The sequence below is a fragment of the Molothrus aeneus genome, chromosome 12 (genome assembly GCF_037042795.1).
Source record: "Molothrus aeneus isolate 106 chromosome 12, BPBGC_Maene_1.0, whole genome shotgun sequence".
NCBI classification, from domain to species: domain Eukaryota; kingdom Metazoa; phylum Chordata; class Aves; order Passeriformes; family Icteridae; genus Molothrus; species Molothrus aeneus.
In genome coordinates, this window is record NC_089657.1 from 12,720,971 (window position 1) to 13,297,686 (window position 576,716).

General features: G+C 38.2%; 2 protein-coding genes across 6 annotated transcripts; both read left to right on the plus strand.

Annotated features, from left to right (window-relative positions):
* Positions 1 to 20,381: 20,381 nt before the first annotated feature.
* Positions 20,382 to 427,175, plus strand: ERC2 (ELKS/RAB6-interacting/CAST family member 2). 4 transcript variants are annotated; one of them, XR_010784376.1, is made up of 20 exons: positions 20,382 to 20,560; positions 32,999 to 33,798; positions 72,426 to 72,842; positions 103,118 to 103,192; positions 109,835 to 109,990; positions 114,844 to 115,011; positions 141,241 to 141,408; positions 161,926 to 162,063; positions 166,703 to 166,843; positions 167,372 to 167,512; positions 170,931 to 170,966; positions 175,976 to 176,005; positions 176,847 to 177,040; positions 192,601 to 192,736; positions 229,614 to 229,774; positions 291,773 to 291,920; positions 305,146 to 305,277; positions 319,342 to 319,407; positions 369,156 to 369,346; positions 424,176 to 427,175. XR_010784376.1 is itself a non-coding variant. In XM_066558029.1 (20 exons), the coding sequence occupies exons 2-19, from the start codon at positions 33,142 to 33,144 to the stop codon at positions 319,366 to 319,368; spliced, it is 2,949 nt and encodes a 982-aa protein (XP_066414126.1). In that variant the 5' UTR covers positions 20,382 to 20,560; positions 32,999 to 33,141; the 3' UTR covers positions 319,369 to 319,407; positions 424,176 to 427,175. The 4 variants fall into 4 exon arrangements, 1 of the variants encoding a protein (XP_066414126.1); XM_066558029.1 differs by lacking the exon at positions 369,156 to 369,346 and adding an exon at positions 71,791 to 71,814; XR_010784377.1 differs by lacking the exon at positions 175,976 to 176,005.
* Positions 427,176 to 441,746: 14,571 nt separating this feature from the next.
* On the plus strand, positions 441,747 to 456,187 carry WNT5A (Wnt family member 5A). Of its 2 annotated transcripts, none has more exons than XM_066558250.1 (5): positions 441,747 to 442,023; positions 445,217 to 445,350; positions 446,491 to 446,756; positions 451,486 to 451,778; positions 453,341 to 456,187. In XM_066558250.1, the coding sequence occupies exons 1-5, from the start codon at positions 442,018 to 442,020 to the stop codon at positions 453,797 to 453,799; spliced, it is 1,158 nt and encodes a 385-aa protein (XP_066414347.1). In that variant the 5' UTR covers positions 441,747 to 442,017; the 3' UTR covers positions 453,800 to 456,187. The 2 variants fall into 2 exon arrangements, with proteins under 2 accessions (XP_066414347.1, XP_066414348.1); XM_066558251.1 differs by lacking the exon at positions 441,747 to 442,023 and adding an exon at positions 444,469 to 444,844.
* The last annotated feature ends 120,529 nt before the right edge of the window (positions 456,188 to 576,716 follow it).

Sequence of the window (576,716 nt, forward strand, 5' to 3'; positions counted from 1 at the left end):
GAGTCCCACACACCCCCAGGGAGCGCCGGGGACGGGTCCGATGGAGTCCCACACACCCCCAGGGAGCGCCGGGGACGGGTCCGATGGAGTCCCGCACAGCCCCGGGGAGCGCCGGGGATGAGTCCTGCACCTGCCCCATCTCGGGGGATGGGGTCTCGCAGCCCGGCCGAGGGTGCGAAGCAATTGCCGGGCGATTATCCCCGGCCTCGAGCAGCTGCGGAGGACGGAGGGAAAGCAGGGGAACGAGGGGCGGGCGGGGGGAGACAGGAGATCGGTGTGGGGAGAGTCCGAGCCGGCCGCTGCCTCCGGAACGGCCGCGCTGCGCGGGAGGGCGGCGGCTGCTCGCTCGCATTTTCTTTTCATTTCATTTCATTTCATTTCATTTCATTTCATTTCATTTCATTTCAATTATTTTCTTTATTGATTTATTTTCTGGAATGGTTTGGGCAAAGCGGACAAGGTAGGAGAGGGGCGAGAGGGTGAAGGTGGAGGCTGAGGGCGGCACGGCGCTCTCGGGTGTCCCGGCACTGCGGGGGGAGCGGCGGCTGCACGGTCCCGTCCGGAGAGGAGAGAGCGGCAGGGAAGGGAGAGCCGGGACAGTGCCCGGGGGACACTGCCATGGGGACACTGCCCGGGGGGACACTGCCCGGGGCCGGAGCGGAGGCCAGGGAGCTCCCAGCGGAGCCGTGTCCCGGTAGGAGCCCTCCCGTCCCGTCGCTGCCGTGTCCCGGGGCGGTTTCTGCGTCCCGCTGCTGCCGAGCCGTAGATTGAGCACTGCCGTTGTGTGGGTACACCTTCTGGAATAATGGGACCCGTCAATCTGCAAATTAAGTGAATCTGCGTTTTGCAAAGGAGGATTTGGTTGTGTTAAAGAATATAGTCAGATTCAATAAAATGCTTCGGAGCCCGTTGAGTTATTTTACTATTCAAGATGGCATTTAGGCTTATGCTTAAGGCCAAATGCTTACTGAATTCTGTTATTTCAAAGGAGGTTAAGACCTCAAGATCTGTCTGGAATAGTGTTGCTTCTGAAAATCTAAATGTGGTTGGCAAGACCTTTGTCTTGCCAAAGGTACCAGAGATAAAGAGAGACATCCTCTGGTGCGTTCTCCAGCTGATGTAAAAGAAGTGCTGCCCTTGTGAGGTTGCAGAGGAAACTAAGCAATAATAGAGAAATAGACAGTTGAGGTGGAGTTTATTGTGTGCACAAAATCTCTGAACTGCTTTGCTTGTATTTCTGTAAAATTATAATTTATCAGACAAAATTACTACATTTTTTTCCCCTCCAAATATTGCTTTGCAGCTTATTGTTTGGTACTTTCTATACATCAGCTAAGAAATCTTTGAAACTTTCATTTAGGGACTAGGATAAGGGAAGGAAAGAAAAGAAAGCCTGGAGTTTTTCATAATAGTGCACTGCTTATGAAGTCCTGTGAAGCACAGAATATACAAGATGGGTGATAAAAGCAGTAAGATTTCATCCCCTGCTCCACAATAGATTCCCTAAATTAATAGATTTCCATTATACTTGCAGAATTTTAAATAATATAGCCAACCAGACCTGGCTCCTGCTTTTTGTCAGAAACAGCAGGTGGCAATGTAATTTCAAGCATCTTTTCAAAACTTTCTCATAGAGAAAATCATTCTCTAAGGACTTTAAAACAAGTTTCACAGTCCATTTATATTTCTTTTTATTTTAATATTTTGTTAATTATTAGTTTTGCTAGGCAAGTGATATGTTCTTTCAAAAAACTAATAGTAGTTGACTGGTGGTTTCAGAACTTGGGTAAAAAACAGTTGTGTTCTTTGTAGACAAATCAAGACTATCTACAACACTTGTCCTGCATATATAGGACTGGAGCTTTCAAAACTGACAAGTCTTTCAGGTATTTGATAAAATACTATGCAAAATAAAATTATTTAGGCAAATAAGCAGATTGTAAATTGTGTAAAAGAACTTCCTACACGGTAAAAAAAATTATTGATTCCATACTGCACACTTGGCTTTATGTATGAGGGCCAGATAACTTTTTTGCTTTCAGACTGCCTCGGGAATGTCCTGTGTTATTCCCACATTAAGAGGCCAAAGTCTAAAAATATCCAAAGTCCCTTAACAGAGCTGCAGTTTCACAACCAGCATTCCTAAGTCTTTGATTTATCTTTCCAGAAGACTGAGTAAAAATACTTTCAGGCTACATGCATCTCTCTAAGGCTCATGAAACACTATACAAGCACTTCAATCACTCATTAATTAAACTTTTGAATAGCTCACGTAAGCCAGGTAAGAGGATGAGATTTCAGTGGGAGGTAGGTGTTATGAAAGCCCCATCAGGTGTCTGTCTTGATCTCCAGACACATAAATACCATTAATATCTGGTTGTAATTGACTTAAGAGAACAAGTCACATTGATTTTTCAATCACTTCTTCATGAGAATCCCACTCAGAATGGTTGTATCTCTTTTCTAGGTGGATAAATGGATTGGCACAATGATTAAATTCAGCACAGTCAGTGATGCCTTGTGGAAGCTGGAACAATGGGACTTTGGCTTGGAATTCAGTTTGCAAGTGTATTTGCAATGCAAATACAGCTGAGAGGGTCCCCCAAGAATACATTTCTTTGGGGCTTGCATATGGAATGTAGCCAGATTTGTATTTGGCATTGTTGCTGCATGAGCAAGTGTTTTTTAAATAGTTGAATATTGCTAGTGTGGTTCGAGTCCATTAATTTCTGGTTTTTAACTTACTTTTGGAGGAAGTGATACCCAAACCTTATCAGAATAATATAAGTTTCATAGAAAGTGTATCCTTATACCCTACAATATCAGAAATCAGATTTCAGGGCAGAAATCATTATCCTTCCTCTTAATACTTGTATGTAGTTTCTGTACCCAGCCATTGCAGCAAAGGAAATCAGGAGTGTCCTCAAAGTTTCAAATTCATATGTAGCTTTCAGGGCTTCTGGAGTTAAATGGGAAACCTAAACAGTTTCGGCCTTGCTTCCAATACATTTTAGATAATGCAAATGGAAGTTTTTAGACTTGTTTCCTTGATTGCTTCCTGCAAAAGCAACACGATGAAGAGTAACTATCAACTGAATGCAATCAAATGCTAGCATGAGATGGTGTTAATCTTTAGCCAGCAGGCACTTGATGATTAATGGAATGAACGTGTGATCTGTGTGCCAAATAAACTGAGTGTTGAAATTTAAAAAAAAAAAAATCTTTCTTTAAAGAAAATAATTTGCTTTTTGATACTGCAGTTGATACAGGACTGCGTGTTCTGATTCTAAACTATAATTCCAAACAGGGGCTTATGTGATGTCCATAAATTAGTCTTTATATCTGATATCATTACTACATACTGAGAAGTTTATGAACACTAGAATATTTCTAAAATATATTTCTCTGTAGCAGAGGAATTCAGTTTCTGAAACCTGCCTTTGTAGCCAAGAAATGTGCCGGCCATCCATACCATACTTGTGTTCTCAGTGTGGGGTTTTGCATATTTCCTTCCTTCATACAGATGGACTTAAATGATAACTGTGCTTGAGATTGTGTACATGGGCATTGTGTTTGCATAACTTGGTCTGTGGAGTATTAATACTTTTATATTCTCAAATATGCACAGTTTAGATCACCAGGAAACACATAAGGAATATAAAGAAAGTATGTTCTAGCTGCATCATTAAACTGGGAGGAGAGACTTGGGAGTAAACAACCCAAATTTATGTAAATTGAAACCTGCAGCAATCTTTTCCTTCCATAATATGGAAACCATGGGTTTGATTGGGCTTCAGTCAGATGGATGGATGGTAAAAATGGCTGTTGTTCCAATAGAGTTGTACCATATCAGAACAAGAAATCTTAATTTCCACTTGAGATAAAACCTTCAATTGGCTGCTTGGGCTCTATAGCATTTGCCATAAGTATTTGTGAAGTATTTTGTGTATTTGGATATCTCATGCACACCTAAGAATGGTAACCTTTGCACTCACATTTGTAGGAATTATTCAGAGATGACATAAACTGGATCTTTCCCAAAAAGGTTACTCACTTTTTAAAGCAAGCCTGCTTCAAAAGGACAGGTGTGGTGGCTGCAGATCTGTTTGTGCACAGTGCTTTCAAATTGCACATAGCCATAGTTCTCCTCGCAGCCAGTTCCTGTACTGTTTCTTCACATGGAAATTTTAACTGAAAAAAAAATCTGAAATCCACCACAAAAATTCTTTCAACGTTTTTGTGACTAAAAAGGATTTCTATGTAGAGTTATGATAGAAGTTGTATCAAGTGTAGAAGCAGAACTTATGGTAAGGCAAAAGGCTATCAAGGAAAGAATGTATTGCAGTCTGAGTTAAGAACCTGAGGGGCTGCAGATTTTTACCACGTTTTCTTTCTGCATTCTTACTAGCAAAGAAACAAAACCTCATGGTCCTTTACTGTAATACAGAGTGACTCTCAAAACATGAAGTTGTCATGTTCCTTACACATATATTTCTCAACAGGTGTTGGGAAAGAATAAATTTTGCACCAAAATAGCAGTATTTTTGGGTAATGAGAGATTAGAGTGCTATTTATATAGTGCTAATATGTAGTGTCAACTTTGGATTTTTAAAAAAATTAAATTACGAATTATCAGTTTATTAAGTGGGGATGGACAAGTGTTCCTTTGGAACAATGTATCATTTTTTTCTACCCCTAAAAACATATTTTGATGTAGTTTATAATTAAACACTATAAAAGCAAGGATTACCACTTAACATTTCATTTTTGTCAGGAAAGCATCTCCTGCAAAATACTTACAAATTAGTCTCTTCTGCAGTCTTGACTGAAATGCATTATGCAGAAATCTGACAACTGCTCAGTACAATTTGCAAGCTGCAGAGAATTCAAAATAGTCTTTGATGTCTAGGCAGAAATTCATTGTACAGCAGGGAGTTTAGGTTGGTTCTCTGCATTTTATCAGCCCATGTTGTGTTTAATTAAGACATGGCAAGCGTCTCAGGATTAGCCTTTGACAGCTCAGAGTTTTTGCTCCAGGTCACTAAGCCTGTTTTATTTTTTCCCTCTCCCATTTTCCACCTTCATAAAATTCCAACAGGCTGTCAAATCTTCTACTACTTTTCCTGAAGGAGCCTTATTTTGGATAGAGACATCAAATTGGCCCTGGTGAGTTCTTCAGCTTCATGCATAGTAACTGGCCCATGTGAGCTGATGGGATTTTATTTCATAAAAGCATTTAATGTTATAAAATTAATATCTCACAGCAGGTATAAAATAAATGTCCAATATGAGGACTAAAGAAACTGTCCTCACAAGAAATCAGTCAGTATGGATTGGAACATACACCAATGAAAGCTAAGTGAGAAACAAGAACCTTAGCAAGAACAGCAGAAAATAACCAAATAATTGAACTAGTAATGATGTTTGTTTTTGTTATCAAATATTAATGGTTTTCATGAAACCAGGAAAAACTGGTAGTAAATCAAATACTAATAAAGTAAAACTGTTTTATAGTTTAAAAATTAAGAATATTGTCTTAAAGAGACCAGAGGAGAAAAGAGGGAAAAACTTAAGTCCTCTACATATAAAAAATGGGTCAAGCCACTGAATTTTTCTGAGCAAGCACTTGATCAAATCTTATACCTTCCCTCTCCTTTATTCTGCTTTTGTATACATACACTTTTAAAGTGCAACTTACCTTAAAATGTCCATAAATTAAAAACTCCCAAGATATAAACAACTATATCCATTCAATAGGAAATGTTCATCAGAGCTTGGACAAATCATTATGCAGAGGATATTCTAGGAGAAAGCACTGAAGCAATCAAACTTGAACCAGCTGCAGAAATAAAAAAGAAAATTATAGCTTTGGCAAATGAATGCTAGTAATTATATTTCCATCACTTCGTATTATATTGTTTGTCTTCTTGGGATAAGATTGAACTTATTCAGTCTGAACCATTCTGATTGTTAGAACTTGGGCAAAGGGACTGTTCAAAAGAAGCCCTGAGGGAAAGTAAAACCATGTGTTCACACTGTAATGGATCATATCTGAAAAGTGAAAGGTGTGTTCTGAGCTCCTGGGGCTTCTTCTGTTCCATTTCTAAAGCCAGATTTTCCGGGGATTTTAGGGTGGACTCAGCACTGAGTTGCAGAGCTCCCTCTACTTGGGAAGTGAGGGTGGGTATAAAGGGGCTTATTTTTGTGCAGGAAATAAATGGAGCCCTGACAGTATGTAAAACAAATATTTTTTCTTCAAAAATGGACGTTTACATGCTGATTGGGGGGTAACTACAGAAATGCTGTGCATGTTAAAGTGGGTCAGTGAAGATGTAGTAAGTACAAATATTATGCTTTATTGTAACATGACTTAGGAAAATAATTAATGTACCCTTGTGATGTTTAGGGAATATGGGACTATTTTGTGTACTTAAAAGTTTTGTTGAGATCATCAATCTAGATTAAAGTTTATTTGTCTGATAAAGGTAGGGAAACACATCCATGGGCCACAGGCAAAAATGAGCCTGTGGAGATCTTTGACTGCCTAAATCATGCATGTAAAAGATAACAGTAATTGCAGATTCAGCTCTGAGTAGAAGAAATAATTGCAGAAATTGATTTGTTTAAAAACCATCAACTACACTGAATCCTCCTGCCTGTTAAATTTAACAATAGAAAACAGCTTTTAGAATTGGAAATATTTTGCTTTTATGCTTATGCCTTGTTTTTAACCTGTCCAAACCTTAGGTATAGCTGAAACAGAAAATGCAGCATAATAGAGATTTAACAAAAAACGAAAGAATGACCTATGCTAATGTAATGCTTTCTGTCATCTTTTGTATGAGTGTCCCATTTTGTCAAGTTTTCTAAGCAAAGCTCTTTAACTGTAACTTGCTTCTTAAACCAAGTTAGGCTTGATCTTGGATATATTTCAAAATAATTTAAATAAATCTCAACAAATGCTACTTGCTGAGTATTATAATTTTCATTAGTGCTTTAGAATTTCTGAGCATGTAAATTAATTTAGTTGTAGTCCTTATCAGTCTTTGAAGAGAATGTTAATTATATCTGGCAATAATTGTTTTGCAGAAAATTGGGAAATCAGCCTGGATCTCTTTGACAGTTTGTGATTCAATCCCACTTCATGAGTAAGCTCTGCCAACTGTTTTGTTTTTACAATGAAAGCTTTATATATGTGGGGGCGTGTATACACATGCATACATATATTAAATATATATAAATATATGGAGTTCTTATAAGCATACTTACCCAAAAATGTAAGTATTTACTGTATTTCTTTTCTGCTCATTCTGAAAGCTTCACACTGTTGAATTAGATAAGCTTGAATAGAAAGAGATTGGGACACCAGTAATTCAGGATATTCTTTTTGAATAGGCAAAGGAGCTTTATTAAGAAAAGGAGATAAAACTGTTGTGCCATGGCTTTCAAAAATGTTCTGTGCTTTTGCAAAACAATTATTTCCAGATATAACTGACATTCTCTTCAAAGAAAAAACACTTATCTGGCTACTACAGGACGAGCCTGAATGTGGTGATGACAAGTGTGACATGGAACCATCGTGTTCTTGCTGCAGCTCAGGTCAGGCTGGAGTTCCTTCTGCAGGGAGTTCCTTTTCTGTCCTGCTGTAAGCAAGTGCACATCTGATAGTGCTGCTGTATTATATTCTGGAACAAATGAAATCTGCCAGCCATTATTCCAGTATATACAAGAAATTGCTTCATACTTGGACAAATCTTTATGGGTTATTAAAAAGTTACCAGTTTCTAAAAGGTAGTTCTGTAGTGCTGTGTCATTTCTGGGTTTTTAACTGAGTATGCTTTCATAACATGGGTAATTCAGAAGTGTACATTATTGGATCATAATCATAAGAATGACCTGAATTCTGTCTCTTTCATGTACACCAAGTTGAAAATAACTGGGGTCTAAAAGGATTATTGCCAGACCAATGAATGTTTCAGAAAAGGAATCTGTATCTGGAAAGGTGCACGTGTAGAGGCTGCACACTGACACAGTAATGACCATTTATGTTTCTAACAGTCATTACAAATATTTTCCCTGGGATTTTGGATGATTATTCTTAGCCAATTGTATGTCTGTGAGTGCTTTTTGACTTATATTTTGGGAGTTAAATTACAGAGCTAGATATACTGTGTGCTGCTGCTATCCTGTCAGAAGTGCCCAAATGGAATTTCCAAAGATAGCCCTGAAACTGCCCTATGGCCAGGAGCTCAAACACTCTGCTTGCTCTTCCTGGATAATTGGGGTGTAACCTCTTCCCTCCCTACTTCACTTTTCCTTTTGCAAAAGAGACCAGCATTAATAAAGAATTTGATAAGGTTTTTCTTCAAATATGTTGGATTGTACTCTAAATGGCATCTCCCTTTCATAGCATGTACACTGCTCTTGTTTCCAGTAACACAGAAAAATGCAGTTTCATCTCATCTCTATGGCTACGTGGCATTATGCAATGTGACTTTTGAAAAATTGTAATTTAATTTTTTTCCAGGTAAATGAATTCTTTTGTTCAGTCTCAGGGAGAAGTAAAATACTGAAAATAATAGTATGAGAAAGGCTACATGGCTCTTCATGTGTATGATGTATAATATTTCATAAATGATTTAAATAATTGGCAGGAGTGAAGCTTTGCATAAAAGCTCCTCTGGAAGGGATTCCTTATACAGAACTTGCTGTATACATATCACATATCATATACATATACATACCATATGTATACATATACATATCATATACATAGCTGCAGTATAGGAGGGGTGATTGAATGATCTCTCCCTTTCTCTGTGTGTGTATATATTTATATATACACAGAGAGAGAGAGGGACCTGTTAGATAGAAGGGACCTGTTGCCTGTGTGTTTTTCACTTCCATCTCTTTCCTTAAAAAAAGGAGTTACTGTGTTTTCTCATGCTAAGGAAATCAACAACATAGAACACTTGAGATCTTTCTGAATGACCTTTCTATACCTGTGAAGTTTGAATAAGCCAAATAACACCACCATGGGATTAAACTAAATTTTAAGGCCACTTGGGAGATCATAAAATGCTTACACATTTAACTCTTGGTTTGGTGAATAAAAAGATGATGTCTGTGACAACTAGAAATTTATGTCATGCAAAATTTTAAAAAAGGGAGAAAAATAGGGGCAGTGGGACTGTTGAGTGCCTAAAGAGCTGAAGCTGCTGAGCAGTTTGTGAGAACTGATTTATGAGAGTTCCAAGCTCAAAATGCAGGTGCTTCAGAAACAGCTATTTCTGTCTTCCTAATAAGTATGATACAGCAATGAAGACTCTCTCTTCCCTCCTTCCATCTGTGTTCTACAGCCATCTGTCATACCTTATCCCTGTTTAGATTGAAAGTGTTCCTGATTTATGCTGTGTTTGTATTTACAAACTAAACAACCAACAGGCTGCATGTGACAGAAGCTGTGGGACCCATGGATTTCACTTGGCAGGAATGCCCCTGTTACAAGAGGCCATTTTTGTTCTTGGAGTTGTTAAATTCTGGTCTCTAATGCTTGTCACAAAATAACTAAGAAAAAGCACAGTTGCACTCTACTGTCCTTAGGACACACCACCTCTGAATAATAACATATTGTCCAAAGGATGTCTGGAAACAACTGAGTGACCAGAATGGTAACACTTCCTAAAATATAACTCAGGCTTATCAATAAATAGATATTTTTTTCCTCTGATGACAAAGCCAAATGTCTGTTATTGTATATAACATATAGATGCTCTGTAGCCTTTGATGAATCTTTAATTTGACACAAATGGAATTTTTAACTAAAATTACACAAGCATTTATTTTAGATTTAAAAATGCTATTTGATCTACTATAAATTTATCCAGTCAAGTGTGTGTCAGCACTTTAAAGATAATAATGTTCCTTTTTCCTAGAGAGATATGTATTTAATATAAACAATAATTTAGATATATGCTTACTCAAATTATGACCAACAAACAAGTTGAAACTGCAAATGAATAACTTGGTTAAGATAAAAGTAGCTCAGAAGTATTCTTACTGTGTTCCTATGAAATATGATTGCATCAGGAGAGCAGCAGAGGGAACAGCATATAAAAATGAAAATAATGTTTCAACAATTTATGGGGTTTTTGATAGCTTTCCTTCAAAATCAGACCATGAAAAGACCATGTCTGCTGAAAAGGGGGCATATAATGTTGAGAGATTGAGTAAAACAAATGAATCTTTAGTTTATGTTTTTGCAATAAAAAATAGCACTGATAGTGCTAGAATAGTGCTAGGAAACAATCTGGATTTTGAGTATAAGAACTGTGCAAACTCAGGGATACTGGTCCACCTTGGGTTCTACAGTAAGAAGAAAATTTTAGTCTCAGGGATAACACTGTATCCTAAATTCCATCAAAACCTCATTTCCAGAGGTCATTGCTGTAGGCAGGCATCATCATCCCTGTACTGGAGGTGCCGACCATTGCTGCACCTGTGCTAATAAAAAGTACTTCATCAGTAACTCAGTAACTTCCACTAATTCTTCTGGTATCTAGTCCATAATCACAGCCATAATTCCATTGCAACGTGGAGTTTTTTTCTTCTACAAATAAAAATTCTAATGATTGCAGTACTTTATTCTGATCTTTCCCCCACCTCTCTTATTCATATCTTCCTTAGGCTTTTTTGCTCTACTTATGTCTTAGTCATTTCTACACCTCTGAAAGCGTTCTACACTCCCAGCTGCTCTGGCAAAGCATCTCTAAGATCCACGCTAATTACATGGGTGGGTTTGGTGACCACAGCTTAAATTTCAAATGGCAATATGCAGATCTTGAATATTTTCTGTTCTATATCAGAACTGCATGATTTTGGAACACCTCAGTTTGAGCTTCAGCAGCGTACAGGATTTGTCTTTTAATAACTCAGTGTAGGAGAACTGCAGTACCCCAACCGTCTGCTTTTTGCTGAACTCTCTGAAGCAGCCAGTTTTGTCTTGCAGACGTGGCTGCTGCACATGCTGAGTGCTGATTGCAAGTATTATCTTAAGAGAATCACTTCTCAGTATTTAGGAACATGACTCTTCTTTCAAAGGCATGCTTTTGGGCTTTTATACCCCTGCTGGCTTCGTCTCACCAGGAGCTACCTGTCAGACACCATCCTTTAGTTCCACAGCTGCCTTTGCTGCTGGGTTGTGTTTATCAAAAAAAAACGAGGAGGAAGAAGAGGACTGTAAAAAAACCAACAATCTGCAGCTTCTTAAGAAGCAAAGAAAGTAACCTGGCAAGAAAAAGAAAACCTGTGCTATAGTGCAAGCAGGGTCTGAGAAGGGCCTGAAACCAAGACTCAGAGCCTTTGGGCAGCCTAATCTGCTTTACAGAGAGCTCGTGAAAATTGAATGCAGGTAGGAGCCCTGCACGAAAAAGTGTAATCAGAATATTTCTGCCAGGTATTTTTCCTTGCCTACCAACCTTCTGTGTTAGCAGGTATGACAGGAAAGTTCAGTAATGGGTGTGCTGGGCAGGAACTGTGCAAGGTCTTGGAGATCTGGGGGGTTTATGTGCTCACAACCTGAACTCACCTTACACTCCTGAGTACCTGCTGCTGTACCAAACTAAATCCTTCATAAGCCTGATCTTCTTTCTTCACTTGTGTTCCTTATAATACATTGTGAATCACCATAATCTCTGCTCTGTAATGATACCACAGAAGTGCTATTTCACTCAATTAATATAACTGTAAACTATTATAAATTAAATAACTGTTAACGTACAAAATATGTAGTTTTCTCTAGTTATGCTCCCATGTTCCCAACTTTTCTTCTCATTAAAAAACACAAACTACTTTACATTACCTTTTATTTCTAAATTAACCCTTCTGTCTGTCAAGCACAGGCCATGGAAATGTTTAGGATCCTAAAATTGCAGCTGAACCTTAACACCAAAACCATGAATCCAATTAACTGCATAAAAGAAGCAGAACAAAATATTTCCAGTGAGATAAGGTTTGTGCAGAGAGGCAATATGTTTTCTTAGACCAATTGCTGTAGCTGCAAAATATTTCTACTAATTTTCAAATGTAGTCCTCTTCATGGCTGCATGGTCAAGGTATTAAAAGAGATTTAATGCAGGAAATAAAAATATATATTTGAAAATTGAAAATACATTTAAATAAGGAGTAGAGCAATTTAAGTAAGTGTAAATAAGATGCAGAGAAATGTTATTTAAAATACTGTTGCTGTTACTTCTGCCTCCTGTTTTATCCCAAGGTCTCTTAGGTTCCTAATTCATGTTAAAGATGGTCATATACAGCTCTCCCACAGCAGTAGCATCACAGTCTGCTCAGGGATCAAGAAATCATGCTCTGTATTGTAGTCTGATCTTTCATGGTTTATAAAAATCTTTTTAACTGAGCTATACTCAAGTGATTAATGCATTTATCCTTCCCTTCACAGGCTGCTGCTGTAAAACATGGTTTGCCTGTCTCTCTTTGCTACACATATTTGCTTTCCGATTGCCCTGAAGATTTCAGAATAAATTCAGTACTGCATGGCAAAATACTGCTTTCCCCAACATGAAAATCTTTTTGTTTATGGTCAATAGTTCACTTGTATATAGGTGTCTGACATCCTGAAGGAGCAAAAAATGGAAATAAGCTGTATTTGTGAGGTTTTCCATTGCTTTTCTCTTACCTTCTCTGTGGCTGATAAATGTAGTGAAATTTTGCATTGCATTGCTTCCTCTAGCTTGTAATTTAACAAAAAGTTTTACCAATACTTCTATTTGGTTCTATTGCCTGGCTTTTTCTGGGAGTTCTAAATCTGCTTCTCATCATTTCTCTATTGCTTCAGCATAGATTATGGTTTTCTTCTGTTTTTTTTCACATCTGTCAAAAGAATCCTCAATACCAATGCATTGACAGGAGCATCTATATTTCTTCGCCCTTACAGGTGAGTGAAGGATAGAGTAACAATTGTTTATAGGCTTCATTTTTCTTCCTGTGATTTCAGAGTGTATAATTTTTCAGCTGATTCAAGTAAGTTTTCTTCCCAAGATTATGTCTAAATGGACAGAAAAATTATGGGGAGATGAAAGTTGCTATGGTATATTTAATCCATATCCAGAACTGGTTGGAAACAACCCCCCCAGATTATTATTTATTTCTATCAAGCTAAAAGTTTGACACTTTCCTGTGGTGTTTTTGTTTGTTTGTCATTTTTCAATTGGACTCTCCCAATAAAGTCAACTAAACAGTGAGAAAGTTCACAAAAATGGACAAACCAAATTAGTAATAATCATACATGGATTTTTTTTTCTTCTCTAAGCACTACTTGATAAAGTGGTAACAAAAAAAGAAATCCTTGAATTTGCAAGAATTTTATTATGAGAGCCACCTTCTCCCCCATGGCACAGTTACACCTCAGGCACAGTCATGCTCACGATCTGCACACCCTGAGTCTTGCAGCCCACAAGAAATAGAAGTGCCAGACTGGCAGGGAGGAATTCCTGTACTTTAGCAGCCATTTCATACTCAGTTGTAGGGAAATGTTATATAATTTCAAGCTGACAATTAAAAGTGTTTCTCTCTTTTTATTTTAACTTGTGAGTCTTCTCATTTCTTTTCTATATAGCTTAATAAAGAAATAAAAAGTATTCAGTTTACTTAATGTCAACCTCATTATTGGTATGCACGTAAATTCTTCTGTTAAAATATGTGATTGTGTTTCTATCACTGAAGTCACCGATTGCTCTTACTTAGAAAAATAATCAGCAAACTTTATGAGTGGAATAGGATGTAAAAGTGGGATTGGAGCAATGAAGAAAGCAGAAACTCTCAGGGGAGGAATGCAAAAAAGGCGCTGCCAAGTTGAATCCTGGATCTAAAGCCTCCCCTAAGGAAAGTGCTTCATCTGCAATCATCAGTACTGAATAGGCTTTCTTTAAAGGCACATTGCATGTTCTGAGGGGAACTTATTCATTAAATGCTTTTGTAGTCAGACAATCATCCAGAGAGAAGGAACTTCACCTACAGTTACATCTCTGCTAGTAAATTAAACAGGTTCAGGAAACACTTCTTGGCACAGAAACTGAACTCTTGAATTGTTAGAAAAAACATGTTTTGGACTGGACAAACTCCCTCCAGCCCAGTTCTCAGGCATGTTTTGGAAACTGGGATAAGTTTGTGCGTATCCTCAACTGGAATTCTTCATGGGAATATGCTATTTTGGGAGTTGAGAGAGTCCAGAGGCACAAGTCAAGATAATGCTAAGCCATTTCTTCTTTATACTAGGGAGTTGTTCTACAAAGATTTAATGACATGTGCTTGCATCCATATGGTTTACAGGGCTGGTTATAAGTGATAAAATAAATGAGAAAAAGACCATCATCTATTTTAGTTCTAGAATTGGTACAATAGGGGGACATAACCTCTTGAAGTCAGATCCTCAAGTAGTGGGCAAGTTTTGCTCAAATGTGGGAGAAGTCCTGATATTTCACAAAGTCAGGCTAGTAGATGATTGACATAGAAATACTGATTAAAGGATGTTTTAAAGCCTTTATTTTAAAGTCTATATTTAATCTTTCTTCCATTTTAAAGTTTATATTTTCTATTATTTCTTCAATTTTAAAGACCAGAACTTAAATGAAGTAGTCAGAATTGTTTGTGCTATTTCTTATTCTGCGTCACAGCACTGACAATCTCAATGACAAAATGGATATCCAATGATTATGAGATCCTGTTGTGAGTAAAATGGGACAACAAAGTTAAAGTAACTTCAGTGAAGATAATGGAGTATGTGACAACTGTCTGGTTACTGAAATGTCTAGCCTTGTCTAAGCTTAGGTTGTACATGAAACAAAAACTACATTAGTAAAGGTAGAAATCTAATATTCTTGTGTTCTCTAGATTGGTTTTTTTTTTTTGCATAGTACCACAAAAGTTTGGGATGAGCCACAGAAGGGGGAAAAGTGCTTTCTTCTTAAAGGCTCTGTGACTTTGTAGTGAAGAAGATTTCAAGATTGAGACAACCTGAACCTTTGTATCACAGATTTTTTTTTTTTACTGTGGAATTTGTGGAGGTTTTTTCATGTTTGCATGCAGAGTATTAATGTATGTGTAAAAACACCTATAAAACCATGTTGTAAATTGTTTAAGTTAATATATAAAATAAATCCAACTTAATTCCCCATAAATGTACTTTGTGTAATCCTATGAAGTATTATAAAGTGGATATAATGTGTTACCCTCTCAAAAGTCTAGAAATTGTCTCGGTGTGTCTATATAGAGTAACAGATGGAACACTATCAAGTCACCTTATTATAAATGTAACAGTAGTGTGAAGCTCACACCTGCTATGTAATGTCAGTTATTAGCTAATAATGAACCTTTGTGGGAGCTGGAGTAGCCATCCATGGTCAGGTGTTTTGTATTTCTGATTATTCAGTTGGATACTCAACAGAATCCACAAGGAGCACAAAAGAGGGAAGCAGCTGTAGACTCAGTGTCACTCTCAAAGCAGCCATACAGGGCTACTGGTTTTATTATTTTCACATTATTCCTGAATTTGGTTATTTAATAGGGCCAAGCTCACTGTAGAAATTTCCTTCCATTGGGGACTGCTGTGGTGGACAGAATTTAGCTCCCCCTGCTCAGGTAGTTTTGTTCTGCCCTCCCACCATGTGCATGTGATTAAGGCAGTGCCTCAGGCTTCAGTACTCAGCTGTTTAAAATTGGAGGAGATTGTGCTGCCAATAAAAGGTTCCCTCACTGACTAACTGCCCTGTAGTTCTGCTGGGAAAACGTGATGGGCAGGGGTGAATTGTCCTCCAATCCCAGTGTTTGTACGTGCCAGGTTTGCTGTAGAGGTTGAGATCACAAGTAGGGAAGGAGATGTGTTTTCTACAGCTTGAGAACTGAGAGGAGAGCCTCAGCTGCCTTCAGATGAAGTGCCTCATGCTGACATTTGTAAGTAAAGTTTTGGTATCTAGATTTACTTTTCAGGAGTGAGGTTGGCATTTGAAAGCTTAATTCTTACTGAAGACTTAGTTGGATATTAGCTCTGAAATGATTTAAAAACCCAAACCAGCACCTGAGAGTTTGCTAGTCAGTGCTCATTTAGCAGCTGTTCTTTGTAACAGACACTGTGCATTCATGTGTACAATGGTGGGAGCAGTAATACTGGGTTTCCAACCAGGGAAATAAAGGACCATTGATGAAATTTAAAATGTTAAACCTAATTCAAGATGTTTAAGCTGTCTTTGCTACATACTGTTAGAAATTCCTGGAGTTTGAGTTTTCCTAAGAATTATTTTTAACTCTCTGAAATATTTTGTAGAGTTAGTGCAAAAGCCTATTAATAGCCCTGTTTTGAGATGTGGAAGCTGGAGATCTTCTGTGGATGGGTATTTTTACTATTAAATTATTTTTATATTTTTGTTCTGTTTCTAGCTATGATGTTAATAGTATCTGCCAGAGTAGCTCTATTTCTATCCTGAATAAATATAGGCTGTGTAGTACACAATAAACTGCTAACTTATGTAGTTACAAATGAGTATATTTTCCTTGTTTGTTTTTGCATTATAATACATTATAATGAATTCCTCAATGGCCTCTTGTGTGTTCAGGTATATTCAAGTAACACTTTTTTATCCTTTGGAAAACACGTGAGCATGTCAATAATAAATAAATTATACTGATAATCTTTAAAACCACAATAGCAGTCTTCGGTGGTATGTCATGAGGAAAGCAAAACAGAAGCTTAACACGTAGTGGAAGCTATTGTAGTTTGGTTTGACAGGTATCTGTAGGTGAGTATAGAAACTGATAAAGAGGAAAGAACAGTTTATGAACTGTTAATGACTGATGAATGCACCATCTCTGTGGACCTGACTAATAGGGCCTCCTTCTGAAATCAACAGGAAATTGAATTTTATTTCAATTACTTTGTTTGTTTGGAGCTTTTTGTTTCTTTCGGGTCAAGTGCTTACTTGAAATCTGATCACCACATCATGGTAAAGGCAATTTTTTTTTGTTTTTTTAGTTCTGTAAATTTCAGTGTAAATCAAGTTAGGGAAGCACAGAGGAATTGGGTGGGGCCAGGTTCAATGACTAAAGCTGAAATACATTTTCCTGAGTTTTTAAAGCACACACCTGGGGTTGCTTGCTAGGAATTATGCAGCAGGGACCAAGCTTCTATTTGTATTTCTGTTTTTAAAGAAATTAAGCACTAAATAACACCCATCTTCACCAAAACATGAATGGGAGCTAGCTGCTGCTAAAGTCTTAGTACCACAGGTGAGGAGAAAGAATTGGGAAGGATGAAGGGATGCACAGGAATTGAAGAGAGTAACTAGCATTACATTATATGTTGTGTGTATATATAATAACATTTTATATTATATACATTATGTATTATATATATGTTGTGTATATATATAATAATGTCTACATTATATGCTATTTTGAGTTATTTATACTTTGAATAAGTAAACAGAATAGTTGTAATGTTTTATACTCTTCTGCTTCCAAAATCAGTATAGCATAGATGAAGGAAAATAAGAGATTTGAAAAATCTGTATTTCATATTTACTTTACTCAGTTAGGGCCTTAATGTGGGCTAATTGAAATTAAAAAAAACCAAAATAACAAACCACTATTAATTTCCGTGGGGTTTCCATAGCTCCTGATATGAAAGCAGAAAGAACTGCGAATATACTGCATTTTTAAGGTAGAAAACAAATAAACTGAAGTCTGCTAGCCAAAAATCTATTTGAAGATGGAAACTGTTGACAAGTGCAAACATTAGACACTGCATCACATGGCACCTTATAATATAAATAGTGGTTTAAGTTTTACAACAGACTGCTTTCCTCTAACAGTTGGTTGAAAGATATTTCTAGTAGTTAATGGGAACCTCTTACAATAAAAAAAAGAAAAAAATGTGGTAGCTTACTTATATGATCTGGCTTTTTTTGTGCTTAATGGCACCCACCTGCATCATGGCACTGAGGGCAACACAGATGGTCCTGTGATTAGACTGAAATGAGAACTTTCATCAGCTGCAAAGAATTCAGCCTTAAGGACACAATTGTTATTATCCTACCCTTTGGATTTGGACTCTAGCATGGTCTTGAACATAAGGAATGAATATTATTGAAGGGTTTGGATTATGTGACCCTGAGGTTCTTTGCATGGATGTTGTTTCTACTAATACAATAAGTAGATTAGCTGTAAAATTCTGATTACTTTTCCCCTCCTTCTCTTGAACTGCACATTTTTCTAACAAGTCTTTTTGAGTACAATTTGGCAAAATATTTTTTTCACACAAAGTTCTCCAATGGTCTTATCCATGGTGGGTATGTTCTGTTCTTTGGCACTGGCACCCTCCTGCAGAGGGTCTGCAGCTCTGGGATGGGCTGTGATGAACTCTGCAATAAAGTTTATTCAGTGACAGCAAGCTTGATTCATTGCAGTGTTGTTGCAGCCTTATGGCAGCTCTGTCTTCCCACAGTGATTATTCCTTGGAAAGAAGATTCTTAGGCTACTGGTCCCCTGTCAGGACACTACTGGCTTTTGCTGGCAATCACAAGGCCCTCAGTCTTTGCCAGTGAATGAGTCACAAAAAAGATAAGGCAGGACCTGATGTTCCTTGTCTTTTCATATAGACAGGAATGGTGTGACATGTTGTTTAAAAAACTGTCAGCAGCTGACACCTCTTAGAACAAAAGTCCTGTCCTCATTAACAATACTGAGACAGAATTGGATTTAGCGATATTGAGACAGGTCTAGAAGAGGTTCTTATTTCACACTGAATCCAAATTAAGGGCTAAGTTAAAAATGGGCACTTCTTGTGCTCTGAAGCATTCAGTGTAGTGACCCACATTTTGTAGTGCTTGTCTGTTTTCCTACAGATAGTCTTGCTAACTCTTGAGGAATACTTTGCTTTTCAGATCAAGTGAAATTATTTGTATACAAAATCATGTCCCTTCTTGTCAATTTCTTCAGGAACAGATTTTCTCTGTCCATATTTTTCATGGTTTTGAAACTACTTGAACAGAAATATCTTCAAATAAGTATGCAGGTTTAAAAGCAATTGAAGTCAGCATTTTAATCATGGTTATTCCATTACTTTGAACTCAGAAAAAGTATTTGCCCTCTATTGCAATTATAGCTAAAATAGGTGGGTACTGTAAGATTGTCTCCCTTTCTTAGGGAAATAGAAACCTGCTATGCTCCTGCTGGGAATGACATTCTAGCATCTCCAAATAAATACCTATGACAGCCAATTATTTCAGCTGGCTTTGGATAATTCAGATACTGCAATAAAGTGTTACACTAATTTTAAATACAATTGGTTGAAATCAATTTGATTTGACATAGTTTTAAACAGTAATTCCAAAAAAGTTGTTGTTCTCAATGCTGTTTAATAGTGGTATTTATAGATGCCTATGTGGGCAAGAGAGAAATAAAATAGAGATTATATTAAAACAACTACAAATCTGAAATTGTTCTTAAAAATCATTGTTATGGCAATGAGATCAGGAGGAGACTGATAAAATGTGTTTGTGAAATTTTGTGTAGGGTAAGGTATGAAGGTGCATTGATGCTGAAGACCAAAGGTGATCACTTATAATTGTATGCAAATCGATTAAACTAACAAGAATTGAGAAGAGGGAAGAATAGAAAAGGAACAAACCCTCTGTTCTTAGGATGCCAGTGATGTTTAGAGAAGTTTCTTTCACTCCTGTTAATAAAAAGCAATAAAATTTCAGGAATAATTTGTAATGCAGTTTGCAGTTTTCTTATGGAAAAGGCTTTCAGGCTTTGTGTAGCAGCTAATCCTGTGGTTTTTCCCCCCCTGCATACTGTTTTTCGAAAAAAACTCACAAATAAATAGAGATGTCGTCTTAATTTCTTTGACACTTAAGCCCAAACACAGATTGAGATTTCTGTGTTTGTTCTGTTTCTGTAAATACACGCATATAGCAATGGCTTTTTAGACATCATGCTCTGAAGCACCTGCCTTTGAACATTTCTGGCCTTCAGTGAACAGGGGCGAGAAAGCAATCTATCCTCTGCAGTTTTACGCAGACCTAGGTGTATTTTTAGGCTGTTTCCCAATGAGTAAGGCGCTCGCAGCCGATGGCTGGGTGGGGACTGGAACCCGCGGGCTGCCGGTGAATGGCCAGAGCCAGATGCTCGCAGGCATCACGGGCTGCGGTGCGTGTGCTGCTGCTGCTGCCCCCGGCGGCTCCGCGCCGCGCCGCTGGAGCCCCGGCTCCTCGGGAATGCTGGGAATGTTGAGTCAGGGACTGGCAACCCAGACAGCCGGGCTCGCAGCTGACTGAGGGAGACTCGCTGAGGGACGGAAAGACGAGGGACAGGGGCACACGAGCCTCCCCCGACCGCAGCAGGTTCCTTCTCGGCAGCCCCTCGCAGGTATTCCGCGGCTCCGGCTCGCCGTGCTGCCTCCCTCCTCCGCGCAAATGGGATGCCAGCTAAACGTGATGTTGTAAAATCCATGTGAGGACGAAAGGCAGATGCAATGATTTGAAAGGTGAGAAGCTTGAACAAGAATATGGCTGGGATGCATGACTGTAAATTTTCTGTGATTGAGGAAATGCTGGATATTGCTTTTCACAACTGTCTGGTAGCTGAATCTGGAGATGAATTTGCAGAATAGGCTTTTTATATTGCTTTGGAAATACATCGTAATAAATGGGACCAAGTGCACATCTTATTCTGGTAACAGAGTGCCTCTCCCTACAGAATCGTCAACCAGAAGCCTCTCTTGCAATTTCTATTAAAAGCAGCCATAGGACTCTATTTTGTAATATGTTTTTTAAATTTTTTTTTGTGCCTAGTGTTTAAAAATATTATTCTTTTTGTTAAAGTTTTCTAGAACAGAATTGATGGGTGTTTGAAATTCCTAGCTTTATACCTAAATAATGGATAATGTTTGGTGTTTTAAAAACCGTGTCAGGAAAAAAGGTGGGAGATTTCTGTTCCTTTCTAGTGGCTGGCAAATGGAAACAGATGCTAACAGGGTATTATTTTTCAGTTATATAATTAATGAATACTTACAGGGGTCCCTCATTTATGATGCTGGGGTTTATTTTTTTTTTTTAAGAAAAGCTCATTTTAGGCTGGACAAGTGATGAATGCGATGATGTCCACGCCTATGTTCACCAAAGATACATAGATATTTTCCTGGGAGCACTACGGTAGTAATTTGATGAAGAAGGATTTTTTTTTTTTATTAGTGTGTGATTGATTTCTAGGCGGCTACCTGCTAAGCCTTGTGATGGATGGATGGATGGGAATCTATTCCCTTAGCGGCGAATTGCTCTTCCCGTGGTGATGGACACGCGGGCCGACCACTGGCATTGGCAGACACGAGCTCGTTGCACACGAGCGCGGCCAATAAGTGCAGCCAAGGGGGTGGGCAAATCCTACTTGCCAGGGTTAGTTTTCTGGTCGGCTTTCTAAATCAGTGGTTTCACTTGGCTGTTGTCGTTCGGGATTTGTTTTTATTCCCATCCCTGGCCCTCCAGCCCCACGTGCGTGTCCAGGGCGGCCGCCTCGAACGCGGCCCCTTCCCGGCAGCCGCCCGGGCGCAGGCCCCGCTCCGCTCCCCCTCCTCGGAGGGCGGGGAAGGGAGGGAGGTTCCTCTCCATCAAGTCGCTTCGGCCCTGGCATTTGGTTTTCCCCGTCGCCAAGCCGAGGACGGAGCGGATTCCCCGTGTCAGCCCCGCCGCCCTGCCCTGAGGGGAGATGCTGGGGATGCGCTGCCGCCCTCCTCCCTTCCTCCGTTCCTCCCTCCCCCGGGAATCGCAGAGCTCCACAGCCTGGATGGGGGCGCAGAGCCCTCCTGCGGCTCTTCCCCAGCTCAGGGCGGGAGAACATCGGGCACTGCCCGGCCAGCCTCCTGCTCGGCAGCGGGGCTGAGGGAGCCCGGCCGCCTGCCCGGCCCGGCTCCGCGCAGCGGCCGTGTCAGAGCTGCCCGTCCCCACCGGGACCCCAAACCAATCCCTCTGCCGGGGGGATTTCCTCGGACTGTCCCCCTGGAAGGGCGGGGGATGGCGAACGCTCCCACAGCTCAGGTGAAGCAAACACCAGCCATAAAACCCCTCAGCCGCAGTCCCCTCACGGTCCCTGTGCTGGAGCAGTGCATTTCCCCTTAGTTCCTTTCCCCTAGCAGAAGGAGGAAAAGGGTCCTTTTTTTTTTTTTTTTTTAAGGGTCTGTTCCTGCACACAGAGTGTATAATGGTATATCCAGGTCCCTTAAGAAATATGTTTCTGTGGGAAAAGATTTCTTAGTTTCTTGATGGAAGAAACTTGCAGTCCAAGCCTTGGCTTCGTGGGTGACTGTGTTAAGGGCTGGGTGTGAAAGTGCCTCCACATCTCCTCAGTGCCTTAAAAGAAGCATTTTTACTGGTGTTATTTTTGTTTTAAAGCTCTGTGTAAAATGGTTTTCAAAGGCATCAATGTGAGTTAGCATTTTCACTTTTCTTAGAGGAATGTGGGAGGAAGGAGAGACTTTCTGTCCAGCGAGTGAGGGGAACGTAATTTCTTCTGTAGGCTCATTGAGATAAGGGCAGTCCAGCTCAGGTTGGAACTACACCTCTGAACTATGGAGAAAAACCCCATGCTGTGTTTATGAGCATGCCCAGGGTGGGGTAGATCTTAAAATTAAAAATTGAGAAATTTCTTGGTTAATGTGTGGGTGCCTTATTATACTCAGTATCCTTGCTCTTGTGGTTTGCCAGCATTTGGACAAGACCCATCTCGTGACCTCTTATCCTGTGGATGCTTCTTCAACTCCTCCTAATCTACTGCTAGTCAAATTCTGGTGGATGGTGGTGTGAGATCCAGCATCCATGCCAGTCCCTCCTGCTGTTCCTTGCCTGCTCTGAAGGCTGTAGAAAGGTGTGGGCCTTATCCTTAGCAGCCAAATACCAAAAGAACACATGCAACCATTTTAGAATGTCAAATATATGTGATACTTAGAGAGTTATTTATTCAGCATGTGTTTTTGTGTAAGCATGCTCAAGGTGATATTTTTCCTTTTGCTTTAGAAAGATGATTGTTACTGACCTTTGAAGGATGACTAAGAAAAAAGAGTGGGTTGTTCACCCCTCAAAGAGAGTGAGGCCACCAGCCTGTGTATTGCTTCCAAAGACCACATATGTTCCCCCACCTGTATCTCTTAGGGTGTTTATTATATTTTTATCCACTATGATGCATTTGTTATCATCGGTTTAATTTAGTTTTTAATGCCTGGGAGATATATATATGTGTAGAGGATCTTAGATCCACCTAGGACATATTACTCTGATACTGATTTTTTTTTTTTATTATTATGTGACCTTTCTTATCTGTGATATTTTATTTGTTTGGTTTAGGATTGTGTTAAAATTTTTTTGTGATTTAAGTCTTAGTTTTTGAATGATCTCATATGTATTTAGGAATTATGAGCTTGCCTCAATTTACTTATATTTTGCAGCGCTAACACTGGCTTTTATTTTCTGTTAAGTGCTGGCAAAAGGGTAGGAGCTATTTGAAAGTAAAATGACTTTGTAATTTCTTTTTCAGGGTCATAGTTAAAACTAAATTCTGAAAATGAACTCTGTAGTGCTGCTTCTTCTAAGTGATACTTTGACACTAAGAAAATACAAAGGCATATCAGCAAACATCATTTAAATGTTGTTCTGGAGTATTTTGGTTTTATTCCATTTTTAAAGATGTAAAGTAGTTTATAGAAAGAAGCCATCTCTTCCAGTCTTTCTGAAATCAAGTGAAATTGACTTCTGTTGGTTTGTTACTGCTTGTATGCAAGATGGACACAAACCCCCAACCTGTTTCCTTGGCAAGCAGCAGTTGACTGCTTGTAGAGGTCCAAGGACTTTTCTAAGCATGGATATCTGATGTTTGTATGTCAAAATGTGGGTGTCTGATGAATTAGCATTGTGGAATTTAAATTTTGTTGTTGCTTTCTTGGCAGTTGATTTTAGGGATTTTTATGATTAATTTAGTGATGGTGGCTTTTAGATTCCCAGCTTTGAAATATCTTAAGTAGCCAGGATTTGTTTTGGAGTAATGGCAACTACTAGGAACCACATCTCCTTTCAGGGACAGTCTGTCAGGTGCTGAGCTCTGCCAAAGAGAGAGGAGGAGCAAAGATGTTTCAGCACTTCTCTGGATAAGGTTCCATTACTGCTGCAGCATTTCTATTTACAGAAACTTGGAATTCTTTCGTGATATTAGAAATTTAGACTTTGCAATAGGCAAGTGATGTGCCGTTCCTTTACTTGAAAATGAGAATAATGAGGGAGATGTGTAGAGTTGGAATTTCTGTGCTTTCAGGAAAGCAGACAAATGTGTCTAAGAGTTTGAGGTGTATGTCAGTTGGAAGTTGTGATTGGATGTGTGGGAGTCTTTAACATTTTGGATGTTTAGCAAAGCCAGAGCATTTCTGTGAATTTTAAGATTAGGTTTTTGAAAGGTGATATTTGCTTTCTGACTATCTTAAAAACTCATTCTAGGACAATCTTGCAGACTGGCATTCGCTGGAAATGTTTCAGGCTAGTTACCACGTGACTAATGATCAATGTACTTACTTGGTTAGAATATCCCACTTGCAGCAAATACTGTTTGTGGTTTTTTTTTTTAAATACTTCCCCCTGTTTGTCCTGCTCATTATCCTATTCCTCTAACTGAATTCACAGTGCAGATGTAGAATCTAGCAGCTAAATTCTACAAAAATTGAAAATTGGGAGATTTTCAAAGTGATTTAACACTAAACTCTCATTGTGTGAGAAATTACATGGGACATTGAAGTAAAAGGATTGGAAATGGTGTGTGTATATATAAATATATAGGTATATGTGGGAATGATGTGCTGTAGTTTCAGGAAGTACTGTGGAGCTGGGGTGGAAGGCACTGGAGAAAGCCTTGTCTATAGTGATGGCTTAGTTGGATATAATGTGCAATTTATTTTGAAGAAAGTGAAAGAAATGTAACAAATCTCTGCCATTTCTGCATTTTGCACAGAGCATTGGTAACGTGTGGGGCAGTTTCCCTCCAAGTGAACAAATCAGATCACTTGGGATGCTGACTAATGGGCCATAACCTTCTCCATACATTGAGAGGTTTACAGAGCACATCTTGGTCCCTTCATTCCAATGCCTCACGGATGTTTAGTGTGTCTGTGCATGTGGTTACACTGTTTGGGATGTTTGGATTGTTTCATTGCAGGACTTGGAGGCCATAGTAATGGAATTCTCAGGAAATGATTTTTCTTTGTCAAATATGAGTTGAGTCCTGTTAGAAATTTTGCTGCTGCCTCTTCAGTTTTCAGTGTTGTCATCTAAACACTTTTCATGGTTGGTAAAATTAATTTACTGGTAATCTGCTCAGATATATATTTCATTATCTCTTGGCACATGCAGTGTCTGAATTATTTAATTAATTTATAAAACAGCACAGGTCTGTGTTCTTTCTGTGATGGTGAGGTTTTTGACTTAAACAGCTTTCTGCAGTGCATTCTTTTCCTCAAAATATATTGCTGAAATGCAGTTCTTACCACTTATGTTCTTTGAACAATTCAGATTAGTGGACAAATATGACCTAGTAAATAAAGCAGAGTTCCTTTTGTTTACCTATGTCCAATAATAGTGGAAGAAATGGGTACTCTCAGGGGCTTCTCTGGAAGACAGTTTGCTGTGTACAGCAAGTTTATTTTTGATGGCTGAGTCTTGGCAGTCATGATGTACCTCAGCTTTCATTTATAGACCTCATTTGAAATCTGCTCAAGCCATTTGTTTTTCCTTAAGGTAACAGTTACAATAACGTCTGTCATCAACTTCAAATGTTAAGGCAGATGCCTGTGAGGACGTAAAAATTGCACTTTTGAACTGGTGTGGTTGTGCTTAGCTGAGTGTGAGCCCAAAGTGGGCAGATTGGGCTGTGCTGTGAAATTATGAGCCAGCCACCAAGTGCTTGGGGAACTCTTCCACTCTTTTGGCAAATAAATAAATAAAAAGGCAATTCCTGAAGTGCAAGGTCTTCTAATGGTTCCATGATGCTGATTCTATGATGAATTGGAAGCTAATCTGCTAAATCACTTGCATTGCTTACAGAGCCTGTAAGTTCCTTGGACAGCTTTGATCTGATGTGGCTGAAGCCCAGCCAGTTTTTCTTTGGCACGGTCCTGAAACGTGCATGCTCTTGTGTCTGGGCAAAGACAACAGAGGAGCAATGTTCTACAGGTTTTTACATTGTGATGGTTTCAAAGCAAGCTGAATGCACCAATATGCTTCTTGTTTTGCAGTTTGAGTAGGCATCTTGCTATTCTAGAATCAAATAAATGTCAACTGCAGAATGGGTATTTAGGCTTGCTAAATATCCCAGTATTTAAGTATTCTAAGAAACTGCTGGAGGCTGCATAGGTAGTCTTAATTGCTGATCCTGTGACTATTTTGTTGCCTTTTTACAGAGAATGGAAGCTTTGTAGCAAAAAAGGAAAAATATAGCTTTATCTTGCAGATGTGTAAGCGTGTGTTTAGTAACATGCATGGGAGTAGCCATATTGAATTAAATTGAAAGTGCTCCATTGTGTGGGAGTATCTCTGTTGGTTTCTAAACCATTAGGAATTATGTCATACTTTTAAGATGCATTTATAATTGTAAATGACAGACTATTGTAAAGCATACTTAATTTGGAAATAGACAAATTTATAGGTCAAACTATAAACTCGGTCAGTTTCCTTTTTACACTATTTTCACTTAAGTTATTTTCTAAAAGGAATGTAGTCTTCAATATGCATTTAATATATATATTACCAGCAGAAGAGCCTTTTGTTTCAGAATTCGTGTAAATGCTGACAGTATAGCAATGACAGAACAAGTCTGGTCTTTCAGACTTTTCCTGGAAAACTTTTAGGTTTTCTTAAATCATGCTTATTTTTAAGCTCTACCTTCTCAAAGGATAATTCAGTCTATAACTGTGTTTCTGTAGATTATTTATCATTCAAGTTAGGTGAATGCTGGCAAAAGCAAAGCATAACTGTGCTAATAATTAGGCATAACTTTCAGGTAATCCTGAAGAATGTTGTGTACTTCTACATTCTATTATTTTTTTCCCCAAAGGAGACTATTTTAGTAAAAACTCAAAACGCATGATTGTTGTTGTTGTTTTTCTTTAATAGTTATTAAATGAAACGTACTGTTTGCCTGATTTACCAAGTGCCTTAGAATAATCCTCCACAAAATACTGGAGCTTATAAATGCAGGCTTGCATTGATAAATGAGAATTCTTATTGAGAAGGGAATAAAAGGCAAGTGAATAACAATTGCAGGATGGAAGGCATGATGAATACAGACTAGGGTGCAGAATTTAGCATACAAGACACCTGCATACCTGCAAGGATTGAAATGTTAGGAAATATTTATCTGGAAAACCAAAAGCTTGCCAGGTCTTCAGGAATATCTGTGTGTCCTGGGAAGGTCATTATGGTGCAGGGAAGCTGAGAACCAAAAAACTGAGCAGGGACAAGCAGTGTTTTGGAATTTGGGTTTCTGTCCCTTTTTGCTTGTGATTCACACCACCCACCCTCCCACCCGTCAATAAAAAAATAGAATCCCCATGTTCAGAGCTGCAGAGAGCAGATGGGCAGCAAAACAATGACATAGTGAGTGTGGGACTGGGAGCTGCAGTCAGTTACAGCTGAGGTGCTTTACCCTGCACCTCTGGAACTCTTCACACCCCTCTCGGTGCTTTGTAGTGTAAACCAAGGGTAACCCTAAATATCCCTGCACCTGGGGAGTGGCTGTTGAGTCAGAAGGGACTGGAGAGTGAGAAAGGCTCAGCACTGGCAGGTAACTTTTACAGACTGTACGTGGTTGTGTTTGCCCAGACTTGGCAGATTGGCTGCCCTATAGCTTTTTATAAAGATACAGGGTGTTCTCTGGCATAACAATTAAAATTAGATGTAATGGTTCTGCCTCTGCTTGGCTGTAGGAGCCCTTTTTTTAAAGTTCCATTTTGAGGTCTTTTATATTTTACACGACATCAGAAAAATAAAATGAAACAAATTTCAAATTTCTCACCTTCCTTAGGTGTCTTAGAAACCCCAGGATACTTGTCACATGCAAGACAGTAGGAAATAATTGTTTTAATGGAAGTGTTAGAGGTAAAACATTAAGAATGGGAGTTTGAGCAACAGAGACCTGACTTAAAAGTTATAAAATAATGGAGGTGTCAACTGGTGGAGTTTAAATATTATTTATATTATTTAAAGCCTACTTCTAACTATTACAATGTTTTATAACAATTATGTCTCAAACATTGTAATAGAGTAAATAGAGTAAAATTCTTTGAAAGAAATAATCTTTCTTGAACACTGGGCTTGTTTTAAACCCATGAAACTTGTATAAAAGAGTTAAAAATTAATTGTTGACCCTTCACTTAAGTATATTTGAGAGTAATATAATTGACAATCCTGATAATGGTGTCAGAATTCCTTGCTTTTCAAGATCTTTAATATGGCATTTTGAGCAAATATTTCAATTGGTGGAGTTTTGTGATTGCATGACAAGTATTCATTGCTGTCACTGCACCTGATGGCTTTAGAATGCCTGACAACTTTATTTTCCATATATGTCATTAGGTGCATATTAAGCAGCCCCTCCTACCTTTGCCTTCATATTTTCCTCTGTGGGAAAGGGAGAGGAAAGGCAGGCAGACCTGATGGGACCTGCTCCCATGAGGTGGCACATGCCAGTTTATCCATGTAGCTCTGATGGGAGCTCAGGGGCATGAGCAGCTCACAAGATTAAAACAGGCTTTGGAACCAACTTTATTTACAACTACATATGTGTAATTTTTACAGCAAGCTACTAGAGAGGGGATAAATTAATGTCTGTTAACAAGTAAAAAGAAATGTAGTGTGCAGACTGGAGTAAAACTTAAATTTACATAAGAAATGCAGATTCAGGAACCTAAATGAAAATGTTGCTTTTGAAGTTGTCATATATGCTTTGTTTTTCAAACTTGTAAGGAATAGTAGAGTAGCAGAAAGAAATGGATTATTTTCTTTTTGGATTAAAAAAAGGTGAGGGAGAAGAAGTTATTTGGTCAGCCTGGTAAGTAGGAAAAGAAAGTACTTTTCCTTTTAATAGAAACAATGCTGGTCTTGTAATAACACCATATAAAGAGCACTGTATTATCTTTTTTTCCTTTATTTTATTAAAAGAAGGCATGCCAGGCTGCCCGCTCAGATTAATGAAGCAAGGCAGGTTCCTCTACAACAGATTTGGGTTCTCTGTATCTAGTTTATATCAGCTTGCTGCATTTTTTTTCTTTCACATCAGCTGTGATAGTAAAAACACCTGAAGAAAAGAATATTCTCTGCTGTGAGAATGTATTGTGCCACTATGAAAGCAGTAGAAAACATATGTAAGCCAAAAGAAAGTTCTGGAAATATTTCTGACTCTTAGTCACTACTTTTAATACACATGTGCTCCTGGTCTTCTGTGTATGGAGAGGCTGTGTTTTAAATGAGAGTATTTAAAAGATGTTATCAAAATAAATCATTGTTTGCTAGGACATGTTTTTATGGAACAGACTTTTTTCTGTCAATCTCCTTCTGTTTGTGGTGCCTCAAAGTGCAGTCCTGGCAGAGAAAATACAAGCATTGTGTTCTACATCACCTCTTTTTTTTTTTTTTCTTTCCTATTTTGCTTCTTTTGGTTTATATGTGGGGAATTGTATAGTACTAAACAGTTTTAGACAGTGTGGAATCAGATTGATAATTTCTGCACTTAACTGTCACCATGTATTGTTTGGGGAGGTAAACTCTACAGAAGAGGTTTCCTTGAAGCTTTTGGTATTTTAGAAATGTTTGAGCTCTTGGCTCAACGTTAATATTGGCAAGTAGTTGTGCAAAGCTATTAAGTATTTGGCTGATACCCAAACTTCCTGCTGACTAGGTGATTCAGGCCACAGGAGGGGACACTAAAAGCCTAAATCATCCCTCAGCATGTAAGTGTGTAACCAATGAAAATCAGAGCTTATGGAGTACTGTGTATACAGTATTGCAAGCAAACTCTGTAATTATGTTAAATGCAGAAGGAAGGATTTGGAAACTAAATTGAGTGAGATCTTCTAGTAGCATCCATATCAGAATCCTGTGCTCCAGGTTTCTCAAAAAATAGAAAGCTTTAAGACAAATCAAGTGAGTTGTCAGACTTGTGCCATGTGGGAAACAGGAGCCTGTGATGTTGCTGTGTGCAGAGTGCAGGAGATCAGGTGGGGCGGGAATGTGGAGAAGGAGGCAAGCTGCAGCTGAAACAGGTGTTGGGGGCACTTAGGCATGAATGGTATCAGGTCCGCTGAGGTTTTCAAGGATGATGAGAGCATGGGGCAAAGTGGCTAGTGCCTGCCTTCCTGCCCCCAGCTGAGAATGCATGCTTAATTTTCTGTATCCTAAAAGGATCCACATAAAATATAGTTTTGTTTGCAATGCAGAACAATAAACTCATTATAATGGTTAATTTTACATGATGTACATTAAAGGCATTTCTGTAAACTAAGAAAATACTGAGCCAAGCAGGTGAGCATCTGGGTTTTTGTCTAGTAGTAAGCTAATTTGGATTTTAAAACTCAACTCTTATAGGGAAATGTGTGTAGTGGGTCTGCAGTCTGTCCCTACCAGACTGGATGGAGCTGGGTGACTTTTTTTTCTCAGAGAAGGTTTTAGGGGGATATGACCTTTGTGACTCCTTTGTCCTGGCTACTGCAACACCTACAGCTTTAGTAAAGAATTATTACTTGAGAGTATTAGTATTCCTTCCTCCCTGTCCAATTAAAATAGTAATATAAAATAAAATTGCCTTTCAAAATAGAACTGTCTATATCTCACCTGTCCACTCTAAGTTCAACTGGGATGGCTCTGTCAGCTGGTTCTGTGGGAAGATGGGATCTCTCCTCTCTCTTTTTCTCCAGGCAGTAGAGGGTGATCTGTGTGGCAATTGTTGAGGCTGGTATTGCTTCTTCATGTCTCCAATTCCTGATGTGTTGAGACACACAGTAAATCTTCCTGAAGCTAGGAAGGCTCCATGTAGAAACAGTAAAGAGCAGAAAATGATGTAGGTGCTTTTTCTTTCCTCTTTCATAAAGCAATGGTGTCTGGCTTCTACTGTGTCTGAGTATCACAGTGATAAAGGAAGGCTCCAATTTTATCCTTAAGAAGTACACATGTTGAAAAAAGCATTTTTGTGTGCTTGCCTTTTTCTGAGGTGTTTGCAGGAAGCCAGTCTGTATAATTCAGGTTGTAGAAGGTAACAAACTAAAAATGTTCTTAGGGTTTCTCCATTTTTATTTGCAAAGTCAGGGTTTTCAGCTTTTGGTCTGTGAGCTGTCCTTAATAGCCTGTTAAAGTAAGAAAATCAAGCATATCATCAGTGTGTTTGTGTTCACAACACAGAGGTCTCTGTTTTGATTAGAATACTTCTAGGGAAAAAAAAAAAGAAATTGAAAATGCTGTGGAGGGAATAACAGTGGTTGGTGGTGTTTTGCTTCTCTTTTCCTGTTGCTTTCAGGATTTTCCCAAGCTTATGGAAGTTACAATGTTCAGTTAGCATTGGAACATTGTTGAAGAAGTTCAGTGAGAAGTTAGCCTCACTTTGGATAAGGAATGAGGATTCTTTTTTCAGTAGAGCTCACTGGTAAGCACTGGAGTGCTAAGCAAGATAAGTGTCCTGTGATATAAGAGCTTCCAAAAATTCACACAAGTTGAGAGAAGACCACAACTAATAAGCTCTAAAAGGCAAAACAAATACCTAAAAATACCTATCAGAGACATAAACAGAAGGCTAAGTAAGTTAAATGACTCTGAGCAAAAAATGTACTGATTTATCACACTGAAAAGGAAAAACAGTATGGACATGATAGAAGATAAAATATTCTGTACCTCTGCTTCTGAGGATGAACAAATTTATACCCAACCCCACCACCTGGCCATGTATCATATCTGCTGTATCTAAAAATATTTTATTGTGCGCAGTTTAAGTTGACACTGGCATTTCCTGCTAGCAGTGTTGTTTTTTCACCAGACTTGAATGTATTTTTTTTCTGGAGTGTTTGTTTTGTTTGTGTTTTTTTATTGAGTGAGCAAGAGGGTGGGGTCAATTCTGTCAATTCTGAAGATTTGTTGTTGCTTTTGCTCAGCATCTGCCAGGAGCAGTGGAAGGAAAGTGATCTTCAGTTCTGGTCTCATGGGAGATTTGTCTATGAAGGAGCTATGGAACTGTTTTAGGCAACTAGAAAGATACAGGGATGGATTTCTCAGAGGATTGATGAGTTACTTGGCCAGAGGATGACTGGCACTTGAGAATTAGAGGAAATTTTTTTTTTAATTGGTCAGTATTTTGAAGTTGAGACAGCAGAAAAGCTGCGCAGGTTCTTGTGGTGGAACAAGCTGTGGGTCATCTCTTGAATGCTGCATGACAGCTGAAAAGAGGGGCAGATTTGGACAGTGGTGTTAAAATGCTAAAAATTGAAAAAGTAAATCAAAAAGATTCCTTTATATCGGTGTGACTTGGGAATGAATTCTGGAGGCTTTAAGAGAGTAGTTCTTTATGCCAATAATCAATATTTTTCTTTAGATAAATTTCATATTGTCAGTCATTTAAGTGACAAGGAAAGGTATGGTATATTATTGGGCCCATGTTCTTCATTCCAGCTTAGTTTAGCAAGCTTTAACTCAGAGTTTTCTAGCAAGAAAGAAATGAGGATTTTTATTTTGATTGAAATTAGTTTGCAAATGCATTTTTAACTAATCATCCTAAATATAAAATGTATAGCAGATTTTTTTTGTAGTTATTACTCTGGGAAGTTGTTTTTTCTTATATATGGTGATTACTTTTAAGTTTATTTTCCAAAATGAAAATTTAATTTTAATATTAAAACTTAATTTGATAATTTCTTTTTCAGGTCTCTCTTGGGAGGAAAACCAGATTTTGCCTACTGGAAGAATGCGGTGAAACTGCCAGTATTTTTAGCCGGAATTCTTAATTTAACATTCAACTTCAGTGTTACTAGTTTCTTACTAAATAGTACCTCAAAGTAGAAGAAAAATGTATGGAAGCGCGAGAACAATCAGCAACTTGGAAGGAAGTCCCTCCCGGTCCCCCCGCCTGCCGAGGTCCCCCCGCCTGGGCCACAGGAGAACCAGCAGCGGGGGAGGCGGGGGGGCAGGGAAGACCTTGTCCATGGAGAACATCCAGTCCCTTAACGCAGCCTATGCAACATCCGGACCAATGTACCTGAGTGACCACGAGGGTGTAGCTTCCACTACTTTCCCAAAGGGCACCATGACTCTTGGAAGGGCTACAAATCGAGCTGTGTATGGTGGCCGAGTCACAGCCATGGGGAGCAGCCCCAATATCGCTTCTGCTGGACTCTCACACACAGATGTCCTTTCCTACGCCGACCAGCACGGAGGGCTGACCGCATCCTCACACCACCACCACCACCAGGTTCCTTCTATGCTGAGACAGGTTAGGGATAGCACCATGTTAGATCTGCAGGCTCAGCTTAAGGATCTACAGAGGGAGAATGACCTTCTCAGAAAAGAACTTGACATTAAGGACAGCAAGCTGGGGTCCTCTATGAACAGCATCAAAACTTTCTGGAGTCCTGAGCTAAAGAAAGAGAGAGTATTGAGGAAAGAAGAAGCAGCCAGAATGTCAGTTCTTAAAGAACAGATGAGAGTTTCCCATGAAGAAAATCAGGTAAGTAAAATTATGTAAGTTTCTTTGTGTTGATTTACAACCAAGCACTTGATGTTTTGCTGTTGGTACTGTATCCAGTGCTGGCACAAGTTTGATATTTTCCACAAGAATTTTATGCCTTGGTATATTTGCTTCTGACTGCTAAACTGCAGGGAAGAATAATAAGAATCCAAATGCAGATTATAATTTCCTTTGTGCAGCATCCCTTCACATTTTAGATGGATAAAATAATTGTTACCCTTTCTCTTATGTTTGAAACTCTCTCTAGGGTTTTTTTGCAACTGTCTAAATGTTGTCTTGGCAACATTTTCTGAAGAGGTAAATGAGCCCTTTTTGAAAAAGTGTAAATAAATATCCAGAGGCATATTTTGTTTAAGCTGTGCAGGGAGTTAACAGTTTTAAAGTTAAAAGAAGATAAATCCTCATATTCAGCTTTCTGTACTTCTGCATTACAGAATGAAGTGAAGTTTTCAGTAAAATTTCAGAGACCTGCATTGTAGTAAATGAGTATCTTGTAAATATGTATTTCAAATACTTCTATTTGCATTGTTACATTCTTTTCCTGAAGTTATAGAAAGATTCAAATATTTTAGTCTGGATAGATAAATCTGTGAAGTCAAAATTTGAGACTTTGCTGTATCAAATATACAGCTACATATACAAAGCTATACAAAACAGCAGCACAAAATAGATAAAAAAATTATCCTTCCTTTCTCCACACACTTTTTGGCTTCTGGTCTTATTTTAAAGCTGCTCCTTTTTAGACCATCTGTTAACTTTCTCCAGACAAAAACACAGTCCTGTGTTTCTCTCACTTCCAGATTCCAACTCTAAACTTCTATGCTGGCAGGCAGCAACAACTGAGATTTTTAATTTACTTCCAAGTTTGTGATGAATTAGAGCTTCTCAGCAAACTTTCCACCTTTAGGCGTGTCGTGAACCTAAATATCTACAGAGCTGGCAAGTCTGTTACCAGTTACTTCAGTGGGAAACTGGCTGAGTTGTCATCTGGAATTCAGTGCAATGAATTAATTTATTACTATCTTGTATAACTTTTGTATCCAGACTGATGATAGTAGTTGCTGATTATTTATTTATAGCAGATGCGCTAGGATGCTGCTAGAACCAATATTAACAAAAAAGATGCATGGTGGAGGTTCTGTTTCTCAAAAACTAGGTTGGTTAGATACTTTAATTGTGGTAGTTAGTGTCACCTTAAAGGGAGAATTATTCTAATAGACTCTGATTTGTTTCTTATGGAAATGTCACATTAATATCTTATACTGACTTCTGGAATTTGAATCTGGTGTTTGGAGACTTTGTCACATACCAATGACAATTCTGTTTTGGGTTTTCCCCCTGAAATCTAGTTTTGCTTATCTTGAGGGAAAGTAAACTAGTAACTCAGTTGTGAGTTCATTCATGTTGTATCTGACAAACTCTTATTTTCTTGTAACAGCAAGCCTGACAAAAGCCATGTATTTTGCTCTATGTGTACATTTAACATGAATCCTCCCTCTGTAATACACAGAGATTGGGTAGCTCTATTCCATTGCGGAGTGTCCAGACATTCACAGAAGAGGCCAGGTACACAGTGGTATCCCCAGCATGTGCTTCTTGTGATCCAGCTGCTGTTTCTTTGTGCTTAATAACTCTGTGGACTTTAAATTCAACCAGTTTCTTCTGGGCCTGTTGAAAATGCCAGTGTCCACAGGCTCTTACAGCCTAACATACCTGTGAGGAACCACTGGTTTCATTTGGTTTTTCACTAGACTTTGGCTGCTTTTGCAAGGATTTCCTGCTCCTTGTACTGAAAGATGCAATAAATAATTGATGTCTGGTGCCAGTCTCAGTGCCACTTAGGACTTTACAGTGCCATCCTCACATCCCTCCCTCAGCTCTTTTCCAGACAGCAGCATCTTACCATGTGTGATAATTCCTTGTGAAACTGTAACATGATGTTTTTCAGACCTGTTAAATATTTGGGATTTTTTTTTTGAGGCAAGGGAACCAAAACATCTTAAGTGTTTGATAAGGTGTAAAATGAGTGGTGTTGATGTTGTAGTGTTTGCCCTTTTATTCTGTATTTCTCTCACAGAAATTCCCAACAATTAGTTTGCTCTTTCCAGTTTTGGATCCCTTTATTTTTGCTGCTACTGAGTACTAAGCTAATATCTTAATGGAAATATTTATCATAGCTGAAAAAAGCCTCACCATTCATTCTAACCAGTTTAGATCCCAGCTTGTTATGCTTAAAGGTAGGATTATTTTCACTTGTGTGCCACTTTTATCTCCCTGAATTTCATCTGCCAGCCTCTGACTATTTGCTTAGTCTTATAAAATTCTTCTTTGCATTTGGCTTTTGTCTTTACTGCCCTGAATACCCAAACACCATGAGGGAAATTAGTCATCTTACTGATCACCCTGTTCTTTGGGCTGCTCAGGAAGTGTCAGTCAGCACAAAGCCCAGCCACAGGTTCCAGCAGAACTCCAGGGACCTTCTCTTGGTTTTAGGAGTCAACCATGTGTTTCTGCTATTTCCTCTCTTGCAATCAAATATTTGGGTATAAAAGTACCCATGCTCTTATGCTTACTTTTCTTGTAAGCATTTGGAGAGCAGCCTTTCTGAAGGAATGGCTTGGAAGCCCAAGCTGGCTGTGTCAGCTTGTTTGTCACTCTTATTCAGGAGGCTATTGATTCTTGCAAACAACTGATTTAAATCAGAATCATGAAAAAAGCTGTAGTTTTAAAGAACAAAAAAGGTGATGTGCTCTATCACATCTATCCTAGAAGTGATCAGTCTGTCCTTGTGTGTCTGAGGTTTCCTGGCTTATAAAACTTGCTTAAAAAAGAAGTTGTTTCACACTGAAACACTGCAAAGTGTTTTCACATTGGCTGTCCATGATGGAAGTGACCCTGCCTGGATTTCTGGGTCTCCTAACAAAGTTTGGGAGCTCCCAGGAGACTGGAGAAGGGCAAATCTGCCTGCCAAAAAAGAAGCGAAATGAGAAAATGAGTAAAATGTTTCATATTTTTATAGTGGTTTCTGAAAAAATATTGCAAAACTCAATTATTTCAAAGCTGTATTTTAAAAAATCATCAGCTATTTCTAAATATAGAGAGGGAAAATAAAAAAAAATACAGTAACACCCACAATGGATTTATCAAAAATTATGTCAAAGACATCTGATTTTTCTTGGATGACAGGAAAACACCCTTATTCATAATGGAAAAACAGTAGCAACATATTGATGTTAAGGAAACTTTGTCTCAAAAGCTTTCCCTTTAGTGAGTTGGTGGGAAGCACATGACAGGAAATTGCTGCTACATGGAGGAGTATTTGATTGGAAGCCTATGTCCAAGGGTAATTATCAGTGATTCATGGTGAAATTGGAAAGGTTTCCAGAAGGATCTGGTAGGGATCTGTCACGTGCTTGAGGCTTTCATCAGTGTCCTAAAGGATGGATGTGTTATGCATCCAAATAATGGCAAGATGGGGAAGGCTTAAAACCATCCTGGAAAGTAGAATTATAAATGAAAATAAATTTGCCAAATAAATGAATTAGTTTGAAATGGTAGGATCTGTTTCAACAGGAAAATTGCTAAAATTAAACTTTTGGAAGCAGAAGGGGATCCATGAGGAAGTTTATGGACAGTAACTTGGACATTGCTGTTTTTCTTTTGAAAATTGTTATATTTCTGAAAGTGTATGCTTTCAGCACCTGTATTTGATATCACAGCCCATATTTAGTTGGCTTTTGTTCTTCACGTTCTTTGTGATATTTTCTCACAGCATAACGAATTATTTTATATATGTGTATACATATTTTATACATAGGGGCAGGAAGTACTCTACATGTTTTTAACTATTTTAAGTAATTCTTCATCTTGGAGTCATCCATTTACAACGTCCCAAACAGAGATTTTGCCTTTTTCCCCTAGGTAGGTAGTTATTCTCTCTAATCTGGCTTGATGAGACACTTCTAATTGTGTGCAATGTACAGGAGAGTTAGTGTGGAAGGTTTCAGTGGACAACAGAAGGCCATGAGGTGGGAAGTGCTGGGAAGACACAAGACCTTATTCAGCAATATTAATTTCCAAGGTTGTTGCCTGCCAAGAGGGAAAACTAATTTATTGCTTTGGATTAGCTGCTTCTAATAAAATACATGAATGTTTATCAGTTTATATGCTGCTTTTATGGCATTGCAAAAACTGAATCAATGTGATTTTTTAAAATGCATATTAAGTCCTGTTGCACAAAATAAGCCACTTTTGCTTACTTAAAAATGTAATTATTTAATACGTAGTTAATACAAAATGGACACTGTGTGCCATGAACAGTGGCTCATTTACAGGCATGGCATGGTTGTATTGGAAATAAATGGGTGAGCGTGATCCTTTTTTCCCTTAAAAAAAACCAAACAGGTAATTTTAATTGACTTAATGTGTTCTTTGAGAACACATTACGGATTTTGATCTTTTGAAGTTTAGTTCCTATCCTGATACTGCAGGAATTTACTTGTGATTAATGAGATGGAGAGAAGATAAAAAGGATAGTGAGCAGTTCCTCTGAGGTTTATGGTTCTGAATAAAAAATTCTCTTGAAATAGTTTTTCCAAGTAACTTTTGTCCATCTGTAGCAATGTGAATAACTCAGATGCTGCAATTAGCAGAATAGAGATGATAAAATAATCAGTACAGAAGGGAATGTGTATTCATGAATTTACAACTGTGAGTTGCTACTCAATGTTATTTCACAACGTGCTCTTCATTTTCGCTTTGATTCATGACAAGAATCTAAAAAGAACAATAAAAGAAAATGCACTGACAAATATTCTGAAATGGCATTTCCCTTCTCTGTACTAATTGAAATTTGTTCCTAATAAAATACTGATTAGGCTAAGGTATACATTAAACATTTTTTTTTTAGATATTTTGTTTATACCCTTTGAAATTCTTGTAGGTTCACTGTAGTGGAATATGCAGGCACTTGCCAGCATTTGAGTATTTAGTGTGAGTTCATAGATGGGCATTGCCTTCCTTAATGGGTCCAAGTGTGCATTTGATTACTGGTTGGAAAGGACCTTTCATTGTTTGTTAATACCAGCTGTGGTCAGAGGAGGATTTTTTGGGTATAAATATTTTTCAGCCCATCTTATTCTGTAAATGTCTAAAACAGCAGGGATTTTGAAGCTTATTGTGAATATTAATGAAGTACATGGTTACACAACTGAAAGCTAGGAATCTGAGGAATGGAAATGTTGTGCTTACGGTTTACTGTACTACCTGAGGTATGTTTTCATATTAATAATCTTAAAAAGGAATTGGCTATATTTTTACTAAATGAGACTTTCAAGAAAACACTTCCAACATCGAATTTTAATATAGTATTTACAACCAGTGAAAGCTTCTTAAGGTGTTTTAGGGTAATTCTGTAAAGCTGGTAGGTTAATCACACCCATTCACCTTGTTTTCTGTTTTTCACTGTACTGTTGTATTCTGCTTTCTTCTGCTTTTTAAAAAATATTTGTCTTGAGCTGCATGCATACTTGTTGATTTTAACTTTATTTTGCATGTTTCCACTGTTTTCTTCATTTAAACTCATGTACATTGATGGCAATTTAGGTAAGTGCAAAATATTCTTCTTTACTTTGTTTATTAAATGCAGCAAAGTGCTTAAGCATTTAACCACATGGAATAGATCAAATGGTCATAATCTGAATAGCAAAGTAGAATGAAATCAGTGGATTTCATCTTATATTCAAAATAATCATGTCTGTGAAATGGGAGGAGGCTGAAGCAGCAGGAGTGTTCTGCTGAGGAGGGGTGGTGTGTAATGGATGAGGAACAGTGAATAAGCTGGGCCTCAAGGGTGTGTGTTGCCTTCTGTTGTTGTTACTGATGAGGAGCAAAGGCTCTTGGCTCTGGCGGGAGTAGAATTTCATAAGGAGGGGGCCATGATACTACAGATAACCAAGGAAATTTTGGTGGAGTAATAACCTGAAAGTGCTTGAGGGTGAATGAGGGAATTTAGTTAATTTTTAACCTTTTGAGACCCTCTGTCTCAAAAAGTTTGGTAAGTATTGAGCTAGAAAAATGAATGTGACTCTGTAACCTGAAGCTTTTTGGTGCTATTCTGGTTTAGATAGTAGTATTCATGTATTCATTAAAAAGTAGGAACTGATAGTTTAAGCTGTATGAAAACTGTATCACATGTTAGCGGTAAATTGGAAAGGATAGTAATAGTAAGTTACACCCTTTTGGGCATTTTTGAGGTATAAAGAGATCTGAGGAAAGTAGTTTTTGGTTTTGTTCTGTTGTCCCCAGTATTTCAAAAAAGATAAGGACCATGAATTGTAGTCTTTATGATGCACTCTGTGTAGCTGTCAACTGAAAGAGTACTGTTTTATTTAGAACAAAAGGGACTTTATTCATCATGTTGGAAACTAAAAGTTACTGAATATTGCAAAATACCTACTAAATTCAGGATATGGGTCATTCTCAGTTATCCAGTGTCAAAGTTCTAGCATGAAATTTCATTTGCATCTTGAAGTCTTAGAATGAGTGTCAAATAAGGCGTGTCACTGAGTGTTCTTCATAAAAAAGAATAGACAAGACCAGTAACATTCTGAGAAGATGGATTGACTCTATAGCAGACAGGTCTTTGAAATGAAAGGTGGTTGGAACTGTGTGGGGCTCTGGGACTTGAAACTGTGATCTCACCAGCTTTGAGCATGTCACTTCCTAAACTGGTATTTGATGGTTCACTCCAAAGCACTTCGGAACCTGCTACTGTTTGTTGTGGATTTTTTGTCCTGTCATGGTGGTGATCATCTTAAAACTAAAGTATCACATGAGGAGTTTTCTGAAAGGCTATAGGTTTATTATTTGTTGTTGAAGATGATATTTCAGCTGAATTTAGTAATTTCATCCCGTTAAAATTCCCTTGCAACATCAGATGGGTACTGCATTCTCTGTTCCCCAATCTGATGCACTTTGTTGTTGAGTGGTGATTGTTGGGTTGCTGTGTGGGTAAAACCCTGTAACAGAAGCCAGGATTATGACAGGGTCTCAGAAATGACCACTTCAGAAGAAGCATAGATTTTTCTAGTAGAATATTAGTTGGGATAAAACTACCTTAAAGTTACCCTTTAGGCTTGCAGCTCTGCTTGAAGGTGTTCCTTCAGCACCTACTGCTAAGCCACACCTGCTGGTTTTTGCCCCCTCCTGTCTTAAATTAGGCAAGTCCAGCTTCAATTCTATCCTGGTAGGTAATTTATGCTGTCAGAATGACTCAAGGAAGTTAGAAGAGAAGTAATTTTATATAAGCCATTTTGAATTTTGTTAGAATTGGGTGGTGTTGGATACATCACATTAACCATAAATGGGTTCATATTGCAAGAATTTGTTTGGAAAGCAAGTTTTACAAAACATAAATGAAGTCTCCTGGAGATGTTAATTAAACCTTTAATCTCATCAATTATACAGTTTCTCACAGGTATCATAGATAATACATCAAATGTTATCCTTGGTGAATTTCTTTTCCACTGATTGTGATGGAGCCAGTAGTTCATGGACTATTTTTAAAAAAACATATTTTTATTTCTCTGTTAGGTTCTCTAAAATGGCTTCCTTCCTTGAGGTCTTAGACTTAATCTGAAAAAAATGCTGGAAATATTTTTTCAGAATTTTTTCCATCATCTAAAGTGGAAGACAGAAAAGGAAAGAAGTACTGAAAAAAAGAGTAATTTCTTTCTCATTTTGCATTTTTAGTCTTTATTAGTAAAATTAGTCTTTATTAGTAAAATTTCAGATGTTTTCCTTTCTTTTGGTCCTTCATCTTGTATTTTTTGCCAGTTGTCCCCAAATCATCTAACAGGCAATTGATAATGCCACACTCAATTAGCCTGCAGTATGGAACTCTTCCTCAGGGCTGTTTCTGAGAAACACAACCCTTTTGGCTGTGCTGCAGTGTGTTATATTTATTTATTTTATATATGCATATAATTTAAAGATAAACTTGCTTGACACTTCCTAACCTTCCTCTTTTCTGTTATATTCCTGAATTCATAAGATGCATTTCAGATTGTTGTCAGGGTAAGGGCAATGTGTGAGGGTGCCTTAACCTGTTGGTCATTGATTCATTTTCTTCAGAGTTTTTGCATGTCTGGGAGTTCTGCTTGGTTAATGCCATGCAGGGTCAGATTTGGGCTGTTTGTCATTTCCTCTGTTGAAGGTGTCTGGCATTCCTGACTATGGAACTGTGTATTCCCTGGTGCTAGTGAGTCACTTGTTAAAGCTGTCAGCTGCAAGATAATATTTGTTACTTGAATTTATTGCTGCAGTATCTGTCAGCTGAGGTAGTAAAGAAACCAGGATTCAGGAACCCTTGGCATATTTTATAAAGGATAACTTCGGTTCAAGTTGGATTGCTCATGGCAGGAGCAAATAAATCTTTTGAATCTACTAATTTTAGAATATCCCCGTGGGATAGGGAAAATATTTACTTGCTGAATTTCCTTAAGCATCTGCCACAGGATAGTTGTTGCTATTACTCTTGGTGTTGGAAGATGACAAAAAAGCTAACAAAACACATGTTAAAACAAAGCAGTAGATTTTGTGTAAATACTCTTTGTGCCCCGAAGAAAAAGGAATAAATGATGGATTTGCCAAAAGGAAAATCCTGAGGCAAATCAATGTGAATATTTCAGTGATAGAGATGCAGAGAATGCTAAGGTCTTGTAAGGTCTGGATTCCATTCTCATCTATAATTGAATGAGAGGGTGGGGCCCCATCACAGACATTGCTGTGGAAGAAAAGCCAAGGTCAGTAGGAAAAGCATAACACACGTTGGGGTGTGGCTTCAGAGAAGCAGCAAACCCTAAAACAAGGCCTGCTTTTGGAACTCACTCAAGTTCCCATTTAATTGACTACAGCATTAATTGTGTATAGTCCAAGTCTCACTGCAAAAGCCTGCATTTAAATTGAGAGAATCACAGAAAGCGGCAGGGAGCTGTGCTTTGAACATTAGATCTTTTCTCTGTGTTTTGATTTAAACTGTGTAAATAGACGTAGCTTTTGCAATTTGTAGGTAGAAAGGCTGAAAGAATAGTCCTGTTAGTGTGAACTTTTTCTTGTGTGTGGCATGAACTTCCAGCTACCTGGTTACTGGTGAAGCATAATAATGGTCTTAACTAAATCAGTCAAGAAATGCAATCATATTTGGATACTCCGGAAGGTGGAGATGAACTAGTGGGTTATATTTAAATCCTGATAAACCAAAGCATAAATGTGTCAATCCAAACTTGAAGAATCACTGTTTGCAATCAACATATCTGTAATAAAAGCCTGCTGTTCTATTGATGTGTATATGTAATTATGCACGTGTGTAGATTAAGAAATTATAACTTGTGATAATCAGACTATTTTGCATTCAATGTCACTAAATTTCTTACCTGAGTGACAGAAACTAAACTGTACCTTGGGGGAAATAAAAATTGCCAATTACCCTTTATTTGGAAGCCAAAATTCTTTCCACATCATCCTGAAAATGTACCTTTTTGTCAGCACAGCTCTCTGGGCTATGGAGTATGTGCTACCTATTGAAAAATCACTGAGGTTTATAGTGAGTTTGATGTGAACATGAATACATTTAGGTATGGATTATATTGTTTTATCTGTTTTAATAGATATTGTGAAAATCCAAAATAAACCTTCAACCTTTAATATTTCTGATAATTAACACTGTAATGAAAATTACATTATACCACTGGAATGATAATACAATACTCTGGAAATCTGAAGTTCTTCCTAAAAATTTGTTTTCAGAAGAACAATGGGTTGGATGCTGGTGTAAGTTTTGCTAGCAAGAGTGATTTGGCATGTTTTTTCTTCACTGGTTAACAACCACTGCTTCCTGTGTCACCTTCTATAGATAAATATACTAAAATAACAATAATATAAAACTAAAATAGATTTTTAGTATATTTATTTTTCTGTTTATAACATAACTTGTACGTTCTTAGTTTGGTTGAAATAAGGGAATGAATGAGCTGCATAATTGTGTATGAATGCTCTGGTACTTTCCTTACACTTGAAAGATATTTTTGTCTTCAGATTCCCTGGTGCAGTAAAGGAAGGGAGGAGAGAGCTAAGGAGTAGAAAACACAGAATTTGCTGAAGAAGGCAAAACCAGGCATTCTTCATCCTGTTCAGGCAACTCATCCCCTGAAGAGGGAGAACTGTCAGGCTGAGAGTTTGAGCAATTAGATGAGGACACTGGTGATAGACTTTTCCACCTGAGTGCGCTGCGCTGTCCTGGCCGCAGGACTGCGGAATTAACAAGCAGCGCCATTCAGGTGAACTCCAAGGAAAAATATTTCTGTGTAACATTTTAGAGAAGAGATTTTTTTTTTCTTAAAGACATATATAGATGTAACAATAAAACATGAATTGAAGGCACCAGTGATCCTGTGTTAAATAGGGCAAGGCCATTATCCAGTTTAGGTCTTGTGTAAAGCATTGCCTCACTGTGCCTTGATGGCTAAACATAGAATCAAGTATTAGAGGAAAGGTTATGCAGATTTACAAAAAAATTATATTATCTTGAGGAATATATTTTTCCTAGTTGTTTCATCTAGAGGGTCTCCTGTTTTTGTGTCACAGTGGTCTCAGAAGAAAATGGTAACTTGATCCAGTTGGAAACTTTATTTGAAAACCCAATTTTGTTCCCAAGTTTTTCTAGGTGTTCATTTCCCACCTGTGTCCAGTTGATTAGTTACCAAATATGTGAGGTAGAATCTACTCTCTATTTAATAGTCCAAAAGCTTAGTTTGAGATAATTTGGAGATAAAATAGATGAAAAAATTAGTGCTATTAACTAATTGAAATATTAATGTAAATATTTTATGGCAAATTTTGTTACAGTGTTGCATTATTAATATTTGAGGTATTTTAACATATCTTAGTTAAAAGCCACTCGAAAAAGTAGAGTAGTTTGAGTATAGGAAGACACCTTTGCTTCTGACTGAATTGGTCCCAACTTCTACAATTATTTTTTGCAGGTGCCTTTCTTCCCTCTACTTCTCCCTCACTTTATTTCTGTGCCAACCAGCAATTGCTCATGTTCTTCTGCTGTTTTTCCTAAGTCAGTGTCACATTTGGGGTACTGCAGGTGTTTCACACTTGCATTGCTGCTTCATGACACTGTTGGACACTGCTGATATTGTGAGTGCAGTGACCAACACAATTTACCATTGAGTTACTCTCTCTTTGGCAGGTCAGTAGTGTGTTTTAGCTCTAATAGTGTGTTTGGTTTTTGCCCTGGACACTTTATTTTCAAATGTCCATAAATATATTTTTTTAAATTCTATCTTTATATGATCTGAAGGGTTGTGCTTTATTTTTTTTCAGTGTCTTAATTAAGATCAATCTTTTCCTACTACTGTGGAAATACGTTTTTTTTGTTTTTTTTCCTAATCCTGCCTTAATAGTGTCTGCAACAAACTTCACCCTTCAAGACCTACTTTCATCATACATTTTTTTTGTAGAATTAAGTAATCATCTGTTTTTAATAATAATCTTAACAGATAAGGAATTCTAAAATGTGCAGAAACAAACAGATTTTACTGCAAAAACTACAGTAAATCTATTTTGCTATGAATTTCCTTTCATTTTATTGATTACCTCATTTTTGCCAGATGGTAGAAAATTCAGGAAAACACATAATGAGCCTTGCTGCTGTTTTTGTTTTTAATTCAGCTGGCAAAAGGCTACCGGCAGGATTATGTGTGATTAAGAAGAGTGAGTCAATTTGTATAAACTCCTTATTTATACCATTTACACATCTTGCACGTTCAGTATTATCTCCCTCTCCTCTGTTGTGCTGTTCAGCTTTGGCTATGCATTTTCTTTGACTCCTAAAGTCTGCTGTCTTGAGGTAGTAATTCTCTAGGACAGTGTGGCTACTCACCTCCTTTTCCCAAACTCCAAAGTAACTCTTTCCTCTTCAGCAGTGCTTTGTGTTGTGTGATCATTAAAAGCAGGCATCACCCTGATGTAGCAGGCATCACCCACATGTGAGAGGATGAAAAGCTCCGATGTGAGGAGGCAGGAAGGAAGGCAATGTTCCTGTTGCCCAGGGTTTGTCCTTCCCTTTTCCCATGTTGCCTGCCCAGCAGTGAGGCCATGGAGGGAAGAGCTGTGCTGCAGGACCTGCACTTGAACCGAAACTCGCTGTCACTGGGGAGCATGCATGTGCACACAGGGGAAGAGTTTGTAGATATTGCTAAACCTTTATAATGACAACCATCAAATGGGTTCATCCTGCTCTCTTCACAGTTCAGGGAAGAGCAACATCCTTATAGTCTGCAACAAGTTCTTCTGAGTGAATTTACGTTCTCTAATAAATGAATATGGGAAAATAGATAATATCAGTTCAAGCTGTTGAACTTGCCACTTACAGTGTGAATTTACAGATGTATACAGATGATTCAAGTACTCAATCAAACATCAGGTTTTTGGATTAAAAAAACTTAAAATTTGCAGTTCTTAAGCTCTGGATGAAGGAAAAAAATTTGGTGCAAATTCTGGAAAGAATAGGCCACTCTTAAAACTGTTAAAAAAGCAAGACCCCACCAACAGTCCAAAAGAGAACTGTTACATAAAATAACCATGGCTCGAAATGTTCCTTTATTTAAAGCACTAAGAAGTGCAGTTGTGAAAAGACTCCAAGCAGAATGATCAGATGGACTTTGGTATTATAAAATTATTCTGGAACTGTGAAACCTAATGCTTTAGCTGTGAAGCAAGGAAGCCCAAACAGAACAGGTAAAGAAGTAGTTTCTTTTTCAGATTTAGAAGTGATTCTGTCTTTGGGGGTGAACTGCATTTCCTACAGCTCTTATAGGAGAATAGGGAAGGTGAATATTCTCATGTCACCTGCACAGGCAGGGAATGAACTTCAGATCAATACCTTTGCAGTTGTTGGATTCCTAAAACCAGTGCAGACCAATATAAAATTAAAGAGAACTTCATAGTTTAGGATGGTTAACTTAACTAATAGGTTGTTGTATAAAGTCACTTGCTTTTGCTTTCCTGTTAAATGTTAGAAGTTGATTGTTTTTGGGCCAGTATGAGTCACAATTCCTGCTACTCTGTAGTTAAAGCATGGGATAAATTACAAGTTCAGGTTGTTTCAGAGAGGAAATTTCCTGTAATATCAAGTATAGATGAAGCTTTATTTCAAATAAAATGTTACTATTTTTTGCATTTCAAGAAATTATGCTGAAATATTTACTTCTAGGAACACATGTAAAATAGCTGAAAGAAGAAAGGCAGGAGAACCCAGCAGTAGCTTTGACAATTTGCATTGTAATGCTCAACAAATGTAGTAACACTTTTCATAGCTTGCCAGGGTAGGGAACTGTACACACTTCTGCACTTGACAATTCCAGGCTGCCAGATAAGAATCTGAAGGAAAACAGAGCAAATTGTGATAAATGCTCGAAAGAATAAATATACATGTGCACATTTGCTGTACTGGTATTTTTAAATTCTGTCTGTGCATAAGCTACACTGTTGAACTTTACATTTTAAATTGATTATTCTTGAATATGAAGTAACTCTCCTGATATGTCTCTGTTGTTAAGATGTTACAGCTTTTTCTTTTAATGCCTTTCCATTTTCTGATGTTTATCTTTTCTTTTTTCTTGTGGATTCTTTTGCTTCAGCAGTTTACTCTTTTAATCTAACTGTCTAGTATCTAAGTAATGAGATAAGTGAATCTGAACACAGTCTCATGAATTTGGTAGAGCTATTCTATTTTGGTTTACAATATCCTTTAAGCTGGGCAAAACCTGAATGACACAGCAAACCAAGAGGCCTTAGCAACATTTCCTGTTGAAAGTGGAGTGTTCAATTCTTTGTACAGAATCTTTAAAACAATTCAGCTGTGCTGTACTGAGTATTTAAGGAACAAATGCTTTAGAAGTGTCTGTATTTGAGAAGTAAATTGTGGAGGTTTAATTTCAGAAACAAAAACCCCTGTACAGCAGCTGGAGGAGTTCATGCTCTGTCCTGTCTGTGCATCTGGGAATACTCACTGGATAAATATGTTCTTTTTTGGATTTAGCCTCTTGGATCTAGTCTAAAACTTGATGTTCAGAAACCCTATTGGCAAAGATTTCATAGCGTCCAAGCATGTGATTTTAATTCCTGCATTGCTTTTGAATATGGATCTCTGCCATCAAATAACTTAATTTGCCTTCGTCAATCACGAAAAAGTATTTTTATACTCCAGTGACTGAGGCTTTGATTTTTCTGGTGTGAAATATCACAGCAGCTTTCCATCAGCTCAGACTGGTTCTCACTATTTTACTTGCGTGGTCCCTTGCTGTGCTGTATGGGATTTCATGATTGAACCTTACCAAAACTGAACCCAAATCTGGCCTTTAAGACCACTGTAAGTTTTATGAAATAAATATTCTCATTAATCTTTTGCTAATATTATTCTATATTGAAATTTATCTCTTTATAGTAATTGATTACTAAAATATAAACTGGGAGGCTTCATATCAGTAGGACATCAGAACAGTGATTATGCCTAAAGGGATACAGGAAAGGTTTTCTTTTCGGTCTGTCAGATTCCTTACTGTGAATTTAATTTGCCTTTTTTTTTTCCACTTGTAATTGATGATCTGGAATCTGCAGAGTAATATTCTAAATGGAGACTATCTTTTCTATGCTCTTGGTATACCTTGACTAACTTTTCAGGTATTCCTGAGCATAAGTAGCTTTTCCTTTGATAATAGAATTATTGTGAACAAAAAAAATGCACAAATGTCTGGAATAGATGCTGGCACCTAGCACGTTGTGTGTCTAGCATATGGGATGCCTTTTCACTGCCCTTGCAGCATCTCTGTGACTTTTCATAGTGAGCCCCTGTTCTGTAAGCTGAACTATGAATATGTTTAAGACTGAGTGACGTTATTTGCAATGAAGTGGACCAATGTAATGAGATATTTCTTCTGACACTTCTCAGAGTACCATAGAAGTATGAAAGGACTTTACAGAAGTCCATTTATTGAAATCCAGTTTTACATTGACTCTTACATCTCTGTAGTGTTCTTTGCTTCCATTAGATGGTTGGCAGCCTTTGGCAATTCCAGCATCCTTCTTTGTGAGACTAAAAATATCTTGACACACAAAAGTCCTTTCAAGACTGACTGCCTTTCCTGTACTGGGAAACTAGCAGTCTCAGGGGCTTGGGTTTTTTTTTTTTTTTTTTTGATTCCCCCCGCCTTGTGTGGCATATCTCTTTTATTCCATAAACTGTTATGAGATGGAAGAACTTTTATTGAAACGTCCAAGATTTTCCAATTTTGTGCAAGAGTGCTTAGTAGTATTTTTTAAAAGTTGTGTATTTTTCCTGGTAACTTTGAATTAATGAACTAGAGCCAAATCTTAAGACTTAAAAATTAGGACAGTTAGTATTTTCTGGCTGTTAATATAACAGAGAAGGATTAGGAACTTTGTTAGTATACCTTCCTAACAGTGCACACAGGAATAGAGCTTTACACACAATAAGAATAAACTAACATAAAAAATATTAAACAACAGGAGAAACAGAAATTGTCTGTATTTACATACAGTACATCCATCAATAGCATAACTGGAAAACGTAGAACTCTTTTTGAAGCACAACCAAAATGTTTTTTACAAAAAACTCACCAACCACTTGTAGGGAGAACAGAAAAGAGGAATTTCTTGGCCTGCTTCATGGAAGAGGCTGAAATACTAAAGTATTCAAGCAAGTTTTTGAGGGTTTTTTGTGCTTGTTTTTTTTTTGATTTGTTTTCCTTTTTTTTTTTGTTTCTGTTTTGTCAGTGGAGCAATGGGATAATAAGGCATTAGAAGGGAGGAAAAATATAGCTGACATACAGAAACAGCCAGAACTGCACTTGTGGGGTTTGGTATGAACTCAGAAACATCTTCCTTATGTCTTAGGTGTTGCCTTTAGTGCCACATGTACAGGCTGTTTTTTTCCTGTGTTATCAGATTTTACCAAATCAGTAGTCAGCTGAAATTGCTAAAATCATGTTGTATGGATTCCTTAAGGTGGATTAGGTAGGAAGCACTGCAGCATGTGGGTGAAATCCTGGTTACAGGTGGGGGTAGCACCACATCTCAGGACTAGAGCAGGGAGAGCCTGTTGGGGAGGGGGGGAGGTTAAGGAAAGAAAGTTGATCCTAAATGCCCAGTTTGTTCCTTCAGAGGGATGCCAGGAAAGAATTGTTATCTTGATTAATGCCAACCTCAGGTGTACTGGAGATACAGGCAAGCTCTAGGCTCACCTCAGGGGAGTATTAATTAGCACCAGCACACCTACTGTTCTGTCTTGAGAACTTAATTGCTTTAGCCCAGATGAGAACAGTGATTCATAAAACAGAATTTAATGACTGTATTAGAAAAATGGTTGTGAATAAGAACATAAATTAATCCCTAGAGTAATTCCTTCTATAGCATGAAATAGGGAATGTTTCTGCAAATTTAGCTTTTATATCTTGCATACTAATCTTTCTTTTTACAAAGTATTAATTCTGTTTGATTTATTTTTTAACGTGTACAAAACTGACTTTTTCCAACATATTAGAGTAATGCTAGAACATTCATTTGAATGTTTCATTAGGTGGAGAAAGAAGTGTGTATTTGATGGGTCAAATCCCTTGGTCTGAACCATTTTTTCTTGGGTGAGGTCATGTCTACCACTAAGAAATTTTATCACCTGAACATTTGTCACCTCCCAGCTGCCAGCTCTGCTGCGCTGTGAGCACCTGGGTGCTTGGCTGGTGCCTCTGGTAGCTCAGACACTGTGGTGGCCAAGGCTGTGCTGGAGGGTGAGCAGCCCTGGAGCAGCAGCTGAGTGTCAGCTCAGGGCTTGTGTCATCTGTGGAGCTGGCTTCACTGGGAGGGCTGGATTTTGTCTGCTTCGTTTTGACATCCTCTGGGTATTGTGGAGCCATGGCAAAAAGAAGGCGGTAGCTTACCAAAAAAAATTGGCAGGATATGACCCATCTAAAATAAAAGTCTTTACTGATCATTTTAAGGTTGCCTTAATTTAAAAATGTTCATAACATGATTGCAGGGATGTTTAGTTTGAAAAATTTAAATGAGAAATGAAAGAGTTTCATTAGGTATGCTGTGTTATATTTTAGCTGCATGCCTATAATTGAATTTACTCTGCCCTGAGACTGTTTATATCCTCCTTACTGTGCACTGACGTTGGTGGCATAAATACATATATGGTTAAGGAATAACATGTCTGTCAGCACTGAATGAATATATGGTGAGAGATGAGGGCTATGGAATAAAAATATTGGTGGAACTATAAATACATGGTAATAAAAATGAGAGTGAATTGAAAAATTGTAAATGTGTTTTTTTGTAGTTTCTTTTTGGTAAATGCTGCTGCTTGTACTTTATTAAGGAAAAACCCCAAATCTAATAGCAGATAGGAGGGGAACTTCTGGGTACATCAGGAATGGGAACATAGTCTTGACACTTGAAGGAAACAGGTATGTACAAGGACCCTGTTCTTTCCTTCATTTTCCTTCCTTGAATTGGAGTGAATGTTACCCAAACAATGCCACTTTTGAGATAAGCAATGTATTTTCATCTATCTTCTCTTGAGATAGAGAAGAATGTTCTTTTTAAAGTTTGTGCAAGCCTGTACTTAATGCTTTGAAGGAAGGTTGTGAAAAATGCCTGGGGAAATTGGGAGCAGATCTCACTAAATTTAGCTATTGAATTCATGCTGTGAAATTCTTTTAAGGTCTTGCAAAATCCCATCCTAAAGTAAAACATAAGGTTTGAACAAGTGATGCAATACACACCCTATAGCCTTACACTGCTGTATCTCCAGGACTGCCAAGTAACCAGGATGAAGAAAGTTGGTAATTAATTGTATTTTGTACATTACTAATCCCCTGTTTACTTGCTATTAAAATACTGAGAAAGTATGACCTAGCTCTTTTTATGAGTGAAAAATAAAACTTTCTGAAGTACTCTCTGTAAAAATCCAGCTTTTTTTTTAGTTTTTCTTTCTACAGCTTTCTTTAAATATTCTACTGTACACTTTCTGCTGGAATCCTGAATCATCCTGTAGAAAAAAATCCACAGGACTTTGTATTTTCTGATTAGATATTTATAAACACATATCTTTATGCATAAAGGACTTTCCATACAGCTAGGAAGCATATTGATATTGTTATATTGGTGTGTGGGAATATAATAATATTTCAGTTTAGTGTAGTGCTAATGGCATATCTGGAAAGCTTTTTTTTGTCAACAGTCCAATTCATAAAAGAATCTACTGAAAGCCATATGTTCTTTTGAAATATGATAGATGATCTCATGTCAGCGTTATCAGTTGGATCAATGAATGTCTAAAAACCCTTTCCCTCCAGTAAATAATGCTGTATTTGCTCAACATGTGCCTGAAACACCTTTCTTGATGAGAATAATTTGCCTTTTTTTTAATATAGACATGTCAACTTTTTATTAAGGTGCAGTTATTTTGGTGGTTATGCGTAAAGAACAGGGAACAGCAAGAGGCCCTCAGGTTAGAGCTGGAATAATTTATTAATTTATGGTATTTACAGCATACTGTAAAGTGTGTAATAAGAGGAAACTATTCAGACTCTTTAATGGTGAAGCGGCTGGAGAGTTAAAAGCTCCTTTAGCTTCTACTTCACTGTTTATGACCTAATTCATAGATTCATCTTTCCCTGTGACAAAATTGAAATGGAACCTTTTCAAATTCTGGTGCCAATTTTCAATGTGCCAAATGCAACTACCTCCAGTCCTTTGCTTTCCAGCAAAATTACCATCTGCTTCCCAAAGAAATGGGGAGGCTTGAAGTCCTGCAATTGAAGTTGGCATTTCAGCAGCAGTGCTGTATTATTTTTATTGCATGTTTATTTGTTTAACAAAGTGGCATTCAGGTTTGCCAATCAGTGTCCCATTGTGAAGTGTGACTTCAAGCCCATAGGAATAGACAGATGCAAAGAAGTATTTAGATTTTCTTGGACAGACTGGAGGCAAATTTTTGACAAATTAAGGTTTTTTTTGGTTATATTTATTGCTGCATTTTTAATGCAATGCCAGCACCATCAACTTCCAATATTAGAAACACAAAAGATTGCTACTTTTACTTTCTCTCTATATTTTCCCCATATCTTCTCTTTTTTGAGACACAGGCTATTCAATATGTATGCATGTGTAAAAAATTCTCTCTGTGATGTTGTGCTCCAAGTTACCTTGACTATTTGCATCTCACCTTCCCTGCTGTGCTTTCATTGCCCCTTTCTGGGTCCAATTTTTCTACAGATTACACATTCTTTGCTGCCAGTTTTATTATTTCTCAGCTTCACTCTAACAGCTCACCCTATGGATAATATCTCTTTTCATCCTCTCTTTTCCCCCTTGTTCCTTTTGCTGGCTCATGCCATGTTCCAATGGTTTCAGTTCCTCACCATTCTTTTCTCAGTGCTCTCTCACAGCTCTTGTCCTGCTTTTTGCCTCACAGATGTTTCCACATGGCTGTTGTGCCTGAGGTTGCCTATTCACTTGGAGAATATGTCTTTGTACAGATTTGAGCAAGTATTAGGGTTTGCTTAAATGAGTTTTAACTATTATTTCTGCTGGTACCATCTCCTTTCCATTGCCACCACTTCATCTGTGAATTGCAGTGTAGGAGTGTTTGCAAAACCAAACTTATGGAAGTGAAGGAATGTAAAGTGTTTGATAATGACTCCTGGTTTCTCTTGTCTTAGTTTTGGTTCTGCTATCTTTATATTCCACTCTGCATTTGTAGGAGGAGGGGAGGAGGGAAGGAGGGAGGAATATCATGTCCCTGGAGTGACAGTAGAGGTGGGCTGTGTTTCATATGCAGCTTAAAAATAATTATTATGAGCCAACAGAAGCCTGTGTTACTGAATGTTGAGAGAAACAGCATGACAGCAGAAAGACAAAATATGAAACAGATGTACCATATGTTACTGTGCACTTGTTTTCTATAATAAAACCATGAGGCATGCAAGAATAAATGTATACTAAAAAAAAGTATATTTGATTTATTTTTTCAAGGGTTGGGGAAAGCCCCAAATTTATATTTGATTCATTCAGAAGAACTACCTTTAGCATAGTTTACTGTATTATAATCATTGACAGTGGGGTTTTTTTGCACTTTTTTCTGTGTGCTTTTTTGGCAATTGGGAAGACCTGAAATGGGCCTCAGATGCCCTCAAAAGCTGGTATAAATATTATTTTTGCAAGAGGGAGCAGACTTTTAGGTGAAGAATTTATCAAATGTACTGTATCCCACACTAATACCTTCCCTAGGTGTTCTTGGGGATATAATGGAGTTTAGAAGGTCTATATGGCTTTTATGTACTGGAAAGTGGACAGATGTGCTGAGATTTCCCTGCTGTTTCTGGCAGCCTCCAATTATTTTACCATAGCAAAGGGTAGAAAATGGATGTGTGTTACTTTTAAGGTTTACATGTAGGAATGACTTGAATTACAGTGTATATTTATTGGTATTTTGTCACCTCCTACCTGGAATTAAAAAAAAAAAAAGTGGTTTGGTAATTATTGCAAACTGATCCACTGGTGAGAAATGAAGGCACTGTGGATTTCTGTGGCAGTTTCTAAGGTGTCTGAGTTTGTCTGAAAATAAGAATCTTTTGTGAAGTCTTCAGGACATTTTCTACCTGTCCACAGCTTTCCCTCTACAGCCCCAAAGATCCTAGAAAGCTCCACAGAAAAGAGAATTGAGTTTTGAGTTATTCCATAGAGTTTAGCCCTCTGTGTATTAGAAATTGTAAATATATTAAATATATTAAATAGCAGATTAGAAACATGTTAAATAATGTCATCAGCATAATGATTTTTCTTGTTCTGTCTTAATTTTATGATCTGTGTCACAGTAATTTGTGAAGCACCCACATTATTTTTATGCATGAGTCAAATAACTTGTGCAATATGTGCCTTCCAGTTTCCTATATGCAAGACATTGCACTTCTGTAATTTTTACTGAAATAATATTGAAAGAGCTTCATTTACTGTTCATATTGTAGCTTCAGGTGAATATGCCAGTCTGCAGAGTGATCTTGAAGTTCCTTCAGTGTTTAACTTGATGAAGAGAACTTTGCTGTGAAATGATAAGAGAAATAATCTGAAACGTGTGCAAAGTACCTGTTAATAATTATACCACTATACCTCTAGGAATTTCTTGAATAACTAAGTTAAATTTTGTGAAATCTTGTGTTTTAATAAGGGCACAAAATCTTATTCACATGGGCAAAACTTGATACCCATCAATGATCTGTCTGTATTCTTTATGGTGTTTGCAATATAGTTTTTCTGTATAAGTTGGTTCTATGCTAAAAGCAACGATTCAACTTTAGATTTTTTGAACATATCAAGTTTGCATTATAATATTATTGTAGATGTTCTGTAGTACCTTTAGATCAGAGAGAATTTTATAGAAAGCAAGTAAAAGGGAGCTCATCTCTTTTGTTAAGAGCATTTACCAAAGAGTGGAGTTAAAGGCTCTGCATTGAATAGAGTAAAATGCTATTTTCTGATATGTATGTTTTAATGGGTAAAAATGAGGCCATTATAGAAAACCCCTTAGGAGCTATCCCCTTAGGAGTACCAAGAGGTCCTTAATTTGTTATCTGAAGTGGTCTGAATTTTGATGTGCTTAAAAGATTTCCATTATATGTGCTTTTTTATACATGCACACATTCCACGATGTAGCTGCTGTGCTGATTGACACAATAAAATAGAAAATACAAAACCTCGAGCTTTATAATAATGATTTAATTTCTTATATTGCATCTGGACCAGTTTTTGAGAACAGCTGAGACTTCTGCTTTGATCCTTGATTTATTTTTTGGGCTCTTGTGCTTTTTGATCTGTATTGGGAGAATAAATACTTTTATAGCCAGGGGTAAAACTTTGTGATGGCTTCTCTTGTGTGCTAGTTCCTATTATCACCTAAGAGTGAGTTGGGCCTATGCTTTCCCAGTTCATCTCAGGTTACTGATATTTCAGTTGTTCCAGTTATTTAAACTGTTAAATGCTAGGTTAGCAACTGAGACCCATTATCTAGGAAGGTTTTGGGGTTTTTTTCCCTTTTTCCTTTTTTTTTTTTTGATTTGTTAGACATTGATTAAATAATTCAATTACAATCTTTTCTGTAAAATACAGCACTCAGCTTGTGTTTGAACTGCATTCATACTCTACCTCTCCCTGGAAGTTTAAAAGATGAATTACCTATGTGGACCTTTGTATTCCAAACCCCTCCCTTAATAACAGCAGGGTGCTCACATCATAAATAATGACATCATCCAGGCAAATACATCAGTCTGTGTTCCAGACATTCTTTCATCCTGGTTCTCTCACCAAGGGAATCTGTCTCCAAATCAAGGGGAGAAGTGCCAGAAGGGCACCTCCATCTGGAGCCATGCCCACAGTGAACTTAAGTTAATTGCTGGCAAACCTAGAGCAAACACTCCTGTTCACAGGCAGGTTGTGGTAACTCACTTCACAAAAGCTGTTTAAACACTGTAGGATGTTGATCTCTCAACAGGATAGATCAAATTCTATGAAATACAGGCATAATATATAATCCACTTTAATTACAGGATATTTTAGGAGACAGTGCATTTGTGTTTAGTAAAGGCAGCATTTTATTAGGGATAACAGAAGTGTTGAGGTTTACCATCTGATCAGGACTAGTCTGACCTTTATAGACAAAGCTTCCTTTAAGTGGGTGCCATTAAGTTTGGAAAGCTTTCAAAATCCAAGGCACCAGATATAAAGCACTAGAAATGGTTCCATTTTACCATATAAATTTGAATTATGAAAATGTGAGTTCAGAGGGATGAAGACTATCAAAAAGGTTGTGAAGTTTAAAATCAAAATCTAAAAGTGCTTCCTTTTCCTGTAACTTATTTCGATGTTTCTTTTGTATGTCATGAAAATTTTGATTTTACTGCTTCTCAGAGTAAGAGCCAGGAAAACCATCAATATGCCAAGAAGTCATAATTAGCTGAAGCTATTGCAAATACTTCTGTTATTTTTGCTGAAATGAAATTTGAATTCTGGCTAGTGGAAGTATGCTACATTTGGGTATTATTTATAATTGTCTACAGTGCATAGATTTATTTATTGAATGGTTTTATCAGATGCTTGAATTGAATCAGGCTGCAGGACCAAAAAATGTATCTGTACATCAGTAATAACAGCCTGCTGGTATTTTGTCTCATACAATTGAATTTAATACAATAAAAACTATGAGCATACTTTCTTTTGTAGGTAGGCATGTAGTTATCAATCTTTTGTTGTTGGGTTAACTTCCAGCACAGTTTCATTTTGAAGAAACTTGGAAAAGGAGATTTAGTATAGAAGAGTATACAAATGAAGTTGCACAATAAGTCTGAGTAGAGGTGCTTGATTATTAGGATTTATTCTGAAATTCTTGGTTAGGCTTAGCACATTTAGCTAAAGAGAGGTGTTACACCAGGTCCTTGGGGTCTTGTCAGGTTACCCAAGGAAGAAATTACTGAACTCTTTGCTCTGAACTTACAAAGACTCTAGCATTTCCATTCTGGATATTATTAGGGAAAGAGGTGATAAAAGATTCTACAGAACAAAGTAATAATGTAAGTCTATTTCATTACAAGGGCAATTAAATGTTTAATTTCCTTTGTTTTCTGAAGTGCCTGGAGCCATTTTCCCTTCTATTTAGTGACAGTTAAAAATAAATGATCCAGCTGGCTGAAAGCTTTTCACTTGGCAGGTAAACAGTATTACTCTCCAAGGAGGTCAGGATATTTTGCATTTCATCATTCCTGGAATTTGTTTTTTATGGTCCAGCTTGATTAAGCCTCCTGTGGCACTGGAAGAAAAAGAGCACACCTCTTAAACCAAGAAAATTGCTACTGAGTAATTGAAGTTTAGGACAATACAAATTTAATTTATATTTGCTCCCTTTTTAATACTATTTTTTGCTAAACAAAATACAGAATCATCACAGAACAGTTACTTAGAAATATGCATTGATTATTTTATTATTTAATTGGCAGTTATCTGGCTTGTGGTTTAAGCCCAGCTGGCACCTGAGCCCCACACGCTCATTCCCCTGGGAGAGCATTGGAAGGGTGAAAGTGAGATACAAATAAAAAAGAAATAAAGAGGAGAAACACCTAAAGCAGTTTAAACTCATAGATAGCAAAGCATTGCAAGCTAGATAGGCCCCTCCAAGCACTTTGCCCTGAGGGTTATTTTCCTTTGAACTTGGAGAGAACCAGTAGAGCCCTACAGTGATTACAGCATGTCCTGTTATCCTTTCTGGGGGAATTTTTTGACCAGTGGATTATGTGGGTATCTCCCTCCATTTTTGTCTGAAAAGACCTGAGGAAGAACAGCAAGTTCTCCCCATGCAAGCACAAGGAATCAGCACAGATTACTCTGTAACATCTTGGCAGCTTCTGTGATCTGGTGAACTGCGAGATGAAAAGGAATAGGGCTAATCCCAATACATGTTTACATTTGACTGCAACTAAAAAGCTTTTTGTATATAAATGTGCATACAAGTAAAAAATGTGGGGTTTGGAATGGACAGTCTTTATCTTTTAAAGTAATCAATAATTAAAAAAAGTGCTTGAGATATTTTAGATTCTGGTTTGTCGATAAATATTTATGATGAAAGGAGGAAAATGGAATGGTTACTCAATTATCATATCCAGATACTTGATTCTTATTGAATATGGATAACACTCAGGATTTCTATAGCCTCTGTGCATCAAAGGAAAAAAAATCCTCTAATCCTCTCTAAAAAGTATAGTATGTTTTACTAAGGTTTTTGGCTGTAGAAATGGAAGTGTGCTATTTTAAGGTACACTCTCCTATAAAAGCTTTTGTGCTCCAAGTTTCAGAGTACAAGTGGCCTAGACTTCTTTCTCTTAATAGATAAAAGTCAATATCTGGGACTGAACTTGTGTTTCCAATACAACTGAGAATATGGAAGAGAGGGTCAAAGTAACAGATGAATCATGGAGCTGATCAGGGTTATTTCAGTAAAAGACAGCTGGGAGAGGTAAAAAAGCCCCCAGTGAGTACCTTTGACATGGCTCGAACAGACTGAATGTGCTGTGTTTTTTGTTAGAAGTGATAGCAAGTGGTTCATTATTCACCTGAATTTTGAATTAGGACTAAAGTTATATTAAATAAAAAGTATGAAATAGGCCTTTGAGCTAAGGCTGTCTGATTGACTCTTGCAAACATCAGTGAGATCAGTATGTCCTGTTTGTGAGCACAATTGCAGTTTTAATGCCGTAGGCTTTCTTTTCATCTTTGGGGTTTTTTTTAATAGAATAAGATAAGTGATAATATAGAGGAATTGAAGCAGGAAGAGAAGGAAAAAAGTTGTGGAATTCATATCCTGTGTTGTCTGAGATAATGGTTTGACTTGACAAAAGGTGAGTGTTCCATTGACCACCTGTTTGCTTCTCTCATCGTGTAACATCTTTGTATGAAATACAAAAAATGATCATAAGAAAAAAATAAAGCCTGTAATGCAGTTTTTACTGCCACCATTCTGGCAAGTGTTCTCGTTAGGGATAAAAGGTAGTGTAATTCCTTTGAAGTTCCATTTTATTCTCATTTCTAGGATTTCTAATCTCTTTCATGAACTCCACGATCACAGTTTTTGATGTCTAGTCCTCTTCTCCTCCGTGTCTTTGAACCCAGTCAGGCTGTTATGCTTTTTGTACCTCTGCCTCATTGGTGACAGTTCCACACCCCTGAGTGTGGCATCATTCCTTAGAGAAAAGGCTTTAATTATTTTTCTTCTTGTGTAGAAATAATTTTTAATAAATGCGCCTGGGGTAGCTTCCTGTTGTTGTTAGCAACTATATCTTCCCCCTGTAGAGTGAATTTGAAGTAAGTAAATTATCCTGTGATCATCAATCCACTTATTTCACCAGCAAATTGATCTACAGGCTGCAAGTAAGAATGTCTGCTCTGGAGCCCTGACGAGTGTTGTGTTTAATGCTAATTTCTCTGTGCATCTCTAATAAAATGTCTCTTGATTGGAGTGATGCTAATGTTTAATTAACAGACTCTTCTGTTTGACATATTTTGAATGTAGGGTTATACACAAGCTTGGCTTCTTGGGCTAATAGATTTGACTGTAGAGATGTTAGATAATACAGAATAAAATATGATTTCCCCCCCTTTTCAGTTGAAAAAATGAATGCAGTTTTCTTCATAAGTATAATTGCATTTAGTAGCTTAAGATGCAGGCTTCTAAATTAATTTATAATAACTGATATAAGTTCTCATTTCTGGTGGATTGTATCCTGTATAAGAACTTCCTTCGCACGGGGCTTTCTCATTTGCTGAGTAGCATACAGGTTTGATCTAGAGAATTCTGGGACAGATTTTACACCTGAAGGAGCATCTTGCAGTACTGTTTACTTCAGAGGTGTGATGTAAGTGCATTTGCTTCTTTATAGATTGAGTGAGAAGGCAAACTGGAAATTCTGGGAGCTGCAGCATGTAAAATAGTAGCGAGCAATTCCCCTGCAACTAATCCTTTGCTGCTACAAATGATCTCATCTGTACAGCATTAGATTATTTCAGATCAGGATCTCTTCCAATTCTTAGTGCTTAGATGGCCCTGAATTAGAGAACAATAATTCAATATTTTATTACCTCTGGAAGCAGTGCAGTTGTTTGAAATATCATCAATATTAATTTTTCTGTGCAATTAATGTGCATAAAACTGTTCAAAAAAGTGGAATATACTGTTTGTTACTAAGAATGTGGTGTGAAAATAACATTTTGTAGAGTGATGATTCTCTTGTTTGTTAGAGGAAGAATCTCAGGTGGAGGGGTTGGAATCAGCTCTTCTGGATTTGATGCAAGAATACTAAGGACTGGTGACAGTAATAGCTGGGCTGAGAGAAGGCATTATGAAGAGTAGTTTGAAATGTGGGAAAACCAAGTAACAATTGCAAAGATCATATTGCTTGTCACACTCATCCTTCAGTGGTAGTGCTCTCACTGCCATATAGGCTCTCAGGCTTGGAGGCAGAGCACTTGTATTTTCCAACACCTTTGCTCTTAAGGATCAACAAATAGTGACCAGAGCAGGAATGCAATGATGCTTTGTTTCCCTTAGTCCTTATATACAAATGCTTATCCATAACCTTTACATTGAAATTAATTTTCCTTTGATTATCTGACTTTTTAATATTGTTCTTCAGTTTACCAGATTATTATTTAAGTAACCTGTGCTGTAAGAAGTGTGATTTTTGCTAGAACTCTCCTAAAATTCTAGGATGGAATCTGAATGGTGTCCACCAGTGGAATTATTTACCTTACAATAACTAGGTGAGATAAGAACATGAATCAAGTGCAGCGTACTGACCCTAGGTAGTCTGCCTTCTGAGAGATTAAGTGCAGCAATGTGTGATTATGAGTTTGCTAGTTGATCTTAAGGCTTTCATGAAAGTCAGGATACAAATTCTAATCAATGTGGTGAAACAGAGCTGAGAAAATACTGAAATGCTTTCCTTGAGAATCCCCTCTAGGAACAGCTGTCTCACTAAATTATTGTCAGTGCAGTCTTTGGGCACCTGTACAGCAGAAACAGCAAAACTTGTACATCTTTGCAACAGCAGAAAGTAAGCATAATAAAGGATCATATACAAGTCAAATATAAGATGTGCCTGAGCATGAGTGGAAAAGTAGAAAGATATAACATGATCTAACTTTTTACAAAGAAAAGAGCCTACATGTTTTACTCAGTTATTGACAGAAACGGATATTAGCTGAGCAGGATGCATGGAGTGTTTGGATGACAAGAGGAGTATTGATTCTATACTCTCACTTCCTTTTATACAGAATAGAACAAATCCTCTCTGGTCATACAGTGCAAAAACTGGGGATTAAGGCAGGCTATGTTGAAGGGGATATTCATTCTGGTCACAAATCTGTACTTAAATTGCAATGAGTTTACATTATATAGCCAACAGATGTGTAAGCATGTGATGTGCAGAAAAAATGCCTGGCAGTTACAATTAAATAAACATTTTGTATTTCAAGGTGGCTCTAAAATCCCTTACCCACTCCTGGATCTTTTGGTGTCTTATCCCTAAGGTGGGTGGTGGAGAGAAAATCAATAGTAGTGGTGTGCTTGTGGAACTTAGCATGGTTTTTTGTGTGAATGTAGTGCTTGGAGCACAGAGCTGATCATCAAATTGCTTTATCTGTTGTTACCTTAAAAATTGTTTTCTTTTGCATTTGGTTGAAAAGTAGTTGCAGAGATTTAATAACACCTTTCTTTCTTTCTTAATACCTGTAAAATTGAATGTTCTTACAAGCATGCTTACTTAAAGCAGTGTGAAAAATGAGGACAAAACCAATAAACTATTGGAGGAAAAGTAGATAGTGCTAACAATTGAAAATTCATCACTATGGAATGCATTTGGCCTGAAATGACCCAGTACCTGTATATTTAATTGAAGTTGGCAACAAAGGGCCCCCTGAAGGCTTCTGGACACTTCAGGAATTTGAACACCACTAAAAATTAGCCCAGCATATGGGTACACTACTATTTCAGTAATTAAGGTTATGCAATGCACCTGGGGTGAAAAGGATGAGGGATAAAAAACAATCAAGTAGTTGAAAATGGAATATTGACTGCATGTGAGTACAAGGTTGTATCTGACTGTTGGTGCTTGCAGTGCCCAGAGAGCTGGGAGTCAGCACTGCCCAAGCTGTGGGGTGTCACCAGGGCAGGGAAATCAGAACTACATCAGAAATGTTGGTTCTGTATCAGAACTTGGAACAAAGAGCCAAGAGTTGAACAAGGAGTTCAGCTTGATTTCTTGATAAGTGCTGACTGTAAGTCAATGTATACACTGAATGTGTGTGTGTATATATATATTTATATATATGTGTATATATGTATTTATACATGCATGTGGTATGTGTCTGTGTGCCTCCCACTACAGCTATTGAATTATGAGGGGAAAATTACAATCTCTTCTAAAATATCTGATTTAGGCTGCTATTTTTTCCTATCCTGTAATTTCTAATCCTTAAATAGTCTTATTTATCCTATGAACGTGGCCGTATTCTATTTTTCTATGTTGTGTACATGGCCGTGGGTTTTTGCCCTTGCGTTTCGGCGCTCCGTCAGGATTTTCTGCGGCTGGGGATTTAGTGCCACCTTGTGGGAACACTCCGGAGCTGCAGATTTTTTATGGGCTTGTCCTGGATTCCTTTAGGCCATGAACAGACTCCTATGAAATGTGACAAGAATAAATCCAGATTTAACAAAGTTCACTGCAAAACCCAAGTTCTCCCAACTTGTGAAAGCGTATATTTGTTAGCTGCAGGTATCTTTTTGAGCCCTGATCATTTCTTTCCTGCATATCTGCATTTCTTTAGTAAACCAGGATGAAATGTCTTCCCAGATGGTCATCCCTGCTTTGTGATGCATCATTTGTCACTGTTGGATCTAACAACTGTTTTGAGTGGAGCCACTGAAATCCCTGTATCGATTTTTTTTTCATTTTTCTTTTGCTGTATCAGAACACATAGTTCTAAGGCTCCTTTTCAGATTGTTTCAATGGGAAATGATTATGTATTATGGTTAATCAACTCACAGTACTATTCCTAGTAGTGAAAAAGAATTGAAAGCTGAAGAGTGCTCTTTTATGTATTTTGCTGATTAAAATAGACCAGGGGGAGGTTGAAATTGGAACTTGTATTCCTGGCTTACTAAAAGCTGTGCTTGAAATTGTCATGTGAATAATTTGTATTCATATGATTTTTGTAGTGGCTGCATTTGAGAATATATAGTTAGAAAGTTCCAAAATGGAAAGGTGGCAAGGGTAGGGAGGTCAGCACAAATAATAAAATGTCCCATTCCCACAACTTTCAGTGTTGCTCTGCATTTGCCTCTTCTGTCAATGGAGACTTCCTGTATAGAAACTTCAAGCCCCCAGTTCACATGTGAATTAAACATCAAGGTTTGCAATACAGTGCTGAGGTTTTGTCTGCTCTTCTAACTTTCCTCTTCTGTGTCTTTCAAAATAGTGTAAAATAATCACCAAAATTACCACTGGACAGACTGGCAGGCTCTCAGTCTGTTGGAGTTCCCTGTATTGCTTCTTAGATATGATATATAGAATGTGAACTTTTACAGTGTGTCAGGTATTAAAGTCCTCTGAGAAACAAGCCCATACTGCGTATTATGTGAATACTTGTTTTCATTTTCTGACATGACTCAGTGTTTTGTGGCTTGCTGTTTACTGACTGTAGGAACCTTTTCTGTTCTGTAATGACTTTATAATTGGAAGCACTATTTGGACACCTCTTTAGTTTTCCTTTATCTGCATTTCTCTTTGGTAGCTTCAGCAGAACCTGCACTTTGTCCTCAAAAATCTCCTTCCTCAGATTTTATTTCTTTAATAAAAGGAGTGGGATGTTTCATTAGAGGCAGACTAAAAAATAGGAAAATAGAGCCCAGTTTGTTTTTTTTTTTTTAATCTGGGAAAAGGATTCATTTTATTCCTTTTTTTTCCAAGGTAATAGTGAGTTCTCTGCCAGAAGGAGAAACTCTGTAGCAAAAGTTTAAGCAGATAAAGGGAGGATCTGAAGATCAAATACCACAACTTTTTCAGTGTTTGAAATGTGACCTTGTTTGCTCTCAATGCTCTCCTTTTGTAAGCAATTTCTTGACTTGGTGCCTGAAAAAAATTCCTTTAATGTACGCCGACCACAGTTCTTGAGAAATAAGAAAGTAATAGGCCTGTTTAGCATCCAAGGTTTTTGCTATGCTATTATTTTGACTGAATCAGCAGGCTGCACAGTACATTCTACTGTCCAAAAATAAAGAAGAAAGTACTTGCCAAATATTTTTGTTGATTATCAGGGCTTTTTTTAAAGCTGGCAAGTAGTAACAACAAATTCTTAACTTTCTGTTCTTCATTAACTGCAATTTGCATGATGGTTCACACTTAACTGGTGTTAAAGAATATAATCCCATGGATATGAAAGTAAGAAGACAAATATTCCCAGGTTTTTGGGCAGGTGCATTTCAGTTGTACGTGACCATGGAAGTAGGAATAGAGCTCAGTTCCCTGTGACAAATGCAGATCTTAATTCACACACAATCCTGCCTCTAAATTAAATGTGTGCATTTGTTTTAATTTCTTGGCCCACTCTGATCATCACTAAGCCTAATTTCTCCCCAGGCCCCAAACCAGCAGTGAGGAATGCTGATCCTATGGCATTTTACTACTGTTTAAAAAAACTCCAAGTAATTATGTAGTCCCTGGAGTTTTCTGAGAGCAAAAATTGCTCTCCAAAAAATCAGTAATCTATTCTGGAATCTGACAGGGCAGTGCTCAGTCTGTTCCTGGTCCACTGGGGACATAGGTGATTTCACTTTCAGGGGAGCTCTGCATTTTTTTTTTCTTTAAAACCCTGATCATACCCCCAAAACAAAAACATGCTCTTAGCTTCTCCCAACATTTGATTAATCAGTTCCTGTGTTGATAACAAATATGTAACCAATTTTATGGAGTGAAAATGAACTAAAGAGCTATAGCTTGGTGAGGCTGAGACAAATAATATTTTACCAGTTTTTAGTTACCTGTTTGTGACTTGCTGACTTAATCTGGATATGGTCGTTTCTGTACTGGGCATTGAAAACATAATATCCCACTGATTATAATAAAAGAGTAATAGAATACTATTTGATAAAAAGCTTGACATTGAACATCTTTATGCTGGGAAAAAAAATCTGCTTTGTGTGTGGAGACTTGAACTTGGAGATCAGCGAGATTTTGTTTTTTATTTCCTCCAATTATTATTATTTTTTGAAGTAAAACAGAAACAAAATTTCACTGTATAATAAATACACAGTGCAATGTTTTGTTAGTGAACAGTACTTATTCAGTTATAAGAATTGTTTCCACAATGTTTTGAGAGCTTTGTGTATGTCGGCAAATATCTTGTCTAAATTGAACACATTGAAAACCCTTGATAATGTACTGTTTCCTTCTGAAAGCTTGTGATTATTACTTTAGGGGTATATTTATTGTGTTAAATCTTTCTTCACTGGAAAGCTTTAACAGCAGAGAAGGCCATCTCAAAAACAAAGGCTTCCAGAAGGTACCAGACAGTACATCAGCAGAATTGAAACCTTACTGTTCCTCTAGATAAAAGGCAGAGGAGATAACTGGAAGTCTATTTCGTGAGAAATAGAGAACTGGGAATGATATGCTCCTGTACTTTTTTTTTTCCCCTCTTGTATCTATTTGTTGTCAGTGGGGTTTGTGGGTGAGATCAATGGGGGAGTTGAATTTTCTTTTTTGTTTGGAGAAGGCCTTGAGTGTTTTCTCACTTTGCTAGACTTGAGCTCTGGTGATGGGAAACTCAGACCATGTTTCTGTTCAGTGATTGCAGTTACTCCTGGGATTAGCTGTAGGACAGGAATTCTGCTCATCTTCGGTAAACAATTGGCAGACAGAATACAAATCACAAGCATTGATTATGTAGAGCCAAGGCCATGAGGGACATTTTGTGTGGGGAGGGTAGAGGCTTATCATCCCAAATGGTTTAAAAGCTTCCTTGGGGAACCTTAAGTGCTTCAATCCTGAAAAAAGGAGAAACTTTTTATGCAGGCAATAAAAGAGTTTCAGAGGAACTGGAGGTGGTGAGGGGATGGAGGATTTCTCACAGTGCATAGTTACTTTATCTGTCGAGAATAATTTTAAAACATGAATGTCTAAGATTTATCTTTGAGTATGCAGGACTTCTAAATCCTGCATTGTTCTTAGCTGTGTAGTTAATGTTCAGACAGAACTACTGGGAAAAAAATAATAATCTGCTGTTCTTAAACTGACATCGATTTCCAGGCCTTGTTAAAAAGTATTTTATATTTTCCCCTGTAAATTGTAAATATACTATTTAATGACTCTGGCACTACTAACACTATTTCTTGAAAGGGAAGAGGTGAAAAAAAGGAGGTCAGTGTTGTCATAGCAGCATAATTGTACTACTTAAAAGTTGTCATGGTAAGGATCACCTAAATACAAACCCCTGCATTTTGCTATGATACTGATGACAAAGGTTTAATTAAACCTCTTTTCAATAACTAAAGAAATGGGTTCCCCCCCCCCAACATATATCTTTGCAGATTATTCCTCTCAAGTCTGTTTGACTTGTTACATTTCTAAAAGTCTCTTCCTCTTGACCTTCTGGTTCTTGTGATTACAGGCTACAAGATTTGGCACACCAACATCTGTCAGCCCACAGCAAAAAAGGGAATTAGGAAAGAAATTTACAGGTTGTTCCTTAAAAAATAGGTGCAAAGCTCCTCTGAATTTGCAGTACTAAAGCTTTTTAGCCTGTATGGGGATGCATTTTTGTTCAGTGACCTCAAGTCTTCAGGCAATACTTGTTTTTTTGCCAAAATACTTATGTGAGATGACCTGGAGAAGCTGACTGAATAGTAGTGAAGTCTGATACTTCAGATTAAATATGCCAGCACTGCCCTGTCAGATTCCAGAATAGATTACTGATCTATTGGAGGGCAGTTTTTGCTCTCAGAGAACTCTAGGGACTACATAATTTTTTGAAGGTGTTTTAAAACAGTAGTGGAAAGCCATAGGATCAGCATTCCTCACTGCTGGTTTGGGGCCTGAGGAGAAAATTACATTTAGTGATGATCAGAGTGGGCCAAGAAATTAAAACAAAATGTACTTAATGAGAGTATTTACTTTAGAGGCAGGATTGTGTGTGAATTAAGATCTGCATTTGTCACAGGGAACTGAGCTCTATTCCATGGAAAAAAAAAGATGTAAATGTATATGACCAGATTGCTTATTTAACTTGCAAAGCCCAGGATGAGGGGCAATCTTAAGGGAATGATAGAGCACCTTGTTGGGCCCTTGATTATTAATGGAGGAGGAAAAGGAGGAAAGGTTTGAACAAGAAGCTGATGGAGGGGGTGTTCTTTATTAGTGTTTGTTCTCTGGAGCAATTGTACTGAAACCCTACTGGCCAGGAAGTGCCTGGGTATGGGCTGCTCATGGAACATGGAGAGTGAATCTTGTGTTTTCTTTTGCTTCTGTGCATGGCCTTTGCTTTTGTTTTATTAAACTGCCTTTACCTTGACCCATGAGGTTATTTCATCTTCTTCCCCTCCTGCTCCCACTCCTGCTGAGGAGGGGAGTGATAGGGTGGCTTGATGGAGTCCTGGCCTCCTGCCAAGCTCAGCCCACCACATCTGTGTCAAGAAATGCAGATTTAAATGTATGTGACAAGATTGCTTACCAAACTTGCAAAGCACACTTGTAAGGGCAAGCTTTATAGAACTTGACAAGACACCAAATTTAAAGGCATAAAGAAAGAAAAAGTAAGGAAAGTCAGACAAGAATTCTCTCTTTTCAAATGTGTGGTTATATCAGCAAACAGTGTTATGCAAAAGCTCTCTCACATCTCACGCTCAGAAATTTTAATGCTGAAGATTCATCGTGTGTGGTCAGAATCTCTTGCTATTCCTCCCAAATTAGATTTGTCTTCTCCTTCCAACTCTTTCTGTCAGTCCTGTTTTACTCAGGCAAAATTCTAGTCAACGGATTTTCAGTGGGTTTTTTTGGAGACCAGATTTATGAATTGTAATAGGCAGATGAGGAAATGCATGAGAGAATTAATTTCTTAATTTATGGTAATGAAGCAAATGTCTCCAATTCCCCTTCTTTTTTTCTTTAAAGAAGAAAATTAGGATTTGCATGTTTTTCTTTAAAAATACTTAGTTACAAATATTTGCAAGTGTAATGCTTGTACTTATTTCAGTAGCACAAGTAAATTTAATGTACAAATTGATTTAGATGCAGTTCATAAGAAGGCTTTCAGTAGTCTGTTTCCTCTTAATGATAGAGCCTCATACTGTGGAGAAATAAAATAGAACAGTAATAGATTATGGAATTAATAAGGAAGCATGATTTTAGAGAATGAGAGTATGGCTGACAGGATAATTTGCTGTTATATTTGTTGAGGTCTATTCTTCAGGTATAGCTGTAGCTTTCTATAGCATACAATTACACAGGATGATTTTTTTGCAAAGTCTTCCGTATAATTTTATATTTGCCACTGCCAAGAGACCAGACTGTGTCAGCTGATTCAGCCCTGCCAGTTCTCTGTTAACTGGGGTGGGAAAGAAACAGGAGAATCAGGAGCTAAAATCCAGTGGACTGGGTTCTTGAACGTGTTCTTGGCTTTTGGTGGCCCTGTGATGGTGCAAAGCTTGAGAAGCTGTGTGCTTCTGTAGGTGGACCAGCAATGTGAAATCAGCAAGTCTCCTTGTGACTTCATTCCCCTCTGCTGTTCACCACATCTGTGGCTTTAGGATGCTCTGGAAGTGTTTATATGGCCCAGGTCACACTGAGGCAGGCGAGTTCTCAGCAGGCAATTCTTTTGGGTGTAGTTAGTTGGCATAGACTAGAGGATCTTCCTTGTGTAGAACATGAATTGAAGTCTGGGAAGAGCTGTTAGTTAATCTTCCTTTTATAGTTTTATTTCAGTTTATGGGGCAATTCACAGTTCTATGGATCGCTTCTTGGAGCTGGGCTGTAAAGAAGGATTGAAAAAGTTCTGAGACAACTATTTATATATTGTCAAGAAATTGGCATGGAAATATTTCTGGTCAACTGGTCCATTTTTAATAGAAATTATAAAAAATGCGATAGATTTTACATGTTTTTTAAAAAAAATCCTGTAAAGTTCTGTGTCTGTAATGACAACCATGTGACAGATATTCACAGCACTCCTACATTCCTTTCCCTGCAGCTAATTATACAATTTCTTTCCACCCTCACACCATTTGTTCTTTCCTTTCCTTAGCAAGCTGCAGATACAAAAATCTGTGCCAGCAGAAGTCTAAATCTGGTCCACCATGTTCTAAGTCTTGAAGGTGTACAAAAATGGATTCTTCTATGTCAAAGTAGCAGTAGTCTGCCACAGTTGAGGCTGTTAGTTTTAAGGTAATTACAGAGAAGCAGCCAGAACTACTGTCATGCTTAGTGATGAACGTGGGCCTGGGTGGAGCCTAAGGAGAGCATGCACAGGCTGCTGGGGGCAGAAAAGGATCTTTTCTCATTTATCTTAACCAGAATTGTTGCTTGAGTTCTGATTTCTAATTATTTTTGTGTCGATCCAACAATTTTTGGTATTTAGAGCTTACATTCAGAAGGTTTGTGTGTTATCAATGTCAAGTTTATTTTCATTTGTGGGTTAGAACATGGTATTTTAGAATGTTTTCTTTTGCTTAGCTAGATTTCTATAGACATATTAACATTTTATATATAGGAACTACTTGACTTTGGAAAAACATTCGTTTGTAAATAGGTTGTAGCATGAAGTAATAAATATTGTCTGATTTAACATTAGGTGGATGCATCTTAAATCATTATTCAGATCAGGGAAATAACTTTGACTATTTCTGGGGTGCTGGTAGTTACTGAATATTGCTGTTGCTTAGATGTAGCCTGGTAGTTCAGGGAAGGTTCTTGGTCAGGTGTGAGAAGTAGGACAGTGAAATAACTTTAGAAGCCAGAAGGTGTAGTCAGTCTTGGGGTCACAAACAGTTGGCACATTAGTAGATTCAAAGTGGGGAAGTTTTTACTTCTAAAGGATTTTAAAGTTTACTGGAGTTTTTAAGCTTATTATAGCTAGTTAAAAAGATGGTGAGATTAAGAAAAGATGAGTTGCCATTAAATAAAAGCAGGGCTGTAAATGAGTGGCTTACATGTGTATGTTCTCAACTGAGTGTGTGCCTAGTAAGATGCAGATACTAAGAGAATTAAGATCTGTACATAGATTAAAGTAGTGCTTATTTAATGATAGAAGAGATTCAAAGTGTCTTACTGAATTCTACCACTGGCAATACTTCTTTTCCATTTGAAATAACTGATAAAAGACATTATTTCAAAAGGTTGTTTTCTTAAGGTGATTTCAAAAGGTTGGTTTCTCAAGGTTTAGAATTTTTCATTTAGTTTAAATCATTGCTAAAACACGGCAGATTTACATGTACTTGTGTAAAACATGAAGGTAGTATCAAATGAAATGTTTTGTTGTTAGATTGGTGTCTGTGTTGTTGCTGTTTTGGTTTTTTTTTGGTGTGGTTTCTGTTGCTGTTCTGTTTTTTAGAATGTGGAGTTGCAGAACATCAATTAAACCTAAAAGATCTGATGACATGCATTTAAGTCCCCTAATTCCTTCAGTTAAATGTCTTTTAGTGCAGACTGTCAGCCTGTGCAGGATTTCATATTTCTAAAAGCTCAGTATGCTGTGTAAGCAATGAGTGGAGGGAAAAAATAAGAATAAAAACAAATTCAGATGAGGATATAATCTGAAATGAGCATCATAAGCCATAGCAATTTAGGCTAATTATCTGTACTCCAACCCTAACATGGGAAAAATCCATTTTGATTTTGATCTGCGTTGAGTAAGGGAGTGCAAGACGCACCTCTGGAACAGAGACAGATCCCTGTACTCAGATGTAATATAATATTTTAGGACAAGTTAGTGTTCTGAAAAACCTAAAAGTGTAAAAGAACAGCAATGTCCAATAGGAATGTTGTAATTTATCATGGGACTGATTATTTCAATTATGCTTTTCTTTGTCACCTCTATTGAATGAAGTCTGTCTATAAGTTTATATGTTTGAGTACTGTGAATTTGTTGTTGCCTTTCTGTATAACTCAATAAAATTATTTTTTTCTGTTGAAGATACTTTTTGTTGAATTCAGTTCTTTCTGTTGAAACTCCTTTGCTTGCATCTGACCTTTATTTATGTTGATTTTGCTTCATTTTTTTGTTTACCATGCTGTTCAGTTTTTGGATGCCAGAAGAACAAAGGTTTGTCCACTACTTGCAGTAAATTTATTTTTCAAAATTCAGTATCGCTTATTGTGGGTTTTTTTTGTTTGCTTTTTAGAGATACAGTAATCCTGTTTACTAAACTTTTCATAGCTTTAGCTTCCAAAATGAAAAAATGAAACTGACTGGCCCCAACTCAGCCCCTCCCCAAAGTCCCCTTTAATTGTAGTGAGGGCTTTGATTGACTTTATGAACAGCAGTACTGTTGAGCACCCTGAAGAGCAGATTTATCTTTAGTCTATGAGGTAATTTAGAAAACATGGAATACTGAGTCTTTGAGCTTTGTAGGTACATTGATTGTTCTAATGGATGTGTCACTGCCTAGTGTTTGCATTTGTTGCTATTAATTTTATCTGTAGCTGGCATTATTTTGTGTCTGTGTATGTTGTCTTCTCTTTTCTTTCTAGAAGCACTTGAAAGCTATCATTACAAATATTGTCACCTGCATTTGATATTATATAAGATCGTTTGGTATACTTTCATTACTAATTCTAATGACTTTTTGTAAAAGCATACAAGATAACTTGAATCAAATACTAATCCTACAATCAGATCCTAAGCTAATTTTTTCTCTTTTGTCTTTATTGCAGCATCTGCAAATGACAATCCAGGCACTTCAAGATGAGCTTAGAACCCAGAGAGACCTTAACCATCTTCTCCAGCAAGAAAGTGGGAACCGAGGGGCTGAGCATTTTACCATTGAGCTCACGGAGGAGAATTTTCGAAGACTTCAGGCAGAGCATGATAGACAAGCTAAAGAGCTCTTCCTGTTGAGAAAAACTCTAGAAGAAATGGAGCTTAGGATTGAAACACAAAAGCAAACACTAAATGCCAGAGATGAATCAATAAAAAAGCTTCTAGAGATGTTGCAAAGTAAAGGTTTGCCTTCTAAAGGAATGGAAGATGACAATGAGAGAACTCGAAGGATGGCAGAGGCTGAATCTCAGGTTAATCATTTAGAAGTGATTTTAGATCAAAAGGAGAAGGAAAACATGCATCTTAGAGAGGTAATTAAAAACTCATTTATTTATTCAAAGTACATATTTTTGTTAAAAATAGTCATGGAACTTGTTACAGTTTTAGAAATATAATTAGAATATTTAAGTGGTTTCTTTTTGTGCTCTAATTTTTGGATGAAAAGGATAGCATGCATTTGTTTTACATCTGTAATAAGTACTCAGTAGGACTGTATGATATTTGAAAGCAAGAATAAGAAAGTATGGAAGAGAAGTAGGTATATTTGGGCTTATTGTTTCTGAAATGTTGCTTTGCAAAGTTTCTTTATCCTTTCATTTTGATGAAGTGATATCTGGCAAGTGAAGACTAGACCTACTGAAGAGGGAAGTGACACCTGCTGCTGCTCTAACTAAGGAGTCATGAGTGCATGCTATCTTTGTCTTGGGTTTTTATGCCTCTAGTGTTTGAAAAGAGTGTTTTAAAATACTTTTCCTTCCATATAAGCAAAGGCTTCTGCCTATGTGTATTTCTACTGTATTTTCATGTGGGGGTACTCCAACTTTTTACATAAATATACTGTAATGTCACAAAAACACTGTGCTGCTGACTGTGCTCTACTTTGAGAAAACCTAAATTTGATCCCAAGCCCACCTGCACCAGCTGCCTACATCACTAAATGCATTTTTGGGGCTGGATTTGGGATGATTGGATTAGTACAATTGAAAGAAAATCTGGCCTGGTGTCAAGCCCATCTGCCCCTTTAGATTCCAGCAGTGTTCCCATGTGCCTCTGTCAGGCAAACAAGGCAGGCCCAGTCTTCCTCACCAAGACCCTGCTAAGGAGGGTGAAAATTTGCAGGGAGGTTGTGGACAACTACACACAGCAAGGGAAGTCAGGATAAACATTTCTGTTCACTGAGAAACTCAGCAGCAGTGTGGCCACTGACACCACCAGTTTGCCTGACGGCTCAAACACAAATGAAATTAGTGCAAGAGCTTAAGAATTAAGCTTGAGATTAAGAACAGCTATTTACATCTAGAGACTGTTGGCGCAAAATATTTTCTTTGCTGTGGACAAATTATTTTATGTTTAGCTGGTGTTCCTCTCTAACCTAGAATATGCATTGAGGACTCTAGTTTCTGCTGCCCATTTGAAGCTTAGAAAGTGGAAAATGTCATGATATCCTTCAGTAAAGTTTTCTTGTGGAGATGTGGATCCTGAATCTTTTCACAGGCAGAATTTTAATTAAAATGATGTAATGCATTAATGGATTCTGAAAGGAATTGCATAAGGAGCTAATGATACTGAATTTGTGATGAGGAAGGGTTGTGGAATAAGTTCTATAAACTAGCAGACAAGTTTCTGGATTTAGGTCTGCATACACTGTTTTCAAAGACAGGTGATTGTGTGATTTTATTTCATCTGTTGTATCAGTTCCAATTAAGTTTGTGAGCCCTAATTTGGCTATATATGGGACATGAGGAAATTTGAAGAATGTTTCTAATGAAAATGGTTATCAAGGACAGTGAGAAGTAGAACTAAATTGAGCTCAAAAAATAGATGAAATGTAAGCCTCCAAGTAAAGTCCAATTGGCATCCAGTTTACTGATTAGTCCAAGACATGCTGAGAGGAGATATTAGGGCTACCTATAGACTGTGCATGTTTCTCCTGTATTTATACTGAATTGATTTGATGTTCCCCGCAGTTGTTCTCAGGGGCAGGGAAAAGTGTTGTTTCTCCCTCAGTTTATATGAGATTATAGAGGTTGTCTTTTGTCTGGAGTGCTGCAAGTGTAAAATGGGATTTACTGCTCATGACATGCTGATATACCTTGGTAAGTGATCAAAGTTTAAAATTTTACTGCATTTGTTGCTTGGAATCTGTCCCAGCCAGATTGGCAGGAACTGTCTAATGTTTTGGACATTTTGGCTCACGATTTCATTGTTCTTATAAGAATTCAAGGCTTTGGGTGCAGTCTCTTTCTCTCCAGCTCTCTTTCTGTTGCACATAGTATTTATAGGTTTTATTTTTATTTATTTTTAAGTTTCTGCATATTTGAAGTTGTAGGGGGCTTGGAAGTATGATGTGCAGACTGTAGGAACTCTTTAGAAACAAAATGTTTTAGTAGGTGCCTGTTTGTTTATCCAGGACTCTGGATTTTATTGTTCTGCTTCTTGGAAAATGTACTGAGGTTCAAATTTTTTCTTTTGCTTTCTTGTTATGGAAAGTTGTCTGCATGCTTTGAAGTAACATCAGACATTATGTCTAGTTTAAAAGTATTACATATTTGTTAAAATTCCAAATAGATCAACCTTTGATCTTTATGTGTAACTTGGTAAATCCTTGTTCTGCAGTGCTCATTTGAATTTCTCTCTCTGCTTTTAGTCTTCACGCTGTACAATACAGGTTCTCAGTATGATAAAACAGAGGTTACTAGGTTGAATCTTCTGCAGCAGCCTCCCCAGTGGATTAATATTTTTTTTCCATAACTGGTGTTTGTAGTTTTTCATCCTGTGTAAATCACCTGGCAGTTATTGAACATTTGTTTTTCCTCCTGGAAATGCTTTAGAAATAAGCTAGAACTTACATACATTCTTAATGACTTTTGTTCATGAATTATTTAGAATTCGCTCAAATTGTGTTAATCTTTCTATACCCTTAACAAAATATCTGTCATTTTAGAACATATTCTAAAATATTCTGCTTTCTTTATTTTTACAGGTTGGAGTATAGCTCAAGTGTTGAGTGTATTTCTGAGCAACTAGTATTGGGCCAAATGTAATGTTCTGTTTGATGAAATCATGGATGGCTGTTTCTTCTTTTTGATTAGTTTTGCTCTTTTATTTCTGCTGCTGCACTTGAAATTGTCTGTGCCAGGGGAGATACAGGATACCCTTTCCCCTTCATGGAAAGGGTTGCTAAATGCTGGAATGGACAACCTGGGGAAGTGATGGGGTCACCATCCTGAAGGTATTCAAGAAATGACTGGGTTTGACACTCAGTGCCTTGGTCTGATTGACAAGGTGGAGTTTTTCCAGGAGTTTAGACTTGATGGTCTTGGATGTCTTTTCCAACCTTAATGACTTGGTGATTCTGTGAAACAAGGATGATAAAATTCTGTGTAGCATCACATGAAGTTATTCAACAAATAGGGTTTGTTTGTGTCAGTTTACCTTTACAATGATAGATTCTGCTGTAGTTTCCAGCAGAAAGAGTGCTGTCTGTGCAAAAAAGTTAACATGGTGCAAATGAAGTTGAATGTGGAAAAAATTAACTGAAGACAGCTGATTTTATACAGCCTCAACATTACATTGAAATGTAAATGTAGATATGGACTTCTCAGAAGCCCTTTGCTGCTGGTATTTAATTTAAAATTACTTTCGATCTGAATTTTTCAGTTCATGAAATCTAATTGTGTACCAACCTCGCTAGAAGAAGGTCAAGTCTTACATGTTGAGCTTTTGACTATGGTTTTCCCCTAATGCAACCATAATTTTCTCTCTTAGGCTGTTCATTTCTTAGTGCTTTAAAACAGTGCAAAGCTGGAATTTCTTCTTTTCATTAATTCTGTTCATCTTTTAGATGATTCAACATGCTGGTGTAGAAAGCTGTTAATAATCACTGGTGGATGATGTTTTGACTAAACCAGAGAATTAAACTATCATGTTGTGAGAGAAACTGAAGCAAGTGGTCTTGAAACATTGGGAATTAAGGACAGCCTCTTGAACACACCTGTATTTCAAATGAATGTCAGTTCTCTCTCCTTGACCTGCACCTCCTGAGCACTGATCCTACAAGGAATTGAATAGTAAGGGAGATGTTCTTTGTTACTCCACAGCTGATTTTGTCTAGCTGGTAACTTTTTCACTTAACTAGGTAGAGAGAAATAACTTCTTGTAATCTGTCAGACTCTACCACCTTGTCAATTATTAATTTTCTGGCAATTTCACACAAGAATGCACATTATCAGAAATAAATATCCTACTGTTCTGATTGGCTGGTTATCCAAGAATCGTGCAGAAATTTCTTGGTTTTAAGCCATTGATTTCTTCTTGCCCTTCCCCCACCCACCCTCCCGAGTAGCCTCAGCAGAATTTGATAATTATAGCTGCCTTCAAAGATCTGGAAGTTCTCCAGGCTTTAGATGGTATTTCTTAGAGAAAGTAGAGGCGAGAGTAATGGAATTGGCTGGTGTGCTAGAGGCGGAGAAATAACTCCAGAAAATAAAACAATTTTTTTTGCCCTCATTTGCTTTCATATTCTTTTAGGAGATGCAGGCTAACTGTGAGGTGTTGACTTGGTGGCCCTCAAAGATTGTACCTTTCTGCAGTGTGCAATCCATGCATTTTTAAACTTTGTTTCACAAAAGCAAACTTGTGATGACAGTTTCACTCAAGCTTTGTGTTTGAGGGCCTTAGCAGTGGCAAATGTGAGGTTCATTATAGAGCAGGAGAAGGAGAACAAAGCTGAAGTTGGAATCCTGCTCTTTTACAGGAATAGCAAAGAATGTCAATGTCGGCAAGGTTCACTAAAATTTTGGGAAATGAGCTGTGTAAAAAATAGGGTTAGATTTCTTTCCTCTATCAAAGAATTTAAAATCTAGGCAATAAGCTTTCACAGGGATAGCAGGATTCCCAGCTTGGAGAGAGTTATAGCAAAGGTTTCCTTAGGTCCTGATTCACAAAGCAAGAGAGAAGAAATGTAGCTCTGAGAAACAGTGTGAGCATGTGTTGCTGCTGCACTTTGGGAGATGGAGCCTCTTAAGAGAGTGTTGAGCTCCATTTCATGCTTTCTGAGGATTTCTGCCCAGATTGCACTTGGTTTTCCATCACTGTTAGACTGAATCCTATGCCTTTAACCAACTAAATTCACCCAAGTATTTTTGTTAGCGTTTTTCAAAGGTAGATGAACTTTATTCTTGTTTTCTGAAAAAAAAAAAATTGCTTTTGCTATGATAAGAAAATTAATGTATCCTGTGTGGAACATAGATCTACTTTGCAAGTAGATTTAAGGAAAAGGATGCTCTTGGTTTGTTAGTGATTGAAAACCTGTCTTGAAGCCATAACGTCATACTATGACTTTCTTCATGTTCAGAATGAAATATCATAAAGATCACTAAATATACATTCTTGTCAGAAAACACAAGATGCCTGCCTTAAAGTTCTTAAATTGGTTATCACATGTCTCTTCTAGAATTTTAAATAAACATTTATTTCTCTATAACTTTGGGAGAACTGTAGGTAATATGGGGATTTTATCATGTGGAAATCTAGCACAGATGTTTGGTATTACTTTTTTTTAAACATAGTGACCACACATTATTTACCCTAAGTACCATTAAGTATTTTTTTATTATTGCTATTAAAAACTTGCCTAAGGCAAAGTCCCACTAAGTCTCTAGTGAAGTCAAATGTTAAAATTCCAGCAAGTATTTTATTATATATACATACACGTATATTACACATGCCCTCTCTGTACAACATACAATTTCACTAAAACAAATTCTGAGATCATATAGGATTTTATATACACTTTTTAACTCTTATCTTGCATGTATTCTTAAAATAATGTTGTTGCTCATGGTTTAAAGTTACAGATTTTTTGTATTTAGTAGAAAAGAAGAACAACACATCTTTATAATAATTTAAAGTGTACTTCTAAACTTTCAAGGGGCTTTTTAAAACTTTGCTCTATCTTTGAACTCAGCTTGGTCAAATAATGAAGGCTGCTGATAGGATTTGAACTGCCATCATGAATTAGTTATTGCATGTTTTTAAAGTTATTAATGGAGCAAAGTTCCTTCTTCCACTGTGAATAGAACAGATGCCTTGCAGACTTTTGGTGTTTACTGTAAATGTCTTACACTGGAGCCAGTAGTAATTTACTAAGGAAATGCTTTATCGACACCAAACATTTCTTCCCTGAAGTTGGTTACACAGATTAACCACCATTCTAGACTGAGCTTTTTTATTAGGTTCATTAGTACCTCTTTCCTTTTATTTCTCCTGCCTCAACTCAAAATATTAATCTTATTTGCTCTAAAGACAATTGCTTTTTATCAAAATATCAATAGTAATGTGTGTTTTTAAGGTGACCCCTTAAATATACAGAAGGACTCTGCAGTGTTGGCAGTTGCTGGAGACATGAGAAAATAGACAGAACCTGATTATGCTCTAGAGAACAGTTGTTACTTCTAACATAGCCCATTCAGATTTTGCTATGCCCTGTGATATTCTTGCCAGGGTGCTTGGTTGCAATAGTTTTTATAAGTCCATGAAGGATTGGAAAGCTTTGTTAATTTAGAAATCACTTTCTTAAAAACAGGATTGACCTCCATGACACCATCACCAGTAGTTTGGAATCTCATATATGAGAAAGCTGTCAGTTTGCAACTCCATGTCTCATCCTAACAAGTAAAAAAAATATTTTTTGGAAGGGGGAAAAACCAGATTCATAACTAAGCTGGATTTCTGTGCCTTTCTATGTGTGGAGGTGATCAGTATTGATCCTGCTAGCATTCCTGGAAAGTGCATCCTTTAGAAGGCAATCTGGAGACTGGCTTAAATTGCTGTGATTCAAGTGTTGTCCCCAGACATAAAATACTGTCTTTGCAAGGCTCTTTGCACAGTTCACACATTTACTACTTCCTGGTTGCATGTTAAGCTTTTGGAGACAAGCCACAATGAAATAGAGAAAAATGATCAATTTTGGTTCCTTTCATACTCCCTGTTCTGTAAATGTACTGCTACTCATTTCTGTGCCAATAACTTCATTTTTCTAAAATGTAATTAACTTCCTCTAGCTCCATCTTCCTTTTTTGTATGAATGACTATAGCTCATGAAGGTGACTCAGCTCTGAGATGTTAATGTATTTTCTCAGAATCAGAACTGAATTTCCAGGGAAGGGGAGAGTTGGCCACCCTCAAATTCCAGTGTACACTTCTCTGATTTAGACCCTCTCTGTTAGCTGAGTTGAAATTCCTTTGTCTTAGGAAACACTCAGCCTTTTACCTGGACTGGAATTCCCTGTATTGTCACACAGCTGGAGTTGCAGAAAACTGCAACAGGCCAATCTCCTGCCAGAGTCTATTTCTGTATATATACATATATATGTATGAGCACATTTTTCTCTTGCAAGGATGCAAAGACTCAAAAGAAGAAAATGTTTTCTCATCTTTAAAAGCAACCTCCTCCCTCTTCTACCCCCTAGTCTGCTAAAAAATAAGTTTTTCATTTGCTAAATTTTTTCCTTGTACAAGTCTTAAACTCTGTGTAAGAAAATGAATTTTGCCTTGGTATGTGCTGGCTTATTTTAGTAATGGAAGTGGAAGTTTTATTGTAGGTAATAGAACACAGCTAATAATGTAAACCCTTTGTAAAGTTTCACCTAAAACTCCGCTTAATGAAGGAAAAGTATAATGTTAGATTAAACTGTTTAACAAAAGAATATTTCTGATTTAGTGAATAGATGATCATATCCTAATTTTATTGATGTAGTTATTGGCTTGTGAGGCAATCCTCATAATAGGAAAATTTTTTTGGTTGTTAACAGTTTGAGGCATTCCAACGTGATTATAATGCTCTCAATATATTTATGCACAAAATAAAATTTCATAATGGCTATTAATATATTTCCTCTCCCTATAAATATTTGGCTAAAATAATGCTCTGAAAGATATATCCACCAAAAATGTGGATATGTTTGAAAGCACTGAGGACAAAATTCTGTTTATTTATTTATTAATTTGGAGTCAGATGAGGTCAGTGGGATTGACTGATTTAAGGGGAATAGGATTAGATTTGAGAGAATAAATGAATCCAGACTTGGTTACTGGTAGGCTGCACTGTTGGAAGGGAATAGTTTGCTGTAGCTTGTCTGTAGGTGGAGTTAATGTCTTCACCTGCTTGGTTTATTTCCATATATCAGCACATTGTCTTCTCCCTGAAGCATAACCTTTTAAAAAACAAAACAACCCACATGTTTTAGAGCCATTTATGTCTAATGAGTGTATTTAGGTTAGTTACTGGCTCTGTATGTTCTTCATTGCCCTGCTTTTTATGGAATTCACTTGAATGTGTTCTTTCTAAATATACAATTTGTGTTCTTTCCTAGAGACCTGTGATAATGCAAGATTTTTTTATGTAGTCCAAGTTCCACTGATATTAATTAAAAAAAAAAGAAAAATAACATAATAATTGTTAGAGTGATGCTCAGTCAGCTGATGGCTGTACTTGGTAACTGCAAACAGGTTCTTAGTGGTGTTCCACTGGCTGCTGTGTGCTCCATTAACAAAGTTCTTATCCTGCCATTGCTCTGCAGTGTTGTCTTGTTCCTAATTGCATTCAGACCAGTACTTTTTGGGAAAAAATTCTAAATGGGGCTAATAAAGGGCCATTTATTAAAGGCAATGAGCTTCACACACCTTTCTCCTTTATGTATGCATGTGGAGAATGCTTTATTTTCATTTGCTAATAGATAATTAACATCTAGTTATCTATTTTTTATAGTCACACTGCTTTAATTGATTTTGACTCTTACACATTTAGTTCCCTGAATATTAATTTATTCATAAAAGTACATAGGCCTTAGATTTTAGATTTATAACAACGAATACATGCTAAAATATGTGGTTTTATTTTCTTTTGCTCATTGACTCAAAACTAAACATTGGAAAAATATTTCTCTAATGCATAATCTTTAGAAGAACTTTGGAAATTTCTCAGTTCATGAGATCCTTTCAGCAAGTTCCTGCAAATACTGACTTAATTAAATTTCTACTTTTTCATTATCTGCTGAATTTTTGCAAGCTTTATTAACTAGAGCAGTAGTCTTAAGATGCTGAGCAAGAAACAGTGCATTGGTTACTAGGTATTTGAAAGTATGGGGAAAAAATATGAGGCTCTAAATAATTCTTAAAAATCAAGCAGTAGCTAACTTGAAGATTTGCATCCTTCACATAGAGCATGAAGGCACTAGATGGCTCTCTTGAACGAGGTTTGTGTTTCAGCCTTGTTTTCACAGACAATCTCACCCTATTTGTTATTTTTCATTGCTCATTTTAGAGTGGGAGCCAATGCAAAGGCAATTCCACACAGATTTTACTTGAGTCTGTGATCTGAATGCAGTTTAAAAACAGCTAAGTCTGAGATCCAAAGCAAGGAGACAGAAAGCTGCACTATCCTTTTCAACAGAAAATCAGGAATGCAGTCTGAAGAGATTGGTGGAATTTGGTCCCACTGTGTTAGTCAAGGAATTTACGTTGATTTACAAAATTTAAAGAGCAAACTAAGGGGTCATTTTCCTCTTTGAATGGGTTGGAGTCTCACCACATCTGCTCTGATACTGCAACACATCTGAAAGCACATTGGGGAACCAGCAGGGCTCATTTCAGGTGCTAGCAAGTTTTGAGCAGTGCTGAATTAAACCACAGCCTCTCTCAGCTTGGGGCACCTGTGAGATGCTGGGCACTCCCATGGCTCCAGCATTCCTTGTTTCAATATCTGGAGGAAGAAGCTGCTATTCAAAAGAGCAGTGTTTTCATGGAGAAAGCACATTTCTCTGCCACATCTTAAGAATCATGGGCAATGTCATTGCTGAGGAAATTTTCTGTCCCCAGCTAAAACTAATTAAGTTTGCTGCTATTTGCTATTTCATAAGTGATTGTGCAGGTGCCAAATAGATGAGAACACCCAATATACTATCTGCTTAATTGTCTTTGCTGTCATCTATTAAAGATCTGTTTTGATGAAGAGTTAGAGTATTCTTGGGGAGTTACCATTCTGATAATTCCATAAGATGTAGCATTCATTCTCTCTCTCTGTTTAAAAAAATATTTAAAACTTTAAAAAAATTTTTTGTACCTCAAATGAAAGATGCTTGTGCAGGTTTTCATAGCTTGAGCTACATAATGATGAACAAATATGTGCTAGACAATTTTTCTGGTTTTGTAGTGCCTTTATACATACATGCCACAAATAATTTTTTTTCCTTGTAGAACTTTCTCACAAAGGAAGTAGAATCTAAATTCTGTTTAAAAATGTACCATTGTAGCACAGGAGGAACGATTTTTATTGCAGGTGGATTCTTATCCCAACAAAAATGTTGGTCTGTTTCAGAGCCTCAGTGGACTGAACACCTGCACGCTTCAGTCAGAGCAATCAGTTTGTTCTCACTTGTTCCTGATCTGCCTGGAGAGAGTAATTTTCACTCTCAACTTGCAGATGGCATATTTTCACATAGGAGGACATGTGGCAGAGAAAAGATTTTCTGCTGATAACAAGTTTCAGAAACCATTATCAAAATAATGTTACCTTTCAGCCTCTCAACAGTATTGTGAGTGTTTACAGAGGTCTTGGCAGTGCTTCCTCCCCATCTGCACCATTAAGGCACAGCATGATTGGCCAGAAAAAGGAATTCTTACCAAGAGATTGGGAACAGACAAGCATAGGCCCCAAGGAAAAAAAAAGTTCATTTTTAACACCAACTCAGATAATAGAATTTATCAAAACAATAGTGGGCTTCAGGATGGTAAGATGGAGCTTCTGGAAGGATTCCAAACTAGGGCTACTTTGATCATTTGTTTCTGCTGTGTCCTTCAGCAGGAGGGGTTTATTGCCTCTATCACATGTATCTGGAAGCCAGGTGCCACATCCAAAATTTTTATTTAATTTATTAACCATTTTTTCCTGAATGGCTTGCTTTCCAGCAGTGTAAAAAAATAATGGTTTAAACATCCAGAAAACCTGAGTGTTTTTTGTGTCTGATAGAAAAAATAGCATTAGAAATTTTCATAAAGGCTTCCCTTTTATTTCTTTGGAAATAAACAAATGATGAGTGCATTATTAGCAGGCTAAATGTTCCCAGTATATGAATTTATGGTTGTTGAACTTCATAAGCATCTTTTATTCAGTTTTGTGGGGCTTTAGGTCTAATGTCAAATGTGTTTGAATATTGCCTATGATCCTTTCCTTCTAGAATCATTGAGCAGAATGACAGAGATGAACTCCATAAGGGAGGCAAAGTGTAGGCTGTAAAATTACAAATGCTGCCGAGCAGGGTTTGGAACTGGTATGTGCGTTGTGATATTGTGATATTTGTGAAATGCTTACTAGTTATTTACAAAATGCTGACACTTTGAGCAGAAACTCTCCTGGGAAGAGGAGCAAAAGAGCTGGCTTAACATATTTAGCTTGCCAGCTGTAAGAGTTATGCACTTTTTTTGGATAGATACTTACTACAGGAAAGTAAAATTTAGGCAATTTCCAGCATGAATGAATTTATGAAGCAAGCTTGTTTTGTCGGATTGAAATAGGTTTTATACATGATTTGAACAATTGCATTTGCCATTATGACAGCTAAATTTATTTGACTGTGTTTTGCCCAGCTCACAATTATGTATTGCAGACTTGGCAGTCATTGGTGCTCCTGGTCTTTCCCTGGACTGCTGCAACTTGAGGTTGCAGCAACTCACAGCTTTATGAAAGAGCTGCAAGAATTCTCTTTCCATGAGAACGTCCTCCCCTTCTTTTTCAGAGCTGAGTTAAATATTCCAGATCTAATGTTTTAAGGTTTTGTCTACCATCCCTTTTCCATTTCACTTTGAAGGAGGAATTCAGTAATAACAGTATCAGCCAGTATCAGGCTGAAACAATTGAGCCTTTTCCGTGAAACTTTGGGCTTGCTTTGGTGTTTACTGTGTCTCATCATCGGGTGATTGTGATGAAGCCATACTCAGAATTTTTGCCCAAGGCAAGTTTCAGAATTAAACATTGAATCAGGTTACATGCTAACCGGTATTTCTTTTGAGGCGCATTGAAATAATGAGAAAACTACTTGGTACTCTAAGATATCAGAAAAGCATTTTTGTTTGAAGGTTTGGAGCCCTTCTTCCCTGAACTGTTAGTCCCAAGGACAGCTTAAAAATGTTACTGTCTCTGTGAATACCTTCTGAATTGCTGTTAACTGCCTGTCTCTGAATATATTCAGAAATTTTCTTTCCTGAAGTGTTACATAGTGCTTGGGGTTCACTGAGAGGGAAACACCAGGACAAGCAACTTGGTAGAAGTAAAGTTTACCAGTTTGTCTGTCCTCTGGATTTCTTTGGGATGTTTTGACCCTTTCTGTATTCAACTTCACACCCTCCTCCACTCTCATCTGTACCTGGGGCCCAAAGATCAGCAGCAGTCATGCCTTGTTCTTCCCTCTCTCATGCTGGGCGTGTAGCCCTGGTGCAGGTGCAGAGTAAGGTGCAGCTGTTTCCCAGCTCTGTTCCAGGTGTGTGCAGCACAGCAGTGACTTTGTGTGGCTGCCTGGCTCTCGCACCTGCCTGCTGCACAGCTTGGACTTCACTTATTTCCCAACCTCCTGCTAAAGCAATTGTTTGGGAATGGCAGCTGCATCTAGATAAATACAAACAGCATACACAAAATCCGTGTCAATGTACACACTCTGAATCTTGCTTTTCCGAGTGCATTTCCTGGCTGCAGGAATACAGTATTCCATGTAAGTAATATACCATATATAGCATCTTAGATCAAGGGATCTTTGTGGTATTAATGGATCTGTAGAAATGTTTTGGGGGATGATTTATATTAGTTCTCTTGCATGATATGAGAACTAGGTGAAATGTCTCATGAAAAAGATGGATTCTGAAGACAGACAAATGTTCTTTTAAAGATCTTTTGGACAAGTATTTTATTTTTTCTCCAGTGTAAATTCAACCTTGCTTACTGCATCCTTAAGTGTTCTAATAATTCTGAGATAGTGATAATACCAATGCTTCTGTCATGAACGTTTCCAAATGCAAAAGTAACTTTTTTTTAGTGTCACAATGAAGTTTATATAAATGTTGGAAAGAAGAAAATGGTGAGGTTTTGAGTGTAGGAATGTAATTCACTATAGAACACCTTTTTTGTTTTCAGAAATAAAATTGAACTGTCTATATTTTGCACTAATTCTGTCTTTTGCATGCCTTCAGAGCTCTGGTTGTCTAAATTGTACCTTCCAACATTAAAGATTTGAAGCACTATACATCATGCTTCTTGGTGTTAAAATAAATTTTAAAAAATGACACTTCCTGTGAAGGAGAGGCAGTGCATACAGTGAGCATGTTGTAACTGTGGAGTCTTACAGAATACCTGGCAATTATAGAGATGTACTTCAGAAAATAGTTTTTCCAATGCTTTCTTGAGTGAACAGCCTATCAAAAGCTTGCTAGGAAAAGGAAATATATTTAAAAGTACTCATTGTATTCTCAGCTGTGTTAAACCAGTATATTAAGAGTGGATTTATGCACTCTGGTACCTGAACAAAGTAATTTGTATTGGGATTGTTCAATGTGATGACAGAACTGGAAGTCATTATTACATTACACTTGTATTTCTTGTTGCTGGCAAGTTCCTGAAGGACATGAGGTTTTAGATGTTGTCACACTGAGACAGAGTCTCACCTAACCTGGAAACCAGCAAGATAAAAAAGCAGGAAATGACCTGTAAAGAACAAAGTTCTTTGGGATTTTTCAGGGACTGGTTGGGGATTTCTTGAAAAGGAACTGAGGTAATGATTGATCATGGAGGAAGGAGGGAAAATAATGAGGTGTTGTTAATTTTTCATAATTGTCAACACTACAGGTGATAACTGGAAGCAATATATTGCTTTGTCTTGAAAGCACATGTCAAAAGCTATTTTAGATGTCATTGTACCATAACAGCTGAGCCAAAATATAGTGTGCTTATATATGAATCTGTTAATCTTTCCTAATTTAATGCACTGAGAAATCAAATCTAACTTTTTTGTTTGTTTTCTCGGTTGGGGTTAAATGAGCAAGCAATTCTTTGACTTTTTAGTGAAAGCCTGTCATGCTTAAAGTGTTAAGATAAAATAGCACTGAATTAAAAGATGGTGTTAAACTAGTTTTTTTTAGTAGCTCATGGACTGTTACAGTATGGGCTGTGATTTATTTATTTATTTTTTAGTAGGCCGTCTGTTCATTGCTAAATAGCAAGAAAATAGGAAAGGCAAAAATATCAGAAAGTAACTGAGAAAAGTCTTATACTGCAGCTTGGTGGGTGGCATGTGAAAAATACAATTTCTTCGCTGACTTTTAGACTGTGTGTACATTATCATAGCAGCAGCAGAATAGTAGAATAGAATATTTTGGAGCTAAGGAATTTAGTACTAAGGATATTTTGGGGGATTTATATTAGGTGGGTTTTTTTAATCTCTGCCCTTTTTGATACAAAGATCAAAACTAAAAGTCTGTGATATGTTTAAGACATATTGTGTTAGAGATAATGATGATTTTACAGAACTGTTTCTACAGGCCATTAGGCTGTAGTGTTGCTCTTTGATAACTCCTATTACCACAATGCATTGTTTAGTTCATGCACACCATGTTTAGGCAATAAACAAAAATCCAGAGCATGTGGAAAGTTCATTTTCTAGAGGTTTTGGAAAAATCTAATTATATGAGATAATGTGTTATGGTGATGCAAAAACTTCAGTATAAAATACATTCACATGTAACCTGAGCAGTGCCCAGACTGCTTTCTGTTAAATGTTCTCTGTTGGAAATTACTGGCATTAAAATCTCAGCTTTTTTTTTTTTTTCTGATGAAGGCAAATCCTTTGAACAACTGTTTTTATGAATTTGCTTAAAGTCTTGACAAAATCTAATTTCATAACATAGAATATTTAAGATGTTTTGTTTTCATGTAATATCACCAGAGAAGTGGTCTGAGCAGTAGCAGTGAGATTTACCTGTTCCAGATTTTGCTTGGCTTCTTTGAATAGGTTCTGCTGGTATTTTAGGATACTTGGAACTTAATAGGATATGATCTTAATTTCTTTATGGCTGAAGGACACTGAGCAAAAATTGAGAAATAAATTTTAGAAAATAAAGACTGCTCAAGATCTTTTCAGGGCCTGGACCTTTGAAGCCCAGTGAGTTTTATATGTGTTCATGTGAAAATACAGAATTTGTGCTTAAAAGATGTGGAAACTCTTAAAATCTGCAAAAACAAAGGGGGGAGTTTTCTTTGTGATACTTTAATATACCGTGAAACTTCTAGTCCTCAAACTCTAATTAAATGGTAAATGCTTTTTCCATAGTACCTTGGGATTTTTCAGAATTACTGGAAAGAAGACTCAGTAGCTTTGCAGCAGTTTGACAGAAGCTCTGTATTCATGGCAATCTCGTGTTTCCCAGGTGGATATTTGAGGATGTCCAGCCCTGGTGAAGATAGTCAGTACAAGTGTACTGAGCTACTTGAGAATGGAAGGACAGAACACACTCTAAATGTCTTCATTAAACTGAGTCCCAAGAGAAAGACAAAGAATGTTCTGTAATTCAGATATATTTCAATTTTCAGCAATTTGTTTCTTAGTGCTGGCAGTATTAGAGACATTCTAAACACATGCAGAAAGGAAGTGATGGACGCCTGCAGTTCCTTCCACTGTTGCAAGGACGTTTTCATGTAAATATTTTCTTCTGAGTACCTATACCTAAAAATTACAATTAAATCTTTGAGCCTTACTTTTAAAATATCCCACCTTCCAGCCATGAGACTATTCAGACTGTTTGGTTTTGATTTGGGTATCTCAGATTCTGAAGTCACAGGTCTTTAAAGAGTAAGGGAAGTGCATGAGGTTCATTGCAGAAGTTGTGTTATCTAGAAAACAATTTACTCTCTCTCCAGCTATTGCTGCTGTGTCTCAGTAGTTCTTGCTGTGTTCTTTAGGCCTTACCCTGAGGCAAATTCTCTTCTCATTTAGGCTTGGAAGTTCTGGTCTACTGTCACCTCAAATTTAATGACCTTATAGAGATAATCTAATAATAGAAGTACAGAGTCCACTTTTTCTTACCTGGTATTTGCCAATAAAGTAAACTTTGACAATTCAGATGAGTATAGGTAAATAGTGACTAACAGCCAAATATGGATATAAACATCTGTATTTAGATGTTGGCAATTGAGCATGACCATGTTTAAACACTGTGACTAGAATATTTGGTTTGCAAGTATTGGAGACCCATATGACTATCAGGAAGTCATTACCTCATGAGTAAAGCTGTTGAGTGATCTAAGGTAAAAATAATTAATATGAGTCTTAATTATTGAAAAAAACCAATGCATCCCAAACCAATATAACAGTCAACCCTCTGAGAAATGCATAAGCAAAACATCCATGTGTGAAAAATTCTTTAATTTTAACCTCTGAAGTATTGTTTATTGTGAATAAACAGATTACTTGTTTACAACCCGTTAAGTTGTGATAATTGAGTTGAATTTTCAAGAACTGTTTTTAAAAGCTATTCTAACAGACATTTGGTAACATTAATATGCTCAAGAAAAGAGAGAAATATATTGAAATTTAGTTCCTCTTCCTATAGATAGGTAAGAGAACCCACAGGTGACATTTTGGACCATATTCAGGTCTGGTTCCTGAGCCAGAAAACGCTCGTTAACTTGACCATTTCTCATTTTGTGAACCAGTCATTGAGTAATTCAGAAGAACCCCATAAAATGGTACTTATCCTGTGTATGGGGATTGTCCTGTATGCATACATTTGCAGATGAGGAGAACATCAGGGTGTAGCAGAAGAACTAAAGGGGGGCCCTCAGAGTGGCCTATTCTTCCCGGTGAACCACAGAAGTCCTACCAGCCTTTCTGTGGTAAGTTTGCTCCAGTGAATGAATTATTGTCAGTCACACTCATATTTATGTTTGTGATCACACAAATAACAGTTTGTGCATGTATCTGGGAATATTTTTCTTTTCTAATATTTCAATTAAATTTGCTTTATCATTATATTTTATTTTCTCTGTTTACTTTTTTTGTTCTAAGGGGTTGGATAATGATAGGAGCTACAGATCAATTTAGGGTTCTTTTTCCCTTTTCTTGTCTTCCAGATTCTTAACATCTTGTAGGAAATGCATTGCATATGAGGAAGGTCAGAAAAAGGAATTGATGATCCCAACTTGAAAGACTAAATGGAGACAGGTAATGATGCAGTTCCTTGCCTTGTAATTCTGGCCATTTGAGATGAGGCCTATATAGTAGCTGCTTCTTAGCATGCTACATGATAGATATTAATGAAGTACAGAATCACAATCATTTTACCTAATTGCTCTGTAAAATAAAATAAATTCAACTATCACTGTACCATTCTTTCTCTTAGGTCACCCTGTGATGAGCTCGCCCTCACAGTGCCATCGTTTTCCTCAGAGAAAACATGAAAAATGAGAGGATTAGAAGAAGCCTGTGAAAAGAAGGATTAGATTGCACTCATTTTTTCTACAAAAATGTCCTTATGTTGTAAACTGTTCTAAAGAAAATGCTGTCATCCAAATGCAATAAGAAAACTTTCAATAAAAGTATATAAAACGTAGTTATTTTAAAGTATGTTTATTAAAATTGAAAAGAAACGTTGCTGTTAGGTTTTTCATAGAATAATACACTTCCAAAGCTGTGTTTACAGAGATAAGGAGTGTGGAGGACTTGAGCAGTGAAAGAGACAAGTGCAAGTAAGATCTAACGTAGAATGATGCTTTATTGTTGACATGTTTGCTGCTAAATGAAAATGCTACATCCATTTCATTTTTATTGCCTCTAAAATACAGTAAGATCCTCATATTCATGGTTATACTTAACAGATTTGCACATGATTTAGTCTGCCATGACTTTGCTGCAGTGATGTCACTGACTAGAATTACACTTGTGCTGATGTAAATAAGGCAAGAGTCAAACCATTGGTTCACAGAGACCTGCTGAGAGCCAGAGTTCAGCCCTGAAATTCAGCCTTCTGAAAAAAGGCACAGAGCAATATCCAGATAGAAAATGAATAATGCCTGTAAAGGGAGCCTTTGGCATGCTGAGGTACTGACTGTGGACCTGTTCCTGAAGATATTGCTGGTAGGTAGGAGTTGATGCCAAGAATTTTTGACATTTGTGGGATAGGTCCATCAATTGGCAGGATATGTGAAGAAGTGATTTTGAAAATGGAGGCTGTGTGGTAAGATATAGGGGCCTAAAAATCTGCCTGACTCTATTGTGAGAGTCCATAGAGAGCTGTAAATAACCAGATAGTATTTAACCAAGAAGTAATGCAGTAAGTAAACTATGGAATAAATTGTTTCTGTAATATGTCAACAGAGTTATGTAGTTGGCAATTTTCCACCAGCTAATTTTTTTCTCTACGTTTCTGTTCTTATTCTGCACAGTTTTTCTCTTCTTTTTACAGTTTAACCTGCCTCTTATAGTTTTTAACCCTTAAATTATCTGGAACTCTTTGTTTTGAATTATCTTGAGCCAAAATGTCTTTTTTATAAGCTTTTTTATCTGATGCCAGTAGAGCTTGGGTAATGGTTATTATCAGCTTACTGCTATATTTAAATTAAGGAAAATCTGCCAATTTATAGACTTACTGGGTAATTTAGCAGATTTTTTTGTCGTTTAGTGACAATTTGTTAGATTGGTACTTGTTGAGAACTTCTAAATGTAGCTTAAGCAGTGAATTGAGACTGTGGAATGTGTACGAATGGCATTTCTATCTAGACTGAAAATTTGGCATGTTCAGTGAGTCCTGTGTGCTTAAACCAGTGTCAGATTCAAACTCCCTAGTGATTTACAGAAGGCCTAGATCAAATTCCTCACAGGGATGTTTGGGAAGGCATAGAAAACAAACTGCCACATTTGAAAGAATTGTTAGGACTGACCTTGTCTAAGGCTATAAAAAATTTCAGAAAGAAATATGAAATAAATGTGAAATCAAACATTTCAGGTGTTACTGAGGTTAAGAGTTGTTGCTCTGTAGTGTGCAGGGTGAGTGGAAAGAAAAGAATAGTCAGTATGAGTTACAGAATCTCTAAAGAGAAGTGTCAGCATTTACAGATGCCTAACTCCTAACAGAAGTATCAGAAAAAAAGTGTAAAATTGATAGATGGGTGAACCATAAATATATTTAAGTGAGGGCTAATAGCTCATTGCAGCCTCAATGCACTGAAATTTTCTGTTAACTTGATAATCACCAAGTTAACAGCATTAACATTTATGTTCTAATAACTAGGTTTAAGACTAAATGATGAAAGAAAATTATTTCATCCCTAAAATATAGTAGTCTTTAAGGTGGAGACTTGGCAAGGAACTGTTGAATGAAATTTTGTACTTTTACTTATTTAGCATTTTTTGCTCAGCTATTTCAGAACTACATTATTAATATGTCTGTGAAGTGTTTTTTGAAATGTATGTAAAAGTCAGGAAAAGGTTGGTTCTCCTTTGTTATGCATATCACAATCCATGTGTCTGCACACAGACTAAATGAGTTTTAGGTCATAGAATATTCTGAAAAGAATTCATTTGGTATACACTTACCTGCAAGTTTTCATTATGCTAATTTTGTCAACAGTATATAGACTGTGAAGTCTTAGTGCATTTATTAAGTGCTAAATAGAGATCAAGATTTTTTTAGATTGGCTTTTCTCATTATGGCTAAGGATTCTTTAGCAACATTCTTTTCAAAGAGAACTGCTCTTTAGAAGTGAAACTCTACAAATCAAATCTCCATAGTAACACTAGATTCTTCTGCCAACCCGTGCTGTTGCAAATTTCCTTGTCAAACTAAAGATAGTTTTACAGTTGTACACAACCATTCTTTTTCATGTAGTTAGAATGGAGAAGTAAACCAACAGTTTTATTGGTCATTTTGCTTATATTATTGCATATCCGTTCTCATTTCTGTTGCTAGTATTTTATGTTTTTGTCATTTGTGGGGGGCAAAAAGTGTTCTGAAGTGTAATTTTAGCTTGTAGTTGTACTAGCGAACATCTTTAGTGTAAGAGAAACCTTGAAGAAATGGCTTATTGACTGCAATGACTTTAACAAGAGTCTTTTAGCATGTTGAGAATTCTGTTGCTATTCCACGTATCTCTGCTTACCAATGAGACTTTGGCCTGTTGTGGGGATCACAAGCTAATTGAATCAAAATGGAATCAAAATAATTTCTCTAGTTCAGAAGTATTTTCAAAAATAATGAGTTAGACTTGTTCATCCAGCTGGTATAAATAAAAGGAATCTATTGCCATAAGTACTCCCCTGAGAAGCAGTGCAGTGTATCCCTGTGCTGCTCAGAGCTGAAGGGGAGCCCTGTGTGTGCTTTCCTGATCCTGGAAGGAGGCACCACTGTGGATTCCTAAAACTGTGGATCCTGATTCCTTCTGGCACATAAGGTGTCCCATGAGTTGTCTTTCCCTGTCTTGATGAGGAAACAGTTCTTGAGTGGGACTGCTGGGGTTGTGCAATCGTCAGGCTGGGTGGATGGGGTAGCTCTGCATGAAACACTGAACATGTGTTCTGACCTTCCTTCCCACCTTAAAATGAGAAGTAGCTATAATGGATGATCAAAATGCTGTTGGAATAACTTGGTGACGGGATGTGTCTGCTTAAGGGTGGGAAATGTCTGTATTTTTACACATAAAATGAATGTGCTTTTGGTCTTTTGATTAGTGGTCAGTTGCAAGTTTTTAATGAAAATGGTAGAGGTGTTTAGCCTGGCATAACTCTTCAGTGAGCAGAAAGGAAGAGGCTGTGGGCTGACTTAATTATTCTGGTTTCCCACATGGTGTGGGAAGTTTGCTACTTTGAGGATTAAAAATGACCATTTTGTGAAATAGCAACTGATGCTGTGATATCTATACTTGACATTGTATGAAATGTATACAGGTATGTAAAGGTCTGTGTAGATGTCTATTTAATAATGCTGCTGATCAATATGTGCTAATCCTGCAAGGGAGGAGGAATTAATATATAGACTTTTTTATTCTAGAAGTTCAACACCACTTAAGTTGAAACTTTCGGCTGCTGTAACCCCTCTGCTTTTTATATATTCTTCAGTTTATGAACCAGAACTTGAAAGGGTTGATGGTGTCTTGTCTATGCATCCCATACTTGCTTTAGACTGAGTTAAATTAAGCTCTAATTTCAATGCACCAGGCAAAGAAGAACTAATAAAAAAGAGAAAGCTCCTTCTTGAGTATGAATTGAGGTCCCTGCAGTACCTCTGGGCTGGTCATGAGCATTACATTGTCCTATGCTCCACATAAAAGAGAGAATGTGTACTTCAGAAGGACAGTCTGGCTAAGAGAAGAAAACATTGAACCATCTTCTTTATAAAGTTATCCTGAAACAACGTATTACTCTGAAAAGCCTTGAGCTGACTCTGCCTCTGTTTTTAAACAAATATGACAAAAGATATTTATAATAGCAGTAATTCCACGTTTTTGAGTTAAAGAAGATCTAGAAATCAGATAATACATAGCATGTAATTTTTTTCTCTCAGTATATTAAGGCAGTTTTATTTGTACCTGCTGTATTCAGGCCTTCTGTAATAGTGACTTCAAAAGTTATCAAAACAAACCAAATGCCATACCTATACTGAGGTAAGTTTTGTGCCTAACAAAAGATGTAAAACATGGAAAGCATAGATAACAGTGGTTTGTTATTGCTGCCACTTCTGTTTGGAACATGGCGGATTTTTTTAAAAACATGTAATCATGCCTTCTGTATAGAATTTAGTATACTATGTCAACGTGCAGATTTTTTCTATTTGCCAGTTTTCCAGTCTTAACTATGCAAGCATCATTACATGGACTCACAAAGTTTTGAAAATTCTCCTTTAGGGTCTGTTTTTAATCACAACAAAATAGCAGTAATTTTGGTCAAGATTCTTTTCATTTACATCTCTGGAAAAAACTGAAACATTTGCATATATTTATAGTATCTCTGCATTCAGCATTTATTTTGAGTACTGATGCACAGGGAAGTAGTTTTTAAACTGTCCCTCAGCCCCTGGTCTATAGGTATTCATGGCAGCATATAGATACAGGAAAGGTCAAGTCTGAACTGTGTGAGGAAGTGGTGTCTTGCTCCTTGTGTTGCCCTGAGGTAAGGAAAAGGAATAAAATAAAGAATTTCTTTTCCCATTCTTAAAAGGTATCTGTGATATGAAGTGTTGTTGTTCCTAAGAGACAACAGCAGACACTTTTCACTTTGGCATAATTTAAAAACAGATAAGGAACTCTTGTATCTTTTATGCAGTGATAAAATAGTTTTTTTTTTCTGATCATATTTTCAGTTCATGTGTGGGTTTTTCTTTTTCTGTTCTGATAAAAATGGAAAAGGAAATTTGAACAGATGGATTTGAGTTACCAAGCAACACTTAGTTTCCCAGGCAATGGAAAAAGAGTCAGAGCAGGTGCTAAGTGGATTTTATTCATTTTTTTTTTAATTTATTATTGTGAGCTGATGTATGAGCTTCACTTTAAGAGATTCTTGAAAAACTTCATAGAATATAAATAAATATTCAGTAAACTCCTTGGGCAGGTTGTTTCCTATATGACTTGAACAGTTCTTTTCTGTAGAAAACAGTTCTTGTGGTAGAGCACAGTTTGTGCAGCAAGGCTGTTGTAGAGAACATTGGTGTTGTTTCCTTCACTCCAATATTCTCATATACAATTAACTCTATTTTTCTGATTTTAATGTGTTCCTGTAATTTCAGAGTGAAATAAGTGTTCTGCATTCTCAAATGTTTAGACATTACCCCCACTTCTTCCCTCTTGAGAAAGACTGACTTGGTTGGCAAATCTCAACTGATAGGCAGAGCTGTATTGAATTGGTGGGTGCCTTAAATTCAGTTTCTGGCAGATCCAAAAATAGGATTTTTTTAAAAAAAAGTCAATGCAAGCTAATTTCTTCCTTTCTTTTTTTAGTGAGATTGTAGTGTGGTGAGTTCTTTTGACAAGCATAACATTTTAGCTTTAGGTTAAAAAGCGTGCTATTTACAAGTTTTGGTTTTTTTTAAACCAAACCAAAATGCCCACCCACCAAAGCACTCAAATTGTGTGAAAAATTATCTGTGTCTTATTTCTTTAGGGTACTGCTCTCATGTCCTTCTCAGCTCTACATTTGCATAAACTAACAGCTGTGCAGAACACTTGGGAATATAAGGATGACATTTCCCTGAACATCTAGGGGAGATAATGTTGTTAACTGAGAGCTTTGACATTCTGTTACATGATGATATGATAACTGTAATCTTTGTTAGAAAATAATATCTTAAGTTTTCATCCACCGCTATCTCCACTTCTGTTCTGCAGCACTGCTCTCCATGCTCTCGCTCATCACCCAGCCTGTTCTGATACTGGCATTGCCCCCACCCAGGTGCAGGACCTGGCCCTTGAGGGTTCCCAGGAGCACATTCCTGCAGCCTGTCCTGCCCCTCTCACCCATCCCTTCCCAACCAACACTGCTCAGCTGGTGCCATCTGTGAGCTTGCTGAGGCTGTGCTCAATGCCATTGATCCAGGTATTGGATAGTATTTATCTCAATATGGGCCCTTGGATGCCACAAATATTGTCACAAAACTTAATTTGCATTTTTAAAAAACTTGATATACCACAGAGCCAATGAACTTACACATTTGAAGTCTTATTAACTCTGATGTTTGCTGGCTTTGCTGATTAAGTTTAAATACTAAATAGCCTAAGCCAGCAGTAATTTTAAATGCATGTAAGTAAAACCCACCCATATTTAGAAAAGCACTTCCTGGAGAATTAGCGAACTGAAAATCAAACCCATCAGTTATTTTAGCTAGTGATTTCACCAAGGCCACATGAAGGGCAAAGAGGCATGAATACATAGGCTAGAAAAGGTAATAATAAAAGAGTATATCCATTAATAAGTTTGGACATTAGTAGATAGAACTATGCTTTTCAAAATTAAAAAATCCCAGGCTAATAAATTTGAAGTATTAGTGCAACATGGGGGTGGGCCAGCACTCCCCTGGGTTGGCTCAGGCTGTTTACAGTGATTGATGTTTGCTCAATGTGAGGTTTATAAAAGGATTTCTACCAGAAAAGTGAACACATGTTTGAAGTTCTGTGCATACTAACACCAGCTAACACATTCTGCAGTAACCTTAAGAACTCTGTGCAGCAAGTGTGTGAAATATGTAGTATTTCTGGCTTTGAGTTGTTGAGTGTGAGCCTGGTTTTGGCAGGGCTATTTTGCTGCCATTTGAAAACTAAGTTCTTAATTTAATAATTTAAATTGGTTTTGCATCTGCAGTCAGGCTGAAGAGGAGCACTGGTGCAGAGCAGAAAATAAACAAGTTTTACTGGGTATGTGCATAGGTTGGAAGGTGGGGAAAGCACTTAACAGGATATCACCCTTTGTCTTTTTGTTTTTCTAGGACAGAACTCTTAGCTTTCAGCTTGTTTAAGGAAGCTATCAGGAGGTTAGCTGTGTGAGTATGGAAAGAACTGTTGGAAAACTGCTTTCCTCTATTTAGATGAAGTGGCTGTAGAAATACCACAAGCACTGTGTGTTGGCACTGCTGGTAACATCCTATCTCACAGTACTGTCCATGTTTAGATGGCTTTGGTTTTTTATTATTTATGAAGAGTGGAGCTGGCACACAGCAATGTCTCTGCTGTGTGTTCTGGATCTTGGGATTGTATTTAGTAATTTTGCTGTGACTTTACCCTTTGAAGCATTGCCTGTATGCTTTTGATGGCAGGAGCAAGGGAAGTCTATTCTTAGTTACACCCTAAGGTGGAATTCCATTATTACTCCATGGTTAGTGTTACACTTATTCTAAAACTGATGGGATATTGCTTTCTTTTTCAGCCTTATTAAAAAGTTCTTTGTGTGCTCAAGCTTCTAAATGGGAGGGAAGTACTGGAAATAAGTCTTTAAAATAATGGATTTGTTGGATAAGGATTTTTTAAACTCTATGGATTACACAAAGGATTTGTAACAAGGATTTTGCATTTTAAGAATTTGAAGATGTGATTTTAATACAAGATAGTATTCTAAAAAAAGATCCCCACACCCAAAACCAAATACCTAAAAATCCTGGTTTATAACTCCCAACAATGTTTCATTTATGTGTCTTACTGCAAATTAAGTGACTCTTTTTAGTGCACCTGAGTTACTAGTAAATGACTATTTAAACATCTAGCTTTTAAAGAAAAAGCATATTTTCCCATGCAGTTTAAAAGCTTCATATGCACTGAAAAGAGAAAAATTTTTAGCCAAGATGTTTCTAGAGTATATTTGCTTTGCAGAAGCATATGCAGCAGTTGGAATATCTGTTTACTGATTCTAATGGACTACACCTGAAAACAAATATATGGCCTTCCTTTACTGCAGACACTGAAGCATTTCGGTATGCATTCTTAAAGAAAATGGTGAAAAGGGAGAAAATTGTTTATTGTCAAAGTTTCTTTTTCTGAAAATATGTGTAAAGCAATAACTCTTCCCTTTTTCTAAAATTGGGGAAGTAATTTTGTTAAGAGGACAAGAGATTAATGATACTCTGCAAAACAGAAATGATCCCCTAGGAGTTTTATTCTTTCTACAATGAAAAGAAATAAATTTTCAAGAATTCTGGTAAAAGTGGGGTTTCAGTAGCTCCTTTCAGAAAACACTCTATGTGCTTTCAATTACAAACTAAATCATCCCACATGCATTTCAAGCTCCATATACAAACCTTGTTTTCACTTGCAACTTTTTGTATGTGGTCTCTTGCCAGAGGACAAACTTCCAGTATGACAATGCATGTGGTTGCTTAAGGTGTTTTTGACATACAGGTCAAAGAAAAGCTGAGTTTTTTAAATCTTGGATTATTTTTCCTCATAGTCTGTCCTTAGGTATGGTAGTAAAACTTCCTAAGCCCATCTTATATGCATGAGTTCAAGAATAAATGGAAGTCTGATCATTGCAAAGAAATACTTTGGCTCGTGATTCAATATGGTGGTTTTCAACTGGTCTAAAAACTCCTCCTTTCTCCCTCATACTCTTCTTTACATCTCCAATTTTTTAAATGTACGCCAGGTATTGTGCTAGACTCATTGTTCAAGAGTAGTACTGAGGCCACTGAGATTATTGCTGGATTTGTCTGTCATGATGTACTACTGACCTTTGTTTTATACTTTCGTGGTCGTCCCTGATTAATGCAATTTCTTTCATATTCATCAAAATTCATATCTGTTTATTTAAAAAGAAAAATGGAGAGAGAATTAGGCATGCATCTGAGTATTTTGCTTAACTCTGAGAACTTAACAAATTTTAATGCCCCTAATTTACAAAGAAAATCTCTGCAGAACTTTTGTAGCTATCAGCACTTCACATTTCCTCTAAATTTTCCTTTCATGTTCTTATATATATATTTTTCATTTATATATATATATATATATTTCATTTCTTCAAGCTTTGTTGGAATTTGAGAAAACTTCTTTAACAGGTTCTCCCAGAGTTCAAATACCTATAATGGTGAATTTTTAAAAGAGAATTAATGGTAACATGATTTTTAGAATACTTTCCAATAAAAGGGCTCCTTTTTCCTGCACACTGGAGACAGACATGGGAATTTTGTGTAGTCAGTTTATGGTTTCCAGAAAGACAAAGAGTTTGATCAGGATTTCTTAAATCTATTTTAATTTTAATTAGTGTGAGGCTGTTTTGGCTGGGGGTAGTTGTGCAGAGTTAGAAAACAGCAGAAAAATCTGTATGTTAAGAAGGAATCAATTTCTCTATGTTCCATTTTTCTAGTATTCTTGTTAAATTGAATTTGATCTGTGTTTCTAATGGTATTTTTGGCTAAAGAAACACGACTGTTTAGACACTTTTGGTAAGTGCTGTGCTTTTACCTAAATAATTGCTTGAAATATTGAAATACTGCTGATCTAAATTTTCAAGTTCAGACAAGCTGATTCTGGAGAAGAACTACCAAGGCTTTCTTTTCCAGAGGAATGGAACCAGTGTGCTTGGAGGTGTTTGAGAGAACTAGCAGCTCTTATGCCATTGTCTGCTGTGATTTGCAGATTTGTACATTTTGTCTGTGAAGGCAAAAAGCTGCATTTGCTGACGCGATGGTTGCTCATGCCAGTTTTTATACTGCCTTCTTTAATAATTTTTCTTTCTTCTTCTAATGCAGACACAGTTTCACACCATCTCTAAATTGCATATTTTTCTGGTTTTTAGATTTCTTTTCTAGCACTTTGTGTCATTTTTTAGGCAGTTTTGTATAAATAAATGTAGAACCTTGAGCTACATTGACAGTGTTGGTACCATTGAATGAGAACAACACAGTCAGTGATGTCTTGGGAACGTTAATAAAATACTTCAGAAACAGAGTAAAAAAAGATCAGTTTGCAGCACCTTGACTTTCCTGCAGCCAAGGGATGAAGTGTCTTTTAATATAAGTGGGATAAAACCACAGTTTTATTTGGGTAATTAGTATAAGGTTCAGATTATGCTAGGTAGTGGGGATTTTCAGCACCAGTGATTTATGACAAAATCTTGCAATATCTTCTTACCAAATTCTGTATAAAAGGGTAGAATTCATATTCCACCAGTATTTTAAGATTATAATCTTTCTCCCCTTTGGATTTTTTTTTTTTTGTGTGTTTAAGTTGGTGTTAAGATTGTGTGCTAAAGTTACTTCTGAGGCCTATACGAGATGCTAACCTAATATTGTGGAAGGAGAAAGCAATGACCAAGTTTGGATTGAAGCTCATTTTAGTTTAAAAGCAAAGACTATTAAAGCAAATTTAATGTGAAGGAGATCTGAGTACTTGCTAGTTTTGTGTGGGTGCATTAATCACCTTGACAACTAAGCATCATCAGGAAATACAAGGTGTGGGCATTTGGTAACGCATTAGTTATAATTAATTATAATTAATTTGCATGTGCAAAGTGGTTACTCAGAATCAGGTGTCATATAGAGGGGTATAAAGAAAATCTAGTTTTATAAATGATTGCATCTCTGAGCTATTTTTAGTATAGGCTTTGATTGTTGCAGAGATGATGACACAAGAATTTTTTCATGGATATAAGAATCAAGAGTTCCTGTCAATACAGTTTAGGTTAAAATAAACTATCCCTAGTAAGTTTTTGATTTTTTCCCCCCAAAATTTTCTTATTTGTCTCCCTGGGCTTTTTATTAAAAGAATTGAAAACAAGAAATGGACATCATTCCAGAAATGATGTAATGGATAAAAACCTGGCTTCCTTAGGCTATGAGGACTTTCTGAAATCTCTAGAATATCTCTTGCTTAGCTGTTCAGGCAAATTTGAAAGCCTCCAGATGACCTCAGACAGTAAAACAATCAGGGTAAGGTATCATGCACATAAAGTGTATCCTTAAATTAGTACCCAAAAGTATATCCCTGAATCAGGCACCCCAAATGAAAAAACACATACATAGAACAACGTAAATTCAAGAACTGAGCCTTGTGGGAGTCTCCAAACATTTGAATCTGATTGGAAGAAAACCCACACAAAAAAATAAAGTGGGAGTCATTTTCTGATCTTCTCCAGAATCCTAAAGTCTGCTTCATTTTACCATCAGGGATAGAGAAGAAAAGCTTTTAAGTCAGCCAGCATCAGATTGATTCATAAAGCAAACAGGAAAAGCATTATGAGGCAAGGCTTCATGCTATGATAGACATCTCGGAGTACGCATCTTTGGCAGTCTATACATCTCTGGCTAAGGGGGTGGAAACTCTGGTTTGTCTCCCTGGGCAATGTGTGGAATCCTGTTTATATTCCAGCTCAGTTTATATGGCCCTGGGGAGCAAAGTCTGGTCTTAGAATTAGCTGTAATTTTTGCTGATCTGATAGTGGTATGACTGGCCAACTATTCTTTTGTGTAACTGTATGACAAATTCATTACGTACTCTTATTTTTTAAAACATTTGTGCAGTGAAGGTACTTATTTTATCTAAGAAAAACAGCTGGTGGTGATTGAGTGATTCCTTGCATAGGTGATTTGCAAAGATTTCTTTCTTTTTATAATACGGAGAGTTGCATTTAAATTACAAAAACCACAAGGAAAAAGGTCCAATCAGATATACTATTTCATAAATGCAGAAAGAATTTCATTAATTCCAAAGCATTTGAAAAATGCATAGAATCAAAATTATAAGTTGACTGTTATCTGTTAAAGGTAGTTTAAATATATGTATATGTACCTGCAGTATATTTAATGTAATAAAAAACTGTTCAGACTTAGTGTTGAGTATACTAATATGTCTCTTGCAGTTATTTTACTACATTAAGCTGCACATTTTTAAATATATTTTATAAAGATGCTTATTAGCAGTAGACTTCAGTTTAATAACAGACAGTAATTAGTCTTTGAGAGCAGTTTCTCACAGTTACGGATAACCCATATGTTTGTTGCCACACAGAAGAAGAAACTGATTGATAGTTTGTGATACAAAAAATGACTTTTAAACTTGTGGGTTATAAGGGAGGCAAGACCTTGTCTCCTTGGCCTCAAGCATAAACATCTTTTTCATGGCTACAAGGTTAGTTCAGGAGTCTGTGAAGCACTGAAAGAGAAAGAACTAGGACATAAAGACATCATGGATGGCACTCTGTCCTTTAAAGCAGAAGGACTCCAAAGGAGCAGAAATGGGACAATATCTGTCCTGTTTCAGGTTTTTTTATTAATAAACTTCTCAGATAGTTTATGGGAAGGGAATAAGCATCACCAAATTCTCAAATGAAAGTGTTTTGTCACACCTTGACTACATTTTTTCCAGGTAGTTATGGGAGATTTTTATCAGGATATGTCATACCAAGATGCAACTCTGGTTTCATGAGACTGAGTGCTGCTGTCTTCATACTCTTGTGGGTTTTTGTTAAGTTATTGTTTTTATAAAGACCAGTATGGATTGGTACTGTTAACTTTGTCCTAACTAATGCAATCCATTTTTCTTTTGCTTGTGGATTAAGATGCATAAAAACGAGTATGAAAATGTGAAAACTGAAATGTTAATGCTATTGTAGCGTGTGCTGCGTCAGCCCACTACATAATTATTATCCTTAAAATGTCAAATTTGAATATAATGGGTTTAAATTGCTTATTTCAGACAATAGAGGAAAAATTAGGAAGAAACTGCAGTAAAAAAATTTAACACTTACCAGTGTTTGAAGTAGTAACAGAATTAAATAAAGTTTTGTTGTTTAAGCAGCAGCAGCATTGTATCTGGACTAAGAAATTCCTTGCTGGGTTGTCACGCCTGCCGTTAATTATTGATAAGGGGTTTCAGAAATAGCGCATGTGCTGTCAGAGTTGGCTGTAACACAAGACAGGGAGTGCAGTGGTGGCAGAGGGGATACAGCCAGGGCAGCACCTGTAGCACTTGGAGTTACCTGCTTCTTGCCATCAGGCTTTTATTTTGTTGCAATGAGTTCATGTGGGCGGTTAAAATAATGGAAAGATGAGTCGTCAAGCTTATTTCTATCGTGTCCCTCCACAGGAACTGCACAGAAGAACCCAACTTCAGCCTGAGCCAGCAAAGACGAAGGCTCTGCAAACAGTCATCGAGATGAAGGTATGGTCTTTGCATCTTTCCCTGTATGTAATTTCTGCAGCATGAACTCATGTACTGGGTATGGCTGGGATGGAGTTAATTTTCCCCATAGCAACCTGTCTGGTCCTGTGTTTTGAATTTCAGACTGAGAGCAGTGTTGATAGCATGGTGATGTTTTAGCTGTTGTCCAACAGGGCTTACACAAAGAGTCAAAGCTTTCCCAGTTTCTCACTCTGCTCTCACCCTGCAAGCAGGGAGAGGCTGGGAAGGGAGCACAGTGAGGACAGCTGACCCAAATTCACCACAGGGATAATCCATACTGTCATGTCATGCTCAGCCTCCACACACTGAAGGGAGGACCTTCAGAGTCAGGCATTTGTGTTCCCAAATAACTCCTGTGCCTGATGAGCTCTACTGAAAACAGTCAGGCATCTTCCTGCCCATAGGAAGCAGTGCATGAATTCCATGTGTTGCTTTGCTTGCATGCACGGCTTTGCCTTACATATTACACCAGCTTTATCTCAAACAATGAGTTTTCCCACTTCTGCTCTCTGGTTCTCTCACCCATCCCACTGAAGGGGAGTGAACAAGCAGCTGTAACAGCTGCCTAGCAAGTGTTGATTTATGACTTTTACTCGTTAGTTACTGAATGCTTTCTTTACCATGTCAATTAATTTTGTTATGTAGCTAGGAATAATTAGTACTTATTTCTCCTGGTCTGTTTTCTAAAAAAAAATTTAAAAACTCAAGTGTAGCACTGCTGAAAAATGAGAACAGAATATTGCTTTTTAAAAAGACTAGGGGGTGTGTGTAGGAAATCCAAAGTACATGGAATAAAATGGCTAATGTAAAATGTTTTCCTCCTCAAACCTTTAAACTAGTTCTTCTGTTGGTTGTTATTCGGCCATAATTTTCCTGCCAACCTAAGGGAAATATTAGTTGCATCAGCAGGTATGACAAAATTTGATGAAACAGCTCTCTTAGTCCTGGCTATAGTTTATTCTTTTTGTTACATAATATTACTAAAGTGTTGTGGGTTTCCCCTCCACAATAACAAGGAATAAAAATAGTAATTTAAAAAGTGAAAACTGATATTTTGGCATAATTCTGTGAGTCTGGTTTGTTCATCTTTAAGAGAAATACCATGAGACTTGAGATAATTTGTGAGCTGGCAATGCTGCCTGAAATTCATTAATGATGGTCTTTCATTTCATTCTTAAAAGGAAGTGCAAATTAAAGGCCTCATTTTACCAGTGACTTCTGTTGTGAGCAAATGAGTTCAGCATGTCTGAACATTGTGGTAAACACACAGTTAAAACAACAGCAGGACTTTATCAATACAGTATCTATCTTTCAATAGGTAATAATTAGTTTGGATTATATGGGTAACAAAGAAGATATATTGATTACAGAATTTGATTTTTGGATGTATATTTGCTTTGGACATTAGTTCAGAAGTCTTTGTATGAAATCTATGTTTTTGCAGTAACTCACTACCCTAAGTAAATGGGAAAGTAAGATACTGGCTGAGAAACTTGGTTTTACTATTAATATTCAGAATTATAAATTTAAAAGTTCTCGGATACAAAAGCAATGTGTTAGAATAATGTATAATCTTTCATGTGGGTTATATAACAATGTGAAGGACATGTTGAAGTTAATTTTCAGTTCCTCTTCCTGTACCAAAAGTGTGAAAAGATCAGGGATGGGGGGTACAGGACACATGTGATGGCTGTCGCTGCTCCTGACTGTGTCTGTCCCTGAGGACACTGAAGGGTTTTCTGTTTGACTCCCAGGAGAGGTGGGTGTGCTGCAATGTTCCACTTTTTAAAAATCAGATCTTAATAGGGAGAGCTTTCATTTATTGTGAGACTGCAATCCTGTTTCTGGAGTTCTGATGCAAAGCTGCTCTTTGCCTCTGAGGCACGCAGTTTTTTCTGTCCCTATGAATACATGCCCCTTTGGGGTTGCCTCTGTCTAAAATAGGCCTAATATTGAAAAGAAAAAGGGACAAATGTAAGATGTTGAAATCCACATGATTAAACAGCAGTTTTCATTACAAGTTCCAGATTTGGAATGTTTTCAAGTAAATTTAAATTGTCTTAATCCAGACAGCATTTGTTTTGAAAAAATGTGGAACATTTGTTTTGAATGATCAAGCGTTGAAGGAATTGTTTCCCTACAATGTTGAGGGTAGAAGGAGGGAGAGGATTAGCTGTAATGTGGCAGTCTCAGGCCATCCACTCCCCCATGCAGAGACTCCAAGCAGTTTATATTTCTCTTCACCACACCCAGCCCCTTCCAGCCCCTCACCACTTATTTGTCTGAGTGCCTTCCATGGCTCCCCCAGGCTCTGCCAGGTTACAACTGTCCCTCCTTCATAAATCCCTCTGTTCTCTCTGTGGTTTTCTTCTGTCCCTTGCCACTGCTGAATTCTTTCTGTCCCTTTTCTCAGTCTGTATTCCCTTTCATCCAATCAAGGATACCCATTTCTCCTACCTATCCTCTCTTGTGTTTATTTGACTCCAACATCTTCTGTCCTACGTGTCCTGTCCTGTCATCACCTTCATTTCTCTCTAAAGCTCTGCAAGTAGTTGCTTCTTCTTACAGCAATTGCATTTTCTGCATAACTGCTATCTTGTTCACCAGTGTTTATCTCCTATATATTCATGCAAAATAAAAAAAGGCAAACAAAAAAAAGATGGTAAATTCACATCCTATGCCCTGACCTTAAAAAAGGATAAATTTAGACTGGACATATGAAGAAACAGAATTTTATGATGTAGTGGGGCCCTGGCACAGGTTGCCCAGAGAAGCTGTGGATGTCCTTTCCCTGAAGGTGTTCCTGACCAGGCTGGATGGGGCTTGGAGCAGCTTGGGATCGTGGAAGGTGTCCTTGCCCATGGCAGGGGGTTGGATTAGATGACACCTTTAAATGCTGCTTCCAACCCAGCCATTTCGTGTTGCTAAGATCTAATTCTATCATCACTATCATCATGTGATAGTACTTGAGAGAGAAAATCAGAAATTGCCTACAAATATTGCCTAGAACTCACCTTAAGGATAGGATATTGAAAAATATGTGGAGTCTAGCAACTATAAAGTCTTTATAAATGTAATCTGTAAAGTAAATGAACGTATTTGTGGTGTACCTTACTTGCAGAAAGAGCCATCTTTATGTATTGATCCAGCTGTGATATTTCAGGTATGGGTTTGGTTCTAGAGAAGTGTGTGTGTGTGTTTGCAGTGCAACATACTCTATTGTTAAGATTGCATGAACTTTCACTTCCCTTATCTTCAAAGATAAACCTGAATATTCTCTGCATTAAATTTACAAGGTAGAAATTCATACAGTAAGGGTAATTGTGTATGGTCTGTTGGCAGTCCATGCACATAAGTGTGTTTAAATTCAAGCTTTATTAAACATGAAGTTTCAAATATTTCCTTCTGATTGCTTGTTGAATTCCCTACAAGCAAAATTTTGCAGACATAATTTACATTTATCAAGTATCTCAAATGATGAGCAGTAGCATTTCATTACTTTTCCTTTCAGAATAAGAGAACCTGGAATGCTGTATTATATAGTGTTGGACTTGATGATCTTTGTGGGTCCCTTCCAACTCAGAATATTCTGTGGTTCTGTGGTTATTTACAAATGTTTTCCCTTTTCCTGCCCCTCAGTTTTCAGGAAATGTTCTATAGGAGTCTTGTAAGCACTGATATCATTCTTGAAACAGCATTGTGGAAACTCACTTGTTAGACTTCTTCCATTGTGAAATACTGTTTTCTTCAGCATCAGGACACATACTAATTTTTTTCACATTCCAAAAGAGGTGGGCTTCTGCTAGGTCCAGCCAGCAGAAACCTGAATAGCCCTAACCTCTCACAGAATATCTGCAACACTATTCTAATACAGGAGATAAGGAAGAAGTATTGGTTACTGCTGGAAGGAGGGGATAGATCAGGGTGAGTGCCCTGATCTGTCACAAATCCTGCTACAGAATCTTATGTCTTTTAACAGATGTAGAGGGCCTGACTGAAAAAAATCAGAACAAATACTGTATTGTTTTAGAACTTAGATGATGTTATTAGTACCATTTAATACTAAGCTGCTTCCTTAATATTGCAAAGGAATCTTTGTTGTGATTCAGGACAGACCTATGAAGTTTTTTAGCATGTTGCTGGTGGGGATAAATCTTAGAGGTTGGAAGGAAATATTGCATCTGTTCCCATTTCAGTTCCTGAAAGCTCTGCCCAACAAGACTGATTGAAAGTTTTCCAGTTGAAATTTTCTGTGGGAAAATGCTGATTCAGCTGAATCAGGAGGTTTCATGGGAATGTGTCAGAACTTTTGACAAATGCAAAGCTCCCTAACTTTCTGTGCATGCTGTATGCCAGCCCAGCTCCCTTGTGGCAGTACCACTGGGGGTTCTGGGCTCTCTGTTTTATCTTTGACCTATGAGGTTTTTCACTTTCCAGCAGTTGTCCAACCTCTAAGGTTTCCTGGGCAAGCCAGCATGCAGTAGGGAACAGTACCTTTGAGTTTCACAAAACTTGTGAAATTTCTGGCTTCTGTTTCAATAAAAAGCTAATGTAGAATTTAGTGACAATTTTTCAAGACACAGGAAAATAGCTTTTGCACATTTCTAATCACAGCATGCAAAGATATATTAAAAATAAACTTTTCCTCAGTGATTTCAATTTTATGATGAAGCAGAAGTACAGAAAATGCTTCCAAAAGTTACTTTAGATATTTCTCATAAAGCTTAAATGTTATTCTGTGATGTATAAACCTTCTAAAGAGTGTAGTAGGCTGTGCTAAAATTGTTTCTGCCATATTATATTTGCAAACACTTAAAATACAAAGGCAGTACAAAAAAGCAGACTCTTATAAACTTAGCTGGGCAGATTTGATGAAGACTATTCCCAGATGTCATGTCACAGCAGGTCATGTAAGTATTAATATATTTCATTGCAAAATCATTTCAAAGTGTAGTGAAGCTTAGGTTTTGCTTTTATCTTCAAAAATAGGATGAAAATATTTCTGAAATGAAGTCTAATGGAGCAGGCTGAATTTGTTTATAGTATCTGTGTGATCTACAATTATTTTTGTGTTGTGTTTAAGTCTGGAGAGTTTTTAAAGAGTTCTGTATCTTTTCCTGCAGTATTTTTCTTTTTGTGCAACTTCTTTAAATGATAAGATTCAATGAGAATTCTTCCCTTTTTTCATTCTATATCTATACTTCCTGTTTTAGAATTGAAATTAATTTTAAAATTAATTTTTGTTGGAATAAGAAAATAATAATAAAAACTTCTCTCAGTTTGAGATTTATTGTTGACTATAAAGATAAAAGCAAAAATGCTAGAGGAATGACAGTGGGCTATCTAAATGACATTGCTTAGTCCTTAGCTATCATTCTATATGGATTTATAAGAGTGGTCTTCAAAAATAATCTGAGATTCTTTTTCACTTCAGTACCAAAAGTTCAGATGCTTTTTGGTACTTCATCCAGACTCCTCTGTATCTTAAAGGGCTATGTGTGCCTAGCTTTGGTAGGAAGGAAGTTATTGCCAGAGTTGGGGTTTTTGCTTGTTTTTAGGCAATCTAAAGAAAGCAACAGAAACAAAGCTGCAGTGATTTGAGCTTAGTTTGTCCCTGTTAAAGGGTCAATTCCATTTGTATTTTTTCCCAAATTAGCTTTCTTACTTAATAACCTGGTCTTAGTGAATCAAGTTGGTTTTAGTGTGAGTTTTTAAAAAAATTTAAATTTTAATTTAATTTCATTTTTTTATTTAATATTGATCTCAATGGTACAAGAACTTCATCCAATCTGTAATATTTTATGGGTGGTTGATCCTTTATGTTGTTGAACAGATTTCCTAACAAGTTAATTCTGCACTGTTCTTTCAAACAGAAATTTGTGAGAAGTTTGTGAATCACTTTTGTTCATCTTTCTAACTCTCACAAAAGGGACTTAGCCAATTCCCAAATGACTGGAAATAACAAAAAATTATCACTGTTTTCCAGCGTGCTGCTGGCACACATGGCAGCTGTTGGCTGAGATGTAGAAATTTTTCGTGGTTGTGGTTTTGTTTATCTTGGGGCTCACAATAAAAAGTGCTAAATCCCCTCTTAGTGGTGTGGCTGGATTAGTCAAGGAAAAATATCTGAGGACACAACCTTTTGAGAGCAGGCAGAGCTCCAGAGAGACAGAGACCCTGAGCCTCAGGCTGAGCCACACAATGGCTCTGCCTTTGTGAGACGTGGGCTGGGCTCTCCAGGCTCACCTTGGTGTTTGAGGGCTTGGAAGAGTCGCCAGGCCTAGGTGGTTACTAATGATAACAAGGTTTCTTATCATACATGTGCAGAAAAATAGGGCATCTGCCATTCTCCCTTCATCTCTGTGTAGGAATTAAATGGAATTTTCACCAGAATGTATTCTCTACAGCCTGTGCAACTATGGTGAAAGAGATCTGGTCTGAATTCTGCATTTCTTTAAGCTAAAACTGATAGAATTATTTCTGGTTTATGTGGATTCTCTATTTGTACCATCTATTTTTGCTGTCTCATTATTTGATACTCACTCAAGTACAGATATGCTTCTGTTACTCTTTAATATATGTCTCATATAATTTTCAATACTTTCTTTTTTTGTAACTTAGGATACAAAAATAGCTTCACTTGAGCGCAATATAAGAGATCTTGAAGATGAAATACAGATGTTAAAGACAAATGGAGTTCTGAATACAGAGGACAGAGAAGAAGAAATCAAACAAATAGAAGTTTACAAGAGTCACTCAAAGTTCATGAAAAATAAGGTAGGGTCTATTTATAAAAGACATTAAGACTGTTTAAATAATGGAAAGAAAAGTTTTAACGTGACCATTTCCAATGCAAGAAGCTGCATGTCTCCTTTTGGTAAATCTCCACTGTGTAATAATCAGTAGATGTGAAGGAGTGAAACATTTTGGATAAACGAAAATTATTTGTTTTTAGATTTTGATGTCATTTTGCAGTAAGGACTTCTGTTTCATAGGTGATAACAAATTGTACTCTGCTTATATTTTCAAGACTAGCAATTTAATGACTCCAAATTACTGCACATAGACTATTAGGAGCTGACCACAGGCAGGTAGTAAATATGAAGTGATGTGACACATTTCCTGGTTTCAAACTCACAAAATGTTATTGCTTGTTCATTGTTTGGGGGGTTTTGCTACAGAAGATATGAAAGTGTTAGTGCCCATGTGGAATTAATCCAGATTTATTAAGAAAAAATAATGATCAACATATCTATTCTGTTGGACAAAAGCAGCTCTTAAGCTATTGAAAAGTAACTAAAGTTCCTAAAGTAGCATTGTCATCAGGAAAATTATTTTGTTAACCTAAAGATCATTAATTTCAAAGCAATTCACTTTTAGTGACTTACAGCAAAACTCCCAATGCATGTCAGCAAACCTGTTGATATAAAAATAAGGTACAAAGCCTAGAACCTTAACACTCTCCTGATGTTTTTGTGAGGAAAAGCTTCAGTATACTTCTGTAGCACAGAAAGCAGATGAATGAGAAGAGTATTAAATATGCATTGTTTTGTCACAGCCTTCTGATCTTTGATAAATGCCACATTCTGATGAAACTTTGTCTGTTTTCTTTCACTAGTCTTTTTCTTCCACTTAAAATTAAGATTTACAGCAGATGATGTTATTTTTATCACTCATCTGAGAACATTTCAAGGTGGAAAAGTATTTGTGGAGCTGTCAGCAAACAGATCTTGCTGTACCTGATCTGTTGAACCTGAGATCCTTGATAAATTCTGATAAACAGGATTGATGGCAAAGAACAGTACAAAACTCTTCTGAGGGGCTTGAAGCTCTTAATCGTTTTAATTTATTCTCGAAGTATAACTTGAATCTGTTTTCAGTCTGTTATTGATTTAAATAAATGGGAAGGTGTTAGATGAAGGCAAATATTGAACATTTTTTTACATGAGTGGCAGAGAATGTTTGGAAGTGTTTCTTTTCTTAACTATTTTTAGTAATATTCACTCCTTCCAAATGTATAGGCTTTAATTGTGACTTGCAGTTAAATAAAAATTGTAAAAATGAGGAAGAAAACTTGCTCAGATTTCTTTTTCTTGCCTGCTTGATAAGGCCTCTCTCTCCTTGCTCAGTTTTTGAAGGGAGAAAACTTGTCATTACTCACATAATACAGAAGTTGTTAAAACGGGTCTTAAAGTTTATATGACCAAGAGAACTGCACCTTCAAATATCTTAATTGAGAATATAAATAAAACATATAGGATGATATGTACTTTTAATAATCTGCTCTGGAAGACCTTCTTCCCTTACTAGGGTTCATCCTTTGGCTGTCAGCTGCATATTTAAATGAACACAGATGCTTTTGTCTTTTTTTTTTTTTCAGGTGTGAGTTTGCACTTGGCATTTAAGTAGTCCTTTGAGTATTAGAACTCTTATGCTATCCATGGGTTATGAAAATCCAGTGGATTAGTGCAATTTCAGGAAATTACCAGTAAGAAGAGGTTTAAGTATTGACAAAGCAGTAATAAGGTGCTCTGTGATTCATGTCTGCATGTAAGAGCTTTCCATACTGGATGAAGGAAGCATGCAAGTTCTGGAGATCCTCGAGGAAAAAAACCAACAAAACAGGGAAAGAACCACAGAATTTTATTTTTGTGTGGGTAGGCCTGGAAATTTAACAACCAGTTTAAAACCAGACCTTTCTCATCATAACCTGTAGAATCTACTGATAGACTTTTAGGGTCTGCTGTATGCAGGCACATGATTTGCATTGCTACTCCTTTTCTTAAATCCTTCACTTCAAAAAGCAGTTGTCATTTGTTGCATCAGAACAAATCCTATGATGTGTTAATCAGCATAGTTTCATTTATGGAAGTATTTATTTAAATATTTAACCCATTGATTTTAATGTGGAAAAAATCCTAAGTAAAGCTTGGATTTTTTCCTCTTTGTTTTCTGGTTACTCTGCATAATGTCACATAAGAATTTGGTGTGAAAAAAATAACAGAAGAACACCCATAATGGTTTTCTGGAAATGGAAAATTAATGGGTTCTAAAGAACTGAAATTACAGGAGGTGACAGAATCGTAAATTGAGAAGGAAGAAAAAGGAATGAGGGTTTCAGGAAAGGAGGTGAAGCAAGATCATATTGGGCAATGTTGAAAAAGTGGTGACAGGCAAATTACACACATGAAATATGTGAGATAGTGGGAAGGTCAGGGTCAGAGGACAAACTTGGAGTTTTTTGGTGCTACAGCACTTACGTCCAGACTTGTAAGTTATCTTCTTTTTAGTCCTTATAAAGTATAAATATGTTTTGTTGTATTATATGAGATCATGAGGTTTCATTGAATCATGACAGTTGGTCTTCCACATCACTTCAGATACAGCAAAAATGTTGGTATATCTGCTGGAGGCAACAATCTATTTCATGTCCTGTTTAATTAGTTTTTTTTACACGCTGAGGTACTGCAGAACTTTAAAAAAGTGAATATACCCATGCCTAAAATTTCTTAATATAAGTTTTATAGGTTTTTATTATAACTCTTTATTTTTGTGGCAATTTTTAAAATGGAGATCTTAGTACATTTCCACCATGATAATTTATTTTTAAAAGACATCAGCATATTTATTCAAAATCTCTGTGCATTTGGTTTGTGTTTTAACTCTTAATATTTTTTTGAGAGCTGTAACACATTTTTAAACTCCTGACAATTTGTAGATCTTGTAGCCAGAACTTTACACTAAACAGATTCTGTTTCTAAAACACAAAGAACATACCTGCAATGAAAACAAAGCCTTTTAAATTTTTTTTTTATTATTTCTCAGGGTGTGGGTTGTGTCATGGAGAGAAGGGGAAGAGTTTCTAGAAGAGATTAAGCATCTGTGATGTTCACATGCATCTCATATAAAGCCTGTGATGTAATTCAGATTGGCTGCAGATCCATGCTTTGTATCTTGCAGACAGATTTTCCCATTGTTCATTTTCTATCCATTTGCTCTTGGTTGCCATACTTGCTTACATGCTCTGGCAAGGGATGGAGGAAGGTGGTTTGCTTTCCAGAGAAAGCTTTCTCTAGCAGCTTTTAATTGCATTCTTTTCTCATGTCTGGTTTTTGTATGCTTCTTTATTTTTATTTTGATATTTTCAGACTTTAAGGTGATATTTTTTTTTATTTTTAGTGCCAGGGTAGATTATTGATGCTATACAGTAGCTCATGGGTGACTATATGAACACCTTAGGCAATGATGCAAACATATTATAAAAAGATTCATAAAAAGAAATAAGGAATAAATATATTAAGACATGCATACGGACTGTAGTTGGAAGAATCACTGCTTTTGAATTTAATTTTTTAAATATGCACTTGCAATGTAAAACAAAATGGAAACATTTTGATCAGCAGTGGCTATTTCCAGTGCCATAGAATGCTGAATTTATGAAATGTTTTAGTATGTGGATCTTTGGAATGTGGTTGAGTAGGATCAACCTGTGTATCTGTGGATATTCTTTTTTTTTTTCCCTGGGGATTTTTGAATCATCTTCTATCTACCACTTCTAGATTTCTTGCATCCCAAGTGTCTGTTGGGACATGGAAAAGAGCTCTTCATATAAAGGAAGTGATTTCTCTGAGTTATGCAGATGCACTGAGGCATTTTATTTCAAATAATGCTCATGAGGTGATGCATCTGGATTCAGCTGGTGACCAGTGTTATACCACAGGAATTTAGGAGCAGTTATGTGCCACCTAATTCACCATCCTTTCATTCTGTATGTAGTCCAGTGCTTTGCTCTGATTCATATATTCTAAATCCACCACAATTTTGTGTTATTTGGCTATTCTTCCTATTTATCATTGTGGAAAGAGGAGAGTAATCATAATTCCATGACATTTACTGATGAACCTTAAATTCACTTAAATTCAGAAGCCCTGTCTTAGTATTGTGTTTCTGCTGTTTCCTCTGGGATAAGCTTTTATAATCTTGGAGCCCTTTCATTGTGTGGAATTTTGTATAATGTTTTCCCCAGACTTCTCTTAAGTTAGTCTTCTTGGCTTGGCTTTTCTACTACCTGAGAATTCCATGTGAACTGCCAGGGAGAAAAATAGGAGGTGGAGATGGTGGGCAGCAACAAATTTGCATGAAGAGGAGTAAGGTTAAAAGTCCACTTTTCTGTTTTCCTCTCCTAAGATGCTGGTTTTTCTTTATCAGACTCCTAAAAAATTCCTGATTCATTCTGGCCAATGATAAGTCAGGGGAATCATGCTGTTGGAAGACCTGAATTTATGCTTTTATGAACACTTTTTTTCCTGTGCATTTTTGCTGTCCTGCCAGACTTGCCTCACATGGGATAAATGCCTTTGAACTTAAGTGAGATCCGTGGTGAATTTATAGGCTAAATAATCTTTAAGATTTTCCTTTTAACTTCTGCAACAACAGTGCATTCATTCTTAGACAGAGTACGTTAAATTGCAAGAAACACAATTGAAGGTGTGAGTGTAAAAAGTCTGAACCTTAATTCTCTTCCAGGTGTCTGATTTGTCATATCATGGTCATTCACACCTTTCAGATTTCCAGTGCAGCTGTGAATTGGAGACAAAATTAATGACCCAATTCTTTTCCCCCCACTGCAGATTGATCAACTGAAACAAGAACTCTCAAAGAAAGAATCAGAACTTCTTGCCTTACAAACTAAGCTTGAAACCCTTAGCAATCAGAATTCAGATTGCAAGCAACACATTGAAGTGCTTAAAGAGTCCCTTACTGCCAAAGAACAGAGAGCTGCCATACTTCAGACAGAGGTATTGTATTTCCTAATCATGAAATGCAATAGATATAGTGAGTTCATGGCCAGTATCAAGGTTTTGATGTGTTTGATTCAAGTCTGTGTGGCAGGAAAGTTGTTAAAGAATAATGAATAATCTAAAACAATTTAAATGCCAATGTATTTGGTGTATATATAATTTTGGTAGTACACCAGCTCTCATTCTAGTACTTTTTAAAAGTGCTTATGATTGCCTTTTAAGAAAATGTTTGTGTCTAATTCTCATTGGCTTCAGTGGGAGGAGGTGGACCTTCATGACTTGATTGCTGTGATACGATGACCTGATTCCTCATCTGAGTTTCTCTTTTGGTTGCTCTGGTTGATGCTCCCTTACTTCTTTGTATTTCTGTTCTGAAGGATGAAGCCATTGAAGTATTTTTAAGGGATCTGTTGAAAGGTGCATATTATTAATCTCTGGTTATTTTTTTCAAGTGCAGTCAACATTTATTTTAAACTATGAGTAATTTAAAACAGACCAGCGTATTAATTATTTATATATCTACAAAATCAGAACATAAAAATATAGATAAAAAATGGAATACCCATTTGAGATGGTTGTCACATTTAAGGGAATATGTAAATCCAGTGTTTAATAAGTTCATTAACTGTTTTCCTGGTGTTTTAAAAAAACTTCATAGGCTTGGAGCACACAATACTGATTAGATTGATTGCTATTAAAACTTCATTATTTTGTGTTTGTTTTTTCAGGAAATAAATACCTGTTTGTTTAGTTGGAATTTAGTCATACAGAGCAAATAGTTTCTATTCAGAGAAGTATATTATTTAAGGTAGGATTTTATAGAATGTTTCAAGTGTCTTGGTAGCAAAACTCTAGGAAGAAAAATGGCTTAAACTCGTCCTTCTTGTGGAAACAGGAAGTAAATATTTCTAAGATTCTGAAATTTCTGATTATCCCTTTTTGAGGATGAAATTTGGCATTTCCAGCTTGTGTTTTATGGGCTATCATATGTGTATAATGCAAAGTAATCATAACAAAACAAGGATAAAGAAGCCAGCAATTTAGATGAGCCCAATCTAGCATTTGAGTAGCAAAAATTGAGTATTTTCAATCCTGGGCTGTGCAAATCTGTTTTGCAAGGCTTGTATGACCTGTCATACTGCTGAGGATGGTGATGAATTCCATTGGTTCTCCACTGATTGGAATTCCTAATCCCTTACCACACTGGTTTGCATTCAGTCTATTGCAATCTGGCTGGCTGATGGGCAGTGGTACAAAAATGAATTACAGTATTTTTGATGAGGGCTGCTGGGATTCTGCAATCCTGGTGGAGAAACAATTGGCTTCTGACAGGAATCTAATTCCTCTTCTCAGTTTCTGCACAAGGCTGATGAGCTTGAACCTTCTACATGATCAGGCCTAGACTGTGCTGTGGTAGCAATCCAACAGTGCTTCTAGACACAGCAGGTCTGGGTCTCTGGGTTTTGGTTGCTTAGAGCAACTGTATCATCCATCTTCAGGCCTTAGGTCTTATCCAAAGGGAGGGCAATTGCTTCCAGCAGCAGATGGGAAAGCAGCTGCAGGGAGATGCTGGGCAAATGGCAGCCCTCCAGCAGGTGGAAGTCATTAGGGAAGAAATTTTGTGTTGTACAAACTATTGTTGGTCCTTCCCAGATGAGGAAAGCTAATAACATTTTTGCCTGAATTAAGCCACACACCTTTATTTCTACGTGTCTACACTGTCTATTTGTAGAACAGTTTTTGTACAATCTTGTGTCCTTAAACATATTCATAACTTGCCTTGAAGTGCTTCTTTCTGGAGGTGAAAGTAACCACCAAAAGGCAGTTCTAATCCAGTGCTGAGTAAGGTGTTCAGAGTTGCAGTGTCAACTTCCTGCCTAAATAGGATTACTTCGTAATCACCTTGCTGTAATTAAATTAGCATAGTAAATCCTGTAATAAAAGAAACCCTCCACAGGCTCTCAGTTATTTCGTAAGAAGCCTTTTATTATTATTTAGCTTAATGGTAGTCTGCAGGTTATCTTAACGTTTTGCTGAAGCAGCTGTGTATGATGCAAGGGGATGTGATTCACAGAATCATGTCATAGTTGAAGGGAAGGGATCTCTGGAGCTCATCTGGTCCAACCCCCCTGCTTGAGCAGGGCCACCTAGAGCCAGCTGTCCAGGACCATATACAGATGTCTCTTGAATATCTCAAGGCATGAGACTCTACAACCTCTTTGGGCCACATGGGTCAGTGTGAATGTTTCCAATGTTCATAGGGAAACCCCTGGGTTTCAGCTTGTGCCCATTGCATCTTGTCCTCTCACTGGGCACCATTGAAGTCTGGCTCCATCTTTACAGCCTTCCTTCAGATATTTATACACCGTGATAAGATGCCCCATTCACTTTTCTAGGCTAAACAGCTCAGCTCTCTCAGGCTTTGTGATATGAGAGATACTCCAATGCTTTAGTAAAGCCCTTAATTAATCCTTTAGTTTCTTTATGGCCTTTCACTGGGCTGTCTTCAGTATGCCCAGAGCTGGACATGATATCTCAGGTGTGGCCTGAGACTCCTGACTGATAGAGGAGAAGGATCACCTCTATAAACCCCTAATGAGCCCAGGATGCTGTTAGTGTGTCCCTGCAGGGCCACATTGCTGGTGTTCACCATCGTGGCCATCAGGACCCCAAGGCCCTTTTCTGCAAAGCTGCTTTCCAGCTGAGTGGACTCCAGCACGTGCAGGTGCTTGGTGTTGTTTGTCTCCTGGTTCAGGACTTTACCTTTCCTTTCCCTGAACTCCATGAGGTTCATGTCAGCACATTTCTCCAGCTTGTCAAAATCCCTCTGAACTGCAGCATGACCCTTTGGTGTATCAGTTGCCCTTTCCACATTTTTTCCACCAGCACACTTGCTAAGGCTGCACCCTACCCCGTTGCCCAGCTCATGAATGAAGCCATGGAACAGGACTCGATGCAGTATTAACCCCTGGGATGCAGTGCTGGTTCTGCTGGAGTGTCCTGATTCCACTTGATATCCAGCCCTCCACCTACCCACATGGTTCTTACAAGCCAGGTGTGGTAGGACATGAAGCTTAGAAGTAACATGTTGTTGTAACAGTTTTTTTGTAGTTCATGTATCCCTGGAAGTTCATTGGTTTCACTCTATTTGTTGGCAAATTCTGCCAGTGTTTGTTAGTCAGTAGAATGGATTTTTTTTGGGGTATAATTTCATGTTTGGAATTTTAATGATATCTTAGCAAATTTAGTTCAGAAAAATTTTACTACTTTAAAGTGTAGTTTAAGTTTGAGCTCTAGCTTGTGCAGTTGGTTTCAACAGTAAGAAATGAAGTGTAAGCAGAGTTATGATGATCTTCATCCTGAAGAATACTGACTATTATTGAGGCATGACTAGCAGGTTTAGTTGGTTGACATGTGTTGTACCAGATCATCAGAAATGAGAGGACACTTGAATTTTTTTGATGAGTTTTTGATCAGGTTTCAGGTGCAATGGCACTTTGTGACATAATGTGGAAGAAGTTAAAACCATTGGTAAACAAGCCTAGAATCTAAACACAATGTTCTTTTTGAGCAGTGTTTCTGTTGTCCCAGTGATGTCAGTGTTTTGTTTTGATTTCAATATGTTTAGTTGACTTACAAAGCTATCACTTGAAGTTTTTTTTGACAGCTGAAACAAAAAGAAATAAACCCTGTACAGCAGTAACTATCACGGTGGCCAGAGTTGGGAGGTCTGAAAATGGTTTGCTGCCAGTAGGAAAAATGTTTGGAAGCAGTCCTTAGAAGGTTCACCACCTCTGCTATATGCATTTCATTTTGTTCCATTTTAAAGGTCATATATGATAATAGTGCCAAACTATGCAAAATTTTCCTACCCTAATGTATATACCCTTTGTTTTGATTATCTCTTTATTAATGATGTGAAAACCCTGAGGTCAGATGAAAATGAGCCAATGTAAGGCTAGTCCAGCCACAGAAAACTGAAAATGTCACTGTGCTCCACAGAGAACTGTGAAAGGGAAGAATACGACACTTGATGAGGTTTTTCCCTGCTGTGTGAAAAAGCTGTCAAACGATGTTAATTTTTAAATGAAGCCTTATAGTGTTACTGCAGAAGGAAAGAAGTTAAAGAGTGAATAATCCTTTTCAATTATTTAAAAAGATTAAACATGGCCATTTGTATACTTTAAGAAGTAGTAGACAGTACAGTTTGATTCTTTTTTGCAGTGACTGGTGCTTAACTACTACACTTACCATTAGGAAAAAAACTTATTGATGCAAATAAATTCAACTCAGCTGGGTAGCTCAGTGGAGAAAAACATTCATTTCATAAGCATTTCTGACACGAACATACTTTAGCACTTAGTGGATCATTGCTTTAGATAACACACCTGCAAACTGGCAGGTGTGCTGTTTGAAGGTTAATGAACTGTGAAATAAGTAAATGTCTACAAAGAAGTTTTGTGAATTGTAAGCATAGTCCTGTCAATGGAGGAAATGGATTAGAAAAATAGGTAAAGTCTGTACTGTAACTGAATAACTGATGTGTTCAGCATACATATATTAATATAGAAAGCCTAATAAAAATGAAGGGTGATTATAGTAGTTATTTATTGCAATCTGCTTTTTTTGTTTAAACAAATTTGTTCATAAAGAAGGGTTGTGAAATTATTGACTTCTTGGCAGTTCTTAGTTTGCATAAAGAGCAAATAAAAGCAGACAGCACAAAATACTTGGAACAAGACTAAAAAAGCTTTATTTTTCTTTCTATTACAATGTTGATATTTGATATTTCTTGAAATGTAAATCTGCTTTTAATTTTACAACAATAATGGTATAAGTACGGTTATTTCACTCTCACATTTTTGTTTTTCTCAGAGTTTTACTTTGAAATTGTGTTTTTCTATTGTTTTGTGATTTTTCTTGTTTCAAATCAGGCTGGGCCAGATCTTTCAGTGTGGTCTCTTTGCTGTGCTGCCAGGGCATTGTTCTGGTGGATGTGCTGTGCGTGCAAAGGGAGGGTCACCCGTGGCACGAAGCGCTGTTCTGGACACCAGGCTACCCTGTGCTCTCTGTCACTCTGCAGCTGTCCACTGCTCTCTTGACAAAGGGTTCCACATTTCAAGTGCAGCTTTGTCTCAGGTGGAATGTGCCAGACATTTCAGTTGCTGTGCTGCAGACACATTTTGTACGCCCTATGACTGTTCAGAGAGGAGTGTAGTGGCAGAGCAGTAAATTCAGAGTTAAGCTGAAAGAACACACAGGTTAGCAAAATGCTGTATCTAAACAGAAGTAAACTGTGAAGGAATATGGGAGGCTTTTCATTTTTGTTTTTTCCTTTGGTGTCAATCTGCTTATTGGATTCTGATTTCAAGACTGTTCAGAGGCACATCAAATGGCCTGGTCTGATTTCTAGATCCCTGTGCTTTGAGTTGGATGTTGCACTTGTGACCTCCTGAGACCCATTCCAGTGGCTTTATGGTTCACAAATTAAGCTCTCACAAATACCTGATACATCTTATACACACAACCCCATCCCCCTTGACTGAATCCATTCTTCATTATTGTTTTGAATATTCTTTCTTTGTTATGGGAACACCATTATTTTAATTTCAAAGAAATTGAAACAGAATTTTTGTTTCTGTTGTGTGAAGGTGGCTGAAAGAGTAGAGAGTTCCATTTGCAGGGCCTGTAGAAAGTAGTGCCCAGAGGCAGGAGAACAAAGTTAAAGAGAAAATGGGCAAGTAGAAAGAATGGACTGTGTATTTGGTGTGTAAAGAATTCATGCAACTCATTTGGCACAAATAGTTTGATGAATGTTAGATTTATCTTGGGGTCAAAAGACTTCTCATTTTCATCTATTTTATTGAATTAAAGAGAAAATTAAAGTGTAGTTCCCTCCTGCCCACACCCCAGTTCTTAGTTTTATAGTTTTATGTTTTTTTTCTTGTTGCCATTGAAAACAATATTCAGTTAGACGACTTTATGGGGCTTTTATAACTGAGCAAAATTTACTCTGATAAGATAAGTCACTAGTGGATGGAAATGATTAGAAAAATATTAGTACTCTTAGCTAGTAATCTAAATGCTTTGCTCTAACTGGAGATATTTGAAGAGGAACTTGGGTAGGATTGCTTCAAAAATGATTCTTTGCATAGCCTAACTATTGCTTCAGTTGTGATTGATCTAAAGGGGCCTAGTTATGATCCTGGTGTAGTGGCACCATATACAAGAAATGCAAAGAAAAATACACTTCAAAACAGCGTTGAAATTTCACCAGTGGATGCAGACCCAAGGGGAACACAGAAATGTTGTAATTAGCAGAATAACTGGTAGATATAACAGCAACCAGTCTGAAACAGTTAATGATTTGCACTTATTTCTGTAGTGATGAAGTGAATGGAGAAGTTATTGAAGTAATTTTGCATAATTTTTGAGTCTTCTGTCTAGGAGACGACTGGGGAGAAAAGGCTACAACCACTTACACTTCTTAAATTTGTGATTTCATTTTTCAGAATGTCCTCTTCCTAACACAGGTAACAGTCCTTAACTCACAATTGCTCTTAACCCAAACACTCAAAGTGTAGAAGGTGCAAAGATGGATTCTCAGCCTTCTTCTGTCTTTGCAGAGGAAAAAAAAATAAAACATGCTAAGAGCAGAAGTATAGTTTAAAATAGGAATATGGTCCATTTGGAATGAAAAAGCTTCTGCAGCTGTGGTCATCCAGAAATCTTTAGATATGCTTATACTGACAGTAGACCTCATATGGTTTTTTGATTATTTTCTTGGTAGGATTCTGAATAATATTTTCCTTTTTGGCTATGGGATGTGGGTTGTTTGTTTTCTTCCTTTTCCCCTTGTTTAACTTTTAAAAGGAAAGAATTTTCTAGTTCTTGGTATCACAGTGTACAATAAAAGTAAAAGGATCTGAGCTTCTGAAAGATTAGGGGTTTCAGAAGTAACCTGCTAATATTTAGAGAAGTGTTCATATAAGATCAGCTCAGACAAAGAGAACTTCTACACTTCATGTCCCAAGTGATAACATGATATAATTACATAATATTTTACATTTCTCCAGTACTTTCCGCACTTAAAATCAAGTAATGCAGTCTGTGAAAATTTTTGAAAGATTTGTCATTGTTGTATGTAAAAAGTATTTGCAAGGAAGCAAGAGGACATTTTTGTCAAGCATTAAGAATAAATCTAAAGAAGAAAAAGAGGCATTCTACTAAATCAGTAGGAAATAAGTGAAAAAAGAGCATGAAATTGTGGAGGGGGGGTTGTAGAAGATGCTGTTACGTAAGAGCACTGGACAGGAACATCTGTGCTCATGTACAGAGCTGCTTAAACATTGTCTGAATCAGTAGAGTTCTGCTAACACAATTTGTGTTAGAAATGTGTCTAAGTATTGTGAAACTAAGACCTAACAAGGTAAAATCTGGGGTTTACAGGTCAAGTATTTAGAGTTTTGAAAATGTTGGTACTTGCGTCAAGTTGGATTGAGAAGTAGATGGAGATCAGAAGATGGAATAAAATGGATAAGGATGCTTTGATTTGTGTTATTGTAGTGTTCATCTGGCTGCCTGCTTTAACATAAGAAGTCAGACTGTATTTGTAGAGGCAAATCTTAATTCTGACATTTTAAAATGTGTGGTGTTGGTCCCTCCTCCCCCCCAACTGAGTAACAACTTTCCTTTAAAAAATGTTGATTTTGTAGACATTCATAAAGGGCTTGTGAACCAGTATTTCCTTTGCTCAATCCCCTTTTTTCTGCCTTTCAGTGGAGGTAAGTTTGATACAAGCAAGGTGCACGTCAGATGCTGTTAGCAGGGCTGGCTGGAAATAGGCTGGAGCAATTCTGCAAGTATTGCTTTATGAGGACTCATTTCATTCTCGTGTCCTTTTACTTTTATTTTTCAAATTCTTCCTCAGGTCAAACAAGCATAACAGCTGTTTCTTATCTATAAAGACTGCTTTCTTCCAGCTGCCCTGTGCTGTGAGATCAGGCATAAGATCAGTACAGGATGGTAAAGACTGAGGAGTGTGTAAATAAAAACAGTTCAGGCTCACATTCACTGCATGCCTGTTTTCCCCTTTCAACCGTTCAAACTGTTGAAGTTCCAAGAAAATACTTAAAATACTTTCCATTAGTTAATTACTTTTATGCTGTATCACTTACTCATTATTCTGAACGTTGTTGGAACAACACTAGTTTGGATTCTGGAAAAGATTATAGAGAGAGAGATTATAAATAGAGAGTTTTTCTATAATTCCTAATTGAAATTAAAATCCCTATCTATTATATCTGCCTATTTCTATAGATTCCTCATCTTTTGCATAAATAATATTTTTCTGTTTTCAAAATATAGGTACTCTTTGTGGTTGAAATGAAAGCATTTTTGTAGCCAGGCCAGAGAAAATTACTTTCTATTCCAAAATATATAGTGTTTTTCAGTAGTAAATTTGGAGGAATGTTGTCATTGAAATACTCTGCATGGAGGACAAAAATTTTGCCTTAAAACTTAGGAGAAATAATAAAATAGGAAAATTGTCAGTAGCAATTACTACCAAGAGCAATAGGATTTGCTAAGATTCTTTTTTCTTTATTTTCTACGAGTGTTCATGATGCCTGTGTGCCATATCCAGTGTAACAGAAGTAATTCTTTGGTCAGGGGCTTGCATGGAAGATGGATTACTGCTGGAAAGATTCATACTGGAGGCTCATCTTTCACCTTTAAATTTAGATAAATAGCAAAATCATGTACAAATAAGCAGAGTCCTTACTGGGCAAGGTAGGAAACTGTAGAGAAAGATGTGCTCAGGTATATTTGAGCTCCAGAGTGCACTTCACTGATCTTTTACATCTTTTGGAACTCTAAAACATAACATAGTGCACAGTTAAAGGACTCCCTGTTACACTGAATTTCAAACAGAATATGTATTTTTGCGCCATGGTTCCACATTCTTTTCTGTCTTTGAATATCTATAGCTAAATTTCTCTGCATTATGTCAGGAGCAGTAAAGTTCCTGAGATGAGAATGTGTGGGAATAAAAGATGAAAATCTTAATTCTCCTCAATACCTAATCAGTTCCACATTATTTTAGTTACAATAAAATAATCTTTTCTTTTTCTATTGATTTAATTTTTTAGTCAAGTTTAAATTTTGTTTTACTCTTTCTGCCAAAAGAATTCCATTTTCTTGCTTAATAAGCACAGGTAATTACTAAGATACTGCATTTTGGAGCTGTTTAATCTTTCTCCATATGTGATATAAGAGAAAATTGGTTTCCACTTACTAAATAATATGTTTATTTTTGTTTTAGGCCAGTTTTATCTTCCCTTGACTCAGGTGCTGGTTGACCTTTCAATAGAAGCCTTGGTTTGGTTCCTTGTTAATTTTGAAATGTTGCCAGAATTTGGGGAGGAGGGGAAGACACATTCCCTTTATTTTATCCCATTTTAGCATTTTATGCATGATTTCATAACATTGTGGTAAATACAATAGTACATATTTAATACAGCTTGGAGGTTCACGTTTGCAACAGACTGGAAACAATTGACAGTACTTTTCTTAAGCATAACCAAAAACATAATGAAATTTATCCAGCCAAGTGTCAGGCCACAAATAAAGAGAGGCACATCTGTGGTCAACCTGCCCTCCATTCCCAGGAAAAGTGCCATTGGACCAAATAAACTCATTTTAAATCAGGCAGGAAATCTTTGCCAGACCTGACCTAGACCAGTGTGCATTGGTGGCTCATGGCTGTGCCCAGCCCTGCAGCTGAGTTGGCTTCTGAGCCAAACACGAGTCCAGGCCTCTCTGCACTGAGGTGCCAGTGGCCTCTGTTACCTTTTTCTCTTCCAGAGGGATTCTGTGTGCCAGCAGTCTGGCAGCAGGATCCATTCTACTTTGTGTCATCTTGTCATAAAGTTTGAAGTGTGCTGTCACATACCTAGTGAGAGGATAAGCTTAAATTATGTATGCTTTTCCTGGATAAAGAATGCTTTCAGGAATTGTTAAAAATAGAGGAGAATATTTTGTTACCATGCATTTTTATAAATGAACAGTTTTGTATAATCAAAATCAGCACTTGTACTTCTCTAATTATGCAGCTGAATGAAAATGAATGACACAGGGAGGTGGGAGCAGGCACAAATGTCTGGGAGGAGCAGGGAGACCCTCTCTGAGAATCAGGTTTAGGGTTTAGAAAGACAAAGCCCATCTGGACTTGAATGTAACAGGAGATAGAAAGGACAACAAAGGTTTCTACAGGCACAGCAATAGCAGAAGACTAAGGAAAATATGGGGTCACTCATAGGAGGACAGATCTGATCCTAAAGGAGATGGAGACAGTCCAGATACTGAGTGCTTTGTTCACCTTGATCACTACTGGAAAAACCAACCTTCAGCAACCCCAGGTCTCTGAAACCACTACAGAATTCCAGTGCCAGGTAAACTTATCCTTGATGAAGAGGATCAGCTCAGGGGATATTTAAAGAACCCAGACACACACAAGTCCCTTGGCCCTGCTGGAATGCACCTGCAAGGGCTGGTGGCATTGTGTCAGTTATCCTTGCAAAGTGGTGGGAACTGGGAGAGGTTTCTGAGAATTGGGAGAAAGCCAATGTCTTACAAAAGGCAAGAAGGAGGATGCAGGGAACTCCATTGATTATATTGATCCCTGGAAAGGTCATAATGAAGAAGGAATAATCCTGGAGGCCATTTCCAGATACATGACAGACAAGAAGGTGATTTGTAGTAACTGGTGTGGATTTATGAATTTCTGGTAATTTTTCCCTAAGAAAAGCTGTATTTTTGATGGGTTGCTGATAGTTTGATTTGAAATCTGTTTTCCTGCAAGTAGAAGCCTTGAGAGATCATCTTTGTTCAACTTCATTGTGTAAAGGATGCTAAAAGCTCAGATATGCAATAAATTCTCACCACTTACCTTATGAACAAAACTACAGGATAGCTGGAATTCTGGGACCTTCTAACTCTCTCTTCTGTGTGCATTTCATACTCAATCCACCCACTTGCTGTGTGCCCATGGGGGAATCCTCAGGGAGGACTGGGCTCTGGGTGCTTCACAGGGTGATGTCAGGCCTGCTTAGAGGTTGTCTAGCCCAAGCTTCTGATCTAAGTACGTTTTAGTTACTGCAGGTTTCTCAGGATGGCATCCAGCCAAGTTTTGGATACCTTAGGGATGGATTTTCCATAACCTATTTAGATATCTGCTTCAGTAGTTGAACCAAGCTTGTGGTAAAAAAAATAACAAAGACCAAACCAAAAATGTCAAGGTGGAATTTCCATGTTCCACTTGTCTCATCCCTGCCTAGTGCTCCCTTGAGAAGAGTCTGGCCCTGCCTTCTCGTGCCCTTCCACGAGTAAGAATTGAAGACAGCACTGAGATCTTGCTGTGGCTTTTTTGTCAGGGTGCACAGACTGGTGCTCAGCCTCTGCAGGTACATTCTGTGTGTCAGTTCCCAACCATCCAGGTGGGACCTTCAGCTGGAGATACACCAAGTCTAAGCTGGGCTCTGAGTGTGTTCCAGAGGCTGGCTCCACATCCCCAAGGCATGTGCTGCCTGTTCAGTTAGCTGGCTTTGTTTCCTAATGGCTTAGCTATTGTTGTGAAGCATTTTGTCTTCTGATGCATAACCAAAAGAAGCATTTCTAGAACATGTGTTTGGAGTGGCAGTGTGTTATTGATTTCAGTAGTTATTATTAGTCATACATAAGTCCAAAAACTATTATCCACTTTCTGTTCTAAGATAAACAGTTTGATGAAAAGCTTATCTTAGTATTTGACGTGGTATTTAACAGTTCAGTGTATTAAAAAACCCCCGACATAGTAGTCTGTCAATAAAAAAAGAACCTTTCCTAACCAACAAAAAACCTTTTCACAACTGTAGGACAAATATAATTGGGAAATTTTCTTTCTCCACAAAGATAGATGTAGTTTTATATGATTTGAAGATGAGGGTTTGTTTTTCAAGCCCTGTCTTGGTCAGTTGCAGGATTACTGGTAGATTAATTTTCTTGAGGTTGTTGTATTTTCCTTGTTTGCTTCTGTTGGAACAGTGAGCAAATGGTTTTTGTGAGCAGCTTCTCAAAAAGAACATGCAAAGAAGTTGTGGCAGCAGTTTATGTCAATCTGATAGCACCTGCTGTCACCTGGTTTCACCTCTTTGTGGAGGAGAAAGAGATCCCGGGCAAGCTGATGTGATTCTCTGCTTCCATCTCCAGATACTGCCAGAACCCCATAATCATCTCCAAGGGAACAGGAATAAGGACATGGCATACTCCTCTATTGCATTATTTTTGAGCTGGCTGAGAAGTGTCTGCAGTCACTTGCACATGGGGGTTGGCCAAATGGATAAGAATCAAACACAGATTTCAGATCTGTAATGTTGGATTTTGCCCATCTAGGAAAGAGTTCTTGCATGGTTGTTATAGTTTCATAGGTTTAAAATGTAGTGGCAATAGTGCAAAATTTAAAAATATAAACTATCATCATTTAAAATGTCAAATGCAGCAGCTGAGAGGGAACTCAGGATGGCAGCTGTGATGTGCCATATTGATAAATCAAAAACTAAATTCAAAACATATGATCTCAGTAATGTGATCCAGATTACGTATTAGAGGGTAACAGTTGTGCATTCTCAGTGGTAGAAGTTTACTTTGCCTTTGACCCAGTGCCTTGATGTGCACTAAAGGTACAGTGGTGCTGCAGTGGGATGGGTCATATTTGTGCTCAAGTGGTTCTAACAATCTAAGTTTATATTCAAATGAAACATAGATGTTTGATTTGTAGTGTAAAACTATAAATATGCTTATTCCATAAGAATTATATTTTCTTTTCTTTTTGCATAAGATGCAGAGGGGACTTTAAGGTATCAAAATTTGGGTGTGGGGGAGGTACTTGCTGTGGTAAAGTCTTTGAGTGAGTGTGAGAGCATTTTTACACAAGTGATGAGAACCTCCTGGACATGATTGACTTAAATTAGCTTGATTGGTTTTTATCAATTGCAGCTGCACTATTTAGCATAAAAATGCAAAACATCCAAAAATCATTTGCCTTGCAGTGTAGTAGAAAGATGGTTTTAGTTAGCCTTTAAGATGTCTCAAATGTTTATTCTACACAGATTCTCTGAGAATCCAGAATATATCCAGTTACAGAGAATTAGTAAAGATATTGTAAATGTTGAGAAAATTAATTAAGGAAAATATGCTGCTTTATGAATTGCATATTTAGGATTTTGTTTTTCTTTTCCTTTAACTGTGTTAGTAAGTTAAACACTTCAAAGTAAGTTAAACACTTCAAAGATATTTGTTGTAGTGTCATAATCAGGTACCTGCCATTAAAAGCTAAAAGAGAAAGACTGGAAATTTTTTGTGATGTACAATTTTCTGACTTGCTCTCTCAACCAGTGTCATGCTTGAGAGAAATCCTGAATTAATTTCTTTCTAAATAAGACAGTAAAGTTATAGGCCAGTGTTGAGGGTTGCCACCCAGTGTTGAAAACTTGACCAGGGCAAGGCTGCTGCTGTTATTTAAAGGCTGTATTCTGTACAGTGAAATTTGATGTATGAGGTACATTTTCCTTTTTCTAGAACTGTACCTGCAAACTCACGGTCCTGCCTTTGTTTCAAAATTTCCTCTTTTTCAGTGGCCTAATGATTTTTATAGCATGTGACCTCCAGGCTAATTAAGAGTATTTTTGTGTTCCTTTCATGCTTAATGTTGTTTAACTCACAGGAGAAATATGAATATAAAAACTAGCATAATTTACTATTATTAATTGTAACTAGCAGTTGTGCTGAAAAAGAAGCCTTATTCATATCTAAAATAGTAGATTATGTTAAAGAGTGGGATTACCTGAAGTCAATCTTTTGTACTCTTTTAAATGTTTTTGATACAGGAGGCCTGTTAAGGTCAAGGCATTTTATTATTCCTAGGTTCATTTAGTCTTACATGTTCCTAGGATAATGATGCCAATTTAGATCTTTAGACAGGTACTTGGAATTAAGATGTAGAAAATGGAAAACCATCCAGTTAAGAGCATACTTAATGGTATAATTTCAGTTGCTGAAGAAATTAAATATTTATACATATGTGTATATAAAATTTAAAAATTTGTATGTATATGTAAATAAATCACAAGAAAGTGTGGAGACTGCTTTATTTTATCCCTGTGCTATCAATTTCATACTTGGTTGACATACAAAATAACATCTATATATAATTCACTAAATAATTTTTTCAGTCCTCTGTTAGGTCTTGCAGACCAGTACAGAGATGAATGAGGGTAGAAGGTTGTGTTTCTTCTTGCATAAATAATACAAAGGTTTAGAAAGGTTCAGTTACAGAGGCACTTAATTGCATCTGCACAAGTTTACAGCCAGCCTGGTGAGGTATTACTGCGGGTATAACACATGCAGGAAGAACAAAGGCTGACTTTGCTGTCCTGAATTTAATTTTCAGGAATGATAGGCATAAACCCCCCTGTTTTTTATAGAAGTAGAAATCAAAGAGGCTAATACACCGATGTATTCAAAGATATGCTTTTGTAATGCAATGTTAAGTAGATGTAAATTTAATAAATTCATTAGATTTTACATAGTTGCTGTTATTTGCCAGCCAACTGCTCTTCACTTCTTAGAAAATATCCTTACTAAAGGGGTACTTGGACACTAAATTCTTGAAGACAATTTGGCAGCTGCAGAAAAAAGTATTAGGACTTCTTTCACATGTCTTTTATAACTTACTGGTTTGAAAGGTGAGGGTTTTCTGGGGGTTTGGTTTTGGTTTTGTTTTTTTGCTTTGTTTCCACTTGAGAGATGGTATCGTGATACTCTTATATGTTGATAAATACAATTAACTTTGCATAGTGCAGTGCAGGATCCAATGTAGTTAACATATGCTAAACTTTACATTAAGATTCCTTTTGTGTCCTGGCATTGTCTTGTTTCTTGAAATGTATCTTTGTTTTCTCAGTCTTTTGAGGAGATTGAAAAAAGGAGCAGAATTTCACCCATGTGCAGAATTATCCACGTCTGGGAAAAAGATTACTTTCAGAATGCTTTCCAGGAAAAGAAAAACAGATGAGGAATAGTACTTTATTTATTTATTTACTTTTAGAATTTTCTTAAAGGGCAGATTTATAAGGCTCCATGTTAATGTCAGCTGTCAGAGATTGGGGAATGAATTTTCATACTCAGGTTTCATTCCTGTGACTAGTAAATCTGATTTCATGTAGCCTCTCCTTCTGTGTTAAATTATTTATACCCTGATTTTTTTAGCAGTAAGATTTTTATACATGAATATGCATATACATGAATATATATGTGTTCACATATGTACTATTTATATATAGTCCATATTTATATATGGACTTCTTTTTAGTCCATATATAAATATGGACTAAAAAGAATAAACTTAAAATGTATCTACTATATACACAAAAAAGAATGTTAGGAATGATTAAAGAGTCTTTTTTAAATGAGTTTTTCTTCCATGTTTTCTGCAACACATTCGGAAAATAATTTCCACCATTGTTTGTGTCTTTATACTTAAGGATAACTTTTGTTGAAAGGGTTGAAATCCTAGAAGATTCAATCCTAGAAGTATTTCAAAGACACGCTTTCAAGTCCAGAAGCTTTCAACAGGAGTATTTTGAACATAATCAATTGAAAAAGCAGGAATTCTGGTGATATTTTTGGAACAAAATCCAAAGTTTGCAACTTCATTGTTAACATAGGATTTAGAACTGAATTTTACCACTCCCATTCCCAGACAGGATAGCAAGCTTGAACAAATTGTAAAAATCCATTTATGTCTAAAGCAAAACCATATTCTGATTATTCCCCTTTGGATTTGCTATAAAAGATTATTTCTCTGGTGTCAGAAAAAACCTTTTCAGTTTTAGAGAACCAATGTGCATCCATTTTGGTTATGAATTTAGCTAAATTAGGCTAAAGCAGTATCTTTTTTTGATAAGACTACTAACCTTTAAACAACAGATATACATAATGCCTAATTTAGCTGAATGTTAGGAGGGCTTTCCATGCTCTACCATGTTCAGGTGTTTAAAGTGGGACATGTTTCAGTCCAAGAGTGGTAGAAGTGGTGAAATATTGGCTAACAGAGGAGCAGTGGAGACAGCAGTGAGAGGGAAGACCAGGCTGGCAAAAATCTTGGTGAAACATCTCAAGATCTGATACTGCAGTGAGGCTTATTTCATATTGCCATTGCTCAGCTTGCCAGAATTTGGAGGCACACACCTGAGATTGGGGTCCCTGGTGATGATCCTGAGTTCTGAAGTGAGAAAAATGGATGAGCTAGGGTAGTACAAAATGCAGGATTATGCCCCTCTGGACAAAAAAACCCAGAACTTTTTAGTATAAAGGTTCAGGTAACGTAACAATAGTGTGTTAGAGGATTCTGTTAGTCACCAATAAAATGTGGCTGTAGAAAATCTGATACTAAAATATATCAGGAGAGAGATTTGTTACAGAAATTGGGGAATATTTTTATGTACTCTCTGATATCTCATCTGAAATGCAGTCATCCGGCTTCAAGAAAGATGAATTCCAGATAGCAGAGAGGAAGAGGAAGGTTAGGGGGATGATCAGGAAAATAAATAACCTTCTTATGATGCTAAAAAGGCTCGAATCTATAATTGCATTGTGGTTTCATTTGCAGGAATCATTGCAGCCAATTCATTTTGCTTATCACTGTTGTGAACTGGTGACATTCTTCTTTCTTTCAGCTATGATATATTGGCTAAGGAATAGTAATTTCCAGTTCAAGGATGAACAAGTTTTTAAACAACTTTGATTGTTTACATGAGGTAATCTGACTGGACTCTAAAACACTTTAAAAAAAATCTTATTTTTTACCAAGGTAGAATTGTCAGTTTATGCTCAGCATCTTGTAACTTAAATGTTATATGACAGTTTAGTGTTATTTAGATGTCATACTCTGGTATTTCAACAATTTGAGTTGGTTTTGTGCACAAAAATATGTAGAGGTTCCTTTCTCCTTTCCCCTTAAAAATGTAATCTGTTTATCTTTTTATTAGAGTTTTGTTCATGTTTTCCTCACATTTGCTTTTTTGAGGAAACGAAGTGAAGGAAATGTTTCATTCTGAAAGAAAATATTTGAAATGTCCATTTTTAATTTTTTTTTTTGCTCAGTTGAACTTTTGCTTTGAGCTTTTGAATATGGGAAACTTCACAGGCTACCTGAGTAGGAATACACTGCACTTTCTAGGGGCATTGATGAGATTTTTTGCATAATCTTTATAATAATACTAACAGAAGTTGGTCTGCTCTGTGTATGCTGCACATCATATTGCAGGTTCCCTTCCAACCTGCTATTATAAATTATAATAGCAGTTCTTTATTGTTTATCAGAAATCTTAAAAATACTTGACAAGTTTCTGTGGGACAATTGTCATTATAGGACTATGGGTGTTTCCTTGGGAATTTTTGGAAGAGATCTTGCTCCTAAAGGTTTTTCCAGAAATTGCTCAAGTTTCCTCTTGTCCTGGCTCTACACTCCATCAAACTATTTATTTTTTGTGCCTTTGTGGCATGGTGCTCCTCTGGCTTCTTGCATAAAAACACTTTTCAAATGTGTTAACAAAATGTTGTTTTCTTGCAGCTAAATAGTTCCCTCACTTCCCCACTGATTGTTTCTGTTTCCTCATTATGATATAAAATAATAGTTTTATTTCTTCAGCATATTCTTCCTTGAATCAAGTAGATAAAAAAAGCCTCTGCAGGACTTAGAGGGTCTTGGAAATTACTTGAGAGAGCTGTGGGTGGAAGATTTTGTTGTGAAGAGCCAGACTTGGCCTGTGTTCAGCTCAGTTGAGGACACTTTATTCATTTAGTCCCCATATCTTGGCTCTCACTCTTGGTTCTTGGAAGTTGCATGGCTCTTTCTCTGAAAGTGGTTTTTGGGAGTTATTTCACTGCTGATTCTTTTCCTGAAAGCATCCCTTACATATCTGACAGTGTAAGACCATTGCTGTGATAGGGATTGTTTTCATATCTGACTTCACATGGCTTGTTTAGTGTCAAGGCTGTGAGGAAAGCAGCACTTATCAGTTTTGCTTTATCTTGCTCATGCAGATGCTATTCTGTCCTGAGGAACTTAGTCCCAGATGGAATATAATTGTGGTAAACTAGTAAACCTATAGCTTCCAGATGAACAATAAATAAATGCAAGATCAGATCTTGTCATGTCTCTGACTTTCTGCTAGATGATCTGGCAGACTGGATTCAGTAAAAATATTTGGCAAGGTAATCTCTGTTAGAAAGTTAGGCAGCCTGCAACTGAAACTTGTCTGATTTAATTACTGCATATCTTTTTATTTTAATTTACCATTTAACCTCTATTGATATCACTGTATTTATGAAAAGACTGAAATTGTTATTTTTATTTCCCTAGTTCTAATCTCATGCACTGTTTTGCAGTATTGTTTGGGTCCTATTACTTGCCTTAAACTGTTCAAACATTTAAAATATGAGGTGAAGGTCTATATTTCCTGTGATTATTGAAGTTCTTTAGAGTAAAATGCCTTCTCCAGTTCTACCTAAAATACCTAAAAAATGTTACTGCAAAGGTGAGGTAAGTAAGGAGTTACTAGTTTGGAATCTCAAACAGTCCTTTCAGTCTTTTGACAGAAGCCTCTCATGATCTAAGTAGCCTTTCCTTGTCTGGAATTCTTATCACAAGCCAGCACAATCTCTGGAAACTAGTTTGGAATTCTGTTTTCAGCATAAAGAAGGAAATATTTTTGCAGTGTCTAGGATGGCCAGAACAGTTGCACTTTTGTTTTAGTAGGAGAACAGTCTCCTTTTTGGTTGAGGTGCTTCATATTAAAAAAATATCAAGCCTTGCCATTTTAATAAATAAATTAATAGATGTGATAGATTATTTCACAGAGCAATTACTTAAAGGGCTCAGAATATCCCTGAATTTCATCCTGCTCACATATGCAGGGGAAATAAGCAGGAGGGCTGCCTTGCTTTGCCTTGCATGGCTCAAAAGCCAGAGCCAGTGGGAAAGTTCTGAGTTCTAGAAGGGCCCAGAGGACTGAAGGTTTGGCTCATGTCCATGAGGATGTCTCATGGAAGGAAGCAGACCTGTAAATCTGCCTGGTACTCAAGGTCCTTATCAAACCAGCTGATGTTTCCTGCTGTCCAGGAGATTATGGAGCCTGGCCTCTTGAGAGAGAGAGAGAGGACTTCACTCTCAGCTGTTGTATTTGGGAACTTTTAGAAGTGAATTTTTAATTGGAGGGATTACAAGTATTTGAGTCTTATTCCCTCTTGTGAAAAATGCAGCAGTTTTCAAAGAAATGGCTGTAACCTGGTTTCTGGGAGAATGTGAGCAGGAGAGATACAAGAGTCAAAATGTCATATTTAATGGAGAAAATGCTGTGTTGTATTCAAAATAAGCAATATATGTTTAGTGTATTATTTTAGCCTTCCCTCTGTTTGCCATATTCTTATGAATAAATGAAAATAGTGCCCAAGTTGTTTTATGTCACTCTGTGAGCTGGCTGTAGATTCTGGAAGATAAGTCTGTAGTTGAGCTGATTCCAGCTGGACCTGCTGCTGTGGGAATGTCTGATATTCCAGTAGCTGACACAACCAGGTGCTCCAGTTTCAGAACAGGGTGCATCAGGAGATTCTCCTCTGTGAGATGTGTCACTCAAAAGATGTGAAATTGAGAGAGAGGTTGAGGACACATCCCTAGAAGCCACAGCACAGGCTCTGTAGATCAGCTGGAGAGAGGTTTTACCTACAGGCACCTCCTTTATTCTGAGTAGGTTACAAACATAAATGTACTTTTTGAAAATCACACATTCATTGCTGTGTCAACTATTTTTAATTACTGAATCCTAGGAAAAAAAGTTAAACAGAAAAGCGGTTCAACTAAAAACTCTATTTTTACCATATTTCCAATTAATGGATATTTACTGATGATTCTTTCATGGAATTCTACACTTTTTTTTTTTCAGGAAGCAGTTAAACACATTGGCTTGACTTTAAAAAAGAACACCATGGCTTTCTAATTAACTTCCTATTAACCTGTTACAGTACAATAAAATTTGAATGTTACTGAAGACAGAAATTTTGAAAGTTAAAAGCTTCCAAGATTGGTAGTTTTGTAAATTGATTTTAAGTATTTTGAATTTATAACTATCATTATGTTGCTGAATAACATTGAATCTGGAATGACTGACTTCCTTTTGCAGTAATTCAAAGGTATTATGATAGCTATAGTTTTATAGTGAGCATAAAAACCAGTGAGGTAAATTCAATGAGGTAAGGTTAGTACTGGAAGTTTTATTAACAAAAACTGTAAGTATTAGCACATGAGTTACAGTTCCCATGTGTTTTCCAAAATTTGCTGGAACTAAACTGAATACTAAATTCTGAACTTTGGACTTGTTGCTTTAAAGCACTTAATTTTAGTGGGAAGAATAAGCAAGATATAAATTAGAATAAACCAGCTGCTAGGCAGCTGGCTGCATTGATAAGGTGCGGGGGTCAGAATTCCTTGTGGCATATGATGCTCCACAAGGACAAGCTTCCTACTGCCTGAAGGAGCCATTAATATGTTGTTTACAGTCTCTGGTTCAGCTGAAACCTTTCCTGGTGTGGTCTGACCCATCAGTTTACCAATTTTCTCTTTTAAAGAGCAGCATAATCTGGACTGCTGGATAAGAAGAATGTAAGAAAAAATAAAGATTGATTAGTACAGCTGCCAAAACTGTTGAGGATGGAGGCTGGGAAGTTTATGAAAATTGTTGGTGTCATCTTCAAGGATTGAGTAAAGTGGTTTTGAGGTGTTCTCCTGCCCTTGTACTGAAGGAGCTTGTGACAGGGATTCTGTCAGGGAAATGGCAGGAGTTTGTTCTCCTGATGGGAGCAGCTAACCCTGGCCTGTGTTAGCAAAACATCTCTGTTGCTCACTGTTTCCCTGGACTACAAAATCCTCCCTTTGTGTCAGTTCTTAAATACTGAAGTTGTAGAAATAAAACAGTAAACTAGATTATGCTTTAAAGAACATAAAGCCTGTAAACTATCAGCTGAGTTAAAATGTGAACTAGAGCAACTTAGAGCAGTAGAGGGGTGAGAATGTTGTTTGAGATAATGCCTGAAAGTGGAATTTTCTTCTGTGAAGTGAAAAAGCTAGCAAGCCTACTAGAGTTTCAATTTGGAACAGAGTGTAAAGGATATTAACTGTACAAAATTCAGGTGTCTGCAGCTTCAAAATGTTCTGCCTTTTCTGACTTGAATTTTACATACATCAGATGTTTTTAATAGAAATGAATGTATGGCTTGCCAGGTACAGCTGTTGCTTTGAAAAAGATAATCTTTATCACATCAGACTAAGAAATGAGGGACAAATATGATGAAGAGGTAGTTTTCATTATGTTTTATTATTTCAGAATAGGGGTTTTTTTAATGGCTCTGGAGGGTACAATTGGGATACATGATATCCTTTCTATACTTGTAGTTCAGTTCTCATATTTGCAAAAGGACCCATGTGAGAGTGTGCTGTCTGTACTAATAATTCAGTAGATCTGTATGGAAAATCAGAGTGACAGCTCTTTTATTCTTGGTTTAAATTGGTTTTCATACTAACAGCTTAGAACTTCCCCAAGATATATGTGGGTGCATAAACACAGGCACTAAGATCTTTAATAGAAATTCAGGTTTTGTTATTAACTGAAGATTTCCTCAAAAGATGGCTGCATAATATACTAAAAGAGCAAATAATAGCCCAGAAAATGCCTATAGGGCTGTGGAGCCTTTAGTGATGATGAGGAAGGGGGAGAAGGATGGTGCAGAAGGGGAGGAGCAGGATTCTTGGGCACAGTGTTGAATATTGGCTGCAGTGTGTGCAGGAACAGGGCTGGCTCAGGAGGGGATTAACACTGGGTTGCAGTTTTTCTCATTACCCCTGCTGTGGTACTGCAGCACCCTTAGGACTTCAGCAGGACCTTCAGGTTTAGTTTAAAAAAATACAGGCAAACATTTGCTTTAAATGTATCTATTTAGGATGGCAAAGTAAATAATTCTTCACAGTGAAACACAGTAGTGCTGCTTCATGTTTTACTTCCTCATAGAGCTCCTTAGCACTAAACCACTTTAATAAATGATATATATAATATGGCATCTAAGTTAAACAGTTAACAGTAAGGAACTTCAAGGAATAGACATCACTGCTGAAGCTGGTCATGAGTGGCGGGTGATGACAGGAAGATTAATAAAGTTTGACTTTAAATTTGGCAATTTTTGCCACTTACATGAACTCTTTTTTTCCAAAAGTATAACCCAATTCTAAAGTTTTTACAGTGTGTTGTATATTTCCTGAGCAAGTGACAGAGTTTATTGTATTAAATAGTAGAAATAAGTAGCTGCTGAGGAAAAAGAAGCTAGACAAAATTAAAAAGTAGTTTACTTGGAGAGAGGTCTTTAAAATACTTAATGTGTTAGCTATCAGATCTGGTTTTGCTTTATTTTTCTTGAATGTTATGGTGTTTTTCAGACTGCCAAGTTTTACTAGTAAATATACTGCAAGAGCTTGGAAAAAATAAGTGAAGTACTCTTAAAATTAGATAGTGTTGAGTGAAAAGCCAAAGAGAGAGGTTTTGTGTACCAGAAATCCTTATCCTTTCAAATATATATATATATACATATATATATATATCTGTTGCTGTAAAATGACCCGAATTTAATTTCCTTTCAAATCATATTTTAGATGCTTTACCTGGAAAAGAGGCAGTAACAAAATGGCAGACATTCCTCATGGTGTGCTACATGCTCCATCTAGAGTACTTCATTGTTGTGTTATTTTTGGGAGATGTGATTTCACAGTACCATTTCAGGGAAGAGACAATTTCTTACATTGGCAAATTGACCCTGGCCAAAAATGAAGTAGTATATTTTGCTTCTGGTTGTCCACAAGATGAGGACCTGACTTAACAGCATTTTGATTTTCTGCCATCTGGAGGTTCTTATTTGACTTATGAGATGATGTCATACACGCTTCGTGCTGAACAGATAGGGAAAGGTCGCCTGCAGTTCAGGCTGAGGTAGTTTTGTTTCCTATTGGGAGAAATGTAAAAGTCTCGGTTTGTGGTTGCTAGAGGCAAAAAGACAATTTTAGGGAAGGAGAAAATGACTGGCATAACTGATGTTCTCCTAAACCTCCACATGGCACTCCTGTGAATAGAAAATCAATCTGCACACCCAAGACCACCCACAGTATGAGTTGTCTGTTCCCTCTCCCAGGCTGGCTCTGGTCAGGGTTCTGCCTCCACTTTCAGAATGGCTCCTTGCTGTGAATGTTAGTTTGGGGATGATAGACTTATTCCATCAAAATACTTCATTGTGCAGGTGGGTTTTTGAATTAAAGGGCTCTGCTGTATCAGTCTCAAGGTGAGGAGCTGTAAGAAACTACATATGTGTTTGACAGATTTTTTTCTGCCACCCCAGGCTGTGGTGGACATACTGTGCTCTTTCCTTCCCAACTCTTGCACTGTCCTTGTGTGAATTGGTGTTGAAAGGATTAAGACTCTTTGGCTGTTTCTCAGTGCAATTGAAGCTGCACATTGGTTATGCTTTAAAGACTTTATTTGAAGCTAAAGCAGGATTTGAGTCTGAGAAGCTGGAGTGGACAGGAACTCTGCTCCTGTTTCTCACACAGGTTGTCACTGGGCATTCAGAGCCATTTGCTCATCCTCTGCACCCTCCTTGTGTGATCCCAAGTTTTATTGCCTAAAATCCCCCCCATTCCTCAGTTGAATTTAGAGAGCCTTGCTCACATGGTATGTGGGAAGAAATTTGTGAAGAAGAGTGAGAACTGTCTCCTTGGCCCTTGGGGCTGGGTCTGGATGGGCAGAGCATAAAGGATTATTGACTGAGACACTGCTGGGTTCAGCCAAGCAGGACTAGCTGCAAGAGACCTGTGGAAGCTGCTGAGTTATCCCAGCCACGGGGGAATGGTGTCAGAGCTCTGTTTGTCTGGGGATCCAATCACCTCCAGCTCCCTTGACTTGAAGCTTTAGACTCCTGCCTGGTGGCAGCTGGGAAATGAGCCTGGCAGTGGCTGATGGGGAGAGCTGCTTTTGGAGAGCTGCTCCGAGGTCCTGACGAGCTCCTCAGATGCAGCTGGAAGGCCCAGCGAAGGTTTCTGTGATTTGACTTCAGGGATTGCTTTCAGCTGTGAAGCAAAGAAGTGATTAAGTATAAAGAAGATGTGGTAATGAGATTCAGATGAGGTCTTTTATGTTTATAGAAAGAGGTCTGAAAGCTTACTGCTACTATTATTTCTTGTTTTCTAATTGAAAAAGTCATCTTTGAATCCCTCACTGCATGCTGCTTACAAACTGAGAGATCCTGTTACTGTAATATTGTAAAAATGTCTTAAAAATAAAATAAATCTAGTGGAATATAAATCTTTTTTCCAGTGTATAGAAAGGCAATGAGCCATTTTAAAAGCAGGAAGAACATGCATTTTGAGATCCAATAGATCATCTAAATTGGTCCCAAACCAAGTTTTAAAGTGGCATTGAAAATACTTTTGCTTTGAATAAATTTAATGTTACAAAACTCAGAATATACATAAATATAGATTTGATGATTGTTTAGCACTTTGATAGTATTCTGATTAACTAGAGAACAAATTGCTTAATAGAGGAGACCCTTTCTGACTGTTCCATCTGCAGAACTAAAAATGCTAAGCTTTCATTTATGCCCTTTCAGTTTCTTCCATCTAGTTTTTTTATTATGAATTAACCTTATGCATTTCTAGGAAATACAACTTTAAACTCTTGTTCTTTATTTTCTAAAATTTGTATGTTTGAAATTTGGATTAGTGAATCAAATATTTCTCACTTGCCTGACTGCCTGCAGTTGTCTTGTAGATGGAGAATTATTTTAAATTGCCACATCATACATTTTCAATCCAAAGCTTGACTTCTCAGTGGTGAGTCTTGCAGCCAAAGAAAGCCTGTGAGTCCACTTAATGTGAACACCTCATGGTCCAGAGGTGCAGAAAAAGCCTCTGTTCAAGGAAACTCTGTAACAATAAATGACTGCACTCCCTTTATCTTAGTTCTCTACTTCCCATGATGTTTATTAGCACTGACTGAATTTCATGGATATGTGTTTTCTTGTATTATTTTATTTGCAAATCAGCTTTCAATAATATGAAACTCACAGTGAAACAAAAAGTCTTGGTTTTCATAAACTTCATATATGATGAAATCTGTTCTTTTCTCTCAAATATTCCCCACCCCCCAGTATTTTATGCTGAGAGCTGCTCAGCAATTCATTTGTAGCTGCTTTTCTGAACCAGAATATGTAAACAGTGGAAGTGTTCCTGAAGGCACCAATACATAGCCAGTGTGATTCTTGTAGTAATGATGGTTAAAGCCAAACATATTCTCTTTCTTTAATGAGTTGAGATCTCTGCTATTTTATTACTGTTTGAATTGCATTAAGAGAATAACAAATTTGCATCCTTGAATATTTGCACAGCAAGAAATGAGAAAATCAAGGTTTCTTACACATTCTGGGCTGTTGGAATTCCTTTGTGTCGTAGATGCATGGTTTGTGGTAATTGGGGTGGGGCTGTGGCTGAGCCTCATCATCCCCAATGGGCACAGCTGTGAGCAGCGGGTGAGCAGCACTGAAGCAATGAGCCATGGAGTGCCCAGGGGCACTGAGCAACCACCAAAGGGAGCAGGGGGCACACAGGTGCAGGGCATCAACAGGAGGGGATAAAAGGCTGGGCTGAAGATGCTTGAAGCTTTCTTTGGTGTTGGTTGTGCCTCCACCATCTTCCTGACAAGTCTGGGTTTTGGTTTTTCTTCTTTTTAGTATTTTAACAAAACCTCACCAGTGATCTATGCAGAGCATTTTGCTTAGGAAAATCCTTGAATATCCCTTATTTTGTTTGATGGGGATTTGTGATTACTGTAGAGAAGTAGTCAGACCTGTTTGGTAAGAGACTTTTGAAATAAACACTGGAGAAAAGTGTAACAAGTAAAACAATGTCTTAGAGTTCAGTTTGGAAAATTACATAGAAGAGAAATAAAACATTTCTTAAGTGTGAATAAAAGAGTATTAGAAAAAAATATGCTAATGATTTCTATTGAACCCTAAATATGTTTGATTTACTTACTGTAGGTTGATGCCTTGCGGTTACGGTTAGAAGAAAAAGAAACCTTTCTGAATAAAAAAACAAAACAACTTCAAGACCTCACAGAAGAGAAGGGAACCCTTGCTGGAGAAATTCGAGATATGAAAGACATGTTGGAAGTAAAAGAAAGAAAAATTAATGTCCTTCAGAAAAAGGTAAGATCACTGATGAAAGGATAAGTTGTACAACTTTTGAGGTACATTTAAAGGAAATACTCCAGTTTCTTAAAGTGTATTACTATTAATATATTAAAAAAGATGCAGAGAGTCTGTAATAGTAAAATTTTCTAATAGAAAATATCTTGCTTTTATCTGTGGGTATATTTTTAATAGTATTATATAATATATATTATATCAGAAAAATATTAGATGCTACAGTTGTCACAAAATTGTTGGCGTTAAAGAAAAGTACTAAAAATCCTGATAAAACTTCTTATCCCTCAACATAAGGGATTCCAGTATCCTTATGAACACTGATTACTTCTCTTTCCAAATAATCTAAATAAAATGTGTGGGCCTGCTAAAGGATCAGGATACTGTGTTTTTAGTCTGAAGGACTTTCTTTTCTGGGTGGAGAGGAAGAGAATGGAAAAGGAACCTAAATTAAGTCAGTTATCTGCTTTCCTAATGGACTAAAGACATTAAGAAAGGCGGCTCTTCCAAACAGCCAAATTATCTTAATTCTAATTTTCCACAAATTTAACTAACTGCATTTACTCTCTTTGGAAGTGGGATTCAATCCATTGTAGTTTTCACCTGGGGGAGTGGGGAGGGAATTTCCTGTAGAGGCAGCTCTACAAGGGTTCTGCAGACAGCAGTAGAGTGTTCATTTCCAGATCCTTTTTCTCACACTCACTAAAACATTTATGCTACCAGGTGTGTACTGTTTGTGTCCTGTGTGTCACTGTTTACCATCTAGAGATGCACTTGTGACCATACAGAGAAATGGAGAAAAAGTTTCTGGCATCATCTATATTTTACTCTTCTCCCCTCCTTTTACAGCCACTCAAAGAATGTCTACTCCTCCTTTCTCTATTATTATGTAGGTGGTTCATGTTACTGTGGTTTTCCTCCAGGATTCATACAGGTTCACATGGTCTAGTTGTGCTTCTGTCTGCAGTTGCTTAAGTACCAAATTTAAAAAGCCAGGTTCTTATTTTCCAGAAGCTGAGAGGGCTGCTCTTTTTTTTACTGGGAAGTAAGGCCTATCAAAGCTGGAATATAAGTATACTCATCCACTTTAATCCTATTTCTGAATATTTGCCTTGTTAGCAGTGCTGATCGTGTAAAAGAAAGCAAGCAAACTTCAGGGCTTTTATGCTGAATGCCAACTAGTTTTGGACATTTCTCGAGCATTCTGAAGAATGGAATGCATCTTTTCTTATTGTTTGCATTCTAAAAAAATCCCAAACCCCTGAACAAACCAACAATTTACAATTTCTCTTGTACTTACATCTTGAGGAAATGGTTCAGTAAGAGGAATGTGTATTCAGTGATGAAATTTTTGTGATGAGTAGCTGTCACAGAGCTATCAGCACTATCTGTCATGGCTTTGTCCTCAGAAATCTGCAGAAAAACACTTTTCCTGTTTTTAAGAAATCATGGCCATTTTATTAGGGTGTGCAGATGGTTTTGCCTCTTTTGCACTTGCTTCTTAATGGACATAATCATTCTCAAACTGCTCTCTCTCCCCTCACTAGATCATGGAATAAAATATGCCATGGCCTCATGAGCTTTATTATACAAAGAGATAAATCCTGCTAATGGCTGGGTGGAAAATTGGAGCTAGTACTGAACTGATCTTTTTAAAACTGGAAGTAGCACTTCCAGTAGGATTTTCTGTCTTGGAGGTTTTTATTTCCTTTCATTAGGGGACTTGTGAAGTTTAGTTTTTCTGCTGTAGGCTGAAAACTGGGTTCACTTAGAGAAGGATGAATCTTGACGATTATTTTTTAAAGAAGCAAAAAGTATTACGTTTATAGCACAAAAGTTATGTGTAGATTTGCTTCTCTGAAGCATTCTTTATAACCACATTCTTCTAATGTGTAGATGCTGAAAAATACTAATGCCAGATTTTCATAATACCATTATTTTATTTATAGGAGGAGTATGTTGTATTTGGAAAATACGTTTTTAAAATTACCCTTAGGTCACATTTTCAGCTTGTGTTTCTCTTCCAGTATTCACTCACAGATCATTTGACTAAAGAGAAATTTGATTGAAATATTGTCCTGCTCTGCTCACCCCTCATTTGAGTAAATCTAGAGCATGATGCTTTAAATGATGCTTTCAGAGTTTACTTTTCATGTGCCTGGTGTACAGTTCTGAAGTAGAAAATACTGTATGTCACCAATGCAAACTCAGGCTTTTACATTCACCTGGAAAAAAAAAAAAAAAAGAGGAAAACAATCTCCTTGTCTGGCTAAGCCAAGTGTTCAGCTTCATTTTGGCAGTGCTTGTTAGATCATGGCTTCTCTTGTTTAGGGTCCTTGTCCTTGGCAGCAGATGAAATCTCATCTCTGGCTCACAATACTTGTATGCAGAAGGGAAGGTGTTCTGGGTAATTTTTTTTTTTCAAGAAGGTTTCTGGGCACTGGTGCCTTTAAGTTGTAGATGACTTTACCCTCAGCAGATGAAGTTGTGTCCCAGGCATTCATACCTTGGACAGTCCACGTGTTCTGGCAAAGGGAGCACAGGCAGATGGGTCATGTGTTAGTTCAGAAGTATGTTGGACTGTGTATAGTACTAATTCCTAGTACTATAATATTTGTTATTGCCGTATTTTTGAACAGGCCCTTTTCAGGGGTTTTCAGAGAGTGTAGCAGTGGATGCTGTGCTTTAAGAAAAAGATTGTCCAAAATACCTGTTTTCTTTCCAGTTTTGACAATATGCCTTTCTAATTGCAAGCATAACTAAGATAGAAAATGATTTAATCTATCCTAATTATACTTATTTTATCCTTTATTTTAATCTAATGATAATTTTATCTTCTACTCCTTTCTGGATTGCACATGACTTTTGCTTTCCTCCAGTTTTTGCTCATTGTGTGAACTTTTGGTCCCATCTTGCAGTATTGATTTCACTTTGGGATGGCTGCCAGACATGTCTGTGTTGAGCATTTAGAAACTTGTTCTCATTGTGCACATACATGTGGAGAATTCGGGAAGTGGAAAGCAGGATGGGCCATTTCAGTGATGCTCAGGAGGTGGAACAATGACTGGGCCTCACAGTGGATTGCCCTATGTTTACATACCCTCCCTCATCCAGGACTGCTCTGGTTCTGCTCACTCTCCTGAAAGCCCCTCTGAAGATGAAGGAAGTGCTTCTAGTTCTTCTGTGGTTCTGTCTGGACATCAGATTCTGACTGTAATATTTTAATGCTTGCCTCCATTTTCTTCTTTCTACTCAGGACCAAATTTTATACCCTTGTATTTTTGTTTACTTTTGATATGAGACTTGTGAATAACCAGTTGTGTTCCTGCCTTCAGTCGTTGATGCAAGATAGATGGCTACATCTCTCTGCACTCAGCCTGAAGTACCTCACTCAGCCTAAAATAACATTTGTTTTAATGGTTGTATTCAAGTAACTGAAGAAGGAAGAATTTGTGTATAGTGCCTAAAAATAATTCTGTCAGTAATAACCTGTAAGTGAGTAGGAAGGAATATGTAACTTGGAAACATGCAATTTCTAATCTGTGTTCCTTCTCTTATATGAATTATCTGCTGGATGGAAAAAAAATTACAAAGGAGATAAAACCAAACACTGAAAAACTCGCTTTGGAAAGGGGAGCAGCTCCTTCTCTTTTCTGGATAGCTGTCACACTGGGAGGGAAGGACAGGTTCTGTTGAGTGCTCCCTACCAAAGGCAGGGAAGAATCAAACCCAAAACAGCTGTGGTGAGGCCCATGGGAAGCCACAGAAATGAACACAGGGTAACATGATGCAGAAAAATTGATGGGCTAGATAAGGATCTGATGGTCCATTGTCCTTCTGTGCAGAGATTTGGGTGTTATTTTTGACCAAATTGAAAAACTGCTGCACTATTCAGTATAATTTGCAGGCTTAAGGGAGGCCCAGTACTGGAGCAGCATGTGTTTAGAGGATTTGGATCAAGGTAGATTGGCATGGAGTAATAATAAACTTATGTCAATGTCAGAGGTGCAATATTACTTAATATTTCTTTCTTTTAGAACCTTTGGCACCACTGTTCCATTTTAGTGCCAGTAAAGTTGGGTATGCTGTTTTAATAGCCTTGTTTAACCTGGCAAAGCTAGTCTTACACCTCATATCTGTCAGTTTAGCATGCAGAGGGGCAGACCTCAGAAATCTTTATGTATTTCTTACCAGAACGTTCCAGTTCTATGAATGTGGCCGAGTTGTAGGCTGGAGGGCAAAAGTGCTGAGCTGGATGACGTCCCTCTGCTCCCAAATTTCACCTTTGGTACAGTAGGGAGAAGTGGAGTGTTTTGTCCTCTAGGAATCTACAGATTCTTGAAAAACTCCAGTTACATACTCTGAAGTAGGAGTCTCAGTGATGAAAACAGTAGCTGTTGAGACAACAGCAGTGTACAGGATGTAGACCTGGATCGTATTAGGACAACAGCTTGTGGAAATTCTTTTGTGAGGACTATCATAAAAGAACACCAGCTAAAGGGGGCTAATATAATACTCTGCCTTGACTTGCTACATAACTTTTCATGTAAAATGTTACAGTTTCCATCTTTAATAGTTTAATCTTTGTGATTGATGAAGTGCTACATGACTAAGGGCCTTAACCTACCAGCTAATTAGCACTTGTAGGAAATGTCATAAAGTCTTAGTTCTCATGTAATAATTGCAATCTGTACCTGGAGTGGCTGGACCATGCATTTGAGGTGATATTGTCCAGTTTGTGTTAAACTGTTTTGCACAATTAATTGGATGCATTGCTGTTGGCTGTCTTCTTAAAAAAAGGAAATGTACATGTGGTCAGGTTAGGAGTGATTAGTGTAAACAAAGGAGTCCTGCTCTTGGGCTGAGAAATTTGCACCAGTATTATTGCTTGATGCAGGCTACAAGTAGAATGAGCAAGCCAATAGAAGATGCCTTTGGAATTTTTTTTTTCACAGCTTAATCAGCTGGGAGCATGTTTGCATATTTCCAGGAAGGGGTCAGGGCATGACAAAGGACATTTTTAATTGGCTATGTCAAATTCTATCAAAACACTGTAAATAGGCTGTTATGTGAGCTGGCATTTTGCAATCACAGATCAGAGATCTATTGTAATTCTGGAGTCAGATGATAAATTCTGAATGAGTTGTTCTGCAAATTGGAGCAATATTCTGACATAGAATTAGGTGTTGGAAAAAATATAATTAGGAAGTCTTTCTGGTGTGGCATAAAAGTTTTGATGTTGCAAAACTGCTATGGTGAGTATTAACTTTGTAATATTTAAGAATTGAATCTTTAATAGTATATGTCCATTTTAAGAGTACAGTGTTTAGTGTACTGAGGATAAAAAAATCGTACTTTGCTGGCTGCTAAGGCTTGTAGTTTTGCCAAATCATGGTATGTTTTTCAGAACAGTCTGAAAGTGAAATTGAAATAAGTATAGTCAATTGTTCATCCAGGGTGGTGGTGTTACTGATCCAAATACATTATCAGAAAAATGTGTCCTCAAGGATTCTGCACAATCAAATGCAACTTTGGGCCTGTTGGGTAACCACAAATCCCCTTTAAGCCTAACCAGAGCAACTGTTGGGATGCTTTCAACGTGTGAACAGACACTGAGAACAATGTCATTAAGATCAGAAGCAGGGATCATTTTCATTTTTCTTTAGCTTAATTTTCCATTCTTTGTAACACATTATGGTACTAAATTTTTACAGTTTATAAAAGATCACTAGAAATATGTGACCCAATATACATTCACTTAGTGAAGCCAGCCTGAATTTTCATCCAGTCTAAAACCATAGTTATGAGTCTAGGTCCTTGAACATTGAAATTCAGGATCGTTATAAACTTTTCCAGCCTTTGCTTGAACGGATTGTCCTTTCCAATGAATTTGGGACCCACTGAGGTTAGAAGTCCAGAATTTTGTTGTCCTCCCCTTCTCTGTGCTCCATGACCTACTTGCTGCTGTTCTTTTTCAAGCCTACACTTTAAAAGGAGAAGAGATGCATTACACACTTCTGCTTACTGGCCTATTTGAAAATAAGCACTTACCTCTGTAGGAGAAAATCACAAATTGCTCAAACAGAGTTTCATGAGTTAGGAAATTTAAAAACTTTAATGTGATGCCAGTTCTGTAAGCAGGGCAATTTTTGAGTATCAGGTGTATTGTAAGTCTCAAGTAAGTCTCAAGACTCTCAAGTAAGAAGAAATACTGACTGCAATTGTCTACACTACAATAATAAGTTATTGTAGATCAAGTTATGCTATCTGGTTTGGAGAGGATTCCTCAGATGATGAAGAGAATGGGATTGTTGAACCCTCAGGTTGTTCATAGCAGACACAAGTGCTCCTACACACAGTGTGACATCTGCAAAGTGGGACTGAGCCTAATGAGACACTTACATAAGGGTTTCACACTGCTGGTGTGACACTAGTGCTGCTGGGAGGGAAGGAAGCTGCCCTTCAGCTCTTAAATGTCAATACTAATTAACAAAGTTATCTTTAAATATGATATTAAGTTTTATTCATGCTGAGAAAACAGCCAACTCACGTGCTGGGAATTTTAAGCTGTGTGAAGAGTAATATTTTCTATTTAATAGAGTTGGGGAAAATTTCTTTTGAAGTGTGAAAGAGCTCAATTATGTGTAGTGTGACTGGGCAAAAGGGAAGGGGAAGTTGTCATGTTTTGGAGGTTCAGTAGACCATAAAAGAATTATTTAGGGAAATTGATGGCTACCTATATATCTGAAAAAGAATCAGGGAGAATCAGAATTGGTTAGGAGAAAAATATTTTTCTTGGAAGAAATGAAATTTCTCTCCAAAAAAATGTAATAGAAGTATACTAATTTGAATTAAAAATTATAAGAGAAAGTTTTATAAGTGTAATAGAATAATTTTACATGGAGGTATCCTGCTGTCATGACTCACTTAGAAGTTTTAGCTGCTGACTGAGAGTGTATTCATGTAATTCCCTGCTCTTGGAACTGCATCTTTGAGTGGCAGCCTGGCTATTTCCCCACTGTCTCAACATGACAGACTCAGCTGGTTTTGTACCTGCCAGCAGTTTAGCACTGAATCTTTGACAACTCATTGAAATGACACAAAATCAGATCCCCCAAGAAGCAGTGAGTGGAACAAAGTATTGCACAAGCCCAAAAGGCTTGTATGTCTTATTACATGCTGATGTTTTTCTTGGAAGCTTTCAAGGTCCGTGCTCCAGGTGAGTGATTTATGGCAGGGAGGAAGGAGGTTGGGTGGCTTCTCACCTTCAGTGACTGACAGAGACATTGATGAGGGGGATTCACAGGGATAGGCAAATCTCAAATCATAATTTTATGAAATGTTCCTTAGGAAAATCAATGAATCAGCTTGTTAATTATATGCAGTATTATGAGAAGACAGTTTTAAATCTGAAGTGACTCAGAAATGATACATTTTATGTATGATTTCATCTGAGATTTATTTATAGTCTGATGTGTGAAATATTCAGCAATACAGTGACTGAATAACATTAATCAGGATAAACCATTCTTGCCTCATCCTGAAATAAATAGATCCCACTGCCCTTGTTCACCTACTTGCTGGGGTAGGCAGTTACACTTGATCTTATATCTGGGAGTGAAAAAGAAACATTTCCTACTAAACATAAAAAGCAGAGTTATGCATTAGCAGTTGGGTTTTAGCATTTTTGTAGTATATTAAAACTCTACTCTTCTGTTGGCATGGAATCAACCACCCTAATTTACACATTGCTAGAGCTCCTTGATGTTGGCAGTTGTGCTTTGCTGGTGGTATTCCATTGCTGTTCCCCTGACTGAGCACTCTGGGACTAGAGATACTAATATCTCAGTAAACTGGGTATTTAATCACGTTTGGAGAAGCATCACCCTTCACCTTTGAGTGGAGCTGTTACTGGCTTTATGAAATCATGAAGTTCAAAGACTCAGGAGTATGCATGCAGATAAGTTTAATGGTAACAATAAATGAGAATTGTTATCTTCATACTTCTCCCTTTATATTATTGTTACCAGATGTGGCTGGAGCTAGTGGTGCCAATTTGGTCAGATTGCTTTGATAATTTTCTTGTTGCCAAGCAGTATGTATTTCTTGGTGGGAGAATCTGCAGTGGTATGTTTGAATATGAGTAGAATAAGTCCAGCTTTAGAATGGAATCTGAATCTAATTCACTTCCTTCTAACACACTTGACCTTAATTTTTAACGCCCAGCCAGGCACAGTGCTGAGATCAAAGTGAAACAAAGAGGAGAGAGTAAAGCAATTCTTGGGAAGTAAAAAATAAAAATGGCATAACATTGGGTAATCTTTCATATATGACAGAAATATTTGCCTTATTTACCGTTCACTTAAGAATAAATCTGCAGTAAATTTGCTAAAGGTAATTATGCCAGAAACCCCCCTTCACAGGGAGAAAAATCAGGCCCACTACATTTATTGCCTAAGAGATACCTTAATTTGACAGCAGAAATCTGCATCAATGTCCCCAGAAAGGCACAGAGTCGTTTATTGCTCTGTGCTTGACCCCATGCCAAAGTGACTGTACACCATGGGAACCTCTGCATGCTCCTCTCTGTGGAGCCTTCTGCTGATCTTGAGGGGGAGAAGCTGCTAAAAGTCCACAGGAATCTGTCAAGTTTTCATCTTAAAGCTTGTTGACAGGATAAGGAGGGTGTTAAAGCATAATTTAAATTTGAGTGAAGTACCTGCTGTGTCCTATCCTGAATTCTTCATTCATGGTTAAGTCTGAATATTTTGTTGTGGCTGTCATGGGAACCATAAATAGTTGATTTCAATGTTTATTTAATATAAATCCATGACTTTTGAGATTCTTTGCATGTTGGGAGGATAGTAAACAGTTGATCAAATGCGAAGAACTTCAAAGTACAGAATTAGAATATAGTAATAGAAAACAGGAGTTTGTTAATTTAGTTGCAAAAGAGGTCACCCCTGTAAATGATCCTTGGGAGCTTGTCTTGTTGTGTTAGAATTACAATAATTAGATTTACAGTAATTTCTTCCATGACATTTTGTGTTCATCAGTTCTCATTGTTTGCTCACTTTAACTGTTACTGATTTCTATGCATGTCCATTTATGAAATGTAATATAATTCATCCTCTGTCTTGAAATTTTTGGGTTGCAACACTTTCCATGAATCCTTATAAATCCTCTCCTTGGGGGAGGGGGAAGAAGATACCTCCATGGACAGGGAGCACTTTGCTGTCTCTGTTCTCTAGCATTGAACTTGTAGCATCATTCAATCCAGACTGTCAGTGGTATCTGATATCTGAATGGGAGACACTGAAAATGGAGCTGCTATCAGACTATTGCAGCTTCCATGGTTTTTTTTTTTTCTTTGCTAAGTGATGCTCAAGTTTTTTGGAGAATTTTACAGTTAAAATTATGTGCACGTTCTTGAAGAGAAAGCCTGACAAAAATGGATTGGTAATAATTCTCTTGCTTGCAGAAGTAAAGAGATAGTCAATCTGTGTAATATATTGATACAGCCTGTAATACATTGATTTAGACATCATCTCTAAAGAACTTCGAAGTCCTTCTTCTCAACTTGAAGCTCCTCACTCGCCCCTCTTGTGAGGGTTTTATCCAGTGTCAAACCCCACCATGCAGAGGGGTACATGGCTCACAGAGTGAACATGAAGCTCCGTGGGAGAGAGCTGCATCTGACAGCTGCTGAAACTTCTCGTTGTCCAGCAAAGAAACATAAATCAGAGGAAAAATAAAAGACATATTTTGGTATAGGATGTCAGTGTCACTGACATTGCAGCAGCAGGTTACCTTCAAATGCATCTTCAGGATTTTCCTGTAGTTGCAAAAGGGACAGTGAGTGTTCATAGACCCTTTCATCAAAGCTTTTACAATAAATTAAAAAAAATGGGAGGAAGCAAAATGGATAAGGATGAATAAATTGATTTACAAATTGTAGGCATCAAAGTCCTAATGAAAACTGATTCAGAGAGAAAAGTATTTCTATCATAGGTTAAATTTATAAAAAGTTTCCTTTATTTTTGTGTAGTTGATGGTATTAGAGTGAGGCTAAGTTTCACATACCAACCTGCTGGTTTGAGGCAATACAAGATAAAGGAAATTCAATCATTTTACTTTTTAAAAGACATTTTTCATACCAAAAGCAAACTATCTTAAACACAAAACCATATCAGATTACAGATTACTTCCTATTCAGACATTTCCATAAAAGCATTGCTGTCTTACCTTTTCTGCTCTAGAGAAACTAAACTGTTCAGCAGATGTTGATTAAAGACATCCAAGTTGATGCGTTTAACATTTCAGTTTAAGTTTAGTGGTGCTTTGATAGTTTATATGTCTAAAGACTGTGCCTGGCCTGCAGTAACTAATGGTGAAACTCAATCTGTGCATTGTCTTTGGTGCAGCTATAGTGAGAATATTAAATTACATCTCATAGTAACAAGAATCTGAGTTCTCTGATGAACCTTTTGAACACTTCAACTCTTAATGGGTCTAAACCTATGTACATTGACCATATGTTAATTTAGAATGATTTAGAAAAGGCATCTCTAAATAAGGGGGCAGGGATCTGTTATCCTTCTGCAAAAGCTTTCCTTTCATGTAAATGTATTCCACCATCTCTTATATGTGAATATAGATGGTTTCTGTAACCAAGGAGCTAAAAGGAAACTTTCCAATTGGAAGAATATTATTATTTCTGATTAATTGCTGCCTAACCACTTCAGCTTTGCTGCTCTGGGGTTTTTTCCTACTTTTTACCACTGGTACTTCAGGAAACTCATATAAAATGATACCATGTGAAACTGGATTCTCCATTACAATGTTTTAAATGTGATTTTGAAGGCCAGGGTGTTCTTATAGTAGAAATAAACATAGCTGTATTAAATTCCTATATCCATTATTTATACTAGTGAGGGGACAGGGCTGTTATTTTTACTTTCAATGTAAATTTTTTTGCTATTACAAATTTAAAAAAAAATTGTTAATCTAAAATTAATTTCAATTTTTAGGGCATCCCTCCTCCCTTTTCAACCTTTCTGCCCCTTTATGTCTTAATTTGAGAATAAAGTAGTCTAAAGTTTAATACTTTTCGTCTGTTGATGATGTATTATATTATTAAGTCCAATATTTTATAAGAAAACTGGAAAATAGAGAATATGGGAAACCTCAAGAAAATTTGTAAGCGCGTGGAAAGAGATACGTAATTAAGGACTAAATAGGATTGAGCAGTTTTAAAGGACCATAATTGCAATGTTTTTCCCTTCAGGTGTAAAATATCTGTTATTTACAGATATAAGTTCTATGCAATTAATTTATTGTTTCAAATCAGGAGCAGTATGCATATCTGAAAGCTTCTCAATTAATGTAATATCCTGGGATTTCTCTGAAACAATCAAGTACAACTAACATGATCTGTTGAGTGAATTATCTGTCTGTACTTTTGAAGTCTTTGTACCAAATATGTTTAATATTGTCACATAGTTCTGTGTGAAAGGGATGTTGTAAGACTGTTCATATAAGGAGATGAAATTATGGTTATAATGTAATTAAAGGCCAGATCTTCTGACAGAATTAGTTGTAGCATGTTGGGATTAGGCATTTGCTATTTTTGGAATTGTGTGTGATTTGAGTTACACTGTCCTTTGCCTTTGGAACAGTGTGATGATGTTTGAATGTGCATTTATTTTGCTTTTGTCTAGACTCTTGTATCTTTTATAGCTTTGCATTGGAATCAAAACTACAGGAGTTGTTTAAATGGGAAATGTATTGAGTTTCAAATTCAAACCTTACAAAGCATGTTAAATATCTCTTTAAACTTTCCAGGAAAGGAAATAAAAGTATTCTTTTCTTTCACTCAGGCTGGTGATTTAAAGAGTAACCTTAAGCCATCAATAGAAATATACAGTGGTGTTAGTAAAAATAAAACAGATATTTTTAAAGTATTACAGTGCACATGTGCATAAACTGAAATATGAAAAATAGGCAAGAAAAACTGGGATACTGCAAATTATGATAGTTTAAATTTGGTGTCGATTCCTTAACTGGATTGCTAACATCAAGTATATGTATTTTAGTGGAGCAGTGACTTTCTAGATTTGAAATATTTTATTATAAATCATAATTCTGGATTGAATAGGAAAAAATAATATAAGAGAGGAAGAATACAAGTGAAAAAAATACTTAAGGTAATAAAAAAATTATTGGAGTTGATTGAAGAGTGATCAAAAAGAAGAAAAGCCACTGCAGTTGAGAGGGATTTATTTGGAGTGAGAATGACTTTTATCTCATATATAACTTTATTCAGCATTTTCATTTAGAAAATATTCTTCACTGTTTCAGTTAGGGGAGAAAAAAAAATCCCAAACATCTTTGAAAGCAGATGAAGAAAAGGAGATGATGACTAGCCAAAAAGAAATTGGAGTGTTAATGCCAAGAGGCTGAAAGCAATGATTAATACAGTTTTGAAAAGTATTTCAGATGGGATGTGGTAGTGAAAATTGCCAATATTCTGTCTGCAGAAATAATGGCTAGTGGAGCAAAAGATAACTGCTCTCTAAATGGCTTTTGTGTCATCCTACCTGAAAAACCATGTGTGATTTCAGACATCTTGTGGTCAAAAGAAGGATGGAAATATGGAAGTGTCAGACAAGAAGAATGGTCAAAACCTGTTGGGTTTGGGTATCTGTCTAAAGTCAGTAGAGCTTAGTTTTTTATTTCAACATTCTGAAGGTATAAATATCACAAATGAGGATAAATTATTTTGGACAGTGTAAATCTTAGAAAATGAGTAGCATGAAATCAGATTGACAAGGTCATCTATTAAGTGATTGGATAGCCTTCAAATGGGAAAGGAAATTCAATTATCATAGGTTTTTCATTGTGGGTAACATAGGCAGTCCTGGAAAGGATCTTAGGGTATTACAGTATGTTCCACTGCCCACAAGCAGGATTTGAAGGAGATTCTTATGGTGAATGAAAACAATTTTTTCTCTAGGGATTAAGTCAGACTTCGAGTCTTTCCACATCACAACCTGCTCAACCTTTTCACTTTGAAATGAAGCAGTTTGTAAGGTTTCTGCCTGTTATTCAGGACTCAAGGTTATGGCTCTTTTCTGTAATGGAAATCTTTTTTTCTGGATGTCTCTCTGTTTTCCTATCTTAATAATTTTCTTAAAGATGAAATGACTAAAGTCATTATAAAATGACTATATTGCTCTTTAATAACTGTATTTATTTTAATAACACGTTATAAGGTGAAATAATTTAAATTAAAAGAAAGGTAATATGCTTTTTAGTGTTTTCCTTGTAATACTTTGGATATCCAAAAGAAATCTGCTTTCAGAACAGACTGATCATCTATTTCCCAACTTATGTTCTTCCTTTTCTATTACATCTATTTCCCTTTATATATTTCTGTATTGTAAAGCACAGCACACACCACACACCTTTTGTTACTCCCTGTTCTTGTCCAGCCTTTTGATTTCTCTGTGTTCATTGCTCTGGAAAAGTTCCCAAGCTACTGTTGAACTGGCTTCTGCTCTCTTTCTGCAGCCTCTTGAGGTGCCTATTCTTACTCTATTTCTTTTGTAGCTTTCCTTTTCAGTGTTCCCTGTTGCCCAACACTTGTCTGTACAACTTGTCAGATGTCTCTGCCTTCTCACCATCTGTTAACTTTTATATGATATGTGCTGTAACTTTTCAATCTGGACAGAGGCCCCCGAGTCTTCCCAGTTGATACAGACATAGCAGGAATGACAAGATACACACTGAAAATCACATTCAACTTCAGTGATCTGTATTCAAAATACAAATAGTAGGAATGACAAGATACACCAGAAAATCACTTTCAACTTCAATGATCTGTACTAAAAGTATAGAATACCGAAGCAGCTTTCTGTTTTTCCTCCATGTGAATTTACATTACAGTCTATTAAGGTAGATGTACTTCTCTCACTGGCATATGACATAGTGTAATAGTTTTTCATACAAAATAGTCTTTAAAAATTTTGGTGTAAGCCAACGTAGCCTATTTTATAGGGATATACACCAAATAGTACAAAACTGGCCATGAGTAGAATATCACCAGATGTTTTCAAGCAGCAGGAGGGTAGTATTTTTCATGGTTAACTTTGACTAGTAGTCAGGTGCTCTCAGTGTGCAAATTGGGCTAGACTTCAAAAAATTTCAGTAATCAGCTTGTAACTCATAAAATACTGTGAGATGTAGGTACCCAACCATCCCAGCTTGAAAATCTGGCCCTCATATATGCAGACAGACTTTACAAGAAGCATTAGCTTAAGAATGAATGTCTGCATTCTCTTGTCATAAATGGAATTATGTGTTAGTTTATTTTGTATTTCTTTATATACTATCTGGAAAATACCTATTGCATTCTAAATTACATCACAGTAAATACATACAATGAGAGCAAAAGCTTTTCAATGGATGCCTCACAAGATTGTGAGTCCTGCTTAGAAGAGTCCAAGAGTCAAGCTGTTTTGTTCAGAGTATTTATTGGCCCCTGAGGAGAAGGAGACAGAGACTGAGTATTTCCAGATACACAAGTGGATATTATCAGCCCAGGCTTCTTTTGGCTAGCTTCCTGGGGAAGGTTAATTTTAGCGTTAAGTTCCAGCTCTTTCTCAGCTTGAGTCTGGCAACAGAAGCCAAGCTCTGAGTCCAGGAGCTCCTTTCTGTGTGACAGCCTTCTCCTCTCTTGGCTGGTTTGCCCACTGACCTGCTTTTATAGCCCTGTAAAAGTATCAGCTGACTTGAGGGCAGAGCTCTTCCCTAAGCAGCCCTGGGGGAGTTTTCTTCTGCTGTCTGTATGAAAATTCAGCACACACCTCTTTTTTCTTAATGCTTGTTGATTCCTCTGAATCCTTCCTGTACCTGTACTTTGAATCCTGTATTATGGAAGGATCTAGAGTCTTACAGTAAGTAAAAGTGGATAAATTATTTCCTTCAGTGACTACACAATAAAACAAACATACATGCTTGTTTTGGAAGAAGAATAGGAAAAGATAGGTACCACTTTTGATCTCCAATTTTAGTTGCATTTGCTTCTATTTATTGATGCAATAGGATGCTCTCAGTTTCCATGTGTACATGAGACAGTAGATTGATGTTTCCAATTATGAAATAAAGGCAAATTTTTAAAAGTCACACATAATAGGTACTGACCAAAGAATATTACTGCATATTCCAGTAAATGATATACATTTTTCCCTACTGATCCACAGGTCATAGATTCTTTTCCTTCTTTTCATATATTCTTTTTCCTCTCTCTGAAATTATTTGGTGTATGTATTTTCTATTTAGGTAAATAACACAAGAATATAAAGCTAAAAAGTATTATTGAACCATGATTACTGCTGTAATCTGGAGCAAGTAAAATGCTGCTGTATTACTTCAATTTGGAAAGTATAAATTTGCAAGGTAGTAATAGGAAGGCACTTTGGAAATATTTTAAATTGAGAACATATTACTAATAGGCAGCTATCAGGAAGAAATGTTATTCTTTTGAGACATAACCAAGCACTTTCGTGGATATTGGATCTGTTTGTGGAATCCAAGAGTATTTTATCATGTCATTATAAGATTAACAAGTTTTTTTCCAGTTACAGGCAAAAGATCAGTACAAATCTTACACTTTAATGAACATATTCAGCTGCGAGCAGCAACCGCCTATTTTATAATAGTTTAAGTAGTTTTGTATTATGGGACAATTTTTTAACATAAAATTTATTTCAATTTTTGGAATCTCAAAGTATCTGATACTTTGCTTTTGAAGGAATATTCCTAGTTAATGCTTGTCCATCTACTTAAAATGAAGAACAAGTGAAAGTTACTGGCACTGGTTGAGGAAGCACTTTTGGGGCAGTCTCTTTCAAGCCCAAAGGCATTCTGCAGTGTCAAACTGTTGAAGCAGAAATTCTCCTTCAGTGGGGCTCATTTTATTATTGGAAGTTCTACTTAAACAAAGAATTGCATTTAGGTAGTATCATGACTCTAAGGAAAATTTCCCCTCTCACTCCATAGGCTGAAACTCTAAATAGCAGCTGTAGAGCATGTTAATTTTCAAATATTGTGCCTGATATGATATTCAATAACTGTACCATTAATAACTTTTTACCATTTGGTAAAAAAATTTGCTAAAAATCAATCTCTATATTGTCTACTATTACTACTCAGACAGTAATATTCTTACAGTCATGGTAAAGTATTTTCATTTTTTTTTCGTTGTTTCATCACAAATTAATCATGAACGCATTCACAGACACCAGAAGGAGATGTTGGGATGTCTGTAGACATCTGTTTTGCTGAGTCATTACCAAAGTTGGTTTCATGTTCTGGGACATCCTGAGATGTTTCTGAAAAGGACCATATGAGCCAGAACATTTACCATGAGTCTTACTAATAAAAATAAATTATGTGTAAGTAGCCATTTAGTTTTATGTTTGAACTATGCCTGTTTTTTCTGTTTTGATTAATAGTTACATTACTTTTGTCTTTAGCTTCTGCCTTATAGACAGAGATAGCAAAAGTCTGAAAATGAATACTAAGTTTTAAAGTAGTCATAGATAGTGCTCATGTCAGATGAGTGCTGCTTATTAAATCCCTTTTTCTTGTTTAAAGTAGATTGTAACAGTACTTGGAAAATTGTTTAGTAGGATTTAATTTCCTAAAATACAAAGATTTTTTTGTAATTAATGGAAATGATACATACAAAAGTTCTGTCTTCTCTCCTAGGTTTCAATTTTAAATTTATATAAAACTAAACTTCTGTTATTGATTTACTTCACTGGAATTGACATAGTCTGTGCTTCAATATGAAACAAATCTTGAAGACTTCTGCCTATAGAAATTTAGAATAGAGCAAAATGAACTTTTGGAGTAAAAAACCCCATTGTTACAAAGTACTTGTTGTCTGAGATATTTAAACTCAAATAGAGAGAAGAGAGGGAAATACTTGCTGCTTTATGGTTTCATTAGCTGGGACCAAGAAGTCTTAGATAATGTCTCTCTTCCAGGTTCTTAAATTCTCTTATACTTTAATGATTATCTCTGAAGGCAAATTGTTACAGCATGGAACATTTTCTTTGATTGTATAATTTTCTTGCAAGTTCCATAGTGCAGAACCTTAGTTTTGACAATGAAAGGAGTTTTCTTTTGTGAACTTGGGTTACTGGAGACTTGTAAAGCCTGTCTGGGGGTGAGATTTAATTTAATCCCTTGAGTATTTAATAAGCATTCCTGAGACTGTCGCCAAAAGGTGACAAGATTAGCACTTGAGGTTTATTGACAGGATGCCTCATAGGAAAGACATTTATCTGTAAGGGTATTGTTTTAAAAGAAGGAATAAAGTCTGGGTTAAGCCCTGGGAATATACACACTTTCTGAAGTGCAGAAAGAATAGAGTACTTTCTTTTCATCCTGGCACAGGGAATAGCAGTTTACAGGGGTAAGAAATAGATGTTGACAAAACTTCACAGTAACTAGTTTCCTATGGGAAAAAATAAGAACTTGAGGATTAAGATGGTCTTGAAGACTTTGCCACAAACTGAATTCAGGCATGCTCAGAAGTCATTATTCAGTAATAGAATTGTATTCTTACATAAATGCTTGTACCCAAATAGATTCGTGTGTTGGAGAATGACATAGGTTACCAGAGGGTTTGTTGTTTCTGGATTTAAAAATCTCAGGAAAAACTAAATCATATCTTGTGCTCCAAGATTTTAGCATGTGAGACCTCTCAATCTGTTTGTCTCCTGTAATCTTGTTGAGAGAACTCTGTGATTAACTGGTCACAAAGTCTTGTCTGCATCAGTAGGTCTTGGCTAATCCTGTGCCCATCCCAAAGAACAAATACTCTGTGGTACTGATTCTGCTTTAGCATACCCCAGTGTGGTCCTGTTCCCATCAAAGTATTTCCTTCAGGTTTATATAGCACAAATAGAAGAATAATTAGATCCTTGCCTCTTATTTTATCTATGGAGTATGTATTGAGTGACTTATTTTAAAGCAGTTGTGATTCAATGGGGATGTTTTTAATTTGCTGCCTGTTCTCTTTTACCTCTGAGGAAAGAATTTTGTAAATACTGAATAATTTTAGAACATGTTTTCCTGGTTAAGGGTTGGCTCATATTTTCAATTAGTTTTAAGAGGAAGGAAATCGTGTAAATGCTGTGGAATTCAGATAAGCACTGTGCATAGGAAATAAGTACTTTAATTTAGGGTGCCTAGAATTGGTAGGTCAAGCTGATGATAGTAAAGGAGCAGATCTTAACTTTGTTTCAAAGACCATGTAATCAATATTCACTCTCCTGTTTTATTTCCCTTTTACTTGAGAATTTGTTTTGGTGAAGCTGAAATGTGCAATTGCTTAAGTATTCCACTGGGTGTCATGAGGCAGTTGTTGGAATCATTAATACTTGGATGAAGTAAAGAAAGAAACATAGTGTGCAGTCCTCTGAATGCCAGTTAATGTAATTTTAGATGTGACTAATACACATGCCATAAAATAAAAAGTTCTTAACTCATTAACACGTGTATCATGTTTCTGTATCTGTATAAAATATACACACGGAGAAAAATATTGCAAGAGGTCATTCACAAGAGTAAGCTATTCCATGTCAGGTCTTCCCAAAAAGACCTTTCTATATATTCCTTAGTATTTTATAGTTTACACAGCAAGTGGAATCTTTGGCTCATAGCAGTAATCTGATATACCAAGTGATGTATATATTAAAAAAAAAAGAAAAAGAAAAAAAGGTACAAGACTTGTATTTGACATACTATAAAGAATTTCTAATTGAATTGTGCTCCTTCAAATTTACTTTCAAATTTTGTTTTAATTTTTATTTAAATTCTTTTAAAATTTAATTTTTTGGAAACACACTTTATGCAGTGCACACAGCTGTACTGTGGATTTTATGACTTGTTAATTGTAGATATATATGATGTCAAAACTTCAGGATTTTTTCTCCCACACTTGTATAATGTATTAGGAGAATTTTTTTACCTAGGTGTGCCCCAAATTAAAGTGTATTTGATTATGGTGATATGTTCTTGCATATGGAGATCAAATTTTTATTGACGTAACTGTTGATTTCTGCAGAGCTGCACATGCATTGAATTCAACTTCAGGTTTGTAAAGAAATCTTTAAAGTAACTGTAAAAGCTTCTGCTTCTCTTAAAATCTGAGTTGCTTTAAAGGGAAAGATATTGGCTATGTGAAAAAAAAATCATTATAAAATGAACTGGAAAACTGAATTCGTTTCAGTAGCAAGAGAACGTGATCCAAACTGAAAAAATCACTGATGAAAGTAAGAGTTTAAATATCTGTTGACAGTAATAATTTGTCTTATGTTGACAATGTATTTAAAACCAGTTTTGAGCAAATGATACTTCATGGATTTTGTCATATTTTCTTATATTATCTCAAGTGGCATACTAAAATAACAGACCAGTTAATTTTCTTGTTACTATTTATTTGTATGAAGTCTTAAGTAACAAATCTTGGGTTTGTGCCAGTTGGTGCATAATAATGAGTGGCACTGAGGGTGCAGGATGGAGGGAGGGGAATTCTTCCAACAGACAATTAATGAAATTTTACACATCTGACACAACACACACCACACACACCCCCCTGCATTCTGCCCAGAGGACACAGTGCCTTACAGCCACAGAAGGGGATTGCCATCACAATAAGCAGCTGAGTGCTTTTATTCACATTTGCTTCCTAAGTCCACATTGCTTTGTGGACAACTTCTTGTGCAAAACCCTTGTGGTTTAACTCTTCCTGAATTAACCACTATAAATCATGACAGTGTGCTTGTAGGTACTTGAGCAATATGTTCAAATACTTTCTAGATGAGGAACCAGTTTTATTTAAAGAAATTAAATATCCAAAATAGAGTGACATACTTGAAATATTCATGGAGGTGAAGAAAGTGAATGGAAGTGGTGCCCCTTGAGATTTTTTTGTTTGGTTGTTTGTGGGTTTGGCCTTTTTAAAAATAAACATCCTCATGTCTGCCCAGCTTAGTTTTACTTACAGCAAGGCATCATGGAAGAAGAGATTTTTAGATAGGCAGGTTATAATCTTTCTTCCTCATTTTAAGGCTCACTCAAATTGGTTTGCCTCACCCTTTTTTTGTCCTTCTTATTGAACTAGAATAATCTAAAGGGGTAATTCCAGACATACTTTGAATTACTGAGATAATGCACTACCTTAGAGTGATTAATATCAGAAAATATTTAAATAATAAAATACCTGACTGCAGTGAGATTTTCCCTTTATTTTGTTTGAAAATTATACTGCTTCAGCAAAAGAAAACAAAATAGAGATGACTGAAGTTTAAAACTGTTGATGATATTAGCAGTTACACACCTGGCAGTATAATGGGGCATGTGTATCATATGTGTGATGTGTATGCACTCAGCATTGGAACATTATGACAAGGTCAATGATTAGTGTAATGTTTTTTTTTACAGATTGAAAATCTACAGGAGCAACTTAGGGACAAAGACAAACAACTAACTAATCTAAAAGACAGAGTGAAGTCGCTGCAGACGGATTCCAGTAATACAGACACAGCACTGGCAACCTTAGAGGAAGCCCTATCAGAAAAGGTAAAGTTTTCTCTTGAAAACCTTTGTGTGCTGTTCTTGTGGTGAAGTGTGTGCAGAAAATGTGCTTCTAAGTTGGCCTGACAGCTCTCCCAAAGGCTGGGGGCCTTGTCAGGGAAGCAGGTGGCCCTGTTGTGGTAGGATGAGCAGGAATGACTGTCAGGGGATGAACTGACACAGAACTTGGAGGGGAACTAGTGATGTCCTTTGAATGCTTATGGAGAAAATGGCCCAGGACATGGGAAGATTTTGCCTTTGTCGATGAGGTGAGTGGTTATTCCCTGAAAGAACTGAAAGGCACTGGACACCTGACTTTAAGAAGGTAGACTTTTAGGCATTTTTCTGTCTTTGTGATCTTGACTATCCTGTTATTTTTCCCATTAACAGTTGGCTGTACCAACTGTTACCTTGGCTTGCCCTGAGCACTATTGGCTTCCTACACTTCATTTTTAAGGGAAATTGCTTCATTAAAAAAAAATATTGAGCATTCCTTTTTTTTTTCTTTTACGAGCTCTATGCCTTTATTTTGAAAATACCTAGGAGAAGGGATAAATCTGGACTGTTTAAATGAGTGGCAACATTCCTACCAGTTTCAGTGAGGTCAAGTTTTTTCTTTCAGTTTACTTTGAATACGAGGTAATGCAAGTGAATTTATATGCCAAAAAATTAGTACAAATTCCCACATTTTTCTGCTCACAGATCTTAATATATACTAGTTAAATGTGAACAGTAAAGTAATATGTGCCATTCTGCAGTGTGTAATCCTATGAAGGTATTTATGACTGAATATGACTTGAAAATGCTGCAGTTGTGTTGGCACTGACACATACAATGTTAATGTCAGATTTTTTTTATTTCTTGTGTGTTTAATTGATTTTCTTGCATTTGCTTGGTCAACAACAGTGAAAAAAGTTCTTATTGGTATTGATTCATGTGGATAAGCATTTATTTATACAAAAAAATTATACATTTCTGTAACCTTTCACTGCTAATCTCAACACAGTGTTCACCAATTTCACAGCATGTTAATAAAAAGTGACAGAAAGTACTTTTTAATCTGTTTTCTCTCTTGTAAACTATATTTTCTGGATTATTCACTTTCCCAAAATGCCCATAGAGGCAGCTGAGGATTTTTTAAAACAGTCCTTTGGGAAGCAGAGTGACTTGCATAGAGTAGGAGACTTGCATAGGAGTAGGGGGCAAGCACCACTGCCGAGTTAGGATTCAGATTAGCTTTGAACCATGGGGTGCTTGGTCTGAGAGCATGAGCCACAATGAGGAGAAAGTTTCCAAGGTAAATGCATCTCTCTGTAGGATTTTGATTGCTGTATAGGGAAATCACCCTCAATTTCTTTTCCATTGAGAGTCCCTTGAAGGCCACACTTGGAAGGGCAGATTTTTAGAAGTCAAGGGTGATTTCTGGGATGAAGTTACACACTGAAAGAAGCCAGTTGCCATCCTCTAGAAATTCCAAATGGACAATTACACCTGGCTTTCTTCTGTCTTCTGGCAGCTAAATACTTTTACAGTGTCTGTTTACACATGTGCCTCATTCCTTTCTGTGTCCAGCTTCCCTATTCCTCCTGACTGCTCTCAGTAACTTTCTTATGCAGCAGCATTCTTCAGACCTACAGGCTTTATCAAGAGTTATTAAATATTTCCATTGGGAGTACTGGTAGAAATCTGGAATAGAGGTTTGTCCAAGTGGGACAAAACAGGAACCCTTAGTGAGTTGTTTATTAGCAACTGCATCAGTAGAAGTGCTTTTATTAATTCAGCATGTAATGCTGTCAAGAAAGGATGATGCTTTCATTTAAGAATACTTGGTTTGCATGCTTTTTCTTTCTAGAAATTGTATCAGACCTACTTTTCAACTATATAATTTTGTGTTTGTACTCTGAGATTAGGCTGGTTTTTTTGCATTAAATTAATTCTTTGTTCATTCAATAGTTTTTAGAATTTTAATTAAAAATAATGAATAAAATACTTCAGGACTGTCATGAGAAGATCTTTTGAAATAGAAATAAAATGTATTCATACAAGTTTAGCTAACCACAATTTACTGGAATCTGATTGAGTTGCTTTTCTTAGCATCTACAGGAAGAAAAAAATAAATTAAAACATGATCATATGATATTAATGAATTATAAAGCCATTTTTAAAGTCCAAAACCTCAAATGTTTTCCTGCAGTTTTCTTGAAAATACACAGATTAAGATTTTGGCTCTGAATTAGAAAGTGTGTCTCCTTATTCTTTATGGAAATAGATATTTCCAAGTATCTGTCTCTTGATTTTCTTTCGTATTTAGTGATTAGGTATCTTGTAACACTAAATGAGAAATTAATGTAGATATAATAAAACAATGTTAAGTTTTCTCTCTTTTAATCTTATAAATTTTCTGATGATATTGCTGGTGTGATTTTTCCTCTTGTTCTGAATCAGAAACAAATCAACTTCAGTTGCATTTGAGTTCATTTCGGAACTAAGCTGCAAAACATATTCATTCAAGTATTTATCCCTAATTTCAGAGCTTCTGAGCACTGAGAATTTGTAACAGCAATAATAAGGATTATATTGCAATTAAAAAAGAAAGGTTTGAAAATCAGACTCAAAAGTGCTATCAGCTGCCTTGATGTTATAACAAGAAACTTTTCAAAGAATATCTCAGCTCTTGGACTGGCCCAAAGCAGCTCAAGAGGTTGCTTTCATGAAGCTGATATTTATAAAGTTGGTCCTACTGTAGCAGCATACAGCAGATAAGCAATGGAGTATGTCTGATAATGGAGCTATATGCTGGGGCAATTCAGTTCCTGCTTCTGTGATAAAGTGCAAATAGATTAGACCTGTGAGGTCCCAGATTAGTGCATAAGGAAAGCTGCCCAATGCAAACAAGACTGAAACAAGAACACATTGTTGGGATTTCTGCAAGTTAGCTGTTAATCAAGCAAAACATGGTTTATTAGGGCCTTTTAACACATTTTTGACATTTGGCCTTATGCAGCTGACAGATAAATTAGTCTTCTTTTGTGATTGACTGAGAAAAAAATACACTGTTCATTAAAAAGATGAAATAGTGTTATGTTTAATTTCTTGTAGATGAAAAAATCATTTGGGTAAATAAATCTTCAAGAAGGAATTGGTAAAAAATCAATTCTGAATATAACCAGGTGGAATCTGAATGTTTATGATTATTAAATAATTCTAATTTATGGAGGTTGGCATCTTTAATATTAATATTCAAAATATTAAGAATTTACATTGTTATTTGGGATAAACCTGAAGTTATTTAGTGTCATAAGTTTAGATTGGAAAGATGTTAAAGATCATCACCTAGTTCCAACCCCCTTGCCGTGGGCAGGGACACCTTCCATTAAACCAGGTTGTTGCAGCCCTCAGATCTTCCTGGGCTCCTCAGGAGCCTCTCCAGCACGTCTGTGTCCTTGTGTGGGGGCCCCAGAGCTGGAGCAGTTCTCCCCCAGGTGGGTGTCAGCAGGGCAGGAGTGCAGAGTCACCTCCCCTGACCTGCTGGCCACGCTGCTTTGGATGCAGCCCAGGAATACAGGTGGTGCTCTGGGCTCTGAGTGCTCATGGCTGAGTCATGTTGAGTTTTCTGTCACTGTACACAGCCAAGTCCTCCTCTGGGCTGCTCTGTCTGTGATCTGCCCAGCCTGGGATTACCCTGAGCCAAGTGCAGGACCTAAATGATATGACTTCTATGCCCCCCGACTGCCACCACCCAATGATCCCAGTGGTTCTCCTGATACTCTGCTTAAGACCTGCTCCCAATTGGAATGCAGTGCTAGTGGTTGTTTCATTGTACCCTAAGTATTTTTCTCTGATTGGTACTTGCATCCTCCAAGTATTGATGAAATGTAATTTTCTAGAACATAATCAGAACTTAACGAAGCCATACGACTGTGTTTGCTTTTTCCATTTTGCCCTTTGAATTAATCACCCAATCAATGACTGGTGATTGTCAGCAAATCTTGAAATAGTTATTGGAGATCAGCAAAATATGCAGAAACATGGCTGAGTTTTAATGCCTGTAGGATTACTGTTAACTAGACAGAGGAAAATCTTCCTTTGCAGTTCTTAATTCGTATCAGGGTACTTTTTCTGTGTCTTGGACAACTGTTTTTTTGACATCTCAAAATATGATATGTGTAAACTGTAAGTTGCTGATAGCAAATGGCTGATTAGATCTGGAACTTTGACATCTTATTGCAAGCACTGTGGAGTAATAACAAAATTGAAATTGAGTAAACTGGTCATGGCCTCTGAGGAAACTATTCATGGCTTGTTTTAAACTTATTTTCAAGACTTCAATCAATTATGAATACAGCTAATGCATTATTGAAGTGAATATCTTTCCACCTCTATCACAAAACTAAACATACTTGTATCAGTATACCTCTTTAATGAAGTTCCTGTACTGTGTTACTCTTATCAAATATTTAAAAACTTGATCTTATGATTTTGAAATCTAGAGAAGTCTTGCATTGACTTTAATACCATTAACTCAATCATCCTCTGCTTCTGCAGTTTTTTTTTAAGAAGTGCTACATAATGCAAACAAACTTAATGCTGTGATTTATTAAAATTATTTCCAACTTTTCTGTTTTGCAATTCTTTCCCTTGTTAGGAAAGAATAATAGAGCGTCTGAAGGAGCAAAGGGATCGAGATGACAGAGAAAGACTTGAAGAAATTGAATCTTATAAAAAAGAAAACAAGGACCTGAAGGAGAAGGTTAATGCTTTACAAGCTGAACTGACAGAAAAAGAGGTCAGTCTTAAAAACTCTGCTCTTCTATCCATGTCATTATGATGAAAGAAAGTGCATAGGATTACTCTTGAGTCGTGTCAAGTACTGAAATTCTGCCACTTCAGTGTTCAGCTTCAGAATTGCTGTTTTCTTAAGCATTTTTCACAGTCCACATTTGTACATAAAATATTGCTTCAGTTTTTACATAGTTGTGCATTGTTATTGTCCTTTACCTAAGCTTCCACTAGGCTCAAATATTCAATTTCTGCTCCTGTTTTTGTTTGTCAGTTAGAGAAATAGTTTTCAGTGTGTTTGTACCTCCAGAATATGACATGAGCTCGTCTGTACTATGAATGTTTGTGTTTCACTGCATGCCAGCTCCTGTGGTTCCAGTTGTATGCACAAAATGGTGTCTTTTGCTATCAATGCTTATCTTTGAGTCAGTTCTTTTTGGGGGAGGGGGAACAGGATCCAAGTGATTGCTAAGTTGGCAATGAGTTAGTGTCCTGGTGACTAGGAATTAACTTTTTACTCTTGGTCGTTTTCCAGTCTAGTTTAATCGATCTCAAAGAACATGCATCTTCATTGGCATCAGCAGGGCTGAAAAGAGACTCCAAACTTAAGTCTTTAGAAATAGCCATAGAACAAAAGAAAGAAGAGTGTAGTAAGTTGGAAGCACAGTTGAAAAAGGTAAGTTCCGTCTTAAACAAACAATGAGCAAAACAAAAATCAGCATCCCATACCTTCATTTTGAAATGATGAGCTTATTTACTCTTCTGGAGTAAATCTAGAATCTACCCATCTTATGCTGTTTGCTGATGCTTGCATCAAGTACTGCTTTTTCTCAAGAGGTTTGTACCAAAGCCACTGGTTTGTACCAAAGCCACTCAGAAATTGTCCTCAGTAGCTCTGTGAGGGAATTCTGAGAAGCTGCAACAAAATAGATGAACTGAGAGCAGGGCATTGGAGGGAAAAGGGCAGAAAGGAATTATCAAACCAGGAATTTATGTGTGTGAATTAACACCACTTTTAGAAGTAAACTGAAATGTTTGCAGGGTGAGAAAAAAAATTAAAAGCTTGTCTAAGAAATGCTGGAATTCCTATTTAAAATTCAGCTAAAATCAGCTTCTAAAATGAAAACTCTAGCTAGGTTTTATTTTGATGTATTTTTGGCTTTGTTGGTGAACACATGTTTGTGATAATTAAGCAAAATATTCAAAAGTTTATATCAGCTGGCAATTCAGTATTTCTCTTCAGCAAGAAGTGAAAGCAAGCATTTAAAGGAAAATGTACAAACCCTGTATTTTATTACATGGTTTTACTTAAGTTGCTGCAATAAACTAGATTTTGCTTAAATGATTTGCAAGTGTTTTGATACCATTGTTTCTTTGGCCTTTCTCTGTGCTGTAGTAATGTCTGCTCTCATTGTTCTCATTACGTATTTGATGGGGTCAGGCATTACGTTTGCCTTCTGCAATTCATGACTAAGTGTACATCAAGTGTTGTTTTCCTTTTTTTTTTAATACTGATATAGTTTTTCATTTTCTGGTAATTAATATTTTTTCTGTGAATGTTATCACTGTTAGCATAATATTCTGACACTCTTTTTACCCAGGTTGAGTAGTATCCTGCTCAGATTAAGCATTGTTTCAATAGCCTGACCTGTGAAGAAGGTATTGCAAATTATTAAGGATACCAGTGTGTAAACCTTATACTTGTGTTCTGTCTTAATTCAGAATAAATATGTGCAATTAGGTGCCTGCATTAGATCTTTAGTTGAGAGGAAGGGAAGCTTTTTTCAATAAACATATGCAAATGGAAACACAAATAATTTAAATGTCTGATACCTTAAAAATGCTATTGATGGTAGAATTAAAATCTCCAAAAAAAGGTTTATCTGGGAAGTAATTTAGTTTGCTTTAGTTTGTTAGAAAAAATGTTTGTTTACTTTGCACTCCACTTCAACAGATACCTCATTACAATCTGAAATGTATTTTTTTCTTCATTTAAAAAATATAGTTAAAAGAGCCCTGGAAGCACAGATCACTTAACTAACCCTCATCAAAATCCTCTTGAAGGACTTGAAATCCTAAGTGAATTGTTTATGACTGCATATTTAAGCACATCATACAGTAATGGAAAAACAAGCACTTAGAAAAGTCAGAGAGTGTCTGGGGTGTCTTTTGTATAAAAAGGGAACATGTTTCCTAAATACAAACAATTATTGAATGAAAGTTGAAAACATAATAGTTTTATTATATCATAAATGTAGCATAAAGCCCCAATGGAAATTCACCCACCATTTGTAGGAGACCAGGTATTTCCACAATAAAATGCAGTTACAACCTTCTTTCTGGGCATGCTTAATTGAACAGAAACAGTGACTGTTAATGACAGTAGACTCCAAACAGTCATTTTCAATTCACATTTTCTTTAATGAAATACTTTATGTTCAAACCTGTAAATACTCTGCGTTAAAAGTAATTGGTCCCCAGAAAAATACCTGCACCGTGTTCTCACTCCTCAGGAAAGTGAGTGAAACAGAAACCTGGGTCACTCTTGCACATGTCTGGCTCAGAGGAGGAGGGGACAGCAGCAGGGTCATAAATGAGCCCACGTGTCCCATGAGTGTGCTCACGTGTGAGCATCAACCTCGGCAGGAGCAGAGGCATCTGGCACAGTTCGCTTCTCTCTTTCCAAACCCACTCCAAGCGGCTGTCTCCCTGAAAAAATTCCCTGTAGCTTACACAGTACTCCTCTCTAAAAATATCATGGAAGAGGTACTTTGTTATGCTGCTGTAAAATCATTATAGTTCAATGTTGATTTATAAGTTTTAACAAATTAAAGTAAGAAATATGAAGATAGTACCCTGTGCACGCTTGCTGGGAGTTAGTCTTGCATGAGCACTAATGGTGGTAAGTGCTATGTCTGAAGGAAAATGTGCACAAGGGGCAAGTCCAAACTAAAATTGTAAATAAAAAACACCAAAGCAAATTCTGGCGTTTCTCCTCCCCAGCTTTTTTTGCTTTCTGGGGTTTTTTTGGAGACAATAGGATTCATTTATTGATAATAAAGATGGATTTTATTGGATCTGATTAGATCCAAATATTTTTTAGTACTACATAACTGGATTTTTTACATTTCGGCAAGAAGAAATATGCTGATTCGAAACCCATGATTTCGCACAGTAGGCACATTTAAAAAATAATGAAGAGGATATTTGTACCAAGTAATTATTCATGTGACTGCTAGATTTGGGTTTTAAAATTAATGTTTTAAATTATAGACATGCTTATTGTACATTTTTTGATGAATATTATGGATTGAAATACATGAAAAATTTTAAAAGAAATAATTCTAAATACCAGAGAATGGTCAATGCGTTTTTCCCAAAATTCCGTAGATTTTTGTTGACTTAGTTTGTATTGCTACTTGTGAAAGAACAGCAGGAGAATTACCTAAGAGGTAGCAAAGTGTTTTATATATATGTATGTATATATAATCTTTATTATCCACTCCAGAATTTCCTCCTTTTGTTGTTTTTTATGATCCTAAATTTACTTGCTTACTGACATATTTGCAGTTGCTAAAGTACTATTTGCTAAGCTGTACTGTTTGGAAGTCATTCTGCATAGAAAATTCAGTATTGTATTAAACAAAAGGAAAGTAATAAATTTAATGATACTATTTAATTAATCTTTTATTATTACTGTCTTTGAAGCTTTGGTGATAAATTGCAGCCTCAGCCAAAAGCACTTCTCGTGATTCATTGCTTGAGACCAGCACTTAATGTATCATCAAAAGTGGACACCTCTCTTTATTTCATGGGTTATTTAACTTGAGAAAGGGAAAGTAACACAAACCTTAAGTTTCTTACTCCAGCTATTCTTTTTTAGGAGCCAAAGTCAACATTTATGTTTCCCCAGTGCCTCTCACTTTCACCAAGGAATGTTTAGAATCTTAAATTTCTACCTTTTTTTTTCTTTTTTTTTTTAATGACATGTTCTTCTGTGCAAATGCACTGGTTTTGTTGAGCTAATGCTGTTTTCCTGGATCTTTCCTTCTTTTCCTGTCTGTGCTTCACTCCCTACCAACTTTGCAATGTAGCAAGCTGAGCAGTTGTTCAATCAGATGTACAATCCAGTAAGTTCACGTTTAAAATGCCCGCTGTAACATATGGAAGCATGAGGATCCATTCCCTTACTGTGTTGTGCTCTTCCTCTGTGGAGCTTTGCAGAACACTCCTGGTGCTCACTCTGCTGTATCCATTATATCCAAAAAATGAACTTTGTGGACTTGAAGGCCTGTTTAAGAATCTGAAATGTATTAAATAGGTACATACTGTGTTTCTGAGAAAACAAACGTCCTTTAGGTCCTCAACTTCTCCATTAGAAAATGCATGCAGAAATTTTTTTCCTTTTGCTTTGCTTTTTAATTCCTCCTTGTACAGTACTTTATTTGATCCTTCAAACTTACATAACTCCTAATTTATTCAGTTTATCTTCAGTGACTGAGTTAATTAGATGAATAGTAATATCTAGGAAATGACTGGCAGTATTTTCAAAAGTCCATATGACTAAAATAGATGAGTTCTGCTCATGAAAGAGTGTATACATTTAGCATACACACATTAGGAACATGGAAACTTTGTATTTAAGTGAAGAAAATACTGAAATATAAAATGATAAATGCAAAAGGCAGTCTTTGGAAAAGCACAGCATTGCTTTGGCTTGTTTAGCATTAATATTCTCACAAATGCCTGCTTAATTGCACAATATCTCTTTTAACTTGACTCCTTCAATTTGAGGAAGAGCAGCAACAAACCTTTTCTCTAGAGAGAGGAGTTTCAATCTTTTTGGCTGAGATTGTTACATTTAATGTGCTGTGAGCATCACAGGACAGAAAAATGATGTAACTGTAAGAGCAATTTAAAAGCTATGGTTTACATAGTAATCCTAGTCAGAATTACTATGTAATTTGGATAGTGTATATATAGAAGAAGTGGGTTTGTAGCTGAAGTAATGTGATACTGCACATTAGAGGAGCTATTGCCATCACTGGAGTCAGGGGGAGCTTTGCCATGGGTGTCCATGGACCAGGATTCCAGCTTTGGAATCTATTATGGTTAGGTTTTGTAGCTCCAGCCATGTCACGCATATGTCATGACTTGTGTATGGGAAAAGAGATTCCCACAAAATCTGCTCTATTTACTTTTGAAGTTATTGGTTACCTTGTTAAGAATTTAGTCGTAAATTGTAGCACAGTAGCATAAAACCTGATATTATCACCTCTAACCTCCAGCACCGTGCTGGAGAAAGAGCTTGTCCCTTTCAATGATAAACCCCTTTTTTTCTGTATCATCTTGGGTCACTTTTGTGGTAGTTATGTTTCTATTCATGTCATTTGCACTGCTCCTGTGCTTGTCTTTTCAGACTGGAGTCTTTTTACTGTTGGTTTTTAGCTTGGTTTGCATAAATACTGGCCAGTCATTAGATCAATATTAGTGATTCTGCTGTATACAATTAATTTGTTACTTTCTAATCTGTTTGTGTGCAGTATTCCAAAGTCAGTCCTTAACTGTTTTTTCTGCCTTTATGTGGTTAATTTTCAAAAGGACAGCCTGTTGGAAGTTGCAAAGCAATGGATGCAAGATCCTTTTCCTTTGGCACCAGGCAGCAATCGTACTATACCCACAAGATGATTTTTTAAAAATAAACTTCGCTTGCTCACTTTCTTTCTTCTCCTCATATATGAGAATAAGTTGTAAATAGAATTGGACATACATTTCTTCATGCTTTAAAGGTGAACTTTTTGAAATACCCAATGAGATTTTGTGCAAAATTAATTATAAGAAATTACATTATTGCCTTTGTGCTGTCATTTAAATATCATGCTGTATTGAGTTTGGAGTTCAGGTGAACCTTTTTCTGAATATTAAAGACTACATTTTCCAAGATCTTCTATAAGAGAAATGTCAGATTAAAATTTAAACTATTTGCAGAATACACTATAAATTACTTAGAGCCGTCCCTAAAGTTAAATGAAAACCTCCTGAGTTTTAAGGAGACAAGAAAATTTGTGTGACAGCAATCTTTTTTCCCCCATCTTTTCTTGGAAGTAATAAAATTTGAAGGATCTTACAAAGTAATAAATATCTTGCATGTAAATTCTGCTGTTCCTTTTCTTTTTTTTTTTTGATTTTAAGTACCCACTTGATTTCTGTGTATGTTTGTGTCTGAAGCTTTAAAAATGAAATACTTATCTATCCCTCCATTTCTGTTATGCAGAATAATACATGCATGACTGTAGCATAAGACTCTAATAGCCTAAATAATTCATGTTGCATGTCTGTGCCACACTGTTATGATATTTCTGTAGGAAATTTGTGGTTTACATAAGGAAATGTTACTTTTCTTCTAAACCATTTACAGTGCTTATGAAGCAAAGATGAGAATGTAAAAATTTGTGACATTCTAATGGTCGAGTGATATGCTATTTTTACTCAGTTGTAAAAATAACATACAAAATCACAGTCATAATATTGGGAGAAAAAGCATCATAAAGTGAGCGGATTAGTTTGCAGTTAACCTAATCTGTACACAAAAGGGTTATAATTTGCAGATACAATTTAAGAAAGCTGAAAAATACACATGGACCAGTCCCTCCTACCATAAAAGCCCCATAGAAACAGAAAATGTGTTTTCCAAGGTAAGAGAGAGCTTAAGGAGTAAACAGGGGACAGAAATTCAGCAGAAAAAGGAGAGTACAGCAGAAATAGGCAGAGACTTTCTGATTCATGCAGCTTCTGTCTAGAACTAGATCCAACAGTGCAGTCTACAGCCTAAAAAAAGCCAAAGAAATCTGCCCTGTCCTGGCAGGAGCAGGCTCAATATCAACTGAGCTGCCTTTTAACTCCTTTGGGCCTACTGTTTGACCTCAAGAGTCAAGTTCCAGCTGTCAACAAATCACCCCTGATCTGTACACAACAAATTCGGAAAGGTGCTTAGTTCAGATCCAAACACATCTTTCAAAGCCGTAAAATAAAATGGGGCCTTATAAGTAATTCTGTGCCTTTGTCTTGGCCATGTCAGATGGATTGTGTTTTGCTCTTTTTTAGTATCAGCAGCTTTGTTTACAATGTGAAGAGTCCCTTAAAGGGAATTGCAGGTTAAAATACCACCTGCAGAGAGCCCTTTGTGAAAATTTGGTTTTTTGTTCTTGCTCTCCCTTTTTAACTGACTTTACTTCTTCATTTCGGCAATACCCTTGTAGAAATCTGGTTCCTGAAAATATTCCAAAAAAAATTCTCTAGGTGCTTTGAAAAGTAGAGGCAATTGGATCAGTTGGTGGTTTGCAATACCGGCTTTATTTTTTTTTAGATTATTTTTTAAGACCAACCTTGTAGTAACTTGATGCTTACATTGATTTATGTATGACATTGGTTGGATGCTTAATCACATTTAATCATATCTTCAGAGTTCCAGTTCATGTTGGGGAGATGCAGTGACCCAGTTTGTGCTGCAGAACTTTCCAAAAACAAATCCCACAAATATGGAATGGCATGAGTACCACAGAAAACAAGAACTGAAAATACTTTTTCACCTTAATGTTGATTTCCTTAGCATGCTGTTGAGCCAAGATTTAAAGGGCTAAACTGAGGAATATATTTATTATTTTATGTGGTGATTTGTTTATCATCTGTGCAGTTGGTAATTTTTTCAGAGCTGCTGTGTGTCAGGAATACCCATGGCAGTAGAACATTTGGCACCTCTGCGTTGGTGATGCTATTATGTTCTTGCCCAATTATGCATTTTCCTTGTAGAAAGTGCAGTGTGGCAATGAAACATAAAAAGGAGACAGGTTTCTCTCCCTCATCTGCATTGCTTCTTGCTCTGGGGTAAGCGAAGGGTAGAGGTACATGGGGAAAATGTTTGGGCTGAAGCTGAGACTTTATGCTAAAGTGAAGACTGGTTAGAGGAAGGAGGGTGGGTATTTCTCCTCTCTATGAAATGATGGAAGAAAGGTTGGTATATAATGAATTTTGTGCCAAACTAAAGGGAAAGGACAGAAAGGTGGCAGGGAGTTGCATGAAAGAGCAACAGCCTTTAGAGAGGAGCTGTGAAATTCTGGATTTACCCTTGGGAGAGGAGGAGAAATCTGAAGAATAGGGAACAATATGCCTTTTGCATATTTTTTAGTATCTTGAAGGCGGGAATTGCGTTATGTTTCTTTTTCTACAGTGAATTCACCTATGGAATTAAATTATTCCTTGCAAAATTACTGTATAATATTGTAATAGGGTTGATGGACGATCAGAGTGTTTTCTCTGATAATTGGTCTTGAGTCTGAGTATTACATTGACTTCAAAAATTACAAAGCTAGTTGAAAGTAAATATCTTGATACAATTAACATGTGGTATAAAAGAAATCCAAGTTTATTATTAAGGAAGATTATGAGCCTGAAAAGGAATCTGTTGCTGACATCTCACTCAAACGGTAAAATCAAGATACTCCTTGAATGTTACCTTGAAACAAGTTATGGGTTTTAAAAGTCCTATGGAATGGAATTCAGGACTGGAGCATGTACCAAAACAGAGATTTTGAAGAGCAAGGTCAGTAGGTTTATTAGGCTCCTCATGTCATTCCCTTGGCTTCTTTTGGTGATGAAATATTTCTTCTGAATAAAAAACCTCCAAATAGGATAAATAACACTTCAAATCTACTATCTTTTTCTTATTATCCTCATGCTTAAATGATATGTTACATGCAAACCTCCTAAGTTTTTTCCCTACTAATTTCAATTTTTTGTTATATTTATAGTAAACTCAGACTTGTTCTTTATTTATACAGAAAATTTTAACCATTGCAAAGAATATGGACCTTCTAGTATCTGTAGTTTATATTAGTTCTTTCCCAAACATGCATGCTTCATTTTGATCTGCATTTCTTTCATTGCTTGCTTGCATTGTCCATTCCCTGAAATTAAGAAGGATAAGTAAGTCCATGTCTTCTCTGCGTATTAAGATAGTTGGAGGACCTTCAGTTCTAAATACCACGAATTTCTGTAAAAAATCCTGTATGTTACCTGAATTTTCTATGTTTAATGTGCACTGCCTTAAACTACTTCTTTTTTCCTTGCCTGCTCTTTCAAGATGCCAATTAGGAATAATGGGAAGCAAGGGGTAGGCTAAGCATTGCAGTGCATCGTTGTTTCCATCTGTCTGTGATTATTGCAGCCAAGTTGAAAGCACTCGGTGCCAGGTCGTGCTCCCATTGACGTTAATTGGGTTTTTGCCATTAGGTTTGATGGGAGCTGGCCTGGGCTCTGCACTGTTGTTGTTTTCATTGCTCTCTCTTGTCTGTGGAACTCCCACCCATCCATGCATGTGTTTGCCAGGTTTGTGCTGTTTTCACCAATAGGCTTGTTCCTCTGATGTTTCAGGTTAAGTATTAATGGTAGGCTAAAAAGGATTATTGGGTAAGATGTCTGCTGAAATCAGCTTCTTTAGTTTATTGGTTTCTCTTTTAAAATCACCTCTGCATTAAAAACAATTTCTTTCCTTTAAATTCTTTGTGTCAAACTGCATTTGAGACATCTGGTGATACAGATATATACAATATGTATATATATGTATCTGTGTTTGTATACTGATACATGGACAAAGTGTGTGTGTTTCTGTATAGGGAAAGAGGACATGATTTTTTAAGAAATTGCCTATATATTCAAAACACACTGAACTTAATGTGAGTTTAATGAATCACAAGGTGAGTTTTTGTTAAATTTGGAAAAACACCTTTAAAGTGGGGTCACTTTAATATGTAAAAACCCCCTTAAATCCCCTCCTCTTTCAGGATGATAGAGTTTGACTATGTAGGTATTTTTATTTATTTTTATAATGCATCAGACAGGAATACCCATAATCCTTTTTAATGTAAACTTGAGTTCCGAGACTGAAGAAGTAAAGCTTTTAAAGCTATTTAAGTTATTGTCACCCTTATCTTTTTGAAATATTGATTCTGAAGGCTCATGAAGCTGAAGAGGAGGCACGGATGAATCCAGAATTTGCAGACAGAATGAAACAGCTTGACAAGGAGGCCTCGTACTATAGAGAAGAATGTGGCAAAGCTCAGGCTGAGGTTGACAGACTTCTAGAAATACTCAAGGAAGTAGAGAATGAGAAGAATGACAAAGATAAGAAAATTGCTGAGTTAGAAAGGTAATTTTTGTATTGTCTTACATTGAGTAGCATTTTTGCTTACTTGATCTTCATTTCAGAAGCAGAGGTTACAAGCGGAGTATGTTTTTTAAGTGTATATTGGTAATGCTTTATAAAAGAACAAAAAAGGGCTACTTAAGAACTGCATCTCCTGTTGGCTGACTTTGGAAAAATTTAAGGTTTCTGTTTTTTAATACTCTTCATAAAACAAGAGTATATAGGAAAGGTCACATGCAATTTACAGGCACAACAACCCCCCAGAAAAACGTATTGGGGAACAATCCTGTCTTTTTAGTAACTTGTGAATCAGACCTGCCCTCACATGTTTCTTCAAGTGTGAACATCATCAGTCATTCTCAGAGATCTGAAAAGTATTGGTAAGTATTTCTAAGCCATCTCATGAATATTTAATAATAGCTGTAACTGTTTCTTGGTGTTCCCATAGTCTTTGTTTGCTTCAAAAGAATATTTTCTGATCTTGACCAGATAGTGATTGTCTTGTGTCTGGAAAGGTTCTTGAGGCTTTCCATAATGGAGAGAGGAGGGTTTTGGGATTTGTCTTATAACCTTTGTAATTAAATAGATCTTGGAACCTTCTTACACAAGGAACTAAGGGGTCCAGAGATACTGGTACAGCGTTGTCAGCATACAATGTTCCTATTGTCTGAGAATCTGTAGTGGGTGAGAATTTTCTATTTTTGTATTCATTTCCTTTTCAAATTTATTATACTCTTAGCAGTGAAGTTTTGGAGCACTAATTTCTAGTCTGTTATTTCTGATGAGGATGTCAACCCTGAAATAACTTCTAAGAAAGTAATGGTGTGGTACTGCTGAGTGAACACAGACTTTTGAAGAGAACGTGCTGTACTTAGAATGTGATGGAGTGGTTAAACTTTGCTATGGACCTTTAGCATATATTTGACATTTCCTCAAACTTCAGATGCAAGGGCATCTCTGGGGTCCTGTAGGAAAATAAATGTGACATTAAAATGCATTTATTCATTCATAGCTTGCTGGGATCCACGTTCACTGCTATGCCAACATCTTTACACTGCAAGATAATTGCAACAAGATAAATTGTCAAAATATATCAACATAAATTTCTGAGGAAGTGATAATCTAGACTATTGCAAGCTGTGGTATCCTCACAATATTTGTTATATTCACACAGGAATTCTTCAACATAATGTGGTGTGCTTGTATAAATAAGCTTGAAAAGTAAAAATGCTTGTAATAAAGTTATCATTTAAAAATTCAAACAAAAATTGAAACAAGGAGATGAATATTAACGTTCTACTAGTCAGAAAGTATTGACACACGAAGTGTCAAATACTCAGGGGTAGAAATATCTGCTTTGAGATATGGGCAGTTAATTTTATAAGTGTGTGCTACTTGGCAGATGAACATTATTAATAATTATGAAGAAGTTTTCATGTGAATGGTAATTATTTTGGTTTTAATGTGATTTTCTTGGCTCAGAAACTATCACACTCCTGAGCGTCATCACTTCAGATTAATATTATTACTTATATGAAATCACGTTGGTCTGTTTCTTTAATTACTCTCCCTATATTAACTTTTTATTTTACAGTTTCTTATTACTACACAGGAGAAACTACACCTTCTATAGTTAAGCTATTTGAAAATTGTACTAAAAGTTATTACAATTTATCTGTTTATAGTTAAAAATGTTTAAAATCAAATGCAAGATATTACATTTAATGTATAATGTGCTTTTGTTAAATTTAACTTGCTGTTTTTCTTTGGTTTTCTTGATGAATGAAATGTGGTTCAGGCTTTTTTGGTTTTTATTTTTGTGAGTTTTTTTTTTAATTAATGTAAATGAAACTGGATAAGGTAGTGATCAGCTCAAGTTTTAATGCCAAGAGCCTCACCAAGGAGAGGGAGCTGCAGCTGAAACAGAACTGTCAGGATTGAAGGAGTGTATTGTTTAAAGCTTTTATTGATGGTGTTAGAATGAGAAGTATGTTTATGAAATGTGATAGACAGTTTGAATCACAAAATGAAGTGAAATACAGTGGCATAAAATGCATGTTTGTGAAGTCAGGACCAGTAAAGTTGCCTGATCTAAACTAAGGATAATCCTTGATACAGGAAAAGAAAGATTGAGTGAATTTTCTTATGGCTGTGTCATTATGAGCCAGCTAAATAATGAAGCAGAGATCTAAATAATGAGGAGTGAATCCTGATATGTCAGAATAAATATCTGCAGTAAGGATAGGAAGGTATTAATGTCACCAGGGGCTGGCAAGGCTCTGTGTGGAGCTCTGCTGTGTACTTCTCATCAGTCATACGCCTGGAAGTTGAGTTAAAACTGGCAGCAGGTGCAGAGAGGGCTGGTAAGAAGGAATGAAGTGCTCATGACACGGGAGGAGTCTAAGCAACAGTGGTTTGTTTCTCTGGCAAAACAGAGCTCTATAGGGATGCTTGTTCTGTGCAAATATGGGAAGGGGTGAGCACTGCGGGGAAAGCAGTGTGATTTCAGTAAAAGAGCATTGGCACATGATATGATATAAATTATCCATTGGTAAATTTAGACTGAAAAGAGAAAGTAAATGACGCCAACGTGGTGAAGATCGCAAAATCTTGGATCCATGATTCTCCAGTGGTATGAGAGATGCTTGGTCATTTGCTAGGCTAAGTGTAGCTTCTCAGCAAAGATTGCAACAATATAAAAGTCCATTTAAAAATATTATACTATGAGACAAACCTATTTGTTCTTAAACAAGAAGTTTTTTGTTTCTGTTGTCTACTTCTAATATGCAGTGGGTATATAGCACTATAGCTGTGTATTCAAGCTCTTGGGGTATTCAGACTAAAATTAATTAATTAATTCTGAATTAATTTCGATCTGAATTCTCATGAAGGTAAGTCTACACAGCAGTGACACATCATTGCACAAGAGACAAAACATCAGCATGTGGAATAATTGCATTTTTAAAAATCTACTTTTATGGCTGTTGAGTATGATCCTTTTCTTAAAATCACAAAATACTGTGTGTTGGGGACAGATTTAAGGATTAGTCTAGCTGTGTGGGGATTATTTTAGCCTTACTTTTTTGAAAAGGGTGTGTTAGGTATTTTTTAACAAATAAAGCAGTCAAAAATCAGAGTATTTTCAGTTCTGAAATATTAATTCTCTACTTCATACTGAATTAAAAATTTGCTGTCAGCATTGGAAGGGGATGCATTTCTGGGGTGGCTTGGGGTGTCAAATCTTCATCTTTGATTATTAGCTACAGTGCTTTGTGAACTTAATATCTTTGAACAAGTTGCCAAATGGTTTAGCTGCTTTGACTGCCATGGGAAGAGTTGATGAATGAGGGTCACCAGCCTATGACAGTTCACATGAAAGACTTTGTGGAATATGACAAGATGTTTGTGGGGCAGCAAGTGCTACCAATATTCATCCAATTTATTTGTTCTATTTGGTGTGTGTATGAATTTGGAATTTGGATTATTATAAATATGGATGTCTTTCTGCTGTCCACCAAGGGCAAGATACCCTTTTGATTTAAAATTTATTTTCTTCAGTGCACAGGAGGGATGTAGCTCTGCAGAAATTTCATTTTAGTTCCTGCTTTTCCTTCCCTTCCCTTTCCTTTTCTTTTTTTTTTTCTTTTTAATAATCTGCTAATATAACATCTGCTTGTTATATTTTTAAAGAACTAATGTGTTCCTCCCTTTATTCTCTTTTGCTGTCTTCCTCCCTATCTGTTTTTCTCCAAACTGCTGCTTTCATCCCTACTCCAACCAGCTTGACTTCCAGGTCAGTATTTTCTGCTCTCCTACTTAATGCTCCTTCCACAATGAAGGTTTTCATTGATGCTTCATTTATTTGGTTGTTTTGGTTCCACATTATTAACTTATGTTTGTATTTTGTTGTTTTTATTCTGCTCGTCCCTATTGTGAAGTTTTTGGTCGTTTCATTTGTAGACCAGAAACTTTCCCGTAAATGAATCTTTTTCTTGAATGCCTATAAGAAAAAATGGTTATTGACAACATATTCAATTCATATGTTGTTTTGTGTGAAGATTTTTCTTTTGGTTTTGCATATGTTATCTTTTTTTAGAGAGTTTAACACGGGGAATAATTTTTGGTAGACAGCCCAACCCAGCAGGTAATGAACAGTGACAATTGTATACAGAGAGGTTTATACCAAAGATCAGAGACTTATTCTTAATACTTTGTCATTGCCCCTTTTACTGCTCATGAACAGAATATGAGGAGTTGCAGTGGTTCAGGAACTTGAGCTGTTTTTGCTGGCCAGATTCAGGACCAGCACATAACTGTAAAGGAGTTGTCTGTATGTGTTTTTAGGCTGTGTTTGGATGTAACCTCATGTAGTTAGGTCTGTGTTTTGAATTCTTCCAGGTTGTAAATTAGTTTAGCTGGCATTTGTCTCTGCACACTGCTTCTGAGTAAACTTTTCAAGTATTCCATGCCTTGTGGTACTTGTTGGAAGCAAAAATGTATCTGTTAGGCATTTTTTTCTCTTAGTAGGCCTTGGTGTTAATTTTCTTTCTCATGTTTATGGGTGGTTGTAAATTGTAAGTTGGCCAAGTCTTAAAACATCTTTTTGATGTTTTCGCTTGGGATAGTCAAGACCAAGCACAATTCACAGTTCAGACATGTCAGAGAAGTCTCTGATAGGAATGTCTTCAAATTGCACAGCTAAAGATGGCTCATTGCAAAAAGATGACAAGACTTTTTTTCCCTCCTGATGTTCTTCAGTGCATGTCACAATCACAAGTTACTTTCCAGCTGAAAAGTTTTGTTTCTGAAATTTGGGGCTCATTGATTGCTGTAAAGAATTGGATGAATGCTCAATTTACTGTCTATCTACTTCAAGTATATTTTTATGTGCCTGAGGGGACAATTGTTACACCCAGATTGTGAAAATACTTCAACAATTAAGTTTCAGAACCTTTCTTTCTTCCAGAAGTTAAATAAATACATTTATTATGGAGTTGGCCATGATGAAATTATTGTCTGAATGTGACCACTTTGCATTTCTATCAGAGCATATTCAACATTGATTGAAAATCTCTTTAGCTTAAGAGAGCCTAAAGAAAGGTATTATGCTATGTGGTTGTCATTATGGTTGATTTCACTGGAATTCAATGATTGGTATGTGGAAACATTTGTTCAGCAGTTGGAGGTGCAATTTCTGTTATGTTTTATTGACCTAAAAAGCCAACTGACCTTGTTGAAGCAAACTGTCTGCATAACCCTGCCAGCTTCCATCCCTAGAGTCCCAGATAAGTTGTAGAGTATGATTAGAATTTATTGTGGGTATTCAGTGAAGTGTTAAGTTTTCTCAACTTGAATCTTCATTAAGGTCAAAACTTAATTTAAGAAACAGATCTATTAATTTCCATAATTTCTGCTGATCAGTATGTTCTTAGCTGTCATTTTAGTCATCCATACTCCTAGGAGGTTTTTATGGTTAGGAAAATGCTGCATTGGTTTTAAAATGTGGTAGGCTATTGATACTGATGAAAAACAAGAAAATCAAATATATTGGCATAATGCCCTCATGTGCACCTGCCTGTACAAGATAAAAATATTCTGAGTATAACCATCAGTACAGTGACATCCCCACACCTTTTGGTTACAACAGGTTATATACTCCCCAAACTTTCCTTCCTGCAGATAAGCAGGAGATGGATATTTTTTCCATGTGAATTGTACTGACCAGTGCTAGAAAGTTTCCCACCAGCTCTAATGTTGGACTTCCTAATTGTTTCCATGGGAGGCCAGAGCTCAGTGAGATGTGCAAGGGAAGGTTCAATGGAGTTTTAAATTTAACCTACAAGCCATCCACAGTTTTGTCAAATGTCAGTTTGATGGTTCCAAGGGCAGAGTGATATGTTGTTCAAAGATAATGTCCCCGGAGAAATGGAGATAGTGTACTACTGCAAACTGAGAGAATCTGTGATGTACATTACTCTTCTGAGAGACTGGTTATTCTGAGTGAGAAACACAGTTGTCATGTTGGATAACAGACAGATTGCTGACATGTCATTCTCTTTTAGGCTGTTTGCTACATATGCAGAACTAATGTTTTAGCTTTAGTTTAATGTTTTGAAAGGGATGACATTTTGAGATAAGACTATATAGATTTAGCTGATTTTATGTGTGGTTTTAAACTTCTGGAAATTTCATTTTTTAAGAAATAGTAAAATAGAAAGTTTATTTCTTTGGTATTTTAATTTAAGGGAAGAAAGGGAAATATTTTATTACAAAATTAGCTGAAATCATAAAGATGAACAGTAAAGATACAAACAATGCCCTGGGACAAGATGATGCACTGTTGTTCAATTTCATCCCACTCACTACTGAACTTGTTAGCCTTGTTCTGGACTTTTCCTTTCAGTTTGCTGAAAGCCATGAAAAGGTCAAATTAGAAAGGAATTATTTAAATAAGCAAGGATATTTTGTAATTTGATTTGCTTTTTTTGAGATTTGATTTGGAGGGTAAATACTCCATAAAGTAAATGGTTATGCAGAATGAAGTGGATATGAGGAGGAAAGAGCTCTACCTCACTGAAGGAAAAATACCAACTTTGGGTTTGGGTGCATGTGACATCACAACTCTATGCTGGGAAAGAGAGAACAGGAGGAGCTGTTACTCTTCCCTTGCATGATTACTGATTTAAGACATCAATATTTCCTATGCTTCTCCAGACCTGCTGCCTCTATTAGTTTTCCTCAGAGGCAAGATCCAGAGGGCAGATTTCTCTACCACTTTAACCTGTGCATGAAGTAGCCCCAGAGCACTCCCTGAGGGTATTGGTGACTGCTGGGCTCCATGCTGTCAGGATTCCCTGTGCACCGTGGAGGGTGTGTGGTGAAGCATCTTTGTGACATAGCACAGCTTGCCCTTAAAAAGCTGTTACTGAAAAGAGACAGGGGTACTAAATTTAGGAATTGGGCTGTTGGTGGAACCACTCCTTCCACTCATATTGTTTGCTTTCCCAGTGCAGGAGCAACATGCCTGGGCAGTGTGGTGGTGCTCTGATCTGAATTTATAATAAGGGGAAGTTTGTATGTCTAAACAAGACTCATACAAGGGGTACCTGATTTATTTGGAGGTCTGAAGAAGTTACTACAAAAGCATGGAAAGCTTGATTTATGCATTGGATGATAATGGCTGGATTGATCCTGAGAACTTCTAGGGTGAGCCAGGAGTTGCAGTCAAAAGATTTGATCCAGAAGGAAATTGCAGTGAAACGTGGAGTGCTGCAGAGGAGGTGTGATCCTGATGGCTGTCAGGCTGGGCTGGACATGCTGTGGAGCAGTTGGATGCAGAGAAAAACTGGAAAGAGTCAGGAACTGGGCTGGACATGCTGTGGAGCAGTTGGATGCAGAGAAAAACTGGAAAGAGTCAGGAACTGCTTTTTCGGGTTTTATTTGTTTGTTTGTGTGGAGATACTTTGTTAGTTTGGTAATTTGAAGAAAAAAGCTTTTCTGGACTACAGCTGGGAAAGACCTGATGGACCAGTAGCAGGGCTGCAACTTCTTGGTTGCAAATTTCAGGCAACAAATTATTTCCAGTAACTGGTTACAGTTATTGCTAATGGTCTCAATTAATAAAATAGCTGAGCAAGCAATTGCCATATTAAATCAGATCAAATATCCTTCTCATCTAGCGTGCTGTCATCAGCAGTGCTTTTTGGTTTTTTTTAAAGAAGAACATCAGAAGAAAATGCACGACAATCCTGGGTGTAGGAGAGAGATGTGTGACAGATGAGTCTTCTGGTACGAATTTCACACATGTTCATGTAAAGTGTCATCCAGCAGGAATGTGCTGAGGAAGACAGCAGTGCTGGGTCGGAGTTTCCGTGGTTGCAGTGCAGATCTGCCTTGAAACAGAGTGACATGAACCATAGTTTGGAACAGGGTTTTAGTGTGTCTCTTTCATTCATGCGTTATCCTCACGTGGATATTTCCAGCATCTCTCCAGGGCTTTGGAGGGAACTGTGTCAGACTAAACACTTCTTAAATAAAGATTTTGGAAAACTTCCCAGAGTGTGTGTTAGGTAGACCCTTCCTCCCACATTTTTGCCTGTGAGGTGAGAAATGTTTCAGTGACTTCTGTGATGCTTGCTTGATTTCTACCAGGCAGAGTTCTCGGTTGTCCCAGGACAATAATGGTTTGTGGTGCATTTGGGGGTAAAACAATTGTCTCACTGAAAAATTGTCATGATATGAGTAGTAAGAAACCTGAAGCCAGCCTTCAGGCAATTGAAATGATGAGATTTAAAAGTGGGGGGAGTGTAAGGGGATGGGAAGAAGGTTTTTTGGGTTTTTTTTGAGACCTACAGGTCTCTGCGGGCTACAAGCCTGCTCCTTTGGATGGAACTGAAATAGCTATGTAACCTGTCTGTAACAGGAGCTGGGAATGTAATGAACACATTGAATATACTAAAATTCACTTATCTTAGCTCCTAATTCTGGTCATGATGCATTCAACTGGAGAATTAGGGATAAAGGAATTAATTTTTTTTTGAGATATTTTTAAATTATTTTAATATTACTTGGTTTAGGTGATTTTTTTGTCCCATGTTTGTGTTGGTCATTTTGTTTCCAGTTCTTTCTATCAAAGAGTTGTAGGAGAACACAGAGGGGTACCTGCCAGTTCTGATGAGCAGACGAACTGTGATGTGGAGTTTGTCATTGTCCCAGCATCAGGTGAATGGCAGAAAGAAGAGCAAGCATCCTTCTGCAGTCAGAGATAATATTAATTTCTTGTGATAGTATTTTCTCAGGCATGTGGAAAATAGTGGCCTTTATTGCCTAAAGTCAGTTTGGCCAAGGTTAACCAGAGAGAATTACCTGCCTCCAAATTCTCATGTTCAAAAGGCACCAAAATTTTACTCAGTTTTCATAATCTTCTTTTCTATGGGAAAGTCTTAATGTCCAGTTAGCCTTCCTGGCAGCAGGGGAGATCCAGGCACAGGCTGATAACATTTTTCTGTCTCTCCAGGGGGCATCGACTTGAGCTTGCTTTCTCATCCCAAATGATAAAAGATCTGCTAAGGAAGCTGAGCTACTTCCCTTTATGTCACTGTAGAATAGATTTTTTTTAGTTGCAGGATCAAATAGCACAATTTTAAAAATGAAATTTTGTGGGGTTATAGATTATGTTGTCACACAGGTTAGGAGTTTAAGCAATTGTAAAGGGAGTTGAAGTCTTGCTCCTGCTCCTTTGCAGTGGGAAAGAGAGAGGGAGAGAGGGGAAGATGTAGTTCTTTTAAGGAGAAAAAGAAAAGAGAAGGGAATAAGGTCTGCTAGGTTTTTTGCTTTGGAGTTATGAGGGCAAGAAAGGCAATGCTGAGAGAGGATATACAGGATTTTTTTTATAGGATGGCAGTAGGTTAATCAGATATGCAAAGAAAGGAATTCCTTGAGATTTGGGATGAAGTATTCCTCCAAAGTGACAACAGACATGTAAAAAATTCTTAATTTTGCTTGTTTCCTTTTGAGTGTGTTTAACAAAACCAAGGAATACTTATTTATTTATTACTTCTCCCTTAAGAAGTTTCCATTCAAAACACTTTACTCCCCCGTGCCGATGTAGTGATCTGTATTAACCTTTCAGCTTTTTAAATGAGTATTTTAGGAGTATTTCTGATTTTAATGTTTAAATTTGATGGAGAAATTAATTTCTTAATGGTTGGGATAGTTGCTTTTGTTTATTCATTTAAGGTATTTAATTTGCTATCAGTGTGATAATTGTATTAGTTACCAAAAAAAACCTAAGATTTTAAAAGATGTCTTGGACACTAATAATTCTTTAGGTTATATGAGATTGATTAAAAAAAAAACATGAAAGTTTTAAATGCAAATGACAGCACAGAGTTAGTTTTAGAACTGCTTAGTTTTTTATTAGCATATTATAAAAATTACTTATTATGTCTAGCTTATAAACTCAATTCAGCAGTCAAGCATGAGGGCTTTCTTTTAGAAAGAATTGCTTTTGTTTGAGATTTGTTTTCTTTGTTATATCAAAAATTCACGCTGTCACAGGTAGAGATTTTCTTGTCCTGATAATATCTATTTTCTTCAGAAAAATCCATCTCTGGGCTGTAAGTGAATAAACAGTGTCCTTATTTGTGTCAGGAATGCATCTGCCAGTGCCCCTCTTAACACACCTCTTGTGGTGATTTTGGTCTCTCAAGTCCAACCCAGCTTTGTTTCTCAGGTTTAGAGATAGATAGTAGCAAATGCATTTGTATTCCATGGAAATGCTAGAAACAATACTAAAGTTGCTTATATCTTAATAAAATTCTAGCTTTTGGATTTCAGTGAAATTAGACCTGAATTTTGAAGCTTTACCCTTATGCTGGTTTAGTCATGACTCAGTGAAGCGCCTGCCTAGACTCATTCTTAAGACAGTGAGAACTGAACTGCCAGGAATATTTCTACTGAGTCTTACTGAAGTAATGTAATTTGGAATGGGCATTCACGTGGTTGGGATTTACAGGATCAGGTCTTCTGCATGACTAGCTGCTGAGACCCAGAGTGCCCAGTAACATGTTAAGATTTGTTTCATTGATCGCATTCATGATTCTTTGTAAAAGTGTGGACTATTTATAAAGGAGAAAGAGATAATTTCAGGTAATAATGATGGTAATATTCTACCCAGTGCCTGCTGAGCACATTGGGTGATGTTTGTTGAATTAAAATAAGTGTACTATATTGAATTTTAAAACACATTTTGGACAATTTCTTATTTTATATAGATTAATTGTTTTGACTAAATTGTATTTCATAAAATAGATCTGCTTGGTTTGGAGTTGATTTTTTTTTTGGATGTTTCCCTGAAAACATTCATTGCACTCTGATTTTTTAATCTTTTATTTGCTGAGGAGCACAGCTTCCTAACACACTGGAGAATATTTTGATTGACTTGCAGACAGCTGGTCCCATTGCAATGCTGTTTAAAGTGATTAAAATTATTGCAGAGACATATTCCTTTAGAAAATGTTACAGATTTTGCTCTTGGGAGTATTTTGCATGTCTGCATTTTTTGGATGCTTTGAAGGAAAAAAACCTTTATGAAATAGAGTAGAGGCTATACTAACATGTAACACTTATTTTTGGCTGACATTAGCAGCTTTGTGGCCAAGGTACCCAGGTGGCTAATTAAAGCAGGGAGTTTAATGAAATAGTGTGATTTTCTATAGCTATCAGAGATGAAAGCATTGGAGGTTAGACAACACACACTACTGTAAAATAAAATCTGAATGCTACTCACAAATATGCAGAAGCTTAGTGTTTAATATTTGTCTTAAAAAGTTGAATTGAAGGAATTAAATGTCCTGTAGTTAGACTGTGAGATCAATTTGTGTGCTACTCCAGAAGAAGAAAAAGCCCCAAGCATGGTTAAGTGTAGTCATTACAGTTCTATTCATACCAGCAGGAACTCAGTAGTGCTCCTGTTTTGCTGTTTAACTTCCTGCTGGCCCAGGGTCTGGGTCTCCATGGCACTGATGTCTGTTTGCTCCAGAGGCATTTCAGTTAAAAGATTAAAGAGAATGAAAAGTGCATTTGAGGTAAGGGCATCTTGCTGTTTGCTCAGGAAGATTGATGGGCTCTAAGTCCTTTGGATTGGATGTCATAAGAGATAAAGCTCAAGGGCTCTTTGAGGATGTTTTGTCTTCTCCTGTCGTGCTTGGATGTGTGATACACTGAGTGTATCTAAATATTTAACAGTCATAGAGGATGGTTCTTCAGCAGCAGAGAAGTCAGACCTGCTGCAGTCTGTTGACTCCAGCACTGCCATTCTGAGGCCACTTTGCTCAAAAAATTGTTGGATGCTAAGAAAAACAGAGATGTTGGCGTTGGTGTCATTTAGATACCTGATTTTAAATCTAGTGCCCAGTTGAAGTGAAAGTTGATTACTGTGGAGCATTCTGTGTATTAAAAAAGATTATAAAAATTATCCCAAGTCAGAAAGATTCAGGAAGAGGCTGATTTTTATGGGATCTCATATCTAAGGAGAATGAATATTCAGTTAAGAACAATGTTAATGTAGGTATTCTAGATTTGGAATGTTAATCAATGGCAATCTAGGTAATCTAATGTTAATCTAGGTAATCTAATTCAGTTAAACTAGGTATAACAAATTAATAAACTTAATGAGTAGTAAGGTCGCATCTAAAAGAGTTATATTACTTTATATTATATTTTTCTTTTCTTTAGGAGTGAGACAATGTCTAATGTACTAAAAAAATAAGATTTTTTTTAGAATTTTTTCTTTTTCCTGGTGTTCATCTCTTATTTATTAACTGCCAGTATTATGGGTATCTTTTATTTATATGGCATGGGGTGTTTGCTGGATACTGCATATCCTCATATCTCTGATGCTGAATTATCAAAAGAGTCAGGAGATGCCTAGAATATCATCCTTTGATTTATAATTCTGGAACAGAACAGAATTTCCTTTTTAAATTTTTTTTTCAAATTATTTTACACTATTCAAGGTATGTTTATATTCTAGCTCTGTTTTCAAGATAGTTTAGTTTCACTCTGAATTATTTTCTGTTCCTAAGCTGCTAGATATTCTATAACAGTTGCTGACTGGCTTTAAACATAGGAACACAAACAAATGTATATTTGTTATCTGAAAAACTGTCATCAGTCCTACTTTTTAATGTTTGGCCAAGATTAAGCATCTGTGCAGAGAGTTAGTCATCTCTGCTGCTTTTTAAGTCTGCTTTGTTTCTTAAATGTTTATGAGCTCAGAACATCATTTCTTTAAGCCAAGTGTAGTGTTGGCACTATTTCAGTGTGCTGTGGGCTTGAGTGCTTCAGAACTGGTTTGTAGCCTGGCTTTCCAGTTCTGTGAAGTTTGTAAAATCACAAATGCAGCAGAATGGTGGATTTTAACTAGCTTGGGATGACTAATGTCTGGCTCAGAGGTTAAAGAATTAAACTAAAAGAGAATAGATAAATAATAATAATAAAATTAACACTAAAAGAGAGTAGATGCCCAATCTCAAAATGAAGTATAACAATGTGGACAATGAGAGAGCTGTGCATTTCATCTTCCTGCACTGAGGCAATTACACTATCAGAAAATGCTCCATAAGCAGAAAATTATTAACTTGTGATGGTGGGAGGAATTCTACTGAGCAGACCCATGAAATGTACACTTCAGATTTATAAGACCTGTCTTTAGCAGTAGTCTTTATTTTATTTTGTCTAATGAATTTTGTGGTCTTAGAGCTTTAAATTCAAGCAGTGTAGCAGAACAAATGAAATGAATTCCATATGATAAAGAGTAATGTAGACATAACTGGGCATATCAGCATTGTTACTAGTAAGCTATGTGAATATTTTATCATATGTCCTCTATGGTCATGGCGTCTATTTTATGCTGATTGGGTACTGTTCCCAAATATTTTTCTATTTCTCATGCATACTTTTCACTTATCCAAATCTTCTACTTTATTCAAAAGCATTTTAGAAACAGTAGAGCCACATGGAAACATACCAGAGCAAGCAAGTCAAAAATTCTACTGAACCAATGATTGTATTTGATATTTGCTATAAAAGAACAACAAAAAAAAAAAAGCTGGTGGGAAATATGGTTTTGTACTTATTCTCTGCATTGAACTCCCCCAGTACTTTTAATGTAGGCCTGAAGAGAAATCCTCAGCTGGGCTTTTTAACAGTAGCATTTTCTGTTCATTTCCATAGGTATGTAGCCAGTTGTGGCATAAAGAGAGTCTACCACAGAGCTTTCTTTTATTTCCCTCTCTTCAAGATTTTGCCTATCACAGGCACCAGATGTTTTTCCTTTGCAGCTTTACCATGTTCTGCTTTTCAGTGTGGTATTAGAGAAGCTGAAATGGGAAGTTGTGTGAGGCATGGGTGATGAAAGAAACAGCTAGCCTTGGCATAAAATTGAACTGCTCATAGAGATTAAATGCAAATGAATTTATCATTTACTCAACATGATTGGAAACCAATTTATGTTTTAACAGCACAAAGCCATATTACACCACCAAAATTTCTGCCAAATGCATTTATAGATGAAGTTGTGGAAGTGGTTTTTTTTCCAATATTCATTTTGGTTTTATGCTGAGCAAGTCTGTGCTTAGAATTATGAGACAGAAGACTCATGGCAGGGAACTGATTTTCACTTGGAGCTGCAAGCAAATTACCTATATTTGAACTAGTTGTCCACAATTTTTTTTTCCTGGGAAAGTTTATGGTCCTTTTTTTTTAGTTATAATTGATTGATTTTCTCTAATGTGCTATACTTGAAACTTTTACATGCAGTGTCTTTTAAGAATTTTTAATACCATGACACGTTTATTGATTGCAAATTAATTGTTAATTTTTGATCATTAATAAATAGTGAAAAAACCACTGGTAGAACAAAGAAACCAGTGATAGAAGGAAATATTGAATGACCCAGTTTCTATAGCGTAATAAAATCCGTGCAAGAAATGTATTCTATAACTTTTTTCACTGCTTCTGATGTGGAGGCAAAGGAGGGATTTTCAGTGATCCTTTTGGGCATTGAATAATATTCTCTTCATTTGCCACAATAGGATTAGTGAGTAGATCTCATTAGGAATTTGCACGTGACTTTTATTTTTTATAGATAAAAGGGAGCAAATTCCTTCATGTTAAAGAAGGCCTGGAAAATAATATCTAGGAATTCAAGGAGGTAGGAAGTATTACTGCAAGGATATGTTTTCATTACCAATTACAAAATCAATTACAAAATTAGTTTGCCTTTCTTAAAAAAGTGTATGCTAAGTCTCAGAAATGCTTCTGGTAACTTAATGAATAAAATCTACAATAAAAGATAATTAAAATTGAAACAATTATTTTTTATTAATACAATCTTAACAAAAGAGAACATGTAAGGGTGGCAAAGATTGTTTAATTTCCTTAGGAATGACTCATAAATTGGTTTGTTGATTATCGTTTTTAAAAATAAGTCCCATTATAAAAATGATAGAAAGGTTTTTGTCATGTACAAAGCTATTTGTAAAGGCATCCTTTATTCTTCATGGCATATTTATGACCTGACCTACTCCATCACACTTTAATCCACCTAAACACTGTATTTGTAGTCCAAGTTTAAAAAAATATAATTTCACAACATACACTAGTCATCACCTTCACCTTCTGCTTCCTTTGAAATGAATACTTGAAGAACCTATTAAAATTGTTTCTGAATGCAGGGTGTGTAAGGACTGTTGGATAACCTCCCTCTTTCAACAATTTTTCTGCATAGAGCTCAGAACACCTATGTGTTTTTGCAAGGAAATTATAAAAAAGGGGAAATCTTGTCAGCCCAAATAATTGCTCTACCACTCTATAATTGAAAGCTGTTTTGATATGCCATCTTGAAAACAAGACGAAGTTTTATTGTTACAACTGATGCTTGGAAAACTTGTGTCTGTTGAAGAATTGATGTCCTGTGTTGTAGTCACAAAATGAATCTCTATTGCAAAAGAAGTGGTTGCAGTCATTAACACTAATGGGTGTGTGTGTGCAATTCTTAGACATATGAAGGACCAAAACAAGAAGGTTGCCAATCTGAAGCACAATCAGCAATTGGAGAAAAAGAAGAATGCACAGTTGTTGGAAGAAGTTCGTAGGCGAGAGGACAATATGACTGACAACTCTCAACATTTACAAGTGAGTTTATTGTTCAATTTTTTTTAAAGCTATCTAAGAAAATACGCTTCTGTTCCAGTGTGTGTGTTCCAGAGTGTGTAATGAATCTGTTCCCACAAAGAGCTGATGGTTCCTTCCTTCTCTACCAGAGGATGCACTGCTCACCTCAGTTGTATCCATGAAATATTTACTGTTTAGGGTAAGGAAAGAACCAATAGAATTTGAGGACCTCTGCACAGTTGCTACATCAGCAACTGTTCTTTCTTACAGTTAGAAAGAAAAGTTTCAAGTATATAGCTTCTATGTTTCAGATAGACTTTGAGCCTTATATCTGGAGAATTTCTACAGTTTGTAAGTTACTGAGTTTGGTGGTTGAGAAATAAATGTTCTTCAACTGATCTGTTTAAGTGATCCATTACATACCAGGGAACTTGTATTCAAGGCCACAAATTTGATGCTTGACTTAAGAAGTATTCTCTGAGATCTGAGTGTGAAAAACCACGAAGAGAAGTGCTGATTTCTGTTGACAACATCAATGTCTCCATGCCCAGTGTTTATAAGCAATTTACAGTGCAAAATATCAATTTTGCCTTGATCTGGTTAATATAATGTGTTTCTGGAAAATTTCCAGTGGATGGAATTTGACCCTCTCATGCTTCATATGGTTGTATTTCTCATGTGTTCCTATATGCAAAATGGAAAAATTAACACCACATCTCTCTTTAGGCTTGTGTTGGTGAAGCTTTATGTCAGAATCAAGTTCAGGAAATGATACATTATTTATGCATCTGTGCAGTGCTATGTTTACTTTACAGCCTTGGTCATTACATACTGATTGCATCACCATGCATTCCAGTGCACAGGATAGAGCAATAAAAGCTTGTGAAGGGTTGGGTCTGCCAATATGATATATCAAAATTAAATTTCAGTGTTGAGCAGCTACTTGTAATTATAGTGGTTCAGTAAAGAGAATAAATTAAGCTTATTTTTCAGTATTTTGGAAATCTATTTCAGTGGGGTGATGACTGGAGAATAGAAGCCATTCTCAGGATCCTTAATGCTATACTTGAAGGTTTCTACTCGTGAGATGAGATTGGGTCTAGCAAATGGAGGTGATGTGGCTGAATGGCTTGAATTTAGAAAGAAAATACCTGTTTGGAACAGTTCTTCTGTTCCATTCACTTCCTGTAAAGCATCTATACACTAGGAACAGCTTCTGAAAACCAGTTAACCAAGAAGATTTATTTCTGGTTGCTATGTCTTAAAATGTCAATATTTTAAAATTATGTCCTTCAGCATAATACTTTCAGTAATATATGTATTAGGTTATATATTACATTCTCTGTAGCTGCAAGAACAGCAGGAAAAAAGGAGCCTTGGTTGTCTGTGCTGCTGGATTTCTGGTAGGGATAATCCTGCCTTCTCTGCCATACAGGCCATCAGCTGCTGTTATCAGTTTGCTGCTACAAACAGTTGTATTTTCTCAAAGATTTCCAATTTCCTTGGCTTATTTCTTCTCAAGCATTTCTTTAACTGAAATGGTTAAGTGCTGAAGAGTGCATGGAAGCTTGAGTTTCCCTGGGATTGTAAGATTTTGCAAGGTTTTGCTGCTCTACAAAAAAAAATGTAGTGAGTCTTGCAAATAAAGTAAATGCTGTGACATTGAATAATCAAGTCACAGTGCAGGTGACATGACTTATGTACACTTATTCTGCTGATAGGAAAGTATTTTCACTGCTACAGTTTATTTGTTTTATATGTGTAAGGTAATTACAAATGCTAGGTGAGAGCATCAAGTCTTATATGAATCTGATAAGTAGGTGATTGGCTTGTTGAAAAGCCAAACAAATTCTTATGCTTCAACCACTTAGCCTTGGTATAGAAAGGAAATTTTTTTCATGATTTAAGAAAACCTTTCCTCCTTCATGGAGCTTGCTTGTGTAAAAAAGTAACAGCAGTGATCTAAGGATTTAAATGAGGCAGCATTTTTGGGGAGACAAATGCTGTGACATATACTTTGACAAAAAATTTTAGGAGTACTATGCATCTGCTAATTAAAAACAGTTTAATTAACATCTTAATAAACCATAGGGACCGGACCACCTTTTCTTACTGCTCTTAATAACTTCTGCTGCTTTAGTGGAAACACTCTGCATTTATATGCATTTATAACACAAAGTGCTTGTGTCTACAGTGTACTTGTTACATTTGTGAATGATGTATTGAGCTGTTAGGGGAAAAGTGTATCCTAAAATTCTCTGGCCTGATGTAATGACTGTATTTGTTGGCTAGCTGTGATAAGCTGGCTGTTGGCTGGCTGTGATAAGCTCAGCTGAGAATTGAAGAGCAGTCAGACTGGTCAAATTACATTTACTGCAGCCAAGTCTCAGTCCCTTTTGCAGAAGTAGTGGAAAAGATGAAATGAGAGGGTGAGCAGGGTTGTCCATGGACCATCCAGGGGCTGCCCAGGGCAAACTGAGGTGATCGCGTGTCCCCTTTCTGTGCAGCTCCCACAGGGGCTGGAGCTGTACCCATCCAGCTGTTTCTGATGGCTGTGCTGAGGTTCAGGAGGCTGGAGCTTCTTGGAAGCTTCAATGGTGTGTGCTCGTTCCCGAGGCTTGTAGCACCATGTGTAACCATTGGTGACACTGTCAGCAACCTTGTCAGGTAAAAGCCCCTCAGAGCTGGTTCATGTGCCAGTGTCAGTGCTTGCAGGGCAAGTTTGAGTCTCTGTGGCCCCATCTCACAGCACTCCACATCACTTGCTGTGATGGAGAGTGCTCTGGGATGCCTGGGGAGGGAATTCACTTTCGTCTGCCTCAGCTATCACCTGTAATTGTGAGTGATGCTTCAGGTGTGGTTTTGAGGGGCTCTTTGGATCACTGTAAAATTGGAAACATCAGGAGGCCAGATTAATTCTTGGGAATGAAGAATAGTTATGAGGTTTTCTGTTTTTTTCCTAACACAAATCAAGGGCAGACCTGTGCAAATCTTGCCAGACATGATGGTCATATATTACACAAAGCATCACAGCAGGAGAGCTAGACCTTGAACACTTTATCATGAATTTCTTTGAAAATGGTGTATCTAACATGCCTTAATTTTTCTCTCTTTTTTTGGTCTGTCTAAAAAATGATAAGCCTTTTTGAGAAACACTGAGCTAAGAAATATACAGATACCATGTTGTAGATTTGAGCATAATTCTTCAAGTCTCTACAGGATCTTGAAACCTTAGAGATGTGAGACTTGTTTATTCCCTGAGATTAATTTTTTCTTGATTCTTGTGTGGAACATGTTTCTTCCAGTAACACTGGTACCTCAGCAGGATTGGGAAAGGAAACATTTGCATAACATTGAGAACTTAAATGCATTTGGTTTTGATTCTGATTTTCAAATCTGCTGTAATAACAACAATAAAGTCTTGTTGTTTCTCTAGAGTAAGCAATAAGGGTGCAATAAGAATATTCCCATGTGTCTCATAGCCTCAAAGGGAATTGAATATACACTGTTGTCTAATTATGCTTTTCATATATGTAATATATCAATAAGTGATCTAAGTCTGGAAACACTTCTTTGTGGAAATTTTATGCAAACTTTCCAATACATATGTGTCACAAAAAAAGGTGCAGGGATGAACCTGAAAAGAAGTTTAATAATTTTAATACCCTATTCTGCCCTGATCTGCAGCTTCTGGGTGTTTCCCCCCTTTCTTCCAGTTCATCTGCTGGAAAAGTTCTTGCCTCTCCTTATGTTTTAAATGTTTGGCTAATTTGTCACAATTCTCTTTGAGGTAGCTTGGGTTTTTTTTTGGCTGGAAATCCGCATGGGGAAAAGAGATATTTCACTACCAGAATTGTTTTTGAGTGAGACAATGTGTAGTTCTCATTGATTTCAAATATCATATACAGGCAGCTTGATCAATGGTTTATGCCTGCAGTACTGTAGAACAGATTGTGTACACATGTACATTTTCCAGGTGTAAATACCTCACTTTTTAAGCAGAGTTCAGCTTGTCAGTCATGCTTTTTCATGGGATGTAGTGAGGCAAGGCAAGCATTCCAGTTTTCCAATAGCTCTGTACTGGCTGGAAATTTAGTCTTAGGTAATGAATAAAACATGATCAGGAGGAAGTCCTGTCAAAAGAGATAAAAAAACTGGCTAGTTAATATTACTGCTTTCTGATTCTTGCCATGTGAATATCTATGATGTCTAAATCACTGAAAATAGCTCCCAAGAGGTTTCACAGCTAGTCAGCATGAATCCTTAACCCTGGATTTGTTTCTTTATTTGTCACTGTGTGCTTTACCATATAATCCTCAGTTCCATAACAGCTATAAAAATACAAAATTTACCCAAGACATTGCACAATGCTGTATGTAATTTCTGTGTCATATAAAACAGCATGGCCTAAACAAGGGGTATATCTGACTTTACTATGAATTTGCTATGACTTCTCTTAATGCAGTGTATTTCCTACTGCATTGTCTCAAAAGCTTTGATACTGTAATATAAATAAAAAGAGGAAGCTAGGGAGTGAGATGAAGCCTTGCAAACAAAAATGAGCAGAGCAGTGTAATCAGTTCAGCGACGGAGGAAGCAGTCCTGACTGCTATGCAGACAGGCATTAGCGTATGGAGCTGACACAAGGCAGGAGAGAATTCATTGCATAAACACACAGCTTTGTATTACTACCACTGAAATTCATATGCAGTGACAAAACACAACCTTTTAAGAGGTTAAAATCACGAGCTATTGTATTAGAAGTAAATTCTAATTTAAGCATCTGTCTTAAGGTGGACCGATACCTTTCTGGACAGCTTTAATAATTCTCAGTGTTTCATAATTCTCAGGGTTCTGTATGTTTCTGTCTTTAAAAGGCTGGTAATTTTTGTGGGGGGCAGATGGAGATAAGATAGGGATTTTACCTGTTTACATCACTCCTGTGATTTCCATGATGTCCATGTGTGAATTGTAAGTTGTGGTCTAGCTCTGATGTGTAGAATTGCAGAATTGCTGGGTACCTCTCATTCTGTTGTGGGCAGAGGATGAGGGGAAGAAGGTGAGTCAGTATATTATGCCTGTTTTCTCTAACTTATCTACATATTTCTCTTCATTTTAAAGCCTTAAAACTAGCATGTAGTATTGTATGCTCTTATTGTATATATGTTTTCAACTACAGTTTCTTTGGGGACTGTAACATTTTGTATTTGAGTGGTTAAGCTGAAGTTTAGTCAATTCGTAGGAAAATTAGTGCTCATGTATGTATCAGCTTCACCCTTACAAAGGAAGAGTTTTGTACTAGAAAACAGGGAGAACTCAGCCAAGTGCACAATTGTGAGCAGTAGTGATGTGTTCATGGGTACTTCAGCATTCTCTGCCTCTTTAATTGTAGGTGGATTTTGCCAAGGTAGAGTGTAGTAGAAACTACAAGTTCAAAGATGTCAAGCCTTCAGCAAAATATATAGCATATTATGAACTTCACACAATTCAGGGAACCTTTTTTTTTTCCTAGTAAATATATAGGAAAAAGGCAGGAATTGCATTTTCTTGAAGTGGTTGTTTTCGTGGAGCTGAACATACGTATTTAATAGACATTTAACAAAAGTCTTTTCTGTACTCATTGATAATGAATCTATAAAAGCCCCACAAGTGTAGTAGTGGAGATAGGCAATAGGAAAAAAGTGAGTAAAGCTGTGATGCTGTAGTACAATGTATTAAAAAATTATTACCAGATTAGAAATGTATGCTTAGAAATCTCAGGATAATCCACTCAAACACATGTAAGACTATTGAAGACACAGCTAGCGTACTTATCTTTAGATTTCCAACATAATATAAATATAAATTCAGATTTGTAAACACGGATGGACATTTAGGAATTTTCCTTCCTTGGCCTGTGGAAGTTCCTTATGCTGTGGATAAATTCCATATGTGTTGCTGAAACGTGTGTTGAACTTCAGCCAGTAGTTTAAGATTATGTTGAAGAAAATATTTCTAAAAGGCTTCAGATGAAGAATGATACTTGAGAATGTACAGAGGGCAGGAAGGTTGATTGGTAGGTCTGAGGATCAATACCAGAAGTGGGTTTTTTGGGGGGATTTACTTTGACATTTGTGTTCATTGTGCAGTATAATCCTCAGAAGCCAAAACCACTCCTGTTATAAAATGTCCCTGTAGACAATAAGTGAAAATCTCACTTGCAGGCCAATTTCTACTAGAATCAGAGCCTCTTAACTTTTTTTTCCCTTTATCATAATTGGTGAGTTGTCAGAAGTGGTGGGTTGACAGAAATCCTGCAGTGTTCTGTACTGTGTTGATCTAACCACATATAATATGAAAAAAAATGTAGTGGGCAAAGCATTATCAGCAAAACTGTTCTATGCAGTTGTCATATCCTTTCTTTTGACAAGTGTATTCCATTATATGAGTAAGTATAAAAGAACATAATTTTTATTCTTAGAAATACCACAATCTATTAATTTTGGGGTTTTATGCAAGCACACAGTATAATAGAATATTATGTATATTTTTTAATACATTTTTTGCATTATTACAAAGACTTGTAATCTTTGTAAAAAGAGAGGGCATCTCATATCAGTCTGAATACTGACTTTTCATTTTTCTCAGTTTCTACAGTTAAGTCAGAAACTTAATGTTTTTCAGTATTGTCTATGTAATGTTAATTTCCTGGCTTTAGTTACCCAGGAATAAAACCTGGACTTCTTGATTTGCAGTTACTTAGAAACTTGCAACTATTGACAAGTACTTTATGTTTAAATTAAATCAGTTATTTCTACTATGTGCTTTAATATGTTTTGTTAGTTGAAAAGGGCATATATGGCAAGGCACTGGAAGGGAATGTTGTTGTTGGAAAAAACAAAACTGCAACAATAGGAAACAGAAAAAATTTAACGTGATACGACTTTCTTTTCTCCCTCTCAATTTGTAATAACTCACACATGCAGGACTCCTGTGGTCTCCAGGGGGCAATTGCATTCACATGCATCAAAAGAAATAGTTCAGTTAAACCAACTCTCCCTACCCAGCAATAATTACCACAGGTTTACACTGAGATATAGTTGCAAAAGGTTAGTCAGTAGGGCATCTGCAAATCAAGTTATATGTCAACTCTACATCAATAACCTCATTATATTAGATGTTAGTATTTCAGCACATGACTGTCCAATATAACATTCCACATATAGCTCATTTTTAGCTTTTACATTGAGTTACAGCTCATCTAATATGTTACTAAATTATGTATTTAAACACTCTATATGACATAAATTATAATCAATGACAAAAGCAATGATTTAGATTGAAATTCTACAAAGTGAAATTGCAATAAAATGTCTGACCCTATTTGTGTAGCTGCTTTCAATATAAGATGAATATAGGATGTTTAACCCTGTAATATAAGAGAAGTGTAATGGCAATTAGTATTAGCACAGATTTTCCAATTTAGGCATTGTTTAAAAATGCTACCTATGGATTTATAGAGAAAGCTGTTTTCCTGTATATAAAGAACCAAAAAAGGTAAATATGTTCTAAAAGTACAACCAATTACCTAACTTCTGTGCAAATTCCCTCCACATACTTCCTTATATTTGTAGCTTACCACAAGCTATAACATTTTTGCTGAAAGCTTGATAGGCGGGATGAAAATATAAAAAGGTTTTCAAAAACCTTCTTGTGGTCTGCATTAAGCTCAGATTTCTACCTAGTTCCATAATTTGGTTTTGAATTTACCTGCTTAGTAACCAGTGCAAGCTGCTGCTGTTTGTCACTCTCCATGGATAATTTTGAAGTCTGGTATTTGGTCAGCAACAAAAGTTCTGCTTGAGTAACTCTAAGTAGAACTATTTTGGCTGGTTGTTTATAAGCCAGATATTTATATTTATCTCTCATTATAAGTATTCTGTAATACCCTTATACATTATTACTTACAGACTCTCTTTACAGACTGGAAAGAGAAGGAAGGCAAAACACCTTCATATACAGTCTTGTCCTACCTTGGAAATTATTATTATTTATTGTAACCCCCTCTTTTCTCTGAGAAGCTTTTTTGTGAGAGATGAAAAATCTCTCTTTCAGTAGAAAAATCCAGGGCCAAATATCATTGTGAGGTAAAAACAAAAAGAGAAAAAAAATATTGGTGTTAAATTAAGAACTTCCAAACTTGACAAAAAAAGCTTTATTAATGGATCTTAGAGCATCTTGAAGAATAGACTTGTCAGTAGTATATTGAATGAAACTGAGGCATAAGAAACAAAGGTTGTGTGCAAAGTGTCCGAGATGGGTGATGGAACAATTAAGGAGCGCAGACTTTGTCTGTCCAATATTCCCTTTACTTGTCTGAACTGTTGACTCAGAATATTTTACTCATGATACTAAAAATGTTACTAATGAATTGTTCCTGATTGAGGTACTTAGTGCAGGTGAAGTTAATATAGTTTTTAGTCCAGTGAGAGATCAAAAGTTTGTGTTTAGGACATGAAAGACAAGGAAAACCACATACCATATTAGTTACTTTGCAATTTAGTAGTCTCTTGATTCTCAGAGGATGGTGAATAACAGCTGCACATGAAGAAATAGAAGAGTACTGATACTTGCAGTTTAGAGGCAGATTTTTTTTTAAGCAGAATTGTCAAGATAATCAGATAATTCAACAACAAACACTGCAGTTCAGTGTATTAAATTTTATAGAAGGTTTTTCTTTCAAGTTACAACTAGGGTCCTTAACAAGCATTTCTTTGATCCATTACTTCTGTTTATATTTTTCCATTTATCCCTTTCCTTGGGAAAGTCTCTTCAGTTTTCTGCATCTGACAAAGATTCCTACAAACACCTTGGATAAAGCTTGACAGATTTGGGATTGTTGAATACTAATCTTTTCACTAAATAAATGTTTTAATAAAATTAGAGCTTTTTTCATACGACACCTTTAAAAATTATAAATAGGGAAAAAATGAACTTATTTTAAAGTATTAGTCCAAGGTAGATGAGCTATAAAAATGTTACTTTGGATCTGAAAAGTCACAACTATGTACAGAATACAGATTTTTTCATATTCCCTTTTAAAAAAGTATATTTTGAGTTATTCTTTGTATTTCTATGACATTTTAGTGACATGAATAAGAAATGCTTTTTCTAATTCATTTGTTCTTTAGTGGAGTAAAGTTTTATTGAGCAGTATTATTTGGCATTAGGTACTTACGTTTCTTTTCACAGTTGCATATTGGCATAATGAAAGAAGCATTTTACACCTCCTCTTTAACTGTCACATACCTTTGTCATATTGAGAACTACCACAATTTAGCCATCTAGAAGTTCCTTCAGAGATAAAAGCCAGGTGTTTGTGATCCCCTCCTCCTCTTTGTTTTTTTAGACTTCAAAGGGACATTATAACAATGTGAATAGTGTGTCACATGAGTGCTATAGTCTCTTCATTTTCAAGAAAGAATTTTGTGTGTTCCTGCATATGGGGTGAATTCCTGGCTCTACTAAAGTTAATGCAATTTTTGCCACTGCCTTGTCAGACAAAGATTTCTAACATGAAGAAAAAATAATTAAAAAACCCTGTACAGACAAAAAATAAACTTAAAAGGTCATTGAGAAAGCAGATCTCAAGTAAAAATGGAAACAGTCCATTGTCATTCATCATTTGCATCTGATCTGTTGATGGGAATTGTAATTTGTGAGAAAGTCCTTCAGCTGTAAGGCTTGTCAAAATTGGCTTTTCTGTCTGGGTGTTCTTTTATAAGAACATTTGGCTGCCAAATCCAAGCAAATATAATTATTTCTCTTAATACAGACATTAGAAAAGATTGCTCAGAGGTTGCTGTCTGGCTCTTGTGCTTTCAACATAGGCTTTGATCTTTTATACACGATGGCTTTGTTAACCTTTTTCTTATGAAACTGATAAACACTAAAATAATTAGTGTCATAAGCAGGATAACTAGCAACTTGAACTCCTCTTTGGTCTCTTTTTTTCTCAGTTTGAAGTAAGTGCACCACAAGAATACTAGAAATCTATCATATAAAACATCACCTAGTAGATTCCTGCATTGAAACCTTTGCTGTGAAGACATTAAATGGATACCTGGATGAAGGTATCCTAAATCCAGTCTGGTGGATATGAATGATAACCTATGCTTAGCTGGCTAACATAACCTAACTTGTGTATTGTCTGGTGGGCAGTGACAGGATGTGAGGGAATGGCCAGGGAAGGTTTAAGTTGGATATTAGAAAACAGTTCTTGGCTGGGAGCTGAGCAGGCTCCCCAGGGCACTGGTCACAGCCCCAAGGCTGTCAGAGTTCATGAGGTGTTTGGGCAATACTTATGGGTCCCTTCCAACTCAGCATATTTGGGATTGTGTGATTCTGTAATTGAAATGTTTATGAAGTACCTGTTAAATTAAAACCCAAATTATCCAGTGGACAGTCAAGTAATGTATCTTGCATCCTGAAAATGTGTCTTAAAAGGGAAAGTTTCATGTAATTGTTGTCCTGGATAATTTCACAAATTGTAATTCTCCTCTACTTTGTGCTGTGGTACTTTGAGGAGCCAGGACATGATAAGAGACATGTGAAGATTTTTGAAGAACATAAATTCAGTGACCATTTTTTCATTTGTTCTCTATGTTATGGATAAAGCAAGTATAAACCTCTGTTATCTAGCAAGGTTCTGAAGGTCCTGGTGTGTCTGATAGAGTTTGTGTTCTGTTTCGTCTTCTGTTTTCTTAATTTTTCCCCCTCAAATTTATTGTTCCCCAAACTAGTTCTCGAGTATAAAACAGGTGGCCAGATGTTTCAAGTAGTGATTGAAAGCCAGTAAATCAGGCAGAATGTAACTATAGCATTTGTGCTTTAAAGGAAAGTGTAATCACTAATAAACTCAGTGAGCAAGTAAATGTTTTTTGAAATTTTAGGATGCTGAAATATAGCTTGGTATTTGCATGAAAAGTTGAGATATTTAATGCTGAATACATATTCATCTAATATGTATTCCCAAGGGAGAAAAACAACCCTTTTCCACTACCTTTTTTTAATGTAATTGAACAAAATCTAGTCATAATATGAATATGTCAGCTATACTATGAATCCAGAAGGAATTTTACAAATTATGTAGACTACTGTTGATGTAAAAGTGTGTGTGTGTTTCTGGAAAGTATCTCTATTTCACAGGATTAATATTTGAAATATGAACCAATGGAAGTCTGCTTAAGAGAACATGCATTTTCTGAGACTTTTAGTCTCAGTCACATTTAGCATCCATATTGCTGTTACATGTCAAAAAGTGTTTAAAAAAGACAGTCAAAGGAATAAAATCTTTACAGGCATCATGAAGGCTATTTAAAGAAAATTATATTGGCTCAGAGGAAATGGATACCACCTATCATAAACTGCTTTAATAAGACCAAACGGAAACCAGCACAATTAAACAGCAGGATAAAGGAAGCTATCAAAAAAAGAAAACAAAACCAACTTTCTCAAAACTGAAATTTTTCTAGTTGAAAAAAACAGAATCATAAAACCTGGCAAGTAAAAAAAGCCCAAATAGGCTGACCATGAAATGCATGAAGAACAATAAGGAATAAGTAATGAAATGCACTCAACCTGGTCATTTTCAAATATGTCAGAAGGCAGAAGCCAGCCAGAGAATCTCTAGAGCCAAAGATAATCAAGGCATATAAAGAGTGCTTTCAGAAAATGGGGTCATGAGGTCAAAAAAATGAAAGATATTTCTCGTTCTTTTGTTCAGATAAAAAAAAACTTGGTAGGTTCTGCTTCTAGAGCTTCTTTTTACAGGTGAAGTATTGGAAGATCTATCTCAGAGTGAGGTGACAGCAGAAGATGCTGCACAACAATTACTAAAATTAACAATGCTGTCATCATAGGATCTGAGGATAATTCAGGTTCAAAGGTGTACCTCCAAGTTCAAACTCTTATTAAATGTAGGGTAAGCTTGCAGTCAGGCCAAGTTCCTTTCAATACCAAGCAGTTTTCATGCTAACCTCGAAATTTAAAGGTGAAATATGGGGATTTCTAACTCGCCTAAGAACTGGACTAATGTGACATCTCTTTCTAAAAAGAGTTCCATATTAGTTTTGGAAAACTACCTCCACATATGATATCCTTATTGGAAAAATCAAGAAAAATTGTTTTTTAAAAAGTAGAATTAGTGGGCATTTGACCAACTAATTTACCTATATAATATGTTGCTAGAGAAGCCCAGTGGTTTTCCAAAAAAATTAAGTCATTCCTCCTCATAAGTTTGCAAGTCATTAGGTTTTTCAGAAGTCCCATAGGAATAGAAATTGAGACTTTGTCATGTTTTTAAAATGTCTGGAAAAGAATGAATAGTTTAAAGAAATAAAGCATCATTGACTTGAAGACCAAGGATCGCTTCTTTAGTTGTACTTCCTTGCAAACTCAGGGCACTGGATCGTATCTAAAAAACAAACCCCATAAGAGAAAGTTAAAAATGACAACTGTTATAGAATAAGAAAGACAATATGATACGAAGCTATGTAATCATGTTACTAAATGCAGTACTGATGGCTAAAATTTTAAATGTCACTGGGAAAAGTTTAGTGAAAAAGGTTTTCTTAAGAAAAGAACATTTTGGCAAACTCAGGCTGATTTATGATGGTAGGAGGAATTCTGTGGGTTTGCATGGTTTTGACCTTAAACCTGCAAAAATATGTTGGATTTGGCAATGTTTCACTTGGAGTTTTGGCTTTCTTCAAGCCCAGAAGTCAAAGAAACATTTGGGATGTGAACCAATGCCAAAGAAAAGGTTTGGATGAACCATACATTCCATAACAGCCAAGTTTCACACGACTCTGATTTTCCTTTTTCCCTTTTCTTTGTTTCTTTACACTTTTTTCTAGAGCTGCTTTTCTGTTTCCGAGTCTCAATGGATAGGAATCTCTGTATCCAGTAAAAGCCTTTTTACAGCCCATGTATAAGGAGATGAGAAGGGAGAACTCAGAAGGTTTTGTCTCTCATTTTTGTATTACAGCAGAATTTGAACAAAAATATTACACCTGAAATGATAACATGTCCTCATATCCATTTGGGAATATTTTTTAGTGGAAGTGATAATGTTAGATACTTAGCCTTCCTTGTGTGTGTTTCAGATTACAAAATGACATAATTAAGACATCCAAAACACTAAAGGGTTTAAGAAAAGGATATAGTTTTGTTTCTTTTTATCACTTATTAACAAGTATCTCTTAAATCTGGTCATGTAAATACCACTTTCCATGAAGACAGACACGCCTGTGCAGTAAATGGTGCCTGTTCTGCATCTCATTTGGAACTCGTGAAGCTGTGGGATACGATACGTTGAAGCTGCTGATCTGAGAAGTGTCTCAAATCCATAGTCTTTATATGCACATCAGACACTACACATATGGTAAATGATAAACATACCATATGGGATTTGGGAAGTTAAGACTATCGAATTCCTATCCCGTTATTTTTTTTTACATTGTATGGTCGAATCAAAACCATATTATTCTTCACATTATTAAGGGGTTATGTTTGTGGCCCCATTTATAAGGTTACAAAACTGATCATGCTTTAAGCTTTTCTTTGGCCTAGAAATTTTCCTGGTTACACTCAGGTTGTCATTTAAAAAAAAGAAAAGAAAGGGGGTGGGTAGTGTTTGTGAAGCTTGCAGAGTCCGGCCAATTTTTGAATTACACTTTTGAAAAGTTCACATGTAACCTTAGCCAAATATTACAGCTCAAAACAGCTGAGCTTAGGTTGACTTTGAAAACTTAGTTTTCCAGAATTTTATTGTGTGTATTGTGAAGGTGTTATCTGGGAAAAATAGTTTCAGACCTGACAGTGTGGTGACTATATGTGCACTTTCATGATAGTTTCATTTTTTGTCTTGGCTTTTTGACTGGAACAAGTTATTATCCTCAGCTGAACTATCAAATGTTTATCTAAAAAAATATAAATTTTATACATCTTTCACTTAGTTTCAGATGGCAAAATATTTTCATCTTTAAAGAAAGAAGATTGAAAATAGTTATTCTATTGAAGAGTTTCACAAAACTGTATTTTGTCGAAGAAACGTGAATTTACATTAGGTTTGTAATTAATCTTGGAACTCTAATTCTTAAGCAACAATTTACCTTCAATTCATTAAACAGAAATTGGAAAAGCAGCTTTACCATAGTAGAATATGGCAATAGGAAAATATTACCTCTGTGGGTAAGAGGGGAGGAACTAGAAAACAAAGCTTCTTGAAAAGTGTGTCAGGAATCGCAGGGAGGGAGAAAGAGATTTTGTTCCTCTTAATGCTGCCTAATCAGCCTTGTGCTACTTGGAAAGCAGGAACTGTGTCCTGATTGCATCAGAGTGCAGCTACTTTTGTGTTGTCTTCCCATGATAAGTCAATACCTGAAACAGGTTAGGGGTAGAGACTCTTTCATGCTAAATGTCTGTGGTTGAAAACTGTATTTACTGCAGATTTCCCCCACTTGTTTTGTTGTTTTCTTTTATTTTGGGGGTGTGTACAGGATGGCTCAGTAGGTTTCTGTTATAACTACGAATAAAAAAGCTGGAATTATGTTCCCTTTGTCTCTCTCTCTCTTTTATTTTCTAGAATAATTTTTCATTGTGAGTTGTGTGCAATTTGTAAGCAACAAGAATAGGGCTGGGTAAAGCTTGTTACTTGTGGTATGTATAGTTATTTCTTTCCATGAAGATGTTACAGATTCTTCTAGAAGGTGTAATGTTGATGCTGAGGAATGTGTGTAAAAAATTGCATTCCCCCTTATTTTATGTTGTTTACAGCATCCTTTTCTCCATGGACAGGCAGCAGAGAGAAGGTTCTGTCTGCGTGTGGCCTTTATGTAGATTCATAAACATGCGAAAAGCTTCTGCACTCTTGTACTGACACTTTGGGTGTTTGAACAGTTTTTGGTCCTGTTAATAGACATTTCATCAGTGAGGGCACTCCCTGAAAACTGCCCAGGAAAAAAAGAGTCAGACATGTCACACTGTAGCTTTGGGGGAAGTGGCATAAAAGTTTCTGGGGAGATGGAATACTAGAAATACATGGGGGCGATACGAAATATCAGGCTACCAACATAGAGAATTCTCCAATTATTTATTTTCTAACTTATTGTAAACAACGAAAATGTCTGTTTGGGAAGTAATAGTTAGGGCACCAAGTACAAACCTGCGGGTTTTGATGGTGGGCTGAATTCTGTGCAGTGTACTTAGCTAAGAAAGTCAGCAGCTGAATAGAAGGAGCAGAAGTGACATTATGAATTCCCATTTCATATACCATGACCTGATCTCATCAGTTGAGCTGGGACTGAAGAACATTGTGTATAAGCTATACTTTTTCTCATTGTACTTATTAGTAAAAGTTACAATAGTATGTTAGAAAGGAGATGTTTGTCTGTGGGGTGGGTGAGACTGTATACCAGACCTGACTGGATTCCTTAATCTTAAAACCTTTGGACCAAAAAATTATATGCATGAGAGCCACATGACTTACACCTTGGAATATCAAAAGTGGGGAGGTAGAAGATGGGCTCTTGGTTTTGTTTACCAATTAGGAAATTACTCCGTCTCTAGGGGTTCTCTGAATGAATCTGCTTTATCCATGGAACAGGCATGTAGTTAAATCTCATCATTTTAACTGGTTCTTTTCCTTGCCAGCCAGGGATTCAGATTATCCAGCTGTGTTCCTACTGCAAAGTACTGTTATCAGTTGTGTAATGAAACCCGGTCACAGGAACTTTATTTGACCTATCCACTATAGATGTGGCTCAAGAGTCAAAGTCAGGAGGCCTGTTTCACATACAGCCAAAATCTGCCTTAGGTTAAAAAAAATAAGCATGTATAAATCTTTTAAAGACAGTCAACTCAAACAAGGAAACTCTTATAACTAAAGAATTAAACATCTCCTGCTCTCAATGAGCACACATTCGGACCTGAACCTTAACTGAGCTATGTTTGAACCTGTTGCAATTTTCCTTTTAAAATGAAACACACTGATTTCACACAACACACTGATTTCATTGGTCCTTTATTATGCAAAATAGAAACATCTAGGAAATATGTTAACATGAAAAATTATCTGGTGACAAAAGAAGCAGCAATAAAACTGATCTAGAAGGAATGGTACTCTTATACAGCATTTTGGGGGAATCTGCATCAAAATAATTGTTGAGAATTTTTCATAACATGTAAGAAAGGTAAAATTAACTTTTTAAATGAAATTCAGGAAAATGATTGTTTATAGAATGACCCCAAGACTGAAAAGATGTTCCATTTCTTTCTGCAGGACCCTAAAATTGATACTGGTTGAAGGCAGGGGAATTATCAGGCAAAAGCTATAAATGTGGAAAGGAATTGGACTATGTAGGGAAGGTGTTCTTAGGCTGCAAAGGTGAAATGGAGGCACATGGTACTGCCCTGTCCCAGAACTTCTGGAGGTGTTCAGTGCCCAGGTAATGCCTAAGTAAGGAGGATTTGCTTTAACTGCTTCGTGAGTACATTGAGTTTGTTGCTCAATTACTTCAGACTTAGGTAGTAGAAGATTAATATAATAAATGTAAGACCCCTGTTTTATAACTTTGAGCATACTACCAGTTAGCACTATACTTTCTAAAACACTATGGAAATACGTACAAAAATGTTTTAGAAAATCTGTGACTGCAGGAAAAACCTAAAAATGTTATGCTTGAATAATTTTCAGAGTCTGTGAAAGAACTTCAGTTTTCATAGAGCTTTTAAATTTTTTTATTTAAACTTTTAAATCTGAACAAAAGGCCTTACATTTTGAACATCAAGAAGAATTGATGTAATTTTCTGTTTTTCTCCCCCACCCCCCCAACCATATCCTGAACATGAAAAAAACTGCATTATGTAAATCAGCAATTGCTTGTAAAATCCCAGAATAAACTCTAGACATCAAGGCCCATAATCAATCCAGCTGGTGTCTGACTTTCCAAGGAAGGAATCCAAAATGGCAGCTCAAATGACTCTGTTTCATGAGTCATCTGAGCTGTGGTACAGAGTCTTTTGGAGAAAAATGGTTTCCTGAGATTTTCATACAATCATTACACTTCAGTAAGTCATAGTGTATGTAATGATATGGTATATATACATTTTAAATTCCAGTGTTGTCAGGGAAAAATGTGCATTGCATTAGTGTAACATACTGTGATTTACAGTAGGGCACTTCTATCCACATTACTGAATACCAGAGGGCCAAGAGGATCTGTCGGGTCTTATCTATCTGCTCACAGCTGTATTTAAGCAACTAATACACGTTTCTATAAACAACTTGATTTATAGACAAAGTTGGCCACTGAGAGGTGAAGTTTTCCTGAAGGGTAGGAGACATGTCATTCTTCAGGTTAGTGGGGAGATCACCAATGTCCAGCTCCTGTTGTGCCTGTTGGTGTTCAGTACCAACCACTTTATTCTCCATACTTGTGAGTCCTTTTAAATGTATGATATATTCTGTCCTTTCCTAATTTTTTTTCATGAAACTAAAGTACTTTTTGTACTTTTATTCTAGTTACTATCATTAACTCTTTGATATACTTTCTTGATTTTTAGGTAGAAACATAAAGAGATTTGACTTATTTTTCTGTTTTGGAAACTTAGTTGATTAAGATCTGTAATGGTCTTGCCAAAAGTGTTTTCTTCACTCCATGCAAAAATTGAGTGAAGATTTTCTTCACGATATGAATATTTTTGTATTTCTCTAAGCACTTTTTACCCAGGGTGGTTTTGGGTTAGTTTGTGGGTTTTTTATTTATATATTTTTAAACCCGATTCCATATAAGGTCATACATTATATTACTAAGGCTCTGAGGCTAAATAAGTGTAACCTGTGTCACAAACTTGAGTGGTTTTAGGTGTTTCCCCAGAATGACTCTTAGACTCCAAGCCATGCACAGCAGTAATTTTAATGAACATCTGCATTTTTGTGATTAGTCCCCACTGCTTGGAAACTCGTTCTGTAATTTTGCATAACAGCTACCCCTGGGGGTATTAGATAAATATGCCTTCCTGATGAACTGGGAATGTGTTGGTTGGAGCACTGATTTCAAAGAACCAATCATCAGCATAAAAGTGGATCAGATAAGAGATACATCTGCTTAATTATTTTGTCCTGGTCAGCAGAAAAAAAAAAAAATCCATGAATTGGTGCATAAGAAAAAGTAAGATTAGGTAGAGTGTTTTTTCCTCAGTATCCTGTTTCAGGTTTACCAGTGGGTAGCTCTAGGGACCTTTTGAGCTGGAAATAGCACATACATTGCCATGGTTAGAAGCCAAAGGACTTAGGATCAGTAAAGCATTTAAAACTTTTGGGCACTTATTTTGGAGCTGAGAATCACCCCAGATCCTTGAGTTGTAACAATGTAAAATGTCATATTAAGAGTTCTGCCTTTTATGTGGTTTTTAAGCCTGTTGCCTAGTGATGTCCTTAGGTGCCCATAATTCTTCAGTTGTGAGAAACAGTGAACAATAGTTCCCAGTTCACCTTTTCCATAGCATTTTATAGTCTCTTGCTTCTTTTTTCAGTAGTGCATTTTCCAAGGTGAAAAGTCCTGCTTGAAAGTCTGCCTTTCCCCATTGCAGATGGCTTTGTCTTTCTTAACTGGGAGAGGAGATTCTTCTAAGATTAGTTTTGGCAGGTCTGGAATGTTTTGTCTAATGATTCTTTTGTGTATTTCATGCTAGGAAATAAGATAAACAGGCTTTGTATACATTTTAAATTGAAATTTCATAGAAAACAAGTCCAGAAGGGATGAGACAGTATCTTTTAGTGCATCCATAGTACTGAGTATGTTATACCACTGTTGTTTCTGAGATGTTTGTCTTGGTTTTAGTGACATATATAGTAACTTTGTTTATTATTCTTACTCCACAGGTATGAAAAAGGATTCTCTATTATCTTACATTAGTCTCTTTCTGTAATTTCAAGCAGTTATTTCTTGCTTTATCCACACTGGATGTAATAAATTGACTCCCCTCATCCTTTGTGATGGCCTGTAAGTGCAAATGCATATCCTGTTCCTTAGTTTTCTCTTCTTGAAGTTGATAGACCCTAATTCTTTCAGTCTTACCATAGAGGTTTTGTTTTCTAGTTTTCTTATTATCCTTGTTGCTTTTCTTTGTAGTCTTTCCAGTTTGTTCACATCTTTGCGTGGATAAAATTTGATCCAGTTCTCCTGCTGAGATCTTGTCAGTGCCAAAGAAAACAGAAAGATTATTACTAAATAGACATCTCTCCATAGTGTGTGTTTTGCAACAACATGACACTGTTGACTTGCCACCTTAGTGTCTCTTGATCCTTTTCTTTAGTAGAAAATGACAAATTCTTAATCAGTTATTCCTCTTCCTGGATTTGTGGAATTGATCAATTCTGCTGAAGTGAATGACCTTGCTTTTTTCCCTATTAAATAGCAGATTTTTTTCTCCTGTTTAGTTCTATCTTTAAGATCCCTTTGGTTTTTTTTCTCATTGCAACTTTGTAGTCTTAGGATATTCAGTTCCTAAATAACCCCAAATATTATGGTCCTGCAGAATTCCATTTTATTTAACATCTTTCTCTTTTAACAGTGAACTGTTGATGACTCACCACAACTTCCAAACAAGTTTGGCATCCATGTTATGTGGTTTTCATTTGGCTTATATTTTTCTTTAGTTCGGTTATATGAATATCTTGAAATTTTTTACCACATGTAACTGCTATTCCTGTTCTTCAATTAAATCAATATCTCTGTCATATGAAAAAAATTAATTTGATATGGCTGCGTGGGAACTCCATATTCATTCTTCTAGGTGTCTGAAAGCAGTCTGAAGCAGATGACTTGTTCCTGTGAGTCTCAGAATCAAAACTGACTTATCCATAATTCTCCAGTCTTACTTTTTTTTGTTTTAATCAAAATTATATTTTCCTTTCCCTGGTGTTTTGGTATCACAATTGTTCTCCAAAACTTCTCAAAAGCACTTTTGTTTTCAACAGCTCTGAGATTATGTCAGTCATTTCTACTCCTAGGGCAAAATTGCTTATATCTAGCTAGTATGAAAACATCCCAGTGTTAATTGTACTATTGGATCAGTGCTGTCCTTGGCTAAAGAATGATGTAAAAGAGCCTTTTGGTGGTCTTGGCATAATCATTTAATAAATTTACAGATGTGCCAAAGAGAGTAAATCTAATAGAGGTAAGCCTCACTCTTTCAGTATAGCTTTAGTAATTTTGTTTGTGAGTTTATTCACAAAATTCTTTTAAAAGTTTTCAAATAAAAGGGATAACACTGTCTCATCTAGTAAAAAATACTTGGACATGAAAAGGGAATAGGATAGTGGAGAATCCATTTCATAATTATGATAGTTAATGATCCCAGTGGAGTTTGATATCTACCAGCATCCAGTAACTTTTGCACAGACAGGTGGTAAAAGATGGGGGAAATATAGTTGTAGCCTCAGGCAGATACTCAGCTCATGCAGCTGTTTCATGCATTCTGGCAACATGACTCAGTTAAAATCAAATAAGATTCCTTATGCCAATATTTCTTACCTGCATATGAAACCAGTTGTCTTTCATTTTGCAAAAACATGATAATTCAAAGAGCATTAAAAAATGTACTGTTTCTCACACAGAATTTATATCTTGCAGCTGCACACTAATCCAAGTGAAATGGAGTAGAGTTTCACTTTATCAGCCAATCATAACTTTAAACTGTTTTTACAATTCATCGTACAGTTTTTAAAGCCAGATTTAAGTCTGTATATGAAAAATAGTCTACTTGATGTATGAAACCATAGATTAGTCAATATGTATTTAAAAAGTACTTCAGTAATAGCAGAAGAATGACTTCAGAGGAATTTACGGACTAAACTCTGAATTATACATGTGGAATGTGAGTGTTATGCCATCAGTACATTTAGGACTACATGTGAGAGGAGTAGCTGAAAAATACAGTTAATTACCTAAAATAATAGGTGATCCTGGTATTCTTTTACAGCTGTCATATCAAGACTATATCAGAGAATATAATATCAGAGAATCAGAGAATATAATATCAGAGAATCATAATATCATTTAGGTTGGAAAAGACCTCTATATCCAGCACTGCCAAGGCCATCACTGACCCATGCCCCCACAGCTATATGGTTTTAAACCCTTCAGGGAGGGTGACTCCACCACTGCACTGGGCAGCCCATCCCAGTGCTTGACAGTGCTTTTGGTGAAGAATTTCTTCCTAATATCCAGTCGAAACCTCTCCTGGTTTCCTCTTGTCCTGTCACTTGTTAACTCAAAGGAGAGACCAACCTACCTCACTACAATCTTCTTTCAGGTGTTGTAGAGTGAAAAGGTCCCCTTTTGCCTTCTTTTCTCCAGTCTAAGCACCCCCAGCTCCCTCAGCTGCTCCTCATCAGACTTGTGCTCCAGCCCTTCCCCAGCTCCCTCGCCCTTCTCTGGACACACTCCAGCCCCTCAATGTCTTTGTGTAGTGAGGGGCCCAAAACTGAACCCAGGATTTGAGCTGTGGCCTCAGCAGTGCCCAGTACAGGGGGACAATCACTGCCCTGGTCCTGCTGGCCACACTACTGCTGACACAGCCAGGATGCCACTGGCCTTCTTGGCCACCTGGCCTCACCTGGGCTCATGTTCAGCTGCTGTTGACCAAAACCCCCAGGTCCTTTTCCACTGAGCAGCTTTCCAGTCACTCTGTCCCCAAGCCTGGAGTGCTGTGTGGGGCTGTTATGACCCAAGTGCAGGACCCATCCTTTTACCTTGTTGAACCTCACACCACTGGCCTTGGCCCATGGATCCAGCCTGTCCAGATCCCTCTGCAGAGCCCTGCTACCCTCAGCAGATCAACACTCCACCCAGCTTGCAGCCATCTGTGAATGTACTGAGGCTGCCCTGGATGCCCTCACCGTGTTCAGTGATGGAACTGGCACATATGGAGCCCTGGAGCAAGCCACTTGTGCCTCTGATCCCTTAACCAGCCATCTCAAGGCCCTGGCTTCTACTATGCCCCTTTATTTCTGAGAGAAGTTATGCACTAGATATTAGGCAAAGTAGATGTGTTGTGTCTGAGTATTGCTGAACCTGTTCATTATTTCCTTAGGATCACTGAAGAACATGAACAATCAACTAAATTTCTGCTTGTGACTACAAGTGCCATGTTAATATGCCCAGACATTGTCTTTGTTCTCACATGACGCTGCTGAGAATTGAATTACAGCTCAAAAAAAAAAAAAAAAAAAAGCTACGTCATGATTCCTATGACTTCTTTAATTCCCTCTTGGGGTCTATAAGAATTAAAGAAATATTAATTCCTTATATTAGGAAATAAGGGGGAAAATCACCATAATGCACATAGTCACCGCTCCTCCTCACGCACCCATGGTTGTGGCTAAGAGTCTATGGCATAGATGATATATCCAGAGAAATGTTTGATACTTCATCTTCTCTGTCTGAAAGTGTCAGGATACTTTTAAGATACTGATTTGACCTTATTTTCCTTGGGTCCAGTTTGTGTTTTAATAGGAATAAAATAAAGAAAAATTTTGTCTTTCTCACCCATATTATTTTAACATACTTTTGGTTTTTCTTCAGCAATCTTTTTATTCTATGCAGGCTCAGATAAATTTGTTTTAATATGTGAAAAGTGTTTTTCCTCCTCTTAGAGTTTTATGGTGCTTAGTCATGTGGTTGTACAATGAAAATTACGGCACTGACTGCATGTGTGACCTCCATTTACACAACACATTTAAATATGCTCAGACATCGGTACATGACAAACTCTAAGTATGACTTAGAAAAGACAGCTTCCAGGAATAAAAAACTATTCAAGTTTTACACCTGCTCCATCCTTTAAAATTCTTTTTACTGTAATGTCTGATACATTTTTTAATTGATGCTATTTTTTGCTGCTAGCAAGCTGTTAAACCTATTGCTATTAAGCTTTTTTAGGTATGAAAAACATCTTTCCTATTTCAACTTTGTTTTTTTATAAGTAACTTCCTGCTACAAGAATATTTTGTGGAAAAAAGTCAAGGGTACCTAAATACCTTAAACAGGTTTTACAAGTTAACAATTCTGCTGTAATTAGTCTTCAGGCTACCTCTGGCTCCATGGATTTAAAGCTATCAGAGTTTACTGTTTTGTGAAAAATATGTTTTACTTTGTTTGGACATGCTTGTCATAAGTTTCTCAGTATATCATTATGCTTTAAAACCTCCCACTGGCAGCGTCTGGAAGGAAAAAATATAGTGTAAACTATAGAAGACCTAATGGCAGCTTCCTGCCAACGTTCATTCTTGAGTCAACAACGCTCGTTTTTGCTTTTGTGAAAATATGTCACAATCTAGACTTTCATATAAGTTGGCTATTTTTTTAGCAGCCTAGTAGAGCATATATCCCTATCTTCTACTTTCCCATATTTTTTCTCCTTTTCGTTCTGTGGTATCTGTGTTTCTGGTCATGCCACCAGTGAGTGCACACATAAATTATACACTTAAAAACACTCATCACTAGAAAATTTATTGCTTCTAATATCTTTCTCATGAACAGTTGTGTTTATTTCTGAGTTGACTTCTCTGGTAAAGACAGCAATGCGTTTAGCTTTGGTTCAGTTCTTTGTTTTTTCAAGACTTTCATTTTAGATATTACAGTGTATATGGGACCATGTGGGCTTTTAACCATAAGCTTGTGCTGGGAGTAGGAAAATGGTTTTAGTTTATAATTACAATGAAAAATAATAGTAAAAATAAGTGTGAAGTAAAAATAATAGTGAATTGCTGTCCTTATTAACCCTACTACTTCTGTCCTGCTGAAGCAATGGGCAGTGAGAAGAATATATCCTCCCGACAGAGCATCTAATTGTCATTTTTTTCTTTTTGAAAAATGGAGATGCTATTTGGGGAAGGCAGGGGGCAGGGAGGAAGGTTGCTTTTAGATAAGGAACTTGAATCTTCTTTCCTATGTTTAGGAAACTAATGTTATTTGGTTTGGGAAGTCTTTTATCTTCTGGGCCTCCCTTTGGCAGCTAAATTACTAAATCTGCTTAATTAAAGTGAAGGAGAGACATACAAAAAATACTGTCTTTGAAAAGTAGATGCTCTTATTTTTTCTTTCTTCAAAAAACAAACCAAAGCAAACTTCTTTAAGCATTCTTTGCCAGTAGTTTGGCTTTTTGACTCTGAAATAGTAGCTGATTTGTAGTATTAGAATAACATAGTAAGTCAATAGCATTATTATTTCTATTATCTCATGTTAATTTGCATTTATAGCACTGAGGGTTGCTCTTTGGTGATGGCTAATTTTCCCTGCTCTTGAGTTGGAATGTTGTGTAACATTACATCAAGTACCAGGACAGATTAAACTATATTCATAATGCAGTACAGTAGGAGAGCACTTATTCAAACAACTTGTATCACACCCCATTTATCCGGGGAACTCAGGGTTTGTATTATGAGGAGTCACTGTTGGACAGGAAGACATGAACAGCAGGGAAGTTTGGATAACCAGGATCATACTGTGATTATTTAGGCTTTTTGTTGACCAAATCTGTTATATGTAGAAAGGCTATATATCTTTTTTGTTCATTTATAGAGACCCTCTGTAAGATTATGCTATGAATTTGCAGAACAGATGTTGTATTATAAACTGTAACTTTTGATCTTGTCATGAACAGTAGATTTTAGATAAGTGGCACCAGTGCAGAAAAAGACCCCAGACTGAAAAAGCCAACTTAAAACAAGAGAATTGCCTATCTTTACTTTTGAAAAATAATTTTATTTTCTCATTGTAAACAGTGTTTCTTAAAAGGAAAAAGAAGTAAACGCTTAAGATTTAAGTGTCAAGCTCTTTTCCTAGATAAGAAAATATTCAAAGTATATCTTATATGTTTGCAACATTATTTTTCTTAGTATCCCTTATACCAATCAAGATCAAGAAAAATCCAAAATCTTTCACTAAAATAACCCTGCAGTTGTCTAAACTGTGTTGCCTAAAGGAATGAGAATTATTGAAAGCTCCTATAGCTCTTTCTCTGTGGAGATTTTGCTTAGTAGGTGTTTCCTGTGGAATTCATTTTAGAGAGGGGAAAGAATTTAGATGTCATTTATGTGCATATGTGTGTGCTCACTGAAGTGATTTTGAAGCTCTTGTGCATGCACCAAGAAACTGGAGAAATTAGATATTTGGAAATGGAAATTGGTGGTCTTCCAGCCAATATTGGATCTAAAAGTGCTAAATCCTTTAATAAATAAACCTTGATTCAGACAGGAATGTCTTGGCTTGATCTTAAAGGTGATATTATGAAGGCCTTCTAGCTGTTGACTAGCCTGAAAGATAATTATCTGCACATTCCAATCTTGTTCTGCCATCAGCAGTATCTGAGGCCTAAATGGAACAAATGTTATTTCCACTAGAAATATATTGTATTTAGACTATCCTCATTCCCAAAAAATTTAAAAATATTTGTGCCTGATTGGAAATACAAAGAATAAAATAAATAACTATATGACCTGCATCTAATAGTCCTGTGTGCTTAATTTCAGCCATTGTAGGCAGTTTTCTAACTGAAAGTGTATGTTGTGAGCACACAGTTATGTTATTTGGGTTACTGCTTTTGTTGGGCTGTAGATGAAAGAATAACCTTTTCTTTGCTGAACAGTTTGGAGACAATATTTTTTCAAACACATCAGTGCAATGTAAATTTAGTTTACTGTAGCAGGTACTGGGGCAAATTTGAGGGATTGAATAGCCCATCTGAAATGGAATATATGCAGTGTCAGGCATCTTGAAATGGATGGAAAGGCTTCTCTGCCTTTAAAAACTGACATCTTAGTTCATACTGCATAGCTACTTATTTAATACATTATAAATCTAAGAATCTTTTGGGTTTGTATTTGAAGTTCTGCTTGCACAAGTGAAATATGAATGTGATTCCTTTAAGGACTGCTGGGTATAGCAGAGCCTTCTGTAATAAAGTTTTTCTGTGGGACAAAGGTCTGTACAAAGTTGGAAAAGAAAAGAAGCATTAGTTTATAAATACAGTTTAAATTTGTTTGTTTGCAAATGCACTCTAATGTAGTTAGAATGTATCCTCACTTGTGGGATTGTGTACTCCATGGATAAAGACTCTAGATCTTAAAAAATCCTTCAAATGCACAACTTGATGTGTATGTAGTCATCTCTGTTCTCCAAAACCAAGCCTGCCTTTGGAAGAGAAGGATATAAAAATAGTAAAAGATATGTCCTGATGAGAGTTATTATACAGCATATGTGTAGTGAAAAGTGAGTAGTTTAGAGGAAAGGCCAGGCAGATCCAAAATAAAGCTCTCATCAAGGCCAGTTTAATCCTCCCATCTGTAAATTTTGCAAGTCCTGTCACTTAGCTTGCAGTCTGAATATTTTGCCTCAAAACAAAGTGAATAATATCAACTTGTAGATCTGCGTGTTTTCTGTTTAAACTCTCCTGAATTTTGCTTCATGTGGGAAGAGACTTGAGAGACTTAAAAGGAAAACAAAACTTAGATAAGGAATAAGAGGCAGTTTATGTTAGCTAAAGATTCTGTGACTACTTTTCCTTTTTACATCTGGTGAGAAATACTATTCTCATCAAAGTTTGTTTAATATATTTTGCCTAAAAAATACATAGCTGTATAAAACTTACATTTTTATATAAGCCTTACTTATAAAGCCCATTAATTTGGTGTCTAAATAATGCCCATACAAGAGGAGTTACAATAGTAAAACCTTTAGTAAATTCCACAGAAGAATTATTATGGTTCAGGCCAAGGCTTTAGAATACAATTTCTCTTGGGTTTCTTCTTATTAACTGAATCATAATTTATTTCTACAGAAAATTTATTCATAAGGAATTCCTGCATCTTATAAGATTGCCTTTCATAAGGCTTCCCTTTCTAATGTATTGTAAAGTGCAATTTAGGAAGCACAAATGTTCAACCTACATACTGATAACTGCTCCTCTTCACTATTTACTCTAGCACATTGCAAAAAATGCTTGTAATCACTGAGGAAAGCTGCCTTGCCCAAGGTTTAGAGCATATAACCCAGGCTGAGCAATAACTGCTTCATAAGATGTGGGAAATCAATGAACTTCCATAGGGAAGATCTGTAGGCACACAGTTTGTGGTAATTGGCAGTGGGGCTGAGCCCCATCATCCCCAATGGGCACAGCTGTGAGCAGCAGGTGAGCAGCACTGACAGCAATGAGCCATGGAGTGCCCAGGGGCACTGCCCAACCACCAAAGGGAGCAGAGGGCACACAGGTGCAGGGCATCAACAGGAGGGGATAAAAGGCTGGGCTGAAGAACAAGAAGGGCAGACCCTTCCCTTGCAGCCTCCTGAAGTGATGTTCCTCTGCATGGGCAGATGCCTGAAGCCTTCTGATGAGGTGAGGTGTGACTGTGTATGGGTGGGTGTTTAAAGCCTTCTGAAATTGTGTGGTAATACTCTGTGTATTGTGGCTCTCTCGACTGCAGCACCTGCTGTGACAAAGATCTGTTAGAATATTTCAACTTTCAGAGAATGAAGTACCATTTCCTGCTGCCTCTTTCTGGTATTTTCTTGTACCTGGTAGATCCTATGGAAGAGCCCAGTAATAAGGTGAAGAGTGATGTAAATATTATAATCTTCCACTCCCCTTTTACAGTCTAGCAAAACAAAATCTATCACTCAGTGGAAGTGTATTTGGCTGGTATATCATTAGCTAGGAGACAAAAGCCACTTAGTTTTTACAACATTGAGTTGCAGTATTGCATTTTTATGCTTGTTCCAAATTCTCACAAGCTTATGTGGCAGAATTGAAATATTTGTTTTCTTTGTAGATGAGACAAAGTTTTAAGTGGTAGTTATTTTTCTTCACTGGGGTATACTCACTGAAATTTGTTTTGATTTAGTAATAGACAGTGTGGCTTGGAAAAGTGCAGGTTCTATAATTCAGCATCTTTGTTTTCCCCAAAAATGTGAACTACTGCTCAGTTTTCCCAAAGAGATGGAGATGAACTTTCCAGTAGCTAACCTGGTGTAAAACCATTGTTCTGAAATCTTTTATTTCCTTTTCCTTCCAATAGTTCTTATTCAGTTTTGGAAGGATGGCATTTCTTGGGCTATCTTCCCACACTTGTCAGTGTTCTCTCCCCCACCTGATTTTCTTCTCCCACCTCTGTAATCAGAGCAAACCATTCTTACAGAGTTTCTATTCTGTGTGATGCGTGTGTGCAGAATTGTGCCCAGTTGGTCTCTCTGCACCTTTGCAGCACTCGTGTGGCTGTGCAGTTGTGTGTAAGGACCTGAGCAGTTGCTGCACAGTTTCCTCCTGAGCTGGTGTGGCTGCAGTGCTGTGGAGGCACCGAAGGGCTCTGTTCCTGCCCGTGGCTTTTGCCAATTGCTGGCATTGCTGCTTCCAGAGGCAGCTGAGCCTGTGCCACCACCTCCCATCCGGCTCCCTTCTCACACAAGTTCTGTTTCCTGGGGCTGTTGTTGAATTCAGCTCAGCATCCTGCCCCTGGAGCCCTGCTTCTCCCACCCGCAGGGAATTTTTCTCTCCCATGTTGGTTGAGGGAGGCACTGTGGTCTGGCACTGATGTACCCTGAGAGATTATTCCTGTGCAGTAGCTGTGGAGAGAGTTTCATGGACAGGGAGCTACAGTTTGAGCAAGATTTCTCTTTAGTGCTCTGAAAAATTGACATGCTGATTGTGAACTGCCTTCATGGAGGAATTCCTGTTGACAAATTCTGGGTTGATATTTTTGCTCCATCGTGATCATTCCTGTCTTATCATGTGTTAATAATGGAGTCCAGTTGTCAGACATTTTGTTGTCCACTCAGGCCTCCCTGACTGTCCCATGGGCTGCCCTACCCTGCACAGCCTCACAAGCACTTCAGTTCTGTTTCTATTGACTGGTCTCTTCCTGAAGTGACTCTCTAAAGCTGTTTTTAATTGCTTAATTTTTAGTTATTATATTACCCTATGAGTAAACTTGTGTTGCTTGTGTTCTTTCTGTATCTGAAAAAATTAAATTAGTCAACTGTTTGTAGTTCTGCTCCATGTGTTCTCCAGTACTTTCCCCATTGCTCTGAATAAATTTGAGTCAGGTTATAACTATCAATTGATATACCAAGTATTAAATTTTTTCTTATTAAGAATTACCTGTAACTGGGTGTGCCAGAGCTAAAACTTGGCTCTTTCATGACAGACGTACTTGACTTATCCTAAAGTTATTGATGTAGTTGATATTGCACTATAAACAATAGGAGATAATTTTAGTTTTTAAGGAGATAGCGTGTCCATGCCACTGACTTCTTTATGTATGCCAAGCCAATAAAGTATTACATAAATAATTTTATAGCAAAAATGCCCTAGGATTAAGTAAACAGGGCAATATTATCTGCCTTAAGAGAAGACCACAGATATGTCTTTCTTGGGCATTCAGTAGTCACAGGAACTTTTAAAGATGGCATGAAATTCTTGCTGTAGAAGCTATATGTTCCAATCAGTTACCTGAATCTTTATATTGTTCTCTGTTAATATTATTTATTAATTTTTCTTGTGTCAGACCTTGTTAGGAAATTGTTTTTTCTGAGATTCCTCACATAAAATTATTCAAGTATTTTCATACAATAATATTTTCACTTTAATAAGTTTTATTTGCTATTTCACAATATGTAAGCGTGATTCAGGGTTTTGGAAAATCTCTTACTTACATAAACTACATGTTTGCAGTAAGACTTTACACACAGCGTGTGAACCCTGCTGTGTTTGGATACATTCTAAGGAAGCATTTCTAACTTTAATAATATACTGGGATCATGGATTAAAAGCAGTGGGGAAACAGCTTTTGTGCACTGTAACCTAACAAGTGTGCTACGAATCAACTTTCTTGGCAAGAAAACTCCCAATTTGCCCTCTCTCCCAGAAGTTGACCTGGTGGATGAAATAGTAGATGTGTGCATGATTCTAGGCATGCCTTCTCCAAAGATCAACATTTGTACACACTTTAGTCACTTTTATACGCAGTGCTATTGACATTAACCAGGGAGGCCGCTCTGACAGCGCTGGGCTCTAACACCAGCTAGAGAGTTGCTCTGCTCTGCTTGCATGGTTTATCTGAAAGGACTCAACACCAAAATCACACAGCCTAATTGTTTTCAGCCCATAAGGGTTCTCTTCCAGATACAATATCCTGCAGGACAATTGAGTGTCCTACTGAAATCAGCATATGTTCAATAGCCAACTTGATTTACTTTACTTTTATTCTTCTGAAAACATTAGATTGAGCTCTGTAATTTATCAATACATTATATCGAATTTGCTTTCACTTGCACAGCTCTAAAACAGTTTTCATGCTACCTTTGTTATTAGGTTTGGTCAGTATCAAGTAAGTGTAAGAGCAGAGCTAAGGCTACCAGCTGATTAAAAAGATCTTGGACTTCCTTGGATGAAGCTCAGTGGAAAAAGGGAGAAAATTAACAAGGCATATCAGTGAAATAACTAATTTTCGAAGTAAAAGCAAAAATGAAAAGATGCTTTTTTTCCTTCTCTTTAAGAATGGACTTGCAGAGTTTCTCAGGTGCTTGGTCTTGTTTCCATCACGGTGCGTGTCTGGGTGAATGAGTTGAAGGGGGCCAAGTGTGAATTAGAACTAGGCCTTGTCAGCATGAAATTTGCCTTGGAAAAACTTTTTTTGACTGATTCTTACATATAGCCATGAAATATCAGTATCTAATGTTATTTACTTCATCATAAATAAAAGTGTTTTGCTGTTGATGAAGGAGCTTCTGTTTGGGACAAAACATTCCCATTGCATCTGAGAGTAGTAGTCTGTTCTCTTGCCCATCCTGTTCAGCTTTCCTAGAGGTCACATTCACATTTTTTCAGTGGGTTGTTCTACAGTGTACTTTAGCTGAATACTGTAACTGGGGGCCAGTTATGTTTCACAAGATGAAGTGTTTAAATAGATGAGAGTATTCCTGGGACAGCAGGGGAAGCATCCTTTTTCTTTGTACTTGAGAATAGCTTTTGTTTTCATCTGTCTGAGAGCATGACCCTAGAGCACAGAGGTTGCCATTATTTAGATCATAATTTTGTTTGATTTAATAAAAAAAAGTGTTGCTTTTAGTTGTTTGTTTGGTTTGGTTTAGCATTTTGAACTGGTTCAAAAATTCACTCTATTTAAGTGATTATGACCAGTATTTTCCAAAATTATTTCATTATGTTTTTCAGTTATAGGTGAAATCACCATATTAATTGGGAAACCAAATCACAGATAATGAATCAAAGAATGATGTTGTGGTTCTATATTTTTTGAATTACTGAGGCTTAGAATAAGATGATTGATGTTCTAACTGCCAGTACCAGAAAAATAAACCACTTTTATACAGTTCCCAAAACTTTCTTTCAAAATCTTAAATTAACTTAATAAAGGCCACAGCAGTAGTAATCCTTTCACTTAAGATATCTATTTATTTTGAGCTGTGGGAAGCCACTGCATTTCAGAATAATTCTGTGTAGAGATGGATGTATGTCTCTGTCATAACTCTGTGCTTGTATGAATTAACAGGGCTGGTAACCACCATGTGACAGCCGGCAAGGTAATAGGAAAGTAAAGAATCTTCTCTCCCTACCTGTGGTCCCTGCAGGTCTGGAAGGGAAATATGTGCCCTCTCTATGCTGTGTGTCTTCTTTATCTGATTGAAACAAAAACCTTGTGTGTTCTTAACATAGCTTTTAGCAGGAGGATTAAAATACTTGAAATCCTACTTTTGGTAATGAAGTAATCTCAGTGAGGTTTTTCATGTCAAATTCTGCAGCATAGCATCCCATTTGAGAATTGTGCTGTTGTGTTCCTAAGGACATGGCCCTGCCCTGGGGACTGCTGCTGCAGTGCTTCTGGTGCTTGGTGTTGAACTGCCACTGCATTGCTGGCTGATGTCACTGGGCCCTATGTGTCTAGTCTTTTATGAGTTGGAAAACCAACCTGGTATTTATAAATACTGCTTAATATTCTGTCAAATCCCTCACTTATTATGTTTATTTTAAAGCTTTTATGTATTCTACGGTATGGTTTCTTTTCTCTTCTCTGACAATTTCCAAAGTTGTGAGACACAGCATGTGTCTAATTTCTTTGTTTGGCAAGGCTCAGGAGCATCAGCCTCCATAACTGTCCTGGTTTTGTTAGACCTGTTTCCTGGTCTAACAACGTTAAGCACTGTGATGGAAGTCAGACGTGAGGAATTTGTCTATGGATGACAAATGGGATGGGAAGAGAGTAGAGGGGAGGGTGACAAAGAGTTTATTTCCATGTCTTGCAAAGCTCAGGATGACACTTTGCTATGTCTGTTTGCTTTTGTGAAAAACACCTTTGTAATGAAACTGTTGAGGCAGTTGCCCACTGGAGAAATTTGTATTAGAAACAGGAAGGAACAAGGTATTTACAAACCATCCTGCAGGACAGCACTGGCAGTTTTAAAAGCAGTAGGTCTCATGGCTGGTGCTGGCCCTCCTGGAGGTGTATAATTGAATTAGCCATGAGATAAAGTAGCTCCCTGCATGGCCAGCAGCTGCTGGCACAGCATCCTGGCACTCACCTTCACTGTGTGAGGCACAGGCAGTGTGTTCATGGCAAAGGCTGAGAGTCAAAAGAGCTGGTAGGTGGATATTTGGTGTGTACAAACTCCAGCTTTCATCTTTTTTCCCTCATCTCTGTGAATGTGTTTTCTATGCCCTCTTAGGCCAGTGACAGAATAAAACTGTAGGAAAGCCACAAAGAGAAAGTTTGAGGATTATAGTCTTTCCCTTTTTACAATCTCATGCTTAATCTAAGGGGAAAACCCCCAAATATAATTTTTATTAAATTAATCTTCACAGAGCTGGAGATAACTGAAATTTATATAGTGTGTAACTTGGTGTAGAGAAAAAAAGGCATTTCCTTAGGAAATGGAAAAAACCCCCTTTCAAAACAACTGGATGGATTCTTTCATTGAATGACTTATTATCAAAATGCATCCAGCTTTATTGAATGAATATAATTGTTTGTTAAACTTTTAAAAAAATGTAATGGTTAATATTTTAATATTAAAGTAAAAGAATCTCTAAATAGATGGATTTCTTAATTTCCTTTTACTATGGAAAATTCATAAATGATCTGTGTGCTAAAACAAGATTAGGTTTTAAAATAAAATAGGTATGAAATTCTTGTGTAGCTACTGATACTTGAAAAAGTCAGGGAAATCCAAAACTGTTTTGTATTTACCACCAATATTGTTGCCAAAATGAAGTGCCAACCCTTTCAAGGTAGTAGTGCTAACCATGCTAACCTTGACTGCTGGAATGTTGCCAGCTCTTCGTCATCCTGCAGAAATATATTATACTTGAACTGAGAAAACATGCAATTGTCCCTCCCCCTCTTCATTCCCACAAACTGGAGCAGTATTATGTTAGCCTGAGCTGTACTGAGCCGAATCCAATCTGGAATTAAGAATGCTCCAGGGCATTTTTAATAAACTGTCATTCATTTGAACTCTAACCTCCTTTAATTTGCAGAATCTGGTAGCGCAGATGTATTCTTCAGCCACATTCATTTTTTTTCTTTTCTTATCTTGGTGTGAAACACTGCTGATAGCACTTAAAAATGTGAAGCTGCAGAACAAGTAGAAAGTGTTCACTGAAAGAGACTCAAAACTAAGAAACAATTCCTGTAGTTTAGTTTGCTGGGTTTCTGCCATTCTGAAATGCAAACTTAATTCTAGCGCAGATTTTAATAAAATCCTCAGAGTGCTGAGGTCTGTTAAGCTCTTTCTGAAAGTATGAAAAAAAAAAGGGCTTTTATTACAAAATGCAAAGGATAAAATGAGACCATTGTCTTGCAAAAGGGAAGAAAACCCAGCTAATAACATATTCAGGGCATAGAATATTCCTGAGCTAAATGCATGAGCTGAGGTTCTCACCATAAACTCTTTCAAAACTTGGATTCCTGGGAATTCAAAACATGCAGAGTTTGTGATTGGGAGCATTTACACTGAGGGATAGGGCTGGGAAAAGAGAGCAGCTTCCAGGTGGGAACTGCCCTCAGTGCCTCTGCCCCTGCCAGGTGGTGCTGCTGGGCTGGAGCAGGGATTGCTTGAAACCAAAATTTTCATCTATAATACTGCCTTCAGTGGTTAAAGTTAATTTTCCATTGTAACACATCTGCTGCAGCTATATAATTAGTGTGGTAAGATGATTGTTTGTGCAACTTACACATTTACATTTGATAGGAGTTGATTTAAAAAAAAATAAATCAGTTTCTTGTGCACATGCCTGTCAGTTGAATTTGGCTGTAGGTGTTGGTAGGACAGTTAACTAGGAAATCGTGCAGCCACAAACTTGGGTCATATTTGAAAAATGAAGGAAGAACTAGCTGGCAAATACTGTGTTGAAAGTGTAAATGCAAATAAAACTTTCAAGTCAACACATGTTAATGATTTGTGGTTTGAAAAAGTTTTCAGATTTAAGTTTTGAAGGTTTTTTTCCCTTTTGTTTCAAACTTTGATCTCTTTTGTCTGGCAATGTAAGAGTATGCTACTAATAGACATTAACAAATCCACAGCTTTGCTTTCCACGAGTCTTTAATTCTCTTAAATGTTTTGAAATGTAAATTATATAATATATGTGATATGAAGTTGGGTGAAGATTCAGTCAATCATCAGGTTGGGTACCAAATTGAGAACATCCAAAGGGAGCCCAATGATACTAAAAATACAGAAGTTCAAGAATTCTACTTTACTTTCTCAGTTGCCCAACAAATCTGCAAGTGGGGAATGTCTTAGTGTTTAAAGATACTGTCTCAAAGCTGGATTCTGTGTGGCTTAATGACTTTCCTGTTCTGATTCTTACTACAGTTTCCATTAAGCTCTGTTGTCTGGAATTAAGTGATAGAGTGGATGCTCAGCAGAAACTAGATGCAGTTTTTAAAAGATACAAGGAAAAGCCTAAGAAATAAGCCCGAAAACAGTTAGAAATATCCTATGTTTTAGTGGTTGAGTCTTGTCATTGTTGTAGACGGCATGGGTTTATGTTCTTGCACTAAGGCAGAATATAAAGTACCTGGTGTTATATTAGAAATTGAATCTGTTTTTAAAGAAATATGATCTCTTTCCTTCTGGCCTGTTAATTCTTTTTTTCATGGGATTTAAGTGCAATTCCAACTTTTTTATTTCTTTATTTTCCTCAAGTATATGTTCTCTTTGCTGCTTCTAAGAACATTCACTAGACAGTCATTTTACAAGGTATCTCAAGTCATCATCTTTCTTTCTTCAATGGAATCTTGCATCTGCAGAGACTCCTGAGTTGCACTCCTTGCTATTTCATTGATATCACCATTACACTGCTTTTACTTTCTGAGTGGAAGGTTGAACATGAGTAGTTTCAATACTGTTGGTAATTCTGATCTGCATTCATATCAGACACGTTCTAGTATTTAATTGATCTGATTAGAGTGTTTGTAGAGGTGGTGTGGAAGGAGTAATCAGTGTGTCATTAGCAAATGGGCTGTGAGTCCTCATTATAATTCATGACAACTCTATTATTTATTTGTATTATTTATTGAACTTTTTATATAGAAGCCCATCTATATTGGAATTGAAACAAAAATGGCTTAGAAGAACTGATTGCCTGCTAGGAGGCTTTAGAGAACAACAGTTAAGCATGAGCTTGGGAGAAGTAGCCACACTGATTATATGAGCACTGTGGAATTTGGTCAGACTTCTCAAGTCACGGCAAAATTGAACTCCTTTCAATGCTTTGCATAACATGGATGAATGGAATATATCCTCTTTCCCATTTTATTTCATTTAAAGGTTCTTCCTGAAGTGTTTTCTAGTTTATAAAATAATTATTTTTAGACAAAGGAGGTGAGAAAGAACATACAGGAAATAGGACATTCATTAGTCAAGTTGCTATATCTCACTAAAAAAACCCCATATTTCACTTTATGTAAACTGTATCATTTGAAGAGGGGAAATCCCACTGTCATACTGATTACTGGAGGCCATTCATGGAAAATGCTTCACCCCACAAATAAAGCTTCTGCTGCCAGACAGGTGTCATTATATTGTCTCCATTCTTTAAGTTTCCCCATGACATTTCTCCACACTAAGGACAAAATGGGATCACCATAACTTTCCTACACTTCATGCTTCAGAGCTTCTCACAGTTATCAGGAGGAAAATAACTTGGTTGCTATTCGAGCAGTTACAGAGCTTTAAAGTTCAGGATGATAGAATACTTTGATTAGAAGGGACCACTAGAGGCAATGCACTATAAACCTGTACTCAAAGCAGAAATAACTTCAAAGTTGGATCAGATTCTCTAGGCTTCATTCAATCAAAATCTTAAAATGCTGAAAGACTGGCAACCTGTTTTGCAAAGGTGTGCATTCTTCATGAAAAATGTTGGGTTTTCATTAACACTTTTATATCAAAACATGCATCTATAGCTGCATTTAAAATTTCTGAAATAACTTCTATGATGAGTTACCACTGCCCTGAATTTAAATAATAAAAATGGTGCAGGACATAGTTATAAATTGTATCTGTATGTGGAAGTGGCCCAGGTTAAATAAGTTTCTGGTTTTAGCTCTATTTTGTATAAATATTGTTTATTGCTTATGGATTCATGGAAACTTTGAGGGGTTTTCTTTTGGTTTTGAAACACTACTGTCAGTTTTTAAAACAGTTATGATAGAAAGTGATTTGAGCAGCCATTTACAGAAAATAATTCCTTTACTGTGTTTTTCCCCTCCCTGTATTTATATTAATTTAATATTTTCTTGTTGTAAAGAATATGGAGTTGAAAATGTCCTCTCTCTCAGGTAGAAGAGCTGATGAATGCACTGGAGAAGACCAGACAAGAATTAGATTCTACCAAAGCCCGTCTTGCCTCAACACAGCAGTCTTTGGCTGAAAAAGAAGCACATCTGGCTAACCTGAGAATAGAGCGAAGGAAACAGCTTGAAGAAATTCTAGAAATGAAGTGAGTACCTTGATTTCTCTAATTTCTAGGAAAAAAAAAAAGAAAATAACTGCTTTTGCCATAGGAGAAAGTTTTGATGAGTTTCTTTTGGTGTTCTGTTTTTTCTCTGCATATATTTAAGTCTCAATCTAAGGACTTCTAATAGTTTTAAGACACTTAAATTCCTTTGAAAGCAGAGGAGTGCAAAAGTCTTCATTTTAGAAGTACACAACATTTTTTGTAAGTTGTCCTTTGTTGTGTGCAAGTAAAAGTATCAGTACTATGTAACTTCTGTGAGAAACTGAAAATCTAGTGCCCCATCTCTCAGTGGGAGAGCAGTGCTGGAATCTCTGCCAGTGCCACATGCAAGGAAAGGAAGTTATTGACTTGCTGTTGATGGTGCAAAGCTTATTGCTTTGAATTGGTTAAAAACACCCCCAAACTAACAAAGAGTTTTTGCATACACTACCACTGTGTATGTGTTCAGAATGAAAAAGGAAGATAGACATATAATTTAAATCTAACTTCTCCCATGCAAAGAAAAGTAAGTGTCTATAATTATGGGGCATTAAAGCTCTGAAATGATCTTTAAAACTGGCAAAAAGGGTGAACCTGCTATGACTTGGCTAGGCTGATAATTATGTGGTTAACATTCAACAAAGAAAAATCACAGTTGTAATTTTGAACAGTTTTTTTGAGGGAGGAAGCCATATATAACTTCAGGTCAATTTTTACAGTTATCCTTGATTTTAGAGGAAGGGAAATAATCAGAAAAAATGATTTTCATAATGTTATTGTAAATAAGGCAAAGTCGAAATGGAGTCACTTAGTCAGCAGGGTTTTATAAAAGTGTATTTTAAGAATGTCTGCCAGGTAATACAGGTGCAGAAATGCTGTAATGGAAGCACAAATGTTTCCAGAGATATCTAAAGAATTTCTGGTTTTGACTTTAATCAGGTCTACATCCGTACAAAAAATGGAATCACATATTAGAATTAGAATACTATGAGACATTATATTTTCTAATGGATAAATTTTAAAAGTTTTTTTAAAATATTAAGTTGCCCCATCATAACTCAGATGCTCAGTGCCAGTTATTTATTTTCTGTATAGTGCTTTGGTCTGTTTTTTTTTGCCCTAATCGTAAGATTTTTCTTTAAATCACAATTAACAATTGCTGATCAAAATAGAGGAAAAATCTCTGATTCTGTTAATGTAAATTTTTAAATTTGGTACGCAAAGCCTCACAGAACAATCTGGAAAATGAGATTGGCAGAAACTGGTGAGGTAGAACTCATTTTGACAAAAGCTGTTTTATTTTATGACTGAAGGGCTGGGTGAGTGGTATTAGAAGTGAAAGACTCAGCAGCAAAGATCCTAGTTTTTTTAAGGTAACTTATTAATTGGAAGCATTGACCATAATTTCTATTTATTGTTTAAAAAATTCAGTTTTGACTGATTGCAGTTTTTGGCTATGAGTTTCCAGTTAAATAGGCATGAAGTGTGTGTTTAAGAGCATTCACGATGATTTCCTATGCTTATGTTATGTTCAAGTTCCAACCATAACTCTGCATTCTAGGCCCATCTGGCTGTCATTGTCAAGATCCATCTTAATTTACTGGCCACAATCAGTTGTCAGTTTTAGAAAACTTCTTCAAATTTTTGTCATTTTTTGTTCCCAAATAAATTTGATTATTTATGGAAGTTTAGAATAAAAATGGGGAATAGCCTAGTCTTGTTTATATCTGGTTGGTTTTTATGAACTGGAAACAACTTAAGTACCCATTAAATGAAAGGTAGTTTGATAAATCAATTCTTTCTTAACTTGATGCCAATTTGTGAAAAAAAACCTAAGTTTTTTTTTATTTTAAATTTTACTTTAAAGAATTTGAAAGTATAAGTTGTAAGAAGGAGTTGCAGTTGCATGTTAATTTCCAAATCTTTTTTTTTTAAATGTCTATTAAAAATATTACTATATTAGTTCTGGAGGAAATATTTTTGCTATGGTCATATTATTTTAGCAGTGCACACATAACTCATAGTGACATTAATGGAAGTTATGCATACATGTTAACAGTAAAATGCAGCATGTGTTCAAATCCATCATTTTGTCTAATTGTCTTGTTGCTTTGTGCTCTTTCTATGTCTGAGCATAAAGCAAAAATGAATGCACTTTTTATTTTTTAGTAAATGATACTTCAAAAAAATCTCTGTTACATAGTGTGACAATATCCATGGTAATGTTTTTTTAAGAAATGTATTTATCATCCATAGAAATATTTCAGTTGGCCTGAGCTTTAAATATGGTAGTTAGAAATATATCCTAAGACTGCTTTTTCCAGACATTGTTTTTGTTTTCTGAGAGTCCACAAGTAGGAGCACAACCTCCTGAGAACTTCACAAGGCTTGCCTAGAAAAGCTTGTTCATTTTGTAACATGAAGAGCTTGAGGGTAGGAGAAGTTTCAGTGCTATGATGTGGTGAAGGTTTGTCAGATGTTTCAGAAATGCCATATTTGTGGAGCATACTTTCATGACCACAGTGCTTTCATACAGATCTCCTTTCCTGTGTGGTGGTTCCTTCCAAAACTCATAAACCTGCTTGTAACAAAATTAGGTAGCTGTATAGATAGATAAATGAGTATTTACATAATATTAAAATTGCCTTATATATAAATGTATGTGAAATAAATGCCTGCCCTCATGGAAAGTGGGTTTTGCTCCATGGGACAGATCATCTTTTTAGAAATGGTTGAACTTATTTTCCCTTTGGAAGATATAAAGTTTGACCTGGAGAGCCAAAAGTCATAAAAGAAAGTCTAATGACATGTGGTGGAAAAGATATAAAAATGATTGTCACTCTTTTTGTAAGTTCAAGTTTTAAACTATATGCATTTTTTCTTCAACTGCAACCTCTAAAGTTAAAAAGAAAATACAAAACTCTAACACCCAAGCTCCCCCCTTTGTTATCAAAATTCAGTGTTTTCTTGGTTGAAAATCTTTAAGTTAACTTTCTGTGATGTTTACTCTATTTATTGTTTAAGTACAAGGTTAGAAAATATTTCCTTGTGGTTTTGCATTAATTTGATGATCTTTCAGTGACTTTGTTACATGTGGCAAACACTGCACTCGGTGAGTGGCCGTGTGATTAATCCCCCAAAAGACAGAACTTCATGTTTTGACCTGAAGATCTGACAAGTCTTAATTTTTGAGATTTAGTTGTTAATTACTGAGTATTTCCTCTGTTAACTCAGCATACTCACTGCTCTGAAACTTTCAGAATTCTTGCCAAGAGTTTGAAACGCAATTTCCTTGCCTTAAATAGAGTTCATGCCATCACCTGTGGGTATTGCTAAATCAGTTTTGTTGGAATTGACTTTGCCCTGAAATTCACTACAAATTTCCAGAAGAAAATGTATTTTCCCTTATGTGAAATAAATTGGATGGTTAGTAATGAAGCATTAAAGAGCTCCTAAGAAAAACCCAGCTACTAGTTATTTTATTCAGTAACAAAAACAGAACATTACTGTGCTGTCCAAAAAATATACTTTAAATTAGATTTTGCAGTAAACTTTCTTACAGTGACAGTATAAAATTAAACATCCTTCCTTTAAGTATGGTCACCATTTCTTTCACTGAAAATAATAGAAGGAAATTGCTTATCTTTGGTTTTCAATAGATTTACTCATTTAAAAGCACCTGTGTATAGTCAGGGATGTAATAGTTGCGGGAAGAAGGGGATTAAATGGTTTTTCCACCAAGCATTCAGTCCCAGCAGCTGAGCACAAGTGCTGAACACACAGTGCCCTTTGCCTGCTGGGTCAGTGGTTCAGCTGCTCTGCCAGAGAAGGAGAGGACACTTGGATTTGCCACTAGATGCCAGTCTTGGGTGCAGGACCATGGTTTGGGTAGGAGCAGCTGCACGGGGTGAGGAGGAAGCTTGTCCTGCTTGGGGGAGAATGTGCTTTGTCCCCTTGTCTGTCACCAGGTCCGACTGGTGCCCTCCTGCCTTGTAGAGCAAGAGCTTCAGGCATGGAAAAGCACACAAATGGCTTCAAGTGGACTTTTCAGGGTATTGCAGGGATGAAGAGGGTCTTTGAAGGGATTCTGGAAGTCAGGGGTCACAGCCTAAGGGGAAGACTGTGTAAAATGTAAAACTAAAAAGTCAGAATTTGTACAGAAGTCAAAATGCTTTATGAAGTACTTGTGGCAGAAGTATAACAAAGTTTACCATCCATCTGGTTCTCTGCAGACATACCCCTTTTTTCCATCTATAAATTTTACTGGAGTAGAAGTTGAGGATTTCACATCTGTGTAGCAGCTCAGCAGGAGTTTCAGCTCTGACAAGAGCCCTTGAATGTCCAGAGAATCTATCTAGATGTGTTTCCAGCACCTGGACGAATCAGCTCATGTCCCTGCCTTACATTATCCAATTACTATTTCCATCCATCACCGTCTGAAACTGACACCTGGGGAGGGAACTCAACATGTTTGCCTTTATTTATGTCCTAATTGCTCAACCCTAAGAGGTTCTGACACCCACAGGAGCATGGTTTCTTCCTCATTGCTGTGGGTACAGCAATAGTGAAATGGCCTTCTGAAATCTCTGTGTGAGTAGTAAATCCAGTGCATCTGGAATGTTTCAGAGTAATTATGTATGCAATTCACCTGTTCAGGGCAAGCACAGGCCAGAGGCATGACACTCATTGACAGGGAAATCCCTGATGAAATTGCATGGACTCTACTTGCATGTAGTCCTTAAGTTAATTTCCTTTTTTTTTGGTTCTTCCATACAACATGAAAGAGGAGCAAAGGAATATAGCAAGGTAGGAGAAATTGGCAAAGTGATTTTGTGTTGGAGCTGCTCTTTGAAATGTGTGGAAGTCACTTCTTTAAACCACTTTAAAGGATGGCTTCCCTACAGACCTGCCTGCTTTCTCTGTTACAGCCAGGCAGAACATTCCCCTGCACCCATCTTTCCAAAAGAAAAGCAGAAAGGAAGATAATCAGTTCTTTTCCCTACACTAGAACCTGAGGCATTTCACTAAAAGATGTGGGCAGAGTTGCTTAGTTTATGGTTGTTTTGAAATGCTGGTATATTCTAAAAACAGCCAGTGCACACCTTGGGAATAATTCCAGGCTGAATGAGCAGCAGTGGCTACAGAACATTAAATGAGTCTTTTTGAAGCTCAAGCAAACACAACAAGGTGCAGATTTCTTATATCATTAATAAAGTATTATTTTGGAAGAAGAATTTTTTTCCTTCTTTTCCAGCTGTATTTCAGCTTATATATAGTGAAGGATATCTCTGATAAATTCTTTAACGTGAATTCTTTAACATATCTTTACTCAGTAGGTTAGATAACAGAATGTGTATAAATAGCTGTAAAAAATAATGTTCAGGAAGAAATGTACTTTTAAAAATAATTTTATTAGAAAGATTATTTTGACTTGTTGCAGCTGTGGTAATGTATACTATAAACATGTTCAGATAGCAAGTTGACTGTCTCAAAAATTGTGCCATTTCAAATGCAGAACACTAGGCTGTTTTTTAGTAACCTGTGGACTGCTTCAATTTAATTGTAGGATTCATGCTGAGAGTGTAGAGAGTCATATCCCAAGTTAAATACAAACAAACCAGCAGGATGTTGATACAACTGTGACTTCCATAGGAAGTAGTTAGAATGGTAATGTGGTCTCCTAACTTGGGTGGAAAGTCTCTTGTGACTGTTTTTGCCCCACAGACCTGTAACACAGCATGCCTTGACTAACATTTCTGACACCAACTTGCAAACACCATAAAGATTAGAGAAGGCCAAATGAAGGCTTTGTTCTCTGGAACAGAAGCTTTCTTGACTAAAATGAAAAGATGTTTTTCTTTTGTAAACAACGAAGGGGCTCTAAGCAGTAAAATGTTTCTCTCTGTGAGAATAGAATGAGTGAGCTGTTAACTTGTCAGTGCTTCTGTTAAAGACATCTGAGTGTCACCAAGTTCCTACTTATGTTCCTATGTTCAGATTAAGGGATAGTACACTTTGATTTTATTCTATACGATTCAAAATGTTAGAAATTTCATCAGCATGGGAAACAAATTTATTTTCTTAATTTTATTCTTTTTAAGGTCATAATTTACTTTCAAAATAGGTTGTCACCTGCTATTGAAGGTTAGTAAGATCAGTTTAGGATTTCTACAAACTCTAGTATGAGATGCTATGTTTTGTCTACTTTTATATCAATATTCAAATAAAGGAAGTTGGATCCTTTCCCATTGTTTCTTGTCCCATTTAGACAATGGGAGAGGGCAGTAGCAACATTTTCCGTGTTTCCAGGGAGACAATGTCTTCCTCTCTTTTATGGAAAGGTGGCAGTGCTTAGGACACAGAGGCATTGTCTGAGGGAAAACCAGGAGTTCAGACATATTCCAGACAGTGCATATTATGGCTTTAATGATTAAGCATGCTCTTCTGAGCTAGACAACAAGTCTGGCTTGTTTTCTTCATTTCATAAGGATTTTGTCTCTAGTTGTACAAGTGATCTTCTGGGTTCCTTTGATCCAGATGATTTGAGGCACCTGCCAGGCAGAAAGAGAATTTGGCAGTCATTCCCAATCTATATCCTAGGAGTGCACTTTGTTTTCCAGTTTTGTTGTCATTGTTCTTTACCCATTCTGGTACCTTGCTTCAATAGAAAATTAGCAGTCAGTGCTCCAGCAAACATTTTATATTGGAAATTCTACAATACTTATCCAATTTTCCAAAATAAGTATTTTACAATACTTTTCCTTTGGTTTAGTGCTTTCCACAGGACCTGAATGGTAAAGGGAGCACAGGGATCCTGCAGCTGCTTTATGAGGGAGGTACTTAAAAGACTTTTAAGTCTGGGGAGGGTAAAGCAGGGGGAGGATATGTTTGAAGTTTGAAGACTCAGAAAGGAAGGCATAAACTCAGTGTAGAGTTTAGCCAGATCTCCCAGCATGAGGAGTATCAGGCACTTGCTGAAGTGAATCAGTGATTGATTTGAAGGGGAGAAGTTCTGCTTTGTGGAGTGGTTGCTTGGTGACCTTCTGGAACTTGCTTCCACAGAGACATCAGCTGATCCCAAAAGGGGTTAGACAAATTCATAGACAAGAGCTGGCTCTTTATGGACTTCTTTATACTCTTTGGTTGTTGTTCTTGACCTGTGTTCCTAAAATTTATTTTCTATCGGCAGTATCAGCTCTTTCCTCCCACATTGCTCACTTCCACTGAAACACACACGGTGATAAGAATATTTTGAACCCCTTTTAATTTTAACTTTTAAGAATGGATTATATTGAGGCCACTAATAGAATATGGAAAAATCAATGGCCACACTTTGAATGGCTTTTTGCATCTTCTGTTGCCGTATAGTGGATAAGTGGATTTACAAGATGATGTAAGTGACAAAATGATTGGTTTAAAGCGCAGGTTATAAGTGAGATATGACAGTTTCATGACATTCTCTAGTGATTCTCTTAGTGATTAGAAGACAGCCAGGATTAACAGTGTTTCAGGTTTACAGGTGTTTCAAACTGCTTGAAGGATGTGGAGATGCAGAGTATTCTAGCCTTCTGTAATGTGAATGAAAATGTGAAGAAACAATTGCAGTTGAAAATCATTGCCTTTTCTTCTCCCATTATTTTTCCTTTAAAATCAATCTCTTTAAAATACTTTTTTTTATGTTTAAGTATGTTAGGGGTTAAAGTTTTCTAAAGAAGCTTGTTATTTTTATCTGAATTTAAATTACTGAGCAGTTTAGCAATCTTCTAGATAAAGAAGATAAAGTGAATATGCTATCTACTAAGTATTAAACACTTTTTGTCTGGTTTGTATTGCATAATTTCTTTATTTGCAATGCTAGAAAGTATAAGGAATAGAAAAAATGGTACCCTGTAATTAGTGATCTTGACAAAGCTATGTATTCTATGTTTTAAACTGGCCTAAAAAATACTTTTCCTAGGTAAAACAATAATAATGGTAAAAATTATTAGATAGGATGGTATTTGTTTGGAAGTTCAGCCAGCATGGGAATGTAGAGGCCTCCACCTCTGATAATACACTCAAAAGAGCAAATGGCTCAAAAGTCAGAAAGGAAGGAGTAGGAGGCTGAAAGTAAAAAAAAAAAAAGCAAGAAGAAGTTAGGCTTCTGTTTCATGGATTTTTTAAAGCTGACTGAATTACGCCCTTGTCTACTGAAACCCTCTTAGTGTAATTCCTGTTGGCCTCCGTGACACCTAGGGCAGCACTGATCAACTGCAGGCTCCCATAGTCCTAACCTCGGCCAGCTCAGTGTGATTCTAGCAGATGTTTCTGCATTTTAAACCTCAAAATATGATGGGTCAGGGTTTTGGTGGTTTTTTTTTTCTCTTTTTCAAGTGGCAAATCTTGCATGCTTGAGATGCAGGCCATGCAATTCTATGATAGGAATTATGAGCTGAAGGTGTCCCCAGTGGGATAATGCTGAACTTAATGTAAACTCAGATCTTTGAAGATGGAGAAGCAAAGAAATATTAAAGGTTTGGATCATTTAAACTAAACTGGTGGATTATTCTTTAATATTGTATAAAAATGCAAAATAGATAATGTGCTTAGAAATGCCTGTTTTCTGTTAGAAGGAAAAGGTCTTATAAGGTCAGGAGAGAACAGAGTCAGAAGCAATCAGGAGCAGTTTTCCTATTAGCAGAAGGGAAAGGTTTGATTAGCTTCCTCTGCCTTCTCATTACTCCTAAGGTGCTGTGGAGTAAATCCACTGCTCCCTTCTTCCTGTGCTTCCTCAGTCCTCCCCATGCCCCCCGCAAATCAAGTACTTCTCTCTGTGCTGTGGAAAACCATCTAAATTCCCATTCCTCAGTTCCCTCTAGTTGTGTTCTCTTGTGTAGTAAGGTGCAAGGTGTGCATGAAGTTTTGTGCTCTCTTGTCCAAGAGGGTTCACTGATAGTTCTTCTCTTGTGCTTTTTAAGGTGTGAGCTCACAGGGCAGCCCTTCTGCCTGCAAGGCCATTAGTAACTTTTACTCTTTTATTTAACATATATAGTGACACCTGTAAGAATGTATCCTCCTAGAGGTCTGTACCTCTGTCTTGAAATGAGTAAAAAATTTGCCTTTTGGAGGAGGAGACACACTTGTGGTGGTGGTGTTTGTGCCCTCCCTCTGGACTGTATCTAGATTACTGATTGTGACTCTGACAAGACTGATCCATCCCCTTTATCAATACAGGGCCAGGTATTATGGGTTCCCATCCATCAGTAATAAACAAGATAATAATAAAAGCATGCATGACGTTATGACTGTCAACGCTATCTGAACAATGTGAATATAGAAACATTGCAGCAAAAAGAGAATTTTTCAAATATAGTTGGTAAAATATGACATAGCACACAAAAATATGCTAAAGCACTACCTTTTCAAGGAGCAGCACCTCTCCTTTCAGTGCTGTGTTGCTGTTTAGCAGAGACTAACAGATCATGAATTATGTGATGACAGTAAAAATCAGGATGAGCTCATCTCAATTTTCTCTGATTGTGAACAAGCTAAGTCCACGCTGTTATGCAGTGTATCAAGGTATCTCAGCAAAGAAAACCCCTGTTTAAGAGAGTACATTATGTAAGTCTGTGCTAAGTCCTGTAGTCAAGCTGTTTTGTTCAGCATAAACATCACCTTAAAAGGATGCCTTGGCTTGCTTCCTTGGGGTCAAGTGGCTTCCACTGAATAGACAAACTTTTCAGTGAAACAAAAGCTGGGTGACAGTACAAACATACACAGAATATCTTTAGTGAGAGATTTTATGGTTATTGGTAAATAGAAATGTTGCTTTTGTAGAGGAGCTTGCATAATTTTAGTAGGAGTACTATGCTTATTGTGTTACATTTTAGTACTAAAAGTTTTATTGGGGGATGCAAATGAAAGGTTTGATATATTTTTTTCCCCTCAAATAATGATTTTCTCAAAATCCATCTAGTTTCAGTTTTGTAAATGTTCAGATACTGAAGAGGAAATGATGAATTATTGGCTTAGATTAGAAATGTAAAATACTTTTTTGTGGTTAAATTCTTCCCAGTTTCTAACCACTCCTACCTCAAACATGTAGTTTATCATTGTTGCATTCAGCTCTGACCAAAATTAGGCTACATAGGACTCTGATGATGACCATATTGCTAAAATCATTCTAGTTATGATGGATTATTCTTCTCTCCTTCCCAAAAAACTTAGTTTGAAAACCAGCTTCCATGATTCTCATCTTCTAGGTGGGAGGGTGAAATGTAGATTGGTCTAAATGTGTTACTTTGTTATTTTGGTTTCCAACCTCCTTGCCTTTATTATGGTTAGGGAATAGAGATAGTTACTGAGTCTAAAATGCCAAAGGAAGGGGTTTTTTTGTGAGGGGACTTTGTGGTAGTTGTGGTCACCTGTCTGCATGTTATGGTAACCTGTGTCCCAGAGGCTGGTGAAGCACAGTTGATAGGGAGAGCTTTTAAACTAAAAGGAGCTTTTACCCCCATTCTAAAAGTCCCAAAATAGAGAATACTGTAATTTTGTTAACTTGTGAATTTTTTTTTTTTATGAGCTGGACAACTTCATCCATCTCTTCCATGCCTACCTTGAGAAGTTTCCCGTGTGGTCAGTAAATAAAAGTTAAGCAGTTGATGTCTATGAGGTTTAAAGGAGCTGGTGTTGGGACTAGTGTGAATTCAGTAGCAAAAAGCAGGGATTATTGTCTAACACCTAAAGAGTAGCAGCCCAAGAAGTAGGGTGGATCATCATCTAACATCCAGCAACCTGATACCCTCTTAGCAGAGTGGAAAGTGCTCTGACATTCAGGAGCTTAAAGGAAAAGACTTGGAACCTAATGAAAAATATTGAAACTTGCAGCAGGCATGAAACAAACCTGATTGCTTTCCAGTTTTGTTTTGGGTGCCCATTACTCTTTATGCCCACCTGGATTATTTTGTCAACAACTGACAACTGCTGAAATGAAACCAGTGTTCCTGTTCTTGAGTCTGTGCATCCCACCCAGGTACCCACTGCTCGCTTATAAAAGTACTAAAGGATCCAGTCAGGAAGGAAATTTACCTACAGGATTTTCACAATTCTGTTAAGAAATAGAATTTAAAATTTTTTCTCGCAGAATAATCTCCCTTCAACACTTCAATACTGTAATGTTTTGTTTAGTCTAATGTAGGTTTTTGGTAATATCTAGTCTAAAAATGAATCTAATTAACAGATGACTTTAGGAAATCCCTCCTGCAATTTAGCAACTAAATTAATAGGGGATATCAGTGTCTGACAACCAAGTTCCACTTAAGGTTAATGTAGCTATTACCTCATTAGTACAAGTTTCCACTTTTCAAATAAAACCTTTATTGATTTAAATATGTATTTAACGAAGGACTAGATGAACTTATGTGAAATTTGCTTTGTGAAATTATGCTGCCTTTATTGATACTGACTAGCTTTATAAATGTTTATCCTAATTATGTTTTATTGTGATTAAAAAAGATTGCAGATACTCTGCCATTTTTGTAAAGTGAGTTGTTGGAGCGTTTTTTGTTCAAGAGGAGGGTAGGGTATGGAGAATAGTCCAGCTCCAGAGAGGAGGCCCCTCACAGGCCATATGAATCCACTTACATGTAAATTGCTTGTCTGTATGAATTAAGGTGAAGGTTATGAAAGAACTGCATTTCTGTGTTTATTGTAGGATTTTTGACAGTCTCTTTCCTCTTTCAAGTAAATTTGGCTTAAGTCCACAGTCAGTACAGTTTTAAGTAAACTCCTCTTTTGTTACATTAACAAGGTTATAACATCACTGAGGCAGATTTCCAGCTGCATGAATTGAGGCCTGAGCATGCAGAGTAAGGGGATAATTAAAACCTTAGGGTGAGTGAGTTAAACTCCCAGCTAAAATTGGATAAAAGGCTAATTGTCCATAGCAACATAGTGAGTGTTTCTAAATATCTGTGAAATAAAGATAAATATTCGTGGCCTTTTAATTCCTTTTTAAATGCTCAGATTCAGATTATAATTTGGGGCATAACAAAAATCAAGGGAAAGTAAATAGAAGGCCAAAGAATTATTTTCCAGGTATTGTTTTATTTTAGTTATTAATTGAAAAACAGTATCCTTTTGAAGACTTCAAAAAGTCAGTGAAATTCTGACTTTCTTTACAGTTCAGGAAGCATTTTTTGTGTAGGAAGTATGAGCCTCACTGTGTGATACTGTATATCAGAATGGACTGGTCGGTGCTTTGTCAAAATTTGTCATATCTCTCTTTCCTTCCTCCTTTTTTTCATTATTGAGAGTGGAGTTACATACCTTTGGTGACCCTCAAGAAGATGACATAGAGTCAGGCAAGATGATACATTACCACAAAGTTAAAAAAACAGAATGGGTTGTAATGGCAGCTTGTACTGAACTAAATGAATTGTGAAGGCCCATTTGTTATTCATTAGGAGAAGCAGAGCAGATACTGTTCTGCCTTCATAGGGAGCCTTTAAACTTAAGGTCATTTTACACTAGTACCCTTGTGGCATGGACAGCATTTAATACATTTTTAACAGCTTTTACATTTCCATGGTTTGCAGCAGTGCTTGTTGAATCATTTCTCTAATGAAGGTGTTTTAAAATAGTTTAGAGTTACTTTGGGGGAAAAACAGGGAAAAAAAGAAATAATTGGGTTGATGAAGTGACTTTATATACTAAAGAGCTAAGCAGGCAGAACATATTGCTGTGAAGTAATGCATGCTGATTCCCCCTGCTGCAGAAGTGCAGCCCTGGGGAGCTGTGCTTTTTGTTGTTGTTTTTGTTTGGAGAGGGCTGTTTTTTTAAATGTAAGAAGAATTAAAGTTGTTTTTTTTCACAGTAGTCATTCCTCTGGGGAAGGAAGGTCTGACGATAAAAATTTAGACATATTTTTGAGCTATTTCTGAGTTGCTCAGGAGTTTGATGGAGAACATGCAACATTTTGGCATTTTTGGGAAAGTGTGCACAATATCTATCGTAACCCTTGATGTGGGCATCTAAGGAACCCATCATAAAATGAATGTGAAGGGTAGAATTTCACTGATCAAAATAAATGTTGATTATTTCATTGCCTCTCAAATGGTTCAGTGGTGCTATGGAAAGTCAAAGCAGAAAGATAGGTACCAATATCGAGTACTCTGAGAATAATTTTTTCAAAAGCACTGAAGGGAGTAATCAGCAGTAATGTCACAACCTCACATTTTACTTTAGGTGATAGCCTTTCATATTTACTGACTTCAAATTATGTGGTGGATTTAGCTGTCAAGAGCCAAATTACAGTGACTTTATTTCTGTTCAATGTATTAGAACACAAATGGTGTACTGAATTTCAAGAATTGTACACAAATAAGCTTAAGAAAATGCTAACTTAAATATAAGATGATTTGCAGGTGATTTCACTGCAGTATTTAAATTGATTTTACTGTTTTGTGAGGATAAATTCTGACAAAGTGCATGTGGATCACAATCAGCATGTGAGAAAGAAAAATTACTTATTCTTTTGGAGTTAGAACTGGGTTTTTTTCCTGAGATTTTGAACAAAACCTATTTTAACATTGAAAGTCTATCCATCTTTAGAAAATAGCAAGCTTTATAATTAGAAATGCAACCATGATTGCTTTTATTTAAGAAAAGTTGCAGCAGTATTACTGACTTTTCCTCTAAGAGAAATATTTGTCTTCTTTTACCTTTTTACTAGCTCCACACAATCGTTGGTGGTTTGTGAATTAAAGCTGTTTTAATGAAAACTGCTTTAATCTCTCTGAGGTTTTACAACTTCTTTACACATTTGAAAATACAGACTGGCAATATATGTCCATTAAACATGTCAAGAGTAGTTTGGTTTGGTCAGAAAATGAACCCCATCACTTCTGTTATTCTAGATTTCTGAAAATGTAGTGGAGGGACTGTTATCATCCTGTGTCCATGTGATACCCTAGAAAGGCATAGTGCCACTACTTGAATTTGCAAAAGTATGTAGGGATATATAAAGAATTCTGTGAAGGCCAGGCATGCTTACCCTAGGAATTCAAAACTGGACTATGATATGAATTCCATTTAATTTTTATTTCAAGCTAAATACATGTAATTAATGTAGTCATACAGCATTGCCTGAAACTGTTTATTTTTCATTTATTATCATGATTTTAACTTATTTGTCAGAAATGTAATATAAAGAACATCCCTGTAAAAGGAGAGTTCCAGTATGAACTACCTGTGACACTTTGATGTTGTCCCTTTAGCACAGAGCTGTCTCCTAAGTTGAGGAGTTTACCAGAAGCTCCCAGTTCTGGAGTTACTTCTGGTGCAATCCTGACTCAAACCCCTCTTGGGTTGCCATTGCTTGGGCATCTTTTAACATCTTCACATGGATTCTGTAGCAGCTGTGATCAATGAAACACAAGCCAAAATATTTCCTGTGTGCCTCCAGAATGTTCTCTGCATCCTCTGTCAGTAGGATAGTTCCTGTGACAGCTGTGCCAACTGGGGCTTTCCTAGAAAATTACAGATGTTTGTTCTTCCACTGGAAAGTGATACTTTATCACATGTTTTGACTCAGCAGAAGGTAGAGTTTGAACAGGTTAAAAAGCCCAATAAACCAAAGCAAATGAAGCAATAATGGTCTCTTGAACACTTGCACACGTCACACAGTTCACAGTAATCGCTATTGAATCAAGTGGAGACACTAGGAGGAGAAAAAATATTTTCTAGAAAGATTGTTCATATTAACATCCTGTTGTAGTGAATCTGTTGAGACCTTCAGAATTAAATTAATATTCACTAAAATAAGACACTTGCAACAGTCTACACTAAATTTGTCTCAGCTGATCTGCAGTTACCTTTGAGTTTGCCTTCTATAAGTAGTGTAAGAAGAGTTTCCTTGTGGAAGTGTTCAGTGACCCACTAAATTTTTAGCTTGTTTTAAATAGTGTGACTGTATGTATGTGTGCATCCTTGACTGAAATTTGATTATAAAAGTTGTCCTCCCCAGTCTCTGGAAAGGCATGTATAAACCCCAGACACAGGTGATAGCCAGGCCAACTTTTATAAGAAACAGCTTTTTTCCTACCCTGCATTTTTTAGAAGAAGAAGGTTTTGAGATAATAGAAGTGTACCTATGGTGGCTTATTTTCTTTGATCCTGTGTGAGTCAGCCCTATGAGTGATCCAGTGCATCCGGGCAGAATGACAGTTTTACCTCTTGTTCAGAATAAAGTGGCTCCTTTTGCTGTGGCACAGAAGAGCTGTGGTGTGGTAGGATTTGTGGGAATCTGCTAATGGTTAGAGCTTTCCAGTGTGCCTGCTTCTACCTAGGATAGATGAATTTAGGTCTGCGCAAATAATCAAATTTGACCGAGTAGTTATTAGGTATTACAAAAATATATTGAAAAAACATATTGAAAGGTTAGATACATGGTAATCCACAGGCAAAATCTAGCAGTGGTTGTGGGTTTTTTCTGTGTTATTCTGTTATCATAAAGCAAGCAGGGAGTTGTTTTAAAGAAAGTGTAAGGAAAATAGCCTGATTTGAAAGACTCAGTATGGTGGTAAATCTGCTAAGACTATGAGAGGAAGAAAATTTCTTCATTTATATTCCTTCAGGTGACTAAACCTCAAACTGGTAAGAACAGTGGCAGATTAATTGACTACCAGGTAAAAGATTCATGTTGAGGGCAAATATCTTGCCTCATGAAGGAATGAACTAATTTCTGTACCAAGTGATTCTTTTGACACTAACCATTGTGGTTGGAGCATGTTTTGTAGATGAGAAACACCATAAATTCTTCTATGTAGAATTTACATGAAAACAACATAAATGCATACAGAGACTATTTAATGTGTTCTAATCCCAGTGCTGCAGCAGCACTTGTTTCTGAATCAGTTGAACCACAAAGCAATCAGCTTGGGGTCTCCAAAAACAAAGCAGGCATTGGTAACAGAGAGTGTGTTATCAGTCCTGTGTTTGTACAGGCAAGCTCAAGGTGAAGAAGAGCAGGTTCCAGAGTTCTGCTTGCCAAATCTATGGAAACCCTGGAGAAAACTATAGTTCCCTAAGTTAAGGAAGGAGTATTGGGGCAAGAGCTGAACTCCAATGAACTGCATAGTAATGTACTGTTTATTCTTTCTGAAACATTAATGAACTACACTTTGTAAGCAGGTGGCAGTAACAGTCAAAATCAGTTGTTGAAGTGAAAGTGAAGAAAAGGAAGCTAAAAGCATTAACAAATTAAGATGTATAAGAGGGGAAAGCTTTGGCAAAACAAAAGGAAGCACACTCCAGTGAGGAAAAAAGTGTTTGTCTCAAATCTGGAGCAAGCTAGTTTTTCCTCCATTGGAAAGTAGGGGAATGGCCTAGGTAATTTCAATGCTCTGAAAGGTTTAAGCTGTGTGACCTTCAGAGATTTTGAAAGTGTGGCTGGCTCCCTCAGAGTCAGAGCTGGGACAGTCTGATGGTAGCAAAGCATGTTTTCTTAGGAAAATAATAGAGGTACCAGCTGTTGTTAGGAGCCATCATGTCAGTAACATGTAATGAATAAACATGGTTGTTAACTGTTACCTTAAAATTCCTGGTATCAGAGATTATTTTTTTTAGGTTTCATTTTCCACTAGTGGAAATGAGGGATCTGATCTTCAGCTAATTTATAACTAGAATTTAGATTTTGCAATGCAGCAAATCAGGCTGACAGATTTCAGTGGGGAAAAGCTCCTGGTTAAATGAAGTGAGTTGCAAGAAGCAATAGTCATGACACAGTTGGGCAGAGACAGATGTGCAGATGAATAACTGAAATTAATGGCAGGCACCTTTAGGGGGCTGGTTAATCTGCCAGGAGAGAGTCTGTCTCTTTTCTACCCACTAGTACATCAGCTCATAAAAAATACAAATGAGCCCAATAGCAGCAAGAGCCTTAAGATCTGCTTCCTCATTAGTGAAACTTCAGAGAAGCATTTCCTATAGCTCTGTATCTTTTTCTGCCTTTTAAGCAAAGTTGTTAGTCAGAAGTATGAAGACTGAGTTCTTGTGGCAGGGGAAGAGAGAGTAGTGGAATTAATCAATAAAAAGAAGAGTTTATCTTGAATTATTTTGGTAAACAGTATATTTAAGTGTTTTAATGATGAAAAAGATATTAATAGATTTGATAAATGGTTTTTGTATACTGGATATGGACTGTCTTGTATGGTAAACCATATTTTTATTGTAGCCCATTAAGAGCATTATTAGTAGATAATGTGATATTCTGGTCATTCTGAGCTATTAGGGTAGCAAATTCTCCTGTTATGCACAGCTAGGGCCAACCTAAGGAGTGGTGATCCAGGGATGTCTTTTCCTGACAGCATGGAAAAGTTCATGAACTGTAAGTTGTGTGTTTAATGTTGAAAGAAAAACAAAGTTGCCAGTTGGGGTGGGAGGAAATGCCCTTTCCAGAGGCTGAAAATAGAAAAAAGGGTAGAGAAGGCTGAGGAAAAAAAATCCACCAGTATTCAGGTTTAGAATGATTCCTTTTCCTGTAGTTGTGGAAAAAAAAAGTGTGATGGACAAGTAGAAAGAAGAGGTCACTGGTCAAGAGGTACATTAGGGGTTGTTCAATTGTAGTGATAACTGGAACTGATAAAGTTAGCTAAGGGGGTTTCTAGCACTGAAAAACCCCAGAGGATGTAAACAACTTTGTTCCCTCTGTCTTCCTTCTGAAATTGCCCAGTGAAAGCTAGAGTTTGCTCCAAGCACTCTCTCACAATTTATCTTTTCTTTGACCTTTTGTTTGCATATGCTCCCTAATATATAGCAATTACCTCAAAGTTATTTGTAGTCATCATTTGGGATCATGAGGCTGGTTATGTGAACTGCTTTTTTTGAAAAGCTAGAATAAAAATTGTTCCAGGCAAAACAACCAAAAAGCAGAATTGTAAAACTGGTTGCACATGTGTTTAGTGTAGTGAAATTTATGCCTGACTCTTTCCCTAATGCTACATAATAGATCATGATGATCTTATTTCTGTACAATGTAATCTTCTGTGTGTCTGGGTTATCTGACTGTTGCACTCTTGTTCAAATTGATTTGGGTGCTTCTTTCTCTCCTTTTCTCCTCTGCCTCATAAAGACTACTCCTGTGGACTTACATATTTCTGTATTTCTTTTAATGACCTAGTTTATGCTTATCAGCAGCTCTTATAGAGGTTTTCTTGTACTTTGCTAGATAGACACATTGCCCCTTCCCAAGTTCTTTGGTTGTGTATTTATCCACAGCCATGTTTAGAGGAAAGGACCTCCAGGCATCAAAGATCCAGATGACAACAACAATAGAAAGCAATGATGCACGTTTGAAGTTATTACAGTGATGTACTGACTTGTGAACCTGTATGATTCACTTTTGAATTTTGTTAACTCAGTTTTACAAGATCTCTGTCAATTTTTCCATACTCGTCTACATCTATAAAACACATACATGCACACACATACATTTTGTGTTTGTCAGTGATGTGAAAGACCCCTTAACCCCCTTCTGCTCTCTAATAGGTTCAGGAATTACTGCTTTTAAAAGCACTTATTGACCTGATGGAGTCAGGAAAATCACATACTTCTCAAATGCAAGGTTTTCTATGTCAGGAATATTATTCATTAGCACAATTGTTCATTTATCTAAATTTATCCTTAGCCTGTGCTTAAGTACTTCCTATAGGTCTGTAATTACCAGCTGACATGCCAGTTCCATGCAGATAGAGTGTCAAGAGATTCTAAAGCTTCTTTGCTCCCTCTAGGGAGCCTCAGAGACCAAGAAACATATTAGCCAATTGGAACAAAAGTGGTTCTATAATTTCACAAACTTTACAGCATCTATGGAATTACTGAAATTATTCCTATTTAAGGACAAAAGCATTTGTGTTTCCTTACCTGCCTTTTCTGCACAACAAAGATGTTGGCTGCCAGTTTCATACAGAGTTTGTTTATGTTTGACACAGTAGGGATGGGCCTGCACTTTCTCAATCATCTGCTGTATTTGCATAACCTTGCAGAGTTAATGGCTGCCATTCTGACAAATTAAGCTGGTTTCCTGTGTCTTTAATGGATTAAGTCCTCTTGGACAAGTTATACTTTATTTTAATCCATGAATAGTGTTTTCTAAGTGTTGTAAATAATACATTTATTACTTGTTTAATTCTATTGTCTTTTGACTTGTGTGCTAAAAATATGTATATGAAGAATGTTAAACAAATATGGAGCAAAACAAGTTATATATCTATAAATATAGAATTAATGATTATCAATGCTTAATAGAAGAAAAAAATTGAGTTATGTTTTAATCACTGTCAAATATTTGAAAACATTTTGGTTGTGAGGGTATTCATACTTTTTAAACTTTGATTTCATTAGAGTAGAATCTTAGTTCCTGATTCCTGAAAATTACATAATTTGCACTGTGTGCTCCAAGTGTAGCAGGAACATTGCAGCACATGGTTCATATGATGGAGTTCCCTGACAGCTGCAATTTACATTGGAGGTGTCAATATGGGTGAGCAGGTAGAGGCAAAATATCAGAAGGGAACACATGCTAATGTTATAAATTGCTAAAAATGTCATGTTTTGCAGGTAAGGTTGTGTTTAAAAATAGCAATCTGTGGGAATTGAGCAGCACTGAATCTGAGGCAGCATCACCTACCTATTTATAGAGCATATTTTTATAGTTCACCAATGATCTATAATAGACGTATTCTTGAAGCATCCTGGTATGGTAGAGGGGTAGTGCTTCTGCAGTTTTTACACTACAGATAACTGGAGGTATAAAGCTTCTTCTTTTTAATGTAAATTAAACTTTTTATTGGAGTTTTTTTCAGTGAGAGCATTAGGCAATGCACTAATTGCAAATTGCTTCAGGCTGTGCATTTCCTACTTTGCTGCCTGTGCATTTCTTCAGAAATACACCTCAGTGTTGGGAAAGCAAATCTGCATCTGTGTTCATCACACATTTGTTTAGATAAATGAGATTTTCTCAACTCCATTAAATAGGTGATAAGATACTTGGATTAGAGCTGCCTTGTGACCCAAGTGTTGTATTTAGCCCCACAGTAGAGCTGAGTGCAGAGGAATTGAATTGTTCCTGGCTACCAGACCTTCATTCAGTTCATTAGACCACACATACACTGCACTGATTTTTATTTTTTTTTTTTGGTAACATGTCATATCTCTGGCAGTGTTCCTAAATGCTCTGTGTTTTGCATGCACAGGCTCATAAGCTAACTCTTCTGTGTAAGCAAATCTGAAAATGCTGTTTCTTCCATATAAGTCCTGAGCATGAGATCTCTCTGTGGACTACAGAGTTAAACAATGCTATTTGTGAGATATGACATAACAACAAAATATTAAACAGGAGCTTAATTCTCCCCATCCTCCTTGGGACCATGACAGTAGCTCTCCTACTGGGAAATACAATGATCTACTATTAAAATGACAGCCCCACCTAGGGAGACAACAGCCCAATTCAAAGGACAGAGCCAAAAGCGCCTCCACTACCACCAGCAGCAATTGGGATCAGCTGGTGCACTAACAATTTAAACATCTGGTGGCAGGGCTTTCTCACTGGAGGTCTGTTGCCTGTGGAATTCTCTTACACAGACACATACATGGCTTAACAAAGCCAAAGTTTTTTTATCCTCAGGGTATGATGTCAGGCGATTTCCTTTCCCAGGCAGCAGCATTTGCTGATGGTTCCACTGGCATGCAGTGCTGCATCACAAGAGTTGTCCTGGAGGGGTACAGCCAGTCTTGCCAGAGGATGAGGAGGGATACAGCCAGTCTTGCCAGCTCCCCACAACTAACAGAGCCCTTGAGGGAGTGTAGTGTCAGAATTTCTCTTATTTTTCCATGGGAATTTGTCATTTTTGCACGTTATCTCAGTTTTGCATAGGAGCTGTACACTGCTGAGACCTAGGAAGTCAGGATGTATGTGCTCTCCTGTTCTGCATTCTAGAGCTTATGTTCAACTGCCCAATTTCTCAGGGTGCTTCTTTAATTAATCTCCCAAAAATGGGAAGACTTCATTTTTGTTCTGCAGGTATGGTTCTGCAATGCTTTTCCCCATCTGTACCACACCCGTATAATATGTCTGTGTTAAAGATAACATTTCAAAAACGCTTGAGGTTACTGTAAAAAAATAACCAAGCTACTACAAGCAACCAGTTGCAGCAGCAAAGAGAAGACTGAATTTATCTTGCAGCTATGGCCTGTTGTCAAACCTCATGGAGGAGGGGTTACTGTTCTCCTAGGTTGTCTCTGGAAACTTTTTTCCTAAAAAGTTGAGTGTTTCTTTTAGGACCAGGTGAAATCTGCAATAGCCATCATTTATTTGCTACTATTATACATATTTCAATTCATGAGCTCCTAAATCAAACATAACATGACTTATTTCACGTCATGGTTTATTTCAGGGTGTTAGGAAATTAAGACCACACAGAGGAACCAGTACTCAACACTCAATGTGAATGAAGAAAACTGTGATGGAGGAATTAATACATATCCATAGGATTATGATGTAGCATGACAGAGGAGTGTAACACAGTACTAAGTGCTGTAATGTAGATACAAAGCAGGACAATTCCTCCTTGCTGCCCCCAAATCTTCTACTTTGCTAAGTAAACATAAGAAAGAAGTTTAGCTAGAGAAGATAAAATATGTGTATTCGCCTTTGAGTGGTTTTCCACCACCTTTTAGCTGCTTATCTACATGATGAAAATTCATTGTGAAGCCTGTGATAAGGAGATGCTGCTACTCTTAAAATGCCTGTAAAACTTTATGTGCAACTGTAGTCTAGAATAGTGCATTGCATTGGTTTTCACTGTGAAAATGCAAAAGGAAAATCTTAAGTGAGGAAAATTAGAAATGTCTTCTGTGCTATTTTAACCAGCCGTGGTTTGAAGACCGTGGTAGAAAGTACATGCAAGTAACTTTTCTTATCTCTCTCAACTGGTTATGAATGGGAGTGACAGAGGCCAGGTCACCAATACACTTAAATACAACACCCTTGAAATGATGACTAATTGAGATATATTAATTTCAGAAAGTCAGTTTAAAAATAATGCCTTTTTTTAGGTAGTTATGTAGTGTTTTCTTTCTTTAAATACTTTTATGTACTTCATGTAGCTAAGTTTGCACACATTCATCTTAGTGTAACTGCTAGTTTATATAGAAATAAATAAGCTTTTATATGTTAGCATAAAGGGAAATATATTTAACAAAACTGCAGAATATGTGTTGTTGGTGTTTGTGGAAGAAAAATACTTGAAAAACAAAAGTGTATACACTTCATTTAGATTTTTTAAAATTTGTTTTACTTTTAGACTGGCCATTATTATTATTTTTTATTCTCTTTTGCCTTTTTCTTTGAACTCAATTCTGTACTTTTGAACAAAAAGAAACCAGTGCAGGGTGGGGTAAAATTCAAGATGGTTGTGCATGTAGTGTATGGAAGAAGGACGTTTATTTCTTTATGTGAAAAAACCATGTTGATTGTTTTGGGTATTTGAGATAATACTGTGTTTATTTCTGAAATAAAAGATGTCCAGGCTTTAAAAAGGGGATAGAAATTTGTTTTATGAGCTTCCACTAAAAACCCTTACTGAATACATGCAAGTTAAAAAAATGCAAATAGCAGAATCCAAAGTATTCCTCAAGTCATATTAGCAAACTTAACTAATACCCACTCTTATATAAAATAAACACCAAGCTTCACCACCTTCCCTCAGGCATAGTTAAGAAGTATTGGAATGTTGTTCCAAAATGGCACGTGTCTTTGCAGTTCTAATATCATCATTATCCAATAGATGCTATCCCACAAGTGGGAAAACAAAAATGTGTTCCAGAGCCTTTTCTGCTGTCTACATGTGTGGTAAAAAATTTCCATGCACCACATGTCTCTTCACTATATCTATATGGTGTCTGCCAAAATAAATATTTTATTCCATTTATTTGCAGTTGGTATTGCACAGGTCCTTCTAAGATTAAACAGTCAAAGGTCAAATAAGTTGAGATGAGCTGTAGTTTTAAAATAGTTGTGCCACTCATAATTGTGTGTATAGAGGTTTTTAGATATATACACATATACATCCATACATTATAGATACACAGACATATTTGATTAAAAGCTGAGGATGTTTGCTCAGCAGAGAAGCAAAACCATCATTATCTGATTGTACATGGAAGCCAGTGGCTGCTAATCAAACCCGGGGCTGCATCTGGTTAAACATACTTGGCATGGACTTGTTACAATTAGAGGTTTTGCCATGTCAAGGGAATCTTTCACTCAAAGCAGCGACCCATATTGTACTGAACAAACACATGAGTTTTTAATTGAGAACAATAGCTTAACAAACCACTTCCCAGGGCCACTGAAAGAAAAAAATGTGCCTGTGGCAATTCTGGCACTGAATTGTGTTTATTTGAATCCATTTATTCCAAGCCAGGGTTCAATATACCAAGCAAATAAAAAAAAAAATTTGAGTCAACATGGAAAACAGAGTTAAAGGGAGAAAAATATAATATGCTGAAATACAATGCTGATCTGTAATTGAAATACTTGTGATTTAGCAGATCTGTGTGTATACACTTGTGCCCTCTACTCTCATAACTTTTAAACTTGAAGATCTGCACTTAAATGATTTTGTTTTGTATGTGTATGAATTTCACAATGTATATAGCTGTGATGTAGTATGTATTTACATTATAAAGTGAGCACTGAATATGGCTTCTGTTATATAGAATTTATGCTACATCTGTATTTCACAAAACAACTTGGTATAAATTATTGTATATTTAGAAATAGCTGGGAATGGTAACAAGAGCATAATAAACAGTGAAGAACAAAATGCTTTGCTTGGGGGGGTTAGGTGTTATATACACTAGCCAGTGCCCCAAATTTTTAACCAGTACATGTGGTATTCTAAATTCAATAATATCTAAAGTGTGAGTACATTTCTAATGTTATTAGTTAGCCCAAGGTAAAAGACTAAAAAAGAACAGCAAAAACTTGACACAGTATTTATGATACTGGAATAAAGATTAGAATATTTTTGTTCTGTTCTCTACTTTTCTACAACTTTCTCAAGATTTTGAAGTCTCAGTTTAATAACAATTTTTCAACCCGAGGTTTTCAGTAGAAAAATATTATCATCTGCTGATTGTATGCAGCTGTAGGTAAAGTTGGGTACTCAAAAAAGGAGGCAACTAGATTAGTAGAGACTTTTAAAGGTTCTAATCTTGATTTTTAAGGTTTGTCATCTTGACAGTTGGAGTCAAAGCATTATTTTCTCTCCACTCTGCCATCCTGTTGGTTAAGTTTGACTCCTGACTGGAACAAACCAACTTCATACCAGGGACACAAAGGTAAAAGGAAAAGTCAGGGAGGAGAGTGAAGGGGAGAAAGGTAGCTTGGACTGGAAAAGGTGTGTGCTGTAGTCACTGTGGACATAACTCAGTTAATCTCATTAAATTTCATTACTTTTAGTATTATTATGTAACTTCTGTGTTAGGGTCGTTTAGATGGTTCTGCTGATGTTTACGTTGGACTCTACTGCAAATAGAATTGCTTAAGCTTTGTGTTGGGTGATTGGCAATGAAAGGTCCTTGAACTAGGGACTGTGGGTACTTTGTCCTGTGGGCATATGGCACCTCAGCAACATGGAAATAGTAACCTAAGAACTAAATTACTTGATTGGATGTTGAAAATTCACTATTCTTATGTTCTTCTATGTTATGTTGATAACCCTGAAGCGTAATTCATTCAAGTAATACAAAGTTTGTGCAATCCTGCTGCTTGCAGGCTGTCACAGTAAGTCACTGCAGCTTAGAATTTTCTTACTGATTTCCTGAAGTCTTATTTCATCACTGGAATCTCCTCCTGGCCATAGCATAGTTTTTTTCATTACTGTTTCTTTATGCATTTGTCCCAGAATAAATTCCAACTTGTTGACAGCGCAGCCTTGTACTAACAGAGGAGTAGAACTGAAATATTATTATGATAAAACTGCCAAAATGGAGTAGAGGGACACACTGACTGGTGTTTTTTCTTAGAGATGGCTTATCTTATCCATGTTGGGGTTTGTTTATTTTTAATGTAGCTTGTTTTTAAGTTAGTCTGAAAATGCAGTAGTCAATGGATTTCATTTTTAACTTTGTACTGTAATCTCAGTGGGTGGAGTAAAAATGCTGGTAAATTTTCATGATTGATTTAAGCATCCTGTGTGTCTTAGCTTCCATTCATACACCCTGTTCTGGCAGCAGCTGAATCTGGTTATGGAGTTGCCTCCTCGAGTTCAGCACTGCATGCTCATACACTGCTAGTGGTGGTGATCCTTTGTCCTTATAATTGCTTTCTATCCTAGTTCTGTCAAAATGATCAAAGTTATGTTAAATTCTTTAATAATGAATGATTTTCCTAAACCAGATAGTTTTGATAGAAACAAATTTACAGTTAAACTTGTTGTTTTGCTGTGAAATCTGAGGAGGTGGAGATGTTCCCCCAACATGATACTTATGGGAAGTTGTGCAGTTAAGGTTTAGAAAAATGGAGCACTTCCATGGAGCAGTTCCATTTTGTAAGATCTTCAGTGCTGTGTCAAGTGAAGCTACCGGTGAAAGTTGGCAGAAAATAGGGATTTGTTGCAATATGTGGGTCTGCCTGTGCTCATGTGAATGTTTGAAATGAAGTTATGGTTGGAGTTACAAAACCATGAGCTGATAAACCGCTGCATTTGCTGATTATTTATTTATACTGACTGCTCTGCCAATACAAAATGTGGGCAACCATCAGTAGCACAGATGGACTCATCCTTTCCTCCTGCATACAGAAGAGTGTTAGAGGATGGTTAGGGTTTTGAATAGATTAGCAGGATGAAGGAGGAACACACTAGGAAGGGGAGCAATTGGTAATTTTTAGATGATTATTTATTTGCATGAATACTTTAAGCCAGAGTAGTTTTCCCTGGGCCCTGGGATATGACTTCCTCATTTACCATAACCAACTGTCTGTCTTGTTTCTTTTGGCATGATGACAAAAGGCTCATGTTTTTTCAAATAGCACCTCCTTGCTCCATCCACATTCTCCTAACTCACTGACATGCAATAAATATGGAAGCACCTCCCTCTAGTTTCCTAATGGCAGCTTTGTCAATGAAAGTTAGTGCAAGCCTAAGTGAGCCAGGGTGCTTTGAATTGATTCTTCATGTGTCAGTGTCTATCAGTCTGTGTAGCTGAGAAAAAAATTATATAACTTTTCTAGCCAATTACAAGGAAAATTTTCTTCTTTCAAATGATAATTGGTTCATAGGCTACTGGACACTTTTGGCAGCATTAAGCATGTAAGCCATTCAAATGCTAAGGATGAGGAGTTCAAAGCATCAATAAAAAACTTAGCACCCTTGAAAACTGCAGTTTGGAAATTAATTTTACTTTTTAGACAGGATGGTATCTCTAGCTATCTCTAGCAATATTACAGTGCATGTCAATTGATAATGGTGAAATGTGTGGAAAAATTTCATTGTAGTCTCGTTACTTCAGTATGCACAGATGAGCTTTTCCTTGGGCTGTTGAGAGCGGGTCATTCATCACATCTTCTAATGGAAGTCATATGTTGTGGAAATGTACTTTAGCTATTCCTATCTGGGAGAAATAAATATACATTGAAAGGTGCAGTTATCATTTGGAGATAAGAGAATATAAAGGAGCTTTCAGTCATTCTGGAAAGAGTCATAGGCTTTGCTCTAGTTCTGAAAATAAATTCTGTAGAGTCCTTCCAGCTGCATTAATTAAAATTCATCAGAACTTGGTAAAGGAAGAACTGAAGAAGGAAGATTCATGGTGATACATAGGCATTAGAATCACTGACATGTTTTTTATGTAGTCATTTAAAGGTATATCATAAAAAGGGCAGTAGACTTCATACTAGAAAAGCAAGAAGAGTTAATGTATCTGCATGCATGTAATGCGCAATATTGAATCACATTTTATTTTAAAAGAGATTTCAATCCTGCTATGGTGGAGTCCACTGTATTCCTTGTGTTAAGAAAACATTAAAACCCCCCAACTGAACAAACAGTTTTAGTTACTACAGATATTTTAATAGAACTGTTCTACTGTAAATAGAATGTTTGATAGGAGAAAAAACATAAGTGACTTTTATTGAAGGCCATGTAAAGGTAATTATTTAATCTTGGTAAAAATCTTAAATATATATTAATGGATGTTCTAAATTAATTTTATATTTCTTGTCTTCTTGTGAACTGTATTATTTTTTAAATGAGAGTTTTCTTTAAGATGAGAAAAATATATTCATACTTCATTTAGCAGTATGTTGTACACTGTACAGTTAGATGACCTAGAATGTGAGACTTAATGGAACATTGCTGGAGGTTATGGTTAAACTCACTTTTATTATAGCCATTTTATACACTGTTAGGATGATTTAATTAGCTAATAAGCAAAGGAAGTTATTTCAACCCTCATCTGTTAAGAGGTTGAAAGAATCAGATGGTCCATATGGCTGCATTTAAGCTTCCTGTTGTGTTTTTTTTTTTCACAGTTCAGATATCTTTGTATTAATCTGGGGGATCAAATAAGCCAGACATGCCTTAACTGGCACCAACAACAAAGACAAATGCCTTGTAGCTGTGAGACCTCATGAAAGCCAGACTTTGGTCTCTTTGACCTTTTTAATACCATTTACACGTGTACAGAGTCTATTAGTGACATTTTTCCTAATGTGGAATTACTCACCTTTGAGCTTAGTATAAACTGAGAACTAAAGATTAGATATTTCATATGACACAAAGTAGATTATGATAATAACACAGGTTTTATTGAATGCATGATGCTTAGAGAATATTTAAGGAAATAAACTATTGTAGAATATGCATTGTTCCTGTTTCTTTTGGAATTTTATTTCACTTAAGATAATCACTAAAAATAACTTACTATAATGGATAAATAGCTCTATAAAGCAATCTTCCATTAAGGAAATGACTCATTACATGTAATTTGCAAGTATAAGAAGAGACTGAGGTCTATCCTATAACAATACAAATAGTGGGTCTACCACAAAATCTGAATTCCAGCACATTTAGTAGTCTAAATAATCACCATTCAGCTAAGTAATGAGTTACTAAAAAAATATGGAAGTGATATGCCTGTAGATTTGCTACACAAAGAGGAAGTTGGCTACCTTGACGTCTGTTCCCTGGAAGAACAAACAGTCTTTCAGTTACTTTATAGCTTGGCACACTACTAAAATTCAGTTGTCTAACATTTTGGATAAATATTTATGAAGGGAGCCCTGTGCAGTTTCATTGCGAATTAAGAAATATTGGCAGTTCAACTGATGTAAATCTACAGAGGACCAGAGACATTTCTTTTGATCTCTGTCTTCCTAAGACCCTGTAAAAATGACCAGAACCTGATAGCACAGTCTCATCTCATAGAGGCTGATGTGCTGAAGAAGTCCTGCAGGACATGGTTTTGCTGAAGGGCAGTCACAGATACACATCTATACTTTGCATTTATTCCATAAAGCCTTGGAATTGTTTTGTGGGAATATATTTCTTCTAAGAAATTAATTTATTCTTTGGAAAGTTTTGATAAACCATGAAATCTCAGCATAGCACTGTGGCCAGCAGGTTTTTTACTGTCCCCTTATAATATTTTAAAATACTTTAGAAAATTTAATAAAGATCTGTATTTTGCCTTTCATAGCCATGTATCCATAAAACAGGAGCAGTAAGTTCTGCTGCAGTATGATCTACAGCTGTTCTTTAAAACCTGTGTAAGCTAGTAGAGAAGTCTGTGTTTACCTGTGTTTGGTAGTTGAGAAATCAACATTTCTTTGTTCTGACAGTCTCTGTCTGACTTGAGAAACTTCAGTGTTTGCAGTGTATCTTGTAGTTACATTAGGAACACAGGCAGAAAAAGTCAAGCTGCATGAGTCCCACTCAAGTGGGAATAAAGTAATGCCCTGAGTTCTCTGTTACAATTTTGTATGTGAAAGGCATATCCTGTTACATCTATTGAACATTGTGCAGACAAATTTTGTTATCCAATCCTTGCCCATTGTCTCATTTATTAAGTTGTACTTTTGTGAGCAAAACCATGGGAATCCTTGCTTGCCCTGTTGAAGTGTGCTGACTGACATGTCTTAGTGATCTCCTGGGTAATCCTTAATCGTAGCATTGCAATAATACAGGATGGAGGTCAAATGGAGTGATGACCTGCAATTTTTCAGCAGCAGAAGGCTAATACAAGCTTGCAGTAATGGAAAATGAGTCGTAAAGTGCAAGCAAATTCAGCAAAAGGCAGGAATCAAAGTTCTTTTGTAGAAGTGTCAGTGTGTGACCACATTTTACTAATCAAATAAACTTTCATATTTATATCTATAGAATTGTTTTGCAGTTTGTCCAGTGATGGGAGGAAGGGGTTTATTTCTTCTCAAAACAAGCAAGAATTTTTTTGTTCCACTCCTTCAGTCATTGTAGCAGAAAGAATGGTAGTGCTTACGTTCTCAAAGAAGTGTACTGATTTAATTTTAATTTATAGTTTCTGGTTGAATCCACATGTTTCATCTGCCTGGAAAATGCTCTAACCTGGTGTCTGGCAGTCAGTCACTCTTGATACATTTGCAATAATAATTTGGAAAGAGAAAGAAATATCACTCTGTTTATGGGACACCTGGATTCCAATCCTTGTACCAGTGAATTTAAAGAAAAACCCCAAACCATTTAACTTTAATCTTTCAGTTACTCTAATTGTTTTATTTTCATGAAAAATATTATTTTGCTTTCTTTGGATTGATTTGCGGTCAGTTTTTGTCCCAGTTTCTTTCTACTGGACTAAGATGCTGGGAAAACAGGGATACTCAGGTTCTGAGTTTAGTTGCTGCTACAAGGTGTTGCCTCTAATCAGGTCACAAGTGGCATTTGAGTGCATTGCTTTTATAATTTTGTGGTTTTGTAACTGAACTGCACTTTTGTGTTGAGCTCTGCCTTTAACTTAAAAGAGAATTTAGTCTACTGCTGGAAACCTCTCTGTTTTAGGAGTCTGCATGTGTGCACAAACCTGCAGCCCCAAATTGATGAGGACAGGCTGGATTTCCTGGGTTCTTTTCTAAACTTTTAATTGAGGAAAAAGCATACTGTGCTCAATAATAGCGATGTCCCTCGCAGTTCAACATGAAGCCTTAGCTGCCATTTTAAGAATATCAGCAGATGTTCAGGGTTGACATATGTATGGTTTGGGTCTGTGGTGTGTTGTGTGTTTGTGGGGGGAAGCATGAGGTTGTAATTAAGGTTTTACATTGTGCTGTGTGGAAAGATTAATGTGTTTGTCTGTAATGTGTTTCTTCATCACTGGGGGACAGGGGAAGTTCTTAATAATGATGACAAGCCTGTCACTGAAAATATGCCATTTGGGCACTGGCATGAAATTAAGTATTGTTCCATAATTTGTCATATCCTGGGTTTGCCTTGTGAGTGATGCATTTATTAATCTTTTTTTTTTCTTTTAACATGGAATTTTTATTAAGAAATATGACACTAAAGGAGAGGAAGACTAGTACTTCTTTCAATTTCAGCTTTTTAAACTGAAGTTTAGAATGGAATATTAACTTTAAGTGTGCATGAATAAGTAGCATCCTTTTTGAGATGCTTGATTAGAAACTGCTCCCTATATCCTGAATCTCAGATGTTAAAAATGGAAAAAGCCAGGAAAATATTTCTTTTATAAATCCTTTAATTTAGTTCATAAAAGGTACTTTACAACATGTGTTTATCATCCTAAGCAGCTGTACTTGACTTTATGCTCATGGGCAGAACTCTGAAAAGCAGGCTGGAAGAAATATAGAAACATGCAAAGTATTTCATGACTAAATTGAAATACCACTGCTGTTCAATTTAAATGGCTGGAACACCTGAAGTAGTTCTATCACACAATAATTAATTGAGGAGGCAAGAATTGTATAAAAAATTTACCTAATGAATTTTTGTAAGTTTTATGACTAAAAATATTTAAGTTTATTTAGGAAGTGGAGTAAATTTTGGGAAAAAGGTAGCTAGGGGACCATGTCCCTGTCCGTGGCAGGGTAGTAGCAAGGTGTTTAAGGTCTCTTCCAGTCCAAACCATTCTCTAGCTCTTTGCTAAGTCTGTGGTTTTAGAATGTTAGAAAATGAGAAGCAAAAGATTAGGATGAGTAAATTCTTGGTGATTTGTATGGAAAATGGAAGTACTAATTATATAGCTGAACCAGGGAGGAAATACTGGAGAGAAAACAAGGTTAGTACAGAGATGCTGGAAGACAATTAGGAGAGTCAGTACTAAAGAGCAGCACTGTTTTGATATAAGTGCTTATTTTAATGTAAAATGTTTTAAAACCATTTTATTTCACCTCAGGGACACTTTGTAAGTAACAATCATGTCTTTTCCCATCAGTGCTCTGGACTCATGGAGTGGCATTTTACCAGTTAAATACTCATGCAAGTTGTTTCACTGCAGGGTCTTAACATAGTTCACAGCTCTGGGTCACCAATAAAGAATCATATGTGAGGTCACTGTTTCTCATGTGATCCTATTGTTATGATCTAAAAATAGTGTCATTTCAGTTCCTTTTAAATGTGTGGCCTATGAAGATAGAGGAATTGTCACAACTGGCAGCAAATTCTTCGTCCCACAAAGCATTCGTGGTGCAAGTACCTGAACTGAGCTGAACCCTGAATGTTGGCTGGACAGCAGAAGGTTGAACTGCTCAGGAGCCACAGCCCCTGGCTTAGATTTGGAGATGAGTGTGAAATAGACATTGCAGTCTTCAACCATCCTCGTCCCTCTCATTGGATTCCCACATCCTACTGTTCCTTTGTAGGCTCCTAACACCTTGGTAGCCTCCTTGCACTCTGCATGATGTATTCATATTGTGCCCTCTGGAGATGAATGGGTCTTTTTTTATAAAGATGTTTGTATTTCAGCTGGCAGTGCCCAGCAGGATGGATGCCTGGGAAAGCCAATGATAAGGGAAAAAGTCTTTGCAAACAATCGTAGTGGAATGACATAAAGCGATGTATGTAGGAATGTGGCAGTGAGAGCAGGGCACAAATAATTCAGCAATAAATTTCTGTGTTTAATTATACACAGATTCAGACCACATTTTTTTCTTCCCAGGCATGCCTATCCATGGGAGAGATAACATTGTAGAGGCTTAAAAAAAAGAGGACGTTTCTCATGAGTTTTGCTGAATTAGTGAGTGAACAGTGCTTTAACACACCAGACCTCTCTCTGAGTAAGAAATATTGCAATAAGTTATAAACTTAGTTCAGCTCTGAATTATGCATTGTGTACTTAGGCTATGCTAGACCTGTAGTATGTTTATCTGTTGACTTCCACTAAGATTTAAGGTCTATTTTGACTTAATAACTTGCTTTATTTTGTTTGACATATATTTTATGGCTTCCATGTGCATGGATACATAAGATACACAATCGTGGGTGAGGGTCTTGAGAGAAAGTACAGCACTTTAAGTGCTAATAATAGTGGTTGTTGCATAAAAACACATTCCTGTTTTTTTTCTGATGTTTTGTCATCCCTTGACGGGTGTAGAAACCTTAATAAATGGTAAGAAGCAGAAAATAAAGCTGTCCATAATGCTTTTATTGTATTTTGCTTGGCAAGTTCAAAACATAAAAAAACCCCATAAATAAATAAAATTTAAAAATATATCTCCTATTCCCCTGGCACACAACTATTGTGTTCAGTGAAAAAATCATTCTACAGAATGTACTGATGATTGACATCCTATTCTACACCTCAGTTTTTCTTTCTGTTACTAAAAAAGATTAGTGAACAACTATATAAGCATATGGAGTTGTCTTAATTTAAGATATGATTTATGATCCCATGCAGATTAAATTGTACTTATTTGGAAATTGTAAGAATACATACGTTTTAGAAAGCAAAAAGTTTTCAGCAGATTGATCTTTGTTGTTAAATAGAGAAAGATTAAAGCTAAACTACTGTGTCTAGAAATTCTTATACATTATTTTTGTCTTTTATTTTTCCACATTTGGCTTCCTTTAACTTCATGGTTTATAAAGGAAGTCAAGGGCAAAATGCTGTTTTTATGGACCCCTCATGTTTCAAAGCAGAGCTGAAGCTAATCATTGCTTTCTTTGAGATGTATATAAGAAGATTAAATTAAAAAAAAAATGGACTTCTAGTGGAGGAAGTATAATCCTCAGGGTTTGTTAAAGTTTTAACTGAGGTGACAGGGCAATCCTTGTCCTTTTGTCAAAGATGATAGAGGAATAAACAACAAGAAAGAAAATTCCAGAAACAAGTTCAAAACGAGGAAGCAATCTGTCCAAAGACAGCTTCCAATTCAGTGGAGCTCATAGGGGGAATTGGGAAACTTGTATTGTCTTGCCTTGGTTCTGCTTTTCTGACATGTGCCCCTCTAGAAATGCTGGTAAAAAGCACTGGTGAGATTCTGTGTAGGGAATCTGATTTTAGTGTTATTGTGGGCATCCTTGGGCTGTTTGATGCATTTGAGAATTTGGCTGCTTTCCTGTCCTCCACCACAGATGAGCAGCTGTGAGTGTGGAACTGTGGGGGAGGACTGGAGGTGTGCTTGTCCACCTGGTTCCTTTCTGAGAAGTCCATGGCCATCAAGAGACAGACCTTGAAAACAGTGCTGTGCCTTTTGGGACCATCCATCCAAGGTCCATTGAATGCTATCAAGTAAATATCATAAAATGTTTTAGTCTGCAGAATAAATTTCATTCTGTACAGAAAGGGCCTTCTGCTGTGGGGTTGAAATGTTGCTAATATGGAACAACAAAAAGGGCCTGTAAGTAGGTGGTTCTGTAGGGTGGGGGTTTTTGAATTAAGGTAGTTGACATAATAATGAATAATTCAGACCAATCTTCTCCTGAGAAACTTTGCTTTATGCAGTCTGGTGTGGAAGATGGATGTGAGTGATTTTTGCAAATGCTGACTCAATTTTAATGGAAAGCTGTTAGAAAGGTTAACAGGAATGCAGTGTCAGAAACACCCTGATTAACTGAGGATGATCTTCCTGTTCTACAGAGCAGTGTGAGTTTGAATCCTAGGAATTCTAGAAACTGCAGCAGTACATCAGCATCTGAAGCAATTAACCTTGTCAGGTCTTGTTAGCTGGGGTGCAGCTCTGAGCCAGTGGAGCTGGAGTCCTCATATTTGGAGTTATTTAATTTCTGCTGTGTCAGGGCTGCACACAAGCTGTTTGAGCCAGCAAACCTCATGTGAGGCAAGACAGATCCCACTGCTGTTCTTGCCTTTGCCTAATTTTTCACCTGCATTACCTGTGGATATTGATTGACAGAATCAATTTCACCTTTATATTGCTGTGTTTATCATATTGCCTGACACTATAGCTTTTGAAAGGCTAAGGAAAGAGCATATCTGGTGAATACACTATTAAAACACCACTATTTGTGGAGATTTTGCAACGGAAATATCATTTATCTTCCTTTGCAGTCATTTCAAGATCAAGCTGAGGGCAATGTTCCGGGGCAATGTAATGTGATTATACTTTCCTTGGGAGCTGGACAATATATCCTTTCTTAAAAATGATTATATATTGATGACTGAAAAGGAAAACTTGACAAACTGCAGTGAAAATAACATCCCCCTTGAGAAAGTTTGTTTAGTAAAATTATGGCATCCCAGTATAAATTCACTATTGCACTTTTTCCAAATTTTTTGATCCCTGGGGAAAAAAAATAGTGATCAAAATAAATCTGAAATATTGAATGTAGAAATTCTTCCTTACCTGATGTTAAAACCACTGCTTTTATGATTTCAAGATTTTGTCCAATATTTTATTGTGGCTTCTTTTTCATGTACAAAATTAACTTTGAACTGTTGTTTCTCCAACAAACAAAATCAAGTTATACTATATGTATTCATGTAGAAAAGATTCTGTTAATGCACTCCTGAGTAAAGATCAGTTAATTTTTCTATTCTCCCTTCGTGTTACATTCCTCTAAAAAAAGAAGTGAGAGAAGAAAGTGCTTAAGAAATAGTTGTAAGTAAATACCTTTGGGTTTTCTTTTAAAATTTTAATGGAATGAAATTATGATCCACCCCTTCCAATCTTTAAGTATTGCTTGATTTTTAGGTTGCAAATCCTTTCCCTGATTTTTGTCATGTACACTTGTAACCACTGCCAGAATCAAAGCTTCTGGATGTTCCCAAATGAGAGCTCAAAACTTCATTATTAATGCAGAAAATTATGTTTAATATGTCTCTGAGAAGAAAAGCACAGTTCAGAGTTGTTTCATGAAGCTACTAGAGGAAGCTTTGAAATCTCTGTTGAAGATGATGTTGTAAAAATTGAAACTGCTCAAACACAGACCCACCATATATAGCTTTTTAGGAGGAAAGGCCTTTTCCTACGTGAACAGGGACATTATTTATTGACAATATATGTCTGCACAGTGAGGGATAATAAATTTACATGGAAAAGCAGCCACAAAATAATTTTACTATTACAGTTGGTGTCCTGGGCCAGATTAATCCCTGTTTTTTTTTCTGGTAGATCAGTAGAATGGCACTAGGGATTCATTTATCGCTTATAAAAACACCCATTCCTCAGCTGTAACTCCCAAAGCCATCACCATCCCTTGTATCAGAATATAGCCAAATGCTGTGGATCTATGTACATGTATGCTGATTTTACATGCCTTTTGGCAGAAGTTACCATAACTTACCATTGCTCATTCCAGGTGGTGTAAAAAATCAAACACTTAAGCTAGAACTGCAAACAGAGAAGAACTTGCACTTGGATATTTTTGCATCCCTTGATATCTGAATGCCTTACATTGCAATCAGTCCTTCTTTGTAGGGGTTTGTGAAAGCCGGATTTTCTAAGCTCCCCAAGTATGATAAAGTTGTTGCAGTTGCATAATGTTTAGTGCTAAGGTCTGATATTTCTGGTCTTGCTATATGAGGAGCAAACACTGACTTCTAATGGGCTGAAGCTGTCTGAATCACAGAACCACATGTAAGCATGAAAAGATTGCAGTCTAAATTACTCAGACTCTTTGTGCAACTTTTAACTCAGGATATTTTGAATATAGGGGGAGGACTAAAGATGTGTTTCTTTAGGAAAAAAATGCTTTAGGTGGCATAATATCTCTATTTTATATACATATATCCCCCAGGTGTGCTTACATTTAAGTGTCATAACAACATCAGTGTAGGTAACTCGTGATGTTCCTAATGCATTTCTTATTTGGTAGATTAAAATTGATGTAGAAGTAGATAAGCAGATTTGAACAATTGTGTATATATCTACACAATTAAGAAACAGATCTCCAGTATTTTCTCAAATGAGAGGGTCAGTGATAGAAATCTTTTTCATGGCATGATCTAGAAGTATGATGAGCAGTAGCTTCTGTGATTCATGCCTGGGGTCACCTGTAGTAAGCAAGTTCCTATAGGAGATCTATCCCTAGATATAAAAGAGAGCTCCATGAAGTAGGTAGCCTTCTTTTCTTTCCTTTGGAACAGAAGTGTCTTCATTATTCAAACTCTCAGCAATGTTTGGTAGAAAAGGTGCAAACAAGGTGTAGCAGTGTGTTGAAAGCCCATGAGTTTCCAGCTCCCCTGATGGTGAAGATTTGAGATGTAAGTAGCAACTTCTGTTTGCCATGGATTGGTTACTACTTACCAGGGTATATTTTTCAGAAATTCTGTTGAGTTTCTATCTATACCTTTAAATATTTATTTACAATTTTTTTCCTTAAAAAAATTAAGTATTTTTTCCAATTTTTTTCTTTCAGTAACTTTACCCAAGTGATTTGTAGAACCTAGAACAGAGGCAAAAGGCACATCATTATCTCATGCCTAGTCTGTAACTGTACTGGGCTGTTAGTACTGGGCATGTTAGTTCCGGACTAGTCAGTACTAGACACGAAAATGTGAAGCTGTGTCTGGAGAGATTGTTAAGAGTGCTGTGAGCAGGTAAGGACATCAAAGGTGTATGACAATATTCAGTCCTTGTGTCCACAGGCACATAGCAGCTCTATTATATTGTGCATGTTATGTTAGCAGTTCATCTTTCTCGGAGAACCCTGCTTGCAGTAACAAAGATTCATTACCTCCTCTCCAGCATTCCATGTCTGCACGGCAAGAGGTGCTGAATTATCTTCCTGTTTTCATCATCTACCTTCAAAAGTGCCTAATGCATTGCCTGTTGACAGTAATTGTAGCCTAGATTTCTTTTGCATATGTTGGCAGGGATATAAGAACATAGAAGTATAAAACCATATAATCTTATATAATGTCAAATTATTCACACAGCATTCACTTATGCAGCAATATTGGAGATGAGAGATATTAGGCAGATTTTTATGGAATTATTTTTATAATTGCAACATGGAGAGTGTATTAATTTTTAAAATTTTCACTGGTATCAGTACAAAATTTCCTTGCGTTGTGTTAAGATATTAATAATGAAACTGCCTTAAGAGTTAGTTCATGTGGGATCATTTCAAGATACATATGTTAATGAGAGTAGTCTATCCCACAGTCAGCTTGGAGGAGTTTATTGAAATTCAAAATACTTACAGGCCAGTTAGTCAAATTTGTGTCCCAAAAGTGGTGAGCTACAGCTAAATGTTTCCTCTTACTACTGTGCATTAAAATTATTTCTCAAATTTATGCCACAGTTTTTTATTACTTATAATAGTGAGGAATTTATAAATAACAGGACACTGAATATTTTTGAAAGCAGTTTTTCCTGAGAGGAAAAGACAGAACAAACGACTATCAGAATTCTAGATCTTTTAAATTAAGAAACAACCACCCTCTAATATTTAATTGTGAGAAAATTAAGATAGACAACAAGTTTTTTGCTAGTTCATGTAATTTTTGTTTTGTTTTGGTCTTTTTTTTTTTTGTTCCCTGTCTGTGTTTTGCAAAGTTCAGCAGTCGAGCATGACTTAAAAAACAGTGAAGTTCCCTTAGGGACACTTTGGGGATTAGAGACATATTGTAGTAGAAAATGTAAACATGATAGAGCAAAGAGCGAGGTCATGCAGAGCACTGTCTGTTAGCAGAAGATCTTAAAATTGATTCACTGCTTCTCTGTAAATTCTCTCTGCAGAGAAATACTGATCTCTGACACATAGACTGGGTGATCATTCTTGCAGGAAGGTTTTGCATAAAGTGCAGTTGCTTAAGGAGACTGGAAAGATGACACTTTCAAATAATCAGTTGTGTTGTTCCAGTCTAGAATTAATGGTCTTAGTGTAAAGCTTGCTAGACTTAAAAACTATTGAAATAAAGGGAATTACTGTAACCTAAAGAAGTTTCTAAATGTGCTAGGATTGTAGATTTGTATTGGTCTTTAAAGAAGGACGTAAAGTGAAGCCCAGGTGAGGACCAGTGCAGTGTAACTGGTCTAAGGTACCAATAAATCCCAAACTCCTTGAAATCAACTTTTGGCCACAACATCAAAAGGTGACTTTTTTTAAATATAAAATTGGTTTTCTTTAGGTGTATTGCCTTTTAGAGCAGTCAGGCATCACCAGTGTTAAGTGTGTGTGTTCATCACCTCTTACAAACACTACCACCATGATTTTAGTTTGGAACAATATTTCTCTTCCTGTCTGCTCATATTTTTGAAAGTGATAGTGATCCTTTCTCCTGGGGGCAGCACAGACAAGTGACTGACTCTTGTATGGGTCTGAATCAACATCCACTATGGAAAAGGCAGAAGTGCCATGTCTACCTGCCAGTGTTGACGTTTGCCAATGGAAGTAGGGAGGATTACAAAGGATTTTCATTTTCTAAGGTATCCTTTCCTTTACCTGCTGCTTCATTCCATTTTTTGACCACTAAGCTTTTAAAAAGAACAGGTTTATTCTTTTAAAGAGTCTGGTAATTTTTTTTTTTTGGAGATATACTTTTTAGTCAGGGAGCAGAATAGAGATATCAGGATGCTAAGAGAGTTGATAGTTGTTCTTATCTGAGGATTAAATAAGATTCTGAGGAATACGAAGACTGTTGAAGAATATTTGTGACCCTTTACCAACTCCTACAACCACAAATGGATGGGATTTAAGGGAGGATCTTACAAGTAGCAATCTTGCTGTTCCTGACTAGCATAGCACTTAAGCACTTCCTCAGCTGAAGCATGTGGGTAGTTCTCCTGAATCCACATCTGATTTGCTCGTGAGAAAGCATGCCCTGACGTGCTTTAGTGAACAGGAGCAGATCACTCTGTGGCTTTCAAGTAGTCAATAAAAAAATTCTCAAAGGTATTCTGTAGACTTGAAGTAGAATCCCTAATGGTGAGTCCAGGATTTTGCCCTCATCTTTGTACCCCCTGGCTGAATGAACTCTGAGTCACTTGTTCCTGTTCAGACTTCTGTATGTGTGTATCTCTTTTACAGTGTTTCTCACTTTCCTTATAAACTGTGTCTTCAGGAATTTGAAACATTTCTTTTGCTCTGTTGTAACTCAGTGCCAGTGTATGGAAAATTTTCATTGTTTGTTTAACAGTGGGTATGGGAGGGACTTCACTTTTGGGGTGTAGAGAAAACCATGTTTAATCAGTGTATTTCAAATATATTACACAAGGAAATAACCATAACCCAGAAAATCTAGAATAGGGAAGTGATGGAAATTCTGCATAGAGGTTGAAATTCTGGATAGGAAAATTACTTTGGCAGCTTTGATTGTGGTGATTAACCCCTGATCAGTGCAGTCAGTTTTATAGTTCTCAGGTTTTAGATGGACCTCTTAATTCTGTTTCAGTTGTGTGATGTTAAATTTCTTTCTTAGATTTACTGATTTTAAAATATTCATTTGAAGTAGAAAAGTTGTTAGTGTAACTTTTGTGATAAAGATTGCATTTTATCTAATGCACTTTTGCTTATCACAGTTGTTCTCTACTATTAAAGTAGAATATGCAAATATATACTTTGTTAATGCATTATGAATTCATAGCACAGAATCAATAGATTTGAAAAAAGGTTCTGTATATAAAGCAAACCTGAAGATTTAATAAGCTTTGGAGGTGAACAGCTATTTTTAGTACATTTGGCTAAATGTAGATGTTTTGCTCAATAAAGGGTAAGAGTAAAGAGGGTACTGCCATCTTACATGCGTGAGATCAGTAAAATGGAACGTTTGTTTTGGTTGATTTTGCATTGCAGGTTAATTAGCTGCACACAGACTGTGCCAGTACAATTTTAATAGCATGATCAGCTTTGAAAAAGAAAAAAAGCTGGGTTCTTGATGTCATTGGGGAAAGAATCTGGAGAACACCAGTATAAGTGGGAAAGAAAATGCCTGATGTTCTTTTCCATTTATCCTGATCTTCCTTTTCCCCTGTTATCTAAGCCCTGTTTGTCTGAGACATGTACCTGGTCCCATTGGTATTAAGCAAAATGAATTGTTTTCCTTTTCACTGCTTGCTTAAGTAACAGGACTGGGTGTCTTCTGAACTCACTTTTGCTCTGTGCTTCAGTCTCCTTCTCTTGTAAGTCATTCCATATGTTTATTGTACGTGTCAAATTGTTCAAACTGTTATTTCTAGATTGTTTTATTTAAGATTTATTTTTGAACTGGCAAATACAAATTTAGTGAGCCTGCCTCTGTGTGGACCAGTGTTGACACCCTGTGGCTAACTAGATTAAATCACAGAGGAGTGTTTAGTAGGGGTTTCCTGAGGGACATCTCCCAGGCTTTGGCCCCTGCTCGAGTGCAGTAGTCTCATGACTGAGCTGTGCACTGACTGCACAGCAGGGTTCTGCTCTCGTTTACTTCAGGGAATATGTGCAAACAGTCCAATCATATACTGAATAACTACTGAATTTTACGGCTGATTTTCTTTATCCTGATTTGGTATCTTTGAACTGTTCTATGCCAAGGGAAAAGCTGAATGCCAAGAGTGCAAAAGCATTATGGGATGTGTGTCTTTCAAACAGTCATAACGTCAGTGTTCTACTCATTGACCATTCCAAACATTCTGTTACAAAAATCTGTAAGACTTTTTTATTGCTGTTGTGAACATGGCCTTTCTCTGGAAATTGTTGCTATGTAATTTATTTTATATCTGAATGTCTGTCTTTACACTAAATGCTTCAGCCCTAAAGCAGCAAATTCAGAGCAGCACCACCACATGCAGAGGCTTTAATGGACTGGGTGTAAGGTGTGCTTTAAGCACTGATAAAAATATGGATTTTTAATAACATACATTTGACTTTTACTATGGATTTAAGACACCATGTGAAAATATAAGGCCTTGATGTTATTTTTTGTTATTTAGCTGTGTAATGATGGCTTAAAAAATTACATACCACTCAAAGTACTTTTTTATCATTTTTTAAGGAAATGCAATAAGTGAAGCCAAGGAATAAAGAAAACCTCAGAATAATTTCAAAACTTTTGAAGTCAAAGGCTGAATTTTTGCCAGTAGTTAGCGTGTTCATTGAGCAGTCGTGACTAGGAAATCAGGCACTCAGGTGAAGTGATGGTCCTCACAGTATAACCTCATGGACTGGTTCACATCAAGATGTGCAGTTTTTTCCCTCCTTTCTTTGTCCCTATTACTCTTTTCCCTGCTGCCTCCAGGCCCTCACACTTCCATTGGCAGGGCACTCACAGCAGGTCTCTGAAGCTGCCCAGCACGAAGGAAGGGACAGAGGGAATCTTCCAAGGGAGCAGTGCCAAGCCATTTAAGACCTCGTGGATCAAAACCAGAACTTTCAGTTTCACCCAGATGTTAACAGAAGCCAGTGCAGGTCACAGAGTATTGGTGTAAGGATCTTTTTCTAAAATACATGATTTTCTACATAGATTGCTGCTTCTGCACTTGCTCAGCCCTCCCCTTGCATCAGCCCTGGAGCGGCCTCATGTTGAGCCCATCACAGGAATTAGCCCAAGAGGGCACTTCAGACTAAATTCTTACCTGACTTCACACTTTCTACAGTGCCAACCATCCCAGGGTATATGGTATCTAAATCAGAACAGTTAGGATATTAGTTGTTGAGCTGGCACCATTGTGAGCTGCTTGTTTTCTATAACTACTAACTAGACACCTTCCCCTCTTCCTTAAATAAACTGTATGTCAGCCTTTTGGGGACATTGTACCCACTGATGCCATATGACTTGTGTTATCCACTAAGAATAATCACTAGATCTGTTAAAGCTTCTGTGATTTCAATTTTTTTTTATGATTTAAAGAAGTACCAAGAAAAATCTACTTTGGGTTAACTGAGGAGTTGTGTGGCAGTGTGCTTTTGGAAAATAGCAAGTTGAGCCTTTATTCCTCCCTGTCTCTCCATGGGTCTTTTTGATATGGTCTTTTTGATATTTCTCGTTTCATTTTAACCCTTAATGCTGGGCAGAAAGCTGCCCCCCTGTAGTGTTCCATGGGTCCCTGCCACCCCCAAAAGATTCTTCCTCTTTAAACAACACCACAGTCCAAAAGGCTCTGTCACTTCAAATTTATGCTACCCATGCCGCTTTTGCTGTACTCAAGATTTTTCTTAAGGTTTTGAGGGAGAACAGGTCTGCCTTGTGAGCTTTCCACCCTATCTCCCTTTAACCTCTCAAATCTCTTTGCCTCGTTTCAAGTTTCATTACTTATACTTTGACCAGCTTTACTTGTTGCCAGTTTTAGACTTTCACATTCCAGTTATTATATTCTCTTGGGAATAAAAGCTTGTGTGCTATAAATTTACTTTTCTTTTACAAGAAACAGAATATAGTTCTTTGGAAGTTAATCTATTGTCCCCATTCATCTGATAACCTTTGGGCTGTTTTTTTCTTTGAGAAAGTGAGTGAAAACATATTTTAGTGTTCTTATAACAAAGTAGTTTAGTTGAAGAAACCAAAGTATATGGATTTACTGTATTTTGATATAGTTTTACTTTATTTTGATATAGTCTTACAAGAAAGGATCTGAAAGACATAGCATTTAGAAATTTTTACACAGTGGACAACAAATTTAACTAAAACACAATGTGGATTCTCTTTTAATTTTTTTCCATTTACCATGGGAAAATGCATTTCTTTTAAAGTCTTTTATTCTTCATAATCCTCCATAAAACTTGAAAATGTCAGTCATCTAGATAATTGAAAACTCATAATAAATATAATAGTTATATAGTTGTTAAATTAACTACTGAATACATTTAAAGACAAAAGTTCACAGCAAAAAATAAGTTTTTTTCCTTCTAATTATGCATTAAGGAAAAAAAATACGTTTTACAGTTAGTGAGGTTAAAATATTCTCTTCTGTTTAGTCTTTCATCTTGAGTTTTGAGAAGATGAACTACCATGTTTATCATACTTATTTTGACCTTAACCTTTTTTTAATGAAAGAGACTTAAAATGTCCCAGCTGGCATGTCTCCCACTGTTGTGGAAAAAAAAAAAAGAAAAAAGAAGAAAGAAAACTTTGAGTAGCTCTTCCTGTGCAGTAGTTGTAGCAGGCTGAATAAAACCATATAATGTATTAAGCAGAGAGTCAGTAATCTGTTACTTGGAGATGGAATTTGAGACATGTCTTGCCCCCAGTTTGTTATGAAACCCATAAAGAAACACTGCAGAGAAAAAAAAAGCATAAAACATATTAGTAAGTACACAAAACCATCCAAATATGCTTTATTTTTATAATCTTGCATCAATAAATACAATCCCAACAATCATCATAGCATGTTTATAATTTTAGTGTAAGGTAGTTTGACTCAGTGCAAGGTTTATGTACTGGATCAATAAGTTTGAACTAGGACATTCCCTCTGTTTTTAGTGAAATTTGCAAAATGTGTACCAGCTGGAGATCTGATTCAAGGAACATTATGGAAACCTCTGTACATTGCCTACAAAAGCAATAACAGGTTTTTAACCAAAATTACAAGTGAGAATTAGCTCTGGGAATGTGTTCTTGTATGAGGTTCAAAAGGGCATCACTTCACATACATCAGAAAATTCTGTATTGGTGCAAAAGTAATGAAATACAAAGATTATCTTTCTTTTTTTAATTAGTTTATGATTTTTTTCACATGTGTGTCTTGCATCAGATTTGCAGGAGATGAGGTGTAGTTATCTTGCTGTCTATATCAGATGTCTGTTAGTGAATATTGGCTGAGAGAGCTTGTGAATGGAGAATACCTTGTTCCAGATCACTGCCAGGCACATGTGGAACCAGTGTAAGGCTTCCCAAACAACAGCAGCATTTGGTCAGGGTGAAAGATGAGAAATAATTCAGTGCCTTGGGTCTTATTCTAGTGATGAGCATTCTGTGCTAGTACTCAGAACCTGAAACATATCCTTTTACTTTTTGGCAGTTCCTGCAATTCTAGAAGAGTAAATTACACTTTTTCCTTTGGAACAGAGGGAGAATCAAGCTGACATACACTGTAGCTTATGAATAAGGTTTAGGAGTAAAAGTTTTAGTAACTCTTTATAGGAGTTCTTCCCCTAAAAGCTGTTAGTAGCTACACACTTTAGCTTCATGTAAAACTTGTCTATGTTGCTGATTATGTTATATGCAGAATGAGAATTTTATCTAGATAAAAAGTTCTCTTAGCGTACTAGAAAGAGTGTCCTTCCTGACTGCATTCAAATTATCCATGCTTTATGGGTGTTACTGCTAATTAGTGCAGTATCAAGTTCTTGAAAGCCACACATCAGGAAATGGATGCCCTTGTGCACTGATGGAACTTGTTGGTGTAACAGGGACTTTACTCCATGTGCTCAAAATCTGTGGGAAGTTCCTCTGGATTATTTGAGGTATTATTAGCAGTATTTCAGCTGTTCAGCTCTAGTGCCTCAGCTTTTCTGACTTTTCATTCTTAATATAGGAGAAGGTGAACAATTTTTTTTTAAACAGGGTTTGAATTTCTATGTCACCCTTGAAGTTGGGTGCAGTTGTGGCAGAGCCCTGGAAGGAGCTGTGACTTTGGTCACATAACTATCTAAAAAGTACTTGAAAGTTGTCAGTGTCCTGGTAACTTGAAAAAAACACCTTCAATGAATATTAAAGAAATATAGCATATTTAAACATTAGGTGTTCATTATCATTTTAGTGGATATCCTAATTTGTTTTTAATCTTTGTGATGCTATTGTGTGAGGAATAGGTAGTGGTAAAGTGATGTTTAAAATCTTGATTATGGTGGCATTGTGTAACAGTCACTTTTCAACACAGTTATACTGTTTCAATTTGCAAATTTTACATACTAAAAAAAAATCAGTTCAGCAAGCTGCAAACTTTTAAAGACTTTAAATCTGCCAAATTATAGCCACTTATTTTTGCCTGACATATTTTCAGCTTAGACCCACATAGGAGCTGCCAAACTTGTTTCTTTTCATTACCTGTTCTATGTCTGGCTCGAAGTTTAGATTTTAGAAAATGGAAAAAAGCTGTTTGTGAAATCACAAGGCTCTTGAGCTCTTAGTTTCCTCTTAGTATCAACGTTTATTTATTTAGGTTTGGGCTGGGTTTCAAAAGATTGAAATTGGAAACAGAGAAGGTGACTCTGAATACCATTTATCTGTATGTAAGCGAACATTCAATGTACATTTAATTTAAAAAATTGCTGTTTCCTACGAGAGGGAGATATTTTTCACATTGTTAAAACATTTTTAGAGGTCACTAGGTGGTCATGTCACCAGCAGGGAGTTTTTGTTTGGCAGGCTGCATTAGCAGTTAGTAACAAATGCCTCCCATGATTCTGCGTTCAAAAGGAGTTGCTTTGCAAGTAACAAATACTTACAACCTGAGAACTGAAGTATAAAAAGTAGTGACAGGGGAAAATGTTTGGAAATGTAAAACAGCATCTTTAGTGGCCAAATTGGAGTGTTTAGGGAGTTGAAGATTACATATCTACTTTATACTTGAGCTTGGAGTTTACAGAAGCAATAATATTTTCACTACTGCAGTTGTAAGTCTCATCATTTCTAAGGAACTGTAAATTTGCAGCTTACACAAGTCCTTGGTTTGGGCTGTAATTAACTCTTTCAATATAATTGTCATCAGAGCCTACACACTCATTTTAAATTTATGTGGATTTGCATATTTTATAATGCCTATAAATATTATTACTTAATCTTCCTCAGATTCAAAATTTTTAGAAAATTAAAAAGAAATCAAACTGAGTAACACCAAGTTTATACAGAAAGTTTGGCCTAATCTACACTGGGAGAGAACAGCAGCCATGTTTCAGAAATTCTTTGTAATCTCTGTTGTTTTTCTGGATTGAGATATGGTGTGTAAACATTTGCTAGTGGGACTACAGTGGAAATGGTATTTGGAAAGTAAAACTACTGAGAGGTTCACTGAAAACACCTGTTTGTTCTATGTGTAATACATTTAATTTTTAAACAAATATCATTAGTAGCTGGGACAGCTAAGGATTTCTTCCTTTAAATATAGGGTTCACTTTTTCCTGATGAATATAATAGAGATGTTCTGGTTATTCAAGTGTATCATTTAGGCCCATGTCATCCCACCATGCAAAAGAAATCAGGGAAAGACTCTGAAATAACATAATGCCCATGGTGATGCTAATCTGAAGCAGCTGCTTGACTTAGGGCTGCTTTGATTCACAGTTAAGCTCTGACCCTGGCACCTCTGCTGTTGTATTGCCAAAATCTCCACTGTCCCTAGGCTTTATGCACTCGGATGTCCTCCATAGGCTGGCTGTGTTTTTCATTTAAACTGACCTTGTCCAGAGTGAGAACCTCTTGGTAGGAGAGGATCTGTTGGTGGACACACTGCTAATTCCCAGTTTCACATGAGGGGCACCTTCTATGGAGAGTCTGCAAGGGAAGGACAAAGCCAGAACTGGGATGAATTGGACACATGTGGGCATTTCCTTGGCACCTGGCAATTCATGTTTTCTTAAAACAGAGCTTTGGACTCCTCCAAGAGCATCTCTTGTTGATGGACAGTGCTGAAAGTCTGTGAATGGAGATTCTCTGAAGGATGGCAGGAGGAGATCTGCAAGTAATCCCATAAATTCACCTTTACATTTAAATTCCACAGGAAGGAAACTCTAGAATATATGAGATAGGAGAGAGTTGCTGTGCCCTCTGATCCTGTGACCTTGTTAAAACCAGGCCTCCAGTCTGGATGAGCTGAAGAATAATGTGCCCCAGCTGTGCAGGCTGCATGGAGCATGGGGAACCAGGAATCTTTGACAAAAAAAGGTGCTTGGAAAGGCACTTTAGGCCAATTGATACCACATGGTGACCTTATGAGGACTAGAGTCCTTGGGGTCCCTTTTCAGAGTTAGACTTGGACCAAATCTAGCAGCTGGATGTTTTTACTCTGGAGGGTTGCTGTGGTTTAGTAAGCTATACTATTGCTTGTCTGTATTGAATAGGAAAAAACCCCATGCCTGGAATTCTCAATATCTCTATTTTATTATACTCAGAAGACACGTTCTGCTAATTTTTTCTGGGGATTCCTGGCAGGAGCAACATGAAACTTAATCCTTACTTCAAGTTCTGCAGTACTAGAGTAGCTTGTGCATTACTGAACATTAGGGTTCATGAAGGTGCAGGAGAGCATTTTCACAGGTCCATGGGCCACTGATAGATCAAGCAAGGAGCAAAGGACTTGTGTTTCTCATGTATGAGTGGGTTTGAGTGTTACCTGTTGCTCTAAAACCTGCCAGCAAGCTCTCCTGTTCCGTTTCAGTGTGGACGTTCTGCTCAGGTGAGCTGGTCTGGCTCCTGAGAGAGATGATTTTGTTCATTATTGGGATACAATCACACATACCTGGAGGCAGTGACTTTGTGCTGGACACTGACACAGCCTATGACGAATGAGATTTGCTTAAAATATTTTCTTGATTAGGATTTTCTGAACTGTGGTCTTACCTGATTGGAATAAACAACAATAAACTCAGTCCAAGAGTTTTATAGCCCTTTGTAGATTTCTCACCATTCAGTTTCTGTGCAAAAAGGATCTGTGGGATATATTGAATATTTTTCAATAACTTAATTTTTCTTTAATCAATTAGGCTGAAGTTACAGGTTTTTTTAAAGAATATGTAGGCACATATTTTGCTATGTACATTATGAAACGATTTCAGATTGGTGGGTTTGTAATTGTATATTAAAGAACAGTAGATCACCTTGAAGGTGACAATTGAATATTGATCTGTGAGTCATTAAATGTTGGGAAATGCTCTTTTTTGTTTTGGTAGCTTCTCTCCTCTCCTGCAGCAGCTGGGGTTTCAGTGCTGGAATATGTTAATTTAAGGTGATTTGTATTAGATCGATCTTAAGAAAATGAATGCCACATTTTTTTAACTTTTATCAAGATCTTTAGCAAATTGCCAGTGAGGGGCATAGTCATTGTCAGTAATCATTTTTTTGTGGACTTGGAAATAGTTCCTGAGTCTGTTCTGTTACTTGAAAAGCTAAGGCCTCTCTCCACAATCAAAACATATGCTTGTGTTCTTGGAGGAATTTAAGGTATTTCTGGAAAGGATTTGGGGAGACAGTTGTGGTTCTGTCCATCTCTCAGTTCAAGACTTGATCATTTTTAAATACACTCTTAAACTCTGGGTATTGTTTTCAGCAGATTTTGATCGTGCTCTGATATATTCATTTTACTGCATTACGACTGCTGGTTTAGTTACCAGATAATGACACAAACTTAATGATGAGGCTCTACAGAGAGTAAACTGCTCTGATAAGTTCTGCCAGGTAGGTTTTAGTTTTATGCAGTTTGTCCACCAATTGTCTGTATATCAGCTGGCTGGAGCTGGGGCTGTTGGGGTGCATGGGGCAGAGATTCCAAGCCAGCCACGTTCCTGGCCAAGGGACAGTGCTGGCACAGCTGCAGGGAGCAGAGGAGCTGTTGGGACCGAGATGAAGTGGAAGAGGCAGCAGGACCTGCTAAGACAGAAGAGAGGTGGGTGCAGCAGGGGCTGTGAACAGGCAGGGCATCGTTGGATCACTCAGTGGGACATTGCTCCTTAAGAGATTTTCAGATGCAAAGGGTTGGCAACTAGTGACATTGCTTACAGGCAAATAGAAAGAACTAAAAAATTATTCTCTATTTAGTACTCCAGATCCATCAAAAATTTCACTGGCTAACACCAGCATTTGATTATAACCAGTAAGAGTTATTCTACCTGTTGAAAAAATAGCTATTGAGGAAATACCTATTAGCAGTTCCTCCTTTTATTATATTCTGCATGTCTCTTATTCACTGTAGTGATTACAGAGAAATAAAAATAATTTTCTGTATTATATGAGTGTCTGAAACAGTGTTTTCTTAGAACACATATTTGGAGGTATTGTCAAGACACGTGAAGCTGTGTTCCCATACACTTTGCTGATTTGCTTTTCACTTAGGTAGTCAGCACTGATGTGATGAGTTCCTTGCTCAGCTCTCTTGCTTCAAGCTACTCTGCTTCCTGTGAATGTGAACTGAATATGTCAGCCTTTATAAACATCATATGGACTCTGTTCCTCCCAAACAATTGTAGCTGTTAGTAATTGTTCATTACAGAGTAACTTCCACTAATGTTCAGAAGCAGGGAAGTAATTTGGGGAGAAACATACTTTGTTCCTTTGTACTCTGTATATTACCAATCTCTGCCTTAAGGATAAGCTGAAGTCAACTGTAGAACCATGGGCAGTGTTCAAAAGGTAGCTTTAAAATGAATAGAAGAAACAAACCAACTAGGTTTTTGCCAAGTTTTTAATACTTGAATATAGTTTAAATGTTTTAAATATTTTTATTTTACATAGTGTTTCCTAGATTTAAAAATACCTCAGTTCTTTGTTAACTAGAACTTTGTTTTCTGTTGTTAAATCACAGGGTTTTGTAATGAATACAATAATAACCTGAATGCTTTCCTCTTTTTTTTTTTTTTTGGAATCCTGATGTAAATTTTTGGTTTTTTGGTTAATTTTCCAGTCCAGAAAGGATAATGCTGCATTCTCTCTTTCATTGTCTTTTTGGCAAGTTTTTATGTTACTTTCTTATTTGGGGAAGAATTGTTGGAGCCAGCTAGCATGGTTCTCATATGCTTTAAAGTAATGTCTAGAATATTTCACATCATTTTATATTCTGAGAGTATGCATTTTCTGTTGTAGTGGAGTGCACATTCAGCAGCAGAGGTACCTGCAGAATTGAGTTGTAGTGACTAAGGAGAATCCCTCTGGTGCAGCAGGAAAAAAATCCTACACCTACCATTGTACCTAGGCTTTGATTTGGTTACTTCTGGCTGCTTTGAGCAGCTGAGGTGCCATTATTTCCTCCCACCTGTACTGAATCTGGGCTCATTGCAGAAATTAACAGCTGCTGTTTTATTTCTCATGGCAATGGCACTTCTATTAGCATTCCTCCTTCTAGTGACAGCTCATCTGAAAATGGATCACATTATTTGTGTGAGTCACAAGGCCACCCGGATAGCAATTTCAGCCTGCATTTTCCATAGCAACTGCTTCTTAGGCTGATTCTGCCACAATTCTTTCCAGATGTGCTGTTGATTCAGGTAATGTTCAAAATCCTGCTCAGAAATATATATTTTTTTTGGTCATGGATTCTAGAGCTTATCCATGGTTGCAGTAAGTGCGAATTTGTACATAGTTAAAAAAAAAAAATAATCATGGGCATACAGAGCTTCCAGAACATGTCCTCTATTTGATTCTAAAGAGGGTTTTTTGGGTTTCTTTTTTTTTTAATTGCTGAATTTGGTTTTCTTTTCAAAAGCACTATTGATTTTTGTTAGATGGACAGTCCATGTCTTACGTTTTGGAAGGAATTCCTAGATTTTTGTACCATAGCCACTGTAGAAATTCGGCATTTTTTATTAATTCAAATGTTCTTGCAAACATACCTCTTGTAGGACTATCCCTGGGGAACCTGATTTTGCTATCTGACCTGTGTTTGGTAGCTGCTTCTGGAACAGTCTCAATACCCTCCCAGGAAGATTCGCCTTGGTTATTTTAACATATAAAGAGAATACCCCAAGTAGACCAGCCAGTTTCTGACACATACCTGGCTGATAGCTTGAGAAGGAAGTGTTCTAACAATGGAGAGAGATGATAGATAAAATGTTGACAAGAAAAAACCACCAGTTTGATTGACCAACCAACAAACATTGAGCCATATAGTTTTTTAATTCTAGTTCACTGATTTTAATAATTTCAAAGGTATAATCTAGGACTGATTTTCAGTAACTAGTGTAGTTTATGGATTAAGTGATTTTATTATCCATTTTTGTAGTAGAATTTGAACCAACTTGATCTTAGCACAAAAGCAAAGCCTTTTTTCCTGGAATAAAGGTCCTTCAGGTTAAGAAGTTTTGCTAAAGACTGTCAGAAATGTTACTGAAATCAACAGGGACTTCATGTGTTAGTTTAGTAAGAAGTTTTTTATGAAGAATAAACATCCTACAATTCTTTATGGAACTTAAGATATCTCAGTTCTGTTATTTCTACTGTGCTGACTCCTTAATGCCATTCCCACATCCATCCTGTGGCTCTAAACCTGATCAGACATGGTTTATACCTCTTTAGTCTGCTTTGAGAAAGCCAGCACAGAGTGTCTTCACTGTGAGCCAGGGTGGGTTGTTTTAGGGCTCCAAGACTCTACATATGCATTTTCTAAAATATCTCCTTAGTCAGAAACAGATTTTCAAACAGTTAACCCACCAAAGAAGATCAATGAGGAAACTTCTTTATGCAAAGTTGAATCATGTGAGGTCTTCATGCTTCTGGCAATGCTTGTGAACAGCTCCATTAGCAGGGAAGTCATATAATTAAATAACATCATGTGGTATCCTATCTCTTTCATTCTCAATCTTTTAAGATACTAATTAGAGAAATATTTGTCTGCTGTTGCCTAATTTCCTCTCTCCTTATAAATAAAATATCTTGTTCCTAATCTAGGCTTTCATTGTCTTTACTAATACTTTTCTATTTTATAGTTATTCATTTCATATGCTGTATTTTGGGTGTGCAGTGTTTTATTAAAAATTAAATTTGGGGTTTTTTTCCACTGAGATAAAGTAATGGGGCAGGGTTTGAATAAATATTCTCTGATACAACCTTTTTAGGCAGTTAGGTCTTTAGACATTGTGCACCTAAAGAAATTGTGGCCTACTAGTTAGAGAAGAAATAAAAATAACTTATCTTCTTTATCCAGTTGTTTACTTTTTTTAATATTAGCTCCAATAATTATTGGTGTTAATACCTGTTTTCTGTGGCTTGTTCCAGTAGTTTTAGATATAATGTAATTGTCAGAAATGATATGTTAAAGTTTCTTCTGTGCCCAGCAATACCTTATCAACCAGGCAAGTTTAACAGAAACATAATTTTACAAAATAAAAATGTTGAGTTGTAATAATTGGTAGAATTTTCTGTATCAATCAAATTAAGCTATGTAACTTTTAACACACATACTTGTAGAAATAAGTGATGGAGGTCATCATGTTAATAAAGGTTATGATGTTTCCGACTTTACAGATCTAAATTTAAATAGTTAAAATAGGAAAATATCAGCCTTCTTGGGGGGTGTGTGTCAGGTGTGTTTGTTCAAGCATCTGAGGGGTTTCTTGGTTTCAGGTTCACATACAGAGTGCACTGTGACATATATTTGTGTGTGAGTGGTGGGATTTACATGGCGCTGGTTTACATTGGTCTGATGCCCTGTTTAGTGAGTGAGCATTTCAGCTGTGCCCTGAGATCAGTTATCAAATATGAATCAGGCACTGCCAAAAGAGTGCATTCTGTTAGTTCTCTAGGTCCCCAGGCAGTTTTATTTATCAAAATTGCCTTCTAATGCACTGTAAAACTCAAGGCATTAGTTCTAATATATTCATACTGATTTCTATATTTTGTTCCAAAATGGAGCCAGTTTGTGACATATTTTCAAGTTCAATGTGATCTACATTGGATTTTGTGAGTTTTATGTTTGTTGTTCATAGGGCAGTTCTTTGTAGAATTGTGAAAATTAGAAAGAAGACCTTAAGAAGGAAGACTTCTTTTAAAACCAAATTAATATTTTTGTTTAATTTCCAGTGGAAAGGAAGGAAATGGAGTTTTGTGTATTTTGCATTTGTATGGATAACTTTCTTGATCAACATTTATTAAAAGCTGAAAAAAGCCCCACTGATTCTTTAATATAGCCATCTACTTTGTAACAAATGGTTATTTGGAATGTGTTTTCAACTCAATATTAAGGACAGATTACAATTAAAAAACAAAGGTTGTTTTTTTTTAATATCACATTTCTGCATCACAGTTTTATATGTCTTTGACTCAAATATTTTGAATTCTCTGCAAATTCATTAAAACCATAATAGCTGTTAATAGTAACATTTTTCCCTGCTTAAACCTTTATTTGGCAGTTCAAAAACATTACCAAGAACTATATTCTAAAGATCAAACCATTCCTCCTCCAAAGCACTTTTATCTTTGTCTTCTATAAACAAAAAAAGCAGTGTTGAAGGATGAGGGGGCTGACAATGACAGATTACCTGTAGCTTTGTTTTCCTGTTTAACTTAGGTGGACCCTGTGCAGTGCCATGTTGTGCTGTAACACAATCCCATGTGCTCAGACCCCATTGCTCTTCCCTGCAATCCCCATTTTTGCATTTCTTTGGGCTGTGGCACAGAGCAGGCAGAGGGATTTCATCCAAGTGTTGGTGTCATTCCTGCGGAGAATCAAACAAAGCCAAATGAGCAGCAGGAGTCAGTTCCAGTAAAAAGCTGCAGAACGCAGGAATAATTGTCATCTCATTTCTTCTGCTATGCTTTACAGGACTGTGAATTATTTTTTTCCTCTGTATTTCTCACACAATCTGAAGGTTGTTACATCTGCTTCTGTGTGAGCTACCTGTTTGAATGAATTGATAATGCAGTAGTTAAGGAAGCATGGTCTGTGAAACTCTGATGTAATTGCTTTCACAATGTCTTTTCTAGGCCATCTGTTTAACTTATCTGTTCTTTACTTATCTGTTTTACTTATCATTTCTAAAATGTAAGTTATGGAGGCATCAGGAGTACAGTGTTATAGGGCTTGAAAAAGTTCCAAGAATTTAAAGGGCAGTTGAGTGCCCAACTTCTTTTTTGAAAACTAGTCCCAAAAGATGGGCATGAAGTTCCTTCTTTGCCTTTTAAAATCTGGATTAGTTTTGTTTTCTTAACAAAGGACCTATATGCACATTTCAAGTTGCCGTTAAGGAGGAGAAAAGTGATAATAATTTGAAATTGCCAATTTAAAGGCAATGTGGGAGATGTAAGTAGAGGTATGATTATGGGAGTAATGAACTGTGGCTCTGGGGATGTAGAATGGAGGAGAAGGACAGATGGATAAGGAAGCTGCTTTGTCAACAAACTCCTTGAGGTTATTCAGAATGAGGTAATCTTTTTGCTTTTTTCCTTTTACTCTGAAATTTCATATTAGGAACAGATGAATCTTCCCTTTTCTTCCTGATTTTAGTCTAATCTACATCTAATATAAGATGAATACAGGCGTCATATGGAGGCTATTTGTTGTCCATCTCACATAGTGTAAGCACTGATACTTATTGCTCACACCTGCTTCCAGCAGAAGACTTGATCAGATGGAAAATTCAAGATTTGATACTTGGATCATGTGAGGAAGTGTTTGGTGGGTTGGAGTGTGGAATGGGTATGTAAGAGCAGGTCCCCCATTTTCTGTCCCACATTTAATGGAGTAGCCCTTTCTTGGTGTGTTTGGGCTGTGGAGCATCAATAGTTGTCTGTGTTTGCTGTTAAGGGAGCCAGGACAACCCAAAATGCAATTTCATGCTGTCTTTGTCTTCTGAAAGTATTTCAAAGGGGTTTGTTCTTTGAATACAGTGCAAGATAATTGTTCATTTAAAAGGAGTAATCCATAAATGTGCTTTTGTCAAGCAACTGGAGAGATAAATTTTCTGTCAGAAAAAGCTTTAAAATACCAATAATATTGTGAAGTTTATTTTCTAAGATGCATGCACATCCATAATGGATTAACAGCATGTTTTAACAAACCATTTATTTGCTTTGGGAGTGACAGAGAGAAGCTGTTTCAAACAGGATCTCTCATCACCGTCTATCTCTAGTCACCTCCTACTGAACTTAAGGTTGAATACCGGGGGTCACAAGGGAAAGAAAACAATAATTAAAGTGAAAAAGTTGATTGAACTGGGTTTTTTTTTTGTCCTTCAGCATGATTAGCATGTAAGAAGCTGGCTGAGTATTGTACTGTATATCATTAGTTCAAACATTTCTGACTTGATTTAGCTTTAATAGTGAGTTTTTAAATTGCATTTCTGTATTTTGTGGAGAACAGCTTAAGTAGTAAAGGCAGTAAAAGTTCTCATTAGAAGGTCTCATTTCTATAAATCTTAATCTTGGAATTCTGCTAGATTACAGTTGGACTGTTTCTAAGAACTCACCCCACCTCCCAAAAAGTTGTCATGGGTTCTTTTATTAAAGCTCAAAAAATTATTCTTAGACTAACAGAGGTGGGGAGTAAGGCAGGAGTGTTTACAGAACTCACTTCTAAATTGACTGTGATAAGTGGCAATGCAATGTATTATGATTAGAGGTTTCTGGGAGACTCTTTAAGAAGGTTAACTGCAAGGCAGCTCTCAAAAGAAAGCATTTATCTTAGTGGTCATCCTTCAGTGTTTTATACTACTGAGATTTTTTTGTGGGTGGTTAGAACCATTTTTTTGTGTTTTATTAGCTGTATCTTGAATACCTCCTACTAGCTGAATGACAGTTTAGGGTTATTAAATCTGTTCTTAGTACATTTTTTTATCCTTAGTTAATCTTGACTAAATATATGCTAGTGAGCAACCCTTTTTTCTCCGTTGTTGCCCATATTTGTTAAAAAAATTAGTCCATTTGACATTTGTTTAGACTGAAGTTTGATAAAATACTGTATACAATATACTTTTTCAGTTTGGCATTCAACAGAGACTTTCATGGATTTATTTCTTCTTGCATTATCTTATCTTCCCTTCTACTATACTAAGACTTCCTTTTCATATTAAGTAATTTTTTCACTCCAGGACAGATGCTTCACAAATGCAAACTCTGTATGTGTATTGCTAGAGATCCCTAAGATTGCATTTTTCAGGTGTTACATAACATTTATAATTGAGTTACTTTGCTATCACCTGCTTTCTCTAATCCTAAGTAAGGTATTTTTTTAAATTCAGATTTTTCTTTGACACTACTTCCAGTGACTTTACTAAAAGATTTATATTATTTTATACTTTCTGTTTGTTTGAAATCTATCTCTATTATCAGACTAATAATTGATCATTCCTCCAAGGAAAGGACTCTTTGTATTTGACTGTCACTGAGGAATGACCATTATTGTTACACCTTGGCTAGATATTGGGAGGAAAAAATTTGCTGCTTTCTTCTGCAATTTATGGACATTTCTTCTTGTTCTGTGTGCCATGAATATAGAAAAAAGTATTTCTATTTCAATTTGACATAGCATTTTAGGTTCTCATTACTATGTTGTCACTCAAAGGCTATTTATTGTAGTTTTTCCTGGTGTTTTCTCATCAGTCATTTCTCTGCCTTTTCCCACATTTTTCAGAGTACTGGATTCAGTATTTCAGCAAAGACCTTTTCTGTAGATGAAAAGACTCACTTCTGCCTTACAATCTATTTTTGTTTTTACTTCTTAATATACTTGCCTTATTCACAACAGATCACCAATACGGAGTTTCTCCTTACTCTTCTAGACAGCATCTTTGGTTTGTAAAGACCAATTTTATTCCTGTCTTCATGGCACATGAAAATCCCCCCATTCTGAAGCCTCATTGAAATGTGACAAATAGATTTCCTAGTCCATTACTCATTAGTTAATGGAAACATTATACAAACTGGAATTTCGGATAGAACACAACTTGTGTAAATTCCTGACCATCAGAGTGATAGTGTTTCTTTCTTCTGTTCTTTTGTATTGTATATGAAGTGACATTAGGTATAATCAGATTTTTGTGCAAATTTCCTTGGTACCTCTTAGTGGAAGCTCTTGGACTGTCAGCCCAGAGCCCCTAGCTGTGAGTGTGCTTATTTAGACTGTTGTATTCACTGACTCTGGGTAAAGGAGACTTGGCCTGAGGTTGCTGTGGGTTGTTGCAGTCTGCCTTTGCCAGGGAGGAGAATTTCATTTCATTAGTTTTGCTTTTCCAGGGAAAAGTTTTCCATCCTCTTCTTGCAATATTATAGTGGAAGATAGAAGTTGGGAATCCTAGGAGTTACTTTATGCAGGTGAAAGAAAATTGCACAGAATAGTTACCAATGTGGAGCATTTGCTGTTAGGTTTAATATATCTTTTTTAATTTGAGGGTTTACTTTTACTGTGAAAAGTTAGACTCTTTGTTTTGTGGATTTTTTGGTGTTAAAAATACTAGCCTGTTATTTGTATAACAGATTAGTTTGCCAAAAAGAGAGAGGAAAAACTACTAATAACAAAAGGGATTACTCTTTATAAATATTACTGTTAAAGAATGTCATTTAATCCACTGCTCTTATAAATTATTTTAAAATGTATTTTACTGCTATAATTTATTAAACAATAAGGAGACATTTTGGCTGCAAATAGTGATAACATCTTTGTAGAACTGTGTTTGGATAGTCATTTTTTTCCTGACACAGTAGATAATTAGGAATTATAAATTATGCTTACACTCTTAGGCATGTTAGCTGAGAGTGTATCAGAATGTATGTTGTTCTTGGTGCCAAATCACATCCTGATTTTCAAAAATTCTAGCACTGAAACTCATGATGAGTTTCATTTTCTAGCAGCAAAGTAGAAGTGCATGACTTACCTGAGATTTAGGTAAAGACCTTGCCACCAGTTTACATTTTTGAATGAAGTTACATTGTGTTTGGAGGTGAGAAAATCATTATTGTCAGCCACTTTGCTGGCATCTTAACCTTGTTCCTAGTGGCCAGATAATCTCATTTCAAGTGTTTGCTGCAAAAACAGTGAAGTTAATTTTTTAGAAAGGTCACTGAATAGCTAAAATAAATTGCTTCTGCCCATGAGGTTTTGTTCTTCCATTAGAAACTTGAAGTATGATGACAGCATAACAACTTTCAGAGATGTGGGTGAACTAGAGTGCAATATGTAATCAATAGGATATGATAACATAGACATCCTGATCTGTTCTGAGAGGCAGCTTCATAAGTCCTTGGATCTCTTCACTTCCAGGGCCTCAGAAGTGTGGGCAAGATCTTTTTCCACCTCTGTCTTCCAGGGACTTAGTGGGGGCTGGATCCTAGGCCATGCAGGAGTAAAGGAGGACATGGCTTTCCTCAGGTGCTCTGTCACAACCTGCATCTTTATTTTGTGCTCTGAAGAATAATAATAATGAAATATTTGGGCTTCTCTGTCTTCCCTCTGAACAGAAGTAGTTAATTAACAAGAATTAAAGCAACTGACCTTTCATTTGGTAGGATAGACCAGCTATGCCAACCTCTTGTTAACCCGGATGCCTGCTCAAATGCCACTTATATTTGAGGCTATTGCTGTTGAGATTATCCATGATAATAAACATGGATAATCTGCTGCCACATCCAGGAATGTGTCAGTGCAGACAGGTGTTGTGCCCACCCTTGGCAGGCCATGTGAGCCAGCCCCAGTCTGGGAGCCATCAGCACTTTGTGTGGCACTGTGCCCTAGATGAAACATCTTTTCTCTTCTGATAGCTGAGGCTTTGCAGCTTCTCAACAGAGGCTGGCAAATATTTGGTAATAATAATAATAATAATAATAATAATAATAATAATAATAATTTGGGTGGCTCCAAGAATGCTGGCAGTGTGAGTTTGCTTTTGCTGTGTTCATCATTCCATGTGGCTGGGGAAGCACGTCCCCAGAAATCCCCACCCTTGTGTCGCGCACTCGTCTCCTCCCAGCTCCACTTAAATTAACTACAAAGATTTAAAAAATATGTTGGCAATAATTTTAGGGGGGGAAGTTTAAACATATATGGGCTGTGGGTTTGATTCAAATCTTGGAGTGTCTCAGTGGACCACTTGTGGTGTCATTTGACAGCAGCTATTTCACATGACTATGAACCATCATTTCCTGGAAGTGCTTGATATGAGTCATTATTTCCTGGAATAAAGTGTTTGGTTACATATTTTCCCAAGCATTTTCCCAAGATAGGAAAATCCCCATCAGCTGAGAAAATACATGCTAGGGTCTGCAAAATTTTGTGGGTTTGGGGCTGCAGAATCCATAGTGCATATTTTTTAAAGCATGTTGACTGGCTCTCCTCTCCCATGAAAGCTTTCACCTCATCTGTTACTTTAAAGTGGAGTGGAGAATGTTGCACAGCTGAGCAGTTAAGGTCACAAGAATGTGTGATCATTTTGGCTGGCAGTACAGAAAATATGGATGTGGCTGAATCCTATTATCAGATGTTGAAATGATAGCAAATAATTCAGTAATTCTTACTCTTCTTCTTCCTCACTAGTCAGATTTCTGTTTTTACTGCCAATTTAGAGGCAGTGACATGATCTAAATTTCAAAGAAGTAAAATTTCAGTATAGCTTCATGTCCTTTTCAACCTTTAATTTAATCCTTTTATTCAATTTTTGGCTTTTTACAGTTGTAATATATGTGGAAAAAAAATATCATTAAAAACCTCATGGGTGACAAGTATTTACTGTGGAATTTGCTGTTAGAGGGCAGACATTATATTGGGGTTGGCTGGCATGGAGTTAACCTATACAACTTAACAATGAACCTAAATATATTCTGAAACCTTGGAAATTCTAAGATGTAGGTTTCTTTAACACACTCACAATGAAAATAGGTAGGTTTGTGATGGTAGCATTAATGTTTAATTGAGATGTTGTAACTGGAACATTGTTACACTTCTAACTAACTTTTCTTAGTAATTTTATGACAGCATGCTCTCAGAAAACTCGCTCTCAGAGGAGTGAACCTTATTTAATTTGGAGGAACATATTCTATGCCTCTATGCAATATGCTGTTCCTTTTCTTTGGCTTTAAAGTCACAGGATACCTTTATTTCTGCAGGGAACTTGTGTTGTCCTGCCTGACATCTGTGGGGAAGGTGAGGCCCTGGCACAGGGTGCTCAGAGCAGCTGTGGCTGCCCTTGGATCCTTGGCAGTGTCCAAGGCCAGGTTGAACTTTGGGGCTTGGGGCACCCTGGGCCAGTGGAAGGTGTCCCTGCCATGGCAGGGGTGGCACTGGGTGGGCTTTAAGGTCCTTCCCAAACCATTCCATGATTTTATAATAAAGTACTTGCTTTCTACAAGTTCAGAGGAAATGAATAGAGTAGCAAAGCACCTTTTCTTTCTATTTTGATGCATTAAAAATCTAATATTTTAATGAAAATGTTATGGAATAGGTACTTGAGCACAACACATAAACAAACTGAGAGTCTTTTATAAATTACTACACAGCAATTTTTATGCATTATTATGAGATTTATAGAAAAGCAATGTACCTATATTTCATTTCAAATTAGCATTATGGATATGCAGCGCTCGGATACATATTTTTTGTGTGATATTGATTATTTAAAATAATTAATAACTATAATTTAAATTAAGACTGTTGGAGTCTTACAGCATTCTCTTTTAAACATCATTTAACTGGGATTTGAATGAACAAGACAGAATAATAAATGAGACTATTAAAGTGTATGAATAAAATGCAACTGTTTATCTAAAATTGATCCGTGTCGCATAACTTTGCCTTAAATAAATGGGTTGTTTTTCTTTGACTCCATCAGAAATATTGTCCTATAAATATTTATATTAATGCATTAGGAACTTTGAAATAAAAGTGAAATAACTTTCTTGACATTTTTGCTGGCAAGCAAAGGACTGTGAGAATTCCAAACTTTTAGCTCACCTTGACTGTATGAAGTTCATGAGCCGTATTCTTACATTTATTAGCAGTTGGAGCCTAAGGTTAATTTATGATTCATTTATCCATGTTTATTTTTTAATGATTGATCTTATATAGTTCTGGGAAAAGGCACAGGCCATAACATATTCTTTTCTAAAAGCTATTAGGTATTATGTGCTCTTTTTTGGCTGATAAGTGATAGTCTGTCACTGAATACATTGCAGAAGGTGAATATATTTCTTTTATTTATGAAATTAAAGGACAGATTATGGCCGTGCCAGAGCATGAGCATTTTAGGGTATAAGACACTGCAAGATCTGTGCTTTCAACTGCATGTTGTAAAAAATTGCCTCTGTCTTATCTCCTCACAAATTATTTGTGATGTACCCCTGTGAGTGTCTGTGTTATCCCGTATTTGAGTGCTATAAGATTCTGTTTGCTCTCTAAAACTGAGAGGTCAAGATTACAAAGGAAATTATTTCTCATGAACAATCAGATCAAAACCCTAGAATTTTACTTTTAGAAATATATTTTTGTGTTGACACAGCAAATAATAATAAATCCATAGGAAAACATATAAGTAATATGAGGAAGGCATCCAGAGATTCCTGCACTGAGAACCCTAGAGTACCAAGTTAACAGGATAATAAAAAAATTGGTTTTATCTCTATCACTTTGCTTTCTTTTATTCAATCTCTATGATCTGCATAAGTCAAAAGAGATTTGTGTAAGGTATTCTAGAATTCATGAAAGTGAATTACAAAAAAAAAAAAAAAATCAAAGATTTTTAAAAGCAAGACATTTCACAGAACTATTGCCAGATATCATATTGTAGTAAAATAGACTGAGATAAATGGTCGATGAAGCAAATAATGGGAAGTCTTTAAAGAGAAATTTTTGGCTAATTAGTTTATTTCATTATTTGGTTAGATGTGACAGTGTTTGCTATTTAAAGTGTTCAGAAGGTAGATGATTGTTCTCCTAGTGATTGAAAGAAGCATCTCACATAGTGTGGTATAGCAGTTTATGTTCTGTTTTAAATGAGAATGTAACAATTTTAATTTTATTTATTTTATCAGACAGGAAGCTTTGCTTGCTGCAATTAGTGAAAAAGATGCAAATATTGCCTTGCTTGAGCTGTCTGCTTCAAAGAAAAAGAAGACTCAAGATGAAGTAATGGCTCTAAAACGAGAGAAGGACAGATTAGTACATCAGTTAAAACAGCAGGTGGGGAGACTTTACTTTTCATACTTTCATGGCCACAGAAAACTGGCACTATTTTCATTTGTACTGTTTTATGCTGATGTCCTTTTGGAAGTGTTCAAGCCAGGTCTGACCTGTGTCAGCAGTTGCACAAGGTAGGATGTGCTCCATTTAAGTGTTTATTGCTTCTCTGGAGTTAAGAATTAGCTGCACATTTACTTGGCTCACATTATATGCAGCCAATGCATTTTGTTTTCCCTCTTCATACAGTTTCCAACCTTCTTAATTCTGTGAAAGAGGACAGCAGATGCTCTTTGCCTAAAGGAAGATCTGTCCATTCTCTTGACTCATTTTAACCTACTCTTGTTCAGTTATTTGCTTATCTGTTGTAAAATAATTGTCTTTTCAGAAGGATTCGGGCTTTCTGAGAGGTTATCTAGAAATTGTGATTATCCATAAAATAATTCTCAAATGGGTAAACATCACTGTGTCTCCAATACTCTAAGTAATTTGAAGTTTAAATAAAAGCACTTAGTTAAAAAACCCTCTAGAAACAGATATTATCACATATGTTCTGGCCATGATGCAACTGTCACCAGGTCAGTCGGCTGCTCAGGATACTTTTCATCAAAATCTGTATGATAAATAAGCAGGTATGCTTCGTGCTTTTTATCACATCATCCTACTGTGCTGCACCAGAGCAGATGATGTTGAGTTCCAAATAATTTTGGGGATTTTTGTTTTGGTTTGCTTTGGAAAAGAGAGGGTGCTTATTTTCTTTTTTAGACATCTCCCTTTTTTACCTTCATCTTAGGTTACTGAAGACTAAATGAATACACCCCTTTGCCATGTTCCATGATACCTTTAAATATCAAGGATTTTTAAAAAATGTTCATCAGAGATCTAGGCCACTGTTTTGTTGTTGTGCTTGTTTTGTTTTTGCTGTTGTACCTTTAAGCTATTGCTGGAAAGTGTTCAAAACATTGATAGGTTTCTTCAGACACAGAGAAGGAAGAGGATTGCTAGAGAAGCATTGTGTTGGAGAACTTCAGTTAGAATTGTAACCAAATACTTCAAATACCTCCATTATTTATAGCGATAAAGATCTTCAGTAAAGCTATTTAACTAGATTAAATTGATGCCAAAATAATCTCCCTGTTATCTCAGACACCACAAAAAAAGAATCACCAGGAACAGGAATGTGGTTTAACTAGGTCACCCCTTTATTACACTTAAGAATTATCTGATAATAGCGGTTGTAGACTTCACTCATACTTCTTTAATCCCTCTGGGGAGAGCCCCTGCCTACCCCAGAGGTTTCTCATGTGCATCCAGCACAAAGGCTTGCTCTGACTGTGCTGGGCAGGGGCAGATTGCCCTGTGTGCTTCAGTTCCTCTCTTTCCTTGGGAGATGCTCCCTCTCGAGCTGTTCCTGATTCTCAAGAGCCGCAGTCAATGTTCAGCTGCAGCACTGCTTGTTTTCTTCTGCTCTTATTTGTCCCATCCTCCATTTCCACAGCTGTTACACTGCTGAAAGAGAGAATTCAAAAAAGCCCAACTTCTCCAGCCTAATGTGATCATCAAAGGAGAAATATTTATAAATATTAGAAGATGAATCAGTAAATAATGCTAAACATTAACATAAAGCCCCAAATTCATCCCTATTCTATATTGTAAGAGGAATTTTTGCTTTGAGAGGCAAAATAACATGCTGGTCCATGATAAAAAAAAAATAAAATCTGTATTCCTCTCATATATATCCACATTTTCTGGCCTTTGTGAATGTCAAATACATTGTAAACCCCTATTAAGACATTGATTTTAAAATAATTTGTCACAATTTTTCCCACTGCAAAATAAAAACAGGCATCTTAGAGAAATGAAATATTCTGCCTTTGTCAGGAAATGGGAATATTTATGATTTATTTTAATAAAGCTACAGATGGGCATATCATATTTTAAAGATTAAAATGTTATTTATATGAATGAGTTGAACCATTTTTTTATGGCTTGTGACTGTGTGAGTTTAAGTAAAAGTTCTGTTATTTTTAAGCTGGAAGAAGAGAATTGTTTTGATGTCAAAACCTAGATAACCTAGAAAAATTATTTGTATCACAGTGTATTCAGCTGTAAAATTAGTTGTAATAATTCTGACCTCTGTGTTGCAAACACATATTCTCACAAGAAACAAACATTTAATTGTAATGATTTAAATACAATTTAGCAGCTGCAATCTGTCAGTTAAATATTTATTGTTTACTGCTTAAATAATTGGGAAACATAGTAATACACTCCCAGCAAAACAAAACCACTGGAATTCCTTTGATTCATACACCAAATGCTATATTTTGAGAGCTGTAGAACTTTGTAGTAGGCTTTAAATAAACCTTTCAGTAATACAGTATTAAACAAAATTACCATGTGGGCTTGGCTGAGTGATTACATAATGTGCATAATCACCCTGGCCAAGATTCCTTTTGAGAATTCTGAGAAGGTATTTTTAGATAAATTTGTACAGTGATGCAATCCTTCATGAAATAATTAGCTAAAAAGTCAATTTTTAGAACATCTCAAGAGATTTTGGGAAGAGCAGAAGACACTGGTATGTTACTGATTCATCCTGAACATGGATACTGAGAGAAAATGTCCCAGTTGTCTCTTTTCACTTGTAGGATATAGTGCCAAAAATGTAAGTGCAGTTGGCCAAAATGCAAGGTCTTCTAACTCCTTGAGAGCATTTTATTTTTCTTCTCAAAACATGAAATTAGAAACCTTTCCAGTTCTTTCAGGGCTGCAGGTGTACAGAATACTCTGGCCAGAGGCAAAGCTGGTGTTTGGCAGAGTTTTTTAGTTCACTGCTCTATATTTCATCACATCAGCATATTGCTAACGCAGCAAAAAGGGTGAGAAACCATCAAGGAATTTAAAAAATGTGTGTAATCACACTTCCTCAGCAAACTAACAGCTAGCAATATTTTCTCTTGCATGTAATACACAGAATTAATTCTTACTAATTACCTTGTAAATATTTAAAAAATCTTTCAGCAGCAAAGAGTAAAGTGGAATTTAGGCAGCATGTTGCATTACATATACTGTTCCAGTTAAATACTTCAGCAACCTTGCTACTCTCATATTATGGTGGTGACATCAAGCATTCAAGAACAACAAAATACCCCAAGTTGCATTTTCCCTAATAGATAAATTCAGCTTAATTGCACTGTGTATTTTATGATATTGAAAGGGTTTATTTTACTGTATGAGAAAAAGAATATTACTAGAAGTTGTTGCGATTGTGATTATTCTGGCAGCCCAAAATATTTTTCTGCAGCACTTTGAATTAATTAACTATTTAATTGCATTTAAGCTCTCCATATGTCCAACAAGCGTGGGAGCAGAAAAGTCATGCAGTTTTTTCACAGTGTTACTACAGACAGGGTTATCTGCAGCACTTGTGAGCAGCAGCAACTCTAGGGTTGGTTCCTAAGCACTGTTGCTTCAGTTTCTGATGCTATACTAATTTAATTTTCTGATTGCCTTGAATTTCGAAGGTGTGACTATTACAGGACCACATAATTTTATTATTCCTCTTGTTATTGCTGTTGTTATTGCATTGCTGCTGTTCTTTACACAGATCTGCTTCAGACAGACATTTATTGTGCAGTTGAATTGTGCAGCATTACTGCACAGCGAGTAGAATCCATGTTAGGAAGCCATTCACATGGCTACTGCAGACATCATTGATCACTCTGCTGCTTTTTTACCTCTTCAGTTTATGTTGTTTACCATTAGTCATAATATTGGTCTTGTTTCAAGCTTTAAGCACCTAGTTGTGAACAAAAGAGAAGTCTGAGGACCCTCAAGTTATAGTTTTATTTTTGTTGCACTTATGGTACATAGGTTCTTTGTTTATTTTGGACAGGTAAGAATAGATGTCCCAATAATTTTATAATCAGCCTGGTTATTTTTTTTCCTTAAAAGTTCTCAGAAAATGTAGTACAACAGCTTTTACTCTCTGATTTTAAATGTGGCTATTCAGATCCCATTTATGTCAATACAAAGCATTCAGTGGCCATACTGTCCTAAAAACCTTTTTTTGTTTATACTTTTCTATTAATTAGAAATATCTAAAGTAATATTTCTGCATGTCTTAAGGTTGGGTTTATTCTCCTAATTTTTAACCTGATTTTTGAGTCTGTGTTTTGCACATGGGTCATGACAGTCATTGCAAGTGGATTGAATCTCAGTTTTGCCCCGTGGAGATTCCTGTGGGGGTGGAAGTGCAGAGTCCACTTTTCCCTGCAGCTTAATACAGGAGGGGCACAGGGTAGGCAAGGCAATGTGTGAGTGGAGCTAAAAGCATTTGCCTGAACAACTTAGTTGAAAAAATACTGAATATCTTGGCAGCACTCTCATAACACTTTTCACATATTCTCAGCAAGACTTGACAATTTATATTATAAAATTTGATGGACTTGGGTCATAGCTGGATATGGTATCACTTTTTCCTCCTTATGCTCTCAGGAATCCAAAGTCTCTTGCATGGTATTTTTACCCAAACCTGTTCAATGAGAGTGGCTTCTTTTGCCTTTAGCAGTCAGCTTCTGAAAGCACCACAGGCTTGGTACATGAGCCCTTTCCTCCTTTAAAATTTGTTTCTATTTGTTCTCTCTTCAGAGTTTTTTGATTCTTGAAGGATCTGTGTCACAACCTAAGCCTTTTTTCACTGGTGATAATCTGGTCTTGAACTTATCCTACAATTTTATTCAGACAAATGCTTTAACTTCACTGAGCCTGAAAAATCTTAAATGGAAAAAGTAGGTAATGCAGATATAAAATAATATATATATATTAACACTGGAACTTTTGTAATTCTGGATCTGGCTTGCTTGGTAGGTGAAAATGGTTATTAAGTACCTCAAATAAGAATAGTGAATATCTCTGTTATAACAGTCTGAACTCCCAAGCCAAAAGGATTTTTCTCCATGTGACATGTTTTAAACAAATCCTTATGTTCTACTGTAATGTACCCCATGATAGTAAGACTAAATATAGTTTAACACTTGATCTCAAATGCAGTGCTAAGTAGCCAGCTATTAGCTATTAAAAAAAAAGTAAAAAAACTGTAAAAACTGGGTGTCAGATATTTCTGATGCTGTAATTGTGGATAAAACTGGTAATTCTTACAATCCAGCATCAAAAAGAAATTAGCTATATGTAAGGTGTCTCTATTAAGCATATCAAGACAGTGATGTGATGCTATCACCATTTCAGTTCATACTGAAATATACAACCTATGTATTGAAATGTATGTTTTATTTAGCATTTTTTGTTACATACAATGGAATGAATGCAGCAATTTCAACTTAAGCTATATTTTCTATATGATACAAATGGGAGTCCTGGACTTGGTATTGAAATTGTAAAAATTACAGCTGAAAGTCACTAATCAGACATTAGAGATGATGAAAAATGACCAGCGCTACTAACTAGAGATTTGCAGTTTCTAAGGTCTTATTTAGCTGCTGAAGTTTCTGATTCATGTCTGGTTTTAAATAATTATTATGGGGAAGCATCTTTGTAATGAGTTATTTCCTGTTGTAAAAAGGGAAAAAGAGAACCTTCCCTCTTCCGTTGCTTGTCTGTTTTTAGTAGGACCTGGCCTGAGATGTCCTCAGGCTGCTACAGTTTCAGAGCTTTAATTATGCTTTTTAACCCACTTCTTTGTGTCTATGTTCTTACATACTTCTATGTAATTACCCAGGTTAGTAGTAGGACTCAGACAAATACCTTTAGCATGACTTGAGCCTATACATTACTGAGTATGCTGTATTATTACAAGATATTTCCTGCGCTTCAAGCCATACTTTTAATTCTCAGCGCTTTAAAAGACTTCAAAACCACAAATTCTAAATGCACAAAAAAATTCAGACAGTCCATGTTCTATTCAGCATAGCTTTGTTTAATCACAAGTGTCAGAAAAGTTGAAATTTGGCCTCAGTACTTTAGATAAGTGTCTGCTTGGCACTTGGAAGTGCTGCCTGTCTCTGTCTGCCAAGTGTCCAATATCCCAGCTGGTGTTTGGGAGGCTGTTGTCCTTCAGCTTGTGAAGAGGGAGGCTTACTCTGAGCTTTAGCTTCTTTCAGGGTAAGTCAGTGACATTTTGTCATCTTGCAAAGCAGCAGGTGTAATGGTTGTTCATACTAGTTGAATAGTGCTCTAATTAAAAAAAGAACTGAAGTGTCTCTAAAGCTTCTGTGTTCATGTTCAACACTAAAGTACCAGACCTGAGTCTCTGAAAAGATTTACACAGAAGTTGCTTTACACTGCTGCAGAAGAGTCTGAGTATTAATTTATCCAGCAATTGATTTTGTATTTTCCCTGGGTGGAATTTTGGATATAATGAAAACTTGGAAAATAGTCAGTACCTTTTCTTAATCCCTATTTTCTGTCCTGTGAGGGCAGACAGGGCCTGAACATCAACTGCTCTGGGTTACATGTTACAGATTATAAGAATTCTAAGTCTTAAATGTAAAACCATCATGTGAGTTAAGTAAATATAGATGTGAAGAAGAAAAATATGTGTACTTTCTTAGCACGGAAACTTGACTGTGTTCCTTACATTGTATGGAACAGTCTTATTCTTAATGAAGTAAAACCTAAAAAGAGTTAAATGCAGAGTAGCCAAGCTTTTCTGCAGTGTGCTATCATGCACACTCTGAGCCTGCATGCATCCTGTCTTTCACACTTTCCAAGACAAGTCATACACTCTAACAGGAAAAGAAAAACATGCTTATTAGCCCATTTGGAATTTTAACAGGGAAAAATTTGTGTTCTTCAATGGAGGCAGGAAACAAAGCAGCAAACCCATGTTAAAATGTAGTTAAGAGTAAGAATATAAGAACAGATTACATTACAGAGATGTTATAAAAAGCAAATGCATAATTAAAGCACTCAGTAAAACATAACACTGCCCCATGGTGATGCATTCCAACACCCATACGGTTATGATTATCATACTTATTTAGCATTTGCAGTTGCTGGTTTGTTAACATACTGCAGTGTTTTTGTTATCTTTCACTTACTGATGAGTGCTTGCAAACCTAAGAGTCTTAACATCATTTTTTTCCACTGGAGTTTTCTTGGTGTCTAAAACCTCCCTGCATAAGCAACAAAGAATCCTGAATTGAATAATATTGTATATTTATACTCATTGAAGACGAGAGTATAATTTATTTTGGAAATAATTAGCATGATGTTGTTAGTATTACACTGTTAAAAGTGGCCTGAATAATTAGCATAAAGTAATACAATTTCTGGAAGTCTATTAAGTCCACTTCTTCCATGCAGCTCTAATACTGGCAAAAGATCCTTCAGAGCAATAACAGGTTAACAGATCCTCTGGCTTGTGGAAAAAGGACCCTTCTGTCAAAACCATACTTGGTGGGTGTGTTTTAACAATTTGTCTCATTTCATTGTGTGCATTCAAGAAAAGTGCTGCCCTTAAAAATGAAGCAGTCTCAAGGTTTGGCTTTCTAGCAATAGCCTTGGAATTTTCTTTTCTTCTACAGCTGGATAGTGAGTGAAACAGTGCCCCAAAGTATGTCAAAAGCTTAAACTGAAACATTGCAAAGGAATCTCTGCTAAGTATCTTCTCTAGATGGCAAATTAATCTCACTCTTCGGCTTCTTTTCACATCAGTTGTGCAGGATGCAGGTATCTCTATCGGCTTGAACTGCTACAAGCAGGTGGAACAATGACAGTGAAGTTGAAGATGATTTTTAGAGGCTCCAAGGTTGGAACTTGAACTTGTTATTTTTGATTTCAGAAAAATATTTAGTTACGATGAGACAACAGAAGTGGAATAAAGGAAAACTTGCTGAAGATGGTTTTTAAAAAAAGTAAAAAAGGATTAGTGAACTTTATTAAGTTCTGAAAATACAGGCTTTACATGGCATTTTAGTTTTCTTTGTAAGAAATTCTTGTGATGACTCTTGTTATCAAAAGTCACTATAAGGGTTACTTACAAGCACAGGATTCTGTGGTGCTTTCTCAAATACCTTTTGTTGCTACTTTCCAAGACTGTCTTCCTCTGTGGTAATCTACATTGTTTTATTGTAATATTTTATTTTTTTAAATAAGGAAATTCACCATATTTATAAAGTCAAGATTTTATGTAAACTTTTATAGTCACTTAAAAGATTGTGAGTGACAAGTGTAATTTCTTGAACTTTAGGGGTGTGTGAGGGCAAGTATACCATTTGCTGTCCAAAATTTAATGAATTGTAACTTGCCACATAACAAATCCAATATAAATTGTATTCCATGGCAGTTTGTGATTTCTGAGTTGTGCAGCAGTAGAAATGGTAAGAAATTCTTCCCTTGTATTCAGATGACAGCAATTTTCAAAGAATGTGCAAAAATAGTGTTCTAATGTGAAAACTGATTTTATTTGGAATGCATAAAGCCAGAGCTGGCTTAATTAGCAAACATTTTGTTAATTGTCTGTTAATGAAACTCAGGTTTGAAGCACTAGATTCATACAGGAAAACCAACTGCAGTTGCACATGCTTTCATTAAATCTAGATTCTTTCAAATAATTCCTTCCTGCAGCTTCTGGATAAACTTGGTGAACCCTGTAGTCTGGAGAATGCAAGTTTTTAAGATCATTGCCATTTTCTATTTTCTAAAATATTGTCTCAGAGAAAAAAAGCTTGGATAAAATCACCTGTTATTAAAAATTATGAAGACTAGAACTAAATGCCTGCATCATAAAGTTTTCAGAGTTTTTTTGTGGAATTATTAGAATGGAATTAGAATGTGGAATTATTGTCAAACAGTGGGATTGCAAGAGAGAGTTTCTGTGTAATTGAAGACAACAAGACGCCATTGCAGGATCAAAACTAGAATGTGGGTCTCTAGATTTTAAATTTTGTGCTTTAAGAATTAGACCCCAGGATAGCTCCAGGACAGCCTGCAGGCCTTTTATCTGCCTCCTTCTCATATAGGGAAGAATCCTACCTTATTGAAAGTGAATATTCTGGAAATATTTCAAATTCCATTAAATGAAGAAAGACTGAGAAGAAAATCCAAAGGAAAGTAATAGCTATTGAATTGTATTACACCTATATCCCAGAGCAACAAATCTTACTTTTTTTCCTCATTTGAACCTCATTCATGAGAGTTTTGTTGTTAACTTGATCCAGATGACAGATGAAAGCATAGTTCCCTATTGCCACCTTGCTAAAATATTTTGTAAAAGACAGTTTTAATATTACAGTTTTACAGTTACAGATTGCTGTTAAGCTATTTAGTCTGTTACCAGTCAATCAAAGACTTTCATTTCACTTTGGTATATCCTTCCTTAAACTCAACAGACTTTTAGGAGGACAAGAAATATCTGTCAGTTTTCTTGCAGTGCTAGGTCATAAATTCTTTGGTAAGTGGGTTAAAATTCAGTTCCACATACCATTCATGACCTTGACAGCTTAGCAAATAGTGATATTGAATGATCAAAGACAACTGTTTCAAGCCCTAAGGGTTAATATACCTGTGCAAGTAGATCTAAGCTGCTTTTAATTCCTTGATCATTCCTTTATTTCAAAATGGACACAGTATTTTTTGAATCTAGTCAATAAATTAAGGGCAAAAAAAATCTGAGGACACTGTTTAGGCTAGAACTAATAAGGCCATACACGGTCTTTAGGAGATAGAGTTAATTAATTGTTGCATTTTACAAATTCATGTCTTTCTTTTCTAGTATAAATCCAAATTAAAACATCTTCCTTCTCAGGTGTGGGCCTGTTGTTCTCTAGACATATTCAAAAAGAACTGTTGGCTGAGCTGTGGCTATGTAAATTTTTTGAAGCCCCATTTTCAGGTTTGAGAGGAGAATGTGAATACAAGTTTGACCTGTGCAATATAACAATTTCAGATAAAGTGCAGAGTAACAAGTGGTGCACATTAGATATTACACAGTTTAAATGCATGTGTGAGCACCACTCTAATTTTCATTTATTGTGTATTTCAAAATTCAATTTCTTGATCATCCCGAAATGTCAGTATTGAGTAATCTGTGCTTTCTAAAAAAAAATGTAAGAAAAGGTCTTGGCTGTCCTTGAATAGGAACTTTTCAGGCACGCTGAAGATGTTGCAGGAAGTGATGGCATTGCCAGGTCACTGTGTGGTATTTTCCCTCTCAGGCAGCCCTGGAGCAGTCCCTGAATGTGCTGCTCTGGCACCCAGACCATGAGGATTTTCCTCTGACTGATAAACCAGTGTCCCAACACGTACATACCTTGCTGTGTGCCTGGATGTAGTTGTAGGGGTGTGAAGCCCTGGGGTCCTGAACAAATTCCAATGTGGTTAATTAATTCCTTCCTCAAATAAAAATATAGTTGGCATTTCAAAGCCTGCTAAATATCAAAAGCTGGCAAAGGGAGAAAACAGAAGTGATGTTACACATTTTTGTTTAGAAGGATGTGAAAAGGATTGTGTTGTTCCTCAGGATAGCTTTACTTTGTTTCTTCTCCAGAAATCCTCCTGCTTGTCCTCCTCAAAAATCTTGCTTTTAGAAGTTTGAAATCATAAGGTGTTTGTACTTGTTAAGCCAAAGCTAGGCATACCTGGAAAATACAGGAATTTTCAGTGTGGAAGTGCAGCACTAGGACTAGCTAAAGCAAAGACAAATATAACATTAAAATTGTGTCTGCTATCAGTTGAAGAGCTAACAAATAAAAACAAAAAGCTTTTAAAAGTATTCTTTTGCCAGGTAAGTTGCATCATTTTAAGAAATTGATGGCAGTTACAAGTCATGATGAAGTTTAGATGGTTTGATGGTTACTTGAATGGAAAAGAAATTCTCATTTCATATTTCTTGTATATTTTGCTCCCAGAAAGGCACACTAAAGGAAGGCTACTAGAGCATTAACATTTCTTTGTGTACATTTTACTGCAATCTGGCATGCAAAAGGAAGAAACATAAGAAGTAGTTTATTTATATTTCAGCACCAAATTAGAAAGATGACATCATTCATTTACAGTTCTTATCCCATGACACGCCTAATCCCCAACACCTCATTACAAAGGACACTTTTAGGATTGCATATCTCATCTTGTTTAACTTTTGCATTCTTTATGGAATACAGTTGAAAGGTAGGAAATTTAAGGCTGTTCATTGATAAGAAAATAAACTAATAAAATTTTAGGAGCTTCCCCAAAGAGGCAGGATATGACAGTGTTTATAGTAAGTGGTTTATTATTTGTCTATTGATTCTCCATCTTTTCCACTCTTTTGTTCAAAAGCCCTTCCTCTTTGAATCTAAAGACAGACAACCATGATGATTCATACTGAGATGATCTTTTTATCAAAATTAGTACAAAGTCACAACTGAAATTCATTCAGTTGTTTGCTTCCATCTTTCTATTTTGGTGGGAGAAAAAATATTTCCAGTTGTGCAGGTTCTTCTCACTCTATACTGAGAAAATTCTCTTACAGTGCTATGGAGATGCTCAGAAAGTCACAGTGCACATCTGACCTCTAATGTTTTCTCTCTTTTTTTTGTTGTGAATACCTTGAGGATTTGGTTGGGTTAGTTGGTTGTTTCTACTGAAACTGATTACAGCTCTCCTTCTGTAAATCAGTTTTCTCTGATCCTCTATTGAACATCATGTGAAGTGCTTGAGAAACATTGTGACAACTGAAAAAAATTAATTGCTGAAAAGGTACATCAGGACTTCCTGGGATTCTGTGGCTGTTGTCCTGGCATTAGACTGTGTTATACTTGAAATATTATGTAATATGAATATTTAGTTTGCTTGTTTTTTTTTCAAATCCCTTTTCAGCTTCAGCAAAAAACATTTAAGTTGGGGAATTTAATAGCAGTCTCTGGGTTTTACATGAAAATATACTTGCCAGTGAAATTTTCCAAACAGACACTTTCATATAGAATTGTTGTTGAAGGAAAATCAAATTACAGCAGTCCTGGAAGTAAATTTACTACATCCTAGCTATGGGACATGACATCTCATGGGCACTTGGCATTGGAAGGCAGTTAGACCAGTTAATATGGGAACATACTGAACAAATGAGTTGTGTTCAAATTCATCTGCTTATGTTGGTCCTTTGGAACTCATTAATCTGGACACAGTCCTGGGAAATGTGTTTAGCTCCCATCCTCAATGGGGTTACCATGAATCCTGCTGCTTTGGAGCAAAACATCAAGGTAGCTAAGACTGCTATCTTTCATTCAGTCATCTGTGTGGTATTGATTGTATATGCCTCTAACTGATTATTTTAATTTTGGAAGAGATCTTTGGGAGTTGACACCATTTTTTTCTGGGTTTTTTTAGTGCAAAATTAATTAAAACTTGATTGCAGTTTAACAGGTTTGCCTGAGAGAGTCTTCACTCCTGGTACCACAAAAAAATAATGACTGTATCTTTTGGTGTCAGACTATTGGTAGTAAGATATTTTTGGTGTTATGAACAAGGTTTGAATTATTCAAGTCTATGTATTTCATGGTATGGAATAATTGTAATAGTGATAAGGAGCAGCATTGTATCTTGTTATCCCATGGTGACATAGATTTTATTATCTGTACACAGCTGTAGCTGAAGTGTTGATCTCTTTTTCAAGATCTATATCTTAAACTTACTTCCATTCAGTAATGTGTCAAGTTCCATAATCACTTATTTCTCTTAGTGCCTGTGTCTCTATCACTTTGTTTTCAGATTCGTTTTACTTATTGTTTTGCAGGGTGATCCTGCTGTACAATTAGAAACAAATTACCCAAAACTGAACTATTAGAGCCATTCATGGTTGTTGCTGACATGCCTTGGTAGCCAACTGTAAATGTTTGAAGTACACTTAATATTCCTTTCAGTGAGATTTAAGAAGTCAATTGCTAAGACATAATGTTAGACTGGAAAAATAGGAAAGAGCTCTAAAATAATACATTTAGAAAAGCTGAATGCCTTTTGCCCTTCAAACACATCATCTGTCATCATTTACTTTTCGGACTTCATGTCATTCTATGGATGTGAAAGCTGAAACAGAGGATGTGTTCACATACTTGATTTCTCTATTTCTCTTTCCTTTTCTGTGAGCCAGCAGTCTGGTTTTCTATTCTTAGATCCTTCAGCTAAAAAAAAAACTCCTGAAAAACCCTCAGAGCCAAGAGATTCCTAAAACGCTGTCGGAATAATACATTCCAACATGCAATAAAATTGTCTTGCTTTACATTTTAAACAGACACAAAACAGAATGAAGCTGATGGCAGATAACTATGATGATGACCATCACCACTACCACCACCATCACCACCACCACCACCATCGGTCTCCTGGGAGGACACAACACAACCACAGACCCTCTCCAGATCAGGTTGGTCACCTCTTTCTTCACCCTCAGTTTTATAACTTTGTTATTTTGCTATTTCAGAATAAAATAAATTTTCGAAAGATCTAATAAGCAACGATGCGTTCTTTGAACTGAAGCTAATAGCCCTGGTATTTATTTCCATCCTGAAATAGTTTAAAATTTTGGCTTTTTGTCTGGAGCCTTATTTTTCTGGAGTAGAAAAACAGTCTGTAGAAACAAGTAACTCATTTTCAGATGAAGGAGCCTGAGGAAAAATTTAACATTGCTTTTATATGAAAAATGATTTTTTGATACTAAACTAGGTTATAAGTTCATAATGTCTGGGTAGAAATAAAAGGGAAAAACAGGGATGAAAATATAATGGGGATGTATAATAGACTACTTAATTGGGAGAAGGAGGCTAAGAGGCAAATTACACTTTTTTTACACAGTGACCAATGGAATTGTGTTAGTCAGGAGCAGGTAAGAATGAGAAAACACGATTTCTTGGATACTAACGCAAATTAAAAAAACCCAAACCACAAACTATAAATGTGAACAACATAATACATAATCCTTTGAATTCTTGGAACATGTTAAGAACAACTTTTTCTGTCAGAAAGAGGAGAAGGGAATTAAGGACTTGCTGTCTTGGTTTGGTTCTGTTTCTGATTAACAGAGATAAGTTGGCTGAGTTTATAAAAAAAGGAAAAATTGTATGGAAATATCTGTAAAATAAAAAAAAAATTGGCTTTATGCAAGGAACGGAAGGAAAAAAAAGCCAAAATGAAGGTAAGAGATGTGAAAAAACAGGTAATAACCACCACAGTGTTACTGAAACCCAGACACTGTTTTCAACTTATTTAAGAAGCCTGAACCTGTGAAAGAAATCTGAGGCACAAGACAATGTAAGAGGGCTAACATTTAGTCAAGTGCTTTTCAATGCATGGTAACAGCTTATTCAGGGAGGAGAACGGATAAGAAGCATAATGAAAGTCAATATCAAAATATATTCAAGAACATTGAGATGTTATATGAATAGTGGAAATAGGTGCATGATTAAAGACAGAGCACATAAAATTGCAGCTAATTTACTAGTATTTATTAGTACTTGTACTCAGCTTTTTTCCTAGGTGATAGTTTTGGGCCATTTTCTAAAGAAGAATGCAGGTCTAGCATACCCATCCTATCTGGTCTGCTTGAATTTGCCAAGGAAAATTAAGTCAAGCAAATCCAATTTCCTTTGATAGGGTAACTGCTTTTGTGGTTAAAGCAGAAAGTGGTAGCTCTTAATTCATCTGGTGTTTTACACTGGGCCACCAGATATTTTTAATATGCAAATAAATACATAATTTTGTAATGTAATGACTAACTAATGTAAAATGAATTGCAACAATAAAAGCTTTAATTAAAAATATATTTATTTAATTTAAATAATTATGAGATTGCCATGAGATGGGTGTGCAACCAATAGACAAATTTTCCATTGCTTATTTTCAGACAGGAGGGCCAGTTACAGCAGGGTTCCGAAGAGGTCTGTTCTTTATCTGATTCTGATGAGTAGAGATTATTTCAGTGGTGAAATAGAAATGCTATAAATATTGTTGATCATGCATAAAGGTGTAAGAAGCTCCAAGCACAGCAGGAGCAGTCAAACTGCTCAATAAGCTGCTCCAATCTTGATAACCTGGAGAGAGTCTAGAATAAGAAATTTGAAGTTTGGTAAAGGCAAGTCTGTTTACAGGGGAGAAGTCACATATTCTATTGAGGTAATTGCATGGAAAAAGGAATCTAAATTGCTCAGTGGAATACCATTGCAATGAAGTTGGATCTAATTCTAGGATAGATATGATACTGAAGAAGAAGCAGGAAGCAATTATTCTGTTCCTTGGAGCACTGGTCAGAGCTCATCTGAAAAGCTGTTTACAGTTTTGATCTCCATGCTTTAGGAAACATAGACAAAGTAGAAAGGGACAGAAGGAGAGCAGCAAGAGTGATAGAAGTTTTAGAGAACATGACCTGTGGGGAAGGCTTAAAGAACATGGTTTGTTTAGTCTAGAAAGTACCAAAGGGGAGACATAAGTCTTCTAATACATAAAATGTTGTTGTAAAAAAGACGATGATCAATTATATTCCAGTGCCCAATGGAGAAAGGCTAGGAGCAGTAAATTTAATTTTGCCAGGAATAACTAGGTTAGTTTTTAAAAAGAAAACTTTTTCACTGTGAGTCTAATGAATCTGTAAGTGGAAACAAAATGTGGACATTCTTTCATATACATGTAATGGAAGGTCCTTTCTTGGAGGTTTCTAAGAACAGGTTAGATGAATAGAGCTTTGTTTCAGCTTGTGTTGGACTCAGAATAGGTGTTCTCCTGAAGTGCTGTCATCCCAAAATTTCCACACACTGTGAACAATGGATTAGCCCAGCATATGTTTACTTGTTAAGAAAGCAAATAGGAGATTCATAGCAAAATCCTTGCTGAAATAACCTTTGGGAACAGCACAGTCAAGGGTAATAATGAGTGAACTCTAGACATTGCTTTATCTTACATTTTTCAATCATGGATAATAATTTTTTCTTTAATTTTTGTGTTGTTATTTACCCCTCTTTACAGCATTCATTTGTGCAGCAATTTGATTGCTGTGTGCCATAGAAACCTGCATTTCCCATTCAACATTACACACAGATTGGGTATGTGACTGTAACCCAACATGTGGTTTAAAAGCACAGAATAAAGTGGGAAAATAATAAGCCTGCAAATCATCAGAGGGAATTTTTAGTTTTTTAAGGAGATGAAGAAGCTGTGCATGTTGTAGCATAAATATTCTTTAGTTTGGTGAATGCTAGGGAGGGATTTTGAAAGTTTTCTCCTGACTTCTTGAGAGGCAGAGACAGTTGAACAGTGTTAATTTGAAACATTTTTAATTTCTGTAGATAATACTGGATTTTCTAATCCACATGCCACATTTATATAGAGAAATGCATGCTATTTTATGTCTGTAAAGTATGTACCTGGGCAGTGGAGTACATTTTTGCAACAAAGAATCAGACATTTCTGTACCCTTTGTAAAGAGAAAGGTGTACCAGAGGTTCTTGGAAGACCTTGGAAGATGCACATCCTGTTTGAAATAGGCATAATATTTATGAGAAGCTTTCCTCTTCAGGCAGTGAGATTTTTTTAATGATTATGTTTTTGTTTTAACTCTTACCTGATTTCCTATTCTGCTGTGGGCAGCATGTAGCAGAATGACTCCAATCTTAGTGAAGAGCAGGATGTCTGACTTCTCTTGAAGGAACTAGTTGAGCACCTTTTTTTAGATACAATGGATGTGTTTTGGTCTTCTGGCTGCTGCTAGGGAACAAAGACAAATTTCCAGACACTTTTAGCCTTTATGCCCTCTTTTTTGCTCTCTAGGGAGAGGCATAGATGGGTGACCTTTTTTTGCCATCCTTGTCCAGACCTAACTCTGGTCCAGTTGTAAGGAAACTTCATAAAGAGTAGGAAGACTCTCTCATCTGCCCATAGACATGGTTTTTTACAGTTGGTCATGGTGTGATCTCTGGTTATTTTTGTACGTCTGATTTTTATTTGACATAAATAAATTTCAGGAGATTGAGTGCTGCCATGTCAGTAACATATATTAACAATTTTTTACTAGTCTTTAAAAAAAACAGGGAAAAAAAGATAATTCTGCAGCTTTGCACAAAAACTTAAATTTATTCTTTTCAGTTTTGGCTTGAGAGTTGGCAATCTTTCTTAATTTCCACCTGGAAACATTTTGGCAGTCAGTGTGTATCCTGAAGTGCGGGGGTAATACTCCTAGAATGAAAATGAGCTGAATAAGCATTTTGCTCTACCTTCAGTTTCCAAGGAGTTGTAGTATGTAGTCCCTTGTAGAGTGCATTACAGTAATCTACTCTGGATTGTTGCATCCACGAGTTGTCTGGAACAAAAAGCCCCCATGGCTGAATAAATTTGAACTTCCAGATTTAACAGCTATCTTGCCCCACAGCACAGATTCCCCCAAACCCAGTTGTCCAGCTCTCTGCCTCTTGTATTCTCACCTCTACATCCTTACTGTTTTTCCTTAAAACTCTTTTGTCTTGGCCTCAGTTGCCCACATCATCTTTCAGTTTTTCCCTTTATGGAAAATGTTTTTGTGTCACACCAGTGACTGTGTGCTCTTGAAGCAAATTGCTGTTGTTGGAAGTTGTTAGGAACCAGCACATTTGTATTCCCTGCCACAGCTGCCTCACTGGGCAGCCCTCCTTCTGTCAGTTGTGTCCTTTCAGTATGGGAGCAGGCCTGTGAGTTACCAGCCAGCAGAGAATTCTGCCCTGCTAGCCACCATTCTGGTCAGTTTGTGACCTCTCCTTCCCTTTGGTTTTCTAATCTCAGGAGCCTCTCAGTCTCCCCCTGTCTGTTCCCTATTCTGAGTTTGAGGCTCTAGTCACCCATCTTCACTTACTGTTCATTTCTCTGGGCATTTTTCACTCTCTGTTCAAAGTCCTTACAGTCCTCAACTTGTATGACCAATCTCTAACTCCAGGATAGTCTCCACATAATGAACAGCAATCTTTGCTTATCACCCAGGACTTCTTTAACTTCATGAGAGCATTAAGATGTGGTGGAGGGTTCTGAGAGCATTAAGATGTGGTTGAGGGTTCTAAGATTCTGCTTATGGACTACTTAGTAAAAAACTTTAATTGATTATGAAATGAAAAGTGGCATTTCTACAGGAAAAAAGAAGTGTAGGTAATCTGACACGAGTATGCCTCAGATTAAGTTAGTCTGATGGCATTCTTAATAGGAAATCAGGCTATTAGAGAGGTCATAGGGAAGAACTTGATTCTTGCTATTAGAGAGGTCATAGGGAAGAACTTGATCCTGCATTACCACAGTGCAAGACTGGAGGTATAATATCTGAATAATTTTCATACTTTAGATTTTATTGCCAATCCTGATGATTATAACAACTGTCAAATCTTCTTACTTCCCATAGTACTGGAGATTTTTAAAGAAATACAATGTACAGTGTTCTTAATCTCCTAAGAGTTTTCTGAATACCTGAGCTGTAGTGGATTCAAAGCTGAATGCTTTACTCTGTGGTCACCAGGGCTACAAATATACTTTGATTTTTGTTTTATGAAAGATTATGTGCTCATAGAAAATAATCAGATTTTTAGAAAAATGTGAATATCACAGGGCGTGCTTTAGGAATTGGATGCTTTCCAAAAAGTTGGCCCTATTCTTAGAAGCTATAATTGAGGATGGAATGTCACATGGTGCCTAAGCATGTAAAAAGATGTCCTTTTACATCTTTTAATCCTGTCTGACTACACGGAGATTTTTTTTCCTACTTAAAACATTTCTGATGGCTCTTCTGCAAGATTTAGTGTTTAGAAGTAATTTGTTACAAACTCACCAACAAGTTTTCTGTTCCTCTGAGATCTCAGCAAGGAGGCCTAAAAGGTAGTTCAAGGTTTCTTCACTATCCTCCTATCTAAAGGAAAAGTCCTCCTTATCAGGACAGAGAATAGGGCAGGGTGCATCTCTGGAGCTTCCCTTCTTCCAGTCACAAGGCCAGCTGTTCCAGAATGAGCCTGTAGCTGTCTTACTATTAAATGTGCCTCATTTTAAACAGGCTTTTTAAAAGTATGCTGGTAAACTCCAGCATACTCCAGCATTCTTTTCTGCATTTGAGAAAAGAAATCACATGCAGTGATGTGTGAAACTTGACAACAAACTGACTGTCGCCAAGTAGGTGTGTGCCACTAAAAACTAACTTTTTGAAGAAGACCATGTGCTCTGAAAAAAAAGTGTTTATTGATTTGTAAAGTGGTGACTGGTCTTGGCAACAGGTCTTTATTCATGAGCTGGAACTGCTAAATATCCTTGGAGTTGCTGAAAGACGATATGTGAAAAACTCCAAACAGGTCAGATGGGATTTTGTTTGAGGTGGATGACTTGGAAATCAGAACCACAGGACAGTCAAACAACGATTATTATTTTAGTGTCTGGATCCTGATCTACAAATCACTGTATTGATCCATATGTAATTTTAGGGGAAGGGAGAGCATGTTGCTTTGTGTATTTTGGCAGTCCTGGTCGTTAGCATAATGCCTTGTATTCTGTGGCCACCCTGGAGAATTGCCAACCTCAAACTCCTGAACAGGCCTCAGGAATATCAAAACTGAGATTTTTCCTTTAAAAAAAATCAACACAAAACCAAACAACAAAACCTAACAGCCATAAAAACATAAAACAAAACAGAGTAGTTCAGCTAATGCAAATAACCATGATTATTTGAAAAGCATAAAATTCTTCAAATTTCTTTAGACTATGAGTAGAAATGTCAGTCAGAGCAGATGTTTAGTACCTGGAAAAATGAAATCTCTTGTTTGAGATTTTTCTGCATCATAGAAACTTTGTCTTTTAGTTGTTCAGGAAAAAAGAAGAAAAGAGAAAAGCAGGAGAAAACCAATGACATTGTCCTGCGTAAAAGGAGTGATATGATATAGCTGCCTAATGCACTAAGTTGGAATGACTGCCTTCCTCCCTGACCCAGATTTTGTTTAATATTCTGTGTGTTTCTTTATCCTGTATGTTTACACATTGTTTTTAGGCAGGTGTGAGCTTGCTCTTGTCTGTTCCCCAAATGGATGTGAACTTGTTCTGCTGGTGCCTCAAGCTGCAGGGCAGCACGCAATTGCATTAGCACCGAGTTGAGCCTGCACTAAGCTCATCGGAGTCACATGGATTTATTTAATTTAGGAATTTGGGCAGGGCAAGGTTTGCTTGTCAGTACATTCAGTATAAACAATCTCAGACATATCCACTGTAAATAACTAGTATTGTGCTGAATTAGTGTTTTGAGAACTCAGAAGTGCAGTGCAAATTAGTCAGATAAATGCTTTCAGATTTTTAATCTTTCATCTAATTTTTCATCTTTGCTGCACATATTATTCTTCTGGAACAAAGAACTTGTGATTCATATCACACATTGTTCAGACTTGTTGAACTGAATGCAGTAAAATCCTATTTGTATCATGATCACCTTGAAAACACCAATTTTCCAATTAAGTTGCATGCAGTTTTCATAGCGATATTGTTTATTATAAGCAGCTACTGAATGACAAATCTCCTGTAATGAGGAAGTAACTTCTGTCTAAGCATTTCCCAAAACTTGAGTTTTATCAAGTGCTTATATCAGGAGATATAGAAAATTTTGCCTGACATCTATCTAGGTATTTCTGTCCACTTTGTCCTAAGAAGAAAACTGAAATAGCTTTCCACAGAGGCTTGCCCACATTTTGAGGTTTGGCTTCAAACCTAAGGGTCAGTGTGAGTTACATTGTACTTGTGATGGAAGAAAAGAAAGAGCCTTGAAATTTGGAAGAGTATCTCTGAATCTGAATTTGTCTTTCAGAATACTCTGATTCTTGGTTTTGATTTGCTGCCATTTTGCAGTTAAAAACATTGTGAGCTACTCAAGAGTTCTCACTTGAAAATAAAAGCCAATGGAAATTTGGAATATTTATAAATGCTTTTGTTATTCCTGCCTCTTAATTGCAATTATACTGTAGCCAGGCTGCTTTTTAAATATCTTTTAATGATATTAAATTTTTAATTTACAAAAAGACCATCTAAACTGGAGTTTTATTAAAAACAAGAAGTAGGAAATAGGTTTTGCTGTCTTTGATACTTTGGGAGATGTATTTTGCACATTGAAAAGTTATACCTCTCCTTTGCTTACAGAAATTAATTTATTTTATATTTTGAGGTTTAATGAATGTGATATAAATGTATACACACTGAACAGTGTGTATATTTATATATATCTATATTTATATGTTAGCTTTCCAGTCTTTTCCACATATGGAAGAATTTTTTGAGATCATGTTTAGCTATAGAAATCTCTCCCCTTCATTTCCCCTGAATGTGTGTGTTATAATATACAACACTTATATAGAGGTTTACATTTATCTTACATTTCTTAGCAGAAAAATTATCTGCCACCATCATAGTCTAAAATAGGTCTGTAGACCAACTGAGAGAGCCAAAAATGCATTTCTGAGAGACAGTAACTTGATAACAAAAGTTGCATATCTGGCACTGGTTACTTAAGTGAGATAACATGTCACAGGCTTTCACTAAAAAGGGGACCATAAATTTTTGCATTGCAAATCTGATTTCACGGACCAGTTCTTGTAAGAAGCATTGAGTTTCCGCTTCATCTAGTGATAAAACTTCAGAATGCATGAGTATCTGCTGAAACATCTTATTCATGTGAACACTGGTCTGGGTGCTGTAAAGTAAATGGTCAGAAACAACATTTCACTTTCCCCCATGGCTGTATTTGTGATTGATTTTAACCCAACTATATACAAATAGAACAAATGGTGAGATGGGATTTAAGGCCATTTTCATAACTGGGTGATGCATGGTCACTTGTGACCCCTTCTGTTATGGATAACTTTGAAAATAGACCTCTGACATAAATACATATTGCTGAAGCAATTTTTAAGATTTATTCATCTTTTTGAATATACAAATGAAACATAAAATAAAGACCTTTTAAAGCTCTATGCCCCAAACACTTTAATGAATCCACTGTTAGTCTTTCCACTTTTTAGCTAAAGGCTCAGTTCTTCAAATCATTCATGCACAAAACTCTTCTGTAGTCAATTGTTCTGTGCATGGAGAGTTCATGTGATTAGTCCTCAGCTATGTTTGCTCCCAGAAACTGAGCAGCAGATGAAAGTCTCTCTAAGCTCTAAAAGATTCTAATTTTTAGACTAAGTTCTTGATTTGAAAGAAATGCCATTGCATAGCAGGTAGATTTCTTTGTAAAAAGGGGAAATTAATATTTGTAAATGTGAGTATTTGCTGTAAGTAGGACAATTTCACAGTTCAGAGCCAGCAGTTACATGTTTAATGACCCATTAGAGGCCGTAGATAATAAGGAGAGCAGTGTAAATCAGTCATCAGAAAGTTAGTTGCAGAGATGAGCAGGTTATTGCTAGATTTATTTAACCCAAGTTAAGACATTAAGTCTTAGCATGCAGAACATGAAAGGGAAATGTGATGAGCCTTGTCAGGAAGGGTCTCCTATTGTGGGAAGAGAGCCAGAAAAGCTTAACTCATCAAGTTTTTAATGTTGCCTGTATTGCAAAAGCTAGAAGGAGATCAGGACTTTTTTTTTCTTTAACAATAAGTTTTATAAAGATACTTGCATGCCACAGGAGTGCAAGGGATTGTGCTCTAAACACATATTTTCGTGAGGTGGCCACATTGAAATGCAGTCTTTTGCTGTCTTTGAGTGCACCTACCTTAGGGTTTTAGCTCTCATCAAGAATGCAGATTCAAATCAAATCCTCCTGGTCATTCCCATTTCTTGCATATGGTTCATATCTAGATGTGGTGTTGGATTGGGCACCCCAAGTTCCTGTTTGATTCAACTTAAATGAAACATACATTTCAGGAGGTCCTCCAACACTGTGAAATTGCTAAAGGGGACAGTTCTGGGCACGATTAATTCAGAATACCCCCCAAGACAGGTGTATTGTACAGAGGTGACTCTCAGGACCATTGTAGTAGCTGTAGATTTGTTGTTGTTGGAACACAAATATTACCTCCTGCAGCTACTCCATGTTCACCAGTGAGCAAGAATTTGCTACATGCAGAATGTCAATGACTGGGCTGACAATTTCTGGCATCTGATTATTAAAATTTTGTTGCTAGACCTAATTGTGCAGACCATAATTAGAGTTCTCCTTTGTTCTTTCTGCTGTGTGAGGTTATCTGAAGGCCACTGTCTCCAATTTACTGCTGACCCTGATGAGCCTTAGAGATTGGATGGCTAAGAAATCTGCCTGCAAAGCTTGCATTGAGATATACTCCAGTAGCAAAACAGAAAATGTCTCTGTACATTTCTACATCTGTTTGTAATGTTTTCCAAGCACTGTTTTTTAGCTTCCTCATTTTGATACTTTGAAGCCATATTTGAGGTTTCGTGGCAATTGGGTCAGAGCAGTAAATCACTTTTTGTTATAGCAGATACTTGTTTTTAAGATAGTAGGCAATTATAGTAAACAGCAGCACAGAAATTTAAAAAAAGGTATGAAATAAAATCAATGATTTGTAAAAAGCCTCATTGGTATTTGAGATTATTCCACTTTACTATAAATACAGGTCCAAATTAGTTACTGGGATGTCTGTCCTAAAAATACAAGGCATTCAATATTTTAAACACTTGGAATTGTTAACAATTTTATGACAAGTGTGTATACTAATTTCTCAAGTCAAATGGTATCTCTCAAATTTTGGGTGTTTTCCTGTTTCACTTGTCAGTAACTGAGATTTTGCTTTGCAGTTTTTGTCATTGAATTGCTATTCTTGACCTTATAAACCAATGAAAGATCCAAGTTTAAAAAGTAGTTAATGTACACAAACATTAATGAAAAATTGCTTGATTGCAGTTTATTGTTTGAAAGAGCCATAGATTAATGATTCCATAGGATACACACACTGATAGGAAAAACTAAGCTTACTTCTGGAATCCTCTGTTCCAATATTAATAAATGATAAGGCATTACTGCAGCTTTTATTTTGCTTCACTGTGTGTCAAGAATGCAGAAATAAGTAGGGAATTTTATTTTCTGTTTGCAGTGAGGCACCAAACCTTAGCTTCTTGATACAATACTTTATTCATGGAACCTGTCAAAATTACAGTCCTGATTCTTATGTGCTTTTTATCCAGTGTTTTTGGGTACTTGTTCCTATCCATACAGAAAAATTTGTAACTGTAAGTTAGGATTTATACCAGTTGAGACTGGTTTTGAGGTTGTTCTTAGTATTAAAAGCTTAAAATACAGTGATGTTACTGTTTGGTGTTTTTTTTGATTTTTAAAATTATTTTTATTCCGTTTCATGTCAAAACAGAACACTGTGCTTAATTTTATGAAATTGCTAATCAAAAAATTGGAAAATATGTATTAAATTTTTATATACATGATAAGATGGATCATGGAACACATTTTCATTGAAACAGATGTGAGGAAAAAATGATGGAAGAGGATTTTTATTAATTGTAGCTGTTGAAGGTTAAGTGGACTGTGATCATAATGTGGACTACTCAATAATTTCTTCATCAAGTCTATAATTTAAAAATTGGTTTGAATGTAATTAACCGTATCTTTTAGAAAGTGTCTAAGACTTGATATGAAATCTTCAAATCATCCAGAAATGATAAATTACTGAAAAATATGTCCTGTATTTGCAGTTTAACTACATTCTCTAAATCTCTATCTAGATGGTCTTTACTAGAGAAAAGATCTGTCTCCTTTTCTCTGTGTTACTTAATAATGATCAGAAAATCTTTTAATTTTTTCTGAGGAATCATTTAGGTCGAGTCTCCTGTTTCTCACTGCCAAGTTTATTTTTCAATAATTTTCTAGCTGTTTCCTGAGCTGTTTACAGTCTTTCAAATATTCACAAGAGTGTGACATGAGGACCAGATGTGAAATTCTCTTAATGGTCTTGTGCTACTGTCTAGAGATGTAGCAAAAGTTCTGGGTTTTCTTTCTCTGCCTGTATTTGTCTTGGTAAATCCAAAATTGTACCACGTGTTCATTTCAACCATGACCTGTAAAGACCTTTTTGATGTCCTTGATTTCAGAAACAGTTCCCTTTCTTCTAAGCCTGCCCTATATGTTTTCCAATTATGATAGTGGATTCATGATTTCAGGCATATGTGTCTATGTCTGATAACATTTATTCAGATAATTCCACATCTGTTCACTTTTCCAAGAAGACTGTCAGGCTTTTCTTTCAGATCATGGGAATATGGAGCAAGTTTGGGATGAGAAAGATATCTATGGGTTCCCTTCCTTCTCCAGCAAACCTTCATTCAGTACAGAGCTAATTGTTCTGACACTGTGTCATGTGGCACATAATCAAATGCCTTAAAGAAATCTCAGCATATTATTTCAAAGCACTTACCTTATAAAAAAGAGCCCCTCTGTAACTGGTAAAGATAGAAAGTTATATTTTGACAGGACTGGTGCTCAATAAAACCATGTTGATTGACATTAACTGAGCTCCAGCTTTTAATTTATTGCTTTTTGTATATCGGGATCAGTGTCAGACTATATTTGTCTTTAATTTCCCATAAAACTCTTTACAAATATTTGACAATATTTGATTTTTCAACTCTTCTAGAATTCTGCCAAAAGGAGATGGCGCAAATAATTGAAGTAAAAATGAATGTCTGCCTGTTTGAAGAATTGCAATACTCTGAACAGCAAACCAGCTGTGTGTAGTTAGGGGAGGAGTCACTTGCAAACCCGTTGTCTTGTCCATTTTGTTGATTTCTTGCTGTTTTTAAGGATATCACCAAAGATTAACCTAATGCATTATGTTAGTGAAATAGGATCAAACTACTCAGTGGAAAAGAAATCCTTCATTCTTTCTTCAACCTTTACTCTGGCAAAAATTCTTGTCAGCTTGGAAGTCAGTTCAATTAGCATTAGTGGGCCGGACCAGGAGTGGCTCCTGCAGAATCCAGAGGAAATAACTTGTGTTTTCAGAGGCAAACTCAGCTCACTGGAAGCTTTACAGAACCCGTGCCTTTGTTTCAAAAATAAATAAAGATATTCAGGCCTTACTCTGCCTTTGCTATGTGGTGTATTTGTGCAGACATTATAACTCAGATGTGTTCCAAGTTAACTGTAAAAAATTTACCCACATTTCTTCTGTGTTAAATGATAGCTAAGTTTATAGTGGACTGTCAGATTTCTTTACTTAATTCAGCAACATGCAAGACATCTATCTTAACATCTGGTTTTTAATAACAGTTGACATCTGGGAGCTCTTTTTTATTCCAAGAATGGGTTAGGAACAGTAGTGATACTGGCAGTGTATACTTTCAGGCTAAAATTCCTGTCCATTTCAATCATAATTAATTACCATTCATTTTATTAGATTTTTGGATTTAATTAAGTGCCAGCAATATGTTACAGAAGCTAACTTTCAAGGTTTTGAATGGTTTTTTTTAATGTTTCTAAGATATTAATGGTTGGATTTTAAGGATAGTAAAATAAGATTTTATTTGATTTTGAAATCCTGAGTTAAATTAAAAACATTGTGCTGTGCACCTCTAAGTTCTAGCAGCTGAGTGTCACATCATTGGGCACAGTAGAACTGTATTTAGAGATAGCTGTGCACGAGCACATCTGTGTGTGTGTGTAGATAAAGAGTCATTGCAAAATTGCCATCTTAGTGTATCTGGGGAACAACATTTCAATCTCCTGGTTTAGTTCATGTTTATTTTTTAGATTTTATTAAAATTTATTTTATTCTTAAATTCAAGTTTATAGTAAATGTGAAGAAAGACTTTTTGCTTTCAACTTATCTACCGTAAATTAATCCCCTTTAAAAACAAACTAAGAATTTGTTTTGAATTTTTGTATTTGTCATTAATGTTATTTATCCCTAAAACTCAAAATGAATAAACCTAATGGTTCAAAACTGGAAAAAAGGGGAAGAACTATTTAATAGCATCCAAAAATGTGCAGTGTTTAACATGTGTTGAAAAGATAAATTTAATTGATAGCATTTTAGAAAAGTGTACTTTTACTTTGCTAATGATAAATTTTTTTGTTATTCAGCAGTTTTGTATCTTTTAACAAAATGTAAGACAATTTGATTAAATTATTTGCTTACCTAAAGTTTTGACCTTTTCATTGCTCTCAATGTTGGCTTGAATTGCGTGCAATTAAAAAATAGATAATCTTTTAATATTTAATCTTATAATCATCTTCCTACACACTGTTTTAATGGGGAGGAAAAAATTTTACATCACTGTTGTTGTTTTTTGGTTGCTATAGATGCAGATTCTTGTATATGTAATACAAGCTTGTTCATGTGTGTTCACTGGCTTTCACTAGAAAAAAAATCATGTTGTTAAAAGCCAAGAAAATTGTATTTCATATGCACCAAAGTAACTAACCTTTCTTTCTTTCTTTCTTTCTTTCATTCCAATGCCATCACCTTCTCTGTGCATCTCCTCATGTCTGGCACACAGGATGATGAGGAGGGTATATGGGCATAGCCGTTCCTATAAACCAAAGTTCCAGTTTTGTTTTGAGGGGTGAGAAACTCTCTTTTCTCTCTTTGTTATGTTGCAGTCTAATTGTTGTGTTTTCTTTTACACTGCATGGAGCTGTGTGTTGCTTGACAAGTGTGTTTGTGAATGCTGTAAGGATGTTTTCTCACATGCAGTGAAAAATGAGAAACTGTGTCTTATGGTTCAATGGTTCTGGTTTTTTCATAAATTATTGTGGCTAAAGGTGTAGGTGGGTACAGAACTTTACAAGGCATGTATTTGTATCTGTCTAAACAAATTCCTTTTTTTCAGTAGGTAAGTTCTTTAAACTTGTATTAATTTGCTGTGCCATTTCTAAAATCCCTGTAAGAGCACTGTAATATCTTTGCAGAATGTGTATGAAAGTTTGATACTTAAGAAGTTTTGCCACAGATGAAGCATGCAGTTTTACTAGAATAGAATTTATGATATGCATGGGAAAACATGAGACTACCTCTTCAGCTGAAATGTTTTAGTGAAACTTTAAAACAAGCAGCAGATATTTAGTAAGGGAAGTATAATCTCTCTGTGCAATACATGCTCTTTGCCTGAAATATTATCCTAGAATAACATCCATACAATAATTTCCTTGTGATATTCCAGAGTACAAAGTGCAGCTTGAATTGCTTGTCTCCCAAATGATGTTCAAATTGTATTATTATGGTGTGTCAGGTATTGGTTGATGCATATCCACTTGTTTGGGGCTTGCCTTTGAAGCTGTGGGTAATTTGTAGCTCAAAATCACCGTGGTCTCAACATTGCTGAAGACACCAGGCTTTGGTGGATTGCTTGTAGAAAATGTTACTCACTACTTCTTACAGGAACAATTTTATTTATTTCAATGGGACTGTTCAGAGGAGTAAAATCTACTCACATAAGCAAAGATTAATGTTTTATTAAAGCTTCCACACATTACATTGCCTTTGGCATTTTACCATTCTGCCTCTTGCACTCTGCTGATTTTCATAACAAGTAGTATGGCTGAGGGAAATCAAATCTCTCAGTCAACTGAATGTATATTAAAACACAACATTAATAAAATTAAATTGGGTGTATATCCATCTTATTTAGAAAGGCTTCTATGTATTTTTTTTGTTACTGCAGACATCTATCAAAAGCTAATTGTGAACATGAAGAAAACTAGAGAATGAACACGAGGAATATATTTTATGTTGGAGAAGAAAATAGAATAGAAACAATTTAATTTTAAATGTATTTGAGCTGAAAGAATGTGGGTTTCTAGAAAAAAATCTTCACCTTACTATTTTGTACTTTGTATATTTGTCATAATTTTTAGTTATACAGTTTAAATTATTTAAACTGTGACTGCATTTCCATTGCAACATGGAACATGTTTTTTGCCCTTTTAGAGACTCAAACCACATTTGATTTGGTTTAAGAAAACCTGTGTATAAAGAATACAATGATTTTGAAAGTTGGCTGACAAGAGACTGAGGGAATATTTATTTAGCATCTATTAGAGCACTGAAAAATAGATTATATGCTTTTGAATTGTAGTTGATTTTTCTTCAAGAGGATTTTTTTCCCCTACCAAAACCATAAGTGCCTGATATACCAAAACATTTAGCTTCTGATCTTGTTTTGTTCCAAGACTAATGGTTATGATTGATTTATGCAATCAAAGCTTTTCTGGAGGCCCTGAGGTGGGACTCTGCCTCAGTAAAGATAATGCAGGCTGGGCCTCTAATTATGTTTAAAACATAGTTAGTTTTTAAAAAAGTGCAGTACCTTTTAACTTGAGGATGAGCAAGTGCTGTAAGGTTGTAGAGAGCTGGCAAAGTGTTCAGGGAAATCTCCCTGGCCAGCCCATTTAGCAGCCAATGCAGCTGCAGTGCTCAAGTCTTGTTAGAAACAGGATCTCTTCCCCTCTCCTCACCCTTACAGAGGAAAAAAAAAAGAAAGAAAATCACGAGGTGATGATAAGTTTTAAGAATTAAGCCTATATAGCAATCTGTCATGGGTAACTGAAGCCATGTGACCCTCAGAAAATGTTTTGTGGTGCAGGTAGAACACAAGTGCTTGTTTTCCCTTTCCAGCTCCAACCACTGAAGTGCAGCAGACACTGGAAAACCAGTTCAGGCTTTGCCACAAGCTGGCCATGTGTGAGAGAGAGCTCAGCACAAAACCTGTTTGTACAGTACTTTGTTTGTACAGTACTGTAGACTGTGTTCTGTGTCAGATGTGAAGTAGATCGGATGTTTGGACAAATTTATTGTCTGTGACATCCTCAGGGTTCCCTTCACACGTGAAACAGGGAGTGACTGAAGCCTGTGCCTGGCAGCAGCTGATAGCTAATGCTTTTGGAAATAGGATCATACAGCTAGACTGCTAAATTTGGTTTTAGGAGCAGCCCATAAAGTCTGTAAATTTAAAATTTAGCCTTGGTAGACACTGTGTAGGCATTCTTCACAAGGCATCAGTGCCATTCGGTAAAAAGCTCCTTCAAAACAGAAATTGTCTGCAACGTGGATGAGTGAATATTGCTCAGGCAAATAGTCACTGTTCACTTCAAACTGTTGGATGTGTTTCATGTGCTTCAGGGAGAAGGAGGAGAAGACTGTTATCAAACAAATGTGGTGCCTAGATTGGTCTTTGCTGAGATGTGGTGAACAGTTCTCTTGCAAGATGTGCTTGCTAAAACTAGCAGTACAAAGCAGAACAGAATTTGGTCATGTTGCTATATAAGGATGTGTTTAAAGGCATTAACTATTAGCTATTGTTCTGCTTTTTTTTTCATTATTTCAAGTTAGGACTTTTGTAAATAATTTATTTTTCTTTTTGTTTGGCTTGTTTTGGAAAAAAACATGCTAGCTTTGAAATGTGCATCAGTAGCATGCAAGGCAAGGGAAAAATAAGGAGGAAGACTGTTTGCAGTGTTCATTTTAATTTTCTCATTGATTGTGTGAATACCAGCTCTATGCTTAATTAGATAAATGGGTGTTGCTACATTGACTGGAGCTGAAGGGCATTTTGGATTTGTGAATTTTTAGGCATGACTGTTGTTTTACTGTAACTTAGTTTTTACTAAACAAAAGGAGGAACCTCCCAAGCAATTGTTTGTTTTCCAAACCATAGACAGATTTGTGACTAGTCTTTATTCCTGTTCAAGTACTTTTGTTCTTAATGAAAGACATTTATAGCTTTTCTTTTTATTGGGACATTTTATATTAGTTAAAAAGTTACCTTTCTTTTATTCTTAAAGATTTCAATACTACTGCTGGTATTTTTAGATATTAATTCTCACTGCTGGAGACAGAGGGTTTTCATTACAAGTGGGGATTTGTTTAGGTGTATGGATTTGGTTATTTTTTACTGATTATATACTGGCAATATGTCAATCACTTGACATGAGAGTTAAGACTGGAAGTTGAAACCCTGGGCCTATTGGAGTTAATGAAAGCCTTGTTATTTGTATTATTTTCTTTTAGTACTGTTCAGTTTTTACTCAGAGCAGTTTCTTCCTTTTGATTGTTCTATTCATAGCACACATATACAGAGTATTCATTGCACCTGTGCATATACACAAATGTATTCTCAAAATTATTTGTATGAACTAGATGTTCTTTGACAGGCATTTATCTAATCTTAAGCATTGTATTTATGAAGCACCAAATCACCCTCATGTGTAACTGCAGAAATGAATGATATAAATTCAATAGGTTTTTTTGTCTCTTCCTTGTATTTTAGCTGTGTGAGTCAGGCCATTCTGCCTGAACTTTGGCCTCAGCTTTTTCACTGCAGGTGCAGAAGGTGTACAAAAAAGAGAAAATGTAGCTGATGAACTGAACTTTAAAGCTTTTGATGTAGTCAGTCTGATGACAAGAATCATGGGGCCTACCATCATCATCAGTCGTGCTCTTTTATAATCTTCCACAGTAAAAATAAATAACATACTAGAGCAGCTTTAAACACTTTAGAAAGTGAGAAAAGGCTGTATGTGTTTTCACAGCTTTCATCTTTGTTTTGAAATGCTATAGTTGCTGTAAAATGGAATGGTTAATTACTGATTTCATACAAGTAATAAAATCATCTGGCTGTTATTTAAAATCTGAAGCTGTTGACATCTTGAAAAAAGTAGCAAAAATCTGCTTTAAAGATATGATTTCAGTGATGAATTGCATTGTGTTGGATTTCACATCTACAAATTATCATGAAAATGTGTGAAATTACTGTTCTTTTATTGGTCTTGAAAACAGTTTCAAAGGTTGTTAGGTGAATATTAGGGTATGTGAATGTGGGACTGCCTGCAGATCATTCTGATTGGAAGGTTCTGGTTTGTTTGGAAGCAAAAGTACCTCCTGATCTAATCAAAGGTCATATGGCATAAACTTTTGTATGTAAGATTTTACAATTGAACACTAAAAGATGAAAAAAAAAATTGAGTAAACAAGATTTGTATAAATTGTTCTAGGAAGTTTATGAAAAAATACAAGAGAAAATGTTCATCAAAGGATGGAAAATTTATACCTAATTAAAATCTTCTAATATCTATTTTTAATATTCTCTTAGTTACAATACTGTAATGCCACCTTAAAAACAAGAAAAAAAGTAAGAAAACCTCCCTGTGCTGTCCTACTTAACATGAATGAAATACCAGTTGTCATTGCATTTGTCTCTTGGTTTTCTCAAGGAAGAGCTCTGCGAGGTGCTGACTGCTGTCGGAGATAGCCAGTCCCCCCAGCCACAAGGCTGGGGCCAGTTTGGAGTCACATCCACACTCTCTGTTGTGCTTTCTGCTCCCCTGGCACTGGCTCTGTATGGGAGCAGGTTTTCAGATCATACACCTTCAATAATGGAGCACGTCTTCAGGGAGTGGTGGCTGGAGCTCAGGCTGAGCTGAGGGTGGTGTAGGCGCAAAGAAACAAATGAAAGGATTTGGCTGTTCCAGCAGGAATCCTTGCAGACTCCTGTCCTTTTTCTGACAGAGTAAAGGCATTGGGCAAGGTAGGATTGTCTTGAGTATGAGCCTCAAATCAGTGGCTGAAGCATGATAATTTATAAATAATTCTACAACAGAGAGTAAAAACACAGAAAGATATGGAAAATACTGGTTTGTGTGATTTAATTAAGTTCAGTATTTGCATCTTTGGATTGTTTTGACAATATTAAGCTATTTGTATAATTTTGCTCCAGTAGTAAATACCAATGTGATGAATTCGAAATAGCTAAGAAATGCCTGTTAATATTTCTGATTTCACTATACTGTCCCACTCTAATTAGTCATCTGTTTTGGCATCAATGTTCTCATTTGTTCAAAAAAATCTCTTGGGCTAATTGCTCATTTCCAGTGGTGATGGAATGTCCCTGCATGTCAGAAATGGCAGAACCTTGCTGTTTCATTTTGTTCCTGTTTTGAGCTTTACTTTACAGACAATTAACCAGTGAAAATATATATAGATCTGTTTTCCAGAGGAGCTGTGATGATTTCACTGGTTCCCTCCTGGAGCCTTTCAGCACATCTGGCTGGCCAGGCCATGAGCTGTTGTTCAGCTTGGCTCTGAGTTCTACCAAAGCCAGCCAAGCTAGCTACACAGTTTATGTACTAGCTTTACTTTGAACCAGAACTTTTTTTACTAAAATGAGCAAGCTACTCACTTGAACAGTGTTCCTGAAGGGTTTGAAGAGGTCATAGTTCCCTAGGGGAGAGGGATGAGAAGCTGGATTCTTCCACAGCACACCTGAATGAATGAGGAGCTCTGTCCCCAGCCTAAGCCATGCAGCTGTGCCAGCTGAGGACATTATTGATTATTGCCGCCCTCCATTATCCACTTGCTGCTCTTCTTCTGCTGGGATTGTAACTCCCCAGATCCATCAGCAGAAGGAATCAATCCCTTATCAATCCCTTATCAACTTGAAGCCAGGTTAGCATCAGTAGTGGTGAGTGGCCATTCACCAGGCCAGCCTGGCTGCCCTCTCCTGGTGTGGATAAGGGAGCAGAGGAGCAGTGATAACATCCAGCTGATGCTGGGGCACAGCAGCCACTGGCACTAACATCTTCAAGTGGAAAAGCTTAGTCTGGAAGGGAATTATATCCATCAGTTAAAAACAAAAGGACCCTTCTGGAAATCACTTTATCTTCAAAGGCTATAGCACCAATTTAGGTAATCAGGTTATTAAAATAATAGAAATTTATCCAGTGCAGTTTTCTTGTTTAACTAATCAGAATCAGAAACTCTTTGTTCATTTTGCAGATAGACATATTTCTACCAGATGCAAGCATGGAGATCAGTAATAAATGATATTTTCCATGGAGCTGTAATTTTGGAGAGTAAATCTGTGTCATGTTTTAGGAAAGCAAGTTCTTCTAAATTTTTTTTGGTTGGGATTTTTTGATAGATCTTGCAACAAGCTTTTTCTGAGCCAATTATATTAATAATACGATAAATTTTGTCACACGTGGTTCTAGGACCTTGAAATTAGATGATAAATCTCAAACAAATCTGGAAGCTTATAAATGGCTACTGTTCCCAACGTGGCTGAGGCCTCAGTCTGAGTTTGCTGGGGCCATCAAAGCAGCACAGTTGCATTCTTTGTGTTGTGTCTTCCATCTGCTGCACTGGCCTGCTTGTGAACTTCTCATGAGCATTCATTTTAGCTCCAAGAATATGGTGAGGGTCGAATGTAAACGCTGAGGTAAGTTTTTAATGATTCAGGGATTCTGTTAGGATGATTTTGATTATAGCAGTTAGAGGTTTTAGGTCTGACTTTGTTTCTACAGGCCAATAGGAATTTATACCTGAGTAAGTAATAACAGATCCCAACATTCTGATTGAACTCTGTTCAAGCCTTTTGCATTGGAAGTGCTCTAAGATTGCCTTTATGCTTGTTTTTTTTTAAGTAATTGAGTATTATATCCTTACTTACATTAATTGCAGGGCAAAAAAATGATAAAGGTTTCTTACCTTCAAAATTATAAAGGTTTTTATCAAGTTTCTAAATTCCCTTGTGTGCTTTACTCTATGTTGCAGCTGTAGTTAGATTTAATGAAAGCATCCTTATTTAACTTACCCACAGTCATACTATGTTGAGATTGACAAAATTGTTGAGAAATTTATGTAGATCCTGCAGCACTCATTTGTAATATATTTATGAATGATAGGACTTTTTAAAAAAAACTTGTAAAACTGCTTGAAGTTTGCTAGCTGCTTTTCTTTGCCAGATTTCTTTACCAAACCACATTCAGCTTTTAATCCATCTATTACACAACTCATCTTCTAAGAGATCTTATTCTCCATTTGTCAATTTGCCTAATTTCTAAAGTTGGTGGCAGAAACTTTAATAAGAAACTGTTGTATTGTTAACTGTTGAAATGAGCTATTTTACTGTTTCAGTTTTGCAAATCTCTTTACCTTGAGGCTTATAATCTATTTCCATTGAGTAATTAATAGGTGGAAGCATATTTAGAACTGGAATGACTCTTCATTTTTAGGAAAATGAATAATCCTCAAAAATATCTGCTAGTAGTAGTAGTTCTTTGAATTGAACCTGTCAACCAAAAAAGCCTGCAACTGATTCCAAGTGAGAAAAGAGCTCAGAGTACTGATTCCTTTTTTTTTTTAAATTTATCTCTTTTACTTAGTAAGTTTCTAATGTTTAATTAGAAGAAGTGAAGACAACTTGTTAAAAACTGCAGTGTCTTAGGATACTTTTTCTTTTGGTTTCGTGGGGAAGAGAGGTCTTAGTATGAAAACTGCTGAATTTGCATATGAATCCTTCACAGATAGTCTTATTGCTTGAAGGAAGTTTGAAAAGTTTTATCTGGAAGTGATTCTTCAAGAGAAAAATACCCTGTCTTTCCCTCTTAAAAGCAGTGTAGCTCCAAAATATACTTTAAACAAACAGAGTGAGAAAACCTTGCCTTAGTTACAGAAAAAGGTACAGTACAGAGAAAAACCCATGAGCTCTCTGGCTATATTTGACTGCTGTTAGCACCAAGACCAAAGGAGTACTGTCAGCTGTGCTTTTACCAATGTGCTCTGTTTTTCCTTGAGGATTGATAGGTTTAAATGTACTGATTCTCTCCTTGAGTCTGTCAAACTTTGATCTGATGCTGAAGTGTTCAAAAGCTCATGCGTTGCAGGGTTTCAGCGAACTTGATCTTACAGATTTAACTTCAATATTGTTTCCATTTTGAAGTCTGTCATACGGGTGTACCACAAAGAGTGTTTGGTTTTAGCCCTGATGCCTTGAGTGGTGGTATGCAGCCAGTAACAGAATACTTGGAATAAAGAAAAATCCTGAAATTAATCCCTCCAGCTATGGGCCAGTTGAGAGCGAGAGAGACAGGATGTAAAGCAAAACCAGTATGTCTCCTTTGATCAAAGGACAGATTCCCCACCACCACCCAGCAGGTGATTAACACGTAAGTATATTCTCCCCCAACTGGGTGGAGGGACAAAGCTGAGTGTCTGCTTAGCACCCATAAAGCAAACTTCAGTTAATAACTGATGTTAGAAATATTTCAAATGCTGTCTTTGTACATTCAGTTTCATGGTTTTATGTGATCTGCTGCATGTAAGTGCAACTAAATTGTCTTAGAATAGGAACTTCTCTAAAGGAAGAATTGCTAAGCACCTTATGAAACTGCATTTTGATTTTCAGAAAAAAAAAGCTCTTTACACATGGAAGTGGTTATATATTTTTCATGTGTGTATGCTTTCTATATTTAGAAAAATTCATCAATAGTCAACTGCACCATGAATTTGGGGTATGGTGCAACAGCCCTGCAGGGTGTGGTGGTACATGGTTTTACACATAAAAGCTGCTCAGAAACAGACTTGACCAGCTGGAAGATCTGAAAGCCACAGACTGTTTTTACTTCAAAAGTAATGACAGTGGGTGTTTCAATTTTCTTTTTTTTTTTTCTGAAACTATAATACTGGGTTTAGAAATCTTTATTTTCTCATGGTTTCATCATATTTTATTTATTAAGTGCTGAATACATGTTTGGTGAAGAGGAAGAATATAGCACGTGAAGCTTCCACTGTCCTGGAGGATTTACGACACAGCAGCACATTGGTGTCAGTAAACTCTGTCATTGTCCTATGACTTTTTGAGGGCAAGATTTCACACCAGAATTGTTGGAGAGAATGTCAGCTATGCTGTTCTCATTTTTATGATTTTGATTCTCTTTGCAGTATAAATCAGAATGCAGTGACCAAAATCTAAATATAACACACCTTTGCTGTATTCTACTCCAGGTATGATATAAAAATCTGATCAATGAGTCGTTTTAATAAGTGGCTGCACTTGGATTGCCTGATGGACTATCATCTTAGGACAAAATGTATTAATAATTAATTGTAGTATAGATATTTTTTATATGAAAGAAAATCAAAGCATCTGTCTCACCAAGCAAGATCTACCACATATCATCATTCAGAGACCACTCAGCTAATTACGAAGCCCAGTATTTTTTTTTCATAGTTTTATCATGTGAGATCAAATATAGGTACACATATGATACAGACAATTTTTACTGGGATCCTGCAAACACTAATTATTTATCCTGTTGCCCAAGAACTCTTACGTTCTTTTAATGCCATGATGGAATTTTTTTGAAATGGACAGAGATCCATTGCCAGATTCTAAACCAACATGGAATATATAAATCTAAAATCAAAAGAAGACGCAAATATTAAAAAAAATCAAATGTGAATATGGTATTCTAGAAAATAATCCAAAATCTATGAAAGCTGCGCTGGTTTTTGGCTTTGTTGCAAGACTGCACTGTGGTTGGTCCAAATTGTTTGCATTGCTATTGGTATTATAATGCAACTTTAGCAAGCCTTTAGCAAGAAAAATATTGTTTATCAGCCAATCACTTTTCCTTAGATCAAAAGCAATAGCTGGAATTTAAAACCGCCAAATCTGCAGGAGAGGTGTTTGACGAAATAATCCAATTTAGTAAGATGGAAGAACATTGGTTTAAAATGTTATTTACATATTGTTTTTCTATATTCTTCCCAGAAGTGGTGGGTAGAGTGTGCAGAATTTGCAAGAACAGGTTACTCTCTTGTCAAGTATTTCCAACACTGATGGTCAGGTTCCAGCAGTGTGATTTTTAAATGCTGACAGATAAAGGTAAAAACATGTGCTGAGCATCAGAACAACTTATTCTGTGTCTTTGGGGGCTTTTTTTTAATAGTAGAAAAACTGCTTTCTTCTTCAGAGCCCAGTTTTATGTTGCTTCATGATTTTAGCTCAAGACTCCCTACTTTGTGACACACTGCTCAAAGCCATGTCACGATACAGTTGTGACAAAGCATCACCCATCTCCTGAGGCAGCCTGGCTGCCAGTCACAGGTCGGCTCTGTCCTGAATATCCCGGGGCTGAATTCTTGTTTGCATTTCCTTTACAGAGAGCCCGAGGTTGTTATTACACCTGCTGGTGTTCAGTGTCACTGACCTCTCACCTAAAGCACCATCAGGTGCTCTCTGGCATCCAGCCCATTTCAATTAGCTTCATTTGTCATGTACTCCTATCTGCCAGCAAGCAAACTGCAAAAAGAGGTCAAAGTAGGGATTTTTCAAATGTAAATGTTTCCTGCAAGCTGCTGTCGAAACTTAGACATGTCATTCAAGATGCATGTCACTGCTTGCCCACTCGCTCAGGGAACTAATTGTCTTTTACAAGAGCTTGCTTTTCTCAGTGTCTTTGCAAGTGTTGTCTGGGTTGTTGCATGCATATTCCTATTGCCAAGTATTGTTGCAGGCAATAAATAAATCACAATATTTAGAACATGTTTCACCCAGATGCTGCTTTGAAATACTGAATGAAAATGGGGAGGGGGGAAAAAGTTTTAAACCACAAACAGGAAGGATCCGAGTATCTTGTTACAACTGGTGCTTTTTTTATATGGGATGTGTTCAAATTTATTTTACAATATGATATTGAATCTGCATTTTAATTTTAAAAAATTTTGTCCCCCTTTATGGTTTGCGGTTTTTTGCTTGTTTTGGGTGTTTGATTTTTTGGCTTATTTTGCTAATTTAGCTCCTAGGGTGACCATATGAGTAACATAGTAAGATGTAGTTTCTGGTAGTAGATGATCTTTTAAAACTTAGTGGTAATTAATGTCCTGAAAAATTGTGTGGATTCTGCAAAATTATTAAATGTTTCAATGCCTATGACAAGAGTACAGCTTGTGTAAGGTGGTGGACATTAAATGAAAATTACTGCAGGAAGACACTGCTATTCCCAGGAACTGAAAGGAAGAATGATGAGGTGACAGAAATATTCTTCCTGCCTTATAGAATAATAATTTCTTTTTGGTTTTGCCATTCTTATAAAGGAACTGAAACTTCATCAAAAAACTGTACAGTTGTACTTGGATCAGATTTAGCAATTTTGGCTAAATAATATCCTGGCTTTCTTCTGCTGCTTTTTCATTCCCACTGCCAGTAGTGAGGAGGAAAGATTTGGCTTGGTGAGATGGGAGCGAGAAGGAAGAGATGGGTTGTGAAGTTGGGCATGGGCTTAGTGGGAGTGCAGATTGAGGAAAAGAGCCCTCTCCAAAGCTGTGATTGTTGTGTGTGATTAATGGCAGAGCTGCAGCCCCGGGTGTGTTTTCAGCAGGGGGAGGCAGGAAGGAGCTGGAGGACTGGGTTAGCTTTAGCATGAGGGCAGGGCGTAGTTTGTTTTGGCAGGATTGAACTTCTGAGATGGAGTGAAAAGGTGAATGGCAAAACAGGTTATTTGGGTTATGTCCAATGAGAGGGGTAGGTAAACTGTGCTAAGAGCATTAGGGGTAGAATTAGGATACAAGGGGAACAGCAAAGGACTGAGAGAAAAATAGTCATAATTTCTTTCAACTCTTCAAGCTGTTCTTTGGTGGATTTTCTCCATCATTCTTTTGAATTCCTTTTGTTTCCATTTTCTCCTATTTTCCTTTTCTTATGTTTTTTCCCTCTTGTCTTTGGCTAATCTCACTTGACAGTACAATTTATTTACTGTGGCTTTGCTACAGTTCTTAATCTGCATTCTTACCCCAGATCCAGCTTGTTTGCTCCAAATTAAAATCATGGCTACTGCAACCTTTGGTATTAGGGAAATATATGTTATTATATATTTGGTATTAGGGAAATAACTCAAGGAAATATATGTAAAATAGATCATCTACCTTTTGCTTCTGCTTCCTTATTTCATAATTTAACTTTTCAAATTTTTGTTTTAATTAATTTGGTTAGATTCCCTAAATAGTCAAATTACTGCCGTTTGTAATTTACTTTTGCAGGTATGTAGAATGAACAGCACACAGCTGAAAGCTAAAGGCAGGAAAGGAGAAGGAGGTGAGGTCTAGAACACAAAGGAGGAGGAGGAGGTTTTCCTTCTGCCTTTGATTTTGGCTGTACTGTGCTCAGGCAGCTTTTGTTTTGGTGATTACTTCAGGCTATGAATATGAAAGCCCCTTTAGAAAACTGACTTTCAGAATAGAAAACTGTTGTTTTATTCATTGCTTAAGGTAATAACTAACACATATAAACTGTCTGCTACTCTAGGTGAGTCACTCTCCACAGAAGCTTTAATACAAAATAAACTGCCTGGGATTTAGTATGGATGGAGATGTAGCATACACAACATCTTGCCAGCCCAAAGACAAATCTTCTGAAAGGCTCTTCCAGCTGAGTTAGACAATTTAGACTGTATTACTACAGTAAAGCATTTGGGCAGTAAGAAATAATTTAACTCACTGTGCCAATTATGACTATCTTCAATCACATACACAACAGAGCATATAAAAAAATAGCTGAAGATCAGGTCAAGTTTTAAGTCAAAAAACCCACAACAAACTATTGAATTAATAATATTGTAACTGATATTATTTGTTTCAGATGATTTTATTTGCTCTTGTGAGCTACCAATAACACATGAGCAGTTAGAAGTGTTCTTCTTTCATTGTGGCTTTTTGTCAATTCTTGCAAAAGCTCTACTCCCTTTAGGAAAGTTTAAAAAATTGTTCTTGTGTTCTCCACATCTAACTGAAACTATACTGTAAAAAACATCTTAACTGATTTTTCTTGTCAGATGTCTAAACTCAATAAGATAGCCAGGCTGCATTTTCGTTTTGAATTTGTTTTTTTTTAAGAATTGTCCATTAATGGATGGAGAATTCTGACATATATAATGGATTTAAAAACACACATGTACAATACAGTTAGATATAGAACATAAAATATAACATATAATGAGATTAGAGATTCACTTTTATTACTTAATGAGTTTTTTAATTAAACCCAACTTTTGAGGTTAATAATACCCTGTCTCCTATTTTCCACTTGTTAGAATAAAGTTTGAAAGGTCTTCACAGAATTTAGCATATTCTAAATAATTTTCAGGAGCTAAGAATAATCAGGAATGGTGTAGGAAGTTGTATAGAAAGTAAAGTAAATTACTTTTCCCTCAGTGTGGATGGAGCATCATTGACACTCTGCTTTTCATTTCTGAGAGCCAGGGCTTTGTCTGCTGGACTCTTCACTCTCCAGAGACAGTCAAGGGCTGCTGCTTGGCAGCCTTTCCAGTCCACTCCAAAGGCAGTTGAGCCATAGGAATCCATCTCACCGTTCTCCCTCCAAACAATGCATCCTAATTTCTGTTTGACTCTTTTCCTGTAGCACACGAAGAAGAGATTTTAGAAAGAATCTGTGAATACAGAGTGCACAGTATAAATTTACTCCTATGAAATCAGGAATGACTCAAAACTTTGGGTGTGTGGTAGAGAAAGAATTTTGGATCCTTATTGCCAATTTCCAAGGCAACTGCTGCAATGAGTCCTGAACACTTGTTCTCACTTTAGCAATTTCTGGCAGAGTTGTTATATTGTATAGGACAGCTTGTATGATATCCAAGCAGGACAAAAATTTGGAAACAATGGAAGAATTTGGCACTTACTAATCTGTAGGGTGTGCACATAGTTGAAATAACTTTACAATGTGAAATCTCTGTGCTTGGAGTCAATAATCAAAAGCTTTACAGGTTTAGCAGAAAGAATTCCATTTTAAAACAAAATTAACATGTCATAAAAAAATCTCAATGTGAAACTGGAGTGCAGTATGATGTAGTGCACCAAGGCCTCCATGTCCAAATCCTTTTTCCCCCCTTTTCTGAACAAAGGCCAGTACACACATGCAGATTGAAATAAGGAATCAAATGTATGTTAAGCATCAATACGTTTGGTGAACATAATTTTATATCTGTATTTAAAAATATTGATTTCCTTAAATTGCTATAGATGTACATTTACATTTATTATAATGCTGTTTTTACAAACTGTCATTGACCTCAGATGAAGGGATCTCATGCTTATGTAAAAACCTATATACTCTTTTAATAGCTGCTTTTTTGCCATTTGACATCTACTAAATTTCCCTTTTCTTCTGATTTTCTCAGAATTGTGCACTATTTGCATTACTGTGGTGAAAGAGCTGTATCATGGTAAAGAACATGACCAAAATGCCCATGCACCATCAAAGAATTCCCCATGCTAAAAACTGTGAGTGGGTTTGATTCACCAGATTTAAGCTGCCTTTATGTCCAGGCAGAAATCAGCTCTACCAGATTCCAGATCAGGTCTGTAGTGTTTTCCCAAGGGTTTGCCACTTAGTAAAAAGGCAGCTTGTTGAGCAGAAGTCTTAAAAGTATAAACTCAGCTATTTTGGTTTTGTGGTTAGAACAGTGCTGTTTATTGAGTTTCCAGGTAGGAATCTGGTAGGTTATCTAGCACTCAATAAATTACAATATGGCCATTGAGCTAAAAAAACCCCAAGATACCTGCAGTGTCATCACTGGAAATTAATCAACTGGTCAATCTGCTTATTTAAAACAATATTTCAAAAATTACAAGGTGCCCCCTGGCATGACTTCCTGGTTCTATAAGGATATATTTGCATTTGATTCCTATTTACAACAACTTCAAAGAAAACATTAATTGCCTGGATGTGTGTGCTATGTTTTGTTGGTTTATCTTATGTTTGCAAGCACACTATAAGCCCAAATTGTACATATATTGTACCAATTAGATTAGCAATTTCCTAATTATTTTATTTTCTGAAAGCTTGAAAATTTGACATGCACTGAAAAATAAATATATCAACATTTGAGATTGAAAGAATGCATGTCATGGCTCTTTCTTTAGTGATTAAGATACATTTTTAATGGACTATTTTATTATCCTAACATATTCAAGGAAGTCCAGATCTAAATTCCTTTGGCCAGTTGGCTTGACTCTTCTCTCAGGGACTGAGCAGTGATGCCAAATTTTTTTTTTATCCATCCTTATTTACACAGAGTGACTGGAAGCTTTCAGAGTCAATCATTCCAATCACTCATACCTGAGCCGAACCCACATGAATGCAAATCCATCTGGCATTTACCCATCCCATTAAATTTGCATTTTGAGCTGTATGGGTTGCATGTTTCTTGCAGGCGCCGTCAAATGGTGTTTATTATTTCGTGAGACCCGCTTGACCAGTAGCATCCTCTGTGAGGCAGGGAAAGAAGGAAGGGCTTGTAAAGGCCACAGTGAGGAGCAGAGCCCCAGCTCAGGTTCCCCAGGGCTCAGGCAGTGCATGTGTGTGCTGGGGAGGTGCTGCTCAATGTCCCTTTAGCTGCTGGGTGGCTGGTGAGGCAGAGCACGCCAGCCTTCCCTCCCAAAGGATCCAGTTGTTCACATTGGCAGGAAGTTTTCCTTACCAAAGTGGTTAGCAACTGGCAAGGTGAGCACATCCAGCTCTGAGGTGTTCCTCACACACATTTCTTCGTGGGAATTTCTTGTGTTAACAAAGGTACAGTATGCAGCGTGCTTAATATGCTGTTTTATTTATCAAGGCAAAGAAACAACTGTATGAGGAAGGTCAATATACAGTAAAAGTTATTTTAGGTTGAAGGTCGATATGGTGGTGCTTGTGGTTTGTTGTTTAAATCTTTAGAGATTTTATGTATTCGCAGTTATTTCCTGGAAGTTATAGGAATGATGTGAAATCCTAGAAGGATTTTCACTTTTCATTTTCCCTATCTTCCTTTGAGAGGAGAATGTTACTCAGCCTCCTAAAATTAATTCATTCCTTAGTTGTAAATTTTATAAACTTTTTGAGGACTTTTTAATTTTGCATTTATTAAGGAAGATGTGGGACTGTGTTGTAAAAAGTACACAGATCTCGTTCATATAAGAACTGAATAAAATTAGATCAATTGAAGTGTTATGTTTATGAAACTTTCACTTTCTTCTTGTCTGCACGAAATAAAAACCTACAGATGACCCTTGTTAAAGGTAGTAAGTCCAAGGAATTCCCTCCCTTCTCCAGGACATGATGTCTCAATGCACTGTCCTACCATTAAATTGATCTCTTTTCACTACTGCATTTGTTGTAGAATGTTATTTTTACTGAAGCTACTAGGGTTTAAATCTTTTCTTAAGGAGATGTTTCTCCAAATTATTCACTGAACAGTAGAATTAATCTCTACACCTATTAAAAAGTCCCCAAACTCATCAAACTGTTATCAGTCAAAACAAACAAAAAACCTCGAAATAGCAGTTTAATAGTTTATTTAAAAAATAACTTTTTGCTAATATGATTGTCAACGTTAAGACACACCATGCTTTGTCCTAAAGGTTTTTGCTGGGGCTCTGATGGATTTAGTAGTTTGTGATCATTCTGACAGGCTGGCTGCTGACAGACCATCCCTGTGGTTATCTGGAGATCAAGGTGCAGCAGCTGGAGAGCAAGGTCTTGGATCTGAGTCCTTCTGGAAAGGGGAGAACAGGGCTTTGAAAGAATGTTCCAGTTCCTCCATCCTTTCACCTCAGTCACAAGCTTTGCTGTGTGTGAAGTTTAAGGGCAGATGAGTTATTTCCACAAAGGCTCCTGTGTTAGCAGGTTTTAGGGCTGGCTCCATGTTCTGTTATCACTGTTTTCTCAGGAGGATGACAGCAGCTGTTCTTTGATTGAAACATGAAGAAAGATGTGTTGAAGTCAGATAAGCATCACTGCTAAAGCAGCTTTACCTCCCAATTTGCTGGTCTTTGTAAAATGGCTGCTAATAAGGGATGCTGAAACTGAGCTTTGTACTTGGTTTAAATTAAAATCTTGTAAGTCATGTAAACCTCAAGAAATTTTTCTTCACTTAGCTCTGCTTGAGACAAAATACACCCATGTCATTGTGAAATAAAAGGCATGGAATATGGGGACCTCATCTGACCCTTGGTAGTAATTCTATAGGATTTTTTCTTGTCATTCCTTAGGATTATGATTTGCCTTTTGGATGATTTATTGGTCTTTATTTTTATATTTGAAGTGATTTGTGGTTGGCCAGAAGTAGCCTCTTTTAACTTCATTTCCAAAGCTGCACTTGTAGGACCACATTCAGCAGCAGATTAATTCTCAAATACCTTGGTTCAGTTTTCACAGTTGCTGCCAAGGAGCCCTTCTTTCACAGACCATTTTGTACTTTGTGATACTTGTAATTAACAATTACTTACAGCAAGTTTGCCTCTGTATTCTGCACAATGGGCAGTAAGCTTTGCTGATAGGAAATACTAATGAAGATATGGAACAAGAAAATTTACAGGAAACTTTGTCTCTTAATTTTGAATGCTCTGAAGTAGAGTGGCCAATAATCTCTTGGTGATATGTCCCCAAAGTGCTCTGGCAGATACTGAGGATTTTTAGGATATAAGTAGGACTGAAGAAATGGTTAGAACTGTTTTTTTCAGATCTCATTTGATTTTTGGTTGTGTGCAATGGTGTACAGCATTCTTTTAAATATGGAGTACTGCTTTTAGTGTCTGCTTAAATCCACTGGATGTCATTTAAATTGCATTAAGAATAAATGGGTCTGGTAAGGTGTATTTCCACACAATACATTAGGTGAAAAACTAATCTCCCAGCTTTTTAATGACTTCAGAAAATATGTATCATTGCCAAATTTTCTTGCCATGGAATTGAACCAGTAAATTTTTCAATTCATCTCTAGATGAGGTTTTACTGCATTAGAAATTTTGTTTCAGCTTTAATTCAACACATGTGAAAACATTTTCAAAATAACAAAACTTAATAATCAGTTGCAGTCAAAGTTAAAAAAAAAACAACAAACTTGTTTTCAGTAGGGTTTAGTTTCTCTCCATGATGATCTGTTTCTAATCTTTGTATTGCAATTAAAATAAGAAATATATAATTTTTTGGTATTTTAAATTTGCAGTGCACTCAAGAATGTGAGTAGCCGCACAGAGTAAACAAGAAATCTGAAGCAAGCATTCTACACTAGGCTCTTCCTTCTGCTCCTTTCTGGGGCTCCCAGAGCCTGTTATCATTAAACAACTTTAAATTATGCAGAGGCTTTAAGGGGAATGAAAAGATGGAGTGAACTGGAGTCCCCATAGTGGGAAAATCCTGAGTTGTTTGGTGAAATACTGTGTGAGGTCATTACAGGAAAGCAAAGAATTTGCAATGAATTTGGATGAAATAAAAAAAAAAGCTTTATTTTAAATCCTTTACAATTTTAATGAGACTGTAGTTCATTTTTGAGAAGCACCAGTGTCACTTCCAACCAATTAGCCCCATGAAAAGCAATTAGAACAATGAGGTTTTAGACTCTTTTTTCCCTCCTACATTGTTTTTAAGGAGACTGACTCTAAAGTATTTAGGCATAGCTGCCCTCACTGTATCCATTATCACTCTTCTTTTCTCTTTTGTATTAGTGAATGTAAACCAAGACATTTTTAGCCTCCCTGGTTTTCATTCAGTTTTTCAAACAAAGTGGTAGTGACTAAACAGCTCTATCAGCCTCTCAAGGAGGCCAATTTAAGCATTGGCAACTTGCCATAAACATAAAAATACTATTTATTTATTTATTTACTAGGTGGGGGGCTAAGATGGAGCAAGTGTCCCTTTTAGTTTTCTTAAACAAAAAATTAAATTTGAATGAGTTTGAATCTTCTTCAATAATAAATAATTCTCTTTCAAATTTCAATATTAAATAATACCAATAATTACAAATATTGAAAGGAGATTGCTAGGCTGAGTACCTAAATCCATTGTATGGTGGAAAGAAGGTATCAAGTTTTTTAATTACTATTTTTCTATCCAAGTAAGTAAAAAATCCCATTACATTTTTTGCATATTTTAGTGTAAAAAGCAATTCATATTATTATTGGTAGCATTCATACCTTATTTTAAGAAATATCTGTTTGATTTTCTATTTCCGAAGCTGAGTCAGTGTTAGAATTTAAGGTTGAAATGTGATTTTGAAATTTTGTGTATGTAACTTTGCACCCAGTTTAGGCCCATGCCCCTGCTTTGCTCCTAGGTGTGACCCTGGTCTTGAAAGGCTCAGTTTTCAAGTCCTTGTTGCATTTATGGCTGGGCAGCATTTTCTGGTGGGACTTCACTTCATGGGGATAAAGTAATCCATCTCAATTTCTGAAAACAGTTTGCAAAAATTCCCACCTGATTTCTGAATGCAGCCCATCAACTGCATACTTGGATTGACACCTGGTAATCATTTTGTCATACTGTGAATTAAAAAACTGACACCTCAGTTGGTCTCTGGTTTTTATTTTCCAAACTGTAAATAATGGTGCTTTTTAAAAAGAATTATTCTCAGTAGCACTGATATCATATTCATTTGCTTTCCTTCTATTTGCTTTTTCCCTGGTCAAAAATATTTGCATCTTAAACTGTGAAAATAAAAGTCCAGGGAATCAAAAAGGCATATGTTCATTCTAGGAGGATCATCTATGATGTTCATTTTTTAGCATAATTTTTAAGCAGTATGGTGCTTCCTTTGAAACACAAATCAGGGATTTTTGATGATTTAACAAAGTGCACAGTATGGAGGAGTGACTGATAAAAAACTTAGAAGCAGATGTGTGTCAGAATACAAGAAACCTTATGTATCATGGATAAGTTATAACAGGCATCCTTAGAGGAAAGTGATACACTGTTGATTTTAGGGTTTAGAAAAAGCATCCTGCTGGATTTTATTTAGGAGTTGATACAGCTGCACAGCCTGCAGACTGTGGACTGGTCCCCATTCTGTTGGAATAAGTGAGACATCTTTAAGTATTACCTGGACCCCGCTTTCCCAGGTCGGCTCTGCCATGGGGATCTGCACTATGCCCATAGACTCAATCTTAATGAAATTGAGCTGATATTTCAGTGTATTTCTTGGAGCAAGGAAAGATGCTTACTGTGTGCTTTGTTGTGCTGCCTAAAATAATGACCAGAAAAAAATTACCTCAAGGTGGAGTGAGTGACAACAATTTGTTCTTCTAGCAAGTCACTGATTTCTGTCTTCTTACTGGAATGAAATTTATGTAATTCTCAAGGTTAGTGCTCACAAACTACGATTCCATAAGAAAAGCAGAATTTAATGAAGGATTTCAAGGATTTCATGCTTTATGGAGACAAAACTTTGTGACAAGTTGTCCTGAGATGTTTGTCAGGTTGCAAAGCTGTGCTGCTTCTGATGGCCAAACATTCAGGTGTAGGTTAATACCTTAATAAAGCAAGGTATTACCTTATGTTGCATGGGTGTGCCTTTGGCTCAGAGAGGAAGCTGGGGATGGTATTTTGTGCTGGAAGAAGGCATAGATAGTTTTGGGCGGGAAATTTTTTCTGGGGGATTTGAGCTCCATGCTTATATACCTACAGCAGCCCATGCCTTGATAGGGAATTTCCAAATTGCATTCTAGGGGACACTACTTCTGTAGTGTGCTGACTCCAAGAGTCACAGATAAAAGGAAAAGTTTGATGCTTCCTAGTGAGTCAAAAAAATGCTGCCTTTATGGGTTCAGTGATGGTAAAACAGCACCAGGATTGTGCAGTGCTGTAAAGGATGCGTGAGATGAGAGACAGCCTGGTTACTGCTGCTCTGGTCTGACCATGGAGAGTTCAAGCCAGCTCCTTTTTATGCCAATATGTTGCTTTACTCATTGTGAAATCATGATGATAACCCTGCTTCTGACAAAATAATATGTTAGGTTGTTTGCTCTCATACTGAGTATGTAACCATTTTCAGTTTTTCAGGAAGGTATTGCTCCTCAGGGTCAAATCTAACTAAGGTAGTCATTTTCTTGATATTCTGCTTCACTTAGAAGTCTCCATTGTATTTTTTGCTGGAGTCAGTATGTTTTAATATTTTTTTTCCTTACCTATTCAATCACATTGATAGTTTTATTTAACTTTTGTTGATTTTACCCAAAATGAGGTGTGGCTTGTGTCTTGGTTCATATATACTTGGTTTGAAGGGTGGGTGGATACCTGTCTGGATGACAGATGTTACAAAGATAAACTGCTGTCATGTGCCCTAATATTGTTTCTGAAGATGATTAATCAAATGATTAGCAGAACTGTCAGAATTGGCTTATATTTAGTTCCTCTAGAAAGCCTTTTTTAGCCACTGACTTGTCTTTCTTTAACTGGTAACCTCTCCTATTCCTGTGGGGAGACAAAGTAGAGATCTCTGCTTCCCAGGAGGTAATTTTTGAGGGTAGTTTTTGAGGCATAACTTCTTTACCTTTAAAGAAGAGTAATGAGAAAAATGTCAGTGCAAAGGATTTCCTAAAGTAAAATTTGATAAAAAATTATTACAGAAGAACTTATGAAATAAAATTTTTTGATACATTGACCTGTAGAAGTATTTTCTTGGAAATACTTGCTTTTTAATGATTAAAGATATGGTTGGCTATTTGGTTAGTTTGTGCTGTTTCATGTGGAACTTTAACTGGCCTGCCTTAAAATAATTCCTGATCTGAAGTTTGTCTTGGAAATATAATGTTTTCTGTATTAATGTCAATAATTAGTTGGACATATGATAAGTGTTAGTTCACAAAGGTGACTGTTGTATTTTCAGATATGTGTTTGTTAGTTTAAAAGAAAAAGTAGTCACAATTTAAAGACAATGGAGCTTTTGATGTCTTGTTTTAGTGGTTAAACCTTACATACTTGTTCTGGAGGAAGGATATGAATGGAAGTAGATTTTTAGAGACAAAACTAAACAGAAATTTGTGAGCAAAATTGGATTTTTTATTTACTTTTTACAATGCGTTTTGTTTCTGAGTTTCATACAGTCGTGAAAACGTGAAAGGTTTAACTGAGAGTCGTAGAGAAGCTTTGGAAAATGAATGAATTCCTCTTCCTTCTAATGACAGATTATAAAGGTGGTTTAATCTTACACTGTGAGTGAGTGTTCTCCTGGCAGGTTCTCATGTGGACAGATTAGGCATCCATCTGAGACACTGTTATCATATTGATTCCTTCCCTTGGAAGAATGCAGGCTTTTACTCATGGCAGAGATGATTCCAAGGGGCTTGCTGAGATTACATCTTGCATGGGAGTTTTAGCTGGGATTAGGTTACATGGGAGTGACAGTTTTGAGCAGGCATGGTTCAGGTGGTGCTGCAGGAAAGGAGGAGCTCTGCTCAAGGGGGAAAGCTGACTACACTCAGGTAGAAAGCAGCTCCAGGGAATTCCTCAGATTATGTTCTTGAACAGTGCATGTGTGCATAGAGAGTAATATCAGAAAATTGCAGCTGATTTATGTTCTCAGAGAATAGGCAGTTGTGTATAAACCACCCCCATGTCCTAGTGCTTCAAAACCAAGTGGCATCTCAGGTCACTTTTAACAGCATGTTCTTTGATGGGCAAAGGGCAAATGTTTCCTGAGCCAGACTTGATTCATGTCTGTAGTGCTGTGGCACTCACTCCTATTCAGACAGATTTCATGGATAAATCAAAATCTTATGTAAAACTCAGAAATGAATATTTTTGTATAAATTTTCCACTATATGTTAGCATAAATAGATTTTTACTTAAGATGACATTCCTGCTTGAAGCAGTGCTGACTTTGGAGTTAGATTAGGCTTGTTTGGACTGAGATATTTTACCAAGAACTCGGAGTATATGGTGAATTAAATTTATAGACACATATAGACAGGTAGTACAGAAGTGGGAATACTTTATGCATTTTTCTATCTGCCTATTCCAGCAAAGGTGAAGCAAAGTTTCAGAAGTTATAATAAAGTACCAGATGTAGCTGAAAGGTCTTTGCTGGCATCACAAGTTAAATTTAAATGAGTCTTCTCAGCAGGAGAACTTGGGGCTTGTATCAAAGAGACTTTAGTTCATCAGCAGTCAGTCAGGAACAGGGAATTTAAGAATCACTCTTACCTGTATATCTTGCATATCTACAGATCATTAAATGCCCTTTTTCTATGTGACATTGAGCTGCTGTGAAGGGAATTTTGCTCAGAACTTCCTGGTGACGCCACAAGTGCTAATACACTTTGGGATGTGAATTTATTAGAGAAGTCAGAAGAACCCCATGAATGAACCTCTTTTCTCTATTTGCAAACCCTGAATTTTGTCTTCTCTCCTTGATTTTTCCCTTTAGATTTCTAATAACACTGTACTGGCCAACTCTGTAGTACTACTTAGTGTCTGCTAAGATCTCAGATCACAGATGATAGTAACTAATTCAGTGTCATCCAGCTATAAGGCTGTTATTAGGCTGTAGCAATTTTGCAGTAATTATCAACTGGAATCTGTTACCTAAGGAAGAGCTTTACATTCCTTTATCAATAGCCTGCCTTGTCCATTTTCTTACCTTCATACCACAGAAATCAAAGGAACTTGCAAGGTTCTTTAATATTTTATAGGAGTGTAAGACATTCCAATTAATCTTAGCTTGTTATTTTATAGCCATGTGATATAAATAACCAAAAAATACCTCTAAAAAAGCGGAAATTATGCATGAGAAAGGAGAGACAGAATAGTATATGGGAAGTACAAACTGGTCTAAGTGTACTGGTGCTTCTGTGGAGGATGCTCCTGCCCTTTCCTTGACTCCTGGGTCCTTTTGCCATTATTAGTACTCATGCTCAGCCTGCAGATCTGGCTGAACATAACCCTTACCAAAAAAATTAAAAAGATTGCTGTGTTGAATCAATGAGTTTATCCAGCTCACCAGCTGCAAAAAGTACATTGAAGCCAAAAAAGGTCAATGATGAGAACTGCAGTCTGTGCATGGGAGGCTCAGGGAGAGGGGGCATAGGAAGGCAGGGTGTCCACTTGTGCAGAAGAGCAGATAAACTGAAGGCAATTATAAAACTGTGTCCACTGGCATCCAGTGAAATATTCAGAGTTACTGCATGTTGGTGCTGGTTTAGGAAGATGCTGCTAAAACAAACAAAACATAGTCCAAGGAGTTTGGATTTCTAATGTGTTCAACCAGTCAGGAGGGTTTTGTTTCCTGTAAACAGTCCACTAACATTAGGTCTTTGGATTTTACCTACATAACCCATTCTTTAAAGGTCAAATACAAATTTACCCTGTCATGTCTTTACTGATTCAGCATAACAAAAATGGCTTTTTCCCATCATTGCCAGCTGTAAATCATTCAGACTAGTCTCTCTTTGGATAGATTTCAGTTGTCATTTCTTATATATAGCACTTGAAAAATTATTTCTAACCAGAAGTTGAACTTCAGTAACAAAGTGCCTATTCATTAGACATGATATTTCCTGGATATCAGAAGGGTATCTGCAATAGCCTTTTATCAAAGAAAAGATAAGATTCCTCCTTTCCCTGTGACTGAGCCAACCCCAGCAAGGAGCAAAAAGGGGAGTTCTGTAAGAGAGTTTTGTATCCTGTTCCAGGTAGTTAAGTCAATTGCTTTTCAGTTGGCATTAATAAAACATTTCTTTCAGTGGTAGATTAATCCCTGGCAACAGATGTCTTTACGTAGAAATGCATTCAATATTTTAAAGTTTAAATGTATTAAAGATGCTTACACTTGAACTAGGATTGGATTTAAGTATCCATTATTTTAAACACAGAGGAAGTTTTTTGATTTCACAATCATAAATATGTACAGACTTTTCAGGGAAAACTGAGCAACACAATGAGTGAAGTGTCAAAGTAGAGGGAAATAGAATTAGTTCTACATAATGGGCCATTCCAATTGTAGAAAAGAGGATTTGAAACTTAAACAAGCTAAAAATATATAAATGAGTGACAGCCATTGGTCTGCTCTAATTTACATTCCAAAAGGTGACCTACAGTTTAAAGCCTTGGTCCTGCAGAACTCAATACAAACAATAGAGCTTACAGCAAACTCCCTAGCTTGCCATGACAGTCCCCTAACATGGAAGAGAAAAAGACATCTGAGATGATGAAAACTCACAAGTGCTTCATTACAACACTGAATTTTATAGGTCTTCCAAATAACAAAAAATGTTTTAGGAAAAAACGCAGTTTACACAGATTTCTTTATTTACTGATTCTTTTATCTTAATGTGACAGAATTTAGTCTGATGTTAGAGGTTTAAAAATAGTCTTGAGAATTGCAGTTAAATTGTTTTGCTTAGATGTGTGAAACCAACACTCAGCTCATGGTATTTGGCAAGTCTGTAGGCATGAATTTTGCATGAGATTATCACATGTGTTCTTACAAGAGATGACCAAATGGTTGTTGTGGTTTTCTTTTCAAGTGGTTTGATTTAGTCATTGTTTACTTACTAATGAATCTTTCCCCAGTGCTTGTATTAAATTGTATTTATGTATATTGCATGTATGAATAACTGTTTTTAGCAGGGAGTGTCTGTAAGGAATGCAACAGAGACAGAATTTTTGTAGAGGAAAAAAAAATCACAACAGAGAAGGTCAGCAGAATGCAGTGACCTCCATCCCCAGCCCAGCACTGGCAGGAGCAGGAGGAGGCAGGTTCTGTCCAGCAGGGCACAGTGGCCAGCAGGGGCAGGGGAGGGCTCACATGTGGCTCTTGTGCCTGGCTGTGGGTTGCAGTGTGTGCCCAGCCATAGCAGAGGCACTCAAAAGGCACAAAGCATCTTCTGTGCCTTCAGTCCCACCATGTATTTTCCCATTCTTTCTTTGCTGTTTGAGCTCTTTAAGGATTCTGTAAAATTTTCAAGGTAAAAATCAATCCATACCTACCTTGCAAATACTTCTTTGTGAATGGGTTGTAGTTAAGTCTGGATAGAGTCTTATCTGTGTTGACTTAAATCTCATTTTTTATCCTTAAGATGTCCCTCATGACAGTTTATATTTCTAGACACCATGTACATCCACCTCCAATCAGTGTGTAAATAACACTCTTCATTGCCTCTAAATGTAGTAACAGTGCAAGGATGTCTTAAGTAGCATAAGTGGGTTTAATCATAATATTGGGGGATAGCAGAGGAAGAACTCTCAGAAACGTGTTATAGTGCAGATGTAGGGACAGTGTTCACTTACATTTTCTTTCACATTTCTATTTGCAAAGTGCAGTCAGCACAAATTCTACTTCACTGTGGTTGGGAGATCAAAATTTAAATGCTGCTTCATTTTCTTTTTCTCCCCCTTGATTTTCCACCGTGTCTTGTAAAATATTCATCCCTACTGTAATTACACTGAAGTTTATTTCTTACACTATTTTGTTATTTGGATGAGAAAGCCTGCAAATTTGAGTTAGTCTGCTATAGCTGCTTCATCACAGAATCATAGGATGGTTTGGGTTGGAAGGAACCCTCAAAGGCCTTGTCATTCCTTGTCCCTCTGCCATGGGCAGGGATGTCATCTCCCCTCCACCTACCTCCTTCCCTTCAGTTGCATGTGCTCATTTTCCAAGCTTCTGGATTCCTCTTGGGGGGGTCATTTCAGTAAAAATATAACCTTACATATTATTTCATATTGTTTTATAGTTGTTACTTCTTATGTTTGGTTTCTTGTGCTACTCCCTAGACATTAATTCTTTTGTTACTAATATCACTTGCCTTTCATTAATTTGATTTCACCACTGACAGACAGGTAGAAAAAATAAATAAATGGAAAGGAGGATCACTTCTAGGATAGGTCAAATTTTAGGCCTCGGTCTTAAAAAAAAACAAACCCACAACAAAACAACAAAACCACCTCCCTATAATTCTGTGAAGACATTACAGTCTAACAAGTTAACAGTGTAAATGTTTATTTAACAAATAGTTTTTTAAAAACTTGTCACTGACCCAGTATGATAAATAACCAAGGCTGGATTAATTTAAAAACTGGATCCAGCCATAAGCCACAGGTCATAAGAAGTTTATGTGAAGAATGCAAAGCCGTAGTCTCAGGCACTTGCACTGTGGAGCTTACAAGCTGCAGGATCTTGCTCTTACAAAGTTTTGACTGGATTTTGTTATATACACAACTGGGGAGTGCTCCAGAAGCATTAACATCAGCACTTTAGTTGGGATTGTGTTGCATGTGCCAAAATGTCTTCCTGTTTCCAACATTTTTAATTTTAGTTTGGCAGTGGGAAGACATACAGGGCCCATGGTATCGCTGTCACTGGCCAGAGGAGATGAAATCAGGAGAAAGAAGTGGTTAGCCTTCCACTAATGTTTGAATTAAAACTGGTCTGATTAAGTTAAGTTTAAAATGACTGTTCTAAACCAAGAACTTGTTCTGTAGTACAGGGTGAGTCTGTGTCTGCTGGGAACGTCCCTGGAATGTGCCTTGGAAGGAATGGAATGAAATGTTCTCTGTCTCCTGGAGGGCTGCTGAAATGGGCCCTATCTTGGACCACTTAGACCAGTGAGCTTTAGAAAACCTGCCTGCAGTTGTTCTTTAAAGACAAAGTGCACTGGGTTTGTGTATCTCAATCCAAGTTCACGAGCACAAAATCTCTACTGAGAAGTCCCTCGTCTGCTCTGACTCCCAGCCATGATAGGTTGTGCAGTGTGTGGGTGAATAAGGCAGATCCATTCTGTGCACAAATAGGGTGATGTGTGCTCTTCAATGCAAACATGCAGTTGCATTCTAAAGGGAATGCAAACTTTATTTTTTTCTGTGATAATGCCTACTAAGTCCTTACATATTATATATTGTTTTTCTCACAGTCGTGCTTGATGGGGAATTTGGAAGTCAGGATGCTAGGAAAATTAATTCTTTCAAATCCTCTCTTAAAGAGCAAATTGAAGAAGACTATCTGCCCCTTTTCCCTCCACTCCCAAAAGCAATTTATTTATGGGAAAACAAACACGTTACTGTTCCACTGTGGACTGTATCACCACTTGATGTTTTATGTGCCTCAATTGTTGTGTTTTCAGATTGCAAGCCCCAAGGGGCAGGGACCATGTCTTCTTTTGTTTGCACAGCCCTGAGCCTACTGTCAGCACTCCATAAATAAGAAGTAATTATAGTGTAATGCACCCATGTATTTTGAAAGCTTGGATCTGCTCCTGTTGAAATCCAAGGAAATTTTTCCCCTCTTACTTCAGGGACAAAGGATAACATACTGTATTAACTAGAGGATTTTTTTTTTTACATTGAGGGAGAGTGTTTATGTGAGGAAAATAGACTCAAAAACTATAATGCATCCTTTTGATTATGTTAAATGCATATATAGGAGCTGTTGTGAATTACAAATACTGTTTCAAAAGATGATAACCAGTTTTCCAGTGCTAACGACTTAGCTTATTAATGCGACAGTAAAATAAGAAATGGAACTGCTCCCAACTATGGAAAATTGTAATTAGAATGGAAAATTCCATCATTCTACTCAGTAGACACAAAAGTTTTTCTGAGTGCAAGGAGTGCAGAGAATACTAGAACAAGAATGAGAAACCTGTTTTGAGCTACCATGTAATCTGAAAGGCACACCATTTTTTTTAATATATGTGAAACATACTTTAATGCTGAGACCTTGTGTGTTAAGGTTCTGCCTGAAGTGAAGTTTTACGGCCAATTTATAAGGTCTTGCAAACAGGAGTTTACAGTGGAAACAGTGACTCTTACCTTAATTGTAGCAACGTCAATAGCATTGCTGTAATGAGCATCTGGCTGCATTCCATCTGTTGACCACACCAATGGGTTTTGTGCATCATAAAAGAAGTGTTTCCCCTCCATATTTGATTTTCCACATGTCAATCCCTCCTACATGCCCCAGTCCTCTCAGTTTATTGGGATCCCAGCACGTGAGCCATGTGAGTGGGAGATGGGGGTTTCTCCCACGACAGACACAGCCCAGCCCAGCAGGCTCTTGCTTTTTCAGCTGCCTGAGCTGCCCCTGTCACTTCCCCACTGCCATCAATGTCCCACTGCATGAACTTGGCTGTCAGTTTCCTGCAGCACATCAGGTTATGGGTTTGGAGAGGAGAAGCAGCACCGTGCAGTAAATGCTTGAGCCCTTGCAGCCGGAGAGCATGAGACAAGGTCAAAAGAATGAATTTCATGTTTAGCACATAAGACTTGGCAGAGACTGTTACTGGGATGTGCTTGGAGGCTGCTTACATGTGCATTTGTCCAAGCTGTGTTTTTAAAAATGTTACAAAAATCAAACTGTGTAATTTTAAATTGATACTTTTAAGTCACCTCATTACTTCTTTAATCAAAATAATAATTGAATACATGTCCCTACTAAATTAGGTAACTAATTTGGAATAAAATATATTTCATATGAAATACAATTAAGATATTTTTGTATGAAAGTCCAGATGTGCATGTAAGGTTTCACAGCAGTACAAGCAGCTGCTTTTCTTCTTCAAAGGTATTTTCTCCTGTTACTACAACTTTAAGAGGTGATCTCTTCCGATATCAATGGCTCTTCCATCTCCCTCAAAGTGAGATGCTATGAATATCCAATCTGTTTAATGCAATGACTCACTTTTAGCTTATTCATGTTTGGGGCCTGATGCACTCTAGTCTGGGAACAGAGACAGTTTATAGTGACCTGCCTCTCTTACAGACCCATATCTGTATTCTAATATACACAACTTGGCTTCCTGAGTGCAGGAGAAAGAAAGTAGAAGTGCTGTATGTGTTTGGTGTCCTCTCCTGGTTTTGTCAGCATTTATTCCCCATAGTTTAGCAGATTACACCATCATTTTCTCTCTCATATTTCTTCAAGGTGAGGGGAAGCTCTGTACAAATCTGAAAACTCACCACCATGTCTCCCTTTAAATCCCTAATAATTATCCTTAAAGGCTATTCGCTTCTGTCTGACTAAAGAGAGTCAAGTGATGAGCAAAGCTGATAAATATTCAGATCAGGGCTGTATCTCCTATTTATATCACCTTTTTTGTTTCTTTGTAATTTTATCTGAAGTTGTAAAAATGCGGACAAAAGGGGCTGAAGTCCTTGAATGGATAATAGGTACAATTGTAATGGAAATTACTAATTCTGAATGTTATGATCTGTGGGATTTTGAATTTTCACTTTCAGTAAATCAAAGGGCATCACAAATCAGGAGATGTGCACTCAGGGAAGTTTATTGAAAGTAATTCTATAAAATAGCAGTTCTTGCCCATTGTTGTGCAGATCCTTTTGTGGGGGGGAGAGAGGGTAGGGGAAATTTTACCCCACAATATCTTAGGACTGTGACAGTCTTTGGAGAGCTGGGAAAGCTAATCCTCACCCTTAGAACCATTGCATTCTCCTGCTCTGAAGCAGATGATTTCCCACCTTCCTTAAAACGTTTTAATTATGACTTCTGGCTGCATGAGGCAAATAGAAGCTTCATCTGAATATCCCTTCCAGAAGCCATGATTACCCAATAGACTTCACCTTTTTTGTTTTCTTGATTTTTTTGTATGCATGTGTAGAAATAGTAGTATTTCTAAAAGTGTAATTTGCTAGGAGTCACTTAGTTTTGCTGTTTAGGCCTTTTGTCTCTGAGGGATAGTTTTTTCACTTGTTCATTGTAGTTTGTATATTGTAGGCACCCTAAATGTTTGCTCACAACAAAAGATAAGTCAGTTCTTATCTAATAAACCATAGAAGGACTACTAATTTTTGAAATGTCAGAGGAATACTATAATCATAGCTGTCCTTTTTACAGGTAGGTGAATAATTCCTCTCAGTGCAAAACATGGACTCAGGAAAGGGCTTTTGAAACAAGAGGCTGAGCTTGGTCAGTTGAGATTCCCAATTTAATGAGGCCTTGGCTTTGCTGTGTGCCCTGTAGGTAAATCCTGTGCAGTCCTAGCAGAGCTGTAAATGTGTAGATTAGATTATGTTGCTTAGTCCTGGATCATTTTGTGCCTCCTCTAAGTGATGTCTCCCACATCACTTAGGAGTGAATTTAGGAGTGAATTTAGAATTAAAAAGTGGAATTGATTTTTTTTTTCCAATTTGTATATGCCTGCCTCACAACTGCTGACAATAACACTGAAAATACAGAGGACTAACCAAGCAAGTACAAGGCCTTGGGAAAGTTAGTTCATGAAAGGGTTCCACAGATCTTGGCTGATGATTTTCTTTGTAAACCAATCTGTGATTGTTGCTTTTGTTTTCACCCTATATTTAGAAGTAATAATAAAAAAGATATTCCAGTGATCAAAAGCAGAATAAGAAAAGAGGGCATATATCTAATGTGCATCATATTGACTTTAAAGATGCTTCATGTGTTTAGAGAGAATTAAAAAAACATGGTATTGCTGTGTATAGTGGCTTTCATTTCCCCTGTTCTAAGCACTTCCATGGTATCCTATCTGTCATATTTGTGTTCTTACATACCTCAGTCAAGTATTGTTGTTTGCTGCCTGAAGGTCTCAGACACACCAGTTCAAAGTTGGCTTATTTATTTATTTATTTGCTTATTTTCCTTGATGTGTTCAGAGTAGATAAGTATCCAAAGAATCAAAGACTTGGATGCTTATTTTCATAGCCAATGGTTTTGGAATCTTTGAGGATATATCTCTTGGAACAACAATAAAGAAATTTAATTTTATTGGAGCCAAAACATTTTTCAAATGTTGGTAATTAAACTGAGTCCACAAAAAGGCTGGGATATTAATAACAAGGGTGGATATTTCAATATTAGGAGAGATGGCAGATTGCAAGATTCATGTTTAGGTATGTGGTTCAAAACTACCATAGTTATACCTTTAACCTACAAACTGTCATATTTTAAATTATAAGCCCTACATAACCAGGGCATGCCAGTGGCCTTTTTGTTCTTTGCTGCACTATAACAGAGGAAGCTACAGGGGCAGGAGGGGGCAGGGGGCTTTTTCCAGTGATATTTGGCAAAGTGAGAGCAGGAACAGAGAATGTGGAAATCAGAAATACACTCACGCAGGAAGCAGAATTTAAAGGAGTCTGATGAGTGAAGGAAGAGTAGAAATCAGACAAAACTATCAGTCATGTCTGTAGAAGAAAATAGGGGATGAAATGCTCAGAAGCACTGTCATGACATTCATGGACTGAAAATTTAGATTGCCACTTAGGATGACTGGAAAACTGCAGTGGAGCTGATTGCAGCATGTATTTCACACACACACAAAATTATTGCGGCAGATAAGAGAGAAATCTGCAACAGGAAAGAATCGAGCATCAAACAATTGTAGTGGATTCTGAAACTTTCACTTAAGATACACTGTTCCAGCTAAAAATTCTGTGTCTGTTGAAGGAATCACTGGAAGACATGTGATGCATGATGACATGGAGGTTCTTTATCGGTGCTTTTCTCATGGCTTTAGCCATGAGGGTAATTACACAGAGGCACAGGACCTGGAGAAGTGTTAATTTTGCTATAAGAACAGTGGATTGAGCTTGCTCGCCACCCACGCACTGCTGTCCTCCAGGATCAAGACTTTCCTCTGGAAGCTCATGCACAAACACATACTCAATACTTAGTTTTTATATGCCTGTTCATAGTTTTTAATACCCAGTATAAGGGAGATGTGATCAATTCTACACTTGTGGTTAGTTCTAATTTCAGTTAGAATCAGCAGGTGATATGAAAATGTTCATAACACCATGTTTAGTTGACTGATGCAGTCCCTTTTTCATCTTAAAAATTATAAACCTGAGAGCAAAACAAACTCTGTGTGTGTGAAACAGGAGCAAGAGCAGAGGAGTGAGGAGGAAACTGCATTGCCCAGCTGCAGCTTTGCAGTGGGAGGTGGAGAAGGTCTGGCCTCGTGCCTCCCAAAGGAGAAGGAGCAGTGGTGGAAGGCCCCATTCTGATCTGATCTCAGCTCCTTGGTGTGTAGGATAAGGGACCTGCACAGGCATGACTGTGAAGAAGGTGACTGAAGTGCAGCCTTCTCTTCTCCAGGTAGACCTCTGCACTAGTTTGGGAGCATAACTTCTATCCCAGAATTAAAAAATAGTTGAATGCATTCCTAGTCAGTAGGAGATCAGTTTGTGGAATGAAGGGGCTTTGGTGGTGTAATATTTCAGCTGGTCCCCACCAGAGCTGAGGAGGTAATTATCACTGTTACTGTTTGCCAGGGTGACAACAGAGGGGGTCCAAAATGCTTTTTCTGTCTGATAATGTGCTTAACTAGCTTTCAATGAAGTTGCACATCATGGTTCATCGCCCTTGAATTTTTTTGAGGACCCTAAGTTACTGGTTTAGTGACTAGCAGCAATGTATCAGTGCAGATCAGCAGCAGATAATTTAGTCTGATCTTGTTTGATTTTATGGGTCTCCTAAAAACTTTGTTTCCACATACCAACAGCTTAACAGACAGACATATGATTTCAAGCTGCTAAACTTCAAGGCTTGTTGTAGATGGGGCAAGAATGCATGGTGGAAGAAAAAAAAAGGTGGAATTAATGCTGGGAAAGAATTATCTGGCTTATACTCTGGTGCCTTTCATTTTCAGACACACTGAATATTATACATTTCTGCATCTGTTTGTGGTACAAAAAAACCAGAAATGAGATGACTAAATTTTAATAAATAAAAATGTTTTCATGTGTATGTGGTTCTCCAAGGTCCTCTAAAAAGAAAAGAGAAAGTTCTTTACAATCTAAATATAACTCAATATCTACAGTGATTCTCAAAGTTGTTACTATTTAAAAGTAACCTTTTTAGAAATAAGGACATATCTTTCAAATACTTAATAAATACAGAATATCAGTGGACTTAGCTGGGCTTTCAGACTCTGTTGATCTCAAGGTGTAACCAAATGGGTTAAAATGTAGCTTGGACTTTTTACCTTGGAAGTGAGAAAACCCAAGGCTTTTGTGGTTTTGCTTCATTCATAGAGTTAGAAAAACTCTTGTGCCTAAGCAATTTACAAAAAATGGAGTCCAAGGAAGATGAAATATATTTGTATTTTTGTGAGTTGTCTTTGTCCTAAGAGATTAGATTATACTCTTATTGAGTTCAACAGACATTGTGCGCAACCATTTTTTTGTTAGCAAATAAACCTGATTTTTAAATATCTTGTATTTTAATCTTAAAATCACATGTTGAAAAATGACAACTATTTATATTTCAAATGTCTCTAATTCCTGCCACTTCTTCTACTTAGTTGTTTTTCTCTTATAGTAAGAATTCACATTCAATATAGTAAATAATAGCATTACTTTAATTTTAGGCAGGATTAATTTGAATCAAATTTAATGGTGGGGGTGTGTGTAGAAGGAGCCAAACTACTGTAACAGAGATCTGTCTGGTATTAACTAGGGATTGCAGGGTCTCACTTTTATGTGCCTAAGAGCCTGATGTATTTATGGAGTGTAGGATAGTGGGTCGTTTCCTTCGAGTTTTTTTACAGTTTGACAAGGTATTACTGGTAGGAGCAGGTATTTCCTAGATGCAGAGTAGGAAATGCTGCTAATACAGTTAATAACCCACCTAACAGAGGGAAAAAAATGAAAAGGAAATGCTTTAAGGGCCCTCGTGGTCCACTGTAGTATTAAACACATGGCAGCCCATGGCCTCCAAATAAAATGTTACAATTTGGGTGTGATGTCACTGGTCAATTATTTGAGTGTGGCAGTGATAGTGATAGCACACCTATGAAAACTGGAATTCCTCCAGCTGGCTTTGAGGGTGTCATGTCCAATCCATCAGTGTCAGCTGAGAGTCAACCATTACCTTTTCCATCAAACCATAAAAGCAAGTTTTACCTTCTCTGCTAAGTGTGAGGGTGTTGTTCAAGCAGCCCATTCTTTTTAAGTGTTATGGGGATAGTTTATGCATTATGTTCCTCTGTGAGGACTTTGATTGCTTCTTCAATCAGAATCAGTATCTGGTGTTAATTGCTGCTATTAATTTGTTCTCTTTTCAATAAATTTAAACTTCATATAATAAATTGTAAGGAAGAGCAATTATATTTCAATTTTTAAAGTGAATTATGAAGACCTGTACATAAGTTATCTGGTATTTATTTATTGATTTATTTGTATTGTCCTGGTCTGTGACAAATTGTGTCCCTAATTTCACCATGGACACTAATCTAGTAGAAGATATTAGAAGAAAAAACATTGTTATGATAGATTTAGATGTATTTAATGAGCTGCCAATACTGTAGCTTGAAGGTGCTATTTTTGTTTTTCTTTTACTGAATAGAAGGATGCAATAATTTTTTATTTCTATCATTATTAAGAAGAAGAATATCAAAATTGTATAAATACATGGCAATTTAAATCAATATGTGAAAAATATATAAAAACCCTAATAATCAATACAATTTGTTAATAGGAATTTTAACTATATTTATTGTTCTGCTGAGTTTTAGAAGAGTTTTTCTGCTACTTTGACATCATTACTAAACAAGATTTTCCACATCTTTTTTATTTTATAATTGCAGCACTTCAGAATTTCCTTTCTGACAGCAGAAAGAAAGAAATTAAATAAGTCATTACAGTAAAGCAGTAGTACGAAGTTTATTTGTCTGCATTATATATTCCCAGTTTACAGTCCTGCCTAGTTATCCTTTCTTCTTTTAAAGGTTGTCTGACCTTTCCCATAAAGAAATCCTTTCTTTTAGCTGATAATTTTATAAAATTACTTGGGACACTTGCCAAGTGAGGTATCTGTCTGAAGAGTTTATGCTCTACACAAATGGTTCCAGGTGCTGAACTGGAAAGTCTCAGCTATTTCCAACACAGAGAATAAAGGAAAAAAAACCCAAAAAACAAAAAAGACCCCAACAGACTTGTAAATAATGCTTGTTTTAAAGGATTTATTGATCCAGTTGCTTCAACACCTGCCCTGAGTGTTAGCACTTGCATGGTATTAATTTCATGGATATATTTTCTGTTGTCCAAGAAAATGTTTGTTAAATTTGATTACTAGAGAAGAATTGGGCTTTCTGTGAGATTCTTAGGGAATTCATCTGCATATGAAAGAAAGGATAATTCAGCTTTGAGGTGAGCTAGAGCTGAGGTACCTGTGCAAACAGGTGGGAATAATGGTTGGGCCTTCAGGAGACAAGGAGGAAGCTGCTAAACTTTGCAGGAGAGGGTGGGGAGATGGAATTGGAGGAAAAAAATGATTGAAGATGGAGGGAACATTGGAACTGACAGAGCAAAATCCCTAATGGTAGAAACTGAAGGGTCTGGAGAGATGAGGACAAGTGCAAGTGGACCAAAGAGTGGACATTGTGAGTCAGATAAATGGATGCAATAATGTCACAGTAAGGATGCCCTAGAAAAGCCTGAATGAATAAATTTATGTGTTTGACATTTGTTTCTGAGCAACATTCAGTTAACCACTTTGAAGAAACCATGGATCAAACATCTTGGCTAGTTGGCCATAGGCCTGATGTTTCTTCTGTGTACTGATTGAGGCAGGAGTCCTGGGGAAAAACAAAATATGCAGAATTAATGGCTGTATCATAACTAATATCTAATAAGGTTCAAAATTCAAACTGAAGAGATTATCTCAGTTCTGGAAATTTTTTACATTTTGCTTGTTCCAAGTCATAAGCTGATAATGCAGTTATACCATAGCAGTTTTTCTTGTGTGGGGAGAACATATGAAGTAGATTGTATGCAAGATGGAAAAATGTGATGATTGCCTAGGCTTTAATTGTATTATGCAGTTAACATTAGGTAGGTAGTAGAAAGGAAGATCAACTTTTCAACATCTTTTTAATTGTTAAAATATTTACTTGTTCATCCCTGCAAGAGGTTAAATATACAACAAGAGATCTGCTAATTAACAAAAGCTGTAATGTGTTTCATCTTCAGTATGTATCTCTGTATCAGTCAGCTTCTAATATTTTTAATAATTATTTAGTAATCAGTTGCACTGTTCTGCTAAGACAGTTTCCTTCAGTGAGCTGCATGGCCTGACAGCTTTTTCTACAGAACCTAAATGTGTCAACATTGGCAAACTGTTCTGTCACTTTTTTTTTTAAATCTACAGCATAAAATCTTGAACTCAGAAAAGCAAAGTAAATAAAACAAATAGGCTAAAAGAGACAGCTGTGTGCTTTTGTGAAGAGAAACAGTAACAGGGGATAAATCAGAAAGCTGAGGATGACGTGCTGCAAATAAACCTTAGTGCATATGACAGTTCTCTGTTTAGGATTTTCTCATAAAGGTTCAAGGTATAAAAACTTAAAGATGGAATAGAGTACTGCCAGAATATCTGACTTTTCCTGTAGACAACTTTTTGAGGCGATGGAAGTATTTAGTTTATCTAAATATGTAGAATTTATTGTCCAAGAAGACAAGGTCCATGCATGAGCAATGTTTACAAAACAGTGGATGTCAGACTCCACAATGGGGTTTTTATTTGACAGAATCTGGTCAGTAAGGTGGTGCATAGAGTAAACATGATGGAATGGAAGGGAATTCAAGAATCCTTTTTGTGAGTCTGGTGCAGAAGTCTGAAATCTGTAGTAACCAGGAACCACAGCTTCTCTTCTGGAAAGTTAGAGAGTATCTGGTTATTCAGAAAACTGATGCCAAGGTGCTTGCACTTGCTTTGGGAAATCTGTGTATTCCCAGAAATATTAATTTCATGTCATCAGTGCAGTGTCGTGCACTAAAAGAGGTATAAAGTGTAATACACTGCAAGCTATTTCATAAATCTGCAAGTTATGTTTGTAGGGTTGTTTTTGTGGTTTATTGTTTTTGTTTTTTTTCTGAATAAGGAGATGAGCATTTATCCTTATGTAAGAAACCAAAGGTTTATCTTAAGCAGGAGCTATAATTCTGGAGTTAAAATCAGGAAATGTGTCTCTCTGAATTTCAGCAGAGGTTGAGAAAACCTTCAGCAATGTTTTCCTTTTCCCATTACTGTTGTCACAGGCTGTGTAGGACCTGTTTTAAAGCTAAGTACATCTGTCTAAATCTTCTATTGTTAAAGCCTGCAGTTCTTCTTGCCATATGATTATTTTCAAACTTCTCTGCACAGATTAGATGCTGCTTAAACACTGTGTGCAGCACCAACTGGAAATGTTATTAAGTACAGTCAGTAAGGGGGAAAAACATCAGTGATGGTGACTTTGAATTCAGTTGAAATAATTAATTACTGATTTTTTAAACTGGATTTTAAAAAAAAATCTATGCTTCCAAGGGTTTTTTTTCTATTAATTTTGTAAGTATTTATGAGGAGTTAAACATAAAGATATGTTTAAATAAGGCTTTTAGTCCAGGAATAGAAGAAGTAATGCCACCTAAAAAAGCTTCAAAGTCAGTCTGTCAGGTTCTTTATGGCAATGAAGCTCTCACATTATCTTTTTAATGTTGAAATCAGTTCAAGTCAGTGAAATTTCTTTAATGAACTTTGGGGCACATCTTCAAAGAAACCTGCAATTGAGCCTGTGGAAAGGCCAATGCCTTTGAACTGTGGAAAAGAAGTTTATCCTAGATTAGCTTGATCTTTTAGTTTACTCTGCCTTCTAATCTAGTAAGAAAGATCTAAGCTTTAAGAATACCCCTGAACTGCAGTGACAACCTAAAAGCAGTGTATTGTTAGGGAGAAATTCATTGCTTCCCTTAGGTATTGGCATTTTAAATTTGTAAGGATAGCAAAGTTGTTTATTTTGTACTGTGAACATGACCACTCTGGGTCTCCCTGAGCACTACATTTTCTTTATTTGTTAGGAGATATTTCTTTGTTTCTTTGTTTTATTTCTTTCACTTGTTACTACTTTATGAATTAAAAATTTAACTTCATTTTTGTTTTCATTCTCCCTCTAACATTTCAGTGTACTTCCATCCAGTTCAGTCTTTCATCACTCAAATGTGGAACAATGTACCTTCAAATTTGAAAGAAATAACAAAATCTGGAACAAATTACAAAGTGATGGAGAAGGGAAATGCAGAGCTGTATGGAAATAAGTGCATTAATGCATAAGCTCTGATGCACATGAGTCTGTTTTGAAGGACACTTCATTTTAGTTTGAACTTCTGCTTTTAAATTTTACTGTAATCTGATACAACATTTGCTTGGGTGAGTTCTTGAGGAACTTTCAGTGTTAACAGTATTCTTTTGGATAGAAATTCCATTGGATTTTGGATTTTGTACTCTTTTCAGGTTACAATAAGAAAAACATGGAAGAGATTTTTAATAGAGAAAACCAACACTCGGTGGTTTGCAGCTGGCAATCACAATGCCTCTGCTGCTGCTTTTACTTTATTAAGTGGAACAGGTCAATTCACTATCAGAGCTGACTGTGTTCCATCTCTGGTAAAAGTCAAAACACAGGTCTAGCAAAAAATTAAATGACCACTAGTTTCTTCTTTTCTATCTTTCTGTGAAATGTCTTTTTAGCAACTGTCTCATTTTGTGGAATCAAGGGGCACAAGGATGGTCATCACTCAGCTGGCAAAGGAAAATGCACCTTTTGTCTATAGCACTGATTTCCATAAGTGATGTTATTCAATGTCTACTTTTAATTATGGGTTAATAAGCACTTACACCATGAAGAAATGCAGAAAGGCAGAGTTAGGTAGAAAATCTTGTTCAGATGTAACAAATCATATTTATAAAACTGGATTTTTGAAAAGGAAAGTATTGAAGGGAATAATATAAAATGTATTTGAGGGAACAGGGAAGAATTGAAAATTATATGTTTATCCAGCTTATAAATTATGCTATATTTTCCTGTATTTTATTTTTTAAAGTTAATTCCTTGACCTTTTAAGGACAATGGGATTTTCACCACTGGCTTGATTGGTACTATTTCACCCTTCATCTGTGAGAAGCAGTTTCTGCTTTTTATTACTATTTCAAAATGGTGTCCTTCCTTTTCTCCTCTCACTCCAGTTTCCTAAGGATTTATAATCTTTTGCATCAAAAGGAAATGTTTTTGCTGGTACACACTGTATAGTTGAAATCAAGAACCAGGCAAAAAGCTGGCTGACCTAATGGGCTGATTCCAGCAGAGCAGACGTTTTGAATCTGGACTTCTTAGTTATTGAGGGTACAGGATTTTGAATGCTTTTATCCTTTTATTGGTGAATGCACTAAAGTGCATGCAGACAGAGAATGTTAAAGTGGCAGTCAGATAAACTTGTTAAAGCAGTGGGAGTTTTTCCTTTCTTTCTACGTGACTTTATCATCACAGTGGAGTTAAAAGGCAATTAGCCCTTCAGCTCTTTTCTGGCCACTTTATTGGCATTTTACACACAACTCTTGAATAGACAGTGCCATATTAAAAATTCCAGTGAAGCTGGCCTGGGGATAACAGACTCTAAATTTCTGGTTAATGTAGGTTTCCTTGAGAGGAACTATTGCCAAAAAGCTTGGGTGAAATTATCTAAAAACAGTACCTATGCTGCTTGTACTCATAGTTGATGGAAAATTGTAGTAGTCTTGCTACATGCTGTGTTACATTTCCAGGGAAATATTTTTATAAAGAGTGTTTGATGAAAAGGTTTATTCCTTAGTAATAACTGGCTACCCACTGTGTTACTTTAGGCAATGAACATGGTGAGTAGAATAAGACATTTTCATCATCCCAACAACAATCGTTCTTGCTTTGCATTTCTGTAATTTTTGTCTGAGGTCATTAAAACACTTCACAAACATGGATTACTTATTTCTTCCAGTATATGAGAAGGTGGGAAATAGATTATTATGTCAAAGTTTTGACCAAATGTAGTCCAAAGTTGTTTTGGTTTCGTTTTTTGTTTTGTTTTTTTCTGTTTGGATTTTTCTTTGTTGTTATTTTGGAGGGGGGTTGGTTGGTTTAGAATTGTAAGTAAACATTGGGGATTTTTTTCTCATTTCAGGGTCAATAGAAAATCAAACATGTCTTTTGCAGTTCTTGCACCCCAAAGTATTAAGAACCAAAACCTGACTGTAATATTGTTCATGACTGAGGAGAATGAAGTACAAACACAAGACATATAAGCTCACTACTGGAGAGTAAATTGGATTTTTCATAGCATTTCAGTTTTAATCTCATCTTGCCAAAGAAAATAGAAAGTTTTTGATAGACGTGACTGAGACTATTATTGCACCTTAATGATGCATTCATTGCTTCTATGAATAAATTTATTTAGTTAAATTTTGTAGCTGATTTTAATTTACTGATGTTAGATCATGAGAAATCCATTGATTGAGAGCCAGAGGGTAAAAGCAAATTTTAACCTGACCAAATGCATTGCTCCAATCTGCACTGGGGAATCAGCAAAAAGGCTCCTTAGAAGTCCAGCTGTTTTGTGGGTCAGATCTCTTTCAAAGTAGGAAAGGAAAACTGGTAGATTTAAAGAATCAGAATTGCTGTTTTCACTATATTTTGGTTTGCATGGCAGCTCCAGAGGGCACTCAGATTTTGTTCAGAGAGCAAGTGATGGATTTATGCTGCTGTGTGCCTTAACAATAAACAAAGCAATTTAAAATGCCTTCATTTGCTCAGGTCTATATAAGTTAGAATTTCTTTCAGTGCACAACACTGATTTAAGGTGCTCCCCAATAGCAGGAGGTCTATTTTAAATGGTGTGTACATGTATTTCAACTCTGTTAAAAACTCAAGCTTTGCTTCTGATACTCACAAGCCATCATGAAAGTTGTCTGTAACTTTCATCTTTTAATGTAGCAAAAACATATTGGAAGACAATGGTTTAATTAAATGGATATTCATGTGTAAATTGAAAACCTGGAAGTTGGCAAGTGCCAGATTTAAAGTAGCTCATATAATTATTTTTTTAGGTGTCCTTTTGGTTACATGTTGCAGCACTTTTCAGTTGCTCAGCCATTTACTGCCTTTTCTGTAGCACTCACTGCTGGTCCATGCTTGCTCCCCATTGCTGGCTCCATTCTTGAGCTGCATTTTCACTGGGACAGTAAATGTGGGACAGACAAGCAGTTATGGTATTGGGCAACTTAGCCCTACCCATGCTCTTTCTTCAGATTCCTTATGTGCTAAAAAATTGTGTAGACCAAAAAATGGGTATGGTGTGGACTCCTATTTAATTCAGTCAGGCCCTGTCTGAGACGCAGAGAGCACCCTCAGCAACTTCAGGGTGATAAAAACTCTGCCATGGTGACAGGAAGAGTGTCTGGTCATCAGAAGCAGAACAAGAGCTGAAGCAGAAGTGGTTCTGAGCTTTAGGCCATCTCTGACGGTTTTCTGACCTGCCAGGAAAAAAGCAATTTTTTCACATCTACAAAGTGAGGAAAATAAAAAATACAATTTTATTTTATAGAGATGTGCCAAATATAGCATCTTGAAGTCTATGCAACTGTTTTAAAAATGAAAAGGGCTATAAAAACTGAAGAACTTTACACTAGCAAGCCTAATACATCAGAGCAAATGACCAAGACATCTGCAACAAAGACTTTTGAACCTGTGCCCAGTGTCTGTGCACTGTCTTTTCCCACACAGATAATAATGCTCTCCTCCTATCACAAAGAAGAAAGTGGCTTGTTAGTGCTCTAGAGAGATCCAGATATGGTGATGAGCAGCACAGGCAAGCCCAGGAAGCAAGCAGCACTAGAGCTCCAGGGAGATGCTTAGCAAAAGCAGCATTTTAAAAACTTTGGTAGTGCTGAAAGCAGCTGCACTGTGTGAGGAACATTTGTCCTGTGGACAGAGTGACACAGACCCTGGAGTGAAAAATAACCTGTGATCATTAGTTAGAAATAGCCATAATTTACAGACACCAGGGGGCAGAATTAAGGTTGCAAGGACACCCATAAACCTGGCATTCCCAAGCAGAGGGCTATTTAAGTTCAAACTCAAGCACACTTTTAAATTTAAATATTTGAATGGTGTAGAATTTGTTGCAAACAACATTGTGTTTATGGAAACAAAAACATTTAAATGCAGTTGGAAGAGAAGTGTGATTGTTCATTTCTTACAAATGTGACTTTAACTAAAAGCTAATTTTAATTAGTTACAGCTAATGTTCAACACTTTATTGTTTGGGCATAAATTAGTCTAGCTTTCTGAAGGAAAAACATTAAACAAATCCTTTCTTGAAGGTTAGGCCTCTTTTTCTTACTTTCTGAACTGCAGAAAACACAGTAGATAACTGCAGCTTTTTATTTCCAACCTGACCTTCCACGTTCTGAAACTAATTTGCCATACTGCTCCTCAAAGTCTGCTAAAGGACTTCCTTTAGCAGAATAATGTGGTTCTTATTAAGCACATCCTAAAAGACCCAGGAGGATTGCATGCAAAGAAAATAAGACGGAAACACAGATGAATTTCCATCCTCCAGTCAGATATATGATATTGATGACCAGGATGCATATGAAGGATATTGTAAAGAAGACAAAGAAAAAGAATTAAAGCAAATGTCTGACAAATTGGCTGTCTTCAGATGCAAGGATGACAAGTGGTCTGTGCAGCTCAGTGGAGGACACGGAGGCATCAAGCCAAATTGTTATGTAGTCAACAAGTCTCTTTGAATCACATGGTTGTGTGTAACCTCTCTTTTAAATAAGGCCTCAATTTAAATTACATCATCATGAAAGACTTAAAAGCCGTGAAGTTCTATGTGAAAGCTGATCGTTTTGCTTAACTCCAAATGTTGTTCTTCACAGTTATGAATTTTATATTTTTCCAGGAATAATGGGATATTCTGTTAAAGTGGAACTTCTTTCAAATATTATTTCCCTAATTTTTAAGTGGATGCACCAAATACAAATAATTGTGAAAACAGGAGCTTTAACTTCAAATCAGTTTCTTCCTTAATTTCTTTTTCTCTGAGGTGACAAAATAATTTCATGCTAGCATAATTTGATGGCAAAATGCACTGAAATAGCTTCAATGTGCCATAATCTCTATAACTTGTGATGTTCTCATTTCAATGTAGCTAAATGTAGATTTCAGAGGTTTTACAAGGTTAATGAGGAATCTTTACCCTCTATATGCAACTCAGTGCAGGTGTAATTTAGTGAATTGGCTCCAGAATTATCACTGCTTTTTCATTTCATTCTTCAACAAGATGCAGAATTTGGGTAATCAGAATTGTAATATGATTTTCCTGTTAATCTGTTTTAAATCTGATATTTTCACCATGACTAATCCATGAAATTTGTCAACTTTGTCTGTGATTTACACAGGCTCTATTTATAAAGAGAAATTGTTTGAGTCCTAAGGCATGGAATATTATTTCCCAGCATGCTTTTAGTGACTTTTTACTAACAAGTATAAACAAAATGTGGTCATTGACTATATTATTATTTCAAGATCAGGAGGTAAAACATGAGGAATGTTGAAGAGTATGTTCCCTGTAGCAGTGTATATTAGTCTTAAGCCATTAAGAAGAAAATAGCCTATCATATCAGAGTTGGTAAGAATGGTTGTGATCATAAAGTTTACCTAAAATAATTGGATAACTTGCTTGTAGATTAAAAACATATGTGATTCTTGTATGTCTTTATGCTGAGGCTTTAGAATTAATTGCTGTCAGCATAAACCAGACCAAACAAAAATAGATTTGCATCAATTCTTTGTAATGGGGGAAAAAGAAAGGCTTGAATGACAGTGAAGATAATTCTGTTTTGTATCTGGGGGGAAATGGCTACACAATGTTCACATACAGGAGTGCAATTCACTATATATGGGAAAGAATAAAGGTCCTTTATGTAAATGTAATAACAGGCAAGTAATACCTTCAAAGGAAAGAAAAACAATCTCTTGGATACAGAAAGTTTGTCTGCTCCAGCTGTCCTCTCTCACTTGTTGAAGGGAGACATTTGGGGAAAGGCCAAAACACAGATATTCACAAAGTTTTTAGCTCAGCACCATGTCTTAATCAGCTTTTACTGAGCTGCCCTGCTCCATGCCGAGCAGGTTTGGATGTGCAGCACACCCTGCGTGTAACAAAGTCCCCCTGCCTGTGGTGATGGGAACAGGATGGCTCTGGGCTTCAGTTACAGCACAACTGCAGCTGAGGGAGAGGGAGGAGCAGCATCACCTCCTCTTCCAGCTGAGCAGCAGCTGCTGAATGCCACGGCTGACTCCAGGTCATTTCAAACTCCTGATTGCATGGTTTTATGAAAGATGTGCAGAAATCATGCACCTTGAGATCACAGATGGCCAGCCTGGTACAAGATCCACAGACTGGAGCCCGGGAGCACAAGCTTGGCCTGCCCTGCAGTCTGATCTTTCTCCAGCAGAAATGACCATAGATTGTTCCCATGTCCACCAAGTTAGCAAAATACAGACATGCTCTGTCATGGTCCCTGGGGTATGAAATGCCCCCTTTGTGGTCAGATCACAGGAGAGCTCTGGCCACGTGGAGAAAGTTCAGTGTCCTCAGGTGTTGTCTGCCAATGCCGTGGTGGCCTTATGTGATTCCTCAAGCCATGGCAGGGCAGCTCTGTGTCCTTGTGCTCCTGGTTGGCTTCTCTCTGTCCTGCTTCCTTAAACACTCATGTAGCTCCTGTTCTCAAAGGCCCGACTGCCTCTTAATCTGATTTCTGAATGACAACAGTCAACTGCACCATGTAGAAATTCTTATTTCGCAATGTCCTAAGAGTCTAGGGGAAGTTTGGTGTCTGCTCCAGGCTGGAATCTGACCTCAGATTTACAATTGATTTCAGACTTGCAAAAGTATTTAGCCCAAAAGGATATTTTGTGGAGGACAGAGAAGAATTTGGGGCAGACAGATTAATGTTTTATGTGTGATGTTTTGCACCTCCCTTGCGCAAAAGCAATTGAATAAATTTTCTTTTTATTGCTCATAGCATAAAATGGAAAATAAGTGGTATCTCAGCCTTTTAGAATATATTTTAAAAATAGTAGAAGTGAAAAATAGATGTTTAAAGTATGATTTAATATAATACCATAACATTTAGAAACCAAAATGATTTATTGGTCATCTTACTTTAGTATATCAATGTCTCCTTATAAATGCCACTGTTCCCTTCAGAGACTTGAAACGTGTCTAACACTACTGATATATGCAATTTATAGATAACCAATGAGCTACATGGATTCTGTTATTCTTTCTGGGTATCCTAGATATTTGGAGCTAATGTTTTCATGTGTATTATCCTAATGCACACAGAATTGCTTGGGACACATTTGCAGCTGCATCAACCTGTGAAAGCTCTTTGTTTAATCCATTTACTGAATAATTGAGCAAAGACCCCTATATTTTCTACATTTAGGCTCTTAAAATTATTGTCTTTATGTTATAAAGAATTCTGGTCTATGTGGTTAACATGACATGTTTGTACAAGAAAAAAATGCTCTCCTGTGTAAATTAGGTCTACAGAATTTGCTTAAATATTTGTTGCTTATGAAAGTTCTACAGCAAGGCCTTTTCCTCAGGCATACATTTATCAGCTGAAATCTTGATTGTTTTGCCTGTATTATGTCACTCACGTCTGGCAAGAACAGCATCCTGCTGTTTGTGAAGCTGACCTCCTGCTGCTGCTTAGCCACTTGTAGGATTCTATCCCAATTCCTCTAATCCACTCTGTTTCAATAGCACCATATTTGGGCTCCTTCAAAGATTCTTTTGCTGCTGTGTTTGGGATGCTCTGTGAGCTGAATTAGAATTTTAATGTTCCGTTCAAAACAGAAGGAACCTTTTTGTTAAATGCGAATATAAGGAATAATCTCCTCCAGTCCCTTGGACAGAATTTCTACACATGCACTGTATTATTTTTCTTCAAACTTTTGTCCAGAAGTTTGGGGCACTATTTCAATATATTGGTTTACTTTGTGTAAATCAGATCCAATTTGAGGTTTAATGTTGCAATAAGGCCTGCTACCATCTTAAATTGTTTCTTTCCTGTTGTAACTCCTCATTCAGAGTTCAGTGCTCCTTGTTTCCATTATGTCAAGGGTTTACTGAAATCTTTTCAAGCTCCTTGTGCAAGTCAGGCCTAATTAAAGCAGAGAACTGAAAGGACTCCAAAAATGGTGTTAGAAACGACACCAAAGCACAAAGTGCACTTTAGGTATTTTTGCCATACTTTCAAGAAGTCAGGAAAGATTTTCATGTGTTTTTTCCAGTAGCTATTTTCTGATCCCCACATGAAACAAGGCTTAGAGAAAACAACTTAAAGCATGATTGTATATGTATGTATGTATGTATGCATATATATATATATATATATATATAGGGGATGTGTATATATATATATATATAGGGAGTATTTATATATATGTGGTCTGTCCCTTTACTTCACACCTAAGCTTATTAACTCTGCTGGATCTATTTGTGGTCAATATAGCAACTGGAAAAAGCAGGATAGCAGAACATGATCCTTTTTAATGTTGAGCTCCTGGGCTTGTACTTGCTTTAAGAATTATTCTTTAGAGAATGGAATTTACTTTACTGAAGAATAAACATGTGGTTAAATGATAATGCTAATTTTATTCTTTGAACAAGTTCTTTGGACACAATGTAATATTACATGAGTCTCTCTTGTACAATTTGAAAACCTTCAGCACAGTATATAGAGATTACCTAAGTGTTTAAAGAGAAAAAAAGATATTATCGAGGTGAAACATATTTCAACAATTTCATAAATTGTCTCTCACTTGTACCAAACTTCCCTCTCTGGAAAATTCATTTTAGAGCATGTACCATGTTTGCTTCAGCTGTAGCTTTTAATGCTAAATTTTAGTTCCCTCTCAGCTGGATCATCATCATCAGAAGGCACCTGGTGCCAAGACCTGCTGAGAAACCCTGTGAATGGAGTCAGGGATGTGGATGGAAACTGGAGAAGACAACAGCTACAGCAGTTTGATATAACGATAAACTTTACAGCTCAAAATGGAACAGAGAAGATAATGAAGAAAACAGGGGAAAGAAAGAGACTTCAGAAAGAGGTGGTGAAACAGGGATACAGGCAATGGGAGGAAGCAGAGGAAAAGAAGTGGGACAAAGCAAACATATTACTTGGTCTCCTTTCCTGCATTTGGCAAATAATGTGCATTTATGATTTGTTCACAAATGTGTTAACATTTCTAATGATAGCAACACGGAAGAAAGGTGTTTAACAGCTTTATCAAGGGATTTAATCTGTGGAATCCAAAATGAAGAGGTTTGTAAGTGATCCCTCCAAGCAGTATCAGTGCAAGGACCTGCGGTTCTGCTGCTCCTTCTCTGTTTGTACTTTAAAATTAATTGAAAGCCTCATTGTTTTGTTTAAACTGTGAAAGCTTCCAAGGTCAATGAGTGAGGTAATTGACCTGCCTGTTGTAGGACAAAAATATGTATGTTAAATTGCATAATTAGTTTTAATTATATAATTATGGTGTTTAATATGGGGGGGGTCAAAGGTTACTATTACATTTAGAAGTCATGGCAAGAAACACAAAAATAAGCAACATAGTTTAATTCTGTGTTTCTTTGGGTTTTAGAAAAGGGGTCCACTGTGATCTATCTTTGACCTTGGATATTTGATGATTATAGTAAATAATATACTGCTGTTACCCTTTTTGGGATCATAGAGACACCTTTGTAAATGACTAAGTAACTTTACCAAAGACTTCATTTAGGTTCAGAGTACACAAAAGTTAATCAACAGTGGGAACTCAACTGACAGCAATTTAATCTGATTGGGTAAGGTAATTACATGATTACCAGGAGTGTTTATATATGGACAAGGATATTTTTATTGGAAAAAATCCTAATTGCTTTCTTACTGAGAAGAGAAAAAACCAAACAAATTTGTTGTTGCAGGTTAAGAGGACATCCTTCGTTCCTTGAAATAGCTCCTTTTCATATTTTAGTGACAAAATGAACACATAGTTCCTTACAAATTTGCACTGGGATTATATTAGGAGTTCCTCTGTTTCTGAACTTGAAATAATGCCATCAATATCTTGTTTCATTTAAGCAGCTCGTTGCTTATACATCAATTGTGTGACAGCCTAAAGATGTCATGATGCTTGTAATTAATTATCTCTTTTACTGTGTGTAAATACAGGTTGGTTTCACCAAATGTAAACCTAAAGATCCATTATACTAATGGATATTTCTGGGAAGGAGGGCAGTATTTGTTTTTCCATGATGGTAAAAAAAAAAAAAAAAAAAGGCACCATGTAAAAGATAGGTAGATAAAAGATGGTGTTCCTAAATGCTGGAAGAAAAGGTATCATTCAAATTCTCTGAATGGTCCTTTAGAAAATGCTCTTTCATTCTATTGACATAGAAGGGAGTGTTGGGAGATGTCTCTTCATTAACAAAACATTAACTTCTGTGCTTACCTCCTGAAGAGCACTGCAGAGTAGAATCCCAGTTGGCTGATAAATACTGGCTTGCCCCAAAACCTGATTAAGGAATGGGCTGGGCCTGGCCCTGGCACTTTGTAGGGTTGTGTCTAAATCTAGATGCCAAATATATATATATTGACACTTATAAGAGTAACTTTGTATCACACTGGTAACTTTTGGACATATTCTGCCAGTGGAAATGGGATACAATCCTTTCAAGACTGACTTCTAAGGAATTGAAAAGTTTATGAACTAAATGTTAAATAGGAAATAAATGGATTTTTGAAATTAAATATATAATTATGGAAAGATGTTCTGTGATATATTCCATGTTATAAAAATTACATGTTCTCCCTTTTGCTAATTTTTCCCTTATAAGTGCTTTAGAAAATATTACAATTTTGAATTGTTTTTCTAAACCAGATGATCCAGTCACTGTTGGAGGCACATAGCCACGGCACAATCTCATGCTGTACATTGATCACCTGTCCAACCTTTGCCTAGAGTGTGATCCCCAGTTCCTTCAAGAGATCCATCTTTACCTGTCTATAAAGAAGAAGAGGAGGAGGGAGACATCTGGGATATTCAAGTATCAAAGTTTAACACCAGAGCAGGTCGAATCTTGATTTATATTATTCTCTAAATGTGTTGCTGGTTTTGACTTGGGTATTTGGCTGGATATTTTTTCAGTGATTGTATAGTATGGGTGGAAGTTGCTCCAGTGTTCAAGTGTTTTTGTTTGGACTGCTCACTCGCTGAAACTGCACATGCATTTTTCATAGTTCTGTGGTGTGAAATTGAACCCAAAGTCACTCTGCTGTTGAGAAGTTGGCTAATACTGAGCATGCCTGGAGTCTGTACCTCTCCCTTGAACATGTGCTGACCACAGAGACTGAAATGTGGCAGCTTCTTTAAAGCTGTTCAGTGTACTCTAGCTGGACCGTTCTGTGTTTAGCACACAACCAAATCCAGGTCCCCAGCCGGCGCGATCGTGTTCATTCACTTGTTAAACTTTCTTCTTACTCTTCCTCCTCCCTTTGTGGGAGAACTTGGATATCCCCAAAAAGCCAAGGTTTCACTTACTGTCCTAAGGACTGCCCCTTCAGGAGTGTAGCGCAGCCCACACACAAACCTGGAACATGTCCAACTTGTTCTCTGAGCAGAATGTGAACCCCTGACCTCCTGGGCCTCCGGCAAGAGTGCTGCCTACTGAGCCACCAATACCCAGGCCATCAATAAGTTTTAAATGCCAGTTGCAGACTTCACAGAGATAATGACTTCAGTGTGTAAAGGTTTTGTTGTGGAGGCTGCAGTCTCACACATGGCGTGACAGAGTAAATATGCTAAAACCATAGAGAGCCCTTGCATAACTTGCCTTGATATAACAGTTTTTGTAATATGTTTCAAGGCATGGAATATTATTTAAAGGGACCCTGTTATGTAGGCTTAGGCCCAAAATGAAGCTATTATGAAAAGAATGTTTAGCAAAACCAGAAATATGTCCATGAAATTGTTGGAGTGGGAATTTCAGGGTAACCTTGCTTGGATTTAAAGTCGCCTGCATGACATTGCACTGTTGTTCTAGGGAATGAGAACCAGCAAATGAAAATACTGTTAAGTGAGAATCAGAAACTGAGCAGAATAAAGATGTTAGAAGGCTATTACTATTTTTATAACTTCTTAAAAATCTTACCTCATCCTGAGAAAGATGAGATGAAAAAATAACTTCCAATTTAGTGGTTCAAAGCAGCATTATTGACACAGGTAAAACCATGTATTTGCATTTTTAATAGTATTTTTAACCTGATCACAAATAAGTTCTTGTTTGTATTTTAAGTATTATAAAGGAAAGTGAATATGAAATAAGCTTTCAGATTTTGGCACATTTCAGTTTTATTGATGTTTCCTATTTAAAATTTATCATTAAGAGCATACAAGAGATATGTTGATGTTTGCAAACAAAGTGTTATTTATAGACTTGGATCAGGAAGGAAAACATGGCCAGATATGAGCTAAGACTTAGATTGTTGAAAGGCTGTTAGATAAATTGCATGAACCTTCTACAGAGCACAGGCCAGGAGCCCAGGACTCCTTTTCCCAGCTGAGTGCCCAAATCACTAGGCTACAGACTCTTGCTCCCTCTTGTGTTCTTTCTCCAGCCCAATGAATCTTGAATTATTTTCTGTACAATGAGAGAGCTTCAGTGGTAGAACTTTGATATCTCCCTCTCCTTGTCCCAGCATTTTCTGCAGCCTGTAGCCAGCTGATTGATCTGAAATTGAGCAGAATTGTCCATCCTGCTAAAGGACATTGCTGGGTCTTGAGGTGGGGAAGGAATGGGACCAGGGGATTTGGCTTCTGGGATGAGCAGAGCTGCTGCCAGGCTGGGAATGACTGGTGCTCATGTGCTGTTTTGGAAAGAAATAGCACCTGAAGCATTTTGTAGGGAGCCCACCTGGTTGGTGTTTATTAGTCTGGCTTTGAGAGTGCCTGGTAGGTCAAACTCAGATCAGCTGTGCAGCTCCCCACAAGACTGGGCACAAGCTGAGCCATGAGATGATGCACCCTGGCTGAGCAGGTAAACTCTGGCCTGAAACAGAGATGCAGCTTCTGGGTCTGGCCTGTGTTACCAACAAAACCTTTATGGCCATCAGAAACATCTCCAGGATGGGGTAGGAGCATCTCCAGGTAGGAACATCTCCAGGATCATCATTTTGGCTACACATGTCTAAATTCTCCTCATTGAATTCCAACATTTTTGGGCTTTTAATTAGTTTAATTTAACAGCTCTTTTGAATGTAGAACTGAGAGATTTTATGAACCTGTTTTTCAAACAAAAGTTAAGTTTTAAAGAATGTGTTATAATTAGGCAAGATGACAAGAAGAATTTGTGGTTCAGAAGTGCATCAACAGTTGTGAGCCAGAGACAAACAGTGTGTTTGTCTTAAAAAGCTTAAAAAGTGAAATTGCTTTGAAGACATTAATGCTGTTCAGGCAGTGCTGTAGAGCAGTGTGTATTAGATCTGAACTTAGGAATAGCCAACTAAGTTGACTGCATTGCAGTTATGAAACAAAAGTTTGTCAAAATTACTGACTTAATTCCTAGGCTCTTTTTTTGTCCCATATGTATGTTTTTATTAAATCCTGCAGTGCGGGCCCTTATTCATGCAAATGTGTTTATCTGCCTCAGTGGAATTATTCTGGTGAATAAGTCAATGTCTAAGATCAACTAGGATGAGTCTGGTTTTCTTTTTAATAGGAATGCTAATTTTGAAAATTACATCTGTGCGTTATTTTTACTCTGAAGATCTACAGATACTATAAAATTGGAACTGTAGATTTCCTTGGCAGTTTCTCTATGGCTGTTTCTACCTGTTTAAAACTCTGGAGAAATAATGTGATTCATTACACATTACTTTCCTGGTAGTAGATGTATCATGTAGTTTAGGATCCAAACGTGATCTATTTCTGCTTTGTAATATTATTACAAAGAGGGGTGGTGGAGGTGGGAATAGGAACTTATATTCATGACAGGTGGTTGGTTTTAAAGACAAGTCTTTTTCTGCTGTGCTAGTGTCTATTTTCATTGCAAGGGAACTTTTTATGTAGTAGGAGAACACTGAAGTAGGAAGGATGCAGTCTGTACCCAGTTGTTCATGGTTTAGCTGCAGTTCCTTTGGCAGCATTTCTGGTTCCACACACAGGACTTTCACTGTCCCATAATCTGGCTTTAGCAGGGCTACCATTTGCTCAGTGTAACATTAATGTCTCTCCTTTCCCAGTGAACAGAAGTTAATTTGATAAAGACTGTAATCATACTAATGATTCTGTGTGCATTGGTGCAGGGAACTGCTTAGCATGGTGTTGAGTTAATTGCTTTAAAGTGGTGTGAGTTGGTGTGTTAAAGGGGGTCTTTAGGTACTGCTTTATGAATTTGGGATAAATAGCTAAAAAACACACTGCAGTAACCCACATGATGACAGAGAAAGGTAGAGAGGACTGGATGAAAGCCAGAATGGGAGAACTGAGAAGGAGCGGGGAGGAAAAAACATTGCCACAGAATTCATGGAGTGGTAAACTTGGGAGATGAGTAGAGGTCTTCAAAAATGAATAAATTTTTGTATAACTATGGATAAACTATATTACATGACTTTGGTTGATTTCAATCACTGTAATTTGGGAAGCCCTGTATAAGGCAGCTACAATAACTGAAAGTTGTAATCAGTAAGCATCTTGATGGAGGCAATAGTCAAATGCAAGATCAGCTGTAGAAGAACAAGCTAAGAAAAACAGACTTATAGTTCCAATCACATGAAAATTGCTATTTCATTTGGGAACAGCGTCCTTCTAAGATTATAGATTGGAAGGGTAAAAGTAAATCACTGTAAATATGACTCATATGTTAGTGAAAGCCCACATTAAAGACCTTATCCTCCCAGCTATAAAAATAGTCAACTTTGTTCTGAGTTAGGTAAAAAGAAAAGTAGTGTGAATGCTGTTGTGTTTTCCCTTGATCAATTTTACATGAAAACATTTTAAATTTTTGTTACATATTTTGGTTTTGTTTTTTTTTTTTTAATGGGAGAGGTTGATTTGTGTATACTAGTAGCGATGATTCCTCAGCCTTAAATCACTTGATATGTGAGGAAAAGATCTCATGGCATGGTCTTGCTATCCTCTTTTTAGTGTTGCCACAAAGGAAAAAGATTGTGTACAAATGTCTGAAATTTTTTGCATCTGCTCTTGGAAATACTAAAGCTAATAGGGATTTTTCCAAGTTAACAGAGTTTTTGATAGAAATTGCTTCTTTATCAAACCTAAAACCTTTCTCATGTCAAGGGTAGTTTAAAAAAATTCCTTTAGAAAGCTTTAATTTCAAATAGCAAATAAATAATTTATTGGAAATTGAACTGCTCAAAAAGAAACCTTGAGAGAAATCTGCATTACAATGCCCAGAGCCTAATAGTTAGGGCATTATCCTTTAAGACATGCGACTTTGGTTCAATTTCCTTTTCTGAATCCAGCTGAATAGAGACTTAAATCCAGCTGAATATCTAATGCATCCAAGGCAACTGTCTTTACTACTGGACTATTGTCTGTAATAGGTTGGGTATCTCTGCTTTTGTGAAAATTGTGAAAGGATTTGTCCTAATACTAACAAGACCTTTCTGGAATCTTCAGAATTCTTATAGGCTGGTAAAGAACCTTTGTGCTTAGCTTTATTCATAACCCCCAGGCTCTGAAGAAATGCCTGTAATAATCATTATTTTATATGTTCATACCAGGCAACATTTGTTAATCTGGACTCTAAACTAAATCTCAGACTCCATATAGAACTGTCTTTCCATGCCTCTGGTTATTCCTGTCAGCTGTCTTGGGTTTTTCTGGTTTTCCTATATCCATTCTTTTAACAGTTCAACCAAATCTGCCTGAAAGTAGCACTTGGGTTAGAACAATGAATTTAACACCATTTTTCAATATAGCCTTTTGTATTCTTTGCACATTCAACTTTATTATGGTAAGCTAACTCTGTGATCACTGCTGAAGATACTTCTGGTTGAAATATCCACTTAATGAAAGAAAAAAAAAATTCCAAAACATGTTGGAAGTAATTTGATGATGGCTAGGACATTGTTTTGGAGCCTGCAGTGGTGAGGGATTCCATGAAACCAGAGGAATCAGGGCTGTTTGGTGGCCTGTCAGAGTGTAGGTATTCTTCTGAGATTACCAAAAGGGATCAGTTACCTTGGTAATGTGTCCACCAATATTTATTGTGTCTATTTCTTTACACAGGCTAGCAAACATTCATCATGTGGAAGTGTTGGTCATGATCAACTTGAGCTGAATTTAAATTGATGACCTAAAGGTTAAAGTCTCTGTATCCCATTACCTCTGCCTTGGTCTGCCCAGTCTTCCTACAACTGGGTTTAACACCACTTTTAGTCTTTGGAGGAAGAGCACTCTTTAGAAGTGCTGATCTGACAAACACTATGGATGTCCTGTTAGAAAAAACCCAAACCAAAGCAATCTGACTTTTTCAGCTTGTCAATACTTTCTGAAGAAAATTCTGAACAAGTATTCAGATGCTGGACTAATAACTTCTAATAAAGTTAGATAGCTTTAATCTAGTCATATGGGAACATAATGCAGTGTAGCAGCCCAGTGAAACATGAAACTATGAGAACAGCTGAATAAATTTAAACACATTTTTGAACATTCTAACCTTTGTCATAAAAATCTGATAATGTAGAAGGAAAGCTAAAGCTTGCTTTTGGTTTTGTTATTTTGTACAGTAGTTGAGAAGACAACATTTCTTGTGGCTGCTGACTTGAAAGCAGTGACAATTTCTAGCACTACTTTTTGCCCCATATGAAGTTTATTCTTTCTCACTCATTAAGGAATGAATCTGGTTTCTGTTTTATTCAATACTGTATATACATCTCACCCATAAATATTTAAACTGAGTAAATATAGAATCTTAAACATGGAATATGCTTTCATTCTAAACTGGTGGCTGTGGGGGAAGGTAAAAATATTTTATTCAAAGATCAGCGGTTCCTTTGGATGAAGGGGGAAAAAAAAAAGTGTTTTGTGCTTGCTGTAGGGCAGCGAACTTTTTACCAGATTATACCTTTATTGTTATAAAGTTCAGACTATAAAGGATCTGTAGGAAAGGGTTTGCAGATACTTACTTCAAAAACACATGGCTAGTATTCAGCCCCTATATCTGGGGCTAATTTAATTCTTCTTCTCCATTCAAAGCGCCTCTCTCCTGTCTACAAATGCAGAACAGATTCCCGGGTAATTTTCTTTCTTGGAAGTACCGTCATTTTATTCCTAACTGGAAATAGCATGAAATGGAAATACATTTATGACTCTACTTAAAAACAAACACCAAAGAAAATAAAAGCAGGGATAATATGAAAGATAGTTCCATAACAAATTGAGGCAGAAAAATGCAGAAATTTGAAGCATATTGAAAAAAACCCACATTTTCACTGGGAAGATTTCCTTTAGCAAACTGATTTTTGGGAATGGTGTAATGTGGCGTACCTAGAGTAGTTAATAAATTTTGGCCAAACTGGTGATGCCAATTCATGGTTTTAATTTGATCCAGCAAGCAAAGTCCAATACATGTCTAGGTATGCAGCAGGCCTAGATCCTATTCTAAAGATACAATGAAGAGTGTTGCAAAATAAGAGTTTTATTAGACTGAATACAATGAACAGTGAATATTTGTGCTTTGTCTGTTATGACTGTGTCACTCCTACGTGCATTACCCACTCTTCTTTCATGTACATTGTACAGTCAGAAGTGCTGAGCGATATCAAGGTTACATCCTGAGTCCTGCTGAGGTTTTCTTGAAAAAGGTCATGCTCTTTGTTATGTTTTGGAGTCTGAGGTTCAAGCTGTTGCTTGTGTAGATGGCAAAGGGGTTGGACCAGACTCTTCCATAAAGTCTGAATCCTTTTGTAGGTAATATCTTGTTGAAATGTAAAATAAGCTTTGATTATAAAAGGTCACAAAGAAAGTTATGAATGTAGGACTTTGTGTTTACAAAGCAAAATCAGATCAAGCCCCAAAACGAGCCCTGAAATGTAAAGTAGATAATATTTTATTATGCATTATGAATATGTAATAGCTGATCAACATGAATCTCCTTTGGTGATTTTGATGAGGTGAAATAATTGATTTGAAAGGGGAGAAAAAAATCCACTCATTAATTTATTTTTATGTGTGGACCAAGTGCCTCAACTGCACAAGTAGGAAAGATTGTTTTACTAAATTTAATTTTGGTTCTAATTTTTCTTTAGTGTTTTTTTTTTTCATGTGTAACAGAAACAGGAGGTAGACCAGTATTTTCAAGAAGATTCACTGCCTCTGGTTGACCTTTTTATGTTAAACCTATGTTTATAGAGAACAAAGGCAAGAGTTTTTTTGATTTCTAAAAGAAAAATTGGGATATGTTAGTTTTGCCTACTGTAATTAACATAATAAAGACTTTTTTTGATGTAGATTTTTTTTAAAAAGCTTGGTTTGGAGCTGCCCTGTCAAGGTCTGCTGGTTGAAGTGTTACAGTAATGAATCCTCAATTCAAGGATGATTTCTTAGGAGTGTGGCTTTGTTCTCCTGTGCAGACAGACAGATACAGGGAGGACAAAACCTTTTTTTTTTGATCTTAGATCAATACTGTCATGAACATGCAAATCCTTGTGTATGTTACCAGAGCTCCCATAGAAGCGCCATTCACATGTTGGGTTTTTTCTCCCACTTTGATTATCTGTACTGGCCCACAAATTCAGTCTGTGTTGGCACAGAGCCCTGGAAAATCAAGGCAGACAGAAACTGTCCTGTCATGTGTGTCTGTGCTTTTATTTTCCAACTCTTCAAACTGTCCTTCTGCTGAAATTCTCCACTTCAGCTTTGTGGTTACTTTAAGTACTTCATTTTACTAAATTTGTTAAGTGAATCTAGACTTCTAAGCTCCAAGTACCATTTTCACATGAACATAAACTTTTTTTTCCTCTTTGTGGGCATCTTAACTCTGCTGAGCAGAATGAAGTACAGTCCCTTTCTCTGTAGTTGTAATGTACTTCATCAGTTTCCAAAAGACAATAACTTGCTTTATTCCCATTTTATAAGGATTAATTATACTCAGAAAAAGCTCTCAAATAGCAAACAGAAAAGGAAACCAGATGTTGCAGAGTTATTTAACCAGTGTTATTTGCAGACAAATATTTAAGCTATGTGATTTAATTTTTTGTGGGACCTTTAGAAGCTGGCTAGTGAGTGAATAAAACATCCACAGTGTATGTGAAAACAAATTTTACCTGATAGTATCATTTTTTCACCTTACTATTACAGGTAAATACTTTTTCAGTTCTTGGCAAGAAATTTGCAAAAGTATTTGATTAGAACAGGAACAATCCCCAAGGCATATTGTGTATAGAGTCATAATTTATAAATAGGCTTTTGTTGCATAAAGCACAGTTGTGCATTTCCAACAGTTTCAGTTTTCTGCGCACTATTGAAATGGAGTAGTGATAAACCTTTGTGCAAATTTGTTTTTCTTAGAGATGCAGAATCAAATAATGAATCTTTTGAACAAGCAAGTGAATTCATCATCTGAACACAAATATTTATCTGTGTTTCAATGAGACCAAGCTTCACTTCTGGAAATGGTGTTTTGCAAAACAGATGAGGGCAATTCCTCTTATAGCAAGGGTTCCCCTTATAGCAAGGGTTTCTCTAGGCAGTTAAATGCAAATTTAAAAAGTGGCATATGTTCCTAAAATTGATCTGTTTTAGCTAATTTTCATGTTGCTTAGTACCTCTAAGATGTGTAAGACATTGTTCTGAAATATAGAAGCTTCCTGTTCCAGACTTTATAGGAAAGTCTAGAGAACGAGAATATCACTTTCTATTTTCTTTTTCATCATTTCTACACTCTTGAAATCCAAGTAATCATGAGCTGTGCTATCTCTCCCAAATTTGTCTTCTAGTTTTCCTCTTGAGTACCGAGAGCTTTTTGCCTGCCAACCCCTCCCTCCAAGGCAATCAGCCTCATGTCATTAAGAGAAATTTTCTAAATGAAAAGTGTTCCAATATTCCAGTTACTAATATCTCAACACTTGCATGGACATGGCTCATATTCAACTTTGTCTTCCTAATTCAAGGAAGCACCTTATCCTTATTTTCCCAGATTTGCCCTTTTAAAATTTTGTATTCAGGATTTCAGTGTCTCTTTTCTTAGAGCCTCTAGTGACTCTGCATTCTCTTAGCTCCTTTCCCTCTTTTCCAGCTGCAATATTCCTTCCAGGGTTTCAGGCTCATTTGGTTTCTTTTCAATCCAGCCTCTTTTCCCTTCTTTCCTCATTAGTAACTGCAGGCTCTTCAAACCCTCTTTTTCCAAACTTAAAACCTCACTTTCCCAGATTACATCATTTCTCCTGCCTCTTCAGCCTTTTCCTACCGATCTCCAGTGGCCACAACTTCTGCCACAGTTGTGTTACAGAAACTTCCACTGTTCTCTTCTGACCTTACAGTTTCCTGTTATTTGGTCTGTGAAAGCTTGATGGACTTTGCACTGAACATAATCAGAAGAAAAAAAAGTATGCCGTTTCTGTCATCAGAAATGATAATAATCTGTTCCTATTTTTAAAATACCATTTCCTGTTTATGGAAACCCATTATTGCTGACAGGTTATTGCAAAGAGGCATCATTCTTTAATATCCATCAATTTTTAAGGAGTTTCTGCTTTTTTTTTTTACTCTATGCAAGATTGTTTGCTTTATGTAACTCTTTCCCTTGTCTAAATGTAATTTTTAGGATGCGATGATAAATGTTTAATGGTTCTTGTGAAACTCTTACATTGTCAGTCACAAAGTTTAGTGAAACACCAATGTTTTCATTTGATCCCAGCACTGAGGAATGTCCAGCTTTCATCACAACAGAGTTGTTTAGTTCTGTAGAAGTCTAAATACTCTGCCCTTGGGAGATACCTCACTGTCACCTGCTCCTAAATTGAAAATTAATCAGCCAAAGCTTGCGGGGGAGGGTTTTAAGAATCTTTCTTTTTCTTTAACAGACATATTTGGTATGGGAAAAAATCCCTTAAATGTGAAATAAATCAAAGCCTGAGAAGCTATTAAAAACCCTTTAGTTTAAATATATCCAGTTCTAGATAACCAAAAAAGTGTTCCATCCTGCCCTCATTCTTTCTTTCTCTATTCAAGATGGGTAGATTTTTAGACAAACAGTTCTATTGGCTACATCATGAGCTTCTAATCACTAACACTTCTATTGATGAATAAAATGTAGTGCTAGATAAATTTATTTAGAACACATTCTCAGTAAAAATATTTAGAAATGTTTAGCTTGAACAAGAGGTACAACCATCAAAGTCAGTAAGTTAATGTCATTCACCATAAAATATTATCAAAGAGCTGAATATTTCTCATCTTTCCTAAACAATTAACAGTATCAGTTTAACTCATGATGTCAGAAAACCTTTAAAAGTGTATAGTGCAAATACAGCCTTGATTTACTTGTGCATAAATAAGAACTGTTGTCATATTCACCAAGGTGCATTTGGCTTATGCCTAAAGAAGAACTTTTTTTAATAATGCCCTGTTTATCTTTAAGAAACATAAGATGTAGGGCCAAATCAGATTTTGCTTGAAAGGAATGAAGGAATGCATAAATAAATCTATTAGTACCTAGTTGAAAAATATTGTTTTGAATTCTGTAGTATTTTTTTTAATAATGGTCGAGCAGGTAAACTCTTCCAGAAGATATGGCTCCATAGAATGAAAAAGGAGCATGAGGCAAATGTTACAGGATTAGAAAAAAAATTGCAGAGAACAAGAGACAAAGAAGGAAAGAGATGCTGAAGTGTTTTAAATGTATTTTCCTAGTCCTTATAGAACCAAGACACCCCAAAATAAAAACCCTACAGAAAGCTGAAGTATATTGTAACTCTGAAATCTTAATCTATACATCTTAAACCAGAAATTATCTTGGAATATTCTGCCTATGGAATAACAAGTGTTTGTCATCTGGGCTCAGAGTTTTCCCTTGGTACAAAACTCTTATTTTTCTGTCTTCCTAATCTGATATCCATTTGACTGGAGAACATTTATCTTTTTAGAAAATACCTGTAACAATTTTTCTGCTTCTTTTCTTCCCCCAATTTTTTTTCACTTCTGAAACTATAAGTACTTCATTGCTTAGACATTGTTTCTAAAACAAGAGGAAATTCTGTTAATAGATGCTGCCCTGCTGGCACAAGGCTGTGCATTATTGGTGGCCTTTTTATGCAGCATCAGGCATCTAAATCTTGGGTGTCTCTTCCTGATACTAGAAAAATGCCAGTTAGAGAGGTGATGATTGGGGAAGACCTAATTAACAGAGGTCTCATCATGGAACTAAGATAGATATACTATAGATTTATCTTTTTGCCTTCCCTCCCCTTCAGATTGCAGACACAGATATAAAACTTAAATTGTCACAAGGTGCAAAGTGATTTACAGAGGGATTGTGTGTCCAGGCTAAGAATATCCATGGATTTGATAGCCACAGCAGAAGATAATACTCTGTAATTCTGGACAGAACTGAAGGGAATTCTTATGTGCCTAGTTAACAGAGCTGCTAGGAATTCATGTCTTCTCACATGAGGTATAAGTAAAAAATCCTATTTATGGGATTTTTACCTTAGTCTTTATCAAGTATTTGCTACAGGGGCTCAGCAATGAGAAAGTAGCAGAAAAATATGTCTAATTTATCCCATGTTCAAAGTACTGGCCAGATAATGAGAAAAGAAGTGTAATTTGATATTGTCTTTATATATAATGAATTTATAAAATGGAGAAGAGTGAGGAAAATAATTAATGCTAAAATGTATGTGATATCTATTCCTGTGAGTACGGTGGACTTTGCTTACAAAACTAGAAGGTCTCAGATGATTTTGTGCTAGCTTGCTTTTTAAATAAAATAATTGTCTGCTCAGCCCACCTACGGACCAAGAGGTCATTGCATTTTACGGGATACAAAAAAATGTTTTTATCTGTGGTGTTGGTAGTGTAAAGTCACGGGTATGCAAAGAAGGCCTGTGTGTTAGCATGTGCAGGGAGCAGGGCTGCTGTGTTTGTGTGTGTACACAAACATGTTCATTTGTGTACACATGCCAATTCAGCAAGCTTAGACAACACCATGCAAAGAGCTGTCAGAACTCGTTTCCAGGTTCCAATCCTGCTTACAGCCTCTGGGCATTATTTTAATGTAAATAACAAATGGGGGGGAAAGGAGAGGGCCAAGATTTCCACTATGGTTCCTTACTGAGGGAATTTTTCACACTGCTTTATAAAATGGTAAAGTCATTCCCATGATGGACAGCATTGGACAGGACATGGCTGATGTGTCAGCTTCCAGTTTGAGAACTGTTGTTTGATTGAATTGGGCTTTCTAGAAGTCTAATCCAAAGCTTGCCCTCTAGTGATTTTTGTCAGATATTCATATTTCCTAGTGTTTAATATCTTTTTTCCCTCGTTTATTTTTACTGTATTTTTTTAGGGTTTTTTTTTCCCAGTTTTTGCTTTCTGTTATTTATGCCAGTCAGAACTTCTCAATATGAGAACTTATCCTCATATTGAGAGATTTACTGTTCCTGTAGAGAATTTAGAATCATTTTACACATATACACCCATATAGGAATTTCTCTGATCACTGAAGCCTTACATCTTCCCGACAACTCCTCACTACCCAACATACAAAATCAATGTGTAATTTCAGGCAACGTTTTCAGTAATGAGTCTTTATTCAATACAGAATGTACAGAAATGTTTCATCAGTCAGACTTAAGCCTTTTCACTTGCATACCTTAAATAAAATAGTTAATAAAAAGTGAATCTTGCTGATACCTGAAAGAAGGTCCATTTTATATGGCCTTCTTCCCCACTGTTCATGAGATTTGATAAAAGCCTCTTATAAGATTCCAAGTATTTCACATCTTTTAATAAAGAAATATGAATGGAAATTTAAAGGGCTCTCTAGAGTAACTGTTTCATCAATTAATTAGAACTTCTCACCAATGAAAAACTTGATATATAATTGTTACTTAATGTTCATAAATGTATTTGGTACAAAATGCCTATGCATGAAATGCATTTATATTTATTTAGCATTGAGTCTACATTTAGATTACATTAATTTTAAGATTCAGGAGTTATACAGAGTATAGTAATTGTTTTTTCTTTCAACCAGAAAAAAAAAATAAATTGAAGGTGGCTGAAGTTGCTGAATTCCTGTTACACTTAATTATTTATTAAATCCATTCCCAACATGACTTAAGAATATACTAGTTAAAAAATAAAATACAGCATTTGGCAACTTTAAATTTGGATAAGACCAGGAATGATTTATTGTAGCACTGAAACAATGCCAATCACAGAGCCATCTAAATCCTTCCCTGCTTTTGTGTCCTTCACAAGGGAAGCACTTATTATCTGTTTTCAATTTCTAGTCTGCATTCCTGCTCTATACCCTCAGTTTGGATATGGAAGGTCTGGAAATATCCAATGGCAAATCTGAAGTTTCTTGAAGCTTACAGATTGATTTTTTAATTCCTCATAAATCAGTTAGTAATTATTAATATTACAGCATGAAACTGAGCATTAAGAGAATATCTAAATTATAAAATACAGGAAATTAACTGGTACATGAGTTGCATTCTTTCTTTCAGGGTAGAAGGGCATGGCATGACTATCAAAGCTCAGTCATGTATGACCCCATGAGCACTGTGCCAAAGGCATGACCAGCTCTGCTGTGCTGTGGGGATGGAGCTGCTGGACAGGTAGCTGTGAGTAAAGGATGTTCCTTCAAAAGCTTTTAACTCAGCACCACCTCAGGATATGAAGTTAGTAACAAAACAACTGCACAAGCATTCTTGGATGCTAAAATTAAACTGATAAATTTGCAGTGACAGCTATCTGTGATGAAGGGATCTGCCATTAGTGGAGTTTTTCTGTAGTGATCATCTGTATACCTATAGCATCTGACTGGAGAATAAAGCTCCATGCTTAAAATCCACTTGGCATTTTTTATGAAAGTAAAAAAAAAAGCTCTATTTTGGTTTAGGAAATACTGTGAAACAGCAAAATTGTTAGTTTTGCCTAACTTTTTGGTAAACTGAATAGTTTTACAGCAAAAATCTGTGACCAGCGTTAGTTTTGTCATCACCAATCCATGCAGCAAAGATAGAACAATCCCTGTATGAACATAGAGCAAGTTTCTTTTGAAGAAAAATTACTGCTGTGTATATGACATAAGTAATTGCCAGAAAAATTACTGAATTCCTAGTGTTCTAGCTTGGATAGGAGTGTGATTTCTTTTATCTGTATGATTAAGCTTTCATTTTAATGGTTATGAAATTCTCTGAAGCAGGAACCATGTCCATTCTTATAAATTCTTTGTATTATTACCAGGCAATTTTCAGATGTCAGCTCTATTTCCCAGTCCCTGTGTGAAAGTATGGTCACAAACTCTACTGTTTTGGGCAGAATTTTGGGGGCACAGAGGGCTGTGTTCAGTGTAAGTAAGTTTTTGTTTCCACTGAACACTGAAAGTTCTTTCCTTGAGCAGTATTGAACTGCTGAGTGCTGATCAGAGGGTCACGTTCATCTCCTGTGTCCTGGAAGTTGTCCAGCTTCCGAACAGACACTCATAAATTCAGGGAGTCTGTTCTAATTCTGAGAGCAGCTGGAAACTGCAGTAGCAGATGAGAGCTTGGACTGGCTTATGGGGAAATAAGGTATGCAAAGGACAAACACATTAGTTTGAGATTACCTTAGTTAACCAAGTAAGGAAATGTTCCTTGCTCAGTTAGGATTGTCTACAGCGATGAGGGATTTTCCACAGTGTGAAAAGTGTGACTGTTTTGGCTAGTGGGTTCAGCCAGTGTTAATATCTGGATTTGGGTTGCTTGGGTTTTTTTCTTGGTTAGGAGTTTCTTCTGTTGCAAAGGTAATTAGCAATTAATTTAATTGAAATAACAAGTGTAGTAAATGACTACAGAATTGTTAACAAAACTATTTTAGCAGGTGCTTATATCTAGATTATGGACCATACAGATGTATTCTTTTCCTAATTGATGTATAAAGCAGATGGATGGATGAATAGAGATGGGGTTTTATTTTAAAATTTCCCTATTCTTGAATGATAAATCAATGCTGCATTTGGAAAGGGTTATTTGAGCACTTTGAGGGAGAATTACTTTCAACTCTTGTTCCTTATTGTCCTGGATCAATGTGGTCTGTATTTTACAAATCTTTCTTTATTGGTGGTCATTACAAACTATTTTCACTTTCTTCTTGTTATGATATGTAACAAATTAGGAAAGTAAGTGCCTTAGGCTAGATGGAAATCTGTAATAAGTCATCATACATACATCATAAATGCTGTGATCGTGGTTCAGAAACCCTGTGGAAATTCTGGCCTGAAGTATTTTGGGAAATGTTTCCAAAATCTGCTGTGCTCTTTTCTTCTTCCAGATTAGTGGTTTCTCTCAGAATTCAAGTTAACTTTCTGATTCTTTTTCCCAGTTCTTTGCTAAACTACTGATGTACTTCAAAATTCACTGTGCATGAAAGCAAAGCTTTTATAAATTATTTGTGTAAAAACATAACAACTAAGCCATGAGATTACAAATGCCATAGTGCCATTCCTGTTTCCAAAAGCAGTTACCCATAAAAAAGGTGTATGGTACCAGTGTCAGAGACCCTCATGTGAGGTGCAAACTGCAGAGTGCAGGGAAGCAGGGCTGCAGGGCTCCAGCTTTTCTGGGAGCCCAGGAGGTGCCAGCTCTGGGTGATCACTCTTGGTCACTTCTCTGCTGTCCCCTGAGTGCTGGGAGCTGCCACTCCCTGGGCTCTGGCTGTGCAGGTGACAGCCCCTCTCTCCATCTCTGTTTCCCAGCATCATCAGCCCTGCTGAAGTGCAGGGTTCTTTCAGGCTGCTGTGCTCAGGAGTGTTGGGATCTCTAGCTGGTCAGAGTGACCCCAAGAAAAGTTGGAAAGTCCCTTTTCCCAGCCTGGTGCTTGAAGAAGGAGTCAGAGCTCTTTGTTTCTTGATCTCAAGGTTGTTTAGTGTATCTTATCTATAAAATTCTTTCTCCTGTCCTGCCCAGGTCTGCCCAGCAGGACAGACAGAGGCACTCTGCCTGCCCCCGGGGTGGTGTTATGTCTTTATACTAAAAACTACGTGTACAATGGTTACAGTTACTTTCCAATACCTATCACCTATGTTAGACAGTGAGCTTCTACTCTAAACCAATCCAAAGGTGCCAACATCACAGCAGAAGTTGGAGGCCGAGAAGAAGAAGGAGAAAGGCTGGACAGGCCCAGATCCCTCCATCTTGCCTCCTAAACCCCCACACCAGAAACCCTAAAATCTACTTTTCCACCCCGTGATAACTTCACTATTATTCTACCTAAACTGTTGTGGCCTGCTGATCTTCTTCTAAGGTTGGTAACTTGCTCCACGGGTCATAATCAAACCCACGAGCATTTTGGGCTCTGTGCTTGGGGTCTCTGAGACCCCTGGCAGGGGTCTTGGCTGCTCAGGACAGCCAGAGGGATGTCCTGGGTCCTGACACGGGAGGAGCTGCACAGTTGCTGGAGCTGCCTTTTGCCCATGGAGCAGCAGCAGGAAAATGCAGGTTCCCCTTTCCCTGGCAGCTCCCCTGAGTGCAAGGCAGGGCTGTGTCCCACGGGAGTGTCAGAAAAGCAACACCAGTGCAGCCATGGAAAGCTAATCATCAGGTTGGCCTGTGCTTCTGAGAGATTGCTTTGTAAGCTGTGTGACATCTTGCTGTGGGTGTTAGAATACTTGTGACATTCTGTAAGCCAAGAGTTCTGTGTGGGTGACACCATGACTAAAATGTTGTACCTCAGCACTGCCCCTGATTGCCTGCACAAGTGCCTCTGTGTGTGTGTGGCTTTCAGACTCTTGTGGAAAAGTGCCTGGGCACAGAGATAAGAGAGAAATCTGCTTCTTTTTCCTAGGACTCGGTATTTGTTGCTAGTTTGGGCCTCAGTGTCTTCTAGTGTATAAAAATTATCTTTACATGGAGATAATTAGGAACATTTTTGTTGAAAAAATTGAAATTTGTTTCCAAAGAAAAGTTTTGAAGGATGCTATACAGTGTGCAAATTCAGGTCAGACTTGGTGAACAGATGTGCACTTTCTCTGAAAAAGGGAGTTTTTTGAAAAGTTTTAAACATTTGTTTTGTTCTATAGATGAGGCAAGTTAAGATAAATTCATAGACAAGCACAGCAGGTTTTTTTACCAGAGTGTTAAACCTTGTGTGCACAAACCAGCATATACTTTTGCATTTTTTTCTCTTATAATATGTCTAACTTTACTGCATGTTTGTATGAATTTACATACATTTCATATACATATGGTCTGTCATTTAATTCTCCGCTGCGTCATTACACAAGAATGCCAAAGCTGATTCTAATTGTTCAGCAAACTAAAGGAATTTAGGGAGGTTGCCCAGAAATTCAACGTTTCTTAAATAAAATACATATGTATTTTAAACCTTTTAACAGACACGTTCTGTGCCATACCCCCTTTACTAATATTAAAATAAGGCTTATCAGCACAAGCTGCATAAGGTTGTGCTGCTGGAGCCAAATCCTGGGATCAGCATCCAGGCCACGAGCCTGCAATCAGTTACACTTATGTTGAACTTCATGCACATTTGTCATTCTTTTGAAATCATCAGGATTATTCACCTCCATAAGACAAGTATGTGTGGAACCGATTCTGTGAGCAGACCCTCCATTTTTATTGGCTTTGTTATGAATCTCAGAGCAGGAAGGAAAAAAAAAAACAAAACCAACAATCTGCATTAGGAGCAGAGAATTTAGCTCCTAGGGATCAGACTGGAGACAAAACTGTGGCACTCAGGCTGCTGGTGTCAGTGAAGGAGAAAGGGATCACACAGCCGACACGCATGGCCAGTGGTGGGAGGTGTGTTCTGGGGATAAAGGAGATTATGAGAACAGGAGCTGAAAGTTACTCCATTGCTTCTTCCCTGGCTGAGCTGAACCTTTTGAGCTCCTGTGAAAAATCACAAGCACATCACGAAATCGTAGGAATGGCAGGAAAACAGTAGAAGTGTAGAAGGAAGGATTATAAAGGTTTGGGGTTTTTTTAGTTTTTAAGTTCATAACATCTGTATCTAGTAAATATTTTGATCCCTGAGTTTCCCAAGCAGTTTAATTGAACCTGCAGAAGGATGTTTTTTGGCTCATCCTAAATGATAACATTAATACAATGTAGGAAACATTTTATCTTCCCTAGACACTTATTTTTTTACATCACTTCTGGAATTGCTGTATGCATTTTCAGAGTCATGTGCAGTAGTTATAGAATCTTTTGTTATCTGCCAATATTTAGCAATAAAATTTTAAATGCTTGTGCAAGTATGATATTAATGATCTAATTTCCTTTGATCCTTGAGGAATTTTCATTTGCATATTTGGGATTGAGTCTTTTCATAATAACATGCAAGCCCTCCCTTCACTGCCCAAATGAAAGTCCAATAGCAGCTCTGAGGAGGTTGGACAGGCTAAATGAAGTCTTGTAGCATTGGATGAACATAACTGCTGCAGGTAATTAATGCTTTTCATTTTGAAGAATGAGTTCAAGCACTTGAGGGAAGTTGGAACAATATTTTATGTTTTATTCCAACTAGTAATGTAGAAAGGAAATGAAATAAGACTAATTTTATTTTCCATTTTTGCTGTCTCTCCTCTCTCTCTGCTCTTTCTCTTGCTGAAAAACTATTGTCATTTATGTCATTAAAACACAGAATTATTGCCCCCAGACTTTCAGTGAACCACAGCTGTTGACCTTTTTTGTCAAAAGCTTTGAATACAAAGCTACATTGGGAACATTTGTAGCCTGTGGACCATGACAGTACTGTAGACTTCTCTCCTGTCCTAACAGAAGAGAGTGCCAGAGGGTGTGCTCACATAGTGACTACATTATTTTCTGGCAATTGTGGTAAAGATTTCCTTGCTTTGGGTTTTTCTGCCTCCTCTCAAGTGTACAGTCATCCTTCAAACTTATTATACCACCTTCTGAATGCTGTGGCTTTGTCCCTTAGGCTACATAATCCATTGTGTAAAATGTTTACCAGTCCTGTACAGATATTAAATTAAGCATTGCAGCTTAATATGAAGTGTATAGATACTTGAAGCTGGATTTAAAAGACATCTTGATTTCCTTCCTGTGTAACAGTATATTACATTGAATGGGAAAAAGAGTTAAAAATTAACCTTTTATAGTACAAAGAGTGCTAATTTTCGGTGAAGACCTATGAATAGTAAAGTAAAAATAGTGAATACTAAGCATGTGAAAAATTCAAGATGTCTTCACTGAAATATGCCATAAACTATTTTATTTTTCTGGCTGAATAAAATAAGCACTTGTAAGCAGTGCACACCAGCTGCTGCATCTGTAGGGAAACCAAGTACTTTCCCACAGTACATGCTGTATATTTCATTCTTGCAGCATTTTATTTTGACAGGTAATCTTCATTCTTCTGCGTATGGAGACAAAATCTGGAGGATAAGTAAAAAGTAAAGGCAATATTCAGTGTGTTTCACAGTTTCTGTGAATTTAGGTAGAGCCATATTTTTATTGACAAATATGAGTACATGTAAAGCTCATAAATACATAGTCTACAGGTAGCATGAAATGTCAAGTTTGGACTTAATTTCTTCCTTTTCTGTGCAGCTGATATTAGTCTTTCTCTTATGAGTGTATGAGGGAAGCAGAAAGGGTGGTAGTGGAAGGGAATTCTGCTTTTTTTCTTAGGCTAATTTTCTCAGTGAAACTTGATCTGTCTTAGTTACATTTATGAGACTTTGTGAACAGAGAAGGAGCAATGTGATGTGAATGCAAAGATCATGCATTTTCAATGCAATTCATTAGATTTCACTGCAACTTATATACAAAAAAAAAAAACCCAAACCAAATCCTTTCATAACTGAGGTTTCTAAGCATTACCATAATTGTAAGCATACACTTATTCTAAATAGTCTTCCCTTAGAGAATAAACAGGTACATTTTTTTTGAATCCACAGTCAAGTCCACTTAGAGGTGCAAGGAACAGAAATTGTACTTGCAATTCAACTGGTATTTTGAAATTATTCTGGCAGAAAAGAGGCTGCCTTTCAGAAAACTGTTTTCTATACACTTCCCCCTCCCATCCCCCCTTTTCTATAATGGGACAATACACTTCTTTCAGCTGAGCCTCCAAGTTCTTGAATATCCTGAAAATCAAAAATCGGGATTAATGCTGGAAATGTATGCACATATCCCAGAAAGTTTAACCTGTGACCCTCAGGCTTTTGGTCACCCCATATCCCAGGAAACAATGCTGGGCACATCAGGCCACAGTGGTTAAATAGGAATGTAGGCTCCTCTGCCTTAGGTAAAAGCAAAGAACTGCAGCAATGTCCAAAAGACTTTGTAGCAAAAAGGGTGAAGAGCAGCAACAGGCACTGAAGAAATGTTTTAAAGCCATTTCATCCAATAACCTCTTCTAAATTTACAGCAATTTTACTAGAAGACCTGAGTGTTTGAAATGTCTACAGCTATTTATAATTCTGTTCTACTCTTATACAGGAGTATAGTAGTTAAGAAGGTAAATGACATCAAATTCCTCAAGGGTGTGTGATAGGGTGTGGATCTCTGGCTGAGGATGCACTTCAAAGCCCAGGGATGAAGGAGGGCTCCTCAGTGCTGAAGACTGTGATGGGAAAAGGGAGTAGGAGCATCAGGACATTGGCTCCTGACACTAATTCTGAATACAGCACTTATGTAGGAATTAACTGGCAGTTTTTCTCCCCATGTGATATTCTTGGAAAACAAAAAACAATAATGAAAACAAATTATTTATTTGTCATATATAAATTAGATTCATAGGCTGCAACATTTTTAAATTCTTGACAAAATTGAAATCAGTATATACATGTATTACCAAAATAAAATACAAGGATGACAGATTCATAATATGAGCAAAAGAACATTTTTTGAGCATATTAGATGCAAAAACATTGGAAACTATTCATGTGATTTAATTGTAATCTTTTGCCAAAAACATTAACGCATCAGCTTTGAAGAGCAATTGGTATAAAGAATATCCTCAAAGAGGAGCATTTCCACATGCCTAGGCTTTTTTTGCCCTCATTAAACTTTATTCTGAGTTGAATATTTCCTGTCTATAGCATAAGGATTATTCTTGTTCTGCAAACATCTTAACCTATTAGTTTTGTCACATTATGTTCTCTGATGCCTTTTCCAGATGTAAATCAGTTAAGGACAATCAAAGGGAATGTTTAAGCCCTTTAATGTTTTCAGGTTTGCCTTTCTTCTTTGTTTAACCAGACAGGTTGGGAACTCATTCTGGTCAGCCTGTTCATCAGGTGAAACGGGCACATTTTTAAGCATTAATTGCTTTCAGGCTGAATAGGAATATGTACAATATGTACAGGGCAGCTGAAGTTCAACACAACCATGAATTAAGGACTGATGAATGCTAAGAATGGAAGGAACCTTGGGCAGTGCTGTCATCTACATTACCTTTAGTCCCAGCTTTGACTGAAGGACTCACTTAAGGAAATCCTGGTAGTTTAGTATCATCTTTATGCATTTCTGTGTGACCCTGGCTTGCAGTCTTTCTCTGCAACTCTGAATTGATACTTTTTGAGTTAGCATTAGCTGTATGTGCATCACAATGAATCCCTGGTCATTAGATGCTCAAACTGGATAAATCAAGGCTTGATGTTTTTATCAATTTGTATCATAATCAAATGAACTGGTGCCATTGTCTATGAACTGGATTTATTTCCCCATGAACTCAAGATCAACCAGATCCTTAGAAGTCAAGATGATGTCACAAAATGGAAGATATATGAAAAATAAAGTCTAGACTTACTATCTCTCTCTCTTCCCTCTCTCTCCCCTCAACATCCTCTTTTCCCTGCCCACATTATCTCATGAACTTTGCTTCTCACCATAAATTTGTCTGATACTGACATTTCCAAGATAGTAAGTCTAGACTTCTGGAAACTCTGGAGACAAATGAAAAAGTCATTGAGGTGGTTCTTAAGTGTCTTGGGCAGTGTTCCCAAGGCACCTTTGACAATCTGTTACTTTCCCATTTCCACTCTAGAGTTAGAGGTCTTCTCCATTAGCTTCTGCCCGAAGCTGACCCTATGGACCAGCCAAAGCCTATGAAAGGCATTTTTTGGGTGTGTGATCCAGCAGGGCATTCCTTAACTTCTCATGGCCTCTATAGTCACAGCTCTTAAGGATTCCACTGCTGGGGAATAATCCTGGCCACACAAAGGCTGGTAAAGGCCATTGGCTGGTTTTGCCTGCCATTGATCAGTCACTAGCAGCAGGTGTTAGACACTCTCTGCACATGAGGCACAACCTCTGCTGTGCAAGCAACTTTACCTGTTGTTATCTGGGGGACCTGAATTTGATGGGTTTGGACACTCTTGTGCAGCCAGAATAAATGCTTTAGCTGGTACTTAGCAGGATTTTATTTGGGTTTTAGTTTACTTGTTCTATAAAAGCTTGTAAAGTGCTGACAAAAGCCAAAGGAGCAGAATTGCACGAGGGGAAATCTATTTTGGTAAGACAGGAGCCCAAGGGCCGCAAGAAGGAGTCAGGCTGCCTGCAGACACACAATGTGCAAGCTCATTAAAAATATCTCCCTTGTTAATGCCTTGTTAATGTCTTTTATCACTTTCTGCTAATGAGCCTTGGACAGATAGAGCTTTGAGGGATATATTTTTTTAAAAGAAGAGTTTTGTCTGACAGTTAGTGGGTTTGAAAGTTATAGCAGAGGATCTCAAAGCCTTGGCTAGGTTCCCCTTTTTTCATAGATATTATATTGCTTTGTGATTAAATAACGTCTAGAGATGAATATTCCAAGAGGTCAATTCTTCCAGGTATCAGATGTTTTCTGCCAACTAAAGAATTTAATTTTTGGGACATGAAGAAACACTGCACACCACAGGTCTCTAAGTGTGGCAAATATCACATTTCCTTTGCTGAGCTGGAATTGATTATATAAATAAGAGTTAATGTAATAACTCTTTGGATGTATATTTCCATCTATTCTGAAAACTGCTAATTGCCAATGACTATGTATTTAGAAGTATAAAATTAGGTAATATAATGATTTCTTCTTTTCAAAACCTACTAGCTCAAATGATTTAACAAAGTTTTCAAATCTATTGTGCTTTTTTCCCAATATGTGTCCACTATTTGTTGCCTATGTTACACAGAGTAGACATGAGTATATTTGTAGAGATGTTTCAGAGGTGTGTTTGAGTGTCTGTAATGTAGTCTCTGGTGCAGATTTGGTTCAGAAGTGCCTGACTGTGCTCAGCCTGCTGGCAGTAACATCAGTAGCACCAGCAAAGCCCTGCTCACCTACATTTCCCTGATGTTAGATGTGTTTTTCCTTCTAGTCAGCACTGAGGAACCTGTGCAAAAGCTGTGATTCATCTGTCTGTGTGTTGGTTTTCAAGCAGTGTCTTCAGATGCACCAGTTCCTCTTGTATGTGCTCTGCCCATGTGCTCCTTTCACCTTCCTAGGGAGGCTGATGGATGCGGTTTTAAGTATCTGCAAGTGAATTGTAATATATGCTAAAATTACATATTTTTGCAATATTTTGGCCAAAACGAACTACAGTGGATGGCTTGTGTCCACATTAATTTGGAATGTGCATGCTCATAAAATTTTACACCGGACATTTGACATTTTGCCAACATTCATTTGCTATCACATCACCATCACTTCCTACTTTAAACTTGTTAGTACCAAGTGCATGTACAGTGCTTAGGACATGGTGCATTTAGAGGGGAGGGCGAGATGAAGTCACAGAGTCTGTATGGAGGTCTGGATAAGCAGCATAGCAATGTTTGGGTTTTGTTCATCCTGCCTTAGACAACTGCATGAGATGGGTAAAAAAAAAAAAATCCATAAGTAAACCTTCTGGTATTTCTGGTATTTGCATTCTAAGAGCTTATCTCTCATTAAGTTAGGGAAAATTTTTGCCAGTAATAAGTGAGAGCTTCATTAATATGCACATAAGCTGTAGTCCAGGAAATTACAGGTCAGAGGCGTCTCTGTTGTCAGAAGAATACAATGAAAAGACTTGTTTTCATGATTCTTTTATTTAAAACAGTATTTCTTCCTTAAAATAGAACTATAGCTAGAGAATATAAAGGGATGTTGTCAAGGTAAACTGTGTAGCTTCTATTTGTAATATTTTGGAATTCTGCAACAGAAGAGAGTACCAAAATCTGTATTGATTGTAACACTTAGTTCAGTTGCACATTTTCATTTCATTTTGGCAATTACCTAAGCTGTTTTTTTAGTTCATAATTATTTTTTATTCAGATTCATAGCACAGGCTAGGGGCACACAATACAAAATCATTTCAATTAATATTTATGTTGTTTTCAAACTTTGAAGGCATTTTTACTCTATTACTTTACAAAATGTCTTTTAATTTTTTTTCAAAGTCTATAAAGTTATTATTGTTAGACCTGATCTAGATATGCCATATGAGAAATCTGCCATACACCTACACTTTCATACCAGATCTACACATCCACAGGGGCTTTCAGCTGGCAGGAGGATCAGATGGGCTTTTCTGGAAATGTACATCCTTCTTGTCAAGATGACCTTTAAAGGAGATGGACTTATAGGCCCTTAATAGCAAGGTACTCACAGTTGTAGGGGATATTTTGGAAAGAGAAAATTGGATTCTGAGAGGAAAAGCATATGAAGTTAGGAGGAGAGAAAAGAAGTTTCTATTAGTTTGAAATAAAAGGAAAATATAGAGATAGATAAATATAAGAGGAAATATGAGAAATATAAGAGGAAATAAAAAAAGAATGAATGATCCCCAAATTTTATGATGATTCTTCAGTTGTCCAAATTTTTGTACTTTACCTGAAGTAAAAAGTCTACCATCTAGACTTTTATACTGATTTTCTATGTTACATCTGTATGAGCTCATGCTATAAGAAACAGAAGTACTTGAAAGAAAATGAGTAAACAAGTCTGGTCTTTATTAGCAAAAGAAAACAAAGGACTAAAGCAAAATTAATCCCCTTTGTAACCATATAAAGTTAAGAGGCACAGCGTTAGGAGACAAACAGCAGAACAATTACATCTGAAGTCTGTAATAAGATTTACAGCATTATATTTGAAGTAGCTTAAAACCATATTTATGAATGTTTTGCATTTTATATTAATCTTATGAAAAGATATAACTTTTCCAGGGTTTCTGTACTTGAGGAGTAAAACCTGTATAAAAAGATAACTTGCTGCCCTGCAGTCAGTTCAAACCTTTCTAACCCCGTTGTTGCTGGGCTTTGCCGCTTCATTGCATTTATTTTGTGCCATGCAGTCACTGTCTGCTTAAAAGATAAATGTCAGAAATTGTAACAGAGTCCACATTTCATATACAATGTTCTGTTGCTCACCTACCTCTGAAAACAGAAATGCTTCTTGTAGTGGTGTAGGGCATTATAGTGGTCTTTGAATATTTGAGTAACAGGCATGTGAGATAGAACTGGTTGATTGCAGGAAGAAAGGGATTGTAACAAAACCAGCTGTATTGTTGTTTCTTCTGAAACGCATGATAAATTCCTTGTACCATCTTTTTTAGGCAGAAGCCTTTCTCCCCTCCTTGCTTCTGGAAGGCACAGACCTCACCCCTCTTCTTGGGCTCTTCCTGTGGTAAATAGGCCATGGATAAACTATCAAATGCCATTTATTGCCACAGAGTTAGAGGGATTCCCTCTGATTTTCTTACTGAAAAACTGCAATAGAATTCTATCTAGGATTGAGGATAGCAGGACTAAAATTCAGGCTTTGGTAGGATTTGGCACATTCCAACAGGGAGACTGAGTCCTCTAAAGCTCATACAGCCTAAAAGCCAGCCCTGGGTCTTGACCAGGAATTATGCAAGGGCAGTGGATATCTTCTTTCTTCACTGTCTTTGGAAGTAAATAAAATCTCCGTGGGCTATTCTGAGAATGAGACAAATTCGAGTTAAATACCAACTGCATTATGTGTCTTAATACATGGGTGGGTAACAGTAAATAATATGTAACTATTCAATTTTGGACAAAAAAGCAATGCTTTGCTATTCCCTTGTTAGGCCCTCATTCCCTGGGGTACTGAACACTCATTTTCTGTAGTAATAAGTCAGCCCATTAATTTCATCAAATGATTACATCAGATAATACATTTTATTTTGCGTAGCTTAAAACTAGTAATCTCAAGAGATTAATAAGGGTACAAAAGTAACTAGAATTAGTCAAATTTCACGAAGAGAAAAGATTATTATGGTACTATTTTTATTCTTGTTTTCAATTGGTCAAAAGCCGACAAGGCAGAATTTAACCCTGAGTGGTGTAGCAACAATTCAGGATTTCAAGACTTCCCAATTTCCAGAAATTCTGCTTTGCAATTGTGACTGTACAAAACAAAATGAAGATCAATGTTCAGTGCATTAATCTTATGCTATTTGCATCTTAAAACAAGGTGCAATTAAAAATATAAAATAATATCAGATGTAATGCATGAAAATCCAGATGTGGCATTGATAAATTAATTTGAACTGGTCACTTAACATGTAGCTCATCTACAAAGAATTTCTGATGATGGATCTCTTGACTTCCATTTTGAGAAAAGCAATATTGGCTAGCAGAGATCCGAGACAATTTTTAATGACTTTTCAGTTTATATTGGGTTTTTTTTGTCAGAATAAATTTGCATACCTGTCTTTGAAGGAAGTTATTGACTCTCTGTCTTCCAGAGATCTTTAATCTTGTTCTAAACAGAAAGTTAATTGTGCTCTATTTGATCTTACTGGGAGTGCAGCCTTTGAGGTCACTTTTTATCCACATGGAAACATGGACACTTGAAATTAAAAACTATAAAAACTATGTCTATCAGTTCCCCCATTCCATCTTCCTAAGCAACAACTTCTGCTGTCAGAAAGACAGCAAAAGTTCCCAAATCTATTGATTTTGGATAATGATTTACTTTCAAAGACAGATTTTTAGTGTGTTCAAGACTGGAATCAAAAACATAAAATAAGGACGTTTGTCTACCAGTTAGGCCTGAGTTTTTAGCTGGAGTGGGTTCTGAGTGACTAATTTATGCTAATTTAAGGATCTACATTTCTTTGGGGTGGAACATCACTGCAGGGAGCAAGGCCCTGTAGTCCAACAGTTGTAGCAATGAGTGGGCGATTATTCTACTGTAGGAGGTGGAACAGACTGTGTCACCTCTGTCTTTGATGCTGCTTTCAGGCTTTATTTGTCTTATCTGTTTAGAATGCTTTTCACTATGCTTGTACAGCCATTCCAAAGGCTACTTATTATACAAATTTATGATAACCATGGAGTTAGTTACAGACCTATACTCCCTTTGGAAGAAAATTTCTCTTCATCTCATATCCCACTGCAGAGTGAAGATCTGGAAAGGCCCACATTGGCACTGACACATATTGTGCTTTTGACTTCAAGATAAATGAAAAGCAAACAAACATGTCTTTGTCTGACGAGTTTTGTCTTGGGCACACCCACCAATCCCTCATCAGCCAAGATAAATTGCTTCAGAGGGAGGACTTCCATGTTCACAGAAGGAATGCAGAAATTCTTTCTATTTTGTACATTCTTGGCGTCTTTCCTTTGTTATCAATTTCACGTCCTCTTTGTGTTTTGAAGCTCTGCTTGGGAAAAGAGGTTATAAATATTAAAGCTCTGCACAAATTCTTAAGAATGATTTGGGATTTTTTTGTTTTGTCTTAAATAATTTTTGCTTCTGCTATTTTTAGCTCAAAGCTATCCTTCCTCATCCAAGCTGTGTATTTTTAGCTTGTCAAAATAGTTGAAAATGTTGTTATTCATTAGACAGAGATTACTTTTGGCTTTCTTCTTTTCCAATTCTATTCTAGTATTATCAGTACTGAGAAACACACATTTAAAGCAGATTTTGCAAATACTATATGAAAGATACATAATTTATATTTTGAAAGTACTTTAATGAATCCCTTACCATAAACAACAAGAGTTTTTAAGTACTGGAATGTGTGTCTTAAGTTGGACTTCATGAAGAAACATCCAAAGACTTTGTTCATAGTTGCATAGGATTTTGTAATTAAAAATTTTAATATGATCAGGCTGTGCTTGATACAGTTTCTGTATCACTGTAGACAATGAAAATATGTTTCTGGCATGACTTGAATTAGATGAGAATTTCCATTTTCCCCTCATAAACATTTACAGCAGTTATTGACACCTAAAAGGTCAGGATTTCAACATGTAGCTATGGGCAAATCCATATATTATACTAAACCTCTAGCTCTGGATCCCATTTTTTAGCTCATATCCCTTTTTGCCCTGTTCTAGGGAAAAAAGTTACCTTGAACATTTACACATAAACTTCTCCACAATTCCTGTATTTTGTTTGCCAGGTTTGTAGATAAATTGACCCTTTTCCCTCAGATGTGTGGGTAATGTACATCTCTGTCATTTCCCACAATCACCTGAAGCTCCATAGGGGAACAGTGGGAAAGGATGTAGAGTAAGTAATAAAAGGAACAGTCCAAGTGCAAAGCAAAAGACAAAAGAGTACTTTCTGTAATTGGGAGGTCCATAAATTACTGTAGCCCTGGGGTCAAATATTTGTGTGTGGAATTGCTGGACCATTTAAGCAGCTACTCATTAAAACCATGTAAGTACTCCAACAATTAAGCTATCATTTTACACTGATAGTGGTACCTGCTCCCAAGGAGGGAAAGCAAATGCGCATTGATAAGGATACCCTAAGGTAGGTTCCCACAAATGTAGCCCTTCTCCACACAAATATTTCCTTAAAGGCATGCTGTCAGGTAAATTTTGCACATTTTCAGCCAGGTCCTGAAGTTAGGACCTGCTCTAACACTAATGGGAAAAAGCCTACAAGAAATACAGACAATTTCCCTGCTAGTTGCTCCATTTTTGGATGTTTTAGCCTGCAGTGCAGCAGGAGCAGTGTGGTTTGCCTGCATGAAGGCAGCAGCAAATGTCCCAGGGGATCCTCCAGAGTCACAAAGCCATGCTCAGGGTGATGGGTGCTCCTGCACAACCTCTGCACTTCAATCTTCCTTCCCTCTTCCAGTTTCTCAGGCACAGGGAGGAGGGAAGGATTTGCTCAGCAATGGTAGTTTGCTCATAGTTTAATTAATCCTCAACTGTGTTCACTTCTTGGCAGCCTTCCAGTGGAGTTCAGCAGGGGTGGTGGATATCACTCATGCCTGTACCTGCCTTCTTCCTCTTCCAGAACTGGGGAATGGCTCTGCAGGCTCAGAAGCAGCAGTGCCACCCCTCAGTCCCCTCAGTGTGCCCTGGCACAGAGGGTTCCTCAGGTGTAAGTCTGCTGCTGGGCTAACCCCTGCTTTTCTTCTAATGCAGTCTTCCTTCTTTAATTGCCTGGGGTGTTTTATTTGTTCTCTCTTCCTCCATCTCTGTATTTAAATTCAGTTTTTCAATTTTCCCTGTGCTTTTTCTTTCCAATTTTCAATTGTAACTGTTATGATCAGCTGCTGCTTTGTTCTTTCTTCTGATCCTTTCACCACCCTGCTGAGGTGAGGTCTCTCATTCTTCAGCCCCACGTGATGTGAGTGGGTGAGCAGGGAGAAGATGACAGAATTAATTTGCAGGTGTCTCCCTCCTTTTGCTTTTGACATCCTGTCATTTGCCATGTCCTTATGTCTAGGGGGTTATTTGTCAGTGTTGTGCAATCCTTTTCTAGGTTAGCACTAAACAATCTTAATTATTTCACAGACAATCTTTATATAAGGAGATATTTGTTGAGGAAAAAATACTTTAAAATGTATTTCCTTTAAAAATAGTTGAATACAATAAAATGGAAAAGGCAGGGAAGTAGTGGCATGATTTTATGGCTTGTCTGCAGCTCCTCTAAGCCATGAGAATGGAGTAGTTTGCAACAGAACAAAAATGTACAGCTTGAAAAAGTAAAGATAACAAGAAAAGTAAGATACTGCTGTGTGTTCCTTTTTAATCTTAGGAGATGACACATAAAAGGTTTTGTCTACTGTGCACACAGCTGCCTCCTGGTCAGGTGGGGCAAGTCTGTTTGCAGAAGTGCAGGGTAGGTGACTTGTATGTGAACTTCTTCTTTGCACTCTGATTTGTTCACAAAAACTGGCAGGATTTACTACATGTATTAAGTGCACACTTAAATATAATCATATTTATTTAATTGCTGTTTGATTTCCTTTTCAGGGTTTTAGTGAGCTTTTTATTATTTGTTGGTTTTGGGTTTTTTTAATTCTGTTGGGTGATCTACCAAAAATTCATTGTTCTTAATCATTGATATTCTTCCTCACCTTGGAAGAAGAATGTAAATAAAAATGTCCAAAACTGTAGGTCTTGTGAAAGATCCTTCATGTTTGAGCACTATAGATATTATTTCCTTGGAATACTTCAGTTATGCCTAGCCTTAAGGGAAATCATCTTTCTCTTTAAGGAGTTTCTTTTCATTATTTTAAACATTTCTGAGAATGACAAGTGAGATTAGGTGAATATAGTACACATTTGGGGAAAGGAAGGAAGAATAAGATTTAAATAGCATGAGCACCAATATTCCTTTTTATGGGCTTCATGCTATATATTCTTCTGTGATTATGAAGAGCAGGTATTGCTAACAAGTCATTAGAAGGATACCCCATTTTCTTTAACTGTGCCCTTAAATGCATTAAGTTTTTAGCAAAATAAATGTGTGCACACCTGTGATGTAATAGCAAAAGGAAATAACAGCTGGAAATAACTTTGTCATTCTTCGGTGCTTGCTCTGAATGATAGTTGTTTTTTATGTTCAATATTACAGTTCATATCTGGCAGGGAAATAAGGACCCAAAATGAATTATAAAAACCAGAAATATTTGTCTTTTTTTTTTTAAGCTTTCAGGCTCTGTGCTGAAATTCTTGCTGTAAATTATGAATAACATCTAGAATTTAATATGGTTGCAGGCCACATTTCAAGACTAAATGGATTGATGATAATTTATTCTTCATAAATTACATAAACGTTCAGATTCCTTTCACTGGTTGCATGTTCCTGGTGACTTTAGTGGGAATTATTGGTACTACGATTCTTTGAAAACCAGGGCAAAGACAATGTTGTGAAATGCTTTTTGTGGGGTGGTTTGCAGACAGATGTGCAAAATTCAGTTCTGACACAACCAGAAATCTCCAGGAAACTCCAGCCTCTCCCAGTGTTTTCGTAGGAAGATGGTCTCTTTTCTACAAATCTACTTCCAAGCATCCCAGATTGTTTAAATTGTATTTCACTTCATATGAGGCTTTTACAAAAAGCTGACATCCTTCCTGTGAAATTGAAAAAGTCTTAACACATTTGTGCTGGTGCTTGCTCTGCTTTTTAAACTAACTGTCTGATAAATCACCCTTTTCATATTAACCTAAAGATGGGCCAAGCAAAGCTGGACAAGCTGAGTTTGCTTTGAGATGGGGCAGAGCATTTGAGCAGCTGGGGAGGGTGACAGAGTGAATGCTTAAGCCAACCTGTCTAATAAGGGTGTCTGTCACAGTTCTGCCTGTCACAGAAGGCTCTTTTACATGCTCTATTTATAATGTCGTGTTGCCATTTTATTGTGCCTTTAACAGCTATGCAAGAGTGATTAAAAACAGTCCTTAAGTTTCCTGTGTCACTTTTCACTCATCATCACTGCTCTGAATGGTAACAGTTTAAACCTTTCCATGCCCCTTAGCTAATGCCTGTTAAGAACATAACATTGGCCTCTTTCTTTTTATTGCAAACTTCATGAATCTGTATTATTAATTTTTCATTGTCAAGCTTATGGGAGTGATCCAAGTCTGGAAATTTAAATAACAATTAATCTTCCTTGTTTTCTGGTCTTTGAATTCATCTGTGCAAAACTCTACTTGACACAGCATTACTCTAGAATTAGTTTCAGTGCCTTTGCCTAGCAACACAGATACGTTTTACACTTTCCAGGTTTCTCCTGTTAACTTCTAAAGCCGATTGTTGTCGCCGGCACATCTTTGTTTGCTGTTTATTTGTTACTAGGTGTCTGGATAGGCTCCCCAGCTCAGTCCCACCAGGCCAGGGCTGTGCTGGCTCGGTGTCCCTGGCTCAGGGCAGGGCCCGGCGCTGCCTTTGGCTCGGGGCCTTCCCCGCTCGCAGCGCCGGCTGCTCGGGCCTGCTCCCGCTGCCGCCGGGGCCTGCAGGCACACAGCATCTCCAGGAACAGCCCCCTGCTTGCACAAAACTCAAATATTTGCACTGTTCTTCTTCAGGCGGAGATGGAAATTTTCGCGCTGAACTTTTGACATTGCTCAGAATACGCTGAATCCAAAATACAGAAACATCTCAGTGTCCTTGCATTATTTTCTCCCTGTGTCAGGAACAGCTTTCGGTCCCCCTGTGGTGTTTCTTGCTGCCAGCCAGCTCCCCTTCACCTCTGCCATTACTCAGTAAGGAGGGTTTATTCTTTGGCCCAAAGCCTGTGCCTTTGTTCATCCCTCTCCTGCTTTTTGCATCATCTGTCTTCTTGACCCACCCTATCTTCATGGATTTAAAAACAGTGTTTAATACTGTGCTCCCTTCAGATTGCCCCAGGAGGGTGGTTCTGCCTTCTCAGGCAATCCTTAGCAAACTTGCTGCCCAGCTCAGCACATTCTTGGAGTGTTAGCAACATCTTTGCTTGTTCTGTAGTTTCTCTGGAACAGAGGTGTCAGAGGACAGTGTCCTCATCAGATTGACGTGGGGCGTGGAATGGAGGGGAGTGAGGACATGAGGGCACAGCGCAGGTTTGCCACTGCCTGTCTGAGGCTCGGTGGGAGCTGGCATTGCCATTTTTCCTGGCACCTTCTGTCCTGTGTGTCCCTTCCCGAGTCGCTGGCTGGGAGGGCTGGCTTTGCCCCCAGGAACTGTGTCCAGCCCAGGCAGGGAAGCAGCGCTTGGGCAGCCCTGGAGACCCTGGGGCTGGGCTGCTGCCTGTGTGGGACAGCTGCTGCTGGCAGCACGCACCCTGACTCAGAAGGGAAAGAAGCAGCAGCAGGTAAATCAGTGCTGGTTGCTCGGTAAGAACCCTACAGCCACACCCCAGATTTGTCATTTCAGAGCTACTGCCAACACATTCTGCACCCAGCCGATGCCAGCGGTGGTGGGAGCCCTGAGCTCCAGCCTGATTTCCCTGACTGTGTCTTCTCTTGCTGCTCACAGCCCCAGAGGTGTCACCCATGCCAGCCCCTCTCACACAGAGGATTTCAGACAGGGACAAGTGGGACAAAGCTGTGAGCGGAGCCTGTGCTGAGCTGTCTGTGAGGGGCTGGTGCTCGTGGTGGCCCTTAGTGTTTATATTTCCTTGAGAGAGTCAATCCCTTTCAGGAACATAAATGAAATATTACTGTAGAACTTCCTGAGTGTGTGTGTGGGTGCGTGGTTTTGGTGGTTTTGCATAATATACGTGATTCTCAGTTTTGTTGATTTTTAACAGTGTGCTGTGTATATTAGACATGTGAGGTCACCTAGTTGTTCTTTCTGTGGACAAAAAGAAGGCATTTGACTGGAGATTGCTTTTCAGTGCACATGCCTCTGCTACACACACATTCATGAATCAGTTACGGTCTGTATTGGGAAATATATTGTGAATATAATTGGCTTGGTGAAATGAAACATTTACAATGGGTAATAGAAAGATACTAAAGAATTTATATTAAAAAAAATATTAAAAGCGGGAAAGGACATGACCTTCTTATGTTAGTGATGGTTTTTGTTATAGGAATGAGAGGCTTAATTCCTGGAAGTGCTAGAGTTTTTTTGTTGGCTGAATGTGTCCTTCATAGTGTCTGTTTGTCATCCCAACCTTTTTCTGAAAATGGAATTCAGGTTTGTAGCCAAAACCGGAATATTTTTTACTTTGTATTGGGGTTATGTAACAGATGGTGAGCTAAAATGTGCTCAGTGCTTCAAAATTATTTGATGAATCATAAAACTGAATAACACTTTTTGCCTCAAATCATGTTTTGATTCTATCTAGGGATGAGTAAAATTAGAGAAAACTCTATCTGAAATATTAAGCACGTATTTGAATCATGAGAATCTGTTGGGATTTTTATTAATTCATTTGCCTGTGCCTTGTCTTGTAGTAAGAAGTACTTGAGATCATCAGAGAAAAATGTGCAATTTCTGAAATGTTTAAAGAATAGCTATAGTTTGGTCAACATTGAAACTGCAAACAAAACCTTCAAGTTCTCTGAGAGTTCAGCTGTTCTGTTTTAACTGGAACCAACATAAAGTATCTCTCTTTAAAACTGCTGTTTTCTTGTATATTTGGAATCAGTGAGAGCCAGATTCCTTTGGAAATACTTTAGAGGGTCTGTTGGGAAATTAGGTGTCCAGTTCATTGAACGTCTGTCCCTAATGCTGGTGTGATGGACAAACTTAAAAGGCACATATCCAGTGTGGGGAGTTTCACACCATGGACATATCCAGTTCCTGCTGGCATGATCCATCATTTTCTTGGATGTCCCAGCAGGTGCCCTTAGGTGCTTCTGCACCGCTGTTGGATGTAGGATAATGTCACTGACGTTAATTAGGTCTCAGCAATGCACATTTGGACCAAACACTGCCTGGCCACAGTTCAGTCTGGCCTCTTTTAAGAAGCAAGATAATCACAGTATTCTCCTTGGGCTAGGAGGGAAAAAGAGCAGTGTTTATGGTCATAGCACCCATTGATTGACTTGTGAGGTCTGAGCAGGTCTCAGTGCCCACAGACCTGCCTGAACCAAGGGGGCAGGACAGGTCTCTGCTCGGGGGCTCTGACAAAGGAGTTGGCCACTAGCCAGCTCTTGAGTTCAGCTTAGGGATTTTCATTCAGGACAAACTCTGTTTATCCAGGCCTAAGAGAAATCCTCCATTATCATACCTTACTGTGGGTATATTTTTAAGGTAACGTACACATTGCTATGGAGGAAAGCAGGAAACGCAGAACACTTCTATCTCACAAGTGCACAAAAGTATATTATATATACAAAGAATACACACTTTTGAAAGGGCTCTTAGGCCTGCTTGTGATGTTTACATAGAGACTTAGGATTGCCATTCTGGGTGTATTGGCAATATTTGCCTGAAAAAGAGATGCCATCCCTTGAATATTTTTTTAAAGTTATATTTTTACTCTATCTAGTAGCTCAAAGCTTGTTTTTCTACAAGTTGCTCTCTTCTCAAAGACGATGGGAAGATGTTAGAGTTCCAGCTTTTCTTCCTGGTATTCCATGTGTGTCTCTATTTGAATTCTCTCAGCCCATGTTTTCTCAGATGCAGAAAATTATGTAATTAGTTGTGGGGTCTCATACCATCGTTTCAGAGATGTTTCCCATTTAAATTAAAGGCCTGTTCTTCTACCCAATCAGTAATTGTCTAGATCTTTTAAGATCTCCTTCAGCTTGATTTAATTGTTAAACATTAATTTAGTGGGAAAAAGGCTTCAAAGGGGAAAAAAAGAACTGCTGGAGGGGCAAAATATTAATAGGTGCTTAAAAGCAAAACAGTAATTCTTCCCTTTCTAAGCTTGCAGCCCTTCAGGCCTAGTGGAAAAGAAACAATTGACTGTATTACAGGATTATATAGGTTTCATTGACTTAAAATGAACTGAAAGCAGCTGTAGGGAGATTTACCTCAAGTCTTTATTATTAGCCATATGAGGCAGAAAGAAAAACAATGTTTTGTTTGAGTCAGAAAATATAATTTTCAATGGTGGTGTAGAAAAGGTTAGATAAAGAGTGAGTTGCTTTTCAATAGGGAAAAGGTGAATAGAAAAATTCTGTTTTGCCAGCATTATATATCATATGAAAGATTTCAGCCAGCAGAAAAAGAGCCTATCTTATACTTGTATGGTCTTGGTTTTGTTTCATTTCTGATGGATAATCTTGGAGTTTAGTACACTTGATATCTCTTTTACTTACTAATGACTGTAATACTTCACTCCTTTGAATACTTCTACCATGCAAATGGAGATAAAGATCAAAAAAGTGTTGCTTTTTTACAAAGAAAATCCTTCTAAAGTCTGCCTCTCATTGAAAAATACATTAGTACAGATTTCCCTCTAAGTTTCCTGCCTTTGGTTGTTAAAAATTCTAATTAAGAAAAAACTGAAGTGTTTTTAGAGAAAAAAGTTGAGAATGCAAAGTCAGAGTCTATTCTAAAGATCCAGAATATTTCCTTACTGTGAAATATTTAAAATACTGATAATTATTTTACCATAGACATTTTTTGAACCATACATGTAATTAAAGTGTAGTTAACAGTAGTTGTTTTATAATCTCTCTATACTCAGTTACTTCTGCAGTTAAGGATGTTGTTTTTACTCCAGTGATGTGCTGAGAATGGGAACTGCTCCCTCTCAGATAAAAGTGCCTGATGTGCTTCAGTTTTGGGGGATAAGGAATCTTATCAATAAAACTGACATCAATAAAAACTGACACCTGATATCAGTAATAATCTCCTTTGTCAGAAAACATAAAACTTGCTGTTGTATTGGGATTTTTGATACAAGTTTTTATTTCTTAAAACTTACCTTTGTCCAAGGTCACATGTTTTGTTAGGTGGTGGTACTGAAGAGATTCTGAAATACCTAATAGGCTTTTTCTTCCTCTGGGTTGCTCAGGTGAAGTGCTTTTATATAAAGGTATCCACAGCAGTATTCATTGTGATGCAGGATGGAATTATGCAATTTTGAACATTATGTTAGCAGTGCATTATAATATATATTGGCATTGTAGCAGCAACATTTCAGTAGAGCTGAACTTGATTTAGAGATTTAAAAAAATAAGTACAAAAAAAAAATCTATGGTTATTGAAGAAAAGCTGGAATTAAATTCAAATATCCAAAAATATTTTCTTAACTTATAGACCAGCCACTCTTTAGCTGCTGTTTTTGACTGGAGCAAAAATGAAGGGTTATGGTGTAAGGATGAACAGCTTTGTGTAGCTGTGAGTGTTATGCACCCACTTACCCATAAAGTTCCTTCTTCAAAGGAAAGTCTACAAAGAAAGCTGTGGCTGCAGCAATGTAGCTTTGAAGTGTATATTGCTGCATCTGGTATTCTTTGCATGCAGAAGGTGGAGTTTTCCCATATTTAAGAGTTGTTTTACACTCTCATATTCAATTAATATGGGTATGCCATTGTGTAATTTCTCAAACTCTTTCCAGTAGAACAGTATCTTTTTGAGGTATTAGAAATGGGAACTTTTAGAAGCTGCAGCACTGCAGCACATTTAAGATGACAATCTTAAATGCCTGGTTTGATTTTGGCATATTTATGGGAGAGATGCTCTCAGCTCTAACATTCATGGAGCCAACATGGCCCTGAACTACCAATTTTTGTTTTTTTCAATTCATAGAATCATAGAATGGTTTGGGTCAGAAGGGACCTTAAAGTTCATCCAGTTCCACCCCCTGCCATGGGCAGGGACACTTTCCACTAGGCCAGTAGCTCAAAGCCCCTATCCAACCTGGCCTTAAACACTTCCAAGGATGAGGTGTCTTTCTAATTCTTACATAAATCCTTCAGTAAAGGGTTGTCTTTCTACAGCTGCATAGCAGCTATTAAAAACCTGACTTCAAACTGGTAGATCTCAGGACGTTAAGTTAAGGAGAGACTGAATACTTTGTGAAAGTAAAACATTTAACTTTTTTTCAAATTTTCCATCCAGATCCACAATTTATGCTTTTAAAATATAAGCCATGTTTCCTTATCAGCCTGAATTCAGATAATACTGCATATGTTTATCAACCTAAAGAAACTGAAAATGGTGTAATAGTGCAGAAGTAAGTGTAGAATTGATATTCTGCTTTGATTTGTAATTTGAAAAGGACTTCTCTAGGTTTAGTAGCAGCTTTTTGGTTTTTACAAATGAGAAAATCTTGATGGAGATTAAGCAACTTGCCCAGGGTCTCAAAAGGAGCCACTGACACAATCAGAGCTGAACGCTGAATCCTGTCTTGTTCACAACATTTAGTTCACAGGCTGGGAAGAAGGTACACTTGCCCTAGTGTTTGGAGGAGTTCCATCCTGGAATCTGATCCTCTGTTTGCTTCTCCAGCAAGAAATCTCAATCTTCCTTATCTCCTATAATTTCCAGTAGGGTCTTCCTCCCTTCTGCTATCAGCAGACACTCTTTATTATCAGTGTTTCTTCTAACAAGAAGTACCTGCCACTGTGTGTGTGTAGAAAGTTGATGCTTTCATTCAGGCTGATGAGTTTCATGCTCAAAAGTATTCACTTCTAATTGAGACTTCCAAAAGATAAGAGTTCAACAAGAATTTGATGTATTTGCTGTAGAGCTGTTGTCAGACTGGCTAAGTCCCATCCCAGACACTGGTGGGGTTGAAAAGTGGAGAGTGGAGACGAGTGACCTGGAACACCCCTGAATGGTTTGCACAACCACACATGTAATTACTGGATGTGTGCATGCATTTGCAGTGCTGTAATTGCATGTCTGATGCACTTTCAGTTCATCTGCTAATCTGCTGAAGAGAACAGAAACATTGAACAAAATGTAACATTTCCAGTGAGCCATTGTATTTCATGCACATGGTCACAAAAAGAAAACTAACCTGGGTGTGCTGTGAATTTGGGTTTGTGCTCCTGACAGAGTGGATGCTGCTGGTAGGACAGGAGTAAGCTCCCTTCTGGGAAGTGACTTCCAGGTGTTTGTGTATATATAGGATGTACAGAATGTTCAGCTTCCCTGGGCAATGGTCTCTGTTCAGAGCTGTGAGGGACATGTTCATTGTGCTAGTGACAACAGGGGTTATGAATTATTGAAAGTTAACGTGCCTGCCAGGCATTTCAGGGCAGTAACCTGTAACAAGAAGAGGCACATTTCCCTAAATGAATACATTTTCATTCACAGGGTTATTCACTTAGCCAGTATTAAATGTAGTCCTCTTTGAATCTCATGGCCACCTCCTGCTCCATTCCTGTCAGTTTTCATCTCCTGCAAAATCACAAATCCAGCATTCAAAAGGATAATAGCTAGGTTAATTCACTGTGTAGCTTTCTGTAAGAAATACAAGAGGAATTTTATAGAATTAGTGAAAAATAGCTCAAGGTCAGCGGCTCCAATATTTACATTATAATTAAAGTATTATCTTCTTTTTAATTTTCTTTTTTTAAAATTTTTATTTTATCCTCTCCTCATTTGTTTGTTTTTCTTCTTTCCTATATATTTTTTCCTTCTTTTTACTTTATTTCCCCTTTTTTTTCATTCTTTTTCCTTTTATTATTTTTTAAGATGTTTGAAAGGTGTTTGTCTCTAATACAGCATCATCACCTTTTTTTATGCTGATTTCATTGTCAGACAAGGCAGATGACACTGCTGGCCACTGCAATTTGCTGCACACCAGCTTTGCAGAATATAATGGAGTGGGACAGTATTCTTTTTGATGTGGTTAATCTCTGTTGTACTTGTGCCTCTCCTGAAAACTGCACTGTGTCAGAGAGTCTTTTGTAGCCAATGGTGACAGGAAGATCAACAGAGAGAGGTTGCTCCATTAACCTCTGAAGTAATGAAGTTGCATTGCAGGCAGTCAACACTCACACTGCCAATTTATTATCATTTAAGAGGAAGTGAAACTACTTCAAGCCACTCTGGTGTCCACATTTTGATAAATACCCAGAGTGCTAATGTTCTAATGCTAACAATCAGCCTTGAAGGGACCTCTAATGGCATAGGTTGCTGTGGCTGTATCTTCTTGCTCTTGCAGAATGACCTTCACAGAATCAGCACCAAGGGAGCAGGCAAAGTCCATTTACTGCCATGTACTGAACATGCAGGCGTAGTTTTGCTGGTGGTGCCACCTCTATCTGTCCATGTGGAAAGGCTGAAAGTAGATAAATTATTTGATAACAAATTTGTGTAAACTTTCAAAGGTACTGAATTCAGATCTCCAGATTTGCTTTTATTTAATTCTTGTTTCCCAGGCGATGCACATTGTTAAGGGGATTACTTTCCATCTTAGAAACAGACATAACCAAAATCTTGGGAACACGTTTAAACCTTCAATTTGTTAAAATCTTGCAGGATTGTCTGACCTTATAAGATTTTCATGACCTATAGTGAAAGCTGTGAGAACAGCTTTCTGAGGAAGCAATAACACTAGTCTTCCCCACCTCAGCAGTAAAACAGGCTTGTAAAAGAAAACATTGCAAAGCTGGCATGACCATACCCCCATTCTTCCCGAGTTCTGCTCCTAGGCATGGTCTTTGGCACATATTTTTTCCTGCTAAGGGCAATGTAATTTACATGTCTGGCTTTCCATAAGTAGTGAAAACACTTTTTATATATAAAAAATCCAGGTGGTTTCATAGCCATATCATACATTCCTTTTCTCCCAGGGTGACATAAGTAGTTATTTATCCACGGTATTTGAGAGACACAGAATCAAGGTGGTCAGCTAAGTGCAGTATGTTTCTGCTGGTTCCTTGCAGGATTTCTGATGTGTTTGTGTTTGTGCTGTGGGCCCAGTTTTGGCTGCAGATGGGGCTCTCAGTGTTTGCTACCTGGGACTACTTGGTGTATCTCCACTGAAATAATTTGTAAGATGGATCCTTTTAGTGTCTGGGAAGAGAAAGTACTCAGTAAAGCACAGGGACTGTTACCTGCATTGTGTGGAAGAACATTGTTTATGAGGAGAATACTCAGCCGTGGCCTTGTGCCCATGGTGTGTGATCACTGTTTCCTTGCCTCTCCTGTCAATAGCCTGAACTATCCTGCTCTCCCTCTGACCTGCAGCTCTCCCTGCTGCAAAGCAGATCCCCTGCCTTGCTTGCTTCCTCCTGCCTCTGCCTAGGGAAGGTGGCTGCAGCTCCTTGCTGGGCTCTCCCGTGTGGAGCAAAGATTCTTCCCTGCACTCCCTATCCAAGGAGCTCTGCTGAGGGCCAGAGCAGTGGCTGCAGGGTTTGGAAGAGCGCCCTGGGCTCGGCTGCTTGCCAGAGCTTGGGACAGACCTGGTGCCAGGACGAGGACCACAAGCATCTCCCACATGTGCCACAAAGCTGCATCCAGCAGTGCAGCCTGCGGAGCTTCATGGGATTTTCTCCTGCTCCCTCTCTCCCCCTGCCATGACACATTTTTCTCTGTACTGAGACAACAGGTGTCTCAAAACTGTCCCTTTTGTTTTTAGGCAGACAGGTTTGGGAAGGGCCCCCTGCCAGGTTCAAGCACAGGGTCGCTTTGGAGCAGCTGACTCAGTGCACAGCTTTTGGCTTTTTCAGCTGCTCGGGGTTGGGAGCTCTGCCCTGGCTGCAACAGGGGTGGACCTGGAGAGGAACCCACACTGCTGCTAGGGCAGCACGTCTGCAAAGCACAGCAAGGGTTAAGGACCCCAAGGGCATTGCAGGAAAATGTTTGGGATATTGGATGTGGAAGCTCTGCCAGCTGCGCCACCCGTGCTGCTGCTGAGCTCCCTCACCCATGTGTGCCCCAGACACCACTGAGGTTCTCCAGGGACACATTGCAGAGGGATGGGAAAAGCTCTCAGGAATTCCATAGCAATGCTAAAGTCCAGGAAACATGGGCAATGCTCTGGGTTAGCGCTGTTAGAGCACTCTCTGCTCTCTCAACCCCTTCCTTACTTGTCCTTCCCAGCATTCACAAAACCAAAATCTTTGGAAGAGAGAAGAGAGATGCAGTCTGTGCTGTTGGGAATTGCAGAAAGATGTTCTTGGTACCATTATCAGATTTTTAGGTAGTGAAGATGTTTTCATTTAATACAGAATTAGTTTATATGTAGTATATGTTTTCAAAAAGGTGGGGTAAGATTAAGAAATTCCGAATTATAAATTGTTGATCTACAATTTGTTATTAGTTTGCATCTGAATTTTTTTATGTGATTTAAATATACAGCTCACTGTTCTTAGCTTCCCTTCTACGTTTAGTAAAAGTGAACTGCTGAAGAATATAAAATATTTTATTGGCACTGAATCACAAATGAGTCAGTGAACTTTTTTGCACTTACACCTAAAATTGGATTCTAACTTCCCAAAATTTATGACAATTGCTCCTTCTTGTGGCTTGAATGTTGACATATAATTAATTTAGGATTTCTTCTTGAGATTTCCTGTCTAAGTTTGTACCTGTCACAAAAATACCCTTGGAAGTTTATCTAACAGCTGGAACACCACGAGAGTCGATTGAAATTTAGCAGAGATTTACTGGGGCCAACAGGAAGTGCTCAAAGCAGGATGGCATAAATATGCAGAAAGAGTTCTTTTATTTCAGCTGTTTTAAAGGGTCCCAGTGCAGGCTGATGGTGGTGTAATGCTGAAAAATGCTGACACTGTGTCAGCCAGCAGCACCAGCACAGCAAAGGATTCCACAAGCATGGCTTGGCACTTTGTTGAATTATGCACAGAGTGGAGCTGTGTCTGTTGCCTTCCCTCCATCCCAGCTGCCCTGCAGGTTTCAGCTCATTCTTTTGAGAAACCAGATATATTTAATGGGAATTTCCCAAAAAATGGCTTTGAAATCTATTTTGTTGTTCTGCAGGACTAAAGGAATTCTGAAAATGCAAAATCTAGGTTGCAGTGACTTGAGGGACTGGGTAGATGTAATTACCTTTAGATAAATGTAAAATGAACCATATGGAAGAAAAGCAATCCCAAGACTGTATGGTAATTATCAGAATATAATATTAGCAATTACTCTTCAGGATGGGATGTTGGAATTCCTGTGCACAGTCCTCTAAAAGCTTACCTTTATTTGCAGCAGTAATAAAAAAGGAAAACAATGTAATAAATAGTCAGAAAAGAAAAAGTTATTTAAACACAGAGCCAATTTTAACCCCTCTACCTGTTCAAGGCTTGCCCACATCTTTGCTATTCTACCCATTTTTGATAAGCCACTGAGAAAGAGCAGTGAGCACAACAAAGGCAAAAAAAAAGTTTTAAAAAGGAGATTTAAAATTGTTTCTATGTAAAGAGAAACTATTGCAATACAAATACTCAGTTTGGGAAAGAAATAGAAAAATGATAAATCTGTAAAATCATTAATAATCCAAAGGGGGTGAAGATGAATTGAGTGGTAAATTTTCCTGCAATATGGACACTGGGTGCAACAGGCTGGCATTGGCCCTGGATAGAACACAAGCAATGCTGACTTGGGTATCATGGAGCTGTTGGCCAGGCTTGCCATGCCAGCTGCAGAGACCACGAGGATGAATGAAACTGGAGCTGTGCTAAGTGGTTTTTGGATGGTATTGGCCTCCTGAGGACCATTAAATGCCATGTTCTGGGTTTGGCAGGAGCCCTGAGCTCCCAGGGCCACCTGCATTGCAGGGAGCCTGGAGGGTTCATTCCCTTCCCTTCTGCACAGGGACACTGGAAGGTGTGAACTGTTCCTGACCCACACTTGGAAATTTGGAAGACTGATAAATTAGAAATTATTGCTGGAACAAACTGCATTTTCTACAATGAGCCTATAAAATATTTTCTGGTCATTACTGTGAAAATGCCTGATGATGGGAGATGCATACCTTGGGGAATTCAAAGTAAGATTTCATTTAATGAAATGAAATATCCCCAAATATTCTATTGGAGAAAAAAACCTGCAAAGGACACAGGTGACCCTCTTCCTCCTCTGCTCCTTTTTCACATCCCCTGTTTGTGAACTTGTGACTTGAATGAGAAACTACTGGGTTTTTTTGGTTTTTGTTTTTTCTTTGTTTTGTTTTTTGCAGGATTAACCATTGAGCTCTGCTAAAAAGCTATTCCTGGCTTAAACAGTGACTTTTGATGATAAAAGAATTGATAAATTACAGTTGAGGTATATTCTAAAAAAAAAAAAAACAACACTTGTTCACTTGTTCAAAAGAACGAGTAGCTTAGATAAATTAATAAAAAGTTAGCTTGATCTCTGGAAATGTTTGTAAAAACAAGATTTCCTCATAAAAAATGCGGTGAAACTGCATTCTTTGACTTAATCCTCACATTTTCATAATACAACATGCTGCATTCAGATATGAAATAATGATCCAGCTGTGCTTTTTCTGCAGGCCACTGTGTCTCATTTACAGACTTTAAAAATATGAATGTAGAGGTGTACCTGGAAGTGGTGACCTATATATTATATCTTGAAGTTCCTATAGAAAATGAGGCAGGATATGCAAGTGTAAGAAAAGAAAAATTCAGAAAATTAGAATTAAATGGGTTAGATAATTTTGTTTGCATTTAGAGTGTTTAATGAGAAATTAGGATATGTTGTCAAATATGGTTTTTACACTCTTGAATTAGAGAGTTGGTAAGAACAAAGTTTCTGGAAAGTAGCCCTAAAACTATTTTGTCTTTCTTCTAGTTGTTTTAGTGTGAAGAGTTTTTTGTAAGTATCTGTTTAGTTGTTGCTCTCCCTAAAATGAATGGAGGAATGAACAATTTATGCATTGCCATCATGGTTCTTATTTTCCAAGTTGTTTCCATTAATTAAGTTCCACTCTGGGCTTTACCTTTACCTCAGTGGGGTTGACACAATTGTGCATGCACATCAAGAGTATCTTCTGTTTCTAATTAGCAAATTACTGTCCTCAAACCTGCTTTTTATGAACTACTCTTGTCATGTTTTATCTTGCTCTGCAAGAACTGCAGGGAAAATAGAGGGTGGTGCTGTCACACCATTTCCAGCTGTTGTCCAGTGCCACCTCTCAGCAGAGAGTTGGCAGAGGTTGGTGACAGCGCAGAAAGAGCTCTGCTGCAGAGAATGGAATAGAAAAAGTGGGGAGAAATCAAGTTTAGGCAAGTAGAAAAATAGAGAAGTTCAGACAAGGTCTGGAATGGGAGATTGAGAGGAGAAAGAAAATGGGCATAGAGAAATAGGTGTTGTCTGGAAAAAAATACTGCTCAGTGTAAATTGTATTTAGCAATGGATTGTGGTGATTATTCTTGCTCATTAATTTCCTTGTCTTGTTTTGCTAAACAGTTTAATTGCAATACATAAATTTTTTTTATAATAGCATCAAGTAGCAAATGTCACCATTGTAGTTTTATATGATTTCATAATGAAGTTCATATTTTTAGTTGTACATATTTACCTGTCATTTGACACTTGCATGGATGGTTTGAGTATCTTTGGAAATCTTGCAGTCTTAGCTTCTGATCTCTCCAACTCTTGCACACATATATGTTTTTGAGTGTACAGTGATTATAAAGGTGGTGTTTGAAGATTGGGAGGGAGCAAATTTTTGCTTACTGCTATTTTATCATTTCCCTTTATGTGATGCTCATTATCATTGGAATGCTGATAAATGTGGGTCCTCAGTCTGCATGGAATTATATATGTATGCCTTTAGTTTTGAATGAAAGCCACTAAGGTCCCCTTCAGGACCTTAAGCCTTTTCTTAATATTAAGTGCATTTTTAAGTCTCACATAGAGTAAAAATTTAAAAATTGAAGCATATGTTTGTATGTTTAACAGAGCTGGCCCCTATGTCTTCCCTATCATGCACTGAGAAATGCGTGGGCAGAGCCATAATTGTGGAGAAGCTCATAATATTGGGGCCTAAATTATAAAAATTATTGCATAATTAGACCACACAAGTTAGATTTCAAAATGCTGCGTGTTACTTGGATGGGTATTTAAAAAATAAGTAGCTGTCGAGCATGTATGGTCCTGTTCCCAGTGCCACACACAGTCATTGTAATGCTTTAGCAATTTGAAGGAGTTTAAATGGATCCAGCATTGGTCTTCAAACAGACCAAACCTACTAACACTTGCCTTAGTTGTATCTTTTTCTTCTTAACATTAAAAGATGCAACTGTACTATCAGGCACCATTTTTATCAGCAGTTTCGTATCATGAGCTATGCAAAATAAAAAATATATATTTAGGATCCTTTGGAGGGGAAGAAGGTGAGTATATTTCATGTTCTGTAAAACAGACTTTTTGTGTACAATAGAACTCTGACTATACTTTTACATATTGATTTCTTTTATATTGTTATTATTATTAATACAATAAGCATACCTCACAATGCCTTCCACAGAACAATCAGTATTTAGATATACCTGATAGGATAACTTCAGTGAGTATTGGGTTATTAACTAGCAGAACAAACTAAGGAAATGGCATGTTAATGGTTTATCTAAATTATGAACTATAGGTGGGACATACAGCTGTTGGCACAGATATTCAGATCCAGGATAGTCACAGCAATACCCTGAACTCTTTAGTTTATTCTCAGCTTTAGAAGATGAGAAATGTGAGGTGACTGGGAAAGCAAGTATAAGCCATGAAATGCATCTTTATTTAATTTCTTGTTATTCCTTGGTTAAGGAAAAAATAACCCCAGCAAACTTTCAATAACCTACTGGTCGTGTGCCTGAAGGACACCATGCTTATGTCCAGCATTTCTAAGAAGACTTTTCAGGCCTGGCCAAGGATCCACCCCTTTCCTAAAGGCAGAAATAGGTACACACATAAAACACCTCAAAACTGCACTCAGCCCTCACCACTTCTGCCCAACTCCATCCAGCCTTTGGGTGCATCAAAAGAAGGAGTACAGCCCTTGTGTGCCTCCTCACTGGCTGGGATGCTTTTGGATTAAACTTCCTCTCCACAACCACCAAATTTGTTAGTATTTACTCTGGTACAAATTCTAGTAACCAATATGCTTCTAACAACAGTGTGGTAGCAGCCACAGTAACTAGAGTTATCCAAGCACAACAGCCAGCCAATTTTAGCTATTAAATATTGACTGACTCTGGTAGGATGCATGAGGTAAAACCCCAATCATACTCCCTACAACCAGACAAATATGTATGAGATTTTAAGAATTTCCTTCTAGTCACAAATTATCAGCAAATCTCAAAAGATGGCGGAAAAAAACCCCCACCTCCTACAAATTCTAGAAATCCAGAGAAAAAGCCACAGCTCTGACCTTGTTTGGCTCAGGCAAACTCTTAAGAACAGAAAAGAAGTGCTCCTTCATTACTGGTGGCCAAAGAAAGAATGTGCTTTGCCCCTGACATAATTTTCATCCCTCCAAAAGGAGTGGCAGTCATTTCTGTGGGTCAGCAGAAGCTGGAGCTCAGCTGTGCTGCCAGAGCTGGGGGCACCCAAAGGGCGACCACACCTGAGCAAAAGCCCTTGGAGAAAACAGGGACAGCTCCAGGGAAATGCCTGTGCTGCAGACACAAAGAACAGAAGATTGCCAAACCCTCCCCTCCTCCTTCAGCTGTGACCTGTTTTTATCCCTCTCTTCACATTTCACCTCTTACATAAGCTTTGCCTCATCTGGGGAGGAGGGCAGGGGCAGCACTAACAGGCTCCAGGGAGAGACAAATGTTTCAGATGCACAAGTGTTCAGCCAACTCATCCTTTGCTCCCTATCCACAGACTGGTAGCTCCTGGCAGAGATGAATCTGCAGGGACTCTTAAAACCTGGGACCACAACACAGTTTGGAGAGGCAAACAGAGCCCTCGGAGCTGAGGGACCACGAGCATCCTCATCAATGTGCAGCAGAAACCTTGCAGTGTTCCCTGAAAAAGTGTGGTCCACAAGGAGATGGGAAGGTGCATTCTATTCTGCGTATTAGGGTTTAGAACTTAAATCCACCCCTCATTATGTCTGTAATACCTCCTTTCATTAATTTAATTAATCTTTCTTGTCCATTTCACAACCTAGTTTTTAAAGTCTGAGTTAAATGTATATTTTATCTTTAAAAAATGGAAAAGAAAGTACAATGGGGAGTAGTTATTTAAATAAGTGGATGCTCATAAGTGAAACTTAACCAAGCTGAGATTTTATTTGGTTTGGTTTTTTCTGGTTTTATTTTGCAGTGAATTTCTAGCAACAAAGATTTCTCTCTCCAGTGAAATTTTTCTCTTTTAAGAGAAAACAGTAAGAGAAAATTTCTCTCTTAAGAGAAAACAGTATCTTGAGGTTTCCTGTCTCTTTTTTTTTCTTGATTAAACAAAACATGCAGCAAGTTGCAATTAAATTTCAGTTAACAAAGTGCAAAAATACACCCGCCCTCCATCTGCCAAAAATAAATAGTTTGAAAAGTAATTTCACATCCCTGACAATGACGACTGTGTTTATGACATATTTCTGGTGCCATATTCCACTCTCCTATCGCTGCCAGCTTGCATCCAGTATTTAGAAATAAACCAGAAACACATTGAACTTGCTGAACTAGATGTTGCCACACTGCAGCTCTAATGGGCTTAGTGACCACAACCTACAGGGGCCAGAATGTGTCAACAGCAAAAGGGCCAACCTCAATCACTGTCTGTGCTTTTACAAAGTTGTTACATGTTTAATTCTTTGCAGCTTAGTTCTCCTGCTGTTTTGGCTGCTCCAAACCAAGGCTCATATATTGCAGCAGCCCTCTCTACCTCGTATAATGCCACAAAGGTCCCAGCAGGAGACCTTTCAGTGGAGCAGACAAGCCACAGGCGAGGGCAAACAGGGCATCACAACTTCCTAATAAGATGACTTATTAGATTGGGGGCTTGACACAGCGTTTATTTAACCACTTCTTTTCCCAGGCTGCAGGCGCGGGCGCTGTGCGCGCTCGGGGCTCCCGGCGCTGCGCGGGTTGGCCGCGGAGCGCGCTCCGAGCGCGGCCCCGAGCGGGGCGCGGGCCCGGGGCAGCTCTGTCCCCCCGCCGGGGCAGTGGCCTGGCTCTGGGCGGCACCACTGTCGCTGCTCGGTCGCGGGGCCGGCTCGGGGCCGGCAGAGCGCGGGTTAAGCGCGGCCGTGGCGGCGTTTCCTGCCCGCGCTTGCCGTGGCCCGAGGCGGTGCCGCCGCCGGAGCCGGGCGAGCCGCGCCGGGCCAGGTGGCGGGCAGGCACACCGTGTTATTAGGCAGCAGCGAGCGCGAAACCTTGATCTTCAAAAAAACCCAAAGAAAGGCCCCTAATTAATCCCGCGCAGGAGAATAAATGGCATTCCACATCAGCCACGATGGAAAAGGCACCTTCCAATTTCGTAGAGTGATCCCTGCTATCGATCGCTTTCAGGAGCACGATGGGAGCGTCGCTGTTTGAGGCACTTAAACCCAAGAATTCTTCTTTTCTTGTCCCTTCAATTCGATTTAAATAACAACAACAACAAAAAGTAACAATGATCCTAATGTGCTCTATCTTTAGGAAGTCATAAACGTCTTGACAAAGCGCCCGGTGCCCCGCGCTGCTGAATTCCGGCCGCCTCCCTGGGCGGCTGCGGGGTCTCCTGGAATCGATGGAAACTCTTCCATCATCTTCACTCCAGCTCAGCCCCTTGAAAAGTCCTGCTCTGAAGCCATCCTTAACACTCCCCCTTTTTAATTCAGTGTCCAAGTGACAGATTGAAGGATATGTATTGAGTTTTCTCTTATTTCTGAAGAGTTTTGATTTGGATGGGACTTGTTTTATGAAAAGAAAAAGGTTCTAAGAAGAAATAGCTGTCTTTTAACTCATATAGCACTTGTCTAATATTGATTTATAAACATTCCCAGTAGAGAAGGCATCCTTGTCCAAATAGTCTCAAGGTTCATAAACTTCATCTAATTTTATGATATAATTGTACAGTAGTTTTCAAGGACTCTTACTGTCTAGAGGGCTTGAATCCATTTGATTTTATTCATCCCAATGGTATCTGCTTTTATCCCTAACTAAGATTAACAATTCTGGCATTATAGCAATATGGAAAGTTCATCACATTCGTGCAGTGATTCTACCACCAGCTGCAGATCCTTCTGAAGTTTACTGTGTAATGAATTTAAAACATAAATAGCAACAAATGGGATAAATAATTTCTTTGCCAGAATTGAAGCAAAGTTAATTCTGTCTTTATAAATAACTTTTTATGCTGATGGTTTTTTGTGAATCCTTTAATATTTAATTAAATCACACAGTTTCTGGATCTTTCTTTTGAATATGTTTTACTTATGCGTTTATCATTTTTAAACTTTTTTTTAAGTAGCTGAAAAACTAAAGAGAAAAATGGTTTTAGTTTTACAGTATAGCTAAGATGATATTTTCTAATATCTAAGAAACAGACCTCAGAGTTGCTTATTCAATATCAAGAGTTATCATTACCAGGGATATCTCACATTATTATAAAAGAGAGATTTGGTATTGGATGTTGTTAACTAGGTCTGAGCTCTTTATTTTCGGAAAGATGTAGAGCACCTTTTGCTGAGGTGAACCTGAATGTTGTCAGACAGTTGCAGATCTCCCAGGTAACATTTCCTCAAGTGGAGTTTTTAAGAATGACTAAAATTTGTTCTCCTCCAAGCAGGGTGTTTACTTTCTGTGTCCAGTGTTCTCCAGATAATGTGCAGTGCTGCACTTACCTTTAGAATCAAGAAACTTCCTTGAGCATTACTTTAACCTGTGGGCTTTATTGATTTGAGATGCAAAAAAAAAAAATTGTATGGCAAAACTTTGGTAATTATAACTAGATCTAAACAAGAAAGACTAACATCAGTTTTGACAACAAACAAAACCAGTTTTTGTTCTATCGGTTCTGTTTAAGAGATTCCAATTTCAAACCAAACACAACTTGTGGTTATTCTGTCAGATATTTATATAGCCACTGGGGCGCCATAGTTATGCACCGCATACATCATTGTATTTTTAAAATGTACTTAATGAACATTTTTTCTTTTCTGGTAACTACTTCATTGCCTTAAATGAATGCATTCCAATAGAATTTGTAACAAATGAGCACTTTGTGTTTGCATTAATGCCAAACACGTTTAACAAATTTTTAACAAGGAACACTGGCAAAAAGCCAAACTCCTAGAGGGACACTGAAGGAATGCTATAAATTTAAACTAGATTTTACCTTTTCACTCTGCTCAACAAGTGTCTTAGGTGTCTTTGGCATCTCAGCATTGAAAATTTTCTACGTAGATTGGATACAAATTTATGCCTTAATTATTTTTCTTCTTGGCCCTCCTCACTAGAGATTTCCATGTCGATATAACAGGCTTTAACAGGTTACTGTATTCTTTAGAAAGTGAGAGGTGGGTTTTCTTTCTTTCCTCAAGAGTTAGGCCAGGAGGAAGTAGCAAAACCAGCATTTATTGTTGGGCTGTAGTGACAGGGAGGTTCAAACAGCACATGTCGTGCCATTGTCACATCCTGTGTTAAGGGGCCTCTGCAGCGGCGAGCCCTGCAGCAGATCTGTGCTACCCAGTTTTGTTGCTTGTGCTGAGTGGCAAATATCTGGGCTGTGATTGTGTTTGCAACTGCACTTCAGGGGCAGGGAAAGCAGCCCACAGGGCTCCCCCTGGCCCCAGCTCTGAGCTCACACAGAAGCCACGAACAGATTTTTGGCTGAATCAAACTTCTGGGGGGTTTTTCAGTTGTTAAGTTATGCCCACATGGTACATGTCAGAACAGACCTTGGGAATCACCTACTCTGTAATACATGTTCGTATTAAAAGTGTTACAAGTAGCTCCACAAACCACATGCTTGCTCTTTACTTGTAACTTAATATATTAATTTAATTTTTACTGTGTTATTTCAGTTTTAATCAAATGCAGGAACTGAAAAATAATAATACTTAGCACTCATCCAAGACTTTTTAGGCGCATTACAAACATTAAGCCTTGCAAATTCCTGTGAGGAGCCTGATGTTATGCCTGCTGTAGCAGAGAGCAAGTTAAACACAGAAAAATGATATTACTTTTTCCTTAGTCCCACAATAGACTGGCAGCAGAGGCAGAATTTAGAGTGTCAGGGCTTTTTCTTAATTAATAGAGTCATTCTTTTCATGGTTCTGCACAAAGGTAAAAATTGAGAATGCTTTTTTTTTCTCCCTCCTATAATTTACATGATGTTGTTGCAAGAGGCATAGGCAAATTCCAGGACATCACTTGAGAAAGACTTTATGAGTTATAGCCTTATTCCAGTCTCGTTACTTGTTTCCAGAAAATGAAATAATTTCCCATCATTTGTTGGTACTCTGATTGCAGTAATGATGAATGAGTCTGGAGAAGGAAACTGAGGAATTCATCCTGACAGCTTTTTCAAGGATGTCACATTATAGTGCAGAGGCCTTGTCGTAGATTAGGGAACAGAAATAGCCCTCACAGGTTTTCATTAATGATATCCTTCTCTGCTAACATTTGGTCAGATACCAGTTCCCTGCAATAAAGTATCTATTCCCTCTCTTTCTTACTCACTAATTACCATATCAGTTGTTGGCCTTTTATGTAGGTACCATGTGTAACAGGTTAGGAGAGGGCAATTTAAGCCTATGTGAATGGGTATCTGTTTTTGTATCTGGGTGCTTGTTGCAAACATTTGGAAAGCATATGGAGCATAATGGACATTAACCCAGATGTCAAAAATAGCCTGCATTTTACTACTGTTATTAAACAGTTTCCCCTTTAACCCCTTTGTGTTTACCCACCCTCTCCAGCTTGTTTCTGCAAATCACTGCTGAGAGGAAAGGATTGGAGGTAAAAAGTACTAATCAGGCAGGTGTCTTTATCCAAAGGAAAAACAATCTGAACAAATATTTGTGGGCTACTACACTTTTATATCTTCACATCCTTCTGCTGTTTTCATTGACTAGTATCTAATGGACTGACAGAGGTGCCAAACTCATAAGACATTAATTTCAGCTGGAGCACTGCTGAATTCAGGCCCAATGCATGTTACCAAACTTTATTTCTGTTTTAGAGGTTCAGTGACTTTTACCAAGTGCAGCATTGAAGAAACAAATATAAATTTAATTTACTCAACCTCAGTTGGTATTTGACAGCAATATCCTTTTATATATTTATTTGACTTACTTGAGAAATACTTTGCATTTCCTACCTGTGGCCAACAAGTTTTTGTTACACTTCCAATACATATATGGTTTCCTGATGAATGGATGGATTGATTAAGTGGGTGAGGTTTATTTGGGGGCTTTCATTCTGCAGTAAAACCCCAATGAAAATCTGAGGCGAAGGCTGGAGAGGGAGTGCATTTTGTGCTTTGCTGCTGTTCCTCAGATTGGACACTTTATTCTGGGTTCTTATTTTTTCCAAGCATAAAAGTGTTAATTGCAGAGAAATTTCAGCTTGGAAAATAGCAACTACATTGAAGATTTGCTGTGATTACATTGTAGTTTTAAAAACCTAGGCATTATTGTGCTGCAGTTTCTGGAATGTGCTCTCCTCATTCATTTACAGGTGTGCTTCCTCTGCCCCAGTATCTCTTTGAATGATGATTAAGAAATTCTCAGCACACAAAAGAATGGGAGCTATGCACAGTTCACCAACGTAATGCATACGCTGACTTACAGTTTTCATAAAAAGTTTGCAACGATTTTATGTGCCAGAACTAGTAACATGATCTACTTTAGGAACTCCCTGGCTTTCCAGCTCTGCAGAAGTCATTTTTAGACTGTTCAAGGGCCAGATCCAAAACTTGTTAAAATCGGTGGGAACCTTTCCATATTTCAGTGGGCTTTGGATTAATCCCTGAGTGTTCTGACCAAAAGAATTGTACCAACTGCTCACTGCAAAAGTAAAATTCATCTACATTTGTATGACATAAACTGTTATGTGTGCTTTCCAGCAAGATGTGAAGTTGAAAATAGGGATTTAGAATAATATGATAATTTATTCTGTAAACAGTGTTTCACTTTACTCACAGAATATTTTTTCTGATAAATATTAGATTCTGAATTTTTAAAAGGGAAATTTAATCAAATAGTTCTATTTAAAAAAACCCCAACTTTTCAGCTGTATACAAAACCCTAAGCATTGTATGGCAAATTATTTTTCGAAAAATGGGATGTTTTGGAAACTTTTAGGGTTACATAAATGGAATGGCAGTAATGGAGAATCCCCTGCATAATGCTTTCAAATTTTCTAGGAACAAAGTCGGTGAATAAATGAACAACTGCCCTCTAAAGGAATAATCTGATTCCTCCCACTCATCTGATATACAGATAATGTGAATAAGACCAATTCACTGCTCTCTGTTCAAGCATACCCTGCTGTTTGCTTGCAGCACAGCTAAAGTAACCAACAGAAATCACTGAGGCCTCTCTCTGTAGTCCCAATCAGACAGAGTCTCACCCAAAGCTGGTGGAAGGCAGGAAGATTCTTCCCACTGGCTGAGCTGTGCTGACACCAGCTCCCTCTTGCAGTCCCCTGGGTTTCAGCAGGGCCAGCCAAGCCAGGCAGGGCACCTGTGATTAGTGGGTGTGTGGCTGAAAACCTCCTAACACATTGCTGTGTGTTCTAACTTCTGCAAATCTGAGCTTCTTGGGTCCATAAAACCTTTCTCCGCTGTTTTGCAAATTAAAGTGAGTTCAAAGTGCTTAAAATATGACAAGAAAATGGTGCTTCAATTTTGGAAGGCTGGTAGAGGTGCTGCACATTCCCACCTGCCATGGAACTGGGTGGAAATAAACCAATGGTTCCCACAGAAAAATATTTAATTTTATTAACAGCATTTCCCTTTCAAAGCTACTGTGCTTATAGACAAGATCATAAAACTCACTGTTTGCAGAATCACAAGCACAACAAAATTTGACATCTTAGGAATTTAAAATATTTCCCATGTAGGGGGAGGCGTGTCATACAAATTAGCAATAAAACTAATTGCCACCCTATGAACATAAGTGGGTTCAAATTGAATTTAAATGCCTTACTTAATCCTCAGCCCCTAGAAAAGCATTATCTCCACTCATATGTATGAGAATCTTGATTAGATGAGAACTAGGATGCTGTGGATGCTTCAGTCATGTTGTTAATTGGAATTTTTTTTCCCTTGTTACAGTTGTCAGAGGAACTAGTGAAAAAGGAAGAAAAAACTGTAGCACTGGAAGGTAACAATGATAATCTATTGCATTGGATCTCCAAACATGACCATGATATCCTGGAGAAGATCACAGATGCAGAAAATGAATGTTAAGGTTGATATCTAATGAAATGCTGCATTAATTAGCATTTTCTCCATTATTTCTTGTAGTCTATTGTGAAATTAGATACTTTGGAAAGTAATGAAGGAGACTCAAGCAGAAATTATAACAGCTTCATTTCTGTCTTTAATGGGTCTTGTGAGTTACTGTTTTTACAAAGAAACCATCTGTTCAGAATATAGTTGTTTCATGAAGTTCAGTTAAACAGGTTATTTAGCAAAGTTTTGGTAAATTAATATTGATTTTAATAGGTAATTCAGATTCCCTAGATGTGGCATCTGCATTTGCTGATTTTACCTAGTCTATTCTAAAGTATCACTTCTATTGCACTAGATTATCAAAGAGGTATTAGTAAAATGCTATATAAGGGTGTTGGCATTAACTTTACCCCCAGTTAGATACAGGCTTTTCCAAAAAATAAAAACAAGCCTTTACCCTCCTCTGTTTTCTTTTCTCTGCTGATAAAATAACATAAATTAAAAACAAACCAAAACCAAATATTGATACTATAACTGGTATTAAGCTCTGGGCCAGGTTGGAAATGAAATCAATTTTTGGTACTAATAACTGATGACAAAGCTTAGTTTTATGAAAATATGGTGTGTGTCTCTGACAATGCATAGGACATCTAATTTGAACATAAATATATGATTATATACAAGATGTATCTATTCCTGGATGGTAAAAGCTTGAAGTGTATATAAATACATATGTGTGTGTATATATGGACATGTACACAAGGATGTATCAACCTTTTACCATCCAAATGCATACATGTTTTCAACAATAAAAGCTGGGACTCTTAAAGAAACAAACAAAAACAAAAATAAAGATAAGATTGCTGTGAATACAGTATATGCACTAGGTCTCCTGTAAATGTGGAACTGTTTGTTATTGTTCTCTGCATTGAAAAACAGTCTCCAACACAGACCCCAATGAATCTTAGATGTTAAAGAAAATACCAATGAACAAACAGCACTTGAAGGCTGTTTGTGTCAACAAAATGTGTCTAGTAAAATAAATTTAAAGCACATGCAAGGAAAAATAGAAATGTGAAATCGTTCCATTCAGTGAGAGACTCTTAACTGACAGTCAGATCTCTACCACTTCTCAAGGAGAGGTTCCTTCTGACTCCACAAACATTTTCAGTCAGTCTGGCAAACATGTGCAAATGTTTGGCTGTTTTGTTGAGGCATCTTTTTGTCCATGGAAGAAATGCTTCCATGCTGATGGCAGTGGAAATAGAATATCTGCATTTTTAAAGGACAAACAATAAATTTAAGCATGGGTGGCCTTAATCCTTAGTAGTTTTTCTTTGCTGCTGTTAAAAAAAAAAAGAAAAAAAAAGAAAAAAAAAGAAATCTAAATGGATACTCCTAAAGTCTTGCACTGAATTTAGAAAAATTATTTTTTGAACCTCTGGTGCGATTAACCCTAAACATCCTACATGAGCCATACATAGTAATCCCCTGAAAATTATCGTCTAGAAATGATATTTTATTTGTACCATGATTCTCGGTGCAATCAAGGAGCAATTTATTTGAGCAGGAGTCCTGCTGGATGTGACTGTCTTCAGTAAATAGAATAAAATGTATAGAATTAGCATAGCGTAGATAATCCCAATTTCATTCATGTTTAAAAAGTTTGTCCTTTAACTATCAACGGCATTTTAGATCTTTGTTTTTGAAACAGCAAAGCTTTTGGGAGTATATTTAGCACATATGACAAATGTTGCACTTGGAAACTCAGACAACAAAACAGGTTTCTGATGACAGATTTGTTGTCGCAGTAGGGGACAATCGTCTGTGTCTCTTACAATCAGGTCTTTACCTTAACTCTGCAACCGAATACTTGAAGTAGGATATAAACTAGGGGGAAATAGGGTCACAGATACAAAGCTGTATAGTTAGATATTTATATGTATGTGCCAATTTTGTCACAGATATTATTTTAGGGGCATTTTTGCTCCACTCATGTTGGTATGAGTATTGATCTAAACTTTTATCAGGGCCTAAAAGTTAGCCCCTAAAGAGGAAAATTTTGTCTAACATTGATTTTTTTTTCTTCTTGCTTTGTTTTTGTTGGTTTTTTTCCCTCCTTCTTTTCATTTCATGTGACATTCTACGATGTTTGGAGAAAATCTTTTCATATCCTAAAATAGAATCTCGGGGTTTACAATAAACACTGTGATGTTGGAAAATATTTTATTTGAGCAATGTTTGGTAGATTTTTTTCCCCCCCTCCTCTGAGTGTAATGGAGCAAACCAACTTTTGCTTAACATTTAAGATAATGGTTATTATTTTAATGTGAGATCAGTCTTATACTGCACATTCTTTCTTTCATTTAAATGTACAGTATGAATTTTGTATTTAATGAATTTTGTGTATCCAGTATGCACGTACCTGCACATTGACTTTCATTTGAAAGTGGGTTTCAATTTCCTTTTTAAACAGTGTTTATGAAAAGACCTCAGATGTGTTGACACAAACTATATCCACAATGTTTCTTTTGTGTGTGTAGGGTGACGTTTGAATGTGATGTTCTGCAGCAATGGGTCAGTATCCCCTATTTACCTTAGATCCTCATTTGATAGTGCTTCTTGTAATAATTTTTTCAAGTGAGTGGCATGTTCTGGATTGTGATATTGATATATGGTTAAGGACATTGATATGAAACTAAGGAATTCCTAGAAATTACCAGTGGGCATGTATTAGACAGTCATTGTAATTTAATGTCTTGTAGAAGTGTAAAGTACCAAGGTATTTAGAGTTCATAACATTGTTATCATGTGTATGGAAGTATTTAGTGTTGATCAGCTTGTTTATTTTCATCAAATAAACTTTGTTTCTTTCTGAAATCGGTGTTGTGTCATTAAAAGCAGGTTTAATGACTGTAGGAAAATGTGTGAGAGATGTTTTCCACATGGTAAATCTATCACACTCCTTATTTCTCTAATTGCTACCATTCAAAGTAATTTATCTTCCTGTTGTTACTATCACATAAACTGTTTAAGAAAGCATAAAAAGGAAAATGTCTCGTAGGCCCCACTCCCAGCAATGCTTATGAGCAACTTTACTAAAGTGAGGAACCATTTTCTGGATGGGGCTCTTACAGAGCAATATGCTTTTGAGTGGGTTTCTAAAACATAATATTCTTGTGTGACCCTCTGTAATTGCATAGAAAATTACATTTTGTTTATGTGCTTTACTGACCAAAAGCCATAAGGTGTGAAATTCTCTGCACAGTCAGCTCCTTTTTCAGCTGCCTGGTAAGTGGTTCCCCGTTTCCATTATGTTCACTTTTTTTAGAAAAGGAACTTTTGTTGACCAGGAATTTCTTACCTCATAGAAGTCCCTGGACCAGCTCAGGGCACACACAGCAGGAGAATAAAAGGTAAGTAAGTATGCATTTTACTTAGCTTATTTAAACCACACAGTCTCTTAGTTTTAAGCTCTGTTTCTTTACCTATAAATTAGTTTTCTTTCGTAAGAGACTACTATGCACTAACATAGAATATTAAGTTTCACTTTTAACTACAGCTAAATATACATTTATTGTGTATTCTATTTATGCCTGCTTAGCTTTGAGCTGCAATGGTACAAATTGATTAGCAGTAGCTTCTATCTTCTTTCCAGACCTGCACAATTATTTGGTGCAGCTTGTTCTGTGTTCTGCTGGTGTCTGTATCAGGGTGCTGCCCATCCCATTGGAGACATATTTTTTACTCTTATTTTCAGTACTGATCACTTTAAAGGCAGCTCCTGCTTCCCCACCTGGTGACAAGGACAGCACGTGCCAATGTGTCTTACTGAGGAGCTGGAGGGGACCACAGTGGCTTTGGGGAAACTGTCAAAGGCCCTTACAGCCTATTTTCTGTAAGATGGTTTTCAGTAAGCATCTTTCCTCTGTAAAAAGCAGCTGTGAGGGCCCCAGGGGAGGGGCAGGACCAGCACGTTTGTGTCTGTGGGTGCTGCAGAGGTGGGGAGCTCCCCAGAGGGCAACTCTGGGTGCAGGAGCATCCACACTAATGTTGAAGTTTGAGTTCATACAGTCAAGAGCTCCTCCAGCTCTGAGAGAGCCTGATTAAGGATCTGATTAAGGATTAAGGCTTTTCTGAGCTTGAGGTTGCCTCCTCAGAGAGGCTGTTTGTTCACTTGAGCCAGAGTAGCTCCAGGTTTGAGCAAGCTGAAGTATAAGCAGTGGGGGACACTCAGGGGATGAAGCTGTGTCAGCTTGCATTTCAAGCCAACATCTCAATTAAGACACATTTTGAGAGTCCCAAAAGCTTCATGCCAGCAGGAGTTGGACAAAGCTGAACTCCTACTGCATCCCAGGTTGTTCACACTGTGCTCAAGGTCCAGGATTTGTTCCTGGAAGAGCCTCACTCACCAGCACACACTGGGTCTGCCCCGTGCAGAAACCTGTCAGGAAGTACAGAACAGAGTGGCAAAGAAGGGTGTGTCACCTGTTGATATTCCTTGTCCAAAGCATGAAACTTTTAATAACCAAAGTATTAAATCATTCTACACAAAGCCAAGTGAGCTCTAGGTAAGTAATGCATTTCCCATTATGAAGCCAGTGGGAGCTCTGCACGGTGCCAGGGCATGATTTGACCCTGAGAGATGAAAAGTACAGCTGATGAGGGGCTGCAGTGCAGACTTTCCTCCTGTGAGATTACTGTGATGTTATTTCATGCTCATAACTTTCCAAATAAGATATCTCTTTTTCAAATGCACCTTTTCAAACAAGAGGCAACCTCTGCCTTCATCAGGAAGAGCCCAGGTACATTGTTTCAGCTTTCGTATGAGGCTGCAGGCACTGGTGCACTAGAAGCCCACCCTTGATGGATGCAGTTGCAGAATCAAGGACTAATTTTGTTTGGGTTTGCATTCCTTCCCCTCTTTGCCCTTGAAAGTGACTCTTCCTTCAGAATGAGACAGTTCTAACCCCAAATCTCCACAAATGCAGGGGAAGAGCAGGCACAATGCCAGTGCATCCTAAAGACAATGCCTTGTATCCCTTTGAAACATGCGCTCGAATTTGTGTTACAGACAGTTGTCTATTCCCACGAAGCTCTGAGTCTCAGGACTAACAGGAGAACTTTGAACTCATCCAGTTTCAAATGGAGGCCAGTGTCCAACTTTCAAAGGGCTGTGCTTTTGGTGCTCACCCCAGCAAGGCCAGGAGACAGCAGATGTTCTGGCAGCTGCAGCTGCCGTGCACTTGGGGAGCTGGGGCTGGAGGAGAGCAGCCAAGCTCCCTCCAGATGGAGCAGACAGGGAAGAGGCGAGTGGGAGGCTGCTCAAGGAAGTCAGATAGCTCCAGATAGCACTGGACTGATGATATGTGGCTCCAGAGCACCTAACCAGCTTGGCAGAGGCTGCACAAGAGAAATCAGCACCAATGCACAGCTAACCTGGGCTCAGTGAGAAGCCTTCTTGCCGTGGGAAAATCGATAGGGAGGAAATATCTGTGCAGAGCACATGATAATGGAGCATGGTAACTACTTTTTATTTGAATGTAATTTGGACAAATGCATTACTCATAAGTGAGTTATCCAGGGCTTGCCAAATATGTGGTTAAACAGTTATTATAGCAAATTACACCATCATCTAAACACCTCTGTTTTGGCTCTTAGTAGTCTCCTTTTGCAATGAAGTTGTATTTTTTTCTCTTGATTGTTGTCTAATATTGCTGCTTTACTGTTTTGGTTACCATAGAAATAAATAATGACACAAACAACAACATGCATAAAAGTGAATAAGGGCATTTTCTGAATTTCACAAGTAGAACACCCTTGTTAATGAAGATCTCTGTGGTTGCATAGTTCTTAACATAGTTCTCATGTCTATTGATTCATGTCCTCATGTGCATTTTATTATGGGCTTTATATTTAATTTTAAACTTCCAAAAATAAAGAAAAACAGCTGAAGTACTTTTTTTTTTTTTTTTAATGGCCAGATTTTGGTTAGAGGTTAACACAGGCCAAAAGAGAACACAGCTCTGCCCCCAAGCTCTTGCAGTTTTGTTTTGTTTTAATAAAAAATCCTTATTACAATCCACAAAGGGTCACAAAAATGCAGCCATTACAGACCAGGCATATTCCTTGTGCAGCTCTCCTGCCCTCTGCACCTTCTCCAGGCTCAGATCAACCAAATGTGTGAAGGCAGGACTGTTGTCAGTCATGATAAGCGTGTGCATTAAGGGGCTAATCCAAACTTTACTGAAGTGAAATGAAAGTCCATTGATTAAAAGTAAATTTCTGATTGTAACCCACTTTCTTCTTTCTGAAGCAAATGTGTACATTTACAGGAGCATGGGGCCAAACTGTTTCCTCTATATATCAAAATTCCAGCTAAATGTAAGTCAGATGAACAGACTGCCTGACTTTTTGAATGCTTTGTGATAAGAAAATAGATCTTAGGTCTCATTACTGAAGTTCATTTACAGTGTATTTTGTCTATAGTTGTCCTGTGTATCTAGACCAGCACTTAACTCCTACCAACTCTTAACACAATCTTTCCTTGTGGTGTCTTCACATTATGATCACTTATCTCATTGCATTTGTTTCAATTTAACAAATATTATTCAGTCCATTGGTTACTTTGGTATTGCTAAAGGTAGGTCTGCTATTGACTAGAGGAGTGAAATGCATTTTTTTAGGAGTCCATTTTCTAAAACAAATTAAATTCTGAGCAATCTTCAGGAGAAAGAAGAGGCAACCCCCCCCCCCCCTCCAAAATTATCAACTCCCAGGACTGTCCATGTAGTTTCTAGAGGATTTGTTCCAATTCTGATGCCATTCACCATGTCAGAGTTGTTCTCTCTGAAGTTAAACACCCAGTCTCTGTATCTGAAAGCTGGAGGTTGTAAATCTCCCCTGTGAATATTGCCCATGACAGGGAAGGAAAGACTTGCATAATTACCACTTGTACTTCCTCAGAGAACATGAGCTCAAGTCTAAAGCAAGGAGTTTGGTCAATAAAACATCAGAGTCTGAAAACTACAGGAAAAGACCTGTCCAGCTCATATGATAAGAATTTTTTTCTTGGTTAAAAGAAAATTAATATTTCAGAGGAAGCCTCTTCCTCAGACCTGATTATTTTTCAGATATTTTTAATTTTTCTTCAAGTTTACCATCAGTTAATGCAATTCATAGCTAAAAAAACTGAAATATCTTACAATCTTCCTTCTCTGTGAAGCATAGCACACTGGATATAGTTATTCTGCTAAAATACAGAGAACCATTTCCTAAGCTGGCTATAAATGTTATTATATTCAGTAGTGTCTGTGAAGCAGGTTACAAGTTTAAAATCAGGAAGCAGGAGAGGCACCTTGTTCCCACGCTACTGAAGTCAGAAGGAATTACCCTCAGTCCTTCTCCAGTGAGTGAGGGATATCAGTGTTGGTATTTGGGGCTATAATTGGTCAGATAGCTTACAGAAGAATACAAGTACTCATGTGAGCAAATTTTTACAGGACTTAGAGCCTGAAATCAATTATAAATGCATTTGGGTTAATGTGAATGCTCGTGGTCAAACTGGTACCTCTTCATAGCAATCCTTGTCCACATCTGTTCCTTACATAGGGAAAGGGAAAGATTTGGGTTAAAATGTTTATGCATTGCTGCTCTTCTCCAATGCTTTTTCTACTTCCTGCGCTGCTTTGCACATTTTTTAGCTCTAAATTCCCTCGCACAGAAGTTCCAGATGCAGTCTTTGAAAACTTCTTCATGAAGGAGCCCTGTGATTGTTCAGCTGCTTTGCCATCTTCTCTGGGGGTGCACAGAGAACTTGGCATGGGGCACCTAAGGTAAGACTGGCTGAAATTAAACACAAGCTTCAGACTTGGATCACCCATGTGTCCTGTGCAGTGTGAAATACACCCTTCTCCCTTTGATTGCTGTGGGATTTGAATACAATCAGCATCTGGCACAACAGAGACTGAAATACAAAAAAAAAAATTCTAAAACTTTCTTGATATATATTATGTTGCCATCATTAGCGTACCAAGGAATCAGGTAAACCAGGAAATATAAAAATTGGTTGTTTAGAAATGTTTTTTCAGAATTCATCTGTCTAGTCTGGCTCAATTATTTTTCCCTCTCAAATCTGAAATTCCAAATACAAATTGTGACGCATGTACATTTGGTAAACTCTGAGGGATTAGAGAGAAATTGCATTAGGGGGGCATTTTCTGCAACTGATTTCTTTGGCCTTGCTACCAGCGCAAGTTTGGAGAAGAATTTAGATTACTTACCAACACAGAGACTAAACTGCAGCCTGAAAATAAAGTAAATGTATTTGAGTTGAGTAATTCATATGAAAGGAATGGTGCCTTGATGTGTGATAGCCCAGTACTTCCAGGAAGGTCAAGCACCAGAGGAATAGGACAAATTTAAAAAATCAGATGTTTTTATTTTTCTCAATTTCTTCCTATTTGCCTATTCATTTCAAAGTCACTGCCTAAGACTGTATTATAAACAAAATGGCAATTGAAGAGATAGTTTTGATGTGATGCACATCCTACTTGCACCGCAGGAATGAAGATGAAAAGGACATTTCTTTTGAGTGCCACATCTTAGTACAGTTTTGTAATTATGCTACACAGACAATATTAACAATTCTTATTAAATACAGGATATCATCTTGAAATGAATACCAGACTTTTAGGAAGGGCTTTGTAACAAACATTTCAAAAATCTGATTTTACTTTGAGTTAGCTTTCAAAATCCAGTCCAGATATATGTAAAGAATATAGAACGTAAATATATTTTCTAAAGTACTACAGTATGTGAAATTTATAAATTGTTACATGCTTTCCTTTCCTAAAGCAGCTGGGTGAAGCTTAGTCTCAGATCAGATAGAATCTTTTAGATAAATCATTTATGACTAGATGACTTCTTATCCAAAAGTCAAATATGTGATCATTTACAGAGGTCACTGCCTGTATTCTGCTCTGTGTTCCATAATCAGCTGAAATAAACCCCAAAAGTCCCTCCTGAATATATGCTCACAGGGTCACAGTATAATAAAATACTGCTCAAATTGTGCTTCAGACAAGGAATGCTTTCCCCAAAAGTGCTCTGCTCTCAGGGACAGGACTGTCAATATGCATTGCAGTGCAAATGGCAAGTATAAAGTCCAGCATTAGGAAGGGGAGTGCCCTGCCCATTTAGTGGCAAAAAGCCCTGCTGTGACACACATTTAACTATTTAAGTGACTTTTACAATGTATATTCTATACTCTCTTACAGAGTCTAGCTGGGACTTACAACTAAGGCACCTTTTTGACACAGAGGAAAATACAAATACACAAAGAAAATACTGAAAATCTTGGGAATATTTTCTGAGCAAATACAAGCTGATGCTGTGGGATAGTGAAGAAATGCTATCAGATTCTATGGAAATATGTCAGAATATCTTACCCATGATAATGCAGCCTCCACAGTAACATCATAACCATATTGTCAAAAAAAAAAAAGGTGGTAGAAATACACCTAACTGATCATGAGAATGGAATAGATGTGCTGTATAAAACCTTACAGAAAGGAATGAGGTTTGGCTTTCCTCTGAAGTTCACTACAAGCAGCAGAGGATCAATCAGTACATCCACCTCTGCTCTGGGTAAGCTCCCCTGTATGCCTCAGATAATCTGGAAGGAAGCGTTTCATGAAAATATTGGCAAAACAACTGACTAAATAAGGAAAAAATGCAAAATTGGCAACCTGTAATAAAGACTATTAGATAAACTGAAGTGCAATGACTATTATCAAGCAATTAAGTGGCTACTCCTGTAGCTGTTCCTTTGCTTGGCTGCTTTGTTGAAAGTGATATCATGGAGTCACCACTCTGCTTTGAATTACAGGTTATTACTGGCTGGGTGGAAGAAATGCTGCCACCAGGACAGGTGCCAGCAAGGCAGGGCTGGGCAATTACCATCACACTGGGCAGTAATGAGTACCTGTCATGCTCTCCCAGAAGCAAAATGCAGCTACTTGATGAAAATGCTTACAGGGTTCTGTGGCATTATAAAGGACAGAAGATCATCTTCCATCCCCATGGGACTGTCAACCCCAGGAGCTGCTCAGAGGGAGTTTCTCTGCCTTTGGGTGAAGAAGCAGAACAAGAGGAGTCACACACACTCAGGCTGTGACTTGGACACCTGGACCAAGAGAGCTTGGAGGGCAGTGAAGGCCTCAGCTCATCACCAGGTCCTGCCTGCAAGGACAATGCACTTTTCCCCACTGTGGTCCTTGTTTCTTCCAAGATTATACCATAAACGTATTTTGTCAGGTTGCGCCTCAAAAGGTGACACTCTACAAGCTCTAAAGAGCAGAGGAGAATAAGAAGTGGTTCATAATACACCAATTTCCAAGTTACTGATTTTAGCAGAAGAACCAAGTGCCGTGTGCCCTTTCCCCCTGTTCTGTAAAGAATCTTAGTTCATATTCCTCTGCCTGGTCCCATGTCTCTGCTGTCAGTGTATCCTTGTGTTCTTCACTGTGAGCAAACATTCACACTGTCAGTAGCATTTTCAAAAGTCTTCATATTTTTTATTTAAATTGAGGAAAATAATGTAGAGCTGAAATAGTACCTTGATCATGAAAAGTAAAGACAATAATATCACCAGGGCAACAAGTCACAAGGTTTGCCTGATCGAGTGCTTAAAATGAAGAGCTCAAAACTAATCTTAACCTTAAATATCTTTTAAAATGAGTTTTAAATAATGTCATATTCTAAATAAACTGGAAGAATCAAGGTCAATTGACAGACTACTAAGGAGCTTGAAAGATAGGGTTAAATTCATCAGATGTTTTGCTCATGGTGCCTAGATTATTAGCTATCTTCAGAATGGTACTGGCTTTAAGCAGTCATGGACAAATATACATTGGCTTAGCTGTTATGACATATCTTTAGTCCTAAGGAAATGATGAATTAGCTAAGTACTCTTTAAGATAAGTGTCATATAGGGGCTAACCAAGATCCCTTCTCTCACTCTTAAACACACTTTACTGATGACATGTGTGTGTACATACACTAAAGAAATCCTTGGAGATATTTCAGGTGAGAGCTTCAAACAACATCCACCTACATTCCTCCTTGAGCTATGTGGAATTTGAGGATCTAATATTGCTACAATTATAAACTCCAGCCTAATCTTCTAATCTTCCCAGAGGTAAGGAGTGCTATTCAGGAGCAGGTGTGGCCCCAGGCAATGACACATGGTTGTGACCATGTCAGGAGTGGGTATCAGACTGCTCCATGCCTACAGAAAGTCTGTGGAGCCCTTTCCTCTCTTCTTCTTCCCAGTTCATGGTCTGCTCCTCTGCTGTCAGTAAAATCAATCTCCTGAGAATCCTGAGAATGAGTGCAGCACAGCAGTCACACCAACACCACCAAAATATGCCAGCAAAAAGTGGATTTAAAAGCCTCCTAAGGTAGGAGTCCTTCCTCCTAAGGCCCAAGGGGGTGTGTTCAAAGGGCAGAGATCCCAGTGTGATCCCTCACCCCTACAGCTCCTGCTGGGCTGCTCCTCCAGCCCTTTGCAGCTGCACTTGGGAACTGCAGCACAGCCCCGAGGCAGAGACCTGCATGGAGAGCAGGACTGGCTGTTCCATGGATGCAGATGGGCTCTGGAAAAGAGCCTTGTGCTGTCCTTGTCCCACTGTCTCCCATGCTGACCCCTCTGCAGCCATGGCCTTCCATGTGCCACCTCCTGTGCAGCTCTCTGGGGAGGAACCAGGACACCTGGGCTGTAGTCAGTGTGACAAAACTCCCTGCCTGGTCATCTCGGGAAAATGAAGTCTCTGTGTGCCTTTGTGTGTGTGTATTGGGCAAAGTTATGTTCAGGGCACTCAGAAGAAACATGTAAGAGCCCTCCAGAGTTTATGGGAGGTGCCTTTGGCCTCAGTGAAAGAAGGAACTGGTAGCATTAGGAGAGGGTAAGTACTCTGTTGTTAAGGAGCGGTGGTGGGATTGTTTATTTTTCCTCCCATAAACGTTTTTTTTTAAGGTCCTAATGGAAACAAAGCAAAGTATTATTCCTCTAAAAGCACTATTCTTTAAGTAAACCAGACTCACTACTTGAAACATTCCAATGACATATGGTGGCAGCAGGGGGATGGCCGAGATGTGGATGGGCGAGGTATCACTGAGATATAGACCCACACACAGAGACAAAGGTGCGAGGTGGGACAGAGGAGAAAACAGCACATGCTTCTAGGGGTGTAAATTTATCCCTTTGATAGTTACCTTCAGCAACCTTGCTGCTCCAGAGATCAAATTTAAAAATGTCAGAACCCTCCCACAGCCTCTCTAATTCCAGAGGTCCAGACACCTTTCCCAGGTCCTGCTGGCTGCAGGGGACTCATGTCCTCCTTGAACACCTCCAGACACCTTCACTGCCATCAGCACCTGCCCCTCAGCTCACTGAGCTCAGTGTGCCAGAGCCAGGGCAGGGCACAAGCTGCTGCCTGTGGCACCAGTCTGCCAGAGCAGCACTCACTGCTGAGGGGCACCAAAACACAGCCTTCCCTGCTCTTGGGAGAGGGCATTTTCTGCCCATCTTCCACCTGGCTGAGCTCATGGCAGTGGAGCCCCATGCTGCAATAGATGTTCATCCCCTTGGCATCCTGGTTCAATAGCTTTTAGTTACTTCTGGTTTGGTTTTTTTTTTTAAATTATTTTCTCATCTCTTTATTTTCCTCCATGACTCAGCACACGTCTTGTACCTGGGCTGTGGTTTCTGCAGTGGCACTGGGGTTTATTAGACCTCATAAGAAGGAAATGGAAAGAACCCACCTGAGTTTTGCACATGAAAAATGAGTCCACAGCTGTCTCTCTCCAGCTGATAATGCAGACAAATTGGGGCTGTTTGCCATGCAGTTTATTACTAGTAATAATAAGTTGCTATAGTTATCATCAATTTAAATGTAAAGCAGTAAGTTTTTTCTACAGGCTTTGCAGGTTTGGAGATTGGTGTATTCACCTGAATTTGTTACACTTCATTACCCTGTAAACTTCCCTCTCTTGCCTGCTGCCTCTTATTTGCATCTCACTGCATCTAAATTATGTCTTCATCTGGTAAAGATGAATGCTAATCTAGACTCTTATTTCTTCCTCTCTAGTGGTTTATTGCTGCTCCCAAACATGCTGGCATCTTTCAACATCATGAATTTGGGATTTGAGAGATGGGAAAGGAACAGGGTGGTGGTACATCCATACATGGACAAACATCCATACTTTTTCTTTTTCTCTCAACTTGTCAAAGTCTGTTCAGAATTTAGGCAAGCTAGAAATACAGAATTGTCTAAAAAGAGAGTTTCAAATGCTGTTTCTTGCCTCTACTGGATGAGGATTAGGAAAATAACACTTACTGCAAGATTTGGCATAAAATTATCATCTTTGGCATTTCTTTTGTAGTTTAGCCATCTTTTGGATGACAGGGTGGTCTGTAGAAAAAAAGCAACAGCATGTTTTTGGGAAAGAAAGTACATATGTGATTTCAAGGCAGTTACATCTAAATCCCTGGGAGTTTAAAATAAAGTCATCCCTGGAGCAGATGATCTGGTGGGCAGAGAGCAGGTTACATGTTCACTGTGATGTGACATTTTTGCTCTGTCGAATGAGCATTAGGGTACAACCCTCACCTAAAAAAGCAGCTTCACTGTAATGATACCAAAGCAGCTGCACATGGGCTGTGCCTTCACAATGGCTCAGTGTGAGATGTGTCATCATTCCCACACCATATACTCAAATTCCATCATGAGCTAAAAAGACACATAGGAAAACACCTCCTTTCCTTGAAAGTTCTGTTTCCCAAACGGGTTCTTCATGAGGAACACCCTGCCATTGGCCAAGGTGGGAAGATGTAAATCACACAGCACCACACAGGCGTGCAAGGTTTTGATGTGACCGCTCCTTTGTTAAAATGCATTACCCTGCAGAAAAATGGCAGGAACACTTTGAAAAGACCAGAAATTATTTACTTCTGCCCTACAGAGAATTGCACAGCTCTAACAGACCTAAATCTCTAAAATCCTGCAGTGCTGCTTTCTGAGGTTTTGCTGTTTAGGCATTCAACGATATCATCACATTTCTTATGACATTACTCTGAGAATTTAATTTAATTTTTTTTCTCCAGAAAACTCTTCGGTGTTGGCAGTAAAGCCAGACAGCTCAACTGTCTGGTTACCTCTAGAGCTCCATCACTAACAAACCTGGAAAACAAAACCTTGGGCAGCATGATTGCCTGTAACACTGTCAGTACTTCTCCCTCCTGCCCCCTCTAGCTTCACCCAGCTGTTTTAAATAGTGAGGAGAAATTAAAATTCTTAAAGCCTTGCAGGATGTTTGGATTTCTGCCCTTTATTTCCACTTATATGCGCCACAGCTTGAAAATTTGCCTGTGATTTATAAATTCCCTCTTCAGTTCTCTTTTTAAAGGCAGCGACTGGGAATCCCGGCAAAGAAAATGATCTGGTGTTGGCTTCCCCCACTGCCAAGCTGCTGCTCAGCCCTGCCCGTGTGGATCATCCCGGGCTTGGCGTTTTCCTGTGCCCGATGACATTATGCAATTACACGATGATAAACATCGTTCGGGAATACAAATGCGAGAGGTAAACAGCTCGGGGCTTTTTATTAGTTTATTCCAGGCGATCTTTCTTGTTTTACTGCGCAGCTCCTCCCCCTTTTACAGTTTTCTGCTATTCTTTACTAATTCTAGTGATTTGAGAAATGACCTTTAACCTGCGCAGTTTGCAGACTCCTAAAGGGGATAATTGAAATGCCACAGTAAACCAAAGGCAATAAAATATTATTTACTAGGCATAAAACTAAGGTTGGTCTTCTTAAAGAAACGAACAGCCCTCTTATTCCTTCCCCCTCCCCGGACCTGGTGCTACACCTAATTTATAAATTCCTCACCAGGCGTCCCGAGGAATGAACAGCAGCCCGGGCAGTGAGGATTCCTAATGGAAAGGCTCTTTGGATATTAGAGAGTACAGAAAGCGGCCGGGAGCGATGCTGCGGCCTCGGGCCCCGCCGGGGCGCTCAGGTGTCGCAGAGTGCGGGGCTCATCGCCTGCCCGCCGTGCCCCGAGGGGGCTCCGCTCCCGTTCCTGCCGCCCCGAGGGGGCTCCGCTCCCGTTCCTGCCGCCCCGAGGGGGCTCCGCTCCCGTTCCTGCCGCCCCGAGCGGGCTCCGCTCCCGTTCGGCGCCCCGAGGGGGCTCCGCTCCCGTTCCGCGCCCCGCGCTGCCGCCGCTGCCCCAGCGCCGCGCCCCTCTCGGCGGCCCCTGCAGCGCGGCTCCCCCCGGCCGGGCTCGGGGGCCCGCCAGAGCTGCAGAGGGGTTGGCCCGGGGGGCGCAGGGCCGAGGGGGAGCCGTGGCCATCGCGGCCCGTCCGGCCGGTGCCGCCCGAGCTGCGCTTACCTGGCGGGCAGCGCCCCGGCGGGGCGGACGAGCTCTTGGCTCGGGAGCAGGTGGGCAGCGGCAGCGGCTCGAGCCGGCCGGGATGTGACTTGTCCCCCATCGGCCTCCTGAAGGGATTTTGTTTGCACTGGAATGGCTTTGAGGGAGTGAATGCATTTATTGATAGCGGAGCTGTTCTCGCAGCCTGGTTGGATTTCCCAGGGCTGCTTTGATAATGTGCCCCCTCCCCCGCATCCCCTCGTGGACCCGCAGCTCCAGAGGGATACAGGGGAAACACTGCGGAGTTACGGCGTGGCTGGAGGAACGCTCCCATTTCCTGTGCTTGGGTGTACACGGGACGGGAGAGGTGCAATAAAAACCCGAGGGCTGCAGAGCAGGGAAAGAGCGGGGAGGTGCAAAGGGTCCGCGAAGCCCCTCTTCCCTGTAGCTCTCACTGGGTCTTACTTCATTTAATCCAAACAGTTTTGTCAACAACTTGCCAAATTTACAGCGCCAAAAAGCCGCTGCAGGACGAGGAACTCGTCGAGCTCGCTCGGTTCCCCCTCTGGCAGGCGGCACACGCGGCTGCCTCCGCGCCTCGGAGCATGCGACAAGCAGGGCTCGTCCCCGGCCGCCGGCAGGGACGCTGGGCAGCCGCTCGGCACGGCCATGTGCGCCGCACATTGTGTGCACATGTGTGCGAGGGGGAGCGCCGCGGGGCCGGCCCGGCACAGCCCGGGTGTGTGTAGGGGTGTGCAGGGGTGTACATGTGCGTATGTGGGTGCACACGGGTTTGAGAGGGTGTAGGTGTGCCCCCATCCCGGCCCGGGATGAGCAGCCGGCGGCGCTGGAGGGGCCCTGCACCCCTGCACGCACCGCGCCGGCCGGGATGGGCGCACGGGGCACTGCTTTGCAGGAGGAGTTTGCCCTCACGGGGCTTCACCCCGAGCTTGCCCAGCGAGACCGGCCCGGTGATGCGGGACCCAGCGCGGCGGCCGGGCCGGGCCGGGCCGGGCCGGGCCGGGCCGGGCACACGCACGGGGGGCGCTCCCCGCTCGCCGCCCGCCCCGGGGCCGCGCGGGGTCCCGCTCGCTGCCGTACAGCTTTAAAATCCAGCCCCGTCTGCAATAGGCCGGCCCTGGGCGCATGCGCTGCCGAGAAAGTTTTCCAGCTGCCGTTGGCTCTCTTAACTTTTTTTTTTTCCTTTTCCTTCTTTTTTTTTTTTTTTTTTTTCTCCCTCTTTCGCAGTTTTAAGCAGCGGGGTGAAGAGGAGCGAGGGAGAGACGCGGGGGGAGCGGGACCGGCTGCAGCGGGCGGGGGCAGAGCCCCACGGAGGAAGGGTCGGCTGCCGCGACGCCGCCTGCCCCGGCTTGCTCTCCCGGCTCTTCTCCCGCGTATCCCGCTCCCCGGCGCTGGGCGCCTCTGGCACCGATGGATTGGGGGAGCCGCAGCTCCTGAAGCCCGGACTGCTCCCCTCCCCCTGCCCCTGCTCGCCTTGCAGGATCAGTCGCCCCGTAAGACAGGCAAACGCGTGCACAGCCCCCCTCCCCCTTCCCGCTTGTGCAGAAACTTCTTCTTCTGTTTGGGCTTTTTCTTCTCAGTGTAAAATGGAGGGAGCCGGCCCCGGGATGGCTCTGCAGCGGCGGACCCCCGGCTCTGCACCGCCCAGCCTTTAAGCAAGTGAAGGGGGGCGGGCAGGGGGGAGCCCTGCACCCGCTCGGCTCCATCGTCCCCCTCTCGCGGGCCGGTCCGCGCCGAGCTGCGGAGGGGGCGGTCGGCGGCCCGAGCGCCGGCGGAGCCGGGTGGGAGCGCGGGGAGCCCCGCGGCGGCACCACCTGGGCTGGTGGGACGGATCGTCGCCCGCGGCGCTTTCGCTGCCGCTTGTGAAGATTTTTATTTGCTTCCGCACAATCACGCCCACGGGCGCTGTGTGCGTGTGTTGGGTTGGCTTTTTTTTTTTGGCTTTTTTTTTTTTTTTTGGCTTTTTTTTTTTTTTTTACCTCCTTCTTCTTCTGCTGGTGGAAAGCCCTAATTACTGCGATTGCTGATGGACCTTGGAAAGAAGGCTGCACTGGTGCCCCGCTCCGCAGTCGGACACGCTCGGTTTGCGCCGGACAGGGCGGCCGCTCGCCCGCCGCCCCCCGCCAGCTCCGCGGGCCCCCGCGCTCCCCCGGCCGCGGCTCGGGACGATACCGCCCGGCTCCTGCGAGCCAGGATTTTACTTTCGTCTCGCCGTTTCTCCTCCCGCTCCGCTTGGATTACTTGGCTGCTCCCGCTCAGTGATCCCGCGCGATGGAGGTGAGTCCGCGCGGGGCGCGGGGGCTCCGCGCCGCAGGGGCCGCGGGCGCGCAGGGTGGGCTGCGCTCGGCGAGGTGCGGGGCCCCGGCGCGGGGCGGCCTCTCCTGCCCTCCTCGGCTAGCGCCGGGTGCTCCTGCCTCCCCGCTCTCACCCACCGCGGAGAGTTCTGCTCCCACTTGGGAAAAGCTCTTGTATTTTCTGCTTTCCCTTCTCTTTTTAAATTTCCCCCCGAAGAGAGGCTGCCCGCCGCAGGGACACTTGCTAGGCTCGCTCTGCCCGCCGCATCCCGGTGCATCTTTCTGGCAGCGGCTCCTAACGCGAGTTTAAAGACATCTTTCCAAACTTCCCAAAGTTTCCCGAGGAGGATCGCTATGGAGGAGCCCAACGTCGGCGCTAATGGTGGCCTGTACCTTTAAGGAGAACTGGCTGGGGGCCAGCAGAGGACCCGGAGTCAGCCCCCCCCCCCCCCCCCCATTTAATTTTATTCTCAGTTTCTGGAGATTATCACTCTGCATCTGCAGCGGGTCCCGCCTGGGTCAGCGCGGAGGAGCGTGGCTCCTCGGGGTCCCCTTGGCGCTGCGAGGACTCCATGTTGGAAAGGCTGTTGGCTTTTTGTTGTTTGTTTGTTTTTAATTGTCAATTGTATGGTAAATGGGCTGCGCTCGGAGGGTCACGGGGAGTTCAGCGGGGCCGAGGAGCGAGGCTGTCCCCGGGCGCCGAGGGAAGGACACGATGTGCCTTCACCCCCGGGAAAACAACCCCTCTGCGCCTCCGGTGGGGAGAGCTGGGCCGGGACCCGACCAGTGCCTTTCCCTGCAAACGTGAGACGTGGTCTGGCTCCTCCAAATGGCTGTGAAGACGCAGCGGGGAGCAGGAGGCGGCCGGGGGGTCCCCGCGGAGCCGCTGCGCCTCCCGCGGTTTACAGCCCCCCGGAGCCGGGCTCTGGATGCCGCCTGCCCGCTGGTAGAGCTCCTAGAAAACCAGATGCCTTCGCAGGCTTTCCAGACACCCCGTGTAAAACAGGATCAGAGGCGATCCCGCGGTGCAGGATCTGTAAAAGCCTCTCTTTTCATCTCGGCAAGGAGCGCGGGCTCCGCATGGGGTGCGTTAAATACCAAAACCCAATCTCCGCGGCCCTACAAAGTTGAACACGGTGCCTCACACTCCCGATCTCCAGTGCTGCTGGGCAGTCTGCTTTTTTTTTTTCTTTCTTTTTTTATTTTTTTATTATTTTTTTTTTTACTGTGGGCTTTTTATTGTGTGTTGTTTCTGGTGGTACCTTGTCAGCTGCTGCGTGCAGAAGGGCCGGGCTGTCAGGGCCGGGCTGTCCGCGGCCCCGGGCGCAGGTGTCTCCGCAGCCTCGCAGCTCGGCGCAGTGCGCGCAGCGCAGGGGCGATGGCAGCGGCGCGGAGGTGCCGTCGGAAGGGCAGAGGCGCCGAGCGAGGCCGCCCCCTGTTGGGAGCGAGCCGCCACCGCTCCCCGCCCGCCGGCCCGGGGGCTCCGAGCTCGGGGGGCGCCCGGGCCTTGTGGGGACAGAACGCTTTGACCCTGCCGGCCGCGTCTTGCAGCGGGGACAGCGCCCCGCTCCCGGCTCTGCCCCGCTCCCGGCTCTGCCCCGCTCCCTCCGCGGCCGCCCGCCCCGCCGGGCAGCTCGGCGTGCCCGGGCTGGCTGCTGGGCCGGGCAGCTGCACAGCTGTCAGCGTCCCGCATGGGCACCGGCGTCTCCGACCTCCTCAGGCTGGGCTCGGGCACTTTCGTGGCGCTCCTTTGTTACTGTCATTGTTTCAAGAAGTAACGAGATGAAAAGAGCCCAGCGCGTCGCGCGCTGTCGGGTGTCGCGACTTGCCCCGCGCACTCCTCGCTTCGCCTCGTCCCTCGCTCAACGCGCCCTCGGCGTTCGCACCGTTGCCGGGACTGAGCCCCCGTGGGACGGGCGGGCTCTTTGTGCTGCAGGAGACCGGCCCCCGTTTACCCACCCCCAGCAGTGGGGAGGTGAGGGGCTCATCTCCCGCGGCAGGGGATGGATGTTTAACCCGCACGGCGCGGGGAGGCTTCGCCCCCGGGCTGCAGCCCCCGAGCAGTGTCGGGGAGCGGCCCATGGGGGTCCCCGAGCTGCGGCAGCTCCCCCGCATGTGTCCGGGCAGGTTCCGTGTCCGGCCCCGCTGCCAGCGCTCCGCTCCTCCCAGCCCTTCGCAAACAGAAATAAATTAGAATTAAGAACACCTTCAATTCAGCGTTAAGGGCCTTTGGAGAATGAATAGGGAATAGGGAGCCCCCAAGTGTCGAAATGTCCTTTTTTTTTTTCTTCTTTTTTTTTTTTTTTTTTTTTTTTTTCCTTCCGAGGGGAGGGGAAATCAACCCCAGGAATGGCTCTAGGGAGAGAGTGAGAGAGTCCCGTGTGAGGACCAGACGGTGATCGCGGGACCTGTCGGGGAAGCGTTTGACTTCCAGGACGGCAGCCCGGTTGTTGCAGGGTCCGGGTCGCGACGCGGAGCTGCCCCTTGTCGCTCCTGGTACCTCCCCGGACCGGTACCGGCCCCGGGGTTGCCGTCGGGGCAGTCACCGCGGTGCCAGCGCGGAGCTCGGGGCTGCCTCAGGGATCGCGGCGGGCGGGAGCCCCGAGGCTGCGCCGCGATGTTTTAGGGGACGACGGAGAAGGGCAAGGACCGGCCGCATCATCCCGGGGCGGGAGCCCTCGGGCCCCCTGCGGAACCGACCCCTCGAGGCACCGGCCCCCTCCCTGTCGGGCTCCCTTTGCAAACCTGCAGCCGCCTTTAGCCAGCCGTGAGCCTTTCGTGTCCCCGGCGCGGGCAGCGATGGGGTAATGCCCGCGGGTCGCTGCAGCCCCGGGGCAGCGGGGATGGGTCCGGCGTCCGGAGCGGCTCTTGCGCCTGGTCCCGTCCCGTCCGGCGGCGGGCGGGGTGCGGGAGCGGCGGGGCCGGGGCAGAGGGACGGGCGGGCGCCCCGGGAAGGCGGCGTCCGCGGGGGGGTGGGGGCTGGCGGGGTGGGCTCTGCCCGGTGCAGCGGGAGCTGCGTCGTGCCTGTGTCTGGCACCAGAGCCGCGGCGGGGAGAAGGGCCGGCGAGTCAGAGTCAAGTTAAAAGGGGCCCGGAGACTTCCGTTGTTTAAACTTGAATGCTCGAAAATGGTCTGAGAAGCAATAAACAATCTGATCCTTTTTCTCCCCCCTCTAGAAATCCAGTGCAGTATTAATCCACGGAGGTGCTGTGGGGACAGTTGGCAGTACAATGGCTTCTCAGTACCTCGTAGTGGCTCTGGCCGTTTTCTCCTCTTTTACCCAGGTTGTAATAGAAGCCAGCTCTTGGTGGTAAGCATCTCGTATCGACTTGGTTTTGAAAGGGGGTGTCAAGATTTGCTTGCTTCAATGTCTCTGTGCTTCTTCTGTACTTTGTTTCTGCGGGAGTGCGGCGGGAGCGAGGCAGCAGGGGAGAAGTGTGCTGGTTGGAATATGTTGGGTAGGAGAAGGAACGGGTCTGTCGAGTGAGGGTAAATGTGCAACATCTCGTCTTGTAAAACACAGCTTTTAGAATGCTGTCTGGTGGATTCTCTATGAGTTTTATCATCTTTAAATCACTATAATGGTTTTTCTTTTAAAAGACATGTTTCAACTCCCTTATGTTAGAAGTTTTGCATGTACAAAAGAAAATGCTGATTTGCAAGGAAAAACTTAACGTTTCAGTTTGAAGTTTTCTGTAACTGAAATGTTTACAAATATGTTTAGTTACAAAGGAGTATGTTTAAATTCCTGCTTTGGCAAATTATCTGCATAGTGTACAATGTTGAGAGTTCTTGAAATAGGTGTTTCTCTGCTCTTTCCAGTGATGCCTTTTGGATTAATAGCTACTTTTTAATTGAAAACTATGATGTGAAGAGCACTTTAAAAATTAAGAAAACAAAGTTGATTTTGTTTAGAATGAATATACTTGCCTGTATGTTTCTGTGTTGTCATTTGGAAGAAGCTAGACGTAGTCTGTAGCAAATTTCTAACTTCTGGCTTGCTAAAGGTTTCCCTATTTAAGAGATCAGATTGAAAAACCCAGCCTTAAGTATAAAATATGTGTTAAGATAAATTGGGATTTGGAGAGCTTTTTTCATTTTTGCTTTATTTATTTTCCTGGCCTTTCAATTGTTTGGAGCTTCTGATTTTTTTACTGTGTCAATTTAAGCTGGTAAAAGACTGCCTAGATGCAAGTCTTCCAAGTCTGTGTCGTACTTCAGTCTCTAAGGTATGGTGATAACCACATGGGTGGAAACTAGTAACTTCTGTCCTGTTCTTAAAACAAAGTTTCATATTTAAGTGTCTGGGGCTTTTCCTCACTTGTTAACAAAAACAGGAGTTGTATACTCGTGCATAAGATACGTGTCTGGGATTTATAGATATTTTTAAAAATTGCTTTATTTTATTTTGAAGTCTTCTGTTTATTAATGCAAATCTTTCTTTGTGCAGGTCTTTAGGGATGAACCCCATGAACCCCATGAACCCTGTTCAGATGTCAGAAGTGTACATTATAGGAGCCCAGCCACTGTGTAGCCAGCTAGCAGGGCTTTCCCAAGGACAGAAGAAACTCTGCCAGTTGTATCAGGACCATATGCAGTTCATTGGAGAGGGTGCAAAGACGGGCATTAAGGAGTGCCAGTATCAATTCAGACATAGAAGATGGAATTGCAGCACTGTGGACAACAACTCTGTTTTTGGCAGAGTCATGCAGATAGGTAGGAAGCAACATCTTTATGATTAAACTCTTGTCTGAGGATATGTATGGCACACACTGTTCTGCACTTGAATCTCTTGCCAGGTTCTTACTGAGTACTGTATACAATCAAGTGTTTCTAAAAGTTGGCAAAGGAGCTGGATTATTTTTAGCTGGAGGTGATTTCCCACCACTGTCCAGCCATATGTCTTGGAAAACAAAGTAGGAATATATATTTGCATATGGGAATAGGGGAGAAAGGAAAATGAGGCCCTGAAATCTCTTTTTTAGAAAACCTGAGACAAAACGAAGGCAACCTACAAGAATTAAAACCAGCAGCGTCTTGTAAAATTAAAGATGTCCATGTCTAGTTCCAAAGTTAGCAGCTGGATAATAAATCGCTCTTGGTCCAGACGTTAACTGAAAATTGCTGCTCTGTCGATTAGTGTTTATAGGCAATTCCTCCTTGCTTATTTCCAGATACAGTGGTTTTTTCTCTCTTTTTAAGGAAAACAGATTTATTTTTAAATTACTGTAGCAGGGTAATTTTCATGAGATCAGTTCTATCATGATAAAATGTGTGATTGTCCTTGTAACTGACATTTAATGGAATCACATCCATGGTGAGAGACAGATTCTTGTTTAACATCTTATCACAATTTGGTGGACACCCAGCACTTCCCCTGTCAGATCCTCTCTGAAATGGCCTTCTGGCCTTCTCCATTGCTCATGTGCTGCCTGACTTTATTAGCATTTAAGGACCTCATAGTATTTTAAAGTCCTTGGCAAAATTTTAACCAGTGCTGTTGAATGGGGTCCATGGTGAAACCTTCCTCTGACTTTCTCAAGGCAGATTGCTGATTTTGTGTAATCAACTGAAAATGCTTACTTTTCTGGGTGACACTTGTGATGCTTTAAGTACTGAGCAGTACACTGGCAAATGCAGCACTGCTTTTTAGTTGGGGTTGTAAAGCAAAGCTTTTATGGCAGTGTTTTTCTGTCCTGCTTTAGAAAAAGAAAAAGTTTTAAAATTGGTTTCAGTCTGGGTTCGTCTGTAAATGGGCTGACTCCAGTTAAAGTTGAAGGAATGCATCAATTCACATTTAGTCTCAGTTTTTGTTAAAAGAAGTTTTTATTTGGAGATTGTCAGACAAATAGAAAAAAATCTATTGCGTGAAAGTACCGAATTGGAACATTCAATTTTAGATAAACAACCTTCCTTAGGCTTTTTAAAGCACAGTATTAACCCTCCATTGGGGTTTTTTCCTTACCCAAGCAAAAGTCTAAAAACATGAAAGCAAGCTTCTTCTGTACACCTCTCTGTTCTAGTAATATAACAAAAAACCTCAGAAAATTACTCTGTTTAAAATTTAGGCCTTCATCCTTCAGCCCTTATTTATTATCCAAGCAAGTGAAAATTAGCTCAGGGGGACTGTTGGTGTGAAGGAGTGTACAGGATGGGGCCCGTGATTTGTGGTGTCTGTCTCTGGAATCGATATTTCTGCCCTCCCCAAGAATGACAGATCTATTTAAAGGTGGTTCCTTTCAAGTTAAATAACTTTGCCGCACCCTTTTGCTGGATATGACTGTATTAGCTGATGTCTACACAGCAATTCATCATGTAATTAAGCCACTTACTCTAATTGCAGATGGAAGCAAGGTTAATAGCCATATTCAGGAGTGAGAGCATGAAGAGTGTATTCAGTGAGAGCAAGGAAGGAGGTGTAGCAGTTGTAGAATTTCACGCTGACCCTTAATAATGACCAGTTGGTGTTCCTCTGTGTGGAGGGAAAAGTGGACATTTTCAGAGCCTGATTCCATTGACTTCAGCCTGCCATGGTCTGTGTGATGGGCTGTCAGATGCCCCTTGCTGTGCAGGGTGCAGGCTCTGAGTGCACATTGTTTGGGAGGTTTTGCCACGTGCCCTTGGTTGCGCCCCAGAGAGTTCCGGGCATGGCACTGCCCGCCGGCACAGCCACGGCCCCGTGTGTCAATGGACAGTCTTTCTTCCAGGATTTACCCTGCAGTTAGCTAAAGCTGTACAAATAAACCTGCCCTTGGGTTTGGAAACTTGCTCTGTGGCTTATTGAACTGTAAAGTTTTAGGGCCTGTGTTCTGCACTGCTCTCCTTGGGTGCTGGTTCCCAGGTCAGGCCACGGTGCTCGCTGCCATCTCCTGGCTTTGTGGCCAGCCCTGTGCAGGCTGCACATGGGCTTTGCACACACAGCTAAGTGCTAACAGGAAACAAAATCACTGGATCCTCCCCCTACAGCTCCGTGTGGTTGGGGTCCAGCTTATTCTGCCTTCAGCCTGATGTTGAATGCTTTTAAAATGCAAGACAAAGAACATTTTGTATCTTATGTTCAGGTATAAAAAAAAAAAAGGTTCTGTTCTTGCAGACTTATTCAGATCGAGTGTAAAGCTCAGCGCCTTGCTCTGTGGGTGGCTTCCTACAGTGTGTGTATATTGAACAGTTCCATTTCTATGTTTTATATATATGGGAGAGAGGGGACTCGAACGTGTTTGGAATGTGTGTTTGCTTGCCATGGCTACAATAGAGAGAAATCCTGGACTGTGGGAAAAGACAGATATGTTTGACAGTGAAGGAAAGCACAGTTGCGCCTAAAGACTGAAAAAAGAAGGAAAAAAAAGAAAACTCAAAGTAACTCATCCGTGTGGAGCCATCACTCTTAATGTGTTCCTGGGGTCGATGACTTGAGGCAGTGTTGGCTTGAAGTGTACTTCAGCAGCTGATGCTATTTTATAATTTGCCTAAATGTTCAAGGAGGGAACTTGCAGGGCAACTCTCCTTCCTGTACCCAAGCCTTTCCTTCTCCTTCCCACTGAGAGTAAGTTCTTTAAAATTTGTTCCAGGTTAATAATGAAAACGAGTCAAAAATAGTCAGCTTTATGAGTTTAAATCCCGCAGTAAGGGGCAGAGTTAACCATGAGAAAGCATGAGTTAACTAAACATGCAAAAGAACAAAAATGGAATGGAGGAGGCGAGTCCTGTGGTCCAAAGCAGACCACGTTTCTTTCCTCTCAATATAGTGGAAATTTTGCTTAAGGAATTAATCCAAAAATGTGTGTTACAGAGCAAATGGGAACATTAAAATCTGTATGAGGTTCCCCCTGCTATAGTTTGCAGTAGATGCAAGGCTTAAGTCACCACATAAAGCCAATGTTTTTTTAACTGAAAATGCTACTCCTGTAACCCTTTATACCCACAATTCATGTGGATACTTCCAAGAGCAGGTGTCTGTGAGTATAGACCATTGTAAAGTAGCAAAGTGCTTCTGATCTTTCTTAAGTCTCATCTTTCCTAACATAAGATTTCTGATATTTCCCATTTAAACCTAGCATCTATTACTAAAATTAATCCAGTGGATGACAGCTGTTGTATTAACAAAGCTGCTCTGATCATGGTGTCATCTTGATGTTAAATATGAACCAGACTTCAAATTATTTATGTTTCAGAAGTGCTTGAAAGCTCCTATTAGATTTGACCTGTCATGATACATCTTGTACAAAGAGATTTTGCCTAAAATGTTGCTGTCTAAATATATGTGACTTGCCCAAAACAAAGCCTCTTAACATCTTAGTTTTTCAAAGGCCATGATGTTCCCTAAGAAAAATCACGTAAAACCAAGACTAAAAACTAGCTTGATCTATTGATTAGACTAAAGATTAGGAATAAAACTTAAATCATATAAACAGAAAAAAAAAATATTTAGTCTATTCTTAGTCATTCCAAGAATCTTTCTTGGAAACGACCCATTGGGATGCTGTCTCTTAAGGAGAAAAACAAACTTCAAGTGTTGCTTTCTGGTGCAAGTTTTGTGTTTGTTTATGTGCAAGCTTTGCTAGTTGTACTCAGAGCTTGTGGCACCCTTGGAAAAGTGATTGGGGAAGTCAGACACTTAATGAGGTGGGATCTGATACTGTCAATAGGATGGTATGTGGCCATGTCTTACATTATGGGTATTGTAACTTTCTCTTAACGAAAGCTGGAAACTTGAGGTTTTCCATTTCCATTTAAGGGCACCAGATGCAGGAGAAAACCTTCAAGGCCACCTCGTGCCAAGGGTTTTTTCTTCCCTGTAATTTGTAAAAATGATTGTCCATGGGCTTCCTTGCCATATTCACAAGAGCTGAAGTGGTGGATAATAACCAGCACAGGTTGTTGTTAGTTTTAAATAGTCTCCTCCAGAAGTGTCTGGCTAATGTGTAGGATGAAAAGTTGTGTGTTATTCTGCTGCGCGTTTCTTTTGATACTAGGAGACTTCATAAATTGCCTGAACTTTAAATAAATTGGAATAAGTGGGTGAAGTGCATCAATCACGTTTGAAAAGTAGTAATTTAAGAACCAGACTTTTAAAAGTTGTATTTAACATCTCTTTCTTCTGAAGGACAGGGAGCCTTCCCTCCCCTCACATGCAGGCATGGCTGCTTTGGCCCTGCTGGCCTCATGGCCCTGACCCACCTCCACTCTGCACTTTCATCCAGGCATTCACCAGCATGAAAGAGAAGTGATTTCTGCTCTTGACAAACTGTGTGTGCTCACATGGCTTGGGTTGGCTGGTTCTTTCAGAGTGAGAATGTTTTGGGCAGCGTGGTTCAGGGTTACCCTTTTACCATGCGAGTGAACTTGTTGGCTCTGGAGAGCCTTGGTCCTCCCGGCCCAGCAGCAGGCTGGGAGGACAAGGGAGGGAATGGTGCTGTCCCCTAACCTCGCTTGTGTCTCCGTGCAGGCAGCCGGGAGACGGCGTTCACCTACGCGGTGAGCGCGGCCGGCGTGGTCAACGCCATGAGCCGCGCGTGCCGGGAGGGCGAGCTGTCCTCGTGCGGCTGCAGCCGCGCCGCGCGGCCCAAGGACCTGCCCCGGGACTGGCTGTGGGGCGGCTGCGGGGACAACATCGAGTACGGGTACCGCTTCGCCAAGGAGTTCGTGGACGCGCGCGAGCGCGAGCGGGTTTACCAGCGAGGCTCCTACGAGAGCGCCCGCATCATGATGAACCTGCACAACAACGAGGCCGGCAGAAGAGTGAGTGTCTGCACCACTGTGTGTCCCTCCACGCTCCTCCTCATCCCTTCTTTTTGGGGAAAACACGGTTCAGCGGGGCACAGAGCAGCTACCGTGGCTTGTCTTTGGTTTGACGCGCAAAACGAGAAAACGGCAAACATGGGGTGTGGGTGGGTGGGGAGTGCATGGGTTGGTGTTGCTTTTGGTTGTCTGACAGTCCTGTTGCTTTCCTCACGGGGGAGGCTGGGACCAAAGCGTGTTGAGTTTCCCTCTGTATTGTTTCATGAAAAGTGCCCTGCTCGCTGTGGGTTCTCTGTAGAACAGAATTTTATTAGTTGGTATTTCCAACCAGGACAGTGTGTGTTGGAAGCAAGAGGGGTGTGCTGGGCTTCCCAGGCTGGAATTGTGCCACAAGATTGTTCTGACTTTTTTTCTTTGCCTGGTTTAAGACTATGTGAAAAGCTTCTCTTTGCTATTAGAAAACATGGCCTTCTGTGGTTGAACATGTTTTCATGGTTTCTTTAATCTCAAAAATGCTTTAAATGAATGGGTGTAAACTTTTTTTAATAGTCTGAATATGAAGAGCCAAAATCATTATTTGCCTAGAGCTTGAAGTGCCAACAATAGTCAGCTGAGACTTTGCACTTGTGCTCTAAGGTGAAGAAGGATGAAAGATAATTAAAAATTAATAGTATTTAAATGTAAGAGGAGGGTGTCTGAGAGCAATGGACAGGCCAATTACTATTAGTAAGAAGAAAAATGACACTTTGACAGTTGCTTACGGAGACTTGAGGAGTTTTTTCCTTCCTCAGCCACATCTGTGCAGTGCCATTTGGCAGTGTTAAGACTCTGTAACTGCTGGGTGGAAGCTGTCTACAGTATCATCTAATGTGTCAGACCCCAGGATTTTTGGGGCAGTGTCAACACTGACTCTTATTTTATTTGTACAGGGCAAATGACTGAGGTTTCCCTGCCAAAGCTTTGTAAAGAGGATATTGCTATGTAGCTCTGACTCCCACCCATAGGTGTTTGGGGGTTTCTTCTTGGATGAAGTCTCTCTTCCAGAGCAGTGTTTGGGATAGGAGGAGGATGCTGAGCCAAGAGTAGACAATCAGCTGCAGCTGAGCCAGGAGCAAGAGGAATCTTAACTCTTTCCCTAATTGCAGCCTCAAGCAGAGATCAATAGGGACAGTAACTCAGATAGAAAATAAGGAGATGTTTTACATTTCTCAATGAAACAGCAAAATCCTTTGCTGGCGTGAGAGCAAATTCCTAAAATTTGAGTGCAGCCTGAGTGATGCTGCTGTCTGGGCTGTGTGTGCTGTTGTGGCTGTCTCTGCTGTGGGGAGAGGCTGGTGAGAGTCTCCTCTCTTCTTCCTCCTCCTCCTGGCTCTTTGGGGTGCTGGGAGTGCATGGGTGTGTCAGCTGACTCGTCCTTCTCACTGAATAGGAGGAGGGGAGAGGATGCTAAGGTGAATACTGTGGAGGGGCTAGGACAGAGGGCAGGAGATGAGGGGTATAAACACTCTCACAGCCGTGCTAGTCTTTGATCACGGTTCCTGCTTCTCTCCCTGACTCTGCAGACGGTGTACAACCTGGCTGACGTGGCCTGTAAGTGCCACGGCGTCTCCGGCTCCTGCAGCCTGAAGACCTGCTGGCTGCAGCTCGCCGACTTCCGCAAGGTGGGCGACGCCCTGAAGGAGAAATACGACAGCGCCGCCGCCATGAAGCTCAACAGCCGGGGGAAGCTGGTGCAGGTGAACAGCCGCTTCAACGCCCCCACCATCCACGACCTGGTGTACATCGACCCCAGCCCCGACTACTGCGTGCGCAACGAGAGCACCGGCTCCCTGGGCACCCAGGGCCGCCTGTGCAATAAGACCTCGGAGGGCATGGACGGCTGCGAACTCATGTGCTGCGGCCGGGGCTACGACCAGTTCAAGACGGTGCAGCGGGAGCGCTGCCACTGCAAGTTCCACTGGTGCTGCTACGTGAAATGCAAGTTGTGCACAGAGATCGTGGACCAGTTTGTGTGCAAATAGGGCACGGACGAGGTGGGAGGAACTGCAGCCGCCTGCCAGCAAGGGGTGCAGGCCCCTCTCCCTTTCCGCAGGACTATCTCCACTTTATTTATAGAGTCCAAGGAGTTTTCGTCTTCTTTTAAGAAAATTAAAAAAAAAAAAAAAAAAGAAAATAAAAAAAAAGGGCGGGGAAGGAAAAAAAAGAAAGAAAAAAGAAAAATATAAGGGTTGCAAAGAGAAGTGCCTGGAAACCCTCTCTGCGTCCATCCCAGAACTGTGTGAGGCTTATATTTTTGGCAATAATGGGGGAGAATCTGAGAATATTTATTTTACAAAGTTAAAAAAAATAATTGACTTTTCTTACAAACAATAGAGTAGTTTGAGGGGAAAAGCCGACATATCCTAATTTAGATCCATGGAACGTAATACATGTGCAGTAGACAGAGCAACCACGTAATGTGCTTGGGATGTTAGAACCATCCTTATGGATGTGAGGAACACACAGAGCTGTCCATGACTTTTAGGTTCAGACACTAGAAGTTCCTAGAGTAGGGTGTATAAAGCTGTTCAGTGCATGTAGGGCTCTGTAAATAAGGGGTATGTTCATCACAAGGAGCGGTGTAGGTTGCCCACCATGGGTCACCGGAGGGCAAAGAGCAAAGGATCAGAAAGGCTTCAACTGCGCTATCCCCGAGTCACCGGGGCTGGTTCCAGAACCGAGCAAGACAGGAAAAAAAACCCAGAAAAAAAAAAAATCTGCCTTGGTGAATAATAAAGATATTCTTCAAGGCAGAGCTTGGCCTCATCAGCTAATTGTGACATTCGAGTGTCTCGTGTGCCGCAGCAGCCCTTCCCTGGTGGGCGTGGAGCAGCCCAGGGCAGGCTGCCCGCAGCACTGGGGCTGGGCAATGCTCACAGACAGCTTTGCTTTCCCAGCCTGCAAAGCCCATTGAAAGGAGAGTTCCCCAAATTTGAAAATGCCTTAAAATGGTGTAATAGCTGGCTGTCTTTCAAAACACAGCTTGACAAATAACTCCTCTAATTTTATGTGAGAAAATAAATCATTAGATATCCGCTCTTGGAATGACTGATTTTTATTTTTTTCGCAGATTTTGGGAACGCTTTCACTCAAGGAGACAGTAGTTTCATATTTTAATAACATTAACTGACTATTATAGTTCAATGAAACGTTGCAGCAATACCAAATTTATCATCCTATGTCTTTAATACACATGCTTTAGATAATATACTGCAGATATACACTATACAACTGTTCAGACTATACTCGAGCAGTTACATATATATGGGAGAGCTGTGGTCTCTGGTGTCTGATACTTCAAAGCTTTTTGTACGTATATATTTTAATGATTTAGAAAAAAATAAAACATCTAAATTGAAGGGGCAGTTCATCCCTTATTTTCTTTTTCAGATCTCTTCAGGTGTTTAGATTGATTCTAAGCTTTTGGTGGGTTTTTATTTTTAATTATTATTTTTTTAAGAACTTGTAACGTTCAGAAGTTTTAAGGATAATCACAAAGAAGTAAGCCTCTTCCCAATTTCAGGACTTCCTTGGGTGGTTGGTAGAGGCAGCACCCTGCACTTGAATTGATACCAGTCTGGAGATCACTTCTACTCCACTCTCACATTAAGGGCATTATTGATTATTGCTGAAGGAGACACCTTCCAACTCCAAAATGTGCTGCAATCAGCCCTTGCTTTTCAGTTTTTGAACAGAGAATTGTTATTTGTCAAACAATATGTGTTCCCCCCACGCTGTGTAGTTACACAGGATTTCATCTTGGGTTCAGATGCCACTTTCCAACTCAGTCCCATCCTACAAGTTAAAGAAAATGGTTTTGAAGATACCAAGTGAAGAAAACCTTTCACTTTAGCCTAGTTGTACTAAAGCCTTGACTTTTCACAAGCCTTTAAGCTGTATCATTAAATTCATCTTGATCATTTATCAGCTTCTTAATGGCGCTTTATTGCTCTTAATTTATTGTACAAGGACATATTTACCCCTCATCTTCAGATGTTTGAAAAGAATATCTTTAAAGTAAGAGAAATAAATAAAGCACTAATTCATTGAATATGTCACTTTGGTTTTTATTGTACAAAAACCATGATCTTTTTTTTTTCATTTGCTGAATCACCTCATGTTCCTTTTTAGTGACTTCTGTCTGAGCAGAATTGAATCTCATGATCCTAGCTATTAAAACCCTATTTAATGTAAAATATTTTACCTGTCATTCAGATATGTAAAACTTCTATGTCCTTTCCTCTGTTCTGTACATTTAATGTACATATTTCTGTCTTGTGTGATTTGTATATTTCACTGGTTAAAAAAAAAGAAAGGATTATGCCATAATTGAAGATAGACTATAAAAATAAAACTTTGGTTGTATATTGGGAAGTGGTTTTAATTATCTTTCAGAGAAGGGTTTGTTAAGACAATGAGCAGAGTTGATTTTTAAATTTATTACATGGTAAAACAGGGATGTGTTTGTTGGCCAAACATACAAAGTACATTTTGAAGTTTTATTCCAATATTAAGAAGACTTACAGATAGAAGAGGAAGACTTCTTCAGTAGAAGGGGAAAAAGCCCAAAACCAAAAAACATGTCAAAAATCCACTCAGAAACTGTGACTCTGAGCTAGGCAGCATTTTAGAGATGGGCAACTACTAAATTGCCAGTGGGCAGGGACCTGGGTTGTTATTTGTGTGCTTATGGCTTGCAGGGCTGCCTTCAGGGGTTTTGGGGCAGCTGCCTTCAGCAAAGCCAGTGAGGGCAGCAGGACCCTGGGGTGAGCAAAGGAGGAAAAGCCCTCGGTGCTGGGTTTGTGTGCTCTGGATGGGGCTGGGTTCCCCCACGTCGCTGTGACCACCCTGGATGGAGCTGCAAGGTGGAAGCTCACCAGAAACTGAGTACAAATGAAGGGAAGAGTCTTTAAAAAACCCAGGAAGGCAAAGTGCAATGAAGGATGGATGAAGTATTCGTATTAAGGAGGTAAAGCAAAAAAACAAAAATTATCATGAACCCCAAGCTTTCTGTTTTCCCACTGGCTTGTCTTTGAATTGATTTCTTAAGTCATGATTTTTTTTTTTGCTATAGGTAACTTGATGGATTAGTGGCCTTTCTTTACCTCACTTCTCCTTTTTTCTTCTTTTTTTTTTTCTTTTTTTTTTTTTTTTTTGGTTTTTTTTTTTTTTTTTGTTGCTGAAGGATAACCTTCTAACATATCGAAACTCTTTCTGGCTGCCAAGAATGTATTATCCCACAAACCAGTAGACCAACATCATGTGTTTAAAATAGCAATTCTGGGCAAATGCAACGTTCTGTGGTCCTATTACTGACATCTGGTTCAGTTTTCCTCCACTTGTATATTGACCAGTATTCTTTATTGCAAAAACACAGCCCCTATTTAGGAAAGTCAGCATTTTTTTTTGACTGGATTATATTCAAGCTTTTCCCAATAACAGAAAAGTTACCAAAAAACTTCTTTATTGCCAGCAGTAAATAATCTGTATTCAAAATAGTCATTATGGGCTCAGATACAAGAGAGTTGTTTTTAATTTGCACCAAAGTTTATCTGTTTAATTTTGTTAAAAATGCTGTTTCAGAATCTTGGTTTTTTAGTAATAACTTCAAATGTTTGTGTTTGGTTATGTCTTTGCCAGTACTGAGATCCACTTTGTTTTTGCAAAGTACCAAAGCCCTCAGGTGTTACCAATAAGTGCATCAGAGATAAGAGACTTGAAGAAGAGAATGGCAGCTTCAAGTCAGGCACTGCATGCAGGATGCAAGCTAAAATCCTTCCTTTCTGGAGGATTAGTTTGATTGAATGATCTTAGAAAGATGATACAAAACTTGTAGGAATTGGTATGGAAGCTGACAGAAAGGCTGCTTTCCTTTGGATAAGAAGTTTTGAGGAATAATATTTAAACCATTAGGCTATTTATTGTAAAAGCATGGTTTTGGTGAATCAGGAAAAATGTCTAGTTTTTTTCTTGTGGGCTATATGCTAGAGGAAACCAAGAACAATGAGGAAAAATGAAATATAATATATAGTATACCTAAACATATAGGTAAGTGTATTAATGTAAAGCTTATGTATGTACTTGCTGACTGTAGTAGTCTTAAAACTGTTTATCTATTATTGAAGTCAGTTTGGAAGGCAGGCCCGATCTGTTCTTTTGCTTTTTAAATTGTGTTTAAAATCCTCAATGGGAAAAAAAAAAAAAAAGAAAAATCTTTCTTCCCTACTACAGACTCTGGTATGTCTGTTTATATTGCAGTGGGATAAAGGATCCACGTAGGAGTGCAGTGAGAGGTTTGTACAAGAAATGTTGTTTTCTTTAAAGGTGTGATTAAAAAATCCAATCTGTCATGCTCTGCTCCTATATGAGATTGCGTGTGTGCATTTGTATATACGCTGCTGGTATTTTCCAATTGTGTTGGCCAAATTCTGCTTTTAGTTATGGTTAGGCATCTCTCCTGACTCTGCTGGTGTCATATGAGCCTGACATTTTTCGACCAGACGTGAAGGCCCCCCTGCTCAAAGAGAATGCATATGAAATATATCAGCCTTTCTTCTGCTAGCTGGTTGTTTAAACATGGGTAACTGAATTATTGTGAAACAAATTCTGGGGCTGCAGCTGCAAAAGCAGTAATACGGAATATTCGTAGTGATGTTTCTACGCCATACCTCCTAATTTCCCAGCTGATTTCCAGTGCAGACAGAAAGTCTAGAATGCATGTGGTATGTTCCTCATCATATATTTTATAAATGTAAAATAATGATTTGTCAATTACAGTTTCTATTATAGAGATAAAATGAGATATTTCGGGCTCCCATGATTTGTTGACAGCCCCTTACCTTGGCTGTGAGGAGCGCTGCTGGCTCGGAGCAGCACGAGGTGAAGCTGCTTTGGGAAGGTCTCTGAGGGCCAGGCTGTGCACTGTGGATATTGGTGCACTGATTGCTTTTGTAGCCAGTGTTGGTTTACCTTGTGTTGTCTTTCCCAGCAGTCCTGCTTTCTCAAATGGTAATTGAACAGCAGCAGTCAAAATACTCTGCTGTCGGAGAACCTCTGGCCACTCCGTGGGCAGTTATTCAAACACTTTCTGAACCAGTTTGACCCATTGCTGATTTATTCCAGATCCATTGTGAGGAATTTTAAAAATGCAAACTCTACACTAGAGTTCATAGCATGGCTCACAGCTCTTTTTTGGTTTTGTTCTGTTTTCATAAAGCACTCCATACCAACCGTCCATCTCTTTTAAAGTGGTGGTTTTTTGTTTTGTTGGGGTGTTTTTTTTGTTTTGTTTGGTTGGTTTTTTTTTTCCAGTAATTTTCTTGAACACCCTGAGCAAAGGATATGGTTCCCTCAATAAAAGGTGACACTTTCTGTGCCATTCCTCCAATGACTCTCAGACCTCAGTGACAGGTTCCATGGCAAGAACCACTTCCAGAAACCACCCATCCCTCAGGGTTTCCTCCTGCTTCTCCTGGGCAGTTGTTAGCAGAGTGCAGCAGCTGTTAGTCTTAAAAGATGATTAAAAGTCTTGGCTGCTGTTTTCTGCTGCTGCTTTCTGTCTCTTTTTCTGCCCACTCAAGCAAGCCTATCTCCTGGTAGGTTTTCCTGTTGTTTTTCATACAGAACATTGCAACTTTACGTAGCTTTTCCCAAGTATGGGCTGGGATTTACTTTCCATGTCTATTGATCTCAGAAGAGCTAATGCTCAGTAGGCAAATAGCGCTAGTGCTTCTCAAGTATCTCTTTGCTTTGTAAATCAGCAGCCTTGGAGGAGTGAAGGGTAATCCCTGAGCAAACTTGAACTGGCCATTACCTGGGGCAGGGAGGTTGAGGTCACTAATGCTATAAAATACTGTTCAGATGTATTTTTGTGCTTTTCTTTGGGCAAAAGGGTTCACACCATGAAAAAGAAAGCTGCTACTCAGTGAGATGTGACCTAGTAATACTTGAAGAAAATGGGGAAAAGACCAATTTATGGTGTGCAAATTCATTGACTTAGTTAGCAGTCTCCATTGGTGTTGACTGCCATTCATATAAAATTGAGAATATCTGTGTTTCTGCGTCTATGTTTTCTGGATCAAAGTAATTCCTTGATATTTTCATCTTGCACAGTACATTTGTGGGTAAAGGGCCTGTAAAAAAATGAAGTTTGAGGACTTAAAGAACTAGAAGTAAAACCATCACCTGGGAATCAGCTCCAAAAAACACTATGGAGAAAAATAGCAGTGCAAGATGCAGCAAACAAATGCTTTGTTTTAAGAGCTGGTGTTGCAGAGCTGTCAAGCAAGGAAATGGTTGCTGGTGTCAAGGACAGGCTGTCCATTTTAAGCCATGGTGCCAGTTGATTTATATATGTTCAAGTGGGCAAAATCCAATGGCAGGAGTCTGGGAGCAATTCCTTGATAGTTACATGCATTATATGGAATGCTTGTTCCTTGTGACCTCTGCAATCCTCTGTAGGCATGATGACATGCTTGTACTTGCAAATAGGTATAAGATTTTCTAAAAAGTTTGTAAAAGTATGACAATTTGCATTGAATTATATATATGAATGAATTTTTAATTTTTTTGGGTTTTTTGCTACAGTCTTCTAATATATATGTGAATCTGAATATCTGATAAAAATACTGGGTGAGGGTGCAATGTCTTGGCATCAGCAGCAGCTGTACACAGCCTAGAGAATGGGAGGTGGAAGTTTATTCCTCCTGATGTTGTCTTTTGTAAAGAGCCAGTGTTGATCCTGCACAGCAGATGCTCTGGACAAGAATGAGAGTAGGACTTCATGAATGGAGGACATAATTCATTCATAGCAAGTACAAGGTCTGATGTACTTGTGTTGCCTTTGCCATGTCATTTGCATGTAATGTATACTTCTATATGAGCATGTCAAAGTCTAAGATCTTTGCTCAAACTTAAGGACTTTATTACAGCAGATTAAAAGCAGAATAAGCTCTAATGAAGCCAGATGTAATAGGAATTGAATATGTCCCTTGTTCTTACATTCTAGTGGATTTTGTTGTTATCTTGTTAGGATTCAAACCTTGTCTTCAGGATTTTGCTGACTAAAATGATAAATTAGTTATTGTGGAGGATTTTATGGATAATACATCACATTATTTTTTCTTTTTTTTTTTTTTTAAGGGATGATAGATGCCTTTCCTGGAGGGCATTTTAAATTAATCATAGAATCTGCTTTAATTTGTAATATATTTTCTGATCCTTCCTGTGGTTAGAGAATATATGGAAACATCTTTGCCTTGTGTAGATTCTGTCATCTCTCATGTCTTGTTGTCCTCCTTGGTGGTGTATATTTTGAATACTTTAAGTCACTATGCTTTACTTCTTTACAGTCTGACTCTTGAAGGTAGAGATCTTACCAGACCCCTGGCTTGTGGACTTTACTGTAGGAGATCTGTTGCCAAGTTTAGTGGAACCACATAGTATAAATAAGGGTGGCAAAATTTAAACATTTATGTGAGGAGCTAGCTTGACTGTATATTTTAAAAATCTAGGCAAGCAAGATTACAAAAAGATGTTTCCTTTGTCTTATTCTCATGAAGAACTAAAGACATCCCAGGTGAACTTCTGGGAGGAATAAAAGACCAGTGTCAAATGGTAGCCGACTCTTTCCCTCTATGTCACAATCCTAATGTACTTTTATTATCCTTTGAGATCCTAAGGCTATGTTGATCTGCTACATGATTATATAATGCTCCAGGACACCTGTGTAAATAGCAAACAGAGAGGCTTTTTATAGATACTAGATCTTAGATAAGTGACTCTAAGAAGTAATATAGGATCCCAGCTGTAACCCCCTGCTATACATACCGTGTACTTTTTGTTGGTTGTTTATTATAAGAACTACAGAAGCTGTTTCTTGTAACATAATTTTTGTAAGACCTGCATGTATAAATATTAAATTTGCAAATATTAAAGGGAGAAGCATTAGAGAAACCACTAAATGAATAACTTCACATTCCTCATTCCTTATTCTGATGTCGATTTCCTTAAATGTTGCTCCACTAACATTCAAATCTGTGTGCTGTTCCAGCCAAGGAGAGGAACTATGCAATCCCTCAGCCCTGGCCCTCTCAGGGTGTAGATCTTTAATGGTACCAGATGTTTGCTGGAATCCTCCTCGAGGCACTGATGTTCTGGGTCAGCAGCTCATGGTGTTAATCAAAGCACCCTGTCCATCAGGGCAGGCTCAGGGCTGGGACTGTTTGCCAGGGAGGTGATTCTGCTCTAGGAGTCCACAGGGAGAAAATCAGTAGGAGCTCTCCTCTCTCAGCTCCATCCCATGGTGGGAATATCCCGGTGCAATTCACTTGGCTTGTGTTGATGAGAATAGACTAGGATCCCAGAGGGTAAGTTTTATTAATTTTTTTTTAATAGATAAATTATCCTGGGAGAAGCAAACTTGCTCCAGTAGTCCCTGCAGGTACACTTCTGGTCTGCTGATGAATCACATGATTCCTGAAAAAAAGTGACCTTAAAATCTACAGGAAAGAATATTGAATAGTTCCCCCTCTACAGCTGCCTGGGATGGTAAGGAACTACAGCAGTGAGCAAACTGTTGTTTACCAGTGTTTATAGGGGGAGGTTGTTTTACATTATCACTTTTTAATTATTTACTAGGGCACCTATTAGAAATGAATCATGGTTTTCTTTCTGAAAATAGGGTGAGGAAAATTGAGGCAAGAATACAAAAATGTGGATGTGGCAATGCTGGCCCAATCCTGTTCCTATTTGCAGTTTTAGCAGAGGGCTCTGACCACATAGCTGTAATTAATATTTGGTGTGTGGCTTGCAGCTGACTGACCCATGGCTTCCCAGGGACTCCAGGGTTCCTTATCCAGCTGTTTCTTGCAATACAGTGAAAGGAAAATAAGTCACATGGGACACTGCAATCAACAAGAAAGTGCAAGGTAAATTCAGTGGCATTGATGAAATTTCTGTTATAAATAAGCTGTGGACACAATATTTTAGATTCCAGCTGCTTTGAATTGTTGTGTGCATTTTTTAAACCCTCCATAAGTAAACTAGTTATGATCTCATTCTTACCCAGGCTGATGCTGGTGATGATATGCCTTTTACATTGTAGGGAAAAATAGGCAATAATATCAAAAGTGCTTAGTTAGGATACAAAACACACATGCAGCATGGCTTAAAGGACTTGAAGTGCCAGACCCATCAACATATTAGAGTAAGTAACAATATGCCACAATTAATTAATTAATTCAAAAATATTTTTTTAATGATTGTTAATTTTTTCCCCAGTTCTCAGGCTGATTTGTTGGTGTTTATCAATTTCACATGTTGGTGTTTATTAATTTAACATTTGATCTGAAAAAAATTCCCCAAACTTCAAAGTTCAGCCTCTTCTTTAGGAGCGATCCAAAAATATGTTTCTTCAGGCCCCAGGCATTTCTGAAGTAGCCGAAGTTAAACAAAAAACATTTCTCTCAAACTCTGCAAATGTTCTAAAAGCTTTAAAGTGGCTCCTCACAGGGAGCCAGAGCAGAGAGGGAACCCCTGGGTTATTTTTGTTGCTGTGCAGTGGCACGGGGCTTCCTGGCGGAAAGCTCCAGAATTATCACTTTTCTGTGTGTTTGTGTATGTTTTTCCTTCCTCTTTTCACCTCTGTCACTGAGCTCCTCTCTACCCTGTGCCTCGATCCCCTGTTGAGAAAGTCTGGAGAGGTAAGGGTTAGATCATCCTTCCAGCAAGGATAAACTGAATTCACATCTGAATGGGAAGATGACTCACATCACATGTGAAATTTTCCTAAGCTCCACGTTGGAAGGGATGAAGAATGACTTTCTTTCCTTGAGGAACTGTATCACCATGCTGGGGCCTGATGGAAGTATTTCTTCAGTGCGTTTCAATTTCATAAACTGTGTTTGTGCTTTGCAGTAAAACAGCCTTGAGAAACCAGTCTGCATTTTGCTGGTTCCTTTTGCTGGTACAACAGCATCCCTGAGGTTATGAGTGCTGTTGAGAGCTCTTCACTGGAGTCATTTTGGTGTGGTCTTAACTCATTTTCTCAGGCAAAGACTGGTATTCACATAAGATGACAACATGGCTAATCTGCTTTAAGAGCAGGCTCTGAACATATAGAGGCATTTCTAAGGGAATTGCTTCATTACTCTGAGGAGGCCCAACCCATGCTAGTAATTCTGCATCCAGTTTGGTTAATATTGGTGTTTGCTTAAAGGTTTTCCATTTACAGTTCTCTTCTGGAAATTTCTGCCCAGTGTGTCTCACCTTCTGAGAAGCCCTTTCAGCTCAGTTTCGAAGTGAGCAAGAGCAGTTTTCAGGACTTGGTTGTCATGAAATGTGTCTCGCAGTGGGGAGTCACATTAACTTCTCCCAGACAATTGCATTGTATGTTAAAGGATGTGCTGCAGCCCTTACATCATACGATAGCTAGTTGTGCCACGTCACAGGCAGGAGTTTGACATATGTTGCAAAATAAAAGTTGCCAGTCATGGACACTATTTTGGATGTTTTCATCTCCAGCAGTGCTGACATGATCTCTACCAGCAGATCGTCTCCTGCTGAGAGCAGAACACAAACACGGCCAACACCCTGATTCCAGATGTGCTGCGTGGCACGGAACCAGTGACAAATGATGCTATTTCCATCTTGTATGGTCATGGACAGCAAAGGGGCACCTTGAGATCCCAAAACATGCTGCTAAACTTTTTGTCTTGGTGGCATTAAGGTATGGGGTTTGTTTTCTGTCTCTGGGCACCTGGTCTATGCCAGACATGGCCTTGCTGGGACCCATGAGTGTGATCTGTACTCTGCCTCTCATGCCTCACAAACACCCTACACAGCCTTGAAACTGTGTGCTCGGTGGCTTTGGTCTGTGTGAGCTGCTCTCTTGGTCCTGTAGGATGTGAAAGGCCATGCCTTAGCTGTAAAGCTGTCTTAAAATCAGCCATTCTGTCCAGGAAAATAATTTTGATCCTTGGAAAGTAGTGAACAAAGTGGCATATCCTGAAAGCTATTTACTAGTGCACTCTTGAGCTGTGTCTTTTTTATGGTTTTGGAGATGACTCTTGAAATGGTGAACAAGCTGAATTAGTGTGGACACAGCCCTTTCCTTGAGCTCTTACTGAAATATGAGCAAATATAATGGAGGCTGTAGCAGTGACTGCAGGTTGGGGCATTCAGTCTCTTTGTTCATATATTGTATAGAAAAACTCTGCTGTGGTGTTAATATCTTTGTCTTATACACCCAAGAGAAGTAAATGAGCTTTATTTGGATTTTCTATGGAAGAAACAGCAGTGCTGCTTTACTTTGTGGCATTTGAATTGGCTTTTCAGAGCTTATTTGACTGCCTGCTGCTTTTGAGAGAGGCAGGAGAGCCAATGAGGTTTTGTATGGTGAATATTTTGCAGTAGTAAGATACAGGTAATTAGAAGGGAAAATATTTAAAATAGCTGTATGTCTTAATGTCAATTCAGGCTGGCATTTGTGCATGCAGTCTCTTTTCTTTTTCTTAGTCATTAATCATTATAAGTGGACATATGTCAGAATTTATAGTTAGATTCAGCTCTTACTGTGTTTCTCATTTCTTGATAAATTTAGTGTTCTGGAGCTCTATTAAAAAAAATTAATCTGCTTTGTGTTTTGTTTCCATAGTGTAACAAAGTGACTTGTGACAATAGATAATTGAATTTCCAGTCTGTGTCTCTCTGGGACATTGAAATAATACATTGGATAAGGCATTAATAATGATGCTTTATCTGCTATGGATACCGGTGTGAAAAAATGGACAAAGGTTTCACATCTGAAAATCTTTGTTAAAGTGTCTATGAACCAGCCATCCAGTTTTAAATTGGATCTCCTTTGGGCTCAGCAGATGAAACTGCAAAAAGAAAAACACAATAGAGCAAAATAGATTAGAACAGACCAAGAAGGCTACAGGTTATGAGTAGCTTAATCAGGAAATCACATTGTGCAGGCTTTTTTTCCCTTTTCCTACTGCCGGTACCAAAGGAGCTGAACACTTTTTCCCAGGGAGAGAGATTTGCTGTCATTGGGCACATACTTCTGAAAAAGCCTAGGGGACATGACCTCTCAAACTTTTTTTTCTTGGTTACCCAATTTTGAAAACATTTTAATGGTGGAATAAGCCTGAGTAAAGGCAGAGTGCAGCTGGGGAGGTTGGAGCCCTTGGGTGGGCGCTCGCTCCCAGGTTGTGCTCCCTGGGCTGCTCCCCATGTGCATCATGTCCCAAAGCCAACCCAAGCCCTCATCACACATGAATGTTCTGGCACCAAGGGCAGAGAGATGAGTGAATCCACAAGATTGTTAAGACATGGCTTTGTAGCTAAAGTGAAATCTTGCCAGTTGTCTGGAAAAAATGTCACAGTGGGTAGGCTGTAAATGCAACTGTATTTTTACCTACTTCTCTGATTTTTTAGAAATGTGATTTCAGAACAAACTATTTACTAGAACTCAAGCTGACTTCATGGCTATGTCTTCTTTTCTTTCTCTCTGCGTGCCATTCCATCCATGGTTTATGTGGTGCAATTTTGATTTTTCTCTTCATCACAAATCTAATGGGTGAATGGTGATAAGTTTGTAGCTTTGGAGAGATTTTCTTGGCAGTTTCAGTCTATATTTTTGACAGGAAATAATTTTCTCCCTTGAGTTATGATTGCTGGGTTTCATGAGTGCAGTCTAACCACCGCTCAACTGCTGTTTGTCTGCTGTCTTTCTGGTCTTAGAGAAGGCCAAACTGCCCCAATGTGAAACATAAAATTAGATGAATGCTGCAGGAAGGGAATAACAACATCATCTTCTGTGATCTTCTGCGATTTTATTTTACCACTTCTTATCTGAAAAGCATCTTCAATTCCACTTGGAGTCAAGAATTAAATTTGTTTAGAGTGAGTTCTTCCCATATATGGAAAACAAATGGAACTGGCTCCATTTGTGCGGGTTGTTTTTTTGTTTTTAGTGGAAGATCACTGTGTTCTGCTACAGATGTTTGCAAATGAGCAAACTAGAGTAATATGTGGACCTCATCTTAGATCTACAGAAATCTGCCCTGTAACATGGCCTGTGTCATTTGGCTTATCCTTGTGTAGTCCACATCAAATGAGTAGTCAAGGCTATAAATGTTGTATTTGGGGGAGTTTGCACAAATGAGAAGTCAATGCTATAAACGTTGTATTTGGAAGAATTTGCAAAGTTGGGGAGAGGAACAACGGAAGAGGGACAACTGGAGGGAATCATGAACTAAAAGCAGAGAAGTCTCTCCTAACCAGCACCAGACAGCACAAAGCAGAGCTCTACTTCTGTCTTTCTTCCCAATACTGTGCAATGAACATCTTCATGGCACCGGTGTGAGTAAGGGCTGGAGAATGGGAGGGAAGAGGGGCTCAGGCTGGCCCTGCTGAAGAGCAGCTCTGTCACTGTCTTCTGTGGCTCCTCAGCACACAAAGCTGCAGCTGTCAGCTTCGATGCTCTATTGAACTTGCTAATGTAATTGTAAAGATCATCTTGAAGTAATTTGAGTTTTGTCTTCACAAAGTCACGCAAGTTTTGCTGATTTGTGTACTTGCCGTGTTTATTTTTGTTGCAAGTTCAGTTCTAGTCCATTTAATTAGGAGGCCAGAGGGCCATCTCCCCCCTGTCTGGGCCAAGCCACCAGCAGTTCCCCCATGCGGTGCAGTTGGCATCAGCAGTGGGCACAAGCTGTGCCCTTCCTGAATGGGTGCTGGAGGTGATGGGTGACAACCAGAGCCCCCAGGCACCAGTGCCAGAGTCTCTGCCCAGCCTCTCTGGGCACTGCTGGCAGTGGTCAGGGCAGGGCATAAATCCCCATTTCATGGTTCCTGCTGTCACCTGGGAGATGTAAGACCATGCTAATGCAAACAGATCTTGTTAATTCTCATGAAACACATGCAGTTATAGCCCTGTTAACAGCACAGCATTAATTAACTGAGTAGTGCTTGGATTAGGTACTTATTTAATTTCCCTAACTCGTGTTCATAACCCGTAGCAACACAGAACATGTTGTGCTCCAGAAAAGCTGCGAAGGAGGAGTGAAGCATGTCTTGTAGGTTTTCTTTCTTTGAGGAAAGAAATCAGACACTGCTGCACTGGTGTCTGATCCCTGTCCCTAATTGTTTTGAAGTCCTGCCCAGTGATGCAGCCTGCATTTTCCCTGGGAATAGAAGAGGTCAACAGGCTGAAGGAATTTAATACATGAGATCTGGAATATACCTTGAACTTGCAGCTAACTGGCTCTTAAAGGCTGCCAGTCTCAGGTTTCTGTGTGAATGGAGAGGATGGATGGTATAAAGCAGAATATAAGGGAAAGAAACACACAGAAGGCAGAGTCACAGTATTAAAGGTACCCATTACTAATAACTAATTGTTTCTGGCTCAAACACAAGCTCTAGCCATCTTTGCTGTTCTTGAGTTAGGCTTGCATTTGATTGGGAACATTTTACTTGACAAAGTAGGTAGGTTGATTTTTATCACATGAAAAATGCCTCTGTAAAACACTGCTCTGACATGGATATAATTATTGTAAATGCTTTCATCACACTGGAATTTTCTTTAATGATAAAAGTTTTCATTACAATAGGATGTTTATGTGGGTTTTACAAGAATTTAAAGTTTCCAAAACTCCATAGGAGAGCATCAGGTCATTCAGACTGAGTTCCTCAGACTGTTAAGGGAAGTCCACAGCACAACCCAGGCAATGGGGTCAGTACTCAGAATAACATCATTGTAGTAGTGAGGTGCTTCACTAAGGGTGATTAGGAGAAACTTGGAAATTAAACTGCACATAGAGAATGGGATCCCCCCCTGTGCTGCCCTCCCCAGGGCTTTGGCAGCTGTGAGCTGCTGCATGTGGTTTGCTCAGGTGGCTCAGCAGCCCAAGATGCAGAAGACAAATCTCCCCCAGCCTTACAGTCCTGGTTTGGGGAAAGGACTCCTGGTAGCCTGAGAGATTATTATTTTTGCTGCCTCGAAACACATCCTTGCCCTCTCTTGTTCTTGAACATTGGCTACTAAGCAGGAGAGAGGCTGAAGAGAAGTTATTTCAAACCTGTATGGATGACTGGCCAAATCCCCAATACCTGACACTAATCTAAGCATGGGTCTCCAGGGGTCTGCAGTCTGTGGGCACTGTAAGCAATCCTGTTTGTGGCATGGTTTGTTCTTAATAGAAAAAAAAGAGAGTACATGGCCGTGGAAAAGATGTGAAAAAGCCCTTCCAGGGCTACAAGGGGGAAGATGTAGAGCAATGACGGTGCTGTACAGTGGGGCTCTGCTCCAAAAGGCTCCACAGTCTTGAAATCAAACCTGCTGCACCACCCTGGACTGAGGGTGCCTGGGGAAAAGTGTGTGTCTGCAGTTCATTTTAGACTATGTATCTGTAAGGCTGGAAAATATCCACCAGAAGATTACAATTTTCCATGTGTTAGCACCTAAAAGCATCAGTGAAGAACCTCTCAGCTGCTCCCTGACTCCCGTGCCAATGAGTGAGCAACTGGTTTAGTGTGGTAAGTAAAGGATGAGATCAAATATGCAGAGTCCACCACATTGTCCTAAATGATGTCTCTGAGAAAATGCCAGAGGTTGCAGTATAAATGCAAAGACTTTGAGGAGTGCTGCAGAAGTTTTTTCTTGTGGACAATGACTGCCTTTGTAGAAAGCATAGTAAGAGATGAGCCCCTCCATTTAATCAAAATTCTTTCTTAAGCTGTTGTCTACAAGAAGTCCCAGTCTACAAGAAGTTTCTGAGTTGAATCAACACCAACTTATTTTGCTACAGTGACGACTCAGTCTGTGTGGAAGTTTTGCTTCAGTGATTATTCATTTATTGGCAATCTGAGCGCATTGAACAAACTGTAAAATCAGTAAAAATAGTTTTTCTGAACTGGGGTGTGTACACCACACACCTTGTTGGCATATTTCTGATTTCTTGTCACTGATACATTTGCATCCTTCAATACTACTGAAATACTTCATGACTACTTTTTTTTTTTTTTTTTTTTTTTTTAAAGCTGTGGATTGGGATTGGCTTTAGGACCTGGTAGGATGCTGTTGCAATCTCTGTCATTCCCTTGAGCCTGATCTTGCTGTTGGCAAATGCACTTGAGTTGGCAGTGTTTCACGGGAAGAGAGAGAAATCTGGTCTTTCTCAAAAGATAGTTACCTATGAATGATGTGGATGTTGTTAAATATTTCTGTGCTGCTACAGATCAGGTTTAAAAGAAAACCTTTACAAGCCTTTTTTTTTATCACTGAATTTGAACAAGATACAATCTATGGACCGAGCAGTGTGAATAGGACCCTGCCTACTTGTATATGCTTTTAAAGAGCACAAAGGCTCGTACCAACGCGGATAAGAATTATTTTATGCACAATGCCTTTTCAGTCTGACTTCTGTTATACAGAGGTATTTGAACTCACAGGGTACTAAGAGAAAACACATGGTCAGCTGAAACATGAGAGAGCCTTTTAAGCAGTGTGTCTTTCAAGTCTGCAGCCATTCCCCGTTGGCCTGGGAGCCGCCAGCTCCCAGGCGAGGGCGAGCCCAGGCTCTGCCGTTTGCTGGGAAGCCACCAAAGCCCAGTGCGCTACTGGGAGGCACAGCCCTTCCCAGCCAGGGCCAAATGAGAGCTCCAGGAAGTGGTGGGCTTCCAAAAGTGTCATCTTTGTGTAGAGGCTGGACTGGATCACCTCAGGTTTTTATAGCATTGTTGTAAGAGTAATGTCCTGGCTGAATTCCGGCTTAATTGAGGTGGAAAGGGAAGAGCTGATGGCTCTGTGTGTCTCCCACCTGGTTTCTGCTTTCTTTGGTAGAAGGGAAGTGAAGGGAACATATTTTCTTTCCCCATGTAGAAGCCTCAGTTTAGGGTGGAGGTGCTTTTCTTTGACTTCATGGGAGACTTTGATTGTGTGCCAAGCATAAAAAAAAAAGGAGACACTATTTTCCTACTACACTGTATGTCTTAGATGTGATGAGAAAAAATGATTTTCTTAAATTGCATGGGATGTTTGTGGGATTTGATCCCTGGGTAATAGCATATGGTTTTAGGGCTCTGCATGTCTCATTAGTTTTACATAACCTCTTGCTCTTTCGTGATACCACATCCCCCAAATTCTTAATCTTTCTCCCACTTACGTTCCTATGCCCTGTGCTGTCACCACCCACCCCTCCATTTGTGAGAATATCTTCCCATTTCTGCTGTAAGCAGACACCTACTTTTCCTTCTCCAGGAATTGTCTTTATAATAAATACTTCCTTTAAGACTTTTGTCTTGGATCTGTGGAAACTTGATGCAAAACATTCAGGAATATAGTGGTTATCTGTTATGTACTATTCTGTCAGCACTCTTAAAGACCTAAAAATATTTAATTAATGAAGAGCTGCAACCCAGTTCAGTAACAGTGTCTACCCAACAAAGACCAGAGCATGTAACAAGATTTTTGGGACACAATGTCCCAGTCGAAGTACATTTTGTGGTGTGGTCAATCTATACTTTCCTTGGGGAAGGAAATAAATGTGAGCTATGTACTGTACAGAGCTGAGCATATTGCTTGTACTGGATAAATTGCTAAACAATATAACTGCTTCTCCAGCACTAATGATCAGAGCCATCCCTAATTATGTTAGTGCCTTGGGCAAAGCATTTGGGTAGTGTTGCTGCTCCAGCTTGAAAGACTGCACTGTCCCCATCCTGCTGTGGCCAGGGCTACTGCCCAGGACAGTGATATCAGCACACCTCGTTGGAGGCTGCAGGAGGCACTGACAGGTAGAGAGGTTCCAGTTGAGGGCAGAAAGATGCATTAGCCCTAATTTTGAAATGATTACATCTGAGCATGAGAAGTCACTTTGTTTCCACTTCACTTAGCAAAATGCAATCAATTCCATATTTTCTGTGAAACAATACTCTAGATGACATCACAAAACCAGCCTGACGCCTGCAGTCCTGGGCAGATTTGGTTGGAACAGATTTTCCATGTAGCCATTTTGTGCAGCCTCAGGACAGAACCAAAATTCCCAGCTCTTTTGAAGGCTCAGAATAAATAACTTTAAATTTCTCCCATTGAATTTCAACATGTTTCTTTTATTGCAGAACTTGGATTTTCATGCCCTTATTTGAATTGTACATTAAAATCTGTTACTTGCCAGCATCCCACCCACATGTAGAACTACGTCTCATGGAAGTCATCACTTAGTTGGAAATGTGTGCACCATATGCATACTCTCAACTCCAAAAGTAGCACCCAAGGGTTTTTTAAACTCAGCCCATAATCTACAGACACTGTAAGAAAAATATAAAAGATAAAAGAGAATATTTTAAGATGCTATAAAATCTTTTAGAAACTATTTTAAACCCCTCTCTGTTACAAGGAATCTGAGGAACATTTATTTTTCTCCTCAAACAGGAGAAAAGATAGGAGAGTGTCCAAAAAGTTTTGCAAGTATTTTTATTGCCTTGCAGGAATAGGAAATGGGAAGCTTGGAAGGAGCAGGGGGAATGTTGTTTGTTTTCCCAGATTGAGATATCTAGAAGTTTGGAATCCCTATGAATAATATATATATATACATTGACATGTTTCTGGTTGGGCAATGTTAAAATACAGATGGTGTGGAAGCTCCTAGTTGCATATTGATATCATAACCAAGCCTTCTAAAAGAATATGCACATAATGGTGTTACCTCTGTAGCTGCTGCAGCTGCTCTTGCTTAACAGAGAAGGGTTTCCTTGTCACACATAACATTTCTGCAAGTCAGTCCCCTGCTTTGGGATCTGCCATAGCCTGCTGTCCTTTGACAGAGAGGAAGGGGGGCTGTCCTAGAAAAATGACTTTGCTAGTCTGACAATGTGAGTTAGTTAGATGGGAGTCTGTTATTCTTTTTAAAATTACTTAAATATTCCAAAGAAGATTAACATAGAAAGGACATTTCTAAAATAACTTCAGGAACAAGCCAGAGGCAGTGTGGGTATCAAATGTCAGTATTGTGGACAGTTCTGGTTGGGTAACATTTTATATCCTGTTGGCTCAGTTCTGTACAGCTACACAGGGTAAAAGGCAAGGGAAAGTCAGGCAAGTAGTGCTAAACAAAGTTCACATTATTTTGATAGCTGGGTGTGCATCTTTTGTTTGAAGCAAGAGATCAAAACGTGATGCCATCACCGTGTCAACCTGTTCCAACTCTTTGTGTTGTTACTTAAAAAAAATCCCCAAAACACCCCACAATAATAAAATTAAAAAAAAAAAAAAAGGAGGAATGCTCTCCAGGAGATGGAAGGAACTTGGGTCAATGCTAAAAAAAGTCAGCACATTTTAGTAACTAATGGCCTCAGTAGTAGCTGGTGCCAACCATACTGATGACGTGGGCTCGGCTTACTGCTCACAGCTCGTGCTCTGGAGAGGATCCTGCTCTTTACTGAAAGAGTTTTCTCCCCCCATTTTAGCTCTCACAGTCACTGTATTTGTTTATGTGTTTTTGCTGTTCCAGGCAATAGCTCATTATTTAACTAGGAAACCTTTTTTTCATTTTGTTTTTTGTTTTGTTTATTTGTTTAAGGGCACACTCACATATGTCATTCATCAGCTTGAAACTGAGGAGAGGCAGTCTCATTTTTTTAAGTTACATAATTGATTTTGGTGACTCTTTCACAACCCTGCAGGTGACAGTCACCTGCACACTCAGTAACTCAGTTTTCAAGTAATAATTTCCAGGAAATTGTTAACTAAATCCCCCAAATGAACAGACCTTGTCTGAAGGGCTTCTTTATACAAAACCACACCCCACGGACAGCTATTACAATTAAATTACCACATATATTAAAATATAGCCAAATGTTCTTAAAAGCTCAGAACACATGCAAGTGCAGACATTCAGATCCTAGGCTAAGGTTCAGAAGAATTTGTTCTTACAAGAAGATTGCTCCATGGCTGCTTGCTATAGCTCCCACACATCTCCTCCTGCTCTGGTACCCATTACTGGCAGAGGAAAGGAGCAGTCTCAGCAGGGGCAGGGATTCCTCTTGTCCTGGTTTCAGCTGGGATTGAGTCAGTTTTGTTCCTAGTGCTGCTGGTACAGTGCTGTGCTTTGGATTTAGGATAAGAATAATGCTGATATCACTGTGATGTTTTCAGTTGTTTCTGAGCAGTGTTTTTACCAGTCAAGGTCTGTTCAATCTCTCCTGCTGTGACAATGCATAGACTGGGAGGGGACACAGCAGGGACAGCTGGTCCCAGCTGGCCAAAGGGATGTTCCAGGCCATATGGCACTGTGATCAGTGTCTCACACAATCCCACTTAGGTGGGAAAAGACTTTTCATAGGATCAAGTGCAACCATTAACCCAGCACTGCCCAGGCCACCACTAGACCATGTCCCTGTGTGCCACATCTACACCTCTTCTAAATCTCTCCAGGGGTGGCAACTCCATCACTGCTGGTGGAGCCTGGGCAGCCAGTTCCAGTGCTTGACAAGCCTTCCCTTTCGGGGAAGAAACTTTCCAATGAGAAATACCAAGTTAGGGGATTAAACATCCCCTGGGGTAACTTGAGGCCATTTCCTCTCATCACTGGGGAGAAGAGACTGACCCCCAGCTTGCCACAACCTCCCTTGGGGTTACTGAGCCAGAGCAGGGGAGGGAGGTGACTGGCCCAGCCCCTCCTGCTGCCCCTGCTGTGTCCCTCTGCCCACGTGCAATCAGCCCTGTCTGGGCTCGCTCAGGGGACTCTCAGGACTTCTGGGATGGGATACATCCCTTTCCCTCTGCTATCTATCCTGCTGCAAAGATCAGTGGAGCCTGAGAGATGTTTTGGTGTCTCAGGAGGACCCAAGGACTCGGAAACACTGGTTACAGCTTCTCCAAAGACTGATTAAGCTACTTCCTGGGTGACTTTATGCCAGAGGAACATCACAAATGCACTCCTAATACCTCTCAGGAGCTGATAAAACACTTTGAATTTAAAAAAAATCCACAATGGACTTTTATTATTAGACAGATGCTTTTTATGAGCTCTATGCTGAAATGCTGATTTTTTTGAAATTCCTACTACAGAAGTTACTGTTTGCTCCATTGACAGCTCTTATGTTTGGTGTCAGCACGTGAGCTTTTCGTCCACTTTTTTTCTGAAATTGTAGCTGGCTTGTATCTGAAAGGCAGACAGGAACCAATACTTTGCTTGTCTAGTTCTGCCTTTAGTGTATTATTTAAATGGTAGTTGTGATTTTCCAACTTAAATTTAAATTAGGTCAGATTCTGAGCCCTTCACATGGAGGAGAACACAGTGTGTGTGCAGCTGTGGCAGAACAGAGCCACCAGCTCCCAGCAGGCCAGGGAGCATCCCTGCTCCATGGCTACCCCATGGGGAGGGAGCCCTGGGCTCTGCACAGCTCTCACAGGAGGAACAGGGAGCTGTGCTTCCTCAGCACTGCTGACATCAAGGCCTCTCCTTCTGCTGATTTAAGAAACACTTAAAGGAGCAGGATGAGAAATTATAAAGGCTTATTTAAATATATAATATTAACACTGTATATTACAAAATTTAGAATGTATCTTTCTAATGTAAATAAATTCTAAAACTGTATATGCCAGTCTCCCTGTAGGTAGTTTTTCTTATTTAGAAGGAAATATGATTTGCACTCAATTTATGTAGTTTGCTTAAGCATTTTTAAATTGAAATGTACTTGAGCTTCTGAGCAATCCACAGAGGCTTCTTTGCCATGATGTTATTACCAGCTGTCTACATTTTATGGGCATTTTGCTCTATCTCATTAGAGGAAATCCTGAGGGTGCACTCTGTGGAATTTTGTGTATTGACCCAAGTGTTTTGATTTTCTCTTTTATGGTGAACTTTACATTAATTTGTAGAATTGATGTGGTCTTCGACTACATAAACATTTGATACTGGCCAGAGACATTTGTGACATGAGGAGCATACTGGCCTTTCTGCTGGTTTCCATGATGTGAGCCCTACAGGTCCCTGCAGCTCTTGCTGGGCTCCAGGCTCAGGTAGGGCTGAGCTGTGCTTGAAAGAACCCAGTCAATAGATGGGGGCACAGGTGGTGCAGAAACGGCAGTCCCTGCTCAAAACTGCTCTGGGGCTGGGTTTGGCTTCTCTAAACCACACCAAGTGTCCCTCCCAGTGACTCCAGGGGGTGTTCAGCAGGTGAGAACACCTTTACACCCTTTACACATGTGCTTTTTTGTGGAACAAAACAAAGACAGGGGTCTTTGTTGAGTGTGGTAAGAGGACATCTGGCAGCAGCACAGCACACCCCTGAGCATCAGGATAGAGTCCCCTCAAGCCCTGATGCAGAATGAAAGGCAAATCCTGGCTCTTGAGCTCAGCACTGACCACAACCCACTTCTTGAGCAGCAGAGAATGCAAATATCTGCCAGGGGCTGGGCTCTGAGTCCGTGCCATGGCTGCTGTGCCCTGGGCACTGCTTGGGCCAGTGCCCTGTTCTTTTGGAGACATGGGACATCAGAGAATTGCTTTTTTTGGTTAATGCTTGTTTCTTGGTTAATGCTTTTAGAAAGTAGCACAGTTGTAGATGAGTGAAAGATCTGATGTCTGTTCAAGCTCCTGTGGAGAAATAGCTAATTACAGCTGACTTAACTGGAATTTGAAGGAAGTGTATGATATGATGTATCAAATTCTGTATGTCATCCATGGGGAAAATTCCTTAAGAATTTAAGTTTAGATGCTTACTGCACTGCTTTATTTTAAGAAGAGAAAGGATACCTTTCCCTTGTAACACACCATGCTGGATTTGGGGCACTGTGCTCTTTTTGGCATCCCCTGATCTGTGCACTCTTTTTCTCAGCAGAGAATTAGCCTGGTTGAGAAGCAGAGTTCATGCCCTTGTGTGTTCCTCTTCCATTGAAACTGATTTATATTTTTACACTTTATATATTTTTTTATTTTAACACTTTATTTATTCCTACCTTATTTACATAATTGGAGTTTTTCAGTAATATTTTTATTGCAGAAAGAAAGTAAGAAATTGAATGTTTTGGCTGAATCAGCCTACTTCATGTTAGTTTGGCTGGCATGTTAATTTTCTCAGTTTGATCTGAAATAGCAATTACATCATGATGAAAGTCTAGCATAGGTTTTGTCTCTACATTGCACGTGTTTATTAGCAAGTTTGGGGTGTGTGGGTTAAATATTACTTTTATTTGATTTATTATTTGTGGCACTGCTCTTTTTTTGACTGGGTATGCATATATGTATATGCATATAAACACACATATGTTATGTTATGTTATATAAAAGATGGCAGTGTGTGGTAGTAAATACATTTCTTGGCATGAACTTGGAATGTCAGCAGTAGTCATGAGTAGCAAATTTAATTCTTGCCAAGCTAACATAGGAAGATAAGCAAATATTTAATGTTATATATGGTTGTTTTATGGGCTCCAATCTGCACACGTGTTCTCTTTATACTGCTTTTGTTGGGAGACAGATAGCTTTTTCTTCAAATTAAAAATCTGATTTAAAATTTTGTGACCCCAGGGAAAGTTTCCACCCAATGATTGGTCTTTTTCCTGAGCAAATCCTTTCTGTTAGTGATGGGAATCAGCTCAGTTGAGGACAAAAAAAGAAGGAACTGAGTTTCTTTGTTGTTTCCTTGGGTCACATCAAAGTCTGAGCCTGTAAATACTTATGTATGTATTTAACTCTGGTACTTTGAGTAGTCTTAATGATTCAAACTAAATTCCTCACGGCAGAATAGTTAATCATGGGAACAAATGTTTGCAGGTTTGAATCCCAAGGGTGTTTTTGCTCTTCAGCTGCAGCATTTCAGCTTTTTGGTATTCTCTCATGTGTGGGAGGGGTATGCACTGATCAGGTTGTACCTTATCTTACAAAGCAATAGCAAAATATATCCCTGTGTTTTCTTCTGACTATGTGTTGTTAGTCTAAATACTCCTTTACTCACTGCTTTTAAACATTGGTTAAATGTACAGGAGAATGGTAGAAACCCTAATCAAAAATTGCAGGGTGGGACATTCATAGGAGGAGAATGAAATACAACATTATCATGATGAAGTGGCTGATTTGATTCTTTCTTTTTAAAGCCTTATTTAACTCCACTGCACTGTTATATGAATCTTTAGGGAAAAATGTTAATGCTGATTTAATATGCATTCAGTAATCAGAATTTTGCAAGCCATTGTTGGTGTTTGGGTTGACAGGACCCAGCTGGAGCATTTACAGGTGTGCTGAATGCAAATATTAAATCCTGGTTCATCTAAGAATGGTCTATTAAAAACCCAACATGAAATATGGATAAAAATTGTAACATTTCCTCCCTTAAGTGTATCAAATAATGTACTCTTAATTTAGATGCTTGTATTTCAAAATGATTTTTCTAAATTTAACTGGTGCTCTAAGGGAAATGAAGTGCTTATATTTTCCTTGCAGTGTGTTGCACTGTGAGTGGGTTTGTGTGTCAGGGTGGCAGCCCAGTGCTGGAGCAAATGGGCTGCCACTCCAAATCACCTTTTAAGTGCTTTTTAATATCTCCAGGAGATGAAGGGAAAAATAGGGGTTTTGTGATTTTCATCCTGATTTACAGGACTGTATTTACATAGAATTTATGAAATGCTTCAGTTTAATATCGAGTTTGTTTGATCAGCTATTTATTTGGAAAATTGTTGAGAAATGTTGCACATACCTTTTGGGTTATTTTAAATGGACAGATATGCTTTAAAAGAGGTTTTAATCTTTATCACATCTGTGGTGGATTTACTACACTTCCTGTAAAACATTTTGTAAGGTAATGAATATAACATTAAGAAAGCCTACCTTTAGTGTGTCAGTCAACATGACTTGATGTCTTTCCCCTCTTATTCAATTAGATTTTTTTGTGGGTTTTTTTCCTCCTAAAAACTATTTACACTTAAATGTATTTTAAAACATAATCTAGATGAGAAATATTTTAAGTGAACCATAATATATAGTAATATAAATGATAATATTTGGTAAATTTTCATTCAAGCATACATTTAAGTTTCTAGATTTTTTTTTAATCAAAGAAAAATGGTTATCTGCATTATTATCATAGTTTAGAAGAGCCTTGTATTTTGCTATGTTGGTATCTCAGCTTTTATTTATATTTTATAAATGCAAATAAGAATGCTCCATAGGCAAATAAAATTGCATGGCATATGTTTTCTTAAATATTCAATTTATCTGGATAGCTTTTAAGGGAGAGTACAGAATTTATATTCTTTTTATGCAGTTCTTCATACTAGAGTGAAATATTGCCCTTTTGCACTTGTCCAGAGCTGTGGTGACCTGAGTTTTCTGCCATTAGTTTTCCATCTGGAAATTCAATCCACCTTCCCAAGGGCTGCCTCTTCCCCACTGAGCAGGTCTGAAAGGTGCTGGTGGGGGGAACTGGCTGCCTTCCTGTTGCTGCAGAATGGCATGCTGTGATTCACATAATCCATCCTTGGGACCTGGGCCTTTCCTTTTTGGTAATAGATTATTCCTAAATGAACTTTAATAAGAGTGCTGCCAGGTAGTTAACAGAAGCAAAGGCAATCATTCTGAGTATATGTCAGAGCCATAAAACTTAGGAAAGTAAAATATAATGAGGTTTTTTGTTTTATCTGCAAGGAGAAAAGGATAGGATAGAAAATTCATTCATAGAAATGAATGGATTTGAGGACCTAATGGAGTACTGTTTATTTCTTTGATAAATCTCACAGCTTGTGCCACATGCCAGTGGAGCAGTCATTTTTTCTGGACATTTAAGCAGCTGTTTCATCTGACCTGTAAGCCTGAGCTCAGATTTAGCTGTTGCTGCTAAACCTGGTACCTCTCCCACTTCCACTGTGTGACTCCAGCTCCAGAATTATTTGCTTTGCATGTTTACTGACCAACTTCTGCTGGGTTTTTTTCTTGTGCCAAGCAGCACCTTCATCTGAAAATGCAAAATATCATCATGAGAGACTGAATAACCCCCCTGCCTTCAGTGGGACTTGTTGTACCTGCCTGTACTCAGGGGTAGCCCCTGACATGGCCTTTCCAGGCACAGGAGGGAGGGGAGGCAAGGGCTCACCTGGGACAGGGGCTCTGACAGGTGGGGGGAGATGAGCCCTGGCCTGGGATTGCTGGGGGAAATCTCTCCCCCTGCCAGAGTGGCAGCTTTGGGTCTGCCACAGCCAGGTGTGAATGATCCAGATTGTTCCCTAACCCAGACACCTGACAAACACCTGAAACCTGCACCAAAAACCCAGATTTTTTGGCCAGTCAAGCTGCAGTGGCAGTAAGTTACTGCTATGGAAGTTCTGCAAAGCTCTGCCTGGAGTTTGGCTCAATTCTGTACTTGTCAAAGCTTTCTCAGAGGGTGTTTTGGGTTGACTTTTTCTTGGGACTTGGAGTAATAGGGGAGTGCAGACAAGATGCCTCAAAGAGGGCAGTGACAAATGCAAAAAGAAACAGTGAAAAATGAGAAGACAAGGATTTTAAGGAAAAATCATAAAAAGCCATCACATACAGGCTACCCACTTATGCCAGCTCAGCTTTCAGGGTGTTTTTCTAGACTCAGTTAATATATAGCACAGGTTTCCCTTCAGTTAGGAAAAACATTAAAAATGTATTAATCATCCTTAAACAAAAAAACATGTGTTTGAATGACAGGGGAACAGCATGCAACATCAAAGTAGATGTTTCTGAATTTTGAACACTCCCTCCATACCTTCCTCCTGAAGTAATTCCTGAAATTGAGAAAACATCTCTGCCATCCCCAGGCCTGGCACTGGGGCCTGTGGAGCACTGTGCTGGCACCAGGGTAGCTGGGCTCCAGGTATAGGGGGTGGATCTGGTACCCAGGGAATTTGTAAGATGATGCCCTCATGTCTTACCCTCTGTAGCTAAATAATTCAGATTGAGCTCAGAATGCTGGAGAAGAGGACTGTGGCTTCTCTCACAGCAGATGAGATGGAGTGGCTGTGCTTTCAGCAGCACTATGACCTTTAGCTTGCCTTTCATGTGGGGAGTTGTTTGTCATCCAGTGCAGCAGCATTCAGGGACAGAAGGGACAAGAATGCAGCAGGGGAATGGGAACAAACCCATTTGCATGCAACTTGTGGATATCTAAACAAGCTGAATTGGGGCTGTAAATGCAGAGCAGTTGCTGTATGCACCAAAACTGCTCTTGTTCACCAGGCACTGGGAGGTCTCTGTTTATGCAACATTAAAGCACGTAAGGATTAGAAACGCAGTGCCTTTAGCACTGTGACAGCGGTGAGTGGTCCCTATTCCCACAAGCTGCCTTGCTCAGGCTTTGCACCATGCCTCTGTTAACTGTAATATCTGGACTTAGAAAGACTTAAACTGCATTTTATCTGGCCTCCATTCAGGAACCATGTGGGCAATTTAAACAGCTGCTTCACTGAGGTCCATGAGCCAGAGATGCTGAGGATGCTTTCTGAGCTAGGTCCCAATGGTGGAGGAAAAGGAAAGAGAGGGGAAGAAACAGCAAACTGGAAGGACAAAAATAAAGTATTTCAGAATAGAAATTTGTGCATATTTACTCTCAGATGCAACTCAAGAGGTGTCACAATAATAAATTTTTAAATACTCAATAGATATTGCACCTGGGAAAAAATGGGCAGGCTGATATCAGAGGAACATGAGTGCAAAAGAAAACAGATTTTAAGAATTTCTTCTCACATTGGTTATTGTAATCTGGTTGTTAAATTTGTCTGAGAGAAATGTTTTCAGAAAAGGACTTCAGAGCTAGTTCTAGGTTAGAATTTGACTTGACTGAAATGAGAAATTAGTATGTGAAATGAACAACTAGATGCTGTGCTCAGCAAGAAGGAGAGTCAGTTTCATAAAACATCAGAGCACAGAAATGAGCCTATGGGGCTCACTTGTCTCTTTGTGGAGCTTCCCACCCATGCATGAATCACAGGAGCCTCTGGAGAGTCTCACCCATCCCAAAGGTAATAGGCTGCCCCTATTGGCAATTTATGAGCAATTGTTAGAGAAGACAAGATCCAAAAGCCAAATTTCACCCTGGGAGCAGATGGGGGAGTTAATTCCTAGCCTTGAGTCACCTTTGAGATAGTCCAGCCTCTGAATCCAGCCTCTGGGAGCTTCCCATTGCTGTGTCCTATGCTGGGCAACCAACTCCTACAGAATACATTGCTTTTTGCATGGTGCTCCTCTGGCAGAGATCAAAGAAAGCAGCAGCCAGTCCTCCCCCAGTACTACAGGTCCTCAGGCAACTGTGCAGAGCAAACATCCCTTTTCCCTGTTTTGGTTTTCTCAGGCATGCAGAACTATTCTTAGAAATCCTGTTTCTGGCCTCATTATCTAGTTCTTCTATCTTGTATTGTAGCACTTTATTTTCCTTGAACAACATCTTAAACATGCCAACATATCCAGCACAGCTAATTTGCAGACCAGCAAACTTGTTTTCAGCACCTTCTAATCTCTTAGAGAAAGACTCCACTTAATTTTCTGTAGCAGAGCCAGTCTGTGAGAAGTCTGATCTTTCATGGATCAAACCCTGCTCTGAAGCACCAGTGGTTTCACATCTAACATACCCTGCTGCCACACAGGACTTCCAGGAATGGATACAATTCCATTTGCTGCCAGACTGCTTAGGTGGCGATGGAAGTTTGTTTTTAAACATGATGAAGACAGAAGTCCTGCTTACCCCCTTCTCCAGTGTCACCTCAGCAGTCACAAGAAATTCCCAAAAGAGGTGCAGCTAAGAAGCCAGAGACAAGTGTCTGCATGGTCTGACTGTCTCTCTCCTCCCTGTGAGCTGATGGGGAGGAAGGAATGACCCCTGGGCCTGTGTTTCTGAAAGTGTAACAGGTAAAAAAGGAACTAGTGCATTTATGGAGAATTATTAGTCCTTTGGGGACTGTTAAAACCTATGGTGCAGGGGGAGCCCCCAGCTCTGGATGTCCTTATGACTGGAAGTTTGGAGGGCAAATGTTGGAGGGGGTGCCACTGCCACTTGTCTTGAGGTGTATATCCAGATTCAGATGAACCCTCTCCTTGGCTGCCAGGGCTGCAGTCAGAGGCACCACAGAGCTGGGTGAACCTTTGGTCTGGTGCAGTACTGACACCCTTGTATGAAAAGCTTTCCTCTTAAGGAAGCGAGCAAGTTTCTGTTGCAAACTTAGAACAGCCACTCTCACCATTTAAAATACACATCCCTGCTGACCAAACTCCTGATTGCAGAAGACTTCTGAGACTGGAGAGCACCAGGAGCTCAAAATCTGTGCTGTAGGGTATACTGCATGCAATTATGGGTCTAAAAATTCCAGTCATGCATCCAGTATCTACTGCTCCTCTCACCTTGTTCAGTCCCTGAAGAAAAAGACAAATGCTCTTTTCTTTCTATGCTAGTTGGAGTGAGGAAGGAGATAGCAGGTAAAACCTACTGATAAGATTTAGACAGAGGTGCCAACAATTCCCAAGAAGATGTGGAACATAAAATGTAAAGCTTTTCCCAGAAGAGCAATTTCTAACCACACTGCTAATTCTGCAAGACAAATGCAAGAGAAGCACTGACTGTTTACTCTGTCAAATAAACTTCAAACGCAGCCCAGAATTCCTTTACTCCCCAGCATAGACAGGGACATTGCTGTGATGTCAAATTTGTCCACCACTGCTCCGGTATGTTTTACTTTCTAATTTATGGGCTGTCATTTGTTATGCAGTTTCCCTGTTCCCAGACCTTCCACACAGCACATTGCTAATGAGCTCCTTTTCCCTGAAGATAGGTATTGATAAATGCTGGGCAGGCAGCAGGCTGCCCTTTATAGAGAAGCTTCCTCCCAGTAAAAGCTGTAATGGCAGCAGATGTGCTGTAGAATCAAATGGGATCAATATGTTCTGCTCAGATTGAAGACAGTTAGGCTTGCTCTGAGCAAAGCAGAGGTGAATTCCAAAAGAGATGTTCCAGGTCTCGTATAATGGGGATTATGAGACCACTGAGCCATATAAGATATTTTAAAGCCTATTCAGCAAGCTTGCTGGCAAGCCTGCTGCATAATCAGGTATCAAATGGCCAGTGGTGTGGAGTCCATCCTGATGGCTTCTTTGTTTTCTGTGCTGTTGAATACAGGAGCATCCAAGAGCTTTGGAGAGTGCTGCAGGAGCTGCCCTCTGCCCACCCTGCCTATGAGGGCATTGCCTCTCCCGTGGAGCTCCTGTCAGAATCAGAAACTGCCACAAGTGACTCATTTTGCATGAGTGATGAGGCTCCAAAAGGAAGATATAAAAAGAGTTAATGGAAGCAGGGGGATGTTTCTGAGTCAGTTGGCCATGTAAATTTTGAGTGGGGCTTCCTAAACATAACTTCCAATATTTGACTTAAGTGAATTAACAAGGAGCTATTGAAGCAATGAGCAATGAGCACTGGGTATTTGGCTGCCATGATGTGGTTTTGATCATAGGCACATTGGAAGGACTGTACAAATTTCCTTTCTTTACTAAAAGTCTTTAAGTACCTAATTTGTGTTTTGGGGTTTTTTCAAACTTGTGAGATAAAATATAAGTACCCCTTTTTTTTGTATTGATTTTTGCTTATCCTCTCAACACTGTTTTCCTGTGATGTGATCTAATTTTTTCCACTTCCCTGATGGTAAATGAAAATATCTTGGGAATGCAAGATGGGCACAGGCACAAACTTTAAAAGCAAGGGGTGATCAAGGACAGTGCTGGATAACCACTGAACAGCTTCTAATTAGCTTTCAGCTATCTTTATAGAGAACAAACTGAATGATAAGGAGTAATTATTCATACATAGGCCACATAATTTAGACAAATAACTTGTAAAACACAGCAATCAACCTGTATTGCAATCTCTCTTTTAATTAGAATTCATATTTGGGATCGGTGGGAGGATCATTCTGGTTTAAAAGTGGAGAAAGATAAAAGCTATAGGAATTAGAGAGGAAAAAGCATAATAATTCACCTGCTTATCTAGATAAATGTGAGCCAAACATGGCATTCTTGCCTTGCTGCATCATTGCAAAGAACTAACTTTGCCACAATGAAACTTGAATATCTTTCCCTGTCTCAAAGGAGACACAAAATATTCAGGATGGTTTCTCCTTGTGTCACATTATGTGAAGCAAGTGTTATGCAGTTAATTTGCTTTCAGCATTTATTGTGTAAGCCACTCCAATTTCAGTGCAGAGTTTAAACATCTCTTTTTCCAGGATATTAGCACATATATTTTGGGTGCTACTTTATTTGTTTGTTTCTTTCTGGGATTTTAAATATTCCTGATATTTGCAGCACTTCCCAATTAATGTGTCATGCATATTTAGCTAGTGTGCAGTGTGCTTCCTCTTAGAGAGTTTAATAAAGATGTAAAATAAAATGAGTTCTAGTATTTATCCAGCAATCACTTGCTCTTTGCCCTTATAAAGACATTTATGACAACACACTCTACCCATTGCATTTTTTTCTCTCACTTAATATTCTGCTGCTATATTGGTCTTGGCTTTTTCTAATGAAATCTTCACCAAATTATAATCAAGAGTCTGATATTAAGAATCTGGACTTTTTTAAATATATAATTGAATTTTGAAAAATCTGATTTAACTTATGTCATTTGGATTTTCTGGCTTGTATAAAGCAATGTAACAATTTCTCCACTTGCAGCCTTGATTGCTGCTGATTACTGTGTGTCATGGCAAGGCCCTTCATTATCTATTTTGGCTGATTGCTTCATTGCTTCCTAAAGGTGGATTTATTGCACCACTCTTGCATGCCCTCCCTTTCAATGATTAGCCATACCTTTGCTTTCCTGCTCCTCCCACAGCTTGTTCCCGCTCTGCTTAATCTTTGGAAATGACTCAGTTGTTACTCATAATTCAACTGATACTGAAATATTTTGTTTCTGTTTAGTAAATATCAATTCTCAATACTAATACATCATGCTTGGAAAAAGACCAATACCATATTAAGGACCTATTAATATACTAAAGTGAAATGAATCTCAGAAAAGAATAATTGATTCAAAAATTTTTATGAGATCAGTTAATTTAACTTTTGAAAATGGTCAGATTTGGTTTAGCATTCAATTATAGATACAGAATCAATCTTCTATTTATGATGTTCCTGAGAACAGTCACTGGAAAAATCATGGGAAAACAGAGTAATATTTGAGGATGCAAGTATGATTTAGATGAACAGTGCAAATACTTGTAGTGCAGGCTGGGTTTTCACTATGTTAAGGGAACCAGGGACTTTACATAAACTCCAGCTAGCACAGAATGTGGCTGCCAGGTTTCTTATGAAAAGGAGATGACAGGAGCACATTCGATTTATTTTGAAAATGTATTGGCTGCCAGTCAAATACCATACTGGTTTGGAAATTGCTTTCCTTGTTTGCAAGGTGTTACACGGTCCCAGCCTATCTCTCTGACAGTCTTTGTCCTCACATTCCTGGTCAATCTCTGTGATTCACTCAGTTCCAAGAGTACTCTAAAGACCAAGGACTTTAATTTCTTACTGACAGTTTCTTCAGAAGCTGAGATTGTCCCTGATTTTGGCTGCAGCCCTGAGGGAGCATTTCCCTGACCCAGTGGAGCAGTGGCTCTGAGCTGGAGCTGGGCACTCTGCTAATGCCTTGCTGAATTCATCTCTCAGTATGGCATTGTCTGCAGCTGTTTTGCACTGCACAGAGTAAGAGAAAGATCAGGCTTTTGCTTGTTTGAAAGTTAAATACAAAGTGGTAACTTCTTTCTCTAGTTTAGCTTTTCTGATGCACTGATTATACTTAAAAAAAAAAAAAAAAACCCAACCCAAAACCACCAGAAGAAGACCCAAAACCGCTGAGGGTTAGTTTTCTGTGCCAGTCATTGTGCAATATTTTCATGACAGCTGGTAGAAACACATTTTTTTGTCCCATGTCAGACTTCATCTGATTTTTTCTTTCAATTATTATGAAGGAAATCTCTACCATTTATGACAGGTTTTTATTTTGTAAAAAATTAATGTCAGATATGCTTGTGAATTTGTTTCTCCACCACATTTTTTTTCTGCTTTTATTGTTTTCTGCTTTTTTTCCTTTGCTCTCCTTTTTTGCCGGCACTGTGTATAAAATTCTTCAGTCATGGTTTTACACGTCAAAAATGCCTTTTTCTGCCTTCCCACTCGCACATATTGAGAAACATTCCAAACTTTTGATAAATTAGAATGGTAATGTTGTAATGCTCCACATTTTACCATGTTTCTTCAGTTTTGGAAAAACATTTGAACTCTTTGGAGTGTGCAGCTCTTAACATGACAGTGACATCAGGGGAGAGGGGAAGAAGAAGACAAAAAAAAGAGAAGAGAAAAAACAGAGAAAGGAGCCAATATTCTTTCTCAAGGACATGCATCCATATATCAGCATTTTCTTTTATTTCCTTGAAGAAACTTTTCTCTAAAAAGACAAACTCACCTTGCTTTCTCCACTAAACAGGTGGTAGATGGGACTGGAAATTTTTGGTTTATTTTTACAACCGCTTCGTTTATTTTCTCCAAGTCACTAAAGAACTTGATTTATTCTTTTTTTTTCCCCCCACAAGGATATCATCTTTTCTGCGGTTGTTTAATGTTTTACAGTTTAATTAAGTTCATTCCATAATTTAAAAACCACAAATAGGCATTTTTTCCAACTCAAATAAGATGGTAGCTTAGGATCAAATAAGCCACCGCCAGTGCCACCCACTGCCACCCATTCCTGTGACCTGAGTGGGACCTGAGCCCTCTCCACCTGCAGTGCCCCAGCTGCTGAACGATGCCTCTGTTAGCTCTCATTTTCCAGGGTTTTGAGCTTGTGAAATGATTTTTTGAAGACATGGATATTCAACAACACCAGCTTAAAAACTCCCAAAACTTAAAAAAGTAGGAGATTACTGGCCAAGCCTTTTACAGATAGGTACCAGGCAGAAAGAAAATGAAGTTATTTACAGTTGTGCTACCAATTAATTACACGGGAAAGTAAAAAAAATAAATGTCCTCTGTGTATTCTTGCCTTTTGCATGTAGAACATAGTTGTACAAAAGTAATAATAACGAATCCCTTCTTTCCTTTTTGCCTGACCACTAAAAGTGATTTTTTTTCCCTGGGGAGACAGACCTAGATACTTAGGCAATGGTGTGTTTTATTTCTCTCAGTACCTCTGCTGCTCTTTTTTCTTAAACCAATGTGGTGTACATTCATAATTTTTTATAAAGTACAAAATAAGTATAAACAGAGCTGTGCATAGTTACAGTTCTGCAATGCCAGGTTCCTTTCCAATAGCTTCTGTTCCCTTCACTCCTGCTCTTATTTTTTAATTTTTCTTGGACAGATGGTCCTACCTTTATTCTTCTTTCAACATTGAAATTTTCAGTAAATTTTCTGTCCAGCTCTGTTTTGTTTAAGATGTGTGCATGAATTTCATACTGGTACTAAAGAGTGAATAAATGGTGCTGACTTCTTTACAGGACCTTGTCAATACCTCTTATTTCATATTGGCAATATCCCTTCCATGTTACACTTACTCCTTCACTGAGGAGCAGTAATTTTGCTGATTTACTAAGCTTGGTGATGTGCACAAAAGAAGGGAAAGATGAGATACTGCAAAGTATTTCTACTTGTGGTTTAACTGGAATATTCAGAATCCTCCTGGGCAAAGTTAGAGTGCTTTGGGAGTAAAGCAAGCAGAATTTTTGTTGTAGTTTTGTTTATTTGGATCAAAATTAGGAGTAATTTGCCTTTGTGTCTTGCGACACTTGCAACAAGTGGAATGGGTCAGTGAGAATTATCTGAAATAAATCTGTCTTTGGCCAGTTTCTAGATGAAAAGCAAGTGAATGAACTAATGTTCTGCATTAGCAAGTTTTCATATTATCTTTTACGTTCCTTAAGTGCTTACAATTTTTCCTCAAATTTTCTCTTTGAATCCTGAATTGTCTTCAATCCACCTCAACAATTACAGGCCTGGCAATGTCCCAAAGACCACAGCAGCTTCTCCCATGGTGGGATGCCAGGATGAGAAAATAATTTATAAAATCCAAACATGCAAAGAAAGTATTACTATCTTTCTTAATGAATGCTTTTTGCAAGCAAGGAACCAGCATTTGCAATAGGGAGAAAAGCCTTATAAAACACTACCCAAAAGCTAATGCTTTTGCTCCCTTTTTGCTTAATACATAATAATGAACCTCTTCTGCACAAACTTCCTTTGATATCCAGACTCCATTGCAATGAACTGCTCCTGTCTCAGAAAAAAATAGCTGTAGTACCAGATGGGAATCAATAAACACAAATATACCCAATAAAGGCAGTCCTGAGCTTGATGTAAAGTTTACTAGCAACAAGTAGAAAGAACATAAATACAATGTACTATAAATCAGTATAACTATGGAAAAGCCATTAGAGGGAGCTCTGTTACTTAGGCCAATAGTTTCAATCTGACAGACTGGTAATCAAGCTGCAGATTTGATGGAAAAATAAAATAACTTCAGCTCTAAGCACGGCCATCAAAAAAGCACTCTGGATGTGGGTGTCTTTCTTGCTGAAAGAGCACATTGGCATCAGGCTGCTCCATATAATAGTACCTGTAGAAGCTCTAAAACTGACTCAGTCTGCTTAATTTTCCTTGTTCTCCCCTCCCTCCATCTTCCTCAAAGTACTGAGATATTGGCTTGAAAGTAATTATTCTTTAGTCTTTCAAATATGTGTTGTTTGTCTGCTTTTATTTTTTTTGTGCATAATCCAGATGTATGTGTATAGTAACATGAGCATAGGAAACTGTGGGGCCTGGGTTTGGAAAATTTATTCTATAATGTTATCTCTACAGAATGCAGAGTTGAAAGGAAATAAAAATGTATCTTATAATTAGTTCGTGATGAAATGTAGAAATAGAATAAAAAGAAGTGAGAAAATATCACTATTCTCTTGCTATATATCTACTTTAGAGTGCATGAGGTATAATTCTGTAATTATGGTGGTATTTTTTACATTGCTTTTTTCTTTCCTTTTCTGAATCTTATAAATACTTCACATCGTTTATTAATTGGTTAAATACTAGTCATTGAAAAATTATTCTGTTTTTTTCTTACCAGTAATAAATTTGATTAGATTTCCCTACCTTTGGTCTACATAGTACTTAATGCTTATTCTTGAAGGGCATTTTTGGCTGTCAGTTTGCCTCCTCTGTCATCCAGTGGTGCTTAAACCAAAGTCTGCAGAAGGGGAGAATTCTAAAATAACTTCCATTTTTATTTATGCTGAAAAAATAACCCAGCAGAGAAAAGGGATTTAACTTGGGTCACTACCAAAGAACAGGTTGCAGTGAACATTTAATCTCTCATTACAGATAACAATGCGTCCGTGCAGCAGTTCAGTGTCAGGCACAAATTCTCAGGAAAGCAGGCTTTGCTGGCTCTGCTGTTGACAGAACAACTGCTATCTCACAGGGAGGTTGCTTATGAAGATACCCTGAGATGGGATCATTCTCAATATTTTAAATTCTTGATCCTAGAAAGCCAATAATTTTCATCTGTCTAAAAGCAGAAGACAGGAGAAATAAATAAACACAGAATAGGAAAACTGGGCTCTTCCCATGTCCAAGTGCAAAGAGAGGAGCTCCCGTGTTTGTGTGCAGAGCCAAGGCAGTGGAGCTGGGCTGGGCTGGAGCACAAGGCAGTGCCTAGCACGGGTCACACCCTGGCACGGCTCTGGTGCAGCAGCCAGACCTCGCTGCCCGCCGGATGCCGGCCTGGGGAGAGCTCCCTGCCCTCCTGGGGACTCTGCACTTCTGAGTCACCTCCCAAACCAGGACATTCATTGGATTTGAGCGCCTGATATGAATAAGTGAACCAGGTTATAAAATGCTGTAGTCCCTGACTGAATATTCCTTGAGTTCCTGAATAAATGTGGACTGGCAGAAGAACACCAGCCATATCCGAGCAAACAGCCATTAGCACTGGGTTTCTTTTCCTCCTCCTGTGTGGCCTCTCTCCTTACACTCGTGGTAGCTTGTCAGCACTTTCTTTAAAGGTAACACAAAGCGCCCTGAACCTCCCAAACAATGAAAAATTAATTTCCATAATGTATAATAAATAAGAATCGCCTCTTAAATCAGTCAGTGGCTTTCTTAAAGGGGTCCCAGAGCCTTTTGCATTTCCAGAGCTGCTGTGAAGAGAATTAGGTCACACTATCCTCAGGAAAGATGGCTGGGGCAGTGGGGAAGGGGGATTTCTCAATTTTTTTTCCTAATTTTGAGGGGCCAAACAGCAGCATTCAGGGGAATGAGTCACAGTGAACGACTCAGGGACTCAGGAATTACAGACAAAGCTGTGAAATAAATTTTAATAATAAAAAGTGGTGTTTAAAATTAATTAGTCTAGATAACCTGATGGCAGCATACCAACACCCTGGCTCACACTGTGGAGTGCCTAACCCAGGAATGTGTATTTCCACTGACGTGAAGCCCTTTGCTCTGCTTTTTTTTTTTTTTCCTTGCTTGCTTTATTTTTTTCCTTTTTTCTTTTTTTTTTTTTCTTTTTTGGTCCCCTCCCAAAAATCTGTGGGACTATCTCTGAAGCCAGATCCCATACAGTGGTAAGATAGCCAAGATTTGGTCCTTACGAGAAACTGAAATATTTCTTCCTGAAAGTTAAAGGAGACATGAAATCTGAGTGCTGACAAATGTGGGCAATATTGGGAAAAATGTTGTATGAGAATAAGAAATTAGTTAACAACACTGTTATTTACTTTGCCTGAATTTCCTCACCCTCCCTGGCAAATCTTTTCTGCATCAGAAGAGAATCTGGGTAATTTGATGCTTCAGTCACTAATGGCAAATACAGCAGAATAGCAGAGGCAGTGCTTTCCTGCATTTATTGTGGAGAAGCACTGATTGCAGGCAAGTGTATTGATCCATTCAGCCACTCATTTCACTGCATTGGAAAATGAATTAATTTTGACAGGATTTGGCAAGAACTCATTAGTCTGTAGCTTAATGCTTAATAAACTGTCATCTCCCCTTTAACAGTGTAAGACCAATTGGCAGACAGCCTGGGGATGCAGGGAAATCTGAAGACTTCATTTTTATTAAAAATTAGATTAATAAAATACCAGATGATGTGGGAGCAAATGAACAGAAGTGGGTATATAAAATAAGTAAGCCGACAACCTACCTGCAAAATGGAAAGAAAAATTCTCAAAAAATATGAAAAAGAGAGAGGGAGATAGGAATTTAAACCCATATCAGAAATTTTGTTGTGGCAAAAGCATGAGCCACAGGTCGTGAAACATTGTCTTAAAAATATTGTAAAGTCAGGTTATTCCTGGTGGTCTCAATGGTATCATTTCCTGTACTCTAGACCAATAGTGTTTAAATCTTAGCATGGTAATTATCAAGACTTTGTGAATGTGAGGAATAAAGCAACCTGCATAGAGAAAACCATATATGCAACACTCTGCTTTGGTAAATGATTGATTGGCTTCTTTGCCTCCCTCTATCTGCTTTCAGATGCTGAGATCAACCATTACTTTGAACAATAAAAAGGATTTTCTCAGGCTGTGGTAAATGTTTTAAATGGAGAACGATGTTTTTAATAATTGTTATGTTTTCAGATGTGATTATATGACATTTTGCATGTTTTCTCAGCAAAGCTCTTGATTTTAATTTGAAGTGCCATCTGAAAAAAAAAAAAGAGGAAATGCACTGTGTAAATTGATAATCCCATTTCTATATCTATGGTATTTACTCTGCCAGATGTTCTGGCCTTTCTGTGTCTACTCTTTGTGAAGTTTTACTCTGGGTAAAAGTATAGGAAAGATGTCCATAGGTGGTACTTGAAAAAGTCCTGCACAAACATGTGGGAAACAGTGTGAAATGGATTACTGTTGCTATATCAGGGGATTTTTTTTTCCTTTTTGCTCTTATTCCAACTTGTCATCAAGCTGTTGTCCAATTCTCTCACTTGCAAGTAAAATTAATTTCCTTCATGTTTTATGATAGAAGACAGCTTGATGAAATCACTTGAGGATCCTAGTGATTGTTGCAGCAGGCAGAATGAAATGGAAGTTCCATTTCTAATGCAGCTAAACTCGGTCTTCTGTCTCTTCATGTGGCAGGGACCTTGCCCTAGTGCAGCTGACGCATCACAGCAATGTAGAGGAGCATAACCCAGCCTCCAAAGGTTTCTCCCCTTCCCATCTTCTTCAAAAGAGTTTGGGCCTCCTGAAATTGCTGACCTGGGACAGATTATGGAGAAAAGCAGTAGCATATCTCAGTGGTGTCTCCTACGTGCAGTATGGTGAGACTAGAGAGAGTTAATGTCTGAAGTAACATTTATCTGTGGGATAGCATGGATTGTCTGTGCTAGAAAAGATTTGGCAGTTTGCTATTCTGGCAAACTTTCCTAGTGTAGCCACAGCTTATACTGGCAAGCTAGTGTTTTGTCTGTATGTAGTTTATACCAGTTCCCTGAATGAAATGTGCTATACTGGCAGACTCCTTCCCCCTCCCACCCACACACAGCAGCATCTACTTTGGCATTCAGTACACAGCAGCAGTTTTGACTATAGATCTATTAGTGTGAGAAAAATCACACTCTTTGGTAAAAAGGGGACTGAAAATGTGGAAGATTTGGGTAGAAATCTGTCTTTGCACTGCAGATGTATGGGAGAATCGTAATCCTGTGTATTTGGTAAAATGATTTACCAATGCCACTGGTGCAAGGTTAGTACTCCAAGAATTGTACCTGCACTGGTTTGCTACTACACTTTCCAGGTGGAGAGCCCAGAGGCATTTCTTCTCTGGGTTGCACAAGATTGGAGGGTGAGAAACTACAGCCATTGATCAGTTTACTCTTACAAATAACCCTCTTTTCCCTTACAAAAACCCCCTCTTTTCCTGAGGGGATGTGCAGTTTGAAATGCTGATGGCACAGAAGCCCTTGTCTCTGTTATCTCATTTTATGGTTCTCTTTGAAGGGGAGAATTTCCCTGCCTGTGGCTGAGATAACAGAGAGATGCTAAGTGGTGGGATTTTTCACAGCACTTGACCATATGCAATAAAAGGTCAATTTGGACACACATCCCAGTGAACTTGGAAACATCAGAGTTTTGCTGGTTTAATGTGGAAATCAAAGTGTTTCAATAGCTCTCCCAGCAGAGCTATTACCTCCTAATTGCTTTTTTCTTCATTTACCCCCCACCTCTTAAAAGCACAATGCCTTACTACTTTTAAGTTTAGAAAACTGTAAGTAGGTGGACTGGGATTGATTCTTGCCTGTCTCTAACAGGAGAACAAGGGTTCACACGTGAGGGACTGTGGATACCAAGGCCCAAAACCCCAAATTCTCCATGAGATGAGCAGAAGATTCTCTGGGCTGAGAATATTTTAGGTGTCTGGCTTTCACATGGGCTCCAGCTACCACTGGAGAAAGACTTAGGCGAGAGACCCTCTGGGGGTTAGAGAGCAAACCATACTGGGGCTGAGAATCAGTGGGGCTGAAACTGGAGACTGGGAGAAGAGTCCCAGGACTGGGAGTATTCAAACCTTTCTCTTTGTTTTTTTTTTTGTTTGTTTGTTTGGTTGGTTTTTTTTGGTTTTTTTTTTTTTTTGTTTTGTTTTGTTTTTTTTTCCTGTTTGTTTATTTATTTGGTTGGTTTTTAATTTTTATTTCCCTATGTGCCAGATGAGAGACTGCTGCAGGCTGGAGGTGGTTAGATTCACCCCAGTATGGCTGTTCTTATGTTACTGTGTATATGGGGTTAAATCAGCACAGAATTCAAATTTCTAGAGACAGAATATATCCATCTTGTAATGTTTCTACCATTAAGCAGTAGTTTATTCTTTGCAGAAACACTCAAAAATTAAGGTTCCACTCCAGGTACCTCCTTGATAAAGAATGTTTGGCACAGTTAAAATTTTCAGGTTTTGAGTAATATATTGTTAGGAACTGGCGATAGCAGCACACAATAAATTCTTTTCTGGTTTTGGCTGGGCACCTAAAGCCATCTGACTGAGCCTGGAAGGAAGTTTGGCATTGCTGCTCTTGAGAAGATTGGCTAATGCAAGGACTTGGAATATAAAATCCAAATCAGAAGAAATATTTCATCTTCATAAGGTGGTCCCTAGGCTCAGTCCTGCAGCCTTGCTCACGCAAAACCAACTCCTCATACAGCTTATTCATATTAGGGGGGAGATCTCATGATTGGGCCATTTGCTTGTCAGGATCAAGAACGTTTCTCCAGCTGTTCAGGCCCCTGGCATGTCCTTCCTCACTGGGCTGTTTCTGCCCATTGAAGTCACATCAGATTGGTCAGCAGAGAGGTGCAGAGGGCTCAGGTTTGCTCAGGGACCACAGGGAAGCACAGACACAGCTCTCCCAAAATCCTCCCAGCCCTGGTGCATGGACAACCTTCTGCTGCAGGCTGTGTCCTGTGCCAGGCTGGCTGCCAGCAGCCCAGGCTTTTGCCAGATTCCCCCCCCGCTTTCTGTTCCACTGTTTTATTTATACTTATACCTAACTCTGCCCCTTGCCTTGTCCTGCTTTTTCCTCCTCCCCTAGGCCTTTCATTTTGTCTGGTTTTGAGTTCCTTCTGTCTCAGAATGGGACGGGGCAGTACCAGTGTGGCTGCACACAGCAGCCATGGTGCTGGGCTGGGGGATGGCAGGGGGGCAGCCATGGTGCTGGGCTGGGGGATGGCAGGGGCAGCCATGGTGCTGGGCTGGGGGATGGCAGGGGCAGCCATGGTGCTGGGCTGGGGGATGGCAGGGTCTCAGGGGCGGCCATGGTGCTGGGCTGGGGGATGGCAGGGTCTCAGGGGCGGCCATGGTGCTGGGCTGGGGGATGGCAGGGGCAGCCATGGTGCTGGGCTGGGGGATGGCAGGGTCTCAGGGACAGCCATGGTGCTGGGCTGGGGGTGGCAGGGTCTCAGGGCAGCCATGGTGCTGGGCTGGGGGTGGCAGGGTCTCAGGAGCAGCCATGGTGCTGGGCTGGGGGTGGCAGGGTCTCAGGAGCAGCCATGGTGCTGGGCTGCAGGATGGCAGGGTCTCAGGGCAGCCATGGTGCTGGGCTGCAGGATGGCAGGGTCTCAGGAGCAGCCATGGTGCTGGCCTGCAGGATGGCAGGGGCAGCCATGGTGCTGGGCTGGGGGATGGCAGGGTCTCAGGGACAGCCATGGTGCTGGCCTGCAGGATGGCAGGGTCTCAGGGGCAGCCATGGTGCTGGCCTGCAGGATGGCAGGGTCTCAGGGACAGCCATGGTGCTGGGCTGGGGGTGGCAGGGTCTCAGGGGTAGCCATGGTGCTGGGCTGGGGGTGGCAGGGTCTCAGGGCAGCCATGGTGCTGGGCTGGGGGTGGCAGGGTCTCAGGGGCAGCCATGGTGCTGGGCTGGGGGTGGCAGGGTCTCAGGGGCAGCCATGGTGCTGGGCTGGGGGTGGCAGGGTCTCAGGGACCCCCAGTAGCACCAGCAAGGACAGCTCCATTTTGACTCTTGGCTCACTGCTTCCAGGCCCCGGGAAGGGACTGGGGCCAGGTCCTTCCCTGCTGCTCTGAGGCTTTTTTGGCCAAGAAGCCCCTTGGAGCACAGCCTTGGTTGTGCACTGACAGCCTAGCTTGAGACTGTGGGGAGAGCCCAGGACCTTTGAAGCCCTTTCAGGACTTTGGAATGGGTGGGGGCAGCTGATCCCAAAGGGACACAATGTCGGTGCTTGCTGATGCCACGTGGCCTGGCAGCCGGGCCCGTGGGCTGCAGCGAGGCCCGGCCCCCGCGGGCGGCCATGTCAGGGCCCTGTGGGCAGGCAGAGGAGCGGCTGCCGGGGCTGTGGGGAAACACAATCCGCTTTCCATTTCGTCAGCACAAATTGTATCGCTTCTTGCTCCCTGTGCCTCTAAAAGTGCGGTTTGCCTTAGTTTGGAAGATACCTTGCCCTCAGCAAGTAAATAAACGCCAACTAAAATAAAAAGGAAGCACAAAGCAATAATGAGGCTGCCACGTGCTGGCTGTGGGAACCTCTAGAGGCTGGACTGGGGTAGCAGTGCAAGGGCTGGAGGCTCTTTTAGATCCCTTTGAGCTTCAAACTGATTACAAATTTACCTAAACACTTGAAAACTTAGTGATAGTTTTATTTCTTAGCTCCCTTACCTACCATTTCTTGAAAATGTTTAAAGATTCCCACCCTGTTAATTTATAAATGGGTGTATCATAAAAAGAAATATACCTTACCACTGAAGGACAGGATATCTTTTGGCAGAAATTTCTCACAAGCAGATGGGCATTTTCCCTAAACAATGTATTGTTCCTAAAATAAGCTGTAGAAAATAAGAAATGCTTATTTTTTTAAGCACAGAGTTAAATCCTTAAGTCCGAAGTAAACAGAAAGAGATTTCACTATAAATGGAAAGAGCCTAGAAATAACTTTAAAGGGACTTTTTGTGTGAAAGACGTAGACTTCACGTTAGCCACACCAACTACACACTTGTTAGGAGAAAAGAATTATGTAGCACATTGCTTACCTCTGTTTAAATAATTTGTTTCATATGTTTTCCCATTAAGATGGTGGTAGGTCAAACACTTTATTTTTGCTGTATACTCTTGCTCTCTCTGATGCTTCATGACAAACTGCTGTGGTAAAAAGAAGTCAAATATATTTAAGATGTATATTTTAATTAAAAATATTAGAAGAAACATATTAGTGTTCCTTTTTTTTTATTAACAGCAGATTGTTGGCTGACTAGGCAGCAAAGTTATTTATTTGGAAGACGTGTTATGCTATGGAATAATGCTACAAGTAGGACATTGTGCTCAATAAGTGGTTCTGTTGGCAAACTTCACTTCTGCTGCCTTGTGGGAGCGTGGGCAGATTCTCTCATGGTGCGAACTGGCAGTGCCCTACCAACTCTGGTCCTGAAGTCACAGCCACCAACAGCAGCACACTTGGTGTGAGCAGAAAGAAATCAGTTCTGCCATGAGCTCGTTTAGGGTTGGTATCTCTGAAAGGGTCAGAAGAAAATAAGGCAATGACACATTGCACATGCCACCTCTTTTCTAGGGTTGAACTAAGAGCTTAAGTCCATAAAAGTTGTTTATCTTTTAACTTTTTAATAACTTAATTGACTAAACCAGACAAGAAAAGTAATGAGTAGTTACAATAGTATCAGAAAGAATTACAATAAAGGAGGTAGAGATACAACCTAGGCTATTTTTATAATTTTCTTCCCTTCTTCCTCATCTTTATCAGTGTGTCCTAAGTAAACCTGATATATTTATATATGTGAAACAGATGCAAAATGAAGCAGTTTTGTCTTCAGTTATGACCATGTTTTTTCAATCATGGACATGATTTATGGAAATGTTCTTTGCTGTAAAAAATTTCTTTTAAAATCCAAACCACATTAATTATAAATCTAACATTCAATTTCTTTTGATACTTTAGGGAGTGTGGGGAAGTGAATTTTTAATGCAAATAAACAGTTTCTTTAAAAAATCAGTATTCATTAAATGTTGAGATGAAACCAGCACACTTCTCAGTGAAACTACTAGAGAATTCAATTAGATGTTGAGAAAATTAGCTCTCTTTTTGCAATAATATGTCTCAGATTTATATCTGCTATGGTATATTTGGCACCCCTGGGGCCAACCAAACTGTGAAAAGCTGTTGATGTTGGTTTCTTGGCCGGTCAGCCCCTTCAGGGTTGAGCTCGGTTTACTGTGGAATAAACTCTAAACATTTCAGAGTTCAGAAGAGCTGTGCAGAGGTGTAGGAACTGCATGAGACTGAGCGGTATCTCCAGTAGAGACCAGGAGAATTTGTAAGATCAGCAGCTGGAGAGAATGTTTTAATCCTGGACAGGGCCAAACGATGTAATATCCCCAGCACTGCCAACTCCCAAAAGCTGGGACAATAGCTTGTGTTCAAGCTAGCTCACTCTTTATGAAAGTGATTTCCCCACCCTAGCTGGGCTTTGTTGGGGCTTGGATTTGCACATTAGAGCTTCTGTGCAGCTGAAAGCTCTGATAGCCCCAGAAGTGCTAGGGAGGACAAGGGAGGTTTGGAGTCTGTGGAAGGAAAGAATCCCTGAGTCCTGATGTCTGTGTAAAACAAAAGCAGCGTTACAGAGTCTACAATTGAACCCCCAATAAACCAATTTTGAAAGCCCCAGCTTCCCCTGTGCCCCTCCTCACTGTCTCCCTTTGACAGGAACAGGAGGTACATCTTCCCAGGAGTGTAAAGACGTCTGGTCTGGAAAACATGAAAGAAGAAAGCTTCCATGTTTATTTTGCACGCCATAGATTTTAGGGCCAGAAAGCCTTTTCTTTTTTCTAATTAGAAGATAATATCTTGTTAAAAAGTATATGTTCTGAGGCTTCAAAGAGGAAAAAACCAAACCAAATCCTCCTCTTGACCTATAAATACAGTTTGAAAAGCTGCAGCAATTCACTGAATTTTACTGTGATAACTTGATTTTGGCCTCAGTCTTGAAGATTTGGGTGCTCTGGGAGTTGCAGGAATCTTGACTCTCCCTGGTAAGCTGTGAGAGGAGAAGTATGAGAGCATGGTGCAATGCTGACAGGGCGGAATGCAGCATTCCTGTGCATCGGCAGTGTCAAAGAGTGGAGTTTATCGCTGCTGTTTTGTTCTCCTCCATCAGTAAACACAATCTCTCAACTCCCTGAAGAGAAATCAAACCACTGCAAAGAAACTCGTGAGTAACCAGGGTAAAATTTCCACTGAATTAATCATATATCTGGTCCAAAATATTTTAGATATAAACAAAAGAGGATGGAATATGATCAGCCAGGCACATAAACATTTACAAAGTGCTTGTTTTCCAGATAGTTTTTGAGCTACAACTGGCAAAAACCAGGGTGGTTGCACAAAGCTAGCTTTGAAAGAAATGGATTGTCATCAGTTTACACCAGCTGAGGATATGATCCTACATATTTCGTGACTGTGCAATGGTTATGAATATGTTTGAAATATATCCAAATGTCCTCGGAAAATATTTTTCCATCTGAAGAAAAAAGGGCAAGAGCATATCTACAAAAAGTTGAGCAAAGTTTAATAGATGTTCTAATGAAAATAATCCTGCTAGTTTTAAATAAAAGGAAGAAGCTTTAAATCTACATCCAGTGTCCTTATCTGGATTTCCAATATATGTATGAGAACAATAATTTGTATGACAGTTTTCATTTTCTTCTTTGATAGCACAGTAAAAATAGGAAGGACAAGTACTAATAACTCAGATCAAAACCAGAGCTGTTGAAGAAGCTAAAGTCACAGTCATTTGGGAGAGACTAAAACTCCAGACATCTCAGATGTAGTTCGTCTTTATGGTACACAGTGTGAAATGTGGGGAGGCAGCAGTTCACACAGCAAGAGGTAAAGTGCGTGACAAGATACAGTAGAGTAGGTCAGCAGTGAAATATTCTAAATCCCAACTTGGCATTCATGAGCAAGTTATGAAATGTTGAAAATTATCTCTTTACATCTAAAAATCAGTATGCAGACTTTAGGAAGTTTGAACTATTTTGTTGCACAGTACCATTTTCTAGTGTTGTGTGAAATGAAGCCAGGCTCAAGTCCCAAAGTTGTTCATGCTTCACACACAGACACCTGAGATCTATTAAAATCATAAACTTCACCTAAGAGGCTAGGAATGTCACTTATTGCTCTCCTGCAGTACCTGGAGGAAGAAAATGCATTTAATATGTTAGCTTGAGAAGTTCTTCCTCAAGGCACATATTAAATTCTGATAGTATGCAAACTGTGTTCATATTTATAGAGACATTTGTGAGAGTGGCTAGAACCTGTAGTTCCTACAAAGTCTTTGTGTGACACAGTTCCCATAAAGGCTTTCCCTGACACAAGGGTTTAAAGTCCTTTTTGTGAAAGTCAGTAATGGTCTGAACTTTTAGTGGAGGGAAAATATTGAATGTTACAGAGTTATTATAGTAGAGGAAATGTATTTGAATATCTGTATAGAGGCTTTGCCCCAGAGGTCCCAGTTGCCCTTGCTGGGCTGCAGCTGCAACCAATGAAGATAACTGGGACAAAAGGGGGTGGGTTAGCCAGTCAGGGAGAGCCTTGGAGGAGCCCTGAGCTGAGAGAGAACAAGATGCAGAAGAAGGAGTCAGTGAAGAGCTGCAGCCATGAGAATACACTGAAGCAGTATGGACTTTAGAAGTCTGATAATGTCATTATAGGACTCTAGAGAGAAATAATAGAAGAATAACAAGTTCTATTTCATGTAAGTGACTCTGAAGCAATTGGAAGTTAGAATGTGAGAATGGCTGTATTTTTTTTTACCAGGGCATAGGCCATTTTTTAATTACGTGTGTTCTGCTCATGGTCCGGCAAGCCAGATAGCAACTGATTCTTGTGAAGTGCCATTGTGGTCAAAGTAAAAAATCAGCAACAGCATCCTTTGGATTAAGCACATTATGAAAGAGTCTCAACAGTAGCAAATGACAGTTCTCATTTGTTACTGAAGCCTTGGAAGTTCAGGTGAGATGATAAGGCTGAACTGAAAAAGTAGCTCAACATTAGTTCTCTATTCCAGGTAGCCTCATCCAGGGATTTTTTGAAGTGGCACAACTTATACTGACAAATTATGAAAATTCCAAACTAAGTAATTTCTCACAGTGTTTCTCTAGCCTAGTAAAATATTTTTGCTGATGGAAGATACAAGTGTTCCTTGTATGACCTCTGTAACCTGCTGATACAAGTGCTGGATACCAAACCCAAGTCCTTGCGTGGCCTTGGTTCAGAGCCAGGACCTACAAGGCAGTCTTCTGCACGTCTGGCACGCATCCTTAGCTACCAGACTATTTGTTATTTCTGGATGTGTCCCTGATTTTCATTTTCTAGCTGTCCTGCTTTATATTAACTAACTCTTCACTAGGCAGGGAGGGAAGCAACAGGAGTTGGACACTGCAGCCCTCAGTTTTGTCACTCCCTTGGTACCTTATCTAGAGAAACTCCTAAACGCTGGTTTATGAAGTTCCCGATAGCAAAGCTGTAAAGCTCCAGCTGCCAAAATCAGGAATTTGTCTTCTCTCTGTTAACTTCAACACACTCTCTTGCAGACACAGGACTGAACAGCTTTGTGTAGTTTAGCCCCCAGCTGTTTCCTCTTGGCGAGGTGATGGTATTCCATGCTTCCTGCTGGAGGTTGTCCATATTATATAAATGTATATGTTGGGGAGCAAGTCCTTAAACACCACTATCAGAAGTTACTCCAGATTAATTGTCCACTTCCTTGTGGCTATGGGAGGGGTTGGTGATGGATTTTTAAACCAGTCTTGGAGCCTAGAATTGGTCTTGTCTCTGAGTAGTTGGGTAATTATCTGGAACTGTTTTTGCCAGCTTTTTACTTCAAAAGGTAACACTTTGAAGTTTCATTAATTCTTGTTTCATAAGATCATAACTCATAAGTGCGTGCTTAATTAGTTCCTGCTCTGTGAGCTGATGCTTTGCACATTTAAAAATTCGTGCTTTTTTTTTGTATGACAACTAGCAAGTCAGTTAAATTTGATATTATGCATTGTGTCAGTTCCCATGGTGTAACAGTTGGTGTAATCGGCAATTTTATTACAAATCCATGAACTTTTAAAATGTTCCTTCTAGCTGGTGCTCCGTTCATGTCCTTTGGGCAAAACAAAACCCTTGAGTGTGGTAAATAACAAGCATTTGAGTAAACGTCATGTGCCTGAGGGAGCTGATGCAGTTTTCTGTGATGGTGTTAAAGATAAGTCTGCCAAGTCCTAGTCAGTTCCATAGGACCAGCCGGTTGTGTCTGGAGGTAGGGACTGAAATACAGGAGTGGCTGCCGCTCGGGTGGGACACCCTTTCACCACGAAGCACAGAACGTGCCAGTTGGAGTCTGCTGAGCCAGGAGGGCTGCCTGGGAACTGGATGTTGTGTGCAGCCCCTGTCCTCAGTCTGAGCAGAGCAGAAGGCACCAATCACAAATCACTCCCCTTGTATTTATTTTCACAAAAGGCACAGCCTAGCTTGCTCGTGTAAGCACTGATAAAAAGGTTGAGGCTGCAAGTTATGCTTTAAATGACTGGTGTTGATACTTATATATGGAATGATTCTTTTTTTTTTTTTTTTCAGAGGAGCCAAGGACTGTCCTTCAGTTTACAAGAGACCTCAGCAGCAGGTGGGAGCCGGCAGCAGGTGAAGATTCATATCTCCTGCAGAGGCCAGAGCTGTCAGCAGAGCTTTCTGAACATTAGCACCAAACGAGTATTCTATGCAAATAGCACCAGCGCTTCCACCAAAGCTTAAGTCATGTATCTGGCACAGTACCTGCAGATGACAATGACTTGTTTATTTTATTAGATCATGTGCTACTCTCCCAAACTCAATTAAATTATTCATTTTTGCAGAATGTCAACAGCTAATGAGTGCTTGAACAGCTCACAAATGTTCAATGCTCTCTGGAGGTTTGGATCTGTTATTGTTGCAAACTGGGGCATTTATTCATGTATATAACTTATACAAATTAGGGCTATTTCTGCATCTTTCACTTTTGTAATGTTTTTCCTTTGAGCTGGCAAGAATAAAGTATATACCAATTATCATGGCCAATGATAAACTAAGTCATATGCACTGCAAAATTGTTTACTATATTTTTCAAGGAAGAGAAGTAATTGGTTTCTACTTTCGATGGCAAGATTACTTCAAGATTGCCTTGTTCACGTCTAAAATTTGGATAATGGATGAATTAGAATAAATCAGACAAGAACACTCAGAAAAGATTTTAGGTACTATTTAGTTTTGTATTTTCTCTTAGTTTCTTCTACACTAATTGGACTGTGAATATTATTTCACCAGATTGCTTCTAATTATGTTTGTTTGGATAGCAAATTATCTTTTTGAAGGAAATATTTGCCTTAATGTTGAAATATTTGACTATGCATGGGATTTTTTTTTCTCACTAATAAGGTGAATTTGCCAGGTATTCAAAGTGGTTAAAATTACTTAATGAGATGAGAACAGAGATAATATTTTTGAACTTATGAAGCCATTGTCAGAGCAGAGAAACCATTACAAGTTTTTCAGCAGCTCTTCTAGAAAAGCTACAACAGAAATGTGAGGTTCTGTTCTCTTAAAGGCATAGTAATGACACATTTCTGTGTTTGTTTCCAGCCAATTTCCAAAGGTCCAGAGACAAGTATCTCTGCATCATTGCTCTCTTGGGGAGAGGGAAATCCTAAATCAAAGTAGAGGACCTAAAATTTGCCAGCAGCTTGCTGTGAATTAGCAGAGCTAGAAAAGACCAGCAGGATTTATATTTCCCATATATGTTTCATATTATATGACAGAGCCAAGCAGTATCAAACTGTACACACCTTTTTGAGTAATGTGTTCTTTCACAGAACTCAAATGCCAACTCAAGTGTGAAACAGGAGCTTTTCAGGACAAGTTTTGTCCTTTCCTTTCTAAAGATATTAGGTCTGAACAGAAGCAATGGATTTATGCTGCCCTACTCCAAAACCACAGCAGTCAAGAGACAGCACAGTGACAATTTCACACAGAGATGTGATTTATCATTGCTTTTACATCACCATTACCAAGGCCACAGATGATGAAATAATAAAATTATCCACACATGTCCATATACTGTCCCTCTGCCAGGTTGTAGTCAAGGTCTGGGTCTGTCTAGTTCAATTTGACTGCAAATACAGTCCTGATGGGGGCCAGGCATGGCAAGGCATGTTTGCTCACATTCACTGAGCTGTGGATGAGCATGTTTTTTTACCACCACATTAGCAAATGTAAATTAGTCACGTTCCAGAAGTCAGCTTTAAGTCAAGGCAGAAAAAGAGATCTCTGTCTGTTTGAAACACAAGCTTTTATTAATCACTAATATTGTAGCTAAGCATGGAAAGTGTTTGTAAACTAAGTAAAATTCTTTCATGTCCATCATGAACACAGAAATTAATGTGACAATCTTCCTATTTCATGTATCACACAGAATTTCTATTTTTGAGCTCAGGCATTGTTCTTTAAATGTTCAGCCATGTACAAAATGCTTGTATGAAGGCTTTGTGAGGTGCTCAAAAAGGGAAAGGAATGTTGAAAAAAAAAAAGTATGGCTCTAACAAAGCAATTTAGTGTTAGATTATGATCTTGAATTTTCAGGAACTATCTGTGTTAAATGCCATTTCAGTTGTATTTTCTTCTCTAGTAATTTAATGATTTTTCCAGCATATATATTAAGCAAAGCAAATATATTAATTGTACCTTTTCTCCTTAACCAAGACCTCTCATACATGAGACACTGTAGTCAGCAAAGGGTCACGAATTAGGAGGGTTTGAAAAACTGTATGGGAAAACTGATAAAAGTATAGGAAAACTGGTAAAAGTTCCAAAACTGAGAAAAGTCACTAAGGTCAGTGTAGTCAATGACAGAAGTTTTAATGACTTTTTATCTGCTATCTGTTAAGAGCTGGATTGTTAGTATTCCCTTAAGCACCTTTCCCTGAAAAGCACTTCTAAGACAAGTACAGGTAAAATGGACAGCTTCATCATTTTGTCAGGGTTGTGTTCAGTAGTAGTTTCAGCAAGGATTTTGTGTATTGTATGGGATATTGAACAAGAAACACTGACTGGTGTTTTCTGTGATATTGCTACAAGAGTTGTGTGGCAATGAAGAACATCCAGAATGGTACATATGGAAGACTCTGGTTTTATTCTTGTCTCTTTTTTAAGACATGTTGTTGAAATGGGTTTATGATAGGCTAAAGAAGATGTATAGCTGAAACACAAATCCAATTCTTTCCTGTGCCCATGGCACAGCCATGTTTCAGCCATCACAGCCCAGTTTTTGTGAAGAAATGTTTTCCACGGGCAGGAGCAGATGGTGTAGGAGATATTCAGAGTGCCACCCTTGGAGAGTTGCACTGGTTAATGCAGAAGGTGCAAAGAGCAGCTCTCTGTAGGAGAGACCAAAGTGCCAAGGTCTGGCTGAGGGCTTGCTCAGCCAGCCAGGTCAGCAGTGTGGGATCTCCAGGAGCAGCACAGCAATCAATATGCCCGGCATCTGCTGTGAATTCATGACAAACCATAGTGCAAAACTGAAAACCAAAAAGATGACACAGATGTGCTGGGTGATGCTCCCACCACACAGGCTGACAGCTACCTCAGACCGTCTCGAAGTAAAGCAATTAGGCACACAGGAAGGGTTTCCAGAGAAGCTATATTTAGTAAAAAAAAAAAAAAAAAGCTAAATTATTGTCTCCAGTCACTATATCAGTGATCCATGTTTTGTCCTGATCAGCAGTCTTGTGGAAGAAGTACAATAAATCTGTGAATCAATGCATGTTACTTCAGTCTTTGTTGCACTTCAGCAGGTGTACATGGAATTTTTATGAAATTAATTCTTCACAAAGGGGTAATAAATTAATATTAAGGGTGGCTCATCCCTTTTCTAACAGGGAAGTCCATCAAAGCTTGTCAGGGACCTTCAGAGTCTTATACTGAAAAGATTTGGTAATTTACTAGTGTTGACTTCACTGTTGCCTTTTCACAAGCCATGGAGGGAGACCTGGACATCAGTTTACTGTTGGATAAAATGCCAAACCAAAAAAAGCCTTGCATCTCCTCTTGCCAGCTGCAAAATGTATATTGGAGGAAATTCTGTCAGAGCCTAAGCTCATGTGTGTGGCTGCATTTATGTGAGCAGTGAAAATGTTACAGGAGCCCTGGTTTAATTGAGCTCTGTCTTCCACCTACTGCTTGAGCACTGCATTACTGGCAGGAATAACAAATTTTGAATGCTATTAATGTTGAAGAAGGAGGAATATATAAATATTAAGTGGCTGCTTGAGACACAGTTTTAGTTAAGAATTAATTTAGAAAGAACAGATGCCCTGAAAAGAAAAATGTATCTCTCTCAATTGAGGTGTTAAGAGGATTAAGGATTAAATAAGCACAAGATCAGAGGCTAGACTAGGGCCAAAATAAACAAATCTATTTAGTCAGGTATAATAAGAGGAGATCAGAAGAAATGAGAGGAATTAAAGGATAGTAATGAAGAAGGTGACTTGCATAGAATATTCAAGATACAGAGGTCACAGACAGAGTTTCTAAACCACAAACCAGAATAGTTAAATTGAAAACAGATGACATGCAGAAAAACAGGCCATGATAGCCAGATGGTAAAATTCTGTGAAGAACTGTCTGAGGATAAAAAAGGCCTGTTAAATAATAATGGTTCGACAGGTGACAGAGAATCATTACATGAAGAGCTGAAACAAAGTTTGAAGTCAAAAATTCAAGAACAGACTAGTACTAGGGGCCTTGCCTAGGTACTAGTCGGGGTGCTAATACATTTTTCTCAGGCTGAATGTCAGTACTAGAGGTGACTTGTTTCAAGTAGGAACACAGAAGACTTTGTGTTAATGATCATTCCATTACCAAGAGAAAATAGTAGGAAGATTTGTATAACAACATACAACTTTCTATTGTTTTCTGGAATCAAAGTCAACACTGACAGCTTTTAAAAAAGGTTTTTGGAGAGGTCAGCTCCCCAAAATGTGGGGTATTTTTCCCCACAGAATAATGATTAACTTTGTATGGTGAACTGGTCTCAGAGGCAGTTTCTAACGTTTCACACAAATTTATGATATTTGTCCATCTCTTCACAACTAATGGGTTGTCCACATCCAAGAAAGTGGACTACAAGACAAAGTGTTATCCTTACTAAATTCCATTGTCATGAAAACAAAATTCCACATCATATGCAACCCAAAGCAGCATGTGTCAAAAGAAAGTTCTGCTCTTGTCACTCCTTACATTGTTCACCATGGTCTTTCAAACTCTGTGCCACACATGCGTGTTTCAGCAATCTCTATTTTCTTGCTCCCTTCCCCATTAGCACTGAAACAGTCACTAACTAGCGTGTGAGGCTCTCTTTAGGGACCTGGGCACTTTAAATTGTTGGCCCTGAAATATTTCCCTGTAGCTAACACCTCAGTATGATTGAATTCCTGCATGAGTGTAATTTGTAACAGTAATTATCTCTAAAGCCCTGACTGCTTCTGAACAGGGCAAGACCTGATCTAATAGACAAGGGACTTACATTCGGTGGGGCTGAGTGAGTGCTGAGGAAGCCTCTGGGAAAGGAGGTAAGGAGAAGTCCTTCTAGCATTAGCCCAGATTTCAGATTAATTCAGCCACACTGAGTGTGAGTGCTTTAAAGAGCAGAGAGCACAGTGTGCTTTGCCCACGTTCCAGGTGAGCACTGTGCTGGGGGCAGTTTGGGTGGTGCCATTCCGTCCTTGCAGAGATGTGACAGGGACAGCTGGTCCCAGGGGATGGTGGGGCAGTCACAGCTGAGTCCTGCTGCAGTGGGAGGAAGGTGGGCTTGGGAGAGAGCTCTGAGAGGCGGGTGGTCCAGGCACCAAAGAGCAGGAATCACTGCAGACATCCCAAGATAACTATCTGACTTGTGAGTCAGAACCCAAAGATACCAGGATTAACAAGCTTAAAAGCAATAGACTCAGCCAGACAAAGATTGTGTATAATCCAATGTATACATAAACGCCTCTTACACTGCCCAACCAGGGAGCCAAAGTGCTTGGAGGTGACTTCTTGGTGGGAAACCACTATATCTGATGGTTCTGAGAGATGGGGCAGAAGGCATGGTGTCTAGTTTCTTGCTTGTGAAAACGCCTCAAGCCATTTTGAACACATATTTTTAGCTGAAGTAAACCCAAATTTCAGTGAAACACAGAGTAAAGGCCTTGCACCCCTCCTCTGTGGGGTGATCCAGCAGCATAAGGGAAGCAGTTCAGCTGATGTGAAGGATCTGTGCAACCATGTGTAATTATGAAATACGTATGCAGTTGGTATGCAATCCTAGAGCAAACTATGGTGCCCACTGGTAGCAGTTAGTGTAAAATCATAACTTCACACAAGCCATATCCAACCTTTAGCAGAATGTTTTCAGGTAGATTTTTTTTCTTTTTTTGTAACACATACTCAACTATACCCATAAGTTCAATTTCTTGTTAATTATGCAGCATGTTAGATGGTTTGGATAATTCTAATATACAGTTAAAAAAACCAGATCTACTTTATGAGATGTGCATTATTTTCTTCTTCACCAGATGAGAAAAAAAAAAAACCCATCTCGTTATAAATGTGAGAAATGAAATGGCAAGGAAGGATGTACTGGATGGTGGGCTTTTTCTTTCCTCAGACAATTATTATTTGGATTCAACTTCTTTCCTAAGTTAAAAGCTTATTTATTTTTTCAACTGCCAACAAGCACTGCTTTGTTAATTAGAGCCATTTCACAGGTGCTTGTACCACTTCATGTCCCAGGGAGACTTGTCTGTGGGATCATAAGAGTTTTCTAATCGTAACTCTGAGAATTTGCTGTTAAATCTACACTGCTGCCCTTTGCTAAGGAACACCCCCACAAGTACTGAACATATACCATTTTATCATCTACAGCAAGATTATGTCTGTAAGAAAATACTTGTTATAAAAATCCTGGGAATCAGGATCTTTTTGGTGCTACATTATATGCTAATTAATTATTTCTAACACTTGGCACGAAACAAGAAGAAAATTTTAAAATCAGCAGATCTGATTTGTAGTAATCCAAATATGTAACTAATATTACCACAATATTATGGTTCAAGCAAGGCAGGGAGAAAATAAATTCATAGCTGAACCACTTTAGGGGGAAAAAATTCAAATTTAATATACCACCCACAAGGAAGCCAGAAGCCATGTTTGCTGTTGTTAAAAAAAAAACAAACAAAACCTCCCAATACATACTCACCCTTTTTGGTGCTGTGGATCAGATCCAAGGGATAACATCATATCACACTGAGTGAGTGAAATCATGTTAACAAGTGTTTTGATCTGAGTGTTGGTGACACCTAACAGATATTCCCCAGGGCATCGGCAGGTCACAGATTCATTAGAGTAGTTGCTTTCCCAAAAAACTGTGATTCTTAACCATCTGTAGGAAAATTAGTTTTGCCCATCTAGTTTCTGATGGGCCAGTCAGACACTGGGTCTTGTGAATGCAGATATAACTCATTAATTATGATGAATATTAATTATGATGTAGGAATAAAGAATTACAAATCACAAGAGAAGCAAAGAGATGAGACCAAGGGGCAGGAAGAAGGGAACTTTGTCATTAGAATCCAAACAGGTAAAATAGCACTAGAAGAGCATCCAGATAAGAAGGAAGAGAAAGAAAAGGGGGGAAAAAATGAATTAGTGAATCCAGTTGATCCTGTGATGGAGTCTGTGTTGTCTTTGTCTACTTTCTGTCCTTTGTAAGGATAATTGCAGACTTCAGATAGAGTTGTGGTTACATGGTGCATCCTGACACTCAGCTGTGGTCCCAGGACATTTCTAAGAAGTTGCATAAAGCCCCAAACAGTCTCACAGTAGTGCTTGTTGGCAGAGGGAAGGATCAGTGGTGGTATTTCTGTCAGGAGAAATGCATGGAGTCTGAGCACTGTGTTTGACAGCTGTGCTGAGGATGGCAGCTGTCATCCTGCTGCAGACACAGGCTGAGCAGGAATGGAGATGAGAAGGGAAAGCTGGAGAAGCTCCTGTCACATAGGTAAACACGTGTTGGACGCATTTATGTAAAGAGCTGTGTTGAACCTTTCCTTCACTACACTTCGATGCACTCTCCTATCATGTGTGTAAGAACTCTCTGGCAGAACTTTTAAAATGGATGTCTTTTTGAACTTAATGGAGCTGCCTCCATGCTTCAAACTGAGCTGGCAGGATTGGAGGCCTGATGGTGTGACAAATAGCAAAGGACCCCTGAAGGGCTGGGGAGGCCAGATTCCAGCTCTCATCAGATGGCACCTCATTGCTGCACAGACACAGGGCAGGGCTTGCACTAATTCTGTAATTTCTCCAGCACAGCTCATGTCTCCTGCTGTCCCCAAAAATAAAATAAATAAAAAAAAGAGGAGAAAACAATAGCAAAGCATGTCTCATACTGTGTTTGGGAAGTGCCAAGCAGCTTGTGGAGGCTGCTGCTGCAAAAAACGAGCAAATGACAGTGATGTGAAGTTAATGAGGATCAGGACAGTTGGCGGTGGAGGTTTCTGGGCTGCAGGAAGGAGGGGGCTCTCAGGAGGTCCTGATAAGCATTAGCAGTTTTGGATGCTCAGCCAAAACTTCTGTGGTTTGCCTGTTAGTACTGAATTTCTTTTTTGTTCAGCCGTTACTTTATACTGTGCGGTCTGGCCAGCAGTTGTACAACAGCATTTAAAATATACAACATGCTGTGAGACAGAATGCAGCTACCTTGTCAAGGATGCCAGCATTAAATTACAAAGAGGCTAGTATGCTCCATATATGGGATATGGCCATTTTGCCTGGAAAAGTCCAGATAGCCAACCTCTGTTATTGTTCAGTTCAGGATGCAGCAGCTGCCTTGAGCAGAGTAAGGGAGGGGGGAGGAAGGAAAGGGAGGTGGATGATCCCAGTTGGATCCATGAGAAGTCTGGCCTGGGAGAAAGAGATGTCCTTGGTGATCTTTCTTTGAATGAGTAACATGGAAAGAAAAGTGGTTGTATAATGCCTCCACAATGCTCATCCCAGGAAAATGCAAGGGTTGTTTGCAGAGTGAATATAGTAGGGACTGTGATTATGGTTTTTGAAGTGAAGCAGTGATGAAACTCTGCATTTACCTGTGGGTTTGGCTTTGTGTCCGGCTTTTTTTGTTTGCTGAAATTGATTTCTTCTTGAACATTATTGGCTTTAAGAGAAAATATATGGAGTAGGACATTTGAACAGCAAACTGCTGTGACAGATCATAATCCTTGGTGTTCTTTTCATTGTAGTTAATTCTGCATTACTGAAAATAAGTTCCATGCTCTTAAAGGAGGTGGAACAAAGTTACCCCAGAAGCTGTGTGAGAATTACAGAGGAAATCTTAAAACGATCTTGTAAGAGAAAGAAAAAAAGACACCAGATTAACTTTGAACTTGGGAGTCTCCCACACTGCAAATCAAGTGCATTGTCATACAAAGCACAGGTGTACACCACATGTACAGGTTAAAATCTAGTCCCAAGTGCTGTGATGACAGTTCTGTGTTCATAATGTATATATTCAAAAGTGTACTTCTGTGTCTGCTATAAATTCAGGTAGGACAGGTATAGGGGAATTTCTTTCTAAGTTACAATATTGTAAAGGCAACTTTGCTCTGTTGATATCAAAGAAACTATTCATATGTGAATTTGTCCTAGAGGTTTTTCTTTTCCTTGGAAAAATAGCTTTGTAGACACCAATATGTAAATACTTTAGTATCTGTCCCATGTATAGACATAGAGAAAGATTATCTTTTCTATGGTCTGATAAGAGCAGAGGGAATTCTCTGCAGGAATAAGTCTGATACATGCTGTGGTAAGGATATAAAAGGGCTGAAAACCCCTTGGAGGTTTCACAGTTTTTAATTGACACAATGCAGTGTAAATGGAAGAGTTGAATTCAAACAGACTGGGAGTTTGAAGAACAAAACCAACATAAAGCTGTTTATCTGACATTGGCAAAATAAAAATAGTTTTGCATCAGAAACATGCAGAAAGTCGTCTTTCCCACCTGATACCACAGTAGGTGTTTCAGCAAATTTTTGTTCGTAGCACAGAAGTTGAAAGCAGCACGTGCTTTAGATATGAAAAATCAGTGAGATTTCTTACTGCAACTTTTCAGAGAAAAAAAAAAAAGCAGTTTGAGCTCTGTGACCCAGTTTAGCAGGGTCCACATAGAGCTTGGCACAGGATCAAACTTTATGCCTTTAGAGGATGTGTGGCATAAGGGATTGAACTCTCCGAAAAAAGCTCTGCTGCCTGTGCTTTTGAGATCCACCACCTTGGGTTATGAAAAGAAAGAGGAAAATTTGAAGAAAGAGAAAAGATGTTGTGCAAACTCTGTAAGTGAATCACTCTGTTGGTTTTGCTCATAGTGAGCACCTAGAAGCCCTGAGTCAGCTCCAGGCCAGCCTAGGCACTATATCCCACACATAAGAAATAAAGAGATTGCTGTCATCAGGCTCATACTGCTCGAGAGAGCTTTGCCAAATTGTTCTGCCATAAGAATGCACTTGTTGGCCAGACTGGAAACAAGAGAGAATTTCATAAAGAAGCCAACAGAAGTTTTGCATCAGCTTTGGTTTCTTCAGGCAACAACAATACCAGAACAGAAAATAAAAAATAAAAGAAGAAAGATAGTGACTATTGTGCTTTAAGCATCTTTTGAATTAATTAAAAAACATGAAAGTGTTAGCAATGAGCTTTGTCAGCTTTGCTAAAAGGCTGATCAATATTTACATAATTCATTCATCCTGCTGAGTGAGAAACTGGCAGCCAGAATAGCATCACTTCTGCATAATACTACTGCAACAGGAAAAGGAAAATATTTTCTACATCCTGAATCAGTTACTTCAGGCCTCTTTACCTCCTTGGGAGTATGACAGAATCGATCAGCCAAGCTGAACAGCACTGGCATTGCAAACATTTATTCATACCATCTGGTACAGAGTCAACTCCAAGTAACAAAGGATTTTATTTTCCCACAAAGGCTGAAGGTTACATAAATGTTACCCACATTCTTGTGGCATCCCAACATGTTATTCTCACATGCTGTAGAGAGATTGACAATTCCCAGACCAGAACAAGACAGACAGCCACGAAGATTCCTGCAGCATAATTGCTTACTAATACCACTAAATGTACGTTTTAGACCCCTTGAAGAGCCTTATTGCACAGATAATATACATGGCCCAACATGACAGGGAACACCTCCAGTGGTTAAATCCAAGGGTAGTAGTGTAGGATTTTTTACTGATATGGAATGACCACTAACTTGAACTCACTTTTGGCTCTATTTCATTCAGCTGCTCATAAATTAGCTTGGCATCCTGAATTCATGAAAGTAAATACATATTTGGTTCTTCACCAGTGTATAGTCAGTCACACTTGCTGCTTTTTTTCCTAAATATTCAGATGATATTTATTTCCACTCATTAAAAAAAAATCCTCAATTCCTTATGAAGCTACTGATATTGCCTGATGGCAGTAACAGAGAAAATGGGAAAAGCAGGACGAGATAGTAAAAAACTTTCCAACAATCCTTTAAAGCTCTTCCTTTTAAACCTGAGCTATGGCCATACATGAATTGTAGACTTCTATTCAAACCTGGGTTTAGAAACTGCTATGGAAATTTCCATTCTGAAACATCAAACCAAGCTCAGCTCTTGCTGAATTCAGATGAAGAAAGATCTGTCTCTTTTGGAAAAGCTATTAATGTCTCAATTAGATGAGAGTGTTGAGTGTTATCTCTTAGAAAACAACTGAGGAAGTCCCAAAGTCAGACACTGTCAGAAGCTGCAAGGGCTTCTGGAGGAAGAAATCACAGTATACATGCTCTGGTTATTGCTTTTCCTTAGCCAGGCAAAACACTGCTAGGTATATGTCTCACCCACAAGAGGAGCATGTTTGGGAGTTTGGATTTCATAATGGCTCCCAGCTTTCTAGGTAAATCCTGAATGGCACTGGGAACTCTGTTTGTGGTAAGGGCAAAAAAGACTTTAAATTTTCTCTTGTAACAATTTTATCTCAATATAAACCACCGACTGTCTCTCAAAAATTGCAGTATTTAGTCAGTTGAATAAGGCAAAAAGCTGGCAAAAAAAAAGACCTAATTTATCCTTGTCTGACTGATTCTCAGTCACCTAAGAAAAGAAGCTGTCAAATGGAAAGCCAAATCCTGTGGCACCTACACAACAGAAGAAAGCAATAGGAATGTTCTCTGGGAGATAAAATAAGGACTAGTGTTTGATTTCTGTAGCAAGAATAGTGCACAATTTCCAGATGTTTATGACTTTGAAGAAAAACTGGTTTAGAGATAAGGATCTCAGAAGAGCTCCCAGTGAGTGCTGAGTGCTGTGCATATGAGACGTGCAATACTTCAACTTCTGATCCATATAATAAAGAAAACTTTCATTTAAGGCACCAGACAAGACTGTCGCTCATGTAATTTAGAAGTGTCTTAATGGCATAGTTTCAGACTTCTGCAAAGCTAAAAAATAAGAGGCCTATAAAGCCACAGCCCTTTCTACTGCTATTATGAGATAGCTTGGTCAAAATGTTAACATTCTTGACCAAATTCCCAGCTTCCCCTTCAGGACTGTGCCAGGGTCCTACCAACACATATTTCACAAAAGATTATATTTGGTTCATATTTGTGTATTGAATGAATGGAAGGAACACTGTTCTGGTGATTTAAATGATTTTCTTGAGATGCTATGAGTGGATAGATGAAGGTGCTCAGGTATGAGTGAAGACAGCATTGTTACTTTCAGTGTTTATATTGCCATAGAAGGAGAAGGGTGAGTTGTTTGCAGGATTGTGATAAGAACAGGAAACAGGAAGGTGTTTCAAAACAAAATCAACTTCCTTTTTGTAAACAGTAGTAATTTTAGAAGTAATTTTACCAAAACAGTCAAAAACAGGAAATTAGTTATTTATCTCTTAGAGTATTATGGCTGTTTCTTTTAATTCTTATTTGCCATTTAGATGAGAGGCAGGAATATCCTATTTCCTTAGTACATGAGCTCTAAACTAGAGGCATCTCCCTTCCTAGGCAGAGGGTTCAGAGACAACACTTCAGAAATGCACTGGAGGACCTGATTCTTCAGAATATTTGAATTTTATGTCAGGAGTTTGATACAATCAGTTAATTATGAAGGAATCTTTTATCATTTCTCAATCTAGTTGACCTCAAATCCTGCAGTTAGACAAGAAAACAGCAGCTCAAATAGTCAGACATTTGGAAAAAAACTGGTAATCAGATAGAGATCAGTATCAGAGTTAAACTAAACTACTTCATAAACTTGTGTTTAAGTACCATGAAATGTAGCACATGCTTAAGAGTCTCAATTATTAATCAGGTCCTTAAAATAGGCCCACAAAAAGACTTTAAGGGATTTATCTTTTCTTCTCCTAGCAATGGAAAGTCTATAATGACAGTGAGAGCAGCCTCCTAGTGAGACTATATCCTAATTCACCAGGTTTGCAGGGGCTAAATGCCAGGGACTAAGAAACTACTGCAGGACAGCTTGTGGCTTGTTGAGTTTCAATCTGATTTTAACACTTTCATTGACCAGGATAAAAAGTTAATATTTTAAAATATTTTGCTCCTTCTCTGCCTATAAATCTATAGTTTAAAACAGGCATGTCCTTATTCAAAGCTTCTGTAAGAAAGAGACTCTTGTGTTAAACATTTATGTCTCACTGCTAGCTTTAAAAATTGCTCATCTTTAATAAAGTTACCACAAACTGCACAATTTATTTTTGCACAACAGGAATCTATCTTTTTTCCCTCTCCAGAAAATATACAAAAGCAGGTGGCTATATTTCCTGAATCTATCTATTTGAAATGTTTACTTGTTTTAAGGTATACTTAGGAATCTTAAATGATCTCAAGACGAACTTTTTATGAAGTCAAGTTTTAGTAGTACTTTTTCTTTTCACCCATTTTAAATATTCTCAAAATCTAGGGTTTATGCCTTTTATGTCTGTGCTACTCATGTATTATTTTCAGATTAGGAAAAAAAAGTCCAAATAACAGTTGAGAAATACAACGTGGTAAATGTTTTTCAAGTAGTTTGCTCAGTGGTTACAGTTCACAGGGAATGCCTAAATACATGTTTATGTGGCTTAAATTAATTTCGTAATTATTGTAAACTATTGATACTATAAACACAGCACAACATCTGAAAGGACTCCAGTTGACATTGTGGAAACATGCTGTCCAATCTATTTTAAAAGGGTGAAATATAAAAATCCAATAATTTCAAAAGTATTTTTTTGAGTTGTTTTCTTGTTGGTTTGGTTTGGAGGTTTTTTGGGTGCGTTATTATGGTTTTCACTTAAAGATTCTGGATTGCAACTTTTGGAATAGCAAAAGAGAGGTTTGGTTAATGAAATAATAAAATCTTTTGAATCCATATTCCTAGATGAAATCATAGTTTTACAAAGAGCCCTTTTTCCTAGTGAAGTTCACAAATTAGATTTTGTTACTGGTAATGTTACCATTTTTGGCAAACTGGAGTTTTATGAGCATTTTTGGCTGAGAAGCCCTGTAAATCTGAAATAGCTTTGCCCTCCATGCGTACAACCATGAAATGACACAAAATATTGACAGACGTGAGCCCCTTTTCCATGAGAGCTCCCTGGCAGGTGGGTGGCACGGCAGGTCCCCAGCAGCCTGGGTGAAACAGGATTCTGCACAGCTCCTGCCTGTGCCCACAGCTCCCAGCTCGGTGGATTTTGTTGGGATTTGAAGGCATTTAACACCCTCCAGTCAGCCAGGCCTGAGGGCTTGGATCACCCAGCCCATGGGGACCTGTAGGTTCATGGTTGAACTCAATGATCTTGGAGGTCTTTTCCAACCTAAATGATTCTGTGACTCCAGGCTCTTGTTTCCCATCCAACTCGGAGCAGGATTTCCACTACCTGACCCAACTACTTTTACCTCTTGAGCCTCTTTCTGATTTATGAATTTAGACACTTTCTGAGGCTTGTAGGCCTCAGAATGGAGAGATGGATGGACATGATCCAGCTGGAGCACTGGGTTTCATGCTGTATTCCTGTTATTCTGTCACAACTCTGCTCTCTGATGACTTCTCTGGAGTGTTTAAGCACACCATGCCACACTATGACATGGGGACTTTCCTCCCTCGTATTACAAATAACAAACTATTGAATAGCTGGGATGTTTTTTGATATTGATTTTACTCTCATGAAGAACCAAATGATGGGCTTTAAATCAGGAAATTCCCATACAGATTTTTAGAAATGAAGGTGAAAAGCACGTGAAAGTTTATTTCATCTTCTTTATCTGGGAAGATGCTACAAATGTGGACATGCATTTCTACGCAGCAAATTTGAAAGTGTTGTGTAACTCATGTTCAAAATAGTAATTGTGTTTATTACATTCCCATATGTTTGCAATAGAGGTATGTCTCTATTGGATGGGAAGCAAAAAGCTATAATTTGCTGCTTAGCATCAGAGCTGTTGCACATTCATTTAAATCGCTTTATTTATCTTCTTCCCCATAAAGAACCTTCCATACTGTAAATTTATTGAATGGTTAATGGCCCAAAAGTATGGGGTTCATTACAAAATGAAGTATTTATTGCAGTGTTAATTAAATAAAAGCATTGTAATCTTTCCAAATTGAACAATTATGCTCATTTGAACATTTTAAACAGAAAATCTTTTATATACTAATTGAGTTGAGTAATGAAAAGCACGTGTAATGGAAATTTTAATCAAAACAAATACTGAAATAATTTGGACACTTTTTACAATATAAAAGGTCTACCTCAGTTTTTATTAGAAATATTATAACAGCCAGATTAGTTTCAGAACTCCTGACCTTTGAGTGCGGTATATTATTTCTGAGCTGATAGGCCACCCTCGCATACCAGTTGGCTAACCCCTTCAACATCAAAGTTACTGCTTGGCTACCAGCCCCAAACCATGACAGACTGGCTGCGAGCCCAACACTTGACAGGCTGGCTCTGGGCCTGCAGCGGGGCTGACAGCCCTTTCTGAGGGCTGATGGATGGGCCCGGCAGCCGCGCTCCCGGGGCACGGAGCCGCGCGCGGCGCTCGGAGCCTGCGCGCCCGTGCCAGAGGCGGCACCCTGCCCTATGCCCACACCGACAGCGTGCTCACACCCAGATCTTTCTCTATGTACCCCATTCTGCCCAGCCAGCCTGCAATATCTGCACTTCTATTTCTAACAGCTCAGCCACCTCGCATCTGCGCGTTCTTCCGCGTTCAAGGCTACTCTTCTGCTTGGCTCTGTTTCCTGGTCTGAACTCGTGCTGGCTTTGTTTTATCATTTGCAGACAAAAGCCGAATAATGTGTATTCATTTGTGAATATGAAGAAAATTCCTGAAAGATGAAATTGCATGCCACAGGCTTGCAGCTGATTTTTTTGTGTTCACAGGAATACACACAACCCAATGTCTTTTACTGGGAGTTTTCTTGCTTGTGGACTGTCATTTCCTACATTCAATTCCCATTTAACAATACTAAAGGGAGGGAAAAAGAAAGGGACTGTTTAGATCTTTTTCTTGCCTGATGCAGTTGCACTGTAAGGGGACTGGTCCATTATCTGACATGAAGATTTTGCTGGGGTTATTGAGAGACTTAAGGATAAATCTCCAGAAAAAAATGCCAAGTAATTAAAAGGTATCAGTCTTAAGCTGACAGTAGTGATGAAAATGCTTTGGAAGCAAATTCCTACTCAGTTTATCCTTAAAGTGAACAATTTTTTATTGGAATGTATAATAGTTATCCCTTCCAATGACTGAACATACAGGTTTTTGTAATGAAATTGAACACAAGTGCAAAATATTGCAGTTTTATTAAGCAAAGAGGCTGTATTTTAGATCTAAACCTCAACAAACACCATGCACATGAAATAACATGTATAGCAAGGGATTTTAATGGAGATAAGATAGTATCTAAAACATAAAGCCTTCAGAAGTGGTGAAAGCTCCTGTGCTGGGGATGATTTTTTGCCTAGTGTGCACTGACTCTAAAGGATAAAGCAGGTTATTCCTTTACTCTTCCTCATCCCAGGAAAGCCTGTATGCATCAACATCTCTCCTGTCACACAATCTGTCTTTGGAGCTGTTTGAGGGCAGGTTGAACCTTACCATGGATGGGCATTCACATGATGCTGGTGAAGGTGAGTGATTGCCAACAAGTTATGACTGATATTTCTAGATCACTGCTAATGGGATGTGACAAACCCTAGTGAGGAGTCAGCTAGAGCAGCCTTTTATATTTCAAAAGCCATTTTCATCCCTTCTCCCAGAAAGTCTGAATGAAGTTGGAAAGGAACCTCTCACAGTGAAAACTTGTTCTTATTTTTCTTCTATTAGTTTGGAGTGGATGTTCTCCTGTTCAGAGCAGTCAGTGCAAGCAGGAGGGAATCTGGCTGTGGATTTCCTGAAGTTATCCTATCACAATCTGGCAAGCTACATGAGAAAAAAACCAAAAACCCACAAATGAGGAACAAATACGCAGAACAATATATATGCAGATCACAAAGCCTGCCTTTATGCATAGGAATGATTAATGCCATGACCAAGGGTAATGTTGAAAATATGACCATGTTGTTATTTATAATCTATAGCCTTTACCACCAAGAACACTCCAGAACAGATTCTTCTTTCCTGGGTCGTAGAGAGAGAACATTTCCAGCCAGAAGAGATTTGACTGCTTAAAAATCCAGGTGACCTAAACTAAAATGACTTCATAAGTTTATTTAAGTTAATATCCAGACTTTACTTCCTAACTAAGACATCTAAGTTTCACTTAAGAAAATGGAAAGGAGAGAGGGGAGTTTTTTTGCCTTTTTTTTTTTTTTAATAAAGCAGGGAAACCATTTTCAGTCTTATTGTAACCATCTGTGGGAAACACCAAGACAAATGAACTCAAGATAAAGGAGCAGCAGACAAAACATCACTGTGTGCACCCACCAAAGAGCCCGTTTGAGAGTTCAGCAGCTCATGGTTCAATCCAGGGCACTGGGAGTAGGGAGGGAGTGTCCTGCAGCCCTTAGGCAGAGCTGTGGGCAGCCTCCAGGGAGGGGAAAGGGGGGAAAACATGACCATGGAGAATTGGAAATTTTGCTGCTGAGGGCCTGCAAGGCATGGAGGTGAGGGTGTTGCTTCAGGAAAAGAAGCTTTTCCTTCTCTCCACAGGCTCTGACCCTCTTGTGGCACAGCACCCACCTGACATGGTGCAGGTGTCCCACCTTCCCCAAGGCAGCTGCACTCAGGTGGAGAATACCATTCAGATCAATACCATCAGCTTTCAGTAGTGCTTTTCCTGCAGAACAACAACAAAAAAAGAATAATTTTTTGCCTGTAATGAAAACATTAACTCTTATACTGCTAATAGCTGCTACAAGAAGGATTGGGAGCTGCATTCCATGGCCTGTTCATGAACTGTGGCAGCAGCTCCCACGGATAGACCTGTACAGGGGTTGCTGCCTGCTCCCCTTGCCCCCACCCCACTGAGTCCCACCAGCTCCCTCCTCTGCCTGACCATCAGGCCTGGCAATCCCCTCCTGCCCTTCCATGGTTATTCACAGGCACAGCAGTGTTTTATGGAGAATGAAGAGGTGGCCCTGGTGTTCCTAATCCCTGCTCTTTACTGGATCAGGAGGAAGGCAATGAGATGCAGTGGGAAAGCAAGCATCTTATCTGCTAAATTGTTCCTAAACCTGGTGGAGTGCTGGGAGTAGACTTTACTCATTGCTCTAAGCTCTATTCAAGAACAGAGACAGAAATCTCTCCCCAAAAGTCCAGCATGATACAGGAAAGAGGAATAAGGGTCACAGCTTTTATCTCAAACATATTAGCAGGTGTTGAAGGAAACTCAAATTTGCCTACTTCCAGGGGTTATTTCAGGCTTATGAAAAAGTGACATAAAGAAGGGCTGTTTCTCCTGCAATTGCCTCAAATTAATCATTTTAATCTTATTTTTACATGATGTCTCATGTTACTTGGGATTTGGAGGTAAATCTCCCAATTGTTCCTGCTAGCCAGAGTACAAATTCCTGGGAGATGTGCTCCAAGACACCTCCTGGGCTGCTGCCATCACTGTGAGCCCAGGCCACAGGGTTGTCCTGGAGCTAAATCCCTTTTCCCCCAGAGAAGCAGCCAGTGCTGCTCTGGAGCCCATGGGATGGAACCCAGTGAGCCTGCACTGCTGCCCCAGCCTGGGCACAGGACATGCACAGGAGCTTCCCTTCTGCTGAGCCTGCCCTCTGCAGCTGCAGGGAAAAGGGCTCAGGTGTGCCAGACCTTGCTGCAGGGGAGGGAGCAGAGCATCTTTCCTGCCTTTATCACACAAAGGTGTTAATTTTTGATATCATTTAGGGGCTTGTCATAGAATTGTTGTTTGAGTTCTACTCACCCACCCTCCCTAATAAGAACCCTCCCTTGTAAGCATTTTGTTCCCAATATATTAAATCCAAAAAAGTGGAGTGTCAGCTCTCCACTGGTGCCACTACAATTTCTATGTTTTACCTTTCCTTGGAGCTAAATGGATCCAGCTCACTGAGATCAGCTCAGCTGATTGGAGCATGCTGCTGGTGACCCATGGGTTCTATGGGCCATTTGCTCAGGGAGTTGGGCTGATGGATGCCCATTGTGGGTCCCATCCAACTCAGACTGTTCTGGGATTCTTTAATTTCCAGTCTCAATCAGGTTTAAGATCTTTGATGCTGAGCTATGCACAAATTGAAAGACCAGGTCATATCTTAGATACCCCCTTCTTTAAAGGACATGAAATGTGAATTAAAGAAAAAGGAGACTGACTGTCTTAGCAGAAGTCAAATGCAGGGACCTGAGTAGTGGTTTGACAAAGGGGTGACAGAATAAATATCCTGCTTTGTTAAAGCTTTTTTATGTGATATTTCTTTTAATCAATCAGTTTGGTATCACTCATTAAAGACATTTAGCTGTTCTCCTTGATTTTAATGAGAGACAGACACTCCGGTATTCTTGAAAATCCCACAAGTCACACATGTGCATATTTAGGTGATCAGATATGTCTATAAAAACTTCTACATTAAATGGAGAAAATATCTTCATCACAGAGAAATTTGAGGTTAAAAAAGGCTAGAAGATATTGAGATTTTTTTGTTATTGCAATAATGTGAATCAGCTCTAAATACCTAAAATGGACCAGAGGGACAGGGGTCCTGGTATTTGACTGTTAATCACTGGTGTGGTCAAAATGGGCCAAATTCTACAGCCATTACTCAGGCAAACCCCTATGAAAAATCAGCGTAAGCTTTGCCAGGGTAAAGATTTGGACTTACAGTGGGTGACTGCTTAGTCTTTTATCATTTGTTAGATCAGCAAACTCCTCTCAGCATGCAGCGTGCACACAGGATATAATTTAGACCACCTACAGAACAGCTTGTCTGATTCCTAACTGCAAGCCATTAAAAACTAGAATGTAAATATGATATTTGAGCCAGTAGTGCCATCAACATAACATGGATTTCTGCTCTGAAACCAGAGGCATCTCTTGCCTGACTGGATTTCACAACCACTGTTTGTTTATGAATTGTCTTCTTGAGGCTCTGAAGATAAAAAGACCCTGAGCTGGTAACACACTGCTGATTTAAGGACTATAATTAGATTGGAATATTGGCTGGCTTTGGTTTAGTTGCAAAAGCACAGAGAGAGAGAGAGAAATTTTTCTCACCTGGATGCTGCTTTACACTTTACACAGCAAGTTCCCTGACTTCAGCTCCTGGGTTGTGCAGGAGCTGGGCCTGCAGTGCCCTACATGAAAGGTTATTTTTAATTAGTGCTAGAACAGGCCTTCAGGAGCTAAATAAACTTTGAGCCCCTATTCTCTCAGGAGCCATAGCATGTGTGCCAGGCCTTCAGAGCTAATCTGAGTGACAGAAGCATAACAAAAACCACTTCAGGAGCTGGGGAAACTGAATATCCAGGGATCTGGAGAACCTGTGTGTCAGGGCACAGGGAAGGTGACAGCACAGCCAGGAGTGGGAGCCTGGGTGGCAATTAGTGCCCTGCATGAGCAGCACCCACTGCCAGCACTGCCCTGGCTGCTCTCGTCCTTCAGTGGATTTTGTGCACCCTGTTCTTGTGGTTCTCTTGGTAACTTTAAGCACTGGAGAGTCATAGCCATTCTTAGTGAATGGAATTTCAGTGGTGTTTACATTTCCATGTGAAAACCACGGATATGATGACTTAGTCATTTATGTAACATTAGGGGATAGATGAAGATGGGAATCCTGGCCTCTTTCCATCCTAAAACATGTCTTATGTTTGTAACATTATACCACGTTTCTTTGGATAGATTTTTGCTGCATTGATGAATTTGTGGTTAATGGAGTTTTATCATAAAAATTCTGTATATAACTAAAAATTACATGTAATTATATGTGCAGAAACAAAGAAAAAAAATATTTGGATTGGAGTGCACAACTTTAATTTGGTTATACTCAATCCAACGGGGTAGTTTTTCTTTCAAAAACAAAGTAATTAAATAGCAGTAATTATACTTTTGCAGACTGAGTGACATAAGGTGGCTTATTAATGAGAACAAAAAAGAACAGTGGAATTAAATGTATCCCTGGTGTAAGACAGTTGCTAAAAATCAACATTACCACTGGGACTAATTTGTTCTAAAATGATTTGTTTCCCAAGGCTGCTGCCATGTGAAAACTTCTTCTCTTTGAGAAAAAGGGAACAGTGACCTCACTTTACATTTGCTTTCTTTTTCACTTGCCTATTTCCACTGGTTTCAGTGTGGCTGTACAGGTGAAAATGAGGACAGAATTTGATCCAACCATGTAAATAGGTACCAAAATTTAATGTCCTGCTGGGAAAAAAGCATGTATTCAATCTGACACTTTTCAAAGGGTCTTTTTCAAACAACATGGCTATAACATATTAGTGGAACTTAAATATGTCCAGAGGCTGTGCTAAACTGGTGAAGCATAGCCCGGAAACATGGAGTGTTATCTGAGGAATGATGAATTTCTAGAAGCTTCAGTTGTACCTCACAGGATGAAATGATGAGTCATGGTTTTAAAGTAACTTTTCTTTCAGATTTCATAGAAAGATCCAGATGATGTTACCCTGATTATGGTCAGGAATCAAACTCTGTGGTTACAGGGTAACTGATGAGTCAGAAATACCCCTGTGTTTGGAGCACCTCCTGAAGCATGTTGTTAAACTAATTCTGACATACTCACTGAGCAGGTTGTTATTGGTGATTATCAATTATAAGCTTGCTAAATTCAACTTGTTTTGCTTGTAGAAATGTTGCTGTAATTAAGGTCTAATCCAAAAGTCACCATCTCTGTATAAATAATTTAATTCAGTTCTATACAGAAAAGCAATTCTGGTAGTTCAGCATCCAAGTGCTCCGTGTTGATAAATCTTTATGCATGTGTGATACAGGAAAAATAAATTCAGAGAGGAAATCTAATTCAGCTTTAGATTTCTAAGAAGTAATTTTAGGCAACAGTGAATAAAAATAAATATTAAATTATGAAGCATAGGTTGATGGCTTCCACTTAACAATTTTAAAGCTAAATTTATGCATGGGAGGATTAATATAGAACAATAACACTGCACCCTCCTGAAGGCCAGAGGTTGAGAAAGAATAATACATCAATGTTATACTGAGATATAATACTCTATACCCTATTTTTTTTTGTGCAGAATAACATGTTTTTCTTGGATAGAAGAATTGTGTGTCAGCTCCTAGCCATTTACAGTTTCTTCTGGCATCCAGACTTGGGAAGCTAACATTTATCTGGTTGGGCTATTAGCACCTTACAGCCCAGTCAGAAACTTTCTTTAGTACCTCTACTAAATAAATTTAAGAGAGGCTAGGAATCATAGTTTTCTCTTTACAGATGTCCTTTAACCTCTGTGACTGTTCCTAGCTATATATTTATTTACACAGGCCACAGTACTTCTGTTAAACACTAGGCTGCCTACCTCTCCAATCATTTCCTGCAGAGGGGGAAAAAAACCCCCAGTACTTCAGTTTTCATTTGTCTCAATGTAATCATCCCCTGTGATTTAAAAGGTGGGAATATGTTGATCTTCATTACATCACTGTTTTAAAGGAATGATAATGTGTACACAGCCAGCTTGGGTGCATGGTTTGGAATCAAGTTAGTTTTAGTCTGAAAGGAATTTAGTGAGCACTGAACAGCTTGGTTTACAATGTATTTTAGCTATGGATCCTAATAATAGTTGGGATGGTGTTGTAGAGAGGCCAGAATGGCAGCTGGCTTGGCTGACTATTGAGCTATGTTCCAGTTTTCTTTGGGGTAAAATTTAGTTTGAAAGTGTCTTATATCAGATCTGGGCACAGCAGGGCTTGTTTTGGGTTTGCATGGCCCAGCTTTGCTAGCCAGACCCAACACAGGCCTTTAATAGATGCCACCACCCCCACCCCCTCTAAAATCCAGAAAAATTTATCAGAATCCAGCAACTCTTCCCAGCAGACTGGGAATCATGTGGTCCTAATTCAAGACTAAGAGATTAGAAAAGTGTCTGAAATAAGGATCAGCTTTAAACCCAAATTTTGACAAGCATCTTGGTGCTCTTGCTGCTGTCTCACGCAGTGTGAGTCTCCCCTGCCCTGGTGTTGCACTGGTGCTCCCCTGTTCTGGGGCTCCCTGCAGAAGGCTCAGAGGGGTTCCAGGGGAGGACAGAGACCCCACAGGTCTCCTCTGAGGGGGAAGGGGGTGTCCCTAGGAGAGAGGCACAATTCCCTGGCAGCTGTGGGGGTTCAGTGCTGCTGGCCCTGTGCTAGTGCACAGTGCATCCACCCCACAAACATCTGCTCCTGTGCCCGGTGCAGGTCCCAGTGCCACTCAGCGCCGTGCAGGAGGGTGAGACAGAGTGTTTGGAATTCCAGAATGCCTCTCTCTTCACTTTAAGGAAATACAATCCCATAGGTAATTATTTCACTGCTGAAGGATGGCTTTCCAGGCATGGTACCTTCCCTTTTACAAAATCTATGTCTGTTTTATCTAAACCACCAGAAATCATAATAACTGCCCTCCTCCCCCCTGCCTTTTTCACATAAATTTACTATCATTCCTTCTCATACTTGAATGTTCTCCCACCTGTCCTCAATTTAATCCATGAATGTAAGCACATAAATCTTTGTGACATTTTGGCAGAAAGTACCTATTTTCAGATGACTCCTTTAGGAAACTCTGAATCCAGGTGTTTGTTTTTTGTATGAAATGTTGCAAAAGGGGAATTTTAATGTGACCATACAACCAAAAAACTGGTTACATCTGAAATTCTGTAAAAGGGTGGGTTAGCATGCATGTAAACTTTGTGCGTCTTTTCCACACCCTGAGTTATATTCTGAGAGCTATATGATAATTACTGCACCATCTGTAAAGGGAAGGAATATGGAATTTTACTGCTGCAAGCATGTGATTACACTAACTTTTTTATGTATAAAGAACATGCACTGGATATTTAAAAGTCCTTTATCACATTTGACACATAGGGATGAAAAGTGCAATGCTGCTCGCAAAATATATTTTTGGGATGAGGTGAAAAAAGGAAAAAAAAAAAGAAAAAGAGCTGAAACAGTTGGCTATTTTTCTTTGGCCAGATGGTTTCCAAACAAAGATCAGAATCTATTTGAAAGTCTGATCATAAGGCCTGGACTAAACAGCTTTGACATAAGGGCTGCAAGGCCTGAAGTTTGAAATACTTTCACCTTTAGTTACTATGGGGCCTATAGGAACCCCACATTTTTAAGGCTGTATGATGAATTAAAAGAGAGGTGTTCACTCTTTCTACCAGATACTGATCAAGGAACAGATTTCCTATTTATTAAGTGCTGTTCTTCAGCCATTGGGCAGAAAAAAAATTCTTGGTCTTTTAAGGTTGTTCAGATTTGTGACCAGACTGAAAATGCCCCCCCAGTTAATTGACAAAAAAAAAATCCTTTGTACCTAACCACATGTATATGTGTATGGATCTCTTAAAAAGAAAATACATAATAATCCTTTGTTTTTAAGGTGATGATAAATCCACAGTCCACAGTCTTTTACTGTTCTCCCAAAGCTGAGATCAGCAGCTGGTGTTTCTTTGGTTATTAACAGGATGAATAACTGACTTGGAAAAACTTGGAAAAGCAGGAGGATGGGGGAAGAAAACACCACCCAAAATAAGGTCAAAAAGTAAATAAGAAGAAACTGTCACGGAAACAGGTGACATTTTTCCCCTCTGATATAAAATCTTAGCACGGCCCTCCCCCTTCTGTAAAAAAGCTGTGTCGAAGCAGATCCCCATCTCTCACCCACCTTTTTCTCTGCAGGCAGGAAGGAGGGAAGGACCACACAGGACAGTGGTTACTCTATCTCTCTCTTAGCTCACTCTCCTGGCAGCCAGGCCGATGGGCTGGAGATAAGGGCAGTACAAGGACTTAGGCAGAGGATAAGAGCACTCATTGTTCCAACACTGATATTCCCTGCTATAGACAGACCATTTAAATCCTGTAATCACTTATATTTTGCAGAAAAAAAAAAATCCCCTTTCTCTTTAGCCTCTAATGGACTAATCCTGCAGAAAGGCTTTGCTCTGAATTCATACTTTTCTATAGGGCCACAGTCTCTTTTCCAGTGAAAAGGTTAATTTGGAGCTCTTTGAAGGCACAGGAGGGGAGGGAGCGGCAGCTGCGCCCGCAGCGCTCCTGGTGCCCTGCTCAGGGCTGGGCATGGATGCCATGGATGCAGCCACAATAGCAGCCTGCTGTAAGGTGGATTGATGCAGGGATTGTACTGTGGGGCACCCTCAGCCTTCAGCTGCTGGTGCCCTGCTCGGGGCTGGGCATGGATGCCATGGATGCAGCTACAATAGGAGCCCACTGTAAGGCAGATTGATGCAGGGATTGTGCTGCGGGGGAGTCTGTGGTATTCAGATGCCCTCTGAACAGAGAGAAGCTGTTAGACAAGCAGAGAAGAAGGAAAACACAATTCTTATCTCGCTTGCTGTGCCTGTGCTGTGCTAAAGTAGAATGCAATATGGAGATTGTTTACCCAAAGGGAGGATGTTTTGTTCCCTTGGCCTATCAGGGCCAAGAAGTGTGTGTGTGTTGGACTGTCACAGGACAGTCACAGGAGACTCAGAGAGCAGGGCAGTGTGAGCAAGAGTGAGTCCATGGCAGATTCAGTTTAGATACAATATACATAGTATAATATAATAAAGTAATTCATTAGCCTGCTGATGATGGAGTCAGATGCATCATTCTTCCTCCCCTTTGTTGGAGTTGCCTTTCATTTACAATAGGACCCTCAGCCTTCAGCTGCCACCAGCACCACCCTGTGGGGTTTGTGGGGAGCAGGGGAGGAGAGGCTGTGGCTGGGGGTCTCGGGGGTGCCCATGTAGCTGCTGGCACAGCCATGGCTCACTCTTGCACAAATAACACACCTGGAGGTGGGCACAGCCAGCCCCTCCTGCTCCGCTCCCTCACTGAGCGTTTACTGAGAGAGAAAATCGAGATTTGATGGACCTGGAGAGCTGGCTGTTCCTGCTGCTCTTTTGGCATCATCAGAACAATCCCTTTAAAATTCCAACTTCCCATGAACTTACCCATTCTGATCTGGATTTCGGGTGCAGGGATTCCCGCTGGCCACCCTAATCTCCCGCCTGGGCAAAGGATTCTTTTCATGCTGATGGTACAAAGGACTTTGTGGCAAGTTTTGCACAGCATGCTCAAATGAACCAATCTTCTGTTTGCAACCAGGAGGAGAGTTTTCTTTCTTTTTTTCTTTCTTTCTTTCTTTCTTTCTTTCTTTTTAGAGTATTCAGTTCATAGTGGCTTGTTTCTTTTACTCATGCAATGTATCCCAGGGTAGAGAGGGAGTTTCCTGCCAAAAATTGAAGCATATTCTACTTTCGTGGAGGAAATAGCATTAGTGTTCAGAAATAGCACTTTACATTTGCTCCAGAAATCCAGAACACTTTTTAGAGAAACATTATGCTGCTGATAAAACCAATTTATATGATGAAAATATGCCCTAGCTTCAATGGGACTTGTCCATGAACATCTGAGGGCAGATTGTTTCTTGAAGGTTTATGTTACACAGTTCCTTGCTCCTGAATACCAGTCCCAGCTGCAGCAGATATTCTCAAATAAAAATTAAAGGTAACTCTTGCTATCTAAAGTAAATATAAACTGAACAAGAGGTATTAATATTAATCTCTAAAACAGAACAGGAAAAAAAAAGACCTGTAGATATTTCTGATGTCTAAAAGGTACTGTCTTCTAGGGGACCTGATTGAAAGTCTCCTTTGGTACCTGAGCAATGACATTTTCCAATCTCCCATCAGCAGCATTGTCTACATCTATCAGGCAGCAAAGTAAGCGCAGATACTCTTTTCTTTATTTTTTTTTTCTTTTTAAACTGTGATCCCATTACACTGAAGATCTGGAGAGCTGTGGGGTTTCTATGTTAAACACTGAATGATTGAAATCATACGGGTCTCAGTGTCAAGTTCCTCTTTTTCTTAGTAGAAGCGTCAGTAAATTCAGGAGTCTGGGCCCAGTCTGAGCATTTTCTTAGGAATATCCTGCTGATTTCTTCTTTCATTAGAAAGACTCTTTTATAAGCAATGCTGAAATGCTAATTGGCAAAGGAGAAAATACCCAGATTTTTTACAAAACTATTTAATTTTGTAACAATTATTAAAAACTTCAGAATTTCCTAATAGGAGACACAGTTTGAACAAATATATTTGTATGCTATATAGGGCTTAGCAGCTTCAGTTTTTGTTTGCCCTAAAAAGGATGAAAAATCAGGTTTTTAAGATCCTAGGACTAGCACAATACTCACAGGCCATTCCAGCATAAAACTTCACACCTGAAATGCAGTTCCATATTTTTAAGTGCTTTAGTAACTTAAACAGTAGTGGTGGCAAGACTTGATTGATGTATAAAGTAAGCAATCGCAGGAGTATAGTCAGTGTTTCTCATACCAAGAGAAAATTATCATGGTAATTAAATTTGCTTCTAAGTTCTTTTGCAGCTGTGTTTTTGCTAATCCAATAATCTTGGAAGGTTATAATTACTTGTCTTTTAAGATGCACCTGCTATCTGACATGGTGTGGCAAGCACAACCAATATTTGGTTTATTATAATTGATGCCTGTGAAGTCATTCTGGAGGGCAAAGCAAAGAGAATCACCTCTGAGGTCAGTTATCATCCTCCTTGGTGGGCTTTGAGTGCAACTCTTGTGTCTCCTGCCATCATCAGTCAGGACTGATCCCTGTCTTTAGTAATTGGTTTAGAAGGCAAATAACTTTTTTGCACGAGAACAAACTCTGTATGTCTCCTGATTTTTTATATTTGTTTACACCACTGACAGCTTGGGCAGTGTGTCATCTGGTGAAGAAGAAAACATTGTGTATTCAGTGCATTTTTTGTATTTGTGTATTTTCTGTACATACATTCTCACGGGTTTTTTTAGGAAAAAAGCATTGTGTCAGATATCCCTTTACCTAAGGAGATGATGCAATCCCATGCATTTACTAAACCAGTAAACCTCAGAGAAGATAGTGTGATTAATTGAGCAAGGACTGGGTGTGAGTGGATGCTAGGGAAAAATCCCTACCTCTGCTTTTCAGTCCCAGAATCTCCATGGATTAGAGAGAGATTATTCTATCTGAGATCAGTGAAAATGGTACAGTATTTTATGACTGAAAAAACAAGTGAGAGGGCAGGGGGGGCATGCCCAGCTCTGTTTATCACAGCAAGTGTCTGTGCTCACACCTCTTCAGACTCACACAGTCTGTGCCATTTCCATCCCAAGCACGGTGGGATCCACCATTTCTCTTTTGTGGGTGGGGAGAAATGATAGATGAACTTCCACTGCTCTGCAGTGAGCAGTTTTGTGTAAAAATGACCTCTACAGCTGAGGTGGGTGACGTTTTTAGACAGTTTGTTTTACAAAAAAAATAAATTCAGGTCAATAAAAGCTAGCCAGAAGTAAATCCACTCAAAATAGAAACAAGCCCCTGAACACTTCAGTTGGAATGAAACTTGTCTGGCCCCAAAGAAAGAATTTTGTCCAACTTAATTCTTGCTTGTTTTGGGGTAGATGAAAATTCAGTCCTAACATCTGGTCATTCTTATAATTTTCCTGTTTTTCCAGCCAACTCTCTGCCCAGTTCTGCTTTGCAAATTTTTAACATACTTCAGAATCTTGAAAAAACCCAACCACTCAGCTAAGCCAGAGTAGCAAACCCCAGGGTTAACTGCCCTGTTGTCCAGTCCTCCACTACAAACACCCAGAGAAAGGAGGTGTTGCCACCTACAGACCCCACCTGTGATCTTGGCTGGACCTGGGCTGCTTGAGCCAGGAGTGGGGACTGCACACCCCGTCCTGACCTCACACTGCTTCAGAAGCTTGTTCTGCTCTGCTGCACTGCAGCACTGCTCAGGCTGCAGGTCCCCTGCCCTGTGGGGAGGTGTGTGCTCCCTTCTGTGCCTGCAGTGAGGAGCACAGGTAGAACAGCAGCTGATGAACATCATGGAGAAGCAAAATTCCAGTGTCAGATATGTCTGGGAGTGACACAGCTGAAGCTTTCTTCAGATTTATGTGTGCCAGAGGGGTGAAATTGGATAGCTCAGTTATTGATAATCATAGGATGGTTTGGGTTGGCAGGGACTGGAAAGATCATCTGGTTCAAAAAAAATCTCATTTCTTTCTCTCTGTTTCTGTAACATTCAGGCTTCGCTGTAGGAGGGGAAAAGCTCTGAATTTCTAAGATGTAGTTTGGGAATTAAAATGCCAACAGCATCATACACAGTGTTATATCCATTTATACTGTATAAATAAATAGCCAAAAATGTTTTTTAGATTCTGCCTTGTCTATTACTGAAACCAAACTCACTTGTGCTTCCAAAATGCTCCTGAGAGAATTGCTTTGCATTTACAGAGACTTTCAGATTGGCAGGGAGCCACTGGACAATTTACTGAAAGTCACTGAAAGCTGAAATCAATGTGAGGGTTCAACATGGAAGCAGTTTCACAGATATTACAGGTCCAATTCAGATTTCACTTACAGAGGAGCATGATAACAATATAAATATATTTCATTAGGAAATAAATATATGATTCCAAAAGGATCTTATTACTGCTTTTTGTATTTAATATAATGCATCCAAATGAAAACAATAAAAACCAATCCTGACAATTCTGCTAGCTGTGGAGTAAAGCTGTTGTGAGGAAGACAGAGTGCAAACACCTGGCTATAGGACTTGGTTTTGAAGATGTTCAGGTTTCAGAAAGTATTCAAGTACATCTTTCAGATGTTCAGAAAGTATTAACTACAACAAGTTATTTTTTCGCTCACAGATTTTTTAAAATTATCCATTGTATTTGTCAAAAATTACTTGCTGTTTTCTTTGAAATATTGTTTTGCTTTTTGAATAGCACACAAGCAATTTACAGTAAGGGTTTAAATGTCAGAAGCCTTGGTGTGGTTGGCTTCTGAAGCAATCCAGCAATGTTTCGGGTTGCTGATGGGTGATTTATGTAATCCAATGAATTGCAAATTGCAAGCACAACAATGGAGAATTAGTGCTATCTTTGAGAGTCTGACTCATCCTCGCAGGCCTCAAGTTCTCCAAGTCTCCAATGGTGACAATAGCATGCAGCACAGTGGAGGCTTTTAAACTGAGCTGCCCTGGGGACTGTGGATGGGATGATGTCTGTGGTGAGGAAGAACCATAGGCAGAGCCCTGCTGAACTGCAGCCATTGCAGATGACTTTTGTTCAAGATGCAGCTTTAAATTCAGCCCAGGTTACTTCTTCATGGCAGCTGTGTTTTCTCCTACAGCCTCTTGCATTTTTCTTAGAGCATCCAAGTTGCCTCTTCTGCTGGGTTTTAGCAGGAAGAGGTGAGTGTTTGCTGTTGTGACAAAAGCAGAGGAACCAGGGGCGTGTAACAAGAGCCACACCAGAGGTCTGTGCCCACCCTCACAGCTGCACAGGAGCTCTGAGGGTTGGGGACAGGCAGTCCGTGCCCACTGCAGCCCTGGCACACTGGGGGCACCAGCTCTGGGCCAGGGACTTCTGTGGCAGCTCGTGGCAGCCAGCTTAGAGGGCTGTGCAGCCCCACTGCCCTGCCCTGGCACCAGGACACCACACACTTGTCCCAGACTGCCCTCCCTTCTCCTCCTGGCACCTCACTGCAGTTTCCATACAGCACAGGATGGCTCATTGGTTTGTAAGCAGAGGTGAAATCACCCAAATCCTCATGGATTTAGATTTAGGCTGGAAATCACCTAAATGAAACCAATTTACATCAAACCAATTTAAAGATTAAACCAATATTTAAATTCACTTGGTTAGCTCGTAATCCCTGTGCCAAGAAGGGAAGCAGGCAAGATGTGGCTTTGAGAGCAGCAGCTGCCCAGCAGCAAATCTTGCAAGAGAAATTAAATCATGCTGGACCATGCTGGAGCATGAATTTCCAAGGACACTCATTATTAGTCAGGCTTTTAAAAGATATTTTATAGCAATAATGGACCCTGTGCTGAAGCACATGAGGGATGGTGTTGGGCTGGTGGTTGGGCAGGATGTGGGGAAGCAGATGGGAAGGGGAAAGTGCCACCAGTTAGGCTGAAGTATTGCTAATTTTACCTCTAATTCTTAGAGAAAAAGTGTCCATGTCAATAAAGGCAGTGGACCAAACAGGAGTCTATTGGCATATTGAAATGCACAGGATCAAAAGTACAAACAATGCACTTGAGAAATAACTCTCCTACAAAACATGAAGCAGGTTCAGTATTAGGATAACTGCATGGAGGACCTGGTGGCCTAAACAGGGGACAAAAACTTTTCAAGTACAGACTTGTCTGCATCTCTGATCCTCAGCTATTACATGTTACAGATCCCAGAGACGTGTTCAGGAGCCCTGCCCAATGCCTGCAGAGGGTCAGGCATGCTGGGGGCATGGCAGCATTCCTGGCAAGCAGTGTCTGTGACACTGGTTTGGCTCTCTGATTGCTGTATCAGACTAAGCACACCAGATTTGCTTTGTCACCAGCATTTTTTGCAGGGAAGGCTGTATGCTAGGCTGCCTTTTGGCAGGCTGCAGGGAGAACAGCTGTACAGCCAATAATTAATTCCATAATTGCTCTAACCTAGACCAAAACTGAGACAAGCCTTAGATGGAAACACAGTGCTGGCAGGGCTGTGAGCAGCTCTCTGTGGAGCCAGGAAATGTTAATGAAAGTAGGCTGAGGAACAAGAAGGAGCTCAGCAGACCTGAACCCCAACGTCAGAAGTGCAAAGGAGCCTTTTGAAAGTTAGATTTTCAGAATGCATGATTAGTTTCCCTGAAAAAATTAGCAAATGCTCCACACTGACTGAAGAAGTGGCATTTTTACACTGTGGGTTATCAGCACCCTTCAAAGCAAACATGGCAAAAGCTTCTTGCAATGAGCAGAATCTGCAGCTGATAGTGAGTTGAAGACCTTGAGCTCAGCTATCCAAATGAATACTCTGGGCTTAGCTATGCCAGTTTTCATAGGAGATTCTTTAAATAACTGCATAAATAAAGAAACTAACATACTTTCTCAATGCCTTTGGGTATCCACCTTTGATTTTAATTTTCTGCCTCATAGAAAATGCTGTTTGTATATTACAGTGGTGAAACATCATCAAAATATCTTTAGTTGATACATAAAAAGGAAACCATGTAGCAGAACAGAGCAAACTGTCAGTGACCACAGTACCAACTGTACAGCCTTTCATTGCAGTGCTACTTGCCAGTGAGGATGCCTTGCATGTATAATTGCAAGTTTCTAAATGTATTACTGCCTTTCACAGGGAATTACTACAGAAATGATCCACAACATTTTTCTATATTTCATTTGCAGCAGCTTCTCAAGCTTTTCCCTTTCACTTTGCTGAGGAATTGGAGGAAGCTGTTGGGCTCCCACTGAGAAAAGTGAAGGCACTCATACCCTGGAACTGAACAAGGATATTTGGAATGGCACCTTCAACAGACTCATTAAAGTGCTCTTTCTGAACAAGTGCTTGGCATGAAAAGAGGCAAATTTGACCACTATATAATATATACTATAAAATATATGTATATTAAAATATATAAATTCTCTACAAGTGTTTAAATGTACGTGTTTGCAGTCCCCCCCTGCTGCTCACAGCCAGGTGCACAGGGCTGCCATTTCAGTGGCTGCTGGGTACTGTGGAAAGAGAAGAGGCAGAAGTGTAGTCAGGATTGTTGAGAAGGTGAATATTCACTCTGAGTGTCTGTCCTGTAAGTCAGCCTTGGAAAGAATCAAGAAAGCTTAGTAAACATAATTTATCTTTGGAATTATTCTATTTAGTGCACTTCAAATATGTAAGTGCACTAAATAGAAGTGCACTTTTGAAACCACAGGTTTGGATTTGGCCTTTCTAGACCAATTAAATGCATATTATTTATGTATTTAAAGGAATTAAAAGTACTGTAATTGAAGAGGTGGTTCCTTCTCCAACAATGTCAGCCTAAATGGGGATTAAATTTTAGTTTCATTGATGCTCTTCCCCTTTGTTAGTTGAACAGATGAGCACAGATTCCATCTTCCATGCCCTAATCCATGAAGTATTGTTAGTTCATTATCTGGTGGACTAATGAACAACAGACATTTAGTTTTTAGTCACTGCTACTTCATACTTATACTATGTTTCCCAGAAGTGAGACACTTTATTCTAAACTAGAGTTCTGGAATTTATTATTTTTTCTCCTTGTTTCTGATGACTGCAACTACTTTTCATAGGCAGCCCCATTTCTTTAGTTTGTGCCAGCTATGGAAAAAGGATAATGGGGGTAAAATAAATCACAAACATGACAATGTTTGTAATAGCTGGCATGAATGTCCTTTTGCAAAGCACTGCATTTAGCTCTTTAATTTTTTGCAAAGTGCAGACATAATAGTTTATTGTGTCAGGTCACAGGAAAATTGACTGTCTACTACAAGATGAGAGGCACCACAGAACAGACATGTGAGCAGCAGCACAATAACTGCTGGAACATGATGGGAGCACACATGGAACTGCTGCCTGTGCTTTGCTGAGCCAGCAGCTCAATGAACCCTGTGCCCCAGGAACTGCACACCAAAGGTTTTGGTGCTTAACTTCTTTTCATAGCCTTTTCTACTCAAAGAGATCTTTTACCAATGAAAATAGAATGGTTTTGCACTTGGCATGGGCTACCCAGGGGAGGGCAAAGATGCCCCATTGGCTTTCACCATGTGTGACACTCTCACTGGGGATGAGGCAGCTCCCCTGAGGGTGATACAGCTCCCTGAGGGTGATACAGCTCCCCTGAGGGTGATACAGCTCCTCTGGGGGTGATACAGCTCCCCTGAGGGTGATACAGCTCTCTTGGGGATGGTACAGCTCCCCTGGGGATGGTACAGCTCCCCTGAGTGTGATACAGCTCCCTGAGGGTGATACAGCTCCCCTGAGGGTGATATACAGCTCCCCTGGGGATGGTACAGCTCCCCTGGGGATGGTACAGCTCTCCTGAGGGTGATACAGCTCCCCTGGGGATGGTACAGCTCCCTGAGGGTGATACAGCTCCCCTGGGGATGGTACAGCTCCCCTGGGGATGGTACAGCTCTCCTGAGGGTGATACAGCTCCCTGAGGGTGATACAGCTCCCCTGGGGATGGTACAGCTCCCCTGGGGATGGTACAGCTCTCCTGAGGGTGATACAGCTCCCTGAGGGTGATACAGCTCCCCTGGGGATGGTACAGCTCCCCTGAGTGTGAGGCAGCTCCCCTGAGCTCCCAGGGAGGGGCAGGAGGAGGGGGTGACATCAACTCCCACCACCCCTGGAGGGCTGCACTGCCAGGGCCAGATACACCCCCCATGCTGTCCCCCCTGGAGGGACTGAATATCATCAACCACCTCCTCCAGAACCCTCTTTGTAACCCAGTAAAGGCTTTTTAACTGAGCTGACAGCACAGTCACTCGCTGCAAGGAAGCTTAGAATCCAGTATTGAAAATTTGTTATCACACTTGTAGAGTAATTAATTAAAATAAACTAGTAAAATTTCATTAATGAAATGGAGAGGACAGGACACACTTATATTTAGATTCATGTCTGCCTGCATCAAAACCAAAACTCACCTATTTATAGTTGTGCACCAGCTCAAATCCTTAGAAACTGAATTTTGACTGATACTGGCACAGAACACAGAGCTGGAATCACGTCCTTGTGCATCCCATGGGGTTCACCATCTCAAAGGGAGGAAACAGAGTGAGCATCCAGCCCTGAGAGTCTTCTCCAAGAAGATTCCCATCGCACCTGTGAGAGAATTAAACTAAAAATGTCAACTGCATGGTTAACATTGATATTGATCTTTTTTCACTAAGGAAAGCGGTGGGCAGATGTCTATAAAATATGTCTAGGCTTAATCTAGTTGGCCACTGGATGTCACTGATGGCCTCACAAATACAATGGTAGCATGTAAAAAAAATAAAATACATGAGCAGGTATTAAAAGCAAACCCTACATCACCCATATATTTGAAGGGGAAATTAGGAGTGTCTCAGCAGCTTTGAAAGGTGTCACTACTGGAGTTTTTAGGTTCTCAATGAAAATGTGTTCAAAACTCTCTCACTCTGGTGAGAATATTTCTTTATGTGGTAACAAAATAAAGTACTCACAGTTTTCATAAAGTGAAGCAGAACCTCATTATGATCTCAGACAGCCAAACTTGTGAGAGATGAATGGTACCTGAAATTCACCCAGGCTGAGGTCAAGCATTCTGAAGAGTTTAAAGTGAATCAAATTTTTTCTTCTGATTTAGTTCTCTTCTTCCTCCTTGTATATCCCCTTTAACCCGAAATGCGAACTGCTGATCTGTCAAAAAGGAAGCACATTTGAACAATTTCTGAGCCAGCCTGGAGCAGGAAGTACCAAAGGTTTGGTTTTGTTGGTGTGGGAGTTTGGATAACTCAGAAAATCCTCTGGCTTTTGGGTGCTCACCCACACTGACAGGAACTCGTGCATTTGGGGACATTTGCCGGTTGTCACTACCTTTAGCTAATGTCCCCTCAGTTGGTAGGATAGAAAATTGCCTTTGTTTTGGTAGGTGAAAGTATGATGGTGTCTAATGCCTTCATCCCCTGGGGTGAGGAAAAGAATTGCCCAAAATGAAGCTCAGACTTGTGCTCTCTACAGTGTCTTCCCAATTGCTAAACATCTGCTGGGCCTGGTGGTAACTAAAACTCTGGAAGGAGCATTTCTGGAAAGAGCAAATATGATTGTTATATCCCTGCATTTTCTGGGATAAAAGTTAAATGAGGTTGCATGAGACTGAGAACTGAGTAACTTCTCCTGGAATGCCTCAGCAAAAACACAAGTGGAAACTGCTAATAGAGACTAATTGAAAAAAAATTTATTAAACATCTGAACACATCCAGTGTTGGCCAAGTTATTCTGAGAGGACAACACAGCCACAGGCTGAGCTGAGTTCCTAGCAGTACTAAAAAGACAAGTCTCCTGAATGCACTCTGAAGAGCTAGAAGGCTGCTGAAACCAAAATTTCAGGGGTTAATTTTCATACTAAGCTCACATTTAGAAAAACATGAAACAGATGTTCATATCAAAATCTGGTATTTTTCCGTAAGAGCCTAACATGAAAAAGAAGTGAAGTTAAAGCATGCATGTTAATAGCTCCTTTCAAATAGTTTAGTCTTTTTCGAATGCATAGATGTTCAGAAAATCTCAGTCTAAGCAATTCTGGGTAACATAAAAAAAAAGTCTCTGCTGACTTAAGCTAACAGAGTGACTGCTTTATCTCAACAGGAAAGAACTTTCCTCTTGGGGTCCTCTGTCTCACCATGGAATTCTTGTGTTGAATTAACTTATTAATGGGTGTGTATATATGTCTGTATATAGGGATGCCACGTGGCAAAGAGGCAACCTGCACAGGGAGATATGACCATGCTGAGCCTGCCCCCAGAAAGAACAATCCACACTGGAGTTAGAATGGTCCTTTGCCAGGTCCTTCCATGATCAAAGCTGCAGCAATAGTCAGACATGACACCATGAATGAGAAAAGTAGCACAAATAACACAGAATCAGTGGTGTATTGTGCTTAGCATTTTCCCAGCAATTTGCTGTATTAGTTCTTTGGCCATCTGACACCTGGGCAGTCCCTGGATCATGGCAGGCTCTGCAGCTGCTCTGTTTGCTGTAGCTCACCAGACTTTGGATGCAACTCCAGTGCTACATGTGTGAATCCCTGTCAGTTTGTCCAGCTGACTTCCAGATAGACACTGTAGCAGATCAGAGCTGCTATTTTTGTAAATCGAGATAAAAGAAGAAAAAAATGCAAATACTTTTGGGTAAAGTCAGCTTCACTGACACTAGCAGCTTTGTGAATGATACTGAAGATACTGCTTGTACAGGCATGTTTTTGTCAGTCTGCTCAGAACAGCTCTAGTTTAATCTAACTGCACTTCAGCACTTCTGCTGCCTGCAATTCCTTATCCAGAACATTTTTACCAGCTGTGATGACTGGCTCTTTCACAGATTCTTGACATTTTGTCTCAAGGCTATGCAGATTTCACTCCATGAAGGACTTTCATGTTAAAAACTCCAAAAGGCAGAGGCTGATCAGAGATCCAGCAAGAGCTACCCTGTGCCACTGAGAGCAAGGGGATCGTGCCATACACAGCTCTTATTTCTCTCCCTGCCACTTCACAGGACTGGCCAGGTTTTGGTACCCTTTTATGGATCTTTACAAAGATAGTTCCAAAGATCTTCACAAAAATAGTTCCACTATTTTTGCAATGTAGGACACCAAGATTGTACCTGGTATTTCAAATATAAGCACAGGGTAGTTCTCAGTTTTGTTTTCCTTTCCTAATAATTCCTTATGGTCTGGCTTGCTGTGAACTGGTGTTCTCCCGAACACATCTGTTATGGCCCCAGATCTCATTCCTTGGGAGTGCTGGTGAGAGCCTCACTGTCCCTCTTCTGCTCTCTGTGGGACTGTGTGCTCATTGCCATACACTTCCTCTGCAAATGCTTTTATTTTTCATAACCTGTATCAGCAGCAAGTGTTGCCAGCTCATTTGTTGTCCCCTTTCCAATTTACAGTGGTTGCAAAGCCAATTTTCATTAGTTAGGGCCTTTAACTATCCCTGGCATTTTGCTCAGGAGCTGCAGGAGGTTTTAGTAGTAAAAAGTCGGCAGACTCAGGTTGATCCCTCTGGCATGATGGTTATATATGGTCCAGAGTGGGGTCAGCGAACTATTTAGGACATGAGAAGCAGGGAAATGCTCATGTCTGTCCTAAACCACCACAAGGGCACTGGATTGCTGCAGATGAGAGGTTGAATGGGGGTGGGAAGGAGAACAATTTCCCGTGGTTATGAAGCCCTTGTGTTTATAAGTGACTCAGTCTGAATAACATCACTCAAGATGCTCCAAGAGCTGTGCCAGGACACACCTTAGATAAGTTAGAGAGACACTTGTTCAAAATTCCTGGCATTGGGTTGTGGCAGGAGCAGCCCAAGAAATGTGAGCTCAGGTCAGGTTTGCTGCAGAAGTGTTACCCCAGCTGGAAGGACAAAAATGATGGCAGTGTGGGCATTTGATAACCCAGTGAAAGATGCCACCTCAAGCAGTGAGGTGACAGGATGCGTGCACAGAGAGGCTGGAAAAATTGAAATAGTTGGACAACAGGGAAGGAGAAAGGCCCAGGTACAATCTTTGGAATGATTAGCTGACTTTAAGAACAGTTTCATTCATTTTATGCTACAAATTGATATTGCTTATGTAGGACTAAAGCACATCTCACATACTTTGCTGTGGAACTGAAGACTGAAGCAACTAGGTAGGTATTTATAAAGCAGGATTTTCCTACTGAAAAGAAGAAAAAAACCCAGCCAGCTGATGTTCTCTGACACTGACTAATAATCTTTTATTAATCTTGTGGAGAACTGTCCAAACATAGCTGAGCTTTGAAAGAGTAAAGCCAAGTGCAAGAGACACCACAATGGTTTTGGGACAGTCATGGATCTGGCTGGAGCACCTCTGCTTGCCCCTGCTCCCATTGCTATTCCTAATATCCCGAATCACGTATCAAGCCAGGACTTTAATCTGAATAAGGCTGTTAATAAGAATAATAATAATAAGCCTGTTATAAGTCCCAGCCCTGGATATAAGCCAGATTTCCACTACAAACTACAGTATCAGTTGATGAGTATTATCCCTTGTTGTGTCAGAAGTCCTCCTGTGGACTTAGTTATGACAAAACTCTGTATTCACCAGGGCAGCTTATTTCCCCCATATTACGCAGCAGAAGTTCAGTTTTGCCAAAATAAACATCCCTGTGCCAGGAGCTGGGACAGTGCTCCAGAAAGGGCTGCCCTGGGAGCTGCACTCTGCTGTGGCCCAGGTTTAGGCACAGGGAGATTGGGGGATCCTGCCCCAGCACAGATAAGAACATAAGGCATAAGTTCAGACAGAGAGAGACTGGGAAATGTCCCAATTCCTAACATTACTGTCTCCTAGCCTTAGCAGCAATGAGCTATTGGCAACTTGAGACAAGCTGCCTCATGCAGAGCAGCTACAGGCCAAGGGAAGCTAACTATTTCTGTCGTGTTTAATTTGACCACTTAAACAGTTAATCCCTTTGCAATGTCATTTTTTGGCATACAGACCACATCTGTCTGTTTCTGAAAAGATCTTCTTACTACTACAGCTTTTTAATATATGAAACAGTTTGCATCAGATTTCAGAGCCTCAGCAGTAGCAGGCACTGTAGGCACCCACACAGACAGACACACGGACATGTGCACCCAAAGATGCACAGTTCCTCCAGCCATCTCTGCTCTCTCCTTGAACCTCCTGGTTCTCTGTAATGCCTGGCTTCCCCTCTTTGTTCCCCATCAGAAACAAAACATAACATGCCCCGCACAAGTTGTAGTCCTGTGTGTTGAGGCTTTATGTACAAAATCCAAGGTGTAACAGATTAGCTTTGATATTTTATATTTGCACAGCTTTTTTGTTTTCTGTTCACTACCTTTTCAAGTGTGTTTAGCACAGGCTCTGCTTTGCTTTGAGCCCATCCTTACTTGCAGATGTTGCACATACTGGAGAGAGACCAGTGAAGCACCACAGAGATTAGTAAGGGGCTGGAGCACCTCTCATATGAGGAAAGACTGAGCAATATCATCAATAATAAATCATCATTGATGTACCCTCAGTAAACCTCTGAAGGGTGGGTTAGAGAAGATCCAGGGGTGCCCAGTGACAGGACAGGCAGTGGACACAAACTGAGCACAGGAGGGTCAGACACCTTTCCTGTGAGTTCTACCAAGCACAAGCACAGGCTGGACAGAGAGGTTGTAGAGTCTCCATCCCTTGAGGAGTTCCAAAGCCATCTGGACGTGGTTTGAGGTAACTGGCCCTCAGTTGCTCTGCTTGAGCAAGGGGATTGGGTGAAATGGCCTCCATACTCCCTTCCCTCCTCAACCATTCTGTGATTCTTGAAATAAGACAGTGGTCAGCTCTTGCATTAGGTTCAGCAGGAGATAGGTTTAGGAAATGAGTTTTTCTCCTCATTTTGTAAGAGGTTTGTGACAACTGCAGGGCACACTGAAATAATTTAAATTTTGATGCAACAGATGCTGGAGTAGAAACTATATAAGAAAATGACTTTCATGATTAATATCAACATGCAGAACCTTGAAGAAGCAGCATCTGTGACTAGAAAAACAGGCAAGAACAGCAGTGGATTTCTCTTCCATGATTCCTCTATTTATTCCTTCATGAAAGTGATGAAATGTCAGCTGTTTTTCCACGTGTGAGAAGATCTTGCACAGAGGACTCGTGTCTAAGGACATACACGTGGTGTTTTTACAGCAAAAATAATGTTGTTTTGCAATGCATAGGTATATAGTATTTTTATTAGGGCTGAGAGAACTTTAGAAAAACAGCTGAGAAGACATGCATGTGTCTTTTTTTCTCCCTTCTTTTCTAAAGAGTTTAATTTAATTTTAATCCATTCGGAAATAAGAACAGAATAAAGAAAGGGAAAGGGAAAAGAATGTAGACAAAGAGGGGAATGAAAATTGAGTATAATTTAAATAGGAAAACTGAGTTTCCCCTGCACCTTGGATTTATTGTGAGAAGACTTGTCTTTCCAAAAATCTGATTTTTTTAAGTACATAGAAGTAATGGGCCATGGGAAGGTTATGGAGTAACAGAGTAGCTAGAGTTGTCTGAAAAGACGTTTAATTTGGAGCTTGCCAGATACCCTTCTGGCAACTTAGTATTAAGGTTTTTATATACTGTGGGGTGTATCTTGTTCCCTGGGTCAAATTTGGGTGCATTCTTTTGGTGGAATCCATTCTGTGGCAGCTGAGACACATTATTCTCTGGCTATGTCTTGTGAAAGTAAAAGAAACAGGCAAAAAGAGATGTTTTGAGATAAAATCTGAATGGAGATACTGGATTTTAGACAGCAAGTACAGAAAACTGCTTTCAAGGGTTAGAGAAGAACACTTAAAATGAGCAAATCTGAAAGGGAGAAAAATTATTATGATATTGTTATTAAACTGTTATTATAACAGAAAAGAGTTATTAAACTTACACCAGTTGCTTTACTTTCTAAATGAACATATGTAAAATTTCTTTATATTTCATGTCCCCAGTGGCAGTACCACAATATTTAAGTATTTATATGTATCTTATAAATGAGTTATATTTGATATATCATTTACTGATCTATGTTGATTCATAGTTTGGGACCTAGTAAGTAAAAAAGAAATTCTTTACAGATTGACTTAAATTATTTTATTCCCAACTTCTTAATACGTTAGCTGTGTATTCTGATTCTAGTCACTTGATGGTTTCTATTAAACACTGAATAAAAACTCTCTAGGAAAGCTATTTAGAACTGCATGACTTATTCAGTGTGAGGCATCTGCAGATGATTGATTAGAAAAAAACTTTACAGGCTAAGGAAAACTTTGGACGAAGGAAGAATTTTAAAATAATTTCATCACTGAACATACAGTGACAAAATCATTGGATTCTCTGAGAAATCATTGGATGTCAGTGAAAATGCTTGTATATGAAGCTTAGTCTTTATTACACATTTGTTTCATAAATTAGAAAAAAGATCTAAGGTAAATGTTCAGCTCATCTGGTTTGTAACAGAAACCATGACCATGGTGGATAGGTACAAAGATGAGCTCATTCAAGAGCTCTTCTGAAATGGTAATTTATCATCTAGGTAATTTTAAAAGTTCTTCATGTCATTGCAAGTGTGGCAGATACAAGCTTTTTAAAAGATATTTTTTGTAATCCCTTGGTAAGCTGGTGCTTAGAAAGAAGATTTCACTAATAACAATCTTGTAAATACTGGGTAAATTTTTTCAATGTAAAAGTCTGTACTGAAATGTATACCACAAAATTGTCTCTTCTTCCACTAAACAAGGATGACTTCCAGTATCATTAGCAATTGTTCCTGAGAAGATTCTGTTTCGGATTATATTATATATACAATGGGAATTTAGTTGAGGTTTCCCAAGTTTACTAGTTCCATTCCCATGAGCTAACAGACAGTAGATCAAGTGCTTTCCAGTCAAGTATTCCCATGGCAAATATCCACCAGTGTCCCTTTCATCTGATGCAATGGCATAGTGCCCATTCTTCTGCTTCATCACTCTCTTTCAGTGCTGCAGTGTTCCAGGAAAGGGCCATATCATGTACGAGACTATGCAGGAGACATTAGGCCTAATCTTCAAAACCTTATGGTTCTGTTTCGGGTTTTGCTGACCACTGGAAACAATTACAGCACAGACAGCACGTGGGAATGTCTGACAGCTTCTTCAGACCCTTTGCACTCAATCACTTGGTGAGTCTTTAGGTTTTTGATTATTGCAATCACAGTCCAAAGCCTGTGTTTGCATCAATGTCCTGGAAATGAGCAAGAACACACAACAGGTGGTCAAGGTGACTGTCACTGGCCATGTATAAAATAGGTAAAATAGACTGTTAAACAGACATTTTCTTATTTCTGTCATTATGCCAAGAAATCCATTAGCAGCCACTGACACCTACTCATCTGCATTTTTTGTGCTTGCCAGTGCTGAAAGCTCATAGCCCTCATGATGGTTATAGTTATCACATCTTTATAAGCATAACCAGAAAAGTTTACTTGCTCCTGGGAAAACTTCTCATAATCCTGGCTCTCACTTAACATTTTTCAAAACAAGATCTGGGCATCCATAGAAAGTAGAAAAATAGATGGATTTGGTGACTTTATATTCAGTACTTCCAACAGGCACCATACTGTTAATTCTAGAGAAGCAGAATCTGTGCAGAAGTGTTCACCAGTAAGCAGGAGCTGGGTTCAGGAATGTACAAATGCCATGAGAAAGGCTTGTCTGTTCAGAGAATTCAGGAACTTCTGAAGGATCTTCAGGACCTTCATTTGGAGAAGAAAGTAGGGAGGCTGTGGAAGTGAGAGACAAGAGAACTGAACAGTATGAAAGAGGATTGAGGAAACCCAGCTAGACAGGAGATCAAAGCTGATGGAGAGACAAAAAATTTACAGGCAATTTCTCACAGGAGAAAAATAAATATAAATTAGGAGGACAGCACTTGTTTCCCAGACTGCCTGGAAAACAAGATATTGGAGTTTCTACCCCATAGAAGTAGATACTGAAACTCAATGAAGTGTGCTGTTGTTGGCATGGCTCAGGAATAAAGCTTGTGAGGGCTGGGTACTTTCAGCCTTTAGCTGCCTTTTTTTAGTGGAAAAGACAAAAATCCCCGATCTTCAGGGATGTTTCTTTGTTTTTTTCTCATTGAAAAGGGTAAGAAACAGCATGTGAATATGGAGAAATGGAGCTAATTTTTAAAGCTGAGCACATAGTGACCAGGTACTACGATTCTACCTAAAATAAGATATAAAGAAGATTAATATCTAACTGATTTCATAAGTCACAATCTGTATGTGCTTTTTCCATGGTGTTTCTCATGTCCTGGGTATTGGAGATGTTTTATGTCTTGTGAGACTGGCAGGATAGAATTAAGTGAGACCAGCCATGTGGTAGCAAAACAGGATAAATGCTGAACAGAAGAGAAGTTTCCAAATTAATTAAAAGGTGTAGCTGTAAAAGTACAAAAAGTTCACCTTTTAAAGGTTTGGCCTCTGTTTATTTTTTAATAAACAATCTAAAATGTCAGTACTTGCTGGGACTTTTGAAAGTATCTTTGTTCTAAAGTGGCATGAAATTCAAAAAAACTCAGATGTTCTGCAGACGTTTCTATTGATGGCTCTGCTTTAGGCTTTGACCTCATATAGATTTCATGCAACAGTTCTGTCCCACTCTAATTGACATATAAGAAGGCAAAAGCAAAGAAACATCAAAACCCCTGAATTTCTTAAATTATAAAAAAAAAATCTATTTCATTGGAACTTTTTGTTCAAAGGTAGTTTGGTTTTCATGTTCCCTGAATCAAAGAAAATTTCTTCGGATGCACTTTAAAAGAATTAGTCTAATCAGACTGCATTCTGTACCTTTGATCTGGTGTGCCTGTGTCTGCTTTCTTAAAATACCTCATGTATGGAGACCTTTTGATGATTTGAGAGTTTTCCTTGAAATAACAAACATATACAGCAAAATAAATGTGAAACCCTGTTCTCTTTGAGCATGGACATTGAATGAGACAAAGAAAAGGTCTGCCTTATTTGTAAATAGTATCTCCAGAAGGATTCAGAAAACCAGTGCCTTGCTATAACTTGCCCAAGCCTCTCCCTACATTATTCCTTTATAAAAGTAGTAGAATTTTGCACCCAGTCTCTTAGCACCCCTTTCTGTGAAAGGTTCTAGGTACTCCTGTTAAACTCAGCAGAGGCACTGGTTTAATGTATAACTCTGCACAAAAATGAAGAAGAAAGAATAAAACAAGGTTGGCCAAACTCTGTAAGTAATATAATCTTTCTTTTGAATTGTGAATGATGATCCATTCTTGGCTCAGGAATAATATAAATACACATTCCTCAGAGGAGAGATGAAGGATTGACGTGGATTTTTCAAGGTTTCTTCTTGCAAAGAGGACACCTTGTTGAAAATGGATGACATAAATTACAGTGGGTAGGTGTGCATTCTATTTCTATTACTTAAATTCATGAACAGTGACTGCTGTTTGCAGAAAAAAAAAAAGATGGCAGGTCTTCAGGCACTGAATTCATGCACTGTTTATAATTACTTACACACAGTAGTTATTGACGTGCTGCTACATCACTTTTCTCTTGAGTTCAGCATAACCTAACCAGCACTGCACCCTCCCCAAATTGCCACACACCCAGGCATCTCTCTGCTTTAGAAATGGGGGTTTTCAGTCCCATTGCTGAAGGCTTTGGAGCCAGTGCTCCTCTTGCATTGGCCCAATTGCTTTGGTGTGTTTAATATCTAAAGGTCCAGACTGCTCAGTCAGTTATGGCACTGTCATTTTATAATTTAGATAGGGTAAGAAATGTAATGAGAAATGCAAAATCAGAAGTCACTTAAACATCTCTAATTGCTGTTATTTCTTTATTTCTCTTGGAAGTTCTTTGCGTTTAGAAAGCCAAGGTGCTTCCTCTTCTGTTCCTTGCTAAGCTTCCCCTTCAGAGCCTGGCATGACTCCTTTACTTTGAGGCTTTTCTTCCTGCTTCACTTTTTGTCTCCTGTCATACTGCTCTCTCTGTTTCTCTTCCTTCTTCTTTTTTTTTTTTTTTAATGGTGAGAGATTCTTTCATTTTGAACTGCCTCAGCCTCTCTGTGAAAGGATCAAAGCTTCACACTTTGCTCCGTCTCCCTTTGCTCCTTTGCCTCCCCTCACTTTCTTTCCACCCTTCTGCTCTTTCAGAGTTCAGACATGAAAAAAATTGTTTTGTCCAAAGTGGAGCAAACTTTGCATAAGGAAATTCTCTTCAAATGGATGATTAACAAAGTTGAATGGCTCTCAAGTATTAATCCTATGCCAAGCATCAGAATTTCTTCTGTCACCACCTTTAGGTTTTAATTCAAAGTAAAAACAAATACAAATGAGACACTAATAAAGTCCTAGTTTCTGAAAGGAACATTTGATCTGACATGAATATAATATGAAACCAAGTACTTAAATTATACATGGAAAGACACACTGAATCATAAGGCATGTGACAGTTTTAAGCCCTGTGAATCTTTTCACCTGCATCTCTCCTGCATGTTTGTACATCATTTACTGCTTTTTTTCCTCTGGAGTATGCAAGTAGGATAGCATGTTTTACCAAAATGGGATCTTGAAAGAAAACATAATTGCATCTATATGGGTTTTCCAGTAGGAATTCAGACATTCCTTGGCTAATAAACTTATTTACCACAAGTGGTAATGTGCAGGTGTGCATTCTTAAACAAGCAAACATCAGTTTAAAATGAGTTACACAAAACCTGTGAATACAAGATGAATCTTGCATACTGTGAACTTTCATATTGCTTTCTTTTATTGTTCTTTGTATCTTCTTGAGTGGAAAGAAACTTAATTAAAATCATAAAGAAGCATTGCAACAAAGCAAACTCATTCCTGTGGCTCTTTGGCCACCTTACTGTGCCTGAGATAAAAGGTTCTCCAAGATGATTTGGTACATACTCAACCTTATTGGTGGTTGCTTGTCTTCCATACCCAAACTGTCTTGTCATTTGTACTTCTATTTGGCTTTTTAGAAAGATGAATCTGCCTTTTGATATCTATTTTTGGATGTCATCTGACTGGAGACCAAAGCCAAGCCCTGCATTTAGCTGGCTCCATGTCACCACACCATGAGAAATCCCATGGTGACCCCAATGCAAAGAAGAGGCCACACTGCAGCAAGGATGTTGCTGAGAGGGTGACAGATTTCCACAACTCCACTCTCCTTTCCTTTGTCTCAGAATGTCTCTCCCGGCCATAGCAGCTGCAATGCCACGTATCAGTCATGGTTTGCCCTGTCCCTTCCCTCCACAGGGTAACTCAGCTTTAGAAAACCTCCTCACCAAATCACACCCCACTCAGTGTCCCTAGGGTGGGACTTGCCTGACCCACGTGGCCCTGCACTCCTGCTACCCTCCCTGAACCTCTGAAAGGCCATGCCAGGGCAGCCCAGGGGCTGTGAACTCCGTTTTGTACCATTTCCTCATATTGCAGGGTTTATCCCCACTCCAATGTCCCAATCTCAGCCAAACACGTGTGAACACAGATGTGAGGTCAGGAGGAGCCCTGCACTCTGTGGGAAGGTGGGGGGGCCCTGCAGCTCCCAGCACAAGGCTCCATCTGCAGCCCTCTCTCCCAAGGCAATCCCAGTGGGCAGAACAAAGGCAGACCTCGCAGGTGGCAGCATCTTCCACTTGTAATTCCATTTTCTGTTTAAGAACATGTAATGTCCTGGGTTAGTAGCATGCATGAAAGTCAACAGGAAGGAAACTAATGGATAAACTCATCAGAGAGGGCAGTAAACAATCCCAAATGTAGCTCTGCTTCCAGCCCCCACACTGCATCCATCTTGGCATTCCTCTGCACCAGTGGGAGATCTCACAAATGTTAAGGGAAAATAAGGAGTAGATTTTAAATGCTTGTGTGAGATTTCAGTTCCCTGGAACCTGTTTATCTAAACCAAAGCAAACATTATCTTCGCTGACTCTGCTTGTGACTTATTTCCCATGCACACCATAGATTAGTAAAGCCAGCATTTGGATTTGTTGACATTTAATAAAAGCTAGACACTCCAGGGGAAAATAAATAGTTTTTGTTCTGTAGCCATAGCTGGATTTCCTTTTGGTTGGAATCTTAGCTGGGTGCTCATAGCATTTATATGCAATTAGAATCAAACACAGCCAAGAAAATTGGAATCAAGACACAGGTTTGTATCTGGGCATGGAGATCATCACTCTATCATGTTCTCACATGCATCAGGAGAAGAAAATATATTCATATTAATTTTGCTCATATTAAAGTCTTTAGGAAATCTGGCAAAAAAATAGATTTGCATGAGTAATCAGAACAGTCATTTGGAGGTTTAGAAATTGAATCATTGACTTAATCCATATGTTTTAGCTCAGATCTCTGAAACGTACTATGCTTGTTCTCAGATGAAAATAGAACAGTTTTAAGGAAGTCAACTGTACAAAAATATAGATATGGTCAACTTTGGACTGTCTAATAAGAAATATGAAACAAAATAGGTCTACTAGCAACATTTGAAAGACAAGGTATTTATTGTGAGGCTAAGCTAATGCTATTCTCTTGAAATTTTATTTACATTTCATAAAACATGGCATAACCCTTGGGATCCAATTCTCCAGTATATTATTGGTGGGAGAATATCTACATGCTGGCATCACCACTCTACCTGAGTTTGTATTCAGCATTGTGAGTGCTTAGGAAAATGACACTTAAGAAGGCTGTAATAGCCATTAGCAAGTCCTTCCACAGCTTTCAGGTCTGGCCAAACAGAAGTGTTAAAACACATTTTCACCTAAGAGCATTCCTATTGATCACTTAAATGGCATCAGGAGGCATAATACAGGAAATGAAATTATTCTAAAGTATGCCTTTAAAAGTAAGCATTTTATGGGCATTTAATACATTAGATACATACATGCATGCACACATATAAACTTTTCATATTTAATGCTAATTTTAGAAACACCAGGTAGAAAATGTCTTCCCTTTTAAATGATTTATAAGGTTCATGTGCCAAGTAATCTTTAAAGTATGCGTGTTAAACTGAAAATGTATGTTATACTTTACTTGAACCAAAGAGTTCCTAGTGTTACTTCTTGCTTTATCAAAACTTGAGAACTTTTCTCAGACTTGTGTTTTATTTTAATCATAAGATTTTTTCATTTCCATTATCCTGTGATCTGCTGCAAACAACCAAGTCTACTTACTGCTGCTAAAATAGGCTGCTCTTACATGAAAGGCCAGTGCCGGTAGTGAACTGGAAATGAAAGGTTTGTTCCAATAATAAGAAAACCTTTTTCTCAGAACTACTTTTTTCTACTGTCTCATAGTGATGGAAAGATCAAACACTATTTTAAACACAGTAGTTCTATACTTCAGCAACAAAATGCTTCTTTATAATGTGCAACCAAAAAAAAAAAGTCTGTTGTTCAACAGTCTTTCTGAAAATGATTCGGCTTCTTCTCTCATCCCTGTGCATAATGAACTCCAAATCTGTGCCTTATTTCTTTGTAGCTGCACATGCAGCCTCCCCCACACGTGTTCCCACCATCAGACATTGAAGTCCTAGGCTAATAGCAGATCCATGGTGCTAGTACATGTTTCCCTGGGATTTGGGAAAAGCCTTTAAATAGATTTTTATTGGTTTGAAAGAACAAGGTTATTTTGTGTTAATAATGGGCATGCATTAGGCTTTAGATAATTGCTTTATGTAACTTAAAGTTTTGCCTTTCAGCTAAATAAACACTGTATGTGTTCACAGGTGTATTGTCCTCCAGGGCATTCTGCTTTTCAGGGTGGCAGCTGCTGCCAAGGTGTTGCTGATACAGCTCTGTGTATAATTTATTGGAAACAGGTGCTGGCTTATGATGAAGATAGACAGGAAACTAAAGCAGACAACATGTTTAACCACCATTAAAAAAGTTCAGGTTCAGAAAGACAATGTGTCTGAGATGTTTGGTTGATGTTGCCAGCATCTCAGTGAGAGTTTCCAAGCTCCCAGAAATCCCCATAAGGAACAGATTGTCCAGGAACTGCAGGAATTGCACTCTAACGAGCATTGCATGCGATGGCGCCAGTGCTGGTTGATTACACAAATCCTGTCATTTGCAACTAACAAAAATTATGGAATGTGTTCCCAGGCTGATGCTAAAAATGACTTTGAAATGAGGTTTAATATCTAGGGCTCTTGGGCTGGGGATGCTGTGTGGGACAGAACACTGATGTGGGCACAGGGACATTTGGGCCTTTGCAGGATTCTAAAATATTTTTGCCCACTCTTTACTGGGTGAGGACTGTAACAAATGACTGGGGAGCACTAATATGTTAAAGCAAAAGTGAAAATCTGATACAAATATACAGAGAAAGGGCACTTCAGAGGAGAGTTCCTGTGCCACCAGTAGCTGACCCCAAGCTCATGCACTGAATAAGGCAGATGGATGGGGATTGTTGTGGGAGCTGCTGCTTCAGTCCATCAACACAGCACAGAGAGGGAGCAGCAGAGCAGAGAACAGATCCAGCACTCATGGGAATAGGTGGAAAGCCTTCTTTTGGCCTCAGTGGGCTTTGGATTAGATCCCAGGAGAAAAAAAATGAACTTCTTTATTTTCTGAGGCCAAGTTAAACCATTAAAATTATTTAAACGTAGATTTTTTTTTTCTCCCCTCTTCTTACTTCCCTTTGCTTTTATTGCAGCTTTAAACTTTTTTTTTCTTTTTTTTAAATAAGAAACTTTCAATAGGGGTTCATGAGGATGTTTATTCATGGATAGCAGTTTGCACATTTTAGCAAGTAATCTCCAGTTTAATCTCTAGTCTCTATAAGATACATATGTAGTAAATATGCATACTAAATATTTTTAAAAGAAGTTGTTAAAGTGTGTGCACAGTTCTTAAACCTCAAACCTTAAATATCTCAGTGATTTACATTTAAAAAAATACCCAAAGGCATCAGACCACATTATGGACTAATAGCCTGCCAAATTTCATTTTTTTGGAAATGTTTGAGTTACAATATATGAGTGTAAAAAGGCAACTGAAACAACAAAATTTGGTCGAGAAAATATTGACCCCAGGCTGAGACCTTGTACGCCAAAAATGTTGACAAAACTTTATACCAACCCTAGGAGGCATGTCATGTTTAATACTGGCAGTATATGGAAAAAAGTTTGGCAATTTAATGCTTGTAATAATTTAAAAAACTTTTATGCAGTGGGTATAAGCTTTTACATTACCATTCCTAATTTATACCAGCCTTCCTTTTCTTTCCCAAAGAATAAATGAACTACAGTAGTGGGGATAGAGGGGCTTGCAGAGAAATCCCCCAAACATATAAACCAATGAAGCCATTTGCTGTACCCCACCCAAACCCACATACCTGGCTTGGAGTGATCACCCCTTCCATCTGATGGATAATTCCATTTTCATGCCATTTACATTTCTGGATTATTTTTTCACATAAATTTTTCATAGGAAAGCAAATAGTTGAAATGAAAATAAATCTCTTTAAAGGAATATATGTAGAAAATCTTTATTTATATTGAAACTTCTTCAAATAAATATTCCGTTAACAAACTTGTGTAAAGAATGATAATGTTTCATACTTTACCAAGTGATGAAATACAATGCCAGAAAACAAGTGGAAAAATTTGATGATTGATTATTAGGCTCCTTAAGCAAATAAATGTGCACAAGTTAATGATAGTTCCTTGTGATGGGAGTTTCAGTGCATCAATGCTCTGTAAAAAATATATGAATGGCAGGAGCCAACCAACTCTCCACCCTAATGCTTTGCATTTTAGAGGTCTACTCTCCACCACCAAGTTACTTTGAGCAATGTGGTGGTTTGAGCTCCCCCACAGTCACAGATCAGTGATTAAACTGCACTGACAGAGCTGTAAGAGCAGCGTGGAACAGGGGGTGAACAATGCCCCCCAAGGCTGTGCTGAGGTCACACCTCATGCACTCAGCAGGGAGGGATTGTGAGGGAGCTGTGTCACGACCACATCTGAGCAAGTTGTGCCCCAGTGATTACACAATGACTAAAAGGTCCCTGCTTGATTACTAAACAAACAAAACCCAACAAGCCCCACAGGATCAACACTGGCAGCTGAGCAGGGGCAGCACAGCCCTTTTCCCAGGGCTGGCTCCAGTCGTTTCCAAACACACTTTCCCGCTTACACACCCAGGTTATGTTCCAGGCAGGTACTGGAAATAATTACAAAAAAGATAATGGAGCCATTAAATATTTCATTATAGCCAATGGCTGTTCTAGGGGACATAAAATCCCACCTGGTGTGGGCTGGGCACACCTGCTGACCTTGCTCCTGCTAGTTCCAAATCAAAGCTAATTGGCAGGAGTATCTTCCAAGGTTATGGAAACCCAGCTTACAGTCCATCAGGACTCAAATTGTGAAGGGAATTTGTTAACCTTCTCTGCCAGGACTGTCCATCCTTCATCTGAAAAGGTTTGGGACCTGGAGCAGTGGGTTGGGGGCACAGAGTCCACGCTGTGATGACCCCCCCTCACATCTTCCTGGGGTTCCTAAGGCTGGGATGGAATTGCTGGGCAGGGCTGGGTGTATGTCAGGTGGCCTCCCTGCTTCTTGGTGTTTTATGATGGGTGACTCGTTCAACGTGGTTGAATATTGCTCATCTGAATGGGCAAGTACAAACCAATTAAGGACTGAAATTCACTTCTCAACCATCTCAGTACCTATCCATGAAGATTTTGGTAACCCCGGATGATGCCATTTTCCAGTGTTGGAGTTGAAAGTTTTGCATGAGGTATTTTATTTAGCATCAGGTTAGATGCATTATATAAAAAATATGAGGTAATCAAAGTGAAAACAGAGCACTTCAGTTCTGACAAAGTGAACTAATTCTGTGAACATGGGTTAGATTGTTTTTCTCTGACAAATTTCTTCATTGAATATTTGGAAATTTGGGAGCTTGTTCCAGTTTGGAACAAAGCCATATTTCAAGATCCTGCATGAGATGGATCTCCTGTGTTTGACAGGGCTCTAATTTTCATCTTTTTCTGCTATGAATGGGAAAAAACCCAAAGGGTAAACAATGGTTCCCCTGCTCCTCTCACTGAGCCTTGTCAAAAGTGGGCTTCACTCAAGTGATAACTGCAGTAAACTTGTGCTTTATACCAATCATTCATATTTTCATATTCAATAAATGAAATCTTCATGCTCCTTGCACCCTTCCAATGCCTCTGGTATGTAAAATCCAGACCTTACTCATCTTCAGTCCCAGCAGAATGACTGAAGGCAGTTATTTTTTTCCTTCTTCCATCTCCTTTGTTAAACAGGAAGAGTGTACATATAAAATAGAAAAACAAAGGAAAATTCAGAAATAGTGAATCAATAGGTATAGAAGGTATCACTGAGACTATATAAAGGTGCAAAAGGTAAAATTTTTTGATCACTTTGGACAGGGATGGAGGAGTGTGGCAGAAATACTAGTATACTGCCTTGGGTTGTTTCTCTGGAAATGTGCAACATCTTTCTCTTCCTCAGACCTGGTGGAATTCATGCAAATGTCACAAAGCCTGACTGAATGGTGAGAAAATAGTTATGCCTAGAAATGAATGGAAAAATCAGTCTCCCCCAGTGGTACACTGAAAACCTGACAGCAGACAAAGAGCAGGCTCTGGGCAACACAAAGTAAGAGGTATGGACTTCAGACATACTGAATAATACATGTTTATCTTAGAGATCATTCTTAATTTGCTTACTTTGAAGTCTTTTGTCCCATTTGCTGCCCTGCACTCCCATGAAAGCCAGGAGCATCTCTCAGAAGCATGGGTGGCTCTTTGTGATGTGTGAAGCACAGGGAGAGTTTGTTGCTCCATGTAATGGTTAATGCTGTGAAGCAGAAAAATGGAAATGAACTAAGGAGCAGTAGACAAAGAATAACAACCAGCATCTTGTCTCCCTTCACTGGCACTGCAGACACAAAGGGATCTTTGATAGTGCAGGGGTTCCCTATATAAAAATTTTGCATCGCCTCACCTGTAAATGTTGATGTTTCCATTTTCCTTGAGGCAGTTCAGGGCCTGGAAAGGTGACTGCTTCTCTTTTGTGGTTGAGATTTGCACAAGAAGTGCTTCAAAAACTTCTGCTGGATTTGTTAGTCAATTCAGGAAGGGGATGTTGGATTCTGAGGAACAGAAAGCAGAGAAGAAACTTCATTAAAATATGCATTTCTATTTCAAATTCTAATCACTTCTTATATTTATGTATTTTAAAAATTAAGGCTTGTGGAAAGGAAAATATGTGGTCTTCTCCATCATGACAAAAATACTGAAATCCACCAATTGCCCTTGTACCTCTAAGTGGCCATGGAAATCATAAAATGCTGCCTCTGTGTTTTAATAGCAAAAAGGCATTTTGCACTGGGCATGAAGTATGAACAATATTTACTTCTGGATTTGTATGTGCACAGTAACCAGCTACACGCTTGCAACAGCTTGTTTGCCTCAACATGTCTGCAATGTGAAACTTGTGAATTATGCATGTCACTGGTGCCAGCAGTCTTAAAAAGTGATTAAAATTCTGAAGTTTATGTCTCTAGAAATGTATCTGTCCCTAAAAGACCTGCAGAAGAGGCTTAAATCTAAAGAAGATTTCAGGAGATCAGATCTACTGGATTAAATGATTCTGCACCAAATTCAGTGACTGCATAAACAACACAAAGCTTTTCTGAAGGCAGTGGTCAATATTCCACAGCTTATTCCACAGCTCAGTTTACTTCTCAGAGCTTGAAGAGGAATTCACATTTACTCAAATTGTTCTTCCTTTTCATTTCAATGTCATACTTTTATGGATACACAAAAAACATCCTAATACCTATTTGGAAAAATCTAGTCTTTTGCATTATAACCAAACACATTAAAAGAAATTATCTGTTTAAGACAGGGCTAAGTGGCTGTCATACATGTCAGACACAATCCTACAAACAATTTTCCTAGAATTCTAGATTATAAATATAGAAATAGGTTTAATTTTTTGGTACTCACCAACTCAGTTTAGAGCTAAGAGAGATGATTCCATTCCATAGGTCCCAGTCAATCTCATCCATACAGAAGTTACAGTGTGTTCTCCAAGAGGGCTAAATTGTCTAGAAGTCAAAACCATCAGGCTTTTGGGGGGATCAATCCTGCTTAACACATGATGTTTTAAGCACTTACAAGAATTACAAAATGGAATAACTTGTTAGAAATGTAACAAAATAAATTGTCTAATTCTTCATCTGCTATGTATAGCATGAGAGGGTATGGAAAGTTCTGTATCACCCCCCATTGACATCATGCCAAATGAGTTTATCTTACGTTATCTTTTTATTATCCTATTTTCTTGGTAAAAGTTGGGCCCTTTAACCAAAAGCGAGGGCAGCAGAGAATGGGAGAAGGCAACTAATTAATGATCCACCTACTTTTCAGGTAGATTTACCTTCTTCTGATTCCATCAAAATGGATTTGTGAATGATTTACTCTGCTTTTTTCTTCAGGTAGGAACAGTAAGGCCAAGTCTATGCCTGTGTTTTGTAGCAAATCAAGCATAACTCCATGCAACCAAGTCCTTGATGGTTTGAATCCAAGAGTAGTGGAGCACAAGGTGGCAAAAGGGTCCAGGGGGGAAGTGCTGATGGTTGGAGCTTTGGCATTTGTGACAGAAACACCACCAGCACATCAGGCAATTGCAATCATCTCAAACTGAGTTCATGGCCAGGGAAGTTCAGAGCTGTAACAACTGCCTTCTGCTCTCCACAGCTCTGATGATCCCTAGCTCTGGATTTCTGCTGAATATAAAGCTACACAATTCTTGTCCTTATTATTGGCTAAGACATTTCTTGGAAACAAAAAATTATTCAGTGTTCAGAAGAGGTCTCCTGCCTGAAAACTTACTTTTTGGGCAGAGTCCACAGAGGTGGCAAAAGATGCTTGAAAACTCCTCTCTGAGTTCTCAGCTGGAGATACACTGGGCTCTTTCTGGCTGATTTGAAAACAGCACAGACCAACCTGAAATTACACCACAGGAATAAAATTCTCCAGGGACTATCCTGCTGACAGATCCATTTCAAAATACTGCAAATTCTGGCTGTGTCCCATCACTCTCCAAAAGCTCAAAAGAGCAGATGTCCTGAAGTGGCTAAAGCGGCATGATGACTCCCCTACACCACAGGATCACCAGATGTCCTCTGCAGGCAGCCTAAAGATTGCTTCTCAGCGCTGGGCCAAAGGAAAAAGCTGGGAATCTGGCACAGCTTTAGAAATTATTTCCCTCCTAAGTGTATCCTGTGGTATTTTCTTTTCTCCAAAAACAGAGTTGTTTGAAAATAAAGGCTTTAAAATATCCAGGCAGAGATGGGTGTGTGGCCTCCCTTTATTTCAACAATCCCCGTGGCTGGTTGTTGTACAATGCCAACAAATTTGGTCCCTAAGCTGGAAGGATCCAGTTTTCTCTTGGCTGTCTGGCCCAAATGCCATGAAATCCAGTTAAAAGTGCAAAGACCTTAGAGAAAGGAGGACAATACCTCTAAGCAACACAGTACTGCAGAAAGAAAAGAGTGTGGGGAACAAGTCTCAAAGGAATTCCAAACTAAGTGTAAAGGAGTTGAGACAAAGAGAACAGAAGATGATGCCTGGTGGGTAGTGCAAGATGGTAAAGAAACATCATTTCTGACAGATGTCAGTCCAAAACCTCCAAGAACCTTTGCTGTAGCTGGGCTGTTGGGTCTGGACCTTTCTGTCAGGAGTGTCACTGCTGCCCAGCCCTGCCCCTGTCCAGCCTGGGCTGGGCCAGACCTGCACACACCTGGTGGGGATCAGCTCAGCCCTTCTCCTCCCCTGTCTCATCCAACTTCACTACCAGTCAAATGTTATGTTTAAAGTGTTGAGAAAAAAGTAACCCATGCAAATAATGAAATCCATGAAACCGTGACCAATAAGACAAAAAGTTCAAAATTAGATTTGATGGTTGACAATGAAGTTCCCAAAGTCCTGACAGCTGACAAAAAACAGTACCCACTCATCTTCTCCCACCTTTGTTTAGAATGGATTTGACAATTAGGGGTGATATCCTTTTGTCAAAACAAGCCTTCTGTTAAGTATTTTACAGGCACTCTAGGGATTCTGGCAAAGGGCTCACTTTTTGTACAGTTTATCTAGAGTAGAAATTTCCATTTTATCAGATGATGCTATAAAGTGAGATGAGAAAAAAAAATACTCTTTTGGTTTCCTGATCCAGGAAAATAATGAATCTGCACATGTGATAAAGGGAATCTAAACAGAGAGAAATACTTGAAAATTTAGCTCAATGCTAGAAAATAGTTCTAAATATAAATATAGTTAAATACATGTCTATGCACAGGCTTCTTTTTTAAAGAATAAAAATCTACATTTATATAAATTGCTATCTGCAAGATTCATGTACATGTCTCACAACAAAGTTCAAGAACACAGGGAATGGCATGCAATACTGAAAGAGGAAAAAGCTGAAACATGAAACTGCCCAGGGTTCCCCAGGTGGCCCATCAGACCAGCATTCAAGGGACACAAATCCAGCACACACAGGCTTAGGACTTTGGAGAGGAAACCTGGTTATGGCAGAAGAAGCACAGCCAGTATGATCCAGATCACCTCCCTTGATGCTTTCTGGACCCCCAGGTGCACACTGTGCTTTGCAGTGCCATGGAGTATTCCTTTCCAGCCAGAATTCTTCCACAGCACCCATATCCTCAGAAACATTGGGAAATGGTCATTGCTTTGGAGCACAACAACGCGCAAACATTTTAATTTAAAAAAAAAGTGATTTTCATGAAAGCAGAAAATTCCAATTGTCTTGACCCCAAGTACCCAATGACACAAAAGGAGCACCAGCACGTCTACCTTACAAATGGTACAGAGTATCTGTGGCTGGTCCTGTCAAAAGGGGAGCATGAGTAGACCTGAAGTCTTTATAGTGGATCAGAGTAACCAATTTTTCACTAAATTAGATTTAAACTGTAATTACATACTTACTCATTTTGCATTTATTTGGAGCAGAAGGTTCTTCTAAATATAATACTGATACACAAGATCATCAAAGGAGCAGTATGACTGGCAATAATGTTTTTTTAAAGACAGCAGACGTGTTCTTTGTGTAATAACAGGGCAACATGTATAAATAATTTTAGGTCTGCATAAGATATTGAGGAGGTCAAAGCAATCCTTTTTCCTCTCTGTGACTGGGGTGTGGGTAGGCATTTGAATGAAAGAAAAACTTCCAGCAGAGACAGTCTTTTTTCCTTTACTTACTTGATCCACCCAAGAAGGAATATGGAAGAAAAAGGTCTCAACATAGTTGTCACTTTGAAATGTTCCAGTGTTTTAATTAAGGTCCAGAGTCTGGCAAAATTTGTCAAACTTTCCCTTTGAAAATAAGCTGGGTTTAACCTTCAAGAACGTTTCTCTGGGTTGTTAACACAGTTCTTGTCCAAAGCTGCGCTGAGCAGTGAGGTAGGACGAGGTGTGCTCCACATCCTTTTGAAGTGGCTGGAAAGACTCTCATGGTCCTCAGAGGGCTTTGGCTCCAACTCAAAATTCTAAATTTAGGCTCACTTGTAATTGTCCTTTTTCCTCCAGTAACTGCTCCATAACTGTTTCTATTTGTTTGCTTTTGTAATCAGAGGAGACAGAAAGAACTATTAAAGTTCTCCTTATGATATTCATGCTTATTCCAGAAAAAAATATTTTTTTACCACCTTTTGGTATGCTCATTAGAAGAATGAGAAAAAGATCAGAGGCAAACAAAAGCTGAAGTAAAGCTGCAGATGGGACTCAGTAGCTGATGCAAAAGGAGCAGACATACTCTGAGACAAAACAGATTAAAGAGAGGAGAGATGATGTAATAAAAAAAATGGGTCAAAATTCAAGATGCCATTTCCTTGGTTAGAGCATTGTTGAAGTCAACAGTCTTGCAAAAGCAGGGTCAGGATGTGACTAAGAGTGAGACTAGTAGACTAGATGGTTAGTCTAGCCTAAACTTTGTCTTCTGAGGGTTTTAAGGACTGATCCCTCTTGGTTTTGTCCATCATGCTTATTCAGTAGTAAAAGTGGAGACGAGATCAGGAGCTGGTGAACTCTGCAGGATCTAGTGGGAAAAAATTTGTGGGAATGGCTACTATTCCTGGAGTTTTCCCTTCTTAACAAATGTTCTCTTTTAAGAATAATGCTTGAAAAGATGTCCTAAGAGACAAGTTAATATTGTGTTTTTCCTTGATGAAACTTTAAAGGTGAGGTCTGCATTCCACAATGTGAGGACAGGAGTTCAGTCCAGGTGGGGAACACGATCTGGCAGCTCAAAGTTACAGGGGAAGGCTTTGGTGCTTGGCTGCACTTGCACCACTATGGCCAGTGCTCTGTATGGGGAAAAACTCCACGGGCTTGGCATACACAGGAGGGGGGAAAGCCCCGGTGGCTGGAGATTCCACAGATAAACCCTCATTTTCTACAAAGGAAAAGCCTTTGGCAATCCAGATAATATTTGAGATTAATTAACAGCTTGTTTAATGAAGCTGCAGCCAGACATCTTTAATCCAAACACCTTTGTAAAGCACATTTATATGCAGAGCTTTGGGCAATTACCAAAAGTACTGCTCCATAATAAGAAAACAAAACTCATTTATGAAATAATATACATGTATTAATACATTAAACCAAAGAATAATATACACTTAGATATAACATAAAAATAACTCTACAAGCCAGACAATTTTGACAAGATCTCCTGGACATTTAAAAAGCACAATAAACATCTGCTTTATTTCTGAATGCAAAACCTTAAAAAGCCCCACTCTCTTGTTAAAAGTCCAGCTCCTTATTTTAATTAAATTACCAGGTGTTTATAAAATATCATTCTCTTGTGAAACTACAGTAAACAGGAGAGATCCAAACCCCTGTAAATTGAGAATGCAGGCTTCAGCTGTCAGGATGTCATTGGGAAGATTCAAGTTGCTTTGTTGCTGTGCATTGGTGTGGTGACAGATGTATACTGACCATTTGAAGGAAAGTGAATGAGTTTAGAAGAACAAGTAGAATTGCTAAACAAATCATGTTTAAACACAGAGAAAAAAGGACAATGGAAAAGGAAAAAGAAAAGAGGAGTTTCAGTAGAGGGTATCTTATTTTATTGTTCTTATTATGTCTTTACTGGAACACACTGGAATAAATGCTCTGGGCTGTAAAATAACACCATTCAGCACAGAATGGATTAAATTCAGTCAGAACATCTTTTCTGATCCTTTGGTTACATTTGAGCAATGTTTGTGATTATGTCTCCCCTTTTTGGGAAAAAACACCAAAACATACCACGAAATTGCTGCATAACATGGAAAACCTTCTCTGGTTTGTATAGATGTACATATACATTTATCAAATAAACAGTGGCACTTTAAATTAGCAGTGAAGGAAATATAGACATGACAAGGAAATCTAAGGAGATACATGTTGCTAAGAAAAATAGGAAGTCTCTTCAGGAGTGTATTGTCTCTCTTGTAATTCATTAAGATGGTATGAACAGATTACAAGAATTGTTTAAAACAAAAGTGTTATTAATACTATAGATAAGAAAGAAAAAATATATATTGTAAGAGACACATGCAGATACACAAACATACTCTACTGCTTAGTATTTGAAGACAAAAAAAGATGATACAAACAATGGCCCAAAGATAATAAATTCCCTTGCATCACATTGTCTGAGAAGCCACTGTTAAAATCCTTCTATTAGAGATGAATATTTTTATATCAAAGATTCCATGCACTATAAATCCAAAGGTTGTTAGGGAACAGTAGAAATATGCAATGCTGCCAGAAGCCAAAGTGAGGAAGCAGAAGGATCACAGTAATTACAGGTCAGTTATTCTGGCATCGGTCCTAACCAAAATAATGGAAAAGCTGATATGGGCTTCAATGGGTATAAAATTAAAGGATGACAGTATAATTGATGCCAGTCAAGATGGCTATATGGAAAAGTAAGCTTTGCCAAACATTTTGGTGAATGCAACTACACAGGTGTAAGACTTGCATAAGACATTTGGCTTAGTCCCTCTGTGTACTCTGATTAAAGGACTGGCACTGACAAAAACAGTTTATGGGCAGAGTGGCAAACACCAGCATGAAGTGGCACGTTCAGCTTCCTGCCTGACACTGCTCCTGTGTGCAGCCAGGCTAACCAGGGCCAGGCAGAGACACAGGAAGGGAGACCAGGAACAGTCTGTCATCAGAGGCAAGGAAACAGCAACAAGAAATCCTGAAAGCAGTGCCAAAGCCCCCCTAACTCCACTAACCAGAGTTTTTCATGTAAAGAATCCAAAACCTGGGATAATTCTGCAGGACTTCAAGTAGAAGACATATTATGAGACACATGCTTAAAATCTGGATGGAGATCAGTGTCCAAACATTTGAGGTTCAGAGTAATGGACAGGTTCAATTCCATTGCAGAGAGACCATCTGGGGGTTTTGTGGCAAAATATATAGACTGATCCCTGAAAGTTGCAACAGGAGAACTGAATCATAGTGCATTCCAAGCCCTACTAAACAACTAAGTCTAGTCCCAACAGATTTTGTGTACGTTCATCACAACACAGATGCTTTCATGTCTCAAGTCTCTTGGGAACACCATGCGTTTTGTCTGTTTTGTTTCTTAATGATTTGCAAACTTTTAAAACTTGGCTGTGTTGCTACTTTGCTTGTGGGTTCAAGAAAAGACAAGAATCCATAAGGCTTTGATCCACACGCTACTAGAAAAAAAAGAGAAGAGAAGAAAACAGTGCTGTCAACAGGAAGATATAAGGGTTGGTTTGTGTGAATGGGGATAATTAGTTGAAATGTGATATGGAAATTGTTTAGGTTTTTTCTTTCTGGAAAATATATATATTTGTGAGAACAGTTTTTATGTAAAGTGTTTTAGAGAACATTTTAGATTAAATCTCAAAGATACTTTTTCTGGTCTCATCACAAAAAAAAGAAAGGACATTGAGTTTCATAGTTAGCTGCAGAAAAGAGAATTGTCATTAATGTTTTTATCAGCTATAGGTTTAATAATCTAAAAGACTATTAGATCTCTTTACATTTTTAAGTATCACATTTCAGAAAGTATGGGTAGAGAGTTTTATACACCTCACTTTAAGGAGCTCAGCCTACTAACAAGAGAAAAAGAAAAGATACTTTCAGGGACTTCTCTACCTTGCTAGAGAAGTTTATGCAGCAGAAGATGCTGCTGTGGGACAGACAGCTGCTTATCTGGCTGGTCCAGCTCAAAGCCAGTAAGTGACTGTCTGGGGATGGCAACTTTCCTTCTCCTCATCAGATGGCTGTGAATTAAATCCTAAATAACAGCTGGGCTCCTGGTCCAAGCCAATTGTCTTGGCTCCCTCTATAGTCCAGGAAGGAAATAGGTATTTCTGAATGGCAGCTGCTCCCGTGAATGCCAGCAGTCTGTCTTTGCTGGAGTGACATGTCTTGATCCCCAGTGGCTCTAGAGGGAACCTTGATGAGCAGCTTAGCCTGGAACTCAAACCTCCAACAGCCAACACCAGGTGAGGTGAATTATATTGAGTGGTACCACTGATACATATATCTAAAGCCAAAATACAACTGTGCCCATGAATTTAGCCACATGGGTCAGGTTTCAAAAACCCAGATAAGCACTAGAGATTTGACTCAGGCTTTAGAAAAATCCATTTCATATTTGAGTCAAATGTAGCTATAAAATGAAATGTGAGAACCTTATATATATATTTGAGAGGAGTGTTATGAAAATCGCTAGCTGAGAGGGCAAAAAGAGGCAGAGGTACTTTATAGCTTTCCCTTGGCTCAAGAGAGGCATGGAGCAAACTTGAATTTTGCCTCCAACACTCTCCAAAAAAATGGGAGAATGGCTGTCCACAGTTTTTCAGCTTTGGTGCAGTGCTGTGATTCAAAAGCAATTGTGGTAATTGCTGTAACTACAAAGTTAATGCATGCAACGTTAATTTTGTTCACAGAGAGTTGTGCCAGTAATGGCACCATCCATCATTTTCTGTTAAAACAGGAACAGGTGTTAATCTCTATTCAGCAATAGGTGCAATGTGAGTGAGCAATAAGAAAAGTGCCAAAGAAGAAAAACCACTGTCAAAACTCTCTGCCACAGTAAAACAATTTCTAGCAATATCTCTGTAATTGGACTCAACTAAAGAGTGAAAAATGGTTTGACTTTCAGTGACAGGGATTGTTAATGAATACAATTTTTCTCTTCCACCTTGATTAGCTTTCTGTACGAAGATCCATTTTAGCTCTGTACAATGTAGCTTAGGGTAATAGACACCCAGCTGCTGTAATCTTGTCAGTACTCCCACGTGCAGAAAAGTAATTTTTTTTCTTAGTTAGGCTGCTAAACTATTACCAGGTTTTCAAGCATAATGGAAAACAGTGCAGAATAGAATTTAAATAGGACTTCAACAATAATTTCGGTATTATTCTAGCTTTAACAGCAACCTTACAAGATTTTTTAATGCTTTGCACATCCTGTCCTCCCAGGCATAAATCTATCCTCCCAGGGCTCCGGGTATTCCCAGATACCCTTGGCACTCCAGTGTTGGGTTGCTCAGCTCCATGCAATGCTACCTTGCAGAGCAAGAGCATAGCCCAAATCTCCAAGGGCTGGCTGTGCAAACTGGTTCATTCAGTGGCACTCAATTTATCAACAGGGCTCATTCCAAGCAGGTAGCAAAGCATTTCCAATAAGCAATCAGAGCAGTACTGCACTTTTAGTTACACTCTGTATTTGAGACATTCCCAAAGGCCATGCCAGGGGCATCTGCATGGCTTGGTCTTAGTAAAGGAATATGTTTGTGTTGCCCAATGTTCACACCCTTTCCACCAAAGGCATTCTGCACCTTTTTTTGTTAAAAAGCAGCCCATGATCCTGACCTTATCTGTCCTATGGCACTGACTGCAATAGCATTTGGGAAAGAACAAGGTCATTTGGGCAATGTAAGAAGGAATAAAAGGAAGTGTTAAGTTGGAAATACATTTTTGGAACAAAAGTGAGCTAATAACTAAACCCAAGTTCTCTGGATTTGTATTAATGGTTTACTAGTGCTACCCAGGGAGTGTCTTCAGCACTCAGTCTGATATATCTTCAGCACTCAGTCTATACAGTCTGATATATCATCAGTAATGAACCTACTGAGTTGCAAAATACATGTTCTACATGATTCAAATACTGAGACTTGAGAAACAGAGGCAGTTTTGAAGAGCCCGTTCACACCATCCTCTGTGCAGTGTTTCCCTTTGGAGTGATGTGGCTCCCTTGGTTTCAGGGATGAGCATGAGCAGGTGGCATCTCTGAGCTTCACTCATGGTCTGCCCTCGATTTCACTGGATTTGGGGTCAGCTGCAGACAGGATGAGGATCTGGGTAATGCATCTGCCTCACATGAAAATTCAAGCTTTGAGAAAGGACAGCAGATAAGCAGCACACCCAGAACAGTTAGCAGGAAATGAAATATTTTGAGAAACAGTGAAAAAAAAAGTGCATAGGTTATGTCTTTCATATGAGTATAGTCAGATATTGCAAATATTCCTTCACCTGTCCAGCTGATCCTTACAAATTATTCAGTGAGTGAGGGCTTTCCCAAGTGATCTTGTTTTGGTTTATTTTGGTTTTTATAAATAATTAATTTATTTTTCAAAAGGACTCTGAATTGAAAAATCAATGCACATCTTTCATTTCTCATGTATTCAATTTAAAATCTGATGTTAGTACTGGAGATTTCAAAAGGAGAACTAAAAAAGAAAATTTTTCATTTTGTTTGAGAAAATTATTAAAGGCAAAACCTGTAAATCACAGAGATGGCCTTGGCGCTGACAAAAGATGAACTCCAGGAAATTTAAATGCAAATTTCACATTCCTTGTCAAGAAAAAAAACCTAAAAGAAAAGAAAAGAAGAAGGGGTCATTGTCCATTTTTTCCTAATTCTCTTTTAATAAAAATGCCCATTTGCCAGGAAGTAGAAGGTAGCATAATATGCTAGCACTCTAAATGCGCCCTTCATAATTGCTGTTAGTAAAAAAGTTTTAAAATGCCTGCAACTTTAACTCTATGTTTCACAATTTGCATATTTTTTGTATGTCTTTCAGCTGCTGATTTTATTCTTCCAATTATTATTTCTTTTTCAATAATAGGCTTCTATGCATGGGTAGATTAAATAAAAAATTGTGTGTGGACTGTGAGCTCTCATTATATAAAATGTTCCTATCCCTCTGGCTTTTGAGATAACTTTCTTTTTTACTCTGCTTCAGTAATTAGTTTTCCTGAATATATTATTGCACAAATTTGTGGGGAGCATTTGTTGTATGAAACACAAAAAATACAAACAGAGCATTCTAGGATTGACAGAACTGCACAGCCCAACGTAAAAACCCAACTCCACAGTAATGTGGGGTTTTTTAAGATTATGAAGCTTTTTGACTCGTGTATGTTTCAATGCTGTCTTTGTTTTGTACTGCTTTTCAAGTCATCTTTAAACTACAAAGAATTAAACATAAGTTGTGTATTTCTTTATGCTGTTGTGGCTTAGCTCCTCAAATGGGTATTTCTAATCCAACAACTACAACAGTACTGCCTATCCTTTATATGGTCTTAGGAGACAAATGCAATTTTTGTTTGTCTCCCTTGTTATGATTTGCAGCTTTGGTGAACCTGAAATATATAAAAAATAACAAGTATATTCTCTACATTATACTCAAATGCACATGCTCCAGACTTGGAAGCCATTTTTTAATTTTATTTTGCTCACTGCAGTGTTTTTGGGATTTTTGTCAGAATGAATTCTAAAAGTTGAGCTGGCAGCAGTGTGGTGCCACTGGCTGGTTGTGGCAGCCTGTGAGAGCACAGCTGCCATGGGGGAGTAGTGGGCCCTGGAGCCCCACATGGAAACTTGGTCCTAAATTAGTGTTGTTACAAAGAAATCAATAAAATGTGAGAGAATAACAGAGCATTTGATGACATGAATAAGAAGAAGGTCACTAGATATGAAAATCTGGGGTGCAAAATGAAGTAATATTAAGAACCCTTGCTGATATAAGTTAATTTTGTTCCAAAAAAATCACCTTTTGGAGTCAAATGATGACCCCATAGAAGTCCATAGTAACTCTTCCACTGCCTTATGCGGGGCCTGGATTTCATCTTCAACAGCCAGGAATACCCTACAGCAAATATTTTCATCTGTGAAGACAGAAAAGGAAAAAACAATTTAAGTATTCCTAACATACAGAGACAATGGATTAATGACATTATATTATTCAGCATATAATTAAATCCTGAACTTTATTTTTAAAAATAGTGCAATCATGTGTTTATATGTAGAGCTAAGGCACTTCTTCCCTTTTTTTCTTTTTTTAAACATTGCATGATGACATCAGCTAATGCTGCAACACTTCTCAGGGATTTTGTGCAGAATCTTAATGTTTACACTAACAACGTAATTTAAGAAAGTATATTATGTAAATCCTTGAATCTCCTAGGGTCTAGGAATGAAATGTAATGCTAATTTGATTTAGTAATTTGTTCTCTCTCCCCAGAAACACACAATTACTGCTTTTGAAAGACTTTTTTCTTTTTCCATCACGCTAGGACTAAATTGAAAACTGAGTCGGCAGCAAAGCCTGGGCTGGGAACATAGAAGAGCTCTGCTACTCAGGCTCTTACAGCCAGAACACAGAGTGCAGGGAGATTTATTTCTCAAAATGGAATGTTCATTATCTCTCTTTTTTTTTTTTTAAGCAAGAAATGGAAACAAAATAAGTCTTCTTGAAATTCCATAATAGTAATCTAAACGTGAAATGTGAGCTGAAAATAACGTGCCTCTCTGTGTGTGTCTAGAAGAGAGAGGCCTTGTAGCTCTGTGCGTGTCTGTCTGCAGGAGGGAAGGAGGGAGGTTGTGTGTCTGTGTACAGTAGTGTAGAAATAGTTCATCAAATGAGTGGTTTCCTGTCCTGATCTGTAGATTTTCTTTCTTCCATGAAAGGAAATGGAGATAATTGATCTGACTTCCATCAGCACATAAAAGAGATTGTCGGCAATTTGTTTTCCGAAGGGCTACTTAAATACATGGTGATGTGGTGAGCAGGAAAGATCACCCACAAACTCTGCAGCAGTCCCAGATGCCTGGTGGGCACACCCAGAGCACCAACACATTCCGTCATTTGCAAAGTATGACTTTCTTTTCTTTCTCTCTCTCTTTCTCCCTCTTTCTTCTCCTTTAAGGATACACGGTGTCCCTCCAGGTTCTGCAGTCTGGGTTTGATTAAATAATTATAAACTTCAAGCAGCAGATCTATCATTTACATTCCTGAACATGCCAACATGTGCCTTTTGTGGGGATGCCAACCAATACCAAAGCTTCAGTCATTATTGTCATTGAAAATACAGTGGTTCAATGTTTGTGCTATTTCCTGAATTTTGGCAATATAATGTTGCCCAGCAATTTGCTGTTAGTGCCAACAACACTAAAGAACTTCATAATAAGTCCTTTCTATATTTACTCAGTCCACCACTGTGTCACTGAAATTAGCATTTTACGATCTTATGCTCCAAGGAACCTATTTTCTCTCTTTTAACTCCATGCTATTATGAATCCCAACAGAAAATCCTTCAAAGCACAGTTTGCTTCAGCTTCTCTGTATAAGGATTGCTGTCAGTCATGTTTGTTTTCTGAAAAGATGTAGAGCTTGCAGCTTCATGGTACATGATGGCAAAGATAAACCAAACTAACAAACAAGACAGAGTGTTTAATTTAGGGATATTACAGAGATTGCTTTAAAATGTCAGATGTCTTCATGCAGCCTTAAGTGCAGAAGACAAAATTAACAGAAGAAGATACCAAAAAAGTAACATGACCAGATCTTTCCCTGAGGTCCAGATGAGCCAACTCTGCTCATGTGAGTGACAGACAGAGTGAAGACAGAGGGTTTGACTTCTCTGAATGAAAATATCATGGTAATGGAAGAGAACAATAACCAGTGTAGGGGCCTTAGTGAAGGAGTGGGATATTCAGGGCTACACCAGCCAATGCTTCATGGAAACCATGGGACCACTGGGGCTGAAATATTGTTGTAACTGGGTAATTCAGCCCTTTGCTTACAATGGTGTGGGAGAGAAGAAAAGAGTGCCTTTTGCACTGAAATCCTCAGAGGGACTTCCCTGTGAACCCTGAGTTTGGGATCCTGTCTAGGTGGTCAACATGGAGCCAAATTCCACTCATTTGTTTGGTCCAAGCAGAGGAGCAGCCGTATTGAAAGGATTGAGAGGGAAATGAGAAGCAAGGATTTTCTAGAGAAAGGAAGAACAGGTTTGATTAGAAGGGAGAGAGAGCAGAGAGCAATAGTTTTTGCCTTTGCAGTGAGAGAAATGAAAGCAATGCCTTCTGGAAAGAGATGGATGACTGGAGAAGAGGAGGCTTGGAAGAGGCACACCAAGTGACACACTGCAGCTGTCATTTTTGTCACTGGAATAGAGGGAGGCTGGAACTTTTTGACTAATGGGAAGCACATCATTGCTATCCTCTCATAACCCTGAAAAGCACAAAAGATTTTGCTGCACATTCTGTCCTGTAGCAAATTCACCAGAAAAGCCCTCATGCCCCAGAGCGGGTTATTTTGGAGACGTGCACGTGTGTGTGCATGGTCACAAGGCCGGGGCGGAAGCTGCTCTGTAATCTCAGCCCTGGTGGCAGAGGCGGCTCCCACAGCCCCAGTGATGTGAGTGCACACCAGCTGAGTTACAGCTGCCACAGGCACAACCCCTCGTTAGGAAAATCCATGGCAGGAGCCATTTAACCCCTGCAGTGCTGGCCCCTCACAGCGGTTCAAGTGCCACAGCTGAGAGCGGCCTGGCCTGTGCGTGCTCACCGGGCTGGAGAGGCCCTGTGGGATCCGCTCCAGCACTTTCCTTAATCACAGGACATTTTCAATAACAAGCATACCTCCAAGAAAAACAAGAAACTGCATGGCATAAAGAGAGTATCTACCAAATAAAAATTGGGTTATTTGGCTGAGCAGCTCTAGTGCCTGCAGCCTCTCTGTCCCCATTCCCTGGGGTGAGCCCAGGGGTTGCAGTGGTACCACAGCCACTGCAGGACACTCTCACTGCCCTGGGCAGCACAGGAATGGGAACAGGTGATCCCAAGGGACTGCTAAGGCTGGAAACAACCTGATCTTCAGGTCAGACTGAGAGAAATTTTGTAATAATCTATGTTTTGGTCCCCATGAAGCAGGCTACAAAGGAGTTTCTTATAGTGAGATGGATGCTCTCCACTGAACCACCTATTAATCTGCTGTTTGTTAAGTGTTGTAATAGGAGAGACCCATTTCATTACAGAGAGAAAATATTCCAGCTGGTTGAACTAAGGCAGCACCCTACCTTTTCCCCCATTTTAGAGTTCTGACTTATTTGCATAGCAGTAGTAGTTTTATAACTTTGGTTTAAGGTGCCCAAGATGCTGGAAGGGTGTGCAATAGACACGAAAGGCAAAAGTATTCTTGCCATGTGCTTGCAGAGCTGGCTGGCTGTGTATCTCTATGTGTCAGATGTCACACATGCATTAGGTGAAAACATGTTACCAGGTGTACAAAGGTGCCTAATTTCTGCCTCTGCTGGGTCCTCTTCCCATGGTAGAGGCATTCAAACTTCCAGAAACTCTGTCAACTGAGCATATAAAACAGTAAAACAAAAATAAAAAGAATCCAAATGTAACCAAAACCACTGGTTTTTTGTTTCTGCTTTTTCTACTTTAGATGCGCAGTTCAAATTCTTTCCTGGGTTAAATCTGTTGAGCTCAGTGTGTCACTGCTAGAATTTACATGGAAAGACATTTCTATAAAACACATCAATCTCTGGAACACAGAAATCTCTCCTGGCATGACTCTGTTGTGGCTGAGTTGTGTCAGCTCCTGCCTGTCAGCACTGGGGATGCAGGTACTGAAATTTGGGATGGGGGGATGGAAGGCTGGGACACTGTCTGGCACATCTGGTTAGAGGGAGCCTGGGGGAATGGGCTGGGGCAATTTCCAGCCCACTGGGGTGAGTTCCCTGAATTACACCATTACACCATTATACTCACTTTACGAGTTTAAACAGTCAGACTGAGCCCTAATTCTGTAGGCTTGTGGTGTGACCAGAAACCACCTCCTTTTCTGCTTCTGATTTTCCTCAGTAGTAAGGAAAACTGAGTTACAAGAACAGTATTTCACCAACAATTTCTTCTAAAACTATTCTAATAAAAACATCCTGAAACTAGTATTCGTCTACTTCCTTTTCTAAGATTTTTTTTTTGTTCTAAGGTGGTTTTTTAGAAAAGTGGTTGTAATCTTAAATTAAAGGGCACAAAAAAGAGCAAAAATTATTACTGAAAACAACAACAACAAAAAATGTTTGCCATCTAACTTATGATCAAATTACTACTCAATTAGTTACTGAAGTTACAGTAGTCCTTCCCTTAATTTGTTACTAATGACAGGGAAAACATCTATAAAGTTGGTTTTGGGCTTGTAAAAATCTGAATATAAGCAACTAGGAAAAAAAAAGTATGGAGACTTTTCATATCCTCCAAGATACTGAGGAATACAGCAGATATCAACATTGTTTTAATTTATTTTGTCTGATTCCATCTGTGTGCCCTGCACTGTTGGCTCGTCGTGATGCTGGATTTGTTATTTTATACTTCTATGTATGAAGGTCATTTCTCTACTGATGTTTTCACTTACAGGACCTCATTTGTTTCACAAACCACTACTGCAAAGATGGAAAAAAGATCTTTGAAATGTTATGAAATCCCTATGATATGAGTGTGGCAGTGACTATTCTCACACTGTCACCACTGGGAGGTAATTTCCTTTGGATGGTTTTGGCCACTGATCCTGGATTGAAATCTTAGGTAGAGTGGCAACAATACAGGTTGAATTGTACCAAAAGACCTTTGTTAACAGTGTGAAAATGCACTTTTAAATGATGTTGTCCTTCCATCACCTTTGACAGGACTCAATCATTCCTATACACAAAGCACAGCAAAATTAAACAGGAAATTTTTTCCTAGCGTCTGGCAGGAGTCTGCTTGACATAGGAATTACTTCTGCCATGCTCATCATTAAATATCTGTTGCTGCAAGCAAAAAATTATATTGTGCAAACCAAATAAAACCAAAACAAGCCCTTTAGATCCCTTAGAGTTCCAAATTCATATATTCATGCTTCAAGATAGAACAGTAAAAAACCTGGTTTGCTGGGAGGGTGGGTCTTTGCTGGCTCTGTGTCAGATCATACCTTTGGGATTCTGCCATGTTTACTGATTTTTTCAATTAGGCAAAGAGAAGAAAAATTATGTGAAAAGGATAGGCAAAGGGCATCCTACAAAATAAAACCCCTTCTATCAATACCTTTCTGAAGAAGACAAGTAAATGTAAGAGCAAAGCAGCAGTGAAATAGAGTGAAATAGAGCCCAAAACATCACTTATTAAAAACATCATGTACACAGTCTCAGAGCTATTTGAGGCTTCAGCCCTCTGATGGATGCATAGGTGGAGAAAAAAATACATGTTATGTTGCAATTCACTGATTCATGGGAGAACATCTCTTTTACCACTTTGGGCCATATTTTCATTGATTTACCCCAAATATTAGTTCTCCATCTTTATCTTTCAGCTGTGCCAATGAATACAACAGGAGAGATTACAGATGTGCCATTGTGTACACTCAACCCTCTTTCAGGCACTGCAATAAAGGAGTAGGTGTGTGTCGCTGTCGAGGCGGTCACAACATAAAGCAGAGACCACAAGCAGTCTCAGTTGGCAACACTTTATTATTGAACATGGCTAATTTTTATACACTTTCCAATTATTTATGCTTCTTCTATCTTTACTATTGGCCACAATAAATCAACATAATACTATTGGTGAAAGGTTATAGTGACTTAACTAACTTTCTAAAAATGCTTCGTCCAGCTGCAAAGTTCTATCTTTCTTCTTTCAGTCTCCTTGGTTACAGCCTTGGAGAGAGCTCCTTATCAGCTTCTTCTTACTTCTCAGCTTCTTCTCGCTCCTTTAGCTAACAGGCCCGCTGTTAGCCCCTTCCACAGGTGTGGATTCCCTCACCATGTGGTCCTGGAAAGCATTTTATTCTGGTCCACCAAATTGAATGGAAGAGTCTACTATCTTCAAGTACTTGTAGTGACTTGGCTGTTGGCACTTGCTGCACATTTTATCAAGGGCTTTCTAAGCTGTTCCTCCATGTTTGAGATGATGCTTCAAAGAACTACTGCAAAGACTGTTTCAATGGACCTGACTTTTTTGAGGACTGTAAACTCTAAGGCTGAAACAGTACATCAGCTCTTACAGGCACCTGAGACTGCAGCAATATGTGCCTTGCCCAGGAGAGCCAGGAACGAGTTTATTTGGACTGTAGTTTTTTCTCAAGAACCACCAGAACACACAAGTAAGGTAAAAGACTTACAATGAACTTCAGTAAGAAAGCAATCAATTGATGACACTTGCCAAAGACCTATCTTCCCATGACAGCAGAGAGCTTTCTGAATGCACAATCAGGATCTTTACAGAAATGGCTTAAATTGCATGCCACAAAAGAGTCATTTTTAAAACAAAGTTCCCAAACCTGCAGCATTGCCAGCCTGGCACAGAAGGAAAAATTTCCCCCTAACTCCCAGTCAGGAGGCCAAAGGCAGGTATTGGGGAGCCTGGTCTGCCTGACTCACGTGCTGGCAGTGACTAATTTTCAGCAAGCCCCAAACACTTCTGAGAAGTGTGTGATTGCTGAAGGTCCCTGCAGGTGATCAGGGCAAGCCCCACCTGCCCGTGGTGCCCGAGGGGAGCGGAGCGCGGTGCCAGCACAGTTCGGCAACAAGGAGCCGACCCTGACCCTGCAGCAGCCTGGCTGAGGAGGAGGGAGCACGGCTCTCCAGCAGGCAGGAAGGTAGGCAGGCAGGGAACACAGTGTGTTGCAGTAATTTGGGATGACAGGGGAGACATTGCAGGTTATTATATCTAGCATACATTGGAGCTTTGTTTTGTCTAACTCGAGCGATATTCTGGGGCTCAGGACTCTCGCCCCAAAGTCTGGGAGGAAGCGTGGGGGGAGAAGAAAAGGTAGCAAGGAGGAACAAAACCACTACTATATTCACACTGGCCCAACACAGAGACCAGGCCACATTTGGGACTGATTTAGAAAACTATTTGGCAGCATCTGTGGAAAAATGGAAGATCAAATGATACCTTTCTCTAATCTAGGTGATTTCTGCAAGTTAAATATGAAGCATCCCAATCAGCCACAGTGATAGCCTCTCTACTGTGGAGCTCAGATTGTCTCCATTTGATGTGTTTGCACGTGGGTGTATACAACCACATCTAATACTGATCAGCTGGGCCTCAGAAAAGGCCCTTATCAGTAGGGCCTCAAAAGTTTTGCAGTGGGGATGGAAATCCTCTCTAGAATAATGTGAACCTGTAGCAATATGGCCATTTTAGTTACTGCTGGAGACTCATTAGTGGTAGTGGAGTGGAACCACTCTTCCCATAAAGACCTGAAAAATAATTGGGTTAAAATAGGGACATCAGCCTTGACACCTGAGTTAGAGGTAAAGCATCATTAAGGTCTTCTGCAGGAGCAGAAAGTCTTCTTTCTTGAGCAGAAAAACATTAAGGTAGAGACAATCCCCCAAGATTACTCCTCAAAGACCATTCCTCCCTCATGTTGTGATGACTTCCAGTATGTGAATATTCTCAAAGACAATTGTTCTGATATGAAAAGAACACAGAACAGAGAGGTATTGCTGTCCAATATAGGACAGAGCTGTAGCCTGTGTGTTTTTATTAGAGCTGAGAGTTTAAGAAAAGAGCCCTGTAATGTGCATGTCTCCCTGGTGAGTTTATGCATGCTCCCACAGCTCTAATAAAAACATACGATGAAGGTAAATTAGGGCAGACGACTGCTTCTGTCAACACTGAGCAAACAGCATCTTTACGGTTTATGTGTGACTTAGAATTCAAGAATGCAGACTTTGTTTTTCATTGATGGGCTTGTTAAAGAAAATTCTTTGATAGTTCCAGAGGAAAAAGAAATTTTATAGAAATGTGAAGAGATTAAAGCAAAGAAAGAACCTTGACATCAGACGGGAGCTTGTTTGATTAGGTCACTCTATAGACGAGAAATAATTAAAAATAAAGAAGACAGATGGAGGATGTCAGGTGCTTAAAACAACATCTCGAGTCTACCCATGCTAGTGTTCATGTGAGCCAAGACTTCAGGCTTCACAGATGTCAAACGTGTCTCTTGGCTGAGGGTCTCAGCAGGATGAGGAGAGGCACCAGATTTTGGTGTGAGCAGAATGGAGCTCGTACAATCTGACAGCAGCGAAGAACATTTGCTGCTGCTCACAAGCAGAGAAGGAGCTTTGCTGACACCATTCTG

What these genes read in the sequence shown, in the direction of transcription:
- ERC2 (XM_066558029.1), top strand. Translation starts at nt 33,142, where the DNA reads ATGTATGGAAGCGCGAGAACAATCAGCAACTTGGAAGGAAGTCCCTCC. An exon ending in TGGATGCCAGAAGAACAAAG is followed by an intron (nt 71,815 to 72,425) that starts GTTTGTCCACTA and finishes TCTTTATTGCAG; the next exon opens with CATCTGCAAATGACAATCCA. An exon ending in TACATCAGTTAAAACAGCAG is followed by an intron (nt 291,921 to 305,145) that starts GTGGGGAGACTT and finishes CATTTTAAACAG; the next exon opens with ACACAAAACAGAATGAAGCT.
- WNT5A (XM_066558250.1), top strand. An exon ending in ATAGAAGCCAGCTCTTGGTG is followed by an intron (nt 445,351 to 446,490) that starts GTAAGCATCTCG and finishes TTCTTTGTGCAG; the next exon opens with GTCTTTAGGGATGAACCCCA. An exon ending in ACAACGAGGCCGGCAGAAGA is followed by an intron (nt 451,779 to 453,340) that starts GTGAGTGTCTGC and finishes CTGACTCTGCAG; the next exon opens with ACGGTGTACAACCTGGCTGA.